The sequence below is a fragment of the Pezoporus flaviventris genome, unplaced genomic scaffold, assembly GCF_033815535.1.
Source record: "Pezoporus flaviventris isolate CSIRO_AGI_PZ_B2104156 unplaced genomic scaffold, CSIRO_AGI_Pfla_v1 ptg000015l, whole genome shotgun sequence".
NCBI lineage: Eukaryota > Metazoa > Chordata > Aves > Psittaciformes > Psittacidae > Pezoporus > Pezoporus flaviventris.
The window spans coordinates 15,843,215-16,419,930 of record NW_026892563.1 but is presented as its reverse complement, the minus strand read 5'-3'; the positions used below and the strand labels follow the sequence as shown (position 1 = coordinate 16,419,930).

The 576,716-nt window shown below is 39.2% G+C and overlaps 8 protein-coding genes and 2 long non-coding RNA genes across 24 annotated transcripts; 5 read left to right on the top strand and 5 right to left on the bottom strand.

Annotated features, from left to right (window-relative positions):
• Positions 1-19,771: 19,771 nt before the first annotated feature.
• On the bottom strand, positions 19,772-21,648 carry CLDN14 (claudin 14). Its single transcript, XM_061453118.1, has one exon. The coding sequence runs from the start codon at positions 21,556-21,558 to the stop codon at positions 20,848-20,850; it is 711 nt and encodes a 236-aa protein (XP_061309102.1). The 5' UTR covers positions 21,559-21,648; the 3' UTR covers positions 19,772-20,847.
• A 103,728-nt stretch (positions 21,649-125,376) lies between these two features.
• Positions 125,377-183,276, top strand: SIM2 (SIM bHLH transcription factor 2). 2 transcript variants are annotated; one of them, XM_061453583.1, is made up of 12 exons: positions 125,377-125,669; positions 126,014-126,196; positions 135,103-135,185; positions 137,981-138,070; positions 145,280-145,388; positions 160,122-160,207; positions 162,462-162,661; positions 166,393-166,499; positions 171,588-171,735; positions 173,616-173,784; positions 174,923-175,331; positions 182,205-183,276. In XM_061453583.1, the coding sequence occupies exons 2-12, from the start codon at positions 126,022-126,024 to the stop codon at positions 182,927-182,929; spliced, it is 2,301 nt and encodes a 766-aa protein (XP_061309567.1). In that variant the 5' UTR covers positions 125,377-125,669; positions 126,014-126,021; the 3' UTR covers positions 182,930-183,276. The 2 variants fall into 2 exon arrangements, with proteins under 2 accessions (XP_061309567.1, XP_061309566.1); XM_061453582.1 differs by lacking the exon at positions 125,377-125,669 and having other exon boundaries at positions 125,788-126,196.
• LOC133269385 (uncharacterized) lies at positions 125,442-125,992 on the bottom strand. Its single transcript, XR_009743438.1, has 2 exons — positions 125,938-125,992; positions 125,442-125,796 (listed from the first exon to the last, which is right to left on the bottom strand). It is a non-coding gene; the product is annotated as an uncharacterized LOC133269385 (long non-coding RNA).
• Positions 183,277-190,370: 7,094 nt separating the features above from the next.
• HLCS (holocarboxylase synthetase) lies at positions 190,371-309,544 on the bottom strand. 3 transcript variants are annotated; one of them, XM_061453572.1, is made up of 11 exons: positions 309,309-309,544; positions 305,468-305,620; positions 299,196-299,358; positions 296,252-297,198; positions 294,422-294,598; positions 267,943-268,214; positions 199,577-199,644; positions 198,432-198,592; positions 195,224-195,338; positions 191,457-191,670; positions 190,371-190,936 (listed from the first exon to the last, which is right to left on the bottom strand). In XM_061453572.1, the coding sequence occupies exons 1-11, from the start codon at positions 309,531-309,533 to the stop codon at positions 190,768-190,770; spliced, it is 2,664 nt and encodes an 887-aa protein (XP_061309556.1). In that variant the 5' UTR covers positions 309,534-309,544; the 3' UTR covers positions 190,371-190,767. The 3 variants fall into 3 exon arrangements, with proteins under 3 accessions (XP_061309556.1, XP_061309558.1, XP_061309557.1); XM_061453574.1 differs by lacking the exon at positions 309,309-309,544 and adding an exon at positions 308,914-309,177; XM_061453573.1 differs by lacking the exon at positions 309,309-309,544 and adding an exon at positions 305,911-305,931.
• A 9,727-nt stretch (positions 309,545-319,271) lies between these two features.
• On the top strand, positions 319,272-328,085 carry RIPPLY3 (ripply transcriptional repressor 3). Its single transcript, XM_061453581.1, has 4 exons — positions 319,272-319,592; positions 322,023-322,092; positions 326,089-326,156; positions 327,367-328,085. The coding sequence occupies exons 2-4, from the start codon at positions 322,072-322,074 to the stop codon at positions 327,509-327,511; spliced, it is 234 nt and encodes a 77-aa protein (XP_061309565.1). The 5' UTR covers positions 319,272-319,592; positions 322,023-322,071; the 3' UTR covers positions 327,512-328,085.
• PIGP (phosphatidylinositol glycan anchor biosynthesis class P) lies at positions 327,462-341,811 on the bottom strand. Of its 5 annotated transcripts, XM_061453577.1 has the most exons (6): positions 341,761-341,811; positions 341,467-341,561; positions 339,914-339,986; positions 338,725-338,843; positions 337,244-337,323; positions 333,648-333,868 (listed from the first exon to the last, which is right to left on the bottom strand). In XM_061453577.1, the coding sequence occupies exons 2-6, from the start codon at positions 341,546-341,548 to the stop codon at positions 333,722-333,724; spliced, it is 501 nt and encodes a 166-aa protein (XP_061309561.1). In that variant the 5' UTR covers positions 341,549-341,561; positions 341,761-341,811; the 3' UTR covers positions 333,648-333,721. The 5 variants fall into 5 exon arrangements, with proteins under 5 accessions (XP_061309562.1, XP_061309561.1, XP_061309560.1 ...); XM_061453578.1 differs by lacking the exons at positions 333,648-333,868; positions 341,761-341,811 and adding an exon at positions 327,462-327,560 and having other exon boundaries at positions 341,467-341,651; XM_061453576.1 differs by lacking the exon at positions 341,761-341,811 and having other exon boundaries at positions 333,651-333,868; positions 341,467-341,653.
• Positions 341,812-342,645: 834 nt separating this feature from the next.
• TTC3 (tetratricopeptide repeat domain 3) lies at positions 342,646-412,442 on the top strand. Its single transcript, XM_061453603.1, has 45 exons — positions 342,646-342,918; positions 344,485-344,530; positions 347,172-347,304; positions 348,429-348,513; positions 349,708-349,761; positions 351,621-351,744; positions 352,682-352,767; positions 353,533-353,627; positions 355,379-355,441; positions 358,307-358,361; positions 359,063-359,225; positions 359,339-359,387; positions 360,733-360,856; positions 363,916-363,970; positions 370,482-370,536; positions 372,900-372,966; positions 374,998-375,135; positions 376,207-376,287; positions 376,993-377,105; positions 379,858-379,984; positions 381,958-382,080; positions 382,271-382,372; positions 383,062-383,154; positions 383,861-383,925; positions 385,339-385,475; positions 387,698-388,012; positions 388,837-389,100; positions 389,542-389,588; positions 391,679-391,735; positions 393,091-393,167; positions 393,902-394,054; positions 394,668-395,580; positions 397,473-397,538; positions 398,207-398,356; positions 399,532-399,671; positions 403,249-403,317; positions 404,020-404,116; positions 405,020-405,120; positions 405,755-405,848; positions 406,405-406,503; positions 409,136-409,557; positions 410,016-410,136; positions 410,272-410,499; positions 410,714-410,803; positions 411,440-412,442. The coding sequence occupies exons 1-45, from the start codon at positions 342,844-342,846 to the stop codon at positions 411,548-411,550; spliced, it is 5,922 nt and encodes a 1,973-aa protein (XP_061309587.1). The 5' UTR covers positions 342,646-342,843; the 3' UTR covers positions 411,551-412,442.
• Positions 412,443-413,970: 1,528 nt separating this feature from the next.
• On the bottom strand, positions 413,971-436,968 carry VPS26C (VPS26 endosomal protein sorting factor C). 2 transcript variants are annotated; one of them, XM_061453600.1, is made up of 8 exons: positions 436,817-436,968; positions 427,427-427,570; positions 426,918-427,067; positions 423,448-423,528; positions 420,862-420,936; positions 416,952-417,102; positions 416,460-416,612; positions 413,971-414,545 (listed from the first exon to the last, which is right to left on the bottom strand). In XM_061453600.1, exons 1-8 carry the CDS (start codon positions 436,871-436,873, stop codon positions 414,463-414,465), a joined length of 894 nt encoding a protein of 297 aa, XP_061309584.1. In that variant the 5' UTR covers positions 436,874-436,968; the 3' UTR covers positions 413,971-414,462. The 2 variants fall into 2 exon arrangements, with proteins under 2 accessions (XP_061309584.1, XP_061309585.1); XM_061453601.1 differs by lacking the exon at positions 436,817-436,968 and adding an exon at positions 429,956-430,080.
• A 511-nt stretch (positions 436,969-437,479) lies between these two features.
• On the top strand, positions 437,480-456,743 carry LOC133269379 (uncharacterized). Of its 4 annotated transcripts, none has more exons than XR_009743437.1 (5): positions 437,480-438,577; positions 444,189-444,314; positions 444,406-444,466; positions 448,151-448,278; positions 449,769-449,925. It is a non-coding gene; the product is annotated as an uncharacterized LOC133269379 (long non-coding RNA). The 4 variants fall into 4 exon arrangements; XR_009743435.1 differs by lacking the exon at positions 437,480-438,577 and adding an exon at positions 442,339-442,507; XR_009743436.1 differs by lacking the exon at positions 437,480-438,577 and adding an exon at positions 442,339-442,516 and having other exon boundaries at positions 444,166-444,314.
• Positions 456,744-460,184: 3,441 nt separating this feature from the next.
• DYRK1A (dual specificity tyrosine phosphorylation regulated kinase 1A) lies at positions 460,185-548,831 on the top strand. Of its 4 annotated transcripts, XM_061453596.1 has the most exons (13): positions 460,185-460,322; positions 460,450-460,614; positions 490,905-490,984; positions 523,585-523,790; positions 533,508-533,600; positions 534,433-534,621; positions 535,351-535,498; positions 538,824-539,110; positions 541,527-541,673; positions 542,065-542,205; positions 542,499-542,805; positions 543,123-543,247; positions 544,268-548,831. In XM_061453596.1, the coding sequence occupies exons 3-13, from the start codon at positions 490,975-490,977 to the stop codon at positions 544,889-544,891; spliced, it is 2,277 nt and encodes a 758-aa protein (XP_061309580.1). In that variant the 5' UTR covers positions 460,185-460,322; positions 460,450-460,614; positions 490,905-490,974; the 3' UTR covers positions 544,892-548,831. The 4 variants fall into 4 exon arrangements, with proteins under 4 accessions (XP_061309580.1, XP_061309579.1, XP_061309578.1 ...); XM_061453595.1 differs by lacking the exon at positions 460,185-460,322 and having other exon boundaries at positions 460,386-460,614; XM_061453594.1 differs by lacking the exons at positions 460,185-460,322; positions 460,450-460,614 and adding an exon at positions 460,866-461,300.
• The last annotated feature ends 27,885 nt before the right edge of the window (positions 548,832-576,716 follow it).

Sequence of the window (576,716 nt, the reverse complement as noted above, 5' to 3'; positions counted from 1 at the left end):
GCTTTTTTCATGAGGCAAATGAAGGACTGAAAAATCCAGGCTGCAGGCACGCAAAGCACGGGACTTCTGTGTAAAAACAAAGTGCAGAGCAACCGCTGGATGTCACTCCTCTAACAGGATTCCTTCTTCTGGGGCTATGGGGGAGAAATGCTGGCAGTAAGGAGGAAAGAGAAAACTGGGTTTTCTTTTAAGAAAAACAATCTGTAGGTGAATCTATGCCACAAATATACGTTATCAGCAAATAAATTGTTTGTATTGTTCTTACAAGCTTCCTTCTAAGATGACAGGGCTTGCTTTCTGATGAATTGCATTTTATAATTGGCTAAGGATGGTTAAGTCCATGCGGTGATAGCGTTTCTCTCTCAGGAGCTGTAAAATGATAACCTGGAATGCCACATGCAGCCCCAGACTTTCCAAGAATGTCTGAAGCATCGTTTCTATTGAAAACCACTTTGAAGAGTGGGAGGGATCTGGAAGGCAGGTGGAGCATCTGGTTGGTGTACGCTCTGACCAACTTTCAGCTGTCTTGCCGTGAGTTGCCAAGTTGTGGTACACCCATTGCTACAGGTGCACCAAGTATTTCAACATCCAGGACCTGCTGCTGCCACCACCAATGCTAGTACCTACTGCTCTGGGTGGGAGCAAGAGAAAAATGTTTCCATGCCCCACCTATAAGTCAAAACCAGTTAATCACATGTGTACATATAACAATGCCATCTTATATGTCCTAACCTCTGTTAAAAGGCTGCACTGCCATGTTATTTGTTGTCCAGCCCCTTAAAAGTAAATGAAAAATAAGAGGGCAGAGTTACACAAAGCTGCTGGAGCCTAAGAGAGGGTGGCCATGGAGGGTGACAACTGTAAGAGCAATATGCAAGCAATCCTCAGGCATGGAATGTGTTCTGTGAGCAAGAGCAAGAAGACATGCAACTTCTTACTTATGTATCATTTGTGTTGCTGCCTATAATAATGCTGATAACACACCAATGTTTTAGCTGTTGCTCAGTAGCACTTAGCCTGGTCAAGACTTTTCAGTTTCTTATGTTCTGCCAGTGAGGAGGGAGGAAGCAGAACACCTGACCCAAACTAGCCAAAGGGGTGTTCCATACCACAGGATGTCATACTCAGCATATAAACTGGGGGGAGTTCCTGGGATGGGACTGATCGCTGCTCAGGTTGGGCTGGGTATCGGTCAGCGGGTGGTGAGGAATTGTATTGTGCAGCACTTGGGTTTTTCGGTTGGATTTTTTTAACTTTCCTCTTCTAGTTTTATATTCTCTCCCCTTGTTATTTCCATTATTATTATTATCAGTAGTAGTATACTGTACTTTATCTATTAAACTGTTCTTATCTCAACCCATGGTTGCTCCAAAGCATTTTCAATTCTCCTCCCCATCCCACTGGGGGAGGGAGGGAAAGTGGGTTTAGCAAACAACTGCATGCTACTTAGCTACTGTCTGGGTGTAAACCACAACATGCCCCTACTCAGTGGTACCTCCTGTTTTTCTGTTTGCCACATGAGATGAGAAAGGAATGTAGTCATAGAAAAGGAGAAGAGTAGTGTAGGTAGAAATGGAGATGGTTGGGAGAGGAAAAGTCACAGCGTGGATTAACTTTTTTGAGCTAGGATGTAGAGAGAAATTTGAAGGTTGGTAGCTGAAAGAAACTGGCATCTGGGAGGAAGAAGTGGATGGGAACCCAAAAGGGGAGACAGACTGAGAGTGGTAGGTTGCAGGGAGGGAGTTCGGTGTCATTAGAGTTCCTGTGCAAGACTTTCAGCTCAGGGATGATCCTTCTTACCCAAGAGCACCTAAGTTTCCAGGTTGAGTTATAGTCGTACTATTTGGTTTGGCTTTTTTTCCCCTCTGGAGCAGAAAGGTTTTCTTGCCACAGAACTCCCAGTTTTGCAGTTTCCTGCCAGTAGGTGACAGCATTCCCCAAAAATAAGCAAACTAAGCAGAAACATGTCTTCCAGATTTCTGTCTACTTAAAGACATTTCTCGTCATCTTTATATCTATTAGTGTTGGGGTTTTGGTTGATTGTTTGTTTGTTTAAAAAATAAAGTTATTATTTTTGGTTCCTTTCCACCTGGTGAAGAATAAAGCTTTAGAATAGGCTTCTGCAGGAAAGGGTTTTCAGGAGGAAAGTACAGCAGTCTGATCAAGAGGTCTCCTCCATGCTGCAAGCTCTGTGGCAGAGCAGAGTCTCTCCTTCTCTCCTACTTCACTCAGCAGCAGTGTGTCAGGCCAGTCTGTAGAGTATCCAAGCAGCTGACCTCTGCTTAGCCAACATCCTGGGTTGTAGTGATACATACCTCAGGTTGCAGGAGCGTGAGAGACTTATGCATATATCCAGCAGAACTTCTGGCTGTGGAGCAACCAGCCAGAGATCCTGGGAGCCTTAACAGAAAGACTGGCATGGATTTTCATAGTGAGAAAAGTCTACCACCAAAAAGCATTCAAGGTGCAAGACAGAACCTACATTCACCAGGTATTTCTGTCCACTCTGCACCTTCTTCCAGACAGTCCAGCTCAGGAGATCTCTTAGCCCTTCTTGGCAGCACTTATACTGCCAATAAGCTCTGAATCAAAATCCCCACACATGGTACCAATTACCATTCTCCCTGCCTGGCCCAGAGCCCCACACAGCAGGTCTGTTCTTCCTCACATGCAGGGTTTTGGGGCACTGCCATTTTCCCAGTGCTGCTCTTTGGGGAGTTTGCAGGGCTGCTTCCAGAGAGATGTCTGCTACGGTTGCCCTGACCTGGCTGCTCAGGCCTTTACTGAGTGCCTTTTCCCTGCCACTGCTCTTCCTGCCCTCCTTCCTTCCCCTTCCATGCATGAGCAGCCTAATAGCTTTTCTGTGACCCCTTGAGCATCCTGCCAGCATAGCCTGCCGCTGCCTGCCCTGCTGCCCAAGTGCTCTGGTGCCCAGGCTGCAGGTGCTCAAACATCAGCAGAAGAGCTGGAATGTGCAAACAGGGAACAGTTGAGTTTTTCCCCTGCTGGTTCCCTTTCGTGTCTGCCAAAGCAGCGTATGCTGCTGTTTCTCTTGAGCTTGACAGCCACTTTCAGCCAAGTGATATTGCTGAGAATCCGGCTGCTTATTCCCTCAGCTGAAAGCCCCAGAAAGCCATGGCCCTGAGGCCTCTTGGCCTGCAACCCGAGAGGGTTAGCCTCTTAGAGCATGAATAATTAAAAAGGTTCACAGATTTCTTTTTGTCTGGAAACTGGTCATAAATTGGGGCTTGTCCAGAGACTGTGAAAACCTGATCCTGGTGCTCTTGAAAGGAGAAGAACCTGTTTTTGTCTTTTAACAGGGGAGCTGTTGGTATCTTTTCTGTATGGGCTTATTGGTGTTTGCTTTTGGTATCTTTTCTGTATGGGCTTATTGGTGTTTGCTTTAATGCCCCAAATTCTTCATGTTAGAAGTTTCTTTGTGCTCCATTTACTTAAAACTGGCTGTCTGGGGCGATGTTAGGTTCATTTTGTGCATCGAGTAGAAGTAATCATGCACACATACTCTTGCTTATGTGGATGTCCTTCTTTAATATTTTCCATTTACAGTGTTTTTTTTGCTATGAGTTACATTCACCAGGAAAGCTTAATTTTAAAGGGTCTTATTTCTCTGACATTCCTCCACAGACTCTTCCCCTGCAGGATGTGATTCTTAGGGGCAACAATGATGATGATAAATAATGTCAGATTTTGTCTCAGTATAAACTTATCCTGTATATTTAGCCAGCAAAAGTAAATAAATAAGCTGGACAGGCATTTTTGTTTTGATTTCAGCAAAGCTGAAATAAGGAATTCTTAAACGTTGTTTGCTAAAGGAAATGGAAATAGGCCAGATTGAAATGGGAATGGCTATGGCTATCTGCGTGATCTTAGCCTGTTTAACTGAACTAGTTTAAAGGGGTGGTTTGAGCGAAATCACTGAGTGCTGCCTTCTGCATACTGGGAGTTGTAGGAGCTTTGTGGATGTTTTTATTTTCCCTTTTCCTGGCACCAGTGGTATTGCACCAGCTGGATATACTTACAAATAAATAGCGGGACAGGAAAGAAGGTATGGATTTACTCTGCAAGTAGAAGAGAGATAATATGTTGGCTATGTGCTCTAGTATTCTAAATTTGAGCTTTGACCCCATGAAAATGCTGCATCTCTGGTGTATGATTGACTATTACGAGAGGCAATGTCTGGAGCCAGCAACTGGCTAAATCTGTGTTTCATGCTTGCATATGTAGTAATAACACAAAACAGTCTTTTGCTGGAATATTTTGTCTAAATACAATGTGCGTAATTTAGAGCAGACAGTACAGTAACAGAGAGGAGTTATTGGTTATGGCAACATGTGCCTTGGAACGGTGAATCCTCTGTAGTGGGGAAAGTGTATAAAACAGCTGCACTTTGTGCCTAGATAGTATTTTCAACCAAGACGATGGGGGGTACCCAAATGCCTGGTATGCATTAGTTGCTGGAGTAGGCACAGGTAGTAAATACACTGTTGTTTCGATTTCACTTGTTGGCTTCCCAGAAAGAGAGAAGCACTTTTCAAGATGGCCTTGCAAGTTTGCAACAACCGTGGAGTATTGTCAAGTGTGAACAGGCTTTTCTATTTCTAAAAAATTGGCAAATCTAAGTCATGTTGTTCCTGCCAGGAGCTATCTTATCACATGACAGCATTTGACCTCATTTTTGGTAAATACGATATAAAGAATCCTATTTTTCTAACTAGCTAACAAAGCAAAATCCAACTCTTCTGATGTAGGCTGTGTAAGTTCCTTTCCTCCCAAGTTTTTCAGTCAGTGCAGAAGAGCTTTTTGTGATACTGCAGAGAAGGGACTGGGAGGGGGTGAGAGTGAAAATATCATAAAATTAATGAAAATAACAAATTATTATAGCAGTAATAAGATAAAGTAATCCAGGGGTTTGAATGTTAAAATTTTACTTACAAGCCGTTTCAAATATGAAGGGCATCTAAGCTAACTGCTTGTCCTTTATTCTTCCTTCTTGTTTTCTGCAGTAGGAGGTAATTTTCACTTAGGTAGGTTCTGGTTGGATAATTCAAGATTAATTTTTGAGTGAATTTTTAAATGCAGCCTATAAATTCCAGGAGGATAAGGGTCACAGTGGAAGGGGTAACATAACCTTATCTATTGCACACGCATTCCTCCTATATAAATCATTACTGTAAAAAGGGGATAATTATATTCTGTAACAGAAACAAAGAACTTTAAATATTGCCTCTCAGTTTTAACAGCAGAATTCAGGTGCAATCTCCTTTCTGTGCTTAATATATTCAGGATCATGCTCGAGCATTTACTTAAACTAGCCACATGATGGCAATATTGCTAATCTTTAACTTTATTAATTTAACCAACTTGCTAGCTCTGGTTTTGATTCAGAATAAGGTCTGTAATTCTACTAGAATACTGAAGTTCTCTCGTTTTGGGAGGAAATCTTTCATGACTTGACTTTACATATATGAAACCCTGCTGTATATAAAGCCCATGTTTACATCCCTGACTTCAGGGTTAAAAAGTGAATGGTGATATCTTGATCTGTGACAACACATTGTCATGAATGTACTGTACCGTGTGTGTGTGTGTGTGTGTGTGATGCTGAGGCTTTGGAAACATGCATTTGCCATACAATAGGAAAATAACAGAAGAAAGGAAGTATGAAACAAAGATGGTTTTGCTAACTGAGAACTAAGAAATTTTTACAGTCCATCATTTCTGATAAGCCCTGTGGAGCAATCGCTGTATGAAATTGGGTGGCAAAGGTATTTTGTTCTCTGTGTGAAAGAACATGCAAAGCTTGGTACGTACCTCTACAACCCCACACAGCCCCCTGCAGGGTTCAGGGCCTACTTCAGGCTGTCCATGAAATGACTGCCAAAATCAAGTGCCTTCAGAGTCCCCAGTGCAGAAGAGAGCAATGTAGAAAGGCTTATGGCAGATGCTTCAGAGGAGGATTGGGGAAAAAAGCAGAAGAAACCTATGTCCTGGGAAAGAGAGGTACTTTTATGAATGGAGACATGCCCAAGAGAGCATACCAGCACAAAGGGCTGGTTCCTGAAGCAAGGGGAATAGGAAAAGACACACTGAGCCAATAATGGTAACAGTGGGCAGCAGCAGGAATGCATGGAGGTAAGTTTGGTTTTGCCCAGAAAACCACGACACTGAAACCAAACCACTTTATGAGGCACTCTGTGAGTCTCAGCTTGACCCAGGCAGGTTTTTAACAGGCAGGAGGAGAAAATGCTACATTCCCCTTTTTTTGCAATTTTTTTCTTCTTTTTTTTTTTCTTCCCTTTTTTCCCTTTTATGAGCTGCAGTGGAACCTGTAAAAGGATTGTCCCTAGTGAGAACCAAGCAATTTCTGAAACAGTACAGCTATAAAACAGGAGAACAGGATCTGGCACCAGTGAAGGAGCTCAACCGTGTTTAAGCAAGATCTTCATTAATGTCCTTAGATTCTTGATGTGATAAATATGGGTGAGTTTTGGTGGAAACTGGAGGAAAAATGTGTTCTGTAGCCAAAGTAACTATCATCTTGACAAACATTTTGCTGGATTATTTGAATGAATATTTAATGTAAAACATGCAACCTGCTCTAATAAGAGCACATTCATAATTTCTAGCATGCTAGTCCTGTCCAAAACTCACTTGGCTTTGCTCTGGGTAAGGGATACTTTAAGAAGGAAATGTTGGACTGTAGCTACACTTGGCTGAAGCACGCAGTACAGCATGAACAGCTGTGGAAGCCAGATTTACTGCAGTAAGTGAGGCTGCTAAAATCCTGACAGTACTTTGATTTTTTATTTTTTTTTTTTACGAAAAAGTCCAATATAGAGTTTATGACTTTTCATACAGTTATTTATTTTAGGAATGAGAGATCTGCCAAACACAGCAGGTAGTTAATACCCAATTCAGACTGCATTTGAATAGGAAAGGAGCTATTGGCTGCATCCTTTGGGATTCCGTGATTAACCTAGAGGGAGCTGTAGGTGGCTTTTTCCACATGCATTCAGGTAAAACAGGAGTTGGAGTTGACCCCTACTGAATAACTTGGAAGTTTGAATCAGGCATGGCTGGTAGCTCAGCTCATCCTCTGCTGAAACATTCCTTTCATTTGGGCATGGAAGATAGGCCCGCTGTGGATGGCATCAATATGGGTTGCGGATTAAATCCCTGCCACTGTCCCAGGCACAGGATGTCTTCACGTGCTCGGAAATAAGTGTTGTAGTGCTCCGCCACGTCTGGTGTCTTAGCTGCATATGGGTACTTCGTGGGAAGTAGAGCTTTCGAGCAGAATCCTCCTTGAGTATCCTATGCCTGGTGGCAGTTGTCTGTGATCAACTCCAGAGGCCCTGTACTCGGCCTCTGTTGTTGATAGTCAGCTCTGATGTCTCAGGCTGATTCAGGGGGTGGTAGGGTTCTGTCACAGATCTGCTTCATCCTGTACACAAGGGTCTGGGGCTGGGTGTCATTGCTTAGTGCTGCCCAGGCCAGTCACTTTTTAAAACCTCTCTAATGAACTTGCCAGCACCCCTCTAACTCTCCTCTTTGCTTGGTATTCATCATTAAAAAGTGGGAATAACGACCCTTGCATCGCTCCTGAAGGTGCTCTGAGGCCAAATCCATCAGTGCTTGTGAGACAGCCAGTGATGCAGGCCACATGTAGATACCACAGGGCAGGATAATACCTTCCATATTCTAAGTATCTCATAGGATTTGCTGGGGTTAATGAGTTAAATGCTGACATTGCAAATGTTGGGTACAAATGTAGCAGACATTAGGTATTTATTAATATAATGCGATTTATATCTGGGGTTAGATGCTAAGCCTCTTGGGTAGGTCACCAGAGCTATTTGCTACTACTGTGACAATCCATTCAACAGGGCTTCTTAGAAGCTTTTCTAATTTAAGATCACTATTCAGTTCTTATCACGGGAGCTCATTTGTTTCTACTCTATCACACCCAATCAGCAAGACTACTTTATTCATTGTCTTTCCTTTATAATAGCAGTTATAACTATCAGAGAGATGGGCTCATCATGTTTGGCAGTTTTAGGTCCCTTGATGCACAGAAGTGTTTCAAAGCCCACAGACAAATCCAGATGTAAGGGTGTGGTGACAGTAAATTTAAGACATATTATCAAGAAGTTTAAGCTATGTTCTGTATTTTGCAGATCATTATTTATAAAGAGAGAGTGAAAGCTGGTCTAAAAAATGTTGTGATTATTAGCTTGGTCACCTTTGATGCCTTGAACCATCAGAAGAGGGGATATTTGTAAGAGCACATAAGAATCTTTTATCCAGGCTTCCCTCAAAAAACCCCAATCTGCTTATGCCCAGTTTTGCTCTTAAAGAAAACTTAAAATCTATCTGTTTCACTCTTCAGCAACTGAATCAAATCTCAGCTGGTCACTGCTAGTTTTCAGAAGACATTCATTTTTACATCTGCTGAATCCTGCAGGTGAAATAAATAGTTCAGAATGTCAGCTACATCCTTTTCCATTAGCCACCCATTGGCAATGCCAAGCCCTCTGTCAAGGACAGCGCTTGGTAGATGTGTGTAACGTACTAATAATTCAGTGACAATTGTGATTTTATTTCTGCTCTCTCAACAGTCAACTGGAGAGTTTACTAATGTAAAAGTTAAAAGCGTCAGTGAAAAGAAGGAAAGCCTGGTGGAAAAGACAAGTAAACACCTGTTAAAATGAAGCCTTGATTAATCCATAATTTTTTGAGTAATGTTTTCTGACCAAAAGCACCCACAGTATCTGACTTGAAATGTTGCTTCTTTCAAGTTTTTAACCTGACCAACAGTGCAGAATGCTTGCCTGCTATTGATGACAGGAAAAGGAAAGTCACAGTGTTTGTAAATAGGATGTGGACGTAGAATAAGAGTTTCATTTGCAAAGGATAAAATTTCAACTCACAAAAGCCAATAAATCCAGATTGTTTTGTCTTTAAATAGATTATTAATCAGTTATTGATGCAGTAGCAGTAATGGCCCATTGCATGGGAAGAGGCATACAAATTATCTAGGATGTGGGAAAATAAAGATAGAGAATGAAGGTGGAACTGCAGAGTATATTTTTCTTAGAATTGTCTGCTATTCAGTAATGTTTTAAAATGCAGTAGCACCTTCCTGCAAGCATGGAGTCAGCCACATGCCTTTCTATAGGTCATACATTTTCAATTCATAATTTGGTATCCAAGTGTCAACTATAAATAAAGGAACAAACACTAATGTTAACCCTGGTCATGTCTGATTGCTGAAGACAGATCAAAAATAATAAGAATTACTATATGAGTTTGCAGCCAGTATGTTAAAAAGCTGTGCAAACAGCGGAGATCTTTTTTAAATTAGGGGTTGTATTCAGCAGGCCACACCAGTGAAAGAATGTGCAGAGGAGCTAGAGAAGTCAGGAAAGAACCAATTGCAAAGCTGACTTTTGAAGTCTATTTTCTTCTGTTTGTCTTTGGTGACCCATGTTTGGCATTTCTCTTGCATTATGATTCTAAGTTTGGATGGTAAACTTAACAGGGGTTTTTTTTGGTGCTCTGTTTAGTAGCTAGTGATACCATCAGTTAGTGTCTGAAAGATGCAGAAACATAGGCTCCATTCTTCATCTCTGAACAGTGAATGATGATCCTATAATATCCCAGAGACTCCAAAGGTTCAAAATTTGTTTTCAGCATTTAGGCATAGTGAGTGCTTTACCTCAGATACAGTCTAGACATAAAAGTTTGGGAAATCTGACCCTACAATATTTAGGCTGATATTCAGTTTTCATTATATATTCATTACTATGTGTATATCTATATCATGAACCTCAGCCAACTCGTGTTCATCTTGCTTGCAAAGAAGCCAACAGACCAGGGGTCATTAGAGGATGGTTTACTATAACAACTGAACTTCGCCAGGCAGCTTGCTGAGCTGTTGCCTGGGATGGAAAGGGCCAGTTTTTCCCTTCCTCTCAGGAGGTGATGGAACTCACCAAAGAGAAAATGAACTTTGTATACATGGTGTAACCCAAATCTGATATAACTTTATCTGATCTTCAAGAATAATTGATTCTGTACACAAAATATTGAAATAAGGATATTTTCTGTGCTCTGTTTAAAAACACATATTAAAGGTAGGAAGCCAATGGTGTTAAATCTACCTCCTCTTTCAAACAACATGAATAAATTCAAGCAATTTCAATGTTTTTGATTAATGGCCAGTATAAGTCAGTGCTCTTTCTTTTTGTCTTGCAGAGTGCTTCAGTGTTGGTAATACTACCTTTGAGTGATGCATATACAAAAGAATGGGAGTTTACTCAGTTAATAGGTTTACATGAATCTTTCGTTCCATACATGCTTGTAACAACAGTATTCTTTAAACTTCTCAGAGAAAGCCAACTGTTCAGATTAACTGTATACAAAGAAGATTATAAAGTTGTCCTTTTTGTGAAATAGCTTTGACTGCAGCAAAGCAAAGAATCGTGATGCTTCTTTCACAAACACGGGTTTGGTGTAGGTACTTGGATTTTACATCACACAAGCCTGAAGAAAGGAAAGGCACTTGAGGTTATGTTCCAGCAACTACTACTTTTGGTCTCTTCTTTCTTTCTGTACTCTGATTTCTCTGTAGCTGACTTCAGCCATGCTGGCTAAGTAAGTGGAAGTTTCCATAACCTGTCTGAGTATTTCTTTAAACTTTTGTTCTTGTGTGGTCCCATTTTTCTGTTATTAATTACATCAGGCCAAATCCTTAAAAAACCTGTGGCAATATCTTTGACCAATAACCTGCCAAATATCTTTCAAACCCCTTCTGTGCAATTTACTTGAATTTCTTACTGTGCAAATGTAAGCTGTGTTTGTGTCCGTTCCTATCCATGCTTAGTAAGCATTTAAACTTACTTAGAGTAGTTAGGTGTAAATGTCATGTCAACTAGTCAGTGGTGGTTATAAGAAAATTCCTGAGCTGCTCCACTCAAATTAGAACTACATGACTGGATAGTTTGTATGTTATCATGATGCTACATCTGTGTAAAGGACATACAGAATGATGTCTCTGACCAGTTCTTTCTTTTTTTCCCCTCATTTTATTTTTCCAGTTTTGAGCAGCTGACAAAGATCTTTCTGCATTCTATTTCACTAACTTGTCAGCGGTATCTTAGAAACCAGGTGACTTTTTTTTGCCCTGTAATGGGTTGACTGTGGCTGGATGCCAGGTACCCACCAAAACTACTCTGTCACTCCCCTCCTCAACTGGACAGGGGAGAGAAAATATAACAGAAAGCTTGTGGGTCAAGGTAAGGCCAAGGAGAGATCACTCACCAGTTATTGTCATGGGTAAAACAGGCTTGACTCGGGGAAATTAATTTAATTTATTACCAATCAAGTCAGAGTAGGATAATAAGACATAAAACCAAACCTTAAAACACCTTCCGCCATCTCTCCCTTCTTCCTGGGCTCAACTTCACTCCTGATTTTCTCTACCTCCTATCCCACAGCAGTGCAGGAGGACAGGGAATGGGGGTTGTGGAAACAAGTCTAGCCAGTACTTCCTAAAACTATTCATCTATGCTCAGCCCACCTTTGGTTTTTGGCAGACAAATTTCCATCTAGAGGCCCTTATACCTGTTGCTCATTTAGTGTAGCCATTGATTCCTCTCACTAATGGTGCCCTTCTCTCAAATCACTGCTGACACTACCCATTCCCTAAGAAAAATGAAGACCTTTTTTTCCCCATTTGAATAAATTGTTTTCATATTCCATCAAATTTTGTACTTTAATCGCCAGATAAGAAAATAAGAAGGATCCTTCTGGTTTCTTGAGTCTATCTCCCTTTGTCCAAGGGAGCAATGTCCCATTACGCCTTTCATTAAATAACCATACACCATTTTAATATCCATTTGATTACTTGCCTTTTCTAGTTTTATCAGAAGACTAGTCCAGATATTCATTATCTGATAGGAGCAGCCTTTTTAGTTTTAAGTAAGATTTCTTTCTGGCTGTTTTTTTGTTCTGAAACATAATCTCTCTACATTCTTATAAGGGAAGCTTCACTTTCTTTCTTAATCTTCCTGCTGTCCTGGGTTCAGCAGTAGCAGTCATTTTTCCCCTTCTTGGTAGCTGGTGCAGTGCAGTGTTTTGACTTTCGGCCTGGGAACAGAGCTGATAGTAATGTTTTGGTTTGGCCAAGGACTTTGTGAGCCTCATGCTCTGCCAGGGAGGAGGGGAAGCCAGGAGGAAGCAGAGACAGGACACCTGACCCAAACTGACCAAAGAGGTATTCCATACCACAGCACGTCATGCCCAGGATGGAACTGGGAGTGAGCCGGAAGGGCTGGTAGACTGCAGGGCTGGAGGAGGTATGGGTCGGTGCTTGGTTGGGCTGAGGGGGGCAAGTTATCGGTCGGCTGGCACTGAGGTGTTGTATTCCCTTGTTATTTCCTTTATCATTGTTATTACTGGTGGTAGCAGCAGTGATTTGTGTTATACCTTAGTTACTAAACTGTTCTTATCTCAACTCGTGGGAGTTGCATTCTTTTTGATTCTCCTCTCCGTCCCTCTGGTAGTAGGGGGAGGGAAAGAAGGGGGGGGGGGGAGTGAGTGAACAAGTTACCTGACTGGGTTTAAACCACGACAAAAAAAAACCCAACCAACCACCTTTCGAATAACTGAGAATAATACAAACACTAAAAAGTTTAGGAAAAAACTTAAATCTGTGATATTCCAACAGAAACCAAATAAACTACAATAACTGCTTTTATGTCAAATCTGTTTTACACTGGTTGCGATACTGAGGGACAAACTTTCTAAAGAAGATCCTGAATATTTTGCAGCCATGGTACCAAATGACCTACTACATCCCCTTTCACACATGAAGGATTTGTGAGAAAATACAGCAAAATAAGATAATACCCAACTTTCAGATGCCTGGAAAGCCTTCTGTTATAAATGTATATTAAAAACCAGTCACTCAAATCAACAGAAATGCATGTTACAGAACCTAGTGCACCACAAGACTGACAGTTACTATAAGGAAAATACAAAGCACCATAGATACATTGCCAGAAATATACTGAGCTTTTTTTTTTCATTTAGAATGATTCCTGTTAAGACTGCAACAAGCTTAAACAACAGGCTCATTGTCTTTGGCTTTCACTACCAAGGCAAGGACTGAAGAGATGACTCTGTCTTGTGTGAAAGCAGTCCTGTTGTAGCAAGAGGCTGGTACCTTTCAGTTGTGCTGCCTAGGCCTCCACGAACATCCTGTAGTTTGCAGACATAATGGTGAAGATGGCGTTCATTTAGATGAAGGTTTTTCTAATATGCTTAGGTCTGGCCTAATTCTCAACACTTTGCAATATCTGGCTTTCACAGAGGGTAGAAGTTGGTCAATATGCAGAACATCTCACCCAGACAGTTCATGATGTTTCTACAAGAAGATATGAGGACCCCTCTTTCAGTTATACGTTGGAATCCTTACCACACCACTCCTATGTTGAAGCCCTGTGCAAGCAGAGGGCGACCAGCTTCAGCAGGCAGTTGTTGCCAGTCAGTACCCACCTGCAGCTGGAGAAGGTACAGAGGGAGTGCTCTCCCCAGCCAGGGGCATTGCAGGCAGGACTGGGTGTCTTCTGACTCTGAATGGGAGCAGATTTCCCTCTCTGCCAAATGATGGTTGCTGTTCAAATGTTCACTAACGTGGTCATGCATAATGAATTGTGCGGTGCTTCTCCCTGCTGTTCTTACTGTAAATACAGTGGTTTTACAAACAGGTGGCATTTACAGTGCCACTCCTAATTTCAGGAGGATTTCACCAGGTACATTTGTGTATATTTATTATGCTAATAACCTATTGTAGTTCAGTTTAAATTGTGCATTACTGGCTTTAGGGTTTCTGGCATGGGGCCCATAGACATCAGTGATCATGTTACTGGAGTTATGAATTTTCTCTTTGCTTTGTTATATTGAAATAGCTGTGTAATGTAACTTTTTAAACTTAAACATACTCCAAAAAAGTGTGGGTGAAGAAAGTCTAGGGGGAGGAGAATGCAGCACCTGGGTTTGCATTTTCTATATCTAAATGTCTAAAAAGACCTGTATTTAGTAACCTGTAACACAAAGATAATTTGTAGTCCATACCCCTAGCATATACATCTCATAAACAGGTGTGTAAGAGTACACAGTGATCAATTTAAGGTAATTGTATAAAGCATCCCTAGGCATAATAAGACTTCATTAATTTCAAATGTGAAAACGAAAGCTGGTGAAATATATACATGCAAATATATTGATACATAAATATGTATATAAAATAACTTTAAACAAAACCATAAAACAACTTTGAAGAATTATTTTAATGTTTGTAGGCATCCTCTTTTTTAAGTTTATTGTTAAAAGAATACTGAAAAACACTGGGTTATTGGCAGTTAAAACAAGAATAAAAACCAGATTGGATGTTAGACAATTGAAAACTGGAAAAACTGACTTAAAAAGCAAAAATCAATAGGTTTGGTGTTTCTGTCATGTGCACTGCCCTCAGCAAGCTTTAAACTAGAATAGAAGTAAACTCATAAGCTAAGCAACCTGGAGAGTCTGGAGCAGAGGAAATCAGGAACAAGAAAAAGGCCTGTCATAGCTAGGAAATGAAAAGAAAATAAGAAATCAATGAAAACCAGAAAAACAGAGGCAAGACATCACATCATCCTTCCTATCAGAGTTTCTTTTTGTACTGTGTTTTTAATGTTTTCCTACTATAGTTCTGTCAGACATGGTGCAAGGCACAGCTCCAGCTCTGCAGGTAAACACAGTGAGACCTTAGTCTGCCTCTTATGGGATGCAGGTCTGATTCCCAAGGCATACATCAGGTTTTGGAGCTGACAGTCCAGGACTCATGGCAGTGAGTCCTCTCCACCTTCTAAGCATTATTCTGATATCTTTATTCCTTCAGCAAACCTAACCTCTAGTCAGGTGATGGGAAGGTGGCCAAGCCCATATAGGCCAACTATAAAGGGAGCACCCTGGCCTAGGGAGTCCCCCTGGAGGTCTTTTACCTGCATTTTTCTTCCTCCAGTATTTAGTTTCAGATCTAGATGCAAAGGCCCAAGAGCTTCTGTATGCAGCCAGGCGCTTTGGTACTCACAGGTTATTTCTTTGTTTCAGTTCACATCTGCTCTGCTGTGGGAAATGTGAGCTGCACATGTGCTTCTTTCATAGATTGGAGATCTTAGGTGATTAATGGCTATTTCCCCTTTGCTGGCTTGCTGCCATCCCTCTCTTCCCTGTCCCCTAATTTATTAACATTTGTTAATGTTAATGTTAAATATTATGGAAGAAACTATAACCTCAGCTCATTACCAGCTACCTTTAGAGGTTGCTTCTGCCATGTTATCATCATAAGCCAAACAATGAATAAAAAGGCTGTTTTCCCTAGTGTTAGAAGACATTTGCTTCCACTGAATTTTTACCAAGTTTTCCATAAGAGAAATGCTACTCATTAGCACCCTAGCTATAAAATCCAGCCTATTTTCAAAGTACTGAAAACATCAGCAATTCTTTGCACAAGCAATTGAGTTCTAACTCTGTTTTCCAAGGCTTATTAATACTTCTTGACTTTTGCTCTCCTGTGTTTTCCGTATAACAAGTGCTTAGCCCTTTAAAATGTGAACAAATACAACAAATAGGCAGCTCACTGCAAAGTGGAAGTGTGGGATTACTCTGTCAGCTTGCCCTTTTCTCACACTGCGGGCCTGAGAGTAATTAAATGAAGCTGACATGCATTAGCAAGGCAGCCTAATTGAGCCTGAATTGCTAGGGAAGTGGCAATAGCCCAAGCCACTATGGATTCGTGTGCACCCACGTTAGGGAGTGTTGATCAATACCGGTGATTATGACATTTTAAAAATAAAATTGGTTGTCCTTGACTTGAGTGGAAGGGAGGGCTCTTGTACATGCCACTGGTTGCAACTACTCTGCTCAATATCAAACACTTTGTGAAAGGGCCATTTCCAGTCTTCCCTTTCTGTTTTTCTTACAGGGGCAAAACTCCCATGACTTTGATTCTCTTTGCTCTGGAGGCCTTTTAGTTAAAAGCTCTGTAATAGATCTGGAAGTATTGACAATAATAATGAGCTTATGGGTGAAATTCTGACCTTAGTAAAGTCGATCGAGCTAGATTTCACCATTTTATATATCCACACATATATAAGAAGTATATTCATATGCTCTTAACAGATCAAATTTGTGTATTGATTCTCTCTTCTTATTTACTCTGCTTTCTAACAGTTTGCTTACCAAAGATCTTTTAGGTGAGAGCTAATGAAATGAATGTATTTTCCTCATGCTTAAAGCAGAAAATAAAATTAACAACCTTTTCCCTCAGGAAATCTTTGAAAGAGAAAAGAGGGAGGTCAGTATATCTTGTCTTTCTTCTCTTAAGAGTATTTTAAGCCCATTTAGATGCTTGAGGTTTTGGAAAGCTCTCTTACAAACTGGCAGGTTTCTCAGTGAAGGGGGATACCTCATCTAGATCTACTGTGAAAAAACGGGTAACATGACTTGGGTTGAGTCATGTTTGGTCAGGATCAATCCTGGTTCAAGGATCATCACTAGCTTCAAACATGTCATAGGTAGAAGAATAGGAAAGGACACAAATTAAAATGGAAATCAACATGACCAGGTGCCCATTTAGTGGTAAGAATAGGAAATGTGGATAATCAGAACACATGGACTAAGCTATATGTATAATTTCTGAAGAAAACAAGTGAAAAAGAGCATATTTCTTATATTGCACAGCACAGCAAAGCGTGCAAGGAAGGAATGATATCTTTTAGTAGATCAGCTGAGGAGAAAAGAAAAAGGTCTTCTTTAAGCTGCCCCTGAGCCTCATGACACACCTTAATATTGCCTATAATTTGTACATACACAAACTATCCTGGGGGATAGACAGCAAAGTAAACTAGCAGTAGATGTTTACAGGTGGACACAATTTTCATTAATCTTAATACACTGATGTGAGAAACCTTAATTGCCTGCTAATTGCAGGGAAGAACTTCTGTTTTAGATTGGCTGAACTTTTAATGACTGAATTTAGTTAATTTCCTCATCTTGTTAGTTAGCTCAGACACACTTTTTGAAGAAATGAGTTAAGTTTTGCTATGGATTATTAGTTATCTCACTCCAGTACTTGCACTGGGTATTGTGGAGAAAACAGACCAAAAATGCCAACCAGTTCATGACCCAGTGAGCTTCTGTCTGCCAGTGACGTTGTCTGGCTTTGTGACAGTGAACATCACAGTGCATCTCAGGTGCTAGTTTTCAAGACAGCTGTGCCTGTCTGTTGGCCAGTTGACTCCATGCTACCGAAGGGGAAATCCTTGCTCACTTACGCCACTGCTTACTCCTCTTCCTTTCCCACACCCCCTGCCCTTCCAGGCATCCCTTTTGTGGCTCTACTCACACTTTTCCGATAGTTAGGTTAGCTAATCTCAGTGTCAGAAATTGATTCCATTCTTTGATGCAGTTGTCTTCTGCCTTTTAAAGAAGGCAAACTGGTCCACAAAGAGAACCAGAGTGCAAAGTGGTGGCTGGGAGCTGGGACAGCAAGGGCAGGAGAAATGGAATCTCACCACTTCAGTAGCAAAGTTCCCTCTCTGAGCCCAGTCTCCATCCCTACCTCAGATGCCTCCATCTCTACCCAGTCCTGCAGCAGAATCCCCACTCTGCCCTGGTGTTGCAGAGCTAACCACAATATCCTCCTGCTGCCAAATCCTGTCCTCCACCTACGCCTCCCTGCCAAGTCTCCCACCCCGCTCCTCTAGGAACGTGACTGAAGTTGATTAAAACACAGTGTAACCACAATCACACTCACAGACAATGCCTGCACTGCTAAATGGAATTTCTGCTTGCCCTGGATCCCATCCTTGCCTCCCTGCAGTGCCTCCACGGGGAGGGCAGGCTGGCACTTCAGCTCTCGTGAGCTGGAGGCGAAAAGCAGATATCTGAAAAAATAAGTAACAAAAGAATCTGCCTCTGCAGGATTCTCCAAAAACCCAGTGGATGCATGCAGGCAGAATGGAATGTGGCATGTGGCAGCCCTCATCCATTGCCCTGTCCAGTTCCCCTGCTGCTGAATTATAGCTGCCAAAAAGCACATTCCCACAAACAGCACCTCGATGGGTAAGGAAACTCATCCCCTTTCCTTGGCACTCATCACATATCAATGCCACCAATGACCAAGTGGTTACTCAGAAAAGGAGGTGCAGTGGAGACTCATTCCTTGGCTAGGTCTCTGAGCAGTACCTTGTTGCACTGCCTGCACGGGACTGCCAAGGCAGGCTCCACACAAGCAGGGAGCAAGGTCTGGACACCAGCCTGCATGGTAGCAGGGGAGCAGGGGAGGAGCTTGAGTTATCAACACATACGTCAGTCCGGGGTAGGTGCAGCCAGACTTCTAAGGCTGCTAGAATGACCATGTTTTTTGTTTCCAGTGGCAGCTTAAAAAAAAACAAAGAAGAATAAATTTATGTCAGCCTTAGCATGGAATGAGATCCACTGGTTCACAGCCCCCTGGCAAAGAAACTGTTTCCCTCTCTTCATTGACATTCGGGCAATTCCAGGTATTTTTGAGAAGACTTTATAAGCTGTTCTTACTACTGTCACATACTGTGCGTGGCTGGGAATTTGTGTGGTAAGAATAGCACTACATGTAAGTATTCCCACTGCACAAATTATCTTAACAAGTAAATTAATTTATCAGTATATAACAAACACACTCCCTAAGGAGACGCAAGCCCATTTCCCACACTTGGACTTGTGCTCCAGTATTCATGGCTGTCCAAAGCCCTTATTTGAAGTTGATATTGCAATCACTTGGCTAGACCTATTGTAATGCAAATACAGAAAAAAAACATACATAACTGACCACCTTCATTAAGCTACCTTTTGTCTTAAAAAGGCATCCCAGAAAAACTCTAACGGGCTATGAACAGTTTGACTCCATCTTCTCTAAGAAGTCCTTGACAAAGCAGTTTCTGTTTGTTCCTTGTGCCTCATAGTCTGTTATTAAGATGGTTTTCTTTCACATCATGTGTAATAGCTACAGTTAATAAAACAGGAGTTCATAATCCATTATTAATGATCAATCACCAAAGCCTGGTCCCAGATCCTTTTTATTACTGTGGGTCTCAGCAAATTGCTCAGAAATGCCGTTTTGTTTTTTAAAATTAGTGATGATGATAACTTACACCCATGCTGAAAAACTGTCACAATTCAAATCAACAGGAAAAGAAATGGCAATGTGATCAGGCATGAAAAGGAAGGGACAGAATGAAACCAGGGGAAATGTTGAAAGGATCCCAACTCTGGAGGTGCTACAAGGTGACAACGTAATTGGAAAGAAGCTTTTTGCCAAATGAAGCATACCAACTGTAGTTGCCTCACAGGTCTTGAAAGTACTTTTTTAACCCTGTTAAATGTCAGTGTGTTGGTCCATACATTGCTCTGGAGAGACCTATCGCTTTCTGGGGTTAACGGAAAGTTAACAGCTTTTTTATATTTGTGATAGTTTTATACCACAGTATGTGCTGCACTGGACTGTGCTGTAACATGAAATGGAGAGGGCTGGGGTTCTTTGTTCATTTTTTGGTTTTTAATTGTTTGAACACACTGGGGAATGATCCCATTTTGCAAGCATTTTAGACGTAAATGTCTTGATTTTATATTCCTCCTGACCAGCAGTGGTTACAGACCTGAGCGTAACCTCTGCTGGCACAGAGGCTGCCTTGTTTGCCTAAGCCTATGTGAATGGAAGCTCCCCAAATGCTGCTGGAGCAGATGGAAATATTCTTACTAACTCTAATGCACCTTTGGTCAGGACCCCAGGCAAAAAAGATCCGGGACAAAGCCTAAGAAATTAGTACATTTCATCACATGGTCTTTGGGGACAGGATTCTAGAAATTGTTTTACTGCTCTGTATAATGCATACAGAAAGCTAAATCTGATGAAGACCTGAATGCCCATTCTTTGACAAATTCTGATACTTGCTTTTTTCTTATTATTTTTTTAATAAAAGTTTAACATCAAATGTCCAGTTTTGTTCAATTGCCAACATTTCTAAAGACCCAATTCTGATCCACAGAGATGGTTTGTTTCCATTATGATGTACTGTCTTGTTTAAAAAATGTGCTAAAATTTTATTTTGATAAGGTCAAAACATTATAGTATAATTTAAAATATTGGCTATAACATACTGTCAAATACATCTGTCACAATGCTATTGAAATCCATATTTCAAGGGACTATAAAAAAAACAAACAAAAAGTTAAGTCAAAGCAAAAGTAATACCTTGTCATAACGAATCATTCATGCATTATGGAAAAGAGAAACTTAGCAGGCAGTCACTGCTGGAAAATCACTGTGTCTCGCCACACAATTCTCTGTTTTAGGCAAAACGGCATCTTTTGTTGGAATACTGTTCAAACAAGTTGAGGCCAGTCCCACTTTAGTGGTTGTCGCAGGACAGAAACTACAAACAAAATCATTACTTCTAGCAAAACGGCTCTTGAGCTGCCTGCAAAACTCTAATTGAAAATAGGCAGGTATGTGCTGTCCCTGGAATATCCCAGCCTCCTTTGTATTTGTTTTCCAGGTTTTGCAGCAAGCAGTTTTGTGTTCACATTCTTTCTTTCTCCAGAAAGAAAGGAAAGGAAGAAACAAACAATGGTAAACTTTGTATTGTAACCCTTATAAGTTAGAAGTTCTTAGCTTTGTTTTATGCCATGCACAGAAATTATAAAGCAGCTGTGTCTCACAGGCAAATGTTAGGGAACTCACACATAGTCATTTAATCTGTAGCCACTATGGGAAGCAGATGTCAGGGAAGAAGCATGGTTTCCCTTGTAGACAGTTGGTGGTCTATAGGAGGGAGCAGTCCTTCTTATGCTGCTGGGCTGCGTCTGGTAAGGTGTCTCGTTCCCGCGACACTGGCTTGATGTGCAGAGCAGAGCACCACCAAGGATCGTCAAAGATGCAGAGACAAAGCCAAGGTAAAGAGCTTGACCTATCTCATACTTCATCCCGCTGGGAAGCACGGGGTTGTAGAAATCTGTAACAATGTCGTTAGTGGTCCAAGAAACCGGTACCAGGCAGACAAGACCAGCCAGGATGAAAACGATCCCCCCAGAGACTGCGATGGAGGCTTTGGCAGAAGTCCCCTTGGCACACTGCGTGCACTTCATACCGATGACAGCAATCACACATGCCAGCGCGGAAAGGACGCAGGAAATTACCATCATGGCACGGGCAACTTGGAGGTCACGGGGCAGCGCCAGCTGGGAGTGGTGGACTTGGCACTGGTAGATGCCGGTGCTGTGCCAAACACACTCCATCCAAAGCCCTTTCATATAGGCCACAGCTGTTATAATATTGGTGCCTACATGTGCCGTTCGCCACCAGTGTGGCAGAATAGTAGCAATTAATGTCCCAATTAGGCCGAGCAGGCTTAGGGAAAAGCCAAGTAACTGAACAGCCGAGCTTGCCATGTTAATGTTTGTCCTGCCTAGTTCTCTTAATAAAGCACCTCCGCTTGAATTCCTTCGGAAAACATGAGCTTTTCTTGGAAGATATGCAGCTGTTTTACTTTGACACCTCCTGCTCTCCTAATAAAAGGTAATTGAGGAAAAAAGGAATTAATTATTACCCAAATGCATTACCTCTCCAGCCAGTAAGGTGCCTTCCAAGTGCAGCTAGTTCAATAATTAGCATAGTTATCGCTGTTAATCGTACTTTTGTGGAAGTAATGGGAAAGCAAGTTTCCCTCTTTGCTTATATAAACAGTCCTCTGTTGCCTGCTGGGAAGAAAACTCAAGACAATTTATGAAATGGAAAAAAAATGTTTTAAATGCAAATATTCCTCTTCCCAGCAGACTCTTCAAAAAAACAAACATAATTTTCTTTCTAAAGCAGAGAATTAGTTAGTGTTAACACTTGGAATGAATGAGATTTATGAAGTAGAGAACTGCAGGTTACTTTACATGATGAAAACATTCCCAGAAGGTCATAGCAGGACTAGGAAAACAATAAGGATATATTTGCTCAAAGTAAGGAGCAAAGAGAGTGATTTAAAATCTGTGGAAGAGGATAACAAGTATTGGATTAAAGTCGCTTTCCTGACTTGCCAGTATTTCTTGAGGCTGCATTTTAATAAAGCAACTCAAAGGGGAATAATTTTCATTAGCCTCTGTGGAGTTTCAGCTTATGATTTTAGGTTGTGGGTGAAATGACAGAATGTGAAACCAGATGTACATCATGGAGCTTCTGAGGAGCAACACCTTCACAGTTCGGTCATGTATAAACTCTAGATGAAAAACAAGGAATAGTAAATAACTCTTCCTTCTGTATAAATAGCAAATTAAGTGGTCTTTTCCAATGGCTGCCTTGCAAGGTCTGTTATACATCATGCATTATGTGTGTGGGCAGAAACCTGATATTTTAATATATAAAATAACTGTTGCGTCAAAATCCAACTTGGAATTCAGAAACAGAAACAAATTTAGGCTCTAATTCTACAAAGACCGACGCATGTGCTGAACGCATGTGTGTAGAAGAAAGCTTAAGTGTTTGCAGGACTGGGCCTGAGCAGGCGAAGGGAGTAAAACCATCTGGCCAAACTAATGAAGACCATTAGAATGACAAAATAACGCAGAGGGAGAAAAGTGAAAGCTGGTTTACATTCCCTTTATCTCACTAATGAGGCAGGAGTGCTTGAGGTGAGTATCAGTGTTGATGTTTGTCTCCAGACCACTGTCACAGTATGCACCAATCTCTCCATAACAAGGTTGGGCATCTCTTCCTGAAGCAATCCAGAATCTGCCTTGAACAAAAGAAAAAGGAAAGGAAAAAAGAAAAAGGAAAAAAACTGGAAGACACATGGATTATATGGGCTAGGCAGGACAGTCTTGTACTTACACATGTTCCTTTTCATTTGTTTGGAGCATGTCTGCTGTGCACAGACATAGGATAGAGAGGAATTCTTTGCAGAGAAGTTCCCAGCCCTCTGACTGGAAGGGAAGATAAAAACCAAAGACCAGCTTTCCTTTAGTGTGGCTAGCATTAGGAAGGCATTTTCCTACTGTTAGGCCTTTCTAGCCTTTCAGATGCCCTTTACATAATGCTTAAATAAAAGTAACTAAATTTATTTGGTTGTTAATTTGCCCAATTTTCAGATAGTGAGACAAATACTGAGGGGTTTATGTCAGAAATAACTGTTCCAGGTAAGTGTCATGGGATGTGTCTACATCCTCTGAGGTAAGTCAAGCTGCAGATTTCTCTCTTTGTACCAGCTATCACAGACTATTGTGATATGACAGGACACAGGTTAGGGCCAAGCACAGCACAGAGGAGCGCAGCAAAAGCAAGCAGATGGTTATCTCCAGCAGTACTGGAGATAATCTTATTTCTTTTCTCACCACATGCTTGGATAATAGCTCTAGAAAAAGTCCTCAACATATGTTTGCCTTCCAGACTGTTTGTGTTTGGCTCATATATTAAACGCAAGGAAAATTAAGCAGTATTTTCCCTTTTGATATTATTGTTTGTTTCCTGTGAGGCATATTGTTGTTGTATCTAAGCATGCCAGACACCTTAGAGAAATTATCCTGGTAGTACTCCTCCAGGACCATGAGGGGCTGTGCTTTGAGGCACAGAGGGAAGATGAGAGACCTACCCAAGTTGCACAGGATATCTGCAACCAAACTGGAAATGGAGCTCATGTCTCCCAGGCCCTAAGCTCAGCACCAGCTTTCACATCCCTGGTGTCTGCCTGGTCTGATGGTCCCCCACTCCCTCAGTACTTTTCCCTGTGCATTTCTGCAGAAGGGTGCAACCTGAGATTATACTCTATCCAATTACTCAGCCCACACATTGTATTGGTATATTGCACACCATTCAGAAGAGTGCTTGAGGTTACTCTTACATGTTTTCAAATAGGCTTTCAAGGTCAGGCAGCAGGTTTTGCAGCTAATCCCAGGGAGAACAGAATATAAAAGGTAAATGTGATTTACACCACCAGTCATGGGAAATGGACTCCCATTTTAATGGAGGTCAGAATACTAGGGGGCTTGGCAGCACCTATTTTTAGATGTCATTAAGGTGTTATTTTTAAACATTAGCCATTAAAAGCCTTCTAATTTAAGAAACTGGTGTTAATTAGCCCCACTTGCTTGGCGTCATGTTTTCCATGTGCCTTTCTCAGTAGATGCCAGCTGCCTCTGGTGCTCTGTAATGCTTCAACTGCTGTGGACCAGCCTCCCCTAGTCCGCTGGCAAGTGGCAAAACCAGCAGTAACTTAATGCACTTATCTCCAAGAACATCAATGGGCTCATTAAAATGTCTCACCTTACAGCTTTGCTCTTAACAGGTTAGGAAAGGAAGATGATTACCGCAGTGGGATCAGGTGAGCAGCTGGTGGGATGTTTCTCGTGGGCTGACCTAGTTAAACATAAGGACAAAACCAAGTCATTTTTAATGAAAAAAAAAAAAAGTACATTTCTGCATAGACAGTGGTTTTTAATATTTTTTTAGTGAGCAAACCAGAGCCAGCCTTTGTGGGACAGTGAAGATGATGGCTCTCTGGGTTACCCCAGAAACAATGAAAATTGGCAAAATGGCTGCTTACTTCTTGGGGGGAGTAGTAGCTTTAATGCCCAATGCACAGCTGCCAGAGAAGGCAGGGATGGCTTTCTCAAACCAAGTGTTCTCCTGAAATGACTTGTCTCTACCTTTGTCTTGCTCAGCCAGAATTCTCAGCTGCTGTGGAGTACATAGGACACAAGCTGCTTCTTCCAGGGGAAATCCCTTCTAGCCACAGTGGTGTCTGGTGTTTTCACCCCCTCTAGCAGCTACACCAGCAACCTCCTGGGCTCTTGTCCAAGGCCATCATCTCAGATAAAGCATCCTCTTCCTCCTCTTGGCACAGTTTGGCTTGTGCCAGCAATAAGACCTGGCTTGATGAGCGCGCTGTCACTTTGCTTCAGTACACAGTGTGATGGATACCAGTGTCAAGGCCTCATAAGTGAATCAAGAGCCAGCATGCATGTTTAGCCTTCATAACCTTCAAAGACCATCTAAGCACCAAATGATTGTGAAATTATGTGAAAATTTGTGAAGAGAAACTGTGAAATTTTTGAATTTCCTTACTTTGCCAGCTCATGCCAGCTTTATTTTTATGAACACAAGGGCTGGAAAGACAACTTTTGCATACAAACTTTAGTTTTGCCTAATGCCTCTGTTGTACAAAACCGGCCATATCTTGGATAAATCCTTGGCTGTGCTTTTCATTGTGCACTCCACAGCTGCATTAGCCTTGAAAGACATGGCTCCAAAGTAAGCTCCAAATAAACAGCAGAAACTAATGTCGCTAATCTGGGTATTTACCCAGGATTAAACGACAGATGCATGTTTTATTGCTGTCTCTTTCATTGTTTCTCGTTTTACTATTTCCCTACCCATATCAGTCTTATCCTTTTGTTTCTGTGCTTTCCAGACCCTTTCTCCAGACCTATGACTTGTTTCTTCTCTTGCAGTCTATGGCTGCAGAAAGCCTCTTGTGCCCTGGGCTGCCGACAGTTCTGCCAGCAGATTTTAGTTCAGCAATTCTGTTTTTACTCTGTGCATCCTTATCAACCAATACTTTCACTTCAGCTCCTCAAATTTTGCACCAATTCTCTCAAAACCCCCAGAAATCTGACCATTTCAGCCTCTGCTCTGGGAGCACAAAGTGGCACAGTGTGGTGATGTTCTTTGCAGATATCCTTGCCAGCTGCAGACCAGTGGAGGGTCAGACCTGAAGTACTCGCTGTTGCGGACCTCGGATGAGCCAGGCCCTTAAGTATACACTCATTTTACATGCTTGCTTAATCTCACACAGCCTGAATTATTAAGGCTGGATCCGTGTTTAAGTGCCAGCTGGATCAGAGCTGTAAGGCATGCTCAAGTAGTATTTTTACCATACAGGCAAATGAGGTTACCCTCTCTAACACCGTAAATTCATCTGTTTCATCCCTTTCATTGCTAACTTCTGCTGAACTGGTTTTGGGGGAAAAGAATGGCTGGCACTTTGAGCTTGGTAAGAGCAGATCCTTCTATGTATGTGAGCAATGGCTGGATAGATCTGAGGGGAAATACGGCCTGCGGGCTCACAGTAAAACTTTTTCTTCCCCCTCTCTCTATTTTTTCAAAGAAGAGATTAGGAAACCAACAGAAGTCTAAAGGCACATTGTAACCAACCCTGATCCTACACCTACTCCCACCCCCTCTCTGTGAAACAAGTCCTTGCGGCAAATGCTGACATTGATCACTGCAGAGCAGCTGCTGCTCCGCCAGATGTACAGGAGGAGCCTTAACCCCTCCTCAGATCTATGGAGTCTCCAGCACTTTACCCGTAAGGCACCATTGGGTTGTAACTGGCCTTGTGCCACCCCATTGTTTTCTTCTCACGAGTGTCAGGGTGATCTGCCTGCACAGCTTTTCAGGTGTTTGTCTTGGCTGTGGGTGCCGTCAGCCGCCAGCAGTACTGCCATTCATTTCATGTCTTGTTCCTGCCCGAGACCCATCACATATCATCTCTCCACCAATCACTGCTGGCTTTAATATTATCCCGCTTTGGAATGATCTTGAGTGGACTCCAAATTTTTGCTATCACAGAAGTATTTTGCTTTTGGATTTTTTCTATTTGGGGTTTTTATAGAGGTTCAAACCAAAAGATTCATCTAACTGAAAGTCAATAGACTTGGAAAAACTAGAAAGCCTCCAAAGAAAAAAGATCAAGTCCACATTTTGATCCCATTATGGTTTTAATAAGTTTAATAAATTATTTATGTAATAAATATTAAAGAAATTTTAAAATATAATTTTACTACCCAAATTTGGGGGTCTTGTCATTTCAGTCCTTCAGATAACCAGTGGCTGAGGAAGGTACTTTCAGAGAAAGGTTTAGAATTCACTGGAATGTATTGCTGTCAATTGCCTGTTTTTTGGGGTTGATAGGGGCAGCTGGGGCAAGCCAAGGTGCTTCAGGCAGTGCCTGATCCCAGGTCTTAGGGATGAGGACTGCAACATGAAGCGTTTGCATGGCATGAATAGGCTACAGGGGCAAAGCGACACTAACCAGAAATTGTATATATGTATATGCATATGTGTATATATATCTTCCCAAACTTGTACACGTAGATATTTCTGAAACGCTTCATCTGGACCAGGCCTTTCAAAAGAGTTGTGTGATTTTGAGCAGCTTGGGTTTTGAATGCTTAGTTTGAGAAACCTTTAAATGCTCAGCTCTATGGCACTCAGATTCAAGCTCCAAGAACAGGGAAACTTAAAATCATTTGTCACACCTACAACTGGCTCTCAAAGTCCACCCATAAAACCTGTGGCATGGAAAAAAGAATGAAAGGACAAAATTATCTGTGAGCTAAACTGATTATATTAAAATGACTGATGTGTTCAGACAGAGGGATATATGCATATAACTTTGGCACGTGAACAAAAGCTCTTGTGCTTGGACCGCTTGCAGCTCACATGATCTCGTTTTTTACTGAATATAGACAAGGTTATTAGTTTTGAATGATAATAAACATCCACGATGTGGTAGGGGCTCCTCTGTTTAGTATAACATAGAGGAGGATATGATGAATGGTACATTTATAGTGTACTCTACATGCAATATGGCTACTTAATTCTGCCCTTTATTTATAGTATCAACATCTTAAAAGAGCATTGTAGTAAATGTACTCTATAAACCTTAATTTCTTTTCAGAAAGTCAATCCTTTCACTGAAATTGGTTTACTGAATCTAGGAGGTGTTTGTTTGCCTATGGGACACTTCCAGATGAGTCAGCGTAACATACTAGAAATAATGGGCTCTTTTCTTACATGTTGACTGTGGCTTTGGAAGAAACTCTGCTGGAGTTAGTAGTAGCTGTCCAAGTAATCTTAATTTGGATCTGTCTGCAAACACACAAACTTTATTAAGTACTGTATATGTACCTGATAAAACAGCCTTTTTTCCTTTAGAGCCCATCCCTTATTAGGTTTAGGGTAAGAGGTTGTATCCAGGGAAATGAGACAAACAAGGCTGCTGTCAGGTGCGTTTTATCCACACTATTCCCAAAGCTTCTGGGGAGTGTTGGGCAAATCACAGGTGCCAGATTTCATTTTTAGGGGGTACAAACCATGACAAGCATAACAATTAAGAAAGTCAGTGGGAGATAGAAAAAGGTAAATGTGCTATGAAATACTCAGTATTATGAAAATCAGGCACGTGGCTCCACACTAAACATTGGGCGACATTTCAGATAATTTTGGCTTTTCTTCTCTTGTGTAAAATGGAAATAATTTTAACAGAGTAAATTCATCAGCAATTGAAACACTGGTGTTTTACAGTGAGACCACAAAGCTACTGCTCTAAACTGAATACAACATTTTATTGTAAGCTGAGATACAGGGAAAAGGCAAGATAAGAGTTTATGTGTGCAAAAGTCATGGAAACTGTAACTCTAATTGTTTGTGTACCAGTATCTTTGTGGACACTTTTAATTCCAGAATAAAAGTAGCCAAATCAACATCAGAAAGTCTCCCCGTAGCCTCCTGTTGGAAACAACCATATCCATTTTTGGAACACGATCTGCTGGAACCAGGGGAAGCGTGTGCGTAGGCTGGCCTTTTATCAGGACCTCAGATTATAAAGGAGGGGCGTCAGAAACATCTGCAGGAAGGGTTGCAGCCAGAATGACGCAGAACTTACGGGGGGCTCTGTGCCCTGGAGGATTCCTGTCTGCAAGTGTGAGCTGGTAAATTAACCGCTGCCCAGTCAGATTACAGAAGCCTAACAGCTAAATCAGTATTTGTTACCCAGGAATACCACAAGATGATGGAGTTATTTTAGCCTGAAGGTCCGAAGCCCTTGAGCCAGGCTCTCAGCTAGCATAAATCCATGCACTGTCACTCAGTGATGGGAATGGAGCTGCACCAATTTACACCGACACTGTATTTGGCTTCTGAGAGCTTGGGAGGCAGCAGTTTTGAGCTCTGTCTCCCTGTTCACATGTGCATAGCTTGCTGGCTACCTATTGTATCCGAGTTATTGTAATTTATTACCGGAGACAGTTGTGCTTGCACAGCCTGCCAGTGCTATGAGCATTTCCCTCCTGGTTATTCTTGGGTGAATTTGCACAGACAGTTTTGAAATGGCTCAAGCCTTGGAGATTCTAACATTTCCTGTGGCAGACTGCTCTACAGTTCGCTATGCTTCACAGTTTGGAAATACACCCTGAAAGCCAAACCAAATCCTCATATTCTTTCTCCCAGCCATATTTCCTTGAATCAGCCTAAACAAATTACCTTGCTGATGTGTATGCCCTGCAAATACCTATGGAGGATTATTATACCTTTTTTTTATCATGCGTGTCTCACCTGGGTTCACTCCTCCTTCCCCTTCTGCTTCCTGCTCTCATGTTATTTACATTACTTAACAGTGCTTAAAATAGTTTTCATCCCAATTTAGTATCACCTTCGTTACAAGGTGTTTTATGCAACCTTCATCTTCGTTGCAAGGTGTTTTATGCTGTGTTTTCCTCCTCAGCCATTACATAAACTGACCCCAGAAAGGAATCCTGCTACTGGCACCGATCTGCTCATTGCAAAACCTTTGTGTTTACTGCTCTTGGTCAGTGTTATCCTACGATGCAGGTGGTTTCAGAAACGCCTTCTGCATGTTTGCACCATTATTTTGTTAAAGACTGAAAGGAAGTTTATCAGTTTGGTAGCATAAACAGCTAGGGGTCTGCATCTTCAGTTAGCCTGTTGTTTCCAGGATTGCTGGTGGGTTTCAAGAAATGATGGCTGGCAGCACAGCCAGCCCTCCCATTCTGATCCCCATTTCCAAGCTCAGTCCCACCAAGACCCCTTTAGTGGTCCTGCATGGAAAGGCTGGTGTTCTCTTGTTGAAAGATCTAAGGGAGAAAATGTGCACCATCGCAAAACCTGAAATAAGATCTGGGCTGCCATGCTTCACTCAGCAGCCGCAAAGCAGAGGGAGGAGGGGGAAGGCCATTTGCTGGATCTAAGTTAAGCTGCCTGGAGTCTGTGGGGCATCTCTCCATGATTTCTATGCACACTGGCTTAGGGCAGCCTTTGACTCTCCCTTTTTCTCCCTCCTTGTCCTAATAAACTTTCATCCCAACCGCCCGCAGCAGCACAGGCATTCACAGTCCGCTCACAGGTTTTATTTAATTTGTTTGCCTTTTTTGATTCCTGTGTGTCTATAGGAAGACTCCCAGACAGAAATATAGGCAATCTCTGAGCAGCACATCCTATCTGCCTGTGTGTGTTACACTCCCTGCATCTAGCCTGGACAGTCCAGGGGTCCACACGCACATGGTGACACTTGCTCAGATTTGGCAGAGCCCACAGGGTCTGCTGGCAGTGCTGCTGCAAGTACATTTCTGGATCGACATTTGGTAGCTCCATATCAACCAAGCCCCCCCATTCTTGCTTATACAATATTTAGGTGCACTGGAGACATACCTGAAAATGCGTTTAAACTCACTTGTGCTGGTGTAAGCAGAGAGCAGTTCCCACAGAGTCCATCTGGTTAAAGGGATGATAAACACAATACAAAGATCTTCCTTTCCCTTAGGTGTTTGACTCAACATTGGACTTTTGACACCCTCACAAGTGGAGATCTCATGGAGATTTTACTTAAAACTTTAGGTCCTCACACTTACGTACCTTAATGGGACATGTGTTTATTCCCAGGCTGGCTTAGTTCCATTAACAAGCTGACAGCTGATTAACTGACTTACTGCATAAGACCTGGGACACTAAACGTAACATAAAAACTGGTGGAAGCACTGAGTTCCCAGTGTCATCTTTCCTTTGAGATGAACATGTGTGGGACTCCTCACTGATGCACTTTGACCTGTAATTGTTTTGATAGCTACGTCTTTGGTTGCGAGTGAAATTCTCCCCACATCTTTGACACTTCCATTTGTCTTTCAGGATGACATCAGAATAAATAGGACTGTCGGCTACAAACTCATTCATCTTCCCTGTAACTCTCAGAGAGTGCTGTAATTATTTAAGTTCTTAAAACTTTCACACTCTTACAACTCCCATAAAGTAGTTCTTTAACTCTTGGTATTTTCTGCCCAGCTGTGATGATTAAGCTAGCCTGGGTTTTGAAAGACTCAGCCAGGAAAATCCCAGAGAGCAATACAGCTCATTTATAAGGATCAGCGTTTCTGCAATACCAAGCCTGAGCTGCACTCTACATCTGTCTTATCTAAACACTACCATCACACTGTATTTAGGTTTTCACGGTAAGTTAAACCACGACACGTAGATTTGAAAAAGTCTTACATCTGGCCTGGAAAGATCGTTCTGTATTTTAAACATTTTAAGGAACAGCTCCATATTATTAATTCAGGTAGAGCACATTTTGTTTGGGAGGTTTAGTTCTCTTGCCAGCAAGGGGGAAGCTTTGCGGTCTCTTTGCCACAGAAGTTCTTACTTCTCAGAAAACCCCAAAAGATTAAGTCAGTGCCCTAACTGTATAAATTATAGACTTTCATAAACATCACGAAATCATTCTGACGTGAGAATTGTGTTACAACACAGGTGAAATTCCCTTTCTTTCCCAGTGAAGACTTTCACCCATGAGTGAGGAAGGAGTCAAAATAGCTCAGCATCACATCAGTGGTATTTTATATTTCAAAACCAAGCCCTCTGAATTCCAAGGCCAGGAAATTCTTATGATTAAGATGCTTCTTACAGACATTAAATATCCAATATAGTTTATGTTGCTTATTAATGGTCAAGGAGAATACTTTAAAGTTTATATTTAACACAGAAATTGCAAGTATAAACTTCTCCCACTATATATATTTGCTATTGCTGAGCTAACATTGAAAGACACGTACTAACTTTTTAAATTTCCTGACTTTTATGATTGCTCAATTTTGCAACCTTAACATTATTTTGAAACTAGGATTGTGTAAAATTTTCCCCAAGAGACCAAGAGAACTATGTGCTTTTGAAACGTTGCCTTTCTGTAGCTAATTTTCCTGGGTTTGCTGGGGCTTTTCCTTCCAACTGAAAATCTCACAGACAGGAGCAAAATCACAGGACCTCAAAAATAATCAAGTGTGTTTCTAGTACCCTGGTGCCTTAACTTTTCTGCATTTGCTGGGTGTTTGTTCTATGGTGCAGGTGTGCGTCTGCTATGCATCACAGCCCTGTGCAGGAAAACACTTGACATCACTAGAACTACTCACATGCCCAAGGTGAAGCATTTGCTTAAGCGCTGTCTTGGATTGGGGAATATCTTCAGAGATGTTTAAACTTGAAAGGAAAGTGAATTTAATTTTCCTATTGATGCATGTGGGATTTAAACAGGTGATGAATTACATCTAATGGCTGCTAGTGGGCATATTCCCTGGACATGACTGGGAAATTAATCCTTTCTGTCTATATGGAATAGTAAAGTAGTGCAATAAGTAAGAGAAAGTGGGTTCATTTAAAACAAAGCACAGGTCGTTCTCAGTTTGTATCCAGATTGTTTTGCATCTCAAGGTAAGAATTTGTTTCTGTGCCAACTGTGGTTGGTTTTCTAGGGGCTGAGCAGATGGTGGGAGCTCTGTTATTAGCTGGTCTTTTTAGGTGAAAATTCTCCCTCTGTGAGGGGGCTTAGCAGACCCATGCAACATTTAAACCCCCTTAAACAGGATTAAGCGGTGTCTGAAGGGTAATGCAGCCTCTCCAAAATTAGATGGCTTTTCACCCCTCATCAGTTGAAAGCAAAGAAAGGGCAGTGTTCCTCAGTCCCACTCAGAGGAACCACAGCATGATGCAGTGTCAGTAGGCACCTGCTTCTCGCACAGTATGTCGTTCTCTTCCCTTTCCAGCAAGAAGGGAACAGACACTCTATGTCTGTCTGTAATGAACTGTTCCATTACTAACCCTAAATGACACATGGATCTACACTTAGAGCTAATGTGTTAACCACAGGAAGTCGCCTATGCTAAATGTGACTAAGAGCTGCAATGGAAAACCAATATCTTTTTAAACAATGGCAAATCATTTTTGCTACAAAGAGTACAAAACCTTGTGGAAGCAAAGGTCTTCCAAAGGGCTCAGCATCATACAGGAGAAAATGATTCACACTGCTGGTAGCCTGGTTTTCAAAAATATGTACAATGATGGGTATTTAATTTGGAAAGTATTGGCTGAGGCAAGTTTATTTCCTTTGAATACCTTTTTCCCTAAACCATGTGCCAGCAATGAAAGTATCTAGTTTAGGTGCTGAAAGGGGTAGGAGATACTTTTACTGTGTTCCAAAGAAAGTGAAATACCCTCTTGTAGATTTATTTTTCACTCATTTAGGTGTCGTCTAGTTGAATGATGCAGATGCCTCTGTAAATATCTGCAAAGGAGGGACCTTTCGGGAACTCAAGGCTGCTGATATACTGTGCCCAGCAGCCAGAGCCAATAGAAATAGACCCGATGTACTCTATCTATTTCCTCCTTGTTCCAGTTTACCTTCAGGTTTTTTCCCTGCTCAGAGGTGAGCAGTGCCAGCAGCTATCTGAGTGAGCCACAGTCCACTGCGAGCCCTGCCTCAAGCGGGCTGGAAGGTCTACAAGGGTAGCACGGAGTGGCCAGGGCAGATCAACCTGTCCCTGGGAGCCACAGAGTTCTCCCTGCTCTGCCGTGCACCCGGCTGTGCTTCAGGAGGCAGCGGGGGTGATTCTCTGCCTGCTCCCAGGGAAGGAAGAGAACCCTCCTGCTCTCCAGGTGCCATCAGGCTGGCTAGGGAGAAGCCTGGGGTGCTGGCAGCTCCCCAAGCCAAGGGCAGTAAAAGCACTGAATTGCCCTGGAATGACATGTGAGAGTCAGATGGAGTAAGGAATAGTTTCAGGTTTTTTTAATTTTGTCAAAGTAAAAGATATGAAGACCTTCTTCCTTTATTTTTTAAGAGGGAGAAGAGGGGGGGAGCGAAAAGGCAGCAATAACTCTTTCTCTAGTCTCTCCCTGTTCCACAAAATGAAGGCATTTTTTCCAAGCAGTGTACCCCAAAGTGGAACAAGTTTCTCTCTGGCAGAGATTATTTGCAGTGTTAGCTATTATAATGACTCCAAGGATTTGAGCATTACAACATCACTATCTTATTAGTGTCATTATTATTACTAGTCTCTTAATACTATTTCCAAGGTGTCAATACACTTTTCTGAGGCAGCCACATCTTCCAAGGACTTCATCAGTGCCCATTACAACGATGGAAAAAGCCACATTATTCTGACTGCGACTAACACAGCAATTAACCCGCCAGTGCTTCCTTGATGCAGCGATTCATAATGATGAAAGCTCCAGACCTGCTGGCTCCAAGGAGTTACTTTTACTGTATCAACTTTTCACATATAATAAAAAGTACAGCCACATGAGAAACTGAACTTATCTGTGGACCCCCAGGTTTCAGAGAGCAAAAGACTTCTAAACCAAGTGATGTGATTAGGAGAAATAAGGAAATGAAATCATTTAATGGGAATGTGTAATGCATAGAAGGTATCAGTAAATAGTTCCCATGAGTTATCAAGGGCCATTCAATACTTTTTGGACCAAAACTATCTAATCCCTACTCTTTCTGTTTTATTTGTCCTCCATTCTACTATGTATCACTGGAATATCATGCATCCTGTGAAGATCAGATCAGCTGCCCTGTCCCAGGATACAAGGTACTGTAAAAGGGTCAAGTTTTCTTGATGTTACATATCAGATTCTCAGTGAGAACTCTCTGACTTTTAAAAACTGCTTTAAAGCCTTATTAAGGATACCGGTATAAGCCTGTTTCCACACACAGTTACCTTCCTTTTCCTGTTTCTTAATACATGCTACGGAATAATCATACCTCATGATTGCCCATTAGCAGTATTTTATCTGGATGCTGATAGATAAAGCAGTGCAGTGTCATGGGCTGTATGGATGGTGAATCGTTTAAAAGCAGTTATTTCAAAAGAAAAAGGAGGCAATAAAAGCCTGCAGGCTCTTTTTGTGACATCTGTGTGACCTTGCTCTGACTAACAGCTGAATCTGTTGCTAGATATTTTCTGACTTACCTACCTGGGTTTCTTTCACTACATAAATAGGACAAAGAAACAAAGGTAGAAAACTGTTAGACCTGCATTCAGCAACCACTGATGTTACCATTCATTTAAATGAATCATTGGCCAAGAATTTAATTTTGGGTGGTGTTAAATTTTTATTCTCAGTAAACCACAGTAAACTTTCAGAGGACATGCTGGTTAGTGTGAATGCCAACTGACCTCAGCTGCTGAAAAACTCAGAGACATTAATTAAATTAAATTCATTAAATTAAAGACATAATTTGGAGTAGCAGATTATTTTAATACAAGGTAGTGTTAAGCAACATCAGTCTTCAGCTCTTTTTGTTCGGTGATGTCTACCTGAGCTGAAGAAGGTATGCCAGCAACCCATAGTTCACATTAACTTATGATTCTGAAGCTCTGTCACACAGTCAGACTCTTTTATCACAAAATCTTAGTTTTGACCCTTAATAGCACACTATATTCAAACAGGAGCATGGTCTATCTACTGATATTTACCATTGCTGGAAAAACTGTAAATGCTTCTATGTGAGTAAAAGTCCTTGTGTTGGTGGAAGTTGAGGCAGGCTAGGGAAAGCTGAATAGGGCTTCAGGCTTTGCACCATTCTCCTGAAGATCAAAAGAGATTATCTGTGGAATGGACAACGTTTTACCAGATACTGCAAACATCTAATTTTAATCAGCCTGAATTCTGAAATCACAATATCCCTTCATCTAGTAATTCTGCATGTCATCAATGTGTCTGATGACATAATCACACCAAATCCTATGTCTGAAGACATTTAATTTGGGAGATTCGGGTTATGGTTTAATTCCAGTTTATAGCTTAAGTATGTATCTCAATATACAGCAGTCTGTGCAAGTTTTTCTCAAACTTGCTCAAAAAAAAAGTGTTTTACATAGGAATATAAAAAATTGTATTGAGTTGCAACAAAGATCCATCCGCTCCTGTCATCTGTCCCAACAAGTGCCAGTAGCTGAGGCTTAGGAAAGAGAGTAAAAATAGGAAAAGCACATAGTGTTGCTTTTCCAGAATATTGTCCCTGCAAGCTGATGATCACAGATTTCTTGTGCCCAAAATGCTGTCTTAGTGTTTCACCTTAATGACTATTTCTTTCATTATTTTGTCCAATTACTTTTTGAACCCATGCAAGAGTTTTAAAGTACAATCAAGTGTCCTGTGGAAGAGGGTAAAGCATTTTTTTTTCTTAATGTTTTGAACCTGCTATATCCTAGTTTCATTGTGTGTCCCTCTCTTCCTATATTAGCTAGTCATTCCCTCTTTTATGTCTCTGTGCCGCTCATGACCTTTTAATATACACGCAATGTGTGGACAATCCAAAACCACAGAGTTCAAATCTACATGATATCAGGAGATATAAAATGGTTTGGCTTTTCATAGTGAAGCTGCATTTCCACCTATTTCCATTTTCCACCATTTTGCACCTATGCAACCTGCAGTTCTCAGCATAATAAAACGTAATAAGCAAGAGTTCTTGGCAAATGGAGGTAAGTTATTTAATGCCTGTTGAGAATCTGTCCCCATATGTTTAATAAATGCTTTCATTCAATAAGTGTATACTCAGCTTTAAGAAACATGGAAAACTAGAGGGTTTTTGCATCAAGTGCCAAGATAATAATCATCTGGCAAGTTCACTCAGAGCAGTAAAAGGCCACTGAAGCCAAGACTCACTCTTACCACTATAGCAGTAATTATTTGCTGGTGACCACCAGTCTTCAGTGAAAATTTCAGGTGCCTCTGGTATTTTTCAATTTTTGCAAAGTTCCAGGTGACTCAGGTCCAGCCCTGCTGCTCTTGCTAACACTGAGTTTTATCTGATTGCAAATTAGCCTCAAAAGACTTGAGTCGAAGCAAAAAATGACTCATGCTGAGGAACAGCAGCAGAATCTGATCCTGTGTTGCTGGTCTCTAAATGATTTTTGAGTAGCTGGCACTAAGGCTTTACATATATCTTTAAAATACTGGAGGTCTGGGTTTATTACCAAGCATAGTTTTAAAAAAGATGTATGCTATTTCTATTAGATTCTGTTTGTTAAAATGATGTATTCTTAGGCTGAATAGTGCAACTCCTGAAACCAAAAGTAAATGACAGATTCAGACTTCTGGAATTTTGTGACTTCCCCTGAGAAAATAACCCTGAAACCTCAACAGCCACATCTGTATATGTCACCATTCAATTATTACTGTTTTACTAGACTGCAAGTTATTTTGCCTTACACTCAATGGTCCAGGGGAAAAAGAAAAGTCCTTATTGACAATCAGTGATATGGAGAAAAAGTTAATTCAATAAAATGAAAAATTATCTGACAATAATTACAGTTGCAAGTCTTGCTTCTGGTCACACTATGAAAGCAATCTGAACTTCAGACCTCTGTTATTATACCGCTCTATTCCACTGTAGAGCAGCCCACTTTGGTCCTGGGAGTTCCAGATGCTGAAATCACTTTTTGGGGGAAAAAATGTACTAAAAGCATGCTAAAAGCAAAAACCCAAGAAGGATGTTACTTGATTTTCATTACTATGGAGCTCATTTGCAGAGAGGAACTGCAGGGAGAGGCACACCTATAAGAGATCAAAAGAAACTTCTTTTCCCTGTCTGCCTTCAGGTCACAAACCCAAAGACGCTCATATACAGAAAGTGTTATACTTGCTGCTGGTATAAATTAGAAAGATCAACAGAATGACACCATTTATAACTAAACAAAACGAACATGCACTTCAGGGTGAAGAGATCAAAATTTAAAAAAGGCTTGCATCACAGCAAGCAATGTCACTTGTAAATTGTTGAATGCCAGCTGAAATTGATGGCAGTCAGAGGCATCAGACACTTTGGGGGTCCTAAAGGAGGCACCACTACAGTAGGGCCTTTCTTTCTTTCCCTCCCTCTCTTAGCAGATAAGTCACCACTGACTCTCCAGGAGCAAACAGCTTGGCAAAGCCCAGGGACAGCCAAGACTTGTTTTTGCCTCCTAGCTTCCTGGCTCCAGGGAGAAGGTTGTAAATCACCCCATCACTGTCAGCAGCATGGGATAGCTCTCACCCACAGGAGGAGACACACAGAGTCTATAGTTGTTCATGGAGTGAAGCGCAATCTGTAGCTCACTTCCATGTCCTGAGGCAAGTGGCAGTAGGTCAGTAAAAGCTTTCGCCATTGTTTGTTTGGGAATATAAAACCTTCACTCTTAATCATTTTAAGAATTACATTGTCAGGTGAGCAGAAATAATAAGTTTCAATAGCCACTGTGTGGGAAACAACATACCAAATGGATGCTAGCTAACGTATCCATGGTGGTTCCATGCCCTGTGGTGAAGAGGAAAGGCTGTGTATGTCAGGCTGGGCATGCACGGTGTGTAAGCACAGGGGTACGTACCTGCTCCCCAGACCAAACAGAACTGAGGCACATTTACTGTGAGGGAGGCTTTCTGTGTTCACCCCAGCGAATGCAATAATATTTCTTTGCTACCTGCCTACAGTTAGATCTTGAAGACATTTATAGAAGATAGACATTATGACCCATGTCATATAAAAGAAGAAATGGGGGTACAGGGATATTTGGTCACAAAGCAGACTAGGAGGAGTGCTTGTAAAAGGTTCTCACATTTCCAGTTTTCTGCAGAGAGAGCTGAGATCCCTTCTAAGGGCATGAATTTAAGCCCAGATCTTCTTCACACCCTAGCAGCAAGTCTTCAGGACAGGGTTCATGATGGGGCCTCAAATATCATCAAACTGAGCAAACATGAGAAAGGCAAGGCTTTGTACTGTGACAGTGGCTGCCATTACATTCTGAGACTGTGCGGCTGCATCTTCAGCTATTTGGGAAGCCTACCAAAAAAGAATTACAGCAATTGAAAAATGCGGCCAAGAGAGCAAGCACCACTCTTGCCGGACAATCACAAAGTAAATAAGGGTGCATACAGCATTTGCAAATTTTACAGCCATTAAAAGGAAAAAAAAAAAGGGGAAAATAAAACCACTCTTATGACCTGTTCATGTTCAATATGCATCTTTCCAGCAAGAGCTCAGAAAATAACCAAGTTAATAATACCAGAACTAACAGTTTCAAATCACATTCTTCTCTAATTCATACAGCACAGGTATACACTAATTGCCTATTCATTTGCATTTACCCTACATTACTTGATTTTTTAACATGGAAGGTCTTCTGAACCCAGAAAGGGATATCATTTGAATCTCCAGCACAAGAGCTCAGCTGCAGGATATCAGCGTGTTGATGATAAGATATTCCATATTTAATATGGTCTGAGTGAAAGGCCTTACAAAGTACCCTGAAAAGGCAAGAAATAGGCCAGGTTTCAAATCCATCAGTACTGCCTTGCAGTGACTCTCAGCTGTCTGAGTGATGACTGTGTCCGTAAGTGTCAAAACCATGTAAGGCTCATTTCAGAGAAAAACTGCCAACGACAATCTGCAGTCAGCAAGTTAAAAAGCTGCTGAAATGTGCTATATTATCATGGATGCATGACAGACAACTATAGGACCTGTCAGGACCTCCGTAGCAAGCAAGAGATATATGCTGGCACTAGAAGGAAACCAGCTGGCAGGAGTGACTCAGCCCAGAGAAACAGGTAACTTTTCCAGAAGAGGGCAATCTGACGCCAACAGCTGACCATATAAGCCATCTCAGAGGTCTCACAACAAATAGGCTCAGGTAAAGTAGTTCCTGTATTTTCAATCAGACCTTTAGCTGTGAAATTCTTCAGAGTGTCATCACCCTCCTCCTATTTATTGGCTGTGTTAACGCACAAGCCAGGAGAACAAGACCCCGTGAGTTTTGGGCCACCAATATCCCAGCAGCCTTAGTTCCCCCTCTTTCCCATGCCCTGGCAACACTTGTCTCAACTGTCTACAGTCTGAAGAAAGCTGAAAAACAGATACAAGGAACTCCCTTGTGGAGAATAACTGGGAGAAAGCAACTGGATATAGCAAAAAGGGAGAAACCAATAGGTCTGCAGGAGTTGTGGTTTCATCTCTGTCAGAAGGACTGGCCCTCCTGCAGCTAAGACGGATGTGGACCTAAGCTTCCCATTGCCCTTTCTGTTTCAGGAAACCAAAATAACAACAGGAACACCTAATTTCATCTGAAACTTGCCAGGAAATTGTGCCCCTCACATTTGGATGTGGAATTTGGCTGAGCAAACTATGTTTTCATCACCTCTAAGTTAGTCTATTGCAAGCAATACGTTCTCAAGCTGGAGTTAACCACAAAAAGGCACTCAGAACCTATAAGTGGTTCATGAGACTTGTCTCCTGAGTTGGACATGCCAAAGAAAGCACTTCACACCAGTGCTCTGCACTCCCCCTGGACTGCTGGTCCAGTTACACAACTGGCTTCAACGATCTTGTCTTTCAGCTGTAAAATCTTGAAATGGCCCAGGCATGGCTCACAGACCATCTTTCTTCCTTCTTCCTCTCACCATGATCAGTGGGGACAGCAGTTAGCATTTTCCAAAGCACCAAAAGAGATTTAGGAGCCTCTTTCTCTTCACATTGCACTGGCTTGAGCTCCAGCATCTCTTGGAGGTTTTTGAAAAAAATGTACATGAAAGGAGTCTAGGAGCCTGAAAAACACTGATCTAATGTGCAGGGCAGAAACATTCCCAATTGCTGAGCCCCACTTCAAAAAGGAATGCGGTTTAGTTAAAAGCACAAACATAGAATCCCATCTCTCTATGATGTACTTGGCATCAGAAACCAGGTGACAGGTATTTTCCCTGAGAAGAGATAAAGTAATTGAAACCTCCCCCATCCTCCTAAAGCTCAGGCAAGATGACAGGTTGTTGATTAGATTCTCCCTGGAGCTGACTCATAGCCCCACTCTGGAGGGGGGTGCTATAGTTCAGTAGTTTACTTGGCTTCTCTGCTTCATGCTGAGAAAAAAAAAACCAAGAAGTCTTTTGTGTGTAGAAGTATCCCAGAAGACAGAGAGTAACTTTTTCCAAAACAGTTAAGTACTGTAGGAGCTACATCCTTTCCATAATAGTCTATGTACTGCAGGATTAGCAGAAATATTCATAGTGTGCCTCACTGTATATTTAATCAGCAAATACTCCATAAAAACTCCACTACACAAAGCAAATTCTATTATTCTTTTCCTTAAGCTGAAGTTTGGTTGGTTTGTTTTTTTTCCCTTTTCAGTTACCTGGAGATTCAACTGAAGGAGTGAACACACAGAGGCATGCAACTTTGAATCGAGAAGTGATGAAAAGGAAATAAAGCTCCTTGAAGGTGAGGATGTCGAACTTGTATATAAAACAAACAGTGCTGGGATAAGGAATAATGAAAGCTACTATATGGGAGTGATAAGAGAATGTGATAGGATATACAGAGCCCTTGCCACAAGGGAAGAGGAAGAAGCTCCTGAAGCAGAGAGGTGGTAAAGGGAGATGTGCAGCTATACAGGGGATGAAGGCCAAGAGCTCAAGATGTGTGAAACATACTTGGCCTGTAAAGATGTTCTCCCTCCGTTCCTTTTGGTAGTTGTTCCCCATGCCTCACACATCTCTTTTTTGCCTCTCTCAGGGTCTTTTCCTCATATAATATACTGAATTTGAAACATCTTAAAGAACAACAGAGCCAAAAGTGTCACCATTGCCATGGCTCAAACTGAGTAGAGAGAAACGTAAAGGATGGACTTCAAAACAAACAGGATACATTTCCAGGGTCCCTATCAGAAAGGTGTTTCGATTAAACCACTTATATGAACCTGAAACAGGGGTTTACCCCTATTGCAAAATGGCAAGAAAAATTAGTAAATGCTAATCTCTCTCAGATAAGGCTGGTGCAGTAGAAAAGATCAAACCCAGTGTACTTCTGCTGTATAATTGTTGTCTTCTGATTTTACACTGTACCTTTCTTACAACTTGCTCAAAAAAACCTTTCAAGTTTTTTTTAAGAAGTGGTTTGGATAAAAACAATTAATTTGTTTTAAGAGTCAAGTCTTCTCCTCTTACTCATGTGAATAGCCAAAGGGACCTATCCTGCAGCCTGGGAAAGCAGAATTTTTCTCTTTAATGTAAGCCCTGTGACTGGTTGAACTGACCTGCATTTCATACATTTCATGTTGTTGTAGAATCAGAGTGGTTAGAGTTGGAAGGTACCTTAAAGGTCATCTAGTTTCAACCGCCTGCCATGAGCAGAGACACCTTCCACTAGACTCAAGTTTCTCAAACCCCTGTCAGATCTGTCATGTTCCACATTTGTCCTAAACCCATCTTTTGCATCCATTCAGAAAAATAATTTTACTTCAACGAGGAGCAGACAAAATTACAATATTTATTGTTACTGACCAATACTTTACTACACAGATAGCCAACTGAAACTAGTATGGTAATGTAGCAAAAGCTGGGACCTTCCGGGTTGGTTTCCCATCAGTGAGTGAACACTGATGTTACACAGGTGAGTAGAGCTGCCTTACAAGCACTTGTTGACCCACCTTCAGTTCCCAGCTGGTGGAAACCCATGGCATCTTTTTTTGCAGTTACTCTGTGACAGTTTAGCTTTTGGGATGGGGGATGAGATGATGGTGCAAGGGGAACAAGGACGGCAGCTAGTGGGGCAGAATCTGAATATTTTCTTTCTACAGTTTGTTTCTTACAAGCTGTATACTTAATTTTGTGACTAGAAATGGCTACAAATAGATTACAGGCAATTCTGTTGTAGGAAATCCAGCCCAAATACTAAGTTAGGTACGTGCAGATCTACCCAATATTTAACTCAAGAGACTGAGGCAGAAGACATGGTCCCTTGCTTTTTGAAAGCACTCCCCTTTAGGACAAGCACTGTCCTTTAGGGCAACTACATCACAAAACTAAGAATTGCAGAGTTTTTCTTTAAAGACAGCGCAGAGCTGGTACCCTGAGACAAGGAACTGAAGTGCAACAGCAGCATGTGCTGAATTCTGCCATAAATTTATGTTCCCTGTGAGGATGGGCAGAATCTCACCTGATGAAAATAGATGCAAATCCTCTTGCTTCATAATGAACATCCCTTTCAATGCAATGACTAGAAAAGTTTATTACATTTATATGAAATGCCTCACTTCCAGTAAAACAAAAACGCCAAGCTTAAGGATGCAGTAGGCACAGCATACTATTGTGCATATCTGAAGACCATAGCATAAATGAGTCTGCTGGACACATATCAGTAGTGGGTAGTAGAAGTGGTCTGTGTCAAGTGAGCTTCCAGCAGCAGCTTCTTTATATAGTCCACTTTTGCTAAAGCCAATGGAAAAGGTACTGTTGCCTTCAGCATCTAATTTTCTTGTTCAGAACAATTTTGGAAAGCTCCAGGAAAGAGCCTTGGACAATTTGTTATGAGGCCTGCCTCTCTATTTGGCTTAATGCATAGGGAAAGATAAAGTTCCAGCTGAAGAATATTTAATGTTGTTCTGGGTTTTGTGTGACTAATAGCAATACTTTGTTGGATGTAGAGTATTGCAAATGGAGGTTTTGAGCCAGTTCTTTACTAACAGCTTATTCTAGCAACATGGTGCTGATAAGTAGTGCTAATAATGGAATCTCTATAAGAATGCAAAACTCACAGCCTGGGATTGAATTCATGTCCTCAAACACTGTAAGTGGATCCTCCTATATAATCAAATCACCTTCTTCCTCTTGAGAGAAGGAGAAATATGAGAAACCCCTTAACTACCACCACTACTAAGCACACACTTCAGTTTGCTTTCCAACAGGAAAGGATTTAAGGATCTGCCTTTTCTTTCACACAAATTAATTATCGTCTCTTTTATCTTTAAGCAAACTTAGAATAGATCCAAGGAGAAGTACAAAAATATTATACTGCAAAGGCAATATTGACACAATTTTTAAAGCTGTAAAAGTCAAGTAATTTGGGATGAAGGTTGAAAAGCTGTCTTTGCCTCATCAATCAGACACAGGGATTTATGGCAGCACCTACTGCCTGCAAAAGGAGGGGAAGGAAATAACAGCTTTCTCTCAAGCTCATGATGAGTTATATTTTGGGGGATGAACAGAAATAGTGGGTTTGGTTTTATTTTCTCTTACTTCTGAGACTAATAGTGAAAGGAATTAAAGTCTTCTGTGCAGGATGTAACTGGTTCAGGTCTTTTTCCTCTTGTATCCTTTATCCAGGTATGTAGTGATAGCCAGTTAAATTCATACATTAGTATTATCTTTGTGAATAATGTTAACCACATGCATTTCATATTGCATACATTGATTTTATGTATGTGCATGAGTAAGTATACTGAAGAACAAATCATAGAACCGTTAGGGTTGGAAAGGACCTGAAGACCGTCTAGTTACACCCCCCCTGCCACGGGCAGGAACACCACACACGAAACCATATCACCCAAGACTCTGTCCAACCTGCCCTTGAACACTGCCAGGGACGGACCATTCACAACATATTTAGGCAACCTGTTCCAGTGTCTCACCACCCTAACAGTAAGGAACGTCTTCCTTGTATCTAACCTAAACTTCCACTTTTTAAGTTTAAATCCATTACCTCTTGTCCTGTCACTATAGTCCTTAATGAAGAGTCACTCTCCAGCATCCCTGTAGGCCCCCTTCAGATACTGGAAGGGTGCTATGAGGTCTCCACTCAGCCTTCTCTTCTCCAGGCTGAACAGCCCCAACTTTCTCAGCCTATCTTCATATGGGAGGTGCTCCAGTCCCCTGATCGTCCTCACAAGTGTGAACACTGCACACAGTCTTTCCTGCTTTGAAAGACTGTTACAAGAGATGGAGCCTGGAATCATGGACCAGATGGACTCAGCAGCTTTATAGGGACTGGTCCAAGCACTAAGATAAGAGTGCACTAAGATAAGAGTGATGGTGTATTGAAAATGTGGGATCTGAACATGACGTGAATGGTATGGAATAAGGGGTGGATAATGTCCTGGGTTCAGCAGTAGCAGTCATTTTTCTCCTTCTTGGTAGCTGGTGCAGTGCTGTGTTTTGACTTTCGGCCTGGGAACAGAGCTGATAACACTGATGTTTTGGTTTGGCCAAGGACTTTGTGAGCCTCATGCTCTGCCAGGGAGGAGGGGAAGCCGGGAGGAAGCAGAGACAGGACACCTGACCCAAACTGACCAAAGAGGTATTCCATACCACAGCACGTCATGCCCAGGAGGTAACTGGGAGTTACCCGGAAGGGCTAGGACTGCAGAGTTGGAGGAGGTATCGGTCAGAGCTTGGTCAGGCTGGGGGGGCAAGTTATCAGTCGGCGGATGGTGACGTGATGTATTCTCTTCCCTTGTTATTTCCTTTATCATTGTTATTACTGGTGGTAGCAGTAGTGGTTTGTGTTATACCTTAGTTACTAAACTGTTCTCATCTCAGCCCGTGGGAGTTGCATTCTTTTTGATTCTCCTCTCTGTCCCACCGGGAGTAGGGGGAGGGAAAGAAGGGGGGGGAGGCGGGGGGGTGAGTGAACGAGCTGTATGGATGGGTTTAAACCACAACACCTTCTTATGTTGAGGACACCAGAACTGCACACAATACTCCAAGTGAGGTCTCAAGAGAGCAGAGCAGAGGGGCAGGATCACCTCCTTGGACCTGCTGGTCACGCTCCTTTTGATGCAGGCCAGGATACAGTTGGCTTTCTGGGCTGTGAGCACAAACTGAAGCTGGCTCATATTCAGTTTCTCATCAACCAATACCCCCAAGTCCTTCTCTGCAGGGCTGTTCTGAATCTCTTCTCTGCCCAACCTGTAGCTGTGCCTGGGATTACTCCGACCCAGGTGTAGGACCTTGCACTTGGCTTGGCTGAACTTCATGAGGCTGACACTGGCCTAGCTCACAAGTATGTCCAGGTCCCTCTGGATTGCATTCCTTCCCTCCAGCGTATCAACCAAAACACATAACAATGTTGTTGGCAAACTTGCTGAGGGCACACTCAATCCTGCTGTCCATGTCGCTGACACAGATGCTGAACAGGATCGGTCTCAACACTGACCCCTGAAGGACACCACTCGTTACTGGTCTCCAGCTGGACATTGAGTCATTGACCACAACTCTTTGCGTGTGGCCACCCATCCAGTTCTTTATCCATCAAGTGGTCCATCCGTCAAATTGATGTCTCTCCAGTTTAGAGACAAGGATGTAATGTGGGACAGTGCCAAACACTTTGCACAAGTCCAGGTAGATGATGTCAGCTGCTCTACCCCTGTCCATCAGTTCCATACCCCATCATAGAAGGCCACCAAATTGGTCAGGCAGGATTTCCCCTTAGTGAAGCCATGCTAGCTGTCACCAAGCACCTTGTTGATTTTCATGTGCCTTAGCATGCCTTCCAGGAGAAACTGCTCCAAGATTTTGCCAGGCACAGAGGTGAGACTGACTGGGCTGTAATTCCCCAGGTCATCCATTTTCCCCTTCTTAAAATGGGGGTTATATTTCCCTTTTTCCAATCATCAGGAACTTCACCTGACTGCCATGACTTTTCAAATATGATGGCCAGGGGATTAGCAACTTCATTCGCCAGCTCCTTCAGGACCCACAGATGAATTTCATCAGGTCCCATGGACTTGTGCATGTTCAGGTTCTTAAGATGGTCTCAAACCAGATCCTCTCCTACAGTGGGCCCGAGGTCTTCATTCTCACAGTCCCTGCATCTGCTACTTGAGCGTCGTGGTCAGAACATTTGCAGGTGAAGACTGAGGCAAAGAAGTCATTGAGAACCTCAGCCTTCTTCAAATCCTGTGTAGCCAGTTCTCCCGATAGCTTCTGGAGAGGGCCCACGTTATCCCTAGTCTATCATTTCTTTGCTACATACTTATAGAAGCCCTTCTTGCTATCTTTCACGTTCCTTGCCAGATTTAATTCTAACTGGGCCTTAGCTTTCCTAACCTGGTCCCTAGTTTCCTGGACAACATCCCTGTATTTTTCCCAGGCTGCCTGTCCTTGCTTCCACCTTTTATAAACCTCTTTTTTCCTTATAATTTTCCTCAGCAGCTCCTTATCCATCCAAGGAGGTCTCCTGGCCCTCCTGCTGCACTTCCTTCTAGTTGGGATGCAACACTCCTGAGCTTGTAGCAGGTGATCCTCCAATATCAACCAACAGTCTTGAGCCCCCCTGCTCTCTAAAGCTTTATCCCGTTGGACCTTACTATGCAGGTTCCTGAAGAGACCAAAGTCTGCTCTCTTGAAGTCCAGGGCAGTGAGCTTGCTGTGTGCCCTTCTCACTGTCCTGAGGATCTCAAACTGAACCATCACAGGACCACTACAGCCAAGGCTGCACTGGAGCAGCCCAGCATTCCCAAACAGCCCCTCCCTGTTGGTGAGCACGAGGTCAAGCACGGCACCTCTCCTTCTTGGCTCCTCTATTACTTGCAGGAGGAATTTGTCTTCCGCACAATTGAGGAACCTCCTGGATTTCTTGTGCCAGGCCATACCGTCCCTCCAACAGACATCAGGGTGGTTGAAGTCCCCCATGAGGACAAGGGCCTATGAGCATGAGGCTACTCCTATCTGTCTATAGAGTGCTTCATCCACAGAGTCCTCCTGATCAGGTGGCCTTTAACAGATACCCACAGTAATGTCTCCCGTTGCTGTTCTCCCTTTGATTCTGACCCACAAGATTTATGTTGACTGATCACCTGTCCCTAGACAGAGTTCCATTCTCTCCAGCCTATCACTGACATAAACAGCTACTCCCTGTCTCCATCTGCCTGGTCTTTCTTTCCTAAAAAGCCTATAACTTTCCATTCCAACACTCCAGTCATAGGAGCCATCCCACCCTGTTTTGGTGTTGCCAATGATATCATATCCCTGCAGACGTACACACATCTCTAATTCCTTGTTTGTTCCCTGTACTATGGGCATGTGTATAGAGGCATCTCTATACAAAAGCCGAGCTCTAACTGAAGCCAGCTCATTGGCTGGAGCATCTGGGATATCTCTGCATTGCTCCAAGCATTTATTACAGGTGCTGGCAACTGACTGGGAGTGTTAGGACGGATCAATGCCCCATTCCCCCAACACATCTAGTTTAAAGCTGCCTTGACCAGCCTGGCAAGTCTCCTACCAAAGCAGCTCTTCCCCTTCTTTGTCAGACCAGCTCCACCAGCCTTCAGCAGCCCTGGCCTCCTAAATCGCATCCCGTGTTCTAAATACCCAAACACCTGACTATGGCACCACTCTTCTAACTATTTATTAACCTGCCAGATCCACCTGGTCTTTTCAAGGTCCTACCCTTTGACCTGGAGGATTGATGAAAAAACTATCTGAGCTTCACAACCCCTAACACCTTTTGCAGGGCTCTGTAGTCCTTCGTAATGTTCTCCAGGCTACTGCTGTCTATGTCACTAGCACCCTGATGAACCACAAGAAATGGGTAGTAGTCAGCAGGACTTACTAGGCCAGGCAGCCTCTCAGCAACATCTGTGATCCGAGCCCCTGCTAGGCAACACACTTCCCTCAAAACTGGGTCAGGCCAACAGATGGGTACCTCTGTGCCCTTCAAAGCAGGGTCACCTACTACTATGACCTGCCACTTTTTCCTGGAAGCACCAGTAGTGATCCTTTTTACTGGTGCATCAGCTGGTTGTTCATTTGGTGTTGTGTGTGTTTCCTTGTTAGCCCTCTGCAGAACTTTGTTATAGACCTTATACTCTTCAAAGGTTTAAGGTCAAGGCTACAAGCAGGGAAACAGAGGTGCCCCACCTGTTTAGGTTGCTGGGCAGTAGAGTTCCCAGATCTGCCTCACTGGGAATTTAAATGCAGAAGAGAGTGGTGAGAACCAGGTTGAGACAGTCTTTCTGTGTTTGGCGGAGGGAGAGTTAGCAGAGGCAGAGCGTAACATGTGTAAAAAATTATACCATTTATTTACTTCTCCTTGTAAGGGCTCTGATGAAAGCAGGAGTTCTGAAGTTCCCCAGTCTTCCAGCTGTGGCTGTTTCAACTAAGCATAGCCAAGCTGGACTGAAAGCTCATGTGAGTATGGTTTTGGTTCTCAGATCCTTTTTTGCTGGATGTTTGATTTTTGCTCTTCCCAGAAGAACCTGAAACAGAAAATATTTTGCTCTGCTCTGCCAAAAAGCTCATCTCTTTTGGGGAATTTAAACAAGCTAAGTCCAAGGAAATTTTAGAGCGGGAGGTTGTAAGTAATAACCTGTGATACTTTTGGTTTTTAGGAAGCTGAAGGGATTTTGAGTAACTGGCGTATGAGTTGGCACCTATGTTCAGCACCTGTTTCCCTTTGAATGTTCTGTACAGCTCTAGGTAGGCTCCTGTATAGTTGGATTTCTGCACCTCTTATGACCCCTTGTCTGCCAGAACTGTCCCAGCCCTCGCATTACAGAGGACACCTGGCCTGTAACAATGATCCAAAAGTACTTGTATTTTAGTAAGAAATGGGCTGAAAAAATTTGTTTCCTGTGGAGGAGTGAGCACCCCTGTGGTGTCCCTATGCTGTTTAGCAAATGCAGCTCTGCTGTTGCTCTTCTTACATTGGAAGCATTTATAGGGACAGTTTTCTCTGCCTAGCTCCTTATTTTCATAAAATACTTAGGAGCTTAATTCTCAGAAGCTTCTGCTCACTCAAGTCTGGTTGAAGTTGGCTGGTAAATTCAAACTTATTGTGGTCAAAGTGGTCTATAACGAAATCATGGCATAAGGCACAACCCTCAGGGGAACAAACCCTCAGTGTATATTTCAAACTTGGTCACAATTGCTCTGCATTAATGTATGGGAGAAGCAACATCCAGGTCATAGGTTTATATTGAACAATAATCTAACAGACAATGATTGTAATAGACAAATGCAGCCTTACTGATGACATTTGCTATTTCAATCATATAAGTAAGTATGAGACTCAGGAACCGAGATGCTGTTGTGTACTGTTTGAATTATTGAGGACTTGTGAAGGAAGTTCAGTTATTACTTTAAGAAGAAATATAGCCTGAGTAGAAGGGAGAGGCATCGTAATCTCTCAGAGGCTTACTTTTGTATTGTATTTACCTCGAATATAAAATTGTTAACATATTCTTTCCCTCCCAGGGAATCATAATAGCAATATTAAAGCAGGTTTTACAGTTTTCATCCTGTATCTAAATCCTCCCTCGTCTTCCTTGCTTTTTATATGAGGCTTTTTGCCTGACCTTTTATGCGGTACACATTACTACTCTCTAGACCTCTCTCACAAACAAACATCCCACACCTGTGAGTGGAATTTCATCTGGGCAGGAAAAATTGGAACTTCTAATGGAGAAGGGTTTGTGCATGTCTCACCATGCCACCACAACCCTGAGGTGCATTGCTGCATGAATGCAAGCAGTGAGCTGAGTGATATGCACCACCAAGATGTTATATTGAATAGGCTGCACTGGCAAAGAGCTAGGAAAATAATGGGATATGGTTCAGGTTACTGCATCAGCATTTCCTTCAAGCAAAAATGTAGGCCACTGTCCTTATTCTCCTTTTACCAAGAAGGAGAAAAATTGACTGCTACTGCTAAACCCAGGACAGCTGGCTTCTGTAATAGCTGTAGAAAGGTAGGCAGTTTTTAGGGCTTGAGAGTGTGAATTTAATGTCCTCAGTTCTTGAGTTCCCTTGCTAATTACAGCTAATTTCATTGCTGTATATTGGAAAGGTAAGTTTTACCCTAACATTTAAAGGAGAGTAGGAAAAACTCTTACAAGAGAAGTACAAACCAAAACTGCAGAAGTAACAGACTCATAGCACCTGCCTCTGCTCTCTGTGAATTAATAAGTTCTTGGGTTTAATTACAGGCTGGCTCTGTTTAGGTTAGTCCCTGGCAAAGATGAGTTCAATACATATTCAGGAGTGTGTGAACCAGTTTTCTGGCTCCTTTCAAGCAGTTTCTGCTAGTCAGAACTGTCTGTACACGTCCAAAGGCTAGGAAGGCTCTATGGACTTTTGGCAACATACGATGTGAACAAGTAAATGTTCTCAAAACGTGAAGTTTGTACAGAAATAATATAAATACTATGTGACAATTACTGCAAAATGAAAATTTGCAAATCTGTGCATATTTGGCCTGTTTTTTATTTTGATATACAGGATGCTGTTCTCTGCTTGTTATTTTCTTCTTGGAAATATCTGAGTTTTTCACAGCTGGACCTAAAATTGTGTGTAAGCTTCTAATGCTGACTTCGGCAGTTATGGAAGGGAAGCCGTTTAGAAGCAATAAATCAATAAGGTATCAAAAAATTTAATCTGCTACTCTTATTTAGTTACAATTGACAAGAGTGCCAAACGTTAAAACAGCCGTCTGTGGTCACAGCAGGCTAGAATAGACCTGTTTTTTTCCTTAGGTGAAAATATAACACCCTAAGATCACTCTTGCTGTCTCCCTCTCTCCTTCTCTCTCTGAATTTGTTCCCACTTCTTAATAATTGGGGGGAGAGGGGGAAAATCCTCATTTGGAACAACACTAAATAAGGCCAGTACTCCTATGAAGTCAGCTGGTGCAGGAGCTGGAATTCTTTTAAACCCTTGCTGGTTAAAAAAAGTCCTGAACAAATACACAGGTTAAGCTTACATATTTCATTCTACAAATAATCAGCTTTATATGCCTTGCTTAGAAAAACACGACAAGCAGGCTTTGTTACTCATTCTCTCTCACCCACACAGTTAATAGGAAAGACAAGAAGTGCCTGTTTTCCACCGCGGTGACTTACGCGCTCTGTACAGCTCTCTGACATCCCGGCAACTTGCCTCTACATGCTTCAGAAACATCAGCACAGAAGCTGGTGGTGATAATCCCTGGTGGGCTACAAGTACTAAAGGGTAATACCATCACACACTTGATTAGAGCTGAGACATACTGCGTTGCGAGGGGAAACAGTATACCCGCTGCTGGGAAGCCACAGGCAGTGAGTGACATGCTCACCCAGTAGGGCTCTCCTGTTGTATGCTAAGTGAAGAGCTGATCTTCTGTCTGCATCAGCTGATTGCCAGCAGCTCTCTCTCATATCGTCTGACGTGGATCACTAGAAGATGCTGCGGAAGACAAACCCAGTAACTAGAGGGCAGTGCTGAAGGAGACCTTAGAAGTAGGAATTGCAAACACATTTTCCCGCATATAAATGCTGCAGGCAAATCCTTTGCTCAGGAGGAGTCTTGTGTCAGTAACCAGCTGGTAGTACATGACCCAAGCTGTCTGAATTTGTCATGGGAGTAGAGGTGTCAGAAAACAGTGTGCTTAACTGTTTGGTGCAGGATGCAATGTAGGAATGGGAGCATCAAGTTCAGCTGACTATTTACAGTTTCCTAGAGACCAGGAGCCTCTGAACTTTGGAGTGGTGGTCACTGAGATGGAGACAACAGTGCAGCTGGGCATGACAATTAATATGGGTTCCCTTCAGTCTAACATACATCAACTCCCTTTTTTACATAAAGCAGTATGTTTTACAGCATGAAAGTTCAGCCTTCATTGTCAGACCAGGATGAATAATTGGTTTTCCCACCCCCATTCCCTATCAAGCCCACCATCAGATCACCTGTTTTTTTTGAAACATGAACTTGGAGGGACACAGCTGAACTAAGGAAGAAAGACATATCAGGAGCATGTAGCTGAAAGTATTTTACCTCTATTTTTCCTTATCCCTTTCTCTTGCTACATTCCTCTACAGGAAGCAGCTTCCCTTTGCAGGAAGGCATGTTGGGTTGGCTATAGCCTTTGGAGTTGTCTTTTTCCTGTCAGAATTCCCAGAATCATAGAAGGGACTTTTTGACTGCTCCTGGAAAATGGGTGTGAACTACGACCAAAGTAGAGGTGGGACAAGCAAGAATATAATCTTTCTCCTAATCCCAAAACTGTTTCAGAAACAGTACACCTTGGGCAAGTATAAATATTCTTCTCCAGACCTTCCACTTATTTTGATGTTCTGAGAGCTGAACATGATGGGGATATAGCAGAAGGAGGAGAAAGGCTGCAAAATAGTTTGGTGATATAGGGCAATCTTCCTTTTTTTTTTTCTCCCTCTGTGAGCTGCTTCTGCAGAAGACTATGATGCAGATCAATCCCATATCTGCACTTGTACACTATGGGTATAGTGAGGAATGTCCTTGAGGAATAAAGGTTTTCTTTTCTGCTAACTCCTAATTCTTAAATACGTACATTCAATGAGAGAAGGTAATATCACCAGTGTTGCAGGACTGGACTTTGGTGAACATAACAGCTCCCAATACAAAAAGCGAAGGCTCCCAGGAGCTATGGTTCTTTGTATACACAGTTAACATTTCCCACCACTTTATCTCCTCAACAAAATGAGGATTATGCTTTTCCTTCCCTTATGGAATACCTTGCAAATTCTGCTTGTCAGGCCTTGAAAGGCAAACTGGTAAGGAGGAATATGAAATGAGAATTTTGCCTGTCCTCAAAACCATGTGAAGTTGGGGATGGATGCTCTCTTGTCAGGCAGCAGTGCATTGCTGAGTGGGAGCAGTGAAGCCAAGTGTCTCAGAGCAGACTTCAAGAGTCCTTTTCAGTCATCTGCTTCCTACAAAATGCTTCTTTGTACTTTTTTTTTTTTTCGGGGAGGGGGTGTAGGGTGGGGAGGATGGGAGGGTGGGGGAGACAATCAAGTACTTTCCTAAATACCCACTAGATGTCAGTGTGCTCTGCCTGTTCAAGTGCCCCCGGCTCCTACCGCAGAGCCTGCTGCTCTCCTTTGTGCCTGCCAGCATCCACCAGCGCCCCTGGGTGCCGATCGCGGGGCCGGGACCGAGGGCCGGGCGCCTAGAAGATGCCCCAGAGCTGAGCTCTCCTGTCACTAAGCTCGTTCGCTTTTCAAGGAAGGAAATTTGGGCAGTTGTGTTGGCGCCGTCGAGAGTCAGCAGCCGGGTCTGTCAGATAGATGGATGCTTAAAGACTTGGTGGGGCCTTGGGATGGCTTTCATAGATGCACATCCCTTCCTAAAGAAATGGGGTTGAAATGCTAAATTGCGTTGGGGATGCTGCAGACATTGGTATCTGAATTGGAAACTTGTTTGTTTACCGCAAGGCCACATAATCATGAAGCATTTATTAAATGACATATCCAATATTCTTCTTGAATAGAAGGCTATAAATTTTCACTCTGTTTTATGAATGCCGCCACCAGTAAAGACTCTTTAGGAAGTGCCAAGTCTGCAAAAGGCAGATCCTTGCATTAGCCATTAAGCTCCTTATCCTTGCCTCCCTCGAAAGGTCATGGATGTTTCAGCTTGATGCGTTTGGTGCAAATCATTTCAAAGAGAAGCCCAACATTGAATCCAGATGTAGGTTCAGAGTCACCCAGCCTCACTGTCCGTGCTCACAGCTGTTAGAGCTTTCCTGATCCCATGTTCTGGGCCTATCTCAATTGCAGACGTTTCACTTTTGATTTATTTAAAAAAAAAATAAATCCCACTGCCACTATATCATCAAGTCTTGGCAGATCTATAAAAATCTTACATGGTTTCAAGGGGCTGACTCTTGCAAAGAATAGTAATATTCCTGAAGTTTAGTATTTAACAAAAAAACCCACTGGAACACACTGTTATAGGTGATGAGGCAAGAGAGTATGCCTCCTTCAGATGTTTGATATACATCTGAACTGGAAGTTTGGCAGACTCTTCACAAAGTCTGAACAAGTAGGTCAAGTATTTTAGCATTTATCTATTTTATTTATTCTGTGATGGGTGTACAGGGCTAGCATGAGATTTCTTTTAAGGGAAACACAGATCTGTTCAATGTAAAGCAGATTAGTTGATGAAAATTAAAACTGAAATGCAGCAGGGAACCCAATAACAGCTCTTACTAGGGTAAGCCAGATATCCACCCTATTGATCTCATCATTATTCAAAACAATATTAGGAACAATTTCTTAGCTGACTAGTCTTACTGAACTGTGCAAGAGTCTCCGCAAGGTGATGCACTAGGTCCCACTGCCTGACTCACTGAGTACTGCAGCAGAGAAACCACCAGCAAACTTGGGGAGCAGTTCTGGGTTGGCAGAGATGGACCAGATGATCTAACAGTCTTTTTCTGGGTTTTTTATATGTCTCTAAATTGGGATTGAAAAGCTTTATGTTTCAGCAAACAGTGGAAGGTTATGACAAACTCTTTCTAGTAATATTCAATTTACTGTACTCTGAATCATATAGAATGTTAAGAAAAAATAGTTCCTTAAGACATATTATTAAAATTTGTTCCTTCCATGAGGCATAGAAGTCTTCTGCTCATCATAAGACTTACATGTTCCTCTTTTTGAACTCTGAAACGCTTTGTATGTGTGTGTTACCAGCCAGAGTAATGCACATGCACAGTTAAAATAATACAATGGTTTTTGTCCCTAATGTTGCTGTGGCATGAGTTTCCTTTAGGGGGATTTTCCTACAGGCGAATCCTATTAACTATGCAGGCTACAGATGTTGACTTACAATGTCCATGAAACAGCAGATACTGGAATAGGTATGAATAATCATAACAATAAATCACAATTGTTTGTAAGGTCAGGAATGGATGAAGTCAAGCAGGAGAAAGCATAGTAGTAGTTTTCACTGCGAGGAAGGACTAATGCTTTTGTGACCCAAGGCAAATCTTCTGCTCAGACTCATTAACATTGAGACCCAAGCTCAGATGACTTCCCATTAATTGCCCTTGGTTTGTTGCCAAAATGGAATTTTCTGCTTCTGAAAACAAATTCCAGCTATTGCCAAGAATGGAGGTTAAAATGGAGAATGGAGGAATTTCACAGCCTTATGGAGTGCCAAGTCAGCCAGCAACAGGGGTGCTTAGGAAAGCTACTGGAGGGCAGAGGCTCTTCTAATGGCTGAAGCACAAATATGCGAATTCTGGGGGTTTGAAGAAACTTTATTTGAAATTCTTTGGCCTGCATATTTGACTAGAGGACTTGCTAGGGAAAGGGTTCTCCTGGAGACATTGCACAACAACAGTGTTCTTCCATTGTACATTCAGTTGATTTGCTTTGAATCTTAATGATGGTCCAGGAAAGTTGAAATCAGCTGAAACCAAGCGGTTTGGAGGGAGCTATGTTGCCTGACAGTAATGACTGGGAGGCAGGATTCCTTCTCACCTGGTAGGCTTGTACCTTAACCAAGGAACACTAGTTGAGTACTATCTGCGCTGCCGTGCCATCTGTGCCTATGGAATTTAGGAAGGGGAAGGGCACATGCACATAGGAACAGCTGCTCTTAAAAATCTCTGAAGTAACTCTTTATGGAAGAGACATACAACATGTTGAATGCCATCAGAGGGGAAGAAGAGAGAAATGGAGCAGATCTCATACATAAGCTCTCTACTCGTATTCTCAGATGTCCATCCAGGATCTAACATCGTTTAAGGACCTAAGAGGTTTTTATTCCCACCAGGCTTTTTCACCCTCTAATTTGGATTCATTTACTTTAAAATGGACAGCTGATGCATCATGGCTCATTTCCCCCTATGCTCCCCCTGAAATACTTCTCAGAACTACCATATCGCTCTGTCTTAGAAAGGACACGTTTGACAAACCTTGTGCAGCACCCTGTTTTAATCTGCTCTTGTCAACCACTACTTCAGTTAGTTAAAAAGATCTGAAAAACCTCTGTTTCCATGAATCCCAGGTGAAGGACCCTGATCTCCATGCATGCGTACACAAAAACGGGAGGGTTGTGTGTGTCTGGGGTGATTTTAATGCTGTATCCAGTTTAAAGCAGGCAAGCTCGGTAAGGTTTGTAGCACGTTAGTTTGAATCTTCAGTTAACAGCAATGGAAATAGATGCATTCACCCTGAGACTTCTCTCTTGCTTTAAAACAGCCAAATAATCTTCATAGATGTTTGCTGTTTGACTTCTTTCAAATCCTTTTGGTTTTTCTACTAGCTCCAAGCATGACTTGTGAGTAAGTTCTTAATGTCACCTCTGACCTTCATTTGGTGAAGTTATTAATGCACTGCTACTTTTAGTTAGGTGAAAGAAAAGGGTCTTGTGACAGGAAAAACAAAAGGAAAAAGTGCCATTCTGCTATATGGGGGAATGAAACCATTTTCTATGATACCAGCTAATGTGTGATCCTTCAATGTCCTTTCACATCCCTGGTTTGTTGCTGACTCATTCATCTTCCTCACCAAATAGCACTTAATCTTTCATGAACTCCTTTGGGGCATTGGTTAAGCCCTTATATTCCACATATATGTAATAAGCTCTGAAAATTTTGTTACCAGATATATTTTTTTTTTTTGCAAAATGGATTTTTATAACATGCCATTAGTAGTCTGTGACCACAGCTGTCCTTGGTCATGTTGAATTGTCATAGTCATATGGGTGACAGCTGTCAAGTACTTGAGCTACTCTGATGCTTTGAATAAACTTTTAAAACTAAAAAGGTTGGGCTCTTTTAGGTTTCAAAGTAAGAAGAAGAAAACCCCGCCTATGTTTCCCTATGGCATTCACTTATTGGTAAGAGAGATGGAGAGAGAGAACACCAAATACTGTGCAAGCAAAACTCTTCAGTTAACATTTTCAAGAAGGGAGTAAGTGGTAGAGGTCTTTTACCACCTGCAAAGTGCCAAAGTTGCTCTGATTTTACGGTCTCTTCTTCTGCCATTACCCTTGCAGCATTAGGAGCACTGCCTTTGCAGTACAATCTTCTCCTTGCTTGCGGTTTGTGTAAAGTGGTTCCTTGTGGTTTGGGGGCTGGAAACAACATCAGAAGGGAGTGGGGCAAGGCAGCTGCTAGGCTTCAGCAACACTAAGTCCTGTAGAGGCTCCTGCAAGGCAGCTGATGGGGAACATGGATGGTAGCTGTATCACATCTGGGAGACCATGTGCTTGTCAGGAAGATGATCACAAACAAGTAGAGTGGCACAAAGAGGTGCCTTTTCTTTCATTAGACTACTGGCTTGGAGCATTTCACTGACTTAATTTGCCAAGTGTGAGCCCTTGTGCCCAATCATGTGCACTTCAAGCATTTACTGCTCTGGAAGGTAAATATTGGTTTATATTTCTTCTGGTTTTATATTCCTTCACTTATTCTCCATAGCCTTCTTTTCCTCTGGGAAAGGTTAGACCTTTACATGGACATTTCCCCACCCAGTTTTTACATTCCTATTAGGTGCAACTCCTAAAACGTTGGGTTGGGTTTTTTTCATTGTGTTTAGGCTGTGTGCCATCATGGAGTGACTAGCACCCTACTTTATTCAGAGACATGTCTGTACTGCACTGCAGCTATCCTTTGGCTTACTGTCCTGGGTTCAGCAGTAGCAGTCATTTTTCTCCTTCTTGGTAGCCAGGTTTTCTTTTCCTAGAAGTGGGGTGCAGGGCAGGCTGACATTATATCTTGGTCTCACCCAATTCTTGGTGATGTAAAAGCCTAGCCAGTTGCTCCCTGGACTCTGTTAGGAGCAATCCCAAGTTCTGCAACTGAGAAACAACTTACATGGCTCAGTTCAAAATCTGTTCTCAGCTGTGTGGCCCATTTCCCTGTGCTTGTACACTGCACCAGCAATTTTCTCTAAAAGACCTGGTGTGAAAGAAGTCCAATTTTTTTGGTCATAGCAGCAGCCCAAAATGAAAGACTTTCTTAAAAATATTTCATTTTAAAGAAAAATCCATTTTCTTTTCCAAATAAGAGCAGAGCATCAATCTTAAAAGTTGGCTTGGTTGAGAATGTATGCTGGTTTTGCTATAAAACATAATTTTATAAAAAAGAATATGGAGGAATATCATTTGCAGCTAAACTGAACAATATACAGTGTACAGTAATAATGACAATTATGAGTTCTTGGATGCAACAGAGGTTTACAGACTGTGGTGCATATTTCGGCATGTGGTAACTAAGCCACTGATTTCCTCCCTCCACAAGAAGTGACAGACTGACTGTTAGCTAAGTATTGCCGAAACAGTTTTTATATCAATAGGAGTTGTCTCAGGATATCAAAGCTATGAAGAAATCTGTAGGTGAAGATCCCATATATATTTTTTTAATAATTGTCTCCTTGGGGGTTATTTGCAATGTAAAGCCAAGGGTTTTTGATTTACTTTCTGAATAGTACCCAGTCAATAAGGTATGTTATGTTACCAGACCTGAAAGTCTTAATTGCCAACCTTAACAGCCAACCTTATGCCTGTTAAGGTTGGCAGTGCCCGTTAAATACACAGTCAAGCTGTATCACTCAGAAACATGAAAGCAAAGTTGGCATTGGTCTCAATTTCAGTTCTAAGAATTGCAGCACTATGATCTTCTATATTATCTTAGTAGATGCAGTTTGTGATCAAGATTATGCAGAAGTCTCCTCTGTGAGTAATTTCTGAGGCAAAAGTTTAGCTTTTTTTTAGTTTTATTCTTGAGGGTATATTGAATGACTTTGAAATGTAGTGCCTGTTTTATCATCAGAGCAACCTTCCACAAAAGTATATAGGCATATATGAAGGTGTAGTTAATGCTGTAATCATTGTATCTCTCTGTCTGAAATTAACAGTTACTTGTCTATTTTCTGTGGCTCTTGTACAGAAACTTGCCAGTTATATTGGTTTGTTATTCAGGACAAGCCTGCATGGCATTGCTAAAGATTTCTGAGGCTGGTGGAAGCAGGGAAGAAAAAGTAGTTGCAGAATCAGTCTTGCTGACTAGCAGGGTCAATTCCTGCTTTTCAACAATCCATAAGACAGTGGAGGAGGAGTACAAAAAGAAAACACATCTCTGAGGTATAGCCAATAATCCTCACATTACATGCTGAAATCAAGCCTGTTTTATTGTGATCCTAATCTCAGTTCGCCACTTCCACATTGAAACATTGCATGCACTTCTGTATAGAGGACACCTTCCTGCACTGACCAAGGGCCAGTACTGCAGCAGATAAGGAGCGTGAGCGTGCTTGAGCTGTATTAATCTATTATCTTCACTTTCTGTGTCTTTTTTTTTTAAAAAAAAAAAAAAGCATTTGAGTCTCAACCTAAGCAGCTATTCAGACTTTTGGTGCAGTTTGAAGGTTCCTCAGACAGTTCCTCCTACAAAGACCATATTACAAACATTAAATTTGTAATTAGATACAAAAATAGATGCTGGGCACAAAGCCTATCTCTAAATCAAACTGGCGTGAGGCAGGGTGGTGTTACTGGAACAGTCTCAAGATCAGGTTACAAACCATGACTTGGCTCAAATTCTCTCCTTAGTTCTCAGTCTTTAGGTTTGATATATACAAGAATTTTGCAAGGACACACTGAAATTTCCAATTTATTTCTGATTAAATTGACCATACAATGGAACAGGAAAATTCTGGCAATTCAGAGACAAGTCCTGTTACCACCGAGATTTCTTTATGACCATAACTATAACTATTCCGATTAAATTTGCTAGTCATTTTGTTAGGAAACATAAATTTGAACCTTCTGGTAAATCAGACTGACAATTAGCTAGGATGCAGCTACATTAGTGATGCTCTGATCATTGCCACTTACCACACTTCGGGTCACAGCACAGAGCAATCTCCAAGTACATAAACTGGTTCCTTTTAGATTAAATGAAACCAGACATGTTCCACTGTTGCTCTTCATGCTCTCCAATTATTTCTACATATTCAATTCACAGGCCCAGATTGAAGCTATAAAATTAGCCTGAAGTAAATTCCCTTGAAGCATGTGTCATCTGCACATCAGACACTCACCACCATTTTTTCACCCTATAAATCCACTATTATCAGGCCACATGCTTGCTTTGCAGTTTGACTCGGAGAAAATTTCTGAGATGTCTTCAGATTCAGCAGTAACGGCAATGGAACCATATTCCTTTCTGAGCATTTTGTGATTTAAAAGCTGCCATTAAAATACTTAGACTTGTGCTGTGCCATTCATTGTTAGAATTTGCTGAAGATTGAAGGAACCAGATCTGAAGTTTGAGCGTGTGAATTTGCAAGTTGTCTTTTTTGATGACTGATAACGTATTACCACCTAATGATTTCTGCTTTGCTACTGGTGCCTGAGAAGCACAACAGGATTTGAGTATGTAAACAAATCTTAAAGGCTTGGATAGAGAGGATAAATGTTCAAAAATAGAAGCTCTGTTGTGCAAGTGGCTACATCTGAATATACTGCAATTTGATTTCTAAAACTTCGGGTGTCCTTGTACCATCAAATTTTTAAAAGAAAAATTGTTTGTAAAAACATAAAAATTCTTTGTATTTTAATGGATAAGACAACTGGGGAGAGAAGCAGGGGGAGAAAGTGGATGAAAATGAGGAAAGTAAGCACTTTATCTTATAGTAAGCTTTCTAATGTAATAAGAAATGGGGCAAAATAAGAAGACCAGAGGCAAAAAGCAGAAAGAACTTAGCTGCTTTTTTGAGTGTGTGTGCATCTGAATGCAACAGAAGTAACACCCCTTGTCTTGTCCCCAGTTTTTGTTGGCAATTATCTGAGGTATTTAAGAGTCAAATCTAAGCATGGCACTTGGTACAGAAACTTGGACAAATCAGTCAGTCAAGTTTTCTGCCCATATGACAACATGTCAACTTGAGCTCTTATATATGTGACATTCTCTGGTTTATGAACTAAGCAAACTGGTTAAAGCAGTGGGTAGTTTAGACCTACAGTCTTTCATATCACCAGAACTTTTGCGGCTTCCCCATCCCATATGTAGCTATAACCAAACCGTTTGCCAAGAGCAAAAGGGTGTTTCCTAAACACATTATTACTATACCCTGGTTAATATGTGTTCTATGGAGATACCATTTGTTCACTGGGAGCTGGCTTGTCTTGTGGGATGGCCTGCCTGTATATGATGTTATACATGCTCAAAGTCCGCATTTAAAGCCTCCTTTCTGCAGTTCCTTGCTCTGCTGTACACGAGTCCCTAAACAGCAAACTCTATTGCAGCACAAGCCTGGATGAATCTTTATCCTAAACTGAACTATCCAAAACAGAAGTTATTCCCAAACCATATGTGTATGCAGCTGGTATTAGCTCTGAGTTTAAAAAAAATAACAAAAACAAGGTGACAAATTGCATGTCTACCAGAAGACCCATATGCTTGAAAACCATTGCTTTGCTAAACCAGGCTTTTAGGTTCTGTTCTTTTGCCTTGCCTGCTCTCTTCCAAATCTTCCTCGTATATTCCTCAACCAATCATCACCACATGGTGCATGCATTTAAAGAACTTTCAGGATTTGCTCACTCATACCTTAACTTATGGCAGCAGTTAAGAGTGGCTTAAGGGGTAAGATGAGTATCCAACATGACTCTCCAAAACCTTTACTAGTCCTGGTTTTAGAATCATAGAATCATAAAATAGTTAGGGTTGGAAAGGACCTTAAGATCATCTAGTTCCAACCCCCCTGCCATGGGCAGGGACACCTCATGCTAAATCATATCACCCAAGGCCTCATCCAGCCTGGCCTTGAACACTGCCAGGGATGGAGCATTCACAACCTCCCTGGGCAACCTATTCCAGTGCCTCAGCAGGCTAACAGGAAAGAATTTCCTTATATCCAATCTAAACTTCCCCTGTTTAAGTTTTAACCCGTTACCCCTTCTCCTATCTCTACAGGTTCTAATGAAGAGACTATCTGCTTCAGTAGGCATTTACGTGACATTGTCAGAACCTTGAACTACATGCTCAGCAGATGGGGATGTAAAGCCATGGACAACTTTGTATTTATGTACTACCACCACCATCAGGTGACCAATCAATGTGCACCACTTACAAGCAGAATAACCTTAAATTTACTACCTGATTTGCCATTCACTGGAGTATTTTTAACCTTTACATGCCAACTTGTTCTGAAATAAATAGAGGCTTAATTTACACTTCTATTCATTAAATGAGTCTTTTGTGAAAGCCTGTGGCTATACACCATAAGCAACTGGAAAACCAAATCTTTTCTGGGTATTAGTAACAAGATGCCTTTAATTTGGCCAATATTGATTTTAATAACTTGTCTGCTAAGTAAATTCAGTTCAGATTTAAAAAAAAAAAAAAAGAAGTCTTTGATTTTCCACAAGTTCTGTGATAACTTGTTAGAGTAACAATTACTACTACAATTGTGTAAAGCTTGCTTTTTCATCGCAGATGCGATAATGTCACAAACCTGGACCACCCCGTCAGCTTGTCAGCTTTAAAATATTACTCCTGGAATAATGAAAAATTGCAGCTTCTCAGTATGGCTTTTTGATTTATGGGCAGTTCCTCAGAGATTGATTGGTTGTTTTGTTTTGTTACCTGGAATGAATGATGAATATTTTAAAAAATACTTAATGTTGGATCCAGTGCAAATGAGATAATTTTACAGTGACTTGTTTAGTTGTTTCCAGAATAATTGGACATTATTACCTTCCCACCATGCGTGAACTATATGTCTCTGGGGGGGCTAAATAGCTTCAGTTGATGTTTCCTTAATATTTCAATGTAGTTCATCTGCACTGTTCATACAAGGGTTTTTACCAGATGGTTAACCAGCCCTGTAATGACATTTCACATTTCCCGTCTATTACTCACTAATGGAAAACCATACAATTTGATTCGTTGTTCGGTGTAACTTATGACTGACTCACTTGTGTACCTGTACTAAAGAATCATAGCCAAGTGTCCCAGTGAGGTTAAATTGAAAGAGGGTTTGCTCTTACCTTGAGTAGGAGCAGTACAGACGTCTACGACATTGACGCAAATAATTTCTTCTCTTTTTTATGATGTAAGAACAAACTGGGTTTTTTAAGGCTTTTGCTGAGATAGTTTGGAAAATAAGACAGTCAGTTATCTACTCTGACAGGATTTATTTTTTTTTTAATTAGTGAAGAATCCATTATGATTTGAACTGCTTTAAAAATTCTGGCTCTGCAAGTGGACGTGAGAGAAGTAATAATAGGTAACTGTGAGGCCATGAATAGTTGATTTTCATTTCTGAAAAATGTACTGTTTGTTCAATTCCTAAATGTCAAGACAACACTCTCCCCTCTCTTTTGGCTTCCCTGACTCATCTGTGTTATTTCAGCCCCTGCAAGGCATCCTCCTAGAAACAAGAGCCACCTCTGGGCATTGCCTGCAGCAGGGAGCTACCACTGTTCTGTCTCATCAGCAGCAGGCACAGCTAGGAACAGAGGTTGTCTTGCCTTTGGTGCTTTTGGGGCAGGTGGGAGGTGTGGGCAATATGTAAATCAAACTTATCTATGTCTCCACCAGGCAGCATTTAGGTTTTTTAATAGGTTTGGGTTTTTTTCTTTCTATAGAGTTTCATTATTCTGCTTTTACAAATAGACCTTTTAGATACGCCATGTCCTTGTGTCTGATAGCCTATCAGTATTGTATTTGTTATCAAAGATCTTCAGCATGGATTAGGTAGCAGGAAAAGGCTGCTTTTGAGAAGGCATTCAGAAAACTGTTGCTTCAAGACCTAATCTTGCCTGTGTGCTGTCAGAAGTCGCACACCAGGAACTGGATCTGTAGGCAAAGACTGTTTTCTGTTCCTGCTGCCCTTGTTACTCTTCTTTAAATCCACACTCCTCTGTTTTTTCGTATTTGGTCTCTATACGATTTCCAGTTTGACCTTATTTTTTCATCTCTCCTCTTCACATTGGTTTATTGGTTTATATTTTCTATTTGACCATCCCTTGGCAAAGTGAAGAAAGATGCTATTGCAGCAATCAGTTGCCTTTGATCTGTTGGTAACAGGTCTAGGACTAGCTAGTGGAAAGGAATCAGGATTGGATCCCTGGGATCCCAGAACCCAATCTCCCACAGTTACAAACAAATGTGAATTGGACATTTCAGGGAGCCAAAAAAGACATTACTGCAAGGCCAAAAATGCTCCTCGGGTATAATTAGAAGAGACATGTAGAAACTTCAGGTATTACAGCATGTCTCTAGAAGAGAATGAGGACATCACCAATGTCTTAAGACACTGCTTTAAGTCAGAAAGCTTCCATAATCTGAAGAAGTGGACCATGTATTGAGCTGACAAGAGAGGGAAACCTTCAGGAGGAAGCCTTCCTCACTTTCTGGATCTTGCCCAAATTGCTGGGTTTTATCAAGAGCTCTTCACTTTTTAGTAACATGATCTTAGAAAAATCTTTTGCTCCAACATTTCTTCCCTGGCTAATGTCTGTTTTGCAATGTGGCTACTTGACATGTGAATTGCACTTCTATCCAGTTTTCTTTCTTTGCTCATTAAATATCTGGCTTCTTAGAGTTTTCTTGACTTGAATCTCTGGGATCTTGCTGAGCACAGCTATCTGTAGGAGTCTTATATGATAAATGCATATACTGGGAAATCATTCTGTTATGATAACAAGGAAATGGGTGTGGGATGACTGCTGCTTAGTATTTGAATTGCGTTACTTTCTTTTTTTGTCTGTGTTATCTCCACTCCTGTCTTCTCCTTAAAGGCTCTTTGGGCCATGACTACCTACTTATTGCATACATTTTATCAAATGCCTCATTGGAGTCTCTAAGTGTTGCTGAAGTCTGTTATGAAAATTTGACATGGTAGAAAGCAAAGAGAGGAGAAGATCATATTCAGAGTTGCACCATATTATTTTGATGTCAGAAAGTCGAACTGAAAGACCCTTTTTCCACTTTTCTGTAAAATAAAAAAAAAAAGCAAGCACATTTTTATTCATAAAATAGGCTGCTTCTTTAGCTGGAAAGAATTTTCCCCCGCTCACTAGGAATATAAATAATTCCAGCAGAAGAGAACAGAGAAGCCACATTAATCATGTATGTATGGATATATTTTATTTCAAAATTATTTTCTTAAATCTAAAAAACATTCATGGCTGTCTTATTCAAGTACAGTAGTTTTCATAATATAGTGGACATATATAAGTATTTATTTCTTTCCTTAGAGACTTGGGTTTTAAAACATTTTTCTTTTTAATATCCAGAATTCATGTAAGGTTTAGGATTGACTTAGGTTGAAGTCATAATTCTTAAAACGCTTGTGCATATGCTTGACTTCAGGAATGTAAGTCTCTTTCAGTTCAATAGAACAACTTTGTCTAAGTTATATGCTTAAAGAAGATCAAAGGCTGAACCTAACTTCCAAGTAGAAGTTACAAACATTAGTTATAATGATCTAAGCCATAAAAATATAATAAAATACCCTTTTTAAAAGTGACTGTACTTTCAACCAAGACAGGATAAACTATAGGTGAGAAGTGGAGCCCAGGTCTGTGCTGGTCCTGTGACTTATCCCCGCATGAAAACCAGTTTTGCAGAAGTGGGATGAAAAGAGAGGCAACGGAAACCAAAAGGGATGGCAGAGAATGGAAAAATGCTGAATTTGGTGAGGCTCAGAATGTTTCCAACCCTTTCAAGTGAGTTTTAGGCTCTAAAAAGAGGTAGAGCACAGCTGTACACATAACATTCCTGACTGATAGCTCCTTTACAAGCTCAGGTTTGCCATACTTATAAAAGCTTCAGCAAAGATCCCATTGCACCCACTGAGAAGTGTCAGTAAAATTTTGTTTTGACTTGAGAAAATTTCAAGAGCTTGAAAGCCATTGTTCGGAGATGCACAGTGTCTTGGCTGTCTTTACCCACACTGTACCTCCAAGCAAAGCAGGATGGCTATACAGCCTCTGTTTAGCTCTACAGTGAGGATGAGGGATGTTTCCAGAGGCACAGAAGGGATTAAGCAGACAATTACTGCTGGATGCCTCTGGTAGAGAGGCATCCTTTTGTCTTTGTGTCAATCAGAATTTTTTCCATCTGCCTTTTCCACAGTGATGGCGCAGTGAGGTTATCAGAGAGTTCATGTGGCTGCTGAAGAAGTTTAGGGCTGATTTAAAGAGAGGGGTGCCGGAAACTTTGAAAACAGTTTAATTTCCTGTGGAAATATGTTTTATGTCTTGGTGAAATACCAGAACCTGAACATGCTTCTGGTTTTAATAAAAATGTTTAGAGCTTGGTTTTTGGTTTTTGTCAGTTGAAGAAAATTCAGCCATCTCCACAACTGTCCTGGGTTCAGCAGTAGCAGTCATTTTTCTCCTTCTTAGTAGCTGGTGCAGTGCTGTGTTTTTTACTCTCAGCCTGGGAACAACGCTGATAACACCGATGTTTTTAGCTGTTGCTCAGTAATGTTTACTCTGACCAAGGACTTTCTGAGTCTCATGCTCTGCCAGGGAGGAGGGGAAGTCAGGAGGAAGCAGAGACAGGACACCTGACCCAAACTAACCAAAGGGGTATTCCATAGCACAGCACATTGTGTCCAGTGTATAAACTGGGGGCAGTTACCTGGAGGGGCAAGATCACTGCTCGAGTCGGGCTGGGTGTCAGTCAGCAGGTGGTGAGAGGTTGTATTCTCTTCCCTTGTTATTTCCCTTATCATTACTATTACTGGTGGTAACAGTAGTGGTTTGTGTTATACCTTAGTTACTGGACTGTTCTTACCTTAACCCGTGGGAGTTGCATTCTTTCGATTTTCCTCCCCATCCCTCCGGGAGCCCAGGGGAGGAAGAAGGGGAGTGAGCAAGCGAGGATGCCTAAACCATGACAACAGCAAAGCATCTTCCCCATGTGACAGAGCAGACGGAAAGTTTGGTTTCCCAGATGGCATCCAGTGATTTTGCAGTAATGGATGGTAATTTCAACTGTTCTCCCATGGAGAACTGAGCCGTACATGAAGGAGGGAAGGAAAGGCTCCAGACGCAGCTACTGAGCACCATGCTTGGTGGTGGAAATGGGGAGGCTCCAGAGATGCAGCTAGAAGGAAGATGCATTGGATGTAACTGAGAGAGAGGCCAAGGCTAGAGGAAGAGGAAAAGCGACTGTCTCTAAAATCATGCTGCAGCAGAAGAGTATCTGAAGGAACACCGATGAGACCACATCGGCCAACAGGTACTCTCTGGGATGTCAGTGACAGCCTGGAGTAGTGGCAATTACCGCAAAGTGTTCTCTGATTTGTTTCATTACTGTAGCCTTTATCACTAACTCTGTCCAAGTGTATTTCAGTCTGTGAGGAAAGAGACAAGTATTATATCCTCAAAGCACAGAGGTAAATATTTTCTCTACTGCTTTTATAATGCACACAGAGCCTTAGTATAGAGTAGGATGATGTGTAAATTTGCCATTTTCTTGCAGGGGACTCTCTGAGATGGGCTTTTTGTCAGCTCTTCCCCTACTGCTGCTGCCCCTAAGTTGCATTTATTTAGGCATTCAAACTACTGAAACCTTTTTTTTCTTCCTAAACATCTGCAATGCTGTGTGGGTGGTAAAAGATTTTTAATGCTACAGGACATACAGCGCTGTACTCCACAGGAGTACTGATTTCTTAGTTCTTTGTTAGAAATAACCAAATAAAACTTGATGAAAAATGTATTCAGTCTATTAGCTTTCCCAGTTCCTAAATGCCTATTATTTTGCAACTACTTAACGCTTGCTCTAATTTACTCAACAAATATTTTAGTGTTTCTTGTAGTCATGGCTTTCTTGAAGAGTTTGCTACAGACTTTCAGTACCTCCTATTCAAAAATTGAAGTCTACAGAACAGTTGAGACTTAGCACTTATTTAATGTACATTATTTAACATATAATCTTTGCTACATCATTAAGCAAGCACAGTTTTTCAATTCAAGGTGGGAAATGAAGAACAGAAACCTCTGAGGGTTTTCTTCTCCTGTATAAAGAAATGTTTTTCTTTCTTTCTTTGAGGGTAAGTAGCAAAAAAAAACCAAAACCCAACAAAATCCCCTAAAAAAAAACAACTGAGATAGGCATGTACTAATGTATATTTAAAAATTGAAAGCACAAGCCTTTTTCTCCTACATCTTTCAGAGATTTAGTTACAAAAGTCACTGTAAGGTTTGTTGGCTAAAAGCATGGAGTTTCAGCACATTTACAGGCAAAGAGAGTGTGATAAGAGTAATGACATTGTTTCTGGCTTGTTCCTACCCTGCTTGAGATGCCTAACTTTGAAAACTCTGTCTTGGCTATGCAAGTTATGGAACATCATCTACCGGGTGGAAGCTCAAATGTGCAAAGCAGATTTTCAGCTGGTGTGAATTGTCATGGTGCCAGGGAAATACAGTTTTGACAATCCATATTAGCTGAGTTGAGCTCCTATTTTGAGGTATAAAATTTAGGAATGCCAAAGAGTAGAAGTGAGGAAGATGATGGAATCTCCTTCCAGCAACTTGTTGCAAAATTTGTCCAGGCTCAGAAATAGATGCTTTCTATTTTTAAATAGTGGTTGCACCTGAAAACCCTAACAGACCAAGGTTCCTGTTTCTAGCCTGTATCTGTAGGTTCTCAGAGACAGCCTTTGCCTCAGAGTCTGTGGTGTAAATATAAGACAAAATATGGTAAAGATAGATACAAAGACATAGTCTAGCACAGTGATTTCCCCCTTTCTTTGCAACAGGTTATCATCAGCACCAGAAGTGGAACCTGGTCTTCAGACTGGTGGTGCACTCATGTGTCATGTTGTGGACCAAGACTCTGTACTACCAAAGGCATTTCCAAAGCCCATTGGAACAGAAATGAAAAAAAATATGCTTAGGTAATTGCATTTTTGCTCTCTCATGTTGTTAAAAAGACATTATCTGGGGACATGAGGGAACAGAGAATCAAAATTATCTGTGTGAAGGATGGTTTTCTTTTGATTTTTTTATTGCAGTCTTTAATAATTCTGAAAATACAGGTTAATTCATTATGAACGTGTTCAGATCCTGAAGAGGTAGAATTGTATTTTAAATGCTGCAAAATGAGAAAAATGCATTTGGTGTTGAAATATGAATGGAGGAGAAAAATCTCTGACTTCCTGTCCTCAAAGCAAGATGAGATAACTAACTAACTGGAGGGTAGGTCCCAGGTAAATATTTCCTGCAGATATTCTGCCAGGGGTTTCTTTCCCCAGTGTGGAAGCAGTCTCACAACACACTCAGCAGAGTCATTGATGCAACAACACGTATTTGTTCCTCAAAGCCATTTGGTTTTGGTTTTCACTCCTCATTGGCAAGCTGAGAAAGATAATCTTGAAAACACACAAACACACACACAGAAACCCCTAAATAAATTGTAACCGTTTGAATAATTTCTCGTGGAATTCCTGTGTCAGAGCAGACCAGGTTCTCCTTTTCCATACTCATTCTGAGAGTGGTCAGGGGTCAACAGCATGAGGAAGTTGCAGAATGCCTTAGCTCAAGCTGTTGATGTAGTCACAGTTCCTTAGACCTTGGCTTATGTCCTGTTATACTAGACTTTATATGCCTTCCAAAATATGCAAGTCCTCATCAGTGCACCTCTGACTGTTTTTATTATTCATGTAAATCACAGGTGACATGCTGAATGGGAAAAAGAATTAAATAAAAAGAGTGAATCTAAATTATAAACAAGTTTGGAAGCGGAAAGAGGGAGAATAAATGAAAAGCCTTTTGGCCCAGGACAGCATAGGGACTGTTCTGCAAGTTGCTGATTTTTTTCCTGAAATGATGAAGTGTATCATTATGGGGGGAAGAAGCTGAAACACCAATACAGGAAAGAAAGTGTTTTCTATAAGGTATGAAGAATGGCAGGTAGCTGTATTTTGACAGTGTATTTTATTATAGTAGAAATTATTCTCTTACATTACTTCTTATGAAAGCTCATCACTGTAACACCACTACTATACTCAATAATCAAAACGGCAGACCAATCAATGTGTTTAACAGCTGTTTTGATAATTTTCAAGAGTTTTTGAGTTTTTTCATTCTATAAAAGGGAAAGTGCTGCTGTCCTGAAAATATCTAAGATTTGCTAATGGTAAAAAATGGGATAAATGGTAAAGTTACTGCATCCATCAGTCAACCACCCCAAAACATTTGCAACTGATTATGTATTTCAGAACCTGGCTGGGAGTCATGAGGTTCCTTGTAAGCAACTTGCTGTATTGTGCCAAATATAGGAAAACTAGAAGGTACTTCTGAAACACAGGAAAAATACTTCATTGTTGTTGTAGTAATAATAATAATAACAATAATAATAATACAGAGGTATGGGAATAGCCTTTGACTAGTAAGTCATCCAAGGAAGATTGTAAAGTTGAAAAAACCAAGACCATAATAAAAATATCTCATGTATGCACCATTTCCTATTTTATTGTCTACAAGTTGCTGTTAAACTGTATTTGGTTTGTGTCTCTTCCTGCTCTTTCTGGAATATTTATCATGAGAATGAAGTGCCAGAACCTGACGGCTTGTCCTAGGAGAGAGAATAGTCAGTCGGGGTTTACTGCAAGTCTCCACAAATGGTGGTCTTCGAGTTAAACACATTTTTCTTCCTCCTCTTTCCCTTTAGTGACTCACGTCTGGTATGTCTTGGCTTCTTAAAAGGGTTTACTACCCCACACATTGGACATCACGCATCCTTTTCCCCTCTCTCTTACACCTTCTCTCTCCTTCCTCCCCCTAACTGCTCTTTCAAGAATGTTGGACTCCCATTGGACTTTGTACCTTAAATATTTTTTTCTTCCTGATGGTCGGTTGTGCCCTGCTGCATTGCCGCCAGCAATGGAAGGAGAAAGCTGACCTTCTTGGATGACAGCCCTCTGTATATCTCTCTGAAGCATTTCTTGGTCACTGGGATCTGAGACATGAATGTTTTCTGTCTGTTCTGCTTCAGTGGAAGAAAGTTTTAAATTACCGGTACTTTTTATGTTACACCCTTCCTATCCAGTGCTGTTAGCAAATTATGCTGCCATTTCTAGTCCAAGAGGGTGGAAGCGAGCATGGGACATACTTCCCAGTTACATTTGTAAAGAATATTTCAATATGTTCAAGATCATCTGTGTATTGGAAATATGTGGGATTTACACATGCTGTTGTCTCTGGGTAATTATGACTCAACTTTTGTTACCCGTGATGCAGACTTTTTCCATGTAATTATCTACGTCAGATTCATTTTTTAAAACGCAAGGCAAGACTTGGCTATTGCTGTCTTCTTTAAACTGATGTCATTAGATTGGTATTCTGACCCTGTGGTAATATATTACCACTCTTTATTTGTTTTGTTCTCCTCTGCTCAGGTACTTCTGCTACATTAAAATGCTCTCCAAACCCCTACTTGTTATCTATTACTTCTGGTTCCAATCAAATCTCCATTACAGCTGATACAAGTATTTTCAGTAATATCAGAGTGCTTGGAATTGAGCCCTAATTGAAAGAGAAGCAGACATTAGTGAGCTAAAAAAGTATGCCAAATATTGGCTCATGGAAGTCACAATCTTACTGCAAGAACAACCCAGAAAAGAACAGGTTTGTAGCTTTCAGCTCCTTAGCTTTTTGTGCTGCAGTAATAATGCCATCTGCTTTGGTTTGGGTTTTCTTAAATATCTGGTTTACATCCCCTCCATATTGGGCAGATGGTTTTACTTGAAACTTCACCAAATTGTGGTTATACCTTCATACCACTCTCATCTTGTTTGGAGGATCTAGCGTTAACAGCAAGCTGGAAATTGTGTGTGTAGTCCTTTTACACTGTACAGTTTCTCCCACTATGCAGCTACAACCTGACCCCTATTTTTAGGCTAAGTCAATGGCCTGGCCTCAATGGAGAGAAGCTGCAGAAAAAATAAATGGTTAACACTGCAGCCATACCCAGGAAGCTCAAGTCCAGGCAGAGCCAGCTTGCTTATAACACAGGAACTGAACGTGTGCGCTGTCCTTTGCATGGGCCATGCAGACTTGTCTCACTGAATTCATAAGCCATCAATAAGCAAAAAACTTACAGGTTCAAATGCAGCACAAAAAGTACAGACAAAAATAGTCTGAAGGATAGTGAAGAGGAAGTTCTCTGAGGAAACCTTTACTCCTGCTTGGGCTATGCTGATATATCAAAGATGTCTACAGGTCCCTTCACGATGACTTCTTCAGTGCTCATTGAAACTAGTTTAAATTAGTAGTTAAAATGATGGGGACATCATAAGTTACATTTAACATTAGGAGAACGTATTAGCCAATGTTACTTTTGTTTAAAAATATTACTAAGAGAAAACATGTCAAATTTCTAAAACCCACCCAGACTGAACTTAATTCCTGGATTGTGGCAACTTGTAACTAATAACAAGCATCTTATACCCTGTCTCTAAGAGAGCCATGCTATTGTGTATGTTGAATAGTTTCCTGGCCTTGGTTGTTATGTCTTTAAGGCAGTTCAGCAGCTAAAATGCAGATAATTGCAATTTAATCAACCTACCTATTGGCTAGAAGAAAGAGTAACAGAAACAGATGCTTCCAGATTCTTTGTGTGTATACTGTGGGCTTTTTTCTTGCACTGCATCTTACAGATACTGAACTTGAGGAGCAGCATATGGAACATAAGGCTATCATTCTCACTAACATGATTACAAAAATCTTATTGTATTACCAGCATTCCAGTTTTACTTACACAGTGCTTAACTGAATTAGTAAGTTTTATTTTCATGTGAGATACTATCATTATTTAACTCCATAATTTACTATGAAATCATTATTGCTTTGTCACAGGAGTTTTACGATTGTTTTTCTTAATGACAGGAGTTACCTTTGCACCAAGGGAGTCTTGTTTTTTTTTTTTATTTAATCATGGTCTTAAGAGATTTGAAACTTCAGGGATTAATAAAATATCCCCAAAATCATAAAGCAAATCACAGCATACCAAATCATTTCTCCTTTGAGACTGGTGCCAAACATTTTCTGTGGTGTTCCAGTGAAACTAGACACTTCCAGCCCAATGGCTAGTAAAGTCAGCAAAGAAAAGAAAAGAGAGTGTCTATGTGACCAAACTTTTATTTTCAGAGCATAGCTGGAATTTCAGCCTCTCTGCACAAGTCCTTGCCATTACAATTTATTAGATGTTTTATGTAGCAGATTTTATTGAATGATTTAGGTAGTCTTGACTTGATCCTTTCCAAATGTGTTCAACAGTATTCTGCTACATGTGAAAGCATTTTTATATTCTCACTTTCATGTAACTAAATCTCTGAAATCTAGATAAAGTTACCGGTCCTCTGCATATACTGTTTTACTTTCAGAATTAGTTTGGAAAGCCCTGTATCGCCTGGCCTCTGCAGCCCTTTCCAGAAGATTTAGGATTATAAATTAGGTTGTCCAACATACATCAGCATTTGGAGCAGGAAGGCATGCGTCTGCCAGCAGGAAGAAGAGCGGCACTGGAACCACCTAGCTGACTAAGAGCTATTAAGCTCCTGGGAGTGTGAAGTTGAGGATAAAAGGAAATGGAGAATATTGAAGATGCAGGAACTACATTTTCCAGACCATATCTTGATTCCATGGTGTATTGATTTGAAGTCCTGGATTTCATCAAATGTAATACCTCAACTTCAACGCGCTCATGCAAAAGGACAGGGGAGCAAGGGGAGACAGCCTGAAGCAGTTGTTCTCTCCTAAACCCAAGGAGTAACTCTTCTTCTGTAGCAAGTGTGTATTACAGATCTTTTGATTTGCATTCAGACACAGTCATATTGTAACAGAATTTATCATCTCCCTTCGGAAGGAAAGGGAGAAGCTTTCTCCTCCGTAATCTTTTAACAGTAACTCCCCTAGAAGAACGGGTTCGATGAAATATAGAATCTCTTACAACACCCTGTACCACTTTTGAGAACAATCAGTGCCAGATCAATGGATGTTTAGAAAAAAATGCTACTTCAAAACACAGGAATGGCAAATAATTTCTTTTCAGGTGTTATGAATCTCTTATCTAATGGTAACTCAAAAATCATAATGAAGTTAGAGACAAATTTTAATCTGTTGTTAGTTGTTTTGCTTTGAATTATTTTTCTGTCATTCACACATGTTAATTTGTTAACTTTATACATGCATAGTGCATGCACGCACATCTGCACATATCCTGTTTTCTCAGGTAATTCTAAGAGATCTGCAAGGGCAGGACTTCTCACTATAAAAGCCATATTGATTTTTTCCTAAGAAATAAGTTATCCATTTGACCAGGTGTGCATGTATCAAGTCATTTTTTTGTTTTGTTTAATGTTTTGATGCAAAGTTAATAGCACTTCCCATTGCTGACCAAGCTCTGAAGGACAATTTATCATCTTCTGTTTCTCTCTGGAACTCCTACTGTCTGTAAACTGAAGAAGAAATGTGAACTCCATTCCACATAGGGTCTTTCTAACATACCTCTAATATAGATTTACATGACTGGTTGAAATCACTGGTCTTCCTTCTCTGTTGATGCTACATTGACACATACATGTGAGGAACTGTTAAAACTGGAGTAATGGATGTATTTTCTACTGAGTTTATCTAGACTAACAATCAAAATGCGCTGCTGAACCAGCCTTAAGAAAATTAATTAGAATGTTATTTGTATTTTCTTCCATGAAATTTCCTTCCCAGTTTAACATCTATGCAGTAATGTGTCCAATATCCATACTTTCAATTCAGTTGTTTTATTGGGTTTTGTTGCAGCATTGGATTCCTCCAGTCAGAAATTGCCAAGTTCACTGTACTGAAAGAGTACTTGGTAGGTAGCAGAGAAAGAAATGAAAGCAGAGAATCATTTCCCACAGGCAAAATTTGGGGGTTCGATTGATCAGTACAGTGTGATGACTATGTCTGCTCTCCTTTACCTACAGCAATGTTGGTAGCAATACATTAAACTTCAAAGATGGAAATCTCATAATTTGGTGAAACACTGGAACGGGTTCTCCAGAGAGGCTGTACATGTCCCATCCCAGAAAACATTCAAGGCCTGGTTGGGTGAGGCTCTGAAACACCTGATCAAGTTGAAGATGTCCCTGCTTTTTGCAGGGGGTGGGACTAGATGACCTTTAATGCTCCCCTTCAATCCAGACTGTTCTAGTCCATCAATGAGCAGGGACATCTTCAATTAGATCAGGTTGCCCAGAATCACATCCAGACTGGTCTTAAATGTCACCAGGTATGATGCATCTACTCGCTCTCTGGGCAACCTGTGCCAGTATTTTATCACCTTCATTGTAAAAAAATTTAATGGATTTTGTCTTTGTCAGACATGCTTGTTTTGAGTTGAGTGCTCCTTGCCTCTTCTAATACATATCTTATTGCTAATTAATCAGATTTTGTGTAGGTCTATTTATCACAGTGGATGGAGAATGGTGATCTAGCAAAACTGTTCCCAACTGCTACTACATGCCTCTGGATTAACATTAACATATATGTAGATCTCTCGTGAGATGCACATTGCAGGTAGTCAACAGCAGAGTTCTGGGCAGAGGAGAGGAACAGTAAGGGGGTCACATCAGGAGTATCAAAGATCAATACAATGAAGCTCTTTCAAGTCAAGTCGAAGAATCATAACTGGATTCAGTCAAAAGAGTGCAGGGAAAGAGACTTTAAGCTGTAATGTCATGTAACTAGCATAAACTCAAGAAAACAGTGATTTATAAATGTCAGGATCATGGAACAAATCCAAGGGATTATATTGCAGACCCTAAACTTGCTTCCTTTGAAATCATAGTAAAACTTCTATTGAACAAAAGCTCTATACTAATGAGCTTTCATAATTACACTCTCTGTAGTGATAGACTCTACTGATTGATTCCAATTGCTACTTCAAAATGCACATATAATTTGCATGACTGCACTTTTTAAATAGAGGTCTTGCATTTTGAAACTGTAGATAGTCATCATTATGATACTAAAGGTGACTTGAAGCACAAGCATAGAAGGAAGTATATAGTCTACAATTCAAAAGCCCTTCCTGGCATTTTGAAGTTGGCAAAAATTCTTAAAGCGTTCTCAATGATCTGACTTATTTTTTAATCTTGAACAAATATTTACAAAAACAGATTTTTTTTTTTCAGTACTTTAAAGTTTTGGCCCTATAAATACACCTGAGTTAGAAGGAAGGATGTCTCAACTAGAGTTAGGAGATCACACTTTGAAAACAAGCTAGAGAATGTCCAGGACCCATTCTGGTATGCTGTGGTATTTGTTTCAAGTAACCAAGGTAAGACTCTCAGTTTGTGGTGGTGGATGCTAAAGTAGTGAGCAAACCTTTGGCAGGATAAAAATGGCCACGGTCTCCACAGACTTCTGTCAGTGGTATGTCATTTGTAAATATTTTAGCCACCTACGCCTATGCTGTTCTCTTCTTGTTCAAATCCTCCTTTGTTTCACTAGCAATATTTCTTATGAGCATATGTTCAATGCACTTTTTAATTATTTGTGGTTGCTAGTACCTTCCATTTTCATTAATTTCAAGTTACCTGGCTTCTGGAAGAAAATCTGTTTGTGGCTATTTTGGAGTGGTGCCTTAAGGGATGCAATGTGAAAAGGGTAAATGTCAGGTTTATCAGAAACACCTCCCTTTTCAGTTGAATTGAAAAGCATGACAAATGTTTTTGGTAGTTCTTGTCTTACAATAAATCTACGCATCATTCACTTTTACAATTTTGTTCTATTTCAGTAAACCACGTCCTTCTTGTGTGTTTTTGAACCTTTCCAGATCAGGCACGGGAAGCTGAGGCCTTAATGTGTATATAGCAGGGGGACATTTCTGGAAAAATCCGTAGCACTGTTTTCTTCAGGGTTGTTGCTCAATCACATATATTGTGTATTTTCTGTGGAACTTGTATGGCAGGTCAGCTTGTTTATCTTCCTAGTTGTCTATTTTATTTTGTGGTGGAAGGGCTGAAAGAAAGAGAGAGATAGAGAGTAGTTTAGAGGCTTCATTGTTCTTGTTCTAAGTATTTAAATGCAGGGCTGACCCTTTTAAGATACCATTTTCAGTGAAATAAATACAAATGATGATTGTGCTAAGTATAGCCATTGCAAAGAGCACTCTCAAATTATTATTTAAAATAAATGTGTAGTCTTTTAATCACTCTGAAGTTTGTACATAAGAGTAATTGCTCAGGCACGAGTATAAATTTTCACTATCAAGGCATGCTATTAATGCACTAGTTAGCATAGCTGGAACAATGTTATGAGTTGGTAGGGCTCTGTAGTCTAAGCCTAAAAGAAATTTAGGCAGCTGCCATGAAAGCCCTTCTCAGTCTAGAATAAGATACTGCAATCAGGTTTAACAGAGCAAAAGTTAGATTTTTCAGAAGCAAAAGCAGTAATCTGAATGCTTCCCTTTAAACTAGTGGTAGATGTAATGTAACTTAACAGAAGCAGAGAAGGACCGATTCTGAGACACCTTGATGGCCCTTCCTGAACTCCACTGCCAAATTTACACATAGGTCTGCTTTTTTGTTGCAATTAGTAATTTCTCTGACATGTGGAAAGTACTAAAGAAAGACTGTCTCAGACGCTCTAAAAACGGCACTAACTCCTAGAGGATTCCACACCAGACTGTATCTCTGAAGTTTTTGTGGTGGAAAGCAAAACTTCCTCTGTATGATGAAAAAATAGAGGTCACTTAGGTCAGAGATCTTACTTCTTTTCTGGAATATGGAATAGGAGGTGACCTTCTATAAATCCCAACCATGCCTGTATCAAACCATTTATGTTTATTTCTGGTTTTTTATTTCCTGATTTCACCAGGTTCCTCCTCAGTGTATTGAGATGGTCCCAGTTCTAATCTGATCCAGAAGGATCCTACATCTGCTAAACCACTTGAATCACTAAGCCGTGTCCTATCTTCTAAAATGTTACAGAATTGCAATCACAGATTCATTGGAGGTGGGTGCCTACCTGAGCACTGAGTCGCCTTTAATTAACTGCAGCAGCTCCTACTCATATGATACGAGGAACCTGCTCAGCTTTGTTGTTCAGACTGGGGAGTGTTTGCTCTAGTAGTTGCATCCTGCCTTTCCAAAGCATACACTTGGGAAGAAAAAAAATAGTGAAGAATCCTTTTTTCCTCTAAAATGGTCTCATCCTAGTTCACCATTGGAATGACAGGGATGGACAACTGTATGACTGTTAACAGCTCTTAAATCTGAAGTACCAATCTAGTCTATGTCACACAAGTGGCACGTGCAGTCCTTGAGTATTTGCAGTGGTAGAACCTGAGCTTGTTGAATATCCCTCAGGTCCTGCTGTGGAAGTTGGGAATATTTTTCCTTACATCTCAGTTGTGCTGTGAAACTAAATATGTCAAATATTTCCCAGCAACTTGCCTGTTTCTTAGGTTTTAGAAAATGCTTCAGACATCCAACGTACCATTAGTGCAATTTTGTAATAAAACTCTTTTATTTGACTAATATTAAAATGTTTTCTCTCTCTGTTGCTCAGCAACAGTAACTTCTCTTTATCTGTTAGTATCCAATAAAAAGAGCCTTTAGGTTTTAACTCTCCCAAAATACAGGATGCTTTGCTAACTACTAATCCAGTTTCATTGTGCCACTTCTTTTTGAATATTCTGCCCTTTCTATGTATTGGCAATGCATGCTAACATTTTGGTGAAGTTCATACCTCCTTTGAGATAATTATTTACATGAATATTAGATCCATCTTTGAAGAACGATCCTTGTAGTTTCCCTCTGGCTTGATACTTGTTTTCATTACAATCTGGTTTTGCCTCTTTGGCAGGCAATTCTTTACTTCTTTTCAATAGTTGAGTTCATCCACATCTTTTTTACTTTCTAAAGATTAGCCAAGTGTCAGCATGTTCAATATCTTACAAAGCCCAGACAGGGTAGATATCATAGATTTCCTTCTTCTAGAAGACCAGTTATCAAAGAGTTTAGAATGTCTGACATGATCACAAACCTTTGTCACACATTTTTATATCCTGATGTACTCTCATTTTAAATATTTTTTTTTCCCCAGCATTTATTCTTTTATGCGTTCTTGAGATTAGACCAATGGACTCAAGCCCTGGTCTAACACCTCTTCTAAAATACGTATTCCACTATTACAAGACCCTGTTTTTTGATCCCACTTCTTCATTTTTTCAGATTGATAAAATAACTTCTACTGGAATCATAATTTCATTTTCATTGCCATGGTCATTTCCACTTCTATAGTCATCTTCCCATATGGCTTCTCATTATCAACAGCAGCGTATTTCTCAGAAGATAAGGTATTTGAATTCAACTGAATCTCGAATGATATTTAGTGCCTGACTTATTCTCACTGGATGTGGGGGTTTTTAATAGAACTTCTGGATGAATCTTTCGCTTTTTTTTTTCAAAAAGAAAATATTATTTTAGCTTTACTCTCGGAAATTCTCACTTTTTACTTACATTTTCCTACTGAGATCACAGTTCTCAGCTTTTTCTCCTGTTCTCTTTTCACCATCCTTGCAGCCATTTGCATCTCCTCTCATTTGGTAAAAAAAAAATCTTATTTACTCATTTTGTCTGAAGATTTTTCTTACAAACATTCTCCTTTTCACTAGGATAGACTTGGGCCACTTTTTTTGTACCTTTGATTTAAAGAAATTTAAAACCTCCTCCATACTGAAGTTCCAGAGGCCTTCAGCTGAAGTGACTCACTGAATAGTCTCAGGCTAGTCACTTTGAATCATTGATCTTTTAAGTAGGCATGATCTCCATTATTTTCTTGAGGGTTTCTATCTTCATTTTCAGCTTTGCCTCCTTTAACATTGCTCCCCCATTTCAGCGTCTTACTGTGCACTACCAAAGCTGGGTGTGCTTATCTTCCTCCAGGGTGTGAAACCTTTTTCTGAAAGTCAGCTACAGGCAACTTGACCTTGTTCACACCTAGTCACTGAAACACTTATTCTGCAGGAGTCACAGGAATTTAATTTTTCCAGTTAATTTTCTTAGAGTGCTCATCTCACCTCAGTCTGCACAGTGTTAGATTAGTGGAGAGCACTTTTCAGTCTTCTGCTTTTAGCTTTGTATATAACAGAATTAAGGTTTGTAAGCACTGGTATAAAAGGCCAAAAAGATGCAAACATTGGTGTAATGCAAATAATGATGCTTTACAGCTCACAGGATTCACTTCCTTAGTGCTGATAGGAAACGTGCAAATAAACAAATCTATGTGTTGTACAATGCACGATTTTGTAGCCATCTTATGAGCTGTCTTATGGGGAAAAGGGAAGTTTTGAATTGCATTTCATGTATTTACACATAGATAGATAGATTTACACATGCACACACATATAAGGAACAAGTGCTCACATGCATATCGTGTCTAATCATGATGCAGAGTACCCAAAGAGGCAGTTTTAGAGTGTCATCAGCATGCGTTTTCATACAAAAGGGAAAATCTGCAATTTAGAAACAAACCCCTGTCATAACAAAATGGTTTAATTTTAGTTACAGGCCAAGCTTAAAATGCACCCAATCTAGGGCAAAGCCCATCTCTGAAGTGCACAGCCTGAGGTAAATTGATACATTCATTCCCAATGCAGACTTCTTCCACACTGATTATTGGTCCCTACTAACAGTGTTTGCAAAACGGCTTATCTGTTCTCCTCTTCTATAAGAGACATGTTCAAAGAGCTTGAAACACAGCTGCCTCTTTACAGGCTTTACCTAGTTTTCAAAAGGCAGGGAATCACGTGGCTGAGGGGTAGATGCCTTTGCAATAGAAAATCTAAATTAATCTTCATAGAGAGCAGGGTGCCTTGTTTGGATCTATCAGAAAAGGAAAGCACTTGTAGATGAAATCTTCTTAAGACCAAAGTGAAAACTTGGAGGGAACCCTGTGAAACACTGCACTGCAAAGCTTCCTGGGCATTTCAAACAAAAGAAATTAGCTGTCTGGATAAAAGTTTCCTAGTTTAAATGTGAAAGTTTTCACCATGAAGAGGCAGTGCAATGCCAGATGTCTGAGCTGGTTGAGAGTTTAATATCAAGCCTTTCCTCTTGGCTGTGGCACAGACTCTTTTCTTCCTCGCCTTTTCCTTCAGAGCAGGATCCACGATAGCAAATGCACATTTGCTTCATCCTATCAGGAAATCAAGCAGTGGACTTAAGTGTATCCTAACCTCTGTAAGAAATATTTAAGTAACATCCTGCTTTCGAGTTATTATTTTGGCCAGCTGGTGAAACACAAAGCTGGAAAAGACGTCAGAAGGACACCTCTTTTAGTGTTTCCCAGTCCTATTTCTTTCCAGTGTGGGAAGGCTGTGCTGTGGCAGGAGAGAGGGTCTATCAGTGTTTGACACATTAGGATGTCTTACAGACCACCACTGGTCCAGGAAGCACAGAGCTCATCCATCGTACCCTGGCTAGTGCTGCCCTATACCCCAAGACTGGAAGTAGAGAGAGGCTGAAGTTATAGCCAACAGGTATGGTGAGAAACATCCAGATAAAAAGGAGAAGGTGGGGTGGGAAAAAGGGTATTGCAAAAGAAGGGCAATTTGTTCATATAAGCACATAACCCAAAGATTTAGTTTAGTGGAGATCAACAGCTTTGGACTTTCATTTTAATGAACTTTCATGGGAGGAAAAATTACTTCTTTGTGCAAGACTTGTGAGAGCACAGAACTGTTCCCACATACATCACTGCTGGTTTGCAGTCTGACCTTCTCAGTTACCCAAATGTGCAATCATCTGAGAGGAGAAATTTCTCTTCTTTTTAGAGTTCTGCTGACCATGGATTTTTGGTATCTATCTGAAGTGCTTGAAAGGTATAAAAACTACTGAACCAAAGTCACCACAGATTTTTGGTGCCAAATACACCAGAGACTTTCTGATAATGTAAACCGGATCCTTTTGATTGCCATCACTATGTTGGTTTCCTTTTTCTCAGCCTATTGGAGAAAGAAACTTACAGTATGCTGAATAAGAGCTGACTTCTGGCCCAGGCAGTACTGGACATAAAATCTATCTTTTATTCCAAAATGACTGATGCTTGTCCTTTCAGTTCTGGTGAACTTAGGCTTAAGAAGGGTAACATCACACCAGACCAGCTCACATAGCCGTATCTTGATTTAAAATGTTAACTCACATGTGGAGATCTGTAGTGTAAGTGGGCAAAAGGGAGGTGATGTACCCATAAGCCTGCGATCAATTACAGCAGGGCTGTGGGTTATCCTGTGACCTGCTATTTTGAAAGTGACTGGTTTTTATATCTATAATTAAGTGTACTATAGACATAACTGTCTACATTTCTAATAAATGAATTCGATATTACATATTCTTTCTCTTCTGCCAGAGCAGCCTGCGTGCTTATAGAAGAGCTGACCCCAAAACACAGTCTTTCCATATGCAAAGCTCTACACCTGAGATAATAACAAATGCTTTCCAGAATGATGCTTTTCATTTCAGAAACAGGTCTCTAGTGAGAAGGAAAACAGCAGCACTTATGAGTGGGGACCATAGATTAGTGTGCAGGTTCCCCCTGGGATTTCCATGTTCTATTTCTGACTTCAGTAGCCCTTAGGCAGCAGAAATTGCATGCCTACATTAGCTAGAATCCATTTCTTCTTAAATTATGTGCAAGAAATGCAACCTAACCCTCCTGTAAAAGACTTGCAACATGCAAGCTCACATAGCCTCCCGTGCAAAGGAATTTGCTTTTGTGGAGACTGACCAAATGTGTGAAATTATGAAGTTAACCCCCTGGCATTAGCGGTGGGCCTTTGCCTTCACAGTTCAAGACTGAAAAGTCCCAAGTGCTAGTTCCAAACACTCCTAAAGCCCATGGATATGGCTGCAAGCAAAGCAAGTTCCCACCTCCAGATATATTACATTTCCCCAAGCTTAATACAGTAAAATGCATCAGACAGAGATCTCGCTGTGTCTTTGGAAGCAAGACCACCCAGGGGCACCTCTGTGAAATTATGCTGAATGAATGTGATTTGAGTAGTTTAATACAAGGTCAATGATTTTGGTTTGTTGGGGTTTTTTTTGTCCTTTTTTCTTACATCTCTTCTTCTTTCCTCCCATTTCACAATTGTGAAAAAGTCCAGTTTGATTTAAACCCCCAATCCCACCGAGTATCCTTCTTTGCACATGGCAAAAGAGGAAAATGTTTTAAGAGTTCTGCAGTTAGATTACCCTAGATAGTGAATGAAAATGCTTACAAGTAGCAGTTTTACGCACAGCTGTAGCCTTTGATTTGTTCTAAGTACCTGTTATGTTAAAATTATTCCATTAAAAAAAAAGTGCTTTTATTTCTTTTACTTGCAAAGACTGCTGGGAGGATCTGTGAGTCATTGGAGATAGAAACAACAGGGGAAGTGGACTGTTAACACTAGGATCTCACCTCCTGTCAGATCAGGCTTAGCGCAGAATAGGATGGGCGATTTCCATGGGGTCTGTGAAGTTTGATCCTACGCCGAGGTAGAGCTAAGCTCAATTGCTTAAAAGCATGTTCCTGCAGACAGAGCCAGTATGACTGTTGCCACTAACTTCCACAGGAACACCGTCAGAAATTTCTCTCCATCCTTCCTTCCCTCACTAGTTTACTCTCCATCTATTTCCTTATGTCCCATCTTCTTCACTTTCTTTCTGGCCTTTGCAGAGGATGCAGTAATTTGGCCAGGGCCTCCGTCAGTAGATTAGGGGCCCAATGCCTTTTCTTACTGGACTCAATACAAATCTTATGACTGTAAAGGCAACTTGACTGAACATAAATTATCAGGCATGGGGGATTAGCTGTTGCATTAAACTTAAGTAATGATCACAGGTAAGAAGTAAAAGAAATATTTTTGTAAGAAAGTTCTCTTCTGGAAAGATTTTTTAACACACCAATTAAGATAAATGAATGATTATGTCAAGTACTTTTTCAGAAGACGGAAGAGATTCTTACTTTCTCATTCACATAAATTCATTGAATGGGAAATTATCAAATGCAACATTCACTGCATGGAGCCCAGACAAATCACTGAATTCAGGGGCGCCCTTCCTGACTCTCATTTCCTACACAAGAGGAGAACCAGCCTCTGGAACTGGAGAAAGAAAAGATTAATAAATGCTAGAATGAAAGAAGAAAGGGTATAATTGTACTGTTTTAACTGTAACACATCCCTCAACTACTTGCTCTCACTGCTGTTTCTAACAAGAAAATTGCTAAGTAACTTTTGCCCTGTTCACTGCTCAGTTTCTCAGTTAACAGCTCCCTCTATATGGACTAGAAGTGGGCTGTGCAGGGCTTGGATCTGCCCCTCCAGCCACATGGAGCATAAGAATTCATGAGGAAATCCATCATAAACCACTCAACCTTCAAACTGATCCCTTAGAGGGTGTGCTCTGTAAGGCTGCTCCCTTGGCCCTCCGCCATAACCCTACTTTCCTCCTTGCTGCAAACTTCCTTTAAAAATCACAATACCCTTAGCTCCCCCAAAGGTAGTGAAAGTAACAAACCTGTGCTGACCCTATTGGTATTTTGTGCTGGAAAAATCCTGTGGTGTGCTGCTCCTCAGACACCATGCCATGTGAAGAGGCCAGTTTCTTCTTTGGCCTCATTCGGCCCCAAGACATATCCTGTCCAGAAAGATAATGGAGAGGTACCTGCATCCTCAAGGAAGGAGGAAGATGTTTCTACTTGAGATTTGCTGTCCTCTCACAAGCAGTTTGATTTTTGCCCTCACAAAGCTTCTGCTCTCCCACAAAGAGACAGAAGAGTAAAGGGCAAATTCCCAGGATTTGCTAAAGTCCACATGGATTTTAATTTCTTTTTTTCCAGGAGTCTGTCTTTATATTAAAAAGTTTGAGTGTTATTTAAAAAACAGCTTAAAGCTTAAAAGTAGCTTTAAATGTTATTTTCTTTCATAAGTACATATTGGCTTCTTGGCTTTATAAGTAATTATAAGGCTTCTTGTATTGCAATTACAGTATTTTGCTCAATTTTTTTCAGAGTTCAGATGCATTTTGTTTCAACCAAATAGCCCTAGTGAGTACTTGGCAGCTTTTAAGTACAAAGATATCCTGCTACTTTTATATTTCCATCCATCATCTTCCTCCTTTCCCTCTCCCATCCACATGTTTCTCTCCATCACCTATCCCAACACTTTTGGGCCAGGAGCCCTTTGTCACAGACTGTCTGTCAGCCCATGTTGTTTGCACAGGGCTGACGGCTGCGATACGCAGACCTGGGCGAGGCCTCTCGCACAATATAAATTGCGATCCACAGAGGAGACATCTGTTTTTACAGCGAGCTAATCCTCACACAACCTCCTGTGGCGTAGGTATGCTTCTCGCCTTTGAGGAGGAAGGATCCTCTGAGCTCAAAGGCACTGGCCCTAAAACTGGGGTACCTCCCGCTGGTGGGGTCCCTGGTGCAATTGCTCCCCAGAGACAGTGTCCATCATGTTTGGTACTGGCATGTGCAATTCTCGCTCCCCCCACGTTTTCCAAGTGTAGGAAAATCTTGTGCTTAAATGTATCCTCAGTGATTTGGCTGGCTTTTGTGGTTGATGACAGCTCCTTCACCAAGCTTTGAAAAGGGCAGTGTGAGGATTTTGTGAAGCAGCAAGCAGTAACCTACACCAAAACACCTCGAACCATAAACTCTGAGTTTTCTCCAGATGTTAAACTTTAAAGTGTGTTTATGGGTCTAGGTTCAGCCCTGCAGTGACTCTGCTGGAAAAGTATTAAACAGAACTCATACGTGAGTTCTGTCATCCTGGATGCGGTGCTGCTGCAAGGCTCTGCTTGAACCTAATGCCAGCAGCAGCAAACCCCAGTGGCTGATGATGATCCTGGAAGACATCAGACAGTTGCAATAACAAAACCTGTTAAGAGCCGGTACCTTCTCCCGGCTGTATCATTGAAGGTGTGTGTTGGAGAGAAGGGTTAAATACTTTTTGTAAGTAGCACCTTATGGGATATGTCAGCTGGTGCTAAGTTCTTGCACTTTCAGATGCTGCTTATCCATGGGTATGGTGGTGTTTGCACATGAGAAGACTTCATCCTGTAAACATCCCCAGCATACAGATGGGAACTCTTTGCTCCGAGTCTTCTTTTAGACATACAGACCCTTTCAGACATGCTGAACCTCCTCGCACCTCTCTTATAGACTGGCAGTCAAATTATACTTCCCATCTACTTCAGCATTTGCAGCTCAGAGCAGTAAAGAAGCTGGTTACCTGGAAGAATGCAATACAGTTTTGAGAAATATGTAGGTTTTGATTTCCAATTGTTGTGACAGTTTGCTTTGTTGGGCTCCAATTCAAGCAGGAGAGCAGCAGCCAGGAAAGGTGGGAGCAGGCAGGGTGGGAGAGACAGGGGCTGCAGGATGTTAAAACACAGTCAGCATTTCAAGCTCTGCACCTCACAGAACTCAACTGAGTTTCTTCCCAGATGCTCACTGTGTTGCATCTGTTTTGAAGCTCTATTTTCCAAGGACAGTTTATATTAAAAAAAAAAACCTTTGCTGAATCTGTTCAGAAATCTCAGTGTGAAGCACTGAAATAATTTTTTTTCCCAGGAATTGTCTTCTCAGCAATTGTTGATGGAAACCCATGGATATGTTTTTGTAATATTTTTTTATACATGCATGCTAGTTTTCCTTGCCTCTGTCATATTTCCCTACAGTTTCCACATGAAACTGCCCACCTTTACCCCCTCCTTCTCTTCTCTGTACCTGAAATTTTGTACTTCATCAAATTCACACTGGAAAAATGTTGCACATCATCTGTAGACGAAAAATTATGGCTTCAGGTTTTAATTAAGAAACAATTTCTGGTAAATATTTTTCCAGAGAAGTCAAGTTTCACCAAGTTATTTGCATGAGTATTTAATAAATTTCATAAAAACAAAAATAAAATTAAAATATGGTGTCTTAGGCCCCAGTTCAGCAATGTGCTTAGACATGTGCTTAAACTCATCCATTAACACATGTTTGAGTACTGAATAAATCCCCTGTGGTATTTAAGCTTGGAGTGTGTTTAAGTATTTTTGTGATGTCAGATACTCGTCTTCCTCAGCAGGAGGAAAAGTATTATATACATTAGATAAGAACATTTCTATTTTCTTTAAAATATGTATGTATTTATTAGAGGATTGATGCTTACAGTGTAAGCCAGTTTTGGGGGCAGGCCAGACAGAAACACGCAGCAATCTGTGCTCCTTCAGGACAAACCAGCAGTGTAGTGATTAATGCCTGTCAGTGAGTGGTGGGAAGACTTTCTGCACAGGCAGGCATGTGGACTCAGAGGGAGAGGTCAGCCACTCTCCCCTTCTGCTCCTCAATGGAGGGTAAGCAGTCCTCTGCAAGCACCTCTGTGTGAGGACCAAAATGTGGGGCAAAGCTCACAAAAGCTAACAGAAGTCACCGGAGGGGGTTCCTGCTGCTGATGTCAGCCCTGCCAAGCTGCTGCGCAGCAGATGCTGCACAGACCCACTCACCTCCACCTTGCACTCAGCCATTTGATTCCAACTCAAGATGGATGTACTCATGTACTAATAGGGCGATAGACACCAGCTGGGCTGGTGTCTTTCAAAGTCACACTCAGCTTAATCTGAATTATTTTCCCAGTGATGACAAAGACAAGAGAGGATGAATTCAGCTGAACAGGTCACGCCAGCAAGGAAATTGCTTCGCTGTTATTAAGTAGGACTTAAGTCACACCCTGCTGCAGAAGCAGTCAGGTGTTTTGGGCATCCTATAGCTTCCAAGTTCTCCTAGATTATTCTCCAGGTCTGATGATACAAATGGGGCATATATGTATGATTCCAAATGGTAATTGAAAACGAAACAAATTCACTGGCTTTAATGCAAACTGCAGACAACACTGGATTCTTGGTAGCACCTCTTTGAAGAGGTGCTCAGCTTTCATACAAATATACAATGAAAGTTCGATGAGAGATGTAAAGACAAATTTCAGTGCTTCCTGAGAAGGATGGAGAATTGTTTTTCTTAGACAAAAGCCACATAGAACACAATGAGAATACAGCATGACTCTGTTTCGCTTTCAGTCTCTACCTGAGCCCTGAGAAAACTTGGGTATAAATCGGATAAGCCACTAAATATGACTCAACTCATACAGGCAAGCTGGAAAAAAAAAAATCTTTATTTATGTAAAGAAAATTAACCAACAATAGCCCTACCTGCTTCAGCAGGCACCCCTGACTGTTAGGTAATGCCAGGCTGTAAAAAGTGTTATTTTAAATGTAAGATTTCCTCTTTTGGTGATGTTTGAACAGATGGTTTTGTGGCAACACCTCTATGCTACTTTTTGTTGTTATTATTATTATTATTATTATTATTATTTTAATTTAATACTCAACTCATTTGGACTCTATGAGGCAGCCATTAAAAGCAGCAGGCTTGAAAGTATCATCTCATTATTACACTCAAAAAGTCTAATAAATGCTTGAGGAGCGATCATTAGCCATCCCAGTATTCTCTCTGCCAGTGCCCAGTACTGCGAATGCCAGGAACAGATGAAAAACTTCAGGATATTTAACCAGGGAAAAATTACACAACTGTGTACACAGGTGGAGATGGAGTCCCTTGTATTAAGGGGAGGAGGTGGAGGGGGAAGGAAAGGGTAGGTAAAGAGGAAGTTGTTCAGATCTCTTGGTGATGAGTAGACTAAATATACAAGGGGATAAAGTGAAGAGGGTTATTTTACACATACATATGCATGTGTGGTTGTCAGAGTACCCCAAATATCAAACTGAAGATTCAACAACCTTTACTATAGGGCTGTAGCAGCCCTAGTAGCAGCCAGTGTCCCCTTACTCAAGGGTGGGTTTAGTGGGTCCCCTAGCTCACCCATAGTAAGTGGTATTGGTAACAGCAACGCAGTTGAGGAGGTTCATGTTTTGAACATTACCAGTAAGATCCAGCTGCACTCTTCCTCCTCCCCACCCACCTTGATCTTGTTGCTTTAGCTGAGCTCTGCAGGTAGGCTGCTCCAAGCCTGGGCTCTGCAGCATGGCCCCATCCCTGCAACTCCCAGGCTTGGTAACTCCTTCTCCAAGTGGGTGCCACCTGGCTCAGATCCAGGCATTATCCATGCATTATCTGAGACATGTTTTCATTGTGCAGCCACCATGAAAAACTGGATCAGCAAGGAAGCAGTCTCAGGGACTAGAATACGTTTTGGAGACACTGAGGTTTACGTTCTTGATTATTTAGTCACCCATTGCAGTTCTTGGAAAGTCACCAAGCTGTTCAGAGCCTTATTGCTCCATGTGAAAGTTGGAAGGAGGGTGGGAAATAAGCCCTGATCTATGAAATATTTATTCTGTGGTAGAAAAAGTTGCATATGTGCTTTAAAAGAGAAAAGGAGGTGGGCTAACTGGCCCAGATGCAGTACAGGTATGACTGAAATAAGTCTAGTAGGTTGGAGGGAAGATATTGAAGTAGGAACAGATACAGTATGTAAAAACCTGCTTCAGTTCATAGCCAAATTACCATTGGTTTTAGCAGTTCTGGGGTTTCGATTATGTTTTCTCCTGCTACTGTCTGCATTTCAATCATTGTGAATTTTGAAAAAACTCACGCTTAAATCCTCCAAACACTTGTTTTACATCATATTTTAGACTTTTAGACTTTTTCATATTCTGTTGAGCCTGAATGGGGCTCTACTAAATCTGAAAAACTGTATTTCTGCTCATGTTGATTAACAAGATGAACCAGAACTTTAAGACTGTGTTTTTAGGGCTAGCAATTGGGCAAACAGTGGTGGATATAACATAGAAAACAGAAATGAATTCCCAAAAGCACCTCTTTTTTACAACGTCATTGTGGGCTTTGTTGACTTTAGACTGCCTTTCTTTCTGTGGATGCCATGGAATTTGAGATGACTTGAAGCACTCAAATGACCACATTTAAATGTGTGTATTTGTGGGTAAGGGAGGGGGATTTGAACTTAAATCCTAAGTGCTGGAATTAGCTTCAACAAAGCCTTGAGTGTGTTGACTTTCAAATGCATTCAGCTGATGGAGCAGAAATTTGTTGGCTAGATCCAAGAACTACCCATTTTTTAGGGTTTTTTTCCCTCCTGGAAAACATCTATCCCAGCTATCTCAGTATAAAAGAATAAGTGCAATAGGTTTAAACAGAGATGTGGGCTACAGAGTAGTGGGGCAGTGAGCTTCAGGATCCTTTTGCTGGTGTACTTTGGTGAGTTCTGGACTGTCTGTGCCATTGGTGCTCTGCAAATGCAGAGCTCTTCATCTGCCCTCAGTCCTAAATCCTGCATACAAGGGGGCTCTGACAGAGAGACTTTGGCAAACCCTGCCACAGAAAATGAAGATATTAGCCAGGGCCCCTTGGATGTTAGTGTTGACAAGACTCAGGTGGGAGGCTTTTGCTGAAGCAGAGGTGGCAGAAGAGAGTAGAGTGCCCGTGCATTGTATCAGATCAGTATGCCTGGCAGGCAGCAGTGTAAGCACAGCAGCAAACCTGTTTCCTCTTCCACTTTTAGAGACGATGATAACCTGGAATGGAAAGAGGATTGATAGCTGGGGATGTCAACTGCAGAGAAAATCTGAAAGTTCATTTTTTGGAACCAAAACTAAACTGTATGTTACAGGGGGAAAACTCCTGTCTTGTTAGAAGCCTCTTTAGACTAGCTCCATTAGTCAGATTAATTGTATAAATTGCTGCATATTGAATCTGAAACAAACTTGGCAAATTGCCTGTTCTTTGAATGGTGCAAGGAAATAAAACTTTTTAACCACATGTCAAACCTTCTCATCATCTGCTACAACTATTTTTACAGATCACATCAAGCCTGGCTCTTTCTTATAGAGCAGTATTAGAGCTGGATGCTGTGGCAGGGGAGCTGTGCTTGTGGAAGAGTACAGTTAGTGCTGCAAGTCAGTGGGCAGGACAGCGCTGCCTTGAGGGGCTCAGATCAGGGGTTCTCAGGAGGCTGCTCCATCATGCTGACAGTTTTGTCTTCAGCATAGGAAAGAAAGACGATTCTGCAGAGATCAATATGCCTAGCATCATGCCTGGCAGATTTCCTACAGCCTCTGACACTTGCTTGGGGAAAAAAAAATAAATCTCAGCTGCACTTGCCCCTTCCTTCATATGAATAAAACCTACAACCTATGTCAAGTTTTTGCTTTGCATATGCAGCATGTACTCTTATCTATTTATCTATCTACATATGATGAAGATAACTGTACCTTAATTTAACCCATTGTCTATCTCACCACAAAATCTTCACTGAAACATGATTCATACTAGTTTGATACACGGTGTAAATGACTGTTTGGAATGGGTCACAGGAGTTTGGTGCAGAATTCTTTTTCTATAACAGAAAAGGAACATATAATGCAAACATTGTGTGCCTGACATATTTCTATAACAGAGTACTAAGAAAATACTTGCTACCTGAAATATTTCTGTAAGTCACTGAAGCAAGCAATCCAACATGTGGGTTACATTACATTCAGAGCTGATCTTAGTTTTGTAACACACACTAAACAGCAGTATGTAGGAGGCTCAGGTTTAATAAAACTAAAACTTTCGGTGGTGCATACAGCCAATAAAGATTTAAGCATGCTGGGCATGATCAGCATACTAATTGCTGCATTAATAAATCCTGAGGCCTGGGTTGTTTTGAAAGGCAAATAAAATTATTGTAGAAACCTTGAAAAGCATTTACTTAGAAAAGTTTTCATGAGATGAAACATTACACTGAGATGTACATGAATGTAAAATATCAGTGATAACACTGATCAGATGGTTTTTTGTGCTTATTTCTACCTCTCTGTTCTATGCAATCAGGACTTCATAACATCTGATGTTGTTTTGCCCTAGTGCTTAGTGACAAAACATCACCAAAACCAATCATGTTTCTGTAACTACTAGTGATAGTGCAGTTTATCTTTCATTTTCACTACTGCACTGCATAAGTCATGCTGCACAGATGAAGGAGTCCCAAAGAATAAGGCTGAACAGAGATACCTATTCCACTACAACACTTCATATTGCAGCCAGAGGCAAAAGGGAACATGAAGGCAATTCCCCCAGCATAAAAAATTGTCCCAGGTATTTGTTTGTGCAGTATTTCCCTAGAAGCCAGAGAAATAGGAGGCCCTTGAGGTGTCTTCTCATGTGCAAATGCAACACAACTGGCTCTGAACTGATGTGAAGTGGTGATTTGAATACTGTGGACCAGCATGCAGCTTCTTGTCCAGAGCAAGAAGCTCTCTCCTCTTGTTTCTGCTCCCCAGCTCCTCACTGGAGAGAAACATTGCCTGTCCCATGCAGAAATGGGCTGAGTATCAGTGGCAAGAGGTTTTCTGCTTAGAGAGGGCAAGCTTGCAAAGCTGAAAAGAAAGATTTAAAAACTTAGCCCTGATAGTTTACAGGGGTGGAAAGTACCCTGTGCATTTCCAAACCTACTGATGGAAGAAAGATGTCTTCACATGCAAAAAATTGCAAAGAAGCGTTTTATTTTCACAGGGAGCTCACTTGCCCTGCAAAGAGTGCACTCCACTCATCTTTACTTCTTAAATAAAAAGTGTTTATTAAAAGGTTTAATTTTTTTTTAATGAACGGTAAGATTAATGAGCCATGCTCAAGCAGCAATGATTCCTGCCAGCTTGTGCATTAGTCAGCTATTAACATACTTCTTGGGTAATTTCAAGGCATTTTTTCTTAGTGCACTGGAAATCACAAAAGACTCGTTGAACTCAACAGGATCCTTACTCACAGTTAACTTGCCTTACAGTCTGATGACTGTGGCTGTTCTCATACATCTTGGCATTTTTCTCAGTGGCATCAGTACTTTTTGTAGAGAAAATCAACAAATGCTCTGCAGTGGAAAGGGCTTCCTTCTAAAGACACCTCATATTTAGCGCAACAGTCATCTGAAGTATCTCTCTTTCTCCTGCTACTATTACAGGGACTGTAAGAACAGGGAAGTTAGATCTGGAGGCAGAGAAGATGAAAAAACAGATTGCACCTCTTTCCTCGTAAGCTCTTGTCTATCTTGTCTGACACAGATAAAAAGCACACATTAGAGCTGCGAGTTCTGAATCTCGAGCAGAGTGTTTCTAGCATGCAGAAGATACAAACACGGTACACGATACTCCCACTGGGAGAAAGTGATGAGCGAAATGTGTTTTGTTATTTCAAAAGGAATCCCCAGACTGGGAAAGCTGTGGTTTCTAGTGAAAATCAGGGGGGAAATATGAGTGAATAAAAACAATAGTGAGGCAGCTATTTTGGCAACGGTACTTCTGACTTCCACCAAGCAATTTTAATGAAGCAAGAAGCAAGGAAGTGAGATTATATTAGAGGACTTGGACCCGGACCTTAGATACCAGACATGGCTCTCAAGTCTGCAGCAGATTCTGTAGGTGATACAGATCAAACTAACCTTTCTCGGCCCAGGTTTCCAGTTTTAAAGTGGGGGTAACAAGAAAATTGTCATTTGTTTTTTTTCTAGCATCTTTTGTCTTCTTTGCTGGTTTTCCTCAAAAGAATAGCTATCTTCTAGTAACCGTTTCTACTGTGGCCAACAGTGTTGCAACCAGCAGCACTTGGTCTCAGCTAGATCCAGTGGGTGTTAATCTCATAGACTAGGCAATCTTTGATTTTGATTTGCACACATATCAAGCTGTATGTTTGCAGTGTCTTGGGTCTTAAGTTGATGGCAGTAATTCTTAGGGTGTTATTCTTTGTCAGTTTGAGTACCAAAGTCCCTTTTCCATGTCGATTACCACATGGTCTTTTCTCCTTCTGAAGCAGCTGCTGTAACAGCCAGAGATTTATTGGCCTCCAACTCAGATGTCAAAGACAAATCTTTCAGGCTCCCAACCATATATCGCATGGGAAATCTGCAGCTCCCCAAGGCACCACTTCCTCATTTCTTCTGCCTGATAGTCAAATACAGAGCTCCTCAGGACACCACAGCAAACGTTAAATAGGATACACCCAATGGACCAGAGAACTAGCAGACCTGTTTCTCATGGCAGAAAGCAATTCAGGCTTCTGAGGATGGTGATATCACTCCCAAACCCTGCCTGAGTATATTTTCCATGGTCAGTAGCCAGACTTTGCTGCACTATGGAGGAATGCCCCTTTCTCTGTTGAAATGCTCCAAGATGTAGTGCAAGAAACACTATAAGGATGGGAATAAGTTGTGCGTTACTATACTGCCTGCACAACAGCTGCTGTGGATCCTTTAATGCACAAAATCTTCAGCCAGTTTCCAGTACAGACATACCCTTATTGTCATAGGTCAATCTGCCTTTTTTTGATGCTTTCACATGGTATATTAAATGAATCCCACTCCTTTTAAAATCTGGCTACCAGAGACAGAGGAAAGTGTTGCACATGTGCAGCTATGTTCCCAAAACTTGCTCTTGCTGTCTTAGAAAACATTTCAGGCCTCTGGCGTTCCCCAAGCGGAATTCAGTCCTCATCCTGGTCTAGCTTTGTGCCATTTGTGGTAAAAGAAGCTTAGCAGTACTTTTAAAATTCTTTGAATAGAGATTGTTTAGTTTATAGTGCTTAATACCATGGCACTGCATCCTGGCTTTGATTGCCACCATGATGCTGCAGCTGAGCCTCACATTTGAGCTAGGTTTGGCAAGCTTTTGGTAAGCATAGGTTAATGTTCAAGCAAGCATGAGCTAAATCATTATGTGGGGTGGAAACTGGAACAAAACAAGATAACAGCTAAGCTTCCAGTTTTCAAGTTTTATTTTCTTTAGAATCACAAACTCAAAACTGAAGATTATCAGATCATACAGAGGCCATGCCTGCTTTTGCAACACAGATACTGGGTCAGTCAGCCAGAGTAATGAGTGAATCCTAATAAATTAATTGTGTTTATTTAGAGCTCTAGACATTAGAGGTATGCTGGAAATCTATTTGCCTAGTGGGATTTACTCTCTGGCCATTCTGGATATATCACAAGAACAGTCTGTTTTATTGTATCTATTTTATCACTTTCAATCTTATTCAAACTCAGAAATCCAAAATTGCTGGGCTGCAATGACAGATAAAATTTTTAAAGCCTTCTAGTCTCAAGTTTTTATTGTTTGGTATTAGAGTCTAAGTGCAGTCTTATTTTATTTGAGCTGGTTACAAAGAATGGCGGGGAGAACAGAAATTGCTCATGGCATACCTATTAGTGCACAGCCCAAAAGTGCCATCATGGCTTGCATGGCTTGGGGAAAGGTTCCAAAGCATAAACCCACCTGGTCATACAGTGACTCTGATGATAGAAGATGAAGCATGTTTACTAGGGGTTTTTAACTGCTTCACAGCTTCATTAAGTATTGTAAGCTGCAAGAAAAATCAGTGCTGATCAGTTAAAAAAAAAATACTGATTTAAAATGAAAAGAAGTCTGGTCCACTCAACCTATACCCTGCAAAAATAACATACTACCAGTAACTGCTTTGAAATAAACTCTTCAGAAATATTAATGGTAAAGGTATGTACCACATATAAGACAGAATGGAAACGCTTCATTTTTGCATTTGTGCTACTCTAGATGAGGTATCTAAAGTAAACTTTCACCTCAAAAATGTACTTACTGGCTTGTAATAAACAACTTCTGTTGCGATATTTGATGCTGCAGCTCTTCCTATATTTATTTGGGTGCTCTGCATCCAACAAGAATACATTCTCAAGGTGTGAAAAGTAGAAACTAAAAGAAGTAATAATAAAATTGGAGTGATCATAGAAAAATTGAGGACATGTCTTGTACAGGACTGTTTATAACTCATCCATAATGCCTAAATGATAAGTGATGATGAGTCTTGAAACAAAATATACATTTAAAATATCTCAAAACAGTACATTTATACAACTGCAGGGGTTCATTTTTTGCTTATTTGTATTTAGACATCAGTTGGTCTGTATCAATGCCAGATGCAAAAGGTAAGAAATTTCAAATAACTAACAGGGAGACAGCTTTAATAAACTGTTATGTTGGATTCAACATATAGCTACATTCAATTTGTGCACCATGTAGTCCTCCAGATGTAAATAGGGAGTCTCTGTAGCTGATGTGCTCCTTTCTCCGTGAGAAAGATGAATGACGTGGCTCAGCCCCTTTGGCAAGAAAATATACAGCCCCCACATGTCAGTAGAAGTATCCTCATCACCATTCATGTAAAATCTAATCCCTGCCTGACATGACAGTCTCCAAAGCATGGAGTATTCTCTGAACCACAGCCAATTTTTTGGTCATTCACTGCATCAGGAGCAGCAGTCACCGTTCTGTTTGTGTGCATTATGCCTGAATGTATAAATACACATACTTTTAATGCAGTTACTTTAAAACTGAGAGGGGGTGGAAATCAGTGGAAATCCCTAGTGATTTATTTTGAGGGTTGATACTTGAAACTTTGAGTTTCATTCACAACAATATGGAAAGTCTAGCAGTCTTGACGTGCTTCTCTTTGGGGATTTTTTCACAGATGAACATTTTCCCTAGTCTTATTTCATAACGTGTGAGTGAAATACAGTACACAATAGATTGATAGGGCTGTTTAAAGAAGTCTTTGTCAAAAATTCCTGCATGCTTGACCTGTTTCTTCAGTAGTAAGTCCTACTAGAAATGCAATCTGAATATACAGTGAGTAGGACAAATGTGGCTTGGCATAAGCAGCCACAGGTCTGCAGACGTGTGCCCTGATGGGAGGTGAGTGCTAGCTGAATTGCTGCTCAACTCAAAAGGCACCTGTTGAAATAAAATACCATTAAAGAGCAAAAGAGACTGTATTGCAGTGGCAATCCTTAGTAGCAATGTGGAGGTAAGACCACATACATGTCTGAGCATGGACATATGCTTAGTACATGAAAACAGGAATCGTTTCCTTTCCACGTAAGCTAAGGGGGCAGTAGGGTCCCCACCAACAGCCCAGGGATGGGGGGAAGATGATCCAAGACATTGACAGAATCTGAATCCATATGCTACTGAATAAACAGTTGGGCTAGCGTACACTAAAAGTAGTGTTTCAATACATTGATCAAATTTCAAATAATTTGAACAGGCAAGCAAACTTTTTCATGAGCTTTTTGGTACCTCATGAAAAGCTCAGCGTGGTCATTTTGGCATCTCCTCTTTCACCCATAGCTAGAAAACTTACAGAACCTGTGAAAGACCTGTGTACATGTAGTACACTTACACAGTAGAGGGACATATGATTTCATACTTCTTAGCCTAATAAACACAGGGTAGGTTTCTGAGTGTGATTCAGCACTGATTAAAAGGAAGTCTCCCATCAATGGCTTGCAAGGGTTTCATGGCCCTGTAATCACTGTGGATTCTGGCTTCGTACCAGAACCACTTTTTCTTTCTCCTCTACTGGCTGTGCATTAACACTGGATATTTCAAGCTCACTGAAAAGGTTTACAAAAACCGATTAGCTGGAATTAAGCAGGTATACTTAGTAAAAGGGTGAAGCAGAATAAAAAAGGAGTGCCAAGCTGTGAATGTAAGTTTTTCACTTCTTAGCATTACTCTTACTCTTGACTAAAGACTGAGGCTGAAAAACCACCACAGCCCATGAACCTTGCTTATCAGGGCAAGCAGCAAAGGTGACAGATATCCACTGGGCACTAAAGTGTGATCTGTGGGCAACATTTTTTTTGCAGAGGGTCAGAAACTTAAGGTTACTTTACCATTCAATTCCTCTTTAATAATCGTTATTAAAACCAGAGAACCACCTAGAAAAGCAGAATCTTGACATCAGTTTATTTAGCCTGGACTTCCACAATTTCTTCATGGAAAAAGCTTTTAAGAGCTGATTGTCAAGGACACCCTTTATCACTCAAAACAATTTACTGTCATGCTTGTTTATAGCCATATACTTAGATCCATATTTACAATACACACGTTTACAATATATTTAGAGAAATTTATTCCATAAATTAAACATTGTTTCACTTAGACAAATAAAACATTGTTAGAGTCACAGTGATATTACAAATACAGAAATTGTTGGTGTCAAATAGGCTAAACCCAAAAAAACAATATGCCAAAACCTCTTTCTTGCCTGTCTAGACCCACTCCTGGCTAACAATTTAATACACCACAAGGCTTTAGCACCCTGTGGCTAAGGTGGGAAGGGAAGGGAAGGGAAGGGAAGGGAAGGGAAGGGAAGGGAAGGGAAGGGAAGGGAAGGGAAGGGAAGGGAAGGGAAACCTTCTAATGTAGGGCAGAAAATTTCTAATCTTTTTTCTGTCATACACACTAACAACATGCTCGTCAGGATGATCTATGGCTCAAGTCCTTCTTACTTGCATAAATGCAAGTACCAGCCACATTCACATGACAGTCTGGATGTTTGAGTGAAGGAAGACAGGGAAAAGTGCAGACGTGTACACATGTGATTTCTCTTCCCTCTTTTATGAAATGTATTATTTGATGCTTGCAATAAAAGCTGCAGAGGTTGTCATTTTGGGGACCTTAGGTGGCAGATTTTCAAATATTGCTATTTTTTTCCCCCCTGTTGATCCAACTAGCAGAATTGCGTGCAAAACGCCTACTGGGAAGTCCATCTTTTCACAAAGGCAAAGGAGATGTGGGAAAAGGATTTGCACTGGCATTAATTTGACTTCTGCTCAAAATTTCTTGATCCTAACTGCTTGTTTTCCCAAACTGATGAATGTGAAAGCCCACACATGGTTTTGTGAACTTGAACTTCACCTACACCAGAGGGGAAAATTTTCTGAATACTGCTGTATTGTTCTTTAAGGAAAAGCAGAAGACAGCCTCAAAACTGTACTGTAACTGCTTAAGTAGACGAGTCAGATCTTGCGAATAGGAAATAATTACTTGCATGAGTAATTATTATTTTAGTTTGAATGTCTGTTAGCTAATGTTTACTTTTCAACCAGGAGAGTATTATGTGTGCAAGAGAACAAGAGACATTTTTCTGTGGCTTCTTTATTTCTAAATCTACTGCGTTTTTATAACTTCTTAATATAGGCATGAAAGATAATATATTTTGTGCATTAATATTGGGCTTGTACTTCAGCATATCTTACAATGTATTTTTTTCTAAATGAAAAATACAGCATTAAAGAAATTTCCAGTCAATTGGTAAAGGGGACTAAAAGATTTGGGTTTTTTAAGTCAGGTTCATACCGTTTCAGTAAGCAGTTTTACTTCTATTACCTTCCAATTTTTAATCCTAGATAAAAATTGAAAATGTCTTCATTTGCCTGGTACAGTCAATATGAATACTTGGTAAACATGCATTATCTAATAACTACACAATGTCACAACCTGCTGATCCACAAATTGATCGCATATTTTTCCTTTCTTCTTCCTTCACTATAGAGAACTCGTAAATGTGGTTTTGGTCTCCTGGAGGGAGTTCTCATTTTGCTCTGAATGCAGCATTCATTTACATTAAAATTCTGTAAAGGAACCACAGACCCAACCTAAAGCTGTGAGATATGTAGAACTAGCGCACCATTCCTAGGTAAAAGTGCTTTCCTTGGCAGTCCACACAACCCTGGCAGTGACCCTTGTGAGTCTGCCTGGACAATCTCCAGGCAGCTACAAACCTTTTGCTCAGGAGCCTTCTAAGGAACTTGGGAGAGGCAAATGAGATGTTAAAGCTTGAAAGGAGTTTTGAGGAGATTTATCAATTGGCTTTGAAGCTCTGTATTAGACAGAAAAGCTGCAGTTTCACAGACTGATTTTGAATGACAAAGAAATATATTTATCCTTAAAAAAAAAAAAATCTGCAGTAAGGGAGGTTTATAGGTGAGTGAAACAATGCAGTGGATCAGGCTTTTGCAAGACCAGGCAACTTGTAAGATGAATAGAAAAGTTTTTTCAAGTACAAAGAGATGACACAGTGTCTGATTCATACAGGTAAAGACAAAAGAGACAAACAAGTTTCTGTGAAGACTACAAATATATAACATGAACTGCCAGGGGTCTAGTGGCACTTATTAGTAAGAAGGAGCAGTTCCAAAGCAGGACACAAATCAGCAATGGTTACGGAGTACTAATGCACGTACTGTCATGAATCATACTTTTTCCAGTAGTAAAAAAGGAAAACATATAAGCACTATTCATGTTTTATATACATTCAGCTCTTGATTTTTTTTATTATTTCTTAAAATACCATAAAATAAACATGGTCTTTAATCCATCATAGAAAACCCTTGCATCTAATCTTAGTGTAGCTGTTGCCAAATGCGCTATGCAAACATTAAAAAAAGAAAACAGTAATTCTATGATAAGCAAAACAGGAAATTGGAAATTGCTGATGATGAAACTGATATCCAACTGGTAATCTGAGCAATGAAGTCACTAAATCTGTCCTGCTCTATAAATTTGATTTCCTGGGGCATATTAAATGTTTTTGTTAGATTTCTTGGATAGTATGCACCCAATACTTTTAGCTAAGAATAGTCACCATCATTTTGTTCAATTCCCTCAAAATAAATAGCATGTTAAAAGCATAATGTGGGAGCAGAAAGCTAAAGTTTGCTTATATTGTAATGTCTGCATTTGCTTACAACTGGGCCTGTTGTGTGGATAACATCTAAGTGATAAAAGGGGGAGGGGGTTTAAGCAGTGCATGCTCTTTACAGAGGCTGCTTAGTAACCAACATCGCATTGCCTCACTGGAAGCTTTATGTTTGTTCAGGCTATTTCATTGAAAAAGAGCAAAGAGCCATTCTGGAGGGTGGTGAGGATGGAGACTCAGAGAGCAGTGGCCAGGGTAGGTGGAATGCAATTACAGCCCACTGAAGCCTTTCCTCAAAATGGAGACAGCAAAGGTTTAAGTATTTTGTGAGCTGCTGCTAATCCTTGAAACTGTGATAGCCATTCTCTGATGCCCAAGCATAGGCCATCTATTTTACTATGTACTAAAATGCAGCGGTTTCTGAGAGACAGATCATGTCAGTCAATGCAACTGTGAAGTGTTATTGGCTTTAGTGAACTTACTTACACACAGTATCTGGACCACATATTCATAAATAATATACTGTCACCTCTGCAGACATCGTTTTAATGATCACATATTGCTTGGATGGCTTACAAACCTTTTTAAGGGATGGTTCACAATGGCTTCAATCTAAGTAGAGAACTGTATTCTGGAAGTCTTGCTCTCCTGCACCTCTGAGAGAGAGAGACAAGACCCAAACTGTGGGTTGGGATTGTCCAAATTCACTGCAGTGAAATGAGGCTGGGAATGATACCTAGCATAGAGCTTGCCTGCTGGGGAAATATCTCTGGAGGTAAACAAGAGAGCAGCAGGAGAAGCAGCCGCTGAAATTTAGTAACGATTGCAAGAGCAATAACAATCAGCAGCAAAATGTAGGAGGTTATATCCTAAAGGCAGTGAGTGATGTCTGCGGTGTCACCAGCAATAGACAAAGTTTCCTTAACAGAATTTATGTGTGTATTATATGAGTGTGTGTGTATAATTAACCTGAATTAGCCAACCTCAAACTGAGATTGAACTAGAGGCAAGTGTCCCCCGGATGTGGAGGCTATTCTCTTATTCCAATAGGAAATGAACCTGCTAGAGGACAGGGCAGTGAAAAAGCGAAAGTCATGTCATAAAGACCATGGGACTCATCACATCACTACCACTCTCAGAAAGAAAGACTAGGTGACGGCAATTGCCCTGAGGAAAGATACAACAAAGGTAGACACTGGCAGACCAAGCTTCACATTCAAGGAGGTATGCAAATTACAAAGAGCTTAAATCTGAAACAAACAAAAGTTGTGAAGTCATCAGGCAACACTGCAGCATCTCTGCCTTCCATTTTTCTGACCAGCAACGACATTGACAGGAGTCACCCTGAGTGCACAGAATAATCCCAAAGCCACAGGAATAAGGGATTAGGGGTTCAGGTGCTGATCTCAGTATGTCCCTCCAGCTCCCCTGCCAGGAGCTAGTGTTTGTGTGTGGCTGCACAGATGACATTTCCAGGGGCCATCCCATCCCATGTGATGATGTTAAGTAGGGATGGAGCTAACATCATGAGAAAGGAGAAGAGTATCTTTGTACACAAATCTGTTACTTGAATGAAGAAAGGTCTAAACTGGGACAAAAGAAAGAAAAGCAACATGTAAAGAAGTATGAATTACTCTGACCAACAGAGCAGAGGGTGAGAGAAGTAATTATAAAATCAGAAAAGGAATGGGCTTAGTAATGGATCTACAGATTCAACCCGGGCTGCGAAATCAGGAAGGTGAAGTGGATGAGTGTTTTGTTGGGCAGCTGAAAAAATCATTCAGGGCACAAAGATCAGTGACCTGTGCATATTTTAATTGCCAAAAATTCTTCAGGAAGAGAAAACATGGGGGGCAGAGTGTTTTCCACTTTATTTTTAACCTGTATATTCTAAAAGAAAAGAATTGTATTAGAGAGGAAGTGTTTTCCTGATGCAATTCTAGCTTCTGGGGAGGAACTGGCTCACGCAGAAGGTAACTTGAGTAAAGATGACTGAAATGACACAGCTCACAATCAAGGAGAAGGAAGAGCAATAAAACATAAACCATGAATCCATTTATGAAAGTGATATTCAGCAAAATCAGAGACTTTGTAGGACCGCTTTCCCAAGAAATTGGATAAAAGGAATGGAAAGCAAATGGTCTTACAAACACACCACCAAATGAAAAGAATGGAAAAATGGTGTAGACGAGACCAAGATGGTCTTTTTGAGTTCTTTTCACAAGCCTGAAACACAAGGAGAGAGTGTACCAAAATTAGAAACTAAATCAGGTACTTCCAGATGAGCACAGAAACACAGCATAACCATGTAGTGACAAAGTCAGAGAGGCTGAGGCATGAAATTAATGCAGTTCACATGGGGCACCAAGAATACCTGATGCAGAAAAACACAGTGAAGGATCACTTGGCACCCTGTCTTACAACAGATGTTCAGTCTGAAATAGTACATGAAGCATTGATTCAATTTACTAATCTTAAATCATTAAACTTTACCCAAAGCACTGTAAAAAATCTAGGTCCTCTGGCCAAAAACTCAGTCATTTCTGTGCTGCAGGAAGAGGGCAGAAGAGGATCAAGCATACTGCCTCTGCCCCAGGACTCTGCAGTAACACAGAGTATCTTGTAACTCCCAGAACATCGTATAAAAACACTTCATGCTCTTGAGAGGAGGGGAGAGATAGTCTTGGATGGTCTGATCTCTGGAAGGGAAATACCCTTCCAACCCAAACCTGGCACCAAGGGTGCAAGTAGGGAGTGGTAGGCAGCAGGGGTGATACTTGCTACACAAGTAACGAAAGGAAGACCACAGAACAGAATGGGAAAGCTATTGACGGAGAATGTTGGGGAAACCATTCCCCCATTCCAGAATGTACTGGAAAACTGGAAAAGGAGAAAACATAGTAGGTTTATGAGGTGCATGCAAAGACGTTTGGAGTGGTGTCCCTGGCAGTAGCTGTCAGTGGTCAATAGTGGCATGTGAAGCTGTGCTGAGCACAGTTTTGCAGAAGTCTGTCCTGGGATCTGGTACGTCAATATTTTCATTACTGACTTGAATAAGCAATGTGCTAATCACATTTGCAGAAGACTCAGGTTTGGGAAGACACTGAAATAGTGAAATAGTAAAATTGAATTATACATACGGCTATGAACCTGAGAAATAGCATTTCAAAGTATTTAACTTGGTAAGAATGAGGGTAAAGTGCTACATAGGGGATAGCATAGACACAGCACAGGGAACAGACTGATCGATGGTAGCTCTGTAAGAACAGACCTCATTGACCTATAGTAGATCATCAGATGAGCCATGGTCCCCTCTGCTAAGGGCGAATGCCCTTCAGGGATTGGATGGGAGCGGAGCCTGCAGGGTAGGGGAGATGATCCAGCCTCTCCACCACAGAAGGAATCAATAGATGAAATTCAGGAAAAAGAAGAGTCAATAATCAGAGATATAGAAAAAGTTAAATGAAAGGAGGAAAACTTAGAGAGAAAAACTAGAAAAAAAGAACAGACATAAACATAATTTTTAATTATTTCAGAATTTTCAATTCCTTTATTCAAGGCCTGTTAACATTAATAGGAAATGGGTTTTTCATTTCCAGTTACTTTTTATTATTTTTTGGTTTTAACAGATAAATTGAACCTTTCTGATGGAAAGAGCTTCAAGCATTTTAGAGGAAGATTTTGATTCACCTCCTTTGAAAGTTCCTCAGAAGTGAATGAGATGTTTTCTAAAAACATGGCTTTCACAGGAACCTATAAAGCTGTGAAGGGAAATGAGATCTTACTCACATCTGTGCAGCTACAGTGAAGTCACCAGAACCCATTTGCATTAAAACTGAATCTAACCCACATGTTTCAAGTGACAACTGAATTGGGCCTTTAGATTAGGCCCATAGAGGGATGTAGATGCCCTTGTCTCCTCTGCCTCACGGCTCAGGACCAGCCCTGATTACACGCTGGCTCCCCTGTGTGCTGTCTGGGACTCAGTCCAGCATGCTGAGCAAGGAGCCACAAAACTCAGCTAGTGAAAAATGCTTTAAAGAACAGCATCTCATGCATTTTGCTTCTTTTGGAGGTTAGGCTCTTAACCCAGGCTGTTGTTCCTTTCAGCAGTGTAGCAAGAGGTCACTCTCCCCTTTTATCATACAGGCTAAAAAAGAGCAAGAGGTTGCAGTCATCACAATAACCTTTTGTCCTCTAATTCAGCCGCTGAAGCACTTCTCAGGACACAGGTTGTTCAAGGCTTTCGCAAGATGGTACCCTGGTGACGGAGCTGCTGCTAAGGTTGGACACTTCTCTGTTTGCTGGGTCACACACACAAAAAGCCTTCAAGAGTCATTGTATTTAGAAGGACAGTGATGTTCTAATCAAGTGCATGGGCTCCTCACGTGAGAAGACAGAGACAGGGACTTAGCTTAGCGCTTACGCTTGCTTATACATTATGCATGACATCTGCACTGGATAAAATTATTCAGTAGCCCCTAGGAAGGGCCTGAACCCCACCTGCACAGTTCTGTAGGGATTGCAGACATTCTAGACATTTGCAGAAGAAGGGATTTAGGGATCTCAAAGACTTTATGCATCTAAAAAATTATATGGTGAGGAACTTTCTATTATCTAGTCTCTACATGAATGTGAACTGGGTCTTCACCTTTGGATGACGTGGATGATCCCATTCAGTGCAGGAACTTTGATAGAAAAAAAAAGAGTAATCAATCTTCACAACAACTTGTGCTTCACCAAGCAAATCTTCAGTGTTGTCCATACATAGACTGGAAGACAAGCCTTTCAGTCAAAATAGTATTTAAAAAAATACAGCTATGTATGAAGTTATTCCTGACTGCTGATACTTATGAGCAATTAATACCTGACCAAAATTTCAAAACAAAAGGAAAACCAGAGCATACCTATAAGTTTGGATGGCATCCATCCCTTTGCTGGGGGATTTTGCCAATATACTGAAGTGGCATTGATGGCTGCCCTAGGGGTTTCATTTTCAAGACTTAGTCCTGTAAATGCTGGTTTATGTCATGAGCCACTGAGGCCTTCAGAGAGGTAAACAAATGTCATGTCTATTAGTCAGTGCTAACAGCAACTTGATTGCAATAAAGCCTCAGTTGTTGAATGATTTTTCAATTTACCCAACAGTCTCATGATCCTCTTGCTTATGAAGTCCAAGTGCTCCTCATTTCTGAGCAGAGCACCTGTCAGAAGTTATCAAGGAATGGGTGAATGAATAGAGCATTTTCATATAGCAGCATTTTAAGCCCATAAATATGAGCACCTATAAAAGAGGGAATTTTGTGTAGAATAGTTAACATGTTCAAATTTTGTGTTTCTTTTTTCATTTTGCTTCCTTTTCCTTGCTCTCCTTTACAGGAAGCTTTCTCATTACAAAACATCAAAGTGCTCCACACTGCCTGAGACAGTTCTGAGTCTTTGTCTAAATTTGCTTTTTAAGAACTGTAAGTCATCAGACTCCAGAGCTTCAATTCCATGTTTTCAGCATCCTCTGCTGGTGCAGAAAGTATGTCTTGGATATTTTTGCAGTTCTTGGTAACAAATGTATATGTCTTACATTGCAAACTGGAAAATCAGGTGTTAGAACATCATAAGATATCTTCAAGGTGTTTATCATCAGTAACAAAATATTTGATAACATTTTGCTGCCCTTTCTGTGTTTACAGCCCTTTTTCATTTGTTTTTTGACAAAAGCTTGATCACATATTCAGGGCAATACCTCCTACTGAAATCAATGAATGCTTTCATTGTGATAAAAGCAGGCCCACGGAGGAGCTTATCTAATATCACGAGTTTCTTTTTGGCTGGTTTCATGATTCATGTGTCCATATGTTCATACTTACAGGGAAGACTTGCTAATGTGATTTTATGTGACTTACCCAGCTTTCTTCTTTGTCTTTTTCTCTACAGCTGTTTGTTGTGTCCAGCTTTATTGCAGTACTCTGGATTTTCTTGGACTGCCTCCACTAGAAAAGTCACATCTGACTTTGTGCTCAAAGACTCATATTTGTTTATTAAAATGTTGCACTCAGGTCAATATTCTGTAAGCATGGCAAGCCAGCCAGGATTTCCTTGTAAGTTATTGGCATTATGTTCAATAGCATGATCCTGACAACAGATTTATTGCAACATTTGACACTATGTCAGGTGCCATCTCTCTTTAGGCCAAATCCTGATCTATTTTAGTACAATTAAATCATGAAATCTAAAGGGCAAAATTCACCCTTAGATAAGTATATTTTCCTGTTGGCCCCTTGTGCCTTTTTCTTGATGCTCAGCAGAGTGTGCAGAGACACTTATTTTCCCATTCGCCTGGTTTACTCCCTGTATTTGCTGTTCCATTCAACCGTGTACAGATGTGTCCAACTGCTCCCAACATCATGGGGTTTCTATATATTGTAGGAAGACTTCAATTGTATGACAACAAACACACAAGCCCGTGACTAATATTTGACTCTGTTTGGTTAAGATGAATGACATCTTAAAAAGTTCTGTCATGTACAGTAATCATAATCATGTGGACAGCCCCTTCCTTAGCTTCTTTAGTCATGACTTTTGCCCTTTTTTCTTGATTGATAAGTGACAGCTTTGCATTCTGGACCTTGAAATATATATTTACAGTAGTCTAAGAAATTTGTCCTTAATCAAAGGAGGCTTGACTTGCCAACACATCTTTAGAATATTATTGAGTAACTCATTAAAATGTTAATAGCTTCTGTCAGGATTTATTGATCCTGATGTCAGCTTTTCTCAGAATAAGAAATAAAGCTGATTTTTATCTCATCTTTTGACTATGCTGAATGATCAGTGCTTAAATAGAATAATGAGAAGTGCTTGAGTAGAATAATCAGCATCTAGCACATGTACAAGTTCTGAATACAGACAGAGACCTCCAGATATATGACTGTATTTTATGTGGTGTGTGAAATACTATGTATTATAAGGCAAATTAAGAAGACACTTTATCTGGATGATTTTGACAAATACTTTTTTTCTGCTGAAGCAAATAGAGGAATCACATCAAATATTTTCTCTTGGATGAAAACAGATTTTTTTTTAAAGCAGCTTAGTAAAATAAAAGTATGAGTGCCCTTCTTGTTCATTGCATCCCAAGTTATGTAAGTTTAAAAAATTACAAATTCTATTCCACTGAATTCCTGTAAGACAAGTAATTGATACAGAATATTTTCTGCTATTGTAACATTGTTTTTATTATATGTGGAACTGAACAAAAGACTGACTGACCTACTGAAGGAGAAGGAGGGAAGGGTATTTGTTTTTCAAAGGCGGCTGCTAATCTCAGAATTTTTCCCACCATGAGCAGTGTTGTCCAACAAGAGTAAAACAGCAAATCCCATGGTGACCCTAGCACAGGCAGGATTGTCAAGTGTCAAGATGAATGAAAGAAATGAGAAAAGAATCTGTCTTTTATATCTTGCTTTAACATGATTAGGTCTACCTTCATCAGGACACTTCTTTGAGTAAGTCAACAGGTATTTTACAGCATGTTCAGGACTTTTAAAAGATGGGCACGATGCTGTGATACTTTCCTAATTTACTAGCAAAAGGATGGGGGAATTGCAAAGGGCCTAAAAGGTTACCTAGCTGCATTTAAGGTGCAGTGTGGTGCAGTGTGGTCAGACTGCGAAAAGGCTACATAATATAAGTGTCTACAACGAAAGGCTCAGCTTTCTGATACAAATTCTTGTGTTCTCGTCAAGAAAAAAAAAAAACAACAAACCAAACCAAACAAACAAAACAAAAACCCCCCAAAACCAAGCAAACAAAAAATAACAAAAAAAAGAAAAAAAAAGACAAGGGCAAGAGCAACTGCCAAGAGGGTGATGAATACTGCAAAATTTAAAAAAGATGATCATTTCAGGATACCCTAGGAAAAGCTTTCTAAATCAGGATGCCTTGTCTGGATATTACATAGAGATTGCAGTCTAGAAGAATTTATAGAAGTTACAGTTATAAATGATATTGTTGCAGACTTGGTCAACTTACCTTTTCATCAGTCAACACAATAGGACTATGAAATCTGGCAAAACAGCCAGATGTCATCACATGCTTAGTGAATTTTAATCTGGCATTTACAGTATTTGAGAATATAATGTGAAAACCCCTAAGTGATGCCTAGTTTATGTGACTTGCGGTTCTGATTTTCATTAACACTTTCCTTGTGACAGTTGCCAATAAATCCTGGAATTACTTGCATTCCTTTAAAAATACAAATGCAACAGCTGTAAGATTGCAGACAAGAAACATTATTTGGTATATGATAAACAGCACACATTTCTGCAAGCTGGTTGAATAGGAAGTATTGTTTATGCATAAAGTGCAATCTCAATAACATTTTTTCCAGAGTGACACTTATACATTAAATTCTTCAATATGCAAACACTAACGCTTATCAGTAATTTCACATTTATGTGTAATCCTGTCTGATATACAATATAAAGTTGCTCACGTATGTAAGTGACTTTAGGACCAAGGTCAGGGTTTATAGAGTGATTTGAGATTCCTCAGGATAAAAATGCCATCTAAATGTAAAGATACTGTTTGTTAGGCATTAGCGTTTTACAGACAGTAAATTTAATGGGCCTGATTTTCATTTACCTTTACAGTCAGATGAGGGATCTATTTTGGAAAAGTCACCACTGTGGGAGAAGAAAAACAATAGCCAGGAAATTGCTAATGTTAATGTGATGTAAAGTCAAGCAACCATTTAGAATCTCATTTGAACTTTGATTCAGGAAAGGACTGAAACATGTGCTTAATTTTAATCATGTCAGCAGTCCCAAAAGTCAGTGAGACCACTTAAAATTAGGCATATTCTGCCTGCACAGAGGCCTCAGTCAACAGAGTACAAAATACATTAACGTTTCTCGTCCAAATTGCATGTACTCAGTTCTTAATGGATGGATGGTCTTCTCCCAAAACACAATGACAGAATAGATATTTAATAGAGCAGGAAAAGTTCTCTGCTGAAGTGAGTGAAATGAGATGATGAGATTTCACAAAGGGAAAAGTCTTGTACTTTAAGAGGCATATATCTTAGACGGACTGAGACAGAATCTCACGCGAAATCACTTATGTAGGTGCTCTGAGGAACCAAACTTAGCACCTTTGATGGCTCATACTGGGCTCCCACACTCCTAATTTAACTGTCCAAGCAAAGCACCTAAAGTAAAAAGGCAAGAAAATTTTCTGAAGATGTTTATTTGTCTTCTGCTCCCCCACAAGGCAACGTGTTGTGTCATATCATGATCTGTGCCAACAGGAAATAATTGCATCAAAGAGTTCACCACAGCCATGCAAAGCCAAAGGCTGTCTCTGAATTGACTTCCTTTCAATGGCACTATTCAAATTACCCATATTATTCTTTACTTTGAGAATTAGTCTTTCAAGGGAACTATTTTAAATGTCTGCTTAAAACAATATCCACTTGTGTGTTGAATTTAAAAATAAAGTGTATATTCTGGCTTTTTATAGCACATGTTTATAAATAAGAAATGGTCACAGTCCGTATTTTGCACTTTCATTCTGAAATGCTGTGTGATCTAGAGTTTGATGGGGTTTTGGTCTGTTTGGGTTTTTTTTCACAAACACAGAGATCAGAAAGAGCCATTTATGTGCTTTCTAAAGTAATGATGTGCAACTTAATATTCCCCATAACCTTTCATATATGTATTTATATGCGTGTGTATGTGTAGAGATATTTTTATAGACTGTGAAAATGTGTTTATCCTTCTGTCTTTCAAAAGGTTGCTCACAACAGAAAGGATGTATACAGTTCTTTAGGCATCTGCATTCTTTTGAAGAACCCATGAAAATATATTTGTTTCTGACACTCAGGGTCTTAAAGAACTGTTAGCCTGTTTTAGGGTCTTTCTTTGTCTTTGGTTTGTTGGTTGGTTGGTTAAAACTGACAAAATGTGTTCATTTATCTTATATATATTTCCCCAGTAGGCAACTAGGTATTGTGTGTGATTACATATAAAAGAGGGGACTGGGAAACAAGAGTGCTTTTTTAAATTTGTAAGAATTCCTCTGCATGATTCAGGACAAATTTGTAGATTTTAAGACTGGAAGGGATCATTACAGCTTTCTTCTGTCTTTCTCAGAGATCTCCCTGAATCTCCAGCAGGATCCAGCCTACAGAATGCTATCCTTGTGACTTTTGTGTGTTTAGCCTCATCGGATTGTATAAATTTGAAGAGCTAGAAATAAGACTTGGGGGTTTTGAATTAGCACGCTGTGTATCTGCACACCCAAGTTAATTTTAAAGGCCTCAAGTTACAGGAAATTTATCATATTCCTTAGTAAAAATTGTCTTGTTCTTAGGTTGAACTCTGCATCACACTGCCAGATACCACACAGCTTTGTCATGATAGACAAGGAGCATCCCTGGGATGATACTTTCTCAAAACCCATTTCCAGCAGAGAAATGGAGAAACTAAGGAATCACTGGAATTCAGTTATTATCTTAACCTTGGGTCTGCTGCATGTTTGTGATTCCAGTCTGATGCCTTTTCTTTTTTTTTTTTTTTGGGGGGGGGGAATTCTTTTTCACAGTAAGAACTTTCAAAATCAGGGGCAAAATCTCCTGTAGTTGTAGGAAACATAGTCAAAATTTAATGTGGCACAAAACATATCATCCATGAATGCAGACCACATTATTTTCCACTGTTCCCAGGCTTTCATATAAAAGGTTCACTCTCTTAATTCACAGTTTACAATAGCTTTTGAAAGACCTAGTTAAAAGCAGTTAGAATACTTCTTCAGGATGTTATTGATGTAAGAAGCTGATCCAGTGTCCTTACCAGCACCATAGAAGTTTCTATTCCTGCCAGCTTCCAAGGTCAGGAAGGTCTATGGAAATAGACTAAAAAGCTACGCAGTTTAAATGCTAAAATAAATACCTACCTTTATCTAGTAATTTACTTATCTTGATCTTTAAGAAGCTCTCTATATAAATACTACTTATGTAAGGTTTATGCAACAACTTTTGGCTTAAGCAGTGACACAAAAAATGCTGCTGATAAATATTCAGCTGACCATGTGGCTTGGTAATCATTCACTCCTTAAGCAGAACTTCATATTAAACAAATAATTTTAAAATAGATCTTAAAAATAGTTTACCAGTAAAAACTGATCATTGAAATGTCATGGAACATAATTAGATATATGAAAATATTATACAATAGTAATATTCAAAGGTATGAAAATATTATGCAATAGTAATATTGCAAGGATATTTTTATTCTATATCCTTTAGCTCAAATTTGCTTTCAAAAATTCAGCCTTCTATTTAACCCAAAAAGTTGGATTTTAGGAGATTTCCCAACAACAACTTACCTAAAGGGACAGCAGACCTTCCTGGGGAGAACAAACACCTTGATAAAAAAAAAAGGCATTTCTCTTTAAAGGGGGAGATTTCCAAGGGTGTCTCTGGTGTGAACATTTACACTGTAAAACTTCAGGAAAAACCTATGAATCACATCCAGATTTGCTCTAGCAAAGATGCTACAGCTGACTCAGATAGAGAGCAGGGTGTCAACTGTTTTCTGTCCCTGAAAACACCTGAGAGGTTTTGCCCATGACATTGAGCGTCTCAGACCAAATCACTGAGGTGAACCATTACTGATTCATTCATAACAGGATGCCACAACCCTGGAAACATTCAAGGTCAGGTTCGATGGGGATCTGAGCAACCTGATCTAGTTGAAGATGTCCCTGCCCATGGCAGGGGGGTTGGATTAAATGAGCTTTAAAGGCCCCTTCCAACCCTAACCATTCTATGATGCATCACTAATAACAGTACTACATGATCCATTCAAGCCACTCATTCATACACATGTACTCTAACAATTTCTAACACCGAGCACTAATTTCTAAATTCATTGCATAGATGAGGAAGGGGATGAAGGGATGCTTCATTGGATGCTTACAGCAACCAAGCAGACAAAACTGGCGCTATGAAAAGCTCATTGGTTTATTTTACTCGCTATCCCATAAAAGTGGTAATTGACATTTTAATGCATGACATGTTGCATTCCTTCATAATGCTACAGTAATTGAATACACATGAAACTGTAGTGCACTGGGTGACCCTGGAGTGTGCCACACACCTGGAAGCAGTGAAGTTCAATTAATGTGTCATTGCTACTAATAACAGCTACTAGTGAGAAGCTCCAGCCAGTTGCTACACCAGAGGAAACAGTAATCCTTGTATTTAGACAGATAGTATACAGTAAACACCAAGGATCCATTGTTTACAGGCAGAGCTGTTTTGGATCAACAGTTAAAATCTTATTCTCTCAATAACTTGCTTTTTCACTAAATTGCATGATTTAATTTACCCCTGCATGGCATTTGTCTGGTTTTGTGTGCAAAAATTTGCAGATAGTAAAATAAAATCAGCTGAGACCCATTAGTAGACTAAATCCAATAGTACTGAGACAAAGGTTCATGTAATAAAAAGAGGACATAAATCACATACTTGAGCAGAAAAATACTATGGTAAAATGCCCTTACGGATTTGATTTAATCTGTCAAACCCTGGGAAATGTAGAGTTAAGAGTTGAAATTCCTTACTTAATTTACCTTTTTGTTAAAATCAAGTTATCAAAGGTCCTACATAAGCATATGCTTATGTAGATGTGAATACCCAAACAGTCTGCAAATTCTTTTCATTTGGTTTACAAAAACAGAGGACATCAAAACCAGAAGTGAATATCTGTGGGGAACCAGAACACAGGCAGGCAGGACTGAAGTCCTTCTTTTTAATATTTCAGCATCAGGTCTGATTTCACTAGATAATAAACATCAGTCTCTTGAGACAAGTTATGTGTCATAGGTGCTGAACCTACGAAATTATGAAGCCATTTAACCAAAAGCTCATAGGGAAGCTAAGATTGTTCCACTATTGCCTGGTTCCACAACATCTCTGTCCTCACTAGGATTACGGAGTAGGATATCAAGTTAAAAACATTACATCACTAGAAAAAGCCTCCACTGACTGAAAGCCATGTTAATACTGAAGACCATGATATTGATTCATGAGGAGTTTAGCCTCTTCACAGGAACTCTGTTTGCAGTATCAGACCTGTGCATTTTTACTGGTGTTGAGACAAATCTCAGCAGAGTTGTAGTTTCTGGTTGAGTAATCCCCAGAGATAAAACATTTTATTGAAAATGGGTTTGAACTTCTGCAGAGCTTCACTGCTCTTCTAGAGGCTATCATCACCACATCTATTTTATTTCTCCAATCATGCTGTTCTCTCATCTTGGATTTGGTTAAGATTCATCTGTCAGCTTTATCTCCCTCTAAATTCAGTTCAGCTCTCTAGATGATTCTCTCAGGCATTCATGATAAATAATATTCTCTGTGTTCTTGCTCCTATTTCCTCTCACTTTGTTTTTGTATGCCTCAGTTTAAAGTCTGTTCTACTGACCTGCCTGAAATCCTATATGTTTATGGAATTAGACTGCAAACTTCCTTAATGATAGGTCTCTAACAGTCAGTAAAGCAGTGAATAGGCAGTTGAGAGAATATTTATCTCACATTAATTGCACAAATACTCAGCTCAGTCTAACATCCCCTCTGGTTTTTCTGGTCCATGCTGCATGTGTTCAGAGGGTCAGAGACATCAGTGTAATCAATCCCACTGCGAGTATTTGCACTGTGCGATACTTGCAATCTATTCAGGGTAAACAGTTGTCTGCCAATCCCAGCGCACAAGAAGATGTCCCATGATACGCTCATAGCATGTCTCTGGTGCTGGAGAAACCCTGAAGTAGAGAAAACTTGGAAGAAAATAAATACAGAAAGGGCTCTGAGTTCAAAAGGGAGGAGAGAGGAGGAAGCACATTCAGAATTTGTCTTTTATATCAGGTAGCAGGAGGTGAAGAAATAAAAGCCTTTCTGAAACCATTCAAGTGATAAAAGGAGTGTTTGTAGACTACAGTATGTATCAGTTTCTGTTGATGGGGGGAATCTGGTGATTTCTTATCTCAGAAAATAAGTACATTTCATGTCTGGAAATGCAAGAAAATTCTACACTGTTTTGGAAGGAAGGAGGGGTGGAGGGGAGGTGTCTTTCTTGCCATGGCAGCACGGTGTCCACCATTTTGGAGACTTAAGTCCAAGAATCTTATTTGGCTGAGGTTTGTTGTATGGAGATGGTTATATGAGAACAAGTTAAGAGCACCAGAAAATAGTGGAATAATTTAATGTGTTGCTCCATTGTAATGTAAAACAGATTTTTCTTGGTTTTGGTTTAGTTTGGTTGGCTTGCTTGTTTAGTTGGTTGTTTAAGGTAGGAAAATACAAAAAAAAAAAAATATTATTTTGAAGACGTAAAGCTTCAAGTGTTTCAGCTCCTTGTAAATAATCCAAATCCCAGCATCCATCATTTCCAAACTCAAGGTTAGCTACCTAATCTGCTATGGGATTGGATTCTACTGAAAAGAATGCATAAAAAAGCTGAGCACTGTAACACCCAAGCGAGTGTTTCACAGGGAGATGCTGAGGGAGTGGAATGGTTCTTACAGCCTTTTTCATGCATCAGACTTAAACATCTTCCTCATCATGAGCTTCCCTGACTGGGATTTCTTTCAACATTTTAATTTGGTTTTGGTTGTTTGTTTGTTTGGAGGTGGGGGGAGTAAGGGAAGAAAAAAAAAGGCAAATGCTTTTTAAGCTCTGAGACTGGAAGCAGAGCACCAGTTTTCCTCATCTTCCTGCCAGACCACAGAGTGATCCTGAATTCATGAAATAAGGGGCAAGTTCAATTGCCTTCGAGGAAGTTCAAACTTTTATCTCCGTCTTTCCAACAGCAGGGTATAAATGGAGCTGAGACTCCCAGTCCTTTCTGCTCACTCCAGGCTGCTCTGCCTAGAAAATCTAAAGGAAAGGAACCAAAAAATAGTGTGATCCTATCCTGCTTGGCAGGGCAGTTGGCTAGGAGGGGGAAGTCCTGCACCTCATTCTACTCCAAGGAATTTTAATGCATTTGTGTTCAGTGTATGACCTCAAATAATAAACATTAAAAACAAACAGACAAATAAAGACCCCTTTGAAAAGATATAAAAAATTTCCCCAGTAAATCCTGATTCTTCTGTGCACAATGAAATTAATTCAGTAGGAAAGTACCCACCTCACACACTCAAGTGAACAATGGTCTGATATCTCTAACATACTCTTACTGCACAAGTGTATTGGGTTTGCATGGCAAAGTTTTGGTAGTAGGAGGGCTACAGAGGTGGCTTCTCTGAGAGGGTACTAAAAGCTGCTTCTCTGCCCACAGAGCCAGTGACAGCCAACTTCAAGACAGACCCACCAGTGGTCACAAGCAAGCCCATCAGCAATGCTGGTAGTGACTCTGGGATAACAGATGTAAGGGGGGATGGGGCACATAAAAAAAGGAAAACAAAAAAACAAAACATGAGGGGAAAAAAAAACCCACAACGCAACAACTGTGCTGTTGCCACCGGAGAGCTGCAATATTCTTCTGAATACATGGGAGAAACAGCTCTGCAGATTCCAAGGTCAGTGCAGAAGTAGGGGAGGAGGTGCTCCAGGCAACAGAGCAGGGATGCCCCTGCAACCCGTGGTGCAGCCCATGGAGGTCCACGGTGGAGAAGATATCCACCTGCAACCCAAGGAGGATCCCATGCTGGTGCAGGGGGATGCCCAAAGAAGGTGTGACCCTGTGGGAAGCCCTCAATGGAGCAGGCTCCTGGCAGGATCTGTGGCCCCATGGAGAGAGAAGCCCATGCTGGAGCAGGTTTGCTGGCAGGACTTGTGACCCCATGGGGGACCCACTCTGGAGCAGCCTGTTCATGAGGGACTGCTCCCTGTGGAAAGGACCCATGCTGGAGCAGTTTGTGAAGAACTGCATCCTGTGGGAAGGACTCACGTTGGAGAGGTTAATGAAGAACTGATGCCAGAGGACTGGTTCCCATGGGAGGGACACCTGGAATTTGAGCCTCAAGACCCTCCTTGTTTTATGCGTGAGGACATCTTCTCCTATTGATCTTGGAGAGGAAGAAGCTTTCAGCACATTTTTACAGTGTATTTATTGACTGTATTGGGCACAGATCAAAGGAGAGAAGCAGAGAAATACTTGCTTCCTTGGCCTGCATCAGGTACCATGCTAGCTCTGCCCTGCTGATGCTGAGATGCAACTGGGGGTGTGTTTGGAGAGCTGTGATGATGAAAATTGGGCTTTAGATATATCCATAATTAGGCAGCAACTGAGTGGAAGTGCTCAGCATTCCCATTTTAGACTTCAGCATCTGCATTCTTCCTGAGTCCCTTTCTGCATCTGGCTTTGTGCTCTGAAACTGAGAGCACATTTAAATGGCATCCAGTGACTGAAGTGTCTAATTCTTTGGTATTGGTGGGTCTTGGGGATCAAATTTCAGCATCAGTGTCTAAAGGTCAAACAGATCATTTTAGAGGGCAGTATCTTCTGAGTATCTTTCCGTTGTTAACAGAGACTGAACTTAGGTCATCTTTGTTCAGTTATGATCGAACACATCCCAAGTTCCCATAATAAAGCGTGGAAACCTTGATAATATGAACCCTGACAAAAGGAAGAAGGCATGTGAGTTATAGCCAAAGCTGGAAACAGTAATGAGAAATAGCAGCAAGTTCCTATACTGAGAGTAGCTCGCCTTTCAAATACATCTGATGACTGACTAGCAGTTCAGCTGCAAAACCTGCTGGTGTGAGTTCGTTGAGGGGTGAGTTACCAATACAAGCAAATTCTTTGTGTGTCCATGCAGGATGGTTTTGAAATGCTTCAATGGCAAATGCAGTTGCATTGTGGCAATTACTATCCAAATGGCATAACTTTTCAATCTCACTGCTACTGGGGAAGCTCAGGGTGACCAGAAGCAAACTGTCTGTTTTTATAATGAAAAGACATGAACAGAGGCAGGGAACATCTCTTGCATTCTGCCTTTGGTGAGGTCAGCTCAAATGGCTCCTTACACACACAAAAAGCCTTGACTCTGCAAGGATGAAGGTTGGGAGACTTGCAACCCATTTCAAACAAGACACTGTGGTATAAGGTTGCCCTCTGCTCTGCCTTTTGAACCAAAAGGCATTGCATCCATTGAACCACCAGTTCCCTAAGAGCTGAGCTTGTGAATCTTTGCTTTTCCCATGCCCATGATAGACCTGTCTAATCATCTTAACCACACTTTCAAGTAGACAGACCCCCCTTCCCACTCTTCTCAGTGCCTTGTCATGCCTTGCTGGGGCTGCACTGCTGTGATTATTCCATGCTGTTTTAAGCTAGGACAGTTGGCTGATAGATTTTCATTTGCAGGGCTAAGGTCTTAAGTTCACAAAAGCAACCTTCTCTAGAACCTCAGCTTCCCTTCTTCATCCCTTCTCCCTTGCAATAATGTCCCAGTCCCATGTGAATAGATTATTCTTTTCTTAAATTTCTCCGCACATACATGGCAAAATAACTATTTAGAAATAAGCTATTACATGTGTTACAAAGCGTTCAATGGGCAAATGAAAAAATATTGAATCAGGATGTAACAACAAATCAAAGGTACAGTAGTTAATGAAAGCATATACATTTGCTTGTGAATGTTCTTAGAATATGGTAAAACATCACATAATTATGTATAGTGTTTTCCATTCATCATTTCTAAATCATGACTAAAGTATTTATAAACTTCACCATAAAGTATTACTGAAGTTCTTATGACAGCCATTATATAATATATTGAATGCCAAAAAGCATAAAATACCACCAGAAAACAGAGAGATGTTTTTGCATCAGAATTCCTCTATTCCTCACAGATCCATTACTCATCTCCACTAGATTAGTCACACTATTCATATGAGCAGAGGGCCATTGAGAAAACAAGTTCAAGTCACTGAACATAACTTTAAAATAGTAAATAAAAATACTTACTTTGACTTTCATAATGTTCAAAGGGTTCCAGACAGATAGAGTAGAAATGCTCCACTGTGTGCTTTTCCTACTAGGTTTTTCCTATTTCTTGATCCTAGAAGCTTCCTCTCTGTGATTAATACATTCCCTCTCCTGTTCCTAAGGACAGGTTTCACCCTTTAAACTCTCTACTGCAGCTAAAATTTGAAATATGGTTTTCAGTTTACATGAGCAGAAACAAAAGTTTGGTCATAAAAGTTTGGTCATGAAAATTAATATCAATTATCTGAATTTTATGAAACTACTTTCAGAAAATTCATCAAATTCCAGATCCAGTTGGAAAAAGGAATGAAGTTTGCCTTAACAAATAACCTTATTCTCCTTAAAAAACTGAAATTAAAACCCCGACCCAAAAACATGAGCATTCAGTGTTTTTAACTTCCACATATTTTTTGCAAATGTCATCCATTTGGATCAGTCCATCAACTCTGACAGCTCCCGCAGTGTTTCATCCCTGTATTATCGCTGTATGTTATGTAAAGGCACTGTACATTGTGTACACCTTGTACGCCCCCACCTCATGAACAGAAAAAAATAAACAAATTTATTAGTTCTAAGGAAAAAAAACAAAACAGCCTTATTTCATATTTAAACAGCAGATATTTTTCTGAATAGCTAGCTCAAGCTGCTTTTGACAAACTAAAAATGCTATCTGAGTAACGAGAGAGCCACTGAGCTTTCCTTCCCTTCACTCTGATTAGAAATGGGATCCACACCCCAGCTGGATATTTCCAGTTCATGCCCAGTAGAAATAATTTTCTGTCTTACTGCCAAACTTTGTCCCATGTGGCCAGCAAAGGTTGGACAATAGTAGTAACACAGCTTCAAGTAAAGAGCTGAAAATGATCCCCTGCAACCGGAGGCCTCAATTCTGCATAGTTTAATAATTCTAGCACCATGATTTAACTTCCTTTTTTCCTTTCAAGTCTGGAGTGCAAATTAATCGTATTGTCAATGCTTACGTTTCCTACCTCACTTATTTGCAGGGACATGTTCAAGTGGCATACTAGAAGGTTGATCCTACGGTCTATACTTAACTAGTAATCCTCATGCACACTAGTAACCCCATTGAATATCAATATAAGATTGCGGTGCCAGGGAAAGTTAAACAAATCCTGAGGAATCTGTTTTATTAGCGTTTATAGGATTTGTGTGTGTGAGCGTGTGTGTGTATACATCCACACTTGGGAACAGTAGTTACAGGAAAAAAAAATACAAGGGATTCCTCTGGGGACGATAAGAGCTGCTAGTTCTTGAGCTCATACCAATGCTGATGTTGCAGCCTGTAAATGTTAAAATATCTGATGATATTTTCTTTCCTGAGGAACTTGGTGGTATTTCTCACAGTTAATACATTAGCTAAGCACATCAGACAAAAGTTATGACCTGCACTGTGCTTCGCCCCACAGCCCTTCTCTCCCTAGCCTGGACCCATCTACCACTGTGTGTATTATATGAACACATGAGACAGAAACACAGGAAACCACACAAATGTGGAAGACCTGCAAAGGTGCTTATCCAAAGAGTTGACCAGCTGGTACCGGGACCACTTCCACAGACACGAGTGGATGCCCAGCCCTGACCTGCCTCCTGCCTGGGGCCTTCTTCCCTACCAGCATCCCTACCAAAACACACCGAGATCTGCAAATGGTGACTGAAGCTCCCCTGGAACCAGCACACATACCCTCGCCGCGCAGTTGCTGGCTGGAGCAGCCGCCGCCGGGCGGGGGACGGGGGAAGAAGAGTGGGGGTATTAGCGGGATGCGCACCCCATAGTGCACCGGAGGGGTCCTGCATGTGCCGGGACCAGCTCCCTCAGAGGGAAGCTACTTGCCTCCAAGATTACCCCTTCCCCCCTCAAAAAATAAAGGCGTTAACCCCCCTCCTTTTGAGCTTCTTCTTCAGCGCCTGCCCCGGCATCTCGCCTCCTAATGCTGGACACGCGTGTGCTGCGCGCCCCCCGGACCCACGTAACACCTCACACGCATTGACATACACAGATACTCACACAGACACACAGAGACATGCACACACGCGAGCCGTGGGGCGCGCAAGAGCTCGGCCGCGCTGCGCAAGCCCCGGTGCCTCCCGGCGCACTGCGAGACCAGCAGAGAAGAAGCTGCTGGTAGAGTTTGTTTGTGGGGTGCTGAAGGCTGGTTTCATCCACAATTTTCGTCTTTATTTTCCATTTTTAGTTTAAACCCCTGGGGGAGGAGCGAGGCAAAAGAAAAAAAAAAAAAGACAAAAGGTGAAATATTCTTCTGCAACACAGCTCACCTGGGAAAGAAATGCTCGCTTTCGAGTTCCCACCCGGGGCAGCTTCCCCGTTTCGAATCAGGGGAAAATGCTGTTAAGTAACAGTGCTTTTGTGTGTGTGTGATTCAATAGCGCATCAGCGAAAATATGATATGTATATTTAAGTAATTAATTGTTTTATTTTTTCTCCTTCTTTCTTTTCCTCCCTGAAGGGAAGTTTCTAACTAAAACGGACGGAGGGAAGCCCGTCCCCGAAGGTCCCTGCAGCCACCTCGGACTCTCCGAGTTGAATATTGCGAATGCGCCTCGACAGGTTTGAGCCACCCTTGTAACAACCGGGACTTTTCTTTTTCTGTCGGACTTAGGTTGCAAACATTCGCAAACCTGCCCTTTCTCCAAATCACTGTCGTTTGTTAGGAACATAACGTGCTCCCCTCTCTCTTGCCTTGGAGACAATTTTTTGTCCCTATATGCTGTTTACAGGACACAGAAACGTCCCGTACAGTTTCTTTCTCTAGTTAACTATTGCGGAGCTTCCTGTATCGGACCCATTAGGACCTTCTTGAAATACAGATACTTTTCAACATATACATATATATATAATATTTTCCCCCATATATTTGTTGTTACCTGTGCTAATGAGTCCAGTTTCGGCCACGGGCGGACTTTTGAGAATTTCCCTGAAAGGCTGCAGTTCCTTTTCGACTGGTGGGGGTTTTTTCCTAGATTAATTTTGGTTTGTTTTGCTTGGCAAAAAGTCCCAGCCGGAGCATAATTCAGAAAAAAAAAAAAGGAAAAAAAAAAAAGAAATAGAAATAGAAATAGAAAAGTAGAAAAGGAAAAGGAAAAATTAAAAAATCAAGGAAAAAAATGCGGCGGGTTTAATTGCCGCCTACATCTGCCGTCCCCAAAGCCAAAAGTGTCCCCATGCTACGGGTGACCTTGCGGGAGCGCTGCGAGGCTGCTCCTGTTTTGCGTGCGAAAAGGGCAGTACAGGAAGGTAAAAACCGGGTCACATCGCCTGGGCTCCCTTGTGCAGCCGTTTCTCTTAAGCTTTTCTTGACCTGGAAGCCAGCTTTAGCATAAACCCACCCGGGACGGCAGGACAGAGATCCTTTTCCCGGTCCCCTCGGACACGCCAGCAGAGGACGTGCGCGGTGCCGGGTACCTGCACTGGGGGAGCGGGGGATTTGGGAAGAGACAGGACATGAACCCGGGCGGAGAGGCCCGGGAGCCCCTTGAGGCTCCTGTCCCCCCTCTTGGCCCCACGTTTCAAGCGGCAAATGCTTGGAGGGGTGCCCCAGCCTCCCGCTCGCCACCCCGAAGAAGCAGTGCGGCAACTGGCCTCCCGTGGCAGCACGTCCCAGAGAGACAGCCCGGGAGGGGAGAACCGGGGTAGCGATGAGGGCGCGGGGGGCCAAGTAAGTCCCGCTCGCGGAGACGGGGCCTCCGCCGGCGGCGGGGAGGTTAAAGAGCGTGGCCTTTCCCTCGACAACGGCGGGCCGGGCCCTTTCTGGTGTAATAGGATAATTACAGAGGGGCGGGCGACCTTAAGCAAACACACTCGCCCGCCAGCCGGGCCTCTCGCGGGGATTAATATTAAGGACCGGTGCATTGTGTTTTGCAAACGGGCGACCCCATCCTCCTCTCCGCGCCCTCCCTGTGCCCGCGGTTGTGGAGCCGAGTCCCGCTGGACTCTGCCCGCAGCTCTGCCTGGTCCCTCCTTTTCTTCACACCGAGGGTTTCCTCCACGCTGCTTCTTCAGTCGCCGCCTGCAGCCCAGCTTCCCCCAAGGGGCACTGGGTAAGGCCGGCTCCCCATGGAAGTGGGTTTATGTACGTGAGTGTCCCTACCGTCGTGCCCTCCGCAGCATCACGACGGTACCCTCGGAGAGCGAAGGGCTCCCATCGGGTAGGAGCCGAGTCAAAGCGTGGTCGGGCACGGCGTCGGCCGGGCGGGGGTTAGTCCTGTCTCTGGCGGGGAGGGGTGATTCGGGCACCGCTCATGTTGTAGCGGCCGCTGTGAAAACCCATGCAAAGTTGCACACACACACACACACCCCGCGGTTACAGCAAGGCCAGGGCGCTCGGGGGAATTTCTTTACCTTCCCCCGAAGAGCCACTCTGGCATTAAGCCCTGGTCAACAGCGGCCCCCCGGGCAGCGAAGTCACATCAGGGGCTGGTGAGCGGCGGCCGTCGGTACGGCATCGGCGAGGGGGTCTGCGGTGATCCGGAGCTCGGCCCCGCTCTTTCCTTTCACCGCACTTAGAAGTGCGAGGAGGCACCCGTAAATATATATGGATGTGTGCGTTTGTAAATGTACTTACTTGCGTACATGCATATATACATGCATACTCACGTGTGTAATATACATGGAGTATATATATATGATGTTCATATATAGTATAAATGTGTGCTATACATGAATATGCATGTGTATACATGATACACACACACATAGGTGTGTTCAGGTGCATTTTGCCCCTTCTACCCAGAGCGAGAGCAGCAAGGGGAGAGTGCTCGGATGACCTAATGGCGTTACAAGGGGTCTGGTGATGGAGGCCCCACGCGGGTCACGGCCCCACGCATGCCCGGCCCCAGACGGCAGCTGGGTGCCTGGTGGGGGGATACCAGGGCCCCCCAGGCGCCGCGAGGTCACGGCCGGTGCAGCAAGATCCTACGTGAGCGACGGCAGGTTACGGGGGAAGGGACCGCGGGTCTCCGCCGGCTCTTCACGGCTGCAGAGGGAGGTCGGGGGGAGCGAGATGGGGCTGCAGCAGGCAGACGGCCTCCGCCCCCCGCTCCCCACGCCCCGGCCTTCCGTCCCATGGCAAGTGCTAATTGCAGCTCTGTTCTGGCTCCTCTGTATTTGGGTCCCTCGGAGGGCGCTGCGCGGGAGGACACGTCACGGATACATTATCCCCTCCCCTCTTGAGGCTCTCCTGGCTTTCTGCAGCCTTTGCTAAAGAATTAACAGAGGGGTCCACTTCAGAGCTCCTTCTGCCCCTGGAAAAAAAAAACAAAAAAAAAACAAAAAAAAACCCACAAAACCAAAAACCAAAACCCGGAGATACCGGTGTTTTCAGGCAAGGAGCGCAGCGGCTTGGATTTCCAAGAGGAGGGGAAATTTACTTTCGATCCTTGCCGTATGGTGAGGATCACTGCTCCTTGCGGGAGGTGAATGTAGCAAACCCTCCCTCTGCCTTTGAAAGGCACGCCTGTGCAAAGAGCCACAGCTTTACAATTTAAATGCGTGACAAATAAGAAGAATAAAAAGAAACAGTTCCTGATCTTGCAAATTCTTTTTCTTTAAAAGGAGGGGAAATTTAAAAAAAAAAAAAGAAATAAAAAAAAAACCAAACAAACAATAAATAAATCCAACAGAATCTATCCCGCGCCTTTGCCAGCGCTCGGACTTGTTTGGAAAGAGACAACGCTGAAGTGGCACTGGTCCCAAGGAAAACGGATCCTTTAATTTGACTCCGCATGAGAACCACACTTGGAGCTGGGCGCAGCGGCCGGAGCGGCAGGAGCAGCCCCGCGGCCAGCAGACCCCCGCGCCCGCAGCCCAGCCATCTACCCAGCCCGGCCACAGCCGCCGCATCGCGGGTCTCGGAGCCCCCCGCGCCGCTCCGCTGAAGCAGCCTCTCGAGGACGGGGAAAGCGTCGTTCTACCGCAAGACGCCGAGAGCTGGCCGAGAGGGAAGCGTCGGAAGAAAATGCGAGCCTGTGATTTCGGAGAGCTCCAGCCGCCAGCTCCCTCCGCACCGGCTTTGACTTTCGATTAGCAGGGGGCTGCCCCGCCAGCTCCTTGCTCGTCTCCTCACATCGCGCGCTCAGGGACCACATCGTTTGGCACGTCGTTACACGAGCACCTCGGTCTTTCATTATTTTCCTTTCCTTTTTTTTTTTTTTCAAGAGACAAAATGTCCAAAAATGGTCCAGCCTGCTTAACCCAATGACTTCTTGCGTGGACGCTCTATTTTTAATATTTTTTTTTATTATTTTTAGACGAGGCCGGATTGAGTAGAAATCCTTTATTGAAGGGGACCCGGTGATTTGTTCCCCGTTGCGGAGAAGATTCCGATCCCAGCTGCAGGCAGAGGACCGGGGTTCCTGTAGGTCTTTTAGCCTCTGTTTCCAAGAGGCAGATATCGCAGGGTCAGAACAGAACTGACTTCTTTTGAGGGCCTTGCCTGTCGTGGTTGTGGGTCAGAGATTGCCTCCCCCCTCTTCGCACCATTTCTGTTGCTGGTGTTTTTGTTTTGTTGGATTGACTTTTTTTCCCTCCCCGTTTTTTCCTCCCTTTATGCTTTTATTTTTTATTATTATAATTTGATTTGATTTGGGTGAATTCCCTCCTCTTACTTAAACGAAAATACTAACTCTGAAGCCGAAATCCATGCCCCCTGCAATTCAGAAGAATCGGGTCTAATATGCCAGTGTCATCTTCGCCTTGCAGTAGTCGCGATGAAGGAAAAATCCAAGAACGCGGCAAAGACTAGACGGGAAAAAGAAAATGGAGAATTCTACGAACTGGCCAAACTCCTGCCTCTGCCCTCGGCCATTACCTCCCAGCTGGACAAGGCATCCATTATCCGCCTCACCACCAGCTACCTGAAAATGCGAGCAGTCTTCCCCGAAGGTAACCACCCCGGCTCCACGGGAAGGGGCCGTCCGCCTCCCGCCCGGCCCGTACTGGAGGCATGGGGCAGACCAGCGGCCCCAAAGGGGGTTGAGGGAGGGGGAACACATAATCCGAGACAAGCCAGCATCTGAAGCAGGGTGCTTGCAGGGGTGCTAGCGAGGTAAAACCCGCCGTGAGTGGAAGGGAGACGGCTTGTCGGGGCAGAGGCGGCAGCGCTGCGCTCGCTGCCCGAAAGCCAAGGCGTGACAGAGGGCTGGAGGGTGGGCTGCAAGGAGCAGCCCTGGTCCTGTGAGGCCTAAGGCAGAGAACAGCCCGTTGCAGCCGCACGTGGGAAAACGAGCCTCTCCCCCCTCCCAGCCCCCGGGAACAGCGGCCGGTGGTGCTGGCTATGCGTGGACCCCAGCTGGCAGTTGTGCCGGGGTGGCAGCGGAGGGAGGGGGGGGGGGGGGATATCAGAGCCGTCCGGTTAATCCCTCTCTTGTCCCTGCTCCTCCTTTGCGGCAGGTTCAGCTCCATCTTCTCGGGGGACCTTCCCGAGGAAGCGGGCTCCTCTCGCTTCTGCTGTGCCCAGTGTCTGCTGCCCCGGGAGGCAGCCGGGCCGGCCCCTGGGGTAGGCCCCTCGGCACGGCGCTCCTGTCGGTGCCTAGGCACGGCCTCGGGGAGAAATACTGTGGGTAGTGGTGTTATTTTGTTTTGATTGGAGTTTTCTGGGGGTTGGGAAGCAGGCTGGGGGAAAAAAAGGCGCGGTGGCTTAGCAAGGAAGCCATCCGCCTTCTCCCGGGACCGGGGAGAGCGGGGGGAGACCTGTTCGATCCCAACCAGCCCGAGCGGGGCCGGAACCCCGCTGCTCCCCACCTGGGACCATGAGGAGTCGGGATCGTGCGGTGCGGTGAGCGCCGGGGGTTTCTGTCGCTCTTCTTGGAGACACGGGGAGAGGAGGCCTGACACCCGGCTCTGCTTCCTTCCTTTCTTCCCCGGTGTTTGGTAGAAAACCGCCCCGGCTAGCCTCGCACCCTACAGTCCAAAAGGACGCAAGGTCTGGCCGTTTCGGACGAGGGGAAGAGGCCGGCAGGCACCCCATGGGAACCGTCGGCCCCCCGTTCTTTCCGTGCCGCCTCTGAGCCGTGAAATGAAACGCCGGTTAGCGTCTGCGGGTGGCTAAATAAAGCCCAGCTCCCCGCTTTGTCATTTGTTTGTGCCTCTCCGGACGGGGAGGGGGGGGATGTTGAAGGAATTAGCAAATTCCAGAGTGCAAAGTCTGCCTCTCCGTCGCGGTTTCTAAGGAGCTTTATTAAGAGGCTGCAGATAAAATTAAATCTATATATATGAAAATAAGCGTAGCGGAGGCGAAAAACCCCCCACTCCCAAACCGAGAGAAGCTTACCGTTGTGGCCATCTAATTCAGTAATTTCGAGAGCATGTACTAACCGTGCTACGGAAAGCCAGGGCTCCTTTGGCTTGTGCTCCCGCAGTAAGCTCGGTTAGAGGAGCAAGGGGGAACGACGCGCTGCTCCGCTGCGACTTCCAGCCATTATCCCCCATCGGGGAATTTCCCGATGAGAAATAGAGCGTCGTAATTTCGGGGGCCGCTCGCCGGCCCTGGCTGGGGAGCATGCCCTCCAATGGCTTTGATTTAGCCAGAAAACTGGCGCATTTCGAGATGCTGCCGGATGTGTCCCTGCTTTTGCAGCCTTACTGATCCTCAAGAGCAACAAGACGACCCCGAGAGCAGGTTTATACCCACAGCTCGGGTGTGTTTTATGTGTCTGTCTTCCTTAAACAGGCCGGGCGTGAGCTTCCGCACACTCTGCTTATTAAGAGCAATGTTTAAATGCATAGAGCGAATTCCTGATCTTTCATCGTCTTAAGTACGGGTGGAAATACGTTTAAAACCAAAGCTTTGCATCCAGGGATGACAGGCCGGGGAATAACTGCCTCCTGTCTCCGAACCTTGCGTTTAGTGGCTGGGAGGGTGAAGGGTAGAGAATGAAGCCGGACAGGTGGCTGCAGTAGGGTGCTTGATGCCGGGCGCGGTGATGCCCGACGGCACACAGTCCTGCAGTACCCCAGTTTCCGTTTCCCTCGAGATTTGTCTGCGGAATGAGGGGAAGAATGTTCTTGCTCCCCATACCCAGCTGGTGGTTTTCAGTTGTCTTAACGGGGGGGGGGGGGACAGGACGGGACGACACGGAGGCGGGGACCTGAGAGGGCTGCCCGGCTCCGCATCTTAAATTCTGGGGCAGAAACCCCTGGGGAAAAAGCCCCTTAGAGCACGCTGGAGCAGATGGGCTGGGGGGGGGGGGGGGGAACGGGACGGGACACCAGATGGGAATCCATGTCCGAGGTCCTGGGACTTGAAATAAAGGTGGGCAAGTAACAGCTCCCTTGCCACCCGCCGGCCTCTGCTGCCCAAGCAGTGAGAGCCACGCCGCCCCGCTCCCCCGGGGAGTCATCACATAGAGGCTTCCGCCGCCTGTGCAGCGCTCCGGGTCTCCCCAGCCAGCTCCTGAGCATCACCACTTTAAGGCTGAAGGGAGTTTATTTCTTCCAGCCCGCGGTGGCAGGGTAGGGGAGAGGCCTGAGACGCCTCCAGCATGTGCTAGGCCCGTAGTGACTGCAGCCAGCATGATCAGGAACGTTGTCCAGCTATAGAACTGGCTTCCAGCTCTGTCTAGACTGGAGGGGAAGAGAGAGAGGGAAAGGTCTGTGTTTTTAAAAACTCCAGTGGATGGCTTCCCCTCCCGCTTTATTTCCAGAGCAAGCTGACACATAGTTTAGGCAAAGTTTGGAACCCTCACCGCGGCGTCTGGTCGTAGCGCTTCGACGGGGCTTGTGAGGGTGTTTAGACAGGTCTTCCCCTGCTCGTTCCCTCCAGGGTTTTCCCAGATATGCACATTTTGGACTGAACTCACAGGTTTTCCCCGCGGAGGAGCCCGATTAGGCTGCAAGAAAGGAGATTTCTGTTCTCGTTTCTACTCTTTTCCCCCGCTCAAGGCGCGGAGAAGGCACAGTTTTTGGCTCCGAGATCACAAATACGCGGTGTCTGTCTGACCTTCAGATTCATGAAATAAAGACCAGGAGACGGCAACCTACAGCCTCCCCCGCGCTCCCGCTCTGTAAGATCGTCTTCTCTAGTGTTTTGACTTTTTGCCAAGGCATTTATTGCTGTAGAACAAAAATACACCACGGGACTTCTGTCTTGACAGTCAGTATTTTATGTTTTTGTTTGCTTTGGCTTTGGGTTTGTTGTTTTGTTTGGTCTTTTTCTTTCTGAAAAAGAGCTAATGAGAGGAAGAGAAGAGAGAATAAATCGCTTTCAAAACCCGCGATTCTCTGCCCAGAGGCAGATTGGTTTAAATTGTGACCCTGCCCCCATCCTCGAAGCAGTTGCCAAAACTGACTGTAAAACTGCACATTTATGGATCTTTAAAGCGGATGGGAACAAGCTGATTAATAAGTGTCACAAAAGATAATGTGCGCTATACAAAATGACCTGAATTAAAATGACAGAGCGATAGATCTTAGATGTCTTCCTTACGCCTAGACGCAGACAACAGGAATTACTAGAAGCATCCAGAGTTTTCGGTCCCTATTTAAACCTGGCTGTGAATGTATATTTTAAGAAAATCACTGAGAATTGCAGTTATTTCATCTCATTTTCATACTCGGAACAGGCTCATTAATGAATTAAATAAATAAATAAAGCCCCAGACGACGTTGTGAGTATTCCCTCCTCGAAACCCTGCCTCTATTGTACTAACCTCTAATAGTGGCATTAAAGGTCTTGCTAAAACAGAAGTGCCATTAGGGCTTCCATGGAGCTGCGCGGCCGTTCCCAGGCGGAGGGAGCCGCAGCCGGCCGCAGCATTGCGGAAACGGGCGGCAGCGGCGGCGGCGGCGGCGGTGGTGGTGTCGCCGCTTCGGCCTCTCCTGCCCTGATGCGAGGGAGGGAAGGAAAGGGTCACTGGAGCGCTAGCTGTCCTGAACCTGTTTGTCTTGCGCCCGCTTTCAGGCCTGTTAATACGATCTGGTATTTCTGGCTCGCCGGGAAGAGAGGGGTTTGGGCCGGGAAGAGCCGGATTTGGGTTTGTACAGGTGTCCTGGAGGGCGGCTGGAAGGCGGTTTTCTTGTGGAATTTCTTTATTTTATTTTATTTTATTTTATTTTATTTTATTTTATTTTATTTTATTTTATTTTTGCGTGTGGCTTGTTTTAGTGTTTGTTTTGGTTCTGATTTTTTTTTTTGTTATCTCTGGGACTTGGTTTGATTTTTGGTTTCTTTTCTTTTCTTTTCTTTTCTTTTCTTTTCTTTTCTTTTCTTTTCTTTTTTTTTTTTCTTTCCTTTAGTACTTTTTTTTTCCCCTTTAAATTACTCTCTTTACACCCACCGCTCCCGTCGCCCAGCTCTCGGCCTCCTTTCCAGCCTGTGATGCTGAATTTCGCAGAGAAGGCAGGTGGCCCGGCAGATCCCTGCCGAAGTTAATCTACCGCAGCCTTTCACCTTCCCAAAGCGACCCTGGCAGGGAAGCCTCCCTTGCCTAACAGAGGTTATCCCCGCCGCGGCCGGCGGCTCCCCTTCGGCTCCTGACCCGGCCCGGCCTCTCGGCCCCGCTTATCAAGCAGCGCGACCCCCTGCGCCGTCGGGGATGAGATCCTTCGCCCCCTGCTGCAGTGGGGGCTTGGGGCAAGGTGTCAGCTCTGCTGGTTGCCCACGCCACGAGCTGCCATACCGCATCCTTCTCCTCATGCAGCCGAATGCCTGGCCTAAACGACGGAGACAAAGTCAGACCGAGGGCAGTGGCCGCCACTTCCCCGTCCCCGGCAAACGCCGGGACTGGCAGCTCGCCGCCCTCCCCCCCCCCTGGTAATTTCCCTGTTGCTCTCCTTGCCGAGGAAGGCACAACCTCGCGGGGGAGAAATCCCCCCAGGAGAGGCCGCCCTGAAAATCCCGGCGACTGTAGCTGACCCAAGGTTCCATGTGAAGGATGGCGATTGAACAGCGCTGGGGGACCGCACGCTCCGGGGGAGTACAGCAGACACAGAGGAAATACTCCACGTTACAGGGCAACCCGATACTTAACATAATACATCGCTAAGTAATTCTTCTAGCAGAATCCCGAGCAGAAAAGCTACCGGGCTTTCAAACGTGTGTGTCTACGAATTTATGTATTTGGAGAGCAAAGGTGGGAGTTGTTCCCAAGTATTTCTAGATCTTATTACAGTTTAACTCACCCTCCGCCCTGGAAACTGGGAAACAGTACAAAGTGAATGTTGAGGTACTTTGAAAAACAGCCAGAGATGTTAAAAGGCTGGGGCTGGGGGGGGGGGGGGGGGGGGGGGGGGGGGGAAGTCGTGCCCGGGTTTGACGAAGGGAAGGGGACGCGTTTGTATGAGAACCACCACGTCTTCCAAAGGCAGAAGCAGCAGTAACTTCGGGGGGGCTGTGCAAACCCACCTCTCTGTCCCTGGGAAGCCGCTGTCGGAGCCAAATCAGCCGCCCGGGGCAGGGAGGGGGGAGGTGTAGGGCTGGCGGGGAGAGTTGCGATTAGGGCTGGTTATTTCCCCCTTGGTGATGCCTGCCAGGCAAAGCGCCGTGCCCGTCCTTGTCCTCCCCGGTGGGAACGGAACCCGCGGCCGTTACAGACCTCAGTAAATGGAGGGAAACGAGGAGAGGGGCTCTTATCTATGTTTGCTGACGGCGGAATGTCAGGAGGGAGGAGGTTGTGTCTGAGACCGACGAGTCACCCTCTCCGCAGGCAGCGCTTCGCCGTGCCAGCTCCTGCCCACTGAGCCCGGCGCTGGCTCCCCGGGCTTCACGCTACCGGCAGTGTCTGGAGCCGGCCCGAACCGCTGGCAGTAGGCGATCCAATACTCCCAGGCACGGCAAAGTGGCTGTGGTCGGGAACCAGCCCATCCTACGAGTCTCTTAGCACTTGCGGGAAAGATGCTCGCCGCAGGGAAGCGGCTTTCTGGGCCAGAGTCGCAGGTAATTCGTACTACAACGGTGCAGTTTTAAACATTTCCTTCGAAATGACCTGTCCGGCACGGGCTCACATCTGTGTCGGATACCGATATTCCTCCCCACCGGAGAGCCCTTCCTAGCCGGGGCTGCCCCAACAAATCCCTTTAGTTTGAACGATGTAGGAAGCGCTCGGTTTGACTCGGGAGCTCTTTTGGCTTCTCTCCAGGCCAGTGAGTGAAAATGTGCCTTATCCCTGCGCTGGGCAGGAGAGGCTCGGCGGAGCCTGTTGCATCTGCATATTTGCAGGATGTTTGCAAATCTCTCGGAAGACAAGTTAATGGGCGTCAGCCCTTTATCTAAACGGAAGGTTTTGTTCTTTTCGTTTCCACCTTTAATGCGATCTGCTGGCGGATTAAACGATAAAATCATCGGCTTTAATATAAGCTTCGACGAATGCCAAGCTGATCCAACAAATACATTTACGTTTGATGCGAGTTCACAATTGCAACTCCAATTTAAACACTCAAAGGGAACAAAGCTGACGAAGTGACTTTGGTTGGGTTGTTTTGTTGTTGGTTTGTTTTTTTTTTGGGGGGGGGGGGCGGGTTAGGAAAGAATCCCCCAAGTAGTGAAGAGTTGGGGGATACTGTGAAACCGTACCTGGACAGAGCAGGTTGCCACCCAGAAACACGGGAAACACGGATCGGTAGTGAAAAGCTTCGTCGTGAGTGCCTCAAAGAGTAAATCTGCTTCGTCTTTCGGAAAGTTAGGTCTCTTTTCAGGACAGTTTTTATACAGCTATGTGTAAGCCCCTTTGTAGGGTTACAATCCCGTGTTTCGGGATTTGCAGTTAGTAAATAGAAAGAAGGGCAAGCCACTCAGCACTAGGACAGGCTCTCTTGTTAGAGCTTGTTACCATCTTGGGACAGAGGCTGCAGGATGTTCCTGCCATCCTCAAACTTTCCGACTGGGGGCAATCATCGTTTCAGCTGAAATAACATTTTGACGGCACCCTGGAAGTTAGGAGTCTTCTCCAAACTGTGAATTGGGCAACAGCGCTAGAAAAGTACTACTTTTCGTTTGGCTCTTCAAAGCGTTTTTCTTAGTGCGTGGCCAAGCACTTTTCCGGGTGAAGGGAAGGAGTAATTCCCCGACCCACAGGGAAGAGAAGCCGCACACTGGGCATTTCCGCGGCGCGGTATGGGGAGACACGCTGGGTATCCAAGGGACGCCCTGAAAGCGGGAAGAAAAGCTCCCGCCGTTTCTACTCCGGGGCTACCTGAGGACACCCTGCCAAAGGATCCCTTGATCCGTGTGGGATTCAGGCGGGATGTTAGAAAACACGCTCCGTGACCGGAGCTTAGGGCAGAGCTTCCCGCCTGGGTGCCAACTTCTGCCTCCCGAAACGGAGCCGAGAGGTGCTCCCGCTGCAGCGCCTTTTCCCTTGAAAGCTTGCAGTGGGAGGTTCATTTGGAGGCACCTGATCGGTGAGAGAGGACCGGAGGAAAAGCTGGCGCTCAGCTTCCTGGCGGCACAGCAGTTTGCAGGGATGCCGGGGGCTGCCCGGGCTAAAGGGTGCAGGGCTGAGCACCCATTGCATGCTGTAGACGGGATTCCCGTGCAACCCGGGAGCCAGCACAGCCAGGCTGGCAGCACCGAGCACCCCCGCCTCCCACCTGACATCGCCCCTCGCAGCGCCTCTCTGCTGCAGGGAAGCACGGGCAGGAACACCCTTAGGGCCCCGTGGCCTCTCAGTAGCGGTGCTGTGGCCCCGAGGGCTGTCCTTTCTCTGTGAAAATGAGGCATTAAACGGATGCGGTCCCGTCCCTCCCTTTCTCCTCCTTTCTCTCCCCATCTGTGCGCTGTTGCGGGCAACGGCACCCTTCAGGGCCTGCCATCAAGTTCCGGCATGAGTCTTCAGCTCTTCGGCTGGCACGAGTAGTGGGGAGCTGGTGCAAGCCTCCTTTTCATGGAAGAAATGCAAAACAAAACACCCCCAGATCTGTCTTCCCGTCCCAAGCCCTTTCCTGGCACAGCTCTATCAATAGCCTCTCGCTGTCACCAGGGCAGTGACGGGCTCTCGTCGTCCGCAGCCAGCCGGGCAACGCTACAGAGGTGCCAGGTCGGGGCGGTTGGGTCAGCGGGCAGGGGCTCGGCGAGGTCCGGGCTGTCCACGGGCAGGGGCAGTCGGGGCGAAGCTGTGCAGTCGCTCCGTCCTGTCAGTGCGCAGGTGAAGAGGTCTCGGGGTAGTTTCTCGCCAATTGAGCCCCGGCCCTCTTTAACCATCTCAGCCCCCTCCCCAGGAGTGATCTGCCTTGGCCAGCATGGGAGTCGTCGGCACCGGCACTTTTGCAGGAGCGGAGGGCAGTGAGTCCGGGTGCCGGGGCCCGTCCTGCCGCACTTCCCACGGGGAGCACGCGTGGCCGGGGCAGCAGTTGAAGAAGGGAGAGTGTCTCTCAGTTCCTTGTGCCCTTCGTGTAGGAACCCTTCTCTGGTTTGTGCTTGGGGAGGCTGCGAGAGAGACGGGTGCTTCGCGACTGCCTTCAGGGCGGCTCGTCCCTCAGGTTCTCAGTGTGTGGCCTGCCTTCCTCTTCACTCACCCTAGACGCTGGGGAAGCAGGGACAGACACAGTGCTGCTGACCGGAAGGTACCGGCATGGCAGGCGAGGGGAAGCAGTAGGGGAGCGCTGGAGGGCGGCGGTTCTCCGGGGAAGGAGAAAGTTCATCCGTGGGGAAGCCGTCCCCCCTCGGAAATAAAGTCCCTTCCCACGCGTGTGTGTAGAAGGGAGTCAGCCTTTTCCACCTTCTGAACCCTATGCCGGGGCCTGGCCCGCTCCCTGCGGAACAAGGGGTGCGGGCGGGTGTGAGCAGCTCGTGTCCTTCTGGAGAGGCAGGGTGCCCGGCACCACTTCCAGCTCTAACCAGCTCCTTGCTCTTGCAGGTCTGGGTGACGCCTGGGGACAGCCAAGCAGGATAGGGCCCTTGGATAACGTAGCCATGGAGCTCGGATCCCACTTGCTTCAGGTAGTGGACCCCTTTCTACTCTCGTGTTGGAAACCTGGTGTTGTGGGTGCCACCAGTCTCCTGCCTCTTCTCTTCCTCCTCTTCTTCCTCTCCTCAGCACCACGACAGGAGGCTGGGTGAAGCCTTCCTCTTACTCCCCAGCTTCACACCGGCTTGGAGGGGAGAAAAAACGAGACGCCAACAACTTCAGTTGTTATACCACTCCCGCCCCTACGCCTTTGATATTAGTAAGAGGTTGCAGCTTACCGTGGCACTGATCTGTTCTCTGTGCACAGAAAGTGTCCCCAAGCAGCAAAAGCGATAGTCAGACTCCTCCGAGCTGCTGGGGATGTCCCGCCGGCAGCCTCCGACCGGTAGCAACGGGGAGCGCGGTTTAGGCTGGAAGGCCGCTGGACACCCGGGAACGGGATCACCTTTTTCCGCCAGTGGCTCTGGAGAGGAAACCCGTGGAGAGGGCAGGGCTCCCAGGCAGGGGGCGAACGTCGGGGTAAGATTCCCCGTGGGAGTCAGCCCCTGAACGTACCGTTCTTCGCATCCCCGCTGGTCTGCTCTGGTATTCCTCTGAGTTTCCTCACACACACTCCCTTGAATTCCCCTCCCCACACTCCGCATAGGAGAGTTTAGGAAGTGGTAGCCGGGGAAAAAAGGTAAAATACGTTTAGCTCCATTTTTTTTTATACGTGAACTTCATACAGCAAGGGTCCATCTCCCCCGATTTTAAAGACCTAGTAAACTGTAATCGTTTAACGGCCGCTTTTATTGTAGGAGGTTAATTCCTGGTCACAAAGCTGGAGCTGTTGTAGCTGCACACTCTGCTGGGGATAGAAACCTCAGCGTAAGTCCCGTTCGGTTTCTGTGACAGTTCCCCCCTTCCCAAGTTCGAGCAAGCCGCCAACACCGGCGGAGGTGAAAAGGCAGCGCCGTGGGCTAGTAGCCGGGACCTCGCTGTGCGAAGTCCTCCGGCATTTGAAACTAGTTGTTACCGAAGCCCTGCAAAATATCACCCCTTCTCCTGCGCTTTCGGCAGCGTGATGTGAAACATGTGGTACTGACCACATATAGTCCATGGAAATCGATAAAGTTGAAAGTTACCTCATGTGAAGGTATTCAGAGCTTTGAAAACGTTGTGTGGCTGGTGTCCTGCCAGACATTTCAAAATCACTAGTGTGCCTAGAAAATACGAAACTAGTTATACCATAACTGTTGTCACGTTTGCTCCTCCTCCATGTCAGCTATTTCACATTTTGCCTGGCATTAAATGAACTTCAGTAACATTATATGCTAATCACCTGTAATACTCATTTTACAGTTCAGTTATTTCTGAATTATGAATGCTTCACATTTTAATAAACACATATTTGCCACAAACGTCTTTTAAAGGTTTTTAGAATGAAACCTTACATGCAAAGTTTCAGCTTCAATATACTTTTCTGCATAGGCAAGTTAGAGACCTACTGCACCATATGATGCAGTAGTGGAAGCATTGACATGGTTTTAGTTATGATACTGGGTAGCACAGTTGCAAAATGACTGTTTAAAAGTGAAGTTATTGCTAAGGGTGCAATAATTTATTTCCCATTATAATACTTCTACAAAATTTAATTTATGTTCAAAAAAAAAAAAAAGAGGGAAAAAAAGAAAGTAAAGGCAAGGAGTAATCTGGTTTCAATTAACGTGCTGTACAATCATTAGTAGGCCAGAGAATAATTTGGAATACTTTCTTATTGGGGCAGCACTGTAAGAGCATGAATCATACAGGATTTTATTAATTCTCTCCTGGTTCAGTAACTTGAGATATTAAGATGTATTAAAATAAGCATTTGTTTTATCTGTGTGCTGTAAAAATGATTTTTCTCTTCCAAATAAATTTTCCAGTGATATTCATATATACGTCAATCAGAGCTTCCTAAACTGGTTAGTGGTAATGGATACTTTTTGACTGAGGATGTAAGGTATTTAAAAAAAAATGCCTCAAATTAGGCACTGAAAAATCAAGGTACCCCCAAACTGATAGTTTATAGGTCCAAATCATGGTCAGTTTTGCCTAACCTGTACTCTTTGCATCCTATTATTTTTCTTGTATGGATCATAAAAGACTAAATTAAATTTCAATTTTTACTCACATAAGTAATAATCACTTTCCAGACAGTATCCCATCAATATCAATTAGTAGGATTAGATCTCGTCTGCATTGTGTGTTGCCTAATTTTTGGTCCAGATTCACAGAGTATATGGCTATAGCTTAATGAGCATAAGTATCTCTCTTCAAATGTGATAAAGTTTTGAATGCTGATTTATTTTACTTTCTTTTTCTAAGTTCATGTAGTTACATAGCAGATAGCCCTCTGTTCAGAAAGACATTATTGAAAATACAGTCAAAGAAATTTAAAGCATTGCTCACAGTATCCTTAAATATTGCAAATAGTGGTAAGCTGTGCCTGCCAATTATACCATAAAAAATGGCTTGTGTAGTAGTAGACTTTCCCTAAGTACCACATAGCTCAGGATTTGTGCTAAGTACTAAAATAACTAGAATTAACAGGAGAATGTTAGCATAAAGTGAAGCCGTAAAGCTAGCATCTGCAGGGGAATGAACTAGGTTTTGCAATGTGTGCATGTGTCACAGCGTTTGTAGGAACAGCATCAGATAAAGGTTTCTGTTCCTTAAATTTTGCTGTTATTTGCTGCTGTTGAAGTTGGATGGCAATTTCTCTCCAAAAGACTTCAAAAACTTTTTTGGCTGTAAATAGTTTAAACAGAGTGCTTGTTTTTTAACATATTTATCTTTCTTTCAGACTTTAGATGGCTTTGTTTTCGTGGTAGCATCAGATGGCAAAATAATGTACATCTCAGAAACAGCATCTGTACATCTTGGCTTATCTCAGGTAGGAGTGATTTATTCTGTCCATCTATTAAACACAGATATTAGATTTGGAACCTAATACTGGTATGTTGCCATGTATATAATGACATTGTTTTCTAGGTGTATTTGAAGGTTCAACTTTATTCTCTGACAAATGGCATTACTTAAATATTCAAGTTTCCTTTACTTACAACCACATCATGACTGTCTTTATATCTTTTCTTGTTCATTGTATTTTACTCCTCATTACCTTTAAGAAGGGTAATAAATAATATGATATTGCAAATTGCAGATATATACAGAGCTTGAAACCCAAACCTATTGCCTGCATGGTAATGCTATACGTCTGAAATAAAGTTTAGAATTCAAGTCTATATGTTTTAAATTGTGTAAGATATTGAGACTTGCTATGAAATAGAGAGGAAATCTGATGTGGAACTTGAGTTTTATGGTAAATGTGCTTTAGGAGAAAAAGAAAAGCGGGGCAGATTTATGAGTGTTCACATGGAATTCAGGGTAGTTTTTCCTGAGTTTTTCCAGCTCAGCGGTCTTTTCAGTAAAGCGTTTTATATGGTTGTGATAGAACTCATAAAACTCAGTTTACTACCGTTCTGCACAAGAAGTATAAGGAGGTTTTATTGTGGGTTTTTTTTTCTTTTTTTCTTAGAAGGACATTTCTAAATTTTTACCTTTCTGGGATAGGTACGAGGGCAAAGAGCTTGAATTTATTGCAGAGTGCAAGTTTCCCTACCTTTGTGTGTAAACGTATTGCACAAACTCATTGGTAACACCTGACAGAAAGCTTGCCAAAGTCCAATGGAAAAATCCCTAATTAATTTCACTGGGCCCTGGATGTGACTTGCAAGAAACAAAAGTGTTTATTCAGAATCCATTGTATCTCAAACACTTCCCAAAAATAAAGGGAAGACTTAAAAGCAGAGGGAAGAAGGAGATGAGAGAGCAGGATGTTCTGAAAATGTCGGGGGAATATGCCGTGTGGCTCTTCAATAAACAGAGAAGGGTCTGAGTTGTGGAGATTATATGTGTACTTCAACTTTGGTAGTAACTAACTTTTTTTAGTTTAGAAAAACTGTGAAGTCCTTTGGGTGTGTGTTTGTAATAGTGATATTAGAATTAGTACCTGTGAGAAAAAATAGAACTCTAAATAGCTAGAAAATGCAAATATGTAATGTCAGAAACGCAACTTCTAATGGCAAATAAAGTCCCTGTTTTTGTAATCTCTTACAGAAAAAGTAATTTTGAGAACCGGTATTCTATGTAGCTACTTTTTTTTTCTGCCAACTTTAAAAAATGTGTCCAGGGAACATTCTTAGTCCAAGCAGTTTGCTCAGTTGAGTCTGTTACAGTATAGTATTAGTTGCTTCATAACATTTAATGCATGTTCAAATTACTTTGAATATTGCTGTTTTGGATCACACTGTCCTAGAGAACGGCTTTATTTTCTGCTCTGAATTGATAGCCTTATTAACAGTTCTTCTCACCCTAACTTTTTTGAAAGTTCCACCACACTGCTGACTGCTAGAATAGATTAGTCAGTACAATTGTTCCAAAGCACTGAGTGCTCCCACCTGTCCTTGCTGAAGTAGAGTCTCATTGTCCCATGCTGCTTGCTGTTTGAAGAAGTGCTAACTGATCTTCCAGGTTTTGTCCAGAAATTGTTTCTTTCTCTTCTTTCCTTTTGAGGAACGTCAAATCATCAGATCTTGTAAGTTTCAGTATTATTCAGTGATTTGGTAAAAGTAAAGAACTATGGGATCAGTAGGGCGCTAAACAGACTTTGCTACATTCAAGGAGAGGGAACTGAAAGCATCACACAGGCTTTAGTCATACTTAGCCCTCATGCCCTTATGGCTATTTGCACAGACTGAATTCCACGTGCATTGCATATGTAAATACCTATAAACCCTCAGTGGAAGAGGTGCTGAAAATTAGAGGATTTGGTCATATTGCTTATTGAAGTAAGTTTCATAAGCAAAATCACAAATAATTTACTTTAGCAAAGACTTGTAAATGAATGGGCTGTATCCTTGAACTCCCCAGAGAGCTATAGATCAGAGAGGACAGGGGGATGTCAAATCTGAGGGCACGTTTTAGACTCTCAAAACACTAAGTTCTCCAGCAGTTTCACAGCACATAGTTTATTTACAAATACAAAATCCCACCTGAACAAGGCAGTGGGTTCAACCCCCACCCCCACCCCCCCACCCCACATACTGTTTTAGCATCTTAACTCTTTTTGCTATGTCTCAATGTTCTATTTTTGAAGGGACAATTTTGCTTTAAATAGTACTAGCATTAATACTAGGCTACTCCTATGTACTAGGATATTAATACATTAACGCTAGGATGTTCCTGTAAGCTTCCCAGGGCTCTAAATGAGTTCTTGTTCCTACTTCTCTGGAAATCACTGGGAGTTTTGCCACTGCCATCAGCAAGAATGAGATTGGTCTGTAGAAGCAAATTCTACAAGCCTCTCTCACCAAGTCATAATCCCACACTATATTCTCAACAAGTGCTCTCATACAGCTCCAGCCAATACAAGCTGAGACCAGAGTGATGATGATTGTAGAAAATCTTTTAGGGTGTGCATAGAAAGGCCCTTTTATTAAATAACTTGACAATTAAATGGTCCACACACCGATTTCCAGTTAAAGTGCAATTTGTTTAAAAATATATATTTAAACTAAATTAAAAAAAAATCCATTTAAAAATATTTTGCAGGATTTTCTTGGAGACCTACTACAGTAGCTTTTATCTTCTAGTTGATCTTGAATTTAACTTCAGCAGAAAGAAATTAGAGCTTCTGAATAACCCTTCACTGGCTGGTGTAGTTAAGCTAGTTTAAAATTCAAAACCAACATTAAGGATTGTTTTTCAGCACTGCTTTACTCATTTCTGTCTCAGCATCAGATAATCAGAAACAATACTGCTGACTAGGCTGCATCTTTACTTGTGGACCTATCACTTAATTTGTGGCTTTGGATTTTGATCTGCCTTTGCTCTCAGTTGTAATGATAAATATTGTAAATACTGATACTTAGGACCCCCTCCTCCATCAAATTTTGATTGGCCTCAGACTAGCGTTGAACTGACTTATACTACCTGAGAGAGCCAATTCCTTCTCTCTTTTTTTCATGGATAACAAATAGGTTCAAATTCCCCAAATACTTTTTTTCCCTTAGGGTCCAAAGACACAGAATGGAGAGGAAAATCCTCTTAGGAAACAATGGTGAAAGATACATACATATACACCTACGTATATATTTGATTTTGAAAGTCTGAAGCTTATTCCAGCTGTTTTCTAGGCCCATGAGTGAGCCAAGCTTATCTTTGACTTTTGATAAGTATTGAAATATTTAACCACAAACATCTGAACTTTTCAAAAGTTTATTTTTCTTTCATCAAGTAAGTATATGAAAGGCAAAATATGTAATTATTTGCTCTAGAATCCATCTACTTGGTCCTCTGTGTTTATTATGAATCATTTCTTGGCAGGAAAAAATGTGCAGCTGAGTTACACATAAAAAACCTCTTAGTAGGAAACAGCAATATTTGGTAGTAAGCAGGTATTTACAGATATTAAAAAGCTGCATCAAGGAAGCTGGTTTAATAAGCCTGAGGTTTATGAATTCAACCATATAATTTATTTTTGTAAGTTTTCAGTGTTTCATTGTAGGCTTTAAAAGGGCTTGCATGCATTATGTGTAGCAGGAGACTGTGGTCAGCTTCAAAATTATGTATACATATTTTGGTTATTTGACTCTTATGTAGCCCCCATCTCTTCACTGGCAGCTTTATGTTTCCACTCACATTTTTACGGTCAATTTTGGTTTCAGTGTTGTATGTTCACCTCCTGCTGATTTTGCTGGGGTTGCAAATGCATGCATCAGAGTAGAAAATATTCCTATGTGTGTAATGAGAAAAACTAGTCATTAGTTTAACAAAGCACTTTAGTTCTGAAATTTAGGTATAAGCCCTGGAAGCGAATTACAGTTTGGATAAAACTATGACCTTGGGTTCAGTCCTGTGAATTCTGTGAACAGATATGTATTTCTGGAAGTAGCCCTTTTGAAATTGGTAGTGACTTTTGGAAAAGCAAGAGAGACCCATGAATTATACTTTGTAAGAGAGCAGATGCACGTTGATGTGCTTATGAATATGCTCGGTAACATCAGAGATGCAACAAGATTGTCTGGATTGCTACAGTTGATGCTGCTAGTCAGGTTGGCTGATACTGCTTTTGTAAGAAACTCCTTGTATTGAAGGAACAGGATTTTTGTGTATAGCCACCCATAAATGTTTGTATTTTTTTGGAAGCTGTATTCTCTGATACAATTGTTTTAATTTCAAAGGCAAAACATGCTCTTCAACAAAATCACTATTAGTCAAAGACAAAATAATAAGAACAGGGTCACAAATGATACTCCTTTCGGTCTGAAATTTGACCACAGTGTTACTTTTCTTCTATGATATTTTTTTTTTCACAGAATCATAGAATAGTTAGGGTTGGAAATGACCTGAAGATCATCTAGTTACAACCCCCCTGCCATGGGCAGGGACACCTCACACTAAACCATATCACCCAAGGCTCTGTCCAGCCTAGCCTTGAACAGTGCCAGCGATGGAGCATTCACAACTTCCCTGGGAGCCCATTCCAGTGCCTCACCATCCTCACAGTAAAGAACTTCCTCCTTATATCCAATATAAACTTCCCCTGCTTAGGTTTTAACCCATTATCCCTTGTCTGACCACTACAGTCCTTAATTAAGAGTCCCTCCCCAGCATCCCTGTAGCCCCCCTTCAGATACTGGAAGGCTGCTATGAGGTCTCCACGCAGCCTTCTCTTCTCCAGGCGGAACAGCCCCAAATATCTCAGCCTATCTTCATATGGGAGGTGCTCCAGTCCCCTGATCATCCTCGTGGCCCTTCTCTGGACTTGTTCCAACAGTTCCATGTCCTTTTTATGTTGAGGACACCAGAACTGCACACAATACTCCAGGTGAGGTCTCACAAGAGCAGAGTAGAGGGGCAGGATCACCTCCTTCAACCTGCTGGTCATGCTCCTTTTGATGCAGCCCAGGATACAGTTGGCTTTCTGGGCTGTGAGTGCACACTGAAGCCGGCTCATGTTCATTTTCTCATCAACCAACACCCCCAAGTCCTTCTCCACAGGGCTGCTCTGAATCTCTTCTCTGCCCAACCTGTAGCTGTGCCTGGGATTGCTCTGACCCAGGTGTAGGACCTTGCACTTGGCATGGTTGAACTTCATACGGCTGGCACTGCCCCACCTCACAAGTGTGTCAAGGTCCCTCTGGATGGCATTCCTTTCTTTCAGCATATCGGCCAAACCACACACGTTCTGGTTTACCAAGCATCCAGGCCAATGAAATGCATGTCACTGTAAGAATTGTTAGACATTTTTTTTTTAACCTGGTTTATGTGTCTGTAGGTGATTATGATATTTATGGGGAAAACTATGAACATTCACAGTATGTTTTTCCCATGCTGTTAAAAACAAAAGCATTGAGAAGCATGACTCACAGTGAGATTGTATATTCTCCTTCCTCCCCCTCCAGTAAAGTTTGAATATAAAGTGTTACTATAAAAGGTCCCCACCTGTTACAATCCTGAAAAGGAACAGCCAGTGTTTTTAAGGAGAACTTCTAAAGAAAACCATATAAACGAATCAGAGTAAATAATCCTTCCCTTCCCTTCCCTTCCCTTCCCTTCCCTTCCCTTCCCTTCCCTTCCCTTCCCTTCCCTTCCCTTCCCTTCCCTTCCCTTCCCTTCCCTTCCCTTCCCTTCCTCTTCTCTCTCTCTCCCCATTTCTTTTCTTTCCATCTCTCTTCATGTTTCTTCACATCTTTGTCTTCTTTATTTTTCTCTCCATTTCTCCATTGCTTTTCTTTTTCCTCACTCTCTCTATGCCCCCCCCCCCCCCCTTCTGTCCCCCTTATTTAGTGAAATTTTATTCTGGTTAGAATATCAAATTAGTGTTGTTTTTTTTGTTTGTTTTTGGAGGGAGGGGGTGTTGGAGAGAAGCAGTGGGGAATAGATGGCTAGAAAAAGAAAGTTAGTTTGCATAGTCTTGGGAAGAGACATTCCATGAATAATGCAGAAAATGGAACGATGAGAAACATTTTCGGAAAAGACTGCTTTGTGGGGTAGACAACTTCATTTATTCCAAAGAAAGGGCAACTCACACATCTTAGCAAATCAGTAGGACTGGCTGAGAATAATAGGTTAAATTACTTCACCTCTCAGCTGTCTCTGATCTTGGGGGCCCAAGGCACATCAGGCCACACCGAACAATTGGGCAGCCTGACACTAATTTAAAACACAGGCTCAAAGTATTGGTTCACTCCTTAAATCAATTACTGCATCTATCTGGAGACTTTTGTTGGTGAGCTTCATACGTGGCAAATAGAGTTAGCAAAAAAGACATACGGTGCACACTATTCATTTTTTTTGGGTAGCAGTTATTATGGGTATGACAGTGGGAAAGACAAAAATACATTCTTGCGTGAGCAAAGTTCAAGTGGGAAGAGGGAATACACAGATATTTAAGATAGATCTAATCTTTACTGTGCATGTTTGCTTAAAGCAGCAAAGGCTCAATCCAGTGCCCATGAAAATCTATGGAAGTCTGTCTGCCTTTTGAATTCACTGGCTACTGTTCTGAACTCTTCGCACTACTGCGGGTTGAGTGTGGTGGATCATCTTTGAAAACACACAGAGGAATTGTGTGAGTCTAGTGGTTTGGCTCTGAAATCTCAGCTGCCAGCTGAATGCAGGTGATAGTCCCTGGGAACCTGTAGAAACTTATTTTTTTAAAATGTCTGTCTTCTCAAGAAACATTAATACCATTCACAGAGATTTTATCCAATTTTGCAGCAATTTAACATTTCTGCAGCTGCTCTAGTTTATCACTTCATTTGCCAGCTCTCTCTAATAGCATCTTTTCTGTATCGGGATCATCACCAGAAATTCCCACAGAAGCCCCTTTAATATTAGTTACTGATGAAGAAGGAATTAATTTAGTTTAATGGGTATAATTAGGAGCACGGTTTTGGTACATTGAACTTATGTTTTTAAAATGGTGTGTAGTTACCCAGATGTGGTGTAGGCAGGTTACTTAAGAACACTTTTGGGATAGGAAAAAGAAAATTAGCCAGCTGCACTGCTTCATGTGTTACATGTCTCTTCACAGGTGGAGCTTACTGGTAACAGCATTTATGAGTACATACATCCTTCTGATCATGATGAGATGACAGCTGTTCTTACTGCTCACCAGCCTCTTCACCCTCACCTCTTACAAGGTACTTGTGTGATCTGTGATCAAACTACCACTGAAAAACTAAAAGAAGTTATAACCCAAGGCTGAAATGTGACAAGTTCATATTTATTCAGTATGAAGCTATGTACATGAATGGAGGAGGAGCATGAACTTGAAACTGTGACCCAGGGTTTTATTTTGTTGTACTAAAGGGAATAAGGTATCCTAGATTAAATAATGCTTTTCATGTCATGGACTCCATGCAGTTTTAAACAGGTTTTCAGATTTTGCTCAGTGATCATCTAATCTCTATTATTTTGTCATCACTGCTGAGGTTGCAGGAATGTTGCAATAGTCTAGCTGTGCACAGCTGCAGCTATGTGGTCTTAGAGGAAAAAAATCACATCTGGGAAACTGGGAAATAGGAGGACACTTTTAATGTTTTAAAAACAACTGTTTAATTTGAAACTTGGACAAAAAGCCAGACCTAATACCCTCCACTGGGTAGGAAGAGCAAAAATGGGTTTTGTAAATGACCTAGATTTAGAAACTCCTATAAAAAGTGATCTCTCCAGGAAAATAATGTCCTCTTGTCTTCATACTGGATCACTGATTCACCAAGCCTCTTCACACATCCTGTTCAGGTGCTGCAGATGATTCATCCACGTGTATCCATACAGTATGATGCTAATCTGGATGGAGGGTCAGGAAAGACAGCAGAACTCTAATTGATTATGTGAACGCCTGGATCAGACTGTCCACCCTGGCTGTGCTTAGCCGCCACACATAAATATTACCATAACCCTTTGTGTATTACGTTGTTACTTCAGTGTCGGAACTACTATATAACTAACAAAAATGCGCTCATCTTTGCACTAACTAGTAGCTTTTGTTTCCTTGGGGCAATATTTTGAACTTTAAAATATCAAAAATAATCTGGCTCTCATCATGTAAAATGTGCTTCCACATGCATTTCATAATTGCTTCATCAGTTGGGGCTCACATTCTGCTAGTTTTTACTGGCCTTCTTAAGGCACATCTCCTAAAGACATGAGGAGCTTTGGGTTTGCACTATGGTTCTGTAACAGTTCTATACAAGAATCAGTTCTGGTGCCTGTACATTTTCTGTACCTTGTGATCTCACCACAGTTCTGACTGCTGTGGTTTCATCAGTGCAGAGCATTGTACCCTCTTCATAGTTTGCTCATTCCTCAGGCAGGGAGTTTGTTGTGTTTCTTAAATGTTGACTTTAAAGAAACCCAAACAAACCCAACATTTTTTTCTTTTTTCATGCCTTATTGGTAAACAAAGGTAATACTTCTGGTATATACCCGTAACATTTCATGCAGTTCTTCTGATATATACCCACTGTCTGGTTTGCTAGAAGCAGTGAGATAAGCACACTAGCACAGCAGTTCCAGAAGGTTTGGGGGTTTTTGTCCAGAGCTAGGAACTGCCTGTTTCTTGCTTATATTTGCAAGTCTCTGGATGCTTATCTTGCCTGTTAGCATTAGTTTTCTGAAACAATCAGGTCTCTCTCATTTTAGCTACTTACGGTCAAATTTATTTCTTAACAAATTCTCATTATCGTGAAGTGTAATTCTGGTCTGGTTGTGTTTGAAAAGACTTTTCAAACTGTTAAATTAAGTACTTGCAAATGTTTCAATCTGAAGTTCTGCTGATGGTATAATTAGCCCGAGATATATGCCTCCTTCTCTGTAGCTTTCTTTACCTCATTCTACATAGATGCTGTTTGTTATTAACATCAAACTCTGTTTTTTCAATAGTACAAAGGTAAAGGAAAATTCGCTTTGAAATGAGATCCATTTGCATATGTTTTGTTTTGTCTAAATTTTTGAGTAACAGAGGAAATTGATAAAAACCTCAGAAGAACAGGATCTCATTTGGATTTCTAGACTTGGAGAAGATGAAAAAGGAGTTAAGCTGAGTTCTGGTTTGTATAGGGATTATTTTATGTGAATCTGCTGTGTGTTTCTTTCTCACATGATGCATGGGTGTGCATGTTAGTATGTGTGTGTTAAAATTTCCAGAATCCATAGATAAATCTTTTAAAATGAACAATGACCAAATATCTATTTATATTTGTCTGCCCTGTGCCAGTAGTTCCTTTTTTTTTTTTTTTTTCCCCAGCATATCCATTTTATGTATATATCTGGAGGTATATCCTGAAACTACCTGGCCTGTGGAAATCAAAGCTGGTTTCCCATTTTTCTTCAGTTAAGCCCTGAAACCTCTTTAACAGGAATGCAGCAACGTCTGTCTGTATCTTAATAGGTATTTTGAATATTTAAATAAAACACGGAGTTCTACAAATAACTTAGGACAGAGGGAAGTTGAATGAAAGGGGCTTTTTTTTTCTAATAAAAAGGAAAACAGACTTCTTAAAGAGGTTTTTTTGTCATTTTTATCTCTCTTAATATTTTAAACCGCATATAAATCATCAAGTCACGGAGTCTAATAAAAATTTTCCTTTTATAACTTTATTGTGTTATAGATCTCTGCAATCTGTGCTATTACTCAGGAGTTAAATGAATACTGCCCTGCAGACACAGACATTTATAACACAAATTTACAGCTTGGCTCATGCAACTTTACTTGCTCAATTTGTGTTCTCGGCTAATTCTCGGATATGTATGCATATTTTTAGTTCAGTTGCTATTTCAGCAGTTGTTGCTGGATAAGATCTGTCATGATAGAAATAAAATCACAAACATGAACATACATATCTATACTTTGTGATATTCCTTTACTGGTACTGAATAACTCAGAGTACAGGTTATTTTTATCCTCCAGTTTTACAGTCTTCATAAAGTTTAATGTTGTCCCTTTATTGATTTGTTCATTTGTTTTTAATCTTCTTCATTGTCCTTCATTATTCTCTTCAAACCTTCCCTTGTAGTTCAGTGCTTCATTAGCTCCAGAGAAGCTTTCCTGAAAGACCAAACCTGAAAGCCATGAGAAAGGTAGAAGCCTTGCAGCTGTTGAGCTCTAGAAATCTTATTTGTATAAGTTTTATTTCTCAGGGAAATGCAAATTATTGCTCACTGCATAAAATCAGACGTAGTGTGGGTTTCTCTGTTTTCATTCAGATAACTGAGCCTCAGAAATGATGCATTAGTTTAAAAGGCTAAAGCCTTCTTAAACTATAGCTTTTATTAATTCTTTTTTTATATTTGCCTTGGATATCCTAATGTTTCTGGTGCAAAAAGGCACATCTTCAAGCACAGAGAGCAGATACTTTCTTTTTTTTTTTTTAAGGACAGTAAAAGTTCCCAAATAATCATATGCTGTCAGACTTCATAGCAATATTAAATGCAATAAAAATTGGGAAAATGAATGTTGGTGAACTGTCTGTCAAGTCATCACTCTTTAGATAAGTCCAGCATGGCGTTGTGGCAAGTTATGCTGAGGAAAGATTTTGGGGCAAGAAATTAGAGGGCAGCAATGCTGAGAAGCATTTAAAAGTCATAAAGCACAAACAACTTGGTGTGAGCTCCGGTTGTGAAGCTGTGGCAGAAGGGGGAACAGGAAATCCTTGGGCATAAAACCAGAAAACTAGTGAGGAGGAATAGCAAGGATGAATAATTGTAATTTTGAATGGAATGAATAATAGTATTAGTGAAATGGACACTGGATTTTTCTGTATGATTCTGTTGTCCATTTTAAAAAAAGAAAAGGCAAGTTAGAGAAAGTACAGAAGAGAGCCACAAAAATGACTGAAGGACTGGAAAGGCTTATAATGAGAGATGAAAGAACACCATCTGTTTGGCTTATCAAAAAGAAGAACGGGAGGTGACTTGATTACTGTTTATGCGTACTTCCAAGGGAAGAAAATACTGGGAACTAAAGGACTGTTTTAGAAGAAAAAACATATCAAGGGCCAATGTCTGTGAACTGAAACCACAAAAGCTCAAATTAGAATAATATACACATTTATAACTAGGAGTTTGATTAACCACAGGAACAAAATACTGAAGGAAGCAATGGTTTCTTCCTCTTTTGATGTCTTCAGATCAAGGCTATATGTCTTTATAGAAGATACGCTTAAGGCAAACAGAAGTTACTGAGCTCAGTACGGGGGTAACAGACTGAAGTTTAATGAACTTCATTGTACAGGTTTACACCTATGATCTAATGCTTTTTTTCTGTCCTTTAAAGTGTGCAAGCTATGACTCAATGAAAGCCATAAGCCCCATGATCTGTGGAGGCTTTGGAGACTTTCAGCTGTAACTTACAAAGTCTTTAAACTGCCTTTTTACTTGCATGACCAGCATTGAAAATGTAAAGCAATATGTACTGATCCCTTGCTATGAAAGAAACCAACAGCTGGACTTTCTTTCTGAGGGGATCTGGAGTTGGGAAAAGAATAATCTCTCTCACACAGACATTAAAGGTAGGGTATGCCTTAGCGAATCACCTCACATGAGACTTTAGGCCAACTTTGCACCAGTTGTAACAAAATTAATCCATTATATTCAACTGGGATAGATTAGTAGAAAAAAAAAAAGTATATAATTTGATCTTTTCCAAATGACGTGAACGACGTGTACTGGCTGTGCTCAGATCTCAGATGACTTCACTGCCCCTTCATCCCTTCATACCATTCCAAACATTGCTTAATGTATTACTGGTCTGCAGCATTTTAATGTGTTCAGCCAGAACACATTTTGTACCTGTGAAGCCTTACACCTCAGTTTTCCACTCCCTATACCATCTGTATGTGTTGCATAGGCTGATAAAAGGATTCTTGGGCCCCTATCCTAAGATATGCAACACTTAACTAACAGAAATTTGGGAATTGTTCCATGATGTAGGGCTGAGAAACTGATTTCTTAGGATGTAGAAAAGTTGTGCTGATGTATGCTGTCTCTCCTTGTGCACTTACAACTCTGAAAGACCTTCTTTTTTTGTTTCTTCAAGAAATAACAACCTGGGTCCACTGGATGCGATTCTCCTGCTGGATCAGAAGATAGTCATCCAGCAGGGTGGTTGGGCTCCAAAATGTGGGGATGTTAGGTAACAGTAGTTTCTGAATCTTGGAAGACTTTAAGGTTACATTTATGACTGACTGGAGACCCAGTGATGCTGCATAACTCCTCTGCTTAGTGCAGGAGACCTAGTAGGTCGTGGTGCCATGCAAGATTCCGCCTAGCCAATAGCTCCAGAACTTCATGGAGGCATGTGAGGAGTTTGCCCTCCACTTCGCCTCACTTCACCTCACATCATCTGTAGCATAAGACTAAATGTCTGTCAGGCTAGTAAGTCTAAGGTGGTACAGCTCAGCAGCAAAGCATTGTGGTACTAGCATGGTGGGGGATAAAATGTTGAGAGAGGTTTGTGAAGCAACTGTTACAGAGTGCTTTGTCCAGAGCTGATAAGCATTTTGAATGTGTCTGAATTAGTGGCTGGCTTTCAGGGACTGAATATTGAGGACTGCACTGGGATTACTGACTACACCCACCTCCCCCTAGCACACTCTTTAGAGGAAACAACATGCTGACACAAGCTGGGATGCACATACTACAAGAAGTCATGACCTTAAGAACTCAAATGATGTTGCTGTCAAAAGTGTGTCTGTTCCAATCAGTTTTGCAGAATTCTTTCTTTAACAGCAGCACAGAGTGGTAGGCTTGTGGCAGCAACATTTACCAAACCTTCTGGAGGTTTTTGGGAAATGCTGTACCTCCTGCAGCCAATCTGTAAGAATAAATAAGGAAATTTTAGCATAAAATATCAGGGTAGTGCAAGCTGGGTACAACTCATCAGTCCATCTGTCATCGCTGCAGCTGAATGCAAGCAAGCAAGTAAAATTAGAGTTATTTGTACCTCAGGTTAACTGAGACAAGCAATGAAGCAATGCTGAAAAGGATTCAGCACTGTGTGCTGCTCTTCCATGTGTGTATTTGGAGTCAGACTTTGTGTGTCTCTTTTATTAGTTTCATATGCTTTTTCTGATATTTCCACCCTTTAAAATGTCAATAGCTTTCCAATTTTTGCTGACTTGCACACCAACGCACGGTATACTAAAAGCAATATGTATTAACATTCCCCAGAGCACACAAAGGGAAAGAGGAATACCGTAGTTTTTGTAGACATTCCAACTGTCTGCAAATGACTTGATAATTCTTATATGACTGGTTATAACCCTAATGTAAGTTACACAAGAAATGTGGCATACATTGTGCCAGGTTTCCCACTTCAGTTGATGCTTTAAGGGCTCTATTTCAGTCAGCTAAGAAGTAAATGCCAGTGTATACTTTTCCTCTCCTGGAAGAACCTCTTTCATACATACTTCTTTCTTATTGAAAGAAATGGTTTAACATGATGATCTTGTTACCACTGCTCATTACTACTTTGAATGTACAAAAGTGGGAAAGAAAGCAGGCTGATGGCACCCCAGTATTTTCTTTTTCTCCATTGGTAATTGACAGTAAAATATACCAAAGACAGCAGAGTGTCTCAGACTACAAAAACTGTTCTTTTCCTTTCTGCCTACCGTCCTGTTAAGTTTCCTCACTAAGAAAAGTTTGGAAGCAACACTTACAGGAGCAAAGGGTAATTCGGGCAAATACTAGCAAACGGCTGAGTTTGAATGACAGGAACGACAAAAGAGACAATTTACCTTGTGCAGCTCTGACAGGATTCTGAGTACAGTCACAACACAGAACAAGCTGTGCAAATGGGGACGGAAGTTGGGCAGTTCATGCAAGCTTGGAACTCTAGGACACAGGCTAACAACGGAACTGATTGCTTTCCTACCACAGCAGGAGCATTACCAGTTCAAACCAACCCAGCCCACAAGCCTCAGTTTTCAATTTAGCGTGTGCATAGGAACTTGATCTATCTCTGCACATAATTTGCAATTTTGCCATGTAAGGCATTTATATTTTATAATTCAGCTGGTGCCACTCATTTGCCAAAAAAGATGAATATTCTGAAATACTCACGCCTGCAACCTGCGTGTTGCAGGTAACGATGCTGCAGTGTAACAGGGAGAAGGGAAAATATGTCTAACCATTTTGTCTCTTCTGTCTTACTTGGAATCAGTTTAGACCACACATACCAAGGAAGGATAGGGGAATGTTGTTTTCATATATAACTTTGTATGCAATATTTAACATTGAGGCATTGTCTCAGTTACAACCTCAGTTTTGCCCTGTTCTTTCTGGCATAGCGATCATAAAGACAGTCAGTATGCACTAGGCTTACATGTCTAACTCCTCATTTTCTACTAACTCATCTCCAGGCCTGCTTCTGATCTTGTCATAAGGAAAGTCTGCCAAAGGCATTTGCAAGCCCCTTCTCATGCTGGCCCTGTTGGTCAATCCTGGATTCCCAGCTTTAAGGACTACCTTAAAACTGTGTATGCTATCACACAAGCATTTCTTTTATATGTGCCGTACAGTGCTTTTTCCTCTTGTTTGTTCTAGAAGTTGGTGCCACCCTCATTCAGAATTAAGGGGTAGAAGCTGTGGCAGTAGCTTTCCTGTGTCTCACAAAAGCCTTGTTATGCTTATAGGAGACTAGCCAAGTTACTCACATGTTCTTCTAGTCAGTAATATGCTGTGTGGGACACAGATGCTTTGCAGATTAAACAAGAATAAGAGTAGAACACGTGGGACTTCATACTATAGAGGGGGTAAGATGAAAATCACCAACTGAAAAGGCAAAAACATGCAGAGTGTTTGGGGGATGGGCCATAAAGTGTTATCCAGACATGAACCTGTGGTATCTGTGTTTCCACCTTGTAAAACAGTCCAGCAGGGACATAGAGTACAGTTTATCACACCTGTGCCTTCTCTCCAGAGGAATGTACTAGCTTTAGCAGGCACGTGTCTCCACACAAGCTGGACTGGAGGGAAGGTAGAAGCAGGTGACCAAATGCACAGTGCTTTGGTCTAAATGTGCCTTTTGAGAATAGGTTTCCTCTCCCACACTATAGCTGAAATTTGACATTACACCCAAGCTGCCATGTAAGGTACACATGAATCATTAACTGTGTCAAGAGATCCCAATTTTAATGTGGCTTTGTATCTTTTGTAGTGACAGATGAGACATGCATTCTTAAAGCAGCGCATGGTGCTGCAGCATACTATTTGCATGCTGATATATATTAACTTGAAAAGTGGCTCTGCAACAAAACAATCTCATATTTTGCTTCTGTCAAAAGTTGGGAGCTTTGGGAAAGAAACATAAAATAGTAGTTTTTACCTTAGGGAAAATAACGGCATGAGAATTGAAGCTGTAAAAAACCCTACAATGATCTTTTTTCTCAGTCCACTGTGAAAGCAGTATACCAACCACAGAATATTTTGACTGTTTTCTTTCAAAAGACATGAAAGATGTACTGGAAAGCAAAGATGGATTTCATAGTTGTACCCCTAGGGATGGACAACTCTGGCTTCCATAAAGCTTACCATAATTTCACAGAAATGCTTGGAGAATCCTGTTTGGCAGTCATGTGCAATATGAGTGAAGAAATGCACAAATTCTTTATCCAAAATAGCAAGAATAACTTTATTTATCATGATATTTATTCTGGTATGAGAGTAAGAAAATACAAATCTGTAAAATATAAACAGACTTGACTAGTGCTTGCAGTCAAACTGTATTGCATGATATGCTAAGCTAAGACAAGGGATTAGTGGAGAAGGTATGCTTTGTAGAAATGGTACTCAGTGATGTGAGAAAGACATCCAACTTACATATAGCCATAGACAGCAATGTTTTTCTATGTTCTCATTCACAGGTTGCTGTGTTTCAGCTTTGTGAGGATATTAACGTGGATAAGTTTGAGCTAGGATTTGAATTAAGCCATTTACTCTCTGCCTCATTTATAGCTTTTACAGAATCTTCTCAATTATGTTGTAGCAGTGCTTCAAGGAGGGATCCTCTGTATGGTGATCAGAAGATACAGTAATAAACTGGTAGAACAGAAAAACTTCTCTGCATCTGATGAGGGAAACATAGAGTTTGGTTAAAAAATAAACAGTGATTTATTTGAAATGGGCATCTTGAACACGGATATGGACTCTGTTTTGCAGTACCTCCCCCTATAAAACTCATTACAAGTGACATGTCAATTTAATTAAAATATCTGCTAGTAGACATACTGAAAAAGTCAGAATCTCAGTAACCTCAGTTACACTTTTCCAAAGAAGAGCAGCAGAAAAGATAGAGAAATCTGCTTAAAGAATACAATCAAGTTGATCAAAACTAGTCTTTTACTTGCATCAGTTTTCATTTCCAACTATTACCCAATCACACAGTTGGGTAAAAATGGAAAACTAGAATTCCAGAATGAAAACTGAGAGTCTCACCATTCATTCTTGAAAAGATTTCAATGAAAGTTTGTGGAGCAGTGGAAAGAGGACAATCACTTTCAAATTTTAAACACTGACACAGGGAGGAAAAAAAAAAAAATTAGAAATCCGCTATCATCAGTAAGTCCAAGTTCTAACAAATATTGGAACTGTTTGGAATTGAAAAATAGACCTTCGATCATGTTCCACATAACTGGATAAAGAAAAGCACTATGCCAAAAATGAGAGGGTAAACATTTAGAAGGCACCCTAAAGCTCTGCTTTTCATCTCTAATTCCTGCAGTAGACAAACACAACATCAATAAGTTCTGGTAAATGTTAAGAGCTTTACTAAGATGGTTGGTATGCTTTTCATGAAGCTATCATCAGAGAATTTCAAGATAGTAATTTAGAAGTGGGGCCGGAGGTTTCTTTTTAACTATAGCAGCTATTGAGGCATTTTCTTGACTCATCTTCTGAAAAAAGAAAACAACAAAAACTTGAATAAAAAAATGTACAAACTTTGAAATTTATACAACTCACTTCTGAAAAGAAGGATCAATTTCCCAATTATCTTGAAATTGTTTGGGAGAGCAAAACAAGTCACATTTAGGTAAAGAGGGAAAATGGTTGCTGGCGTAGAAAGTAATGGGGAAGATGGGAAAAGCAGATCCATTCTACAATACTTACCCCCATAAAGGAGAACTTCAGTAAAACCTTTCATAGCAATACACAGCTGTTTGTCAGAATTACAGATGGCTGTAGCAAATGCTAGAGAAGGTGCAATTAAATGGGCAGATTTTGTCATATGTAGTGGAATTGCTGGAAGAGTAGATATTTCAGAGAAATAGTGCTGAATAAGAGGTACAACAACAGTGAAATTTAGCATGATTTGCTGTAAAATTGGCCATCTCCATGTGGTGACTGCTCACTTTTTTTAAACCTCAAGTGGCTGGGAGAGGAGTGGCTGGAAAGCAGCCCTGCAGAAAGGGATCTGGGCGTGCTGGTTGATGCTGAGCTGGGTATGGCTTTGGCAGTCAAGAGGATAAACCGCATTCCGGGGCGCATCAAACGCAGTATAACCAGCCAGCTAAAATAGGCAATTATCCCCCTGTATTCAGCATTGGTGTGGCCTCACCTTGAGTGCTGTGTGCAGTGTTGGGTTCTGCAATTTAAGAAGGATGCTGTCCTGGGTTCAGCCCATGACAGGTGTGAAGGTTCTTGAATGCATCCAGAGGAGGGGAACAAAGCTGATGGAAGGGCTGGAAGGAATGTTCTGTGAGGGGCAGCTAAGGACTTCAGGTTTGTCTAGTTTGGAGAGAAGGAGGCTGAGGGGTGACCCCATTGCTCTGTACAGCTTTCTGAAGAGAGGACATGAAGAGGGAGGTGCTGAGCTTTTCTCCCTGGTATCTGGTGATAACGTGTGGGAATGGTTTGAAGCTGCATCAGGGGAGGTTTAAACTGGACGTTAGGAAGTATTTCTTTACTGAAAGGGTGGTTGAACACTGGAACAGAGAGGTGGTTGATGTCCCAAGCCTATCAGTGTTCAACATACAGTCTTTAATTACTTAAGAACTGTCAGAACTTAATCGGTTTCCTCTCTGTTTCAAACCACTTCTAGTTTCTTGATAGTCTAAGATTCTTTCTGTCATTTACATGTGCTGTGCTTACATGTTTGCTTGAAAGAACCTTAGCGGTATCAATAATTACATTACTATGTCTAGATGCTCTATGTTGTTATATTTTTGAATTTTTTCAAAACTTAATTCTGATTGATAAAATCACTTAACCATTAAGAATAATTGGTTACATTCACCTTTTACTTAACCCTGGACTGAATATTTTACATTTACTGGGTTTCTATCTTCTTTAATTTCAGAGTTTTCTACATCCTTGGACATCTCCGGTCATTCTGCTTTTAGAGCAGGTGCTGGCTATTTAAAGCTACAGGCTTTTTGTCCAGCTTTATAACTGAGCTTTCATGCCTAATATCTCCCTACAGTTTTGGGATTAACCTCTTCAGCAGGACAGCATTCATTAGTAATCACTTTTCTCACAACTCATCTGATTTCTCTTATTTGAATATTCAACATCTCTCTCTTGGCTTGCTAAACCTTTAAGTACCTCATTTTCTTTCTACATTCTCTTCATCAGAGTAGACCATCTTAACTGCATCAGATACAGCCTGGATGTGATATTTTAAGTTTTGCATTATATTGATGGATGTATTAACATCCAGCAGGATGCCGGCGCCTCTTTATTTCCTAATCAGCTTTACTGTTACAAATTTACTTTAGTTCTTTTTTTTGCTTTGATACCCCCTTCTGCTACTTTTCAGGTTACTGGGGAGTCACACTGGCAAAAGTATCAGTTAATACGAATACTAATTCACACTGTTCACAGTCTTGCACATCTCGGCTTTTTATGTGACAGTTTTGGTCTTACTGCTTCTTCGTATTTTGCAATCGCTTGGTAAGGTCTGGAGATGGTTTTATTCCCAGTAGGTGTACACAAAGATACATGTTCACAGAGCCTATGGATGACAGGTCAACACAGACAGAAGAACAGGCACCACATGCGCACTAATGGCACTCACGCAAGCATGAACAACATAAATGGTCTGGTCCTGCTCTTCCTTGCCAGTGAGTGAGTCTCAGAGCTTGCTAGTGGATTTTATGCACTCACACACACACCTACAAGGATCTCTCTCTGGTAGCTTTTGTGTTCCTCAAGTCTAATCCTGCAAACAAAATGCCAGATGCCATCTGACACCTGCACGTTATTCTTTGGGCACCTTGATACAACCGTGAGCCTTACCCAGCCATTGTAACAATCCCAGCTGTAACACTCTGCATCCACCTGTGCTGTAGACACTTTGCATTACTAAATAACTGCTTTAACAGTTCTTATGGTCTCAGACCATCTGGGAATAGTCAGTCTCTCTTTTTCTCCTTTAGACAATTCCTGTTGCCCTCCTCCCCAGTGTAGGGATGCAACTCTTGCATCATCAGTGGGGTCCCACACAAACAAAATCAATCACCCTTAATAGACATAGGAGGAACACTTACCATCATGTATACATTACTTTGTCCTGTTCAGGTAAAGCAGCACGTCAGTCAGAGCCCAGATTCTTTTTTGGCCACGTGGACCATCTCTCCATTTGCTTACTTAAGGTGTTTTCATATCAGCTAGATAAAGCCTCAAAAATGGAAGCTCCCAGATGAGTCTCAAGTTACATCATGGATAAATTTTCCCTCTTTAGATTGCAGGTGTATGATAAACTGATTTAAGAGACTAGTCTTGGTTCAGCAACACACTACTAAACCCTATTAATTCAACGATCAATAATTAATAAACACATCATTATTAAATTGCAGGTACAGATTTTTGCACCTGGTTGCATATAACAACAAAGCTACTGATTATTACTCTTCTGTCTATTGAATCACAATTCTATCAACCTTCCCTCTCCACACCACTTAGAAGAAGTAGGAGTCAACTCTAGTTTCATTTACTCTGGCCTCCTACACCACACAACCTGTTTGTCCTGGAATTGTTTTAAACACTCTACCGGTTTCCTAGAGAACCTGTAGCTTCTGGCTACAGCAAGGACTGGCATTCAGGGGACCTCTTGCTTACAATCTACCATAATGAAATCAGAGACACAAGATCTCTTCTAAAATAATGCAATGATGACCAATTTCAACAATAAAAGCAAAATATTATCCTACAGTCTAGGTACTACTCTAGTTTTATAGATGCCTAAAAACCACACAGTGTTTCAGAACCTATGCCTTGTGGAAGAATGAAGTTAGAACTGGGTGTTTCTGGTAGCAGTACACCAGTCTGCAGTAACATTTAAAAATGAAGCAGGCAACAAATAGAAGGCTAATGAATAGGGTGTCTGGAAGGAGTTCATCACTGAAAGAGAACCTTTTAGGTCTTGTGGCAGGACATATGAGAAGTTTCTGCTTCTGCTTCCACTAATCATTTTTTTTATAGAAGAATGAAAGTCATATAAATGCTAGCAACTGAGTCCACGTGAGAGGATGGTCTTTATATGCTCATTACTGTTCATTATTTTTCTCCCTTGCCCCCTTGAAGGGAGAAAGTTACCTTTATTTTGTGTGCATGGGACTGTGGCAAAAGGAGAGCAAGAACTAGTGTGAAGTCACACAGAAAATCTGTATTGAAGCCATGAATTGCATGTTCCCAACTATCAAATCCATTCTTTACTTGTGAGATCATGCTTCAGCAATAGTAATCTGTACTGTAGGGCTTCCTCCCACCAAACTGTATACATTTGTATTTAAAACTCCAGTAGATACGCCAGTTCATTTAAGTGCCTGCTTTTCCGCATATGGATCTGATTTGCATTAGGAAGATAAATGGAAAATTCACATACTCAAGAAGGCTGTTTCTAGTTGGGATGCACTTCTCTCTTCACTAAATCCTTTTTCTGTGGTTGTATCTTCAGACCTTTAAACTTGGAACTTTATATAGAGTTTATCGGTTCCAGGTAGTGTTCTGAGGCTCAAGCCAATGCAGGTGTGTGGCTAAGAGGTGTTAATTGGGTGATGGATGCACAAAAATCAGGGACACAACAATGAAATCAAATTGAAGCAAGACTCGAGCTGTTTACAGTGGACTTCCGATCAAACTCTGTGGGGAATTAAGAGGTAATACACATTACAACAAATCTGGGTACCTCTCTACTTTCCTGATTTTTCTGTTCACAAGCGTACAAAACGAGTTGTCTTTTCCTAATGCAGTTGTGTTCTGCAAAACCACAACTTTCAGGAAAAAACCTGAACTAATTAATGATGTCTGAACTGTTATTGAGAATAATTAATGTTAAAAATAATAGTAACTTATCCTTAGCAGAAAATAAGTGGGTACCAGGGCAATATTTAACTTTAAACACTTCTGGAGGCTACCCATGAAGAAATTTGTTTAAAAGCCATCTATCAAGATGGTTTTGGAAGTCAGTGAAACAGGTAATAATATTGCAGATGGAGGTCAGAAGTTCTCCAGTCTAGGCACGACTATCAACATATACTCAAATTACTACAAAACCAATGAATTTTCTTGTTTCCCATTCTACTATTATTTTGGAGAGTGCTTTCATTTACCTGCACTCCAAAGGATACATTTCCTTACCTTACCAATTTGGGCTGGTACCCAGATGTTTAGAAACAAGGTGATTGCCTTATGAATGGTGGTAAAACCAGAAATTTGGAGACCTAGTCATGCTTGTACAGCTTTCACAGGGAATCCTAACGTGAAGGTGAAACAAATTCTGAGGGCAGAGATTGAGCAGGAAAGTAGAATGGCTGACTTCTGCAGCTGTCAAAGGCTGAGACATAAACACATCTGTTAAATAATGAAAGGCAATATTATGGACAGTTTTGAAATCTTCAGTAATAAATGATCAGTGTGGTTTGTGCTTTCAGAATATGAAATTGAGAGGTCATTTTTCCTGAGAATGAAGTGTGTCCTAGCCAAGAGGAATGCAGGATTGACATGCAGTGGCTACAAGGTAATGTATATAAGCTTTGCAGCCTCCCTCTTAGCCCCCACCCAAAGTATTCAAGAAATGACAAGTTGATTTATGTAGTGGTTTTTACCTATGTGTAGCTGAAAACAAAATCTGTGATGGAAACAATCAGAACAGGTCAAAAAATTGCCACTGCTCATTGCAGATTCCCTTAGTAATGCAAGCCTAGACTCTCACAGTGTGTTAGAGTTTGCTTTTGTGGCACATTCCCACATACTGATTCCTGATCTTCAAGGCTGGGGAACTGGCTGGAAGACAGCCCTGGACATGCAAGGAGAGCACATAGCTGGGTATTACTCCCCTATGGAACTGGAGGCAGGTGAGGCAGGAACTTGGAATTCTTCCTGCATCCCTCTGCCTTGGTGTTACTGTGCTCTGGCTGAGCAGCCACTCTGTCATACTAGTCACTTCACTGGCCTGACCAGAATTACCTTAACATTAATGAGACTGTAATGTTACCACAAACAATCATTACTATCAACTTGGGGTTGAATTGTATCAAACCACCAAGTCTGTTAATAAATCTTACCATTTGTGTTAGTTTCTTATTTATTACATTAAATGAGAAGCCATAGCAAATGCTGAGATTCTATAATAACACCTGCCATTCACGTAGTTATTTTCAGCTCCACAGCGTGCATTTGCTGCTCTTTGAGCTGCACAGTATAATTCTATTCCTTAAGCATCAGGAGAGAAGGGTACTTCATATGCAGTCTGGTGAGGATTCATTTTGTTCAAGTCATTCAAAAACAAAACGGAAAGCACACAAGAGAAGCAGAGCTCTTTAAAAGAATGTGTTCAAAGTCCAGGCATATATCTGTCTATTTACACTGCTATCTACCTGGTTAGACTGATAATTCTTCATTACATGGACTCATGTTTGCTCAGCTGCTTCCCAATAAGAATGATTCTGTCCCAAAGCTGAATTGGAAATCAGGCAAAAGAGTCTGTAATGGTGGTATCTCTGTATATTTGTAAGTGGGTTTTTTTTCCTTCTTTTTTTAATTTTTATTTATTTCTTTTCTCCCCATTTATAACATAGGGATCACCTTCTTTTTTTTTCTTTTGCTCACTATTAAAAGTTTGCACAGTGAAATATTTGAGGAATATTAGAAAGAAGTTGGCCTAAATTTATTCTCTGACAGTACTTAGAGTCAGGACTTAATAATTTTGAAAATATCACCTGATTAGCTGAAGCACAAGAAAACCTCATAAACCAAAGAGTATGGCAATGAGTAGGATATGAAGAGGGATCTTAAATAAGTTTCTCTTGCTACTGTACTTCTGCTAAAGATACTAATTACTTTGGTGATTAGAGAGGAGGAATGAAGGTTATATATACAGGAGAAACCCATTTATAGGTGACTATTTAGTTGGTTGTTCAGGGGTACTAAATACCCCTGAACCTAAATTCTCCTGAAAGTAGAAATTAATTCATTTCCATTGGACACAATTAAAAGTAAAGCTAATACAGAATTAAGCTGAATGATGTGTAGTATGTCTGCTGTTTGGACTAGAAAATTGGAAGGAGCACAAATGATTTCCAAACACCAGCACTACATTAAAGAAATCTTATGTTCTGGATAATCCCCAGGTTACAATTTTACCCTCTCTTTAGCTGACATAGTGAATTTTTACACTTTAACACTGAAGTCTGCTCTCAAGACCCTGGGCTTGGACATATGTCAAAAGAACGTCATCTGAACTTTAATGGAAATCTTAAGCTCATTTCTAGTGCATTTACACATATAGCAGTTAATTTTTATAAATGTGATGCATTAATCTTCACTGGATTTTTAAAGTGTCTGGTTTTCATCAGAATAATAACTCATTAAAATATAAATGCTTATATATACCTCTGTGTATGTGAGAGAGAGCCATTTGAAAAAGCAGCTTCCGTATTTTTTGATTAATAACAGGAATTCTGACTGTATCAATGAGAAATCTATATTAAAGAGGGTTTAAAGTATTAACTAGAAAAAGTCTAGGTAGTCCCCAAAGAGCATGTATTTTAATACTGGATTAATCATGTTGGCAGTAAACACAAGACCTGCATTTACTGTGTTTGAATCTCCATTTATAAATTAACTGCACTTCTGAAGCCTTAATAGACTATGCAGTATGTAAGTGTTATAAGGGTGTATTGCTTTGTAACCTCATTGAAACTGGGTGGTCAGCTGGCTTGCAGCCTCTTCCGTTGCCATCAGATACTGAGTGTGTTTTCTTCTCATGCCAGGTGATCCACTGCAGCGGCTATCTGAAGATACGGCAGTATATGCTGGATATGTCTTTGTATGATTCCTGTTACCAAATCGTTGGACTGGTGGCTGTAGGTCAATCTTTACCTCCCAGTGCAATCACTGAGATCAAACTTCACAGTAACATGTTTATGTTCAGAGCAAGTTTGGACTTAAAATTAATATTCCTAGATTCCAGGTAAGCAGCTATTTCATTTCCAGCATAAAATGTTTTCAAAATCAAGTGTTATCATAAGCTACAATGGTTTCCAAACAGATCAAAACATCCATGAAAAAATAAAGCAATCCAAAATAGATCCATGGCACAAAAAACATATGGGTCTTCAAAGCCCTCCAGGTATCTGGATAGACCATACTTTGTCAGGTGCCAGCATATAAGAGCATGTACAGTTTAACTTACAGTTACTTACAGTTTCAGAAAGCCAACTGAAGCCTTCCTGCTGTGAGTAATTGATAAATGAGTAGCAATATATTTTTACCTTAAAGAACATACTAAGCTAGCAAAAGGAATAAGGGTGTACCATCATCCCAAAACAAAGCAAAACAAAACAAACAAGCAAACGACCAAACCAAACACAACTGAAGTGCTTTCTGAGGTCATCCAGAAAGCTTTTGACAGAGTAGTAAGAAAAGTCTTCTGCACTTCAGTGTAATGCCTTAACAATGAAACCAACCCTACTAATGGGGTTAGAATAAAAATGAATTGGCTACTACATGAAAACACTGCCGTTTTACACAAAACTTGTAAAAATGGCTGTTGCTGAGGAAAGAGAACCCTGTCTTCACTCTCAGTTTATGTAGCTCACACACCAGCTGAGAAGAGCACAAAACGGAAACGGAAGGAGTTGTGAAATGATTCATTTCCCTCTTTTTGAAACATTGTATCTTTTAGCATACAATGATACTTTGTACCGTGCAGCTCCAGATAACTGGAGGGAAAAAGCCCAATTCCCACACAATATAACAGATTTGGCTATTGACAAGATAATCTTTCTTCAAACTATCCCTGCATGTGGAGCAGTATGTCACATACTCTGTCATTTCTCTGGCATGCGGGATTTGCAAGAGTCAGAAATGATGTTCATGTGTAATAGCGAAAAAGAGTCTGTATCCAGTGAGGAAATTTTGCATGGCGGGTCAACCACGAAAGAGCATGCTCTGGTCATGCTGAGTCAATGAGATAGTGGGCCATCAGATGCTAAAATACAAAGAACTAGCTGTTTCTGGAATTCTTCCTTTTTTTGGCATGCTTTACTTAATGTAACAGCTACAAAGAAGCACACGGGGGTTAGCAACATGTCCTTGCATGCAGAAAAAAATGAAATTATGTGCCTAAGAGGAACTGCCTGGAGACACAGTGTCTTCAAAGGAAACTGTATAACCAGAGGTGTTGACAGGAGCACAGAAAGAACCAGCGCTGTTGCATATAGCTGGGTTTACCAAAGAGCAGATGAGTGTTGTCTGCACACAGGACGATCAGGGGTATTAAGCACTAGCGAAGCCTGTTGCTCTTCCAGCTGAGCAAACCAAATTGTGTTTGCTCAGAGCAGGGACATATTAGGAATAAGACAAAACTGTTTTCAGGCTTGCTTCTGGTATCCATACAGGGAAAACTGTTGCTAGATCTTTAGAGGTAACAGTCACAGCAGACAGGCCAGTATGAAAGCCATTGGAAGGAGCAGTTAAATAAGCCTTTTTACACACCTGAAATATGAAAGAGTTCATTTATCAAGGTCACTGGAAAAAGGAGACACTTCCCTCCAACGTGATCTGCTGCTTCTGAGTTTCATGGTGCGGCCTATGCAGTCACTGCTATATGGTTTATAAAGGCTTTAAAGGACAGAACTGATCATTGAGGCAAACTCTGTTTCCTTTTGTGTGCCCTGTCACATGCAAAGAACAATCTTTAGAGCCCAGGATCCCTAGCGTGGCTTATTGAGGGGCTAGGTTTGTGTTAAGGAGGTCGAGCAGCTGAGTTTGTTTCTAGATTCAGTTTTCAAAAGTCTGGGTGTCCTCAAACCAGTTAATGATGGGGGTTTTTTGGCCCATGAGAAAACCAGCTTCAAAGTGAGGCTGTGCCTCCAGAAAAATTAACACTTGGCTTAGGTTTGTGGCATTTTGTTTGGTTTTGGGTTAGCTGTTTCTGTACACACCACCTGAGTGGGATGAAACTGCTACTTTTGTTTTAATTGCACTGAAGTCAGAAGGAGCACTGAAACTTGAACAGGATCTTTCACCAGTATTTCACCATGCTGGTAGGCTTAACTGAGAACTTGGGCCTCTAGAACTGTAAGCCACACTTACAAGGGACAGTACACACCGTAGAGGAGAAACACAAGCGTATATTCATATATCCTGCTGCAGAAAGAGACCACATGTGCTCACCCCACAGTGGCAGTCCCTGACTAAAGCAAAGGCATGCAAGAGTTTCCCAGATGAAGGCACAGCTAGGGGAGGTATGGATGTAAATATACTGTATTTATAATACATCAGACCATGAAGACATTATTGTTTTTCCTGGTTGTTTTTCAATTTCCTTCAGAAGAATCCTCCCCCTCAATGCTCTCTCTCAAGTAGAATGTAAAGTCCCCAGTCTTTGTGGGGCCCACATGATTGCTGAACATTAGGTTACGAGTAAACAGGATACATAATAGTCACTAAAACTTAATCTAAAAAAGTAATCAAATTGCCTGCTGCCCCCCAATGACACATGTTGCTTGAGACCCATCTATTTATTTCTGTAGACACTACTGTGTTATTCTCTGATACAGTGTATCTCATTAGTGTTTCAGACTTGGGAATGTCCTGACCATCCCCACTCACTGCACTAGTTATAAAGAGGCCTTGGGCGTGTGAACTGTATTCCTTCTGAATCAATCATCTAAACTGGAGTACAGCCTCCAAGAGCATGTCTAAGGCACTCCAAGCCCAGAAGTCTAGACTGGAGCTAGTCCCTAGTAAAAGTCCCACAATTAAACTATGCAGATGTACCTGCTGCTGCAACAGTAGAACCCCAGCAGTAGCAATTTTACTCTACAGATAGCCTGCTAATGGACTGTGACGCTTATTATTGTAGACATGCCTTTGCATGTTCTGCTCTGTTCTGCCTTTTTTTAGGTGCAGAAAGCCCAGGACAGGGTAAAACATCCCCAGCAACACTAGGTAACCAAGCCACGTTATGGCTGAGTTGTACTTTGTACTTTAAGGATTTTTTCTCTAGCAACTATGCTAAATAAACAAAAGTCCATTTTGAACCATGAAGTCTGACTCTTCAGGTCTGACTCAGTGTAGTCTGGGTCTTTAACATCTGCAGAGGTGCTGCTGTTTCAAATTTGTTCCATTATCCCATTTCCCATCATAGGACATTTTTCTGAAGTCTACCTTCAGCCTTCCTTTTCTTAGTTTGTGATCCTCACAACCCCTTGTCTTTCCACATTCTCAGCTGGAATAAGCTCCTGCTTCCTTCTTCTGTTAGGTGTTAACCTGAATTTATTTACAGACCACGATCACAGCTTCTGTGGACTAACACATATGCTACATTTTTATATTTACAAAAGCAAATTAAAATGTGTCAGCAGTCCACAAGAGTAGTTCTATTGTTTCATGAATGGCTCCTCAACCGGATCTTTATGCAAAGGATCATGCATGTCAGTGGCAAAAGCCCAAAGTGGAAATAAGTAAAAGAACTTTTTCCTGCCTGTGTGTAAGGCTGGCCAGAGAATTAGCTGCACCTTGTTTTGGCTGGGTTGAGAGGGTTTATTTTCTTATAAAGATGAGGATTCTCTTTCCAAAACTAACATTTTGTCCGGCAATTTTTAGGCACCTGATTTGCTGTCACAAGCAAATGTTAGGTTAATGAAATTGAATATTCCTAGAGATTTTGCTTATTATGGAACCTTCCATTTCTAGGGTGACTGAATTAACTGGATATGAGCCCCAAGACCTGATAGAAAAAACCCTCTACCACCACGTTCATGGCTGTGATGTGTTCCATTTGCGATACGCTCATCATTTGTGTAAGTAAAAAGAATGCTAGACTGAAATATATGAAGTAGAGTGAGAAGTTTTGCAGAGAGCAAGTGCTATGCTGGAAAGCAGAGAAAGCTTTCCAAATCTTGACTGCAGATAGATTTTCTGAAGTGCTTGGCTGTCACTTAAGGAAACCATTAGTTTTGCAAATAAGCGAGATACTCAACATGCTGGGCTTGGGTAGGGGGATAAAAAGAAAAAATATCTGGCCACTTTTATCTGTCAACTTAAAAGACCTGGGCTCTTTTGAAAATTTGGGCTTGGTTCTGGGTGGTGAACTTCTGAAGGGAAAAAACCAAGAGCAAGTGAGTGAGTGAGAGGGGGAAATCTGAGCTATCCTGGCCTCTGTTGTTGAAGCAAAAATTATGCAACAGCTCCCCGTGCCTCTGAAATATGTTATTAATAATCATCCTATGTTTGAAGTGAATTGCAAAACCAAAACTTCCTTAGATTAATATTCATTAATAGCATGTGGGTGAGGTTTGGAGAATGGAGTGTCAGGAAAAAATATTACACATTTAATAATTTCCCATCTTCCAACAGAGACACTAATAATATCTTCAAACATCTGGATCTGGGAAGTAGTTCATTCAGTAGCACATTAATTTGAGAAGCAAATTGAGGGAATAGCTGAACTCTGGATTTGGCTCAGTCTATCGCAGCCCATATGATGCAAAGACGACATCCAAAAACCAATGTCAGTGATTTTTTTTTCCAGATTGCTCCTTTAGGCTGAAAGCAGCCAGAGTCAAATCCTTCTTTTAGGCTCCCTGAAGGAGAAAGTAGTCAGTTCTTCACCTTAATATGGGCTATTCATGAGGATCTGGAATAGAAAGGAGGTTGTAGCTGTATTTGGCAAGTCAGTGCTGAAACTCCAAATGCCAAATTCTGCTGATGGCATTGTGTATTACATCTGGGAAAGCAGAAGCTGGTCTTCACAGCAAGTTCATATTTGCCAGAACACCACTGAATGCTCTGGGCTATTGCAAACTAAAAACTAGAATGACCAGGGTATATAGTAATGTCCTGTTGGGGGCATTCTCTTTGTAGTGTTAATGGCTTCACCTGGACGTGACTGTTGACCTGCATAAAATACCGCTATCTTCACAAGACTATTTAGAATACCTATGTTAACCAGTATAGAAATGATGCGGTTATAACCGCAATCATCTCTGGGGAAGAGTTTTCCATTTTAGAACAGAATGATGACTAATTCTCTGTGTGTGGTAGAAAACTTGTAATTTGGCTGCCAGTTTGATCCATGTACAACTGGAGTTTTAAATAAAGAGACAAACCATGTTTACTGAATTACACCTTCCCCCCAAGAAAATAAACCCTCAACCAAGCAGAATAACTAAAAGCCATTCTCTAGGTACTCTGTCTGAATTACAAAGATAAGTGATTGTAAGTTTAAAAACAAACAGAAAAAAAAATGTGAGCCATATGCATAGAAATTCATGAAAGTTTCAAAGCAAATAAATGCCAAGAAGCACAAAATAAAGGCTATTGCTTGGGCAACAGTGTACAATCATGGTTAGAATACCAAGTAATAGGAATTATTAAAACAGATGTAAAATGTACAAATTTTCTCTGGGGAGCACTGTTCTAACTCCCCCACAATCCATCAGTAAATGTTTGAGGAATGTGAACAGTAAAAGGTTGGCAAGTTTGACATCCCATTCTCTAAAGCAATCTGATGATTAAGTGTCATCTGATGAAGAAATCTGGAGAGAAACATCTTACACCTAATAACGGTATTAAGGGAAGAAAAGAAAAAAAAAAAAGGAAATATAAAAAAGGAAATCCTAAACTAGGGTAAGCAATTGCTTTTTCAAAGAGGAAAAAAATCCTAAACTGAAGACCTGAAACAACTGAACTTTAAGTTGGGCAGTGCAGAGAATAAAACAAAGGAAACAGCAAGGAGAACTAATTAGAAAGGATATAACAAGAACATCAGACCATGAAGAAACTGTAGATGTGAATATTTGCCTAAGGGGTGCTAGTAGCATACAGTGCTTCCTGTTTTAAACATCTGATTAGCTTCCAGATTTATGAAAAAGCTTCTGGTGTTTGAACTAGTGCTATTTATTTCTATAGCACCATCAATATACACAGTGTTTGCTCTGCAACTGGGGAAATGTGTCTACACAAATAATGAGTCCCTGCCTAAGGGTATTGCATCCTAAAAGACAGGATAGAAAATCTGTTCCAGTACGGACAAAATACCCCTCTGTTCCAGTATAGACAAAATATTATTCTGGCCTGGGAGAAGTCACTTCATTTGTACCATTATCTTTCTGCGCGGATGATTTTGTGAATCCCACGTGTTATAACATCATTGCTTTTCCCACAAAAACTTTCACAAGAGTCACATCTCAGTGCCTTGGCAAGGCAAGCCCAAGCCCAGTCCCTAGTCCCAGCTTCAGCCACAGCCCCAGCTGATGTCATCATCACACAGTTTTGCTGCTTCCTGGAAGTCAACCTATGTATTTCTAGAACCTATCTTATAGCAGAACACAGTTTACACTCTGGCTGTGGCATTAAGTTTACTTTTACTTCCCCAGCAATCAGCCTTTCTGACAGAGCTCCACAGGTTTTTAAGAGGGCAGAACTGTAGAAGATTCTGCCTTAGAAGATTCTACGGCACCATCCACTGACCATGTTGCTTGAGGTCTGTGCCGATGACATGCCAGACTGTGTGTGCCAGGGAAGCTAAACTAGTAACTGCTGCGAGGTTGGAACCAAGAAGTCCATTTCTCTTAGTTGCATCCTTAAATGCAGAACTCCCAGCCACATGTCTGTAAGCCTGATGGAACATTTTAAAATAGCCATCTATGACAAATCAGACGGACCAGCCCAACCAGCCCAGCGTCTTTTTCAGTTTGCCTGCTAAACCAGGAGGGAACCACAGCAGCGGAACACCCAGTTACAAATGGCACATCTAAAAGCCAAGGCTAAAGCCACTGAATCCTCCTCATTTGATTGCAGTGGAGGCCACCAAGAAGTCTTAGCCTGCACAGATCGTCTTGGTAGTGAATTTACCTCACTCCCACTTCTGAGGTTTCCCAATCAGCATCAAACATGGTAATTTAACACAGAGCCAAAGGGAAATTGACCTCATTTACTGTATCAGAAGCACAGCTACTGTCCTCTAGCCAAGGTCAGACTTTCCTCAGATTGCTAAAAATGCAGGAGACATGGAGTCCTCCCCTGTCCCACGAGAAATATTGGTTTATCCATATAATTAGGAAGGAAAGCTGAACACTGTAGTTCTCTGTGGTTTTCACATCTTTTAAAATACTGTCTTAACTGGAGAGCTGAAACAGGGATTTAAAAAAAATCAGTGTGAGAAAGTCAAAACTAATCCCAAAGCACATGGAAGAACTTTGTTATAGCTAGAGATCCATTACAACGTTAATTTACATTTTGGAAGACTGAGTAGCAAGGCATTTTGAATTCAAGGGAAACCTGACCATTAAACTAGCATGAAGACAGTTCTGAAAATCCTAGACCGCATTAAAAAAAAAGTATCTGTTAGATGATCTAGGCCAAAATGTAAGCATTGGTCTATTCACATTATTCACATTACTGCTGTCTATATTTTACTGTTACTGCACTCTCTGATTATTTTTGAAATTACAACTCCCTACTCTCCAAAGTAAGAGCTGAACACAAAAAAAGTCAACCCCAGTGATGACCAATAGCCACATAGTTAATTACCAAACAGTAGACAAATACCAAAAATTATGCACCTTTTAATTCTCAATTTAATATTCAATGTCCTCTTTGTCAGAAAACTCTCCTATGAGTACTATTTATAAAGGCTATATTGTTTCATTTCAAGTGGTCATTTGCTCTACTAGAGTTGGCTTAAAGCAAAAGCTGTTGCTCATTTTCCTTAGTTTGTATCTGCTTCTGCACCAAGCATTTGGATGAAGCCTTGGGTGACATGGTTTAGTGTGAGGTGTCCCTGCCCATGGCAGGGGGGTTGGAACTTGATGATCTTAAAGTCCTTTCCAACCCTAACTATTCTATGATTCTATGATTCTATAATTCTATGTACTATTAGAGAACAAAATTACAGAGACCTTTGCTAGTAAGTTCAGTCTAATAAAAGCCCTACATTTGCAAGCCCTACATTTGCAAATTAATTACTTCTATATCTTAATTGTTTTGTATAAAGAAATTGCTGCTGTTGATCACCGGTTTTGAATATAGTTTATGTAGCAAGATCAGTCCCTTATTTCCTAATTTAAAATAAATAACTGATTGTATGGAAGAGTAAGAGGAATGTTCCAGGGGCACACAAGAGAAGAACCACCTTTGAAGGCTGGGCATTAGCTGTTAGTGAATCATCAGATAAATGCCTGGCACTGAACCAGAAATATCTGTGGCTAGATTAAATATTTAGACATGCTACACAACCCTTATTATACCATAGCCTTATGCCAAAACATCTTTGTTCAGAGTGAACCCAAATCTGAGTATAGAGGATTATATATTTAGTGAAATCTATCAGATAAGTACTCGCCCCTCTGTCCTTATCTTTATTTGTGTGCTGAAGAACCAAACACCATTATAAATTTACCATTTAAAATCAAACTTCGAAATGTAGAGCTTACGGAGGAAAAAGCATCATATCATAAAATACATTGCAAAATACACAGTCCATCAACCTATGAATGACAAAAGCACTTCCAAACACAGTGGAAAAATTCAAGATTGGTGTATCTCCTTCAAAATACTTTTGCTGCCTTAAACTTTTCTTTTTCAGTTAGAAAACTAGAAACAGTAAGTGTTTTTGCAGTCTAAGCGTAAAGGAGCAGGGTGGCCGTGAAAAGAAGGAAGACAAACCTTTATAGTTTAAGGCATACTATTAGTGAAAAATAACGTTACCTTGTGAAAGGGGCAGGACTGGTGTCTTTGCAAGGGTGTTATTTAAAGTTTGGTGGGAGAACAAGGAGATTTAAGGGAGGGAAATGAGAGACAAAAGTCCCTTCCTTGCAGATAAATCTCTCCAGGAAGTGGTCACAAAGCAAAGCAATAAGAAATGCTTTTTTGTGTTGTACTCACAGTGTTGGTGAAAGGCCAAGTCACAACCAAGTACTATCGACTACTGTCCAAGCATGGAGGCTGGGTTTGGGTACAGAGCTATGCTACTATCGTGCATAACAGCCGTTCATCACGGCCTCACTGCATAGTGAGTGTCAATTATGTCCTTACGTAAGTCAAAATACTTTGTACCATTACATGCTATCAGTAATAGATTAATTTTGTGTGTTATCAGTAATTGATTCATTTTGTGTGTTACCTGTAATTGATTCATTACTAATTAAATCCTTTAAGTTTGCTTTACTTGTGTATCATTCTGTGCTTGCATATTAGAGCCACTTTCTTCTTCTCATATCTTCCCTCTTTTAGTTACATTGAGCTAAAAAGAGCTAGTATTCCTGATGATTATCTCATACACCATATGCTTGAATGTAATCCTACTTGTAGCTGTTTGCATTAGATCTGGGCCCCAGTTCTGTAATTGGTGTCAGAGCTGCTCTGAGGCTGTCCAGACACAGTGACAGCTACTGCTACGCAGCAGAGATTACAACGTCAAGTCTGGGAGACAGAGATAGGTTAGGAAGGGACATTTGAATCACTGAGGATTCCCTCACTTGCCTTGGGTTTCACAGATACTGAGTGTAAAACTACACACAGTGGCGAGTAGCTCCCACTGAGCTTGTGAAAGTACAGCTCTTTGGACCTGCAGTTTATGAATTCTAGCTCAAGTCATGAAGGTGTTACAAAATTCCTATCCTGATATAAACCTGTGAGAGACAGAATTCTATACGGAATGAGAGAGATGAGTAATAGTGAAACAGGCTGTGACTGAAAAGACTACTTTGGGAGGGGGAAGAAAAACAGGGCTAGTGGGCACCCCTTGTGTTGAATAGTGTAAAAAAGCAGAGAGCTGTACACTCTTCTTTTTACTAGACTGGTTAATTTCTTATCTGGACTGAAAGTAAGATACGTTTGCATGATATATGTGGTAGGGTCATGTGTGTTTGCATACTGCAATGTTGTCTCTGATAACCTGACTTTGGGGAGTCAATGTGTATAAGTTGAGAACCCATAGGGTGTTTCCTTAAACTCAGCCCTAGACACACTGGCAAATGCTGCCCTCATATCTGTACAGATGTGAGAGCCAGCAACATGAGGGAAAGACAGAGCCCTGCAACGGGCTTGAGTCCCAAGAGCTGAGGCAAGTGATTTGACTAAAAAGGAGGACACAGTACAAGGGATAGAACGGCGTATTCTTGAGTTGAATTTACTTCCAAGTTATTCCCCCATTAAAAATTGATGGAAATGAGTTCTAGATAGAAATTAAGAGAGAAGTAGGGAGTTTTACTAGTTATCCTTTCAAAAATACGCTCCACTGTTGCTATTGACAAAACCAGGGAAGACCATTTAAACAGCAGAACTGTATCAAATAAAATTTCCAAAATACTATCCACAGTCTGTTCTTGATTTTTTAGCCCCTTTTGTACAAAAAATCTGCCCTGTCTGTGGGGCAGAAAAAAAATGAACAGAACAGAGCAGAAATGAAGGTCTAGAAACTATCAGAAAAATGACATTGTACCTCATGTGATCTAGTTACAAGCACATTGTGCTGACAGGAGAGGAGCATGGCTCCTTTTCATTTTCTCGGGGATAATTGTAAGAGCCAGAGCAGAGACCAATTCCTGATTATGTAGTAGACAGATGAATTGATCTGTGTCTCTCCATTAGCTGACATGGCTGTGATTTCAAACTGCAGGGTGCCACCAATAGCTGAGAAGTTGGCATAGCTTAGATTCAGAGAGTGGAGACATTTAGTACAAAGATGTTAATGTGGCTCCCAGTGGAACGTTTCTGATAGACTTGTGTGGAGATGGCCTCAGACCATAAGATCCACTGCCTGCTGGCATCCCCAAGCTCGCACTGCAGACTCAGTGAAAATCTTTGAAGAATCAAAATGAAAATGCTGTGAAATCTAACATGTATTTTCAAAGGAGTTATTTTGGAATTGTGCTATGTTTGAGTACGTAATTTATTCGACTGTTCTTTTACAGAGATATTGAGTTTAAGGAACTTCAGTTGTCACTGGACCAGGCTACCATTTCTAAATCACAGTTTTCATGCAGAAACTCAGTATCTACCTCGCAGGAAACAAGGAAAATAGTGAAACCCAAAAGTAATAAAATGAAAGCAAAACTCAGAACAACGCCTTACCCACAACAGGTAACTTTTCAGCAATATTTCTTACCAATTCTTGTTGTAGAGTGCTTGAGGGAGGATAGACATCATCCAGAACTGAACTTACTGTATGAACTGACTATAGTATGCTCTGCCGCAAGAACTCCCTTGTAGGCTGTAATGCAATTAGACTCTTTTGTTCTTGGGGTGGACAGCACATGTAGTACAAACCAATGCTGGCAAGTGATACAAACAAAAACTTTTGGATATAGAGTATGTAAAGTACTTCAAAACCAATGTGCTTTCTTGGTAAAAAGAAGAAAAACATATACTAAGAATAGCTGTGTTGTGAAACTGCTGCTGTAGAATGCATCTCATTCACTGTTGATATGCAAAGTTCTTAGTGTCACATAGGTACTGGCAGTTTCCTTATGCTGGAGAACGTGTTAAGAATGAATCCTAGCAAACAGAGCATTGAGTGGGATTTGGGATATCTCTCTGTCTATGGATGAGCTAGAACCAGACATGAAAGGAAACGGTGGAGATTGTCCATAAAATGAGACTGACACCCACCATGAGGTATTCTGAGACTTTGCAATGAACGTTGACAGAAGGGGCTACTATTACCTTAAACTAGCAGTGAGTGCAGCTAGTACATATACTGCATTCAAAACAGCGAGAGCCCAAAAAGCATTTGAAGCCTGGAGAGGAGGGTGGAAGAGAGTGGGAAAACTACTGTGATAGAAGCTGATCTGAAGGACAGGGTTTGTGTTCCTATCATTCTAAATCTTGTCATGCCAACATATGCAAAATCATATTCGTGGTCTGCTACTCCATAAATCAGAGATTTCCTGTGTTTTGTGACAAACTTCTACCCACTAACATTTACAAATGCCTGCACTTCATAGCTAAATGCAACTGACAAAACTATCAAATAAACCCTTAAAATTAGGATGAAAAAATAGTTTGGTTTTTTTTTTTTTTTTTTTGTTCTTATGTTAAGTGCAAGTAGTTATCATGATGACAAAGATCTTCAAATGCACTGGTAAGCCAGTCCCTTTAGCCAGTGAGATGGGAGCTCAAGGAGGCCCAGCTCTGGCTGCCTGTATGATATGTTATGCAGTTTCATATTAAAGCTAGTCATTTAACTCTCTTCCCCTCCTTTTTGTATTTCTTCCCCCAGCAATACAGCTCATTCCAAACAGACAAACTGGAATGCAGCCAGGTGGGAAACTGGCGATCCAGCCCTGCAGTGAATGCTGCCACCATTCAAGAACAAAACTTCCATTCAGAAAACAGTGAACTTTTATATGCCCCGTCATATAGCTTGCCTTTCTCTTACCATTATGGACACTTCCCTGTAGATTCTCATGTCTTCAGTAGCAAAAAGCAAATGCTGCCTTCAAAGTTTGGGCAGTCTCAAGGAGCACCTTGTGAAGTGGCTCGATTTTTCTTGAGTACGCTGCAGACAAATGGAGAATGCCAGTGGCATTATGCCAACTCCTTGGTACCCAACAGCCAGTCACCATCCAAAAATCTTCCTGATCAGCCAGTGAACATCATCCGACATAACCTTGCACAGAGTTATGAAGGTGGGTGTCACTTTAAAAAAAGAAAATAAAAAAAGAAAAGCTGTGGGTGTCTGGGGAAGATCTGTAATTGTAGTTTGGAAACAAGAATTACAAAGTGTTTAGGAAATATGGAAAATCAGAAACAGCAAAGTGTTACAACCACTATGTTTATAGTATTTATATCCCTCTTCCAATTGCCATCAGCACTTGATTAGGAATATTATCAAGGCATCAGTTGCAAAAATGTAATCACCAGAATCACTTTTAGAATAGGGCAGAAATAACACCTCCTTTAATATCAGCACAGTTTATCTTTGTGTTTGCACTATCAGTCAGTTATTCAGTGCAATTGCTCCAGTAAGCCATCTGAAGTCAGAAAGAAACAAATATACTTCAGATCCTATACAGACTTTAAAATAAATGTGATTACTATAAAAACTGAAGGCTGTCCTTTCTGAGTATGAAGCCATTTTGTCTGTCTTTACCTTATAGTTACTCCAGTGAATAAGTAAAATGCACTGTCTTCTGCTTTATTCAAAAATGTCTTCAGTGTTCCTCCCCATCCAACTGCATTTTCACTCATGCAGATGGTCAGCTCAAATACTTTGAAGGAAGCACTAAAGACACTGGCTTCTCTGAGATGACAACCTGTAAGAAATAACCTTGCAAAGCCAACTTAACATAAGCAAGCTTAAGATACACTCTAATCTTTAGATCTCATATACCTTAAATCTATCTGCATACACCATTTTGATTAGTTAAAAAATCATCGATGAGGACTAAGTGGTTGACATATTGTTGCAAAGTTTGATGGAAACACTCCTAGCCTCATTGAGGATGGGATGGAAGTAGTAGTGGAAATTTAAAATAAAAATGATAGAAAAGACAGGCTCAAGATTCCTGAGCACCAGAAACACACCAGAAACAAGCATTTATTCACTTAGAGACATGACATCCTGGACCTGAAGGTGATATCTGCCCATGTTAAAAGCTGAGCTTGCTACATCAGACAGAAAATGGTATCAGACATTGAATGTGTCTCCCACAGAGGAGCAAATAACTTCTGCCCAGGGCTTTGTCCTTCACAGGACCATTCAGCCTCACCTGGCTGATTGACCTCACCTCACTGGCTGTAGCGTTCTATTTTACTGTTCTGTGTTTAGGTTTAAAATGAGCAAGACTGAAGCTCTTCTTACAGCCTAGGGCAGGTTAAGTGCTTTCCTTGAGCTTATGGTCCTCTGATGTGCTGGCTTTCTTCTGTCGCTGTTGTGGACTGGGTGTGAAAAGGAGTAGCTTTAGTCCAAAAATAAGAAATGGTTTTGTCCGTTCTAAAGATGCTGTATCTTTGTGGAAAAGAAGAAAAGGCTGTATCTTTTGAGAAAATGTATAAAGACTGCAGTAAATCCTGCAGCTCCCCAGAAAGCCTGCAGGAGCAAAGCTATCCTAGGTGTACAGAAATCAGCCCAGCTTTTCTTCTCTGCTTCTAGACTAACATATGCCATGAGACTGACCAAGAAAGTAGATCCACCCCTAGCTGGTCAGAGGGTGCCATCAGATACACTGAGAATGGATGTGGAAAGAACAGCCTGTTCAGAGAACAGTCTGTGAAATTGATTGTGGCCATAATACTTGCCAGAAAACCCCAGTGAGCTTAGCAGCAGACATGCAGTTTACTGTTGGTTGGTTGGTATGGGCAGATAACTCCTAGTAAACATAAAGCCAGAAGGATTCCACAGGAACACTGTTAAATATGTTAGGGTAAAAAAAAAATCCTAACAAAAACCTGCAAGCAACTAATATTTTTCAATTTCCTCATGAACAGGAAAATAGAGCTGTGATGCCAGTAGTTCTTACCTCTGGTTCTACTTCTACATAGATTTCGTTGCTTAGGTTGTAATATGTGGGTTCTCTTTACAGTACAAATGTAATGGATCCTTTTATGATTTTATAATGATCATGAGATCATTAAAATGAAATGTTTTAATAGGTCTTTACCTATTGGACATTTGATGAAAAATGACTTGGTACAATTAATTCTCTATAAACGCACTTAAAATGTACTGTTTTGGAAGGAAAAATGAATATGGTCAAACACAAGCCTGGTCAGAGGTCGTTGCTTGAGTTCACACAATGTTACAAGAAGGGAAATTAAAATGGAACTTCCACTGCAAAGAGGATTTATACCTAATTGTTCCAGAGTTTGTTTCCTTCTGAGGTAGAACTAACCCTGTTGAACTTCTGCTGAGGCTGGTGTCAGGGAGAAATCCAAACCTTTGGAAGTGACTTTTTGCTTTGAATTGAAAGGGGCATCTGATCTTCCTAACATTGTCAACTGCTGCTTTTTCCAGTGGTTCACTGAAAAACTGACAGCCAGTAAGCTTCAAAGCAGAGTGGATCTGCTTAGCGTCATTATCTTCAATCCAAAGGCAATGCCAAGTATGACATCTGGCAACCGGGTTGGATGTAAGGGCTATTCCACATCACATGCATAGAAGCATCTGCCAAAAATGCCGTAGGCCAGAGACATTTTTCTCTATGGAAAATAGCTTCTTTTGGAGAGATCAGAGATTTTAAGATGATCATGCCAAGCCGTCAAAGCTCTGGAAAAGCACGTAGCAGATAAAATTGCCTGCAAATCAGATGCTGCTGCCTCGGAATCTGGTTTTGAAGCTTCTTCCACTTCTTTCCAGCTGGCCTAGTCATCAGAAAAGAAACACACTTCAGAGAAGGCAACCATATTCTTAGCCGGGGAAGTTTCCTTTGTACAATTGATGGATACATTACTACAGTACCCACTTCTCATCAAGTTATGCTGTGGGCCAGTCTGTACTATCTGTGTGAAGCTTGGTGCTGCTAATCACGCCAAAGCTCAGGAAATTATGAAGAATACTAAGAAAATCTGTGAAAAAGCCCTGGTCTATTTTCCTCCCCCAGACCAAGTCCACAGGTTCAGCTAGTGACTACCAGAAGAAATACATGACATCTTCTTTGAAAAGAACACTCTGCTAGAGACAAAGAGGTCTTGAAGATCATGTTGCCTTACCATTGTTTTTGGAGGGACAATAATGGGGAACGTAATAATTGCAACACCAGCTCACGCCTCACCTGATTTTAAATTAGAATTCAGACCAGCACAAAGCACAGATATTGAGCTAATCTAAAGAAAGTGTTATTCATGGGCATGGACAGTATTGAGACCTGTTGTATCTTTACCTTGTTTGACACAGAGGAATATCTACATGCCTTTGTGACACAGGAGTGCATGACCTGAGCAGTACAGCTGTTCCGCTCGTTGGTCTTCAGCAAAACTCAGAGCGACTGGGTAATTGCTCCCTCTTCGCTAGTCACTCTTGTACAAAGAATTAAGAAATATAGGCTACATGTCAGCATTCAAGTGTTGGCATATTGTCTTTTCAAAACATACAGTAATTGTCAGATTAACTCTTCTGCAATAAGCGTAGATGATAAAGCCCAAGAAAAAAATATGCAAGACAAAACATGCATGAAGAGGGCTTCAGCTGTATCCTAAAAACAGACAATGGTTTTCACAGCCAGGATGCAAAACTCTGCTGATAAGGACTGCACACATTTCACATAACAATCAGTGCTGAGGACCAGTCTTCCTTTGCTTTAACTTGGTTCCAAGATGCTTTTCTTTCATTTGTACTGAAATTACATCCAATAAGAGAACAAGGAGCAGCTCTGCCTATTAGTGTCTTGGTGCAGAGAGGCATGTCTGTGAATGAAATACTTTTTCTGCAAACATCTCTTCCCATTGAGCATCATCTGATCTTTGACTGCACTGTTTAAAAGTGAGGAGGGAATGCTCCTCACTGCACACTATGTTTGGCAGAGGAAAGCTCACCCTAGTATACTGTAACTATGAATAGACATGTTTTAGACAAAGACCAATACCTGCTAGAGTAGCTTTCCTGTTCCCACTTGGTTGGATGCTGAAATCTAAGCAGGCTGACAGGTGATGGGGCTCTTATCTCCAGGTTTTCCCTCAACTTGCCCAAGCTGTACTTTGCATGCCAAGCAGGAAAGCAAAGCTACTTGGCAAGAATTAATGAAGTCATGATGCCTGAAGGACTCAATTTGTGGTTGCTGTTGCAGTTGCAGGCTGCTCTGAATGAAGTGTAAATTAGTATAAAAGGCCTTCTAGAAATGTGCAGTGTATCTACCTTACTTGGTGTGGCTGAGCTGCTCTGGAAGAAGAGTGGTCCAGAAAGCAACCCAAATTAATGCATTGACTTCAAGGATCGTAAAGCATTTCCAGTACTGGAGAAGTGCAGAATGCATGGGATCCCCATGCACCTGCTGAGGCAGGTACTCTGGCAACTGCCCATGTACCAGACGGATGGAAGCAATCCTGGAGTGCTGCCTTTCTACAGCAATACAAAGAGCTGGTCAGCTTTCTAGCAATTTCTGTATGAAAAGCTCAGCAGCAGGAGTCTGTTACAGGGCATCCTTGGGTTTTTGTCTGCAAAGAAAGACACAGGCAGATTTAAGTCTAGCTCCAGCAACTGTTCTGAATGTGAGTGGACAGAAATGACTATGCTCTGTTGCACTGCAGACACAACTTGGTTATCTGTCTGGTCTAACTCCACAAATGTGCTGACAACCTTAATGGAAGCCTGCAAACAATTAACCAGATGCTTACCTTCTTCCTCAACAGAAGAGATGAAAACCAGTTTTGAGAAACAGGATAGAACGAAATAGATAGTATCCTGTAAATCTCCCAAGTGTGCAAATTACTTCTTGGTACCAAGAAGGCAGACAGCAGCCCAGCAGAATTTGAGAATGTAAAAATGAAGATAACAGGACAGGGGCCAACTGGTTGCTGTGATACTGCAGCTTCTTACAAGTCTGGGCTCTAAAAATGGAAAAGCAGAATCTTTTGTTCAGAGATTGGAGAAGGGCCATAAAGCAACAACACTCCGTGCTGCAGTAAGAGAACAAACCCATCACTCCTGTGGATGTCTCAACAGGGAAAAACACTAAGATCAGTATACCAGATTAGTTAAGCCATAATAGTTATATGGCAGTAGCTCTCAGCATGCATACTTATTTCACAGTAAAAATGCCAAATACAGAGTTAAAATTATAGCAATGTAATTACACTGGTAAAATTTCCAAGCTACACTCAAGTATGCGGCTGAACCCCTGTTTTGATTTGTGATCTATGGAGGCCATTTTTCAACAGCTGATGAGAATTCAGTTTACTTAGGACTGCATGTACTTATTGGTACAAAACGCATACATGGAAATTAAAAAGAATAACTTGAAGGGTTGTTGTTTCTAGGAGGGTGGTGGGTTGATCAAGAAGAAATTGGATCCAGATTCCTGTTTAAATTCTGGTGTTAATTATGTGGTGTGACTCCCTCTGAAATTGATGAAGCTTTGCATATAAAAATGGTACAATTGAGCTATTTCTGCTTCCTCTGTTATACACGAAGGCTTCGCCAGTCTCGTATAGCACAGGGAATATTTAATTATTAGCAGCTACAGTTATATCAGCAACCACTACAGGGCACCTACAAAACTTTTCAGATGTTGAATAAATTTTTTAGAAAAACAGAAAATGCCTTTTACAAAAGGCACTTTGGTGTCCAGGGATTTCAGCGAGCATAGCACAGAACAGAGTTTAGGTTTAATGTGAGAAATTTGCTAAGTAAGTGCCTCATTTAACCTTTAACATAAAACTTTCAAATATGCCTTGCAGGAGCAGTATAACTGCCAAACTGTTCATACAAGACAGTGCACAAAAAATACTGCTCACCTAACTTTAGCCATATTGTACAGGAGTAAACCAGTGGCTTTCTCCCTTGCCATTTGCAGATAGGAGTGTACAAAATGGAAAAGCTGGGTAAACCAAGCTGAAAATGATAAAAATAATTCAAATTGTTTCAAGAGTTCAGCTACCATGCAGAAGCATAAGAGAAAACTAAGATTACTCAATAGATTTTAGAGAACAAGCCTGAATAGAAATCCTAGATTCACACTCACTTGAAAATTTAAGAATCTAGCTTCTGATTTTCCATGCATACCCAGCTCAGCACTCCACATTCACACAGACATTCTCAGTGTATGTTGTAAATTAGAATTATATTATACATATAGCTTTATTGCATGATAGTTCCTTAAAAGGAGAGATACAGCATTACTCAAGAAGTATTTGTGTTGCTTTTCAATAGGTGATTTTCTTGTCTGATGATAGTTTTTCAAAGAGAAAAAGGAAAGGCTTTTTAACATGACACACTCTAGATATTGGATACATCACATATACACGTCACGAATTAGATACTGACACAGCAGCACTTAACACTGCGCACTCTCTTCTTTCCTTACAAGGAAAGAATCCGATACACTTCCAAAGTGACAGGAAGAATAAATTCAGTTTTACACTAACCACCATTGACATGTAATTAATGCTACCCATCTTTTGGTAAATCATTTGATAAATCTCTGAAAAAAGCTTACTTAAGGTCAAGATTTTTGATAGCAGGTGACATTTCCAAACCCTTCTTTGGTTTAATTTCCCTTATTTAACTATGTTAATAATGATAGTTATTTATAATTATTTAGTCAAATAAACAAATGGGCATGTCACATGGAAAACCTTTTTGGAATTGATAAGCACTATTGGCATTTCTGAATGGGTTGGTTTTGGGGGTTTGGTGCTGGGTTTGTTTTCTTTTCAACTTTTCAGCACTGTCTTAAGGAGACTTACTCAAAGCCACTGAAGCAAGTGGGAAGTCTCTGGCATCTTCCTTGGGGCTTGGATCCAGCCCAAACCAAATGGGTATTACCATTCAGTTATAAAAAGTGTTAGAGTCTAACTATTATATGAGCTCACTGTCAGTAATTAACATGTTTTCTCTTTCCTGCAAGTGCCCATATCAAACAGAAGATACAGCCAAGAAGCTCTATCTGACAACTTTACAAGCTGTGCAGCACCCATGCCAGGCAGCAGATACAAAGAAGAGATTTACGATTCTGGCATCATGAAACCCAGCAAAATAGACACCAGGATGCAGCCACCTCACCACCTCATTAAAGAAGAAAACAAATTAGCTTTTAACAGAGACCTGCAAGAAAAAATGAGCATTAACGAAAGTTCTTTTTCAAACGCAATAGCCAACTCCTTGCTGCCAAAATCAGAATGTTTCCAGTCTAAAGCTATAGGACAGTTAAGTCAGCTCCTGCCAATGCCCTCAGTATATGAGCAAACAAGAAGGATTTGTATGAAAGAACCCAAGTATGGGCACATTAGTCACCATTCTACAAATCTAGATGAACTGGACAATGATGAGAGAATGACTGCAAAGCTTGATCATGACTCTGAAAGTGAACGCGTGATGGATGTGAGACCCTCTGGACAAGTTCCATTCGTGCTTCTAAATTATCACCATGTTTTAGCAAAACATGGTACATTTCAAACTTCATCATGTACAGCAACAGGACACGGAGAAAATTATGGATACAATTCCGAGGAAGTAAATACATTTATTTACAAAAACCAAAGCCCCTCATCAGCTTCTTCTCCAGAAACCCACAAGGAAACTGCACTACCCCATTATATTGGAACTTCGGTAATAATAGCCAATGGAAGGTGACAGTAATAGAGGAATACTTACATTTTACTGAGAAGCCAAACTGCAATGATTTGCAAAAAGCATGAGAAAACATTTGGTTACAAAATGGTTACATTTACTGAGCATAGCTGAAGGTCAACGAGGGACAGACTCGTGTTTTCCTGGCAAGCCACAGTGTAACAGTACCTTCAAGGTCAGGAAAAAACCCTACGTCTAGCTTCCATGCTTCATTGTCACAGATAAACTCGAGTGCCAGTGAGAAGACAGACATGTTACAGATCTTATTTTTGTTATTTTATAGTGTGCAACAAAATTAAATGATAGGTGTTACACGCAGAGATTTATATAAAGAACACTTCTTCCTTAACCCCTCCTTCTCAAAATACATTCAGGATTTTTTTATCATTGTCATAAACATTACATTCTAGTTTAGGTACTTTCAACAAATGGTGTGAAACTTGACATCAACTCTCCACCTATGTGTTAAACACCCTGACGAATTAACTTTGTTTAAAGAGTAGTGATTTTCAGTATCTGTACTACAATTGTACTAAGTACAGAACAGAACTCAGTTTCGAGCAAGTTTATTTATTAATTATCCAAAAGTTTTTAAACTAATAAAATCTGAATTTATTTAACATGGATTTCACCAATCTCAGATTGTTACCACCACCATTTACCTTGACAAGGAATGCTATGACAAATTAATACATACAAAGATACCTATTAAAGGGTTACAGGTCTTGTCATGACAAATTGGGACAAATCATGTAGCAAGAACTAAACGCTATTCCCCATAAAATGTTGTAATAAGAAACTTTCAAAATGTGTGTTTCACTGAGTGTTCTGGGAGAATGCTGTGCAGATTTTCAGACCAGGTAGTCAAAAAGTCCTGATAATAGCACCAGAAATGTTTTGTTTATAGTCAAGGGAATAATGAGCATTTATGCTTTATTTTAAACTTACCAGTAGAGTAGACTTCTGAAGTTTGCAAGGTTCGGCTTCTAACACACTGAGCTTCCTTAGGCGTAAATTTCGTTGTCAGCACAAAGGTGAGATTAATATTTGACTGATTCATGCACTTCACAAATAATGCCAGCGGACAGTCTGAATTTGGAAGGCCGAAAGTTACTACACAGCCACAAAACCCAAAGCTGCAGTTGAAGCAAAGCAGGGCCAGAGCACACTGGGACTTGGGACTGAGCACTCTGCAAGTCTCTGTTTGTGTTCATAAACCACAGTGGGAGAGAATCGTACAGCACACATTGACATTTCATCCAGCCTGCTAGGAATAGATTCCCCCCTTTTTACTTCTTTGTAAAGTTTACAAGTACATATGGGACATATGGATCCATCAGTTCACAAGTGACAACAGTCAGCAGGTTCTGTTTTTCAGTCGCTTCATCAAACATTGTGTGCTCCTGATAACGCAATGAATGGCTCCCTAAATCAGGCTGTAAATACCAACAATAAAGGTTGCTGTAGATGCAGGTCAGTTTTACTTAGCTGGTTCTTGGCCCAGTTCAAGGTTAATTTACACTTTTAAATCTTTCTCTCTTTTGTCAGACTCTCTCTAAAGAGACCTCCACTGAGGAAAAAGCTTACCTGTCTAGTGCAATACAGAAAAACATTTGCTCAAGGATTGCATGTTGTCAGAATGTATGTATGCATGTAATCAAATACACACCTCTAAAAATCATGTTCTCCCTCTTTTATATGCAGCAATAATACCGCGATATCTCCAATTATATATGAATATTAATTGCTATGAGTACACAAAAATACTTTTAAGACATATGTTTGAAATTACCATTTTCAGTATTTGTATTGCTTCCTATTAAAATGTTAACAGAGAAGGCTTTATTATCAAGTTCAACTGATGTTCACTTGGAAGTTCAGTTGTGTGAATTTTTCATGTGCTGAAGAAAATGCCTTGCATGAAAAATATAACAAAAAAACCCTCATCAGCCACTACCAGAATAAAACCAAAGCAGCATATTCACTCGCTCAGTGTAACTGAGCACTCCTTGGTTCATCTAACACTAAAGAAGTGAGCAAGCCTACAGAAATGTTATAGGTGAATGACAGAAATACTATGAGTGAATACTATTGTCAGTGTGACTTCATACATTGAAGCAATGAGCCATATGTTGGTTTTTACTTTTGGCTCATAGCCTTCCCACCCAGGGCCACTAATAAATGGAGCCACCTCCTTAAAAGATACAATTATGCTAAGACCTGTATGTTAATTCTGTTAAATGAAAACCATGCCCTATAAAGGAGTAACCGACATTGTTTGCATCATTAAAAAGAAACCTGATGCACAGCTCTCATGCTACACTTTTCTCTGTACCTCATTAGTGGCATTGCTGCACGCAGGGTTAATCTAGTGGTTTTTTCTGTTCTTGCAAGTACTTCTACTGTAAAAACATGTTTTCAGGAAGGCACAAATTAGGCTTCGGTTAAAAAAAATGCCATTGGTATTTTTCAGTAAAATACCACAAAATATTTTTCCAGAGTCTACCTTGTTATTCACACTTCCAGGCTCTATTCAATAAGCCTGAGCGGAGGAGGTGTTCCATCATTCTCCCACAGATGTTTTATGGCATGTGATATTCAGGTACATGAACTTCCCCTGTTGGGCAATAACGAAGCAATTACACATTCACATATGATAATGCAGGGTAGGGTTTAGAAAAGACCTGCAATTAAAAAAGCAAACGGAATGTGTGAAACATTTTTCCTGCCCCTCCAGAACAGAAACAGCAATTGCATGTTCACATCTGGAATGTGAGTAAATTATATTAAGAGAAAAAAGATTACTTTAGTCAGTTAATTTACAGATGTTCATAGCAGACTTGTAAGGCAGAATGTGGCACAGCCATGAGAGTGGTGATGGTTTTAATAATTGGAAAAAATTATGTCATGGAAGTGGAGTGTGAATTGGAATATATTATGAAAGATAACCTCATTTCTCTCTACTGCACTCATCTGAGCCACTACAGACACCTCTGTCCTGTGACTTGATAGGATTTGAACTCTTGGGGGAGTTCAGATTGAGCAAATAACCGATAGGGAGAAAGAGAGAAAGAGAGTGAGAGAGGGAATATTTTACCAAAATGCAAAGTTGGAAACATTAATCCCATGCTGAGGTCCCATAGTTTTTATCTTATTAGTAGACACACCACAGTGTAAATAATGTGATAAGGAAACAGACTTCCCTCCTGGTCATGGCAGCTCTGTAATCTGAAAAAGGATATTAAAGGAATCTAATGAAATGAAGCACAGCAAGACAGCAGATGTAGAATAGGAGAAGTTATCACTGAGAGAAAGTGCCAATGAATGGGAAACCTGCCAGAATATCAGAATTTCTCTAAACAGGACACCAAGTATTTTTTTTACCCTTTCAGTCATAATTACAACACAGAGAATATGTTAAAATGTTATTATTCCATCTTTTTTTCCTAAACGTTAGATCTTGCTTTTTTTATATGATGCAGATAAAAGCTATTTGGCAAATGTAGGTGAAAAAGCACGCAAACCAAACAACCTATTACTGCTCAGAATTATATATGTATTCCCAAAAATTTAAAGCATTTTTGCTTATTTATTATGTAAAACAAAACCATTAAAATGTTAATAAAATCCTGTAGCCAAAGGAAAAGTGAGTTGCGATTTTTTACTACAAAACACAAGGTTGCACATAATGTTCCATATTTGAAAATTTGTTTCAATTGCAGTGCGTATTGTAGTTAACACTTAATGTACTATAAAATAGAAGGATTTTTTTTTTTTTACTTCGTGTGGTTTAGCCACATTGCATTTTAAAGGCAGAATCTTGGAGAATTGAAAACACCGCAGAATCACTAATGAGATGTGCTAATGCAAGAGGCTCAAACACATCAGTTCATGATTCTTCCCTGCAGTTCTTTTCTCGCAGTTGCGTGTTACAAGCCCACAGGCCACCACCATTTCTTGACCTCTCTTCTTTCCTCAGTCCAGATTTAATTTCTTTAGTGTCTGCACAGTGCGGTGCGTCATGACAGTACCTTGCGCATGCAAATGCTTTTATCAAACAAGTTACCCCCAGGTATCAGCTCTTTGTGGCATAGATCTTTTTCGTGACAGATATTAAAAATCATTTCAATTTTTTATATATATAGCTACTGCATATATATATATGCTGCAAAGTAGTTGCAAAGAGCAATTTTTTAGATTGCTGATGTCTTGCAGCTATAAGTTTGCAGAAAAAACCCTGCTGTACAATGAAGCAGCAGCACAAAGAATTAAATGATGTAATATTATTTTGAGGTAATAACCCTTGATTTGTTGGATATATTTTAAAAAACACTCTGAAGTCTTATAAAGGCTTTTACTAGGAGTGAGATGTACGGCTTGAACTCTCAAATGTGAAGTACGTTATTACTTTTTCAAATCTTTGGAAACAGCATTGGCACTGACTGGACACAACCTGCTTACTCTTCTTGCTGAGCACAGACATGTGCCAACACATTCAGCCTGCTCTGCAGAAGTTTTCCTATCAGTAAGCAACCCCTACAAATATTTTCACAATGTGTAATGAGAAATGTTAAAGCAGAGTCCAGGAGGAAAAAAATGAAGTCACAGAAACACAGACATCGTAATAAATGATTTTTGAAAGCACTTCATCAAGAAAATAGTTTAAGATACGACATCACCTCACAACAAAAGAAGTGTTTTACCAATCTAGACAGTTGAATGAAATTAAATATTTTCAGTGCATCACTTCTGGATCTGGAGTTGTATTCTCTCCGTATTGATGTCCAGAGGTGCTCTACACCACATTTGTCTGCCATATATAAAGAACAACAATATCAACAATTTTCATACAAAAATGTTGTGGCTTTCTGGGTGTGCCAAATTTGGCTTAACAAGAGTAAGACAGTAGGCTGTGCTCCCTATCTACCTTACAGTGAGTGTGGTTCAGGGAGGTTCACTGGCTGTCTCCAGGAACAGCTGAAACTCAGAAGGACCCTTGACAGAGGCTCACTACACGATGGGAATTTTCTTTGTGAAATTCTTTGGTTCCTCTGGAGGAAAAGTCAGGTGTGTACCAAACGCTTTTGCAGTTTCCTCGGGACAACAGGTAGTTTTATACACACAGAATAGGCCCCTAAAAGGTAGAGGCAAAGAGGCAACGTTCCCACAGCAGCCAACTGTGCTTCAGCGCATCCACGCTTGTTTAGTTCTCATTTGCAGAAAGAATTTTCTGGAATAATATTACAACTCACAGTGAGAATAGAATAAGCTTTTCATTAAGAAGGCTATGAAGAAATAAAAAAGGAACAATAGCAGCCAGGAAATACTGAAAGGTTTTACTATTAAGAATCCATCTGCCTGATGCTCAGACACTGCGGTGGTGCAACTGAGCAAAGGTTTGCAGGTCCACCCCATACTTCACACACAAACATGTTATACCATCCTTCCCCATCATTCCCTTACAGTACTTGTTCCTCACAAAGGGAAAGTGTGTTTTAAGGAAAAAATTAAAGGTCACACATCATTATAACTAGGTCATACATCGAAACCTGATGTATGACCTGGTCATTTAAAGATATCTCTACAGGCACCCATCAGTCTATCTGGAACATGAGCAAACTTAAAGGTGTTTCCTTCAGGCACACCATACAGTACTGAAGCAGAGATTGTTTTAGCTACACGTATCGGATGGAGGTACAGATCTAAAATTTTGTAGAGCTCTGTGGTTGGCAAAACAGTACCAGGGCTATGCTTTCCATAGCAACCTGCAGCAGCACATTGCTTATATACTGCTTGAAAGAAAAGCAGAAAAGAAGTGAAGATGCACAAGGTGTAAGTGTACACCCCCCACCCCCGCCCTTTTTATATAGGTACATAGAAATGATTTCTCCATTTTATTTAAACTTTATTAACCAAACTCAACTTTCATTTTATTATAATAGGTATTAGGATTTAATTCTGCCAAAAATTAACAGCCCAAAGCAAAATCCAGAAATCATCTGGTGGGAAAAACTAAAAACTGGTGTTCACGTGTATCATTTCAACTCTGTCCATTAACAGCTGTCTGCACTCCACTGTCCAGTTCTATGAAATATCGGTATGCTGTCTCATATGATAAGGATCATGGAGGGAAACAAAACAGCAGGGTACGGACAACCCAGCATACAGACAAATCTCCTGTGATATGGAGCATAAAATTCTAAATGTAATAGGGACAACTTAATTTCCAGCACTTGCTGCCAAGCCACCTAAGCCCTAATATGTGAGGATTTCTCTAAATTACCGTTACAGACTAGTTTCCTTGTTTTACAACTTTTCTTGACTTTGTAACTGAAACAATCTACTAGCATGTTCAGATTGTTTATGAGGTGAACTTTAACCTAAAAACCCCATTTCTGGCTAGCAGACAGAAGTCCTTTGTGGAAACCAATTTGGCTGATCCACCTTCAGTAGGGACAAGGTAACATAATAAGCAATGCTGCCTACTTGAGGAAATGAGGCTGGCCACATCACGCTTACGACAAACTTTTCATTTGCAGAGTGCTGTTTGAAGTGCTGTGGTGGCCAAGCCTCCTGGGGCAAATTCGCCTTGCCTGGGAGAAAAAACCGACAAGCTGCCATCATGCAGAAGCTCCCACATGCCTGCTTCACGATGACTTCCAGTCATGACTAAGCTGTTACACCTAACCTGCAACTGTGCAGCCAGCCCCCAAAGGGAGCTGCTTTCAGATCAGCAGGTGTTAAAACTCTTGGTTTTAATGATTAGCAGCAAAACCAGATGCTCTGCCTTGGGAAAGAGGTTGACAAAAGAAACAATGAAAGATAATTGGGCACAGATTAACTGCAGGTTTTCTCTTTACTGTAGTACTTGTTTATGGCAGGCATGTTAAGAGCTGAGTATTTTTTTTTATTTATTAGCTTAACTTCATTGCTATTAGAACAGAATCATTATTAAATTCTAAACTACTGAGTAGAACTTCCCTCTCCTGACATGGGATTCTACAATAACCTGGATAAGAAGGTTGCAACTAGGTGATACAATACTCCAGTGGGCTATTCTTAAGGGGGCTAAGGCCTCTTGGAAGACTCTGATTCAAAGGACTCTGATTCAAATCTCATATGAGATTATCTATTTAAATAAAATTCACTAAGAAAAGCAAAATACAAATAATTTGGATAAGCACACACAGTTCTTAAGTGCTGATGGAAAACTCTCCAAAAACTCAAGGCAGCCATGAGAGAGTTGCAGACCTGAGACGAAAGCACAGGATGGTAAAACGCTGTGCAGGCCCACATGGAGAAGAATCAAATCAGCAAGACTTTACACTTAGACCTGAAGTTGAACACAGTGGTAATCCCGGTAATTCAGAAATATATGATGAGCTCTCCTAGCTGTTTCCAAGGCAGGCAATGCATAAACCAGAACTTAGTTTAAAAAACATAGTAAAAATGTAAAGGTTGTATTGTATTGTGCTAAAGTACAATAAAACCACAGAGACACAAAAAAGGAATATTTACCCACTTCAGTTTTGCAAATGCAGAGTGCAAATGAAAGGAAAGGTCTGTTCATTGCAAAGTATTCCTTTGCAATGAGGCTCCTTTTAAAGAATAGATGCTTACAAAGAATGGCAACATAGATGTTTTTCAAAAGAATAAAGGCCTTCAGCAGTGAGATAATTAGCTCTTCTTAACTGTTGAAGTTTCCATGTCAAAAAACAAAGATATCAGAAAATCAGAAGGAAAAAAACCCAAGCTATTGGCTACCCTTCCCACCTTTAAGTTTAGCTGCTTGGTGCCAAATACAAAAAAGCCTCCCTTTGCAGTGGGAGCTCAGAGGGCTATTAACGGTTTGGGACTATGAGGTTTCTCAGCATGTCGAAAGAGTTGCCATCGGGGTGCACAGACTCCACATCCTTGCCTTCTTCATGAACTTGAAGGAATCCATAATCATCTATCCCAACTATCCATGCAATCGGGCCCTCCTCATTGTGGAGACGGACTTTCTTACCACTGCAAACAAGAGAACCAGACAGTTAGAGATTAATGGGTGGACACTGCACAAACAATTAAAAATAGCTTAGAGGACTAATGTCTAGCAGAATGTTTTTATTTCCCACTCCACTGGCTCTTTACAAAGAATGATTTTCCGCAGCATTTTGCTCCTTGATTTCTTTCCATGGAATTAACAGAGTTGGAGTAAATCTAAGAGCAATTTTTTTTTTTAATAAAAGACATGAATACAGCAGTTCACCACTAGCTTAAAAATCATTCCCAATTCGCTTTGTTTTGAGATGATATGAGTAAAATACCTAGAATAATTTTTTAACTTGAGTTAGCCAATTGATTTTACAATGTGCTATTTTTATTCTCCCTTAAAAAAGGGGAAATACTACTTGGAGAAATCTAGGAGAAATCCTACTTGGGAGTATATTTTAACTACCAATCATTAGTATTGAAGGCAATCTAGTGACAAAAGAAGAAAAAGACAAGATATCCTTAGCGGAACGTTCAAAAAGAACATTATACATACCTGTGTACCCAGTACTTGTAATAACAGGGAAGAACTCCATTGGGCCCTTTCTCCTGAAAAATATCTATAAGCCTCTCTAGCACAGTTACAGTTCTTGCAATAAGACAGTCTGCAGTTAAAGGCTTCAGATTTTTCCCTTCTTCCTTATTAAATTTTGTGATGAGATCATTGACGCATATTGTGGGGTTGCTGTTATTCACATTAAATCCAAAGCCTGAAGAAGACAAACCGAAAAGACAGGATCTGTAAATACTAGTACTTTGTTACCGCCAGAAAGTCAATACTTTATTCAACTACTTGATACAACTGTCTCTAAGGATGCTCCCAGTAGCTCTTTTTCTTCAGTCTTTTATACCTTTAAATCTTACTGCTGGGAAATCCAGATTTTACTTGTTCTTTGCCCTTAAAATGCCTCCTCAGAATTGTAGAAGCAAATCCAGTGCAGTCTTTCAACAACCATCCTACCAATGAGGGTTAGGAAGACGGTAAGTGGTAATTTGCACGCAGGTGACAATAACATCAAAGTGAGAAATGTTTTTACTCCCTGGAACCTGACAGGTCATTAGCTAATTGAGAGTAAATCATTGATCATACTCTAAGACAGACTTTTATCTTTCATTCTAAAATTTAATTAAGAGACCTTTCTGCTTACTACAGTCAGCTGATTGCATTTTCTGAAAATTAAGCCTTTTTACTCTGCTGATAAGCCTCGTTTGGCTTGTTCTGAAAAGCTCAGAAGATCTAACTTTGCCGTGTAAGACTCCAGTTTGCTTAATCTATCATCACAGCATATCCTTTAGAAGCCTTAAGTCTCTCACTGAATTTCTCCAGCTAGAATAATGTTGGCAGAATGCCTTTTTTATTTAAATATGGCTCTCGGGGCCTTTTTTGCAGCCGGCTGAAACACGCTTTGAGGGATGTAAAGAAATATATTGTATTACCTGTTTATTTTTTTCTCCTAATAATTTGGATTTTTCTTTCCTCACACATTTGGGATAAAACTCCTCTCTGTCAATCAGGTTTAGACATGATACACTTACATCTGCAAGAAGGTCCAGAGGCACAGTTCTGTAAATCTGCTATTTATGAGACTAATCTAGAAGGATCTCTTCAGTGAAAAGGGTTTTTTGACTTTTAACTAGTTGAAGAATGAATGCAAAGAAAGTCACAGTGATACCAGCACCATCGATCCTATGGAAATGAGGTGAAATGTATTATTGTAAAGACACAAAGAAAGAAAAATGAACTGGAAGATAAAATGTGTCATGCCAGCAAAGAAACAACTCAGCTGTTTACACTCAGATACAGTACAAGTGAAGAGAGAGTGGCGGTGGCCATCAAGATGTCACAGTGCGTAACGGGGCCTTGGAGTCCAAATGCAGGCTCAGGGCACTCAGTCTTGTATATATGAAGATCACTAGTTAGCAATCCAAAAATTGAAGCAGACATGAGAGACATATTGAGACGATGAGCTCAGCTGAGGCAGAAGTATCTGGGGATAAACACCATTGCAAAAATTTAGCCAGTTAATTTGAAAAATATCAGTTGCTTAGGACTCTTAGGGCATCTCTGCCCATGTGAGACTGAAAAAGAGAAGACTGTGAGAAGACTGAAAAAGAAACATTTAGCACTGATCTTGCAGTGTGCTGATGTGGCTAACACATCTTCCAGTTCTAGAGCTAGTCCTGCCTTCAGCAGCTGTGCACTGTTTGGATATGCCTTAGCTGCATACAGGCAGACAGAGCTTTTGCAGGTCAAGCGCATTGGCTGTCCCTTGCATTCCACTTGTGTTTGGCTACTGATGTCTGTTCCAAGTCTGGCCCTTACATTAACACGGTATATTCTTCTGCAGAACTCTTCTTCCAAAAGGCCTGCAACAACTAAGTTCTTAAAAAAACAAAATCAACCCACCAAACAAAAAACCACAAAACCCAAAACAAAACAAAGGCTCTATTTAAAAAAAAATCACCATGTTTAAAAGTATGAACATGAACTCTGTCATCTATGAAGCCTTGAACACATGGCACAGGTGAAAAGGCAGGTTTGTCTTTCACCTTATTTTCCTGAGGTACTTCTCAGAGCAGTGAAGCCATGTAGATGATCTTTGCTTTTCATTACACTCATATACGGGATACTCTTCATGAGTGTCATGTCAACAGTGATGTCTAGGTAAGGAATCTGCATGGCTGTAGAAAGGGGATGATGCATCTGGCTTACCTTTCCTGCTGTGAAAGTTTGATCTCATTGCTACTACTAATACAGGAAGTTATGAGTCAGTCCTACTACTCTCAGTGACATAGATCACTGAAATGATGCAAAGATCCTTGACTTGAAGTGGCAAATAAGTTTCAATGTTAGACGCTTCAGGTGAAAGAATGTTGATAAAAATGTACATCTTTGTATATACTCAGACCTATCACCACCAAGACGACTCCTATGGACATCATAGGTAATGCATACAGAAAGTTTCCTGAATTTGAATGTTTTGGTGTTTCGGGTAAGAAACACAAGGTAAAACAAATATGTATTGTGCAAAGAGATATTTGAAAAGGTGAACTATTTTTGAAGCCTTTTTTGCTTTTCTTGTGTTAACCAGAACAGGCTCTGGAAAAACTTACTGAAGCAGTAAATGGTTGACAGGGCACAGAGAGACTTTTTAAGTGTCACAGTGAGACTTCCATTCTGTACATGTAGATTATTTACAGACTGAGGATATAAAAATTGAACTGAAAATTTAATGGCTGGGCATGTTTCACAGAAGGAGGTATCATGGCCACACTCTCTTTGCAAGATATTTTACCTATCTCCTGTGCTACATTCAAATATAAACCAAATATTATCATCTTCTTTAACCTTTATGACTTGCTAGGTAACTGTCATATAATTTTTTAAACACAGCAGAGAGAACTGTTTTTGGAACCAGAACTTAGAGCTCTGCTGGCAGGTTTCTAAGCCTGTCTGACAGATTAGTGCTGCTGCTGGTTAGGGATAAAAATTCCTTAACAAATAGCAGGATGATTATCAGACTTGAAATGATAAAAACATCTCAATACTTATTTGTGTACCTAAATGTTTTCCCCCGTTATAGCACTGAGACGTGCTGGAAAATACAGGTACAGTCTTTCTGAAATTGTGCTACCTTTTTGGAACCAGCTTTCCAGGTAGACTGGTCGTCGCTCTTTGCTTTCTGACCCAGGCTTCCCAAATACTTTTAGAGAGAACTAAAGAAAGTGGTTAATTAATGGAATCATTACTTCACTGCTGCTTCACTAGCAATATTCCAGTTTCTTGAAAGATATCAACAGGAATAAGTCATGAATTGCTTTTTAAAGGAGAAATGAAAGGATTATATATAAGTAGCTCTTTTTCTCCTGATTTAAATGGCATGTTCTCTATTTGTCATGTTGCAAAAGAAAAAAGAAGAAAGAAAATTGATAAAAATGGATACATTTTTTCAGCATTCAATATTCTAGTTTTGCAATAGATCAAGGAGGACATTTTCTCTCTTGAAATGCTCTTTCTCTGAACTCCACTACATCAGCCCAGATGTCTGCATTCATGTTTTTCTTGTAATGCATACAGAATTAAGAAGAATGAAAAACATTTACTTTTTGTGCTTCCTTCTGATTTAATACTGTCCTTTACTTCCTTATGGCTGCTGTCATTGTATGTTCTTGTCCTTATTGTTTGAACTCATAAAGACATTAACAACAAATTTCTTCAAAAAAAACAAAACAAACCAGCAAAGATTGAAAATAGGCATTTACCAATAAGTATATGAAATGTTGTTTCAATAAGTGTAGAGTTTACCAGAACTCCACCAAGCTTAATAAGATCGCTGTAGTAGATGTCATTCGGCCATTTTACTCGCAGATCAATATCCTAAAGAAACAAAAAAACATACATTTAGGGACACTTTGCCCTCTGATACTTATTATAAGAACACAGGTCATTCATCACTCCAGATTCTATAATTTCTGCAATTCTCTCTCACACAAAATGTGATACTGCCAACTGCCCTTCCTAATTAAGTGCTTCACAGATGCTACTGAAAAAAACACAGTAACATGGTTACGTGGTTTACTAAGGAGGTTTTCAACTGTCAGATAAAAGTATCTGTTTCTTAAATAAATAAATAAATAAATAAATAAAATAAAAAGGCTTAGAGCAAGCAAAAGGGGCTCTAAGAATACCAGAGATTTTAAGTCTCAAAATTGTGAGGTTCTATAGAGTTCATTTCCTTCAATATCTGTTCAAGAAGGATGCAAACTGGCAGCCACTGTGGCTCACTGCTGACAAACAACCAGGGTAAGCCTACAATAACATCAACATGGTATTTGAGAATCCTTGCAGAAACCAGACAAGGAGACAGTGACATCCTGAATTTCAGAAAGGAGAAATTCCAGTTCACAACTATGTAAATACTTCAGTAACGTCCTAAACATATTCACGCTTTCAGCAGCTATGCTCAAGCAACACCCTGGAGCTGGAAACACAAACTGTGTTGTGTGACACCGTTCCAGTGCAATAGAGAAGTTTTTGTTGAAACCACAGAACTGAACTGAACTTTGCACCGGCTACTTAAATACAAAAAGAAAGCAAATGTGCTTCCTGCAGTTTGAAAAACTGCATATGACTGTATCCCCGGAGGCAAATTATGGGAGGTGCTCCAGGACTACAAGAGCTGCATTCCCTCCTATCGTAGATTATGAAATCCCTTTACAGGATGTGTGAAAACTGCACCTGGGCCCATGTCTACTTTCCTGACAGATTTAAAAGGCCAGAGGGGAGTCCATTACACATACATTGACAGGAAATACTACCTGATTTTGCTATCAAAGCATTCTAAGAGAGAGTATCACCAATTCATATTCATTATGGAAAATGACTTCTCACTGGGAAAAGATTTATAGAAGACTCTTGAGAAACGCAAAGTATGACATAGTTAAACAGTATTATCAGTGTTAAGAGATCTTCCGAAGGGCTATTCAGTAGGTCTTACTTAAGGAAAACTTACACCTGTAAGAAAACCAGATGCTAGCTCTGCAAGTGAAGTGACAGCAAGCAAGTCAACTGGCTATTCTCACAGTGTAAACCATAAAGCAGAAACTTTGCCACAAAATAGAGTTGCAAGGTACTGCATAACTATCTGTGTGTCAAAGAAACAATGGGTGTCACAAAATATGCTGGAAATGGATCACATTATTATCTTTACTTACTAGAGAGAGGTCCTTTCCAACCCTAACTATTCTATGATTCTATGATTCTATGATTCTATGATTCTATGATTCTCAGAATGGGAAAGCAAAGCATTCTATTGATATAAAACCCATTTGCATTTTTAGCACTAACATCTGACAGTAAAACTTCCAACTGAGTGGTCAGATTTTTAACATGAGGAACCAGAACAAAGGCCTCAGTTGCTGCCTGTTTAGTACAGTCAACATTTGTGGCAAGCCTAAAAAAGATGACTGAGACACAGGTGTTTCAGTATTTTTAACAGAAATCCTGAAATGGACTTTGAGCATAGCGAACAACTTTAGTGTGCTAAAATATTATTAAGATTCTGACATGCACCCACAAAGGCATGGAAATTTGGAGAGAGAATGCAATCTCACCTATAGATTAGCTCATTGTTTGCAGCTACTGTAGTCTGCATGGTATGGGTGGTCATGCGACATAAAGAAAAGCCCTGCATTACCTAAGTCAAAAGGGAAAATTTAAGCATTGAATTCCCAATAAATCTTTGCATTTCCTTGCTTTAACATGTTTGAGTCCAGACCCTTAACACTGGTTTCACTCACTGTCTAGGGTAGATGTACTATCAAAGATATTTACTAGCTTGGTCTTGGTCAAAGTGAGCTATGTATTGTACATGTGCTATGTACAGTATATGTTTTATTGGTACACACTATTTTTATATTAATATATAGTACTTCAGTCTAAACCTCTAACCCTTTTTCTCTTGAATGGAATAAAACAAAAAATGCCACAGTATACCAGGGTAGGTGTACAGAAGCAAAATCACCTCCATTCATAAATTAACTCCTTCCTCAGTCAGACTTATATTTTATAAAACTAAATCTTGCCTTTCTATTTTTAAATGGTTAAATTATTCACTGTAGCCAAATATTTTATATTGCAAATTTTTGCCTGAAGCATTTTGTTTTTATAGTCAAGTTATGAAGCACTCAAGTTAGAAGGTTTTAATAGAAAGGCTGACAGACTCTAAACTACAGCAAAGCTACTGGGTGCCACTATAATAAAGTTCATGTGTAAATGTGTATAAGTCATTGATTTTCTGTAATATAGGAAACATATGCTTTAGTTAACTACTTCTGTAAAATACCAAAGTTTTATAGTTAGCAAATATTAGGAAATGGTAACATTAAAAAGGAGATATATGAGGTGATGAAGAAGACTGCTTCTTCATTTTAATACTGATGACAGGACACTTGATTCCCTCCTGAGAGCAATACTCCTAAGTTCTTGCTTTAGAAATCAGTTTTCAACCTTAAACAAGGGTTGGAAAAATCCTTTAAAAGGGATAAAGTGACCACTGAAACAGCACCAACAAAAAAAAAAAAAAAAAAGAAAAGGATTTGTCAGTTTTATCCATTTTCCCCTTCTCCTTCTTCCCAAACTCCTTCAAAATCAAAACAAATTAACTCAATTGTTCAACAAACAACACTGACATTTTCTTTACTGCGGAAGACTGAGTCTTAAGTTTCATAAGACTGAGTGAAATGAGTGCAGTATACTTAATCAGCTCAGTAAAAGACAGTATTCATCATATATATACTAGATTTCCTAAAACACATAAATAATCAAGCATGTATGAAGGCTAAGTTTACCACTATATTAGTGCTGAAAAACGATATTATGCATTCAGTCATTCTACACATAAGACATGTTTAAAATATGATTTTAATGAAAATGGAAATAGGAATTTTGAGATAAATTAGAATGACATACCTCGTATCCTGGTATTGATCTAACTGACTCTACTACTGCCAAGGACACCAGGTGTTGAATAAAAGAAATTCTCTGGCCCAGGTTGGAATGTAGAGGAATGGTGATATGCAAAGTGGATAGTGCACAGCCCACAGGACTGAGCCAAACATTTCCACCACGACCTGGGAAGGGAGAGGAAAAAAATCAACTTCAACTCAAAAAAAAAATATTTATAAAAAAGGTCACTGTGTTAATCGCTGTGTAGACAACCAGAAAAGTGACAGACTTAATAGTATCCATCCAAGAACCTAGCAAAAGTCCTGTAATGGGGTTTCAAAACTAATGTTTAAAGAAAAATGGTTAACATGCAAACCTTCCTCCTCAAAAAAACAGCAGGTTGTTTAATGTGTATGCTGCTACTCAAATTCCTAGAATGTCCCAAATGACTGGCTTCCTGGATTTTCCTGGTATCTTGCAACATACACATTTCAAAAAATCTTGCTTTGTTATCTGCAGAAGTGTTTGTGAAGATGCTCTATGTGTAGCTAGAAATCTGTCTATAGTGTGAATCAACTTGACCCAAGCTAGTACCAAAAGCCAGGTAAACACCTTCATGTAGCTCTATGCTCCAAAGAGCTTGTTAGGCTGGATGCTGGTTCATCTAATAAAATAAGTATTGCTTCTAAATCAGTGTGAGAACCCTCCTGGGAAAGGGACAGAACTTGTGAAAGACTGTAAAAGCCCACATGACAGTTCAGGCAAATCCTGCAGACTCCAGGAGCCTCTACCTCAGAGCAAGTCAAGACCCAGTCTTGCTCCAGTTAAGCCAAAAAGGAGTTCTGATTTGGAAGCCTGACTTGTATTACACTAAATGTAGTGACAGCAGTTTCCATGACTGGGGAGACTTTTTTGGCAGAAACTTGAAGACCATTAAATCATTTCTGCAAAAGCCACCAAACATCCTGAAAATGTTTACTTTGGTCTCTACTAACTTACATTTTGAGTCTGAACCCACAGTTCAAGTGGGAAGAGAAGAGGACAACATTATCCTGTAGTTTATATTGTCAAAAATACTCACAATGTATCTTTAAGACTTGGTGACATTAAAATGTCATATCTTATATATTTAATACACATTTATTAGCACTAGAAGGAAACTTACTTACCTTTCCCTTGTGTTTGGCGAACAGCAATAGCTATTAAACCCATCTCTTCAGGCAACTCGAACATTAACCTGCCAATTAGGAAAGAAAAAAGCCCCATGCTTATCAGCTGAAACACTAAGCTACATTCATGAAAATCTAGGCTTAAATATCAGGTAATATTTTATGTTAACACTGCACTACCATTTATCCATTTTCAGTTAGCATTTATTCTTGACCAAAAAGCATTAGAATATTAAAAAAAGATTAACTGAACAATGATAATGTAAAACACTACTATATCTATTACGTTGGAAAAAGTTATAGCCATAGGTTATTTAAGGTGCTTTCTGATAACATACGTTTTGTATTTCTTTACATTTTCTTGAAGTGCTTATTTTTTGCGCGTCACCATCTTCAGTAAGTGACAACTAGCAATTCTAGACATTTGTTTCTACTTACAGCAAATTTTTGTTCATACTACAGAATATAAGAGCAGCAGTTTCTGATTATTTAGAAAACCAATATGGTGGCAATAAAGCAGTTTAAAAGATACACTATCCCCTGAGAACTAATTATGATTTAACTACAGTAAATAAATCTACACCTTCTGAGAACTCTAGAGAACACTGGCTTATTTTAGGCTTGTGTTCTGCTTTTAAAATAGTTTCACTTGAAAGAATACTAACTTTCCTCTGGGGATAAGTAGAAAGTGCACTTTAACACCACCAAATGAGTCAATGCTAGACTTGAAAAAAAAGAAGAAAAAAAATCTACTGTGAGAACTTCATTCAAGCCACTTTAAAACAGATTTGAACCATACTGAGATCCTCTTCCACTTTCAGGAAGAGTTATTTAAGAGATAAAACATATTCAAGATGTTGCTAGCAACATAAACCCAGAAAGTGATGCATAGCCTAAAAGTCTGCTTCTAACATGGCACAAATACGACATTGTTCATTCATATAAAAGCAATCTTGTCTTGCAGATAAGTGCAGTCCAAGTCTGCAAAGAGTTCAAAATTATTTCCTCTGAATTTCAGATACGTATGAAAGGTGTTTCAAGTTCTACAATCAAGCAAGTAACCCTAGGCAGCAAGGACCAGCTGCAAGCGGAAGTGTCCCCCTGCTGCCCACAGGCACACATCTATATGCAAGCTACAGACTAAGTAACTATCCACCTCTAAGCTTCCTGGGTCAAAAACCAGGGCGTCTTGGGACTGTATTAGTAGCAAAATGTAAGAAGGATCCTTAAGGTTTCATAATATCTTTTAAAAGGCTGACTTGTTTTCATGAGGATCAGAACGGGAGGTTATTGGAGGAGCCAAGCAAATTCTGGACCACAAATGCCTTTGCTAATTAGAAATAATTGAACCTAAACTGGCAGAAGCTGTCACAGACTCCACAACGTTTTCCCACACTACTACTCCTCAATCAGCGAGATGTTGTCAAAGAGCAACAGTCAGATCTCTTTGCCAGTCCCCTTCCAGTTAACGTGAAATACAGCTCAATAAGTCTTTCCTTTGGACCCTACAGATTACACACTGATACCAGGCTCACCTATCTACCTCCAACCTTTAACATTAAAAATATACCTCCTCCTATGCTGCCACCTGACGAAAATCCTCCGCAGCTCATGAGGCTTCAGCCCTGTCTTCTGGGAACAGTGTGATTTCAGTTACAACACCAAGTTCTTGGTTTTGTAACAAGAAAATCTAATTTAAATTTGGAAGTACAGTTAGAAAGAGATTACACTGGTTTCTGTTACTTCTCCATTTACAGATATGTTTTTTAATAGGTTAAAAAAAAAAAAAGTCATGTGCTGCCATGATGGGATGAAAGCAATCACAGCAGGAAAAAGAAGTTAATTATGAATCCAAAACTCAGGCTTGTAGAACAAAGAGATATGATTAACAGAACATATGAATGTAACTATTAGAGGCTTGGCAGCAGGTAACAACATATTAAATGCAGAGACTTTTAAGGGCCAGGAAGAAATTCTTTAATGGACACAACATGGGGAAGTAAATATCCAGACTGATACAGTAAGAGACACATAGATTTATTTTTACTGCTTCCTGAGATTGTGCTGGAATTACCATGAAGACTATGATGATAAAAACCCTCACACAACTGCCCCCCCTCCAACCTCCCAACTTCAGAGCTTTGTAAATTGTGTGTGCTTGTTAGTTTTTTTTTCTGGGAGAAACAACTCGGATTTCCCTTACCAGAAAGAGTAACTGTACGTGCACTTTTTTATATATCGACTTCCCTTCTTTGCTTTCAACTTAATCAGCTGCAGATTTAACAATTTAATTTTTCTGCAGAGTGACTTAATCATAGTGCTCACCACATTTCCCCCACAAAATTTTTTCCTTCAAGAAATTCTCTGTTCTTTTTTGGGCTCTTTAACTAACTTGCTGTACGTATAAGTCAAAAGACCACACTAGATACGAGAGTAAGGGAACATGAAACGTCCCAAGACAAATTTACACATCAGGAAGAATATCAGATGGCATCTACATGACTGTAGAAGATGACAACAGAATTTCATGCAGTTTTATAAAAAAAAAAATAAATTTCTGCTTTGAACATTTCTGTGGTATTTTCCAAAACGTGAGCAAGGCATTTGTGGTATTCATGAATATTAAAGCAGCCAAAATACTGAGAGAGATTCTTGCACAGTTTTTCATACAAATGTCCTTCCTCTGCCCTGTAGTGCATACTATGAATGCTGTCAAGAGTAATAAACAATACTTAATTGTTTTATAGAAATTTCAAGTCTAAGGAGGACTCTGTCTTCATGGCTAGTCACCACAATGACTTTTCTTCCTACATGAACGTAAAATAGGAATTGAAACCACAAAAACTATGCTTGAATAATATTAAAGGCCTGACAACTATAAATTTCACTGATTTTGTGGGTTTAAGACTGAAACTCTCATTAATGCATCCTGCTGTGTTACAGTATTGCAGAGGTATTACAACAGGCAGCATTGCATTCCAGATGTTAAAATACCTGGGCACAAGAGAGTAAGTTATTAACAGATTCATCCCTTTACTTCAAGTTCCTCATCTGAAAATCTCACTCTGAAATAGCTTGTTTATAGAGTATTATAAAAGCAACATAAAAAAGCCCTTAGAATTTTTAGTCAAATGGTAAGAAATACGCCTTTTGACCAGTTTCTTGTATTATTTTGAACAAAAAGGTGCCCTGAACACTTGCTTTACCACTTTATATCTACTGTTTCTGTCCATTATGTCCAATTTCAAAACAAGCAGTTTGCCTACTATTTCTCCTAAACTCTCTTCCATTCTCCTTCATCTCCTTTTCATACCCCTCAACTACATGATGCTATGTCTTGATTCCAAGCTCTGTGTGCTGAATGACCTCCCAGAGGGCGTGCTGGCCAAGCAGAATAGGTAGCTAAGAACTCCTTGCTAGCAGCACTGATCTGTGTCTCTCTCTCCTACTTGGTAGCCTGTATTCATAAGAACACAAATACCTAAAGGAGCTCAAAGATACTGAAGTCTTCTGTAAAACGGGCAGTAGACTCACTGAGAGCTGGGGGCTATGATCAGAGGAGAAGCCACCAAGAATGACATCACGGTGGGAGTCTGTAACATTCCACTTAATCAGAAGTGGAAGTAGTCGTTTTGGACAACTGCAGAGGACATCTGCAGATCACAGATGCTGATTCCTAAGGAGAGACTCCCATGTCCCAATATCTGCTAAAGGGCAAAAGAAGTGGGATGCAAACAATCCAGCTGACTTGTGGAGGATGCTAAGGACAAGCTCTTAACACAAATATCAGATAATCAGTTTGAGTGATCAACTTGATCTGCTACAAATAAGGGAGAGCTGACTGGGGAGGCAATATTCTGTGACAGCTTTGGCCGTACCAACTGTGAACAAATTCCGTTCCGGATCTTGAGAAGAATGAAAAAGGCAAGTAACACAGTGCAAACCCTGGATTTTGCAAGAGCAGAATTCAGTTTATTCAGGGACCTGATAGATGGCATCTTATGTGAGGCAGCTCTGAAGGACAAGCGAGCTGAACAGACCTCATCTTTAAGGACAGTCTCCCACAGACAAGATAGCAGTCCATCACAATACCGAGGAAAATAAGCAGATGAACAAGGACTTTGGTTTGGCTAAAAAGGGAATTCATGACTGTAGAACAAATGTTCAAAAGAGATGGAAGCAAGGAGAAATGCTACCAAAAAAGCAACAAAAAAAGCAACACAAACATTGTCCAGGCAAGCAAGGCTGATGGCACACCAATGCTGTCTTCTATCATTGTGGTCATGGAGATCAGAGTTAAGTCCCAGATGAATGGAGAAGGGCAAATGTTTCAACCATGTTCTAGACAATCTTTCACAACACCCTTGTATCCAAGTTTGGCCACTGTGGTCTAGATGAATGCAGTACCAAATCAGTAAAAATGTGACTGGATTCTGTGCTTGAAAATTAATGGTTTGTAATCTACCCGTAGGCTGGATACAACTGCAGTTCCTCTGGAATTTATCCTGAGACCTATCTATTACTATCTTAATTTCTCTGCCAATGACCTGTAGGAGGAGATGGAATGCATGTTAATTGATTTCATGAGTAACAGTGAACTATGAGGATAACTATGCATTGGAATAGGGTACCTGGAGAGGCTGTAAGGCATTTCTGTCCCTGTAATTTTTCAAGATTTGAGTTGAAAAAGCCCTGAGCAAGCTGGTCTGAATACATTGCTAATCCTGCTTGAAAGGAGAAGCTTGGACTACAGACGTTGGGGTATACCTTCCAATCTGAGTGATTCTTTGACTCCAGGAAATTTAAGAAACTTGGAATTTTTGGTGTTCCTAGCTGTCCTGTAAGTTCGGTTGAGATCAGTCAGAAACTAGCCATGAGCTACTAACTACTAAATTAGCAATTTAGCTCAAAGGTTGCTCACTGGAATCCCATTCTCTATCCCAAGTAAGATCCTAGGCTAAAGTAATTTTCATACTCTTGTATGGACTAAATATTTAATTTTATCCATCTTCTACTTTCCATTCATTCAATTTTATACACGACCAGTTGCAACATGCAAGTTTGACTCCCACAGCTGAGACATGTAGAACAACACCTAAACTGTTAATCCTACTGAGGCTTATTTAAATTGTAGGAATCTTACTGCTCTGCACTGTTATAACTTTGCCTATATCCAGCAGGCAAAATATGTGCCAGAATACGCTATTACATGAATGTGCTCTTCTGTTCTATTACAAAAATTCATAGCTTCTTTCACTTTATAGTGGGTTTCCTTATAGCAATGTTAGTACAGAAAGGACCATTTAGTGTCAAATTCTGTCAGAATTCCTTAGATATATTAGAGTCCTATATCAGGGAGAAGAAGGATGAAGGATGTTCTGGTTTCACCTGTAATTTTTTTTCATTCCTAGTAGCTGGTGCAGCGCTGTGTTTTGGCTTCAGTCTGAAAACACTGTTGATAACACACCGATGTTTTAGTTGTTGCTGTGTAGCACTTATCCTGATCAAGAACTTTTCAGTCTCTCATGCTCTGCTAGTGAGGAGGGGCACAAGAAGTTGTGATCGAGAAGAGACAGGACACCTGACCCAAACTAGCCAAAGGGGTATTCCATACCACAGCACATCATCCCCAGTATATAAACTGGGTGGAGTTAGCCAGAAGGGCAGACTGTTACTCAGGTCGGGCTGGGTATTTGTCAGTGTGTGGTGAGTAATTGCATTGTGCATCATTTGGGTTTATTGGTTTTTCCTTTCCCCTTTTAGTTTTATGTTCTCTCCCCTTGCTATTTCCCTTATCATTATTATTATTATATTGTAATTCAGTTATTAAACTGTTATCTCAACCCATGCAGTTTACATTTTTTTGATTCTCCTCCCTATCCCAACCAGAGGTGGGGGGGAAAGGGAGAAGTGAGCAAGCGGCTGTGTGGTGCCGAGTTACCAGCTGGGCTTAAATCATGACAAAGTGCTACAGTGTCCCAGACCTGTGGAAAACTAACAAAGTTCTGGAACTCTGGATTTCTAGTTTCTTGTACCTTGCTTCAATAAATACTACAAAAAGATTGTCCTATACCAGTCATGACATTTTCAGCGAGGAATAATCTACTGATAATAGGAATAACATAGGTAGCAACTTACATATACTTCCATTAGTTGGTTAGTCTTTGAGAGCAGTGCACTAAGAACAGTATTGCTTCAACTGAACTGCAATACATAGGAAGACTGTAAGCACAGCAAAGCCATAGCAGTTACTTTTCAGCTTGATCAATGCTGTAATCTGGCTCAACATAAATGAACATTGCTGTTGGCAAAAGGGAAGCAACAGTAAAAGAGGCCAGAGGATAGAAGGGAAGACTAAACCACCTCTTTCTTACCACCCACGTACTTGATTTAAATTGCTGTATTATGGCCTCAGAATAGTGCATGCTTTGCTTGTCAATTGCTTTGAGAATCTGGCATGTTGAACAGACAGGGTAAAACTCTACCATTAAATGCTCATTTTTAATGCTCACTGCATTTTTCAGCTGGTAATTTTCTTGTCTTTCTATTTTTATACCAGGTATTTTATAATTAGTCCTTTGTATATGTTTATAGGCTTTTCCTCTTAAGAAAAAAAAAAAGAAAAAGAGAATTTTAAAACACAGTACCATACAGCCAAAGGTGTCAGGAAACATACCCAAATAAGAAAGGACTCCAAAAAATTGGTTTGCCAACAAAATGCCAGTAAAATTTGAAACCTGGGTTCAGACACACTGGTAATGTTCCAAAACTGAAAACTTAAAGAACTTCTTTATTCAGTAAATCGCCTTCTCTGTGAATATCATCAAGACCACAAACTTATAGTAAAAGAGGGAGTTTCCAAGGGAGATGTGAGGAGAGTTTAGAAGTTTAAGTTGTTTCAATTTTTTTAATTTGAAAAGCAAAAACCTCTACTGTTTTGAACAATTTATTTATTTTTTTTCCTATAGTAAGCAATCTTTTAAATTCATTGCCTTTATTTGAAAAGGCTACCTGAAGCATACTGAAAAGTTAACATAGGACAAATGGAAATAAAAAAGATTTCATTAAAAAGTAAACTCCAATGCCAAGATTTAAGAAGCAGAATGGTTACTGGAATGCAGTGAAACATATTTATCAAAACATGTTAGAATAGAATCTTTGGAGTGGAATAAAAAGATAAAGCATATTGATCAAAACCAGATCTAACCACTTTTGTCCAAAGCAAGGCACAATACAGATGTTATAAAAATTTTAAAACAGAGATCAATGCAGCCTGTAGTGATGTCGCTTTTAACAGCAATTTCATCACACTTCATTAGATACACAAACTTGGGAAGTGGGCCTGTGTGAAACTCATGAGGTTCAAGAAAGCCAAGTGTAAGGTTCTGCACCTAGGCTGGGGCAAACCCCAGTATTGATACAGGCTGGTAGATGACAGGATTGAGAGCAGTCCTGTGAATAAGGACTTGGGGGTACTAGTGGATGAAAAGCTGGATGTGAGCTGGCAGTGTGCTCTCACAGCCCAGAAAGCCAACTGTATCATGGGCTACATCAAAAGAAATGTGACCAGCAGGCCAAGTAAGGTGATTTTACTCCTCTACTCCACCCTTGTGAGACTCGGAGTACTGCCTTCAGCTCTGGGGCGCCCAACATAAGAAGGATGTGGATCTGTTGGAGCAGGTCCGCAGAAGAGCCACAAAAATGACATGAAGGACGTAACACCTCTCCTGTGGGGACAGGCTGAGAGAGTTGGGATTGTTCAGCTTGGAGAAGAGAAGGCTCAGGTGAGACCTTATAGCAGCCTTCCAGTACTTAAAGGAGGTTATAAGAAAGATGGGAACAAACTTTTTAGAGGGGTCTGTTGCAATAGGACAAGAAGTAAGGTTTTGAACTAAAAGAGAGTAGATTTAGACTAGTTATAAGGAAGACATGTTTTGCAACAAGGATGGTAAAGCATTGGATCAGGTTGCTCAGACATCTGTTGCTCAGAACATCCCTGGAAATGTTCAAGGCCAGGATGGATGGGGCTCTTGAGCAACCGGATCTAGTTGAAGATGTCCCTCCTTGTTGCAGGAGAGGGTGGACTAGATGATCTTCAGAGCTCCCCCCAAACTCAAACCATAAAACTAAAAAGGGAAAGGAAAACCCAATAAACATAAGTGATGCACAATGCAATTGCTTACCACCTGCTCACCAGTACCCAGCCCAACTCAAGAAGCAGTCTGCCATTCCAGGTGACTCCCCCCAGTTTATATACTGGCCATGATGTGCAGTGGTATGGAATATCCCTTTGGCTAGTTTGGGTCAGGTGTCCTGTCTCTGCTCCCTCCCAGCTTCTTGTGTCCCTCCTCACTGGTAGAGCATGAGACTGAAAAGTACTACTGAAAGTTTCATCAAAACCAGTCATACTTAAAATCACAAATAATTTATAGGTAAGAGAATACTGTAAAATCCTTTGAATTTTCTTCTCTGATTTGCTTTTCTTTCATTTTATCCCTGCAACATATATTGTGCTCAAAATTTAGGATGCAGTACAGTTTTAGCTTTCCTAATCCACTGCTAACTGAAAAATATTTTTTCTCCTCTTTTTAATGGTACACTCCATAGTTTTCCTACACTAAAAAAAAGAGGTAGCATATTTTTCCATTGTTTGATTTCTTGTGGTCTATAGATTAGATTTTACCTTTGAGGGACCTCTTGGTTTGTTAAACATTCTTTCTGTAAAATATTTTTAATGTGAGAAAGAATTAGCTAAAATTTCATGCAAATTTCTTCATTACCACTGGTGGCCAAAATCATCTAAGTCTCAATTTAAAAATGTTCATTTGCCTTTCCACTGTGTAGTTTAAACACACACACACAGAGGACTTCTTGTAAGTTCTGAACACTTGTTCGTTTTCTTATTTTTATGACATGGGTTCACTGTACCATATATGTTATGAGCGTCATCATGAAGATGGCAATTTGACACGTTACTCGTCATTAATTACAACTGCATAATTTTGCCCAGGTGTTACAACTATTATAAATCAATGCTGGGTTCACAGACTGGCAGGTAAAGTACAATTCTTTTACTTGCATGCCTTTTTTTCCAGTAAGCACTGCGAAATACAAAATCTTTGAAGAAAATATTACTAACATGTTTTTGCTGTGCAAAAGCAACCAAAAGCACTGTATTCTTTCTATATCAGTATGCCCAGAATTTAATTGCAAAACTCCCACAGACAAAATGTCAGTATTTTTCTCCTTTACCATTAAAAAAACTAGATGTGTTGCACCTAGAAATTTCTTAAGTATGATGTAAGAGATTAATACAAAATGATAAATTCAATGCAAGCCGGGGAAAAAAAGGTATTTTTTTTCTTAAAGAAAAAATGTTCCAGTGAGAGACATTTTGAAAAGAAGTTCTTGCAAAGTGGAAGTTTAGCTCTACTGTTTTAGTTATTGTTTGAAATACACTGTTTAGCAAATGAAGTTTAGAATATTATGTTTAAAAAAGCATTATAAGACCCAATCAGATGTTTTTCTTATACACATTTTTTTTTCATAGAAAATATAGATTCAGAAAAGCCACTATTCTCTAAGAGAAGGAGGAATTAATTTGCCTGATAAAAAGGCATTTTTCCTTTAAAATACTTAACGCTTTATGGGGGCATTTTCAGCCTAGTCAAAAGTACAAGTTGCTTCAACTGTATGGAAATACTAAAGTTGTGAATGATTTAAGCCTTGAAACACGTCTACCCATGGCAACATTACCAGGCTTCCATATGCCTCAGTTTCCCCCTGAAGTGTCAGGTTTTACTAAGTAGCTACATTTACCATCCTATTTGGTGTTCCTCTTTGTTAAGCTATGCAATGCTCCACAGGGAAGGCACTTTTGGATGAGGAGTCTGGCTACCAGCCAGAGCAGCAACATGGGCTATCCTAACTAGAACCTTCATAAGGGATAAAAGATATATGCACTTCAAATTCATTGTTGAGCTGACTTGAAATGAAGCATTGAGCTGGGTTATAAATCCTGAACATTACACTTCAACATCCCTAAATAGAATATCCCAGCAATTGCTTGTTCTCTGTGTGAAGAAAGAACTCACGACATTGTTTTTTTCTCTGATTCCAAGTTGCAGATCATGTTAAAGATAGTAATTCAGAAAAATTATTGCCTTTTTTTTTATGGTGAATGAAAAAAGGCAATAAACACAATAGTTGAACTCAGTTGGCTCTATATTCATGTGTCTAATGATTAACACACAAAAATGCTCTCATCAAGTACCAGAGTCTTATACTAGCTCTTCCCTCACAGTGCCAACAGAAACCACAAGATTTCTAAATTCAGTATTAAAGCATACAGCACTTTTCTCATGCAAGAGCCAACATCCAAAACCATATAAATAAAGAACAGAAAAGTTCTGTTGTTAAATATTTTTAAAACCCCTACTATTACACTGTGCCAACTTGAAGGCAGACTCCAATAGTCAATTTCATGGGTGATTAAGAATGAATTTCAAAATAAGGAAGTTACTTTATGCTGGCCACAGTATCCTCTGTAGACTTCAGAAACAGTCATCATAACGTAGATTTTAACCACAGACTCAAAACAAATGTAGCTGATATTCATGTCCTGAAACAGTGGATTCTCTTTGTCAGGGTGGGCAGGAAAAAACCCGAGGATCGCCATGTAGCCTTTTTACTTTATATTCTTCAAATGCAAGAAAAGCAGTAACTTCCTGCTTCTGTAAAGTTCACAGGAACTTTAAGACAATAGAATATGTATAAATACCTTACCATGAGAAGTGGATGGATGGGTAAAGCACTGAGCTGAAAAGAGACAACATTCAAGTGGGGAGGACAGCACAACCATCCTGAATCATGTATCTGGATCATGCCTACTTGCTTAAGCAGTAGTTTGTAGAAGCCATATAGGTCCCCAGGTAAATCTATACTTGGATCTTGGTATCTTGCCACTTTCCTGAGCAATGGCATTTACACATATTGGACAATGAAGTCTGAATATACCAAATATTGCCAAAGAAAAAATGCCTTTCGTTCTGGCATTACCTTAGTAACCTCAGGGATCACTTGCCAACAAATGTGACATGTCCAATTCTAACTGTATATCACTATAAACGGCATTTCAACTTTCTTGTATGAAAAACAAAGAAAACTGACAGCTCATCCCCTGTCATTTCTTGCTCTCCCCCATCTCTGTTTCAGCGTTACTCTGTTACAGTATCTCAACAGCCAGAATCTGGTCACAAGTCCTGCTGTCCATTACTAGCTCTCAGGGGATGTGCTTGACGACATGCCATTCTTGCATTTGCTCGCCAGATAGGTAATCAGTACTCATAAAGTAATAGTTGAAATATGTCATAAATAATTTCTGAACCTCCTGACAGACCTCTGGGTCCTCCTTCAGCTGTGTGTGTGTGGGTTCTTTAGCTGTAAAGTGAAAGCAAAATACAGGCGTAGAAAAGAAACTTTCTCATTCAGCTTTACTGATGCATTTCTACAAAACAGGTGTTCAGTAGACCCTGCAACTTGAATTGAGTTGTACTAAAGCTTAGTCAGATGTGAGGCTTCAGTAGAGGTGTTCTGGCTAGTAGGTGAATGAGCAAAACCACTCTATTGCATGCAACAGAAGCAAGCATCAAAGAAAAGGAGGAAGACTTGGAGGATTAGTTATACGCTACTATGACTCTTAGCAGTACTTAACACTACTCAAGCTGAAATTGTGTGCAGACACGGTGGTATTTTATTTTAAACAAAACTGTGAGGTCTTATGCAAGGTTAGGGTGCTCTGCAGTAAATTCCTTTGGCTCTGGACATGGAGAAAAATCAGCTGGGAAGAATGTCTTAAATGGAAAACATCAGCACACATACATATATGGTACTATGCAAAACCACTCAGAAATAGTCAGAAATTAATAAAATAAATAAACATGTAGAATGAAAAAGATCAGTAGTTTACACATTTATGCAAAGTAAAAATCCAGCCCATCAGCAGAAAGCTAGCTCCTTGTACCCAGATTTATAATCATATCAAAATGAGCCACAGCTGCACAGAAGTAAACTGAAACCCTACTCTAACAACAGGCCAACGCTGACAGCTACAGTGTAAATCTAAGATACAATTTTACACCACAGTCACAGAGGATTGGAAGTAACCTCAAGTGCTATCTAAGTCTTTATTCCTTCCTTTTCCATGTTTGGTAGAACTCTCTCCACACTATTCAAAAAAACTCACAATGATGGAGAAGCAACAGCTTGTTCAAACAAACTACCTTTCTTCAGCAATTTTAAAGAAAAAAAATACTACATCTGCATTTTTGCATTAAAATGTTGCCCCACATCCACTGAAAAGGGAGAAATGCTTATTTATTTTCTCCATGTAAGGAACTAATGACTTGATTAAAGGATTCTTTATATCAGTCTTGTATTCCTCTGATGAAAGAAACATAGCTCTTTTATATCCCACTCTCCCCATCTAAGGAGTCATATTTCCTAAATTCTGAACCAATTTCTCTGCTTTGTACTCCGCTCAGCAAATCCACACCTTTTGAAGAACGATGCTGAAAACGACCAATAACTCCAGCTAAGCACTCCCAGCATTGAGTAGAACTGGAAGGATTACTCTGTACATTTTACATGTAGCACATTTTTAAGCACTTTTATATGAACGTCAGTCTCAGTCCTCATCTCCTTTGTTACAACAGCAAATTTGTTTTTTAACCTACATTCAATTGCTGACTCAAACTTCCAGAACCTCCCTTGAAAACTGATACCCAACCACCCTATCTTCATTTAATGATTTGCATTTGGTTATTACTCTATGCCACACTTACCCATAAATAGCTGTATCCTAAAACAAGATCCAGTGGGTCATAACCTGCTTTAGAGTTGGAAACTCATTGGTAATGTACACTCAACATGGGTCTTAGTTTTAAGAAGTGTGTTTAAACACTTCAGCTGTGATACTAAGGATTTAAGCATCTAAAAGGAGAAAGATCACTGAAGAAAACATTATCACCTTTCACTTTCTCCACTGATAGAATTTTAACAAGAAACTCTTCACAGAATTAATAAAGTTTCAGTTGTAAATGTTATGTGTTTGCAGTTGTCTGTCTCCACCTTTCACAATGTATTTACTGTTGAATATAACTGAGAAAGAATAAGGTGAGGAAATATTTTTCCTTTCAGCTGGTTTTCTTTTATTTTTAAAAAAAAAAAAAAAAAAAGACTTTTTCAACAAGTACTCCACAAATAATTTTGACTTTTCAACCATGGACATAAGACTAACATAACAGAATACTGTATTCCTATCCATCCAGGATAAACCTGCAAAATTCATCTTTGTATCGGCCTTGTATTCTTCTGTAGGACAATTTCTCTATTGCAGCAAATATGAGCTTCTTGCTTTTGAGACCCTTTTCACTATAATTATATCTAACATCCCATAGTCATCCTGTCCCTGTAGGTCTTTTTCTCATTCACAATTTGCAAGCTCTGGGTCAGGAACCATCATTTTATGTTTGCGTAACTTTTAGCCTCTGAGCCTTCACTTGGGTGGCTCGAATGATTCAACAAACAAAATTCAAATGGAGCCAGAATTTACATACTGTAGGTTGACAAGGTCAAGTACAGATAAAACACAAGACTTACTTAGACAGCAGTGGCACATCTTTTATCTTACCAGACCATCCATGACAGGGAACTGATTCTTTCTCACATACAACATTCACACTAGTATTAGCAGAACAAAGAACTGACTTTTGAAACAGAAAATGAATTGACTATCACCCAATATATGGGTTATTATCATGAGCATATTTGGATCATAAACACACAGATTGTCTGGAATTGTAGGGATATTTCTCTTGTAGAGAGAGTAAACTGTTTCAGGTATTGAGTTGCAGAAGTGTTACACTAATTCCACGGCTATACATCAGAATGCAAGCAGAGCCTGAAGTTTACTAACAGGCAAGATATATGCTAAATGCTCAGCATGGGCAGAGCACTTTTACACATCAGATACTGCTATGCAGTAAGAAATGGAACATTCATTCCAAAATCAGATGCAGACATGATCAAAAAGACCTCTGTCAATGTGCAGGGCAGAACCTAATTCTCTGATGGAGTTTTTTGTTGTACAGATCCTGAAAGCTGAGACATGCAGCAATGCAAGCCAAAGACGACAAAAGGGGTGTAACTCTCAATTTGAAATCAGGAGGCACATATTTACAGTGTGACACTACCTGGAAATTCTCAGTGGTTTAGCAACAACAGAAGATGAAAAGACTATTTTTAATGTACCAAAACCTTCGCATCTAATGCAGCAACTGAAGGTTGGGCTATCCATTTTAAAAAGCTACTATAAAAACTGTTAATAGTAAAAAAATTCTTCTCTCAAGTTACATATTTCAAGCAATAAAACTTTTATTAGCTATTCTAATATCAGATAAAGTGGCTTCCAAAAATCACTAAACACAGCATCAAGTTCTCAATTTTAAATGCTTTTTTAAAATCTGTCAAGAAAATTTCCTGGAAGTTAAGATAAAATACATCTTTGATTATTTATCACACTCTATCCCTCCTCTGACATAAACATTTATTTATGTTATTGAAGAGTTTCTATAACTTAATTTCCTTGTATTCATTAGCTTTTAGGATACTTCACAAAGAAAAGATGACTGAATTTGAGAAAGAAGACCATAAAATATAGAACATGACAGCAGAAGAATGCTCTATTTTTCTGTCCATTAAGCAAAACTCACTATAATTTAAGCAGCTCTTCTCAGGTGGAACAGACAAGTCCAAACAATGCCTGTAAGATCCTATTAGGTGCACCTAAACATGAAAAATTAACTCATTCTAGCAACTGAAAGAGTTTGCAGTCAAAATTAAGTTACCCCCTCAGTTCCCCTTCTGCTGGCAGTGCACATGCTCATCAGTAAAATCCCATGGGCCTTTTCTAGAGAAATTTTTTTTTACAATCCAGTAAATTGAAAGAATTAATACATAATTACAGATGTGCCTTCCCAAACAATGCAAAGTTATTTGCATGGCTGACTGATATCTCTGAACTGTATGTTGATGGTTTTGGTTGTCTTGCAACTCAGTGAAAACATTATCTGCAAGGCAGTTTGCCATGAGGCCTCATGAAATGCAGCTGTTTGCATGGCTGCCTTTTTCCCAGACGAACTGGGATTAAGTTTCTATTGCCACAAAAGCTCTGCAGTCCTGATGAGCATTTTTCTACCCTAGTGTTAGGGGCGTGTATTGGGCTATCATATGAGGATGGCATGGGCATCACAGAGTTCACTTTAGACATCACTTAATCAGAGAAAATTATACGTACATATTTATGTATATACATACATAATCACAGAAAAGAAACAAGAAGCTGAGTAGGATAAACTCATCAGTATCAGTCTGCACTTGATAAGAAAAACTTTGTCAATCAAAGTGGAGGGGAAATAACACTGACATTTTGATCAAAGTCCCCCTCTTCTAGCAGTTTTGAATATACAAGATTGCATGCAAGGAATGGATTAAACGTTGGTTTCAACCTACTATTATTAGACAAAATCAATTTGATTTGTCTAGACGTCACTACTTGCTATTCAATCCTACCTTGACAGTATGGGATCTTCCCATAAACAATTTTTCATGTATGCCTTTGGAGGATCCAAAGTAAAATCATAATTTTTGTGGTTCTGTTTCCCCATGTTAGTGTGCACTTAATCACTATTTATCTACAGTGTTTCTAAGAGATCTTGGAAAGCTAAATGATAACTATTGGTGAAACATTGCAAAACCCACAGAGGGATGATGGTATAAAAGCACAAAAAGCATAGCAGCAGCGTTTCTGAAAAATGATACAGTTGGTGACTTAGATACATAGGCCACTACTGGTCTACTACTCTGTTACTATTCTGCATGAGTAATGTTATGAAGAGTTTTGTGTGTTTACCAAAGTACCTCATATGAAGCAATTTGAAGGACATGCCTTGTTCAGGTTCTGAATTTCTAACTTTGCAGACAGTGAAGGCTTGTGTGCACTGTTTCCAATCCCATGGGTGACACAGATCAATAACATGTACTTCTAAAAATCAGAGACAACAGCACAACAGTCTAAGATTGAGCTGTAACTATGGTGTTTATCACATACCCCATGGCTGGGGATTAAAGCCCTTAACAAATCAAACAGTGGATGTGCAAATGACTGCAAAATTATTATAGGAAAAGGTTTTATGTAAAACATTTTATTCTCCCATAACCACATGCATCATGTGCCAGAAATATGACATTATTGCATGCATTCAAATATGCTGTGCCTTTGCTTTAGAATACAATGAGTACAGTACTCCTGGAGATGGGGTCTACACAATATCCAGATCTCATATCCATGCAGTAGAGATCCAAGATTGAATACAGTAAAACAACTTAAGCTACACTACACATTAAACGATATACAAGCACAAAAGAAACTATCGACTTTGTCAGGCCTTCCCACCTTTACAAGCATCTTCTCTTTGGTAGCTAATCAAATGTTCAATCATTTTCTTCAAGCTGAAAAAACAGTGAACTTTCATGACACTTCTTCTTTTCTAAAATACACATTTGACACTCATCAAATCAAGTCTGAAAGAATTATTTTGACTTCTTCTGCTTGTAATGACGCAAATGAGATCAAATACATCTGTAACCACCGAAGATATTTCAAATGCATTCCAAGACACACAACCCAGTCCCAATACACTGATGCAAAAAACATGTACAGCCACTGCAAAAAATGCTTAAATCTCACTCCAGCCTGTGAAATTACAGACGAAATTGAACAGAGGTTCATCTCTGTGCAGAGCTGTAAGATGCTTTAGGTCTTGAAGTTTTAATTATTTGTGAATCATGGGCATATTATAGTGCCAGTATTCTTTGAAGTAATCATTGTTAACTTCATTGCAATACACAGAATATTCTGTTTTCATTCTATGAAATACTTTATGCATGGTATTACAGTACAGAAATACAAGATCCCCGGCTAACTGCCAGCTGTGCAATTACTTTCTGCCTATCTAAAATTCCAGTGCAATTGCATTTAGTGATGGCAATGGGCATGATCCATCCTAAATGGTTGCCTGCCTCCACTTCTGCTTAAGGAATATCCTCCTTAATTTTAAAAATATAGGTATCTCACTTTATTTGAGAGAAAAAAATTGAGAAATCTGCACATTCAACACCTTTTTAAAGGTACAAAAACTAAGAAACAAAGCTCAATGGGAAACATCATACTTCTACTCATTGTATGAAATCACCTCAGCAGCAACACACGTCAGCTGTTTGTCAGCAAAGCACAATGTAACCTTCCTTTTCCCAGCAAGGAATTTGGAAAATATTTTTCATCTGAAAACTGCAAGAGAAGTTCAGACTGAAAGTAATTACCCCTCTAAATGATGAAGGAGACTTCATTTTGTCACTTATTATACAGTAAAACTGGTCTCTGTTTCAAAGACACTACAGTTTAAAAACAAGATGAGAAGACAAAACAAAAATAAGATGATGGGCAAAAAAACGGGCAAAGATTAACTTTTTTCTGTAAGACTTTAAGGATAGAAGAGAGTTCTCAAGACCTTGAAAGGAAAAACTGGTCAAAACCTCAACATCAAGTTCAATATGAATAGTCAAAAAATTACTTGCACATTTAGGCTCATGAAATGAACTTTAAAAATATATGTTTTTTCTTTTTCTGATATACTGATTAACCCATACAACATTTACCATAATAAAGAAAACTATACTGCCTCAGGCATTGATATGCTCTTTTTCTTGCTGCCTTCCACTGAATCTAGGCTTCAGTTTGTGGGCTGGACATCTGAAATCCAGTCTTTCAGATGTCCTAATCTAACTTCAATTATAAAACGAGAACAAACAAAGAGCATGTAATTATTATGTAGTTGCATTAGGTTAAAAGTAGGACTTTAAATTTCAAGGTTTACAGATTTTCTTAGTTCAGCAGTAAAACTGCTTATTTTCAGTTCCACCTACATATTCCCATCCTTATCTTTCAGAATTTGAACTTAAAAACCATACAATTAGATAAAATGGCAACTGGTAGGGAAAAACAAATTCCAGAAGATAATAACTGGCACCCTACAAAATAACAAGCTGGCTTAACAAAGAGCACTCATGCTTTTCAGGAAAACAGCAGACATTCCTATCTCAATTCTTACTCAGCACATACACTGTATTCTTCTGAGCTCTACAAAGCTGTCAGAACAATGTACACAATGTATCTTGATCAACATCCATGTACAAAACCATTAACGCAATATCTTCACTGTAAGACTTCCAACATGCTTTTCCTCTATGAAAATTGATGGAGCCTTTTTTTATCATCATACAGAATTATGCGAATGCAAGAGTTCTAACAGCAAGCCACCATTTGTAATAAGACACTTCCTTCAATAGTGATGGCAGACACACAGTTATTTGTTTCTATTTTAAGAGCACAGGCCAGGCACCTGCAAACTGTGCTGAAAAACATACTGAATAACCTGTCCTGGCATGATTCTGATCTACTTAATGTCACAAATCATTACAAGGTAAAAAGAAAAAGCCTTACTCTCCAGGGTCAATCCTACGTACAAAATTAAAAATGAAAGGCTGCATTTATTAACATTTACATAATATTATTTTATAGAAATCATCCTTGCTTTTAGTGACATTGAAGGTCCTGTTTTCAAATGATATATATTAGATTAAAAAGACTACAAAATGCTACATACACTTAAATTCTACTTCATTTATACATCTTCAGTACGAGAAGCCTCTTTGGGCCAGCTTTTTCCCCCCAAAGCAAAGATCTCATAAAAGGGACTTATGACAACAACCTGTCCCTTTTCTTCCTCAAAAGACTCTTTTGTTCATATTATAATTTTATTTCATTCTGAATGTAACCAACTTTTAAAAAAGTTATTTCTGATACACTTAAGACTATTACACATACAGTTATCAGCACTGGTTCTTTTAATCTAAACTACTTATAAAGAAGTTGGATGATCACTGTCCTAAAACTCCAAGGCTCTACGAACACTAAAAAAAAACAAAACAAACCCACCAAAAAAGTGATTCTACAAGTGTAACAAACAGTCCTTTTTATTTCACCTGTGCATAACACTGCTAAATTGTAACACATATTATAGAGTACAGTATATGCATCAATCTCAGGAGTTAATCTAGGAGAGCAATCAAGCAATGCAAGCACAGAAACCTTTTCTTACACAGGTAGAAAACAGCTGTCAGCCAGCTATAGTTTTGTAAGGTAACTATTTTAGCAACAGTGAATATTTATGTGTTCTGAGACTTGATAACATCAAAACAGCAACACCAGAGAAATTACTTAGCTCATCTCAGCCCAGGTACTCATTTTGGCCCTAAATGTTACTGTAAACAGTAACTATTTATACCTTCAAATCAAAGAGTCTTCTCAGCACAAGAGACTTCCCAATCCCCCCCCCCCCCAATTTTTTCTCATTGTGTGTGTGTATGCATATACCCTTATATATGCATATATAGTTATTTCCAAATATAAAAATATAAAGGATGCATGAATTTTGAACTATGTATTAAATAAGAATTCCATATTTTCAGCTCATTCTTCCCATAGAGTAATACATGTCCTTGGTATTAATTGTCTTAAATTCCCATCGTTGTTAAGGCACAAAATATAAAGTTAATTTACTGACATTTCATTTATTAGTTCCTTCACATCCTACTGAGGTTAAATTTTCACTAAAATCGTTCCTATCTTTAAATAAATTGTGCTATCATGTCTTGCAAATATTTTTCTTGTTTTAATAAGTTACTTCAACAATTATCTCAATAACTTAAAATAGAGAATTTTAAGAAATAAAGAAATATTGCTATTCTTTGGGGAAAAAAAAAATAAAATCTCTACACTATTAAGCCTGTTCCTTATAAAACTAAGCTTCAAGTAGTTAGTTTCTTTTAGCTCTGTGGTTCACAGCATCTTCCTGTGATACAACAAATGAAAAGTTTCTGGGATCTATTCTTTACCTATTTAGAATTCCTTGTATATTTCAAACAAAAAGAAAGGTTGAAATGAGTGTAGAACTGAAATGTCTTACACAAAGTTACTGACAACTTTCTGCACACCTATTGAAACAGTAGTTACAGTTTCAGTTTCCTCCATCCCCTGATTTTCCTGTTAATCGCCTACATCTGCAACTTTAATCCCTGCTGAACATTCCCTTAACTATCCAACTCTTGCAACTGACTGAAATTGTACTATTACAGTAGTAAGATACTTTTCAATGTAAGCAGGATAATGAGATCTTTTAATGAAAAAAACCTGACACTCTTTCACTTTAAGATGGGGCCCCAGCTTTTTATTTCCCTTTTTAATTGGTAATGAGCATATAAGCATCTTTATATGTCAATTTTCAGGTTTTGAACACTAAGATGGAAAAGAAGTGAAAGCGTAAAAATGCTGCCTTTTCCTCCTGCAGTATTAACCAAAATCCTGCCACTGGGAGAGGATCATCAACTGAAATAATCAATATAAACCAAAAGATGTGGATCCTTAGGTTCTAGCTCAGGTGTAACTTCATTTGTTTGTTTGCTTGGCTTATTTGTTTGCTTGCCTGTTTTATTTGTTTTTATTTAAACTACTGATCACCATTGAAAAGGGCAAACAAGCAGTTTCATTGCTTCAAGTGGCAAGTTTTCTTGAAACTTTACCATTACTGATATTCTGGCATCTGCTGCATTTTGCTTTCAAAAATTTTGTCTGCTTAGTGGACCTCTTTACTTGGAGTTGCTCATACAGCAATAAACTATTTACTTTTAGCTCCTTGTTCATGTGCTATTTATACTCATTCTACAAAATACTTCCCTACATCTGTAGACATCTAGCACTCATAATTTATGTACAATAATTAGTAACTCAAGAATTTGACTTTTAGAGGAATTCATCAGCAAGCACGTTACATCCTGTGCTCTACATTACAGCTGAAGGCCTCCAAGGCAGCCACCCCACTCTCAAAAACTTCCCTCCAATAACTCTGACATGCGTTCTACATCATTAGTTGTTAAGCAAACGTCACAAGATCTGCTGATGAGAACAAAGAATGCATTGCAAAGCATCACTGGCCTCCACTTTTACTTTTAAAGACTAGCAAATCTTCCATGAAATACCCAGAGTCCAAGGCAATCCCTCCCAGATCAGAATCAAGCCACAGAAAGTCTATGAACTTTCATATTTGTCAGTACTAGGATGAAAAATATTTTTCCCTCAAAAATCACAGAGCATTCTACACAGAAGAAGAAATCGCTGCATCTCTCAAAAAATAAAACTTCCTTGTAATGCTGACAGCTTTCCAGAACAGATCACGCCTTGCCTTCTTTGCCTCTAGGAACCAAGTACATGTTTAAAAAATCCCAATGTTTGGGATCAGTTCTTGGGTGCTTTTCAGGCTGGCAGTGCATCAGGAAGGAACATGACCTCCTCCGCTCTGTGGCAGGTTAAGCAGTCTGATTGAACATTGCTGCTAATTAAGAGCTCTTGTTGTTTGGCAGGACCACCAGAGTACCTTCTGCACTTGTTCATGACAACAGCACCTCTTTCAGAAATTAACTCTTGATGAGTGCAGACAGGGGGCCCAGCTGGTTCTCCCAAATCCTCCAACCATATAAATGAAGCGTAATAAGAACACTGGTGACTAGCAAGGGAAGAAAGGCTATTCGTGACCTCTTTTTAAAAAACAGAGTATACTTTTACATTGACTTAATTTTCTACACTGGGGGTAGATAATGCAGCTGGGAACTGTGTGAACATAACTAAAAATCACAGGAGGTGATAGTGAATAATTTTGTAAGAAATATTTTATTAGGCAAGCTAAAATACAATTTTGTTCACAGAGCTTTCAAAACAATAAATAATATTCAGTAATCAGGCTACAGAAAGAAAGTTTCACAACAAAAGCTAAAGACGAAAAAGAATGAGGTTTTGTGAAAAAAATATCCATGTTATTAAAAACCAATTTGGTATTTAATTTCTAAATCTTTTGGATGCATTCAGAAGTGCAGCTTTGTAATATTCAAAAGGGATGCTCCACATGCATAAATAGTACAGGTTATCCTAAAAATTACATACAGGGCTACGTTATCCATAAAATACAACCCACTACAATTCAATGTTAATATTGCAGCATAAAGAGTCAACTGTCAAATTACTGGCATCTCTGCTGACGTTTCTGTAGGTTAGCATGATTTTGCCCATCTGAAGAGATGCTCCCTGAAGATTTGGCATGAAACACACTAGAAGAGCAATAGCAGGAAGCTTGCCACTGTTTTTGCTATACTTACCCTGCATGGGATTTCAGACTTCAGGACAACGTGCCTAATACTACATGCAAACAAAATTTGCTAGGTGAAGTCTACAGATTGACTTCCAGAAAAAACAAGAATGCATACCAAATTGATAATTAAGCAGCAGAAGTACTGTCTATTGATGTACTAAGATCCCATGGTCACAAAACAGTGATTTTTTTGTTCCTTTGGATTTTTTCAGAATCTGATCTTTGTGCAAAGAACCTATGCATCTGTCAGCCTTAATTTAGTCGTTAAGAGCTGAAGCTTATGGAGATGTAAGAATAATTATTACTATTTTAAAATATTTAGATCACTATGGCCTATTATATTAAATAGTAATTAGAATTACATACAGAAATAATTACATACTGAAATATTTACATATGCAAAGTGCTTGACTGCACCCTTCTGTGCTAGACACTAGCAATCAAATATGACAAAAGAACGTGGAAATCTATGATGATTAGAAACAATCATTTCCCTCACCTAAAAAAGTGGATTTTAAAACAAATCAGTCCTTGTATTTCTCTTCTCTCAGCCCACCCCTTCGGTTCCATCTTGTATGAAGCCTTAATTTCAAGGTAGCTGATGTCAGAAAATCTGAGGAGGCGCTATATATTTGTTCACTTAAAAAAAACAGAATTGGGAATGTAATAAGAACAGTAATCAAATGTTTTCATAAAGTGCCTAAAGAAAGACATCTTTACATGTGTTTCTCTGGTGTGAAAAATACCACCAGAGACAGGTAGGAGGACACAAATACACAAGATGTAAACTGCATGTTTTCTGTGACTGTAAAGTTTTTAATATACTTGCTTTATTATTATTTGGGGTTTTATTCTTCTGAGATGATTTCAAGTTAAAAAAAATTACCAAACATTCAACCTAAACTAAGATTAAGGATGCTTCCCTCAGTGGTCAGCATATTCGGGGAGAATTCAGATTAATCACAATATTTTAGTAGCTGTAGAATGCTACTGTAAACCTCAAACTGTGGTGGTATGTGTGTATTTTTTAAGGCGCCTCAGCCTCTGAAACCCTGCAAATACATACTTCAGTTTAAAAATCAAAACACCAGCAATGACACATCTATAGGTTAGTTGAAAAACACGACCCAGAAGTCCAATAAGTACCCCCATAGCTATTTTTAATTAATCTGAGTGTCAGTGAGTGTACAGAGTTAGTACCAACATAATTTCTTTTCCTTATATGTTGGTAAAAACCAGGAGGGAACTGAACCTCTTTTCCCTATTGCATAGTTTTAACAGTCTCCTTACAGCTGTCTCAACATTTTTCTTCTATGTGAAACTGAGCATCGTCGAGCCACAGGAGGAGGTCTGGAGGGCAAAGGGCAAGTACCTATGAATCAGTTGGATCAGAAAACAGAAACATGAGCCATTGTTACTAGCTGCATCTATGGCAGAGGTGTACAGAAGCACAGTAGGTTTTCACTGACCATTTTCACCTGTGAAATACAGAACTAAGAATGGAAGCAGCCTATGATGCCCATCTTTTGGTTCAAGCTTTTTCACAGGATTAGGTAATTGCTCTCTCTCACAATTTCTATCCCAAACTCAAGTCTAATGGGCAATGTTTGATGGCAGCAATAGAAGATATCATGGAAGATTTTTACTTAAGTTTCTCAATAAACCTCTTTAGCTTAGAGGAGGGATTGTAATTAATATTAAAGGCCTGAGTAACTGTAGAGGATTGCACACAGAATCACCTTTTAACAAGTAACTTCCATTCATACCCTTTACACTTTTTTACCACAGCTTTAGGAAATGTTTCCTATTCATTATGACTCCTGTTTCGTCAAACGATCTCTCCACCTTTTCTGGATAAGGGCAAAGGGGGAAAGGAAAGCTGGATACTGAATCTCAGACCTTCAGTAAGAAGCATAATTATGTGTTGTAGCAGGCATCAGATTTCCTTAAACAAGCCCTTTTTCCAAAATCACCAATTGGTAAGTGCTCAAAAGCAACACAGCCTCAATTAAAGGTATCTTTAAGCCATCTGTTAGTTTTGGGAAGAAGGCAATTCAAGTCTCCCCACACAACCAGTAATTCTTTATGCGATGGGAAACAGCTGTATTCAGGCTAAAAGAAGGTATATTCCACAAGCTGGAACTGTTAAAAAAAAGAACAGACTTAAAACAAGATTTTTGAACAAATACAAGAGGCAGGTAATTGTGAGAGGAAAATTTCAGAACCTTGCTGGAGTGGCAGACATTGAAAGTACAGCCCAGGGCTGGAGGAGGGGATTGAGAAATGCCTTTTATTCCAAAAAGCATAAAAGATATTGAAAAAGATAAAACTATGGCACTCCATATGATGTTTTAACATATGTTAGAACATTGTACTGTACATGACACATGCACTACTTTAGACAGTCAAAATGCTATGCAAAGGAATAATTACAGCCTCAGTTAGTTCATCAGTGGATTTCTACCAGAATTCACAGCACACGAAACAAATGTAAAACCAAATAGCTCTTCATAGCAAGTAGGCAAATTTAATGTGTATAACTGCGTATATACTTTCAAAGTTATTTTTCTAAAATCAATGCGTTTGGGGTTTTTTTAATGGATAATCTATTGGAGAAAAAAAATAAGAAACTCTGGGGCAAAATTTTCATACTAAATCTTGTTGCACAGTGGCAACACCATAATTAAAGGATCAGGTTCTGCTCTGACTGCTCACATTCATTTCTTCTTAAACTTTAATTTCTTCCCACATCAGAAAGTCCTCCTTCAGGCAGCATTTTATCTTCAACTTTCATGTAAACATCCATCACGAGCTATGCAAAACTATGTTACACACTGCAGAATGATTCTCTCAAATCTAGCCATAATACCTGGCGAGTCCATAGTGTAAGAAAGACAATGTTATGTTAGAGCAAAGATTCAGTTAGGCTAGCATCCAACCACAATAATGATCCAAAGCATGGCCAGGGTAGAATAACTGATGGGAGCAAGCACAAAGCCATATCTTTCCAGGACAGTCTTCCTGCTTTTAACAACTTGCACCTCAGAGGCTTCCTGAGCCAAAGGCGATATCTTTACATGTAAATGGGTTTCTCTTCTATGAATGTGTCTGTGCAGTGATTTTATTTGCATTTAAGCAATGACTTTTACATCTTTCTTCATCAGAAAAGGTATACTTTGTACACACACACTGCTCATTGCTCATTACATATCTTCAATCTCTCATTTGAAGCTGGTTTCTTTCACACACTGAGAGTCCACTTCTCTTAAGTCACACTCCTACATTCTCTCAAAATGGACAGAGGAAGTGTCTGAACCTTGGAAAAGATACTTATCAACAGTTCATAGAATCATAGAACGGTTAAGGCTGGAAAGGACCTTCAGATCATCTAGTTCCAACCACCCTGGCATGGACAGGGATGCCCAAGGCTCTGTCCAACCTGTCCTTGAACACTGTCAGCCCTTGTTGGTGATCACAGTACAGAATAATCTCAGAAGACCTGTGATGGTGTACAAAATCCTATTTTATGAAGAAGCATTATTTCTTATGATAGATGGCCATTACTATAAATAGCGAATTGTTTTATTCAATTATGTTTACCTAAGGAGACTTTAAGCTGCAAAAGAAAAAAGAGAGGTAAAGATGGACTGAATTAAGAGTTGAGAGAAAGCTGCTCAACAGTCAACACAAAAGCTGCTTAGTACTCTTAATTTGCAGAGTGCTAGTAGCCGTCACTCAAGCATAGGAGGGATACAGGCTCAAGGGCAACAACACTAAGTCACTTCTTTTCGTAGTATATGTAGATTCCTGAAGATGTCATCATGGTCAACATGTAGCAAATCATTCTGTGCAATCTTCCTGCAGTTTGAACCAACCCAATCTAGTTACTGAATTGTGTTCTGAAGATTCCTGAGTTGGTTTTCATCTCTTTCCAATCATGAGTATTCAAGACTGCACATAACACTCAGGAACATTTTCACTAGACTGGCACAGACAAGGAAATATGACAAATCAGCAAAGATTGAATTACTTGTATTTCACAGTTTACTCCTCCAAAAAATAAGAGATCTGTATCTCCAAAATGTCCTGTCAAGATCTACTCACAGCAATGATAATGCATTTCTTCTTCTCACCACCTTCACAGTAAAGAACTTCTTCCTTATATCCAATCTAAACTTCCCCTGTTTAAGTTTTAACCCATTACTCCTTGTCCTGTCACTACAGTCCCTAATGAATAGTCCGTCCCCAGAATCCCAATAGCCCTCCTTCAGATACTGGAAGGCTGCTATGAGGTCTCCACGCAGCCTTCTCTTCTCCAGCCCCTGCTTTCTCAGCCTATCTTCATACAGGAGGTGCTCCAGTCCCTTGATCATCCTCATGGCCCTCCTCTGGACTTGTTCCAACAGTTCCATGTTTCTCTTTGCTTTTTTAAAGTTTGCTTTTGGCTTACACAAAGAGATGAAGATTCAATATTAGTAGATTCCAAAACCAAAAAAGGGAGTCCCCAAAACTTTTAAAAAATGAGAAGAAGAAGAAAGTTACTATGTAACTTTATAATTGATTCTATATATTACCATGCACCAGCAGTCTTGTTATCAGAAATGATCTAACCATCCAGCCATCCCTGCTCTGTATTTATGCAGGTGTATATAAACATCAGTTACAGGAAGATGTGTTCAATGAATTTAGAACACTAAGTAGCATCCCAGGGATGGCCAAGAACTACTTTGCGTGTATTTACAAGTTGTATTCAAGTGTAAACCTTTTATATTGAGTTTCACAGACAAAATCCTACAGCTTCTACTGAGGTAAGGTACAGCTCAAAACAATTTCTTAAAAAAATAAATTTTTCCTTTCTCCAAAAAAAGAGTACAATATCAATGCATGAGTATGTCAGAAATTGAATTTATCTTCCTGCTTGCAGTTGAGGATTTATTTTTGCACTCAAATGGAATACTCCAGATAAAAAAAAGGTATTTGAAAGTTTTCTAATCTGTACTGCTAGCTTTCTGGTAGACCCTGCTACTGAAATACACTGACAGCAAAAATATATTTTGTCATATTAATATTTATTTTGTTGTATTTTCTAAAGTTTGGAGTTGTAAAGACAAAAGTGTTTATTCCCCACTATAAATACCTCACCTGAGGTTTGGCCTTACCTACCTTGATGCAAAAATCACAAGAAATTATGATCTGAAATGATTTTAAATCTGAACTTATTTTTTCTCTTTATATTAAGCTATTACTGGATTAAACATCTGACACTTTAAGACCAAATATGATCAGGTAAATATGGAGACTATATTCACTCCTAACAGCCCCAAAACGTACATTCAAATTATATTATACATAGTTGGAATCATAAAGTTCTGCATAGAGCGAGTTTTCTGAAAGGGAACCATCAAATAACAGACCTTTCTTGGATAAAGGAAGCACTGGTACAGCCCACAGATCATGAAAGAAAAATAAAGTGTCAGCTTATGCTGAAGCTAGAAAAGGCCCACAGATTCAGTGCCAAATTTAACCCATGCTGTGTGTATCATTGTACAATAATATTCACAATGGCTAAACTGATTTGGCATAGCTGGTGGGGAGGGTTACAAGGACCTTTAATCATCTCTGACCTTACGAAAAAGAGGTCCATGGATGAAGCTCAATTCATTGCAACAGAAAAAAAATAAGAGTGAAAGAAAAAAAAAAAAGAAGACAAAAATGGAGCACATGTGAACTCCATAAAAGACTTCACTACTTTTTCAGGAAGAAATGCAGTCAGATTTGGATATTTATAGGCTTCTGGGGACAAATTTTACCTAAAAGAGTTTGAATTCTTGCAAAGCAAATGTGAATCAAAATTTTTTTTCTTGTAAAATAGTTATATGTACATTGTACTCATGAAAATTAAAGTAGAAAAGGTGAAAATACAAACGGTAAAAATGTTTAATTTCCTGGTATTTTTAATTTTGGTGGTTTAATGAATATGCACATAAAAAGTGAATTATAACTAATAACTTTCTCTTGCATTTTAATATAAAATAGACAGTAGTTACTTTTAAGCCAATTGACACAGTAAAGAACAATCTGCTTTTGTGCTTCACTTGGAATTCATACAAGTGTCTATGTTGTTAAATACCAAAAGCAATTACCACCCCATCAGAGTCACTTAATTTCAAATGAAAGGAATCATTTCAGCAAGTTGCAGCTGTAACTCAGTTATACTTTCTCAATATTTGTAGTACTTTCTTTTATTAGGTATCCTTATCCTGCTCTTGCTACAATACTTTACCCTTCAAGCCCCCTGCACTTTTGTGTAGCTCCAAATAAAACATTCTATTTATCCATAATGGTCCAAAATCAGCATAGCCACCAATGAAGGGTTTTTCCATACGTATTTAACTCCACCTTTAGCAGCTCTGAAAATTCTACAAATATGCAGTCAAACAAGAGGAAAATGAAAACCAAGATATCAAATTATCTTATACTCTGTGTGTGTGATTGCTCTCACTGTGCAGTTACGTTGATGGTTAAAAGAAGACAGGAATTTTTTTGTTATATTGCAGGTTTTCAAAGTATAGTTGTGCCATTTGGAAGCTGCAATTGGTTAATGAAGCTACATTTAATTAGCTCAACTTCCTTGTAGATCTCATCAAACGCCACTATTTGATGTATTCTGTAAGATGACCAGGTCTCCTACAGCTGGCGAAGTGTTAACAATGAAAAGGCATCTATACTTATTTCTGGGAACTGAAATGAGCTGTTTTAAGTGGAGCTTTTCTTCCATTTTCTGTGGCTGCACTGCTCTGACCTTCCCAAAATCAATCCTTTGCGGATTAACATGTAAAGCAGTGTCGAATTAATTTCAGAAAGCGAATATGAGATCAGCCTGGGATCATACAAAACATCTAACTCCTAAATACACTAATGCTTCTAGCCGCTCAATGAGAAGCTGTCAATAAAAAGAGGGAGGGGGTAGTTAGAAGGATTTGAAGCGTGGAGCAATCTATCAGGCTAGTTAGAGCTTTGCCTACTTCTGTGGCATGGCTAATGCATTCCTCTAGAAGTTAATCCTATTTCTAAAGACCCTCCCGTGAGGAGCACATAGGCCGTGCCGAATGAGAACTAAAATGCATTAAAATTCTCAACAACGTCACCAAAAGGCACACTAGTAGATTCTGAGAGTTGACAATAAGATGGTTCATTAAAAGTGCAAGGTCTTAAAGAACCAACTTTTGTTACAATATGTCAGATGGAAAACATTCAACGCCCCTCTTCTGATGCACCTGCAAACAGCATCATCTCCTAAAAACTGATAAAAAAATTCAGATTAATAAAAATAAACATATATTAATGCTACCATTGTAAATAGAAATTTTCATAGTTTCCATGACATGGCAAATCCACTGCAAAAGAGGATAGTGAAGCCTCCCTTAAGCAACTATTTACATACAAAACTTATTTAGTATACAGCATATACAAATACAGCATATGAAAATATGTTTAGGTTTGTTTGTTTCCTTCAAAAAGAAATAAAATTGAATTATCAAGCTACTACCTGAGAAAGTCGCACTTCTTACACACCAATGCTGAGTTTTATAAATGCCAATAGCATTGTCAAATACACATTCAGTCTGTACGCAACAATACAGTTAGACGATTTTCAGATTTTTAAACTGAATATTGTATCTTAGCAACTTAAGCACCTACAAGCAATAAAACAAGGAAACCTCTGAACAGCTCAATATCATCTTCTGCTCTGTGGGCAGCAACATCAAAAATCTGAAAGTTCTAAGCCAGAATCCTTATTCATCAGTAAAGACAGAGAATAAAAAATGGGAACCAAGAGAAAATACACTTAGCTCATATTTTGTGGCAAATTTTCTTAGTAATTATGAGAGAGTAGTGGAATTATATTATCTGAATTTAGATTATGTTAATCTTTATGAAACAAAATTATCCATTACCTGATGAAAAAGATACCAAAAGGCAATACAAACTTGTTTACCACAGCTGTCTTGAGGTTGAAGCATGATTGGGAGAATCAAAAAGCAAACTTTTTGCCTCATGTATACATAGAATCTTTTGGTGTTTCCAGCACCAAAAATATAAAATAGAAAATCTAATAGAAGTAAAATATAATAGAAGTAGGTTAAGAAGTGTGCAGCAATGTCACCAAAACTGGATTAAGCAGGTATCTTGACAAAAAGCACACACTTTAGGAAAAAAAAAAGCAAAATATTTTAGAAACTGCATTGAAAACATGCATTTTGTATTATCTTTCACTTCTCAAGGTTTAGAAAGTAAAACACATGGCTCGTCACTCCTAATTTAAGACTATGTAGCTCATAAAATTTATCACTAATAGTGAACTATACTTCACAGAATATTTCTTGATTGTTAAAGTCCAAAATAAATCTTATGGTAAGAAAAGGCCCATTTCATTTTTAGCCTGATAAAATCTGATACACGATAAATGTAGAAAAAACAACAGAGCTGAGTGTCCTTTCCACAAGCTCATTTGTGATCGTCTCATCATAAATATATGCTGTCTAGAATGGTGATTAAAATGTGCTATGATTTTGCTAGCACAACCGATCAAGAGTTCAACTGCCTTCAATTCAGAAAAGGAATGGAATTTAGTTTTTTTAGGCCAAAAGACTCTGGCAAAAAGAATTTATGACTGTTTGAGACCATACTTCATCTAGCTGGTTTTTAGTCAACACTATTCGTTAAAATGCCTTGCCGACATCTACATATAAACAAACTTAGGATGTAACATGCAAGACAAGCGAGCAATTCAGCAGTGGGCAATTCTCACTCTAAGCAGGGGGAAGGGATTTGTACCACCACATTTTGCTAAGCTGTCACACAACTAACATTCGGTTGAGTCTGCTTTTGTGATATAATCCTGCAATCAGCACACAAGCACCATCTTGAAGATACTTTAAGAGAAGATTGAAAATCCAAACTAATATTTTCCGCTATTTCTGACTACCACAAACTGACCTACTTAAAGATGAAAAAAAAGATAAAATAGTTTCAAGGCATTTTTTTCCCCTCAACCAAAACGATGTCCATTTAGTCTTTCAAAAAGGGAACTGAAGGGCCAGTGGAAGATTGCAAGGTTGACATTAAAATGTTTCACACTCTAAAATCACAGGAAATGAACCAAACACATAGTTTCCACCGTACAGTGGACTGGCCTAAGTTCGCCTAAGCTTAATGGGATAAAGCCTTTCCTCACAAAAATAACTGTATCATGAGAAACAGGTACAAAAAAGGCCACTAGGAGTAATTAAGTAAAAAATAAAAACTAAATTAAAAGTTAATGTAGTACTCTGTGTTGCAATTAAAAAGTGAGGACTGGCTTTTCACTGAAAATCCTATAGCTGAATAGCTCTTAACACACACTTCTATCCAGAAAATAAGGTAATGTTTTTTTTCATATTATTCAGAGCAACGGAACTTTAAAAAGTTATAAAAGTGACACAATGCTGGTAATTTTTAACAATTCTATTACAGAACCATAAAGATAATTTCATGAAGGCAACCTAAACAACATAATGTTAATTCCACTTTAGCTCATCACTTTCTCCTGTTCCATAGCTATTTTTGTGGTAGTATTTATTTTCATGTAGGTTTATAAATATTTATATAGAAACTTAATGTGTCTCAGCCTTCCAGAATTTCCAGATTCCATCCTTAATATTTTGTCAGAAGAATTCCAAAAGGGTATTATTGATCAAAAGTAGACAGAAGCAATAAATATAACTAATTTGTACAGCATGGCACACATGCATTGGTTTTACTTCAAATACTACTGAAAAAGGAAGTTGGTAAAAATTTAGCTCTGCAAAACCTTTTCTATCATTTTCTTTGCGTAAAAGATACAAAGCTGGAAACTAACACTTTATGAGATGTGAATACATTTGTGAAAGAATATTGTGAGAAAACCTGTACAAATCTTCATGAAGAAAAGATGTAATAGTTTTCTTCAGGACAACACTGAAACCACACAGTATAACTCCTAGTACAAAATAAAGCTTAAGTGAGAAGATCATAACTGAAGATTAGAAGCCTTTTATTCTCCAGTTTGAAATAAAGAGAAAGAAAAAGGAACAGAAAATATACCTTCTAATAAAATACTGCTTATTCTGAACTTGATTTTTTTAAGGGAGAGGCAAAGAAGTAGAACGGGGAACAGAACTGTGAATCATACACACTAGTAAGATAGGAGTTACATCAAAAACTTATCTCAAGTCTGATGTTACACCAAAACTATGCCATGTTCTTGGAAAGTCAGCTCATAGAAATGCCTTATTTTCTCATAAACTAAAAGACACAAACAACATGTAAAAATGTTCCTTTAGTTACAGAATACGGTTGTGCTGCTGAGAAGTCAGTGATTTTGTACAACTAGACTGAAAATCAGATTTTGAAGGGAGTTACTGCTGCTGACAACCTGACAGTGCTGCTTCCAGTTGCTAAACTGCCAATATGTTTTTATGTCTTAACTGTTAAATTAGGGAGTAAAATTAAATTCCATTAGGAATGAAGAGGTTATTCTATCGTCATGTAAGTAAAAAGTATACTGACCAACAATATATAGTGGATCTAGAAGGTGCTGCCCACTATAGTCCAACATGGAAGAAGTAATGTATATACAAGTCTGATCTTTTATAGCAAACATTTTTGAGGTAATGTTACTGTCAAACAAACAGATATAGACATAGATAGAGAAATTCAACATAATTTCTTTTTTTCCACATTTCTAATATTTCAGGAAAATTTAAGTCTGTATTTTAAAAGTATGTAGACAATGGTGATATAATTTTCAAGACTTCTTTTTGCATTGCTTGCCATTTTTCACTTACTTTCCCATACTAGAATATCAATTATTATCAGGTTATGAACATAAGCCTATTACAGGAAATAAACTACTGCTATCACTGAAAAGAAGAGGGTCATCAGTACCAGAAAGGGTAAGTTATTGAACTGCATTTGGCAAAAGCACACTTACAATTACAGAAGATATCAGATGGGACTGTATCCAGGCCCTTTTTTTCTGCCATACTTAGCAGAAATGTTACTGATTTCTGTTGCATTTTGATAGCTGCATATCATTTTCACATGTAAACCTGAAAGCTCTCCAAAGGGCAGAATAACCAGTCCAAACTCTCAATACCTTCCTGTAGGGCTCTTCCATAACCAGCCCTGTAAATCTCCCCAAACCAGAAGAAACCAGGAATCTTAGTGTTTATTCCTTAGATGGCCCTAAGCAATGGACTGCTTCTTCCCAAAGATACCCTTACTGCTACAGGACTCTGATATTTAACAGAAAGGCAGATTCTATGCAAAACATTCAGCATTACACAGCTGCCAACACATGAAGCCATTTTTACATTCCCACTGTGTCAGAAGAAATTATGCTACTGCCTTTACTGCTCAAACTGCCCAGTTATGAGCCAGTATGACCCTAACACAGCATAGATGTGTAAAATATACATAGGTATATTCATACATCTAAGTGTATGACATTTACAAGATACCAAGCATCTAAGCCTAAAAAAAATGCCTAAAAAAATATACATGCTTAAGTATTTCAGTGTACAGGAACAACTACAAATATGTTTTTTTATAATATAACCAAGTGAATTTCATAATGCTTTCTATTTAGCATTCTTCAACTCAAATCTAATATCGAAATACTAACGTCTAAATGCTCATTTTCAGGTCTACAGCAAACACAGCGTGGGAGGACCTGCTCAGACTTTCATTCCAAGGAATTTCAAGACAGACAGATGTTCAACAAGATCCAGAAAATGCTGCTTGATGGATTGAAAAGCATTTCTCTAAGTGGATTAAAAGACTGCAAGAGTCAAGATGTTTCTATTTGTGCTCCACACAGTTATGCTCTTTAAAGAGACTGTGTTAAAACTGTTACCATGGTGTCTATATTCTAAGGTTACATGTTGACAAGTATGTCATTAAAAAAAACAGCAGACACTTCAGTAAGAATCTGCTCCTGATCACCAAAGCCAAGCTTGTTCCAGAGAGGTTACTCCATCCACGTGTTTAGCACATTCAATTATTATCTACTTAAAAGAACAATCATAAAAGGGTTTTTTCCACGTGATAGCATAAACCATATTAAAATCAGATTTTTACTGCTTGGCCACGCTGCTTTTAGTAATTGAGTACCAACAAGCAGTTTTATCTAGCGATATATAGCAAATCCATCAACAGCCTGACACTTTCACTGACTTAAATCCATCCTTCAACTCCAGCTCTTACAACAGAGCAAAATTCTGTTTGCTTTAGCACCCAATACTGTAAAACAGGAATTCTTCCAAGTGGTTGACAGTGAGTCTATATCTGCAAAGGCTTCACCAGCTCAAGCCTACTCTGCATGCACCTCACAGTTCTTCTGTCAAAGCTGCACGTGCAGACCCGTTGCTCGTTTGTTTTATGCTGAAGATTACAACAGATCAAAGGACAAGTCAGAGCTGGGAAAAGTCTCTGCCCATATAGCACTGCACATGCCAAGAGATAAGTTCGTAAGTGAACTAGAGCCCAGTGACGGATTCCCCTTGACTACAAAAGCCCAGCATGTGTACATTTCAAGTTAGCATGGTGACAAAGAAAGCTGTTTGCTTCTTTGACTCAACAGGCGTTCAATTCACCTGCTAAACTACGGGAAAATGTAAGAGAGGTATCTTGGTTTTACTAAAATGCTTGCTCTCCGTTAGCTAACTTAATTTATGGTTGAGTTTTTAGCAATAACAATACCAATGATGACGGTGGACTTCATGCTTCATCTGCTAGAGAGATTTTCTGTTTAACACATTAAAAGTGGGTAAAGAAACAATTTATATTATTCTATTTAATTCTGAAAAAGTACTGTGTTTCACTTAAGGGAATTAATGCCTTAAGCAATAAACAGAAGTATGCAATAAATGGCATATGTGGGATCTATTAAGCTAAGTGCCTCACTGTACCATCTAAATAATCCCCTTTTAGAGTTTCAGATTTAAAAGTTTATATATAAATGATTTCTAAGAAACTTTATTTAAAAAAAGAGAGATATTAAAATAGACTGTGGATTAAATAGCGTGTACTGCTACTGAGGATTTAGTCATGATGCTGGTCTGACTTTTGATCCCGTGAAAGTTCATTTTCCCACCCTCAGAAAAATTACTGGTAGTATGAGATAGTGTCACTAGATTAATTGCCCAATAAAGCAGGAACCTGCTTGAAGTTTCTGCACAATCTATTTCTAGCTTATGTGGGCAAGTAAGCTTAAAGGCCTTTCTAGCTTACCCCCTCTCTCTCCTTTTCTGTGTTGCTACCATATCTTTTGCTGTGCTGAGGATTTGCTGCCTGCCTGCATGATCCAGCAGGTAGGTTGATCTAAGCTGCACAGATGGTTCCATCTTTCTCCCACCTCCTTGCAGCATCATTCTGGAATAGAAAAACTGCCCAAAGAAGATCAGCCAACCATGGAGTCTGGGCTTGGCAGACCTTTAGTCTGGGGGAGAGACAGGTGAGGAACTGGGAAAACAGCACACTAAGGTCTTTCCTCACTGTTATTTGCAACCCACTCTCCAAACAGACCAAGAAACTGGTGCCTCCCGCCGGCTGTATGAAACCAGTAACCTTGTGCTGGACCCTGACTGTAAGAGGTCCTACAAGTCACCATTAAGCCTGCTGTTTTTCCTGTATGTCAGCATTTTTTCTTATCCACTGTTCTAGTTAAGTAAGTGCAAGACAGTGCACAAGCAGAGATAAAAAATCTACAGTAATTTTGTCCTATTTTACATTTAGTACTATCCAGACATAGGTAGCAATTCACATTAGAATATTACAGAATTGTAGCAATGATTTACAGTATTCAGAATAATACTGATCTCCTTGATTAAAATCAGAACAAATTCCCAGTCCTAAGCATTAAATATTGTATTACTTTTCCTATATATCTGTATAAAATGTAATACATTGCATCCATACAACTATTATGTCAAAGAGAAACTCTTTAGCTAAGAGCAACATTTTCCAACTATATGCAGAAAATCAATTGTTTGGGTTTTGTCCTTTTCTTCCCATAAATGCCTTAATGGATAAAAAAGTATTTTCCTGCACCCCCAAAAAATTTAAATGAGCAGGGATTATACCAAGAAACATCAATATTAATTCAAAAATGGATTAACAATTAAATATTTGAAGTACATTAGCATTGATCTTCAGCATGAAATAATTGTGATCAATAAGCTAATCTGTAAATTTGATTAATTGAGTAAATCTTGTTTACTAAAGTATTCCATAAGCATAATTTACAAATACAAGATGAAAATCTTGCTTTTATTAAAAAAAAATTAAAACTATCCTTTCTGTGTTTAGGCAGGAATGAAAAGACAGGATTTTCTCACTCAAGAATATATTCTTACAGAAACGCAGAAACTTCACTGGCACACAGTTGGCAATATACAAATCAAGAAATGTGCTCTTGACACTAAGGAAATGGGACTGACACACAGTGAGCTTGGCCAGTGAAATGAGAAATATGTAACAAGGTAATAACCTCTACATTTGTTTTGTTGGTTTTGTTTGTTTTGTTTTGTTTCTCCCAAGAGCTTGCTCATATACAAAGTTGTACTGCTTTACAGTTACACTGCTAGACAGGAAAGGGAAATAAGAAAAATTGGTGGAAATATATCCTCATGCCTATATAATTATATTTATTCTAGGAATTATATAAATACAACTACATTGCTTAAAAAAATAAATCATCCCTCTGACTGACAGGTTTAAATAGTACAAAACTGTTTAGATCAAACCTTAGTATTGAATGTGAGACCTTAAACCCAGTAGGTAGACGCTGCTAACTGACAATAATTGAAGCATGAAAATAACAGGTAGTGAGATATGGTATTTAATTCAGGCCCAAACCCACGAGATTTTATTAAGAATAAGTGACCTTTTTTTCTAGTTGTAGGTATCAACATTTTAGTGAGTAGCTAAAAGGCATAAAAACTTTAATTTTTAAGTGCAATTCTAAGTTTTGTGGTGGGTCAAGTTGAAATGGTTGCACTTCAAAACTTGTGAAATAATAGCCTTACTGAAGACAGATAAATGAGGGGCACTAATGTAAGGAAATTAAGGACAACTCCATGTATTTCACCCAGAAACACAAAATTCTGTTAAATTCTTTTGTTTTCCTCTTAACCCTACCTCGGAGAAAATATCACGTGATATTTTTTTTTTTTTTTTATGCTGTCATTGCTACAAACCCTTAAATAATGGAACTGATAGGCCCTGAAACACAACAGATTGTACAGCATCAAAATCCATAATAAAAACCTTGTCATGACACTTGAGATCCTCATACATAGTGAAAAACATGAATACATGGAAAAAAAGATCCTTTATCATTCATTTCATTAAAAGAAACCAATTATAATATCAAATCTTAACACAAACTTCCATAAGTAAATTCAGTATTCAGACCGCTAAATATTTATTTGTCCATCTTTAACTCAATTTACAGGCCCTCTAACATACAGATAAAATCTCTGTAGTCAACCACATCTGTAAGAGACCCGTAGGTTTTTGTAGCCCAGCCTCAGAAGAATGAACCTCTGAAGTGTATAATCAGTTTGATTAAACTGCATTTCTCTCAAAACTACTTGGTATCTCTATCATTGCATGTAACACTGGTTATGTGTAAACAGCAAGTAGTGCAACGCAGTATGAGCAGACCTGCAGAGCAGAACAGCTGGTGACGAGGATGCAACGTCCACGCTCTAAAAAGGTTGGGGGATAGATTTTGTAGTAACTCTAGCCTGCTTCCAGGACTGAATGCCAATGACTGGTTGAAACGTGCTAGCTGCACTTCTAGAGCACATCTTCTGGGTATGTTTAACCTGAGAGGCATCCAGTTCATACAGTGAGAACACTGGAATGTGAACCAAAGAGCAGTGAGTGAGTGTAATCACATTCCTTTCAGGAGCTCACTTCTGATCTAAATAGGCAACACAGATGCACTCACTGCCTTTCCAGGGCACAGCTCTTTCAGATCAAGACTCCACTTGCTCACAAAATGAGCAAGTGGAGGGAAAACAGATTTTATATGGAATTCTTTTAAGCAGTTTTTCAGCTGCATGCACCACAGCTTACAGTATCTCCCCAAATAACATGTCAACTACAAGAGGTTAAATGTTAAGTTCAGGTATCATTAAAAATGTAGAAACAACTGTATCTCCCTTAGAGAATATAGCTTTAACATTATGATTTTTAGAACTGCTGTATTATTGTAACAAATAAGCATAAAAACAGCAGTGTGTTTACTGAATTTTCTTACTTGCAATTTTTTAAACGCTTAACCAAATTTTGGATTAATTTTTAAAGAGGTACAAAAAAGCCTCATGGCTGGCACATTCAATTTTAAATGGAATTCAAGAAACTTGAATTTTAGAGTTTTCCCAATGATTTATAATAGAAACCAGAACTGTAGCTTACCTTAACTAATGGATCTGCTATAACTCTCTGAAATAATCTCCCTAAAGCTCTGACAGAATATAAAATATTTTAAAGTCCCATTTTTCCTCCCAGCAAAACTAGACCATATGAGAATAACTAAGAATTAGTAAGATCAACAGAGGTCAAAACTAAAGAAAGGAATGGTAATTTTTACACATTGAAAGAGCTGTTTTCTCACAGAAGTGTAATTTTAGAGAAATTTGCAAGTCAACTGCAATCATGAACATTATGTCAAACTATATAATGAATGCTACTGTTTTCCATACAGCCCACATGAAACCATGAAATTCTATACATTCAGTCAGACTTTCTACCATGTATACTGAAAATTGCTGCTTATTCCCCCTACAGCATTTCGGGGGTCTTTTTATATATAACAGTGTATAAATTTGTAAGAAAAGAAAAAAGTTATCTCCTAGAAAAGTAAAAGCTGTCTTTAACCATAACACATAATACACTGCTTATCGATGCACTTCACCATTTCCCAGCTTCTCAAAATAACACCTTATAGGTTTGACTTCAGAGGAAAAGAAAGTTCAGGTTCTTAGTTCATGCCACTTGATTTGATGCATTTGTAAACCTATAAAGGAAAGTTGATCGCAATGGGACTTGAGCCCACCTTCATCTCAAGACACTTCATAACAAAAAAATGTCTGTGAAGAATAAATACACATTTTCTCCAAGTAATTTATCTGGTTTGCCTTATACAACCTATTTGGCTATAAGAACATACAAGTGCATTGGTACAGTGATGTCTTCATCAGGTTCTGCTACAGTGTAACACCTCTGATCTTCTAAGAAGCCTTGCAATATTTTTTAAACTTCAGTATCTCAAAATAAACCAAGTATCCAGGGCTCAACATTTTGCCTATAGACAAGAATAGGAATAGATTTGAAGCTGTCAAGCTGACCCACAACTATCAGGCTTCCCCAGGAACTGCAGTAACATCATGTTACCTAAGCAAGTACTGAAATGACAGAGAAGAGGAAAGGCAGAAAATACATTACAGGAGAAAGGCAAAACTAACATTATCCCAAATTGAAGTTGTTCAATCATATTTACGTCACTAAAATAGCTCATGTCAGAAAATGCCAAACAACTAGCACAGTACAATGCATATACAAAGCTACAGTCAGAATGGATTTATTACTTGTTAATTGTAGGCTGACTACAGCTTTTATTTAAGATAGGACAATTGATTCAATTACAAATCTGTAAAACATGATTGGGCTGCACAATACCTGTATGTGAATAAATGTCTCTATCATTCATTAAACAAAAATTTGATAGATAAGGGAATGCCAGCATGGGTGTAATGCCCAGCTCCCCAGTGGTGTCCACTCTTCTACCTCATACCCACTCCCACAGGGAGCTCAGTATTGAGACTTGCTACTGAAAATATATATCAACAATAACACTGCTACTGTAAAGGAAACTTGTATGCAGGCTTGTCTAGAAAAAAAATAAATCTATCAGACTGCTCTACATTATTTCAAATTTGGTTGGACTTTTTTTTTTTTTCTGTTTTTCTGTGATTTTTCTTGCAAAAAACCTATTTTGAACATTAAACCAGTTCTACACTTTTCACACACTAAATAAATTTAGAACTCTCAAGCCAGCATCCATTTTGTTTCTTAAAATAAGAAATGCTTTAAATGCATCTTCAGTGTCCACAGAAACTAGAAGTGCAGAAAAAGAAATATGATACAATGGCCCTGGTGGAATCTTTGGTGACTTATACATAGTTCACAGATGTCCTCAGTGTTTCTCCAGGCTGTACAACGTGCTGTCTGAGACCATAAAATAATTTCAGATGACTTATCTGTAACCTAAAAAATAAAGTTTAAATATATATATATATATATATATATATAAAATCTGTTTCTCATTCAGATTTAATGGAGGAAAAGTTGAATGGATGAATATTGATCTAAAGTCTATCTGCAGTATTTAATGTATTTGTTTACATCAAGAAAAAATGTGCAATTCTTTGATTACAATCTGGTGCATATATGGAGGGTGATTACTTATTGATGGTGTCTATCAAATGAGTTTAATATTCACAGATAATATATTACTTAAAAAAAAAAAAAAAGAGGAATTTACTCTAGTAATGTATTCCTTTGATATCAGCACAAGCTTCCACTTATTGATGGTATTTGTGCAAACTAAAGACAGAAACATTTGATAACTACAAGTGGAATTCTAAATAATATTCCTGTGTATTGTTCATTGTCTTAAAATCTGATGACTTTTACAGAAGACTGACATTTAGAATGAGTTCCATTACAAAGTCACAGGTGCCAAGGACACTCCAATGAATGCAAAATATCAACTGCAAAACAGTTTCCCAACAATTCCTATGAGAAAGTCTGAATTTACTGAGGATTTAGCCTCCTACACATCATGGGCACATCCATACATTCTCACCCCTTAAAGGCTACATCTAAAATCTAAAAAGCACTATATAACCACTAGACTGAATTCAAACTTGGCAAAAAATCTTTGGGGTTTTCACAATAGAAACCCTTCTGGTCTTATTTTAACGGTAAGAATGTTTTTCCTTGACAATTTTGATTAAATTTAGATTAGCCTACTTCAGAACAGAAGGCTGACAAAACCAAGCAAGTAAAAAGTGAAGCTTTTTCTGGTGAAACAACAAAAAAGCTTTTAAAAGCGGAACTGCATATATCATTTACCTATAGAGTACTAACTCTACTGCTTATTTTGAAAACATATTTTAATTATAAAGGAGAGATATTGGAAATGACTTACAGTAGTAAATATGCAGTTCCTCCATTTCATAAATCAAAGTATCAATGAAAGGATCTTCACCACATAAAAAAGAAGTGGTTTGCAGAAGTGCCTCTGTGTATCAGCTGGTTTTCATAACCACGTTCTCTATTTTTTACATTTGTCTACATAAACAATGAAAAAACGTCTCCCTTGCGACAAGTCAAATAGGGTTTTTTTGGCATCTTGAGAAAAAACCTGTTTCATTACTATCCACATGATTTCAGGTCCATATAAAGAATAGGAAATAAGATGGTTTACATTTTGTCCTTGGAAGGAAAATGGGACTTGAGAGACTATTCTAGTCCTTTCAAACAGTAACAGTACATCTGTACAGTCATTACATAAAGTCAACTTAAAAAATTCTCTTGTGGAAAATAAGCTTTTGTGAAAAACAACACATTGGAATATTCTTGAGAACAATGATGTTAGCAGAATATAAGTAACACATTCTTGTACTCTCATCTTAATTTGTCACTACAGAGAAGGGAAGATGTAAAAAGTTCCTTTTATTTATTCTTTTTCTCAACCTAGAAACTCATAACACAAGCCGAAAAGTAAGGGACTACCTTTAATGACAGCCCTTGATATTTCCTTGGATAGAAAAGACAACAGACCCCAAACTCTTTCTACATCTGGTAGAAATCACCATGTATTGTGGAACTGAGAGCCCCAAATCTTTTTCTAACTGTATCTTTCTAAAAAGTCTCCCTCTACTAATCTTGCTGCTAACCACAGAAAATCATGATTACAATTATACTTCTTGGTAATATAGCTTCCATACAATTAAGACTAGTGTCATGGTAAGTTTAATAATGTTGATCTAAGCATTAATTCAGCATACATGTAAGCTAGCAGGACACTTGGTCACAATTCTGTAATAACATAGTTCTGCATCTCAAGTTATATTCCACAACTCAATCGTAGCACCATCAGGGGATGTGGCACTTCATAAGAATTCCCTTTCCTAAACTTGCTCCCTCCCTTACTCTCAGGAAGGGAGAGTTTATGATGCTGTACGGCCGGTACTTATGGTATTGTCAAAATGATATAGCTAAAATCCATTCTATTTAGACAAACTCTGACTGATGCATAATGCAGTCTTTGTTTCACAGGTTTGAAAAGACACAGGGGATGTTGTAGTAAGCTCCTATACTTTGTAAAGGCTAGCAACTGCTTTGGGAGCTAGCAGAATATTTCCAAAAAGATTCTTCTCTTTGGAAAAGACTTATCTGTCTTTCCTCTGTCAGTGACTTATCTCCAATAAAGTCCACATGGAAACAACTGGAGTGGAAACTTCATTGGCAGCTTTGCACAGCTCTCCCCCAGTTGCATTTTCCATATTACATTTTATAAAGTAGGAGTTAAAGAAAACTTTTAAATTGTAGTTTATTTAAAAAAATGAAGCCGCGAGAGCTATGAAGGCTGGCAACCAACACAAGGTTAAAGCTGAACCTTTACCCTTGCAGACTGTCATAACAATTTCTTTGAAAAGAGTGCTATATAAACTGAACAAGCAGACAGGTTTTTGTGTTTCTCACATAAATGGAAACTGTGTCATATAAAAGAATTTTAATGGCCAAATGACACTGGCTTTTTTTGCAGCAGAGTTTAAGATTTTCTTCCTTTCAATTTTCCTTTTTTCCACTTGAAACACACATTCTATCATGCACATGAGCAGCAAAAATGGACAAATGCTATCAAAAGTTTCAGTTGCACACAGTATTTCACATTCTGTTTTTTCACCATCCACTGCATTTTGTCTAGTGTTAGTGGATGTATCGGTACTGTAATGCATTTTTTAAGACTTCACAGGGAAAAAATATTACATTACTCTGCATTTGGTGGAAAAAGTTTATTCTTTACAAAAGATATGTTGTAGAATTTATTGAAATAAAAGTGTCAATAAGATTTTACTTGAATACCTGAAGGAGAAATATGATCATCTACACCAATAAGAAAAAGATGCATGCGCTAGGTGCTCTACTAATTGCAACTGCTTTGGTGGGCAATATCATTGGTGAAACAGATGTTAGGGACCTATTAACAAAAGCTTTTCAAACATCTGCTTACAATTTTAAGGCAATTGTAAATACAGCACAGAAGGTCAATTGGGCTCATTAAGGTCTATGTGCAAATCTACCGCTGCAGGTTTCTTTTTAGCTAATACTGACTTTTTTTAACACAGGAAATAGAGTTTAATAGCAACTTGTGTCAATTTTGATTGTGATTTCATACAACAACAAACAACAATCACATGCCCTGTGCTTCACCAAATAACCCATTTTCCTTCCTTTTTCCTCTTTACCTACAGCACACTGCCGTAGTTCTATGAGGTGAAGCATAAGGTAAAAGAAAGGTTATAAATTGGGCAATTATGGAGAAATGATTGATTTTACTTTTAAACACTAATTATGAATCTTGTTAGGAAATTTTCATTTGTTGGACCAAAGACAAATGAGTTTTGATTACAAAGCATGGTTACAATATGCAAATTATTCTTAACAACTGGAGTCAGTAGCCCTTTAAGTGTCAGAACAGGAACACAGATGTTCAGTAAGTCTAAAACATGTTACTGACTGGAAATACTCTTCATCAGTCTTCCTCAAAATGGAACAACCCAGTAACACGGTTTTCTGAAGAACTGCTCAAGACATAATTCCCTGACAATAGTCCCAGCAACAGTGATAAGGAGCTAAAATCTTTCCATTGCAGCTGTTCATTAGTACTCCAGAATTCAGGAACACTAATTTGCACAGAAATTTCCAAGACTGGCTCTTTGAGAAGGCACCCAGTAAACTTTCTATCTTCAGCTATAGTGTGAGTTAATCAGGTGACTTTGTGCTAAACACAAGAAGGGGAAAATGGATGACCCGGGGAATTACAGCCCAGTCAGTCTCACCTCTGTGCCTGGCAAAATCTTGAAGCAGATTCTCCTGGAAGGCATGCTAAGGCACATGAAAATCAACAAGGTGCTTGGTGACAGCCAGCATGGCTTCACTAAGGGGAAATCCTGCCTGACCAATTTGGTGGCCTTCTATGATGGGGCTACAGAACTGATGGACAGGGGTAGTGCAGTTGATGTCATCTACCTGGACTTGTGCAAAGCGTTCGACACTGTCCCACATGACATCCTTGTCTCTAAATTGGAGAGACATCAATTTGATAGGTGGACCACTCGGTGGATAAAGAAGTGGCTGGATGGCCGTACACAAAGAGTTGGGGTCAATGGCTCAATGTCTGGCTGGAGACCAGTAACGAGTGGCGTCCCTCAGGGATCGGTGTTGGGACCGGTCTTGTTCAACATCTTTGTCGCTGACATGGACAGTGGGATTGAGTGCGCCCTCAGCATGTTTGCCGATGACACCAAGCTGTGTGGTTCGGTTGATACCCTGGAGGGAAGGAATGCCATCCAGAGGGACCTTGACACACTTGAGAGATGGGCCAATGCCAAACTCATGAGGTTCAACCATGCCAAGTGCAAGGTCCTACACCTGGGTTGGAGCAATCCCAGGCACAGCTACAGGTTGGACAGAGAAGAGATTCAGAGCAGCCCTGCGGAGAAGGACTTGTGGGTGCTGGTTGATGAGAAAATGAACATAAGCCAGCTTCAGTGTGCGCTCACAGCCCAGAAAGCCAACTGTATCCTGGGCTGCATGAAAAGGAGCATGATCCTGACGCTCTACTCTGCTCTTGTGAGACCTCACCTGGAGTATTGTGTACAGTTCTGGTGTCCTCAGCATAAAAAGGACATGGAACTGTTGGAACAAGTCCAGAGAAGGGCCATGAGGATGATGAGGGGACTGGAGCACCTCCCATATGAAGATAGGCTGAGAAAGTTGGGGCTGTTCAGCCTGGAGAAGAAAAGGCTGCTTGGAGACCTCATAGCAGCCTTCTAGTAACTGAAGGAGGCCTATAGGGATTCTGGGGATGGACTATTCATTAGGGACTGTAGTGATAGGACAAGGGGTAATGGGTTAAAACTTAAACAGGGGAAGTTTAGATTGGATATAAGGAAGAAATTCTCTCCTGTAAGGGTGGTGAGGCACTGGAATGGGTTGCCCAGGGAAGCTGTGAATGCTCCATCCTTGGCGGTGTTCAAGGCCAGGTTGGACAAAGCCTTGGGTGATATGGTTTAGTGTGAAGTGTTCCTTCCCGTGGCAGGGGGGTTTGAACTAGATGACCTTAAGGTCCTTTCCAACCCTAACTATTCTATGATTCTATGACTGTAAACCAGATCTGTAATAGAAGTTCTGAGAAAAGGGCCCAATTGTGAGTAGCAACCTGCAGCTGAAAGACTTCCTGAACAAATTCAGTTACATTCCCAAGAACCTGTTTTCCACCTGGAACTATATTGATTAAACATGGGAAAAACTCTTTGTAATACACAAACCTGAAATATTTCAACATAGGGAAGACATTTATGAAAAGGAGGAGGAAAAATGCTGTGATGTAAAAGTCTGTCACTAAAATCAAAGTCTGAATTCTTATAATAAAGTTCATAAATTCATGGCAAGTGCTGATCTATTAAAAAGAAAATTAATTATTAAAAAAAAAAATTATAAGCCATTTAAAAAGACTTCTATTACTACCTGTTCTACTTCACCACAGGAAAATTAATGATTCTGTAGTAAAATTTCATTTGAAAGCTTAAAATTTTGTGGCTTGTACCAAACGTGAAGAAGATCCCACTTCACGTACTTTGCTGAACATTTTACAGCAAACCCACTTTAGGAAATAAACACTAAACAGCACCTCCTACTATCAGTAGTAGTACACAGTTGGAAAAATTAAAAATAAGCAAACATAGATGAAAGTTTAAAATTTGTAAAAGTTCTTTATATCTGCAACCTTGAAGTTGTGCTTATACAGATCTGAAAAAGTTATATGAGCCCTTCTTGTCCAAACAACAGCTAAATCTGAAAGCAAACATCAGAGCTTTCAGAAAACATTCCCATCAATAACGACTTGTCTTTACACAGCTTGGCCCAATATTGCCTGCTTTAAAAACTTATCACCCTATCCATCTTCTCTGCGACTTACTAGAAAGGATATTTTCAATGTCTTATGATTTTTTTTCCAAGCCATTTTTCCTTCATTTAGCATTTAGAAGACTAAACGGACTGTGGATTTCTTTATTTCTTGTAAAGGAAGTGGGTAGCTTTATTTTGTAGGGCTGAGAAGTCTGGAGATTACCACTGATAATCTGTAAACTAAGTTTTTCGATTCATGTGATTTTTATCTTCAAGTTAAACTTAGCTGAGCAGAATATCATTAATTATATACTTGAGACTGGGCAGGTAATAGAATTAACATTATTCTTTGTTTGTAAAAATGTACGACCCTATTGTGGCAATTCCAGAGACTTCAGGTACATTTCCTACCATAAAAAGGAAAGTTTAGTGACATAAACTACCCCATCTCCAGCCTTCCCCTCAGAATTCAAACTATTTTTAAAATGGTTCGATTCACAGTGCAAAGCTACTTTTAGTGGCTTAACCTGCTTTTATGGAACTGATTGGAATATTTTTCTTCCCTGGGGAAGTGAGGAAGGAGAGAGAAGAAAAAGGAGTAACATTTCCTAATAAAAACAGAACTAGCAGCACATGCACATAAAGACTTGGAAGAGAAGAAAAGCTATCATTACCACTTCCACCAACTTTTTAAATTTCCCATTTCAATACTGATCCAACTTTGCCTATACAACTTAAAATGGGATGCCAAAGAAGGTAAAATCCTTACATTTTACTAGGAGTTAAATGAAAAAATGTATCCCTTCATTATACCACTTAATATTCGTTGGATATTATTCAGTACCACTTAATTAAAAAACCCCACAGGCTTCCAAATCAAATCCCAGAAATCCCAAAGAAACTGGGTGTGGGAAATGCACGATCTAACTAGCAAAAAAAGCCCAGCACAAAGGTAACACTGCTGATGAAAGGATTTGCTTTAACCAAGGAGGACATAAAAGATGAAGTTCTACAAAAACCATTAAGTATTCACCAGCTCACTGCAAATTACACTAAACACTTGGTAAAGAAACATTTGGCAGATGTCAGCAATATTTAAGCCAAACATGTTCCTTACATTGAAGGATAATGTAACTATACAGAGGGTTTGTTTTGGAATGATTTCTGTAGCACAAAAATAATCTGGCCTCGTCTCCTGGCGAGGCTGGATTTACCAAGGAAGAAACAAGAGAGAACTATGACTACTTACGTGACAAATCCACATTTCTGCCATTTACATACTTAATATCACTTCTGAAATAAGATATTATGCACAAATATGGATAATAAAACATTTAGCTTTAAAAAAGACTGCGATAGATCTTTAAAAACTCAAATATTTATGCAACCTCTTGTTTTAACAAGCGCAGTATATACACCAGTGGATACACACAACTGCTTTCAAAAGTTAAGATCTTCCATAGTTTGGATTCTGCTATTCCACTATCATCTTTTGCAGGTTTGAAACTACATTCCTAAGTGTGATTTAAAAAGTTAAAACAGAACTTAAACCCAGTGAAATCTGTGGGATTTTCTTTTCCTCTCAGTGTCCAAGTAGAAGTTTTTGCAGAGGTGCACAGGTTCACCCCCCATTATTAAAAACACCAACTTGAACATTTAATGTTAATATTAATGTATTGTTAGGTTTCATTTTAGGAAAACTATGCTTAAAGACAAGACAGAAGGGAAGGCATGTTTATAATTAAGAAAGATATCCTTGGCATAACTGACCAGGCTGTCAATAAGCATCACTGCTAGGTAGAGCTTTTAGATTTCTTTGCAGCGTCAGTAATCCAAGACTTTATGTGTGCAGCAAGCTAAAAGCAGCAATTGAGATTCATGTGAGATTCCCAAACTTGCTTTCACTAGTGAGCTCAAGTATCTGCAAATAGTAAGAAAGGCAGCAAAACACAATTCTCAGGCTAACTCAGGTAAGGAATCCAATCTAATGCAGGTAAGGAATCCAGGCTCAACCAGGTACAATAGTGTTGCATATGCTGGTTTGAAATTAGTTCAGAGAACCCATAAAAGCTTGGTATCCAGACTGATTTGACTATACACCTACTTCATGGCAGATAAGTCGTTCCCTCAGGTTGGTATTTTGACTAGGAAAGTCATCAAGAGTTGCTCTATTTCCTCTTCTCTGGTTGTTAAATCTCTAATTCTTCTCCCTCTTCCCCCTCCTTCTCTCCTTTAACATCAGCAGGGCATCATTTGCATCATCACACATTTAATATGAACTAAATCAACAGATTTTAAAGTAGAGGATCCACCATAAAGAATTAATACAGATTTGCTCTGCTTCAAATTTTTGAAATAAAGTGACTGATTTCAAAATTGCTAATTGTCTGCTACTGTCACCTACACAGCTACCAAGCTTCACATAGCTTGCTGACACTTAACAAAAATGCTATTGACTTTTATCATTGTAATACTGTTATCTTTTTAAAACTCCACAGCTCTAACCCCAGTAAAAGAAATCATCTTGACAGCTCTGGTCCTCTGTTTATTGCATGGTTGCAAAAGTGGCAGCTTCTTGAATAAAACTTTGCAGCTATGAGTTATCTATCTGGAACTAACGTAAGTAAGGCAAATTTCTATTACCACATTCGATCCTTTGCACCAACTCACAAACACGAGAGATGTAAACAGCAGTTAAAACAATGGTGTTTGAACATTCACATGTATTTGTGAATGCTGGAGAAAAAAGAAAAATAATCAGGCTTTTTCCCCAATATACACAACCCATACAGTCCCTCCTTTTCGTATGCCCCATAGAGCAGAGTCCTTCACTCTCACCTCAATTAGATGTTTACCAATATTACATTGCTGGAGCTGACCAAAATCAAGCAAGTGAAAGTCTCTATAGCTTATCAGCTGGACTCAGACACTTTCAGAAGCTCACGCAGGCTGGCTGTTCAAACACTGAATTGAAATTACAGCCCACTAATCTCCACCCGGAAAGAATCAGCAAGTGGACACAACATCTTCCAAACAGAAGACAACCTTCTCCTGAGAAACACATTTAAGAGCATGAAAACAGAGTTTTACCTATTTACAGCAGTCTGAATTAGGAGTGTAGCTAGCTGCTCATTATGCCTCTTGAAATGGCTGATGTTCTACTGTCTTAGGGCAGCTGAATTTCTCAGAGTTAGCTCTTTCTAAACATAACTTCATCGATGTCAGTTCTATGTATGTGCCCACAAAAAAGGCATGCTGGATGTATCTGACAGTTCAAAGACTTCTATGTTAGCTTCATTCTCCCAGAGAACTAGACAGGTGCAATCTTCAATTTTTCACTGGGCAGTACTTCAAAATGGTGGCACCCATCTGTAACATTCATTCTTAAAAAGGACAACTAGTGTTTGCATCTAAAATAAATGAGTAAAAGCTATCACACATCAACCTTTAAATTATCTATCAGTAGCAGCAGTGCCTGAAAAGGAAATATTGCATCCCTAGCAAAACAAACCAATGAGCCACCCACATGAACCAGCACTTACCCAACACAGTGCAAATGAAATAGTGGTCTATAGACATCCAGTCACCTAACCACAGTAAGGAAATATTGTTTCCTCTGAGGAATTCTTTCTCAAGGTCTCTGTTTAAGCACTTCATACGTCCATAATTCTGTCATAAGTACTTGGCAGAAGGTGTAATACAAACATAAAAAATGGCAACCCTTACCAGATTACAAACTATAGTCTCTGAAACTTGAGCCTCCAGAGACATCTATTTTATATAGCAGTTTCATATGTGTGGAGATGTATCCAACTGGAGCTGGAAGCTACAACTGCCAGAAGAACAGTAGCCACTGACTATATTCCTAATTTTTGGCATCACTGCTATTTCAGCATATTTCAGGAGATATACAGTGACAAGGCATAAAAAATTCAGGCAGCATTTCACAATGTTCAGAGAGTTTCCTGGAAGACCTGTTACCCTTTCCCTCAGCAGCATGTCCAAGGTGTTGTCTTGACTGATTTGATGCATGAGGGATTTGGAGGATAATTTCTGACCAGAATTTTAAAGCTGATGAAACTGGACCTACTGCTGTTCTACATTTAAAAAGATACTTGGAATGACCAAAGACACATATAGGATAGTTTGAGAAAGCTTCATTTATTGCTTGCAGAACCATGCATAAGGACTGCAGAAACAGTTCCAGCAGTGGCGGTTTTCTGTGACATCACTGCAGAATTAAATTAGGACCTGTTACCAGAAAACCCACTTCAATTAGGTGGGAAGTGGGTCAAAGGGTGCAATTTGCATTCCTAGTTGAGCTTCCAAGGCTTTCTTCTTGCTCATGCTTCTGTTGTGCACGACACAAGTATTAAATTTATATCAACAGTGCTACTACCCTTTTGTAATTACTGAAGTGCAACTAATCAGAAATCTCCTACATTACAAGTCAAAAATAACTTGGTTTACATCCCCTCTGTGCTGTTTTGTAGAATCCGCAGTACTGTAAGTATAAAAAGTACATATCATACTGTGCCCGATTGAAAAAAATTCAGCGTAACACATTTTTCACCATACTCTGCAAAGCTCTTTACATCCACATAAACTTTTGGTTTCCATAGAGACAGCATCTATTCAACACCTGCAGCCTAACAACATAAATATAATTTAGAAAGATGCTTGCTGACCATTACGTTCAAACGTAAAGGATATACCTTTGGCTTTCTACTTTTTTATCTCTGTGATAAGATACTATGCAAGAAATTGGTTTTTTTCCACAAACATATATGCTGGAGTTATTTTGCAACTTTTTTCAACATCCTTTTTTACACCTATTTTACAGCTATAAAATCTTCCATAGAAAAAGCAAGTTGTCTGATGTCATTTGGAATTTGAGACATAAATTTCATTTTAGTCAGGGTTTTTCAGCTGATTTTGAAAGTGAAACCTAACAATCCAAACTCTCTTAACTGTTGAAATAAAGTGTTATTTTAGTATTCTCTGAATTATGTTCTGTCAACACAACAAAGAGCTCCCACAAAATTTTTTTTAATATTAGCTTATCATAAACCTCGTGAATCAAAGATGCATGGAGCAGTAGAACTAAAGGATGGGGACCAAATTATATTTTATTTTTCTTAAATATGTTACAATCCAATTTCTTTCATAATTTGTCCCTGAAAACACACAGCGTAATAGTTGCACGTTAAAAAGGGCTGGAGAAGACCCTTGAAAACTATTCTAGCTAATTTCCAGAACAGGACCAAACCTAATCATACCCCAAGCATAAAAAAAATCAGAGTAACATTTTGTTATCAACTTATTCACAAAACCACTTTGTAAGATTAAATTTTGTCATGTAAAAGATAAGAAGTAAATACTTGCTTCCTTGAAGAAGTCTTCACATGCTTACGCTATTAAAGCTCTCAACTGCAAATACATTTGACATACTAGTGTACCTGAATGCATTAGAAACAAAACCTCTTCTACCAGGTGTGTTTTTTTAAAAATATCTAAAAACTGAAAAATATATAGAGAGGGCTAGTGCCTTTTGTTCTGGAAGCAAAATTATGAACCACATGGAGAAGAAAGAAGAAATTACTCAAGAAATCCCAAGCAGGACTGTTAAATTCCCACATTAGGGAAGGTCAAATTATATTTTCAGTTAGAGCACGTAGCCTTGAGTCATATACTTAGATCCTGCTGAAAACAGCTGTAGGTTTAAAAAAAGAGAAAAAGAAAGTTGGAAAGTGGCACAAATATGACAGGTAAATTTAAACACAACTGCTGTACCCAGTTCTACTTTGTAAGTATCCTTAAAACCACACACAGCCTCAACAAAAAGCTATGTGATTCTACATGCAAGTAAAAACATGAGAAAGTCAGTCTTGAAGCAGCAGCAGGATTACTGCAGAGAAAATATTACACTGAGTACTTTATGGCCAGTACTATTTCTGGCATTAATTTATGAGTCCACTTCCTTGCAGAACTGTTGTTGTACCACCTTAAATACAAGGCTTTGAATTATGAGACAGAGTTCAGTGGAAAGAAAAAAAAAGGCAAGGCAAGGGGATTCTAATTCCAGAAACAAAAAGAAAATTGCAAAGCCAAGTAGATTGATTGCAGTCACCAAAAAAAGAAGCTGCTCTCCAAGAAGGACAGGATAAAGGCATTTGTTGTTAGACAATAGGATCACTTGTGCCATTTACTTATACAAGCTGCATATGACTGACTAACAGTAGCCCAGACTCCTGAATGACCAAAAGAACTATGGACGTAGATATAGTGAAGAACAAAGCAAAGCATAAACATAAACATGTCATAATTTCTTGCACGTAATGAAAAAATTTTGAGTTGATAGAGATGAACCAGCAGAAGAGGATTTTTTTTCCCCTGTAGATGCTACTCACCAATTATGGTCTGGCAAAAGAGAAGCAATACAGAGAAGAGGAGAAATTTAAGGAGGGAAACAGCTTCTAGTCAGTAGATTTTGACAAAAGACTGAAATGGTTATACACTCATGATTATGGACTGGCTGAGTCTGAAGGAGAAAAATCTGCAGTAGAAGCAAATAAGGTATCCTGAGAATTTGTCGATTCTGCTTGAAACACAAAACCTTAATGTGAGCATCTGCCATACAGCTGGTGCTTTAAAACAGACGTAGGTAAAATCAGAGTGGACATAAAACTAGCTCACATATTCTGAAACCAAATCCAACTCAGATTACTAGCAAATAATGCAGACACCACACATATCCTAGTAACAAGAACATCAGTGTTTCAAAACCACCCTCCAGAATGTGTTCACACAGAAAAAAAAATTACATGTAAATGTAACTAATGCTAGGAAGACCTAATATGCTATGTAATATGGTCCAGTGCAGAAATCTGTGCACAAATGGCATACACACCAATAATCACCTACTTAGGAAAAACCACATCTAGGGATCATATTCCTACCCTCCTTGTAATGAGGTGGGTATGAGCCACTGCATAAGATGGAGAGATGTTTAATGTATTTTGAAACCTGAAAACCAGAACGAAGCACCTCAGATTTACTAGAACACATAAAACTGAAAACACAGACTAGGCAAATACTTCTGCCTTACGGCTCATTCCCTTGATGATATTAATATCACACAATAAAAAGAGACTTTTAGAAATAGTGAAGTACATGACAGATTCAAAACAAAACGTTCAAAGTTTGTGATTTTTTAAAAATTAGAAGGTAGTTCATAATACACAACTGCCACAATCTAGCTTTTTTAATAGATACACGGTTGAAGCTTGTAAAGACATTCACAACAAGTCTTTCTGCAATTCTGTGTTTAATTAGGAAAAAAACATCCTAATTTACTGAACAGCAGTTCACTTGTGTCACCTAGCACTGTACTGGATGTGACTGCCAGCTGGCTCCACAGCAAGCTAGATCTGGGAGAGTAGAGTCCCAGCAGGCTGGCCTGCAAAGCTGCTTGGCATCTCTTCTGTGAAGCCCACAGTAGGGTGCTGTTGGAAAAAACTGCCAACTTTCTCTTCAGCCAAGTTAATATGTGAAGTTTCCCGTGCCAGCGTCCATTAGATATAGAGTACAAGATAAACACACGCATAAAATATTAATCTGAATTATGTCACAGTAAGAGGAAAAGTGAACAAGAAATTATAGCATACTTTGACTAGTTCTATTTTTATATTTTATTAATTTCTGATCTAGTAATCTGTAATCTGAATTTAGTTTAGGCTTTACTTCTATAGTTATCATCACTGTAAAAAGATCTTCCTTATTTCCAAGAACGTGTGCTAGGTGCTAGATAAATGCAGCTGCACAACTAGCCAATTAATTGAGAGAACTTGGTTCTGGATCTGGAAAACGCAACCTCCTTTTCTACATTTCTTATGCTAACATCATCTGAAGATATTTCTTTATAGAACTGAATAAAGTGTGTGTGTAAAGTACGGGAAGAATTCTGCTGAGGATTTTAATTTAAAAGCTACAGACCTCCATCACTAGGAAGCCTCCCTGACATGAGTTAGAGAACAGTTAAATAAAAGGAAAATTTACATCCATAATCTTGAAAAATCTAGGGTTACTGCACTTTATGAGCCATGCCTAATTTGTATGTGGCACATGTGGTATAATAGATATGATATACAAGCAGGCAAATATTTGAAGTAATAAGTATTTCCCAGTGTTAAAATAAACACATCAGCACTTCAGATTTTTGCTCAGCAATTTTTCCTCAGTTGAAGAGGAAGCAGGGAAGGAAGGGTACTTATCTACTTTACCACTTCTGAATTGTCAGTCACTCACCGAGATTTTTCTTTTCAAATCCAAGCAGAAAGCATTCCATTTCACTTGGTTCATGTTCACAATATTTCACTGTTTAACTTGGCAAAATATCAAAATACAACATTTTCACCCTTCTTAACCTCTCCTGTTGGCACACCAGTTTGTTAAGCTAATGCCTCATAGCAAACTACCATTTTTCCTCTAAACCAGTATAATTCTGTTTTCATGAACACCCTGTATTACAGCTTCAGCAAAGTGGAGAATATTTGCTCCTTATTCACAGGTAAAGGGTTACAGGTTTTGTTCAGCTGTACCCAGTTAGTAGTGAAACATATTTTGGCAATGACTAAATGTTATCTGTTCTGATGACCACCGAATGATGAAACCTCCAAACAGTACATTAGATAGAAAACAGGTTATCAGATAGAATCCTAATGTTCAAATTATCTGCATTCCTAAAAATACCTATTATACTTTCTATGCTCAGGCCATGTTGAAATAAAAGAAGAGTCTGGAATGGTAACATAACTTCAGCAATGAGCTAATGATCAGAAGACATTCTCCTAGACTGAACTGTTATGTCCAACGCATAACAGGACCTGCTTACTAGTCAACCTGGACTTCATAATAAAGAAATCTTCATTTTTACTCAGACTTTACTTTTTCTCCCATTTTCCTTTCACCCTACTCCCAAAAAATCTGATTTTCTTGTATCTAAAATCTTCAGAGTGAATGGTTTCCCTGTTCCCTTTACTAGTTGGTTTCCACAGAATCCTGTGTTGTCTCCTGATGAGTCTCGCAGAATAGTATCAATTGGTATTAAATATACAATGGTTTAAATCTATTCTTGTGGATGTCCCCAAAAGACATTTGTTTGTAACTTCTTGTCTACTCCTATTTCTGCATAAAACAGTAGGAAAAAAAATTGTTATTTATGCAACACATAGCTGAAAACAGTTCAACTTCAGGTTCATTCTTTCCTTTTGGTTTTATATTTTTTTAAGTATTTCTGCTGTTAGTTAAAAAGAAGGTGGAACTGTGCTGAATTTCATACTTGATACTAATGTTTAGTTATACTGTGAAAACAGTCAGAAGTTTGAATCCATTCTCTAGCATAATAAATGTTTTAACTGGTTTTTGAAGAACAAGCAATAAAAAATAACAGGGAAAGTAAAGAAGGCAGCATGCAAATTCCTGACGATACACATCAGAAGTATGTATAATTTATACATTTCAAGTCAGCTGTCCTCTTTTTAAAGTGTTTAATCATTACATCTTACCTGTTCCAAACCATGTGCAGAACTGCAGGATTTAAAGCAGACTAGCGAAGAGTTTTAAGAGAAAATAAAGTATAGGAAAAGCTCAATTCAATACAGTTTACCAAACCAATTTTTTTTTTTCCCAGCATATACCAGCTCAAGATCTGAGTTCCTAACTGAAATAAGACTGATTCCTGCTCTCTCTCTCTTTTTTTTTTTTTAACCTTATGAGTCAGCAACCACCAGAATTATTTTAACATGAAATTACATTTAAAAAAAGACACAAGTTGTGCAATTTCCAGTTTTAGTGATTCATGCTAATTAATTAAATTGTAGAAACTTATATCTTACCTATCTCAAATATGCAATCAAATAAAAAACTAAAAAATAAGGAAATAAAAATTACTGATAAAAGCAAAATACTGGAAACATGTGAGGAAAATACTAGGAATAGAAATAAGCATAATATAAAATCTTCTTTTCACTGTCCACAAAAGATAAGCATAAATTTGCAATCCTTATCTATAACAGAGATTAAGAAATAGAATAAAAGTGCCTCAAAATTTTAATGTCTTTTGTATACCTAAAGTTATAATTTATAAATTACTAGACCAAATTAACACCATTTATGGTGCATGTGAAGGTCATGTTTGGCTATTGAGCAAAATAATTCTCCATCTTGCTCCAACAAAAGGGTTAAAAAAACCCTGAGGAACATAGCATGCAGTGAAATACCTATGACAATATATTCTGTAATCAATTTCCAGCTCTGTGGCCACAGCACATGGCTCTGTGGAAATCCTGAGTTAATCAAACAAACTTCAGTTCCTAGGGACAAGATTAGCATAGTCAGTTCCACTGCAAAGGTGATATTCTGTGCCTGAATGTAGTTTCCTAGGCTGACTGTTTCCATACAGCAGGCATTTCAACCAGCTACACTAAAAGTCTTAAATTGCCATTACTTCTTAGAAGTAAGAAGTCTCTTGGGATAAGGATTCTTTCCTCGTTGAGGCTTTACAGCATGCTGGTGCTGTGGCATGCAGAGGCAACTTCCATCCATTTTTTTCTGTCTGTACATTGTCAGTATTCTGATGGAGAAAACAAGCCCCAGAAGAAATATGCACTTAGTTCCGAAGAAAACCACATAAATCTAACCACTGAATGGCAGCAGAATGCTTAGATGGAAACAAAACAACAGGACAATAAGCTGGAGTCACAGTGTTCTATTGACTTTCCAGCACTTTCCCATTAAAAATTCTGTCCACAAGACATATATAAGCCACTCACAGGTGCTTTTCAAAAACCTTGGCAAAAGGTGATTATTTCACTTTTTTTCAAACAGACAGATACATTGTGATGGAAAGTATCAATCCTTGCTAACCTGACATCACAGTATCACAGTATGCTAGAGATTGGAAGGGACCTCGAAAGATCATCTAGTCCAATCCCCCTGCCAGAGCAGGAACACCTAGACATGGTGTACTAACTTAAAATTATTCTCTAACCCATGAATTCTACATGACATCAACTACTACACAAGATTTTAAATGTACATTAAAGCAGGTAGCCCCCAGCAATTTCTTTTCTATCTCACATCTGGTACCATACTCCGTGTAAAATATACACATTATCGTTTGCTAATAAATCAAGACTTGAGTGAGAACTCTTTATCTAATTTCTGGTCTTGAAATTTAAAAGCTCTAAAATAATATTCTTTCTTTTTTTCTGCATCTATGGACAACATTTTAAACTATATAAGCCTGACAGATGGCTTATTGAGATAATATAAGCATTCTTCTGTATTACTACACAAATGTATGATCTTGACAAAATTGCTGTTTCAGAAGCCAGCAGCACAAACAGCTTATTGAAGGAAACTGGTTTTAAAAACCCTAAGAAAATAAATAGTAACATTTTTCTTTCTCCTAGGGCTTGTTCTGGTTCCTCAGAAGTCCCTCTGGAGAGGGTCCAGCATAGGGCCACAATGATGATTAGGGGTCTGGAGCATCTCTCTTATGTGGAGAGATTGTGGGAGCTGGGCCTGTTTAGTCTAGAGAAGAAAAGACTGACAGAGGATCTCATTAATGCATATAAATATCTCAAAGGTGGGTGGCAGGAGAAGGGTGCCAGACTTTTCAGTGGTGCCTGGCAACAGGAAGAGGACCAATGGCCATAACTAAAACACAAGAAGTTTCACCTCAACATGAGGAAAAACTTCTTTACCTTGAGAGTGACAGCACACTGGAACAGGCTGCCCAGGGGGTTTGTGGTGTCTCCCTCTGTGGAGACGTTCAAAATCTGCATGGACACATTCCTGTGTAACCTGTGCTAGGTGACCCTGCCTTGGCAGGACTAGATGATCTCCAGAGGTCCCTTCCAACCCTAATGATTCTGCAATTCAACAAGGAAAGAAAATATTTTTGATGCAAGATCAGTACGTCATCAAAGATCTATATCCAATGCCAGTAATACACAGCTTGAAAACAACTTGTAAGCCTATTTGATACCCCTGACACCTGCGTTTACATCAGTACATTACATAACTGTTCTGAGGGCATCAAGTCCTGGTTTATTCTAATGAAGACTGAAATGTTTAGACCCTAAAGCATTATCTGCAAGTTATTCCTTCAGTATTTGTAAATCTCAGTTTCACTGCAATGGTCATATCGTGCAATACGCACCCTTAAAAGGAAGCTGGCTCTGTACCAACTAGTCTGCAAGACCAAATTAGTTTCTCCTTTAGACATAAGAGAAAATCAAGTCTTATATTTAAACAAAGCAACTGATTATATGGGAGAAATATTTTAGCTGAAAGATGATGCGGCAGTATAAAAATACATTGTTCTCTTTCACTAAGCCCACAGCCCATTGAAGTCTATCAATAAATTTTAGGGGCTTAGAAAAGGGTGAATGAAACTCCATTTTGAAATTTTAACTGCCTATGTAGGGATTTGAATAAAGATAGTAAGTTAATGGATAGAAACCATCACAGTCAAGTGGAATGAGTTCTGAAGCTCTTCTACTGTCATGTAAAATGCAGTTTAATGAATGACATGGTACCCATAAAGTACAACGAGATATGTTGTAAACTACATTTTTGGAAGCATGAAATATAAGCAATTTGCAGGATGTTGGTTAGGTGTTATCATGATGGTAGGACAGATTAGAAGGATGACTAAAAATAAACAAAGCAGGACGTCATCATTTGCAGAATCAATTATGACTGTAAGCAAAACTGTCATTTAGCCTCAGAAAAAATAAAGTGCTTCCCTTTCCTCATACTCCCCAGTTTTCAAGGGAAAAAAAAAAGAAAAAGAAATGGAACCACCACATGCTTAAGTGGACTTATTATCAGCCTTTATGACTTTAGAAGAAACCAAACCCAATGTAAATTATCTTTTAGTAGACAGTTTGTCATTTGCACAAGGAAGTACTGGGCTTGATCAGTACTTGGTTTGCTAAGCACTCTGACAACATGTAGATTTTTCCCTAATTAATATTGCAATCATCCTACATCCACATTATTTTAGCTTAAGTTTAGCATATTTGCTAAAGAAACACCCAGCAAAAAAGAATTGTTTCCCTTGAATGCCTTATTTCTATTTCCTTTTTTCTGGGTCTCAGCCTCCATCTCCCTACTTTTTTTTTCTGCTCTTGTTTTTTCTTCCGAATGCCTCTTCATCTTCCTCTGTGAACGGACAGACTGATGATACATTCAAACACACATCAAATGAAAAATGGGGCAGTTTATAGTTGTATTCTGTAACTACTTAATGTAATATGGCATAAAACTTTGTGTTAGGGAAGAAGCCTTTAAAACACTTTTGTGGTATTTTTTTAATGTTAGATAGTATCTTCAGTAAAATAGTGCCATTTCAAGTTTACAAAAAAAATTTGGAAGTTCATCCATTTTTAACATTTAGGCAACAAGAACAATGCCAGTAAATCCTTTTGAAAGCAACATGAGGTACAGCATTTTATAGCAATCCTGGGGATCACAAAACTGCAGTGCGGGAACCTCGCTTTTTTTACACACCATTCTAGAGGCCATGACATTTTAGGCTAAATGATATGAGGTGTGATAAATGCAAGCCTTCGTTTGAATACAAACAGATTCTTAAAATATTTTAACTAGGAGTATAAGTGAAAATAAATTAGGCCAGTGGGATTTAGGTAAAGAATTCAGATTCTGTGGGATTTTCTTAGTTTACTGCTTAAGTTAGAAATTACACAAGCTTTGAAAGTTTCTGGCTCTGGAAACAATCAGGGAATTATTCTGAAATTAAATCACTATCTTCTGACTGGCAGCATAAAACCAAACAAAAATCAGCGTATTTATTCTTAACAACACTGGAACAGGTGCTGTCTAAACTTCCCTAAACAGCCATGCCATAAGTTTCTTAGTCCTTACCTTGGCTTCATACTGTTGTAAATCCAACCTCTTTTTCTTCTTTCTTTCTTTTTTTTTTTTTTTTTTTCCTATTAAGGGCACAGAGGTGAAGAGATGGAGATGTGCAAATGGAAACTGAAAGCCATGATCTAACTTTGAGTTTCTAAGAAATCTGATTATGCTTTTTTCCCTGTGTAGTAAGAATGCGATTCTGGCATCTCGAGAGAGTAATTCAAACTTTGCGCAACTGCACTTTGCTACAGTTCAGCATTCAGATCTTTATTGTTGTTTCAAATAAAAGTAGTTAAAGTCAAAACTTAGCACACAGCATGTTTGTCTCCATGGCTAACAATAGTAATTCTTCCCATCAGCTTCCTAAAACAATCAGACAAATATTACTCCGTAGGTATAATTCCAAGGCTGAGGTAGGTAGACGCTATGCATCACCCAAAGCAAGTGTAATGACCAGAGGAGTTGCCAAATCAACACGTACTGGGCTCCACCTCTTCTCCAGAATTCCCATTTTCTGAAAAAGTAGGGAGTCTGTTTGGAACCTGCATGTGCTGAGTATCTCCAGCCCACCTCCTTCATAAGTCAACTGTAAAGAACATGTACAGTGTCCAGCCAACTAGATTCTTTGTTAGTTCCTAATCTGGGTTTTTCTCAGCCACACATAATTTGGGCAGTTTGTTAATCAAACACATTATCAAGTCACTTAGAAACCTAAATGCTATTCTGTTTTATCTCAATGCAACATCTTTAATTTATTCTTTTACTAGCCAGATGATTATAACAATTACAATAAAAAGGTATGGGGGAGAAATGCAGATCCACTTGTCCAAACCCCAAGCTGCTCAATGAGGTTAATTAGGGAGGCGGGGCGGTTGTTTCATCTCACCACATTATCAACATATCTAGTTTTGCTATGCCTTACCCTCCCCTTTTTAAGTCAATAGGTCATGTTCAACACTGACTTATGCCTGTCTTTGAGTTTTATAGCTTATTACTATAAGCACATGACTTTGTTAGAGGCTATAGTCCGAGCTTGGATGGGTGGCAATAAGGTGGCAGGTCTCTTGGCACAAAGAAAGCTATTTGATGAACGCAAGTATAGCCGTACCTGATAAGCATTCTCACTGACACTACAGAACTGACCATTATACTTAACAATATGCTGCAAAGCAATGACTGAAAAATCATGAATATCTCTCATTAAAGTGCAGATATTAATCTGTAAGTGCTTTTGAGTCGTTTAAGTTTAAGCAACATTTCTTTTTACTAATAGAAGTTAAAATTCAAAGGCAAAATTGTGATGGATTTAGCAAACAAGTAGTGATAATATGTATGTAATATGCTATAATTATAAATATAGAAACCAATATATTATATATTGTATCCTCTTACATATATACTGCTTCAAGTTAATCCTCTTAAAAAAAAAAAGTTATGATTTGTAACTTTAGTGTTCAAATTTTTTATCTTAATGTGAAAAATGTGTTTTAAATGTGTTCATGAAAATAGCACCATGTAAAACAAAACAGTAAAACGTAATTGAAACATTTCCATTCTTTAACTCTCGTTTTAACTGTGCACTCTTACAGGGTTTCCTCTCATATTTAACGAATGATGAGTGCTCCAAGGCTACATGTGTATTCATACAACAATGCGAATTGTTCAGGAACTTCCAGCAGCAGGGTAATACAATATACTATAAGAGTTCAACATGGGTTAATTGCTCTGCAAAACGGGTATCTTTTTTTATGACTCACTCCCCTTTGGGAATGCCAAACTTCCCCCTGCCCTGACAGAAACTGTGCAGGCGGGGGGCCCACTTTGTTAACAGGAAGAATATCTACTGATTTTACATAACAAAAAAATAAAGAGAAACATATTTTGCCTTCAATTCCATGAAAAATCAGACACACAAGGTGCGTGACATGAAAATAGGGACCTAATTGTTTAGCGCCCTAAAGAACTGTTCACAACAGGTGGAAAGAAAGGCACGGAAAATTGATGCAAAAGAGATGACAAATCCTAATACAGAAATCTTTCAGCAAGCATGTAATGAAAAATGGTATTGCAGAGAAGAGTCTGGGAATGGCACAGAACCAAATCATTGCCAAAAACTTCCGAATTCCTCCCTTTCTACAGCCAAGGAAAGAAACACACTGCTGGCTTTATTACAAAAATTTGTGCATGATCTTTTGTTATCAGCCTGAAGGACAGCTTTGTCTAACACTGAATGATGCAAAACACTACCAAGAAGTGAATGGAAAAATAAACTATGAAATATTATACATTTAAACTTAAATTAGCAAAAATTACTGTTGAAATTAATTTACGAGAAACAAACATATTCTGTTATTTGAGCTAATCTTTATTAGCCAAAGGAAGGCACAAAATACTGAATATGAAAAAAAACAAACAAAGAAAACAAGCATAGTAGTTATTCCAGTGCACTAACTTCTTTCTTCTAAGATTAAAAAGCCCTTCAACCCTACAAATAAAAAAAAAAATAGAAATTCTGAAGTTAGTAATCCAAATGACATGAAAAACAAAGGAAGATTATATTATATCACGGCTAACTTGAATAAGAGGAACGTAGATTAAAAGCATAAAATTCCTTGAAGTGCAGGTCTATCACCGCTAGTATCTAACTTTATGGTTTAAGCTAGACATTTACCAAGCAAAGCATTCCTCTTCCAATTTGTGAGAGCTTTCTGCACAAAGAAGTATTCATTATCCAAACCAATATCCTATTTTTGGTTATGTTATCTGTAGAAAAGATTATATAAATTGTATTTATGTAACTTATAATACAAACACCATTTAAACACAACTGACTGATTTATCAGCACACATTTTTAAAATATCCATCAGCAATGGTTGTTTCCTGAGAGAAAGGCATTGTTCTTGCCCACCATGGTATTTTCCAGCTCTCCTACGCACATTCTTGAGGAACCAGGGCATAGGGGTTTAATTTTTACAAACTGTTAATGTTGGTGATAATATTTATTTCTATCAGACTATTAATGTACTAGGACAGTCTTGCCATGCTAGAAGAAAAATATTATTCTTTGAAGACTTTGTACTTCAACAACCTATGCATCTTCAAGAGACACGAGGCCAGTGACACAACTTACAGTTGGTTTTGACTATTACAGCAAAACGGCTTCTTCCACCCACCTCAGCCTAGATTATGAGACATGGCTAGCTAAAATAATATTAAAAGTAGTAAAAAATTTTCATAGCTTTTAAGAATATGGTTGATCAAGTTGAGCCAACAACTGTAAGAAGAATAATTGTAGCTTGGAGTTACAGTCCTTGTGGAATTCTGAGGTCAGAATCTGAGAGGGGAGGCTTTGAACAGGTATGCCTGATGATGGAATGAAAACAAGTAGTGTGACACTATGGCACATTTTGCGAAGGCTATGTTAATGCCAAGTTTCTATCTTCAAATGACATTTTAACCCACTCCCCATGACTTACCTGATTTTAATTTGATTTTTTTAATGTCTTGTTTAAATAGAAAATAAGGGAGATCACCGAGGCGCGTGGAATGACTAAACATGAGGCCCTTGTGTTTACACAGAGTAAAACATCACAAGGATTTGGAAAAAGTAAAAATCACTAATAAAAAATACAGTTTGTCAATCTCAACTTGATCGCTTGTGCCTCTGAAGTGCCATTCCTTCAACTATACACTACTCTTACTTTTCACTACTTCATACCTGTATTAGTAGCACACACATTTGAGTACAACTAAACTAAATACAACTAAAAGAGTTTTTAAAACAAAATGAGTTGTAATGCTCACTTTCCAAAATTAGAGCTGTAGTACAATTTTTAAAAATTCAACAATATGAATCTAGAAAAGCATAAAAAACCCTAAAAGGGCACCAGTGATGTAAAGGATTTTATTTTTCAAAGTTTTTAACTGTTTGGATATTGTTTATTCTAAGCTGACATTTTACTTAAATATCCTATTCAGCAAATACGAAAGCAACTTCATCCCACATTTCATTTCAACTAAAATTCACTGGTTCTGTGTCAAACTCTTCCTAACAACAGCACTTCGCGCTTCCTAAATACTGGGGAAAACAGATCCACAATGGGATTTCATATAAAACGTATTACATGCTGGCTTAATCATGTATAAATCAAATCTGCAACTAAAATGTTAAAACAGGTTATATGATTTTATGATTCTATAAAACACTGGTAAGAATAAAACAGAAATGTACCTAATAATTTATTTCTTCATTAAATACTTGTGAAATCATTTCAGCCACTTGGAGTGTGGTACAAATGCTACTTTATCAATTTTAAATCTTGTGAATCTAATAAGAATGCCTCTACAGTGTAACACTGTATTACTATACCAGATGCACCCTCAAAAGTAATAGTTTTATCTTAAATCATGCAATCCCAGGCATACTTTGAGGAGAGGAGAAAGAGTAAGAGAAAGTGGAACTCTTTCTGGCAAGCCTAACCTGTTCAGGTGGCATTAGGAAAAATATCTTTGGAGGCAATGTTTCTGAAATGAAACTTACAGAAAGAATTTCCTTTTAGAGGAAAAAATCTTTCGTAAGGATTTTAGATTTTAGTTTAAGAAACAAAATTAGAAATGCTTTCAAAAATAACCTCTAAAGATTCAAATAAAGCTTTTAACATAAACCATCCAAGAAATATTAATAATTTAAAACTATATGACATTGAAATAAATCTTTATTTTGCAATTTGACTAGTGCCACTTAATTTTAGATACCTACAGGTGAATTCACACTGTGTCTGTTACCTTACAACACATAAATGTACACCAGTGATAACACAGTGTGTATGTTAATACGCAAACCACCAAGACCTGCCATCTGGAGAGCTAATGAACAATCAAGGGATCCTAAATTAAACTACAGAATTTTCCCTTAGAATCTTTAGGACAACACTGTCAAGTTCAATCTATTCACTTAGCCTCCAGAATCAATTTTTCAAACTTTATGACAGGTCTAATAGTTTCCACCTGTTTCTTTTGCTTGACTTTTGACTGGCACGTTACCAGCCAGGGTGGAAATGCAGACAAAGACCCCTATTAGGCTCCGGCTGTTTCTCTACTGTGAGGTTGCTCAGCCATTAAATTAGTTCCAGCCCACTTTCTGCTTCCACGTCTTAATTTTGGGGGGTATGAAGTTTGGGGAAGTGGAAAGGAAGAGTGACAAAAGTTTGACATCCAGTTGGTTGGAAAGGTATAAGAAAATCTGCAGTAATGAAAGTTAAATGCTAGGTTTATTTATAATATACTAAACAGTTTACTAACTAAATTTACTACTTATCACACTAATTAAATTCTTGAGGTGTCTGTATAATATTTTCAATCATCACGGCCTTGGTAAAATTTGAGAGACCCTAAGAGAGTCTATCACGTAACAAGTGCTTACTGTAACACATGATTGCATAAACATGGTATTGCATCTTTTTCTGGGAATCAATATTAATCAATAGGTACCTATTTTTCGTCCAAGCAAAGAAAATCATTTTTCCCGGAGATATAGTCTCCTTTCACTCAGAGTTGTCTATTAGGAAAAAGTCTCATATACATAACCTAACAAATTCATATTGGTTTATTTGGAAGTATCTTAAAAACCTGAGAACTTCTTTCTTGAATAAAAATTGCCTAACAGTATATACAATAATTTGTAGTGATTTATGAAATGTTATCATATGTGAAGTCTCTCTTTGCTGAATTGAAAGTCACATGGACTACATGATTCTATTGCCCATGACAACAATGTATTTACAATAAGGTCAAACATAATACCCATGACAAATATTTTAACTTATTAAAACAGAAGTCATTCTGTAAAACAGATTTAATTGTTCAAATTATAATCTGACTAGGACCATCTTCCCACTATAAACTACTTAGAGCCATTTTACCTGAAAACTGACTACTCAAACTGCATCATGATGGGAAAAATCTCGAGGACCTACATCTGTAAACACTTCATTACATTTGGACTACCTCAATGTAAAAAAGCAACCTGAGTGCGGACCACTCTGCTGGTACAACACTTTAAACATAAGAGAGTAAAGGTTCCACAGTCATTGAAAAACCAAGACCACTTCTCCTAGCTCCCTTGCCTTTCTTGATAATATGATCCCATATAAATTGGCTAGACATGATTCTATTTAGCCTGTGAAATCTAAATAAATTCACAAAACCCTGAATTATATACTTCATCCTACTGTGAATAATGTTACTGAGAACCACCACCAAAAACAACCATCCGAGAAGAAAGGTCTTGACCTATTATCACTTCACTGCTTTCTTCACAGTACTTCTACTTTCAATCCAGTTGGCTGAACACGTTGCCAATATTAAAAATTAAAAAGAAATTGCTACAAATGCTTCTATAAAATAACTCATTTCTTTGTGGCATCTTATTCAACAAGCATGTTTCTCTGTGTCCAAAAGCTATTGCAAAATCAACTGAAGGATGAGTATGTAGATTTGGGGGAGGGGAAGTGGCAAAATTGGACAGCAACATTTTAATAATGCGTGTGTACATAAGTACATATGCACTCACAGAGAATAGTTTCCAATTACAATTTTTTTTTCAATTCCAACTCTCCCTAAAAATTGCAATGTTTTAGCATAAATCAAAATTGATTAATTCTTTCATAGTGCCAACTGTAAGACTATGAACTCATTATATACTGTTATAACTCATCCTCATTTACAGATTTTGTGTGCATGTATTATAAACTAAATCACCTTTATTACTTGCAAAAAGGCATATTCTGTGACTTTTATCAGTCTAACAATTTAGGCTCTTTAGCTAAGAAGTAAATCTGTTTTTGCTGGTTAACTAATCAGTCACAATAACATTCAAGATGATTTATCTGATGATGTTGTTTAAAAAAAAAAATCCAAAACAAAATTCCCAAGGTTATTTTCAACAGTAAAATTAATCTTCAATTTCTGCAGATAAATTAACACTGATATTCAAAAGTAGCTGGCAATAAAAGTTATAGCTGCAGGTTGAAACACACATAGAATAACCTGTCCTGAAGAGCAACAACTTCCATAAGACTATTTCATGAAACGTAACAGTATAGTCTTTTACATAGACTCCAACCTAAGATTTAGTAACTGTGATTTTCACATCACTTAATCCCACTCAAAACTCTAATGAATTACCTTCTCAAAGGTATCCCACAGATCATTCACACAAGAGTCATCTATGTGATGATGAAAGAATGCCTAGCATAACCCTAATCAATGTTTAAAAAAATCCAAACAAACCACTAAAGAGCATTTCAGTGAAATACTCAATAAAAGGAATAAGAAAAAACAGCAACATTAAAATTAAGGCCACAATCTACTTTATATTACTTTTGCCAAATAACTAGCTTAGAAAATAACTTGTACTAGAAAATGCATAGAAACTCCTAAATATGTATATTTAATACCTTGACCTTTCCTACAGTGATGTTCATGCTTTGCCAGAGAAATAGCGATTAAACTACAGTACCAAGAAAAAGTTGTCACACACAGATTTTCCCACCCTTTATGGCTTAATATTATCAATCAATACTCTGTGAACACAAAGATAAGCAAAGATATTTTGTGTCCTACCTAGAAGATAATAATCTTTGGTTGGTTGGGCTTTTTTTTTTTGTTCTGAACATCGCATGTGACTATAATTGTGAATTCCAGAACAGAAAGCTTATTTGGTATGCTGTAGATCACTTTCTTACCCATCTAGAAGATTCTGTGTTGTTGTAGTAATTTCACTAAAAAGAAGAATCTTTCCAAGCTTCTTTGTTTGAAGATTCTGTTGATATTTCTTCAGGCTGAAATGCTCAGATGAGAAGCTTCCCGTCTCAGTGATGACTGGCATGACAGATGGTGTTATCTCCATTTTTGATTCACCGGATGAAACAAATTTAAGAGACACCTTGCTGGATGCTCTTAATCCTTCAGCATCTACATTTTCCTTAAGCCATTTCAGAAAAGCGAGATGCATTTCCTGTAGGCAAGGGGGGGGGGGAAATAAGGCATAGAAACAAAGACCACCACATGTGAAGACACAAACATTCTTCCAAGAACATTTTTATTCAAGCCATAATCTTCTACTTCAAAATAAGAAAATTAATTCAATTTCCTCCTCTTTTTCTGCTTGCTCTAGTCCAGCCTACCCTGACTACTTGATACTGTCATCCTAGACTTGAGAGTATGCTCCTTTGCTGGAAATCCTTTAGTCCATCGCTAAGACTCAATTTGAAGGATAAAGCAGCCGCTAAGAAAAACTTATTTCTTAGAACAATACTTGCTAAAAGGGCTCATATCTTCAGGTAATGGAGTGTCACTACTATTACCTTAAATATAGACAAAAAATAGGTGTTAATTAGCTAGCTAAAAGAATAATGTAACTCAAGAATGCATACAACTACGAAAATTCTACCACTTATGAAATGCAGTTATGTATGCTCTGTTGTCCTGTCAATGGCACAGCTAGCACACAGTTCTGTGCGAAAGATTTTAAATGTGAAATATAAATGTACATACATATATAATTTTATATATCTATGTACTAAAACTTTGATTTTTCTGTCCTTCACTTTAGGTTGTTTCAAAATACACTTTTGTGAATGTGAAATGAAGAGATTCATTACTGGGATTGTTACCTGTCTGGTGACACCCTGAAACAACTGCTCCACATTCAAAGAACTCTTTCTGGAGATATCTAATTCTATTTTGAGAGTTTTAATGTGAGATGCTTGCCATATCTTTAGAAACCGTATGTTAACAGTTCACAAACACAGATGTTGGCCCTTCTTACTGCTAAGCATGTAGCTTAAATTTCTAAGAGCTCTCCTAGAGTCAAAGTGGTCTTTTATATGATATATGAAACCATAAAAATTGTGGTTTCTATTCTGCTGAAAAAAAAATGTACTAGTGATTCTTGCTCTCAAATTTTTAAGAGGAAGACATTTGACTTTTAAATAAAAAACTTCAAACATATGCTCCTCCTTCCCATTACTGCCATAGCTGGGAACAGGAATATGAGTGTTCCCTGAGTGCTGAAGACAGGACTAAGCTCTCTTGCCCTTGCCTTGAACAAGATGTCTCTGAGCTCCAGGCCAACTTTTTAAAACCCACAAACCACAATTAAAAGCAAACTTCCTATAAATTGTTATCTATCCAAGGAATTACTCCAATTTTCCAAATCCCATTGTTACACCTTAGGAAGGAGTGAGAAAAGTGGTCCTGTTGCTAACGCCACTCTATAGATTTTCCATCCTCAGAAACTACACATTCTCAAGTTTCACACGGACACTGTTTCTTGTGTAATGTTCTTTGTATGCTGAATGTCAGCACACTTACTGGTTTGTAGCCCTGTAGTATGGGTAGCAAAGCATAATACGAAGAAAGCAATAGCCTCTTTCCAAACGCGGTCAGGCACTAGCTTTTAAGTCCCAGGGCAATCTAAGAGTGACTCAGTAGCTAAATTTTAGTTACAGAGAAATTATTTTTCATTTCCTTTTTTTTTTTTTTTTTTTTAAAGCTCCATCTGAACTCTTTCCATCTGACTTCTGGTATAAAATAAACAAAATATACGTTAAATATTTTCTTCATTTTTCTTGGTTTTTGTGTTTTGTTGGTTTTTTTTTTTGCATGTGCATTGTAAATAATGATGTGGCATTAAAGGTTTTATGAGCATTTTGTTGACTTGGTCTGCATGAAGCACTTGTATCTTCAGTTAGTGTAATATCACATTTTGACAGACTGCTGCTAAATTCATTACCCACTACCCTTCTTATTTTACACACACAACAGCAATTCATTAGCTGTAACTGATATTTTAAAAAATTATAGCTTTCATTCTTGTCAGGTAGCATATGGAAAAACTGCGCTTAATTAAAAAGTGCATTTTCTTATTGCTTCCCAAACACAGAAATTCGCTTAGCATAATTGAGAATGCAAGTCCTAGACACAAAACCATAATTTTAACTCGCATAAGGACAGATTTACAGAACTAAAGAGACAGACATCAAGTTAAAAAATAAAGGTGCTTAAAGTATTATTACATTCTAAACAAATACGAAAGCAATTGATACTATGTGTAAGAAAGTCTGGTGTACTTTTGCCACAGTATACCTTTTGAAAAGCCTGAAATAGCATATATTTATATGTTACATTATTACAAACATGCCACACAATTCCTACCATTTATCCTCTCGCGTATGTTCTTTTAGGTGGGTTTTTTTCCCCACAGTTTTTAGGTTTACTTCTTCATTTAATTTTCTTGTTTCTAACACATACTGAACCATTTAAGAATTGCTACATGTATATAATTATGAAGCTATTTTTTTCCATAATGTACACATTTATTGAGCTGATCAAAATATAAACATGATTAATACATAATCAAGAACAGCATCTGATTTTTAAAAATTCTTTTAAAAATATGTGTTTACGTTTTTAACAAAGCAAAGTTATAAGTGCTGTCTAAATAAGTACTAGAAAAAAATAATTTTCACTGTAAGACCCTCCTTCACACAAGGTTAAAGAAACATTGATGCTGAACCAATGCATCTTGGTACCCACAATTATACTGGCACACAAAGAAGTACATTTTGGCATCATGAAAAAAATTATATAAGAAGTCAGGGTTAATCTCTGCTTCAACTCCATTTAAAAGGAATATGATCACATCAGAACCTGAACTGTGATTTGCTGTGAAGTTCAGGACTCAGCTTTGAACACAAAACCTATCCCCAGTTGCGTCTGCCGTTCTGCAGCAACCTCTGGTGGCCATTTAAATGAAAAGCGTTGGCTCGGGAACCGTCTGGCCTTCCACACCTCTGGGACCAGACCAGGTGTGGCAAGCAAGGCACCTAATACAAGATAAGGGAATACCCAAACTCCTGGCCACCGTTTACCCTGACCATTATTAAAATCCTAAAACATGTAGGTAAGAAGCTTTAAATGAGTATGCAACCAAAATAGCTATAGCAGTTACATATTCAAACACCGACAACCGTATCTGCAGCTACTTACACATATAATCATACTAAAATCTGTATTACACATATTATCAGTAACATACTTTCTAAATATTCTCCACTGATCAGCACAAAGGTTTATTAGGGGTTACTGTATCAGAGGTTGGAGGTCTGACACTGCAAATTGCTGAACTAAAACTTAAACAGCAATAGTAACATAAAAGAAGGATGAGCAAAAGCTGTAATTTTTTTATGATTTAACATCTGCTTTCTATGATTTTAAGAGTTTTGTCAGGTGTGTGGGAAGTGCTATGTAACGGAAGTTTTCTTTTACTGTTTAAAATTCTTTTTATTTTCATAATCATTAGTTTCACTTTTTCCTAATGCTTACTTAGCGGTTGAGATTGAACAAAAAGAGGAATAGAGGAAGACATAAGAGACAAAAACCAGCTGCATATGGACGCTTCTCTGTTGTAGTATAAAATAACAGAAAATTACAGCTCCTGATGGAGAAGATTTTATTTGCACCTGGGCTCTATCAACCTATGAGACTTACACACAAAGCACATGAACTTTCAGTTATAATGGTTCAAAATAAGCCCAAATCCCAGACTTTATTCTTACATTCTACTTATATAGAAAGAATTTGAATATCTATTTTTTTATTTTTATATGTATGCTTATACACACATGGAGATATATGCAAGTATCTCTCTCATTCGGCATATTTGGGAGCTAATCTTTTCTACCAAATTCTGTGACGATAGGTCTTCAGCTCTGTATTAACAGAATTCTTTGCAAGAGAAGGATCAGTCACAGCCTAAATTCATTTGGTTTCTATTAAAAATGTGGAGGCAGAACTAAATGAAAGCAAAAAATACAATGCTCTAAGTCAAACAAATATTATTCATCAGTCACCTCTCCTATCTTGGAAGGAAAAATGAGAATTTTAACTACTGATGCTCTACCTGATGACTCAATATAGTGACTATAACATAATACCCTGTTTTAGTTCTTGCTTGTTATGTGAGGCTAAGTATTCACTTTCTGGATACATAGCTGGAACATAATTTAACATTTTTTTTCATTCCTTTGCCTAAAATGTAATCATTTCCAACCAAATACCTCTGCTTTTGCTTTGCTGTACTTTAAAAGAGTATGCAGTCGATGCACTGATTAACATATTAGCAGTTGATGTACTGATGTACTGCTATATGTTTATAAACTGCAAAAAAGGGAAGATTACACAGGCATACTGTATCAGTCTTTTAAAGAAGCACATGAACAACTCGTCTGGAGCATAACCAAAGCCATTTATAGACATCACACCTTCAATATGGGTAATCTGCCTCTTTTTTTTTATTATTAAATTGGCTGTTTTCAAATGAGTATTATTCAGTTTAAGAATTATCTCAAAAGTATCTATACCCTATGCACTCTAGGATACTACCGATAAAAAATAACATTTTAATAAAGAGTGTATAACATTTGGAATCTGATTTCAACTTTAGAATACAAAAATACATTCATGTATATACATATACACAAAAAATTACATCCTCCTTGTATTATACAGCTTTGCTCAACAGCCCTCAAGTTTAAAGGTGTGAAATTAGCCACTGGAGAGCTTCCATAGCATCTCTTGAATCCAACAGAAACAAACTGAAGTCCAACGTGGTAGTAAGCAGTAGGCTGGTGCCAGCAAAAAACACATCCACAGTGGCAACTCCCGCCCCAAGTGCCAGTGACTCAGGAGGCCAGCAACAGGAAAAGTCAGCTATCAGCACAAGAGGGAAGGTTTTGGCTGACATTTCTGACTAATGAGGCACACAAAATGCTTTTCTGATGCTGCCTGTGTTTTTACTTCCTGTAATAATGCAATACTTCAAGATCTGAAGCAGATGACATATTCATAACACAACCATAGCCCCATTTTAAAATCATGTTCATACTTAAGTCAATATAGAAGCATGCTAAAAATTAAATAAATACTAAAGTACACCAAAAAAACTTACTGTAAATATACAGAAGATGCAGAAAAAATGTGAGGTTAGATACTATCCTTGCTGCTTTCAAACCCCCACATACATATATTAATTTTTCCTGAAACTTAGTATTTATAAAATGTTTTATAAAACAAAGTTCAGTACCACAGTCATTCATTTAAAAGCTATTATTTTCTTTTACAAGGGGTAAGGGGATGGACAATGACACCCAGTACAATGCCCTTCTCTTTAGGAAAAGACTGAAGAACTCAAAACCTGGATAGATTAGGTGAGGAAAGAAGACAATCTCATAGGCCTGCTGTAAGCTTCTCCATAGAAACACAAAGATGAGAGAAAGGTCACTCTTCCCTCCAAGGAAAAACAATACTGGCAATTAAGTTGTAGTGGCCATATTCTACTAGCTCAGCAGGACTTATGAAGGCTGTAGACGGCAGATACATTATTTGTGCTTGTGTGTCAAAGACAGTATCTCTAACCAGACTACCTGGTTAAGAGATTTCATTAGTCATAATCGTTGTTTCAATATTGTTCAGATGTCACTAATATGTAATAACATTACCAAACTACTCATCAATTCCTGCAGTGCTGAATAGTTGCCCTTTTAGACTAAAATAAGCGTAAGCCTGAAAATGGGTTTTGTAACAAAATAAGCAGAACTGTTAAACACAGAGGCTATTTACAACACATTTAAAATCTGACTGGAAATATATGGAGTATTCAAATTTATTTTCAGAAAGCATATCAAAGACACTTAATATTAACTACATATAATTAATTTCAAAGTTCAGACCTTGTTCAAAAACTTGAGCAAGCTAGACAGTTTCCCTCCACAGCCCCACTGGCTGATTGCAATCTATCGTCAGATTACTTACAATATCTTCATTTTTTACTTGTTTTGCATATTTTACTACTAGGAAGACATATTTTAGCTGAGGCTACTCCTCTAGGCTAAGTCAGAGCAGAATCTATTCATCTATCTTACTTTATTCTGCAACACAGAGGGCCATTATTTCCATGCTTAGTGTTCCAGTTCATAATATAAAAATCTTAGGAAGGAGAGAAATCCCCAGTTCTCCACTCCCTCCTTTCCCCATCCCCCAAAGAACTTCATAAAGATTTTATTGTAGCACAACCGAGGTGCACTCTCATTTCATGTTCTCGTGAACTTCTGTAGTTACTTGGCTGACACTTGCTACGCAGTCTCAAAATACTATATAAACAGGAAATGTTTCAGTTTAGTAATAACCATTTTGTACTTCCTAAACACAGATATGGTGCAAAACATGAGTTGATTGTGTAAAATATGGAAGGGCATTTAGAAAGATGGCAAGGTTTGGTGACTTTTTTAATTCACAACCAACTGCATTTTTAGGAGTCCCTAGTGGTTTGGGTAGTTAATTTAGTCTGCAGTATACTTGTGCAAAGAGGGGCAGAAAAAGCTAATCATTTCTGAAAGATCGTTCCAAAGACCAAGTTCCTTATTTTTGTCTTCACACTTCAGTGTGTTTTTAAAAATGAGCATTATATCACATAAGCAATTACACAGTGCATCATCTCAGCATTATGGGGAGTTGACACAGTCACACATAGAAGTGGGTCCATTTTACCAACTGATATGTGGAATATCTAGTCCAAAAAAGGGAAAGATTTTTAACCAAGCGTTGCAAGGTATTCTTATCCTTTCCATTGCAGTTACATTTGTTTGGACATAAAGCATCTTAGACTTCAACCCATTCCCAGTCTACATACCCAGCAACTGCTCATACATCTCTGCCTGAATTTGAATCTAAAAATAAATATATCTTTAAAAAGCACTTATGTAGATGTAGGCAGAAAATTAATTTATCCAACGTTTAGTCGCCCATTCTAAAGACAGGCTGAAGGGCCCAAGTCAGAATTCACCCACTGATGAAAAATATATCATATGTTACCTTCTGGAGATTAAAAAAAAAAAAATGCTGTCAGTAAGCATAAAAATAAGACAAAAAGAAATTAACTAGCAATGAGAAGGAAAAATGGTCTTAAAGTTTTTTATATCAGTATCTCGCTGCTGGTTTTAGTACGGTGTTAAGCTCAGGTATTAGGTGGCTAGAAGGCACATGCTGTCATTCAGTCATTCAAAACAAATACAGGAAAAGAGGCACTCACATTTTTCTTTATCGTTTTATATATATATATATATATATATATATATATATATATATAAAAAATAAAGGGTGGAACAATAAAAACCAGAACAAAACAAAAAAAGTGAATGCATAGTGTCCAAAGCAAGACACATTTGGTTTTGTTTCCCAATTTAGACAAAGTACTACCATTTACAGTCCCTGACTATGCAATTGCCTTTGTGGCTGCAGGACAAGGCCAGCTTCAGGAAGGCTCCAACACAAAGTCTTCAACAAGCCAGAGCTAAGTGGAGGAACAAGAAGGACAGCAGAGCAATGTTGTAAGGTGCATCCTGGCTTTTGCTTTTCTTACTGAGCTGCAACAGAACAGTCTGGAAGCAATCTTCCCAGCAGCTGCTCTCATCAACAAACTGTTTATTGTAAGAAAGTGGCTGGGTCAAAGGCTAAACGTCATCCAGAACTGAAAGCATATCTTTAAAAAAGCCATCCATGCATATGAAAAAAGCATATTGCATATGAAAGAGAACCATATTCCGTTCTTAAAGGCCAAAAGTCTTCTTAAACAAAAACTCCTTAATTCTATGAATCAGTATTTTATAGTGCTGCACTAATTTACTGTGGCTTGTGCTGATTTTGAGACCTTTGCAAGGTTTCTAACAAAAACAGAAGTTATTTAAAATTCAATCTGTGTTTTATGGAAAAAAAATAGTTGTATTAAAAAAATCTAAAATATTTTATTAACATTTCTTAATACTGAATATGTTAGCTCCATATTGACATACAACAACAGCAAAATAATTACTTTTTTAATACATTACAAATGCACCATTAACATGTTACACAAGTTGAAAAAACAGGTTTAGGCTCAATATCAGTTTTACAACAACAACAACAAAATAAAACAAATTGCAGGTTTTATGATGCAGGTAGCAGAGCAAGATGACGTATTAAACGTGTATTAAATTCTTTGCAAGCACTTGCCAAGTCAATTTCAAACTTCATTTGAAAACTTTCAAATGAATTAATCCCTATTCAAATGTCAAAACCTCTCCCAGAATTCTCAGCTCTGTCAAGAACCACTGGAGGACTGAATTTAACCAAGTTTTAAGTCAAGCATAATTTAAAAAATTGTAATTGCATGTAACCATGCAACTACATTTTAAGCACATGAGCACACACAAAAAAAGGGACAAAGAATGTATGTATCAAATCCCTCCCATACATGGCATAATTTAGTAACATCCATAATGTTTAAGTTTAAACTCAAAATTACAGGATGAAATCCCATTTAGGACTTTGCAGCTCTTAATCTAAGAAATTAAACGGTACATGACCACCTATGCAAGGCAAACTGGTATCATAACATAGTACAGTAGTTGGGGTCCATTTGCTGCACCAGACTATAAAGCTGACTTTGAGGGTAAAGGATCAGTAAGAATAAGGTCTACCTTTGACATAACATCACTGCGTAACACTTCACAAAAATGAGCGTTGCAATGAAAGGGCTGATAAATCAGAGGACCAGAAGGTGTTGATTTATCCTACCAGAAAAAGATGTGGTAAATTATGGTTTGAGCATTTAATTCTTTGTGACACCTACTTTGTAACAAAACCGTTGTTATTTTTTTGAAGAAAAGGGTATAGTAAATTGAGCACATGTGCAACTGTGCTAAAAGTAATTCTAGAGAAACCAGGCAGAAGGGAAAAGACATTCCACTTTTGCACTAAAATTTGAACATTATGCATATTAAAGTGGTTTAAAAAAAAAAATTCAAAGTCATGTTTAGAAGAATTAATCAAGATATAAATCTCCTAAATGCTGTACACATTTATTTTAAATTACTCTCAAAAGTATTCTGTATTGACTAGAAAAAAAACAACCACAGAAGAATTTTGTTCTCAGCTAATAGGGCAATAAATTAGATGCAATATATTCAGCTGGTAAAACCGCCTCTATTAAACAGCTATCACATAGTAGTATTTTTATTTGGTACCAAAACTTTTTTTTTTAACAGAGAATGAAATTGTTTGTTGAAAATCTTGGAATTAGTAGTAGAATAAATTAAGTAAATAAAACTTAAGAAAAGATTTTCTTCTTAGTATCAATAATACACAATTCGTAGTTTAAGGTTTTCCAGCGAGTTTTTTTTTTGCCTTTCAACAGGTTTCTCTACATAAAATGTCAGTGAATTTGGTGTTCATGAATACGAAATAGCAAAACAGGAGCCAGAGATTCTCCACTTAGCACTGCAAACACGCTTCAAAATCAAGCAAGTTTTCAGCTTTTTTTCTTCATTTTTGCATCTTCTGAGCAAGAACTCCCAATTCTGTCACACTGTGGGGGTTTTTGAGTTAAAGAAATGTCTGGGAAATATAAGGGCGAAACCACAACACATTTTCACATGCACCACAATTCAGAGACTACAATACCATTATGTCCCTAAAGTTGCCCAGCTAATGTTCCACATGTATCATATATTTTGTAATCCTTTCTAAAGCATATTCAGGTTGACATAACACTTTATGAATAAAATAATAATAATAATAATAAAGATACTAAAAGAAACAGAAAGGAAGAACTTCTTGGAAATTGTATGCTATATTGTCAAGAACATGCATGTTATGTTACTTACAGTATACCTACTCTGAAGATAAAAAACAGTATTAAGATAACAAGTACTTTTACTGTAGCTAAGATCTCCTTGCTAATCAAGGATCCTAAAAAACTATTAGCATGATAGTTTGAAAGTATTTTGAAAAAAAGTAAACCAATGCTTTTTATTTAGCAGAATCTATCAAAAAAGTTAATCTTTATGCTTTGTAAATACGTCACACATAAACCAATGTAAAATTTAGACAGCAAATCAAGAACTCTAAAGGAAGCATCAATAATATTCAGTTTATCAAAAATTAATTATTTTTTTCTCATAAAATATGGGGTAAAATACAGCATTCATGGCCATGTACTATAATGCCAGGTTGTAAGAGTGAATGATTCAAACTACTTATCCTAGCTGCATGTTTTCTATTGCATTGTAATTTTTCTCTCTCTCTTTCAGCCCTTTCAGGTTCAATATTTCCTTCTACTCGAATTGAAACCTTTTTCAGAACAAGAGATAGAAAAATTTCTCTTCAGAGGAAAAGCAAGGAGACAGTAAGCCAATCACACACCTTCCATAACTGTAAGGGTCCTGATATACATGCAGCTTCGAGGATTAACCTCCATAGACAACAACTATCTGAAAGCATTTCTGCAGTTGTTAAAGACAAATGGAGGTGGGGGGGAGGGAAGGAAAGTAAAAAAACCCACCCAAAAAAATTTTCATTTGTCCTTTAAAGGTGGAGATACAACACACTAAACCCTCCCAGGAATAAGGCCAAACATTTAGACAAACCCCTTAGCTATTCTAGGGCTGAGTTCACTTTAGCAAAGTCATATACACCACAAGCTTCTAATCCAAAAGACCATGCGTGGCATACAGAACTTACAGTATTGCAGATAATGAAGCAAAAATCAAAGCTCATAACTGAAATTCAGGGTTCTAGGAGTAACTTTGGGAAACAAGGCACTCAAAGAAGCAAACAAGAACAGACTTGAGATTGGGGTAGTATATGAGGAATGATCAACAGAAGCAAATACAGGCAGTCAGAATTTGTTTTGACAATGGCATATTCTTTATTCTGAAGGACTTCAGATTCCCTTGACTTGTGTTTGAGAATAACCACCTGTTTCTGTGCTTAGGGATATATATGCTCTATTACTGACAAAAGAGTTGAAGGAAGACCCAATCTGTCAATCAAAATTTTTCAATTTTACTTATTTATATTTAAAAAGTGTTAATGCAAATAATAACACTTCAAGTAGAGTGTAGCCCAAAGAGAACTTATTTAGTGAAACCTAACCACAATGCTTGGAAACATGCTCTTGCATTGGTTTAAGACTCAAATGAATAGTATGCCTGAAAAACAAGATGGCTTCATTTTTTAGACTTTTCCCATTGAAATTTAGGTAAGGAAATGTCCTGGGGGGCAGTGGTCTGAAGGAGACAACAAAATACACCCTTATGGAAATACCTGTTGAAAGCTATGTAAATAGTAAATGCTTGCTGCATATGGGCACTAATGTATTCTACTGCAAAGGTTAGCAACTGCAGGGCAAACCTCAAACTTCTCACAAGTTATAAAAGCTTTCAAGTGGAGTAACAGTAGAGCTTAACATAATTTTTCATTCTATCCCAAGCAGCCAGTGAGTGAAAGGGGATTCTGGCTCCCAGAACATAGCTGTACTACTGTGCACTTCCTAGCTCCTGACTGACCGTGGAAAGTGGTAGAAATGAAACTTGAACCATGTTCTAACAGTAAAAGGAAAAATAGCCAAATTCTGGACAAGAAAGTCTTCCGGAAATAAGGATTAAAACTACAACAGCCTACCCAGACTACGCTTCTGAAGTCAAGAATCTGGCCAGAATGAAGCAAAACCTTTAAGACTGAAAAACAGCTCTGCACATATTGATTCTGAAGATGAACTTCTAACTGATTAATATGAAGCACCTATGCTGAAGGCCCTTAATTAATAGTCCCAAACCAGAAAGCTAACTTCTAAAAACAAACTGTCTTGAAGGGAAATGTTTCAGGGCTTACCTCAATCAGTACTTAGAAAAAAAGAAAAAAACTAGATTAAAATGCACTTTCAGAACAGCTCCACACAAGGTAATGAACTCAAGCTACAGACAAAAATCTGTATACTCAGTCTGTGACACTTAGTGATTAATTTATCCTTGGTTAAATAGGGACAATTTGAGTCTCTGTTTCTTGAACATAATAGCTGGGAAAACGAGAGACTGAGCATAGCAATTATCACTTGATGCATACTTTCAGTTCGTCAAGCTACTGTTGTTACATAAAATCAGGAATGTGACAGTCACTGCAAAAGTACCATTCTACCAACAAATTATCATATGCTTGTAAGAGAAAGACATCCTTGAGCAGATGAAGAAATTATTTTGTATGGAGCAATAAGGATAGCAATACTTGTAGTACGGCTTATTGAAGTTCAAAAATGTCTAATTTGCTATTCCTGGATGGCTAATTGGAGACCATCATTAGACAGAATGAATCACATAGGATAGAAACGAGTTTGAAAATTTTTAGAGAAGACTGAAGTCCACTCCCACCTCCAAGAGGAAATGTCAGCTGCAGAGATAACAAAAGCACATTCTTATCATGGCTAGCCACTCATACATACCATTTGGCTAAAATACCACATTAAACACTGTTGCTTCCCAGATGTTGCCTATGGCTTAAACAGGTAGAAGGAAAAGCTTCCCATAACTGCAAGAGCTGATGAACTTCTCTTTCAAATGACAAACTAACTTGTAGCAGAAAAAGGCAGCTCTTTGTGAAAGCTGCTGCTGATCAAACAATATGAAGCAGCAGCCATTATCAATATGCCCCTTTAAAACTGTCCCTTTCTTCCAGCAGTGGCCAGTAGCAGATGTATGAAAGAACACAGCAAGCATAAAGTAACTATCTCTTCCTCTAGCAAGCTACATCATAACAAAGGTGAGTCAAAGAGCATATGCCTCACAGCTCCGATGAAGTATTCTCTCATGAAAGAGTCTTCGGAAATCAGTTCAAAATATTAACTGAGCATGTTTGATATCAGGAAAAAAAATAACGTAAGTATTCTAGGGACAAAAGTACAACTGCATTTTTTTTTTTTTTTTTTTTAGTATTCCTAATAAAACCTCAGGAATTCAAATAAGCATCCCAAATACTTATGGTAATATTCATCTCACAATGCTTATGGTACCTTTGGGAAAGTGCCCTTCTCTCTCGATAGAAAGCAAAAATTAAGAATAAGGATTTGCTTTCAGCTACTGTCTTTTCTTCTTCATCAGCTAATACATTGTACTAATATACAAGGAAAGCAGTCAAAAAAATGGAAAACTGATTAGATAACTTTTATCTCTGCAGCTGCTGTTCCTGTCAGGTAGCTGTGGTACATGAACTAATTGTAATACCTACAATTCCAGATTAAAAAGTAAATCTTCAAGACCAGAAAAAAATGCATGGATAATTGCTTATTCTATGTAATGAGATCCAAAGTCAAACCATACCGTATGTAATTTTTTATTTAAATCTTGACAATTATGCATCAAAACACAATTTTTTTTTCTCCCCATATCTTGCAAAAGAATTTCAGAAATACCTCCCAGATTTAGTTTTTGTTGATTTTGATTACATGCAAATGCTGAGACATGCTCCTACAAAACAGTTCTCTCTGTCTTAAAATTCAGAGGATCTCAATATGTTTTTCAATTCCTCAAAAGTTGTCTTTACACAATAGGTAGAGAGCAACCAGGCACATTTCTTTAAAGCAGAGAAGGTAGTGATAACACTTTCTTCAATTAAATATTGGTCTTTCTTTAAAATAATTTTTATAATGAGAACAATGTAACTGTTTCAACTGAAGTTATGACATAGTTCATCAGTTGAAAGTTACAAAGTAATGATAACCAATTACTCTGTTGCAAGTGTAGCATCAAAAAAGATGACAAAAAAGGTAACATGCACACTATTCAGTAATATACATTACATCCATAATATCCCTTCACATTTGTATCATAGAAAATAAAAATCATCTTTATTTAATTTCTCTCAAGTTGAGAAAACATGTTAATCATTTTAAAGTAAACCTCTACTGAAGGGCAAGAAGCTGAGCAACAGTCTAGACATGGGTTGTTTGTCCAAAGAATGTTTTGAGACTTGGCAGCCTGTGTACACACTTCTAAAGACTTAAGTTATTAAATTATATATTGTTCTGGCTTTAAATCTTTGTTCTCACCATGTGCAAAACCTAAATTTATTATGGTCACTACTACTACTCTTAAAGTGCAGTATTGATTCTTACCCACATTAAACAAGTAGGGACAGACTGCACTAGCCTCCTCAATACTGTTCTTGCTAAGGCTTGGCTTTAACAATTATTTTAATCATACATTTACTCAGGTTTTACAAATTCAGAAGGTTATTTTCAAATGTTTTCAAGTAGTACTTGGAATATTTCTTAAAGCTCAAGAGTACATTTTAGTACACTTCAGAAACAATACACTAGATAAGGAAAGTGATTCGCAAAAAAAACAAGCTGTAAAAATCAAATGTTGTCTTGTGTCTTACATGCTACTGAAATGATCAGTCCAAAGTAGCAAAATTTTATAGCTAAAATTATTAGATATGCATTATAATAGATAGCAGCTGCAGGGAATGCTAAAAAATGCAGTAATATGAGTTGTTTTCTATATGGTGAAATCTTGCTTCTTACCTCTGCCTCTTCAGCTGTCGCCCCATTCCCCTCACTCCTCCTCCCACACAGTGTCTGTCTTCTCTTTCATCTGGTATCAAACTAGTTCCTCTAGCTCTTCCTCCTGAGGTTTTTCTCTCTCAAAAAAGTTCTTACCCTCATCAGTAAAGGAGCATGCTCCAATTTACACACTAGACGTTTAACTCCCATCTCAACTTTTCTCAGGGCTGGAGCTCTCCAGGACCAGCCATCTTCTCTGGGCCTGTGCAACTTTCATAATTTCTATTATGCATTTATTAAGTAAGGGGTAAAGAAACACAATTGCTGAAACTTGAGGTTGCCAATATAACTAATAAGATTATATACAAACTTTTTTAAAATACACATATTAATACACATATACAGATACACACAGACTTATACAAGTCTGTATATATAATTACACATAGATGTAGTGCCATACTTAAGTACAGAACCTCAGCACTGTTGTAGATCCTCTAGTGTTTGCACAAGGAAATGCTGGCACCAATAAAACGGGGACCAGCTGAAATTCTTAAAATTAAATCATGTAAACTTGTGAAGCACTCTGTATAATTTCACTGTAAGAATATAGATTACCCTGATGGACCCAGCTACACAGCACTTTTACAGAGGTACTTTACTGGCAGAAGAGGAACACACGTACCATGAAAACAGACAGAAGATTTATTCTGGTTTGGGTTGTTGAGGTTTTTTTTCTTCTGAGAAAACCTTGCTTCAATATTCATGTAAATCCTTTGTAATTAATGTCACCACTACAATTGCCAAGTAACCAAGTACAGTGATTTACTGAACTGAAACACATTCCACTTGCGAAGACCAACTACAACCCGAAATAAAACAAAACCAAAAAACCTTTCCTATAAGAGTTGTAGTAAAAACTACAGCAACTTTCTGATTTAAGCTAACAGCTGTTCTTTAATCAGCTTTTCATTACAAGAACTGCATAAAGTTGGCCAGATAGTCACATGCCAAATGCCGTTCCCACTGCACCTGGAATTTCAGGATTTCCTCAACATATCAGAAACCCCAGATCATTTCTTATAATGAACGGTCAAATGATAAATACAACAGAATTCTCTCAGTCCCTTCCCTATAAACTGCTGATACAAGTCATACCTGATAATTTTTTTGCAGTCTTTTTTTTTCCTCTGATGACATTATTGCGCAAATGAATTGTTGAAGAATGTTAAGAATCAAAGAAATATATCCACAAGACGTCAATGTGGTAAATGCACTGTTTCAAAATCAGCTGAAGTTTGCAGTTCTATCTTTTTTGAAGAGAAATATAAAAAGACAGTTCTATTTCCTCTTGGTTATATATTTTTATTTGATTTCTCCCTCTGATTATAATATATAATCTTATATCATCTAGCCATAATTTGCTTAAAAGATGCAAAAGAAGCACTAATTAAATTGTTAGATAACCACTGTAACCATCTCTCATTGTGGAAATGTATCGTCATTTCTGAGCAATGGTAACATGATAGCATCTCACAGGACTCCAGCTGATGCCAAGCCTGTTCTCATTTCCCCAGTCTCACTTACATAAATTAGCTACAGGCCCCACCAACAGTCAGAAAATCTCAAGTTTTTTATGTTTGGAAATACTCCACTTTTGTCAGATCTTTACCAGTGAGGTCACACTAAATGAATTAATGCCAAATTGCCACGGATCTCCAGAGCGTTTGTCACAAGTTATGGATTCTTGCTATCTAAAATCACCCATCTGCTCAAAGGCAGTACCCTGAACCCTGACTCTAAAAAGGTTTATCGTTTACAACTTTTGAGTGCTGAAACAAAATCCAAGACCAGTCACTTTAATTACAGCCTTTAGATTAAGATAGAATGTGTGCCTGTGTTAGACACAGAGCCAACATGAATTTGGATTAGTCTGTCACTGTGGATTTTACTTTTCTTGTTTACATTCCTATTACAAACTCCCAAGACAAACTGAAACTAAGAAAACTCAGCCTCACACACTGGAAATGCTTTCTGCTGAGTGACCTACGCTCAAGAAAGTGTACTCAACTCTAAGGCTATTCTCTATCATTACAGGAGTGAGAACTTAGCATAAGATATGAATCAAGCTCACAAATGTTTTAAATATATATTACATGAGCCATTCTGAAAGGATAATAAAATTTTCTGTTCTCTAAAGTACAGAAAGAACGTGCCCATTGAAGAAAGTGATTATGAAGTGTCATGAAAACTGACCTGAAGCAAGCCTTGAAACATGATAGAATACACTTCAATGAGTGGCACTTTGGTCAGATGCCAGCACATAATAATTTCGTATCAGAGTTAAATGCACAATAATATAAAAAGCACTAACTTCTAGTTCTCACAGCAGCATAAAGACCCTTTTTACTGAGACTGCTATAAACAAGATATATTCTTTCATTCCTCAAAGCTTCTTGCATTTTCCAAATGATTGTCAAAAACATTTATCAAATCAATACCTAGCCAAAATGTTGTTTATAAATCTTAATACAAGTATGCTATTCATTATTACATGCCTACAGATGTGATTCATGGTTTAACAGGTTGTTTAGCAGCATGCTTGCTGCTATCATGCAAGAAGGAAAACACATTTTTAACTAGAGAAATATAAAAGAAAGGGAATGTTTGCCAGATTTCTCTTTCCCCCTCCCACAGATATTTGGTAAATATCCCCTGAAGATAAACAACAGAAAAGCAAAAGGCATTTGGAGTTGCCGTCATCTCCCATCAAGATTTCTTAACTGAAAATATTTTAATATCTTTTGATACTACATACCATTGATTCCTCTGCAATTTAAACTGTCGTTTTAAAATTGAGAAAATACTATACAGGACAGTCACTGCAAACATGCAAAGATATTTTAATGCAAATCTATCTATATACAACATAGCATGCATAAATTTTTTTCCACCCTTTCCTTTTCTTTTGCTTTAACTGTGTGTTCTCTACACCCAGCTCATAAGTGACCCCTAGTGCTGAGACACCTTCCTCTCACTAAACGAGCTGTAAAAAAAGCAGCAACAGCATACAGCTTCTGAGTGCAACAGAGATCTGTGGTGATTTTAATATAATGCCAATGCTAATACAGGTCAGCTGTGGAGGGACCCTGATCAATACTGGAGTCTCATCTTACTGGTCAGTGCAGTGAAACCTGCAGCATGCCAGCCTTTTTCAATAAACAGCTCCAGGGAGAAGTCTGAAGAAACTTTTATGAGTGAACAAATGAAGAGATAATTTGGCCTTCTAATTCATGCAGAAGCCAGCATGAACAAAACTCAACTGTCAGACAGATCCTGAGCCTGGACCACAGAGTTAGCACCCAGGAAAAACAATCTCTAGTGAACAATTTAATTTTGTTCTAAAGTTAGTAACAAACCTTTTATACTGTCTTAGTAATTTTGCACTGTAAGATTGGTTTCCTATAGTTAACTATAAGTCTGGTTTCCTTTAACTGTGCCTCATAGTTTATCTTCAATAGTCCTCATTGTCTTTTCCTCCATGCCTTCTACGTACAGTCAATATTACTGTTTCTGATATCTCTCACACCTCCTCTTCTCTCTCTCTCCCTGAGCCTTTCTCAACAGGACCAGCTAAACACTTCTCAGCAGCATAGGAAAAATGTTTTTTTAAAAACAAAACAATTTTTCAAGGCAAGATGTCAATGTAATGGTTCTCCTTGATCCAAGCAAGCTGTTTGTACCTGAAGAAAAAAAAAAAAAACAAAAAAACCACCACTTTTCAACCTCTGGAGAGGGTGGGCTGCTCCTTTCTGTAGGCAGTGAGACCAGTAAGGCTTCAGTCAATAGCAGAAACCCAAAAATTCAGATATAGTTGCCCTCCTCTGTGTTACTCCCTTATATAGGGATGATGAGGTGTTACGAGAAGGCCCTAAAAAGTTCCTGCCTCTTCACCACCTACCAGTTGGAGGGGAGCAGAAGAAGGTGGGTGTTTCTGTCAGTGCGGTGTTTAGGCAGACTGGCAGTTCCACTCTAGTAAAAACTATGACAACAAAGCCTGTCAGTCTTCATTGCCAGGCAAGACTGACAGGCTGCCTTGGCATATAACTAGCTTCGAAAAGCATCCTGCCCTGGACCGTACACTATACAATTTGCTAGAAACTCAACTTTTAAGCTTTTACCTCCATCAAGTAGCTTGAACACAAAAGTTTAAAAATTTTACTGTAGAAATGATAGATCTATTAGGAAACTGCACTAATAAAGGTAGCAGAATAAGAGAAGACTGTGGGGAAAGAAGAAAGAGGCAGTAAAATATATCATGTCTTATTCCACCTCCATCTACTACATGACTGTATGATGACAGTTATAAAACTGTTCACTAAAGTACAAGAGGAAATATCACTAAGATACAAGAACCAGTATCTTGGTTCCCATCTGCAGATTTCCTTCTCTTTCCATTTCTATCCATCCTCACACTGCACATACCTTCAAGTAGTTCATCCTCCCTCTGTATGCTAGAGAGGGTAAGGACAGAAAACAGAGAAGTATCCTTCCCCTCAGTTTTAGTTTGCTCTACTAAAATAGCACAGATCAAGAAATTACTCTGTGCTTAGTAAGCCAGAGTAACCGACCATAATAATTTATTTAGCCATTCACAAGTGAGAGGTAAAAATACATCATCTCTACAATTTATTCCGCCATGCCATTGAGTTCTCTTTTTATGCTCAGCACTATGACAGAGCTGGTGTCCAAGAAGTCCCTGGGCAGCTTAAGCACTTCAAAGATTGGCCTTTTTCCATGCTGAAACTGCAGAGAATTTTGTTGGCAAACTTCTTACCTCCGGAAGTGGGCACAAACTAGGAACCTGTAGGCACTCACACTTCAGTCAGCCATTCTTCTGAGAGCTAATGCCACCCTTTCTGCTTTCCTCTGACCAAGAGAGCTCTGAACTGCTAAAGCAGGAGAAGGCCTCTGCATTATCTTGAGTGCTGATGGAGCGGAAAACAAAATAAAGGAAAAAAAAACCCAAACCAAAAAAACAAACCATCCTGTCTCAAAGAGCCATTCCTTTCAGAACCACACACTTCAACACCAGCAAGCAGTAGGGGCTATTATTAGAATCCAGACACTGATTGATACAAAGAGCTTTTCAATTAATAACAAAAACACTGAAATAGCTTTGGTTTACAATCTGCGGGGTTTGCAAGTTTTGTTACAAAGAAACAAAAGTTAATTTGAGGAGGGGAGGTGGAACAATACAAACCAAACAAAAGCACACTTGCCCTCACTGCACACACATGCAACCCAAAGCTTTGCAAGCCAACAAATAACTTTGAATTTATGATGAAAAAACCCTAAACATATGGATTTAAATTATAAATATTTTTAATTAATAGTACTTTGTTATCAGTCCTTGGGTTATGTTTTAGATATAAATTCTTCAGGAAGCCACTTAAGAGAAAAAGCATGCTACCTGGCAGAAGGTAAATGTTTTGCCAAATGCACTTCATTGCCTAACCAGTCTAGCAGAAACACAGCTTTGAACAGCAAAAAGAATTCCACACACAGCGTACCTTAAAGCTGTTTCCCAAAAAGAATAAGCTGTTCCAGCGAATACACATTTTTACTGGTACAGATGCATTTACATTGCTGTATCTACCTTTTTTATTTTCCTGAAGCAACTTGCCATAAAAGGCATTTTTATTCCTAGCCAAGAGACAAACTTTCAAAGTTTTCAAGCACAGACAAAGATTTCTGGGAACAATGCACTGTTCATTGGAAATAATACATACAACGTTAAAAAAAGTTAAAAATTCAGACAGCAGTTATCAGTGATCACAGAATCCTTTCAGACTGTGCTATTCATTCAACTTTTTTTCTCAGCTCTTGGGTTACTTTTTTTCTCAGCAGTAACTTAGGCTACTGCTTTTGCTAGAGCAAAGAGCAATTTTCCTTTCTAGGATAAACACTTCCAAAGGACTCCTGCTTTTTGTCCTACTGGCTCAAAAGGCAGGGACGATGCTTAAATCCTTATGCTTTGAGGATGACAGGAGAAAATAAGCAAGCCTCCTTTTTTTTGTAAATATGGTTTTCTGGTTCATTTTTAAGCATGAAAACTTGTCTAGCAATAAAAATAGGGCTTTGGGGGTTCAATATAACTACAGATGATTCTAGCACTGGAAATTTAAAGACAACTCTGAAGTTTCACAGTTGAATCTCAAGTTCTACAATACACATTAATATGCATGGAAATACTTCAGCAACAATTGTCTCTAAATGTACCCTGAAATCTAGGTTCATTATAGTGTTATCTGAGAGTTCAAATTTCCCATCCTCAAAGAAAGATTCAGTCAGTATGAAGTAACTTCATACCCGCTTTGCTGACGTAATAGACTTGGAATTTAAAACAGCCGATGCCATCATAGAGTCAAAACTGTAGCTCAAGAAATGTAAGTTTGGTCCAACTGAGATCTGATTGTGCTGTACGGTACTGAGTTATTCAAATACACAAACCTGACATCACACTGCACCATTCTTGTGAGCACAGTATTCTGTATCCCAAAGTGTCCTTTAAAGGAAAGTTTGAAATTCAAAAGGTACATTCAGCTGCACTTTTTAATTATTCTTTCTGCCCCCAACAAACAAGAGTCAAAACCCCCAACTTCAAACTTCAGCTAATATGCTCATATTAACCATTTATTATTCTGGAAGAATGTACTGTTTAAAAGATGTTTACTAGCTGAGCCAAAGTAATAAAGTCTGACTACATTTCATCATTTGGCCACCATCCATTTGGAAGGTGCTGATAAAAGTGACTCCGCCTAATACAGCTTGAGGAGTTAGTACTCAAGTTTAAGAGACTTCAGATCAGTAAACACGTGGGCATAATACACTTCCTAATGGAAATACTCACCATTCTGACAAATATCTCTCACTCTTCAAGGAGCAAATTCTTGTTTTGAAGTCTAGAAGATACGCTGAAACTTACAGCAATAAAATACAATCCCAGCATTTATGTCTGAAAAATTATCCTTTAAGATGGCAATGTAAAAGAGTAAATATTTGAGCATTTAAAGGCAAAGCTGCAGAAAAAATCAGATCTCTATGCTTGAAGCTGCACTGAACATATGGGTGCCAGACAACAGGCTTACAGTGATCACCATTTGTTTCAACACTTTGAATTCACCCTGTACCACATTGACACAGAGTTTTCCTTTTACAGCAGTGTAAAAGCCTACAATTTGCTTAACTGCTTTACATCAGATCAAGGGAAAAGAAAAATAAAAGGTGCTGTGTTTTAATACCAATACTTCTCTAAAATTACATTTGAAACCAACAAGTTGTGCAGCTCTAACTATTAACAAGTAAGATGCCTTTCATGCTATATTGCTCTTAGTTCAAACACTGACTTCATTGTTGTTGCAGCACTGTATCGATATAATATGTATTCTTCCCAGTTAACCGAACTTGAAAATGTCCCTATGTGTGTATCTGGAGCAAAACATTCTTGCAAGTCTTAGCGCAAAAACTCTTGTGGTGAAAGAATTGCCACAAGTGCTGTTACTTTCCAGACTCCCTACCTTATGCTTTATTTATAAGAAATATGATTACGAATAAAATGTGCACACTGTGATAGAGATCATTCAACACCAACAGCAGCGAGTATTAGCTGAGGTCTGACTAGTACAGTTCTACATGGTAAGATCTGGACCTCTTAACAGATGGTCATTATCATCCATTATTCAGATACTAGAGCTTTTATTTGAATTTGAAGCCATAATAATGGCAGTTCTGCTCATATTTTATGGTCTTCTTTTTAATCCATGTAGTAAGATTGTGATTTTAAGATACACGATAGCCATATAAACTGGAAACTAAACCTTCAAAGTGTGAATCCTAAGGAGGGGAAAAAAAAATTAAAAAAAAAATCAAATCCACCCCTTAGAAGCAGCTCAAAATTGCATTGCAAAAGGCACTATCCGAGACCCAGAGAGCAGATAGGAAGATCTGAAAGTCTTAATAATCAAATTTACACTGATCAGTGTAATAGATTCTATGTGATTATTAAAAGCATCACAACAATGATGCAAAAAAGACACATTGTTCAGAAATTGTCAGCAGAGGAAAGGACAAGAGAAGCTACTTATTCACATAATAAAGTTGAAGTTTTATTTCATGTCCACAATATAGTAGAAAATAGGTCTGATAAAAGTTCTGAAGTGACAAAGCAGGAAAGAGGGTGGCAAAGAGAAACCAAAGAAATCGCACAGAACAGGGCACAGCTCTATTGTAAATCGAAGTTTACAGAAAGAAAAGAAAAACCAATAAATTAACTCTTTAAAGAATTTTAAAATGAGGGAAAAAAAAAATCTGTATTTTTTCTAAATGAAGTAGAAAATGCAGAGCAAAATAAATTATTATTTCTTCCACATAAGCAAAAGGAGCTTGTAGTTTCTAAATTAACTAGAAAAATCTGACCAGGTGAGGTCTACCAGCATTTTGGTTTTAAATGTAACAGTACAGATGCAACCTCCAGTTTGGGCATGAGGAATCATTACTGAACTGCCAACTTCAAGAAACAAGAACATGTGCCATTCTTCCATTTTTGAAACTGCAAACAACACATCAAGCTTGCTCAATCATTAATTACTTATAACAGGAAAGCATAAGAAAATAATCCAAAAGTTAAAAAAAAAAAGTAATTTTTGCTCAAGTCAATGAGCATTGCTTGGATAATCTGAGAGAAGGAATATACTATTCAATACGCCCCCAGTGACTTGCACAGGGCAAGCTTTCCATGTAGTTATAAATAAGGAGGTCCAAAAGTACTACAGTTTGCAAAACAGCTTCCTCCATTTCCAGCACTACTTGACTCACTCTGACATTAAAAGTATTTCCTTCAAATTATTCACCTGTCAGGTACATTTCTGTACATTGTTGCTCTCTAGGAAAGCAAGATGACCTATGTAGAACATGACATAAGAAGAAAAATAAGTGACTTTTTAGATAGCTAAATTATTACATCATTTTTTATTTTTTTATGCTACCTTCTTATTATTAATGGAAGGGTTTACACACACATTGCATCTTCCTTTCACACAATATTCTTCTGGAAGCATGTTGTGGCTAAAGTGAAAGGCATTGAAAAAAAAATGAACTACACATACCAACACAGAAAAATTACCACTAAAAAAAAAAAAACTGGAAAAAACAGGTATAAACCTTAACTATACAGTATACATTGGAGAAATATCTTTACCAGATGGCCTGCAACCCTGTGATATGCCACTAGATGGCGCGTTTTGACAGAAATTAGCTAACTTAGTTCATGCAAATTGCAAGTGCATAGGAAAGAAACAATCAGGGTAAAAGAGTGAAGGTGGAGAACAAAAGAGGAAGAGCTAAATAAACTACAAGTCTTCTGTATAGAGCACATTTACTATTAGGCAAAAAGGGTTTTGTTTTCACATCTGTCACACAAATAGATAACCAATTCTTACAAACATACTGCTCACAGACAGGGAAGAACTTGTTTCATATTTGGTCACAGACAGCAGCATTAGCTGTAGCAACTACAAGAATAAAAAATCTGGAGGAAAGCTGAAAGTGAATCAGCAATTAGGTCTTGGGAAAGCAGACTTCAGCTTATGCAAAGAACTGCTAATTAGGACCCACAAAGGGGTTAGAAGTACACAATGTATCTGTAAAAGGAGGATAAGAAAGCTGGGTTCATTCAGTTGGGCAAAGAGGAGGCTAAGCAGTGATTTACTAACAATCTGTAACTACTTAAGAGAGTTAAAAGAATGACAGAGCTAAATACTACTTTATAGTGGCAGACAATATAATAAAATAACAGCCATAGACTGCAGCTTGAGAGGTTCAGGCTGGACATCAGAGAAAAAGTATAAAAAAAAAAATCAATAGAATGGAACAGCAGCACTGGAACAGGTTGCACAGACAGGTTGCACCATGCACGCTTGGAAGTTTTCAAGTTTCAACCAAAGGGCATGGCTGAACTGATGTAGTGTTAGCAACAGCCCTGCTTCAAGCAGAAGGCTGGATAGGAGCATTTCCAATAGTATTTTCACCATTGTAAAGTGGAGATGGATCTGGCAGAGTCTGGCAAACAAGAAAGGGCAACCATTCAAGCAGAATAACAAAAAACAAACAAAACAAAAACAAGCAAAAAAAAGCTCTCTGCATTTTGCCTAATTATTATTGTTACATCCAACCTGAGTTGTTAGACAAAGGCATTAATGTACCAGCAAAAAGTATTAGCAGTATCTTCAGAGACATAGAAAACAAATACAGATTTAAATTTACAGATACATCTATTAATAGTATTTTAGTCAGTTTGGATCTGCAACTGACTTGCCTGCTATACAGTGAAGTCACATATCACAGAGTCAGAGTATGGGTTGAGTTGGAAGGGACCTCAGAGATCTTCCAGTTCCAAACCCCTGCAATGGGCAGGGACACCTTCCACTAGAGCAGGCTGCTGAAGGCCCCATCCACCCCAGCCTTGACAACTTCTGGGGATGGGGCAGCCACAGCTTCTTTGGGCAACTTTTTCCAGACATCCTCCTCCTCTCCACAGTGAAGAAATCTTTGCATTGTTTCTGTCCTTGCACATCCATAAAGGACCCCAAAACAACATTCACCGATTAATCACTCAAAACATAATTTGTCTCTTGCAAACTTAAAGAAATATCACATATTCCCAATCTATAAATCGTGCAATGCTTATCATACCACCTTTCAGATTAACGAACAGGGTTTTGAAAAGTATGATCTAAATCTGAAAGATCATAATTTATTTAGAAAGCATTTCAGCTGTAATATGTCACTTGGTTCACTGATTGATCCTGTAGCCAAAAAAGGATGTGATATTTGATACTGCTGGAAACAGGCACCCAAGGAGGAGCTTCTATAGCTGAATTCCCCTAAAGACAGACATTAGCATTTCTGTGCTAATGTAAGAGTGGTACAGAAAAGGAGCAGAAATCAGGCAAGTGCAGTAACTGCAACTATTGACAGGGCTAAATGGGCTGGAAACAACATCAAGGAGCCTGAGTAACCCGTATAGGTTTTTAATAACCTACTTCTTTCACCCCTTCAGATCAATATAATATAGTCCTCATGTATTTGAAGTCATGTTAAAAACAAACAAGTTAAAATTACTGCTTTATATGTTCACAATTCTTCATTAGAATGCCTCAAATTGAGATGTTCAGAATAGACAGCTGACTATTTGAACTACAAGAACCTATTCTATTTCCAGGAAACATTACAACAGCCACAGGAATAAAGCTGTTCATTTTGTAATCACACACACTCTTCCCTACTCATTCAGCTCTTTCACCTTTGGTCTGCCACACCATTCTCCATAATTTCAGCTTGACCTTTTGCTACCAGCCTATACAGAACTTTCTACCTCATTTTAAAAGAAAACCAAATCTTGTCTTTTAAATAAGTTCTTTCTGTAGCTTACAACATCCTTGTGCTTTGATATTGGAGAAGCATGCAAATAAGCATAAAAGCTCTTAACAGAAATACATCAAATATACCTGATAAATTAACTGCCCAATATTCCCACGTTTAAATTCAAAACTACTGCTGGCAGATAACAAAATACTGACAGAGTAGAAATTGAACTTTATGCTTACCTGTAGTACATAAGTAAACATCTCCAAACAAAAATACTACATAAGAAACTAGGTGTTTTTAAATGAACACTGAATTTGTCTTGTAGCATAAATCTCAAATAACTGAAATGTAAGCAGAAGCCTTACCTCATCAGAAGAGAGAAGGTAAATAGGTGTTAACATAGGAATTTTACTTAATTCACAATTCAGGCCAAGTGATGTCAGGATCTCTTTGAGAACTTCATATCTCTTGGTATTGCTTATCTTAAGCAAATTAAAGTCAGTTTGGACATCCATAGAATTGATATCCAGTTCCAAGTGTGCCTGGCAGGACATGTGCAGAGGGAATAAAGAAAAAAAAAATGCTGTTAGTATTTGGTATTACACATTTTAGTTTAGAGCTAAGTATAACATTTTCAAAAGCAGCTTTGTTCTGACTGTGGTTGCTGAACTATCCAGTTACTAGTAGAAAGGCTGATAGAGTTGGGCCTGTTCAGCTTAGAGAAGGCGAAGGGTGAATTTGATCAATGTGTATAAACAACTGAAAGGAAGGTGTCAAGAGGATGGGGCTCTTAGTAGTGCCAAGCACTAGGACAAGAGGCAGTGGGCATAAACTAAAATGCAGGACGTTCTACCTGAACATGAGGAAGAACTTCTTTGCTATGAGGGTGACTGAGCACTGGAATAGGTTACGCAAAGAGGTTGTGGAGTCTCCTTCCCTGGAGATATTCAAGAGCCATGTGGACACAATCCTGAGTAATGTGCTCTGGGTGACACTGCTTGAGCAGGGAGATTGGACTAGATGATCTGCAGTGGTCCCTTCCAGCCCCAACCGTTCTGTGATATTTAGAAGCCTTTGTACCCTACTATATGCATATTAATTTAGTGAAAATTGAAAGCTATTATCTGCTAATTTCTCAAATTTTGCACATTTTAATCATGTTCTTCATATTTGATCTATTTTATTGAAATTCAGGAAATATACCAAAATGGGGGGCAGGGAAGAACAGAAAAAAAAAAAAAAAAGGGAAACAACAAGACTGTGGCAGAATATTTAATGGCTGATGTCACTGTCCCCTGAAGAGAAAACAATAAGGCGTTTCAAATCCAGACTGGAAGTTATTTAAAATTATAAAATGACACACTAATCCTGTTAATCTGATTTTTGAAGCTATACTGTAATGCCCTTTTTCTGCGGAAAACCTCTGCAGTATTGAGTTTTACTGCAGCAGAAGGGTCAATTTAAACGGTAGAGCAAAGCAGGTTTCACCACGGAACTTGCAGAAACGGATAGCAACAGTAGCTAATCAATTTTCTAGTACAAGCGCACAGCACATGGGTGGCACAACTTCCTACATAAAGCTATAAACATGCTACTATGTATAACAGAGTTTCCAAAAAGCTAGCAGATTTAATCTGATAAACAGACAAAAACACTTCTAAGAAACCCGATGAGTATTTCTATGTTACATAATTGCTGGAAGAGTGCATGCTACCCGATACATGAGCAGTTAAATTTGAGCGCTATGGGCTCCTGAGAAAATTCTCCTGTAACTAAAATATTGGTAAAAAAGGGTCCTAGAATCTTCCATAAAGTTTGTTCAAGTGTGTCTCCGTTGTATTCCTCATCTACTGCAAAATGAAAGCTGTATCACTGCACAGCCTCTAGCAGGCAGCAAAAGGTAGCTCTGCTCTTGAAGATGCTTGCTTACTGTGCAAATCTGTTCTCTGCCACCGGCTGTGGTCTTGCATGATCTACATGTGCATAGCTACATGGTGAAAAGGAGGAAGTGAAACAGCAGTGACATTTCTCTAACATTCTTTAAGCTTCCTCAGGATCAAGTGAAAGACATTCTGCAGAGTCCTTATTCATTCATTAAGATATCCACCTACACCTCCCTTTGACAGGCATCCCCAAGAGCATGCAATGGGAAAAAGTGAACTTTTTCAGCAAATTAATGTTTCTGTATACAGTACCTGAGAAAGAACAGCTTCTCCTCCACTGTCTCCGTAAGATAGATGAACAATAACTGTGTCTTTATCAGCATTATTTAATCGACTCAGTATCTTCACTTTGCTTGTATCTTCCTCCATTACTTCCTCAAAAATACAACCACTGACCAAGAGATTTAACTTCATTTCAGTGCTGTCCATTTTAGAGAATACTAATTCATGAACAACCTTCTTCAAGTTGTTTCTTCTCTTTATTTGTATGCCACCAAATGTAAAAGATGAAGAAAATCCTAGAATCTTTCCACCTTTAGATAAAAACTTCATAAATTGTTTGTGGTTCTCCTCAGAAATAGGCTCATCTGTGGCAATGACCAACAGCAGTGAATTATCAACCCAGGGAGCTTTCAGAACTTGTTCCTCATGCAGCTGGTAGATGGTGTAGCTGTCTGCATCAATGCATTCTTGAAGGATTGATTTTACCTGCTCAAATTCCACTTTTGCAGTTTCAGAGCCAAGATAAATCAATATATTAGGGGGCTTTCCAGCAAGGTTTACTCTCTTAATTCCTTTTGCCAGAAAACCATCATTCCCTTCGAGTGTGCTATTGCAATCATCAGAAAGTTTTGGAATGTCTTCTGCAGAGGCATATCTGACTGATTCAATAGTAGTGTTTTCAAGTTGCATGCATTCATGACAGGTGGAAAGATGCAAGCGATGATGTTCTCCAGTACCTGTCTCTTTGTCAGATAAACTGTTGGATTCATCTTCAGGCTCACTTTCCTTCTTCAGCTTGGATTTCTCCTCTTCACATTGTCCTGCAGTCTCTGCTACTCCCAATCCTGATTTCAGAGTAGTCCCAAAAGTAGCAGCAGGAGTTACTTCATCCATTTGTGTACTGCTTACACTTTGCTCTTTTACAGACGGTTCCACCTCCACCAACTCCTTCAGAGTAGTCTCCTGTAGATGGACAGCTGAAAGAGTTAAATAGTAAGAAAAATGGGTTATCAAGGTGATATTTAAAGAGCTATGACGACTATCAAAACCATGGCAGGATTTAGATTTAATTTCACTACAAAACATCTATAACAGCAAGAATTTTTTTGACACACCAAATCCTAATCCTCTCCTCCAAGAACATAATAAATTTGCACTCATGACACAAGTCATTTACTCTAATGACTTTTTGTTTCAGGAAAGTCTGACTGAGAGCACAATAGTCGGATATTTACATGGCACATTTAAACAAAGTAACATTTATTGTGAATGCAAACATATTTGCACAAAAGTAAAACGTGACAAGTACTGAACACAATGAAGATGTATTCTTAACAGAATGATAATCAGTGTGTGGGAGGGTGAGGAAGTTCCCAGAAATGCATAAATTTACCAGCTTGTTATTTTGCCTGTCCCTCTGTCCCCAACAAATGACACAATGAAGCAAGGAAAGAACCTTTGGAAAAAAATACTGGCTGCTTAAGGAGGGCAGGGTGCAAAAATTGCTTGCTGTTATTTTGAAATTAACTATTTTGAAATAAGCTAATAAAATGATGATATTGGGTAAGATGAAGACATTGAACTGTGACTTTTGCACTGCTGAAGGCTGCAGATAAAAGCCTTGAACAAGTTAAGGGGAATGAACAAAACCTGAACAGCTTTCAGTCTGCAGAAAAGGAGACATACCCACCACAGCAAGACTTGGAAGCTGAGAATACGAGGGAAAACTATCAAATAAGAAAAACTGTTAAACCTTTCTCTTTCTCCCCCGAGAAAAGGATGGAAATGCAAAGACAAAAAACTTCTGGCAAATACAAGTGAGAAAAGAAGGGCAAATATGATTATTATCAGTGTGAAACTTGCAGAGCAAACTAAATAACAGGAGAGGAAAAAAAATATACTTTTCATAGGGTAATTTTTTTCAGCTGCTGAGCCATGAAAATATTTCAAGTCAAAGTCTGAAAAATTTCACTGAATCTCTCTCCATTCCCATAAGGCCGAAGAAATTTCCTATGGCTTTGCTTCCGATTTCTCAAAAAAAATTCAGTGAGAAATTTTATTAACAAAAGTCAACTGGCACACAACACCAGATCCAAGTATAATCATCTTCTTCACTTAACAACACTTTTATTCCCTTGTATACTCCCTTTGCCTAGTTTGGAGCAGAAATGTGAACCAAGAATTTTTTCACAGCCCAGGAAAATTTCATAGCAATCGGCCTATATCCTATATCCTACTGAAGCAGTTCTAGCATGCACACAGTACTTGAGGCAAAATGAGCCAGAAAGCATTCTGAAAAGTAAATGACTGGGACACTCAGCTTCTACCTGCTCCTACATGAATGTTTTTGCAGAAAAGCACCAAGAGACAAAATTTCACATCATATACCTTTATGAGCATATTCCTACCCTCTTGCACACTGTCTAGCTGCTCTTGATTTTGGTATTCCCTGACTTCTGCCAAAGCACTACGATCTACATTATTGATATGCCTTATTTAGGGGGAGGTTAGGGACAGGGAGCGGTTTCCTTTTGTAGCCAAAATCATTAGTTTATTATTCTACATGACCCAAGTTTTATCAAGACAACTGAGAAGACACAATTAGGCAGGAAAAACGAGACTGCTGATAAATGAAACAGAGATCTCATCATACTGAAGTAAACTACTGGCAGTAGCTTATTTATTCAAAAAATGTTTTGATCCATTTTTCTGTTATTTCTGTTGTTGCATTTTTAAAGATGTAGAGATCTGTAAAGAGACCAACTCTCAAAAAGTGGTCTAACTTTTCAAGAATCTCTATATTTGACAGTATAAAACACTGTAGTGCTACAGAGTAATCAACAGCCCAGAATGTCAACAGGAAGCAAACATTGTGCCAAAATAAATGCATGGTACAAAGATTATATGTACAGTCCTAAAACAGCTATGAAACAAACAAGTTCTACCTTTAAAAACAATTCATGAAGATACTTACAAACAATCTTGTGTGGCACCATTCCATCATCCATTTGAAGCCTGTCTTCCATGAATGCTATTCCAAGGTTACTGAAATTATCTAAGCTTGCTTCAGCAATTAACTTGTAAGGCTCACCAGGTATACAGGCCAATGGTGAGCAATAGTCTGACCACTTCACAATCTAGAATAAAGCATATGCATGTTTTTCAGTTTGAAAAGGTTACAGAAAAATATCAAAATACCAACTGCATTATGAGTCTGTAAGATGAACTCCAAATAAAAACTGCCCTTCCTTCCCAAAGGATTCTGCTATTGAAAAGCAGCACAACAGTAGGCAGAACCAAGAGAGGGACATAATCAAGACAAAGCAGTACAACTAGCAAACCCAATGACTGGAAGTAATTGTAAAGAAAGTACTTTAAAAAAAACTGTAGCTACTAGGATTATAGAATCCTAAATTTGTAGAATCACTTTCAGGACTTGTTTTTGTGATGCCTTATGTGTTTAAAACAACTACTGCATTTAACAGCATCATAAGACAACACATCTCAAGTAGAAAAGGCTTTCAGTTGACAGTTCCCTTCATGAAAAAGTGCACCCTTCATGACTACAAAGGTCAATGTAAGAGATTGAATTCGACCAAAAGAACCTGCTGAGGAAGGATCATGTAGAAAGCAATGCCTGCTACAAGATTCAGTCCTGACAGAAGTAAACAAAGCAACATTCACACCAAGTTGATAGCAAATTGGGAGTACAAATACATCTTTCCTAAAGATCAAGGCTATAAAAGCTTCAAGTAACACAGAAAAAGGCAGGGGAACATTACCCCATTCTGTAAGTAAAATTCTGTTTGTATTTATTTTCAAGACATGGCTTTCAGCACAAATTCTAAAAAAAAAAAAAGCTGATAAAAAGAGCAAAAGTAAACTATAGGATTTAATAAAAGTACACATTATCAGAAGCATAACTGGACATGTAAGATTCAAAAAATTCTATTCTCCAGGAAAGAAGCATTGTGAAGATGTCAGACTTGAGATTATTTTCTTCAAGGTTTGTTAAACCCAAACTACACAGCTGTGCTATCTTCGAGAATGAGTTCAGCTACAAAAGACACAGAGGAAAAGTGAAAAGAGTTTTGGTTTCCTTCTGAAAGGCAGACACATTAATAAAGACTACAAATCTGTCTGCTGACTCCTAACTGAAAGTGACCCCTTCTAAACTTTATGTTTATAAAACAACAGTACCAAACAAAACAATTCAGATAATTTACAAACACAGTGGCTTGAGTAAATCCTGAAAACAAAAACTGAGTAAGGCCCCAATTTCATTAAAAACTGTGAATGATATCTCAGTATTTATCCTTTATAGGATACACAGACCAACTGGTCTCCTTTGAAGGCATTTTCAGAGACAATTATGCACCACCTGTTCTCATGACCTTAAAGAAAAATTAGCTTTTGCCATGTAATATGTTCCAGTACTAGAAGATAAAGCTCAATTCCCACATGGCAACTCCAGCACCTTGATACTGTCATCACCAAACCACTTTCATGAAGTTCACCCTTTTATCACTACACACAAGATGGAATACTGATTAAACACAGTAAGAAAAAATGCTTCTTTTGAATACACAAAATGAGAAAGAACTCTTGGGTATTTTAGTTTTTCAGAATTAGACTATCAGCTAAGTTTACCTTTTCATCTACTGCTGTTAAGTGGTTTACACAATATCCAAAAGAATCTATTTCCAACTTCTGACTTTACAGTATTTCCCAAGGGAACAAGAAGAAAGAAGAAACTGAGATTTCATATAACCTTAATGGTCATGTCTGATTTCTAAGCCATTCTCGAAGACACCTTCTGATTAGCACAGTCCAAATGAGACCATCCAGGCCATACTCATATAGGTGACCTTTGGATACCTCACAAGGAATCTGGCTGGGTATCTTCTGATACATTACCTATACTAACCCTTAGTGAACAAACAGTCTCAAAAAGAGAAAATTATAACAGTACATGGGCAGTGTGTTTGTGTTTACCACAAGGTCAGCTGCATGCTTTAACTTATGGGTTACACTACAACTGTAACACAAGAATGAGTAACAGCTTCAAATCAGACACTCCAGAAAACATAGTTGGTGAGAGACAGCCCTCAAATTCATGACAGATGTATCACTCAAGTCCCGAACGTCTGGACTCCCTCACTAGTAAAAACCACTCACTTGTAAAAGTAAAAGTAAAAAGGTGTATGTACCACAAAGAAATACCACCTCTGAAGTTACAGGACATATTTCTGGGCACACTAGTATTATCCAGTTCTGAAGCAGAACAAATTCTCCTTCTGGAAGATACTTATATCAGACCCCGGTAGATATGAATCACTGTAGTTGCAACATCAGTCAAGACTTCACCCCACTGTCACTGTGGATGTTTGACGAAGTCAGCCAGAATTGCCCCAGCCAATTGTCTTGAGCATGGCCTTGGACAACACCGTCACTTTCCAGATGGAAGGCATTCCCAACTGTGTTCAGTCTATTGGTACAACACCCACAGCTTGGAATGGAACTCTTCAGTTGTGGTCATAAGGCGCAAAACTCTAAGGGCCTGCTGCTAAGAGTCAGCAATTCATGATCACCAGTGACAAACATGACACACATTTATGACATAGGATACCAGCTTCCTTCTCCATTTTACTTGGCACATAACTCTGAGCCACTCTCTGTGGTAGAGGGCAAGGTATTTTTTCATAGCACCAAGTAAAACATGAGACACGCTAAGAAGTAAAAAGCAGTGCCCTGGTTTCAGCTGGCATGTAGTTAATGTTCTTCCTAGTGACTGGCACAGTGTCATGGGTTTTGCATTTAGGATGAGAATAACGTTTCTAGAAACAACTAAACCATAAATGTATTAAGCAGTGCTTACTCTAAGTCAGGGACTTTTCAGTTTTCCATGCTCTGCCAGTGAAGAAAGGCACAAGAAACCAAGAAGGAACATGGCCAGGACAGCTGACCCAAGCTAGCCAAAGGGATATTCCATACCATAGAACATCATGCTTGGTATATAAACTGGGAGGAGTTGGCTGGGAGGGACCAATCTCTGCCTGGGTTGGGCTGTGTATCGATCAGCAGATGAGCAAGTGTACTGTGCATCACTTGTCCTTCAGTTTTATTCCTCTCTCTTTGCTGTCTTTTTTCATTACAATTCTTGTTAAATCTTATTTTAATTATTAAACTGTTCTTATCTCAACCCATGAGTTTTATCTTTTTGCTCAATTCTCCTCCCATCCTGCTAGGGGGAGCATGGAGGAGTGGCAGCCAGTGAGCGACTGCAAAGTACTTAGCTGCCGACTGGGATTAAGCTACAAGAAGTAGTTTTTGCTGTCTAGTGCAAGCGAAGTGAATACACAAAAGAACCTCACAAAGTAAGACTTTTGCCAAGACATATGACCTGTAATCCTGCTCATGCAATGATCCATTTGCTTCACAACAGAACAAAAATCCTCAGAATATTTTGAAACAGGCCAAGCTTTCCTGCTATGACTAGATCAAAATTTTCTCAGAATACAGAATGAAAGGCCAGCTCCTAGCAAGAGATGAGAAATTATTTATACTCCAGTTTTCTGGATCCACCACAGTTGAATCCAGTCACAGATCACTGATAAGCCATTCTTTGTAGGGCTTTCTGTTTCAAAATCCTCATAGGTCACAGAAGCAACCTACCCTTACAGCCCCTGTCTATGTTGACAGCCAGACACAGCAGAATTCAGAGCGCCTCACTAGAAGTGAGGTGTGCACAGAGGAACAACAAACAAAATAAAATGATAGTTTTGGTCTCTTGCCTGGACTATCACTTTTGAATTTGATATAGCAAATTAATTATTAATATCTACATAAGAATATAAACATTTTATATGCTAAAGAAAATGCAAACAAAACCGACAAGCTTTAACAAGTCCACCAAACAAAAAACTTCAAAAGAACAAACTAGAGCTTCAAAACAGATGTTTTTGTGGACATCTCTGCTACAAAAAAAAAAATAACCCCTCTCCAAAAAAAAAAAAAAAAAAACAACCCTTCCAATTAAAAAAAACAACAAAAAAGTAAAAGAACCAAACACACACACAAAAAAAAAACCAACAAAATAACTACAAACAAACAAATTCCCCCTGAAAAAAAAAACAAACAACTCTCCCTTATGAGTTGGTCCAGCACATCCCAGGTGCATTATAAAACAATATACAGAGCATAGCAGATATCCTGTCTAATTTGTCTCCCAGCAGCAGGGCCCACCTGGATGGATTCCACAGTCTTATATCAAAGGCAATAAGAACATTTACAAACCAGTGTGGCTACTTCCTGCGTGCTCCAAAGAAAAATGAGGCCAGTGGAAGCAGAGTCAGAAGACTTCAGCATAAAAGGTGCCAGAGTTCTCAACAAGCTTTCAGTGCCTCCAATCCTCACACTCTGAACTGCATAGAGATAATGAATTTGCCTGATGTACCCCTTCACCTGGACACCATTCCTCTAGAGGTCAAAGTCTAACATGCTCCAAAAATATGCTCTATTCTAGAACTGAGAGGCATCCATGGTGGGTGAAGGTACTAAAAATTTAATTGCAGGCACTGTGCCCATTCCCAATCTGTCTTTCTGTTCCTGCACTCAAGTTAGGTAAGTCTATTTACCAACCACTCTGCTCTTGATGTTCACTCCAGCAGAGGACTCCTGGATTATCTCCCAGCACAAGTGAGCTAGGAAGTATATATTCCTTGTCCAGGGAAACAGACAGGCAGCAAGCACCTATGTATGTGACAGATTTCCTTTAACTCTAAGAAGCTTGAAACCTGATGCCAGAAAGCAAGGATGCCAGGGGATGGCAGGGGCCATTTAGGAAGACACCTTATGGACTGCCCCCAGGTGGTGATCCCAGTTTGTGGCATAGCCTGTTTAATGTGTGGGCTCTGTCGATTTTATGGTACCCTAGAGATCAGGCCAAATGTTTTATTACTGACTACCCAGAAATACCCTAGTATACATGTCTTTCCATTTCTCCTCTTTCTAGTAGGCAATGGGGTCCATTCTGCCCTCTTCATTAAGGAGGACATAGAGCTCACACAACTGTCTGCCTTAGGAAGGATTTAGGCCAACCTGTACTGCTTGGAAGACTTTTCCACCCTGGAAGGTAATTTTATCTTTTGCTTTGGGTTACAACCCTTCTCCTCCTTGAGACCTGCATCCAAGCTGAGATGCCTAGGCAGCAAGCATTCCTCATGTGAGAAAAAAAGCAGTAAAATAACAGTAAAATGTAGGGCAGAGAGAGACATTATCTCAAGTTCATAGCACATTTTGATAGGGCTTGGATACTATTCTTATGCATAATTGGGTTAGGGATATTATATATTCAGTAATTCAAGTTTTAGAACATCATCTTCTAAATCCACGTCTTCAGACTTTCAATAGTAGTGGAGAAGGCACTTTTTAGATTTTTTGAGTATCCAGGACATGAAAGTTTTATAAGTATACTTCCACAAGGATTTCAATACCAGTTTAATTTAAATTTGGACACCTCAAAACCATTTTATAAGTATTATCCATTAAAAAGCAAACACCATTCGTAAATTCCAACCAAGAAGTATTGCCACTCCCCCACTGCATTTTACAGAAAAGCTAAAAGACTGAAAGCTTGATTTTGGCCTTACTCCTGCAGGCTGACAAAATAATCCAAATGTGTAATACTTTAACTTGTATTTATAAATCACAGTGAAAGAAAGGTTCCAAGACAGACTTCTATTTCTCTCACAACTTTTCACCATCACTTGGTGAAGACTTGAAGGGCTCTTCAGGAATCCTAACGTACGCTTGCTTCTTACTGAGGCGTTTCAGCTAGTGACAGAGACAGGATACTCAGATAAATGGACTTCTGATCTGCCTTAATATGACAGCTTTCAAGCATTTTTCTTCATATTCAGTGTATCTAACCCTACATGCCTTATGCAAAGTCACAATGGAATTCTACAGTTCCCATCCACAGCCAGAGAAGCATGCTACTAAAACAATTGCAGTAGAATGTCTATTGGTTTGTTTGAAGCATAAAATGTAACTAGAGTATTAAAAGTGATTCATTTTAATGGGAATATTACCTTTTTATTTTCAACAACATTATAAACATACAAAAAAAATTTATCTGCCATTGATTTTTATTTTTTTTTTTTACCTTCAATTGTTTTACGTTTATTCCAACCAAATGGCCCATCTGTACTACTTTCTATGCAAGAAACAAAGAGAACTACTTACCTCTTTTGAAGATCCAGGTACTTTCTGCAAGTTATCTGTCTGAGCTGAAATGCTTTCTGTCACAAAAGCTATATGTCCAGCTTTAAGTAACTTGTCAGAACAAATAAAAGGAGAAATGAGAAGTAGACTCCACCTGTTTGAGTCATCAAGGAACTGGAAAAAAAAAATGAAAAAAGGAAGAAAAATAAGTTTGTATAGCAAGCATCTGATTTAACAATTAATTTTTAACTTATCCCCAGCCTAAATTCAAATCTGACCCTTCAGTGTTACATGAACCATTTCACATTCCCCATGAGGAAAAATAGGGATAAAAGTCTGACCATTAAGCAGGAACATATCAGAAGTAAAACTGAAAGTGACAACCTCAGCTTTTAAGCTAATTGAGACTCCAGCTATCAGTTTTAAAAAAGCGCAAAAGTGAGTGGGCCACAGGACCACTGTACTATTGGCGCTGTGACTTTTGTAGGCCATTTGTCACCAGCAGCATCCCTCATTCAACCCAATCCTCCTATCTCATTCACACAGCAGTTCACCCTGCTTCTTGCTTCCTTCCTTCTCTCTTCATCCCCCAAATACACAAAGCCAAGGCCCTGTTGCCTCACTTCTGCCTCACTTCTGGTGGCTGAAGGGCACTGTCTGCTGCCTGGCAGTGAGAAAGCAGTCACAAAGCACAACCTGACTGATCAGATACTATAGCCCCCCTAACTGGACAATAGTTCAGGTGGCATTCATTCCAGTTGTGTAACAATCCTCCAGGAAACATACAGTCCCACTGTTAAGCCATATACATCTTTTCCATAGCCATCTGACAAAAGACTAAACAATCTGTGAGCCAAAAGTGACCCAAGAACTATATACTACATAGGTCTGATTTTTAGACCTAATTTACAAAGGACTTCCTTTGTAAAGCCAGTTATAGAAAGATATTTCTATTTTGTGGACATGTACAACCTCAGGACAAATTCTTTAAAAAGTGACTTGAAAAATCCTAAGAAAATTATTTGAAATAAAAAGAGAGGGTACTTTTTTTTTTTTTTTAATATATTAAGTCCCCATGCATTTGCACCAAAATTACAAATTCAGTATGTAACTAAGCTTAACGAAATAACTTATTCAAAATAAGTTCATCCATAAGGTAGTCTATCCACTTATCAGACCACTGGACAAACGTCTCCTTCATTGAATTATAAAAATGTTTCCTATCCCGTCCTCACAAAGGAGCAAATAAAGCTCAAAAGCTGGAATCAGTAGACCAAAGAACAGGTTTAATAACCTCAAAACTTCTCAATATGTAATCTGTCCCCATATATCAACTTTTATGAGATGTAGCTATTCCATTGAATTTTTCTGCTATATTTTAAAAATGGCAAACATCAGAAACAGGTATTTTGCTACTACTATACTAGAAACACATGCTTTGCATGCCTTCAGTAATTTTATGTGGAAACAGGAGAATTTCCCTATAACACACTAAACATGTACATCACTCCACATCTAAAATGAAACTGCACAGTATTAAGTCTATGGGGATAGTTTGCCAATCCAACCAGCTTTACTGAGCACAGAAGCTGTGAGAGTAAACATTGCTATTTTCCACAGGAAAGTGGACTGAACTACTGAAGCTTCGTGCTATCTTAGGTACAAAATTTTATTAAAGATCAAACAAACAAACAAACAAAAAAAACCCAAAAAACTTTACAGATTAAGATAAGACACCAGCAAGTCATAAATTGTAAAGAAGACACTGATAACAGTGCAGAGGCAGTTATACCTATTCAGAAAGCAAAGTAATTTAGCTAGCTACCTAGAAGCCAAAAAAAGCATGCTAGTTAACCTTTTTCGCTTCACAGTGATCACAGATGATGTAGAAAGCTTCACCATGATGTTGCCTCTATCTTTTATAGAGCCAACCTTTCTGTACCACACTACCAAGGTGCAGTGTGGCAGGCATCTTCTGCAGAGATTCTCAGAGTCAAACGCAACTGGTTTAATTAAAAGGTAACTACATTTCAATAACAACATTAGCTTTATGACAAACTTCAAGCCAAGCTGCAGTTCCCTAGAGGGCTTCCCAGCTCTCATTGAACATAAACTGACAAGCTTATGAAGTCAGTCTGCATGAATAACACTGCAGACATAAAAAAAAATGTGCTTACTATGCAAGGACCAAGGAGAAGCTGTTTCAGAAATGAGCAGAAATGGAGCAAAGAACAGCATAAATTAGTGGAAACATGATTTATAAAGCAATAATCCAGGTAATTGAATCAGAACTCCTCTAAACACATGGACTGGTGCTATTGGTTTTATGAGTATTATCTGGTTTATGAGTATTATCTAGTAACAGTTTTCTGAGTATCCTGGTTTCAGCTGGGATAGAGTTAATTTTCTTCCTAGTAGCTGGTACAGTGCTGCGCTCTGGATTTAATGTGAGAATAATGATAACACAGTGATGTTTTGGTACACAGTACTAAAAGAACTGCCAGGAAGAAAATTAACTCTATCCCAGCGGAAAACAAGACAATGAGCTTCCTCAAAATGTGAATTAAGTATTTAAGTTTGCTGTGAGAGATTCTGAAGTATGAAATAATCTGCTCATTAGAGAGCAAAAACACTATTTTTGAACCAGCTCCATTAGCATTTGTGATCTTGTTTTCACCGCACTGAAAACATCCTCTTTACCAACTGAGTTTATGAAAAGCTTCTCTGCTTCTTAAGAGTAGTACTCAGTCAACAACATGCTTCATAAATACATTTCAGTAACACACATTTAAGTAAGATGTCTAACCACTGAAATAACTTCCACAAACACACATATAAAGAATAGCAAAAAGGAAAGATCAAGAAGACCAGAACTGTCCACACGAGTTCTGTTATTTTGTAACAAAACTAGACAAAGCCAACATCAACTTAAATAACTCAGATGACTGGGGGGAAGTGCTGCAGGAGCTCTGCTTCCAAACCTGAAAGTCAGAAGCAAGCTTACTTTCAGTTTTACTTCATATGATGGTAAGCGAAGCGTGGTTCATGCACAGTATTTTTCCACTGTCGTGGGCTACCACAACCTCACCCCACCCTCCTCTCACCAGCCATTTGGGGAAAAAAAATAGGTGATTTTTCATGGATGGTGGTTTTCCTGTCATTTGCCTCACTTGAAACAACGTTCTGTATCGGGAGCAGCAGTTCTCTGTAACCAGAAGCTCAATCGGCTCCGTTTTAAATGTCCGGCGCAAATCTCGAGTGCACTAGCACAGCATTTATTTTTAGACTAAAGCCTTGTATGTGCTAAAAGAATGTTACAAATATGGAAATACTAGCTTTGTGCTACTATTTCCACTGCTACGGAAGTAGTAGCCTAGCCAAGTGCTCCTATTGCCATAGCTGTGCTTACAAAGCTGCGCCTTACATAGGAAAAAGCACTCCTCTGCCCACAAGCTGAATGTAGTTACCTCTCAATAGTGCAGGGAGGCAACTACAGACGTATTAATGTTTCCTACCAAGGGCTTCCCCTGACAACCAGGGCTGTGACAGGCCTGGGAAGCTATACGAGTTACTGGTTTTGCCGATCACAAGCCCCAGCTCGCCACTGTCAAGCTCTGTCACATGTTCAGAGGGAAAACGCAGCCCCAAACCCCACAGCTGCAGCTCCCCTTTTCCCCCGGGCTCCGCCACTTCAGCCCTCGGGGAAGGCACAGCTCCCTCCTCGCCGCGGGGCAAGGCGGCTCCCCGTTGCCACGGTAACGCGGGAGGTCTCTTCCCGCACGGCACCTTCCCCGCCGAGCGGCCCTGGGCAGCGCCAGGTGAGGCACTTCCCGAGCCTCAGCCGCACGGCGCGGGGCGGTACCTGCGTCTCGTCCGTGAAAAAGACTTTGTTCCCTATCCTGAGGCAGACTCGCTCCTCTGGCGGCGCCTGCGTGCGCGGCTGCAGAAGCTGCGGAGTGCCGGCGCAGCAGCAGAAGGTGAAGGAACAGCGGGAGCGGTGTAGGCGGCGCACGGTGCGGCGGACGAGCCCTGCCGAGCAAGGCCCCCAGCGCGCCCATAGGTAGAGGTAGCACAGCGTGATCAGCATGGCGAACACCCACTGCCTTAACCGCGCCCTCAGCTCCGCCTGCTCTAACGAGAAAGGGACGAGACGGTTGGGTGAGCCGGCCGGCTGCTCTGATTGGCTGGCGGCCTCGCGCCCTCGGCGCCCCGCCCCCTTTAAGCGTTGGCAGGGGCAGCTGTGGAGCTGAGGGGATTGCTCGATGTGTGATTGTGACGCTGAGGCGAAGGGGCTCCTGGTGCTGCTTAAAAAACAACGTTCTGCTTTGAAACAACGTGTACAGGGACAAAAAAATAGTTAAAATTATTAAAAGGAGCCTATAAGAAAGCTGGGAAGAGACTTTTCACAAGGACCTGTTGCGATAGGACAATGGGTGGTGGTTTTAAACTAAAAAAAAAACGGAGATTCATGCTGGATATGATGAAGAAACTCTTTACACTGAGGGTGGTAAAACGCTGGCACAGGTTGCCCAGAATGGTGGTGGATGCACTATCCCTGGAGACATTCAAGGCCAGGCTGAATGTGGTTCTGGGCAATCTGACCTAGTTAAAGGTGTCCCTGCTCATTGCAGGGGGGTTGGACTAGATGTCCTCTGAATGTCTCTTCCAACCCAAACTATTCTATCGTTGAAAAGGGCTGGTCAGAGGACTTGTCTCTGCATCATTCAGGCTCCAGTGTGAAGGGCAGTGAGGAGGAGCTGTCTATGTCCAACTGCCCCAGACACCACAGCCTGGCTCCTCAGGGAATCCTGCAGCTTTTGCTCTCCAAAGCCAACACTGTCCTGATGGGCAACATTTTTGTATGAATGCAACAGTTCAGTGCCACAGGGTCAAGGCTCATGGGACCTGCCCTTCAGCTCTGTAAGTCACACAAGGAGTCATCTATGGCATGGATGCAGTACAGGGAGCTGGACGCACATCTGCACTACACAGACTTGGTTGCTATCCCATCAGCTGCATTTGACCTTGCAGCTAAGAGTCACAGTAAAGCAATAGGCAAAACAGTAAGAACCAGAGTATTTGTTGCTTCTTTCCAGGCAACAACAGAGAAGGGCATCATCTTCCTTAGAAATGGTCCCAAACTGCCACCTAACCTCTATTTCCTAGAGGAGCTGCATCCCTTCCAACACAGACCCAGATGAAGATACCAGACTCCAGCTCCCACATGTGTTCCAGCATAACCACCAGAGGGCAAAGCAGGTGCAAAAGGATGCCTCTGGTTTCAGGTGATTAATTGGATTCACGGAACAAGAAAGAGTCAGGGCTCAGCCAGGATGGTCACTGAAGCTGGAGTCAGGGAATAAAACTGTAGGATTTATATGTGCCATGTGTGCTGCAAACACATCTTGCCACTATAGAAAATGAAACGGAGATACCCTTTAGTCCTCTGGTATATTAATGCATGCAAGTTTTTAAATAATTTCTATATCCTATATGGAAGGTACTCTCAACATTGAACTTTGTGAAAATAACACATATACCAGTCTGATCCTAGCAGATTTTAGTGGGTGAGTGAAAGGAGAGGAAAAAAAAAAAAAGCAAGAGGAAAAATGCAAGAAGGCTAGAAGAAAGAAGCCAACACATACATTAAAGTTGCAGCTGGCTGATCCATGGCAATTGTTTCCTGAACAGGGCACGTTGTTTTTTGGTATTCCAAACTCAAGGCCTTGTATGCACTTGGAAATTACTCTAATAGGTATTCTAAACGAAGAATTTCCTAAATGAATCTCCAACAACAACACGTTGTCATTGTAGATAAACAAGGAAAATATCGACCCTGTGTGTTTTGGAGCAGGCATCAATACGAAAAACACCACCAGCCATTTTTACTTCTTTAAGTCTGCAGAAGCTTATCCAAAATGGTAGGAATCACTGACATAAATTTGATTTCCACAATGCATGCAGAAACAGGTGACAGTTTCAGTTGGAGGGTCAAATCATTTAAATAATTCTCCATCTCAAGCATAAGAAATACCAGCCTTGTGCTGCTGTTATATCCTGTACATATTCCACAGAGAGGAACAAAGCCTCCAGTGGTCCTAACTTGGTATTATACACTGTTCCTTTGTGTGACCTTATCTTCTACAGGAAGTCAAAATACTTACCCAGACACATCAAAAGAAAGAAAACAAGCAAAGTATACAACCTCAAAAGAAAGCTCTCAACTTTGGAATTCACTTTCTCTGTAAGAGTTCAACAGCACAAGGATTGCTGACCTTTAGAACACACTGCAGAACAAAACTGTTTATATAACCTTTGCACGATGAGGAACATGCTTTGCTTAAACCTGTAGTGGCACCAAACACAGTTAACTGTATTATGATCCCTTTTGATTTTAAGGTTCCCTCACCTGGAAAAGTTTATGTGTAAATGAGAAAACTGAATCAAAACTTCACAATGCAAAGGAATCTAAAGCAGAACAATATACAGGAAAAACAGTCACCATTTTAAGACAAGTTTCTATGTATGTTGGCATGTTCTCAATTAGAATATTTTGAAGCCATTAAGTTGCTGTAGGTTTTCTAGTTTCTATTACAGTGTAGCTGATACGTAATCATGACAAGCTGTGATTAAAAGGTTAAGAATTTTAGATTCAGAAACGTTCTTCTTATTATTGTGAAGGAAAAGCCTTGTCTGCACCAGGAAATTTACTAAAATAGGTATTCTAAAATAATTATGTCAACCAGTTCCTTTCTATAGAAGGGTGGAAGGAAGCCTTGGAAAGAAACAGGGAGTAATGTTAACCTTCAGACTTCCCAGAATACTTAGGGTTTTGTCATAGAGAAAATATTACAGAAAGATGTTGCAAAATGCTACACATACAAAAAAAATTAAAGAGAATTTGAAAAACCTTGAGGAAGAAAGTGAATAAGCCACATTTTGCATTTCTGCCCACAAACTTGGAGAATTACGCCCACCCAGTGAAAGGCTAGCTTCGGTCGAAGGGCAGGAAATCTCCCTTAACTCTTCAAACAGTCCACATGGGAAGGCTCCCAAAGGGAGCCACTCAGAACAGTGAGACAACTCTACCATGTAACCCCAGCATAGATGAGTGTCTCTTTTTTACATTAAAGGAGTATTATGAGACTGGCTTTGCTGTGCTTCATGGATGGCTCAATTTCCTCCTCCCTCTATTCCATAAAAGCTTTTCCAACAATTTCTCTTTGAGGACCTTTGCATGCTATTAGTGGCTAAAAATTCCTATGTCACGTTGTTAAATATCAGGTACTATTCAAAATTATAAATGCTGTAGAGCTATCCCGTTCCTTGACTATGCCAATTTATATTGAATTCTCATTACTCTTGCAAATGCACAAGTGCTTTCACATGAAAAATTAGTAAAACAGGTTTCCCACAGAGATAATAAACTTCTTCCAATTAACACAAAATAATTATCCTATAGCTTATGTCTCTGTAGAAAACCAAATTTGTCAAAGTTTATCTCAGGTTGTATCAGAAGTCTAAAAAATACTCCTGACTTCTGGGAAAAAATGGATGAGTGACTGTAACAGAGTCAGTGTTTTCTGATTGTGAAGTGTTCTTCATCAAACACAGCACCTTCTATTAAAACTGAATATTGCAAAAAATTTAAGAACTATAGTAGGATAGTTGTTAAAATGAGACAGCTATGACTGGCTTAACTGCTACCCTTTTTTTTTCTTTTTTAGAAACTATAGACAATACATTATTACAGCTGCTTATGTTTTACTGAAATCCACAGATCTGCAACCTGATTTTAGCTAATGCTTTCCATAAAAATGACAGTTAAAGTTGTGTACTTCAATTAATTAGTACAATAAAGTAATACTGTCCCAGTTTTGGCTTACATTTTTTCTATAGAGTCAGATGTAATTCTATTACATGACATTATAGCTTCATTAACAAAATAATATTTTCAATAATTCCATAATAAATTTGGTCTTGCAGGGCTTTAAAAACAGACTTAATTGAGGATAAATTTGTATCTTCTGGAGAGCTCTATGTTAGTAGTTTAGACTTTAGTACTGCACTAATATCCATGTTGGCAGATTCTATCCAGAGGTATAAATCAATTATCCTCACCTATGGATCTGATTGCAAGATCAGGACTATAGACATCAGTTGTGTAATGCACACTTCCCTTTCAACTATCAAGTTAAATTGGGTCTAAATAAAACTGAGCTGATGAAATTATACATGTGTATTTCAGACTGAAGTTCAGGAAGGTATTTACTTACAGTTTATATTACTTAAGAAGTCTGCATGTTTTTCTCAGGACCCATTCTGCTATTTAATATAATTTTGTTATTTGACTATAATTTACCATATTATTCATTCTAATAATTATACTGATTTTGATATATAGATGTTTAACATTATTGAGACTATGCATATATTTTCTTCTTTTAGATGTGGTATTTTTTACTTAGTTACAACTTTACAAACACCCCACAGCATTTGAACATTGAAGGAAGTAGATTTAGACTTTAAATCTTCTATTACAGTTAGTCAGTGCTTCCCAGAACAGCATTTAATGGCTTTGGCCTTTGAGTTTAAAACACGTCTATTTATCACAGCAAGAACAGATGTTTTAAAGAACAGGAAAAATTTATAGAATCATAGAATAGTTAGGGTTGGAAAGGATCTTAAGGTCATCTAGTTCCAACTCCCCTGCCATGGGCAGGGACACCACACACTAAACCAGGTCACCCAAGATTCCATCCAACCTGGCCTTGAACACCGCCAGGGATGGAGCATTCACAACATCCCTGGGCAACCCATTCCAGTACCTTACCACCTGTACAGTAAAAAACTTCTTCCTTATATCTAACCTAAACTTTCCCTGTGTAAGCATAAACCCATTCTCCTACAGTCCCTAATGAAGAGTTCTTCCCCAGCATCCTTACAGGCCCCCTTCAGATACTGGAAGGCTGCTATGAGGTCTCCACGCAGCCTTCTCTTCTCCAGGCTGAACAGCCCCAACTTTCTCAGCCTGTCTTCATACGGGAGGTGCTCCAGTCCCCTGATCATCCTTGTGGACCTTCTCTGGACTTGTTCCAACAGTTCCATGTCCTTTTTATGTTGAGGACACGAGAACTGCACACAATACTCAGGTGAGGTCTCACAAGAGCAGAGTAAAGGGGCAGGATCACCTCCTTCAACCTACTGGACTTGCTCCTTTTCAGTGCAGCCCAGGATACAGTTGGCTTTCTGGGCTGCGGGCGCACATGGAAGCCAGCTCACGTTCAGTTTCTCATTGACCAACACCCCCAGGTCCTTCTCTGCAGGGCTGCTCTGAATCTCTTCTCTGCCCAACCTGTAGCTGTGCCTGGGATTGCCCCGACCCAGGTGTAGGACCTTGCACTTGGCTTGGTCAAACTTCATAAGGCTGGCACTGGCCCACCTCACAAGCACGTCCAGGTCCCTCTGGATGGCATTCCTTCCCTCCAGCATATCAACGGAACCACACAGCTTGGTGTCATCGGCAAACTTGCTGAGGGCGCACTCAATCCCACTGTCTGTGTCAGCGACAAAGATGTTGAACAAGACCAGTCCCAACACCAATCCCTGAGGGACACCACTTGTTACTGGTCTCCAGCTGGACATTGAGCCACTGACCACAGTTCTTTGCATGTGGCCATCCAGCCACTTCTTTATCCACTGAGTGGTCCACCCGTCAAATTGATGTACCTCCAATTTAGAGGCAAGGATGTCATGCGGGACACTGTCAAACGCTTTGCACAAGTCCAGGTAGATGACACCAACTTCTTTGCCCCATCCATCAGTTCTGTAGCTCCATCATAGAAGGCCACCAAATGGGTCAGGCAGGATTTCCCCTTAGTGAACCCATGTTGGCTGTCATCAACCACCTTGTTGTTTTTCATGTGCCTTAGCATGCCTTCCAGAAGTATGTGCTCCAAGATTTTGCCAGACACAGAGTTGAGACTGACTGGTCTGTAGTTCCCTGGGTCATGCATTTTCCCCTTCTTGAAAATGGGGGTTATATTTCCCTTCTTCCAGTTGTTGGGAGCTTCACCTGACTGTCATGTCTTTTCAAATATAATGGACACTCGCCAGCTCCTTCAGGACCTGCAGATGGATTTCATCAGGTCCCACAGACTTGTGCACATGCTGATTCTTAAGATGATCTGGAAACTAATGGTCTCCTACACTGGGCCTAAGGTCTTCATTCTCACAGTCCCTGCGTCTGCCTTCCAAGACTTGAGTGGTGTGGTCAGAGCATTTGCGAGTGAAGACTGAGGCAAAGGAGTCATTGAGAACCTCAGTCTTCTCCAAACCGAAGGCAGCCTGTTCTCCCAATAGCTTCCAGAGATGGCCCACATTGTCCCTAGTCTGTCTTTTGTTTGCTGCATACCTATAGAAGCCCTTCCTGTTATCTTTCACATCCCTTGCCAGCTTTAATTCTAACTGGGCCTTAGAAACTTTTAGGCTACTGACAGTGTCCCACAGCTCAGCCCCTGCTGCAGGAGGACCTCCACCAGGGCACACCGATTGAAGCCCTGCCCGTTGTGCACCCTTGCCTCAAGACACAAGTGGAGGCACTTCCTACACTCCAAGGTCCGTGCTGCAGCCTCCCCTCTCATTGGTTCTGTCTGGGTGTCTGGTGTGTTTCCAAGAGGTGATTAAGCTCACTTTCTACCAGAACTGGGCAAGGCAGTAGCATTTTCTACTACTGTATGTGAAAAATATGGGTGTATTGCCTAAAAGAACAGTTTGATCAGACAAACACAGAAGTTTCCTCACTTCAGATAGGATCCCAGCTGGGGCTGTCTTCTGCAGCCTACACCAACATCTCCAATAAACTTGGTGACTTTCCCTTTCCCCCCCAACAGACCACTCAAGAAATAAGCCTGTGGGAGAGAGACGGCGGTCATTCTGCATTTCAGGGATTTGAACAAATGTGCTGGGGGGATTTGTTGCCAATCTCTAAATCTCTGCCCTCTATACAGTACTCTTACATGATACTTAGCTGAGGGTTTTAAAACTGTTCTACATAACTGGGGCAGTTACTTGTTTTTCCTGAGTGTTGCAGTGAAAAGCTGCTCAAGTGGTTTAAACCAAATTGGGATCAAAACACTTTATTGAACTACCAAAACATGGAATTAGGCAGCAGTCAGTGAAGTGTTGCATTCATGTAGTAATAGAAGAGGCAAACCTCCAAACTAGACACACGAATGTTAACAAACACAAGCAAATATCTAAACACCCTGTGTAACAAACGCAGAAGAGATTTCCTAAATTCTCCTTTCCAAGAAGAAGGCCTCACCATAAGCAGTGCAGTAGCAAGTGCCACCTGGTGTATTGATAAGGAATGGTGAGGAAATCCTGTATGCTACTTTTCTGCCAAGTTCATGCAGAGGGACCCAAAACCCCTTTCTTTCACATTTGGGATCGCCACTGTCAAATGACTGTACATGGTATAAAAGCCCTTATTGACACATCTGAACACAGAGATTAATTTACAGGGACACCAAGCAGTGGTGCCCAGTGTGTGGCCACCATGGGCGGGACATCTCCTTGGGCCTCCTGGGCACAGGCACTGCCTCAAGGCCAGCACCCCAAAGGCCTTTCTCCAAGGGATGCTGGGCAATAGGGCAGCAGCAGCAGGGCTGCCTGCAGTGGGCAGGGCTGTGGGGACCCTGTCACCCCTGTGTCATAGTGCCAGCACCCAGCAACGCAGCATCACAGTGCTCTGTGGCAGTATATGGCAGCATCCTCCCATGTTCCACTGCCAGAGTGTCTGGCTTTGCCACCAGGACAGAGCTGGCAGCCTGAAGGCACCCAAGAGGAAGTCCTTGAGGCACTGGTGGAATTACTTGGAGGGGCAGAGGGGGGAAGACTGCCCGAAGTTGCAGGAGGTTCTCTGCTGCAGTTCCAGCTCCTGGAGGGGCCATTCTCAGAGCTCATCTGATGGATGGAAATCCCGCTTCAGACTTTGAGGAGCTCGCTGCCCTCATCGTCTGGGGAGGTAGTGGCAGTAGCCATGAGAAATAGGATCCACAGATGGCCCAGTGCCCTCCCCCAGTGCTTTGGAGCTCCAACTGTCAGGCACAGGAAGGATTCTTGCCCCCAGGGCTGATCACCCAGCAGCATTTTGCTGTTCTTGGGAGCCCCTCAGATGGCTCCAGGTGGAGGCAGAAAAGGCAGAGCCAGTGTCCCCTTAGAGGCATAACCAGCCCGTGGACCAGGAGCCGGCCTTGCTCACATGCTCAGGGAGTAGCCGGTCGCCAATCAGGAAGGAATTTTCCCCCGGGGCAGATTGGCACCGGTCCCCGGGGGTTTTTTGCCTTCCTCTGAGCACTGAGCATGACTACTTGTCAGGGCTCCTCTGGTCCTGGTGCTCTGGGTTATCGCATGGTGCTCATGCACCACGAAGGTGGCCCCTCGTGTCCTGCAGCTGGGGGCGGGGGGAAGGCTTTTTTTGCCCCCAGGGTGGACTAGCAAGGGTCCCCGGGGTTTTTGCCTCCTCCGCAGCCGAGCACAGCCCCGTCATGGGGCTCCTTTGGGCTGTTGTGGCCCAAAGGCAGCTGCTCGTGCTCCACACACGTGGCCCTCGTGCCCCGCATCCGGGGGGAGGCAGCGTTCAGCACTCCCAGGGTGGCCCCAGCATGGCCCCGAGACTTGCTGCTGTCCTCTGTAGCACTGAGCACCACCCCTGCTCAGGTCTTCCCTGGCCCTTTCTGGCCAGGTTCTTGCACTCCTCTCACACCACCACGGCACCGCTCCTGCCCTGGCTTTCCTTTGTCAGGCTGCAAGGGATGCATCAGCCTGCTGCTGGTTATGCCATGTGCATCGTGTTAATGCTTGTGAGCATCAGCTCTCAGGGATTTAGAAAAAGAAAATATAATCTAAACTAAACTAGACTAAAATTAACTAAAGTAAGATAAAATAACTTTATTTATAAATAAATAAAATACTCTTTCCATCTGTAACCTTTCTGATTTGTGTCTTTGAACGGCGTTTTGGTGCTGAAAATCCCTTGACTTCCTAATGTCTGCTCTAAACCTCCCTGGGCACAGCTCTGAACCATACCCACATGTCCTATCAACGGATACCAGGGAGAAGAGATCAGCACCTCCCTGTCCATTTCCCCTGCTTGGGAAGAGCTTGGAGAGCAGCCCACAGGTAGAGAGCTCTCCACAGGACACGCCTTCCAGCCCTGTCACCAGCTTTGTTGCCCTCCTGTATGCATTCAAGGACCTTCATGTTCTTATATGGTGGGGCCTAGAACTGCACCCAGTACTCAAGGTGAGCCGGCACCAGCACTGATTACAGCAGACGATCACCTCTTCCTCCTTTTTTTTTTTTTGTTTTGTAACTAGCTCCCAGGTCCCTTGATTACCGCCCTTTTCCTTTTCTGTATGTGCTATGATTGATGCCTGTGGACCCTGGACAGTTCGGGCCTGGAGCAAGCAGCCCAGCTCTCTCAGCTTCCCTGACACCTTTCAGCTACCGCCAGCGTCCCGCAGCTCAGCCCCTGCTGCAGGAGGGCCTCCACCAGGGCACCGAGTGCAGCCCTGCCCATGGCGCACCCTCTGCTCACGACTCCGGTGCAGGCGCTCTCTGCACCCCGAGCTCCGCGCTGCAGCCCCCCCTCTCATCGGCTCTGTCTGGTGCCGGTGCCGACGCCGCCACCGCGGGGGCAGCCAGAGCAGAGCTCCCAGAGCGGGCCCTGGCCCTGAGGCGAGCGCTCCCCATCCCTCCCGCTGCCCGCTCGCGCTGCCGACGCCAACCGCCGCGCCACGCGCCGCTCCCGCGCCCCCTGTGAGTCCCTGCTCGCCTCAGCGGAGCTGCGGCTCCCGGGCAAGGCCTGGCGAGGGCTCGAGGCTCCCTCGGTGGCTCTCGCCGCCAGGAACTGAGGCTCCGGGACGCGGGGTTTCCCCTGGCTCCGGTGCTGAAGGCTCCTCTCTGGAGCTGCTCACCTCGGGAAATGACCCAAGATGTTAAGAATTAGACCTTAACAAATTGAATCCCAGACTCTGCTCCTGAAGACCACTTCAAAAACATCAGAACCCGTCTCACACTGTTGCTTTCAGCAGTCTTAGGAGTGCCAGGCACCCAACACAGCCGTGTAATTTGAACCAACGTAAGACAATGACTTTCAAATCTGACCTAAGCTGCTCCTCGTCGTAAGAAAGATATTTAGATTTAAGCAAGATCAGTAGAATGCACAAAAACCCCGCGCAAATTTGTATATACAATGTTTTCTAATGCAAAACAATTTCAGGGGAAAATAATGCTTCCAGGAGAATGTATCCAGTGGTTTTCACCTGTGAGTCTGGCCCCTCCTTTCCTTCTTGCTGACTGGACATGTGCTCCTTCCAGCTGGATCTCAAGAGAGAGCCGCAGGGCTTACCGCAGAGGGATTTGACTCCCACCGAGAATTTTCAGTGTCCTCTCAAACTGACTGACTTGATGGTTTCTTCAGCTGTTATCAGCTAGAAGGGACCTAATTCATACTAAAAATCAACAAACATTCCATGTTCAGCAAACAAAATTATTTTTTGCTTTCTGGGAAGAAAGTTCACAGCAGAAACTAATTATATGTGGGAGCTGACTCTGTTCCCTTTGATGTCAATGCGTATTAGCACCAGTGGAAAGAGAATTCAGCTTTAGGTTCTTATAATCCTCTCACGTTATCTGCAGTAGTTGGGAAACAAAGGAAACAAAGTGAACTGCAGCAATGAACCATCACAATAAAAACCAGATGATGCCAGCCACCAGGTAATATTTGTTCTTGCACAGTGTAACAGGCTACAAATTATGCATGTTATGAATGAAAACAGTGGGAAGAAAGTTTGGAAGTCTATTTCTATTCAGTATTTGTAGGCTTAAAACATATATTGTATACTTCAAAAGATTCCTCAAATTGATGGCATTCATAACCGTGATTCTTTTATAGACAAAGTAATCTTTCTTGACATAAGCTTTCTTCTCCATTCATCAGATAGCAATAAATTAAAGGAACATCCCTGTAGTCCTGATGAAGTCACTAGGCATGCCTTTAAAACCTCTCACCTTCACTAATTTTGGTATCTTTTTTTAAGTAACGGCGTGGAAAATACTTCAGTACTTTAAAAATTATTGTACATTTTAAATTCTCTTCGAGTCTCTGTTAAACTTTTTTTAGGACAGGGTATGGATGAGTTTTCTCAGAACATGCAGAAAGTGTATTTACATCGTCTATTTCATATAGAGCAAATACAGATTTTGTAAAACAGACAGAAAGGTAAAGGCCTGGATTATTTTCTATGGGATTTGCTAACAAAACAAAAAGCCTACGTTTCCCTAGCAGTGCTGTCCCCAGGACAGCCTGCCAACCTGAGAGCCCCATCTTTGAACTCTTTCAGTGAGTCAAAAGAAATCTCATTAAGGACAGTTTCTCCCCTTTTACCTGAGGCCGTGTTTGTTTTAGGTAAATTAAGTTAAAGGAGGGGCTGAAAGGCCCAGGCAAGAGCCCAGCCACCAGGCTTCAGACCATCAAATGCCATGGAGGGTGCAGCTGCAAGTCTCCTGCTCCAGGCCGCAGTGCAATGTGTCTGTCATCGCTCCCAGGGCACCCAACAGCAGCAGCAGCAGCGCCCACCACCCCGGGCAAGGGAGCACCCAGCGAGGTAAGGCAGGCACAGGGAGACCTTTTTTCTGCAGCTTCCTTTTAAAAACCGACTGTAATTTTAGCGTTGAATAAACAGAAAATAATTTCCAATTTCAGACGGGCAAAATGTTCCTGAAAATGTTTCACTTGCAACAGGTATTTTATTTGTTTTGCTGATATTTAATCCCTTTCAGTCAAATATTTCAGAACTTATAAATGTTTGAAGTAACTGAAAATTAATGTACGAAGTAAATGAAAATTAAGATTGTGACAAAAAATTATTGTTGTTACTGTTAACAAAATATTGTTGTTATTATTATGTTTATTGATCCTTCATATCTTTCCCCAACTGTATGGATCTGTTACACAGCAGCAGAGGTGGAAAGTAGTTTTAAAAAGAGCATCCTTAATTGTAAGTACCTGCTGCCAAACAAGAGGCATATGTAGCATCTACCACTGCACATGCTCTCTTAAACTAATTAGATCAGATTGCCCATGTCAGCTGAATGCTGGAGTTGCTTGCTCAATAACTAACCAGCCAGTCAATGCCAACATGGAATCTGTATTTAGACAGTCTGTCAGAGAGGGAGGGATACTTTTTATTTTGTAGCAGTGCTGCATAAATAAAAAGATTTCAGTATCAATTACATCATCATTTGGAGTTCAATGCAGCTGCTTTGAGTTGTGAAATAACACCTTAGTTAAAAATGTGCAAGCAATTGTCTAGTTTGTTTAATCACTGTGGACAGAAGAGAGACTAATATTGCCATAGAAATCAGATTTACCAAATCAAAATGTGTTAAAAAGAAAAAATTACATTATTCCAAAAGATGCCAGCAGAATCTAACAAAAGAAGCTGTACTGTATGGATATTTTCAGAAGAATTAACTGTAGGAGCACTACTCTACCTTAATTTTTCAGCAGCCCTGCCTTATGGAGGCCCTGGACGATCACAGCCAGAGACAGTGAGATGACAGAGAATCAACAAATGGTGAGACTAAATTCTGAAAAAAAAAAAACAATCCCTTATAGAAAACAGGTGCAGAAATTGAAACTATTTGAACACAGGAAGTGAAGTGAACCTTTCTTCAGTGTTAGGAAATATGGTTCAAATTAAAGTGTTCTGAACATGATAATGGCTAAGAGTATCTCTAGTTTTGTATCACATATAGAATCATTATCAGTTCTTAAAGAGCTGTAGAAAGCACTGCTTACTCAACTCTTATTTTAACAGCAGTTTTTATTTACTTAATTATAAGAAAAATAACAGTATCTTCAGTTTGAAATTTACAGGCCTATTCTGTAGTGGTATTTTGTGTATAGGGGGAGTTGGAATGATAATTACTTTAAGATGAATTTAAAAAAAAAATGGACTTTCATGTGCACAATTTTATTGATTGGTTTTTCTTGGAGGGATATTGCTATAGCTAAACCAGTTAGGAAATGAACACAAAACTGGATTTTAAGGTAGCTCTTAATTGCCAAGAGTGTTTGAAAGGCACTGTGATTGTTAAATTTATTTAATCATGTAGGAAGATTTGTTAGGCTCAAAGAACAAAAACAGAGATTGAAGCACATTCAGTCTTGGTCCCAAACTTTAAATACCTGTTGAAATGCCCTGCTTAGTTCTAAGCACCTGAATAAGTTTTTGCAGCATTTGATATGCAGTCACATCTTCAACTTTTTACCAAAGGCTCAGCATAATAAAACAAGTCTTCTTAATGCAAGTCTTTAAAAATTCCTGATTTCTATTATTACATTTTAACACCTGCATCACCTCTTTACCTTGCACTTTTTATCTGCTGATGATGGAGACTGTAACTGTACACATCTGAAGGAGTGACTTACTCTTCCCTGCAGGCGCCTTATGAAAGCCTAAGGAAGAATGCCCTTCCCAGCAGTGTTCCAAGTTTTGCCAGAGACATCTGTAAACTGCTGTGGATAAAAGGAGTCTGACTCTTGAGAGCACATGCTTACAGGGAAGATTTCAAGAAACTAAGGTTTCTGAAATCAGGAAGTTATGATTTATTACTGATGTTATGGTTTTGGAGAAAATTTTATTCAACCAGCTCAAAAGTTTTAATTTACACTTGGGATTCCACCCACTTGAGTGAGAAAAACAAACCATATAGGAAGTTTGCCACATTCCTGCTCACAGCGTGGCATTGTTTCAATCTAAGCTTAACTGTAACAATTGGTTTCAATTTTTTTACTTTTCTCCTTCCTGCCAGAAGCTTCTCAGATCCTTCTCAACTACACTTTACCTCACATCCATACTGCTCCAGTATCCTAGATGTCTCTGTAGCTTGGGACCTAATGAGGACTAAAGGAGGGCTTTAGGAAGCCCTTGTATTTTTTAACTGGGTCACAGAGAAGGAAAGATGCTTAGATACTTTGTGTGGTGCCTAGGTGGGAAGAGTTGCTAATGCAAACCTACAGCCCACAGGTGTGGAAGGCAAGTATCTTCAGCACAGTTACTGAGGTGTCTAGCAGGTGGCCTTCAAAGATAGATTAAACACAATGGCTTTGCTAGTTAGTTGCATGCTGCCTACTGTTATTTTCTGCAGTGCATACATACAAATGCCAATGCTTTACAGATCAGTTGACACTCCAAATACTGGAGTGAAGCAAATAGAAGTTTCAATATCCTCTGTGTAGTAACAAAAAATAATGTTTAAGAATATACATATAAGAATCTAACCTGAGAAACTGATTCAAGAAAAAAGTGATGAAATATGAAACTACTGCTAAAAAATAAACTAATATTACCTCTATTGCCCAGAACATGTGTTACAATATTCCCTATGGTTACCTACACATAATATCCTTTTCCTTGTATAAAAGTAACATTTTTCCTACTACTTAAATTCAGTTACATTATTTATGACCAAATAAAAATGACAGAGTAATTTAAATTTACTATTGTATATCTATAACATAACATAATGAACATTTTCTGCTGTAGAGAAATGGAGTTAGATGTTGCAATTGGCTTTTATTAGAATCGCTTTTCAGAAATGGTCTATTTTAGCATGAGAAGGAAAAGCATATAATGTGTGTTTAATCAATATTATTATTACATATAGAATTATTAGAAAATAATATATACTCCAAACAGAAGAGAGTAAAAAATATAGGTCAATAAAAAAGGCTGGTTTAATTTTAATGTAAATATGAAAGGAGAAAAATGGTATTTAACACAGACATTATGATCACATCTACAGTGTTCAGCCAGATCAGGAGTCCATTTTACTTAGTACTGTGGAAACAAAGCAAATAAGTCTCCTGATTAAACATAAAAAAACCCTTAAGCAAAAAACTAATAGCCTGAAGACAAATCATTTTGGCTACAAGACAAACAGGTGGGTATGAGAGCAATAGGCCAACATAAAAGGTAGAGGTAATTCTGTAAGATCTCTTGCTCAGTCCACAGCCTGGGGCTTTTTGGGGCCCACCAAAATATCCAGGCTGAAGCCTACTTCCACTGAAAGACAGATTAATTACTCTGACATTGGCAAAAGTCGTCTTTGTTTGTAGTACAGTGGATGGTTTCTAGATTCTGTTCAACAGGAGTTCTACTACAGCAAAGCTAAGTATCTGTATTTTATGTAACATCAGGTTGATAGGAGGAAAAAAGTCTTTTTGGTTTAAGATATGGAAGAAAATACATGCCTAGAAGAGGACCCTAGAAAGGGCCCTGTGATTTTGGGAGATGCTTTCAGGTTTAATCCTAACAGGATTTAGTAACATTGACAATTACAAATTATCGAGTTTCATTCTGACCTTAATTTGAATGAATTTATTTTGTGCTAAATTAAAATTTGATACTTAAAATATATGTTTCTACCTTCCCTATTGTATCAAAATGCTTGCTTTTTATTGCTTGTTGCATAGAAATATGAGATGCCAGCTGGCTCTTAACTGTTTGGACTCTTTAATGTGCTCGTGTGATCTTTGGTTAAGCTTGAACATTCCAAGTCCAAACGATGGGTCAGTGTACTTAAGAGGTATTTGATAGAACTCCCTTGTGGTTTAACTCCAGTTGGCAGCTAAGTACCACGCAGCTGCTTGCTCACTGCAGCTCTCCCACACCATCTCCAGTGGGATGAGGAGGAGAACAAGAAAAAAGCTAAAACCCATGGGTTGAGATAAGAACAGTTTAGTAATTGAAATAAGATATAATAATGATTATAATAACAATAATAATTGTCATGAAAAGGGGGACAATAAAAAAAGAAAGACAGAAATAAAACCCAAGAAAGACAACTGGATGCACAGTACAATTGCTCACCATCCACTGACTGATACCCAGCCTGACCTGAGCAACGACTGGCTCCTCCTGGCATATTCTTCCCCAGTTTATATACCAGGAATGATGTTCTATGGTATGGAATATCCCTTTGGTTAGTTCAGGTCAGCTGTCCTGGCCATGCTCCCTACCAGCTTCTTGCACTCCTCCTTACTGAACACGAGAAAATAAAAAGTCCTTTACTTATAGTAAGCACTACTTAGCAACAACTAAAATATCAGCGTGTTATCAGCATTATTCTCACACTAAAGCCAAAATATATCACTGCACCAGCTATTAGGAAGAAAATTAACTCTATCCCAGCTGAAATTACAAACCCTAACTTCCCATTCCTTTAAACTGACTGAAAATAGATTTTTCCTTTTCCAATCACTGAACTTGCATTTGGTGGTGTTATTAGCTTATCAGTCACTACAGTATTCCATGAGAACTTCAGCAAAATGTACAGCTTCATGGCTCATAAGATGTACAAGTTCAAATCCCTTGATAAATGTGCAACTATTAGCAGACTGGACGCATTTATTCTCTGAAGTACATTTAGCCAGAGTAAAACAACAAGCAGCACAGATGAAAAAAATTAAAGCAACATTGCTGTAGAATTTTATGGTTAGCTGTAGAAATAAAAAGTGAAATCTTCATTTTTAGCCTGTTCTAATTAATAAAAATGTCTCTTTACAGTCAGAACTGGATGGTCAACTAGTAAATTTTAGATCAAAAGGAGCCCTGGGATTTCAACATCCAGTCAGGTGAGTTAAATCCTATCACCAGATACAGGAAAAGTGACACCTTCCAAGAAAAGATATATTTCTTCTCAGGAGAAGTATTAGGTTGTCCCTGGAGTATCTCTTTTTAATAATGGAGTTTATCTACTCACCAGACTCCATGGATTTTTTTTTTTTATCCCTCCATGAGGACTGATACCCAGGCTGAAGAGAACCTGAAACAACATGGTAAAAATAATAATAAGAAAAAAGTAATCTGGAAAGAAATAATGCTCTTCTGCCTCATCTAATATGATAAGAAGCCCACAAAGCCTAAATATTAATTAATGTGAACAGCTGCTAATGGAATGTGACTTGTTATAGATCTGTGTCTTAAGGTTGCTTAAATTTGCTCTTGAATAAAAGCTGAATTGCAGGTGAAACTTTTCCTGTGCTTGGGGGATTTATAAAGGTTTCCACTATCATCTGGATTCTTTAAGGCTTAATTATGTAGAAACTCCTGATTTGGACTTTAATTTAGAGGAGGAAAATTAACAGAGTATCCCTCTTCTCTACATGCACTTGTAAACAAGTTGTAGAACCCTAAAATCTGTGTGACCTTTATCACTGTCAAATTTAACTGAAATAGGGACAAAGTGAATACCTATGCACAAAAAATGCATATGTGTACAGACCACATAAGTTTTTGCTTTAGTGAGAAAGCTGGAGAAAACCTGAAATGTAAATTAAGACATTTATGATTTCAGTACAAAACAGTATGAATTTTGAAAGAAATCTCTCTCAGCGTATGCTGCCTCCTCCCTCCATCTGGAGACACAAGATTCACTCAGATCAGCTGCTGTGCAACAGGCAGCTCACCCCAATCTTAACCTGGTATCTTATTCCAGAATCCCAAAACACTCCTCAAACTTTACCCATTGCATGGGACACTTCCATTGTGAACTGCGCTAGAACCAAACCAAACAATCTCAAGCATGCATCACTGCCCTGGCAACACTGTACCAGGGTGGGACCTTAGATAAATTCAATACGCAATATGCCCAAAGCAACTAAGATAACTTAAAATCAACATTACCTTTTATTAAGCAACTTTATTTTAAGAGACAAGGAACCCTACGATTTTTCTCTCTCCAAAGAAAGATAAAAATAGACTTTAACACTCAGGCTAGTTTAGCTTAGCTGCGAAAGCATCACAGAGTTTTACTTTTTTTCTTAAAATGTGTTTTCTTACTAGACTTTATTTGCCCAAGTCCAAATCCCAAAAGTTTCTTAATAACATCGGAGAGAAGATTCTGGCAAGTTTTCCAGTACAAGCCACAATTCACTTCTACAATGATGACGCTGACTCTGAGGAAGATGAAGAAATCAGTTCAGCCTAAGAATGAGCAGTGGGTCAGCCTTGACAAACACAAAATAAAAATGAAAAAACTTGAAAGATAAAAAAAGAACTGTCAGAAACATACGGATAAACATCTGACCAAACAAAGAAATACATCAAAGCTCAAACTATTTATAACTATCCTACCAGAAAGAATGAGTGAATGCAACTGGAAACTAAGAGGAAATCGTTTTGTGTTTTCAGAGACTTTTAAATAAAACCCTGAAGCTGAACAGAAGATTATAAGGTTTGAATCAAGTTGGTTTAAGTAACATGGATTAAGAACATTAAGAACACTGAACTTAATTACTATTTTTTACTTTGCAGTCCTGATAAAATGAAAATAGAATTGATTATGGGGCAAAATAATATAATGTACAGAGCCAAAATAACCCAAAAGCTTTGAAACATAATGTTTGAATCTAAGGAAGAAACTATTTAAAATGCAAGGACTATTGCTTATTAGCTCTGGGGGAATGTTTATTCTGACATCAGGTTCTTCCCTGTCATTGGAGAAGTGCCTTAGTGTCAGTCAGAAAAAAGTCATTATTAAAAACTATGAACGATATGTTAAACCACTATGTGCTACCTTTTTGTCTTCACCAAAATACATAAATCTTATCTCTATAGCTTAGTGCGCTTGAATCTATGATTTTAATATAACTGACCTACTGCTTATTCTCATCTGGTGAGGCTTAAATATGTATCCTACTACCTTGATATTTCTTTTAAATTAATGTTCAGGAAGACTTAAGTTACTGATCTTCATAATTATCTACAGTAAATGTAGACACATTTATTCCAACACTGTTATTTCACTAGCAAAACCTGCTTTTTCAGCACAGTTTGTTTCATTCAGAGAATTGGTATAACCTGGTCCACTTAACCTTTTGTTTGCATAAATTGTGTATGCTCAGAGATTTTGCCAGTACTTGTCTTGCTGTGCCAGCATTTTTTATTTAGCTCAAGGATTAGACACTTAGCCCTGCTATGTTTCAATAATTATTATGCTTCGGGTACCTTATCTCTAACAAAACTCTCCCCGTAGTTTCTCCAGAGACAAGGCAAAGGCAGAATCCAAGATTCTCGATCTTTTCTACACTACTGTTGGTAGGTCAGATGGCTGTCAGAGCCACTTACCCTGTGTGTCAGGTCTTCCTCTTAGCACAATGAACTATTATTAAACAACGTGATAGTGTTTTAAATTCTTAGGATAGCAAATTCAGATTCCAACTGAATTAATATATTAGAGGATTTTTTTACAATTTTAATTTACATACTAAAAAGTAGATATTAATTAAATTTACACAAGAAGACAGCATCCTGTAACATACGAAATTACACAAACCAGTTGAAGTTATAAACCCTGGTGTGACACACAAAAATTCAACTTTCACATTTCACCCACTCACCATCTCCACATCTTCACGTCCCAACACATGGAACTAAAATACAGACATTTTAAAGGTCTTTCACTTCTCTCATATGGTATACTAAAATTACTTATGCCCCAGCTTCATCATTATTCAGTCTGTAGCACAAACAAACAGAAAAGCATCAAAGATCACTTAACAGGCTGGTGATGACATATTCTATACAGCAGTCAAATTATTGTACATAAAGTCCCAACTTCTTCCTTGCAAGAACCTCTCATCTCCATCAGTGTTCAGATGAGTTCACTCCCAACATTTGGTGTTTCATGCTCACCTTAGAGTTCTGAACAGGGCTTTTTCTCGCCTCTTAAGATAATTGTGCAGCTGCTCTGCCATATTAATCTGTGCTATGCCCCAAACCAACCTGGTTACTGCTGAATTTCTCAGGCCTTCATTGAGGATTACTGGAACCTGGATGGGTATGTTGAAGGAACCAACTCCATCCCCTGTGGAAATGGCAATTACCACATGATCCCCACATAGCACAGTGCTTCCCAACACACAACAGTGAAGAGCCATTTGCCTTACACAGACATTGTCACCATTTAGGGATGCATTATGTAAAAGGCACACTCTGTAGGTTCTTCCTTGCTAATCCTTACCTTTCTGTTGAGACCATGCTGCCTCTTACTTTCTCCTTTATAGCTCCAGTGCCTGCCCTGCAAATGCCAAGCAGTGGGCTGTGGTCCCATTTTTAGAAAACACCAGTTTTCTAACCATTTCTGACCACTGCATGCTTGCGGACATAGATGCATGGCAAGAGCGGGTGTTACTACTGTTGCAGGATAGCAATGATGAACTAACAGCTGCAGGAACACATGAGATAAATGGAGGCCAGCTTCAGCTGCAACTGAGACTTATCTTCCTGTATTTAGGAGAGATTTTTTGAGCTGGAGGGATAAGTACCACCAAGGTGGAACTATGTGATGATGTTGAGGACTGGTTATTAACTCCAGACAGCTGGTGGTCAACCAGTCTGAACTGGCAAATGTCTAACTGAGATGCACAAAAAAGCCTCCTGGACTTGCTGGCAGCAGCATGGCAGAACACTGCCAGGTCCTAAGTCAGTTTTTGGTTGATGAAGTCTTCTGAATATTTTGAGAAATAGACAGCACTGCCTTCAGTGTAATAACTATTTTCCAAGACTGTTGGTCAGTCAGAGCAGCTTCCAGTAGGGTAACTAGTAAAACAGACAATGCAAGAACACAAGATACAGTGTAGACAGTGGCCATACATACTAACAGAACCACATCAATACTGGATGGGGCACCTTATTCCAAGTTTTGTGGTAACACGAATCTTAGAATCTGAACATTTTTAACTTGTTCAGAATTTCCAGATACAGCAAATCCCAGACAAGAGGCCACTGAGAAAGTGCAGATCAGCTACCCAGAATGAGAGTGATAGGTCTACTGTATCTTGGAAAATTATATTCATATCTGACATGAATGGAATAAAGAGGGGGGGGGCGGGGAAGGATGATCAAGTACATAGATTACACAAACAATGAAACCAATCAGAACTTTTCAGCCTGAAGATGTGACTAAGTATATCAAGGCCAGGTTGGTGCCACAGGGCTTTGAGCAACCTGGTCTAGTGGAAAGTGTCCCTGCACATGGCAAGGGGTTGGACCCTTCCAGCCCATGGAAACCACAAACCATTCCATGATTGTGATTCTATGATAAAGATTGTCTATACTACCTTGAGTGGCTTGGAGAGAATGACTGAATATGAAATTTAAGTAGCAAGAAGCAAGTTCAAAACAAAAGGAAGTAATACTTAACCCAACTTGTGATTATGCTGTGATGTTCTTGAAATTAAGAGTTTACCTACTTATAAAAAGTAAATTAAAGATTTTCATGAAAAAATATAAACATATAACATCTGGTTCAGAAGCTTCATATTGTTGCAGGCTGGGGAAGCATTCTGGGGAAACATTACTAGCTTCTTTCTCTAATCTTTGCTCTTACTATTATAGCAGGCATCATTAGCCAGTGTTGGAGGCAGGATATTAGCCATATTTATCTTTGGTCTCCCATGAAACAGCCATTTTAATATTCGCAAACAGGCTACATCCCCAATGCATCAGATGTAGATTTCATGACATAAGTAAGTGCTGTTAAAAATCCACACCTCTGGAACAGAAAAAAAATATCTTAATAAAAGTGTGTTCTTTAAAGCAGTAGAACAGACGCTGTTATTAGACAAATGCTGTTGGATAGTGAATGTCAATATTGCCAAAGGCTGTTAGAAATATTCAAACAAATCATCTTGCACATCTGCTAAAGTCTGACAACATTGCATTGGTCTGAACTGATTCCATTTCTCAGTCTCAGCTACACATTCCGTTTGATTTCTCCTGTATTGTCAAATTCCATTTCAAATTAAGGTAACATTACCATACTATTTACCTGACTAGCAATATTTAACTGCAATCATTAGACAAAGCCAAACCTGTATTATCCTTTTCCTGTCAAGCCAGCCATTTTGATTTTTTTTTTCTTTTTGTCAAATAACTGTCTTTTCATGTTACAACATTAAAGTACCCTTATTTGCACACTAAATAAAATATGCATTGTGATCCCTTACAGGTTGTTAATAATTAAGAGAAGACTAAAAGTGAACTAATAGAAATATAGCATCTCTATTATTTGGCTGGAGTTAACTTTCAGCTGTCAGCTCTGGTTTGTTTCTTCACCTGCAGTTTGACCTTGCTAAGATTTCAGTAACCTCAAAATGATCCATCATTTACAGGAAAAAGATAACAAAGCATCCCCATATAGTAAGTCCATCATGAGCTTACTACTTCAAAGACAAGACTAGAAACACAGCATTTTACAAATTGATTTGTTGGCTCAAGATCTCTGTTCCACATAACTTCCCTTAGTAGTTCACTTCCAGCAAATGCTACCTTTTGATTATCTTTGTCTAAAATTACAAGAGCAAAAGACAAGTTCATATTCCACTTGTACATGAATGCTGGGGAGTTATTCAGACAATGCCTACACTTTTATATTTCTATTGCATGTATTCATGTGAAAAATCAAAATTAAAGTATGCTCATAAAACAGTCTTGAATTCTACTTCTAAGATCTTCCAAGACAAGATCTTGGAGGATACATAGATCCAAGGGAATAATATCCTTGCATGACATTAAAGTTCTTTGAGTGTTCTTTATAAAATAATGCCAAATTATTACTAGTAATGCAGTAATAATTTGTATTAAGGAAAAAACCAACTATCACAATCACATTTTTTTCCTAAGCTACATTTATACTGAGAGAATGACAACAGCAGTAGGACTGAGTTGCCACAACTGAGAAAAAGCAATTTTCCAAATAGCAGCTTTATAAGCTCAGGAAGCAAAATTCACCCCCTTCTCTGAAACATATACTACTTAAAATTACATTCAATATAATCGTGATTTTCAGACTGGTTTAAACTATCAGCTGATTTAAGCAAAAGGTTGAGATTTAAGTTGATACAGAAACTGCACAGCATGCCAACAAAATTTACTTTGCCAATTTCTGTGTAAGGGAACTGGCAGAACAAGACTAAATGCTTCCAAAACTTTCTCCTCAGAATACAGTTCCATTCATGAATAGAGGGAGGCATATAAAAAAAACATTCATCTCAGTTGTTTTAGAGCTGACTGGAGATCTAATAGTACAGCAGCAAGCAGGACTTTGAGTTAAACATTTTAGCCACTCAGACTCAAGTGCCGATGGAAAAGATGCATTATGGAACAAAATTTATTTACACAAAATCATTTATTAACTGTTCTGTTTGTAAGTCAGAAATGCTTTATCATTTACACCCCAAAATGAAACTGCCTGGTAAAGAAAGCAAGTACTCAAAAAGCTGTTTTTTCAAAAGAGCTTTAGTGGTAAGTTTCCGTTGGTGGGAGCTTCGGCATGAATGTGAATTAGGTATTAGAGAAACACTGTATTAAGGCAAAGAACTCGTAACTTCTTATTACTCTAATCAAAGTTATCAAACTGAATTGCTAGAGATTCAGCTAAGATATCAATGTTACACTCTCATGGCACAGAATGCTGGAGCAGGGGAGAAGAGGAAGAAGAGTCAAACACTATTTAGACTACCTCACATTACCTCCATTCTCATATTGAACGAGAGTTGGGAAGTTCACTGTTTCTAAAGTTATCGCTTCTCCTCCTTAAGGTATATTTTTAGCCTAACTTTTCCTGATTTAACTCACAGCATCTCAAGTCCCACTAAAAAGAATGTAAAAACCTGTTACTATTACTTTACCATCATTTCTTGTATACACTTTACTTGCTGTTGGAGGTAGAGTTGCATTTTTAATGTTTATAGTCCACCTTGCATGGAGGTGTACCAATGAACCACCAGAGAGATCTGCACTGTGGAACTAAAACATACATTTTCCACACTCCTGCTCTTAGAAAAGCTCCAGGCACACTACCTGCTTCATAGGCAGTATAAGCCCGCCCGACCCAGGACAATTTTTAACTTTACAGAAATGCTGCTTGCAACAACAATATAACCATCTAATATTACAGCTTTCTGATTCATATGAGACGGTCTTTGATGGCACTTACTGGTATATGAGCTTTGCCATAAAATATCTAGAGTAATTTGTTACTTACGTTTTTGCTTATATCCCCAATCACAAACAATGATTATTTTAAAGATCATCAAATCAAGATGACAGCATTTCATAGTAAGCTAAAATATTTTTAAGACAGCCTGTACACTTCAGAATGCATTAGGTAACAGCAAAAGTGTACCTGCGTATCTCAAGGAGAAAGACAACTCCATTTCACTGCTGCTGAAACAAGTTCTTTCTTTTCCTGCAAGGGCATCACTTTTATGTCTAGAAACTGAAATAACATTTGAGATGCTGTGTTGCTTTTTCTTTCCTTTTCTTCTTCCAGCCATCCAATCTGCAGGAACAGTAAACACAAACATCGTGCTAACCTCTTACTCATGTGTGCCTGCATATTTTACTTCATGGGCTTTATACATTTGAACTTCACAAAAGATCATTTACCTCTTTTGCTGTAGCTCACTGTTAACGTCAAAGTGGCAGATTCTTCTACCAATGCTTAGAATGAAATTATGCGGCTACACAAAGAATTTAGCTCTTCTACTACTTCACATGCATACACCATACATTTGCACTGAAGCATCCATGCTTATGGCATTCAATACAGTACAATGAAAAAGACCAAAATCAGTTTCAAGATAGCTTCCCTTTTTAAATCAGTTGCATGACTCTCTTTCAGTACTTCTCAACTTCAACATCATAAACACAGTCTGTGTTGCTACTACTCTTCTCCTTACAGCTAAGGTGGAAAACAGAGAGACATACTCTACCATGTATACACAAATTCAGCAACCAAAGCTCTATTATTACCTTTGGCATATCACCTTTTCATTCTAAACAGAACAGCTTTTTTTTTTTGTGACATGTCTACATAGACATTCATTCAAACACCATTTGGGGGAACCTGCTTTACAAGATCACATTTATAGCAAAATGTGTAAAATACCATCAGTCTCCAATATATAAAAACTGCAGAAGAATCCTAGAAGGTGCATTAAAATGCAAGGCTGCGGTTTCATCATTTATTTCAGCAAGGACAATGCAGTTGGTGTAACTCTGTTACTAGAGGTTGTGCTATAACAGTATATCATGAGGAAGTCAAAAGGGTGAAAATGGGGGCAAATTTAGGGTTTTGCCTTTATTTATTTAGTTTTTCTTCAGTCTCTGAGAAGAACGGATACCCGATATCCCATCTGTAAACAGGTATGTTTTGTAAAGAAAGGCACTAGTAGCAACACAGTTCAATCATTTCAGGTTTGGTTTTTTTTTTTTCTGAATAATATTTAAGGCAAAGTCTATATAAAACCCACTAAATAACTACAGCTGTAAGTGTGCTGTACATTTACAAAAGGGTGACTCTCTCTTCTTTTTGCCAGCAGAGTTGCATATCTTTTCCTTAATCACAGTCACAGGCAAGACAGTGAAATGACGGATCCCAAATACCTGCAATTCCCTACAATGCATTTGTTAGCCCAATGACAACAACAGATTTTTTTAGACAACTGGCTTTATTTTGATCACAGAGGCAATTTCTGAAGTGTCAAACATTACTCTTAAGTTGAAGAAAAGGTCACTACAGTGCCTTTGAAGCACCACTACACAGTAGTGATAGAAAAGCAAAGATTGAGTTTCATGCCTGCAAGTTTTACTTAAACAAATGGCCCCACTTTGCCTACTCACTTAAGTACCTCTGTTAGTTTTCCCATAATTGTGAAGTCTGCAGTTAAATGAAATGGCAGATTCATCACTGATACAATCTTTGTCGAAGGCTTACAGTCCTTTAATTTGTGTGCTTTCAGGGCTTGAGGGCATTTTCCAGTAGCTTTTCTTTATCCTGAAGGGATTTGGGTATCCTTAACAGGGGACTAAATTAATCCCTACATCAAATGATACCAGAAACGTGGCCTTCACTTGCTGTCAATTTAGAATTAAAACCGAAATTGCCTTCTCAGAAAGCAAAAGGAATGCAGAACACAAGTAGAAATTACACAAAAAAAAAAATTACAGCCAATAGTTCAGTGTCTACAACATTACAGAATTCACAAGAGTAAATACACCTTCATGTCTGTTGATCACAAAATCTTGAATCCACCCCATATATGTTTGAGCACATAAATTAAAATTAACAGAAGGGCAAAAGCATGGCAGGAGGGGGAAACAATAGCAACTGGGGGCAAACTGAAAAACAAAAGTTCACAACCATGCCTATAACTATCAAACAAACATTGTACCAATCTGCAGTCATCAGGCTTATGTACAAACACTCACTCTTGTGAAATGTCCCCAAACAACAATATACCTAAAATTTACCATTTCAGAGTGAAATGTTGAAATGTATTTTTGCCTTTCTTAAGAAGGTATTTTTCTCCTACCCGCAACACCTAGCAGGTTTGGGTTTTTTCTTCAAACACAGGTGGAAAAAAATAGCAAACTACTAAAGAGGATGAAAAAACAACAGATTTTCTATTTATATTAGATTGACTGTTACCAGGTCTTAAGACTTCCCACAGCAACTGATGGTTGTTTTGACCATTTTCTAAAGGAACTGGCTAAGATTCTTCACAGAAATTTTCAAAACTTTATTACCTTTTAATGAAATAGTGATGTTTTTAACTAAATTCTCTGCTGGTCAGAAGTTGGCTTACAGACCTAACAAACAATAATGAAGCTCTATCCCCTGGCTTTCATAACCAAGCTGAATAACCTTGACTGCTGAAGATAACCAGGTGTGTGACTCTTGGACGAAAGGCAATAAAAACTTTCTCTGCACAGTAATGCACACCTGAAAGAAAATCCACTGTTTCAGAAACATCTGAACCACTGCCATAACAAGTTACTGCACCTTCTGCTATAACCTACGCTATAATATGGACCTGCCTGTTCCTGTGTTTCCAGAATCTAGTTTTCAGTATTCTTAAGAGTGGTTTAAAAAAAGTCATTTCGAGATTTGTTTCAGAAAAATCTTCACAATCCACCTTCCTTATTTCTGGCAATCTTTGCATTTCAAGAAACCCACTGGTCTGGGCCAAGAGGGAGGAAATCAACATATTTTGCTGAGTAAATAATTGTGTAAAGAAAAGTGGACCACTATACACCTTTGCCCAGAACAAATATCATAGAATCACAGGAAAACCACTAACTTTAACAAGCAAAAGTTGGCTACATTTTATTAATATTTACAGATAAGAACTGTATATTTACAATGTAAAAACTTCAAATTAACATAACTTCCATTTGACCAGTGGAACACATTTTCCCTCGCTGAATTCAAAGAGAAACAGAATTACGCTATGTTTGAAAGCTATTTCTTTCATTCGTGGAGGAAAATTACAAGCAGAAATATGCACACAATAGAACATTTTAAACTCACAAGAATGGTTAGAGAAATTAATGTGGCATAATTCTCATACCACGGCATGTTATTAAGGTGCATGTATAATAAAATCAAGCCATCTCAGGGAAATATGTAACCATAAATTTAGTTAGATTCAGGGGAAAAAAAAAAAAACAACACAAAACCCAAACAAAAAACAAAAAACCCACAAAACCCCCAACTTTCTTCTGCAAGTAGAAAGACACTGGGTTACTTTTAGCTTGGAGAGGTTTTGATTTTCCTTATGTAACACTTGTACTACTCCTTTATTCAAACAGATCTTAATGACTACCTACTACTGCGGATCCCTTTTTCAGAAAGGAAAAACATTCTGTTTACTTCACTGATGGAAATATCCCTCAGTGCTGGAATTGCTTCTTCTTGGAATTTCTTCTGCTGCTGCTTTTTTGCATAGTTATCTACAGGAAAGAATAAGAACATTTCATTTATTATAGATTTTTTTTTTTCCTTTCAAGCAACATTATGTAATGAAACACTGCATAAATTCATCTGCTATAAGTAATGCTGAAAAGCCCATCTTGCTGAGGTATAATAAGATGGCCATCAGAAACACTTTACATCAAGATGTCTTAGTAGAGCCCCTGAAGAAATCAACCCCACCCTCCTGCTGAAATCACTCTCTGGGACTTGGTTTAAGATGCTGTATGACATCAAATCTTAACTATCCAAGGATAAAAAGAACAAACAAAAAAGCCCAGACTGAATAGCTCAGCCTGTAGTTTGAACACTGTACTAGAATTTTTGCTGAGAGATGCAGTCCACCCTCCCTTTATCTTGGCTGCTTGTTCCCATCATGACACAGCATCCATTCCTTTTTTACAGATGCGTTTTGAACACAATTACAGAACTTCTCCCTCTGAAAAAGGAAACTTTCAAATACAGTTGTTTTTCAAACATAGTAGGTACCCTGTCCCACCCGCCATACAGTCACACAAACTCTTGGGTTGACATCAAAAGGGAAGGTGACATGGGAGTGTCAATGAGAGCCCAGGAACACAAAGGTGACTAAATGGCAGTTCTTGACAGCAGCATTGGAGTAATGCATTTGAACTACAGCCTCAACGGATTGCTTTTCCTTAGTAGTGCACTGTAATGTACTACTACTATGTACATAGTTTGGTGAAAGAATGCAACTTCAGCAGTTGCTTTAGCAATAGGTAAATTTTGTGCCAAATTTTGTTGTCTGTGTTTTTTCTGACACCTGCAAATAGGAAGTGGAAGTGCATGTGGAAGAAGGTGCAGCTGCCTGGAGAATGTTGTGAATGCCTAGAACATGTCTCCTTGGCAGGAGTAAAGGCTACACAAAAGCTGAGAGAAAAACTGAAGAACAGCTTTTTTACACAGGCAATCACTGACATATTTAATCATGCCTCAATACCACAACATCCTCCTCTGCACCACATTGACTCTTCCTTGCCTTCCCACTTCTGCCACTGCCACGCAGGTAGTCACACCCTTCTTCCCATGACACTCTTCACTAGTTCATAATGCAAGGTGCTAACCTTTCAGATCTTTACATGCCTAACCCCTGTTCCTCCAAAGTGGTCTGTTTTACCAACAAAGTACTCTTTGCTAGTTGGAAACCACTACAATATGATGGCATAGAGGGAAGAGTCCGGCTCATGGCTATCTTTTCATTCTAGTCCTTCAGTACTTCCAAGAACTCCTTTTCTAAATCAAAGTATTTAAAGGCTTAAAATTTGGTTTATATTATATAGAGCTACATATATACATTTACAGAAATTACCAGTTGAGTATCAAAATTAAAAAAGCCAAAACAGAAAAACCACTAAAATTACCTGTAATAGTATGTGTGGAGTTAAGTGGAGCTGTACTCATCATGTTAATACCAAAAAGTAATATATAACCAATTCCTACAGCAACCAGTAGATACACCGGCAAAGCAACTGCCCAGTATCTGAGGAAGAAGGTTTTAAAATTCACATATCATAATAACAAACACCTAATGATACAACAGTTTTAATATAGCAGTTGTTACTGTATCTCGCACAAACTCAGCCAAGAGGAGAAGAAAACACCACCTCTGAATAGAGGCTGTGGCCTCTCCCATTATTACTGACTGCAGAGTCACCAAAGCTAGTCTGGTATAGATCCTCAAATAGATTTCTTACCTATGTGTTGGGGGTTTTTTAAATTATGTTTTGAAGATACACTTTGTGGTTAAAAAGAATACTATCATTGTACCACAGACAGGCCTAAGGAAAAGGGATGAGAGGAATCATCCCAGGAATAACATTCCTCCAGAAAGTCTCTTAGGGAGGATGTTGAAAAACTGGAAAGATATGTCTTATACATATGGAAAAGACAGGAAAAGATGATACAGTACTGTTGTTTTATATGGAGAAAGAAAAGTATTCAGCCACTGGCCGCTTTTTGGCCAAAGTATGGGGCTCAGGAAATACTTAAATCTTTAAATAAACATCAAGGGGTAACATTCAAAGTTAAACAGGGGAAGTTTAGGTTAGATAAAAGAATGAAGTTTTTTACTGTGAAGGTGGTGGGGCATTGGACCAGGTTATCCAAAGAAGTGGTAAATGCTCCATTCCTGGCAGTGCTCAAGGCCAGGTTGGATGGAGTCTTGGGTGACACAGTTTAGTGTGTGTAGTTCCTGCCCATGACAGTGGGGATGGAATTAGATGATCTTAAGGTCCTTTCCAAACCTAACTACTACTATTATGATTCGATGAAGTTTACTGTATTTCCACTGGCAAAGTTCCTGAGAACAAATTTATCACAAAACATCCAAATACTATCGCTTTTCTCACCATAGACACTTATCTACATAAAAAAATGCTTCAGAAAGATTAGAGTCCTTTATCATCAAAACCTGGATTAAATACAGGGCCACTATATAAAAAAAACCACAACCAAACAACAAAAAACCCCAACTTTTGTTATTTGAGGATATTTAAGGGTGTCCGACACTTACACATATTCAGGCGAAAAAGTTCAACTGGCTGAACTTACTTTTGAGGCCAGTATGTTAGTCCCAGTGAGAACAGCCAAGTCTCGGGAACATAAGCCCAGATGAGGTACAACACTGCATGAAAGAATTAAAGAGATCACAACAGTACAATTGATAGCGGTTTACACTTCCTTCCCTAGTTTTAGAGCAATATTTTGCTTTTACACTATTTAAACCAAAGTAGCTCAACCAAAACATTGTAGAATATGCGTCTCAGGCACAACACCTGCCCAACACAGGGACAATGTTTTGTAGGTGGTTATATGGTGTCATTTTTATATTTGCTTTAACATTTACTTTCTGATGTCCTGTACAGACAGACAATTTCTTGCAAGTTGAATGGCAAAACAGAGAAAGCCCTCAGTAAAAGGATGTCAAACGCCTCTCAATGTGGAAAACAGCAGAAAATAATCACACGGTGAATTATGTGGTTGAGAAAAGTTGGTAGAATTACAGTGCTTGGATAGAACTGGTCAGATGCTGTTACTGGAAATACTGCTGGCAAGATAATCATTTTCATGTTAACAAAAACAATAACAAGAAATTTTGTTTCCTAACAAATACAGACAAAAGTTTAACAAAACTTGAGGGGAACAGATTAGTAGCCAAACAGTGACACAAGCTGTAGAACTGCAGTGGCTTCCTGTAACAGTAACAGAAATCAAATACTTTCATTTCTTCTTACTTTTTAAGGGTGAGAAAGACTTACGGTAGGATCCTGGTTTATTGTTTGAGTACAGTATAGTTGCAGCACCTTGTGCTGAAAAGGTGCCCTCACTCTCTCAAGCCTTGGTCCTATGGAAGCATGCAGGGTATTTGCCCCACTGTTTAAAGGATGGCTACAAAGAGGATGGAGACTCCCTTTTTACAAGGAGTCACATGGAAAAGATGAGGGGTAATGCGCACACGTTATTCCTGGGAAGATTCCAACTGGACACAGGAAAATTTTTCACAATGAGAACAACCAGCCACTGGAAGAATCTCCCCAGGGAAGTTGTGGGTTCTCCAACACTGAATACTTTTAAGATCCAGCTGGCCAGGGTGCTGGGACATCTAGTCTAGGTCATGCTTTGCCAAGAATGGTTGTGGTACTCTATGATATGACAAAGCATCTGTCACATCAATAAAGAAATACTGGTGTAACCCTAATCATTCTCCATTGCTGTTGGCCATAATGACTTTTTTAATTTCAGTATTTGGGTGGGGAAGGTTACACCACGAGCATCAACAGTAGTTACTGAGTAACAACCATGTATGCAATTCAAGTAAAATAAGCTAACAAAAGAATGCAGAGAATTTTGTAATTTGTCTCTGTAATACTACTAAAGGTCCCGTAATAAGGTTCAAAACAGACAAAACACGAAGAAATTACAAAAAGCAATGACAAATCTCTGTAACAGCAGACAGGTTTGTTCATCATAGTTCACCACACACCCTTGCAACAGACGGTGTCATACAAGTTTGATCCTTTCCAGGCGGTCTTATCGGGAACTACATTTGCCTCGTAAACAAAGCAACGCTTTCTGGTGAAGTACTCAGCACACGGTATACTTACTGAAGCCAAACCACGATCCTAAAAAAAGAGCAAATCCATATATTGCCCTTTCCGGCAGTGGGGCTGGAGAGTTTTCAACCATGTCCGTCTCTTCCCTCAAACTACGGGGGGAATGGGGGCGGGAATGGAGAGTGCGGAGAGGAGGGGAGGACGGCACACAGAGGACACGGTCAGACGCTGTCACAGGTTTCCCGGTCGTGGGGGCACGACCCCCTTCTTTTCAGCCCCGCCCGCGGTTTCGCTCGCCCCACACACAGGAACCGCTGTGCTACCGGCCTACAACCTCCTCCCCACCCGGCCCGCACCCCCGTCCCGTCCCCCTGCCTCCTCCCTTTCGGGGTCACGGCCTAGCCAGGGAGGAAAGAGCAGGAAGCAAGCGCGCCTCCGCCCGCACATGCGCACCCACAACCCACAGCGTTGGGCCCTCTCGCGGCAACCGGCGCGGAGCCTGTGAGTTCCCTGACGTCAGGCGGCAGCCAGCCACTCGGCAGAGCGCCGCTGGGTGCGGGTGGGAGCTGCTGCGGGCCTACGGAGTCCAGGGGTAGCGGCTGAGGCGGCGGCGGCTGGTGAGTGGGGCGGCAGCGGCGGCGGCGGGTGCTTCCCACCGCCCCGTGTCTCGCTGGGCTCCTGAGCCCCCTTCGTCCATGTGGGGCTGTGTCCGGGAGGGTGATGCCCATCTCTGCGGAGCTGCCGGCGGAGTGACTCCGGGCCCAGTTCGGTCAGCCTGAGGCGGGCACTGGTGCTGTCGGCGCTGAGAGCAGCGGCGGAGCTCCTCCAGCTCGCTGAAGCTCTTTATTGCTAGGAGGAGCGAGCATGGGCAGGGCTGTCCCGACGGGAAACGCTGGGCTGCGACACGTCAGTGGCGAGCCTCGGGGTGTCACGGCGGCGGGGAGCCCGGCCGGCTCTAGCCTCGCCTTTGGCGGGACTGCGGAAGGGACGGGCGCTGCCAGGCGAGCCGCCGAGGGATGCGCGGCCTGGGCCGGGGCTGCCGCGCTGAGTCTATCAGGCGGGGCTGCCCGGGGCTTTAACTCTGCTCACCTGGGACGTGGCAATAGCTCTGGGATGCCGCACCCTCCCCGGCTGGTAAGAACTGCCACTCCCTCTGCTGCCGATCTGGTGTGAGGGTGCGCGCTGGAGTACTGTCTGGCATCGGGGACTTGGGAGAATGTCAGTCGATTTAACTAGCTTTTGACTGATTCGTTAAGATATTGTTTCGCGCATTAACCTATGTTGTGTGAAAACAAGAACACATCTTTCGTGAAACTCTTGCAAAGAATAATTTAATGTTGTGATCATTTCAAGTCTTGCAAAGCATGTGTTAGTTGCTTCTTCCCTTCATGCCTTTCTCATCATTCTTTTCTCTCAGGATCATGTACCATGGGTGAACCTGTATTCAAGTCTGAGTCTGCAGGCCTGGCTTTTTATGCTGGTCGTAAATCTTGCTGTGAATTGGTAAGTAGGATTGGAACTAGATGAAAAACTTGCAAGATGTTCCAGTGGAGTTTATACCTATATCTGATCTGCAGAGTAATTGCTAGTGTTGATTAATTCAAACTGATGCAAAAGTACCTTACACCACTGTTATTCACTTTCAGAAGTACTAAATTGGTGTACAGCATAGATACTGTGTATCCTCTTATTGAGTAAGTTTTATTTAGTGCATATACAGCTATGTGAAACGAGATGGTGATGTACAGGTCCTGTTAGGAGAACTTGACCAACTGTTTGGCTGTGTATCTAGGCCATATTGGGGATGCTATATCTCCAAGTGACAGATTCACTTCCTGTAACTGCAGAGCAATCACAGCTTAGTTCATGTAAGTTCAAGTCTGCAAATTAACAGCAGTGTTCACCCATTCTGTGTTCTTGTCATGTCTTACAATTTTTCTCTAGCCTTTTGTGCCCAATAAAGCTTCTACGTATTTAGTTGTTTCTTTCATTGAATAAACTGTAGCACTCTTCTGTTTTAATACTTGCAAGATTGCTTTCCTTTACTGTTATTTTCCCTGGCTTGCTATGCTTAAGGAGCCTTAGAAAACACTATAGTAGTTAATCTTCTTGCTGCTTGGAGAGTTCAGTTATGAGTTATTTATTCAGGTGTTGCTGCTGCAAAATGCAGGCTAGCTGGCCTAGTGTTATTCTTCCGAAGCAGAAATTAAAAGTAGAGGTAAATTGAATTTACCATTCCAGTACGGAGTCTCATTAGAAATTGGTTAGATCACTAAAGATATTTTTTTTCCCTGTGTGTTCTGTGGACAAAATGAAGTACTTTAAGAGCTGTGTTAGCATAAGATACTAGACATTTTATCTCTTAAGGTGATGTGTGTGCTGTGCTATGGAAAGAAAGCGCTTGGTTCTGTGCAGGTGCTAAATCTTGGTTTTCAACTTTGCTTTGATGGGAATACCACCTTGAGCTTGACATACAGAAGGGTGTGTGTTGGGGGTGTGTGTGTGTTTTGTTTTGACTTTAAATACTGTGCTAAAATCTGCTCTGTGGAGTGGAGATGTTCAGTCATCTTTCAAGACTAACTGATTTTGAAATAATTTTTTTTTTCCCTCTTTCTCATTGGGTGTCATGGTCTGTTAAGTATGTCAATGTTACAGCAACTTATTTCTGAGAGTAAGCTTTGACTTGCATGTAGCACTCTGATAGTTCAAAAATGCTGCTTTGGGTGAAATCACATGATTGCTTGTCATCACCTTAGGTCAAGTTAGTAACTCATCTTTGCACATAGTAAGTCAGCTTTGCACATAGCATGCTAGTATTTCCAGAAAGTATGCCACTGAAAAAATAAAGGTCTGCCAAAGCGCATCTTTTATACTGGTCTAAGTATGTTCAATAATTACCTTTTCTTGAGAAAAAAAGTCAGTGACAGAATGTAAAAATCGCTCTCATCCCTCCCTTCCCCTGATGTAAACAATTTGTATTGGTTTAATATTTAAAAACAGTTCATCAATCATAGCTAGTGTAACACATTTGTGAGATGAACAATGTTAAAAATATATGTTTATCTTTAGGGTCATGCAGTGTTTGTACAGCGATCACCACAGAAGCCTAAACCAGGTATATAAACTAAAACAATATTACATACTTTCTAATACACTTTTTATGCTGTGTTTAGACCTTTTGATTGCTATTTCACTTTTTTCCTTATTTTGTCTGAATAAGTAGAAATTTATTATTTCTGTGCAGAAGCATTAGTATGTTCTTTTACACTGGAAGAATTCTCATCTTTTTATCTTAACGTAATGTGCAAAAGACTACTATATATTTGTGAGAACAGGTAAATCCTTAGTAATACGTGCATATATGCAGACAATTAATGTTCCAGGATGGTGACTTAGGCTTGTGTTCATTACCTGTGTGTTAATTGTAGATATATCATAGCTGTATGGATCTAAAGATACATTCAAGTTGATCTTTGTAGGTAAAATTCTGCAGTTACAACATTTAAAAATAATTTTTAGTTGCAGAAAATCAAGTGCTTCAAAAGTATGTCAAGTTCTTCAAAACTGTAACATGTTGGACACTCATATGAACACAGCCAACTATGTAGAATGTATTTTTGCATATATTCAGGATCTCAGATAATACTGCTTCTGCTCTGAGAATGATTGATGCCATCTCAATAGTGTAAAAAGGATCTTTACCTTTTAAAGACAATCTCTGAAGGAAATGGATTATGTTTTTGAAAGAGCCATGTATCATGCAGATAATGGCCTCTGGAGAAAAAAAAGGAATAATATTGCTGATTTTATTGTACCATGTTGCTATGAACCACACTACTCTGGACTTACTGTAGAAAATAATTGACGGGGTACAGTTAAAAGAGGCTCATGTTTTACCTTGAACATTAACAGCCATTAAACAGCTCACAGCCCTTGTTAGGCTCCTCATTTAGCAGCAGATGTGTCTATTAATTAGACCTTAAGATCATCTAGTTCCAACCCCCCTGCCATGGGCAGGGACACCTCATAATAAAAAATTTCACCCAAGGCTCTGTCCAGTCTGGCCTTGAACACCACCACCACCACATTCATAGCTTCCTTGGGCAACCCATTCCAGTGCCTCACCACCCTAACAGTAAAGAATTTCTTCCTTATATCTAACCTAAACTTCCCCTGTTTAAGTTTTAACCCATTACCCCTTGTCCTATCACTACAGTCCCTAATGAAGAGTCCCTCCCCAGCATCCTTACAGATGTCCTACAGATACTGGAAGGCTGCTGTGAGGTCTCCACGCAGCCTTCTCTTCTCCAGACTGAACAGCCCCAACTTTCTTAGCCTGTCTTTGTACGGGAGGTGCTCCAGTCCCCTGATCATCCTCGTGGCCCTCCTCTGCACTTGTTCCAACAGTTCCATGTCCTTTTTATGTTGAGTACACCAGAACTGCACACAGTACTCCAACTGAGGCCTCACGAGAGTAGAGGGTCAGGATCACCTCCTTTGACCTGCTGGTCACACTCCTTTTGATGCAGCCCAGGATACAGTTGGCTTTCTGGGCTGTGGGCGCACACTGAGGCCGGCTCATGTTCAGTTTCTCATTGACCAACACCCCCAGGTCCTTCTCCTCATGCTGCTCTGAATCTCTTCTCTGCCCAACCTGTAGCTGTGCCTGGGATTGCTCCCACCCAGGTGTAGGACCTTGCACGTGGCATGTTTAAACTTCATGAGGTTGGCATCAGCCCACCTCACAAGCGTGTCAAGGTCCCTCTGGATGTCATTCCTTCCCTCCAGCATATCAGCCGAACCACACAGCTTGGTGTCATCGGCAAACTTGCTGAGGGCACACTCAATCCCACTGTGCTTGTCAGCGATAAAGATGTTGAACAATACCGGTCCCAACACCAATCCCTGAGGGACACCACTAATTACGTGTCTCCAGCTGGACATTGAGGCATTGACCACAACTCTTTGCATGTGGTCATCCAGCCACTTCTTTATCCACTGAGTGGTCCATCCGTCAAATTGATGTCTCCCCAATTTAGAGACAAGGATGTCACATGGGACAGTGTCGAATGCTTTGCACAAGTCCAGGTAGATGACATCAGCGGCTCTGCCCCTGTCCATCAGTTCTGTAGCCCCATCAATAGAAGGCCATCAAATGGGTCAGGCAGGATTTCCCCTTTGTGAAGCCTTGTTGGCTGTCACGAACCACCTTGTTGTTTTTCATGTGCCTTAGCATGCCTTCCAGGAGTATCTGCTCCAAGATTTTGCCAGGCACAGAGGTGAGACTGACTGGTCTGTAATCCCCTGGGTCATCCATTTTCCCCTTCTTGAAAATGAGGGTTATATTTCCCTTTTTCCAGTCATTGGGAGCTTCACCTTGCTGACATGATTTTTCAAATATGATAGACAGTGGCTTAACAAGTTCATTTGCCAACTCCTTCAGTTCCAAATTGATAACATATCAGTGCAGTTCAGAACACAGGTAATTCCTTGAGCAAGGAATGTAAAGCCTACCAGCAGACCTGTGTTCTCCCATGCATACTGCTTCTATGCCTCCATATAAATTCCCTCTCCTTCAATTTATAAAGCACTTGAAGCTGCCAGATGTATTTAGAGTGTTCAGATTTTCTTGTTTTTCCTTATGTAGTACTTAAGAATACAGCATGGAAATAACTGATGGTTTGAATGTTTATTTTGACTTCAATTACTTGTAATGCCTGAATTGAGTAGTCTGATTCCTAACTGTTTTCTTGAAGATGTTGATCCCTGTGAAGTGTGGTGCAGTCAGCCAGTTGACGTATTAATAGAATGCTGCAACATTATTAAAATACTCATCTTTTGGCCTTTTCTCTTCAAAAGTGAAAGCAATTCTTTGGCAGCAGATTTGAAGTAAGTAATCATATTTCAAAGTGATTTAATCAGCCTTTGTTTTGGGTTGGTTTTTTTTTCTGTTTGTTTGGGGTTGTCAGTGAAAGTTCGTTGTATACTTTCAGTAGCGGTTACACTGTCTACAGGAATGTTTTTACCAGTGGCCTAAGTTAGTTATGGTTAGAAGGCGTTTTCCTTTTCCAGGCTGAACAGCCCCAACTGTCTCAGCCTTCTTTGTATGGAAGGTGCTCCAGCCCCTTTATCATCCTCATGGCCTTTCTTTGAACTTGCTCCAACAGCGTGGTGTCCTCCTTATGTTGAGGCCGCCAGAACTGCACACAATACTCCAAGTGAGGTCTCATGAGAGCAGAGTAGAGGGGCAGGATCACCGCCTTCGACCTGCTGGTCTCGCTTCTTTTGATGCAGCCCAGGATATGGTTGGCTTTCTGGGCTGCAAGTGCACACTGAAGCCGACTCATGTTCAGTTTCTCATCAACCAAAACCCCCAAATCTTTATTTGCAGGGCTGCTCTGACTGCTCTGCCTAACCTGTAGCTGTGCCTGGGATTGCCTCAACTAAGGTGCAGGACCTTGCACTTGCCATGGTTAAACTTCATGAGGTGCATGTCAGGGTCCCTGTGGATGACATCTCTTCCCTCCAGTGTATCAACTGCAGCACATAACAGTGTTGTTGGCAGACTTGCTGAGGGTGCGCTCAATTCCGCTGTCCATGTCACCGACAAAGATGTTGAACAGGGTTGGTCCCAACACCGACCCCTGAGGGACACCACTTGTTACCAATCACCAGTTGGACATTGAGCCATTGACCACAGCTCTCTGTGTGCAGCTGTCCAGACAGTTTTTTATCCACTGGGTGATCCATCCATCAAATCCACATCTTTCCAGTTCAGAAACAAGGTTGTTATGTAGGACAGTGTTGAATGCTTTGCACAAGTCCCAAGTAGATGATGTCATCTCTCTGCCTCTCTCCAGAGCAGCTGATGTTGTCTTCCTGGATAACATTTGTAACTATTGAATTTGTAACCATGGTCCTGCTTAGATCTAATTACCGTAAATAGTAGTAATGATGACCAAATAATGCAGTGTTATTTTCCTAAATAGAAACTTGTTCTGTTTTTTGAGCAGCTCACAGATTTTAGACTGGAATTGGAAGAGACTCTGTGATTTAGAGGTTTTGGAAGACCTTTCCGATTTAATGAAAAAAGTTGTTGTAAGTATTATATTTTAACTTTGTGTAAGTTTTCAAGTATAATAGGTTAATTAGATCTGTACCTTGTGCATCTTGGGATGTTAAATTAGACATTTCCTTTTGCTGGAGTGAAAAACTTGTCTGATAGTTGAATTGCAGCTTTCTAGAAAGAGTGTCGTAGGCTTTATTACAGTTTGGATAACTTACTAAGTATTTGCAGAGTCGAGAATATAGTTGACTGGGGCCCTTGTAAATTTCTAAAAGAGTCATATCTGTGAGGAAAATGGCACCATTCCTGGATGTGCAAGTTAAATACTATTTTTTCCCTCATTCAGCAAATGATACTTAAAATTTGATATTGTTGTTGACTTAAAACAGAAACAGAACAGAGCAGAGGAGAGAATGATATAACAAATGTTCTCATCAGCTGAAGGGATTTTTTTAACTTTTATTTTTAATTTAGGTATGATAAGTTTGAAAAAAAAACCATCAAAATTCTGTGCTCAACCCCAAGCAACTTTCTTTGATGCGATATTCATGTACTGTGTTACCTTGTGGATTCATACTTCATTATGCTGGTTTTGCTGCTTCCTCCTTTAGGCTATCTGAGTGCTCTGTTTTCACCTTCTTGTACTTTAGAGTGTCCCTACAGTTTTTCCATTTTATCTTGTGTGATGTGTTCTTTGTGCTGTTTCCTTCTCTGGTAGTCTCCCATTCAATCTTTATGTGTGAGAGTCCATGTATATTCCTCTCTCCCTGTTTACTTCTGTTTCCCTCTTCTTACTTCCTCAGCCTGTATCTCCTCTACGTAAAAAGATTGTATGTCCAGTAGTAAATTTTATTTGGAGGAGCATAAGGTCTCAGGAGAAGAAGTACTGTTGTTTTGAGTGGTTTTCATTGGATATATCAGCTGGTTCTTTGGTATGTAGGTAACTGCAGAAGTGGTTAAAGTGGCTGACTTTCCTAACCAGATGTAACAACATCCATGCTTTCCTATTTCCATGTCAACATTTATTTGTTTTTCAACAAAAATGGTAGGGGATTTGCTACCAAATACAAATCTATTTCTTGAAACTTTGAAATGGACCAGAGCAACTGTCCAGATGGTACTGCATTCAACCAGAACAGAAAATGTTATTGAGCCTCAGCATATAGAAACTAAAGCTATCAGATCTAAATAACTTGGTTTTTATTTGTTTTCTATCCCTCTTCCAGAACATTCCAACTTTTATTCATGGTGTACTGAATATTGGCAGCAGAGTAGAACATGTAAGTTTCTCAAATTGTTTTTAATAAGAATGCTTCTTTATGTGTGAATAAAACCAAAATATTTATACAAATATCCCAAACTTGAAAATGCTTGCATAAACTGAGTCTGAAGTTTTTAAAGTATATAGATACAGGACTGGAGTTGCCAGCTGTTGCAACTCTGAGTCACAAACCAAAACCTGTATGTGACAGGAATTGCAAAACAAGTATCTTAAGAAGACCAAAAGGAGTGTCCTCTCTTTCTGTGCTGGTATTGGTGTGTAATGCTGAACGGCTAGGTGTGGGCAAATAAATACACTTTATGTGTAAAGATAAGAAGTTGTTCCTAGTATAGTAGATGTCTTCCAGAATGAACTATTGCAGAAGAAGAAGAAAGAAAATGAAGAAATAAATACTACTGAACTACTAAACAGAAAAACTCTCCAATGATAATAATAGTACAATTAAAATTGTAATACACACACTTCCTAGTATTGGACTGTTTTCCCAGTGTTATGCTTATCCTTGCACTGTTTCTTGGGATCCTGAAGTGAATGCTTCTGTGTTTTCTTGTGTGGAGTGGCAGGTATAGCCATTGCTAGCTGGAGTTCTCCGATGCCAGGACTGCTGTTGACGTTTTCTTTGTCTTCATCCTAGGGTCTCCTTAGGTTCATTTTAAAAACAGATTAGTCATAACCACCTGGTCAGAAGGAAAATTTCTGTTACAGTTAAAGCCAAGTTAAAACAGAGATCTAAGCAGGTCAGAACAAGCTTGGGATAAACATGACAAGTCACAGCCCTGTGGCCTTGCAAACTCTGCATAAAGCAATGACAGTGCTGTATGATGGGGCTACAGTGCTACAAGTGGGGGACCACTGAAATGATACAGAAGTTCTCTTCTTTGGAGATGGGTTGGAAATCTTTTATGAGATTATCAAATAGTGATACCGATTCAATCTGAAGGACCGTGAATGGCAAGAGCGAGAGTGTGATTCGAAAACCTGTTAATCCATTGCCAAATTTGGTGTATAGTAGACCTTTACTCGTTACATTTTTCAGCTTGTAAACTTTGGACAGTGAATGTTCTTAGTTCCCCTGTGTTTGTCATTTTCTTCCCACTTTCCAGTTTCTGCTGTCTGCTGTAGGTTAATTGCAAAAGCTAAATTAAAAACGGTGAAATTAGAAGGCAGTATCATAGCTGAGAATTGCAATGGGAGAATAGGTACGACTGTATGTTACTGCTGGGTCACCCAGTTCCTATATGTTTAGTGATAATTTGTCTTAGTCATGTGAGTTTTTACATTATTTTTCAAAATCTGTTGGCTCAGGTAATGTGGGAATATCCCAGGCAATGGACATTCTTCACTCAATCACTCTCCTTCAGTTAAAGCTCTGGAGCACCAGCAATTAAATACAGTTTTAGTAGAAAGGAAGTAATGATTTACAGAGTTGAGTCTTAGCTCTGCCTGTGTCTCTAACAGCCTGGAGAACGTTGCTTTTTCTGATCAGGCTTGTCACTTCGCACTGAAGCAATTTTGTGTGCAGTCACTGAAAAGAAGTTTCTAAATCAAAATCTGTAAATTGAGTGGCTCCTCTGTCTCCTGTTGAAAGAATGACTGTTTTCATTTTGTGAATATGCTCTATTATGCTATGCTTGTGTTATCTAGATAGTTGTGTTTACGAGCTGTTGTCTGTTTCAAAGGCTAAAAAATCATTAACAAGTGCATAGTGTGTTACAGTAGTATTGTTTGTTATATTTACATGGAATGCTTCCACTATATTGTCAGTGAGCTGCTGGTTTGTGTGGTGGTGTTTTTAAGACTTTGCTTTGTATAGAATTATTTTTTTTTCTTTATTTTCCTTTTCTTCAATTGAAATAGGGTGTCTTTGATTTTGGGCATGGACTTGATTGGGTCAGATACACAGGTGATGTCAGTATTCTGCAGAGGCTAGAGAAACTCGGTGGTTTTGGTTCAGTGTGTCTTGGAGTTTTCTTTGGTCAATGTAAGTATGAACACTTTTGGGGAAACTGTGGTGAGGAAAGTCACTTGTGTTGTAATTATGAAATAGTGAATGTTTGCATGTATTTCATTACTCTGGGAGCAACTCAAAAAGTGACTGGGAAAATAGTGGTGGTGTGGGGGTTTTTTCCTTGTTTTTTGTCAATTCTTCCTTGAATTTCTATATGTGGGTCGTATTTACAGTGCACATGTTCTTTCTGAACAGAACATTTTTGCACATTGGTGTCGCTTATGGCCTGTATGTGTGCCCTGTATAGTTTTAACTTAAGGTTAAGTTGTAAGTTGCCTGAAATACTGTTTGGGTCTTTCTGTTAAATGTTTGGCAGAGGTTTTTGTCAAAATACTAATTAATAGGTTAGTCATATTTCAAAAATAAGCATATGTAGCTCACTGAAGTTACCCTGAGATATTAGCACTGGCAGTAGAACTTCTGCTGAAATTGCAAAAAGCTCCAGGCTGCTGTATTTGACACGTTTAGTGGCTTCTATTCCTGTACTTTTGCATATGTGCATTCTAACTCAGTTGTTGCAGTAACAGTGTAGTAGAAATTTAACGTACATGTGAGAAGAAGAATCTTTTTATAGTTAAGAACCAAAGTACAAATTCTTTACAATACAGATCTTTGCAGATCTTTAAAATGCAAATTCTTTAAAATACAAGTTTCACTTGGTTGCTTGAAACTAGACAAGTACATAAACACTTTACAGTCTGCAGCCAGTTATTTTTGGCTTGCCCAATAATAAATAAATCCTTTTCTTTTGAATGTTTCTTTTGCTTAATTTGTTTCTGTTATTTAGTTGATATGTCAAATTTTGCTTCCAGTCAGAAAACAGTGTGATTCTTAGCAGCAGCAGATAAACACTACTTCTTGTCATTGGTAACTTCTTCATCCACTATATTTCTCTGAATTTTGTCTCCAGGCAAAGGTTATATTACTAAAGTTGCTTTGGAAGATTGTAATTTAATTGAAGAATTTAAAGCTATGACCTGTGAAAACTGTAGGAAGGTGAGAGAAAATATCAGAATGTGTTTGTGCTTTTCACTTTCTGTTGTTATCTTTTGAGGGTTTTTAATGATTATGAAAATGACCTGGTGATTAAAGATGATGGTAAGTAGTTGTCCTGACATAAATAGTTACCTTGAGACATCCTATCCTAATAAACAACAAATTAGTTGTTTATGTTGCCAGTGTACATTGGAAAGTGTTCCTTTCCTTAACCCCCCAAAAGCTCAAGGTAATGCAGTTAATGTTGGTAGAAGATTTTCAACTTGATCATTTTATTACAGAAATAAGATGCTCTCAAATTCTTTGCCATGTGTTCCTTTAGTGTAGATGTGTAGGGTTTCTTTCTGTGGAAGTCTTCTTAATTCCTTTGTCTTCCGTGCTTCAATTATGTAGTTCAGGAACTGCACTGAAAGGCACCGAGTAAGGAACTGTATGCACTGTGCTTTACTCTGCCTACTTTCCTATTTGACATATTCTCACTTTTGATAATGACTACACTATGGAACTCAGGAGAGCTTTTGAGTTAGTCCTGCTTTTTAATTATTGTTCGTTGTATTCTTGTCTGCAAAAATTTTCATTCATGCACTTCTAAGCTTATTAACTGCAGTGAATTGAAAGTATTAAATTACAGCTAATAGCGCATATGTAACATTCTGTTTCTATAAGCATAAAAACTGAAGTGCCTCTTGTCAGTTTTCTTTACTTCTCATTGCAGATGAGTTTAGTTACAGTGGTTACTGAGGTTTTTTTGTCTTGATTTCACAGAACAGTGAATCTATGAAACAGAAGGGAAATGAGGAGTTTTCCCAAGGAAACTTTGATCATGCTATAATGTCATATACTAAAGCCATAGAGTTTTGGTAAGAACTAACTAACTGGTTAACTAGATTGTGTTATATAATATGTGTTCAGCTTATTCAGATTTATGCTGGTTTTTGTATAGTTTTGCATGAGCAACTTGGAGGCCAAATGATAGCTTTTTCTAAAAAAAAAAAATTAGGTATCTAACACATTTTTTGTTCTATTTCATTTCTTGTTACTAATGGTTGTTTGAACTTGTACTGCCCCAAAAGTCCTCTTAAGGCTTAAAACTGATTTAAAAGGACTAACAGTAAGTATAGTAAACCCAGGAAAGGAAATAAGTTATCTGGTATGAACAGCTGCTGTTAGCATCATCCTTCCTGAATACTCTTCCAGCAGAACAGTATGACCAACTCTTGCAAATGTTTATCGTCTCAGCTATGACACAGAACAAGTAAACAAGAACAAATATTTATTTTTAAGTGTAGTCTTGGCACCTGTGTATGCAAAAGACTTAATTTCCTTTTGTAAGTCTTCTTTAATTTCTTCTCAGAAGTCATTTGCTGAACAGCTTTGGAGTCTTCCCTGGGCTCTGTAAATGGGCAGGGAGACTTCCTTTAAGAAGATTAAATGAGAATTTGCCTCATTCATATAGAGCATTTGCCCATTTCCTATAGTCCACGTGGAATGTCAAGTAGTTACAGAATGCAGGCTTGGAGCATATCGCTGCTTGTGTTGTAGTTGTGCAAATGCTGCTTTTACAAGTCCTTGTGTCTGTGAAATATGGTGAAATTCATAAAGTCCCACCTTTCATAAAAAGTGATTGTGGAGACTTATTTTTTTCATTTTGAAGTCTGTAGCTTTATAATTGTGCAGTTGAAAGGGTTAGCATTTTGCTGATCCTTGCTTCAGATTTTATGTCACATAGTAGGATACATTTCAATCCCAAATTGAAGCTGATTTCAGCCTCCTTGAAAAGTTGGGTTGGCTGACTTCAGTCAAGTGACTGTGTCCAGGATCTTGGAGGAGCAGGCTAAGGTCAGCTTTGCACAGGGTAGCAAAGGGGAAGGGATGAACAGAATTCAGTGGAAGAGCAAAGGAAATCCCATGGTTTGGAAAGAGCAAAGGAAGTTTCATGGTTTTCAAGGGCTGTAGAGCTCAACTGTTACAGCTGTTTGTTAAAAATTGTCCTTAAGACCCTCCTGGAAGGTGAATTAATGTCTAGCAGCTAGGAGATCCTTCTTCTTCTGCTCTGTGCACTGTCTTCCCTTTCTCATTCTCCCAGTGTGAACCGACTGTCTTCTGCTTCATCATCGCATTCCGTCCCTAACTATGTGCATGTTCGCCTGGTCTTCTTTCAAGTGGTTGCTGGATTACATTTATTGGTTCCCCACTTTCATTCTCCATTAGGTACATTGGGGATGATTCTTTAACTCTTTGGAGCAACTGCTTAGTCTGCACGGCCAGGCAGTCAAGCTGGCTTTTCCATGTTCTGTGCTTCATGCTCTTTTTATTGCTCTTTTCCTCCTCACCTTTTTTTTTTTATATTTTTTTTCTTTTTCCTTTAAGGTAGTCTAAAAGTGACTTTAATTGGTTGGAAGTCACATTAGTGGGACCAAATCTTACGAATTGTTACACAATTGAAACTAATATTCTCATTGACTTGTAAATCAGTGGGGGTATTCAAGGAAACTTGTAAATAATTGATGCTAGACTGCTTGCAGACAGTTATTGTGAAAGCCTACTTTATTTTCTCCTTAAGATTTTCAATAGTAACATACGCTACTAACTCTTAATAATTTTCTTTAAGTCCTGCAAACCACCTTCTGTATGGAAACCGAGCTCTTTGTTTAATTCTCACACGGCAGTACAAGTAAGTAATCCCTTGTTTATAATCTGAAATGTTGTGATCCTGCAGTTAGAAACTGTCAATATACTTAGGAAAATAATATTCTTAAAACTTAAGTATATAATAATTGTGATATTATTACCTCAGACAGCTGACATTAAGAAAAATGAGTAATATTAGATGTATCTTCTGGCAGTATGTACTACCACTTAAAATTTGTGTGTGTGTGCCTTATACAACAAGAAAAACAAATCTCAGTACCTGTGAGTATTGTGATTTTTATTAAACCTCTTGAAGAAGAGATCATTGTGAGTATGTGGGTTATTTTTGTTAAGACAGTTGTTAATCTAAAAATCAAGCAAGGTGGATGTATACCTTTTATGTAAAGCCAAACCAAGAATTTATTGCTAGTATAATTGAAGTCTTAAGGGCCTAATTTTTATTAGCCCTGATCTAATTGTTGAAATAAAAAGAAAAAATATCAATGTAATTAAAATTGATATGCACATGATTTTTTGTTTTTGCCCATTTTCCTGGTGTTATCCTCCCCTCTTCCACTGCTCCTCTGGATGGGTACCAAAGTTGGCAGTTCCATTGCTGTAGCAGTGGGGTTAGAAAGCTGTAGGTGAACAGAGCCCTTCTCCATGAGAAATGTGATGTTCATGCTGATGGTTTCTTCTTCCTCACTCTAGAATTCACTTGGGTTTGCTTCTGTGTTTACTAATGTGCTATTACACCTTTGCTCTGTTGGTCTGTGGCACCCTGTTAGGTCTGAGTTTACTACACATAGTACTTTTTATGGATATTACTTTTTGTTACCCTTAAAGTCATATTTTTCCAGATTTGACATGTCTTTAACTGACCATTGGTGAATTGTTTATAGCCATGGGGTCTCCATTGACAAGATTGTGCCCCATTTCTTATTATCTCCTGCCTATACTTTGTTGCATTCTGTGTCTCCACTTCTCAAGGCCTCTGCTGTCATACCAGCGTTGTATTTCTTTACAGGACATCATTGTTCTGGAATCATAAATACCTCATTCTGTATAGATAGCAGTTACAAGCACTTACTCCAGCTAAATCTATGGTTGTACCACACAAATATGAACAAGTAGCTCAAATTAACCATACACACCTGCTCAATTAGAGAAGTTGATGTCACACTTAAGTGAAAGAAAGCAGCAGGCAGGTGAAACTGGAGTTGAGGCTGAGCAAGACCAAGAACCTCAGTCTTGAGGTTTTTGCAAACTCAGTATCTTAGATCCTGTTGTCAGTGGTGGCAGTCCTGTACTATGGGACCAGGCCGTTAACAGTGTTCTCCAGATCATCTGCTGGAGCATTGGAAGCTTTTACCAAGGTGTGTGTATTCCTCCCATTTTCAGAGCCTCATGAGAGGCAGTGATCATGTTCCCTCCCAGGCTTTGCTACGGGACAGGACCTTTTCCTGCAGCTTGGCCTGATGTCGTGATGTTTTGACTGTGCTCCACTGGAGCAGCTGTCCTAGCACTGCGCCAGACTGTCGAAAGGTGGCACTGGAGGAAAGACTGGGTGGGTAAAAACAAAGCACAACAGCATACATTAGAGAACAAGTCAAACGCTTCAGGTTTTTTTAAATCTTTTCAACTGCTTTTATTACTATCTTGAGGTTCTGTACCCCACTGACTCTTACTCATGCACTTTTTTCCTTTTGTTTGCGTCCCTTGCAATATGAGTATGGTGCAATTTCTCCCACTTTAATCCCTAGTTCTATTGTGGTCTTTTATTTCTTACTAAGTTTTTAAAATGTATTGCTACATCTCTAAATTCTGCTGTTACTGCCTTGTCTTAGAATTATTGTCTCTTTCAGGCCTTTCCTTAGTATCCAGCTTTCATTGCATCTCATTGTCCTCCTTCAGATCCCTGTGTACAAGCTTTCCTGCTATAACAGTTACGAAAACCAGAGGTAGTGACTAGGCAGTTTATGGAGACTTCTGTGTGAAACACGTGTGGGTTGTTTAGGGTTTTTTCCAGTCTTCCTCCCCTTTGTGGGGGTAAAATAGTTAAAGCCTCAAGCTTTTGCAGTTAGGTCTCACTGCAGACATTTTGTAAATGCTCCACTGAGTCAGCATGACCCAGCAATCAAAGGGGAGTGTGAGATTATTTGTAAACTTCCTTGTCTGAAATAATTCGTATGTGACCACTCTTTGTTGTAATTTACTACATCCTGCTTATCTAACACATAGCTGTAGTTCAGTGAAGAGCGAGTGGTGCATCCCAAAGTTACATAAATTCTTCAGCTGTCTACTGTGGACAGCACTGAAAGCAGCAGAGGCCATCACTGGTGCTCTGTGTTCTCTCGTAGAGCCATAGGGATAGTCTGCTTCTCTTCTGATCAAAATTGTAATTCTAGTTATTCCATGACACCTTGTATATAAGAAGTCAGAGTCAAGCATGTTTTTCAGACTTTAGTTGTCAGGAGTCTTGGAGGTTACTGTTTTTCAGTGCTCAGCAGTTATTTGCACTCTGGCTGTGATTATATAACTACTCTCCAATATGATTTTTGTCAAAATATTTAGGTTTGGTGTTAAGGATTTTTAATAAGGCTTTGGTTTTTAAAGGAACATTTTGTTATACACCAGCTAAGGTGGAGGGGATACATATGCAGAAATGCTGGAAAACCTAGTAGGCAGGAGGAGGGAATAAATAATTGATGGGTGAAATTGTTTAGACTGTAACATTTTAATCCAGGTAAGTTTCAGCTAAGAAGTGTTGTCTGGCCATGCCTTCACGCAGGTGAATGAACTCTTCTTTTATTCACTTGTGTTTTTATAGTGTCTTTTACATCTGATCTGTAGGTTTTTCTAAAGTTTAAGTAATAAATACCTCTTCTTTTTCCGTCTCTTCTCTAAGGAGAGCCCTTGCTGATGGAAAAAGAGCCATAGTTTTGAAGCCTAATTGGCCAAAGGTTAGTTTCATATACATTTCAAAGTTGTCTTTTGTTGGTACTGTAAACTACTACAAGAACCTGGAATCTTAGTTACAGATTTGACCCAGATAGATGTGGCATGTTCTCATCTGCATTCAACACAGTAAATTTAAAGGACAGTAGAACGAGCGCAGTACATTTTGGACTAAGAATTCTGCTTCAGTCAGCCAAGTACATAGTTTGCTTGTATTTTTAAATTAAAGATATTGTTTTGACATGCTTGTAAGTGTTGTTACATGGTGTTCTGCATCTGTAAAGAAAAATACACTGTTGTGAGTAGCTATGTTATCACAATGCTTTACAAAGCATATATGTAGTCCTTACAATAAAAAAATCCTGATTAATGAACGGCGTGTATTTACCAATATTCTTGGCCTGAAAAAAGAGTAAATAAAGGGATAGTTACAGAATTGCAAAGTAGTAGTTGAGATTAGGGGAAAACTCAGAATTGCTCTTTTCCAAAGCCGGAGGCTAGACGCTACTTCCAGTCAATTCTCTTTCTGAAAGTTTCAGAGTTCTGAGTAGTTGAAAACTTTGATTATTCATCATATGACCTGAAATAGATGGAGTAGGTAACTTCTGAGTATACAAAATTTTACTTTGTTGCAGCTGGTTTGGATAGAAACTTTTTTCTTACTTGTGTGAAAGAATGCTTAAAATTTAAACTTATGTCTGTGTAGGGTCACTACCACTTCTGTAAGGCACTGTCATTGCTGGGCGAACATGAACTGGCTTTGAAAGCCAATGAGAGGGCTCAGGATCTGTGCAGGAATGTTCTTGGTGGACTTAAGGATCTTATGCAGCAAAATGAGAAATTAAAGAAGACATTAGAGGAAATTAATGGTAACCTTTACTGATTTCAAGATCTACCTTAAACATAGCACAATTCCTTCGTTGGTAACTTTCCTTTGAAACTAGCTAATATTTTTTTTCCCTTCCTGTATAATTTTCTGTAGCTATTAAACAGCATAAATGGAAACCAAAGAAGTCACTTGTTGAGAAAAAGTAAGTAATTGCCAAGTTTCCTTTCCTTTTTCAAACTTAGCAATTCTTAGTATAAGTAATATATAGCATATATATTGCTTAAATTTTGTCATCTATGAGTGAATAAAAATGGAAGAAATAAACTTACCAGAAATGCAGCCATAGTGTAGCCTAGGAGTAAGGAGGACTTCTGGAAACCAAATAAGCTGTCTTGAGATGTGTTCCACTTCCAAGCAGTTTCCTTCAGTATTAAGTTTTACAAATGGGGGAAGTCATAGAATCATAGAAAGGTTTGGGTTGGAGGAGACCTTAAAGATCATCTGGTTCCAACCCCCTGCCGTGGGCAGGGACACCTTCAACTTAGACTGGCCCTGAACACTTCCGGGGATGGGGCATCCACAACTTCTCGGGGCAGCCTGTTCCAGTGCCTCACTACCCTCATAGTGAAGATTTTTTCCTAATATGTAATCTAAACCTCCCCTCTTTCAATTTAAAGCGACTTCCCCTTGTCTTATCACTACATGTCCGTGTAAAAACTCCTTCTCCAGTTACGTTTTTGTGGAGATCCTTGTCCTGCCAACTTGAAGTACTTTGCTGTTGGGAAAATTGGGTGCATGAAAATGTCAGGGCAGTCATAGCCACTTTTTTGTGTTATCTTTGCTATGTGAAGTTCGCTAGGATAAGCTGACTTGAACTGAATGCTAGCGAATGCATTTTGGCAATGGTACAAATGGATGTGTATCCTAGTTTGTAGGAACTTGGTTTTGCCACATCTGTGCTTTTGCCTTGCCCGGAGAGAAGAGAGTAAGAGGGATTCCATATTCACAGGTTCAGCTAAGTTACCATATATGCTGTAACTTTTGTATTAAACATTTGTCTGAAAGATCTTCATTTTTATTGGTCTACTTGTAGTGATGAGCTATCTGTCATTCAAAAACAGTACACTAAGCAAACTACTAAACAGCTTTTTGAAAACCTGAAAATTCTGCAGGTTAATTTTATTTCCTTTCTATATTGCACAAATAAAATGTGGCTTTGGTAAAGATTTTTCATTAGTTACCCAAATTATTTATTTATTTTTTAAAAAAGTGCAGTAATTCAGTGCCTGTCCCTTTTCTAGAAAATAATGTGCTTTTTTTTTTTTGATGTTATATTTTGGATAGCTTTGGACTGTGCAATTTGAAGGTATAAAAAAATGATTGTTTGATCAAATCCTTTAAATATGTTTATGCCATCACATTTGTGTGATGGTTAGGCTTGTATAGATATTTGTTTTTTTTCATTATACGTGTGTGGTATGTGTCCTGATTATGGGGAAAAGACATCAGCATTGAAAGACCTTGGGTTCTCTCTTTTTGCATATCAGAGACTACAGTTCTTCAGAATTCCATTTAATAAACTCTCAAGAACAAAAGGAAACAGAAAAATACAGAAAGAGAACAGAGTCTGATCCTAAAGATCATTATTGTCATCAAAGCCATGATATTAAGGTAAGTTATGCTACAGCTGGCATTGCAAGACCGTATGTTGATTTTCATCATCCTGGAATGCGTTGCTTAATGGTGTGGCTGAAATTTTGCAGCCACTGTGTTTTAATAATTGTCTACTTTCTCAGCCAAGTGCACTTTTCCTGTAATATTTAAATACCAAATCTGTGTTCAGAACTTTGGATTTGAAAGGAGGTGGGAGGTGATTGCTTGAATGAGAAGGTGGAGGCTGTATGTTAAAAGGAGGAAAGAGGTCTCTTTGGGCTTATTGAAAGTAAGACTTGAAGTCATGTCTGATTTAATAGACTGTCCAGTCCTACCTATCAATGTCATTCAGATGTGGGTTTCCCATTGGCTTTAGGGGAGGATTTAGCTAATGTGTACTGACTTTATGGGGTTCAGTGCAAGCTGCTTTAACCAAAGTTAGCAAAAGCCCTGTCTATGGATTATACTGGAGCATTGTTTTGCACTGATAATGTGATGTTAATGTATTTGCATAGTTATAGGCCATTATTTTTGTGTTCTGTAAACAGATTTTTTTTTTTTTTTTTTTTGCATGGGAAAAATGCTGGTTAACTAGTATGCTTAACTGGATTGTATTTAAAACTAGGATTTGTGGTTCTTGAATATGTTTGGCTTATATGTTTAAAATGAGTGGTATAGTTCTGAAGTGCAAGATGGGCTTGTGTTATTTTAGTAGCCCTTTGCAATTCTTTAGATACATTCTTTCATTTTAAAAGACTGTTTACAAGTGGGAAATAATCTGTTAGATTAATTTATATGGTGAGGAAGGCTTAAAGCAGAAGGAGAAGCTGCCACAGGGGAGATTTAGACTGCTTAAAGAACCACTGCCAAAAGTAGCAACAACAGTGGTTTTACTGAAGCAAGATGTTGTAAAAGTGAGGCTTAACGAAGTCTGATGGCAAGGTTCAATCTATTAGCTACTGCACAGAGGATATAATAATAATTCAAAGCTACCAATACAGGAACTTAATGCCCTGTGATATGGGGTCATGTGCAATATTAATCATTTACCAAAGACCTGCAGCTGGTAAGGGATCTTTCAAGCACAAGCAGTAACCTTGAGAGGCATCACTGCTGTGCTGCCAGCTACTTAAGAGGAAGAATGCAAAAATCTCACTCATGTATATGGAATAAAGTTGTTGGCTTGTGGTCAAATTATGTGTGATGGAGAAAAGACTCCTTGTACCCACAGCTTCCTTTGTTCCTTGACCAAATGAGTTCTGGAAGAACCATTCTCTATTTATGCGTTAATCCTGTTTCCAAGTTCATACACATTACTATGTCACCCTGTCCCTTTGGCTTTTCAACAACAGGATGGAGCTAGAGAATTTCATGGCCTGGTCACAGCCTAGTCCTTTTCTTCATTTGGAGCCTGAACCAAACTATCAGGAGTCTAGTGCATCACAGAAGCTTAACAGAGCAAACTTTATTCTCTGTTCATGGATTACTTTTGTTTCTGAAAAATAATTACACTAAAGATCCATGTTAGTTAAGGACAATCAAAGAAATCCATCAAAAAAAAAAAGGCCTCTAATTCTGACTATTAGGATGTTTTACTGGTGAAAGGGCAATGGCATACAATGTTGTTGTGGTTTAACCCTGGTAGGCACCTCATCACAACACAGCTGCTTGTTCACTCTGCTTAGCAGGATGGGGGGGGAAATCCTAAGTGTAAGAGTAAGAAAACTGGTCTTTATCAGTTGAGGTAAATACGGTTGAATAAACAAAACAAAAGCTGCATACACAAGCAAAGTGAGATAAGGACTTCATTCCCCCAGCTTTCGTTGCTGTGCAAGAGCTCATACAGTCTGGGATATCCCTTTGGTCAGGTGGAGTCAGCTATCCTGTGTCCCCTCCCAGCTTCTCACGTACCCCCAGCTTACTTGCTGGTGGAGGCGCAGCATTTGAAACAGAAAAGATACAGTGCAGGCACTGCTCAGCATTAGCTAAAACATCCCAGTGTTATCAACATTTTTAATCACAGATCCAAAACACAGTACCATACAAGCCACTATGAGAAAATTAACTTTATCCCAGCCTAAATCAGTACATTTTTTTTTTATTCCTTAAAAAACGCACACCCTAAAAAAGTGGGAAGTTAGGGGATTTTGTTGATGCTTACCTTGTTTTAGGTGGGTTTCACTATTGGATGTCATTGGAATTCCCCAGCTGTTGCCTGTCTTAGGTCGGTATCATGGGAAGCCCATAAGCCATTCCTGTGCTTAAGTTTTCCTTTGCTAGATGCATGCAGACTGTGACAGTCCTGCTGTAACAGCATGGAATTAAAATTTGAATAATCAGCCTCCAGTTTGCATATAGACAGTTCTCTTTCACACTAATTCTTAATAAGAAACATTTGTGCCTCTTTCTGGTTGTCCATAGCATTACTATTGTAAGATAATTAATAAATTGTTATAATTTGGCCTATAAAATATGTTATAAGTAAGCTATTTAATATAGAAAACAGGATGATAAATAAAATTAATGTGCTAGTGAGGTCAACACAATTTAGCAAAGGAGAAAAAAAAGCATTCAAGTTTCACAGGAGGGTGGGGCAGCAAAAAGCCCAGATGACTCGTTAGTGGGGAAAATGAAACCAATGTCTACAGGAAAAGGAACGGAAATGAAAGTTACAACTTCTTAAAAAAGAAAACTATTTACAGAATTCACAAGAAGTGCTTGAAGTTTTCTGGCTGTCTTGTGAAAGCTTTCATCTGCTTTCTGCTATGAAAATCTTCATAATGTAAGTCTGTAAGTTTATCTTCACTGAGGATGAATATTACTGCAGAAAAGGCTAGCATTCTCACACTAATAGATAGCAAACATATTAATCTGGGAAAAAAAGTGTAAGTGTACAAATGCACTTTGATTAATGAAATTATTTTTCTTTATCTCTTGATTTGGGACATAATATACTGAATTGTCATTGCAATTTCTTTGGTTAAACATTAGCATCTTAGTGCTTTGTTTAAATTTAGAGTGATATCTGTTTGCTTTTTGTTATCTGTGTAAAACCAGGCTATTGTATTTGTCATTAGGTGACTGACATCCAAAGGACAGAAAGCAAAGGTTGGTCTCTGGAGTTTCCACCAAGTGAGTTTGGTTTTGGTATTTATCAAGTCTGAATCGGTTCTGTCTTTGTTGTTGCCATTATTAATAAGCAAAAGTGTATTGTTATGTTCACAACGGTAAGCTGTTATGTTTCACTTCTTTTCCTGTTAGCATACTATTACTTTAATACTATTTTCTCTCCTGTATTTGTGTTATTTCTTTCATGCATTTGTAGTTTGAATCTACTTTACATGGACGAATTCAGAATTGAAACTGGAAGTAAAAAGTAGAATGCTGAGTCACAGGCTAGAAATGCTTTCTCTCCTTCTGAGGCAGATACACGGTATCTAAAAGGATCTAAATTGAAGAGAAGTAGGTAGTTTCAATATTCATAATTCATTTGTGATTACTAAAAGCTCCATATAGGTGCTTAACAAAATAATCCTGCAGTTAGAGAGGAAGGAGGCCACAAAATATTTGTCAGAGAGAATTTTGAGCTACCAACTTTAAGAGGTAGAAGTTGGTGTGATTTATTGCTCATGCTTGGGTTTTTTTAATGAATTAAAAGAAAAAACAAGACAAAGAAACAACCAAACACAGAAACTCACCACACAAATCTGTTAGAGAGAATTTACCCCCTGCCAAAACTCCTGCAGTGCCAGAGTTACTTTTCTGTGGTGAAAGTGAAGTGCAAGCAGTTCTAATCTTCAAAGTGAAGTATTTTCCTGAATTTTGCCTGGGGCTTTTTATTCCTTGGTAAACCTGCTGTAACCAAGAAAGTGTAAGATATTTCCCATCATCCCAAAATTTATTTATGATGTTTGTATGGAATACTCCTGCCAAATCTGGACCAGCTGCACACTTAACGCTGTATTCTAAAGTTGTGACCTCCAAGGCAGTGAGGTCCTTTTAGTCCTGACCATCCAACAGTCTGAAGTTCTGAGTGCCCAGCCATACTGTTCTTTGGACTTTGCATACTTAAATACTTCGTTGAATAGATGCCAAAGTGCAGTGCACTTCAAAATCTGATTTTAGGAAACTAGTGAAGATATATTACAAGATCTTCCTTTAAAATGGGCAGTAGGAGAAGTGATCTTGCTCTTGTGGACTTTGAGCATATGCAAACATCTTGAAGAATTAAAAGGATTTATTGAGAGATGGAAAATGTGGGATAGGTTGCAAAAAAAAGTCAAAACGAACATGTTGAAAGGATGTTACGTGGTAGGATAACGAAAGAAACTGTGAAGTGCTGAAGGAGCTTAATGCAGAAAGCATAAATCAGGGAAGGGGTTTAGATAAAGGAAGTCAAGCTCTGGAAGACAAATCAGTTTAGAGGAATATATGAAGGTGATGTGAAGGAGCAGAATGTGAGATGCCTGGAAGCCATAGGAAATTTTGAATGAGTTTGAAGCAAGTGACAACGAAGGGAATCCAGATGTTTTCCTGAGCTAGAAGATGTGGTTTGAGTAGTAGTGGAGTTTGATGACACATTATAAAACAAATCTTTACTGAGGCAGTGGTAAAGGTCAGCAGCAACACACCCATATGGCGACCTGTGCAATCTCCAATTGCAAACACAGGATTATAAGCAATGTCTCAACTCCAGTGGACTGCTAGAGGCACTTGGTGTATAGCACACCTGACGGCAAGATCAAATCATGCAAATGCTTTTTGAATGCAGGTAAGAGTTGTGCTGTCCTTTTGGTTCCATTAGCAGTAGTGGGATTTGAGAGAATCACACTTTACATGACTAATGTGGGCAGCGTGCTCGCTGCTGTTGTTGGTGGGGGAGCAGGGTGCTGGCAGTCTGTTTGCACTGCTGATATTGGTGAAGGGGCAGGATGTCAGAAGGATAGCTTATTTTTGAAGTAAGGAATAATGAAAGGCTGGATGTTGAGAGAGAACTGAAAATTCTTCTAGGCTAAAGAGATCAGAGGACTTTGAAATGTTGTATTGAACATAGTAATTTCAAAAAACTGTTCATTCCAGTTTTCTTTTTTCTGTTCTTCCTTTCTCCTCCTCCTCTGCCCCTCACTCTTACTATTGCAGACAGAGTGGGAGATAGATGTATTTCAGACAAAGTTGTCAGGGAGGTTCTTCTGTTCAGTCACAAGGCTCGGCAAGGACCCCCTTGTTTTCTAAACTCCTTCTCAGGGCTGAGCTTCGGTGTGGCTGGATCCAGTCTTGGTCTCAGACTTGGACAGTGGTTTTATAGATGCATATAGTGGGATTATAGATGCATAATCAATCATTTATACCACTTTGTTCTGCAGGATTAAGGATGGCAAACTTGATATATCCATAGGTAAAATAAATGCTTTAATAGGTAATGATAATTCATAATTATATGGTTAGGCCAGAGAACTTTATCTACTTGTTTTGTGAACAGGCAGGGTACTCTACAAAATGATCACACATTAGTTGTAAAATATGAACAGTTTATTAAACAAGCACGCTAAAGCAAATTGGGTGTATACATACATGTAGTGTACAAGCACAATAAAGCGAATCAGAGAGATATAATATATGAATACTACAGAGGAAAATTAGCAATGCATCAGATCATTACTGCATAGAGAGAACAGTGATTGAAAAGAAATACATCACCAATTACTACCTAATCCTCATCATCCAAGCCCACACTTCAGCCTGGAAGCCCCATTCCAGTTGATGCTGGGAATCTTGGGTAACTAGGAAAATTCCTACACAGTGCATCCACCTGTAGGTGAGGCTTCAGATTGGGCTACAAGAGGGTCCTGCTTTTATACCCTTAGAAACACAGCTGACTTTATGCCAGATCTGTAATTGTTTACTCATGTAGCTGTGCAGTTTCTCATGATCTTGCTGTTGGCCGTGCTGAGAGCATTGGCCAGGCACCCTGGCGTGGCCAAATGTGGAGGTCGTGGAACAGCTGCACACTTATGTTTTCCTGCCTCTTTCCAGCAAATGGCCATAACAAATACATACTTTAACAAATACACTTAATCAAAAACATACTTTGTTATGTTTCTCACAGTCATGAGCAGGGATCAGCTCTCAGGTTCTCATCCATTACACTACTACACAGTATGAATTTTTAGAATTACTATTCACTATAATTCACTATAACTACCATGTACTAGACTCACTGTTCCTTAAACCAATAGTTTCAAAGCTAGCTTAAGCATTAAGTAGAGATTGATTTTACCCATACCAGTGCTCCGCCTGGAGGAGTACCCTTGAGGGGTGTCCCCACTCAGGGGAGGAATTTTGACACTTTACTAGGAGGGGTGTGCTAGAATCCCTGTTGCTGAAAGGTGGGACTAAGCTGTTGTAGTAGAAAGTGATTTTCTACGAGGGTAGATTTTCCAGCTCAGTGAAACAGAATTTATCTTTAGATGAGTTTTTGTGATCATTCATTGGTTCCTCTGTTGGGAAATGCCTGGATTCACATCCTTGTTGGTTCCTCTGTCAGGAAACATCTGGTTTCATATCATTGTGATACTTAATTTTATGGGACTCTTCAGTTCGGCTGGTCTTGGATTCTTCAACACCAAAACCAGTGTGACCTTCCTCCATCACTGATAATCTTCACAAGTAGGGTGAAATTTGAGCTGTTTCACCTCCATGCAGGCAGAGTGTCCTGCTACAATTACATCAGTAGAAGAAAGTATTTGATTTGCTTTGATTTGAAAGGAGGAGTTAGGCTCTGAATGCCTCGCTGATACAAGTTTACTGTGGGTGGGGAAGAATAACTTTCTTTTTCTTCGCCTTTGTTTGTTTAAGGGCTCAAGACTTGCAGGAGACCTAATGTAGAGGAACTGTATGCTACTATATCTTATCTTAAAGTTACTGTCTTTTTTAATTTCAGTTTTTGTCTGCATGTACTATTTTTTTGAGCATGTGTACATTTCTGTTAAATATTATTGTTTGCTGCTAGTCGGAATGTCTAGCAAAAGCAATGCTACTTCTACTACTATTTTAAAATGCTTGTGGGGTAAGTGAGTCATGTTTGCAGTTGAATTAATATATCTCCTGGAGTATTTTAGCTATAATTCAGCAGGATTTGCTTGTTACTTTTATTTTAAAGTATTTTTTAAAAAACTGAAAGTAGTATCGTTTTCAGTTGGGTAGTATATGGGAGGAGTAGTTTCTGTAGGAATTTTTTCTGAAATCATATTTGTTGAATGGCTTTTAGACTCAGATCATTCAATGAAAATATAATGCTGATTAAATTCTTTCTTTTGATGGTGAAAGGGAAGGTTTATATTCCTTTATCTTAATTAGGGTTTTGTTTAGAGTGATAGATTGGTTCATTAAGGGAAAGAAACCTATATAATGAAGAAAAGGTAATATATCTCTCTCTCCAAATGGTTAAAGGATGATATGCTTGAAGTGTTTCAGGCTTTCAAAAGGATTATTGTTTTCCAACCATTAGTTGCCTATTATGAGGAGTTTCTGATGATTATTTTTGTAGCTTTGGAACTGTTTCAACAGACACCATTCAGACTCGTGTGTGACAGTTTCAAGAAGTGTTCATGAAACAGTTCTGAACACATTCAGTCTTTGTGATGCTTGTTTTTTTGTTCTGATTAATTTAAATTCTATGTCATTAAGTTCTTTTTAATTAAATATTACTTCTGATATTTACGCATTTGAGGAGGGCCACGAGGGTGACTGGAGCACCTCTCGTATGAAGACAGGCTGAAAAAGTTGGGGCTGTTCAGCCTGGAGAAGAGAAGGGTGCATGGAGACCTCATAGCAGCCTTCCAGTATCTGAAGGGAGCCTATAGGGATGCTGGGGAGGGACTCTTCATTAGGGACTGTAGTGACAGGACAAGGGGTAATGCAGTAAAACTTAAAGAGGGGAAGTTTAGATTGGATATAAGGAAGAAATTCTTTCCTGTAAGGGAAGTGAGGCAGTGGAATGGGTTGCCCAGGGAGGTTGTGAATGCTCCATCCCTGGCAGTGTTCAAGGCCAGCTTGGATGAAGCCTTAGGTGGCATGGTTTAGTGTGAGGTGTCCCTGCCCATGGCAGGGGGGTTGGAACTTGTTGATCTTAAGGTCCTTTCCAACCCTAACTATTCTATGATTCTATGATTTAACTTGAAAAATGTGTACATGAGACATCTTGAGTGAGATTACTCAAATAGGTAGATTTGTGTTTTTCAGAAATCAGTGTCTTTCAGTATTTCATGTCCATTTATGTAAGATACTTAGGTATCATGAAATAATCATTTTAAAGCATAGATAGTTATAAAACTTTATATATAAAGTGAATAAGTCCTTTTTCCAAATTTAATTTTATGGTAATTCAGCATACGTCTTGTAAAATCCATTAGGTTTAACTAGCAAAAAAAATCTGCTGCTCTGCATCCCTTCCGCTTACCCTGTGTACTAAGGAGCACCAGCCACATGTGATGCTCTGCGACTGTGTTTCTCAGGTGCCTGTTGATTTCCTAACAGTCCAGAAACGTAATTTTTTGCCTTGCTTGTGTAATTGTCAGGTTACTGGAAGGCAGCTCTTCCTTAAGTGTATTTTGTTAATGCCTTGTAAAGTTCTAGCATAAAAATCTTGAAAATGAAAACCTTCTTGACTTCATCATGAGTATGCATGTGCATGTTCAGATGCCTAATGTTATGTTTTAATCCCACAGAAAACAGTTGAGAGGTTATTTTGCAGTTAATGGCATGGCTTCCTGGTTTTGACCACTTACAATAATGTTTTCTTCCTTGTTACTAATGAAATGTTTACTCAGGTTGTAGAGCCCTGTAACTGATCAAGGACAATGTTAGATGGCTGAAGTTGTAAAGTGTATTAGTAAAGTTTCGTGTTAAGTCTTTGATGTTAAGTTTCAGAGTTAGAAATGAGTCAGTATCGGGATAGATTCTTTCTTGTTTTCATCCAGAATTTCCACATAGTAAAACATTTTGTTCTGCAATCAGGCACAGAGTTAGAAATGAATCAGTGCTACATGATAGATTCTTTCTTGTCTTTGTCCACTGTTTCCGCATACTAAACATTTTTGTTTTGTAATCAGGGACTTTTATCTTGATCTGACTCATGTTTTTAAGATTAATGTGGGTTGAACTTAACTCCTTTAGTGATGTATTATTGAAGCCTCTGAAAGTTTTCTTAGTAAAACTTCAACATCTATAGTGATCTGTTATCCCCTTTTAAAATTCTAGTTATCAACTAACAATGAATAATACCATCTGTGGTTTTACATAAGATATGATTTCTTTAGATTGCAGTCAACTTTAAAGGTTGTTACAGTATTGTAGAGTCAGATCATATCTTACAGAATTTTAAGAGTCTTCTCTTTATTTAAAGTGTCCTTTCCCCTTTGTAGGATTAATAAAATCCTATACTATTTAATAAAAATAATATGAAATTTTATAATTTAAAAGATTGAGGTGGCTTTTTGAAAAACCTTTTGCTTGTGCTAGCTTATGATATTGTGACTGTTTAAGATCTGTTATATATAAAGCAAAATGGTGAGTTCTGAGTGCATTTTTTCCCCTTTGTTTTAAGTGATGTTAATTTAGTTTGAAATACTTTCTCTTACTACAGGCCAAAGTCATCAGAACAAAGGCAGACCAAAACCTGATGACTCTGAAAAGATAAGGCAAGAAATCTGGCTTATTTTTTAATTATTATTTTGAGTTATTTTATGTAGTACTTACAAAGGTGTTAATGCAACTTTGACTTGCTGCTTGACTTTGCTAATTGCCTTGTTTATGTTGTTTATATACTCTTCAGGGTATAGTTCGTGTTAAGATAGCTGATTAAAGTGGACGAAATTCCAGTTTTCACAAAAAGCCTGTGTTATTACTTAATTTTAGTAAATGAAGGCATAATTTTAATAACTGCCGTTTAAAAAATGTTGTCTCAAAGCAAGTCACACAGCATAGCTGTAACAAAAAAGTGTGCTTCCTTTACAGGCAAGAAAATAGGAATCTTGGTCCAGTTGTCACATTCAAACTTAGACCACAGTGTAACTCAAGCTCTATCTTATTTTCAAGGCCGCTTTGTACTAATTCTACTCTGTGTACCAAATAATTTTTAAAGCGCTTCATATGCTTACTATGAAGAAGAGGTTTGACTGTGAGGAAGGCATTGTAAGTCAGTCTCAGAATTCAATACTGGAAAAAAACTTCTCCTTAAAGAGCCTTTAAATTGTTTGTAGAGCTGAATTTTTGCTTAAACCATGTAAATGTCTAATTTAAGTACATGGATACTCTCTGTAGAACATGTTGAATGTGAATTGATATGTTTGACCTTTTGGGGCCAAAATTAAATTATTCAAGATAAAAAACATTATCGACATTATGGACAAAATTTATGCTGCCATCCATTATAACACTTAAAACAAAGTTTAACAAAAGAAATCATTTTTTCCAGTGATACTGGGACCGAAATACTGCAAACAAATTTAGGGAAATCACTGCATTTGTAGGTGATTTTTATATGCCAACATATTCCCTCATCTAATAGATAGTTAAGGAGTAAAGAATTGTTACTGTTGACTTATTTTTAAGGTGATTGAGGCAAATGATGGCTGGCTACTCAAGGACATGCAGAGGTGGAAGCTTTCAGTATTTCAGCCTGAGCTGTGAAATTAGATAAATTAAGCTTTGAGTGTAACTTCTTGCTCGTATGCTTCTTCAGCTAGTGTTTTTAGTTGTGTTTAGGGTGATTAAGAGCAGATGGGTACAGCAAAATAAGCTGCTTGTATTAAAATAGGGAAGTTTTCATTAAGTGATATTTTTTTAAGACAGGCTTCTCATATAGAAGAGGCCAACTTTCAGGAAACCTGGGAGCTGAACCTGATTATTCCCAGTCCTAATCTAAGTGTGACCACAAAACCAACCATCTCTTAATCTATATTTATTACAGTACAACACTTTTAGATTTTTCCATACCTTTTTAAATACCACTGTAGCTAAGACAATTGAAATGTTGTCACAGGAGAGGTCATTTACATTCTTTGAGTGGGTAGCGGCTGCTTTCCTTTTCCTTTCACTTTAAGAGGGAGGTAAAAAATGTTCGAATTCACCATGGGAGCACATCCTCTTTAAAGTAACTGAACCATCGACAAAATTGCTTATCTCACAGGAATTTTATTAGGTATATACAAAACATGCTATTTCTCAACAAGTGAGGTGCATGGTGGGTTACAGTCTTAATCTTATCTCCATTTCTGTAACTAACAGGTTGCTTGGCTTCCAAAAATTTATGAAATCCACTGACACTATAAAAAATTTATCTCGGGTGATGAGTGTTTGTTTGATGGCTTCAAGTGTGAGACGGAACTGAATGTATATAGCAAAAGGCGCTATAGTAGCATTAAGTATTGACTAACAATTTTAGGGATGAAGATTTAGAGTATTAAGCAATACTTTGCCTCTTTGTTATACTTTTCCTGTTCCCTAGTTGTGCATGTGTTTCTGCTGCAGTAGTGAAAAGGAAGAGCTGGGAAGAACAGCTCTATTCCTCTCTTCTCTGCTCTCCCTGCCCCCGCTGTGCATAGCTGCTACATGTATTTTAAGTGGTCATTGGGCTGGAATAAAGGATCTTGTACTTAGGAAAAGTAGAGAAGGGGAAAGAGGCCTAAGTACCTTCTTATGCTGCTACCTTTAGTATAGGGGAGTTCTCTAGTCACCTCTCCCATCCCTTCATAAGATCAACTCAACTGAGAATAAGATGGAGAAGACAAAAGAAAACAAATAAAATTATGGAGAAGACTGCTACTTACCTGAAACCCTAGTGATTCCTGAGCCAGAAGTACATGAACTATATGAATAGTATCATAATCTTTGATAGTGTTATAATACTTACGGCGATTGTGAAAGTGTGCCATAATCACCTTTAGCACGTAGGCAAATATGATGTGGTTGATAAAAGCACAGAAATTACTGTTTCTTGAAAATAAAATTACATAGACAGTACAAGTACAAACTCTTGATGCCATTGTCCTATTATTTGTAGAGATCACCTTGATTTGAAGATAGAATCTAAAGCCGTTCAAGATAAACTCTTCTGTACTATGCAACAGGTAACTGGGAATTCATTACCATACGACCTTAAATGTAAATGATTTGTCACCTTTTAGTAACACTGTCCAGAGTCCCAGTTCATTCAAAAATTTAACACTTCATGCTTGGCATGACTTTTATCAGGAGACAAAGATTATGTGATTGCACTGATTCATTCTGTCTTGTTGCTTGCAGTCTTTTTGCTTCTCCTCTGTCCCCTCTGTAGGACCTCACACTGGAAATTAATGTAACAAAAATTAGTATAGTTATAGAATAATTTAGCTAAACCCATGAGTTAGTAATATAGCTCTCTTGTAGCTTAATTTGTAATAGAAACTACAAAAATCACTGAAATCATTCAGGGATTTATAATACCCCTCTCAAAGTTCTGACCAAATATGTTTTCATGTGTTTGATACATACATTTGGAAATATCCATGGGACATTTTGTTGAATGGCAGTTTAAAACTCTATAAAATTCATAAATTGAGAATTTTCCTTCTCACATCTCATCAGCAATGAATGATGAGTATCCCAAAGGTCTTAAATGAAATCATGGGGACATATGTAATTAATCATTTCCTCTCTGTTAATATGGGGAAGTACATATCAGAAATCTCTATTCTGATTTAATTGCATCTTAAGACAAAACTGGATTCAGGAGAAGGTGCATGTTCTGCCTGCATTAAGACCCCTTATTTCCTTTAAAATACCTATTTTTGTAAGGCTAATGCATTATTATTATTGAAAATAAGGTTTGTACTTTATTTAACCATCTTCATATGTCATGCAGTTTAACATTAATAATTTAACTTTGAATTACTATATTTTATTTTGTTCTGTAACTGTATGGTCTGACAGCATTAACTTGTATCAGTAGTCCTAGGACACTAAAATAAGTCTTAGTAATTTTTTCATTTCCACATTTCTACATTTTGGTCTTTACCTATTTGTAGTTTCCACTGTCCCTGCCAACATATAAACTTTTGTTTATATATGTCATTAGATGATGGGTATTTTCTTATGTTTGTTCTTTTTGATCAATTGATAGGATGAAGACCAAATAATATCAAAATTCATAGGTGCTTAGGAAAATACATTGCGGACACACATTAAATTTAGTTTGTCAAAAGCCTAATTCAGTTCACAGGAATACATTAATGTTGTTATGTTCCATTCTTCCCAACCTTCCCATTCTTTCACTTTTTCCCTGCCCATGATGGTTTCTTCAGAATCCAAGGCTCAAATGTTAATATATGGAGAGAGGGAAGGGGCAGTTAGCAAAGAGCTTGTAAAGTGGAATTACTTCATACTGAAGATTAATTCATACTAAAATGAGGTATTGGCATAAACTACACAGATGGACTTCCTTATTACTCTTTGTATTTTGTTTATGATTGCAGGAGTAGGTGTCGAAAGAGCTTCTTAAATAGTCAAATTACTTCTACCCTGGCACAGTGATCTGCTTCCCAAAGCTAATTTTATTTTAGTTTTTCAACAGATCAGAGGAATAGACGTACCTAATCTACAGCTGCTTGTCTTGATTTAAAGTCTCACTGCTGGGAATTCCCACAGACTTCAGGAAGTGTCTGTAGTGAAAGGCTAGTAACATAATGCATTCTGAAACCTTCTAGCGTTAACTATTAACCTAGATGGAGAGGAAGTGTAGTCAGAAGGAAATAGTTCTCAGGTTTTACAAAAATGTTTGTACACAAAATGGAGTGTACAAGTGATGAAAAGCGTAAGTCTGAGGGGGTTTTTCTTAGCTATAAGAATGGTTAAAATGATGCTTGAAACTAAACTTGAAACTTTCTGGAGAGAAAAAGGATCTAAACTTAGAACAAAACCTAGACTTTAAAGAGATTAACAGCAGTAGGTCCATGCTTTTTAAAAATGTACCTGGTTTTCTGCTTTAAAGTGGCACTGTGATAGAACTGTAGGAAGTACAGAATTTTAACAGTTGTCTGTGGGATTTTAGTATATAGTTTGTTTGCTTAAAAAAAGGGAAAAAATGTTTTCTTTTGGACTTACTATTTTCCTAAATGTTCTAGGTCGATTTAACTATGTTCCCAGAGGAAGTTAAATCCCTTGTTCATGACGGTTATACAGCCTTGATGGACCAGCGGTGTCACAGCGCTGAACAAGCATTTTCACGATTGTTGAGCATTCTGAATCCTTCAGAATTAAAGGTAAACCAAGAGGAATAACTTAGTTTATTGGAGTACTTGAGATTTATGCTTTCAATACCATGTTCGTTCTTTCCTTCTTCTGAAACAGTCATTATTTTTGACTTGTTGCCAGTGATGTTTACTACAGTGCCAAGTGTTTCACTGATAAGTATGCCGAGGAGCTTACAAGTGAGAACAGGATTAAATAAAAAAAACATAGTGGGGAAGTATTTTTGTAACATTCAGCATGCATTGCATTTCTAGATGCAGTCTGAAAAATACTTACTAAAATAATGAGTAATATAAGCTAGTCTTATCAAATACCTTTTTTGATAAGAAACTACTGTACGTTTTCAGCTTAATCCCTATTCATAATAATGTAGGGTAAAAAGAATTAATATTCTTCAGGTCAGATAACTCTTCGATGGCAAATACTTTGAAATTTTGGGTATATGTATCTAGCCAATTAGCCATTGACCCATTTGTCTCCCAGATTTCTTTAAATTCTTGTACTATAGTATTAAGTTTTGTGTGACGGTGCATGTGCACACGCATTGCTGTTTCAGGCTCCCATTTTAATAAGAGTTGTTGCAGCGCTAATAAATCTGCCCAAGCAAGTAATGCACCAATCCATCTGGAATTTCAATCCAGTTTATTAGAGAAGGTGTTTTTTTGGGGGGGGGGTGTGTGTTTGTTTTTTTTTATAATTAAAAAAGCTCAGCCAAACCCAAAACTAGAAAAACCTGCTCAGTTATTAACATGAGCTATAGCAAAGCCAAACTGCACTCTATGAGGTCAACACAGTAAGTCTAGAATGCTGTTAAGTAGTTACACCATTTCTAAAAGCAGAGGTTTTAGGATGTATCACTTTGAAATGCATAGGGGCACCAAAAGTCCTGTAGTAAAGGTGTAGTGGTGTAGTTAACCTTCACTTTTTATGCTAATTATAACAAATCTGGATAGAGGCTATGATAAAGAAGGATTTTTCCTAGCTTTGTTGTAGCAAAGATATTAAATTCACAGTAGGCAATGTCTAGTTACCAGCAAAGTGTTTCTGTGTGTGCTACTACTATAATTTCTCTCTCTTTGCAGCGGCTGAATCTTTGTGTTATTAATTACGTTGTTATCATTTATGGACATGCCACTGCTCTTCTTGGAATAGGACAACCTGAGGTATGACATTAAGGCACTATATGTAGCTTTTATTCAAAACTAGTTCAGCTTGTTGGCCATCCATTTTTGTCTCTTCTTAACAGACAACATGAGTGGGGAAGGAAAGTTCTTGTCACATTTTAGAATCATATGGTTTAATATGTGGGACTAGACCTTTAATGGTTTTGGATAAAGTAAGCCACCAAATTTCTTCATAAAATTTCTTCTTAAGCTTTCAGATGAGATGCTTAAGAATTAATGAGGTATAGTCAGTCATTTTTCTTCCACTTTGTTGTAATGGGGTTGTGCACTAGTGTTTCTAAGACAAACATTTTGCTTCTAAACAAGAGGACAATGCTTTTGGTTCTGGAAAACACCGAAACAGATGTGTGGGTTTTTTGGGGGGTTGGTTTGTTGTTTTTTTCTCCTGCAGTGTTTAAAAATATTCTGTGTCTTACAGTGAATTTAACAGTGGCTGGGCATTTGTAGCTCAGTGAGCTCAGTCATTTAATTTCATTACTTCTGAGGGAGCCTATGATTACAGAATAAGTTTCTTTTTTAAAAAAAGAGAAAGCCTTTTTATGTGATCGTGAGGTTGCTTAATTCCCTTTATTGTTCATCAAGCTAATGAAAGAATAGGGCCTTCTGACCTTCTAATGGAGAAAAAAAAAAGGAGGAAAATACTGGCAAAGCACCACATATTTTTGTCTTAAATTTATTTTGAAGGCATTGGCAAAGGCTGAAGACCAGTTTAAGAAAATAATCGAACAGTACCAGGAAGAAAGATTTGGTTGTTTGGCATATTATGGAATTGGAAAAGTGTACCTCAGGCAAAACAGGTTGGTATAATATAAAGCTTCAGTATTCGATTTAAAAAATATTTTAATGCCACAGAAAAATTATGGACTCAGTCAGAGATCAATGTGATCAGTCAAAAGCCATTTATTATAGAGCATCAGTCCTTTTTATACTGTTTCTCTGCCTTGGCTTGCAATAGCTTGCTGTATTATAATCTGATACATTTATTATAATCGGATACATTTTCTTGTAACACACAGCAACTATGGTTACATTTATAATAGCTCACTATTATATTTGGATACATCTACAATAGCTCGCTGTAGTATAATTAGATACATATTCAATAGCTTGTTGTATTATGATTGGATACATATACAGTAGCTTAGTATACTATACTTTGATACATATTCTTGCAGCACACAGCAACTAGTAGCAATTAATCACATAAGCGTATGAGAATTTAACCTTTAAAATTTGCTATCAGTCCACTATTTTGTATCTTAGCACAGTCCAGTTTCTTCTTATCTTGCTTGCACTGTTACTTTTGCTTCTTTACCCATGTCCTCCTTCATCCTCAGTTCATGTTGAGCTCCATATAGGCACTTGCTGACTTGGGAAAGTGGCCATTCTTTGCTAAAAGTCCATCCACATTTTAAATTGAGAAAATGTGTGGGTTTTTTTAAATTATTCTTTGTTAATCATGAAATTCATATATGAGACCTATTTATTACAACTTTGTTACTGCTAAGGACCTAATGGAAGCTGCTGAATCAAGAGGAGTTTAGGGCACAGGGGTATGACCATCCAGCACCCGCTGCAGTGGAGGGGAGCTCAAAAGAGAAGGTCAAAAAATGATGATCTCAGGGAAAAAGTATTGTAAAGAAAGCTTAACTTATCTCAGTGCTAGGGAGATGGGAGGGTAACCTTGGTTTTAGATAAGGCAGCTGAGCCAGTGAGTCATCGAGTTCCCTGAAACAGATAATGTCTTCTGAGCTAAGCAGACCAGTATGGGAAGAGGTGGGGAGTGGCTCAGCCAAACATAAAGGGCAGAAAGTGGACACCTAATAAACTTGAGAGCAGAGGGCTTGGGCTGGCTTTAACCCAGGTGTTCCTGGCAGTATTTCTTCCCAGCGTTGTGACGGTAAGCATATGGGGACAGGTAATGGGAATCAAGTTTGTAGTAATTCAAATGTGTTTTGCAATTGCTATGTTACGCTTGTGTTGTGATTTCAGTATATCACTGTATTGCTCTACTTAATCAAAATCCTCCATATGCCTGTGGTTGGCTGTGCCTTGGCTGGCTGCCAGACCCTCACCCCACTGTGCTCCCACTCCTCAATGGGAGAAGGGAGAAAAGGTCCAGGGGCTGAGATAAAGACAGCGAGATCACTAGGGCAAACCAGACTCAACTTGAGGAAAAATAATTTAATGTCTGTTAAAATAGAGTTGGATACTGAGAAACAAAGTAAAAAACCTAAAATCACCTTCCTCCTCCTCCCACCTTTATCCCAGGCTTGACTCCCTCATTCCTGACTCCTCTACCTCCTCCTCCCCTGAGCTGCCCAGAGAGATGGGGAATGAGGGTTGTGATAAGTCCCTAATGCTGGGTCTCTGTGTCTCCTTTCTCCAAACACTTCTTCCCCGTTGCAGCATGTGGCCTTTTCACGAGCCACAGTTGCTTTGGGGCAAATCCACCGGCTCTGGCAGGGGTCATCCATGGCTGCAGCGTGGATATCTGTCTGCTCCAGCAGGGTCCTCTCCAGGGGCTGCAGAAGAATCTCCGCTCCATGACAGGAACATCTCCTCATCTTCTCCTTTTTGCCTTCATGCTTGAAGGGCTGTTTCTCAGACTTTTTGTCCTTATTCCTCATAGCCATGCAGTCCTTTATATTGTCCTTTCTTATCCATGCTTTTACTGAGGTGCCATTATCCTCCCTGAGGGACTCAGCTGTGCCTTGTGGTGGAGTTCACTGGAGCCAACTGGAACTGAGGCAGCTCTGGCCGCTCCTTGCAGGGGCTGCCCTTCCGGCACTGGTCCCCACCCCTCTGCTTAACCTTGCCATGTAAACCCAATACAATGCCAAATAAATTAAGTTTGATATTAAACTTTAAAGTCTGTTCACATGGAATATCTAAAAGCACATGGTCAGAGAGTGATCTCCTTTGCACTGCCATAGCATAGCCAGATGTGCTGAGACTCAGGAGGTATCTGCATCCTAGTCCCACAGATGTGGCTTTGTTTCCTTTGGCAGTTAGGACCTGTAGGGAGACTGTGCGTGTGTTCCAAAGAAGTTGTTACACACACACACATGACAAGACAGTTGGCCACCCAGCCTACCCCAGGCAGAGCTGCTCCCATGTATAACACTACCTGAACCCATGTAAAATATACGTATAGGTAACGGAGTCCTGTGCCTCCTCTCTGACTGATCAGGGTTGAAGGTCCCTTGCGATAATACACATGCCCTCACTCTCTGTATTGACAAGCGCACCCATGTTCATGGGTCCCTTGAATATCAGTTTAGGATCTTGGTCTGCCCCATATCCATGCCTGGATTCTGACCTCTTACCCAGGCTGGCATACTGGCTCACTCCTTGATTTTTTTTATACCGAAGAGTCTTTAAACAGATAACTTAATGAACCAGCTGCTCTTTGATTCCACATACTCTTACAGTTACCTTTTTTTTTTTTTTTTTTGCCTTGGATCATGAAATTAATTGTGAAAGTGTTACAGGCTGTGTAGAAGTTACTAATGAACAGTCTGAACATGCACCTGTTTCAAACTGCAGGTTTTCAGATGCGCTTGATCAGTTCATGAAATCGCGAACAATGGTTAATCACAAGATTGTCCCTGGAGTATTAACTTGGCCCACAACATCTCAGGTCATTGAAGAGACACGAACAGAGAATTTACAGGTTTGTTTAATAAAAGAATAAAAAGTCATAAAACCTATTTTGTCAAATGGCCTTTCAAAAAAAAATGAATACAGTTGTCATCCTCCTTTCTGCCGCCCCATTGCAAAGGCCAAAGAAAGATGAGAGGGGTGCAGTGAAGTATGAGACGAAGACAGAATGCGTGTGCAAACTGAATCACCTTTACTGAGTTTCTAGCCATATTTATACAAAATCATACAAACTATTTTTAGGCAAGCTATTTTTAGATTCTAACTATTCAGCTGTTACCCTTGTTTTTCTACTAGCTAAGCTTTGATCAGTTCCAACACTGTAATTTACATTATCTTTGTTTATTAGCTTGTGTCCACCTGTACAGGATATGCTGCATACCAGCATTTGTTATTCACATCTGTGATGTTTTATGGCTGTTTTGGTCACATCTCTTACTTCTTTGAGTGCCTGAGGTTATTAGCAGGTCACCTGTATTCCCACAGTGGGGGTGAAAGGAGGAGGTTTCAGTCTGCAGCAGCCAGTGCAAATGCTGCTGCTCATTGTCTTGAGTTTGTCAACCCTGATGCCTGGTGTTTATAAAGCAGAACTCTTCTTGTGACAGCATACTTGAACATCCTGTTTGATGTTTTTTGAAAATCCCATATTTGAGCATCCCATTTACAGCACAAGGCCAGGGGCTCTGTGTCAGGCTCTATGCTTGGGTATTTTTATGCAATTAATATGGTTCTAATCTGCTCCAAGTATTTCATAATGTGTTAACTACTTAGTTGCATGATACCAAACTTTAAGTAGATGTGAATACCATACACAATGTAACGCTAGAGAGAATTGGTTAAAAATTTGAATTGGCAAAAACGTGAAGTTGAAAATTGCAACTATGGTGCTATATTTAAAACCAAGTAAGAGAGCTTGATCATGTAATTCTTGGCTGATGCAGTGGAAGTTGTGTGGTAAAATTCCCTATTTAAGTTTTAAAATCTAATTTGTGCTTCTGAATTGCTTTCTCAGGCTGAAAAGCTTCCAAAAAGAATATTATTATAATAGTTATTGTTATTGGTTTTTAAATGGTAATTGAGTCACTGTTACTTGTGAAGGGTTTCTGAATAAACCATGTCGTGAGAGGCAAGACGTGTGAGCTCCTCTGCATGGATGCAGTTTGACACAGTAGAGCTTACTGGGTTATCCAGTGTATGAGCTTGGCTATACTATACTGACCTGTTTGGTTTCTGGTAGAAACAGCAATGGTGTTGTTTCCTAAACAAGAACTGACCTAAGATTTCTTGTAGACCCCCTAGCTGATGCCGCGGTAGTCTGGCCATGGTAATATACCAGTGGTCTGGGACTTACGGAAAACATAATTCAAATATCTGAAAGGCTGTAACTAGTGCTCTGTTTGTAATAATATTTTATTAATCTGGGCTTAGTGCCAACCCTGTGGGACTTTCACTGACTTTACATAAAGCCACTGTAATGTCTTTGACTCAGCTGCTATTCTAGATCTCAGTACCTCCAGTGCAGGGCCAGCTTTGAGTTGTCCCTGGGAATATAATTGATTGGGTAGCCAAGATCCCAGGTGAGGCGCTCCTGAAATGCTGGGAAATAGTGTAAATGAACAGACAGTCCCTTTTTGGCACATTATCTGAGTAATCTGGATCATCATTTTGGTAATGGAAAACTTACTGTATTCTCATGCATTTGGAATTGGTCAGCATGTAAAACATTGGTCCAAGATAAACCTGCATGCAGGGAAGCTATGCGTACTTAGCTGATAGGAGTTCAAATGAGCTTTTGAATATTTTGCCATAAAAGGATAATCTTCCATAGCTTTCACTAGAAAAAAAATTATTCTTTTGGTATTAGTCGATTGCTGTTCAAAAACAGATGTGTGTTTCACTGCAGAGTTTCCTAGAAGTTTGTAAGTAGATATTGAATCTTTTCCTGGTTTCTGTGCAATTTGTCTTATGTCATTTTGTTTTTCTCAGCTGACTTTAAAGAATTGTATTGAGGAATGCAAGTTCCCTCCAAAACCAGGTGCAGTTTGTCGATATCAGCAATGCCATGGCTACTCCAAAATCCAGATATTTTTTACAGACCCAGACTTCAAGGTAAATTTTTAGTTTAAAAGTGTTTGGACACAAAACTTAATTTTTACATATTTTCTGTTCCCCTTAATATAAAAGAGCTGTCTGAAACATACCACTTTATCCTGTCTACTGTGAAGTTGTGCACTATTTTCTGTTGATTTTTGGTTACTCTTTTAAAACACATTAAATTCATACTGTTTCTCAATATTAGGGTTTTATACGTATTACTTGCTGTCAGCAATGTAGAGTGGAGTTTCATATCAGTTGTTGGAAAAAGTTGAAAACAACAAACTACAGTGATAAAAATGATAAGGTAAGAGTTGTGTTAAACTCTAAGCATTTTTTTTTTTTCCTTTTTTAGTTAGGATTATAGCATTGCTTTGATTTGGGATAAGTGCAGTGCTACAGCCTGATGTTTCAGCCATATGACAATGGCAGGAGGGGAGACTGGAAAGAGGAATCTCTTGCTAAATTGTCTGACATGCAAGTGTAGGTAAAGCTTGCTGTTGTCTACAGAAGAAAAAAACTGTCTGTGTGAAGGCTTAGTATGCTTAGCCTGTTTCACTTGTATCATTCATGTCTTCCCCATATGGAAGTTTTGATCTTTCTACAGTCTTGCTGTTGAAGCAACAGTTTGACATTGAGTATGTCTAAAGGATTTTTACCAAGTACAGTATCAGCAGCTGGTATAAAATGAAGGAAAATGCAGGCAGTATATGAACTCATAAAAGAATATTCTTAAAGTTGACTCTTGAATGTAAAGCTGAAGGAGGAGGGGCTTTGCTCTAGGTTCGGGAATAAGAGGTGTGTGCCACAGATCTAGGATCCTTTTCATTTGCAGTCCTTGTCAAGTCAGTTGTCACTTGCTTTCCTCATCCAGTAAGAGTTTAGGACTGTGCTAGCTTTAAATACCTTGGACATCTCAAATTAAGAAATTGTAATCTGTATAAAAACATAGATTTTGTATGAATTTAAATGTATTTGTACCATTTTCTCCTACAGGATTTTCTTCAAGAGTTGTGTTTCACTCCTGATTGTACAGGGCTTATATCAAAAATAGTTATTTTCAGTTCTTCTGGTCTGGTAAAATGTGAAGTAAGTTAATGTTCATATAAAATATGAAAATAATCCTTAAAATATTTACTCTGGTAAAGTAGATAAAATGAAGACGAGAATGTAACTGTAAACTCATCAGTAATATACCATCTTAACTACAGAATTTGAGCATTAGCTGGGAATATTAATTACCCATTATCTTCTTAGCTGTTCTTCTGGTGGAGCAGGCATTATTTTATAACGGGTTAGAATTGTCATGGATGGGAACTGGAGTTTCATTTTTTATTTAGTTTGTGTGACATGAAAGAAACTGTTAGTTTAACTCAGACCTAATCTTGTTAAAAGAAATAATGGTGTTATTGGAAGAGTGCTCTTACCCTCTGTAGCAGGAAGATGGATACTTCTTCCCAGAGCAGTATCAACATATGAGAAGCAAAAAACAATAATTGTAAAGTTTGCTTCCTGCCTGCTGGTGAAGCAAAACAGCCTCCAGTTCTTCCTGATCTTGTGTTATCTTTCAGCCTGTCTTTCCTGCAGATAAAGATGTATTGCTATATACCAAGTTGTTGCAATACAAGATAATTTTAGGTAGGCCTTCATGAGGCTTATCTAGGCTGCATTATCTCTTTCATAGTATTACTTTTACTGCTTTCCAAAGCATCAAATGTTCATTCCTGGGTTTTTGAAACAGCAATGTTGCATTGTAACCCAAATTTAATTAATATGATGTCACTTATTTTGGTAGTTTGAACAAAAAATCACAAAAACCAAGGAACCACCAAGAGCCATTATTAAACAGAAATGTTCAAGGTAAGCTCTCTGCTGTTTAAAGCTAAGTTGAATCAATTTGAGAACAAAATAGTTTAGGATTGGTTTTCATGCCTTTTTAAGAATTGCTAAAATACCACAAATACTTTGGAAAGCTGTTCTTACCCTTTGCCTCTGATAAGCTAAAAGGTCTGGTAAAATATGTTATGATCCAAATTAGAAAAAACAATTTACAGAATTACAAATTACAAAAGCATTTAAGTTAACTTGTAAGCAAAGATACAGAACTGCTGATTTATAACCTGAGCACAGAAGGGCATGAAGTGGTATTGCTGAATAAATTCATGGTGGCTTTGTAGTAGTCATACAGTTCTTTAAAACCAGCATTTTCAGTTTGGTCACACAAAACTGTTTTCACATATACAGGATATGAGTTGATGCAAATCTGATTTACCACACTTCTGTATTAATGGATAAACTGTCTATTGCACCATAAGCTTCCCAGCAATTTTGAACCAGTAGTTTTTTAATACAAGTTGTTTGAGTCATCTTTAAGTCTTTATACTTCAAACCTAATTTCATTGTGAAATCTGTGAACAGGGAAGTAACATGTTGTTTGGGGAAAGTGTGATTTGAAGGCGCTGTGCAGAGCTTGAGAACTGTTTCTTTACTTTTGCTCTCCATACATGTCTTTCATTTGTGCCAAGATACTTAACAATTGAAATACTAAAGGGGGGGGGGGGCTGTCATTCTTCTAAATGGGTTGAGTGCCTTACAGTTGACTTTCACTGCATGTGTATCTAGATTAGAATATCACCTCTATTTTCAGTCTGAGATTGCAAGCATAATTCTATTTGTTCCTCATGCTAGAGGGAAGAAAGCAAGAGTTTTAGCTGTATGGGGGAGGTATTGCTGTATGGCATAAGTTCAGCACCTTTGTTCCCACAGAATTTGCTAAATAACCGTGTGTGAATTTTAGAAAATGTAAATAAATACTGTGTAGTGATGCTACTTCAGTTGTTGAAGCATGTACCTTTGACATAACTAAGTCTACACTTTCCAGTCAAATAAGGTTGTAAATAATGAGGAGTCCTGATGAGATGATAAACAAAATTGATTTCTGAAAGTTAAGGAAATACAGCATTAATACTTGGCTCAAAATGCTGAGTTATGAATTAAAAACCTGATAGTATTAATTCTAATCCAGACATCTTAAATGGAAGTAAAAGTTATTGCATTTTGTGGATATTCTCATACTTTATGAAACTAACAAAATTTTGTGGTCTCAACTTCTAAGTGAAAACTAGCTTTCTCATATTTGTACTTTTCAGCATAGTATTTTACAATAGCTGTGTGCTCCATTCTGCTTTAAGACATGAAAAATAACTGAGATGTGCCAAACTCCTTTGGCAACTTAACTAACATTAGGGTCACTGCTTAATTGCTTTTTTTCAGTCTTAGGAAGTTAAAAATGAAAGAAGAAAAAAAGTTACGAAGAAAACGTGCACGAGAAGAGGCACAGAATTCTGCTAAAAGGAAAATGGAAGAAAACCAGATGGGAAAAGAACCATCTCAATACAGTATTCAGAGTGGTATGTAGAAATACAGATTACTGTTCTAAGTTGCCACGAGTAGCATAATTAGCATTCTGAGTGTCCAAAGTCAAATTATAGCAGAATGCTACTATTGAACATAATCCCCCTATGCATTTTTACTTAAGATGCTTTTATTTCAGTTCTGGTTTTGGTTTCTAGATAACTGTAGGATGTTAATATATGGTTAAATTCCATGTAGAAAGCCTTTATTCTTGCTTCACTGGTTCATGAAAAAGCAGTCTGAAGAGGTCAGAGGCTCAAAGTGCAAGTACATCTATTTAAAAGTAGTTTCAGGAAAAGCTTTATAACCAATAAGTTAGGACACTGCTACAAATAAAAAAACCCAGACAGCTGCATTTCAGATAAAGAATGAATGATAGCCTAACTGCAGAAACCGCAGTGACTTAAAGTGTTCAAAAACTGTGTAGATGAGGCCCTCGGTAATACGGTTTATTGGTGGTCTTGGCAGTGTCCTGGGGAAATGGTTGCACTTGATGATCTTAAAGGTCTTTTCGACCATAGTTGATTCTATGATTCTGTGACTTGAAAAGCATATTTTAGAGGACTTGGGAAAATAAAATACTCCAACCTGTAAGTATGTTGTCAGTTAATGCTTCAGCTTTTGTGTTCCAGTTATGTTGGTCTGCAGCGTTTTGTATTTCAGAGGTGTTAAGGCAAGCTATAGTGCAAAGAAATATAGTTTTGTGTTGCTGGGTTTTTTTACTTACGTATTTTTGTCTGTATTATTACTTTTAAAATAGTTCTCATGTTAATTTCTTTGTAGAATTTTGTATTAAGTAGTTCGAGGAAAGTTTTCAGCCTATACATGGCATACTTGGAGTTCTCTAAAACCCTGTTGCTTGCTCAGTGGCATATCCTGGCACTTCTTCCTCTTTAAGTGGCACTTCCCCTATCTGCTTTCCTATGGCTTAGCTTTTGTTCTGGTCCTTGGATCCACTGCAGGTCACTCAGGTATATGTATGTGACTTGGCTGTCCTAAATGCCATTAAAACTTCTAAGAATACTCACTCTGAAGTACTGTGGGTTAAAGTTGGGTCACTGATGCAGGAGTATGTCAGCATGAAGCAATTTAATGCAGTTCTGCAAAAATCTGTGTGTTGGCATTGGCCAACCTTTCTAATTTGTCCCCAGTGAATCCTGTAAGAAAACTGAATTCTTTGGAGGCAATGTATCTATTGCCCTGGGTTTTGGGTTTGGTTTTCTTTTTTGTTTGTTTGGGGGGGGTGTTTTTTTTTTTTGTTTGTTTTGGGGGGGGGGGGTGTGTTTCTTTTTTTGGTTGGGGAAATTTTGTGAGAAAATCTTTCAAAAAAACCTGTCTAATTTAATCTCTCAAGCTGTCCTAGAGGTTGAGGCACCAATTTCAGGGGAGAGCTAGATCTAAAAGGTTTTTTTGTTTAGTTTTATTAGCAGCCACAGCTACCTTTAAATAAGAGCAAATCTGCTCGTACACTGGAGAAGTGCAAGTGAGAGGAGCACTTCTCTGTATCTTACAAATGTACGTACAAACGCTTTTAATGCAGACTCAGGCATGGCTTATACCTGTCAAGTTCATAGTACACAGAACTGTTTGTCTTACAATGCTTAGTTATTCTAGGTATAATATTTAGTGCTTTGTTCTTTAAAAAAATATTTTCGGATCTAAATTTTTTGTTACTGTTACTGTCATTTGAGCTCTGAAAGTGGTATTCTGTGAATGTATGATCTCGAAGAATGATGAAAGCTGAAGGCTGATATGAACCAGTAATCTTTTTCACTCCTGTTCTACAAAGAACCAGTGGCAGGGTCAGGGCAAAGGTGCTTCAGAAGTGTGCTTTTGCTCTGAGAACTGATGCTTGGGGGAATTCTGTCTCTGCATGAGGGCTGGCACGCAGCCCACACAGACAATTCTCTATAGACAATTGCTTGAAGCTATGGTTGCTGGCAGGTAATTTTTTTTTTCCTCTGTGAAATCTACGTAAGGTGCTAAGGATTGTTTCTTTGTGTAAACCAAATTTAAAATAATGTTGTGTCAAATTCATAATGCTATGAATTCCCATAGTTTGTATGGGAAGTTTTATATTCTGTAATTTCCAGTGTTGTGATAAAGCAAATAATTAAAAACCCCACTTAGTCCAGCTTCTCTGTACTTTAAAGTTGGTGTTTCAAATTATGACATGAAATCTTGTTTCCTTTGTTTGTTTCTTTATATCCCATTATAGGTTATGTTCAGGATTTATATGCTGGTGATAGAGTTCTGCAGCGTATCAGTCGAAATGCTGGGCAGATAAAAGCAGCTGTTTATGATACTTCCAAACTATTAAAGGAATTACTTTCATGGTTTGTAATCACTAAGGAAGACTACACGTCATACTCTGAAACTAGTAGCATGACACATGAAGTGATGGAGCAGCTCATCAGTTACTTAATTCAGGAGAAAAACAGAGTAAAAACAAGGGGGTTTATCCATGTGCTGAGTGAGCTGGAAGAAGTGGATCCCAAATTACACAAGTGGCTGAAAGATCTTAACAACTCAGGTAGGCTATATGTTTGTGTAATAGCAGATCTTACTCTGTTATACTTGTTTTGCTTATAGATGAAAAGATAACCTCCCTGTTTTCTAGTCTTGCTTTCTTAACTTTAAATGGTAACGTAAAGCTTTCCTCTTTTTCATTTACTTTATCCTTAGCCAGAATTTCTAGAGAAGAAAGTGCGACCATTGGTAGCACAGAAAAAACTGCTCCTGTCTCTGCAAGTAAAGCATTCTAATGTGGGCAGGGCTTTGTCTGTGTAGGAAAGGGAAAATTTAACCTTTTTTTTTTAATGTCTTTAAATTCCAGATTAGGCTTAAATGATAATATTTGTATGAATATTTTGTTTCAGAAAAGTAAATTGTGGTGGGTTTTTTGTCATAAAAGTTTAGCTGACTGTATAATTTGGAAGTAATTTAATATGGTGCTCTTTGACAGTGCTGCCTTACTCAGTAGTTTCCTATTGAATTTATAATTGGATGAAGATAGAAGTTTGCTTTTTGCAGGCAAAAAGAATGTAAGGTGCCAAAAAAAACCATGGATGAGATTTGGGTTCTTAATTTTGAACTGTAATGTCCATATTCTTTAAGGCATTTATATAAGTTTATTATGCAAATAATAATTTGGTGTTGACTAAGAGTAAAATTTATCTAAACTCCACTTATCATTTTTGTTTGCATTTTTAAGATACAAGAGGTTTTACAAAATTGTTTCTTCTACCATACAATTTTTAGAACAAACTGTTCCTCTTTGAAGAGGAATATTGCATTGTAAGCACTAAAACTCTGAAACTGGAATGAAATGTTTTGGGGTTTTTTAATCTGTTTTAGGCCTGACAGCTACAAAGAACTTTCTTCTTCAATATGGACAGTTTTTACAAGAGCTTGACATTTCTGTTTTAACCACACTCTGGAATGAGAAGTATGGTAGTAAATTTGACTATGTGACAACTGGTTCTGAAGACAAAGAAATTCGAGATTATTTCTTAAAACCACCCCTAGAGAAAACCCGTTGTTTTATATGGCTATTAGAAGACAACAGAGAACATTTTCCATTTCTGCATCAAGCTTTAGATGAATTTTTTGATAAAATGGGTAAGTATGCAAAGGTCATCATTCTTACAAGCACTGTATTTGGTCTGTTTCCACACCACATTTAATGGGCCGAAACCTCAGCAAACTACTATCCACCTTATTATATGGCATCATTGGTGTTCAGTGCAATATGGCCACAAAAGGCAAGCCACCCTTTCTTAGCTTACATTCTGCTGGTTTCTTTCATGTGCCACAACCAGCACATGAGTTTTTCTTTATGTATATATAATGTCCAGCCAAAATAAGTATTTCTCTTTCAGTATTTAAATAAGTATTTATATTATTATCAAGCATAAAGGTTCTGCAGCTACACTCGTTGAGATGCTTTCATGGTATTTGATAAAGAATTATAATAGGTATTACTCTCATTTCATAGCTTACAAGTTACATAAAGTATTACTCTTTCCATTTATGAATGTGATATTGTTATCCTTTTAATAGATGACCCTACTATTGTATTAAAGAAGCAAGAAAATGGAAATATATCGGTAAGTGAAATTAATATTTATTTGATACAAGTTCAGAATAAAGCATGTTTAATATTCAAAAATGTGCAAAAGAGAAGAGAAGTGTATCTCTGTTTATTTTATGTCGTCATTCTTCAGACTGGATAAGAGGTCTACTTACTTTTTTATTTTCCCCTCCTTCCTGTCCCTCCTTTTCTTGAAGCATACAATTTTTCCTAACCTTCTGTCAGTAAAATACTTGTTGGGGTTTCTCTTTAGTTAAAGCACACACCAACAAGATACTTTTTAGATTATGAGCATTTCAAGAAGGCAGATGAGGAGCTTGTAGGGAAAGCGGATGTTCACCCCCACCTTTGGATAGGGAAAATAAGGCACGTGGGATTAGCATTTATGTATTACTTGATACTAGCTGTTTGGTGGTAACTTAGAAAATGTCTCTCTGAAAGTATTATTGGGGAATTAAAAAAAAAAAAGAGACTTTTACTAGCTGTTGTACCGTAGAATAGTTTGGGTTGGAAGGGACCATAAGATCATCTAGTTCCAACCCCATTACCATGGGCAGTTTCACCTCCTACTAGACCAGGTTGCTCAAGGCACTGTCCAACCTGGCCTGAAACATTGCCAGGGATGGAGGATTCACAGCTTCCTTGGGCAGTCTGTTCCAGTGCCTCACCACTCTTCTTTATATCTAACCTAAATCTCCCCTGTTTAAGTTTGAACCCACTGCCCTGTGTCCTATCATGTACTGTCCCTGATAAAAAGTCCCTCTCTGGCATCCTTGGAAGTCCCCTTCAGATACTGGAAGGCTGCTGTGAGGTCTCTACGCAGCCTTCTCTTCTCCAGGCTGAACAACCCCAATTTTCTTAGCCTGTCTTCATGTGGGAGGTGCTGTTGGCCCTGTACCAGCTGTGCTTGGGATTGCCCAGTTGTAGGACCTTGCACTTCTTTGCTGAGCTTCATGAGGTTTGTGTTGGCCCCTTTCTCAAGCATGTCAAGGTCCATCTGGATGGCATCCCTTGTATCTGCATATTTACCATGACAACTGAACTGAAATGTACACTAAAGGAAGAATCACATAACTTGAATCTGTATCATTTTGGACATTAACTGTACTGTATATCTTACAGTCCAAAGCAACAAGGTGGTGTAACCCATCTTTACCTTCAGATGTCACTAAATTGTAAGGCTAGGAATTTGACGTTTATTTCACTAATAAGTAAATTCGAAGTGAGTTAGGCATATTTTACATGTATTCATTATAATTTATAGATGCCTTTCAGATTCAACCCATAAATCTTAAAGTATACATCATTCTGAATCACTTTTTGATTAGTATCTTAATTAAAACCCACCCTAATTGGCAGAAGTATGTTATGTATCTTGGTTAATTATGTGTTTGAGGCACTGTCATTTAAGATTATTCCAGCCTGCAGATAAATATATCTGTACAAATCCAAGATTTACTTTTTATATAGAATAAATCTTTAGAGTTGATTAGTTAATATACGTCCTAATAAAATGCAAAATTCTTTGCTTTTCAATTTCATGAGTTGGAAATCTAAGAATGGATTACAGTAAAATTATTTCTATTTCAATGTTAACTTATATCTTAAAATAGACTGTAAGTTACTCTTAGTAGAGTTATCTTAATCTGTAATCACAATCCTGTTAAAAAGTGAAGATGCATTTTAATTCCTTCATCTTTGCATACCTTAGAAAACTGAAGTGACCAGAATATTTGACAGTTCTGTTTGCTGCTTGTTGCCCACATGTAACTGCTGTGTGGGATGTTGTAGTTCTTTATGCTATAAGCAATGAGTAATCAGCTGAAATACTGAAATGAGAGTATATTCTGGTTTTTAAAATCCATGTTCTCTGTGTTTTAATAAGGAAAATGGTGAAAAAGGACAAAATAGATAAAGTCTTGCAAAGCTCTGTTTCTTTTTGTGTTTTCCAACTGGGGGTGGAGTGGAGAGGGAGAAGATTTCATACTTTGTAAATCTTGCTGGTCAAACCAGAATAAGAGTTTTAATATGAAATTTTGGAGTTTGGGAATGCATCAGGATTTTATTCTAATGAAAAAAATGACAATTTTAATTTTTCTGTTTCAGAGTAATGGTATCAAAGTTAAAAATAAAAACAGGAAGAAGAACTCAAAAGACTCAAGGGTCGGTAACTGCAGCTGCTTACTACAAATATGGTTTAGAATTGCTGGCATACAGATGTATAGAGGCTGTTTTCCTAAATACTTTGTGGTATTTATGTAAATACTGTTCTTTCCTGAAGTAGAGTAATGCTGTTAAGACTCAATTAATGCAGTTTGCATTTGTTACATTACGGATTTTTCAATATAAAATATATTTCTAAACTTAAAAAAGTTATTTATGAATAACTTCGGCTATGACTGGATACTCATACCTTCAGTCTGTCTACTGTCTGAATTCTTAATTACTGTTCTGGTCTTATTTTGGTGAAATGTGAATGCAGTACACTGAATGCTGTAGGGAATAAATACTTTATGCTCCGCTTTTTTTTTCACTGATAAATAGCAAATTGGAGAAGGACACTTTACCCATTATTTTGTGAAAGACAATTGTGTCCCTATACCTCATGACCGTAAATCTGAAATTATGTATTTAACTGTCTTTTCTGATAATTTTTATGGGCTAAAGATGTGAGTGTTCCATTTATTGCTCAGAAAAATGTTGTTAGTTGTGAAGTATTTTACAGGTTTTTCTAGGTATAATAGTTGTACCTGGAGCTTATACTCTCTTTTATCCTGCTTTTCTAGGATTTTGCTTTAATGAAGGCTCCTGATAGTCTTCTTCATTTCCTCCATGCCCTCACCTTTTTATAATTCTACTAGAATTTCAGGAGTAAACTTAAGGTTTTTCTGTTTTCATCGCGAGGTTTTTCTTTTTCTTAGTCAGGTGAATTTATACAAGTCTGTGTATTTCTAAAGATATTAGATAATAAAAATTAAAAAGCAACTAAAACATTTGTAATGGTGAACATAAGAATAACAGGTGTCTTATCCCTAGTTCCACATGTTTTTAATAACTCAGACTTATTTGGAGTAAAATTATTAAAGCTTGAAGGGTCTCAGATGTAAAGGGTGAGTTTCCTAGGAAGTCAGTTGATGTGCAGCTGACTGAAAAGGAGTTATACCGAAGTCCTAACAAAGTGAAGCTGTACTGTTGTTTGGTTTTTAAGCCAAACTCCAAGGAAAATGAGGCACATGTAGGATTTTGGTGAAATTGGAAAAAAAAAAAGGAGGGAGCTTGGGTTGAATATCCCAATTTCTTTTTCCAAAATAAAAAGAAATTAATAATTTTAAATTAAGAACTTTCTTGCTATGGCTTAGTACTGATTATTGTACTTAAGTTTTGCAGTTCATAATATGGCTTCTGAACATGATAAAGTTACAGAACGAGAGTCAGTATAAATAAGTTACTCATAGTCTTTAGAACATTTTGTGTATTCTTTTGTGAGATGAAAAAAATAATAATCTGTTTTTAATTAGTCTGTTCTAGTATTATCCAGTGGAGTTAGTACAGCACCACGGGAAGAAGATAAGATATTTATAGAAGAAAATACTTTGTAAGTACCATTGTGTATCTTTGCTTATTGCCCAAACTCTAAAGTGCTTTGCATGTACCAGGGAAGACAGTGTCTTAGAAAAACCAAGTCTGTGTTAGCATATAAGTGGTTTTGACACAAGCTTGTGTGAAGCCGTTACTTCTCTGCTTCTAGGGCAGGTGTAAGGGGCATTAAAATTGTAAAGATCTTAACAGTGTCAGAAGTAACCAAATGGTTGTCAGGCTGCAGCCCAATACATCTTCTAGGCCATAAGATATCCCTTCAAGTAACATCTTGCCTGCTTTGTGTTCCATTTTTATGTAGCAAGAAATTACTTGATGTATTTGTACATACTCCATAATCACAGCTGAACTTAGCCATCAAACAGGTTATGATGTTGAATTGAGGTCATCTATAGTGTGTTGCTCAGAATTTGTGTGTTAATCAGGAGTCAAGTTCTTGTATTCTGAGCCTGGTTTTGCTCTTGCTTATGGATGTGAAAGCTGCTAGGAAGATCTAGACCCTATTATTGTAGCAAGTTAGTTAATAACTTCAACAGTTAAGTATTCTGGGGACTGTTTATTCTGCTTGTTAGAAAAAAAGCTTGCTATTGGGGTATATTTCTAGCACTATGTAGTTACCATACAGTATATTCTGGTTTCAGTATATGTGAGAAATACAGTTCTTTTCAGAAACAGGTATTATTGTTCATATGCACTACTTATTTTTTTTTTTTTTTTTTTCTAATGGTACAGAGATTTTACAAATTCTTATGAACCATTTGTAATCCCAGAATATATTCAGGGGCAACTAGAGGAATTTGAAGTGCTTCGGGGCATTTCAAATAGTAACCGCTATCAAAGACATTTGGATAATAACCCAGATCCAACCTCTGAGAGCTTGTATGAGTATGTATACATTTCTGTACTTAGCAGTTTAAAGGCTTTAATATTACTTTATAATTTTTATAACATCTTGAACTAAGTCCATGATTTGAGTCCTGGGGGCCTGGTGTATAGTTAAAACAGGGGATTTTAGATTGGATATAAGAAGGAAGTTCTTTACTGTAAGGGTGATGAGGCACTGGAATGGGTTGCCCAGGGAAGCTGTGAATGCTCCATCCCTGGCGGTGTTCAAGGCCAGGTTGGACAGAGCCTTGGGTGACATGGTTTAGTGGGAGGTGTCCCTGCCCATGGCAGGGGGGTTGGAACTAGATGATCTTAAGGTCCTTTCCAACCCTAACTATTCCATGATTCTATGATTCTATAAGTACATAAAAGTATGTACTAATGCTTTGAAATAGCTGCATGTTTCAGCAAGATTTGTATAAGCAAGAGTATTGCAGAAAATGATTATGTTTGGCTAGAGCACCATCTTTCAGATGGTTGTTCTTCATTTGTTCTAGAAGCGCTTTGCTTTTAAGTATTATTGTGAAAATACAACATGTGAAAAAAGGTTCTAGAATTACATGGGGAAAAAAACTTTGATAATGTCGACTTCTTATTTTTTTTCTTTTTTAAGATATTTCTCTCTAATCTTGGAGCAACATGGCCCGATGGAAATTAATGATAAATTACTAGTTGGGGAATATGAACATTTCCCTGAAGAAGTTCGAAAGGTTGTAGAAGATGAAGGTGGTCTGAAAGCTTTTCTTCTGAAATCTCTTCGCTTCATTATGGTGGATAATCTGATTGCTTTAAGAAAGCATGAAGTTCTTATTCAAGAAAATACAAACCGAAATGAGACTGGAGATAATGAAGAAGAAAGCTATATAGTCTGTGATGTGCCAGAAGCTTACTCTTTCCAGAACAAACTACAGTTAAATCCAGCTGCTAAGGAGTTTAAACCTCTATCTTATCATAAGCAACCCCATATATCAACATCTTCGGACTTAACAGTAGCAAATTACAAGACTCCACAATATTTGCCCTGTTCTTTTCCTATTTCATGTACACCGGTGCATTCTTTGCATAGTCAGAATGTTGATATCATAGGAAAAGGTTCCTCATTTCCAGACATTTTACTGAAGTGCTTTGATTCTAAAAATCCTGATTTATTTTTGCCTCTGACTGCCTGGGATTGTCAATATGAAAGAATATTGCTAATGCCTTCTCAAATGCCTCTCACATCAAATATTGTCCAACAACCTAGTTATATTTATACTGATCATGTAGCTCATCAGGATAGTGATGAATCAGCAGTTTCAGACAGAAAATATGTCTGTAGGAGCTTTATACCAACTGAAATAAAAACAGATGAAGACCCTCAGTGCCAAATGGAGAACTCAGATGATACATTTTATGAAGACAATTTTGCTGTTGAAAATAGTACAAACAAAGCTGAATGTGGTATAGAGGTTATTAAGTTAGAAAAAGAAAGTAGAGATGTACCTCTACTGAAAAGCAATCCTCATACAAGGATGATAGCTGTTCAGGTAAGAAATTAAAATGAACAGTTATTTGGGTGCTTTAAAGTGATAAATGGCAGTGTTGAGCAGTGGAAAGTACAACTCCTGTTTGAATGATTTCTTTACAACTTTCCAAAGGGTCGAATATTGTACAGAGTTTCAAGATCAAATATTCAAGTAATAACTCCAGCCACCTAAATGTAAAGGATCTTAAAAGTAATACTTAGCATCCTCTAGTATTTATCTCCCCCCAAAAAAGGCCATGAGTTGGAAGATAACTGAGGTGTTTATCAGACTCGTCACTTCCTTAGAACTTGCAGTTTAAGTTGCTGACACTTTCTACACCTACTCTTGGTTTTCATTTGTAATTCTTTAAAGAGTTGGTCACTGAATTTTGTTCTGCCTGAAATTTTCACAGATCTTTTGAACTAGTGCATGTACATGAGTTTAAACTTCACTTTAGAGGTTAAGGAAAGTCTTTCTGTGTCATCATTTTTCATTTTTAATCAGTTCAAGGATTTAACTTTCACAATATTTGAGGATTTAGATAGTTTGTACATTCTAACCATTGCTGGTTGGTGCTTCTCTCATGGTCTTGCAGTGGTGGCCCAGATGTATGGTGAATTCCGGGGGCAAGTTCCATCACATTTCTTTTTCTCTCTTGAAGTAAAAACTGAAAAGTTTTTTACTGCCTACAGTAAAAGAGAAGGTATTGCTGAACACTGGGAAAGGGGCAGGGCATGCAGCTGAACAGAATAGTGTCTGGAACATTCACTCTTTAATGGTACCCCAGAGTTAGAACAGCATACACCACTCATGAAAACATAGTTCCAGTAACAGGGAGACAAAAAGTCACATCCACATTTGTTCCAGAAAATATTTTGGACTAAGATGCTGGGTTTTCAGAGTTACGGATATGACAGTTTTACACATCTGTTTATGAGAGATTATTCAACATGCTAGAGGGACTGTTGTAAGTTGTCCTTTTATTCTTGCTTTCTATATTAGGAAAATGTTAACTTTCTTTTTTTTTTTTTTTCTCTTGCAAACTTATTTTGTATCCAAAACTTTTCTTCACTCTAGATCTTTCCTGATCACTTGCTGAAAGCTAGCTTGCCATCAGTCTTGGCAGATGAATTTCGTTGCTTGGCTGACTGGGCTTTTGAAATGGGATTTCTGTTTGGTTCTTGAACACACACAACAAAGAGATATCAGAAAAGGCAACAGTTTTTAATTTAGAGAATTCTGGTTAGAAGAGATCAAAATGTCACTAAGCAACAGATACGTTTCCGTTTGCCTTACTCTACCACAGTTCTTCATTCAACATTACCCAAATCTGATTTTATTACTCTGACAAAATAGACTGATAGCCTGTTAGAACAGTAATATCATAAACTGGCTCTTTAATGTGACACATGATTAGATTTTGAACTCTGTTCTTTCAGTAAGCTCTTGATGGATGGTATTATAGGAAAACAAGCAGGGACTTGGAAGATCCTTGAGTGTAATCCCTTCTAAGTAGAGGCATTTGGGTAGTCCATCTTGAGTTTAGGAGGAGCCACAAAACAGAGCTCTGCAGTGAGCTGTCAGACACTGATTTTGCAAATCGTAAGTTTTCAGACATTTAGAGCACAGCTGTGTTTGAAGACTCAGAGAACTGTTCTCGATATAAGTGCTTCATGGTCAATTAAACTAGAGAAAGATCATGACCAAAAAAAGTGCTTTCATTATAGACAGAAGTCCATTTCAGAAACACTTGTGTGATTTCTTCTTTACTTTGTAGATAGATCTACTTTGGAATGGAGTTGGATTTGTAAAATTGTAGGTTAGGTACCAAAGCTCCAAAACAGAGCTGACCTACTAGTTGCATATATAAACTGGAAAGCTTTTTAATCAACTAATGATTCTTTGTATTCTAGGTAAATCGTGAAGTAGCTGATAGGGAAACTAATACTTTGCCTTTTCATCCATTTGAAATGCAACAAGTAAGTTACCTAGTATTTGTTCATATTACTCAATGAAGAATGTTAAAGAATGCCCAGAAATTTAATAGTAAAAAAAAAAAAAAAAAAATGTTCTCTGAAAATGATGTGTTTTAGCAAATATTTTTTTATTTTAATTTCTTTGGTGTTGTGTGGTGTTGGGTTCTGCCCCCTGATTCGTGTTGGGCTGCATTCTGTGATGTCCTTGAAAACTTCACATAGGCTCACAACGAGGTTTTGGAGCTTTGTTTTGTATCTATTCAGCTGTTGGAGTACATTTTAGGGAAATTTAGTATTTCCTCTCCAAAAATCTGGAGGTTTGATTTAAATATTCCATTTGGGCATATAGACAGCTCAGACTGATGTTACTGGCAGTCTTATGTCTGTACCAGGAGACAGAAGTGAGAAAATGTGGCCTTTGAACTAGTTACATTCCACTTGTGGTCAGGCATGAATGTTCACTTCCTGAGCTGGACTGAAACTTACAAAACTTTCTGTTAAACACAACCCCCTCTTACTTCCTGCAACAAACCCCTCCAAAAAACCCACCCCAACCAGACTCAAGACTTTGAATCTCACCTGACAGCAGGCTGCTCCTTTTAGACATCACAAATGTTTGCTGCCCTGTGGAAACAAATGCTAGATTGTTTTTGTAACTGATTTGTTTTCAGGGAGATATCCTACGTATGGAAAAGGAGCATCAAGTATTAAAAGAACAACTTAAAGAAGCACAGGAAAAATATGAACAATTACAAAACCGAAGCTCAGAAGAAACCAGTGCTTTAAAAGAGCTCATAAAGAGAAATGTTCAAGAGACTGAGGTAATGTTTTTATCCATGCAGCAATAGCACAAACTGCACTGGTTCACAAAATTGGTTGTAATTGATCAGCAGTGTTTTTGAAACTTGCAGTGAGGCAGTCCTCACTGCTGTGAAGTCTAACTTGGGAAACCTCCCAGTCTTTGTGTGTCATTGTCCTTTGAACACACTCAAACATGTAGGATATTGTTTGCTTCCATCTAGTGGATTGGCATTAGTTTTTTTGGTTCAGCCTGAGAACAAAAGAGCCCTACATCGCTGACCCTTACTTTTGTCTTGATATGTTGGGTTTGCTGACAGACTTTGTTTCCTTGGAAATGGCTAGGAGCAAGAGGATTCATCCCCAAATAACACTGTCAGCTTGTTAATCACTTTGACAGGTTAATTTTATAGTTAAAGCTCTAGATTCTACAGGCTGCCCATTGGTCTACATGAAAAGGAATTTTTCCATTTATGAAACAAAAATCAGGTGACGCTAAAGCCATGTCTCCCCATGCCATCTCTTTTATTTTTAGTAAGATGGAGCCTGTCACTCAGTCTCAGTTTTATGTATATTTTTCCTTCCAGTGGCATGTTGAAGTAAACTCCTGTACTGCGGCTTGGGAGCTCCTGAGCCCTAGCTTTGCCATTGCCTAAAAGTAGGCTGGCAAACCTTCATATAAGGGCTTATGGAAACTCACATCTGTTTCTTTACCAACATTTGGTAAACCATGAGCTCAGAAGGGTTTGAGCTGAAACCATTCCAGTTGTGGGGTGGGTGAGCTCGTCCATTGGCATTGAAGGCACTTTTGTAAACAGTATTTTTTTATATTACTTAATGACTCATGGATGCTACATTGCTTGTTTGGAGTTTCTTGAGCAGTTATGGCAGCCATAAAATCCACTGCTGCTTTGCTCTGTTATGAATAATAACTTCCTGGTTGTTAGTGCTGATAGAACAGTATCAGTTCTGATTTTGAGCTGCATTTTGATCTGGACTTCAGTATGTATTTGTATGTGACACTGTGGAACGGGGTTTCTTCTATTAGCTGGCTGCAAAATTAACCATTAGTAAAAGTCATGTTACTGTACTTTTCACTGGCTTAGCTGTTGATCATAAGTGCCAGCAATCTGCTCTAACTTGCTTTTGAATAAAATAGTGTTTTCAGAAATAATGTTTTCTTATTTTCTGCTTTTAGTTATCAAAGACTGAACTGGATTGGTTTCATCGAGACTTAGAAATGCAAGTGAAAAAATGGCAACAGGAGAAAAAAGAAACTCAAGAGAACTTTAAAGCACTAAGGAACACAGCTAAAAAGCATACAGATACCAGTGAGAGGTACTAATTTTAAATACTGATTTACATCACTCTCCCTTTGATTTTTCTTTTTTTTTTAAGCAGCCGTAAGTACAGTGATTTCTGATAGACTGTGGTTTTAGTATCTCCTGATACCGTGATGTATGCATAGTGAAAACTCAGACTTGTTGCCCTGATTATGTCATTCTGAAATTAGTTAAATGCAATTCTTGATTAGAGCTGCTGTTAATAGGATCTATGTACAGCATTATTTAACCTAATTAACAAATGGCACTTTCTTCACTGTTCAAGATCTCAACATTTTCCAGAATCCTGTAGCACTGCTTTTTCACTTTTCTCCTTTATGACTTACTGTTGCTTTCTCAGCGTGCTCCTCTACTGCATTATGATTAGCTTGAAATTTTCATTTCCATTTTCATTCTTTCTCTTTCTGTTGTACAGTCAAACCAACCAAACTCTGGTCAGCCTTTTTGTCCGTTTCTGCCACAGTAGCCTGAGGGTCATCCAAGGATGCACATTTCCTCCTTTTCTAGTCCTATAACTTGTTTCCTAGATTCAAGTAAGACTGCCAGAACCACATAACTGAGTGTATCTATTGAGTTATCTCAACAGAAGTCTGCAGAGTTTTCCATAGAACTTAAATCATTAATATCAATGTGTGAAGCCCATCATAACCCTGTCTGTGTGCAGCAGACCTAGCTCTTCCCCTGGCAGTGGGCTCTTCTGGCTGTGGAGGAGCAAGAAGCAACTTCTACCGTGGCCAACAAGTATCCATGAGATCATGTCACTGACGTACTGAAAAATAAATCATGCATCATTTGATGCAGTATCATCAGTAGCTTTTTCCGCAGCATTCCAAAGACTTCAGAAATCTTTAGGTAACCTGATGATTGGCTGTGTAACCAGATAGGTGTTTATCACAGTAGTAGACTGAAATGGATGCAGTGATCACGAGATGATTGAATTCGAGATCCTCAGGATAGTGAGAAGAGCGTGCAGCAAGCTCATTGCCCTGGACTTCAAGAGAGCAGACTTGGGCTTCTTCAGGAACCTGCTTAGTACAGTTCCATGTGATATAGCCCTAGAGGGCAGGGGGGCTCAAGACTGTTGGTTGATATTCAAGGATCACCTACTGCAAGCTCAGGAGTGTTGCATCCCAACTAGAAGGAAGTGCAGCAGGAGGGCCAGGAGACCTCCTTGGATGGATAAGGAGCTGCTGAGGAAAATTCAAATGAAAAAAGAGGCTTAAAAAAAGGTAGAAGCAAGGACAGGTGGCCTGGGAAGAGTACAGGGATGCTGTCCGGGAAGCTAGGGACCAGGTTAGGAAAGCTAAGGCACAGTCAGAATTAAACTTGGCTAGGGATGTTAAGGATAACAGGAAGGGATTCTATAGGTATGTAGAGAATAAAAGACAGACTAGGGACAACGTAGGCCCCCTACAGAAGCTATCGGGAGAACTGGCTGCCCTGGATTTGGAGAAGGCTGAGGTTCTTAAGGACTTCTTTGCCTTCGTCTTCACTGGCAAAGGCTCTGACTGCACCACCCAAGTCTTGGAAGGCAGATGCAGGGACTGTGAGAATGAAGACCTTGCACCCACTGTAGGAGAGGATCTGGTTTGAGACCATCTTAAGAACCTAAACGTGCACAAGTCCATGGGACCTGATGAGATCCATCCGTGGGTCCTGAAGGAGCTGGCAAATGAAGTTGCTAAGCCACTGGCCATCATATTTGAGAAATCATGGCAGTCAGGTGAAGTTCCTGACGACTGGAAAAAGGTAAATATAACCCCCATTTTCAAGAAGGGGAAAATGGATGACCCAGGGGATTACAGCCCAGTCAGTCTCACCTCTGTGCCTGGCAAAATCTTGGAGCAGATTCTCCTGGAAGGCATGCTAAGGCACATGAAAATCAACAAGGTGCTTGGTGACAGCCAGCATGGCTTCACTAAGGGGAAATCCTGCCTGACCAATTTGGTGGCCTTCTATGATGGGGCTACAGAACTGATGGACAGGGGCAGAGCCACTGATGTCATCTACCTGGACTTGCGCAAAGCATTCAACACTGTCCCACATTACATCCTTGTCTCTAAATTGGAGAGACATCAATTTGATGGGTGGACCACTCAGTGGATAAAGAACTGGCTGGATGGCCACACACAAAGAGTTGTCAATGGCTCAATGTCCAGCTGGAGGCCAGTAACGAGTGGTGTCCCTCAGGGATCGGTGTTGGGACCGGTCTTGTTGAACATCTTTATTGCTGACATGCACAGTGGGATTGAGTGCGCCCTCAGCAAGTTTGCCAACAACACCAAGCTGTGTGGTTCAGTTGATAAGCTGGAGGGCAGGAATGCCATCCAGAGGGACCTCGACACGCTTGTGAGGTGGGCTGATGCCAACCTCATGAAGTTTAACCATGAAAAGTGCAAGGGTCAGAGCAATCCCAGGCACAGCTACAGGTTGGGCAGAGAAGAGATTCAGAGCAGCCCTGCAAAGAAGGACTTGAGGGTACTGGTTGATGAGAAAATGAACATGAGCCGGCTTCAGTGTGTGCTTGCAGCCCAGAAAGCCAGCCGTATCCTGGGCTGCATCAAAAGGAGCATGACCAGCAGGTCAAAGGAGGTGATCCTGCCCCTCTGCTCTGCTCTTGTGAGACCTCACCTGGAGTATTGTATGCAGTTCTGGTGTCCTCAACATAAAAAGGACATGGAACTGTTGGAACAAGTCCAGAGAAGGGCCACAAGGATGATCAGGGGACTGGAGCACCTCCCATATGAAGATAGGCTGAGAAAGTTGGGGCTGTTCAGCCTGGAGAAGGAAAGGCTGCTTGGAGATCTCATAGCAGCCTTCCAGTATCTGAAGAGGGCCTATAGGGATGCTGGGGAGGGACTCTTCATTAGGGACTGTAGTGATAGGACAAGGGGTAATGGGTTAAAACTTAAACAGGGGAAGTTTAGATTGATATAAGGAAATCCTTTACTGTTAGGGTGGTGAGGCACTGGAATGGGTTGCCCAAGGAAGCTGTGAATGCTCCATCCCTGGTGGTGTTCAAGGCCAGGTTGGACAGAGCCTTGCGTGACATGGTTTAGTGTGAGGTGTCCCTGCCCATGGCAGGGGGGTTGGAACTAGATGATCTTAAGGTCCTTTCCAACCTTAACTATTCTATGATTCTGTGATTCTATGATTCTATGAAATCTGTACATGTCTGCTTTCGCTATTTTGATTTTTTAAGTTACAGGTAAATACTTAAAATAGCTTCTAGATAACTGATGAAACTGACTTAGGATAAATTCTCTAGTCAGATTTGTCAATTCTTACTGTATTTTTAAGTTCTCTCCAGGTTCACAGACCTGAGAAGACTTCTGGCCCTGAATGCTGCTGCGTTATCATTAGTCTAAATAGTTTGGGGTAAATTTGTCTTAAAAAATCATCAGCCTGCTTTTACATTAGTTACTGCTTAATTAGGAGTACATTTAAATGTACTTACAGTATTAAACAGCATTGTTACTGCTGTGCAGTTCTCACTGTTTTATAGGAACATGCTATGTATTTGCTAATGAACATTTTTCAGTACAAGCTTAATAAATGTTTGATTACTCTAGGTATTTGAAGACCATTGATGAGAAGGAAAAGCAGTATAAAGAATATTTAAATACATATCTCGAGACCAGGTAAAACTCTTGTACCTTTCATCAATATTTACATTTTTCTGCTGACTCATCATTATTGAGTTCTCTCTTTGGGTAAAGGATTAGAAAAAACAAGCACTTTAACCTCTGTCTCTTATTTGAAGTTAGTTTATGTTCACTTATTGTGAGTAAATATTATTTTCTTTTAGATATTTAGGATAATAAAAGTCTGGCTTTTCAACATTATTTTCAACATTGATTATATGATGTTGTGTTTTCAAACATGTGTTAGAAGTTGGCTGTGGTACAGACATGCTGAATTGCTATGTGTAGCTTTGCACGTCCACACACGTGTAGTCCTAAACATACTTAGTGTTACCTAACATTTCCTAGAAGTAACTCATTTGCACATAGTACAAAGACAAGTTTTCATTTACAGGTACATTCTTCATCTATGTGGCCAGGCACACTCGCATGACTGCAGTAGGCAAACTCCTGTAAACTTTTAGGTTGCACAGTGAGAAGTGGTGAAGAAATAGGGAGGCTGTGCCTGTGGAGCCAGCAGTAGGGCTGCATGAGCATGGTGCTGTACTTGAAAGCACAAGCTGAACAATGTAAATGGAGATGTGCCATTCTGAAGAAGAGTTTACTTGTAGAAAACCTCCAAAATGCCATAAATTTTAAATACTCGTCTGTCAAACATTAGTCAAATATTTAACTTCTTTTTTTTTTTCTATTTCACAGTAATAAACTTGCTAGTGAAAAAGTAAAATTGGAAGAGCTTATAAAAAAGAGTCAAGATGACTACCAAGAGTGTGTGAAAAGAGCTGTTAAAGCAGAGGTACAAACAAAATATCTTAACTTTAGCAAAAGCTTGGATCATTTGCACTAATAGTAGGTGGGGAAGACAACTGATGAAGCCTTACTTACTTTTTAAATAGCATCTAAAACTTTTCATAAGCATATATCAAAAGTGCTGCCCATGATGTTATCCTACAGAAAACTTCACAGATCATCAAAGCACATTGTTATTACTGACCAGTGTTAAAAAGAATCTGGGGGATGTAGTATTGCCCCAAACAAAATTCAACTAGTGATTGAGTTTCATACTTACCCTTGTTATGAATACATTCCATTAGCAAGAATTAACCATAGGAGCTTGGAAAATTTCTTGTTTAAAGTAAGTCACAATGTATAGCTGCTGCTTTATGAGCTAGAATCAGAATGTAACAACCAGCGTGTGTGTTTCACTGAAAGGAGAGTACTGAGAAATACCAAGATTTTTTCTAAACCAGTATGTTTTATACTGGCCATGCTTTGAATATCACAGACAATTCTCCCTTCTTAAGAGGGCTTGAAGGCTGTCTTGGGATTTTTATAAAAAGATTAGATTGTTGGTCGACATTATTTTTCAACTATGCTTTATTTAAAAGGTTGCCTTAATTACTTAAAGTGTGTATTTATACATATATAAATATATATATATAGGGTAAATTGCAAATGGAACATTTATGGAAGCTTTCTACTATCAGCTGAAATAAATGCAGCCTTTTTATCCTCCTGAAGGCCTGCCAGGGCTGTTAATTGCATGTGAAATTGCTCATTGTAGGAACTCTATGTGTGTTGTAGTCTGTATCATCAAACTATTGTTTCACATGCTTATTAAAATCTATTTGAGGTTTTATCCCTTCTGCTACAGCACTGCTTTTACTGCATGTTTTTTTTTTACACTGTTTTGTTACAGATATCAGTACTCAAAAACTGGAAGGAAACTCAAGTATGCAAGCTAAATGGCATAGCTGCCAAAGCAGAAGCAAATGTCAAGATGCTGAAGTCATTGAGCAGGTATGGAGAGTTTACACCAGAAATTTCAGTACTATTAGTAGCTACATACAAATAACTTTTCATCTCAACAAGTCAGTTTTGCTCAGAAAGGGATGTCAGCTTGAAAGGTGCATAGAAACATAATAGTTAAATACATCTTTCCTGAAGCTGAATTTCTTTGTAATATGAAATTACCAACATATGTGATATTTAAGCAGGAGCAAGCTTCTTGTCTTATTATTTCTTAGCCAGGGAAGATCAGGCTACTGGGAACATTCTAGTTATTCCTGCACAGTATTGCTGTGAAGGGCTGCAATGAAAATAAGGAAGAGTGCAAACAAAGCTGCTGGGCATGCAACAACATTGTTTTCTTCCTTACGAGAACCTAATTAAGCCCTTGGTGTTACCTTTTTAAAAACCTATGACAGGTTCCATTTCCTTATATTGCCAGAAAATACCAACTTACATTTGAGGAAGCCACTTCTGAGATTGGAGAGGATCCAAGTACTGGTCATTTAACTGGTTTTAATATTGCTCGAATCTTTAGCTGTGATTTAGCTGGTAGGGAAAAGAACTAACTGTGGTACTAAAACCGATGATCTTGAACAAAAATAATGGGAATGTTGGAGTTTAACTGACATCTTGAATGCTTCAGCAGCTCAGCTTCGGCAGCACCTAAGTTGAAGTCACAAACTGAATCCTGGGAAGTATTTATTTCAAACATAAAGAAACAACTGGAAAAAGTAGAGGTAAGCCTTAACTTCTCCTAAAGAGCCTTAAGTTGAATGTTGGAAATTAAAACAGAATACCTTAAGTAATTTTGCATTCCTTTTTTAAAACACCAGTAGCTTGTCCTGCAAATGCTGAACTGCAATTTTTAAATTACAAAAGAAAGGCACAGATTTAAGTCCAGATTATTTAAGTATAGTTAAATTACGATGGCTAACTTCAATTTCATAAAGGCAAAAATCTGTCCTTTATACATTTGCTTCAAAATTGCATCTCACTCTTACTCTTGGTACTTTTGTACTTTTTGAATTTCAGATAATCCATGCAACTTCTCTAAAAACAACAGAAAAGTTAAGATGTAAAGACTGAGTTTTAGGAACTAGAAAGGGTTTCCCAAACCGTTTCAAGTATTAGTGCAAGTACCTCATTTATAGCAAATGGTAGCCTCACGCCTCTGTTTGAAAGGCCTGGTATATCATTGGTGTCTTGCAAAAAAGTAGTTGTGTTCATGCCATTTTAAACAGAGTGAGCTTTAGTTAATGCTGATGTGGAGGATAATTTGTGTTTCTTCTGCAGACCGAGTATGAAGAAAAAATTCAGATGGTGAAAAATGGTGCACGGAACTGCCTCACTAAAATGGAAACTGAGGATCTTCCTTCTCCTCCCAGTGTCTTAGTATGTATCTTACATTTGATAGCTGTTTGTTAAGAAGTTCTTTAAGTTTGAATTAACATGGCTACCTGTTACAGGATATGTACATAAAGAACTTGAACACAAAGTAAGCTGTCTCTCCATAAGTCCAGGTAATTGTCAAAAGGAAAAGGTGACTGTGGATTAGCATGATGAAGGCCAGTAAGAAGGTTATCAAGTCCTTTGAGAATCTCAAGCTGTTTTAACTTTAAAATTCTTCATATTCTATCTAAATTGGGACTAATATTTTTGTGTGTCATGACTTTCCTGTAGCACCAAAATCCATAGGGACAAGGCCCCATTACACTGACATGTGTAACTGATTACAAATACCAAAATCAACTTCCAATTCTATCTCTTGTGAACTAGATGGAGCATAGCCATTTATGGAAATGCATCTTCAATGACTACATCCCAGATAAATACTACTTAAACACATTTTGTTATGGGCCAACAGTTCCACAAATGCTTTGCTTAAGTCATGTTAGCTAATTCCATACCCTGTGATTGTTCCTGGAACAAGGACAAAGTCATAGAATCACAGAATAGTTAGGGTTGAAAAGCACCTTAAGATCATCTAGTTCCAACCCCCCTGCCCATGGGCAGGGACACCTCACACTAAACTATGTCACCCAAGGCTCTGTCCAGCCTGGCCTTGAACACTGCCAGGGATGGAGCATTCACCCCTTGTCCTAAAGAAGAATCCCTCCCCAGCATCTTTACAGGCCCCCTTCAGATACCGGAAGGCTGCTGTGAGGTCTCCAAGCAGGCTTCTCTTCTCCAGGCTGAACAGCCCCAACTTTCTCAGCCTCTCTTCATACGGGAGGTGCTCCAGTCCCCTGATCATCCTCGTGGCCCTCCTCTGGACTTGTTCCAACAGTTCCATGTCCTTTTTATATTGAGGACACCAGAACTGCACACAATACTCCAGGGGAGGTCTCACAAGAGCAGAATAGAGGGGCAGGATCACCTCCTTGGACCTGCTGGTCATGCTCCTTTTGATGCAGCCCAGGATGCGGTTGGCTTTCTGGGCTGCGAGTGCACACTGAAGCCGACTCATGTTAAGGTTCTCATCAGCCAACACCCCCGAGTCCTTCTCTGCAGGGCTGCTCTGAATCAAGTATCAAGTCAGTACTTCTTGAACTGTCCATGAGCACAGCTGTGGGGAGTCACCTGACTAATAAAATATAGCCAAGCTAGCTGCAGCAGTGGTGCAGATGTTCACTGATGGCAGTATTGAAAGCAGGGCAGGGAGGTGATGCCCAGCCCTGAAGACGAGTAGCATTCAGCAACCACAGTACCTGGGATGGTGTGGATTAAGGGGAAGACGATTCAGACATCCCTAAAAATAGGGGAGATAATGGACTCAGTAAGTGAAATGTTTTCATAATGCACACACATAGGAAATCTGTGAATTTGCTGAAGAGGCAAGACAACTTTTTATATATATTCTCTGCAGAAAGTCTTGTGACTTTTTTTGGTTGGTTGGTTTTTGGTATAATTTAGATACAAGGCTCTGTTCTAATACTGTGTTAATGATCATTACTACAGTTTTTCTAGTCTTACACAAGTCATAGTTACACTTACACTTCCTGTATGCCTGTTCTTCCCCACTTATTTCTAGGTCTCTCCTTTCTATTTATTGGTACAGATCTCTTAAGAGTATGTAGGTAACTTAAGTTACCATCCTTTGGTTACCACCAATTTACAGGTTGAGGGGGAGTAACTGTTGAGGCTCTCGTTCTGCATTTGGTATCTATTTTTACTGCAGTAATACAGGAGTAACCTTTTAGAAGGGGTATCTGTAATTCTTTTGGCTTTGAGAGGACTTTATTAAGCCCAAATGAAGGAGATTTGAATGAAAACTTTTTTTCCCTATTTAATTCCATTAATTAGCTAAACACCTTCAGAAGGATGGTAAAATATCACTTTGAAAAGGTGCTAAACTAAAGAACATAGGACAAGAACCAGCAGGTTCAACTTCCAACTATGAAGAAGTGCAGAATTTCAGTTCTGTGTGTTAGGAAGCCACCTTCCTAGAGCAGTCATGCTCTGAAAGAAGTAGCAGTCATGGGGTCAGACAACTAAACTGACTTTTAACGAGTTCTTCCCATTTATGGAAGAGAGTTGTTAGTGCAAAAAGAAGTCTTCCTGACTCGTGTGAGCTCCAGGTTTTCAGGATGATGACTACAGCTGACACATGTTTCTGGTTTTAAAAAAAAATTACACTGAATTATATAGAGATCATGTAACTCATTAAAAGCAGTGAAATCTGTATTTCCAAACTGATGGCACTTATTTAAAGCAGTTGTTTCTACTACCAATTTCAGGCTATACCTGTGTATTAACTTGACAGCTGTCCAACAGTTAAAGGAACAACCTGTGTATGTGCTGTCCTATTGAATCCCATTTCAGACAGGTGCTCTACGTGTAGTACCTGTTACGGAGCATCTCTGTGCAGTGCTTTTACCCAGATGAAGCAAGTTTAGATAAATTAATGTGACCTTCCAGTTCCTTGGCATGACCAAACATGTCACAGTTCATGCTGCAAATGCTCGAGAGATCTGCTCAATTTATTTTAATCACTGTTTTTCCTGTGAAATTGTTTTATTTCTAGATAAAACAAAGCAGGCCTCCAGACGGTGATCCAGCCATCGTCATGTGTTCCTCTGCACCTGCACAACCAAATTTACTTCCTGCATGTTCAAGTTCTGAAGATCAAAGTCTAACACATGCTTCACTTAATACACAGGCTGGAGCTAAGCCAGCATATGCAAATTCTAAGGCTTGTTCCGCAAGTGGTGGATCAGTGAAAACACCCTCAAAGCCCCTGGAAGGATCGTATTCCAATAAAGTTCCAACAACTCGCCCGTCAGGGATTTCTGGAAGTAATGCTCAGAATGTCCAGCTGAACCAGAAGCACCAAGATGACTCAGCTACACAACTGAGGCCTCCCAGACTTCCAACCAACAGAACGCTTCCAAAGCCACTGGAAAATATTATTGCACAACTACAGAGCATATTCCCAAATTACAGCAGGTATTTGTTTTCATGAATGTAATGCTACGCTGAGTAACAGAAGTTCTGAACATCCAGTACAAGAAGAACTGATTTCTTAGAAGGCTTCTGTTTCATGAGCAGAGTAATCTTAGTTGTTCCATTCACTCCTACTCAGTGAGACATTCCTTAAGGGAACAGACCTGTGGTGTTGGCTTATGGGTTTTTTCTCCAGTTAAGAGCCACTACCAAATAGAAGTAGCATTATTTTATTGTTTGGGGGGGGTGCTGGTGAGGGGTGGAAGTGTGTGTTATCATTAAGGTAGATTCTAGTCGCTGTAAGGTATTGGAAGCAGGAACTTGGTGCAGTTCATTTGAGTATCTTTTCACTGCCATGAATCAAGCATGGAGGCTAATGTGTACTCTCATGCTGTAACTATGCTGGTAACAGCCATCATGTTGCCAGTCAGACATAATCAATGTTGTCTTTCCCCCTCCAGTTCAGACTTCACTAGCTACATAAAAGCCATACAAAGAAGAAATGGGAATACACTGTCAGGTTTGAGCTTCGATGAAATTCTCAACAGAGTGACAGATCTCATTCTGGAGCAGCAGAGTAAGGTACTGTGGTGTGCGTAGCTGCATCCCTGACAGAGGAGCTGGTGCAGCACAGCCCAGAAAATCATGCAACCTTGCCTTTGCTGCCAGGCTCTGAAATGCAAACTTGTTCCAAATTCTTTTCCAATACCTGCCTAGGCACCAACTTCAACTGGGAGACCTGTGAAGTCACCATCCTCTGTGTCCGCGGCACAGGCTGGAACTCAGGGTCAGGAAGTCCGTGCAGGAGAACACGTTGCCAGCCCACCCAAGGCAAAACCTGCACTTAAAAATGCTTCGAGTAAGAATCCACCTCAGCCAAGTCTCCAGCCCTGGGGAAATGTTGGAGCAACACCTAAATCAAAATGGAAGAAACGAGACTTTACAGTAAGTTCTCCACTGTTTCCATGACGGGAAGTGATTGCTGGGTGGTTCTTGTAAGACATAAAATTATCCAAGTACTGATAGCAAAAATAATTGACTCATTCATTTGGTGTGCAAAGGCTTAAATAGACTTTGTTAAAATTAGTAACACCATTAACTTATTAGAATTTGTTGATTAATGGTTGCCAGCTTTCAAATAACTGTGTTTTATGTCTAGGCCTCCAGTGATGATCCTTGCACAATATGTCATGATGAGCTAAGCAGAGACTCGTGTGAACTAGAATGCGGGCATCGTTTTCACAGAGAAGTAAGGACTTTGTTCTTATTGCTTAGATACAAATGCTTACGGACATTGTCTAGTTTCGCCCTTGTTCCATTTCCTGAAAGCAGCCTTCCCCTCTTAACCTGTGTGCACCTAAGAGCAGTTCAGAACCCCCTTTCCTTTTCCATACTTTACACTCCAAGACTTGCAACCCACGTGGCCTTACTGTGCCAGAAAATTTTCAGGTTTAGATTTTTAAGTGAAATGATAATTCATTAGAGTGAATTTAAGCTTATTTTTCAGAGGATGAATCTGGTAGTCAAGTCACAGAGTTGTTTGCAGTGTACTTACAGAACGGGCTATTGCTGTAAGCCCTGCATTTGCCACCTGCTAGCAGCTGCACAGGTAGCTTCCTGTAGTAAGAAGTCAGGATTATGTGAGAATAACTGGATGCTTCTGCCTGTGACTTTTTCCTTGTTTGTTCACTGCAGATTTGTTATTGCAAAGTAGGTGCAAATGTAAACTGATGAGCACAGCGTCACAGCTGGAGAATGGTTCTCTACTGCAAACTGTAATAACATAGAATATCGTGTGCTTGCCTGTTAGTGACAATTACTAACTTGGTTAAACTGAACTCCTGATACTGGGCTTTGTGTACTCAATATCTTCCTGTTCTTGCAGTGCATTAGAACCTGGCTCAAGCAACACTCGAGTACCTGCCCCATCTGTCGTGTTCATGCTCTATTACCTGAAGACTTTCCTGAGCTTCCTGCACGGAACAAATACACCTAAACCTTGTTATATTGGAACACATTGTAGTAAGATGCAAAGCAGCTGCAGAATAACGACCATGATAAGGAACAGAAACATAATACCTAGAAAGAGACGGAACCCCAGCTATATTGAAATGGTAGCAGAGCTTGGACTGCTGCAGTGTTTACCACTGAGCTTTAAGCCATAAGATACTGGTATTGCCATGGTACCTGCAGAATTAAGCTGGTGTCCTCCAAGATCCAGCACTCTTCCTGTGTGAAGCCAGTGTAGTTTAGAGGCTGGCAGCACACAAAACTGGTTGTGTTTTTTGGCTAAGGGATATTGAAACTACTCTATCCACTTTTCTCCAGCGATGGTGCATCACTCTTTGCAGGAGTGATGCACCATCCTCCAGAGCTTACACCACCCTGAAAATAAATTCTAGTATTAAACAAGTAGGTGACCCCAATGCCAGACCATCAGAATTTGGAACAGCCAAGACATTACCTTCCTTTGGCACAAACAGTTAGAATTTAACCGCAGGATTCAAATCAGGCTTGTTGTATTCATTATGAATGCAGTTCACATAATTGCAGCTCCTTACTCTGCATAAATTCATAGCTTATAATTCAAATTGTTTAAATTATTACTTTTAGTAATACTTTAAAGCAAGGATTTTTTAAATATTCATGTGATTCCTTCTTTTTGTTTATCATTAAGTCGTGATACTGTGGCTCAGTTCTTTAATCTCACAATATGATTTGAATTTGCCTCATTGCTGAAGAGCTGATTTATTTAAATCAGAATTACAAGATTTTTGGTTTTGATGAGGGAAACCTGCATCTGTATTCTGAGCGTGGATGTTCATCCTCAGAGTGAGGTACAGAATGCAGGCAGCTGAAAGACTGGCTCTCCTACTGCTTTAGAGTCTGAGCTTTCCTGTGTATCTTTGCCACTGTAAGACTTTTGTACACTTATAAGAGTGTACAGCCTGACCACCCTGAAACTGAACTGTGACTGTTGTTTGGATACAGGCACTATTATGTTTATTATATGAGGTTGTTAGCTAATTCTAGGAATCAGATGTTCCCCCAAATGACTATATATGCTCCAGATGAAGTTTTAAACTATTCTGTGATTAATCACTATATTACTAGGCACTTGGATCAAAAATAAAACTTGTAGCAGCTGCAGTAGTAATTTTTTGTGTGATATTTTTACTAAGTGTGAGTTACTGGTGAGTGGTCTACCATAGGCTGGTGAGCCTTGCTGCCTGAACATCTAGGTACTGCACTACTCACCGTAACAGCACATGCGCCCTTTTCAGCTTCCATTATGTTCTTGGGGTGGGGGATACATCATCTTTCTAGCTTGTTAGCCCACATCCTTGACCCTCAGGACCAAGGGTTGGAGCAATCAATCCCAAGTTGGGTTAGGGCAATCTGAACTACAACTGGAGGCTGGGCAGGGACTGGACTGAGAGCAGCTTTGAGGAAAAGGACCAATGGTTGGGGCTGATTGACAAGAAGCTCAACATGCACCAGCAGTGTGCACTTACAGCCCAGAAAGCCAAGCATGGCCTGGGCTGATCAAAAGGAATTCAACCAGCAGATTAAGGGAGGTGAGGGTGGTTAGCAGTTGTATTGTGCCTCAGTTGTGTTTATTGTTTATTTTCCTTTCCCCTTTTAGTTTTATATTCACTCCCCTTGTTATTTTCTTTAAAATTATTATTATTAGTAGTAGTATTTAGTTACTGGACTGTTCTTATCTCAACATGTGGAATTTGCATTCTTTTGATTCTCCTCTCCATCCTGCCCGGGGGGAAGGAAGGGAAGGGTGAGCGAGCAGCTGCGTGGTACTGAGTTACCGGCTGGGCTTTAATCACATCTACTCTGGACGCTGGGGCCAGGGGCAGGATGGACAAAGTCCGTCCTTCAAAACGTTGATGGTAGGATGTGATAGTGGCACTTGAGCAGCAGGCGGCACTCTTGCACCACCATCCAGACTAGAGAGAGCACCTTTCCTTAATCCCGTACGGGTTCCTGATCTTAATGTGTTTTACATCCTAGTAAATATCTACCTCCTCCTGGCCCAAGAGTGTTGCAAGACAAAAGTAAGAATTCCAGATGGTATTCCTAAAGGTGATACAGAACTAGGGCTAACCCTAGAACTGAAGCTTCCTGCTTCTTCACAGTGCTGCTGGCTACAGCTAAAGGAAACCATTTCAAGCACTTAATTCTGTCGTTTCAAATTGTCATCTTTACACTTATACTCTATATAATACACAAGAACCTCAGTTCTAAGCATTTCTCTGGTGCGGACTTGTTGTCGGGTTTAAACCACGACACTTGTGTTCCCCATTTGACCAAAACACACTTGGTGTTATTTCACATCATTATTTGTTACACATCACTTACTTCATGTTCATCCTTCAATATTTATCCCACATCACCACCCTGTGTTGCTGTAGCACCATTTATTATGCCTTCAAAGACATGATTCAGTATTATACTACAAGTCCCATACCCTCCCCCCAGTATATATACACCATATATAACAGAACTTACTATGTTTAAGAGGTCTTCAAAGGCCTTTGGAACAAATATTACAAAATTAAATGAGGAGAGAAACTTACTACATATTTCTACAACTTGTAGAAATATACAGAATCATTCCTTCAGGATCTGTCAGAGGAAAATCGGAGAAAACATGGTTGTTGGAGTCAGAAAGACACCTGACATGGCTGTCTGGATAGATATCTCCACACAGGCTATTGTGAGGCAGGCAAAGGGGTAGCACGATTTACAGGGAACTGAAGATACAAGAACCTCCAGGAGAGAGAAGGAAGTGATGTGTTTCCAGTTCAAGTAAGAAACTGATAAAATTTCACTTTGCCTCTGAAGAATTCTGTGCCTTTTCATTAAATCCTCAAGTGATTCTTGTGATGCTGTTTACATCCTGCAGAGCTTCAGTGGAAAGTTCTCTGTGATGAGATGATCATCGTGCAGAAGGACAACGATGTTAACTTCAAACTCTAGAAGAGGGGGGAATAACAAAATTAGAGTCATGGAATCACAGAATGGTTTGGGTTTGAAAGGACCTTAAGATCACCTAGTTCCAACCCCCCTGCCCCAGGCAGGGACAACTCACACTAAACCATGCCACCCAAGGCTCTGTCCAGCCTGGCCTTGGACACTGCCAGGGATGGAGCATTCACAACTTCCCTGGTCAACCCATTCCAGTGCCTCACCACCCTCACAGTAAAGAACTCCCTCCTTATATCTAACCTGAACTTCCCCTGTTTAAGTTTAAACCCATTATCCCTTGTCCTATTGCTACAGTCCCTGATGAAGGGTCCTTTGTGGATCTGAACTGTAGCAGTAAGAGGAGAGGCAGGCAGTTCCTGCTCTCATGCACAGCACTTCTCAGAGCTCTTCCAAGCCTCTCCAGTACCCTGCATTTTCCTGTGGCATGAACATGGTACTCCAGGCAGAACCCCACCCCAGGCATCCCACCCAATCTTCAGACCATTCCTAGAGAACCTTGGTTTGTTCTCATCTTTGGGACTCCTCTGGATTCATTTCTGTATCATTGACAAACTACGACATCTGGTTTTCCAGACAACAGGCAGAGTTCAAGCCTCCAAGATTAAGATGCTTTGAGAAAGATGGCTCACACCAATATGCATTGCTCAGGCATGGCAATGGAAGAGCTGGGGAGGAGACAACTCCTCTGCTGTCAGCACATAACAGAACCTTAGAATCGTTCATCACACGTGGCCTTATGAAATTAAACACCAACATCTAACAAAACCTGCAAGCTGTGATAAAATTTCAAACTCTGCTCTTTGGATAGTACATTGTGTTGTTCAAAACCAAAATCAGATCGATAATGAATCCTAAGTAGAGATAGGATACAAAGTCAGGTAGAGTTAATAAATGAAGGGAACCAGAGATCAAATTAAACTGAAAATAACTGTCCTTTTTTGGAATCTTCGTAACTTCTTAGAAGTAGATACTACACTAACAGGAGCCATTTGTCACTGTAAATCGCTGTTCAACAGCTACAAATGGCAAAAAGTAAAGAGTAGAAGTATTCTGGGGAAACATCACTGTACACATCAGGTGTGAGAGAGCTCTTGAGGGAACAGGTAAACAGATAGGCAGAGCTGGAAAACTAGTTGTGCACATTTATCTGAGGTGTACAGCAGAGAAGTTCCAGGGACTTCAGCTGGGAAGGACCCTAAAGGCAGGGACTTGTAGCTTCAATCTGATACAATAAAACCAAAAAAGAAAACCAGTAGATTCCAGCAGGATGAAGGGAAGAAAATGAGGCTAGCAATGAGAATTTTTGCAGTAATTACTTGAACAAGTGAGGTATTTGTGAAGGAAAGTGTTCAAAGGAAAAAAAAAAGCAGGAAGAAGTATCTGGTATGGATAAAGAAAAGCAAAGTCACATGCAAAAAGAAAAGCCACATGCAGCCTAACTTCTGAGTCTGTGCACCAGGAAAATGGGAAAAAAGGAGAGGAAATGGAAAGAGAAGTTCTCAGTGATGGTGAAAGAAGGAAGGGATCATCTTGGCATTTTATTCTTGGACTATTACTCAAGTGTTTAACACATGTAATTTTTTGGTAGAAAAAAACCCTAACCCTGCCATTACACTGCTGCTCCTGTCCCTTTACCATATAATTCTAGTAGTGAGAAGTAGCTTAACAGCTGCACAACTAGTTTTAGTTGTAAGTATTTGGGCTGTATTTTCTCAATCTACATGAAATACAGCAGACTACATTCCTATTCAGGGACTGCAGGGAAACAGAGTGATATCCTTGGTGCTTCTTGCAGCACTGGCAGCGACTTACCCTGTTACCTGCCAGAAGCTGAAGTGAAACTCAGAAACTTCCCTCAGGTGAAAGACACCAACACAGCATAAAGCCCTACACACACTTACCAACTTTGAAGTTTGTTGTTTCCAGGGTAGGGCAGGTGAACAACCTGGGAAACACCATGTATATAGGAATTGGCAGGCCCCTGCAGACATCCCCATCAGCAATCTGAATATTCTGTATCTCTGTGGCATCTCTGGCGTACCCTTCCGCACACCCTGGTGAAAGTGGGAGATTCAGAGGGAAGGGAAAAAGAGAACACAGTGGCCAAAATTTAAAACTCAAGACAAAGATGCACTGGGGCTAGGGGGTGAGATACGTGTGGGCAAAATGTTTTTCCCTTTGACCTGCACGTTTTCACAGGAGCAGTCTGAGTTAAGGATAGCAGAGGTTATCTAAATTAATGTTTGGACTGTTCCACCTAAGGCACAAAACAATTGTTTGCAAGTCTTTTTAATTATATGGCTTTTGACAATCTTTCATATTTAAGCTGAAAAAGCACAGGGAGTAGCTACTGCAGTCTGTTCTGTACACATTCCATTGACAGAGAAACTTACCACAGGTTTCCACACGTACTAACTGCAGCTCGATGCTTTTGACTGCAGCCTCTGCATTCTCCACTATCAGCTGCCCTGTCAGTGGCTGTGTAATGATACACTTTGTAGAACTGAGATGACCTCTGATGAGAAATTCTGGAAGTGAGGCTCTCTAAAAAGATTATGGGGAGGGGGAAGAGAAAAAGTCAAAACTGTAAAAGCAGACTAAGAAAAAAACACCTTACAGAAAGGTGCCAAAATATGTAGGAGATCCCCCAAAGCTGCAAAGTTAAGAATTTAAAAGTTCAGAAATGCTTCAAGAAACTCAGTCTCTTTACATACGCATCCTTATGCAGATGCATTAAGATATCTCTTAGTACTCCTGTTCCCCTGAACATGCATCACCCCCCTACTCATCCCATCCACAGGAGCTTTTTCTGACAAAACCTGCACTGACAAAACCTGGCCACTGCAATGAATCCAGAAGTGAGAACTGCATGGTGAAGGAGGCAGGCTGGCAGGAACTCATAGGATGGGCAAGTAGGCTAGGAGTGCTCTAAGAACCCCATAGTGGTCCCATTTTGTTACAGGTTACAATACAGTCTCTCATTTCAGTGACTTTCCTACCCTTTAACATTTCTCTCTCCTAGTCACTAGCATTGGGAGGGAAGACAGACATTTCAAAACCTTTCTTTGATGCAAGATGTAGCATACTGTGTATGTACTGAGACACCAATTAAGGACAATTAACATACAAGATCACACTTTCAACATTTTCTTAACAGCAAGCATGTTTCCTACTTCTTAAGGAAGGAGCAGTAAGAACAGCTGACTGAGGATGACAATCTGTAAATCAGTTTCCATGAAAGACCAAAGCAGGGGATTGCTCCCCCTGCCCTCCCCTTTTTAGGCCAGCAGGCACCACAGATATTCTCTGCCAGCAAAAAAAAAACTTGTGTGCACAAGATCCAGTTAAAAGTTCTAGCAGGAGGCATACTGAAACAGTCAAGCTTTCTACCCACATCTTCAGCTTGTATCTTCACCATCCAGCTTTCTTCAAGCTGTTTGAGCACCCTGCTCTAACTTTCCCCTTTTGCAAGCCTTATTCTCTCCCTCCTTAATTTTTTGTTATTGACATCTCTGATGTTAGACCCTACCTTCCAACCATCTGTTCACACTGGCTTGTGGCATTGTGTTTCCTTGCCCATGTTACTGATTTTCTCTTCTTCCAAACCACCTCTCTTGTCGAAAACTTTTTTCCTCCCAATCTGTTTGGCTTGCTTCTGAGTCCTGGCTGCCAGTAGCAATGGCAGTAGCTATTGTTTAGACTGTTTCACTCAGATACCCAACACCTCTGCAGAATTTAGCTGTTCCACTCAAAACAAATCTTGGGGGGAAATAAAAAGTGAGGAATCTTCATGCCTTTAGTAAATGAGTATTTTCTCCTAACTTAAGTAACAGAAGTTACATCCCTGACAAAACCATCCTATGAAATACTGAGTCCTAATGACGTATTGGTAAAATGCTTTCTTATTGTATGATCCCTCACACATTCTTCTCATCGCCACTATCAGTAAACAGAGAGCTGTTTCCCTGGGACATCATACAGCTATGCCCTGAAACTTAGTGGTCAGGAAGCTAAGAGACAGAGACAAAAGGAACTTGCAGAATGAGAACTCAAGGCCATTTTTCTCAATCTTAGTCTATGAGACCTGTTTTTTTAAAGGTACTGCTCTTATTGGCACTCCTAGGTAGGTCTTCTCTCATGGGGCCTACCATCTAGTTCATCATTCCCCTCAGAGAATCAAGAACACAGAAGCAAATCGATCCTGGTTTTTCATCCAATGTCTTTGTGTTTGCTCAGCTACTTCAAACCTCCTGATCAGTTTTCGAGTAGTCCACCAGAAACTATAGGTCTGTCATAATCTCCAGACAAGCAGAGAATTTAAATTTTAACGTTTTAAGTATACCAAAACAATGACTTTTTCTACCTATCCACTGGGTAGTCGCTTCAGACCATACATTTCATATGTTTTTCTGAGACCAGCTAGCACTGTTTGTGCTACCATACACATTCAACACTATTCCTTAGACGGCTCCATATTTAAACACCAAGATCTGCTGGATCAGAGATGTCAGAAGTTTTAGAACCTACTTCTGTAGTTATGTACTTGAAATAGCAAAAGGTGCAAGGTCTGTTAAGAAAGAGCTTTTAATGGACTTTCATGACTTGCTATGCCAGTGAGTAGACTTATCAAGATACAGAAGAGAAAGAAGAAATAGAAAATCATTTATATGGAAACATGGTTCATAGGAAGAGCAGACTGCTGAGAGCTTCCTATTTAGCAGTAGTATCAAAAGAAATTTTACTGCCAAGAGTAGTTATTATATCCTTACGTTTAGAAAGACTTGTTTTCAGCATGCAGCAGTCACCATGAGACATGAGAGGCTGCTGGAAACAACCTGCTCATCCTCTAACTCAGTGGGACTTAGCTGGTTTGTTTTCTAGAATCACCTCCTCTATGCTCAAGAATGGCCTATTCCAACATGCAGAATGTTAAGCAAAGGTAGGAAGAGACCTGCATGGATGAAAAAGATACTACTGTTAAAAATCATAACAAGGAAGTATACAAAAGATGGAAGTAGAGTCAGGTGACCCCAGAGGAACATAAAATGAGTATCCAAGCGTGCAGGGATGGCTTTGGGAAAGCCAAAAAACACGTGGAGTTAAATCAAGAGACAGGAAGGACAACACAGACCTAGTGACAAGAGACAGGAAAAGGACAGAGGCACTTAATGTCTTCTCTAACTCAGACTCTACTGATAAGATTTGCCTTCAGAAAACCCAGGCACCTGCAACCACAGGGGAAGTCTGGAGCAAGGAACAGTTATTCCTGGCAGAGAAGGAGCAAGTTGGAGAGCATTTAAACAGTCTGGATGTACGCAGGTCCATTGGACCTTACGGGACGCACCCACAAGTGCTGAGGAAACTGACCCATGTTCCCCTGAGGCCAATATTGATTATCTTTGCAAGGCTGTCATGAACAAAAAAGGTTCCTGAACATCACCCTTATCTTAATGATTTATTCTTAACTCTGTGAGGGTGGTCAAACACTGTAACGCTGCCGAGCGGTTGCAAGTCCCCGTTCTTTGAGATATTGAAAGCTTGACTACACATGGCCCTGAGCAACCTGCTCAAGATGACTCTGCTCTAGGCACAGGTGATGGACTAACCAATCCCCAGAGGTCCCTTCTAGCTGCAGTGATTTGGAGAACATGTAGAATAAGGTTAACAATAGCATGAAACAACTAGACAGCTGAATAAGAGGTCCGTTTTGAGAAACAAGTGGAAAAGTAGGTCTAAATTCAGAAGCCTGGGACCAAGAGCAATGGAAGACAAACTGGGGATGCAGAAGGGAAGCCTAAAGCAGGAAAACAGTCCTATTAACAAAAAGAGCACAAGAGGAAAATCTGGAAAAAAGAGAACATACGTTTCAGTGGACAAACAGAAACAAGTGTTCAGAAAGCTAAATGACCAAAATAACTACTAATGTTCATCCAGACTTCCCAAAGCCACATGGGGCTGTAGAAAGAGGCATAAACAAGGATCCAAATGTACATTTTTAAAGGATCTTGACTACACCAGGTTTAGAATGGGTTTTTTTGCTTCGCTGCCATCTTTCACTCAGAAAAGTTATAAAAACGTTTAACCATTGCTGGACAAAGGTCTACCTTACATCGGTCACCACCACCACAAGAGACCAGACAGAATCACTGTACTGCTTACACAAGTGGGGAAAAAAAAAGAGAAGGGGAGGGGGGGAAAGAGAGAACTGATTATCTATAGGACAGCATTGCATTTAACCATTCCTCTCTTGTTCTCACTAAGAATCACAGAGGCATTACGTTTAAATAATATGAAAAGCCTTACCTCTTTAACATTTTGCAAAGTTTCAGGAGTGATTGTGAAGTCTACTGGGCTTGGCATCAGTTTCCCTTTCTGTGACTACAAGTAATGAAAGAGTTAAACCGCAAACTACGATTTACGAAACACACACAAGAATATTAAAAAAGACAAAGTCAAGCAACCATAGGATGTGTTATTTTGCAGGATTCTCTTCATACTGAAAGTATGCATCTTTAATAAAAAAAAATATTTCTTGCCTTTGTTATTAAATAACATTACAGCATTGTCTATCACAAATCTGAACTACAGAAACAAAACCATGTCAATTTTTGGTTACTTTGTGTTTGCCAAATAACAACCTCTTTGCTCTCCATTTGTAAGTTTTGGCATACACTCTACCTACACTGGGGGAGAAAAAGGGAAAACAAAACCAAATCATGCAGTTGACTAACACCCCTGGAAATAAAGAAATACGCTACCTATCTGAAGCATAGGATACACCTTAGAAAACAGTTAAATTTCACATTTCTGTATTTACAAATAATTGCATTTTATATATTACTTGCAATGTTTCCTTTTGTTATTAATACTTAGTGAATTTGGGCATGCCAGAGAGGGGGAAGATTATAAATGAACTCGCTTCATTGTTTCAAACATGTTTGAGCACAAACATCTCTGAGCATTCTGAACTCATCTGCTGCCCTTTCAATAACAACTCAGGTCTCATAAGCCATCCTCACGTTACTAGGAGATCATCAAATCATCATTCCATCCTCAGATGATGGAATCAAGCATAGCATTGATTTAATGGGCTTAGCATTCCAGCTTTTTTAACTTTAAAATTAAAAATACTTGGTCCAGGTTAGCTTTCCAGGCTAGAGAAAAAAATTTGGGGCACATTACTAGAGTTCTTCAGTATCTATTCACACCATTTATCACAAAACCAAGAGGTCTTTCTGTAAGTGGCTGAATGAGCCCTGAGCTCTGTTGAGATGGAAACCTGTACTCTGAATAAGGAAGGCAAGCTTTGCTTACCATTCACTGACCTCTCTCTCCATCCTTATCTCAGTGAGATGCACAGTCTTTCCCCTACGTATTTAGAATAAGTAGCCAGCACAGCATCAATTCCGAGTCCCAGCTGCATATAACTTGGAGTTGGCAGAGCACACCACCGCCAATGGGCTTAACTTGAATTCTTAGTTAGGATCTACCCTCACTACTTAAGAATTCAAAATAGCTTCTGCTGCCCAGCTGCAAGATGGAAGATATTAGCAGACTTGACTGTATTTTCCCATAAATGAGTAACTCTGGCAAAGAATAAGGTTAAGGGAAATGGTACATTGAGCACTGACAACGAGAATTATATGTTCAGTAAAACCTCATTAATTCACCCTGACTGAGAGACTCATGATTTACTGACTTGTGATCTAAGAAGTGCTGCAGTGGGAACAAGAAATAAACCCAGGAAACTGCACGGTATGTAATTTGTTCACTATTTTGACAAGTGTGGCTTACTTATAATGTAATAATGGACCAATAAAGTGTAGCATAATATTTCAAAAAAAAAAGAAATCTTACTGACAGGAAACTTCTTCACAGCACCTAGGTACATCTTTAAAAAAGCAACTAAATTTTTTAAAAGGTACTATAGAACTAAACCCATTTGCACCATTATTCATAAGTAAAACAAGAATCTAATACTTTACTGCCCCGTTAACAGTTCAGAGGAATGATACAAACAGTATGTTCTAACAAGTTGTGGGTGGAAAAAGATACTTAATTAGGCCTGCACAGGCTGTACTGACATCAGATGCTCTGGACATGCATAAAGTCAACATAAACTAAAAACCAATCTGATAAAGGAACTTCAAATAACAAAGCAGCACAGCGTTCCTTGGGAGATAAGCCAATCTCATCCCACAACGGTATCTCCATTGGAGGAGGAGGAATGCTGTCTCCATGCTGCTAACTGCAAGATGTGGATATTTGTTAACCTAGTTATCTTAGCATATTGCCAACCATAGGCTTACTTAATAGCAAAGGTGATTAAGCTGACAAGCTTCTTATTTCCAACTTGATGCGATCCCAGCTTTGATACTTTGAGTAAGGGCTCTCAATTGTAGTTAGCCATCTGAATAACAGATATCAGACATTTTCTCTTCACCAACAAACTCCTGGTTTTGGAACAGGCATTGTGCCTAGAACCTTTGGCTAACAAATGCTTGGATAATCTGAAACAGTGTTTAGACCACCATCATAATGTTTAACCACACCTGTGTTTCAGAACTGAAAGGATGAATAAGAGAACAAACTCAGTACAGTATAAAATCATCTTATAAACCAAATTCTCTTTATACTGTTTTCTTTAAATGAAGAGAGATGTGTTATTCTAATCAGAAGCAACTGACACCCTATCTCTTCTGGATGGTCTTGTTTTGAGGCCTCTTCCTTACTCGTACATATCCCTATATATATATATATGTACACACATTTAATTGTTACAAATTACATGGTTTTACTCAGGTTTCAAGCCTTACTGCCAAACTTTACATAAAGTGGAAAAAAAATATAAAAATCTCACTTTGTATGGTTAATACAAATCACACTTACCAGTGAGTGGACAATGAATTCACAAGTCTTAGTTAGGTCTTTTGCCAGCAGAGAACGTTTCATATCACACCGTAGGGTATACTAGCAAGAACAGGATGGCAGAGAACAAAAAGAGAGACTTAATTAAGATTTCCTCTCTCTTTCTCTTGACTTTTCATCTTTTTATTAAATATGTGCAGAATGTTACTCTTATTAATATTTAAGGCATCATTTAAAACAGATTAGTAGGCAATGTACACCCTCATGACGGGGAAAGGGGAAAGAGGTATAGTGATTTTAGATACTCCCAAATGAAAGCTGCTTTTTCTTTGAGTTTACAGTCCCCATGTCATTTGAAAAAGCTTTCCATATCTTCTGCATTATATAACAACCTGTAAGATTGAGGGACTAATTCACTGACAGAGTGGTATTCTTTTATGGCTTCAGCACCCAAATTACATTCAGTTAAGTGATTATGGTACTGCTTTTCACCACACTTTGGATACGTGATTATCAGTAAGATATATTCATAGCCCCTCTAATTTTAAATCTACTGTAAAATTGAATTTAAATATGCATATAACTGTTACCACTGTTAATGGGGAACTGTCTTCAGCCATACATCTGAACTTAAAAGCAGCAGCGGACAGTAAAATCAGGCAACAAGGTTAATTTTGCTGTTCACTGTTCAAAGCCTTGCTGACAATTTCCTCCCATTTCTCCCCTAACAAAAAGGAGCCATAAACCAATGACTGAAAAATAGTAGGACCTTCATTATCACAGTAATCATATACTTCAGCATCTATAACACAGCTGTTCAACATCCTTACAAGATAGGGAATTTGTTGGGGTGGTTTGGGTTCTTTTTGTTTTGTTTAGTTTTTCATTCCTTCTTTACAGATGAGGAATTGGCAAAAATAGGTGCAATCAAACTAGGGGTTGATTCAGTTAATAACTGAATGTCTCTCTGATGTCTCCCTGCACATAACCTGAATATACGTGCAAGAAAGACACTGGGGAGCACTACCTTTACCCACCCCATACATACTACGGTTTCCACTGAAGCTGATCACTGTTGAACAGACCTTCTATTACTGCACTATACTTCACTCGGACCAGGGAACACAGTAAAATGAGGCAGCAGGACCATAAAGGCCTTGGAATTTGGCTCACAGCCTCCCCATCAGTGGATAATTAGAAGGTCTCTGCAAGAGGACAGAGTCTTGAATCTTGAAACTGAACCCCCAGCTAACATACTAATACCTAGATAAGAAAGAGAGGCTTGCTTTTAAATTGCACAGGACTTCGACAAAGGTCTAGGAACTGTTTCTTAAACAGCACCTCAACACTACATTTTCCTCTTCAGGAGAGTACAGCTCTCACAGGTGGGCCGAAATTTAATGATTAACCTTTTAATTACATTTTATTGCCAGCTTGTAAAGAGAAGCTATGTAAATGAAGGAACAACAAGCAAAACAGATATTCACCGTTAAAGTATACTTTAAAACAACTGATATTGATCATAGGCAAGTTATCTGGATACAGAAAGCAACTCGACCAGTTTTGCACCATTTTTGACATACCTTCTACAAACAACAGATGTTACATTAGGAAGAAAGCCAAGGCTGAAAAAAACATGAGAACTACTTAAACATCTGGATGTAGACAAAAAAAACAGGGAATTTTTCTTATAGTTACTTCCAATAGGCTAGTAGGTAGGGGGTTTTCCTGTGGCTTTTTGGTTTGTTAGGGTTTGTTTTTAAATTCCAGACTGTAATATGCTCAACTAAATAGCCAAAAGTTTTATACTTTGCCATCAAATCCAATATTGAGTGAGCTACAAGTGGAAAAAAAATAAACCAAACACAAAACCAACCAACCAAAGCCCAACAAACAAAAGACCCCCCCCACACACACAAAGAATAAACCAGCAGCTTTATAACCCACTGATTCTCCATCAGCAGTAATTTTGAAATTTTTTGCATTTAATGGCTCCTTCAATTTTTTCCTTGAAGAAAAAAAACCCACCCAACCTAAAATGCACTCCTCAGTCAGAAAAAGCATTGTCTAACACAGAATTTATATTCAAGAGATGGCTGAAGACTTTTCCCTCACAAAAAGAAAACAAAACCCTGACAAACACACACACAAAAAATCCCAACCCAAACCCCAAACAAATGAACCCACCTATGGTAAGACAATTTTTAACCAAAAAAGGTCAAATTTCAAAACTGTGTTTCCACGAGATTCTGTTACAAGCATGTGGTCCCTACAGATTTGGGCAGGAAATGTTACTATTCATCTCCACAGGAAAGCAAACAATTCATGATTTTGAAAACGCTACAAGCTCTCAACACTTTGGTTTGAGTCTTCATTTTGATATCACACATTTGTTTGGACCAAAAGGACACTGCGGTGCAGTCTTTCTTCATGAAGAAAATGTAGTTGTCTACAACATAAGGAGGGACCACAGTAGCTCTGTGAAGGTATTTCAGGCAACACTTCTTGTTACTCTTCTGTTTATACCACCATTCTTAAAAGATTTACTCCATTATGGAAGGCATGAAACATTAAGTGATGGAAAGATTTCCTCTATTTAGAGGATACTTCTCATAAATGTATGCAGGAAAACAGATTCTGAACACTAAACGGCTTTATTACTGTAGGATTTATCCCCATGTCTTAAAACCGATCTGCTAAGTCAATAAACTTATTTTTTAACATTTTAGTATTAGCAATAATTTTTGTCTACTGCGCTAACAAAGTCTCACTGGTACTAGGCAACCAGTACACACACTTGTATCTGCGTATGTACTATTATGCAGATTATCTACAAAATGGTAAATGCAACTTCTTTCACAATAAAATCAGAACTCTGTAAGAGAGCTGTGCAAGATCTAACTATTGTAGCAAATTACTAGATCTTTCTTAACCCAAAGCTCCTCTTTCCAGTATGCTTTTAATTCTTATACTTCCCATGTTACATTTAATTAGTTTCATTACTATCAACTATTTACAATGAAAAGCTTAAACTTGCTGAAAAAGAGAAGAGACTTCACTTTTTTTTTTTTTAGCAACATTATATTGATGGGATTCTGAGATCTCAGGATGGTTCCTTTGCCACACTTAAGAGTGTTACCACCTGTGGAAAGTGTGACGCCAAGAAACTCTAAGTGAAAACCTAGGAACTACCTACAAACCAGTACTTTGAAGGTTAACATGTATCATTATTTTTAATCTTAATTTATATTTAGAAAACACAGTACATACCAGAAGAATGCTGTATTAATAAAGGAAAGCTTAGAAGCTACTTACTTCAAAGGATCTCTGATTTCTGCTCATTCTTCTAATTAGAGAAAAGATACTGCACCATGAAAACTTTATTGCAAAACTTTACCCTCTGCTTCCACGGAATAAAAGATGCTTTAGAGTAAATACATGCTGCAAACTAACAAAAGTTCAGATTTTCTGTACAGACATGACTGCCTTACCTGAATATTAACAAAGACACCATGATACGTCTCATACAGAACTTTGTTGCCCTTTGTTTGCAATGGAAACTCAAACGGAATTTCTGTCTTGCCACTGGGAAGCTTCCCTGGTTTTACCATTTCAATAGTGCTGTTAATAATTTGAATAGGCTGCAAAGATAAACATTAAGATGTTTAGATTGGAGTGACAGCCCCACCATTTCAAGGACCAGCAACACTCACTGAACAGACTTCCTGAATTTCGAGAAACTCAGGTGTTTATTCACAGCACAGACCATCATTCAGTAACCTATTATTTATGTTACTGTATTTCAGCCCCAAAGAAAACTCTCAAAACAGTGCATGCTCCTTCCCAAAATGTCATCATATATCACTAGATAATACTCAGCATTTTTCTGCTATCATTTACATAGGATGAAGTGCTATAACTACTTGAAAGTCATTAAGGAAAGATTTGAGAAAAAAGACAAACGTTTTGTGCTAAAAATACTAATCTGCACAGGTCTTACCTTGACAGAATTATAGAAGGCTTCGAACACACCCACACTTTTGGCACTAAGCTGCAGATTTACTGATCCTTCCATTGTCAACGAGATACCTTGGTGCTGGACTGCGTCCTTACTTGTTATGACCACAACTCCAGAAAGAACTTCCTAATAGGAGAAAAGACAACAGGAAAATAATTGTTTAAATAAATGTCTTCTATAGCCGTTACTCAGACTGTGTGCTAGCTGATTTCCAAACTCAAAAGCACTGTTCCTAGAGAACAGTCTAATCTTGTCAGAGAAGACAAATATTGATACCGAAAGCAGTGTGAGGAAGAGAACTCTGTACTTCTAGTTTCTTTCTTTAAAAATATTGTCCTCTTCCTTGCAGAAGTACTGATCCAAGCTTCAATTTCTTTCCAAAGTTTCACAATCTTCCTCTTCAGAAAGATGAAAAATATCCTCATGAACAAGTATCAGGTCAGCTGGTAACAAACAAGTTCAATTTCACATGATAGAATGAAATCCCAGGAGGAATTTTTATATGAAGAGCGGGACAGCCAGACATGGGAGATGAAAGAGAAGGCATAACTATGAAAGTGATGGCCAAGCTGAGGATAAGTCTCTCTTCAAGAGTGGAGTGGAATAGGTTTAAAATAAATAAATAAATAGTTGCTCTGCTACACCAGGAAATTCCATGCTACAATGGGAATCGAAGGCACAAGTTGTATGAGTCAAGCAATGCATCACTTATCCCATTAAGAATGTTTTGTCTACTAAACGGTATTTGGACAAGAACACTGCATCTTGAAAGTATCAACTTAGAAGTTCTAACACTGGAAAAAAAAACTGCAGGAGAACAACATGCAGTTCATTTTACATACCCCAGAGTTTATCCTTCACCTCTCCTACAACAAAGAATCCACTCCAAGTCAGTGTTCAATGTCAATCATTCATACACATCTGGAAATACGAGCAAGTGATTTGAGAACCTGCAAAAGTTTCTTGGGGCTAGCCTTCTCTTCTGCTATACGGTAATGCTCCCTCCACCTTCATCAGGCTTGTAAGCTAGACACCAAACTACAGACCACTCCAAACCAAGAATAATTCAGAGACTGCCCACTCTACACTCAACCAGTTAAAACCAGTCTAGTTACGTACATCTCTGACTGACGCTACTTGAATTTTGCCAGCCTTTCGTCTTTACTAGAGGTACATACAGGATGACAATATAGAAAATGGGTCAGGGGGTTTAAAGCAGAACAGGACAGCAGAAGAACTTCAAGCATCACAACAAAGGCTGACACACTGAAAGTCTGAAGAGGACCTGCAGCAATTGGGAAATGCCAGGAACAGGAGGCACAAGCACAAAAGGACAGTGAAGAAAAGCTGACCTAAATACTGTACTGCTTTGCTAACAGGCTTTAATTAGTACAAGCAATTAGGTTACTGCTTTGAAAAATGAGTACAGCTGAACTACAAGAAGCATGGACAATCCTGAACATACAAACTGCTTTAATAAATGAGAAGTCTCCCACCACAAGGCAAAAACCTATTCCAGAGCTACTGCCTACATGCTTTCACACGATAAGGATGTATGCATTTAGGGCAGAACAAAGAGTGACTTGAAGTTATATATTATTTTTTCTTATAACACTCAATGTCTCTTAAGAAATAAAAAAAAAAAAACAACACCTCAAGACTACTTTCTAACAAAACTTTTAAAGGTTACTAATGTGGGGGAGAGGGAAGAACCATGAAAAAGATGCAACAGTATTTATTTATATAATATTCATATTTCTGTTTGATGTGTCGGGAGGTGGTCAGCTATGTATTTTCTGGGGAAGAGTCATTTTGTGTAAGGCCAGAGACCCCTCTAAATACAAAGCTGTCAGTAAACTTGTCCTTCTAAAAAGTAAAAAACAAGGAACATAAGCCTGCCAAGATGTTAAAATACTTACAGTTAGCACACAATTTATGAGAAAACTCATTTTGCAAAACATTTGCAAATATATACCATTTGCAAAAGCTATGCAGCATCATGTCATACTAAAATAGTATTGTTCATATTAAAAGGGGTTTGTTCAGCTTTAACATCACAAAACTAAAGGCACAGAGAATGTCACCACTGGAATCAATCCCCTTGTACTACCATATCAAAAGGGGTTTGTTTAGCTCTAACACCACAAAAATAAAGGCACAGAGAATGTCGCCATTGGAATCAATCCCCTTGTACTACAGTGTAGTAAATTACAATCATCTGTTCTTGTTCACTTCTTCCCTTCTCACTTACTAGAAACTCCTCATGGTTTCAGCACAGGACGACAAAACTTTGAAAGATGGAACTAAGCTAATACAGCTCTATACAGAATTATTCATCTCAAAAAAGTAACACTCCATAGGAAGGCCAGCGTATTATGTGAAACAGAGAAGTGAGATACATGTTCTAAGCTGCAAACAAAACACTTTTGTAAGAAGACTGTCTCAGGTTAATAATCCTGAACAAGCTCTTTCAGCTTTCTGTTCTCAGTTCCCTACCACTCAGATATGTACATGACACTTTGAAAGCTTTGGTCACTTCCAAGGTCATAACTAAGATGAACAACTGCTTCATGTGATCCAGCAGCACAACCCCTTGTTTCTCCAGTTGTGGAGCAGAGTTACCGAGGTCTGGCTGAGGACAATTTGGAATTACCTTCAATCAATAACATGAAATGGTTCATAACACAGCACAGAATCTCATCTTAAGTCCTAAGCCATATCAAAAGACTTCTGACTGAACTAGGCAGCTATTCAGTATCCATAAGCTTTCTGTAAAGACTGGAAGGATCAAAGCATGCACTATGGCATCCCATAAATTGTTGGGCCAACTACTTTCAGGGTGCAAATTTTTACTAATTCCAGTCTGTTTACACTGTCAGATCTGTTTGCTAGATTCATGAGCTAGAAAAAATAATTTTAGCTAGATATTACGTATTTTCAGATTGTATCTAATCACTTGAGAGCATCCCTAATAAAATCAGAGTAATTCTTTTTTTGTTCTTTTCTCAAATGCAAGGTAGCTTTGAATAAACAACAAACCACAAGGCAGATTTAAAGAACACTTGAAATCTGCCATCACTCATTTTAAGGTGTTGGCAATAGGAGAGGATGTCATATCTAATGCCATCCAGAAATGCCTAACATTTCTCTCGTTCCATGTGATAGCCACTATACATCTATAGATTAAGCTTATCCTTATTTTGGTAGAATGCAAGTCCACAGTCAGCTGGTTACCAACAAGATGCCTTAGGTTCCTCTTAGATTCCACTTTCCACATCACAGGCATTCACTTTTAGGACAAACAGATGACAATTTAAAAATTCACATTAAGTGCAGGTACATCACATTTACTAAATATTCCTGATCATTTTCTTCCACATCTATTCCTCTAGGCAAGCCACCCGCAAATCTTAACTATGTATTCTTCTGGTTATTTAGACAGAAACTGACCACATTCAATAGAAAAAGCCCACTAAACTCAACTAACTAGTCATTAGATGCTTTAAAACCTCAATGCTCAGATATACTAATTACTTTGCCTTTTTTAGGGAAAAGGAAAATTTGAAGCAAATTTTGTGGCGACACAGCACCTCAGAGAGAACTGAGTTGGACAATGGGACTCATTTCTGGAATAACCTTATAGACACTGGGGCCAAAGAGCATGGCATTGAGTGGGTATATCACATCCCCTAACATGCACCAGCCTCTAGGAAAACTGAACGGTACAATGGGCTGTTATAACTACACTGAGAGCAACGGGTGGTGGGACTTTCAAACACTGGGATACACACTTACCAAAAGCCACCTGGCTGGTCAACACCAGAGGATTTGCCAACAGGGCTGGCCCAGCCCAGTCAGAACTTTTACATCTGTAGAGGGAGGATAACGTTCCCGTGGTGCATATGAAGAATTTGCTGGGGAAGACAGTCTGGGTTATTCCTGCTTCAGGTAAAGGCAAACCCACTCTTGGGATTGCTTTTGCTATGGGACCTGGATATACTTGGTGGGTAATGAGAGAAGATGGGGAAGTCTGATGTGTACCTCAAGGGGATTTGATTTTAAGAGAAAACAGCCAATGAACTCAATTGTATGCTGTTGCCTTCTATGTAGCACCTTTTTATAGCCCACCAACCAGATGCCTTCAGGTCACCAGCAACCGGCCCTGACTTCCCTCCAAGCATCATCCCAACAAAGAATGAACTTTGACGAAACCAGACGAGTTCCACGGTGTCATCAGCAGGCAACAGTCCAACACTGCACACAGTCACTCCTGCTCTGAAAGTCTGTTACAAGAGATGGAGCCCAACATCATGGACCAGACGAACTCAGCAGCTTTATACGGCTTGGTCCATGCACTAGGTAACGGTATCTCTCTCCCTTTGTGTGTGTGTGTGTGTCTCATATATATGAGACAAGAGTGATGGGGTATTGAAAAATGTGGGATCTCAGCATGATGTGAATGGTATGGAATAAGGGGTGGATACTGTCCTGGGTTCAGCAGTAGCAGTCATTTTTCTCCTTCTTAGTAGCTGGTGCAGTGCTGTGGTTTTGACTTTCAGCCTGGGAACAACACTGGTAACACCGATGTTTTTAGTTACTGCCCAAACGTTTAGTCTGACCAAGGACTTTCTGAGTCTCATGGTCTACCAGGAGGAAGCAGAGACAGGACACCATGTTTGGTGAGGAAAGACTGAGGGAGCTGGGTCTCTATAGTTTGGAGAAGAGGAGACTGAGGGGTGACCTTATTAGTGTCTATAAATATAAAAAGGGGGAGTGTCACGAGGATGGAGCCAGGCTCTACTCAGTGGCAAACAATGACAGGACAAGGGGTAATGGGTACAAACTGGAACACAAGAGGTTCCACTTAAACTTGAGAAGAAACTTCTTCTCAGTGAGGGTGACGGAACACTGGAACAGGCTGCCCAGGGAGGTTGTGGAGTCTCCTTCCCTGGAGACATTCAAAACCCGCCTGGACGCATTCCTGTGTAACATTATCTAGGTGTTCCTGCTCCGGCAGGGGGATTGGACTAGATGATCTTTCGAGGTCCCTTCCAATCTCTAGTATACTGTGATACCTGACCCAAACTAACCAAAGGGGCATTCCATACCCCAGCACATCATGCCCAGTATATAACCTGGGGGAAGTTACCCGGAAGGGCTACATCACTGCTCGGGTCGGGCTGGGTATTGGTTGGCAGGTGGTGAGCGGTTGTATTCTCTTCCCTTGTTATTTCTCTTATCATTATTATTATTATTATTATTGGTGGTAGCAGTAGTGGGTTTGTATTATACCTTAGTTACTGGACTGTCCTTATCTCAACCCGTGGGAGTTACAGTCTTTTGATTCTCCTCCTCATCCCTCTGGGGGTGGGGGCGAGCAAGCAGCTGTATGGTTCTGAGTTACTGGCTGGGCTTAAACCACAACAGCTTCCTTATGGGCAAATTTTGATTTAAGAATATTTTGGACTCACTTGTCACTAAAAGTTTTCACTGATGTTAACTATAGTACCTTTCTTTGTACAATGCATTTTTCAGGCCTTTCAGCCTACAATTCTTCTAATTATCAATCTCAGAATTCCTCCCGTCACCCTGTTTGGGTTTTCCAAATAAAACACATCATTAGTTGTGCCTGTCTCCTCATTCTTCTAGCATTCCAGAATTTATTAAATGAGCCTCAATGGCTCAAGAATTCTCTATCCAATTAAATAAAAAGTCTCCTGAACAGATCTTTTGTTCTTAGGAACTTAAACACTGTTTTACTGCTATAAGACATATTTTGCTATTTATTAGGATACATTTTATTGTCTTTTTGTTCTTAAATACCCTTTTTGTATTTTTTTTTCTTTAAAAATGCTGTTACTTTTTTGGTCCAAGTGGGAAGCTTCTTTTTTACTCACAATTTAAAGCAACCTTTTTAAGCTAGCTTTTCTCAAACTGAAGTCTGGACAAAATAAAGGTCTTTGTTTGCTCAGTTCCTCCAGTTTCTGGTGATTATAAATAATGAATACAGAAATCGGTTACTGTTTATCACAGCATGTTATTTTAACCAACTTCCTTTTTAAAACCAGGAACACAATCTCGGGCTTGCATGATGCATGACTATTTTACAAATTTTGTGTTCAATTTCTCACAATTAGAAAGGAGCAGTCAACACAGAAGTAAGGAACTAAAAAGAACAGAACAGTTGCCTACTCAACTACCTAGAACTAAAGAAAGTCTTAAGAAGTGAACTGACTTCCATCTGGCATAGGAGATTGCTTTGCAACAATGAGAAATGCTTGAATTCAGCTGGATTTAGTATAACCCAGGCAACTGTGGCAGGAGGTAGTTTGACCCAACCCAAGACAACAGGGAAGGTTTTGAAGGTTCTATTGTATGATATTTCAGGACCAAAGAGAAATTTATACATCTTGACCTGGTCGGAAAAGCCTGTAATGAAATGCGTGCATCACTCTGACCGTGTAAAGAACAAAACCCAAGTTATTCAGCCTTTATTTTCTTGGTTGGCTATTTGCTTTAGGCACCCCTTTATCTTCTCCACACACCAGCCTTCTCATACATACTTTCAACAAAATTTTTCCCTAACAAGACTCAAATTCAGTTCTGCAATAAAGTAAGATATAAGTTAATTAACTTTCAGAGTTCTCTCCTAGAAGTTTTTAATGTAAACTCCTGCACCTTCAGGGTCTTATTTAGCATGGAATTTACCATTAAGAGATTGTCAGAACAGTTACTTGTTAAATACGGGTCTCTCCTCTGTTTCCCTTTACTCTTTCACTACTTGAGGGAATAAAGGTTTATAGCAAATACACTCAATAGTTGTAAAGATGCTGGCTGATGTACACAAAACAGATTGAGAGATGCCGATTGCTAAAAACCCTACTTCATCCAGACTACATGCTCTCAAGATGTACAAAATCAGTGCTGTAATGGTAATGCCATGCTGATCCCTCCTTTGAAGAGTGGCTGAAATCAGCCATGGCCATTACCTGGTCTTTGGTCTATTATCACCTAACACCAGAGGCTGAGATCCTTTAGACTGCTCTTCATCCACCCCACTTTGTCCAATTTCCTGCTCGACTATATCTCTTCTTTTGGCCATACACAAGACTGTTCTGATACCAACTGTTCCAATACCCTGTATTTTACTTGGAAGACATTCATAAGAAAAACTAAAAAGGATGCCCATGATAATTTTTTTTATTACCGTTATTACTTTTTTGAAGTAATTACTTTCTTGAACCGAATACTACCCATTCCCTTGGTCCAGCTTACTGCATAGCCAATACTGTCACACAAGAAAAGTGGCAGAAATTAAATGCTAGGTGGGTGGCATGATCTTGGGCAAATTATGACTTAGAATGTTTCAGCAATTTTTTATGCTGTTATGATGCAACAGGCATAACAAAAAGAGTATTATGCCAGTGCATAATTTAGGCATCACCTTCTTCCAAATCCAAATGTGGGTTTAAATACATTCGGGGTGGGTGGTGTGTGTGTATGTGGAAATCAAATCTAGCTACAGTACCCCTAGCGCCTTCAAACAAATAACTAGACATACACACTGGGATTAACTACTCTCTTTACTAAAGGAGTCCGTTTTCAAGTAGCATTGATGCAAGCGTATTTTGGGATGAAAGCTGCCATAGACTAAAGCTATTATTAGCACAACTACTGTCACTGAAGTATTCCTAAAAATAAAAAACAACAAACCAAACCTCAAAATCAAACCCGTGTACATTCTACACGTAATTGAAGAGAGATCTGTAATTCCTTCATATCCCTATGAAATTTCTATTAAAAATGCATGTGTTTCTAGTGTACATTTCTTTCATCATGTTTTCACATCACTCAAGACCTGCAAATTTCAGGCCTAGTTAACGAACTAAAATTATAAACCTTTTCACATGGAGCTAAAGTAGAAGCAAACACAAAAGACTGACAGATTTACTACCTATAAATATCTTCTTTAATTTCAGCTTAAAGACATAAGAAATATCCCTTTCCTGCAAAATAATCTAGTTTAAAATGATATAAGGCAAGCCATGTGAAGAAACTGAAAATGGGCATAGCCATACAGTACTGAAATAAGTAAGGTCCTTCTAATACAGTGCATTAGCAAAACAATGTGAAAGTGAGACACAGAAAGTAGCCTTAATCACTATGACACCATACTTAAAGGATGTGCTGTTCACAAACTGATAATTTAGCTTTCTGAAAGTCATCCTTTAGGTGATTTAACATCTGCAGAACAGATGCTGCATACCCTTTCATCCAAATCTGTTTAAAGCAGTATTCCAACATTAAAAACCTTTAATACATCAAAACAAGTTTTATACACTGTAACAACCAAAACTACTAATTTACAGGAAAGCAGTATGTGAAAAGATTTTTTAGAATACCACTGTGTGGCTGGATAACAAAAAAAAAAAAAAGGAAAGGAGGACCTGAACATTTCAGCTGAAACAATATTTCTAGAAAAATAGTGATTGAAAAAAATACTGAAAACATAAGCCAAGTGTTTGGGTTTTTTTTATTTTATTTTTAAACTGTGCTTGAAGTCTTCAATAATGAAAAAAAGGCACAACGTTTTTCCAAGTAGCTGCAGAAGTTGAACGATCACTTTATTACTATCAATAACTACATCAGTGAAAAAAGTCAAGAAATCAGCCTTCTGTAAAGCGGCAGTAAAGAAAAACAAAAGTTCGATCTGTTCTTGCTTAAGTACTTCATCCAAGAGGATATTTCCTATCAGGTGCAAACATCTTGAGACACTTTCACGTTTCTTGCAGAGCACAGAAACGAAACAAGACTCTAACCTATATACTGTACTGAAGCACCAGTCGTGCTGCAATGCACAAGTATTAATGACTGAACGACACTGCCCCATACGTGAACTCCACAGTCACTCCTCGGGGAGTCTTACTCCTTCGTTCCTTCCCTTCCTCCCGAAGCCCTGCCGCCCCCCGCAGAGATTTGCTGGAGGTCCTCACTCAGCACCGTCGCGCTAGCTGGGGACAATGGGAGAACAAAAAGCAGGCTTTAATCCCAAAGCCGTGCCGGAGCCCAGGGCCGCTTTGCTACAGGAGGCAGGAGAAATCCGTGGCGTTCTCGGCAGAGGAGCTAAGGGAGAGCCACGGAGTGAGCAGGGGTGATGGAGAGGAAAGCTCGGAGCAGGGTGGAAGTAAACCTTCCCCCAGCTCGCTGGCAACAGGCTGCAAGCCCCCTACAGCCCCACCTCCACGGTAAAGAACGACGCAAAGCAGGAAGCGCCCTCCTGCCTCAGAGCTGCCAGGAAGTTCCCGGGCTGCCGGCAAGTCCCAGAGCAAAGCTGGGAGCCCAGGCAGGGAGCCCCGTGTTGGCCGCACTCACCCCGCAGCGGTAGACCTTGTTGGCCCGCTTGATCTTGATGTCCAGCGCCGTGCCCATTGCCGCCGCGGCCGCGCGGTGTCACGTGGAGGCAGACTGGTCACATGACCCAGCCGCAGGAAGAGAGCCGTTCCCCAACCGCCCGCTTCCGCCCGCGAAGGGGGGTGCGTGTGTCTGCCCCGCGAACATCCGGGTCTCCGGTGGCGTCACTTCTCAGCCGGCGACTGCACTTCCCGGTTGGCTCCGCCCACTTCCTGGCAGCCATAGCAACGGGGAGGGGTGTTCTTCCCGCCTGGCGGAGGCCGTGGGGCCGAGAAGGGGTGCGGCGGCACGCCCTGGGGACTGACGGCCGCTCCGGGATGGGACCGCCGCGGGCGCCACCGGGCTTGGCCCGGCCCGGCCCTGCCCGGCTGGCCTGCTGCGACATGTCGGCGGCGGTGCCAGCGCGAAGGCAGAGCATGCGCAGGGCGGCTCTGCTGTAACGGTCGAGGCCGGAGGGCGGGACGGGAAGGTGTTCTGCGCGTGCGCAGCCGTTACCTCAGGGTGGCGCGCGTCCTGCCCGTTGGTGGGAGTGGAGAGGTGGGGCTGATGCTCAGAGCCCTGTGGGTAGAGCTGGTGCCCCTGGGCCGTGGCCGGGAATGAGCGAACGAGGGAGTGAGCGGGCAGTTGGCGAGGTTGCCTGGTCAGGCGATCTTGTATCGCGGCTGGTGTTCGTGGTGGGCTCCCTCGGCCTCTCCGCTGCCGTGCTGTGGTAGCGCGTGGGGGCTGTATTCTAACCAGCGCGGTAACAATGGGAGATAAGGGAAGAGTCCGCAGTCTTTATACTTTTGCCTACACTGACGGGGTTAGTCTTATGTGTGCCTTACAGTCACACGAGCCTGTGCATACGAGGACTGAATTTGTCGCTGTTATAATTACACATATGATTCAGTATATTGAGTTTCAAAATACATTTCAGCTCTCTCAAAGTTGTTGGCAAGTTGTTGGATACATTTCAGAAGGCAATGCCTTATAATAAAATACACGGTGTGAAAATTTGTCTTAAAAGCCAGAAGCAAAGAAATAGATGGTCTGGAAAATGTTGCAGGTGAACAGTTGATGTACGTGGTCAAGTTTTAGTACTGAGAGAAATGCTTCAGTCTCTTTACAGATGTGTGCCATGGATATGTAGTTCCTGTGATTTCAGTGGGACCAGAAATTACACATCAACGGTATCTCAAGTCCCAAAGGAAATCTATAAAGCATGAACCTAGCTATGAATTTTAATGCTTTTCTAAAGTCATTATTCTTACTGTGTTGAAAATGCAGCCATTTAATTGAGATATTAGAAGCACAAGTAAATGTCAGTCTACAGCACCATCCTTGCCTAATTTTAAAAGGCAAGAGTTTGCTAATTCGTTCTTAAACTATAGTTTGGTGGAGGAGCAGAGGATTGTGATATATTTTTGGGGTTTGAGTACTAGCAATCAAAATAATGGAACCACTGAAAGCCAGAATAAAGAGAAAGTGGAAGTGGACAGTACAGTTACTGTAAACTGGCTCTACTCTAACAAATGTGTATGAAATGTACAGCTGAAGGGTCAAAACAGATTTCTGGAATGCTGTCTTCCAAGAATTCCAAAGAGGTGGCCTAAGATAGGCACTCATGGAACTCTTCATTGGTGGCATTACGGATTTTTGAAGCCTGATTGCTGGAGCTGGGTCTCTTGACTGGAGTTTGAGGACGTCCCCTGGCATGTTTATCACTGTTCTCCATGAATGCAGGTAATGCAAATGCACCTAGAAGAAACTGGAGAATGAAGAAGCTGTTCTCTGTTCTTTATAAATAACTGTGCTTTTTCAAGATTGGTATTTAGAAGTAGCAATCTAAAGATACATTTTCTTAAGCTTCATATGGTAAAAAAAAACAATCCTCAGCCCCTGTCAGTAGTGGGAGTACCACACTAGCAACAGCATGCAGAGACCATTCCTGAGCATGGAGGAGCTCCTGAAGCAACAGGAGGGAAGAGCTCACAGCTTACATGAAGCAGTCTGGTGTCTGCGTTCTGTCCTCTCAGCTACATGAAGCCAAGAAGATGGTTCTGTCCTATTGCTCTTCACCCCTATGCACACTTCAGTACTGAAGACCACCTCATCACTATGCCTTCTTCCTGTTTGAGTGCTTATGGAAAGCTTGACAAAAAAAAACAGTGCATACTCTCATAATTAGGAGCATCTTTTGTTTTGGGGAAAGAAGTGAGAGATGTGAGTCATTCCTGAGTGTTAGTTTCAGAGAAGAGAGAATGAAAGTGGTCAGTGTAAAGAGAAAGGAGCACTTAACTTTGCTTACTGAATGTCAGTAATCAAAGCATGCCTCATATAGCTAGGTACTGGTTACTGTGAGGCAGGTAAAGAGGGATTTTTTTTTATTATTTTTATTTTTTACCCTGACAAAGGAGAACTAGAAATAGAAAAATACCAGCCTAAGCAGTATAGTTGCCTTCAGAAAACTATTTTTCACAATCAAGTGTTTATCATTCTTTTTAAAGGTACTTCAGTTACTCATTTCTAGGAACTGAAGTCTCATGTCCAGAAAAAGCTCCTATTGGTACAAGCTGTAGCTGCCCATCTGCCTAGCAACATAGATCATCACAAACAAACTACTCCGGAGCTCCCTGGCTCCCAAGGACTGCGGCATCCAAATACATTCTCTCTATTGACAGTTAAATACTCATAGTGCATTTCTTTGCCAGCATTGGTTATTTCCCTCATGACTATGACCGCCAATGCAAGGTATGTTCTGGTGGACTATTAAGGCTGTTGGCCAAAACAATGAGATTTGCAGATGTGGCCAGCAATGTTTCTAAATGCGTGGACCAAGCTGATACTAGTTACAGTGACTAAGAGATGCCCAAGCCGCATACCAACCTCATCAATTCAGCTTGACAAAATCTGACACCAATTTTTATTGTTCCTTTATCATCATCATCCCTTCCCCTTTTGACCATTTTTATCACAAGAAAAAAAAAAAAGTTTACTAGAGTAAAATCTAACTCTTTGAGGGGAAGATCATGAGTCATCTAGTGACCATATCTTGTATTATTTTTTTCTGTCCTATTACTAGTTTCAGGCCTAACTAGAAGTGATTTCTTTAGGAACTGATTTATTCAGATTGATCCAAGTTACAAATCTTCTTTACTGAGTATCCACCTCATGCTGAATTATTTTGAAAGATTTCAGCAAAATAAGTTAAACAGTTCAAGCTTCAGAGCAAAGTCTTGAATTTTGGCACCGAGTTCTCTCATTGTCACGAGCGTGCTGCTTCTGTCCACTTGAAAAATCCACTCCAAATATGGACAAATGGAGAGACTGAAAATTTTTAGGCTTCATTTGACCAGTGTTTGGGAGGGCCTTCAGGAAGATGCAACTGTGTTTTGTTTGCCCCAGCCATGCTCCAGGCTGGAAATGCAGAAGGAATGAAAAGGGAAAAGGGATTAAGGGGCATCTCAGGGGAATATTGGTGCCTGTGGGCTGGAGGTGGGAAGGCAGCTCATCTGGTTGGATTGCTACAGGGCAATTCAAGCAGCAGTGGTTTGTGATGAAGATTATATTCCCAACAGATTATGTGCATGTGGATCACTGCTGTGCCATGTAGCAGAGTTTTGAAGGTATTTTTATTGGTTTCTTCAGCTTTTAGGAATTTGGAGGTGCTAGTTAGATTCCCAAGTTGAGGAATCACAGGTTAGGTAATTATGGTAGGGTTATTCTGCAGTCCTCAGGTGTTCTCACTGTATATGCATTTTTAATGACAAGATCATACTGAATATTTCCCTCCCTTGAAGTAGTTCTTTTATTTCCCCCTTTTTTCTTTTTTTTTTTTAATAATTTTTAATTTTTTCATTATTTTGGGGGTGTTGGTTTTCTTTAACATAGTTTTACTTGGGAGGTCTGAATTAATTTAGAAATGCACTAGCTACTTTGATATGACAGCCCTTTATTACTTCATTTCTATAACTGCTGTTGTTAATTCATGCAGTGCTGTATTCAGCTGTGAGAATAAGATTAAATAAATATATTCTGTTTTTTCCTGAATTTATCACAAAGAACTAGACTACATACTTTGCTTGAATTCATCTTGGATGTGATACTGCTGGTGAAGTTAACCAAACCCAAACTTTGAACTTCAGTGGGTTTTGAGTTTTGCTGAGCCTGAACCAGAACTGAACTAGGAAACTCAGGTAACATAAACCTGAACTGAAACTAAATGGAAAAATCATATTAACTTCAGTGGAGAGATACATACATTTGTTTTATGCATGAAACTGATCTCCTTTGGGACATAATTTTAATAAATACTTTTAAATTGTTCAGAATAATCAGGCTTCTATATTTGCCTCAACCCAGATATGAATGTACACACTAAGTGGTGTAGAATGATAGCATTCATAACTTGAAACAAGCAAAATTTAGTCTGTGCAATTTGGGTAAATGTCCATAGGGAAGCTGAAACATAGGGGTTTCTGCTTTTTTTTAATAGTTTTGAAATCTTTGCTTAGACAACAATGGTATACTTCAGGAATCCAATGGGAGAAGTTGTACAGGTAATAGAGAGTCACAATAGAAATGTACTTGAAAGTTCACTATTTGCCATCAGACAAGTATGTATATATATATGGAGTATATACTACTGAAAGAGATCAGAGATTATTAAGTCTAATAAAGTCTAATAAAACAGTAATTCCGAATACTGTTCGTTATTGGACAAGTTCAGAGAGCACTACATGGTTTTTATAATGTTATATATGTTTGATAAACTGAAGATTGTTTTTAGCGCACATGAATGGAAAAGCTATTCTTTATTCCTAACTAAAAAAGGAGTTAGCTGAAGAAATAACTGTAATTGATACACTAAACAACAGGAAGCATATTGAAATTCATTATCTTTGGTGGAGAAATCATACCAAATCCCAGCACTGTGACACATAAGTGGTAGTGTTTCTGAATGCATCAGAAATAAGGAAGATAATGAAATTAAAATCTGTGTACCACATACAGGGACTATGTACATGTTAAATCTTATTAATGTTTTCTAAAACATTTCCCATTGCACGGAAAATTCTTTTTCATTAAAACTTACCCTTTAAAGTATATCAGACTTAAAAGAACTATGCATATCATATATAGAAACAAGAAAAGGCTACAGAAGGCAACAAAATACACCTATTTGTTCAAATGTGAATGTGGAAAGAGCTAGTCAAGATGAAACTAAGCTGAGGAAAAGTCCATATAAAAGGTCTAAAAAAAAGCCAAACAGTACAGCATGTTAAAATTGAGAGGTAGAGGTAGAATGAAAGTAAATGCTTAAAGGCTTGGAAACAAGAGACCTAAGTAGAGTAGAAGAATGCTGATGTGCATTCTTTGTCCATGTTAATTAAGGACCATATTCAGCCACTAGAAAGTGAAAAGAACAAGGACTAGATTCCGAGATACTGAAACCTATAGAGTTTTTTGTGTTAACTTCAGTGGCACCATGATGAGGACTCTTCTGAAGAGAGTAAAACCACTGCAAACTGATGTGTTACAGGAAATGTCAAGATAGATACCTAATTTTATTGTGCCAGGCAACAAAGCAGTGCTGGAAGCTGAGGTGTTGAAAAAAGCAGGAAATGGTGATAGGAAGGCAAGAAACTAAATGCATATAATTCCATAAATGAGGTAATACTAGTCAAGGAATTTCAAAGGTATTGAAGAATGAACTAACTCATTTGCCATGCACATTTTTTAAAGGAATTACCTTAGAATAAATGTCATTAGATAGTTTAAAAAGGGCTTGAAATTACTGAAAATTACACTGAGCTTTACTCCCCTCTCAAAAGAATTAGCAAATACGAAAAAATAATATGACATATGCAGGGGCTGACAACCAACAGTAGATGAAACAAAACATGTGATACAGACATTTAAAAAATTACTGAAATAGTCTGTCAGGAAAATAAAATAGTGTCAGGTGAGGCCTTATCCTGAAAAAGAAATACTTAAGGATTGGAAAACAACCCATGGAAATAAATGGTGACTTTTTGTAGTGCAAAAAGTTGATACTGGGTGTTGTGGGATTGATTGTGTTTGATAATGTGCAAGTTGATATCTTTAAAAATGTGGAAAAAGAAATTCTTAACAAAATAGTAAAATTTGCAGACTTCTGTGTGCAAAGGAACTGTTTGTTAAGTTGCCAGATAGACTATAGCATGGTAGAAATATGTAAACGCAGTAGAAAGTTGCACTCTCCTACTGAAACTTCTGCCAGCAGCAATAAATTGAAGTAGTCAGTGTTAAAAAAAAAAAAAAAAAAGTTAAAATAATATTTAAGTCACACATGATAAATGTGTAAAATTAACTTTCTGAATGCTGATAGGACTTGAAAAATAATTTGATATTTATATAGATACTGAATGTATCCAAGATTATATTCAACAGAAAATCTTCCCCAAAATTTATCTGGGAGCAGGATATTCCATATGACAAGTCTTATGTAGATAACAAAATCTTGGGTCAATCAACCCACTAGTTTGATCTCGGTAACTTTTTTATTCCTTTGGTCATCAAGCCCAGTACTTGGGTCAGAGCAACCACTTAAAGGAACAGAAATTGCTGTATTTTCTCAGGAAATGAGCATATGTGCTTGCTAATAATGCAATATAAATTGCACATTTTACATCAGCTTTTATAATCAATCAGCTTTGCATAGCTGTTTTGTAGTGGCCTCAAAGGAGACTTTAATGTAACAGAACTCTTTATTTTTTATTAAATATTGATTTTGGACTGGAAAAAAACATCAGAACCTGATATCAGTATTCTCAGGTGTTTACATTGTAATGTGATATAAATAGCTGTTAAACCTCCATATCTAAAATTACAATTTATGGATTAGTTTTTATCCACTGTTGTTTCTTTCTGCTAGTTGTAAGGAGTATGTAAGTGGGCATGCAATTTAAGGTTTGTTAATGACTGGATATTTACAACCTCACTATCCTGACTGTTGGACTGGGGAGCTAGCTGAGATAGTACACAGATCGGTTTCAGTTTTCTTGTCACATAAAAGCAAAACCAGGTAGCTTGTTCCTCAAAATAGCTTTTTTCTTGGCGTATTTTATATACGGTGGCTAAAAGATACCATCGGAAAATGCTGAGTGACACTATGCATTTTTAATGTTTGTATGGCAGTATTTTAAAATAGGGTAAGGAACAGTATGGACATTTTTAACTTTCATATAGACACACGCACATGTACACAGTAAAGTTAGCCAATAATTTTCACAGGCAATAAAGCAAGTATATGGATAAGATTCTTCTTTAAAAACCACTCTATTTTCCAGTTTTAGATCTCTCAACATTGCAGAGAAATCCTCAGCTGCTGGTTGAGAGGCCTTGGCATTGACTAGGAATGTCAGAGGAGAAAGAGTCCTATAATTATGGAGAAGAAAATTTCTGTTGGCAGAAAGATGGAGAGTAACTCTTCTGCAAGGTGAATTCTGGCCTTTAGGCCTATTCTCTGGTATTTAAGAGAAACCTAGTTTACATCCTCTTGCTAATAAGCGGCTACTCCAGCTTCTCAGAACATTATAAAGAAAGGCACAGAAGAAGAGGAAGCCAGTATGCTTAAACAAGGTAAAGAAAGTTAGTAGACGGGAGAAGATGTCTTCCGGAAACTTTTGGAAATGCAGAAAACCTGTGAGTTCATAAATTCTGTTGCCTTAACATGATAGGCAGATCACAACTGAGCTTGAGGACTGACTTGCCAAGGCATGAGAAAAAGCCCAACCAAAATCAAACCAAAACCCAAGCAGTATCAGGAACAGAAGCCTTGCCAAAGAGTGGGTAGGCCCTGTAGATCGTCAAGGTGTAAAAGGAACACTCAGAGAAAGCAAGACCATAAGAGAAGACTACATTCAAGTTCTTGCATCTGTGTTCACAGTGCAACAGCTGGAACTTGGCATTATGGGGCATTTAGCATATCTGTCTCAAACATAACTGCAAGGCAGATAAAATAAGCAAGACATCATAGAGACCAGGTGGACTACATCTAGGAGTTCTAAGAAAACTCAAGTATCAAAGAGCTGACTTACTAACTGCAGTGTGTCGCCTTTCCCTGCTAACCAGGTGGCAAAGGCAAACACAAAGACCCAGGCAACTACACACAAGTGAGCCTGTTGCGTTGTCTATGCTGAGTAAGTAATATCTGTCCTACAGAGCAGAATCACTGTACGCATAATAAATATGACAATATAGCTTTTGTTGCATTATATCAAGGATTACAGATCTATGTGGACAAGGGAGATGTCAGATCTAATAGTTACCAGGATTTGTAGGGACAATGAGGTTCCCAGACAAAGCATCATTAAAAAAATAAATAAATAAAAAATGCATCTTTATGCAACAAGAAGCAGCAAGAGGAATGGATCAAAAAATGGCTAAATGACAGGAAACAGAAGTAAAACAGAAATAAAAGGTCAGTTTTCATAGAGGGAGATCACAAGAAGAGTCTGCAGGGACCTGTGCTGTGACTTGTGCTGCTTAATGTACTCATAAATGATCTAGAAAAAGAGGGTGAGCAGTGAAATATCACAGATTGCTAATGATATTAAGCTATTCAGGTAAAGGAAAGGTAGAGGACAAATTGTGATGCAGTTGAAAGGGTGATTGTGAAGAACTAAAGACACCTTACAAGGCTGAGTGACTGGATAATAAAATAGCAGATAAAATTTGATACAGTTGTGTAAAGTAGTGCACAAGGGAAATAAATTATATATACAAGGATGGGCTGTAAGCTGATTTTCCACTCAGAAATGAGATCCTTGGGTTTTAATGAATATTTCTATGAAAATATCAGCACAATATTCCCTTTTACTGAGAAAAGCAAATCAAATACTGGAAATTATTAAAAGTGGAACAGAACAAACTAGAACATTGTAGCACATCCACCCCAGTATCAATCCATAGTTCTCTGCATATTAAATAGTATGTACAGTTCTTTCCTTCACATCTCAAAAAAAAGCATAATAGAACTAGGAGTGATTCAGAAAAGATTTAACAAGGATAATCAGAGAAAACAGAATGGTTCTGTATGAGGTATACCTATGGGCTGTTAACACTGAAAAAAACAGATGACTATGGGGAGATACAACAGAGGTCTACAAAATCACCAGTGGCAGAGAACAGATGAAGATGGAGACACTTAGTGTTGTTTTGCAACATGAGTACTAAGAATATTAATGGAGCTGGTAGGAGGCATGTTCGAAACAAAAAAGTTGTGTTCTCTACATGATTGTAAGCAGAGGCAATCTTTGCTGCAAGATACTGTATGTTGCTGCAAGATGCAAAGGGTTTAGGAGATAAACCCAACTGGCAAATTAACAGAAGAAAAGTCCATTAAATATAAGGACTGTTAAATAAGAAAACATCCCGCACTATCCACATTGTAGAAACCTCCAAACCACGGATTACTGGACACTGGTAATGCTTGAAGATAACATGCTTACTTTGTTTGTAAGCTCTTCCTTGGGCATCCTTTATTGGCTGCTGCTGGAAACCAGATACCAAATTAGATGAGTTTGAAGTTCCAAATATTGCAGTTTGTCAGGCAAATACTATAGAAAAGAGAAGATTAAGAAACCATGAAGTTTAACATTATCACAGAACCGTAGAATATCTCAAGTTGTAAGGGACCCATATGGATCATGGAGTCCAACTACCTGCTCCTTGCAGGACTACCGAAAACTAAACCATGTGACTAGAAGTATCATCCAGGTGCTCCTTGAACTCTGACACGATTGGTGCTATAATTGCTTTTGCGGGCAGCCTGTTCCAGTGACTGACCATCCTCTCAGTGAAGAACCTTTTCCTCATGTCCAGTCTGAACTTCCCCTGACACAGCTTCATTCCATTTCCTTGTGTTCTATCGCTGGTCACCGTGGAGAGGCGATCAGCACCTCCTCCCCTTCCACTGCCCCCCCTAGAGGAAGTTGTGGACTGTTGAGTGCACCTCTGAGCTTTCTCAAAGATGAACAAGCCAAGTGACCTCAGCTGCTCATTGTAAGTCTTGCCCTCAAGACCTTTCAACATCTTCATCGCCCTCCTTTGGACACACTCCGTGGTGGATTTTATTTTACTATAATCAGAGTCATAAAAGGTTGGGAGAAACACTGATGTCTTCAGGAATTAAAAATCTTAATCCATATAGCTGGAAAGTAGTGTCAAAACCAGTTACACATTGAAGTAGGTCACCCATGTGTAAACACCTCACAGCAGCCCTCTGCAGGGAAGGCATGCTGGTGTCTGAGTGTTCTGCTGGTGACGACTGGGACAGCTGCTAGCTACAAAGGTGTATCACTGAGCAGAGGGAGAAAATTAACTTAGAAAGCAAGAAAAGAAAGAGCGAGCACATGGTGGAAAAAAGGATACCTCCTTGTGTAAAAAGAGGCACCTCAAGATCCTTCTCCAAAAATAAAAGGAAAATCTTCATGAATTGTCAAAAATACTTTTTTGTTTTGTTTTGTTTTGGTTTTAAGGTGGCCACTGCCATTTTGAGAAACAGAAAAGACAAGAGTGCAAATGTGGGAGGTAAGAATGCAAGAGGGAGCATGACTGTATCATGAGAAGAAGCCAGTGTAATTTCCCCCTTTGTGGTTGTATGCTCACAACTTCTCTCCTTACGCGTGTATGGTAGGACATATTACCTCAATGCAGCTTGAATTGAAACCTTTTTTATTCATTTGCATAAAGGTAACCTGAAAACAGACTGTATCAAAGATGCTCATCTTTGCTCATCAGCTGTTGCACATTCACCAGATTATAATGCTTGCTGCATTGAACTGTATTAGCTAAGGTTGATTATCCTTTCTACTTTCTCTTCTTCTTCATTAAAAATCCTTTTGCACTGGAGCTTTGTATGCTTTGTTTCAACTAGAGAGTTACTGGGAAACTTAAGCAAAATCAGTTATTTTTTACTTATATAGCATAAGGAAAATACATTTTCTGTTAGTCACCATTTGAAATGTCACACAATCATGATGGAAAAGATGAAATTTGGCTTGTGGCACCATTAAGGAAAACAATCTAAGTCTGAAGAAAATAAATCTTTATTTTGATGCTGGAGATATTTAAAACTGAAATATCTGTATTGATGCAGCAAGAAACACTACTCATTCTAGGTTATATATAGCTAAAATCGTTTACAGTCCTATATGAATATCAAGCTGCTGTAGTGCTGATTATGCTCCTCACAAAGTTACCTTACACCCTTAGTAATGGCCTTAAATTTGCTTCTAACTATTCATTCTGCCACTGACATTTCTGTTGCAGATGCTGTGCCATTTTGGAGGTGGCAGGTCCAGGCCCTGTGTCTTCCCTACACTAGCAGGGCACTGGAAAGATGACCACATTTAGAAGATCAGACATCTAGGAAGGGATAGTGACTCCATCAGTGGTATGTAAACTCCAGAACTTAATTGCAGTCTCTATCACAGGTGTGTAAAATCAGTGTCACACACAAACCTTGTCACTTGACTAGGAATATGGTTAATTCTTGAATAGGTGAATTTTATTTAAATATTATATTTACAATAGATAATACCATATACTGTTAATAGGATATCATTAATGTATAGGATACATAGTATAAACAATATATAAATATATATATTATAAATAAGTGTTCTAAATAATATAAATAATTAGATAATATTCTTCTTCTAACCCTAAAATGAAACATGTAAAAGAAGGTGTACTGTGGGAGTCATGTTCAATCTCTCAGTTGCTTCTGTTGGCTTGGAAGAAGCAGTGACTTAACACCTTTTCTCTCAGAACTTAACAGTGGCAAAGTCAATGTCATAATTTTGAGATGCAACTGGAAGTTGTTGCAGAAAGCCCTGTTTCGTAGTTTATGATACTGTTGGGAAAAGGAACAACAAATGCTTGGAAAACTTCCCTAGTTCTGAATTTTTTCTTCTGTGGAGCCCATACAGTGACACGTGTCTGTTGCCTGTAAAAAAAAATGTATATTGTTGTCTCTTTGGCTAAGAGGTAGATGATGCTTAGTGCTATCTGGGGTTTGTGTAAAAATTATGACGCAGAGTTTTGTATATGTGCCATAATTTATTACACACTGATTTTTACTACCCTGGAAAGCAACATGAAAAAAGACAGTTTTTTCTTGTGAAAATCTAAACTAGAAATATTTTTGCTGCTTATGTTTCCAGCCTTTTAAACTTGCTCTTGTTTTTCCAGTTGCTTATAAATTTCCAACACCAAAATACTACTCTTTCTAAAATGCCCCAAATTCTTCCTGTTCCTTCCCCTTTAAAAAAATAAAGGGGGGAGGAGGTGTCAGCCTGATGCAACACACAGGACAGTTAAAGCTTGGCAAGCCTATAAACAATGGAAAACAAACAAATAAAAATTATTTGGATGTTTGCCTGAGCCTGAACTCAGCCTGAATGTTCTGGACACAAAAAACCCCAATGCACACCAACACCCCCTCCCACCCCCCCCCAAAAAAAAAAGCCACAAAAAACAAGTCCAGGAAGGTTTCAGCTGTTTCTCAGGATGAAATTAGGAAGAAATGTGTTCTTTTAGATCTGTGTACAACCCTTAAACTTTTAACTGAAAACTCAGTCCTCTGGAACCAGATTTTAATCAATATAGGTGCTGCCCTGGTGTCAGAGTAGTTCTGTTCCTTTCAGGTTTACTCCAGATTTCATATTATGAGTGCCCGAGGCTCTGACCACTGTGCACACATGTACAGCATGTCCAAGACACCCGATGCATTCCACATATGTAGAATATGGTTCTGCATCCTACATACAAGAGAATCTGGTCTCGGTGACTACATACCATGTGTATTAGTTGATTATATTCTGTGCCTGGCTTATTGAACACTGACTTTGAGACCTATTAGAAACAAACTTGATTCTCTCCACAGGGCAGAAGAGGACAATCCTTCATATTATCATCTCCAAGCAAAATTACAGATGTCTAAAGAATGACAGTTGCCCAGGCACAGTAGAAACTTTGATGATTTCTCCAAAGTTCCTGCTTCTCCAACTAATACAGAAGCGGACTAATTCAAGTTGCTTGCTCCAGCACCCACACCTCCAGTGGAGAGAATGTCTCTTCTGTCTCTTCAGCATTGTTGCTGCTGAGGTTCTGAGGAGACAGATAACTCACTGAATATGAGAGGACAAGGAGCAGGGTTACTGCAGGCAAGGAGATATGTACAAATGGGGAGGGGGGTGGGGAGACGAGATCTCTGAGATTAAGGAGATGATAGAGTCAGATGGTACAGATAGGAATTCAGCCTCAGTAAAAGTGTCTGTAAGACTAGTCTCGGGCATCAGGCTTCTTTTGATAAATACTGCTTTTGCTTTGCTTTTTGGATTAGGATTGGCAGGTCTTGCTTTACATCTTAGATACATCCTATGATGTTCTGTAATATTAGGACTTTGTCTAGTTTAATAAAAAGTAAATAACTTCCCATAGCACAACTCAAATACATCTTATTTCAGCTAGTTGACCATTTGATCAGGGGAGCTGGCTTTTCAATGTATTGGGGAACTGCCCTGTTCAGTGACCACTGGCATTAACCTAGCAATGAGAGTATTGTTTAGAGTAGCTAAGTACCAGGAAGGGAGAGTTAGCAGTTATAAAGCAGATGAGCTACGTAACACAGTGTTTGGTACTCTGTTTCATGTAGGAAATGTCCATTCCAGGTATAAAGTACCTGTGACAATTTGAGCACTGTTTTTCATTACATTTTCATTTTCAGGGCTGTTCAGCCTGGAGAAGAGAAGGCTGTGTGGAGACCTCATAGCAGCCTTCCAGTATCTGAAGGGGTGCTGTAGGGGTGATGGAGAGGGACTCTTCATTAGGGACTGTAGTGATAGGACAAGGGGTAACGGGTTAAAACTTAAACAGGGGAAGTTTAGATTGGATATAAGGAAGAAATTCTTTACTCTAAGGGTGGTGAGGTACTGGAATGGGTTGCCCAGTGAAGTTGTGAATGCTCCATCCATGGTGGTGTTCAAGGACAGGTTGGACAGAGCCTTGGGTGAGATGGTTTAGTGTGAGGTGTCCCTGCCCATGGAAGGGGGATTGGAACTAGATGATCTTAAGGTCCTTTCCAACCCTAACTATTCTATAATTCTATCATTAGTTTCCCATGTAGACAATTGGCACTGTGTAATTACTACTTTATTAAATGGATGTAGTCTGGTTCTTCAGAAAATGTATTAATTCAGACTTCTAAGTGTGAAATATGGGATTTACATTCAATACTGATACACATAAACTTTACAAGTCAGAGTAGATATGTTACCGTCATTTTTTATATACTTACGCTACTAGAGACACATCTTGGCTATAGCAAAGATAAGGTTGTGTTAAAAAAATTAAAAATTAACATGTTTGGGATTTTCTCTGAAGTTAGTAGGATTCTGCTGTGAGTATTCACAAGTTAGTTTTTAGGCACTTTGAATTTTCTATATTCTTTAGCTTTGTTGTAATTTTTAACTGGAAGTCTTAAAAATTATGTTCTGCCTGAAACTTGGCTACAGTAGTCCCAATTTCACATACCTGGGGAAAAAAATCCTCAGTCAATACATACAAAATTCAGTTGAGCCTCATTGTGAAAAGACCTGCTATGACATACAGGTTGGAAGGTGAAGGAAAAAAATGTGAATCAAGTAATTTTTCAGGTTTTGTTTTTCATAACTGAGTTTATACACCAAGAGATAAACTTTATGTGCTGTGAGCATAACTGTTATGTGCAATGCTTATAAACTCGATGATGTGTGCACTCATAAGCATGATAGTCTGTGCATTCATAAACTCGATGGGCACTACACATAAAAATATTGGCTATCTGGAGTTATGCTAATTTTATTCTCCAGAAGGGAAAGAATTTATGGGCAATGCACTTAACAGAGAACAAAGAAGTGGGTTTGTGCAGCCACTGGCATAGTGAGTTTCATGAGCAGCTGCTGCTGAATGAAATCTTTCACATTTCCACAGACTTGCCACCTTTACCCAGTCCATTCTACAATGTAAAAAGTGGCAGATTTCTTGTGAATGACAGATTTTTTGTGAAAGTTTAAAATACTGTTTATGAAAAAACACCAGTGCAGATGCATAAAACCCAGCAACAAAAGAAAAGCAGAAGTCCTTTTTCTCTTCCACTCACGATCAAGTTTCACAGCACTTAAGCAAACACCACACCTCATCTTCACTTATGCAACCAATGCTTATTGATAGTCCATCATCCCCAATATAAAACACTTTTTTCCATACATCATATAATTGTATAAGGCTTCCACAATTAATACCGGTGCAGAAAAAAGGTAAGCGGAAGGAGGTCTACAGTATTTGCATACAAATAACAGAAGCTGATGTGACTGACAGAAGTGGTGGATAAAGTCAAACATAGCTCAACATGCTTAGCATCTTAAACCACTGTTTAAGAGCCAAAATGCAAATTTTAGACATTTATATTTAAACTAGATCTAAGACTTTATTTAAAAATCTCCAAATACATTGACACTGACAACACTTGACCACAAGTTTATTCAGTCTGTAGTTACGACTTTGTCATTGTGTAAACGTATCCTAAACAAATCAGTGTGACTGCAGGAGTTTCAGACAGCTGTAGCACACTTGTGTACTAGCTGTGTGTCTTGTGTTGCCACAGATTTACTCAATATATAAAACCTGGAACTGACCTTAGTGCAACAACACATGCCAATACACACTCCCATAAAGGGAAAACCACTAATAAAGAGCAACTATTCAACTATTTATTCTGTAACGCTTATAGGCCAGTTCTTGCCCAGCAAGTGTTGCCAAAACACAAGCATCTGGCCCAGCTCAGGATTTCCTGAACTGGTTTGAGGATGGTTCAAGCCATTTTTGGTCAGGTCTTTTCACAAACATATCTCTGCTGAATAAATGAACACTCTTCTGGGGAGGGTCTGGACCCCTCACAAAGTTTTCCGATTTCCTGAGAACTGAGAACTGACACTTCTCCAAACCTTTTTTTTTTTTTTTTTTTTTTTTTAACTTAGCAGGTGAGTTCAGCAGGCAAGTAGTTTAATAATAGAGTCCCTTTGGGGTAGAAGTCACTAACATTGATGCTAGGACATAGATAGCCCCGTAGCCTCTTTAAAAGAATGGGAATGGAAAACTGGAAGGTCCAACAGAGTCAAGTCAGCCTAACTCACCACAAACCATCTAGTGACCTTCTGGACTCATCCCCCCTGTTACACCTCTAGAGGGGACTGGGACCTGACTTAACCACAGGAAGAGTGAGCTGGCTGACATGCTAGCACCGAATTGTTTATATGACATTATTCTTCCCACCCCGGTTTCAGATTTGTGTCCACACCTGCTTCCCCCACAGGTGCTTGTGGCATTCTGCCCTTCCCAGACTGTTACAGCCAGCCTGGGGAGCCTATAGCAGGAATACTTGAGGGATATCCTCGCACTAGCAGAAAAACACTGCCTGGCAGCTGACATGCTATTTTAGTAGTTCCATTCTGGCTGGACTACCCCTGTGGGATTTGATACCACAGGCCTGGTTGGCTGTGCCGCTGGCATGCAGGAGTGATCATGATAAGGCAGGGGTATTCTCAGCATAAGGTCAGCACCAACCTTGCCTGCTTTGCCAGTTCCTTGGAATAGCTCACAGAGGTGAAGCTGCAGGCCCCTAGAAAGTGTGCCCTACAAAAAAGGAGCACTAGCCCACATAGCAATTAGCCTACATTAGCAGTGCCACAGAATACACTCAAGGGCCACAACACTCTGGATAGCCAGGGATCCAAGTTTGAAATAAAGGTAATGTACACACAGCTGGTTTGGTTTATATCATAGAATCATAGAATGGTTTGGGTTGGAAGGGACCTTAAGATCATCTAGTTCCAACCCCCTGCCACAGACAAGGACACCTTCCACAAGATGAGGATGCTCAAAGCCTCATCCAGCCTGGCCTTGAACACTGCCAGGGATGGGACAGCCTCAGCTTCTCTGGGCAACCTGTTCTGGTGTCTCACCACCCTCACAGTAAAGGCACACTGGAAAGAAACTCTTCATTCTGATTTCATTGGACTGAGTGGACTGCCTTTTGATTAGACCCATCTCTCATAATTTTTTTTTTTTTAATAATAATGATCAGCCACCTTGTGATTTGACAGACCCTTCTTGGGCGGAGGTCTTGAATAAAAGAGGTTCAAAGAAGTTCTGTGAAAACTGATGCAGGGTTGAGAATTGATCCTGGTTAATTAGTTAACCATTTCTCACTTTGGGAAAAGCTGAACTCTTCAAGTTGAACTGCTAATGCTTCTGTTTGGTTGGCTAAGTGGCCAAGCTCTATACGTGTAACCCCAAATAAATCACAGTTTACAGTTCTAATTGCTCAACAGATAGTGCAGGGTCACATACTGGAGCTTTGGGGTAGTTCAGTGTCTGAGGTACTAAGGGAATCTGAAAACCTGAAATAATGTATTGGACTGGGAGGAGATAGAGGATCTGGGAGGAAAAAGGGATAGACAACCAAGCATTCTTGCTTGTGCTGCTCAAAGAATGATTTCTAGGTATGATGAAATGCCCTAAGTGGCAAGCTTAGAGAAATGTAATGTAGAACTTGTCACAATTTCTTAATCTTAGCTAGCAGGAGGTTTCTTGCTTATGTAGGCACCTAGTAGAACGTACTTCTAAGAACTTTCTTGAACAGATTTGTGAAGTCTGGATACTGCAGATACCACGTGTTGGAGCTTCACAGGAAATATCCCTCTAGAGGGAGCACATAAAGGTTTCTGCTGACGTCAGGAACAAAGTTTCCATTTTAGCCAGCAAAGAGGTAGGTTCTGCTGCACAACTGGAGTAAGGAAATTTCATTTTGTATCACTGGGTGAGCTTCAAAAGAAGCTGCCAAAGAAGGACCTGATTATAACAGGGTTGAGGACAGTTTTTGACTTCCAGGAATTCCTACAGAGAAGCAAAAGCTTTACGTTGAACAGGTGTACGTAAATTCAACTTAGCTGTGTTACAATCAGCAGAACCAAATACAAATTTTTAGAGACATGACTTGTGTTGTACTAGTCCTTCTGGATGTGAGTGAAATTTTATTATTAAATTAACATAATGTCTTTTTCATCTTTTTCAAACACAGGGAAACCAGATCCCTCTAGGAGTTGGAAACTGAGGATGTAAAGAAGCTCACAGATGGGAAACATTTGACATTGTAGCACTTGTTTTGCAAAAGTTTTAAAGAACTGCAATTTTTCAGGATGCCTGATTTTAACAGGAAACTGCTTTCCTACAAATGTATTTATCATGGAAAGTGGTTTCAGAAGGACTTCTGTGATACTATTTCAAAGTATACATTTCCCCTAAAATAAGTAACACAGTTTCCCCTAAAATAAGTAACACAGCCTCTTTCCCAGAGGCTTCCTCCCCCAAAAAAACTCCATTGTTTTGGGGAAGGACTTTTAAACTGAGGAACTTGTCATACGTAGGAGTGTGATCTTCAACCTACCTCTTTGTAGAGTGAGAACACCAAGGAATACATGACTGCCATTGAGGAGAATATCGGAGAAAATGCAGGGAGCTGTACATGTTTTTTTCGTAGCAAGCCTCATCCGGCAGCAACAGCAGCAATTCCAGGACCTTCTGGTCCAGAGGCGTGCCAACCTACACAATATGCAGTACTGGCTGTCAATCCAAACCTTGTACTATCAAAGCCAGGCTCTGATGATGACTCAAAAGCATATCTATCTACATTTGAATAGGTTACCATGGCAACCTCTCTGGCCTAAAAAGAGATGGACCACATTAGTTACTTAGCAGAACCTTTTTGACAGGCGAAACACAAGCTGCTCACTCCAGATGATGGTTTGATTTAGAATTAAGTCTGTCTGAGTGCTGCCATGGTGTTCTCTGAAGTGTTAATGATGTAACCCAGAGAGAAGAACTTCTTTTGGGACTTCAGTTTGTGGCCTAGTACCACAGGGACTGAGCTATGTGGTGGCTTTCCCTGAGAAACACAAGTTAACAGAACAGTTGACATCATCACCTTTTTTCTATATTCTGAAGATCTTCCAAGCTGGGTCTGCTGGCCTAAGAAGGCCACTTTCAAAGAGGATATGCAGGATACCAAGAATTATTTGAATTGCTACTGGCACAATACATCATCTAGCCAGAAACATCTATTCAAAGCACAAATACTAAGTACTGGAAAGGTCAGAGTGCCCATGACTGGTGTGAAGGAAGCCTGGAGTTGTGACAGAAATGCACACACTCCAAGACAAAACTGCATGGCTACACGGGCTTTTTAGGGTTTGGATCACAGAATGAAGACTTCCAGAACATACAGTAAAGAGGCAAATAGACCCCTCTACTCAGTGTAGGAACATTGGAAAGGGAAAAACTGGATATGTTACCCATAACTGCACTCCACTATCAGTTAACTGTGTGGGTGAAACAACAAAATCAGTATATATAGTTTGAAGCAGGGATAGATGGATCCAAGCTGGTAAGATACTGAGCAGCTTCCATAGACTTGGGAAGTATTTAGCCCTTTAATTAAGAAAACATCTTCATCCCCCAAATGGTAGAGACTGTCTTACTGATACAGTGTGTACTCAGAAGGCTGCAAAAATTACTATTGACATAACTATACTGCTTTAATTCTATGATTGGCAGAACACTGGCTTGAATAACTGAAAAGATATTTTTAAATACTAGTTATGTGAGTAGACATTCCTAGCTCAGGAGTTACGAAGTCCCAGTAATCTTCCACAGGAAGTGAGGACGGTTCCAAAAGTACCTATTGCTTCTAACATTTTGGAACCCAGGTAGATAAATTTGGCATCATATACAGGCTTGTAGACTATGCCCACAATCATCAGCAAACAAAACAACAAATAAATGAGCAGACCTGGCCACTGTGGATGCAAGAAGTGCCATGTTTAGCACACCAGTAGTCCATCCTTTCACTACCAGAAGAAAAGTTTAAAAAACAGTTAAAACCCAAACAGACTTAACAAGTGATTCCTTTCTAATCTTTACTGGGTAGAAGCCTCAAAGGATGAAACTAATACTATGTAATTTTCAGCTTTCCCCTCTAATGTATTGATATGTCTACTTCTTTGATAAAAGAGAAGTAGGAACACAAGTATTTCTTTCTGACTTTACATTTATCTGTATCATTCTTCCCTTAGATGACAAAGTGTGTGCTTTTTCCCCCCTAATACCAATAATAATAATAGCCATCAGTCTGAGAAACCTGTAATTTCTACAGTATACTTTCTGAGCAGTCCTGCACCTTGAGGAGCTCTTGAATTATTTAAGTTCCAATTACAACCACTTCTGCACTGGTCCTAAGTCTACTTTTTAAGAGCACAGATGAAAAAAAAAAAAAAGAGGAAAACAGTAGGAATATGTTTCTCAGCACAGTCACAATGAAAGGAGAGGCAGAAGAGTCAACTGAGGTTGTCTGTAAGGGAAATTTATGTTCAATTAAGATACTGTAATTTAATGTTTTGAATGTTGTGTATCAGGTCACTTTGTACCTACTGAACTAGGAAAACTTTTATACTGATTTTTGTTTCTTTTACATCTGTTCTATTTCTCTAGACTGTTGTGTGTTTTTTTTTTTTTCTCTTAGATCTTATTACTCCATACTGTATCCTTTCCTCCTCATTTTTATGGCCTTTTTGTTTGGGTTTTGGGAGGTTTTTTCCCTCTCAAGTTTTCTGCTTATTGTTGTTCCTTTTGGCCCAACATATTCGGCTTTCTGAGGGGTTAATCTCTCAGGAGAAGAAAAACAAGTATTTCTTAGGATCCTGCCTACTAAGTCATAAAGAATGCATGCAAACTCCTATTTTCAAGTGTGATTCTGAAATACTGTCGACCTACTCTAGGTGGTTTCTTAATAGAGTTTAAAAAAAGAAAAAAAGGACTCTCAGGCTTTCCTGGTTTGACAGTTCCTTCCTTAAGGAAAAAAAAAAAAAAAGATACAATAACATTGTTATGTTGAACAAAGTAGGAGAAATTAACAAATATTTGAATCCCCTTCTTCCAGATCACAAGTTGTTTCTCCTTGCTCCATCTTTAGTCTATTATCTCAGTTACTTCTCTCCAAAGCTAACCTCTTAGAAAGTAATGTCTCTTGCTGCCATATTTATTTTTGGCCTGTTGTATGGAGTTCACTAGCAAAACCAGTTAAAATGTACCTTCATGTTCTGCCCCTTACTCCCACCCACATCTATGCAATACCAACTTCTCGGTTACTCCAGTACAGCCATTTATGGGATGCGTTACACAACAGATCTGACCTGGTTTTAAAATCAAAACAAAACTTCCCTAGATGGAACAAGATTCTGGCTGAGTCCCAGCTTGGAAGACCTTCACTTCCCAAATGCTAGGCCTAAATTTACCTGTATCTGCTGCACAGAAAAAGACTCCTAGCTCCCAGGGCCAGGATCAAGCTCTGTCCTGTTCCCACCCCATGTGCCAGGTTTCCAGGTGAGGCACGATTCTGGTAGAGTTCCAGCCTGGAAGACACTCAGATCCCTAACTCCAGCCCTAAACATAATGGCACCAGAGGACACAAGTCCACTTCTGCAAGTCCATGCTGACTCCAGTTCCAGGTTCTGTGGCTGGAGCAGGACTGGCAGAACCGCAGTTCACAATGGCCTTGTTCCTTCCTTGTTCCTACCAGCTTCGACACTTCAACTGTGGAGGACCTAAACAGATAATGCTGTAGACCGTCTGTAGTGTGTATACATGCTTTTAATGAAATGGACATTTCAGAGGGTACTGTTGTACAAGCAAACTGTACAGGTTATTCATTATCAAGACAATATTAATAAGACAAAGATATATGTGAGGTGTCCCTGCCCATGGCAGGGGGGTTGGAACTAGATGATTCTGAGGTCCTTTCCAACCCTAACTATTCTATGATTCTATGATTCTTATCAAGGTTTACAAAGTCCTCCTGGGGATCCCCAAGAGCAGAGCTGCCCTTCCTCCCTTACTGATGAACTGGGCTGAGCACATGCAGCCAATGCCCTTCCATATGCTTTGGATTTCCTGTACAGTACACCGTGTGTGCAGGTACTCCAGGCCAGAATATGATGATACTAGCTTGGGAGCCCCTGTGTAGAACCCGGGATCCTCTGGGCCTTGGCTATGCTGCAGAACATGCACGTTGGCTTTCTTCATCCCAGGGCAAGAACCACATTCCTGTCTGAGTTGCAGGCAAAGAGAGAAGTGTCAAAAGCAGCTCAAAGTGACCTCTCAGTTTTTCTGGGGCTGAGGCAAATAAGCAATGTCTGCTAAAATCATGGTGTTCCTAGACACCCACCAGCTTTCAGGTGCAATTTCGCGGATGATTTAATCTAACACCGTGTATTGCTCAGTGGGGGGTGGGGGGCATCCCACAGTTCTCCTGCCACATGTTCCTGCCGTCTCCTGTGCACCAGTATTTCTCCCAGCCATGCAGAGAACTTTTTATTTCAGATGAGCGTTTTGGTTAGTTTGACTGTGCTGGCATTCCTGCTGATGTCGAAAAATGGGAGCAAGGGACTGCGTGGCTGATGGTGGAGGGACTCTGGGCTGCGCTTTTCAGCAGCAACTGTGTGTGACACTGCACTTGTAAAGCAACACTTCGATTATTTGGGGGACTTACGACTTTGGCTGTTGCTGCACCTGTCTCCCTATACTTGGCTGCTTATGTCCACATTTTAAACTGAGGTAAAAAATACTGAGATAGGAAGAAAGTGGAAAGGAGCCTTCACTCAGCAACTTGAGGCTCCCTTGGCCGAGCACACCTACACCGCGCCTGCCAGGCGACGCAACTCTAGGTGGATTTCTCTCCTCTTTTTTATAGGGACTATAGAGGGGGGACGAGAAGGACCTTTCCGTGCCCAAGAATCCCGAAGACACAGCACCACCGCTCCTCCCGCGTCCCAGGGCGGTCTTCAAGAAACCCGAAGCCCTCCTGGGGCCTCCCCATACGGCGGGCAGCGCGGGGAGCCTGCCCCGCTCCGCTCGGCCTGGCCTTGCCTGGAGGAGCCGTAGATCCCCGCTTCCCCCGGGCCGCCGCGCTGCCGGCGCCCCCTGCGGGCAGGGGAAGGGCGGTGAAGGCGCCCACCGTGCAACACGGACAAGGGCAGCTGCTCCCCTCCCCCTATTTCCCCCAGCGCCGCTACCGGCTTCCGCCCCGCCCTGGCGCTTCCCCTCCCCCATGGCCCGGCGCGCCGGGGCCATCCCGGCCTGCAGCGGTGCGGCCGCACGGATACCGTCACACAGCGGAGGGCGGAGGGGGGTGAACAGCGGTTGCCTAGGCGACCAGAGCCCGCCCTTCACCCGTCGCTCTCTTCCCCGCCTTCCCCACGTCAGCACCGACTCCCGCCCGGCCGGGGTGGGGCCCCGGGCCCCGTGATTGACAGTTGCCATGGAAACAGGCTCGCCCCGCCGCCATTTTGTCAGTTACCCTTTTTTTTAAAATTATTTTTAAAAAAAACCTCTTCCCGCCCGAACCCTGGGTTTATTTCTTTTTTTTTTTTTTTTTTCCCCTCCTTCCCTTCTCCTCCCCACCACCACCCCGACAGACGTTATCGCACGAGAAAACAAACAAAACACCCCAAGAAACAACCGTCCCCTGAGGGTCCGGCGGGGACGCGCGAGAAGTTCGTCCCGCGCGGGCGGGCGCGGACCGGCTAGAAGCAGCGGCGGCGGTTCCTTAACGGCAGCGGCGCGACGGCCTGGCAAAGCCGGTTCGTGAGGGAAGGAGGGAGGGGGAGAGGGAGGAGGAGCGGGAGGGGAGGGAGGAGGTAGAGGCTGGCAGGCGGGGGAGGGAGGGAAGGAGGGAGGGAGGGAGCGAGGAGTTCCCGGGGGCTCGGTACGGCGCTGCGCTTTCCCCCCACCCCTCCTCCTCCTCCTCCCCCCGCTCGCTCGCCCGCCGCTGTCCCCGCGCTGCCTGGCCGGGCTCAGGCCGCCGCCGCCACCGCCGCCACCACCACCACCACCACCGCCGCCGACCCGAGGTGAGGCCGGGCCCTGCCGTTGCCGCCGCCGGGCGCTGCGCAGGTTTGGAACGCGCGCCATTTTGTGAGCGATAGAAAATCCAGCCCGGCCAGGAAGCGCCGCGGATCCGCCCGCCGGGCCGGGCCCCCCCTCCTCTTCGCCGCCCAGAGAGGGACGCGCGCAGTGGACAGACCCCACGGCCGGTGCCCCCCGCGCCTCGAGCGGCACCGGCACCGCCGCCAGCCGTGCGGGCCCGAGCGCGGCGGGGCGGCCGGACTGCGGAGCGCACAAGAGGGAGGCGCTGCCGCGCCGGGGCCCCTGGCCGAGGCTGGGAGAAGCGCTCTCTCCTCGCCCTACCCGCACCCGCCGCCCGAGGGAAGAGGCCTCGACTGGGAGAAGCCGGGCCGGAGCGCTGGGCCCGCAGCCCCCAGCACGGGTAAGTGAGAAGCCTTAGCCGGTGGCGGGGAGCTGCGCAGCGGGACGAGCTGGTGCCACCTCCCGGCCCGGCGCGGTCGAAGGGGGCGCAGCGCAGGGGGCAGCTGCGCTGCCATCTTAGAGAGAGGAGATGGGGAGAACGCCGGGGCCCGCCGAACGCCGGGCTGGCGCTGGCAGGGCCGGGACCCGCACCGGGCTTCGGGACTAGCCTTCTCCCCGCCCTCCCTCCCGCCGCCTCCTTCTAGGGCAGGCCGGACATGGCCGGGAAGCAGCGGCGGCGGAGGGCAGCGGTGGTGGCCGTCGGGGCCTCTGCGGCCCTTTTCCCCTCGGCGTCCGGGAGAGGCTGTCGCTGCCGGGTTGGAAAGCGGAGCGGCGAGGTGGGCCGCGGAACCGGCAATGGAGGAAGAGATCTCGCCTGGATCCTCTTGCTCTTATGCGCAACGCCCTGCGGTGGGCGGGTGCGAGGTCTCGCCCCGGTCTGGGAGCGGGAGGCGAGGAGGGCGTCAGGAGTTGAACCATCAGCTGAGCAGGCACCTGTTGTGGTGGAGGCTTTGGGTGCCCCTTTTTGCACCCATGTGAGGGACTGAGTGATAGGTGGAGAAGTTGCAGGCCGATGTAGAAGGAGTACCTGTGTGAGATGACTGTCATTCTGGCTGGGGGTGGGGCAGAGGAGGGAGAAGCAGTTGGGAAATAGGTGCAGGGACACAGAGACACTTCTGTATTTTAATAGCGCGCTGCAGTCTTTTAGGAATTCAGCATTGTGTTGCTGAAGAAATTGGAGACCTCATCCAATACAGAGGGTGCTGCTTCTCTGGAGTGGCATTCCCCCCCCCCCCCCATCAGAAAACGCAGTTAAATGTACTGTAATTTGAAATTTCGAAATCTGTGCAATTCTGAATCTCAGTCAGCTTTGAAGTTTTTCAGTTTAGTCTGTCCAAAGCCATGTAGGGGTTCTTTGATCATGTATCTAGATTGCTGCTGTTACTTAGTTCTCCTATTACTCCGCAGTCATCTGAGGAAATAAACATTCATTGTTCTTTAAGATTAACAAAGAATATCTGACTACAGAATAAATCAACAGGCGTGTTTTTGACAGCCTACTGTTTTAATCTGAATGAGAGTGTGCTGTAAACTTTTGCCAGTAGGTATATATAGTCACACTTGCATGGATATAGTGTTATAGTGGGATCTGGATAAGTACAACTTAACAACTTGTTTTATTATCATATTGGTATTTCATTCTTCATTCTAAGAAAAGGTGTGTGAAGCTGAAGAATACGTCGATGATACCTGGTGATAAAAAAGCAAACATTTTGTTCGTCATAGTATTCAATTACCTGCCTGTAACCAAGCAGAATTTAACTTACCTCTTTGGAATAGTCTGTAGCCCTAAAAAGTTGTGGTAAACTTGTTTGTCTTTTTGTCCACATCACCCTTCCCCCAACCTCAGTAGGTTGGATAATTTTGGAAAATTAATTATACTTTGTAGAATTAGAATACTAACACTGCAAATAACTCCCGAGTATGAGCTAGTATTTGCTAGCTATTATCTATATATATTTGGTGAACTTGGTGTGTGTGTGTGTGTGTGTGTGTGTATGTATATAGACTACTTTCATAAGGTACACTTCATGGTTTTGCCTTATATTAATTATTTAGAACTAGAGTGTTCTTATTTGCAGTCCTAAGTAGAATATGTTTGAAGTGTTAAATTTTCATTTTCTCCTGTGAATTAAAAATTCTGTCAAAGTTTATGAAGCTCATTGAGTTTAATTCATGGTTTTTTAATATTCTTTGAGTAAAGCAAGTATATCTTGTTCAAAGTTGAATAGAGAGTATGGTCCTCTTAAGAAGAGAGAGCAGTTCCTTCTATAAAATTTTTGTGTAATCGTTTACATATGGCAATAGTTTAATATTGTTACCAGGTAGATAGGTAAGAAAGACAATTTGTTACATGAGCAGCAGTGTTACAGTTCCTGAATCAATACTTGGATGGATTTAGAACTTGTCATTGCAATCCCCTCCCCCATGTTGGACAGTGATGGAGAAGCTGCAACAAGGATAATTTTACCTAATAGCAGCCAAGAGTTCTCTATTTCAGTGTCAGTTTATGATAGTATTTTCTTACTTGTGTAAAATAATGAGCTAGTCATTGGGAATTTATCAATTTTTAAAGTATGTGGGTTTTGCATAGACTGGGAATTAACATGTGATGTCTATAAATGACTTCTAACAAGCTGGTTGATAGTTTAAACAAAGCAGCAAAATGTGACTGGTACTTAGTAAAAACAGTATGCCTTGTCTAAGCTTTTAAAGTTACATTTAATTAGGACATGTGTGAACACATATACCATATTTAAAAATCTTAATTCTGATAGGGCCTTGCAAGGAAACGTGTGTGGGTTAACTGTGTTATTAGTCTTTGCCTTAATGGGCTTACTGTGATACTTTTGTCATTTCAGTTCAAATCAGTTGGTAAACATCTTAACATAGAGTGAAAAAGTCCCTTTTAGTTTATGCTAACATTTTTGAAACCCTACCACAGGGTCATATGGTGGTATGCAAGAAGTGTAGTTAAACATGTGAAAAAATGTACCTTTATTTACTATGATAGCATTTTACAGGTTAATCTGAACTTAAATGGCTGGTAAAGACTAGTACATACTCTTACCAAAGAAGCAGTTTTGTTGATATAATTAGATTATATTTTCAGCATTCTTCCAGAAAACTGTATTTTAGGTGTTTTTTGACTATGGGGCTGTAGGTTGAAAGTTGCTTTTACATCTTTTACATATTTTGAGGAAGAATTAAAGACTTGGTATATGTTTAATTTTTCTATGGTAATTTTTAACTTTTTTTTGGAGAACTGTTCTCCAAAGTTAAGTAAAAAACTTTCTGGTACCTTTGTTTTATGGGAGCATGGGAGACTTGTATAACTTCTGAAATCCTTTTGTAAATAGATCTGTTGTTTTAGAATAGGATTATTTACAGAGAACTGCTGCTTTTGTCTTTATAACTGAGTACAATAGATTATTTGTTAAGTTTACAGTTTCACCTTTTTTTTTTTTTTGTAAGAGTTTGGTAAGAAACTTTTTTTTTTTTTTTAAATTTATGTAATAACTTTCTTACTCATCAGACTTTAAGAAGCCTAAAAGCCTTCATATGTTTATGCAGTGAGTCTTCTTTTTTCTCTAAGACTATTTGAAATAATACAGAAAAACCTTTCTGGGCAAACATGGCTTTCTTGTAAGCTTATGAGTGGAGAAAAAAAATTAAAATATTCTGAGAAGGGGAATACTCTCCATTTCCTTCCTATTTTCTTTTTTCTTCCTTACCTCCATCGGTCCTTCAAGAGGAGAGTTATGGGAAGTGTAGTCTATTGATGGTTTAGAAGCACTGGAGAAACTTTCAATAATTAGAAACAATTGTTGTTCCCAGGAAGACAAATTCTGTATGTACAGTTACCTAATACTTTGTCTTCGATATGACACAATATACCAATAGAATTGCAGTGGCGTAAACATTAGGCCTGTGACAATTAATGTAACAGTTTGTAATAAATATTCTTTGGTTATGGTTTTTTCCTTATGGGGAAGGAAAGTAAAATTCTGCATTTGATTCTCTTTTATCCAAACATAACTGAAAAAATAACTGCTTTTACTAGTACAAGTGTATTTTATTATTTTAGAATAGGTCTCTAGTTCATACTTATCACAGCTTTATTTGGAGTTTAGCTCTGCTTCCCCTAATACTCATTTTATGTGAATCTTGTCCAGTACCTGTGGGTGCTTGATTATGGCTTACTTGTCTAGGAGCACAGATCTGAAAAGGAGCTCTTCTCTAACCAGAAAGCAGAGAGTGATGAGACAGGCTAAGTCCCATTGTCTTCATAAGGTTTCCTTTCACCTCCCTTGCTCCTCCCCCCTTTCCCTCCACAGTCTCTAAAGGATAGGTGAGTTTTTCTGCAGTTGAAAAGGTTGGAGATGGAGTGGCTCAGTATGAAAGGTACTGATGTAATCATATGCTGATTCATTCCGAAATGTCCTATCCATATGATTTACAAGGAGAATACCCGTTGAAGAGCTAGGGAAACGTAGAAGATTGTTCCCAGTCAGCTCTGCTTATGTCCATACAGTGCAAATACTGTGGAGCCTCTGAAGTCTAGATAGTAGCTATTTCAGTTACCCTGTATGAAGACATAATCAGTTTAATTTCAGCTCTGAATATGTAATTTCTTAAAAGCAGTGAAAATGTTTCTGTAATTAAAATAACATAAGCTAGCACTTATTTGTAAACATGCTCCTTGCAAAGTTTCCAGGGTCTGGGTAGCACTAAAAAACAGAAAGTGAAACTGAGTAAATGAAAGTGAAATTAAGTCCATTAAGTGTCAGTTTTGTTCTAGCTGTGAGAAACCCAGCTCTCAATTTCTGTATTATATAACATTCTAAAACCTTAATTTTTTTTCTTTTGCACCAGAGGCAAATAAAAATAGACTCTGTTTTGAGTCAGTTAAAGGAATAGTTAATAATATGTTCATACATGTGTTGAAAGGTTTCCTCTTTTTAATATCTATTTGGATGATGAAATTGGAGAGGAGTGGAAATGTACAAATTTCCATTAATTTCTAATGGCAGAGTTACTCTTTTCAAAATGTAATAGAAAAAATTTTGACTGAATTTTGAGTTCCTGAAAATAATCAGACCAGTAAAATAGCTAGCATCACAATTGTAGTTAAAGGCGTTTTAATGATTAAGTCAAACTTGTTAGTGAAAATTTAAATCCTTGTTTCCCAAAACCTTCTGTTCGCTGGATTTTGGCTTCCTGGCTTCAAACGCTGGTAGTTGCATTTTTGTTCACTGAAAATCCTGTTTGCCTGTATGTTCAAGTCTTAATTTGTGTTCTTGTGAACTATGAAAATTACTAATGACTTCTCATTTACTTTGCCAGTGGACCTGTCACTGAGGAGCAAATTGGAGCATAGCTTTCCACTTCCTCTGTAGGGGAAGTAGTTCTGTGTCCATGCTATCAGTTTACTGTTCTACTGAAGAAAGGGGTTAAAAGAGGAATAAAAATATTGTCTGGTAGGGAAGCTAATGTGTACTTACTTAGTTCTACATTTTCCTGAAAAATTAATTTCCTTACACTCATCTCTGTTTGATCTGTCCAGTTGTAAGTACCTACAGCTTTTTTCTTACTTACACAGCATATGTTCTTGGGTTTTAAATACAGTTTTAACAGGACTTAAACCATGAAATACATATGGGGTATGTGTGTAGTAACAGACAAGTCAGTTTCTAATACAGTCTTGCAAAAGCTTATTGATACTGGAAGCTCAGTAACTTTCCTGGATCGTGTCTAATTCTGGCTTCTTTGTTGTTACTCTTTCTAACTTAGGGATAAATAGGTACTGATTTAATGGGTTGACAAGAACTGTAAGTTAGTGTTTGAAATACCTTGATGTCTTTGTTAATAAGAAGTGGTTGTTGTGTGAAGATCCTGGCAGTTTCCCTTTGCTTCCCAGTAGAATTTAGCTCATAAATACTACAAATACTCAGTCATAGTTGTGGAATAATGCAAGTTAATGTACATTTTCACCATGATCAGATGTTCACAAGCTTAGAGTTCTGTGTTCTTGTATTTAAGGTGGCTTTCCTTTCAATGTCATAGTGTGCTTGCAGAAGTGTAGAATTTTACGGCAGGCCCTTGTACAGGAAAATGAGCGTTACTGCAAATGCTGAACATGTATGTGATTGTACATACCTGTCTGTGTCTTCCCACTGAGAGCAGATGTTTCCTGAAGTTCTGTATATGTTAAGGCTACAAACTGACATTATGCTTTTCCCTGAAATCAGAAGTACTAGCAGGAACAGTTCTGGGGAAAGGTCAGTTAACTACAGCTTCATTTTGAATGACCCTTCTATCTTCTCAAACTTTTTTGGACAGTTTTATTGTTTTTTAATACAGATTACAAGCTTAGTTCCTAAGTGAATTAATGTTTTCCATGAGCTATGTCTACTACAGACAGCATCATAAATGATTAATTTATGTTGAAAGCTTAGAGGAAAGAGTATATATGATATTGAGTTATAAACTATAGTTGAAGTTTTTGTTATAAGGGTATACCTAAAAATTGCTTGGTTTTGCATTGTTGTGCTACTTAGAGGAGTACATCCTTACCCAGGATCTGATATCCATTTTGATTTGTACTGTGCAACATGAAGGAAGTATTATTTCTTTCTCCATTTAATCAGTATTTCATGACTTTGAGGTGCATACCCATTCAGTCTCAGTGTTCTCTTATGTAGCATTTTTGTTCCAGCATTGTGTAAATGCGTATGTGTTTGTGGTTTGTTTTTCCTTTTGGTAAATAAAAAGGGTTGTGAGTCTGTGTAAGTCTGTTGTACAAAATCTTAATGATAGAAGGTCTAAGAACTAATAATACCCAGGCATGAATGGAAGTCATTAATGACATCTGATGTGATCCTTAGAAGAGGGTTATCTTCTGTCTTTGTAGGATTTGTGTGGGGATGTTTTCACCTATTTTACAAAGTGTGCGATCATGATTTGCACTTCACAGTGTCCATATGAGTCTACTTTCAGGCTTTTTACCCATCGAAACATTCATTTACGTATCTCTATGGAGTTAAATTAACTTAGAGTCATGTTCACAGCATGGACGTTTTAAAACTTTATGAGCTTAGTTTTGAAACCTTGAGAAATCCAGCTGCACATGTGGCAACAGATTGTTGGAGTACAAGTACTTGGCTGCCTTACCTTAGTGGTTAATGATAACACTGACAACTTTTGTTGTCATTCTTAAATCAAGATTGGCTTTGCTTCAGGTGATGTGGACTAGAAACCTATGTAATAGTTTTCTCATGTAAGAAACCATTAGAATTTGAGACAATTTTTAAATGCGTATTTGAAGGAATACCTAGTGTCCCTTTACTTAATTTGCATACTGCTAGGCAATTGCAGTAAACCAAAATACAAGTTTTTGCTAAAATATTTCTGTTTAACTTGTTACAAAAGTTAATAAAGCAAGAAAAACATGTTGGCCAAGTTATGAGTCTTATCTTAGGGTTCTCTGTTTTAAATTACAGATTAACTCCCCATTTTTTTTCTCATAATATGAAGAAATAATTGTAGGCATACATACAGTAGGTATATCATTCTGGTTTTCTGCTATAGATGTTCTTAACCAGCATCCAGTTATTTCAGGAAAGGAGAAAACAGGTTCTACTTAGAGTGCACAAAGTTCAAGTGTCATGTTTTGAAATCATTCTCTCTTCTGCACAATTTATAAAAATGTTCCTCAAAGTGAACAAAGATGTTTTAAAATATGTTTGTTTCCTTTTAGCTACTGTTTGTAATGGAAGTGGAATATAAAAGTAAAATGCATGTATTGATACACAGGGACATTCAGCTCAGTGTTTTGTATGTGAAGGAATCTACCTATGTGACAAACTTGACATTTTGAAGAGATCTTCTGAAGCTCTGCCAGTATATGCATGTGGTGCTTTGCATTTGGAAATGTTAGAGATCATCAGTGACCTAGGATGTCTGTATCCATGATCTGTGTGTGTATAGACTATCAGTGTTTGTGGGGTGTGGGGCTTTTATTTAATAACCCCTCTCAAAAAAAATCTCAGTAAGCTTTCTAAAAGCTTATTAAAAGAAAACCTCAGGACGAAGGAAACAACAAATTGGAGTAGTTCATGTCATTAAATATTTTCCTCGTACTGGGAAGTTCATGAGTTTATGGTAGGTTTACATTCTGAAACAGAAGTTTTTTTTTTTCTTTTTTTAATCCCATTCTGTCCAGTGTAATAATTTATAGAGCTTAAAAACTGTTGTGGGATTTTTATTTTTTGTTTGCATCAGGGACATGTCCTGAGTGAGATCAGTAAATAATTCTTTTGTGTGTGAAAAAGATTTCCTTGGCCTTAGTTTATGTTTGATGCCCTTTAGTGTGTATTTCCAAGGTCTGTAATGAGAGAGAAGGGGCTTCATTGACCTTCCCAATGTCATTCATCATTTTCTGTATCTTTTTCACAATTTTTTTTTTTTTTTTTTTTTTTACGTCGAAGTATCATCTTAGGTCTACATAGTGCTTACATAGATAAACAAGTATTTTACCATACTGTTGGCCTCAGTTTTTTTTTTTAAGATTTAAGTCTTATAGTTCCTACCTATGTTTATTGAAACATGAGAATATGTAATTAGTTCTATCCCAAGTTTTCAATATGAAATAAAGAATTTAATTTTTAGACTTTCATATTTGAAAATTTTTCCCTTGGTATTTTCTGATACAGGATTCTTTATATGCTTTCATTCTCTTGACTACTGGTACTTTGTTTACAAAAAAAAAATCTTAATTTGAATCTTTGTATGTAAAGCAAAGTTTTGTTTGCATCAAACAAAATAACTTGAGATCTGTGGTTTGAGGGGAGGCTGCAGCTCAGGGTATGTTTTTAGGAAGCGTACAGTGGTCCCAAAATACAATTTCTAGGTTATGTGTTAGTCATTATGTATATTCTGAAACCAGTGAGCTTGAAATTTGACAGTGCCATCTTATTTACATATCTGAGGAAACAGGTATGCTTTATATTCCATGTATTTAAGTATGGTCGTTCCTCTTACATTTTAATCTTGAGAACCTCTGTAGGGTTGCATTTGACTTTATTAGTTATTTCCAAAAAAATTCACTTAGTTAAGCACTCAAACACTGACAAAACCAGGAAAACTCTCTTGCTTTTGGTGGTCTGATGTACCTAAAAAAAATTGATTATATTTACAAGTTGTTAATAATTGCACACTGTCCAGACCTTGCACTTAGTCTCAGGTTTGTAACTTTCTCACAGGCTTGTGTGCAAAGGTTTAACGTTTTAGTATCTGAATATAGCAACTGCTAAGAGATTCTTTGATTCTTTTAGCATTGTGTGAAAATATTTTTCAATTATTAAGATCTAATGTACAGAAAAAACCTCCACCAAATCTATTGGCAGCCTAAGCTAAGGCACTGAATTGCTGGGTTTTGGGGTGAGGAGTTCTGGTGATTTTAGACATTTTGTATAGCGCTTAATGTCATGTTGCTTTCCATACATGCAGCAGTTTTTGCTTTGCTAACAGGAGACAAATAGATGTTACTAAACTGCTTTTTAAAGGGGAATGAAAGTAAAAAATGCAAAGTGACTTGCCCAAAGTTAGGCAATGACGCAATGGACAGAGCTGAGGTTAAGGGTTTAGGGTGTCTTGCGTCTTAATAGAGGATGCTGTGTATTTCTAGTTGCATTTGAGTTTATATTCTGAGTGCTTTGTAACACAGAGAAGCAAGAAGCAGTCTCTTCAGGTTGGAGAGTGACTCAGCATATCCAGATAGAGCTCTGTTCAAGGAACTTAAGATTTTTTTTGAAATTTGGGGCATTTAGAGTTCAAACTCATTTTTCCAAAAGGGGATTTGCTTGTCTAAAAAAAACATAAAGAACTATTTTTTTATTTTCTTTTCTTGCAATCTCTTTTCCCTTTTGATACACATACTTCAATTTTGGAAAGAACTAATGGAGTATTTCAGTAATTAGTATCATTTATGGTATAGCTGGTATTAACTGTATAGCTTTGTTTTCCATGTCCTGTCCTGATATACATGATAAACATCTGTTCAGTGAATAAAATAACATTTGACTGTGCAAGTAAAGATTATGTTGCAAAACACAAACATTTATCAGGCCTGCCATAACATTTCTTACCACGGTCTCTGATTCTGTGACATCTATAAAACTTTTTCACAGAGGAGAAAGAGGCATATATGGTATTTGCCTGGCTTGTATGATTGGAACATCTCCATCTTACTAGTATAGAAGGTCCCATCTCTTCTACCTGATCTTTTAGGACTGAGTTCTCAGTCTTACGGCTCACTTGAGAGTGAATAGTTTCAGGAGCAGTGGGTCAACTGTGTAAGTATACACCAAGTGTGTAAACCACACTTTTGCATGCTTGGGTATGGTTGGCTTTCATGAAGGAAAATTTGCTAAATGTCTGAAATACTGTCTTCCACAATAATAATTTCTGTTCTAGTTTCAGCTGACCAAATTTGTTACTGAGTCTTGAGACATTGCTTGGTAGTAGTGGTAGTGAAGGGATACAAACTAACAAAAGCTGATGAGTAAAGATTGAAATTATTGGTCTTCTGCTACTACTATACCTTCTTGGGGAAAATTTGAGAAGACTTCATTATCTCTATGATAAGTCTTCATTATCATCATCTTCTTTGAGACGACTTCATTATCTCTTTTTCACTAGAAGATAATTCCATCTTCTAATTTATGATAAGACCATAGGCTTATACAGAATTTCAGTGCTGAGAATGGTGAAGGGCAACACAGCAAAGAACAGTATACAGGCAGAAAAACATAAGCAACATAGATTTTCTACCCCCTTTTCCTTCTACTCTAAACCATTTTCTCCTTCTACCCAGCGAAGACTATGTATGTTTCTCTGAGTGTAGTGAAAATTACCTTGCTCTCCCCAAAACTGTACCTATGCCAAATTTGAAATAATTGATTGAAAAAAGAAGCAAAAAGATGAAAAGCAACAACTCTTTTTTACCTCATCTGTGAGGGGTGTGTGATATGCACAAGATTTAATCTGATGATGTTGTACGTGTTTGGTTTACAGTTTAAGTATTAGTAAACTGACATGAAGTTAATACTGCAAGATGTAGAGCCACTGAAGCACTTAGAGGGAAATTGTTGAGAGAGTCATTCTAAGGCGAAGTGTGCAACAATGAATTCCTTGAAGGCAGTCACCACTTAAGCAGCTCTCCTCTCCAGATTCTGGCTACTTGTTCCCACCTGCATTGTGTTGGCACAGCTGTTTGTAAGACCAACCAATGAATCAGACTTGGAAACTGAGTTGGCTGAAATATATAATTTTATATATATAACATTTGGATGTGTGTGGGGGTGGAGAATCAGGTTACTTTTCAGTCAGATTGGTTCCCAGACCTGGTACACTGTGCTGCTGCTCAGACATTTGACAAGATAATGGAATGAGTTGTGTGGGTGGACAGGAACTAGGGTTCCTCCTAGAAGAGGCAGGGGTTGGTTAACTGGCTCTGATAGCACTGTTACTTAATGGAGAACATCATTTTGAGGAATTTTTGCCAGCCCTCCTGTAGTAAATCACTCACCAATCTGTCTGTCTGTCCCTGCCCCCCTCCTTGTCTGCTTCTCTGACTTTTGCTTGCTATTTCAAACTTCCGTGCACATTCCTTCTCTAATATTCCCACTCTGATGCTGTCCTGCTTACATGCACTCTTTAACATGTGCTACCAGTCTTACTTGATAAGTTCTCTCTTCCAACTCTCCTGCTCGCTTTGTAGCTGTCCTGCTTTATAATTTTCCGCCTTACTCCTGATGCATGTGTTTTCTTGCATTCTTTTCACTTGTGCTCTTCTTCTAGTTCTTCCTCGCTTTCACTTGGCTCTTTTTTACAATTTTTGAACTTTTGTTCATGCCCTTTTCTCTCTCATCCTTTCTAGTGCTTGGTCTCTCAAGCACCTCTCTTTTTGTTACTTGCGCAGTCTCTGTCTCTTGTTTGCTTAGTGTTTTCTCCTGCTTGTTCTTTCTCACTTGTTCTTACTTTCTTTCCCTCCCCTGTAAGAACAGTGCTTTTGAGGGAGAAAACCCCCAAAATTTTAAAGATTAAAACCTCTTAAGAAACACTAAAGTTTTAATTTTCTGTTTGTTCCTTGCCGCAAACATTACCACAAGACAATACAAAATACAGATACCTCCTCAATTTCACACACTTCTGATTTTTTTACTTGAATTTTGTATTGTCTGAAGATATATATGTGCACACAAAATATGTATTGTCCCTGTTTGGACAAAGTGAAAGTTGAATTGAAGTTTCTAAAGTTAGTGCTCTAATAAAAGGTATTTTTCAGCTGTCTTTATAAGATGTGAACATACCTTATTGATACCAGAAGCAAAATTGCAGAGTGAAGATGCTTTAGTTTTCTTGTTCCTGCTATACGAAGGAGACATATGAAAAAGCATTTCTCTTGATAGCCTGGTTTTAACATAACTACCAGCTGGACCGGTTATGTTAAAAACCAAAGAAACAAGCAGCTCTTCTGGAAATTCCATGCTTGCTTGTCCTCTTAAATAAGTGACCAGTGCTGCTGGGATTATTCTGTTGTTTCACTTTCATGTATCTAATGTTTTTATTAAAGTTACTTAAATTTTATTGATAACTATTTACCTGTTAGGTGGAAAAGTAGACAGGAATGTTGATTCCTTAATATCTGAATCCATCCATATATTAATGTCCATATTTTAATAATCTGAAATTACTTCAAAAAAAACATGGATGATTGGACAGTACATTTACTCTATAAAGTGTGTGTATGGGGAAAGTAAGGGAATTTTTCTGTCTACCTCCTTTGCTTCTCTTGGGTGAACTGAAGGCAGGAGCACCGTAAGTGCCTCTCAGGGCATCGTTTCTCCATGCATTCTTATTCGCATTCTTACTTTTGCATTCTTATATGGGAGTGCTCGTAAATGTGTCACTCTCTGAGTTTGAAGATTTTTGTTTCATTAGGCCCCCTGCTCTAGGTGAGGTTATCAGGCAGCCTGCTATCAGGATGTACACGCTAATAGGGCAAACACTTACAATACTTGTCTTTGAAAATGTTCTGTTGGTTCCTTCTTGGTTAGTAAATAAGAGTAAATAAGAGTATTAGTCATAAATGCTGTATCTCTTCAGTGGCTTATGGCTTCTCTTGTTATGTTTTGTTTTAATTGGTTTTGTTTTTAAAGTCCCATCCATCTTCCCTTCTGCTTTGAGTGCCACTCCAGTCTACTCTGCAGTTAACTTTGTTCATAATGCTTGGTTTTTTTCATGGCTAAAGACCTTTGTCTTGTGACAAACAACACAGCATTACTCAGTATCTAGGAGTAGTAGAGGTTCCTTAGTCGAATAGTGGTGCAACTACTTTGATGTTTAGTGCCGGTTTTTCCCCCCTTCCCATACCCTTCTTCAGCAACCCATTGTATTTTTCATAAAGTCTTGTTTCTCTTTTTCCCTAACTTGCTTTGAGTTGACTATTTGGCATTTCAGAACTTCCCACTTTGTCTGTCTTTGTTGCCCTTCAGGATGCCATCCATCTCCTTGACCCCTTCATGAAAGAGAGGAAGACTGCTCAGTGTTTTCAAGCACTGTCTGTGGCAGATATCTGTATAGGTTAGCATGTCTCTTGCTCTTTGCTAAACACAAAATCATACAATGAAGTATGCCTTTAATTCCTGTAAATCCAGTATGAAGCTAACTTGAAATATTTTGAATAAAAATCTCTCCGAGCAAAAAAGATCAGGCCTTGGCTGCAAATCTGTGTGAGGATCCATGTTTCCTCAGATAGATTCAGTGTAGCACTACTGAACTCCATAGAGATCTCTTTCTCTTAGCTCTGAAGCTATTAAGTCTCCTTTCTGTTCAGTTCAAGTGAAGTCTCAAATTAGCAGTGTGGAGTTCTGGCTTATTTCCAAAGGTGGTGGTTTATTTTTTTATCAATAGGGGGAAGAGGGCAGTTCCAGTTTTGAAGGCATTAAATGTGGCTTTAACTTAAGTTGGAAAAGAATATTTCAGGATAGTATATGGTGTTAATGATTTGAGGGAGTTCTCTGTTGTGACTGTCTTGATGACTACATTGTCATGATCAGAGTTTTCTTTTTGCTGTGCACTGGACACGGGTCACATGAAGGACTATAGAGATGAGTCTTGTTAGGCTGCAGTTGGTCCATTTGTTGCACCTGGCATGAGCTTTGAATCTTCCTTTTCTTATCCCTTTTGCTATGCCCCTGTGATTTCATATGTTGCTATAATATTTCAGATGCATCTGAAAAAACTGCATTTTTCCTAAGGATACCTGTGCTGGCTTCATCCTCAAGAGTCTGTCAGATCATGCTGATGACCTTCTTGTTGACCTCTTTCACAAATTAGGAAACAGCAGGTCTGTATAGAAAGCTATGTTTTTTTCTAGCAAGCTTTGTTAAAAAGCACAGCACATCATTACATGAAATGCACCAGTTCAGTAACATTAGTAGAAAATTAAAGAAGAAGATCTGCTGGAAAAGTGGCTTTGTTTTGGAATCTTTCCATCTAGTGAGCTATTCTCGGTAGTTTGCAAGGACTTCAGTGGGACAAGAAAGATTTTTTTGCTTTATTATTTCCTGGATACCTCAGATGTGATCTTGAGTACTGTTTGGAGCTCTGTAAGGTCAGGATTTAAAAGCCTTTTTATTTATTTATTTTTTATTTGTTTTTAATTTGTCCTCATTTCCTTCCTGCTACCTCTTCTTAAAATTATTTTAGGAATATTTATTAGGAAAAAAAAATGCTACAGGAAACCAGACTCTCTTGGTCAGAACCCTAACAACTTCTGATGCTGGCAGAGGTACTGTTAAATAATCAGAAAGTTGCATAATCTTGTCATGTCCTAGAATTACTGAAATAGATAATTTTGTCAAAGTTTTAGAGCAGTGTCTGCTTCCTGAACAAAAGACAGATAACTTGGAGAGCATTAGATGGATCAGTTTATACCCAGTATTTCATTGCTGGAATTGATGAAGTTTATATACATTGTCCCAAAGCGTCTTTTTTTTTCTGTTTGGCATCCTAAAAGTCTAGGTAGTCAAAATTAATCTGAAGGGCTCGCTGTGAGAGAGAATTTTCCAGGGCTTTTATCTTGATGAGAGATTTCTTTTAGACTTTCTTCTTATGACTGCCGTCAGAGAATGTTCAGAAATGAATTCCATACATCTCCATAGTGATTGTACTCAAAAAGGTATTCAAATCAACATTATCCCAAGTTGACAGACTAAGCCTGAACTACACATTCAGTGCCATAATATAATACAGTTTAAAAAAAAAAAAAGACCCAAGTTCTTTGCAACATTTAAACCTTTAGAACGTACAAAAAAAAAACAAAACCAAAAGCCTATTTGCCTATTTATTCAGATAATTTATCATCATCTGTGTGTATGAGAAAACCAGTAAGCAAACCTGAAAAAAGTTGGTTTTCTTTGGGATCAATTAGCTAGAGCAGTGAAGACTGCGAAGAGGATGAATGTGGGCAGAACAGAACCTTCTCCAATACCTCTCCTTTTTTTTCCACTCCTTTGGTAGCAGCAAATTATTAGATTGGCTTAGCAATCATGTGCTACTTCATCCTTAGCCTTAACTTTCTATTTATTTTGTGTGAGGGAAAGCAAAGTCACATTTGTAGTGGGCTAAAGAGGTGTGTATGTGTAGGTGGGTTATGTATGTGGTCAGTTCCTGAGGATAAGCTGACAAAAGGTAACTTGTTATAAACGTGAGTGTGAATTGAACTCTTAGCTATCAAACTCAGATTGAGTTACCATGTGGCAGGGTATCTGCAACCTCTTATTAGATTCATAAAATTTTTTCCGCACCAGAAAGTCGTCGTCTTCTATATTGATAAGCCAAGAGGTAATACAGGGTTCATGGTAATGGACAATCTATTCCACTTCATGAAAGTGTGTCATGGTTTCTTCATCTGTGAATGCTTTTGTGGGATATTCCATACATTGATGAAGGCTTGATGAGGAATTACTGGATGAAATTCCAAAAAAGTTTTGTAGAAGCTCATATTAGAATATAACAAGTACATTCTGGGTTTAGTGGTGTGGGTTTTTTGTTTCCTTTTAGAACAAGTATTAGAGAGTCTCAAATGAGCTACCTGTAGCAGTAGTTTGTAAGGGTACAGAGCTGCCATGAATGATGAAAACTCTATTCAGTGTGGTAATGAATGTACCCCAGTAAAGCTTTCATTGGTTGATGTATACCCACTGTCTGTACTGGCTCGTCTACCTGTGTGTGCATGCATCCACACGTGTACCTGACTTAAGCAGGGTTTTGAATTCTTCTTAATGGATTATAATACCATTTAAAACTCAGCAAAATTTTGCAGCCTACTACCTCTGTGGTAGTATCTTGGTATATACCAGGATTTGCTTTAATATTATGCTTAACAGTAGGGATGGAGGCAAACAAAATAGGAAAACAAAACCTCAGATTTTTAAATCTGTAAAAGAAGGTATTTTGACTTCATCACTAGATTATATGAATATTTACTTAAGTTTGTTAATTTATCTCATTCTTCAGAGTTTTCTAGGTCAGTGTTTCCTTAACTGGGGATAAGGCCGTGGTAAACGAACTACAGGTGGAACTTAAGCCCATGTTGAATTATGTTAAATTAAAAAATACTATGTTGGGATGATTTATATTTTGTTAAATGTTTTTGGAGCTGACAGTAATCTACATTCTGAGAACTGTTAGGGCTGTAGTTCCGGAGTGAATGATGTGAGGAAAACGTGGAATCTCTCTTTATTCATGTATTTACTGTATTGAAGAAGAGGAAAACCCATTTGTGCATTTTTTGTTGTTGTTGATCTACTTTGAAGACTTTACCATAGTTTTAGAGTGCCTTGTGATGTTACATGCATTCGAGACTACCTCATGAGCATGATACAAAAATTACAGTAGTTTCCGGCTTCAGAGGTTTGCAAGACCAAGAGGGATTAAGGCGGGGCTGCAGATGGACTTGTAGCCTTCATCATTGCAACCCCTGCCTACTCTGGTGCCTGGACAGTGCAGGGGAATATGACATGGCTGTTTGACAGCAGCCTGCATTGGATCACAAGAGGCTGTGTCTGTCTACATTCTCCCTTGATAAAGCATACTTGCAAATTCTCTTTGTTGGCATTTTTGCTTTACTTTTCCATGTTGGGCCATCTTAAGAAGCTAAGCAAAACCAACTAACTATGTAAGTAAAGGTAAAAAAAAACTTTGCTGCTAATTTAGCTACCTAAACTGTTTCATCATGAGATGGAAAAGCGCCAGGAAGATGAGCTTTGTCTGTGACTTGCTCTTTTCTTATTAGTAGTAACCTGGAGTGTGATCAGCTTGTGAAGGAGTATACTTGGTTGGAAGTTATGTTGTGTGGCATAAACTGAGCCAGCATCTTTTTGCACAAAAAGGCCTGTTAAACTTTTTGATCCAGCTTTAAGTTTTTCTTCCATTTGCCGAGCCAGGTCAGTTCCCTAAACTGGCAGGAGATGAACCTGACGAAGATGTGAATAGTTTTTAATTAGGTCATGGAGTTTGCTGTATATTCAGTGGGAACACTAAAGTTTCCAAGGAAGGGGGCACAGCTGTGGACCTGAGAGTTGGGAAGGACGGAAGGGGACTGCTGCCTTTCTTGACAGTTTAGTGTGCTCCTTAGATGGCAAGAATCTGAAACCACATGTTCAGTTCCAATGAGAATAACTAGATCCCTGGCTTCTCAGGTGTTTTGGCAATTGTCCTCGAGTCCCATGTAATGTGTGTACTATCATACAAAAAAGAACCAAAGAACCATGGGACAGGGGGAGAAAAGGAAGCATGACTCTCCAATTCAGTGATGAGTGTGCTTACCTTCAGGGAAGAGGAAGAAGAAACTTGCTGGGATTTAATCAATGCTTATACATTTTCCAGGCTCCTGGATAATGGTTTATTTTCTCAGTGGAAGAATATGATATGAATTACGGCAATACAGCACAACCACCAAGGTAGGAATGATATGTGGAAAAAGTGTAAAGGAGTAGAGATGGAACAGAGAACAAATTGTATCAGTGGGACTATATTCTACTCATTCTCCAGTTATTTAAGGGGCTTTAACCAATTTTTTAATAATGAAATTAAATTAATTTTCTGAAGGACTTAATCTGAGAAATTGTGTCTTCATGTTTGTTAATTCGTATGTTGAAGTACAAATACTTTGCAACACTTACTGAAATGTATTTGAGTGTATGTAGTAGTCAACCTGAGCTTCAATTAGGACTTAAAGCGTATTGTGAAAGTCTCTCTATGTATAACTGGGCTGGAACATTGAGAACTGAATTGTAAGGATGCTGGATTTTACTGTGGTGGAGTCTTTTTTTTGTTCATTTTGCTTCCTAACATCAGAGAAGTTTGTATTTGGCGGGCCTGATTAAATTTATTTCTTCAAATTTATTTATGTAGACTGTTATGACAGACACTATATATAGAAAAGCCTGTAAACATTTCACTTGTGTTCTTGAAGTAGAGGTAGGGTCTATTACTGTTGATATTAAACCAGATGTTAGCTGTGGTCTTCAAGGTGCTCTGTGTCAGTTTAGCAAGAACTGTCAGAAATACTTTGGCTATCTTGCTCTTTACTTCTCTTATACTGTATTCTTAGCCTGTACAGCAAGCCTTATTATAGATAGCTGAAGTTTGTGAGCTGTCTGGTTTTGTCTTTCTGTGGACAAACACAGTCTGTTTAGATAGTGGGCTTTTTAGGCAAGGATCACTATTTTGTTGTGTCCCATAGTGCTTAATACAATGATTTTCTCCGTCTATGAGCAGAATGCTCTGTTTATTGCCCCAGCACAGTCTGAGAGCATGGCTACCTTACTTCCAGTTATCAGTAAGTATTTGGACTTCTGGCCCTAACCTAGGAACTGTGAGTTTCAAAGGTCCGGAATATCAAAGACTACACAAAAATGCAAATACAGTTTTTCTGTGATCAAGTAGTGTTATGCAGAATATAAATGTGTCAGCTGTATGCAAGTGCTAAAAAAAACAATTAGGTTCTTATTTACTGTGTAGGTTTTGAAGCTGAAAGTTGGACTTGGGCTCTGGAGGTGTGCAGAGTCAGCAGAAAACTGATCAAAAAAGGTGAATATTTTACATTATGCTAAATTGCAGAACTGACTCAGCAGGACTGAGGCAGATGCCAGATGTGGTGCAAGAGATTGGTCTGCATTCAGTGGTTGAAGGTAAAGAGGGCTGTAGGTGAGAAAAGAGCAGCCAAATCTAAGTCAGCTATGGCTTTTGGGGAGTTGCAGCCTGAGTATTCTTATTTTAATGAAATAACTCAGTTTAATGAAATAAATCAGTTCACGGTCTATTTTGAATGCATCTGGTTGTCATGGAGCCTGAACTTGACCACTGTCAATTTTCAGAGCTGTTGAACTTCATATGAACTGCTGTTTGAAAGCATGTTGAACAAGATTTTTAAACAGTGTTTCTGTACTGACATGTCTGACAAAAGCTGGACCTTCGTTTTTGGTTTCCAAGTTAAAAAGAGCTGGAAGAGCAGCTGTGGTATGTGTAGTTTTGGAAATAAGGGACTCCTCCTCTTTAAACAACTTCTAACTCCTCTTGCCCAGCTTAGGGTCCCAGTTATTTTGTCAATATCCTGAAATCCTAGCCGTAATTCTTAAATTCCCTTTTAGTGTGTTTTAACATTGATAGATAAAAGACAAATCTGAGTTCTGGAAACAAGCTTAAATTGTGGGTTTTGTCCCCATTTACTACACTTGTGTGGCTATTCCATGTATATTTCATTTTAGTACTATGCTTGGGATATGCAGAAAAAGAAATAACACACTGGGACTTTTGAGTTGTGCAAATAGAGAAAGAGCATCTCTTTCCACTTCGAAGAGTGTGTTTAGAGTTACTTTTAGGAATAGTTGTTTGAGCCAAAACTGTCTTAGGTGCTGCTGTCAGCATGCTAAATTAGTCCCTTCCCCTTGCCTTTCTTGAGAGGCAATGTGTACCCTGTTTCTGAAGTACTGAGTTTGACTATTTTAGTATGAATGTGAAGCCTGTGAACTTGTCCTGCATAAAAAAAATCAGCACTTGATGATAAGAAAACAGTGTTTTGCCTATTTCCCTGACAGAATAAAAAAAAAGGAGAAAGATTTGAGCTGAGGCTGTCCTTCATGGCATGTTTCTTAAATGATTGCACTCAAGGTATAATAATTTTAGTACTTTTTCCTGGTGGCTGGTGAGTTTAACATCAGAATGATGTTGTGGCTGACTTACGATTCAGCCAGCTAAGGGCTAGAGATTGTTATTATTTTTTTAGAGAAGGTTTACGTTGAGTTCTGCAGGATTTCTAGGATGATGAAGGTACGTATTTTCAACTGAAGAAATTTATTTCTTTTATGTTACCTTTTAAGTGCAGTTGCTCAAAATCATCTCTGAACAAGTGTCCTCAGAAAACCCTATCTAAGTGGGTGAAGTCTGACAGATGCATTAAGGAGAATTCTGATGTTTGAGAGCTAAACACGTTCATTTAGTTTCTTTGGACACAAGGTGAAGTAGACAAGTTCCAGTTTTTCAGCCTAAGCTGAAGCTTGGGCAGTTAAATCTGATTTATTGCGTTAAAGTGGAAAGGATATCAGCAGTGCTTCTGCAGTATCACTTTTTGTATCAGAGTTATACCTGCTTTAGCAGAAGGTATGGAGATTTATGGGGTGAAGGCTGGTTTAAGACCTAGGCATATGGTTAACATATGACTGGAGAGTACCTGGCTGTGTGTATGCCTATCCAGACTAAATATCCTGAATAATGAAAGACAAAGGTTTAGATCAGATATAAGGAAGATATTCTTTACTGTGAGGGCGGTGAGACACTCGCACAGGTTGCTTCAGGAACTTGTGAATGCTCTGTCCCTAGCAATGTTCAAGGCCAGGCTGGACGGGGCATTGAGCAAACTGGTATAGTGGAAGGTGTCCCTGCCCATGGTAGGGGGATTGGAACTATGTGAGCTTTAAGGTTCCTTCCAGCTCAAACCATTCTGTGATTGCATTTGTGAATGGGAGCTGTCATATGGGAATCAGCTGAACAGTTAGTCCATGTTGTGCTTGAAAATATTAAAAAGTATTTAAAAAGGTATGCAAAGCAGTGTATAGCTGAAAGAAGCCACTTAGGTGGAGTCTTATAAGTAAGCATCATCTATTTACAGAGCTATCCAGCAGTTTACAGTTGTGTATGGTTGGTTGTTTTGTTTTTTTTTTTTGAAAGGCTATAGATGTGCATATCTCCATGTATTAAAATATTTTGGAAGCCTTCAAGATTAAAGATACTACTGTGCCAGGGCAGTTGAAAGGGAAACGTAGTCTTATTTCATGTAGACATCTGATAGCAGCTCTACAGATTATTTCCGAGGGATCTATATAAGTATATAAAGTATTTTTGTCATGGAGTTGTGTTCTGAGTAAGATTTTACATTCTCTCTGGTTTTGGTCAGTTCTGTTACAGTAGTATTTACTGAAACATGATGATAGCCTGTTAATTTATTAATTCCTGGTTACTGTTACCTGTACATTGCAGCATGATATGGAATTTTGTGTGCATCAGGGCAGAATTAAAAGGGGAAAAGAAAAAGCAAGCACTTAAGGAAACAGTCATGATGTCAAAATGCAGTAACATCTGGATTTCTTAAGGATGGGTCACTTAGAAAGCTGAAGTCTCTTGAATGTTATAATATTTTGTTTGAAACCGTGGTAGCTGTGAAAATACCACTTTTTTTTTTTTTCAATATATGTATATACCTTTTAGCAAGCTTTTGGACAGAAACTGTTGCCTTCATCAGTGTAAAGTCATTGCAGTTAAAATAGTCTGCATTTGCAAAGAACTGCCTTTACCTCCCATACGTATGTAGTGTGCATGTGTGTGTGTATCTATCTATATGTATCTATATGTTTGAGCTCTTGCAGTTTTTGAGAGGTAAAAGCATTTCAGTAGGCATTGCATGTTCACAGAGCACTACAAGTGCTGTCTGAACTCTAGGATTAGAAAGTGGAAGTAGTAGTGAGTACCTTCTCTTGCCAGGTCTCTGACAAGTAGTCTGTTCTGTAAATAAAGGGTACAGCAAATACTGGAAGTAGTAGTTAATGACCACTAAATTGGAAGGAATAGTAAGCTGTAGTAGTATCAAGATTGTAGTAAATATCTTTAAATTGAGTGATGTTCGTGCAGGTTTTGTGGAAATTCTAGGCTTTCATTTAATTCTGTGTTTGGTTGCTTGCTTCATGTCTGAAAAATAGGGAGAAGTAGGAAAGTTATATGGTCTTGAGACTTTTTTAGGTCTAAAGTTGTAAACAGATGAATGCAAACATATAGTGGCATATGTTTTGCTTTGCATATCTGAAGTCTTTTCCCAACCACAACTAACAGAAACAGTTTTTGTAAATGAAATGATCGATCTTTTTGAGGACCTCTATAGAAAAATCTCAGCTCTGAAAAGCATTTCACAACTGTGAGAGCAGATTGCCCTGGATAAACTAGTTTACAGCCCTTATGGATATTCTGCTTTGAAATATGACTTTACTCATATGCTACTGTTTTGTTCATGTTTAATATATCAAGTAAAATGGCTGTGTCAAATAAAAACCAAAAAAAAAATGAAACCCAAACCACCAAAACTAATCCCCCTGAATATCAGATGCCACCTTTGTAAGAAATTGTAGGTAGGATATGTGTTAACTTGAAAAAGAATTAGTTTGTTACACACATCTGTTTTTGTAAGCTGACGTAGAAAGAATGAAAAAAAAAAAGTGTCTGCGTTTCATAAATACCCTTCCTTTTCCTGGAATTCTGTTGTCTTCATGCTTATGGGAATTTGGGATAAAATTATTTTCTAGAATATGTAAATGGGACCCTCCGGTAATTGCATTTTTACTCAGTGAAGCCACTAAACAGTACAGAAGCAAGTACTTGGTTCTAAGAGTTCAGTGCCATCCAACAGGTACGAGTATTTTAGCTGATATTGCAGGGGATGGGCAACTCCTGCTTATAGCATCTCACTGCATCTTTTGGTTGAGGGAGGGGAATATAAACACAGTGGCATGAGTTTGCTTTTCCAAACTGGTTAAAACGTAACTGTGTCTGGTTTGCTTGACACTATTAAGTGAGTGATAAAAATAACCACTCCCCCCTTTAATTTGTGATTCCTTATATGGTTGGTATACTAAAACATATTTTAAGTTTGTGCTTCTAAAATTAATATTTTTAGTCAATGAGTAAGAAAAGAAGCATATGCAAATTATCTAAAATATCTCAAGTATTTGAACTTTTATATTATTTCTTCTCTCTACCTCTCTTCCCCTAGTTGTGTCGGTTTGATTCTTCCTAAAATCCAGAGCCTTTATTCTGGAGTTTACTTGAACAAATAAATATTTAAAAAACAAATCCCAAGTTGTCTAGTTGTATGGGTCAGGTGTGAGTTTTACACTGTTTGGTTCCTTTATATACAAGGAAAGTAGTACATTTTTTAGAGGTTACACGTTGCTTTTCATAAAAAGGTTAGGTTTAATAAAAATGGTATGTTATAAATCACAAATTTCAGAGGTTCAGATTGCCCTCTGAAGTCTTATTGAATTAATATTGGTATGACACTATTGTTAGGTCCTTCTGTGACAGAATTAAGTGCACTTCAGTGTTCAGCATTTTTACACCAATACTGGCCTAAGAAGCCCCTATTTGTCCCAGCTGTTTGTTCCTTCTGCCTGGCTACTGTGCATTTACAGTGAACCGGATTGGATGAGTGATACAGAATGAAAAATAGTGGTGTCTCCTCCATTTTTTCCACCAGGTCATTTCCCCAGTGCTGTTTGCTGAGTGACCCTGTAATAGTAGCACTGTCTCAGCCAAGCAGGTAGTGATGGAAAGGATACAGGCTGCTTAAGCAGTACTGCTGTTGAAAAGAAATTCTTGCTCTACTGCACCTGTAGTTCTGCCTTTGTCAGGTTTGAATTGGGTGAGAAACTTTGTGATTTTGGTAAAGCTGCTCGTACATGCTTTCACACTTAAAAAGATGGGTTCTTTCATCATGTGTTGTAAATAAGAGTGAAACTAGTAATTTGCAGTATATTTTTAGAGGAACTAGTGTTTTTTGGGACACCAAAAATAATTTTACGGTACACAAGAAAAATTACGGTAGTGTGTTTTGTTTTAGATGCAGTTTTTTCATAAGTATCTCACAAATTTTGATCTAGTAAGTAGCATAATCTTCTAGTTTAGCAGCATACATTTGAAACTGGGATTAAAAAGTACAATACAAACTCTTAGAATGAGTGCTGTATTGGTGAAGTCTAGTATAAACTCAGTTTTGATCGTTGCTGTCTTTTCACCTAAAGTAGGAAACCAGTTAGGTAGAAAAATGCCCTTCATTAACATTCACTTTCTTACGCATAGGGTAAACTGACATATGAAGGTGACTGTGCTTGTAGTTCTGTTGAATGCACAAACTAAACTGAAGAGGGGTGTCATTATTTTTTCTTCTGAATTATGAATTTTAAAACCTAAAGATGGGGATCTGTGACTACTTTGGGAGCATGCTAAATGTGATGCTGATCATGAACGACTTGAATGTTGCTTTAGTTATCAGTATGGTGGCTGTCAGGTGGAGTAACATGCAGATGACTATGAAAGGGGAGGGATGTTTTGGGTGTCCATGGTGAAACCATGACTGCTTTTGATTTTATGTATGTATGTGATTTTGTGTGTGAACCAGACAGTGTGTACAGAGTTATGCTTTGTATGTTGGATTTGCGAAGTAGTTGTGATGTCATATATAAGAAATAATTCAAGAGAATGAGGGGGGGGGAGGGAGGGGGGAATAATCAGACTACTTTGGATAGCCAATGTCTTGGTCCATAATAGAACAGAAGCAGTAAATATGCGCATGTGTGTTTGGTTTTCAGATGTATGTTAATTTGTCCATCTGAACACAACCTAGCAACAAAAGATGTTGTATGTTTTAGGTGCAGCGAAACCAGTGATTTTGAAATTTCCTCAGTTGGGTCTCTCTGGGAAGTAGTCTTGGAAGTTGACAGTCGCTAGAACCCTGGGAGATTTATGTGTTTATTTTAAATTCCAGTAACACTAGTTATGCTTCACAGTTTATTACGCAGTATTTTAAATAACACACCAAATCTGGTGTATTTGGTGAATCTTTTACCATGTATGTCTTATGTCAAACAACATAACTGATTGTGCTTAGTTTCAAGAGTAGGCTGTTGAAATGCAGAATGACAAGAGCTTTGAAATTGATATTGTATAGATGCATATACATCTAGATCCATTATATTCCAGTATGTATGTTAATAATCTCAATTTGATTTTGTATGCTATAGAATCATTTTTGTAGTAAATAAAAAAATATTTTTGCTTCTAAGTAAGTATTTATATTTCATGTTGCTAGCAACAGGCCTGCCTGCATTTACCCAAGGTCAGTGACCTGAATTGTGTTCATCTCTGAGAACAGTGTGTGTAATCATGAGATATGAAGAGATTTCTGTGGTACTTACTGAGTGTGACTTCAGAAATTACAAAATAACCTTTTCACAGAGGAAAAACTTCAAGAACTTTGTTGTGGTTTGTTTGCAAAAGGTTCCATATTGAATCTTGCAATACAAAGATACTGAATAAGGGAAATAAACGTGTATACAAAGCATTTTAATTAGAAAAATGTAGAAAGCAAAACCCTCCCCAGCAGACTTTTCTTTTAATTCAAGTTCTGGGGTGTGCTATTACTGATATTCTGAGACTTCTTACTTAAATTTGTCATGGAAAGAATTCTTCATGTATTCTTAAAATGAACAGAAAATTGTAGTGAAAATGTGGCCTTTCTATAAAGGTGTTCATGCTGGTTACCTTTAACACTTTGCAAACCTGGATTGGATAGAATTGGATTGAATCTTTTAACTCTAGGTGCTTTAAATTATCATCTGTTATACAAACAAAATACGCAGCATACTATACGACTTGGGTACATTCTTAAGTTTATGAACTAATACAGTTTTTTTAAAAACTTCTACTATTTTGCTGCGTTTGGAACTGGCTTTGTACTATGCTCATAATGTAATAAAATCATCTGCATTTGCAAAAACTCATTATCTGATTGATATCCAAGCAAACCCCCCGAAAAAGAGAAACGATAGAGGGAAGTGAAACTTCTTCAGAGAGATGTTAGTAATGGTTTTTACACTTTAAGGTTTTTGCACTTTTAGGTTTTTACAAGTATGATTGCTCTGAAACCAGCTTTGATTTATAGTGAACCTGTTGACATAAATTGTGTATTGAGTGTTCTGAAGGAAGGAGTGGATGCTCTAAAGAAATACAATGGAATAAAATTTAGTCCTCAGAGGCTAACATGCAACCTAAGCTTATGGTGTAAGGAAGAGTCAGGCATACATAAAAGCTTTGTTTTTCACCATGTTTATAATATGGTGGAGTATAACCTGGAATAAAATATGCTCAGCATCTTTGGCTTAGCTAACTAAACATTTTATCGTAAAGCTGAACTCTACACTTGAAATTATTCATGAATATGGAGTTGCTTTGGATAGGTAATCCCATTATCTGTGTTTTGAGGAGATCAGGGGAGCATTGTGTGAGTAGTAAAGATGAAGAGTAGAAAGCAGCGGTAATTAAAATGGGAAATAAAAGTATGAAGTAAAGTTTTAGCACAGCTTCTTACACAGGTGATTTCTAAGAACTGCTCTCTTTGTTTAAATGAAAGACTTCAGCTTTTATTCTTTCGTTTGCTGTACCACTTTCAATAGTTTGTTTTTCAATGCCTTCTCCTCCAATCTTCCCTCTGCTCTTTTGTTCCCAATTCTCTTCTGTTTTATACCAGTAAGTAGATCAAACTGGTTTCTTGAAGCCCACTGAATGTTGTTACTAAGGGATTCTTGTAGTAATGCTCTTACAGACTGTGTGATGAGTGGGATTTGTTCTTGCCTCTTCTTATCACCAATTTAGTATCTAAACCAGGAAGCCCTTGTACAGGTTATGTAAAAGGCCTTTTGGTTTTAAGAACTTGGCAGTGCAGAGGCACAACAGAAGATGCTCAATTACTGAGTTTAATGTGTTGCCTTTGCAGCTATTACATGTGATTTGGTTGCACCTATTCAAAAAAAAAGACCCAAAACCAACAAAACCCCAGAGTTTAAAATGTTACTCTTTTATATTGTGTCTGTGATACTGTTACCATCACAGTAACTCATTGTGTTTGTTCTCTGATGATGTTTTAAAGTTATGTTTTAAGTTGTGGATATTTTCTTGGAATACAGTGGACGCCTGCATTTCCACTTCAGTCTTAATACCACACTAGTTGTCCAGTTCTTCAAAGTGTGATGATAGAGAGTCGTAAGGAGACTGAAGAAACGCACTGGTTTGTGATGGATATGTTTTGCTGGTTAGCTCTGAAGTGGGCAGATGTATTGATTCCCCATGTCTTTACAGTTACATCAGCAACTCTTCCTTATTGTCAGTAGCTCTAATGTCATCTTCTGATTCTAAAATAGTTCAAGTCTTTGTGTGTTACCTTTCCAGTTTGGTTTCTCTGTTCTTACAACTTTGTGAATTTTCTGAAAGAGACTTACTTGTTCAGAGCTAGTCTTCTAAGTGGTCTTAAAATATTTTAGATTAATTTCCAATCAGCAAAAAGCCTAACTTCCCCATGTATGAAGTTGCTTTCCTGCTTTGACAAAATCATCTGTATGATTTCAGGTTCTGTAGCTATAGCTTGGTAGTGTCTGTGTTTATTGGATATCATGTTCTTACCAACTGATTTCCTCTTCTTATGGAAAGAGGAATAGAGTTGGCAGTCTGTTGCCCGCAACAGAGCTGTATGTTGCTAGCATTGCAGTCAGTTTCATACAACATTCTGTTGTAAAGCGCTGGAGATGTGCTAATGTGCTGCTTTTTGGAGCTTACCATTCCCATTGTAGAACTGGCAGAAGATGATGTATGAATGCTCTACAATCTATTTTGGCTGAAAGTCAGATTGCTTTGCTCAAAGCACGTTTTTTGATAGTTCTAACTAAGCTGGTTTAGGATTGAAGCTGGCTTTGTACTGATGCAGGTGAGAGAGGTGATCCTTACTGTGTTTGAGCTACAGGGTGGTAAAGACAAAAGAGCAATGCCTTCAGTCATTGCACGTACTACTGGAAAAAGCTTTCTATAGATAGTCCATAGTCCATAGATAATGTAATAGGTAATGCCATAAATATCTTGGCCATAGAGAGCTTTCAGTAGCCCTAAGACACCCATATATGCTGGACATAATCTGGGTTTAAACCCAGGAACTATTTAGTGTAAAGAAGAACAAGAGTTTGCTCTTCCTTTTGTCTTGTTGGACTTAAGTGCCTGCCTCCGCTAGGTTTAGTGGGACTAAGCTCAGTACGAGACACTGTCTTGTGATGTATGTACTTAGCATACATACCAGAATGAATGTTTTATCCGAATTGAAGCGATTTAGGCATGAGAATGCCTAGTTTGTAGGATCTTATGTAGCCTTAGGCAATGCTCATCAGCCTTGCCAAGTTCATGGCTGCTGTGGATGTGGCAGTGACATTCTATGTCTCTGTGGAACTTCAGCAGTAAAAAAACAAGGCTGTTGATTCATGATGTGTGATGGCCAGTTTTTGTTTGCCCCCTCTGTCTTTTGGAGCCATGACAGCAGTAATTCCCCTGCTCGTAAAAAAAACAATACAACTGCTACAATGGTGCTGTATGTATAAAAAAAGTAATTCTTCCTTGTGTTCTTGTCACACCTCTGCTGTGTGTGTGTCTCTGTGTGTGCATGTCACACTTCCATGGCACAAGGAAGAAGCCAGTGTGGTGGCAGAAAAGCTGGGTGGGTTTAGAATGTAAGTGCTTGAACGGTCACTGTTGATGGAGAAATGAACTGCAATGTTTTCCACTGAAATTGCAGTATCTAAGTGCATTTTAGTCTAGACACAGTTTCTTGGAGTTACATACATCAGGAGGTGTTTAAATAGTAATAATCTAGGTTCTACAATTTGAGCTGTTGGGTAATTTTCAGAAGTTCTCTAAAATTCTCAGTAATTTGTAAGTGCTTTTCGTAGGTTGAAGAGTACCAGTGATAATTTTGTTGGGAGAACAAGTGAAAAGCAAATACTTGAAAAATACTTTGACCAGGGGTTGGTTGATGGGTGTTGTGGAGTTTGGTTTGGTTTTGTTTTTTAATCAGCATAATCCTACTGTTCTCTTTTTAACTCCAGTTGGAGATTTCCTCCTAGAAACTCATGTCTTTAGATATCTTTGTCTTGTAGAAAGTTATAGTTTTTTTTCTGAACATATTTTAATTTGGTTTAAGGTGAACCTAATTCAGTTTCAGGTGAGATATGAGATAAAAATGGACTTGCACATTTATGGATTTATGTGCTCTTACAGTTTTGTAGTTTGTTGATTTGGTAAAATCCCACAGAAGTTCAGTTGTGTTTTATATGTGTTTTATAAATATTGTCCTGAGTTTCTATAAAAATCCCCATATTGAAGGGCTTTGTAAAGATGAGTAACTATCAATAATTTTACTTTGGTAGGTTTGAGAAGAGGTTTTTTTGGATTATCTTAATTTTCAGAAGAGCTCAGTAAGCAGCTGAAATTTAAATTAATCCCTGAAATTTGAACATTTACATAGGTGTTTTGTTAGGGTTTTTTCCCCCCCCCCAACATTAGATGTTAGGGGAAGGTAGTCTTTGTAATATTTGTCTCTGTTTCTACTGTTGGAAAACTTAATTTTTCTTCTTTTTTTTTTGTAACTACCTTGGTTTAGCTCTGTGGTTATATCTGAGAGCTAGGGTTGAATTAAGCACTATGTAGATTTAGTAGAATGAAGGTTTACGTGTTTGTTTTTTTTTTTTAGTTATATTAATATTTTGTATTTACATTTACTTTTTTCTTCATTTTGCAGTGTTGTTTGCTGCTGGACTCCCCCTGTCCCCCACACCCCTACAGGATGATATGAGACTTGAAAGAAGACGATGCATACAGGTGATCTTATTTTCAAGGGCTTTTAGAAGGGAAAAATCTTTAATGATCTTAATCTGGTTTTTGTTTCTATTCCATGCTCTGCATCCCCACAATTATGTCGATCCAGCCTAGGTAGAATGTTGAAGAACCTGCAGAGTTTTGAAATCTTTGCCTTTTGAAACTTTTCTGCAACTGTCTATGAGGAAAATGTTTTCCCTGAATGGAAATATTGTTTCCAAAGTTTTATGGAAAAAAAAAGGGGGAAAAAAAAAAAAGGGTTTGTTTCTAGAGAGGCTAACTTACTGCCTTTAGTCTTGTCTTGTTTGTTATTATTCCCTTTTAATGCCCCCACTTGCCAGCAGATGATCATTCATTAATTTTATTTTAAAAGTTATGGATCTGTCTGAAAAAAATATAACAAATTAATATCTACCAGTTCATTATGCCATATTGAAGACTTGTACCTAGTTACTGTAAGGTTTCTCAAGAACTGAGAATAGGAACTTTGAACATCTTTGAGAGTCACTTGTCATTCTTAAAATTGATCTTTTAGGAAGTTCTTACATTTTTCGCCAGTCAGAATACTGAAAGCGCCAAGTGTATTCGCAGATTAAATAGCTTACTTTTACTGATGTTGTTTTGCTGAAAATATAGTTAATATTTTGACAGGAAAAATCAGGCTCAGCAGAAATAGAATAAAATTTAGGTTGTACAGGAAGATTGGTGTAGTTCATTTTGAGTCCTGTAGCAGCAAAGTACACATAAGACAGATCTTTCTGAGTGCTTGTTCAGCTCTAAAACCCATCAATCCTTGGGGCTGGAAAAAAAGCTAGATAGATTTACGTATGCATGCAGATCATCTCCTGATTGACAGTTTTCAGTTGCATCAGCTGTTCATGCATAAACAGCTTTAGACAGTATATTTACATGGAGCATGTTGGATTAAGACCAAGATGCTGTAAGTGGATATTTCATTCTGTGAAAACTAAACATTCCTTCATTTCAGTTGAATGTTTGTAAGTTGTATGTTGATAGTTCAAGTAAAAGAGGGTCTAAAGAATTCTAAAATTAGGTGGGGCAAACAAGAGGAGAAAGAAAAAAATACTCTGATATTTCATTTGCTTTAAATGTCTAAATCTAGAGGAATAGCATTTAAAGTCTCAAATTCAAATCATTTGATATCCCATCAAACTTGTGGAACTCTTGTCTGGTAGGCAGTCATTGATAACACTGTCGGTCATGTGCTTCTTGGGGTGTAGATTTAAATATAGCCCCACTTAAATATTCAGAAAATGGGTTGAAAGCTTTAAAAGTACCCATCCCACAACTGAAAGGAGAGATAATAATATTAAATAGTACCTTATGTATCTTATACTGTTTGAGAGAAGTAAGTTTCATATAGTAATACATTAATCTGATTTAAAACTTGAGCACTTTCAGTTTTTGTCAGGATTGTTGATGATGGTGAGCTTGTAAAATTACAAGCTTAAAGAGTAGAAATGCCTAAAAGATTCTGAATTGCAAGTAGTAATTCTGTCTTCTAAGGCCATAATTCTGTACTTGGAAGTTCCATGATAAATACAGAGTGAAAAACAGTCATACCTTGGCAAAGACTTTGAGGCTTCTGATGTGTCATACAAGTTGGAAGTTAGACAAATAAGATTTATTTTCAGCTTTCTGTTTATTAGGAGAGCCAATATTAGTATGCTGAGGTTCTGAGAATAAACATGATTTGCATGCCTTAAAATGAAGAAATGTACTGTAATTATTGTGTAATGCAGAAACAAGAAGAGTCATATGGTGACTCTGCTGATACCTTTCTCAAGTTCAAAGTAGCTCGTGAGAGCTCAGGCCAGGAATTGAAAGGTTCTGTGGTTACTGAGGATGATTCTTTTGCGTTTTCAACAAGGTTACTGATCTGAGTGAGTGATGAGAGATTCCTGGTAGTGTCAAAGCTACCTTTGGCTAAAGGATGAAGGTTTCCATAGGGTAAATAAATTACTTCTTATAATGGGCATCACTTCATTTTGCTGGAAACTGACCTACTGTAAAACTCTAAAATTAACCACAGTATAACTAAGGGAAATAATCCTCTGGAGGAAGAGATTTTTTTCACTTTTTCTGTCTTGGAATACTTGAATTTTAGATCACCATTTAAGCTGAAAACACAGAAATGTCTTAAAGTCCATTGTTCTTAAAAAAAAAAATAAAATTGAAAAAATGAGTAAATAGTGATATTGAATCATGTTTCCCAAGTTGACTTACCAGGAAATTTACAGCTTGTCTGATTTCTTTTTTTGCTGTGTTCTTAGCACCTGTAATATGTAGAACACATACAGAGAAGGACACTTTAAGGTAGTGTTTGGAGAACTGAAGGGTTTTCAATAATTGCTTTTTGTCAATCTTGATAACTTCTATTGTAGGATTTTATAGGGTCTATACAGCTTTTCTGTGAAAAAAATGCAAAAAGCAAACTGGGGGTTCAGCTCATTGGAAGAAAAGCTAAATTTATATTTCAGTCATGCTTGTGCACTACAAATGCATGTCGTGATAATGAAGTTAGTACCTTAGAATGTGGTTTGTAATTAAAAAATATTTTCAGAATGTGAATTTTTCTCTTTGTACTTTAAAGTCAATCTCCCCAGGACATTTTGTGAAAGGAAGGGACCCTAAGTGTCAATGCTATTACTACCATTATGGTTGTAGTTACTGTGCTGAAAAATCATACTAACAAGTGTTTACTTTTTATGGCGTAGTATCAAATTTGGGATTGTGCTGTTCACTTATGAGCAGGAATTCATCTTATGCTTAAAAGTTTGTTTTCAAAGTGATTGCTGCATCTGTCCTGCGCCTGTTAAGCAGAATATGACTGTGGTTGGTTATTACATTTTTCCCTCCTCTTTGAGGAGGCTACCTTATAAAAATGGATTTGCTTTATAGCAAATAACTTTATGGTTTTGGCTTTGGTTTTTCTAGTTAGCTGCAGCCTCGGTATAAGTAACTAAAAATAATTGGTTGTCTGATCTTTAAGCTTTCAAAGAGCTTACAGCTTCTTGTCTTCCTTAACCTTTGTAAGAAAAGGACTCGTATTTGAGTTCAGAGTATAAGGGGCTGGTATAGATCTACTAAACCAAAAGTACAAGTTCCGGAGGGATCCATTCCTTAACACCACGTATCCTCTCAGAGGAGATAAACTGGTAACAGTTATTGTTGGAGTATTGTTCTTGAAAGCAGAAGGGAAGGAAAAAGAGTCTGCATGTTCTGAACTGGTTTTTGATGATGATGCACTTTATATGAAATACAGCAGATACCTATTCTGGGTTTAGATCTTTAGATCTCCCACAAGAACATTGACCAGCATAGTGTGGGACATTTCTCTGCATAGTAAGTACAGCATGGAAACAGGGTGTCTGTTAAAAGTTGTGTCTTAAATAGACATAGTTTATAAATAATTACAGTATTTTTGTCCAATTATTATGCCTGCATAAACTAATTCAGGAGTTTGAGCATGTAAACTCATTAACAAGAAGAGTAGCTGGTTCTACATTTAATTGGGCAGTAGGATTTATCATGTACTAACCTTTTAACACATTTGCATTTTCATAGGTAGATTTGAATGTAGAGAATAGATAAAAAATGCTAGTTGTATCAAATTCTTCTCTTTGTCATGAAAATACATTGAATGCGCCAGAGATGTTGGGAACCAAGCAAATGATATAAAATGTGAAAATTCATGTGAAATTACGCTCAATGTTGGTAAAACATTGGAAGCGATCATATTGCTCTTTGAAAAAAAAAACAACATTGTTCATGTTTTCAAAAGGAAAAAAAAAAGGCAAAAAAAGTGCCATTCCAGTACTACTCAGCAAAAATAGTACAAGAACAATGAAATTGTACATACTTGTATAGATATTTGCCTGTCCACACATGCACACACACCCCCACATACGCCCCCAGTTGCACTGCTTATTAAAATGTAACAAGTGTAAAGACTTCTGTGAAGTTCTTGGATTGGGTTGAGTTTATAGTCTTGCAAGTGTTCAGGTGTTAGTTTTATGTAAGAGGAGAAGAAAAATTTAGAATTGGGCCACGTCTCTCATGTCTCATACTCCTAATAGTTTAGCTACTGATTTCATTGAGCCTGTAGCTCTTTTGAAGAATGTTTTTGTATGTCAGTAGTAGAAAAACCAAACCAAAGCAAAAAATCCCCACTGTTACTCTACAGTCAGAAAAAACCTGTGTCCAATATTGCTGCTATTTTGAAGTTCATCTGTATTACCTTATACCAGTACTTCTGATAATGCCTTTGAACTAGTCTGTTGAGAGCCACTTTAATTACCAGGGAACTTCAGAAACTTACTGGGGCATCACCTTTTTATCACTTACCTGCATCTTCTTGTGGAAACGGTGACTGTACTATTTATGATTCCACTTAAGTAACTGCATACCTGGAGTGTCTTTTCTGAGATGGATGTTGTTGGCATAAAACCAGAACTGGGTTATAATGGAACGGACATTTTGCCCATGTGCTTTTTCCAGATAGAAGCACAGTACAGGCTGATTGCAGTTCTGTTTCTGATTGGTGACTGTCATTCCAATTGGACGGATTCTGTCCATCAGTAACTTGTTCACATATTTGGCTGTATCATTATGGGCAGTTTTTGTTAGTTATTCAGGTCTTTGCTGGGCAGATAAACAGAAGTTTAACATAAACAGAAGATACCAAGAAAATAACATAAGAGATGGGGTTGCTCATTACTCATGGAAGTTTCAAATATAGATAGTTAATGAGCACTTTGTATGGAGAAGAATGCTTTTACGGTTAACCACTATTTTTACATAGATAACTCCCTTTGCAGGAGTTGTTTGTGCTGTCTTTCTGCCTGTTTTTTGTCAGCAGTTGTGAGAAAGCAGTTGGGGAGGAGCTGAACACAGTTGCGTCCTGAAGGGCAACAGTTACCATGTTGAAATTGGAAGTTCTGCTTTTCAGAGATGGAGTCATTGACCTCAATGAATGATAACCTTGAAGTCAAGAGACTAGATTAATGCTCTACTTTCTGTATCTGAGATCAGAAATGTGGAAACCTGGACAGCTAAAGTTAGATTCATGCATCCATATTTAAAAAGAAGTTGCCTATTTAACAGAAAAGGATTTTTTTTCCCCTCCTCCAAAATTGCTTAATACCTGTGATACTGAAGATTTTAGGTTTTCAGCCTCAGTCCTCATCGAAGAGGAAACAAATGACAAAAATCCTGTTTCAAGGATTTGGCATGGAATTATAGCCTGGTGAAGAATGCTGCTTTTCTTATTCCAAACGGACTGAAGCATCTAAACCAGAAAACCTTTAGAGGCCTCTGTATTTATTTAATTTGCTTCCGCTTAAGAGAGCACAACTCTCTTCCTCTTAAAAGGGATAGGTGTGAATTGCTGTAGAAAGCCCTGTTAACAGTTGTCTCGGTTTTTTTTTTCTTTTCACATCTGGAAGTTTTTTTATGTTTTGCAGCTAAAGTAATTGAAATATTCTTTCTTCCGCTGTTCATAAGAATGCTCGGCGGGGGTCACAGGGGTGTGTTGGGTAGCAGTAGTCAACAGCAGCTTGTTTCTTCAGGAGGGCAGGGAGAAGTGGGGGACACAGAGCTCCAACTACCACTGCAGCAAGTCTCCCTCTCTTGTGTTGGTGTAATTGAGATGTCAGCACAGATGTTGTCAGTTGAGATGTTGAGATGTCAGCACAGGGGACCATTGAGATAGGAGATTGAAAGGAGTGTTGCACTTTCAAAAACATTGTATTGCTGCCTAATGCTTGAAATAAAAGTATCTTAAAGATACACATCTGTAGTTTTAGTATTTCAAAAAAGTAATTTTTATTAATTTTGTATCATCATTTATGTGGTCCTCTTTTAAAAACTTTTTTTTCCTTGAGGTAACTTTCAACCAAGTTTTGGGTGATGAGGACATTTCTCTTTAATGAACAGTAGTGCTGCAGCAGATACATTGTGAGGCTGAGATTTATTTCTAGTACTTATTTCTAAGAGCAAAGACTCACTTAGACCTGACAAAATTTTGATTTAGAACAAAAAAATCAAGTTCAGATTAAAAATTGCCATCTTAACTATTACAAAAAATATGAGACATTTTCAGAATTACTGGTCAGTCTACTGAGAATGCCTGAGGTCTACAGTGAACATAACAAGTATAGTCTTTCTTATAGCCCTTAAAGTCATCACATGAGCAGCTGTAATGGAAAAGCCCCTGTGGTGTCAGAGTATTCAGTCTGTGAATGAAAGTAAAGGTTCTCTTGGGTAACACAGTAATAGGATGGCTAGACTGCATTTAGAGCTGCTAATACAGTCCTGCTATTACGCTGTATCATGTTGACTTACTGGCTAAGGTGTTTGCTAGTGTGAGTGTTCCTGTTTCATGCATTATGTTGTATAGCAGACAGCCTTTTTTGGCCTGCTTTGTGTGCGTTTGGTAGTAAACTGAGTTCATGGAGTGATACTGTTTGCTGGGGTAAGGAATTTGTCAAGTGAAGTTAGGAGGGGGGATGGGCTTTGAAGCGAAACTTAGCCCAGTGCTTCTTGGGGTAAGGCTATTGGTTTATATCTAGAGGAAGCTCTTCCCTTGAACTCTGCAATGGGCAACACTAGTTCAGGAACTTGCCCTTTACTGCTTTTAAAAATCACGTCTGAAGTCTTGCATTCCTAAAATACATCCTACTGTGCAAATCTTCGATTGAACACAGCAATAACTTTATTTGAATTTGCTGTATGTGGAGACAGAATAGCCTAAATTTGCCAGTTTTGACCAGTCCTGGCTCTATACAAGTGTAACAGTGGCTTAAACATGCACCACTTTAGTTCCTTAGCATATGCTATCTAGAGTCCATGCAGGGGAATAAGTATTTTTAGGAGGTATCCTATTTTATAAATCATGCAGTCAGATATAAATGACCTCTCCTTCCATCCCTGAACAGTTATATTCTTTGGGCGTTAGGTTTTAAGATACAATGAGAGAGGGTGTAACAGTCAGTTCTGACTACTTGATAGTTCTTGGTAGGTATTCTGTTGATAATAGTTTACCAGGTAGGTGGGTACAAGAACTATTCAAATACTGTTCATAAATCTTGCTGAAAATTGACATTATGACTTCTTAAAACCTGTTATTTCTCTGTTAAACCTGTTAAGTTAAATTCATCCCTTACTACATGTTTTTTGTTATGTTTATATGAAATGCTATTCTGGACAGTAGTGACCACGTGTTTCTTTAGCTTGATGCCTAGCTGGTATACCAAGCTGGGATAGTACCAGCTTGTCAGAGCAACTTATGTTAAGACTTGATGAAGGAGCTTTTTGCCTAGTTATACAAAGGGAAGTAAGTATTCTTCTCACCAGCTTTTATGATAGTTTCCATGTCTTAATATGCAGTCAACTATCCATGCTTACTAGCTCGGATATTTCCATAAAACAACTTAAGCACATGCTTGTCAGCTGTTTTATGTCAGTAGATGCTGTTCAGACATAATCTAAGTGGGTCTAGTTAAAACCGTCTGTACTGAGGAACATGATTAATATTGAAAGATGTCGTAAAACTGAGAATGTTTCACTTTTCAGGTTTTCATCTTGACACCCTATTCCCACAAATACATATTTGTTGATAAGCTGTTATGGACAATGATTAGATTAGAGGGTAAGAAACAATCATCTGTTTTTATGAGTGGTGGTGAGACATCAAATTTGCAGTTTTGACCTTTCAGTTATCCTGGCAACAGTGGATAATATGCAACACAACATATATTGATCAACCAAAGTGATATTCTGCAGCCCTGTTTCTGGAGCCCAGCATTTCATTGATACTTACATCTAATGCCTATTGACATTTTGCTGAGTTAAGTACCTAAATATCTTTGAAGATCTAGATTTTAGTATATTGCAGAGAGACAGCTGTTGAATGTATTTGCTGTAAACGTGAAACAGGTGGCAGCTTTCCTCCTCCCTTGTGGAAGTGTATTGGTGCCTGCGTTTTCCTAACAAATTCATTATTAAAAGTCCCTCAAAAAAATGAGGATACAAACATAGTATTAAGTTCTGCTTTACTGGTTAAAAAGTAGAACCAGTACTTTTAGTAGTACTGGTTAGGGTTAGTTCTGGTTCTTCTAACTAGTTTCTTTTTTGCATACTCTTGACTTGCATTTCATTGTCTCACTGAATCCACTTTATGTGTGAACAGAGATTCTAACCTAAAGTTGGTATAACTCCAATACTGTTATCTGGACTCACAGTAACTGTACTAACGTCACAGAGAGTTCCATACTTGTGCATCTTGCCTATTGAGGTCATGGTCTTGGCGTGAACTTGCCACTTGTTTGCACTGCCTACGAAATACAATGTAGAAGGATCGATAGATGTGCTTTCCCAGGAAATGAAGCAGAAGGGTAGTATTTGCAAAGATGGATGAAGTTGATTTCATTCTTACCTGGTTTGTGGACGTGAGCAATGTTTTACCTGGTTATCTAGGCAGTAAGGCATTTGAATAGAGAAGCAGCACTGTAATGCTGTCATTACAGTCCACAGTTCCTCAGGGCTGTCTCACCATTCCAGAGGAATAAATAACAGTTTCTGGCAATACATGAAGATCCCTGTACAGACAGCAGTGATTATAGAAGCCCAAGAAGTGGAATGAATATGGCCATATTTTGATAGATTCTTTTTTAAATGCTGGTTTATATATAGTTGGACTTTGATCTATCTTCTTGTTCCTCCAAGGTCACTAAATGTGCCTAGATAGCTTGAACTGAGACAGCCAAGTTTTTATAAATTAGTAAAAATATGTATGATTTTACCTGTCATGGTAATATGAGTTCCAGCTTGCGAGTAATGTCTCCCAGATCCTTCTCTGTGATTTGGATTGAATATAAAACTGGTAAGAGATATCTTCATGGTATGGAATGGAGATATGGAATATTTGCTTACATGTACTGAATCATCTGAATAAAATATAATAAAAGAAACAAATATGTTTATCAAGTTTTATACCTTTCAGTAATACAGACACTTTGTGCCCAGGAATGAAAGGGTGAGTTTGCTCTTTAGAAAGTGAAATACTTCAAGTTTTATCAAAATACCTGTGAAAAGCAACGGATGTCTATCATACTTTCATTTACATCTTTGTTTTAGGTAGTGTTCCATATTTTTATGTAAGGTGATGCTTTAAGTAGGCTCTGTGTTAACTTCTTAAAGATTGTTAAAAAACCACAAAACCAAACCAAAAGCTAGTGGGCTTTTTAAGCTAAATGTTCACATATCTGGAGCTTTCTCTTAAATTCAGTTTTTCAAAATTGGCATATTGAGATGTTGAAGGAAAACTTTGATTTTAGCATTAGGATGATTCTGATAATAACTGAAAAAAATATAGCATGATCTTGTGTACTTCAGTTTAGACCAATTTGTGAAGATCTCTGCAAGTATATGTTTTGTACTTGGCGGTCCTTAGTATCAACTGATTGTTCCTGTCCTTTGATCTTGCTGTACAGTTGTCTGATTAGAGCACTGGCTTCTTTTAAACCAAGCACCTTGCAGAGAAACAGATGCACAGGCCAAAATCTTCAAGCAAGTAGATCAGTTTTTAGATTATAGCTTTTGACGTATCTCTTGATTTGCACCACCCCAGTATTTTACAAAACATAGATTCACAACTGAATGTTTTCTGTTTTGCCATTTTCTGAAGATAGGTAGAAGACATTATTTGTATAGTATGCCAAAAGAGATCCCAGAAGAGATCTAAAAAATAAAATCTCACAGCCAAAAAGGCCTGCCTCTCTGTTTGTAAATTGAGTGTTCCCAGCCACTGAAGCCGATCGCATGGAACAGCACACATCTGTGCTAGTTAACTGTCCTACCCTGTAAAACTGGGTGGCTGCCTGAATGCTGCCTGTTGGGAAGGATTCCTGGAACATGCTGACTGCCACACATTCCCAGGAGTTACTGGGGAAGAGTGCTGGTTGGAATGGATGCTATGAATGCTCTAACATTTTACAAACACAGTGGATCATAGTTCTGTGTTTAGGAACCTTCCTCAGCCCAGCTGAATCTGTTAGTACAGATGCTAATTCCATGTTTACTGAACTAGTAAGTCCACTGTTACCTACTAGTCCTTAAAGAAGGACTGGTAGAATCCTTTTTCTTTTCCTGTTGGACTTACTGTTGTCTCAGGAGAAGATTGCTTTTTTTTTTTTTCTTCTGGGTCAAAACAAAGAGAACTTTGTTTTACCTTTTTTTATGTATACGTAATATCTGTAAGTGTGTGTATATATATGTATATAACTCATTTTTCCTGACCTGGAGTTGCAGAGATACTCCTGTGCTTCTTTCTCACTTACAAAGCCAGAGAGAATTTTATGTTGTTTTTCTGTAGAATTTCTTCAAAAGTTTTCTTCCATCTTCTGACAAACTGTCTCTGTAAAGTTGTTCTTGTCCTCTGGTTTAGGCTGACTTTATGGGTCTTCATGGTGTCTCTTCTGAAGAAGAGAGATTTTCCTGAGAAAAAGAGGCTGTTTCACACCCAAATCAATTGGTCACTTTTCAAGTGAGGATTCTTCAACTTCAGTTTAGAATGCTGTGTTCAGCTTTGTATTCCTACAAAGTTATTGGTAACAAAAAGCCCCAGGCAACAACTGTTTGAATCTTGAGAAAGGCAAAAAGTAGTTGTTGTGTTTTTTGTTTGTTTGGTGTTTTCTTCAATGTCTGGAGGCATGTGGAGCTCCAGGGAAAGGCAAGAAGAGAAACTTCATTTTTTCTTGGGAGAAATCCAGACTTTATAGGCTGCCATCCAAATGCAAAAATTCTGACACTCTCTGTTGAGAGAAAGTGCCACCAAAATGTAGCTAGCTGAATACTCCACTTTTTCAATAGAAGGCAGTTTCCTTAAATAGAATTTGGGAGCTAACTTCGTCTAGAGCAGTGATTTGGGTTAAAAGCACTGCCAGATCTACAGTGACGTCTTTGTACTTGAAGTCTTTCAGTCTGGCTACAGGTATTCAACTCAGATGCATGTAAACACTCAAGGTATGTTAAGACAGCTAAGGAATAATTTGTGTCCTGTAACTCTGTGATCTACAGTCTATGTAATATAAATGAAAATTCTACTTCACCTTTTTTTCTCGGAGGCAGGGGAGGGGATTGGCAGAGAAGAGAATGGAATTCTTGCTTTGCACAAATGGACCTGCTCATGGTGCATTGGTTGGCAAATGCACTTGTTATAGTTTAAGAGAATTTGAATACAGTATTTTATTGTTACACTTTGTATCACACTTTTTTCCCCAAAGATCTGAGTTTATTAGCAGTATCTTTTTGCCATCAAAAATCCACATTATCCTCGATAACAGATTAGCAGTAGCTTTGTCTTTCAAAGAAGCTTCAGTAAACCATTAGGAAGATGGTTAATCTCTCTCTCCAATAAGCCTTTTGATCAATTTAGAGAAAAGTGAATTGGTATCTTATGAGCAAGTCTATGTAGCAGGCTACTTAAAGTGATTTGTTCTCCTTTCAAGATTAGCTTCACTGTTATTTATCTAATGAATTGGCTGAATTTCATCAAAGACCTGGTAATTAGACAGGTATTGCACCTTTTGGATTAATGGACTTCTGACAGAGGTCTGTCTTTCCTTTCTCAAAGATACAAAGTATCTGCAGAGTTGATCTTGGAATTTTTGGAAATAAGAAATGCCTTGTAAAGTTACTAGAAGTCTCTGTGCAAGATGCTCCTTGAGAAGCATCAGTATGCTGATATCTGAAGAGTCAGGGAGTCTCTTTCCTCCAGCTTGTTCTGGGGTCCTCAGTACAGTCGCAGGGGAAAAGACAAGTATGTTAACTTCTAAGTATGATTCTGTATGCCTAACATGCTTCTGGCCTTCAATAATTAAATCCTGTCTGTTTAGTTCCTCATCTGAGTAGACCGAATAACTAGTGTCTAATGTACTTGATTACAGTTTGGATGAACGGTTCTCAATGGATGAACTATATGCAGCTCCCCACCATTTTGGACAGACACAAACTGAAGAAGGATAGTTAGTCTTCCAGTGCTTCTCATAAAGTTTTTCCTTACTTGTTTGAACAGAATAGAGCGGAGGGCATATGAAGCAGCACCATTAAGAAATATTAGCATCTTTTTTATAAAGAATTTTCAAAAAGTAGATGAATTTTGCTGGGGAAAGACAAGCTAAGATATGAAATGAGAGAAGGTGGGAAGATGTCTATCTTTCCCCAGTTTTGGAACTGAGTTTAGCTTTTAGACTTCTTAGATTATATACGTAGATAAATTTTAGATACATAGATATACCTTATATACGTATCTATTAAAAATATTTTGTAGTAGGAATAGATTAACTCTTGGCACCATATTCAGTTACACCGAAGGCGAGTAGAAACAGATTGGGACATATATGCATAAATTTGTATTCTTATTTGAGAGCTTTTCAAAAGCTTTGTTTGCACAGCTGCATGTCTGTGATAACCGAATAGTAAAGCTCCATGTTAACATGTCAAGGTTAGATAGTTGAGTGTTTTTCCTTTGTCGTCACTAAGCCACTATAATGTTTTGATTCTAAATTTCTGTAAATAGAAGAATTGTAGCTTCCCACAAAAGCGTTCATTCCTATTCCCTCTTCAAATAGGGTGTTGGAAACTTGGAAGAGAAATTTGAAGACAAATGCCTCAATGTAAATTAAACGAGGCTGTAGGAGCCTATCAAATTATATTCTTGTGTGGAAGGGTTCTCCCCATGACAGGACGATACTCTGCCCTGTTTTTGGATGATGAGCACAGTCTATCTCTGTCTTCTATTTGTTGAAGCTTTTAACCCTAAGCAAGACAGGAACACTTGCAAGTTTCAAGATTCTCTCCACAGATAACTTTTCTCAGGCTCATAATCAAGCAGACAGATAAGTGTCTTGAATCCTGTGCCTTATGAGAAGGGAGATAGTTGGCTCCTATCATTAGTCTGCAGCGTGCCCAGGTGCAGACCTATGATTTGCTTTGTGGTGACAAGGCTCATCTCCCATTCTGCTGTCTCTTATCTCTCATGTGGTGACATCTGTGAAGTATCTCCCAAGTTTTTCAGGCCTACTGGGAATTCAAGAGATGTTCACCATAATGTCACAGCCATGAGTACAGTAGAGACAGACCATTTAGAAAAGTTGTGAGAAAAATAGCATACGCAACCAAAACTGCAGGCTCTGCAGTTAAACTCTGGGGCAACCTTATGACTGTTTTCATGTCTACAGAAAACAGTGCTGTGGACAAATGTGAATGTGCTTAGAGGCTTACTACTGAGGATTTTGCTTCTCTTGAAAATCTATGGAGGCTGAAGTGGAGCTGACTGGGGCCTCCACTAGTACTACAAACTTGTTTCTCATGCCCAAGAAGATGGTGTTTGGCTTGCTTTCTCTGATACAATGAGTATTTCACAGAAATCCCTCCGTGGCCTTCAGAACATGCTTATATAGGAGGACAGATCAGGCTATGTTATTATCCATCTTCTCTACAGTTGTGGAACTTGCTATGAAGTAATTATCAATGCATGAAGAAGGTTATCTGTGACTCGAGTCCCTTTAATACTGTTTGTTCATCAGCCTTTCCTTGTGATTCCCATTTTGTAGCATAAAGTTTAATCACTGCTGTCATTTTAAAATGCTGGGTAGTTGGCTAAAGATGGCTAGTACAGTGTCATTCTCATGAGTCTACTGCTTCCATCTCTCGGATAATGGCCATTCCTCCATTTCTTCAGTCCCTTTTGTTTCCAGAGATGAAAGGAAGTCTCCCCTTAGCCTTTTGTGGGGCAGAGAAAAAGAGGGGAAATCTCTGGTGCTTTCTGTTTGTATGTGATAGCTCTCTCTGAAGTTGCTAAGGATTGTGATATTTCTTCAAATTCCTATGGAAGTCTTGAAGAGCCTGTTTGAGATTGACTGACATTTTGAAAGTTTTGTGCTAGCTTGTTCAGCAGTGCCAGTTAACAACACCATGTTGCTTTCAACCCAGATGCTTTGGCAAATAGCAGCTTCATGTGTTGCCACTGCTTGGCAAAATGACTGATGCTACAAAGCAGTAGCAGGTGGTTTGGGTTTTCTTCTGCTCATTCTGCACCAATTCCCTGTTTTGTTTTGGTTTTTTTTGCAGTGATCAATGGTAAACAGTATTGCTTTTTTTTTTTTTCTGATAAGGATTTTGAACCCTTAGATGTACTTGGTAAAAGCTTCGGCTTAATTGCAGTCTGCTGGATGAGAATGCTGAGTTACCCAGCTCTCATTTTCTTTTGCAAATGTCTTATAGGTGACAGATTCTATGGTGGTTTTACACTTTCCCCAAAAAAATTCATCTCTGTAGTAACAGTAAAGTCCTATTAAAGACTGCTTTATGACAGCTCTAGTTTATGCCCTGCTGTTGGTAACATTCCTTCTGTACCCCTTTTCAGGCATCTTTTCCTACAGTAATTAACATGGTCCTCAGTCTAGTATGTCTGCTTATGGGGGGAGGGCACTTCAGACTTCTTCCCTCTTATCTTGGCATCCATCTACTTGGTAGAGAAGAGTCATGCTGTTAAAATGTGGATCTTAAGGTGTACGTTTGCCAGAGTCCTTACTGTGGTAGCTCAATGTCATACATGAAGCAGGGTATTTCATAAGCATTGGCTATATCATAGAATCACAGAATGGTTTGGGTTGGGACCTTAAAGCTCATCTGTTTCCAACACCCCTGCCATGGGCAGGGACACCTTCCACTAGACCAGCTTGCTCAAAGTCCCATCCAACCCATCCCATTCATTCTATAGAGCTGAAGAGATAAGGTGGTTTATCACAAAAAAAGCGCTTGTATTAGAAAGTTTCCTGTTCTGTGGCTTTTTTTTTCCTAAAAAAAAAAAAAAAAAAAAATTAGTTGTTTCTAAATCAGATAAAATATGTTTCATTCTCTTACTTCACTGGGAACACACTTCTAAAATTTACAATCAGGCTGAAGCTTTGAAATGCACTGGTACCTAACCTTTTGAGATAAACTGTTTGTGTGTTAATCGTTTAACTCTTCTTGACTTGCAGTGCCCAGACCCCTGGTGACATGACATTTGGGGAGATTGTGGTTCTTTTGAATTACAGTACAGTCGTGTCTGGTGTCTGTAAACGTAAGGTTCAGTATGTGCTTATGAACTGGAAGTACACTTTGACCAGACCACTGGCACAGTTGTGTTTGAAACTCTGTTAAGAATTAAAAGTGTGCAGGGGTTACAACTTCGTTAGCATCTATGCTATGAACTGAACTTGTGATCATCTTTTCACAGAACACAGTTGTTAACTGAACCTTGAAGTATTGCTTGTCTGTCTAATGTTTGGATCCCATTAATACTTTTACATAATCCCCCTTTCCATAAAAATATTCAAGTCTCTCTTCTTAGGTGGAATGATGTTCTCACTCTGTGGAAGCAGGAACCTAAACCAAACCCATGTCTAACCCATCTGGTCAGATTTTCCTTGGTGTAGTTCATATATCCTTCAGGATAATGAATTCTTCCCTCCCTGCCCCATTTCTGCACCTGATTTGAAGTAACCTGTCTTTTCTGCTGGCTGGAGTGTACCTTGCTGTCTCTGCATTGCTCCCCATATTGATGTCTGTCACATGCATCTCTCTCAGTAGCTTGCTGAGATTTGGCATGTTGTAGAAGCAGGGACTGATGGAAAGAGAAGCTTAAGTTTTGCAGTTTAAGCATGGCAATTGGAACACGTCTTTGATTTATGCATCTTCTGTCCCTAGAGGAGAGAGGTGGTGCTTTTTGGAAAGGAGTAGCCGTGTCTGTGAATTCCAGTCTCTGCCTGCAGAGATTTTGTAACCTGGGCATAGGATTCATATATGCATGTAGCTGAAGATGTAGACAAAATTTAAAGGTTTTAAATTTGCACAACTCTGGTACTTGAATGGTGTCACTCTCATTATTATTGGTGTTCAGAAAAAAAAAAGTTCATAGCTGTAAGTTTTTAATAAATACTGCTTAGTTTATACTAGAAACAATAAAGTATTTGAAGGAAATGTATGAGTTCCACTTCAAAAATAATTTTCTTAATTATAATATTATCCTGAAGAATTAGCAGTACAGTTTATTTTAGTTTTGTTGGTGATTTTTTTTGTTTGTTTTAATTTTTCTGGTTTTAGATTTGTGCTACTTGAGAGAAATAAATGTGATTTACAGTGAGTCCTGCTTTGGAGTCATGTTGGTGTTTGGATTCGTGAAACTTGGCATCACTGTCTCCTGGTGGTTTCTAGTTGCATGTATGTGTTCAATCATACATAAGTTTTTTTTCATTGAAAGCTAGTACTTCAAAGTGAAACAAATCATAAGAAGTAATGACTTAAGCTTAGAAGTGTGTATACAAAATACAGAAATTATTACAAAGGCAGGAAATTGGTCTTTCAAGTAAGTGCTTTGGAATTGTGAGTTTTCACTGTACTTGTGAAAGCTTGGTTTTGTTTCTGCTTTTAGTTGGAATTTTCTGTGATGAGCACTAGCTAGATGTGGAAAGATGACAGTTTTTTACTGGGGAATGATCTGTTTAATGGCTTAAGAAGTCTGAGTGCAGCTTGTCAGGAAGTAAGGACTGGCTTGAGACATCTGTTACAAAATGCTGGTGTTAGAATATCAGTTATCAAATCATTGAGAACACAGCAGGAAAATTAGTTACAATTTAGAGCTTGTGAATATTTTATAGAAAAAAAAGACAGTTATGGTGCTTCCATTCTGCTTTGGAGTGAGGAAAAAACCTTTTTGAATGTTATGTTTATGAACTATAATATGGATTAGTAAGGACACTATGGCTAGGAGTTTCTGAGTATTCATTTTTTTTAGAAACTGTACTGAACTTCTGTTATTAATATGGAGGATAAAAACAGTGTCCTGTTTCCAAATACAACATAACTGCTCTGTTAGTTGCCAAAGCTAAGCATGTACTGTAAATTTCAGTTTGAGTTGAATTAGCTATTTTAAGATGATATATGAAATCAGCCATTAAAGGCTTTCCTTGGAATCACCACCCTAGCAGATTCCCCATAATCAAGGTGTAATTTATAATGGTAGATTTCTTTTTTGTTGTTGTTCAGTTTGTCACTTAAAAAGCCTTCTGTATGTGTATCTAAGTCTACAAAAGTCTTCTGTTTGACTTGATTTAGGTTTGCAATAATATTAACTTATGTTCCAGCGCAGCAATCCCAAATCAAGTGTTTTATTGAGTTTGAAATTAGTAAAGGAAAAAGACTTGCAATATCAACAGGGCTACACATTATCCAGATCTTGCAGGTGGAAGGAGGGGACATAGCATAAATTCTGAAAACACACACTTGCCTATGTACAAGTAATTTCTTTTTTTTTAGAAATGGGTTTATTTTAGAATTTTCAGCACTTTATCAGGTTAAATCCACCTTTATGGTAAGCATCAGAATGCAAGTTGGACTGACATAGCACGGTGAAAAAGTTTGAAAATACATGTGGAATAGAGTTAGAAAGATTTGCGTCAGTTCACAATACTGTACTTATTCAAACTACAAAAGTACTTTCAGATCCTCCCCCTCTCTCCTGAAAGCTGTTTTCTTTGGTCAGGTATTGAATAATTTATATCATGTGAGACTATTGCACATGATGTATTCATCCCTTGTTTAGCTCTTACATTAATGGTTTGGCATGCTAGCTGTACATTGATATGGTAGATGCTTTCCATTTTTTCTCTACCAACTGTTTAAATATATCTTGTGCCTCAGTAACTGCAAATGGGAAATGACTTGAATTATTCTATTTCCCTTGATAGTTTTTGTGCGTAGGAAAAGATTCCTTTTATATATATATATATATATATGCATTTGTACAATGGATTAAAGGAGAGCATTAAAAATGATTCAGATATTCATGCTAACCTTAACTCTGTTCAGCTAGAAATGCATGTGGGATCTGAAAAGTGAAGTTTAGGCATTAGGCTAGCTGTTAGCCATAGGTACTGGTTAGGTACAAAATACTGGGTGTTTTTCACCTCTTATACCAGTTGTATGATTTGATGTGTTGCCATGTAGCAGCCAATTTGTAGTCAGTCTTTAATTAGTTTTGCACTATAAACTGAAAATTGTAAGTAATGTTTATTATATTCTCTTCGGAGGTGGGGGAAAGATAGGGCAATGCACCAGCACAAGAAACTCTTACTTAACTGCTGATAAAAGTATTACTTTGAGAGGATAGTTGAGCAGACTAGGCGAAGGATTAGTGCTGCAAAGTACTGGCCCAAGCTGGATTGCTTGGAAAATCTTGAAAGCTTGTGGTCAGATAACACTCTTCTGCTGCTTATTGCTGGTGCTGCCACACTGTTACAGAGTTTGCTGGATGAGCATAAATCAAAAAGCAGTAATTTAGTTTAGAAAGCTAACATGAGATAAAGAATAGACAGAATTGATTTTCTGTATGTGTCAGAGGTGTTAGTGTACATATGAAGAAAATTGCATGTAATTTAGGCCGTATAAGGAAATATTTTAGTAGTTTTACTATTGTTAAAATTTCCAATCTGAAGTTGTTAAATTTTCTAAACAAGGGAGCCAGTAAAACTTTGACTTCTGTTAGCATCAGGCTGTGGAACTGACATTCTGGGCGCTGTTAGAATGCAAATCCTGTGATTCAGATTGGAAAAGTTTTGAGTGGCATAGGGATTGACAAAAAATACAGATCCCGTCTCCTCTTTAGCAGTGACCGAGGTTAGTGGCTGACAGTCGTAGCTCTCCTTCAGCCGAGCAGTGGGCAGAATAGTGTCACAGTCCTTTGAGTGTCTGAGGCACAGAGGTGGCTGCTGCTGCTGCTGCTCGTATCCTGTACCTGGTGTGTACCTGGACGGGAGATGTCAGTTGCCAGTGTCAGGCCCCTTCCACAAGCCCTTGAGAACCAGAAACACGCCACCACCAGCCTCCCAGGTGAGTGAGGTGCAGTAGCACTTTCACATCCCCGTCGGGCTTTGGAACGTGAAGTAAAACATGCACAGGATCACTTGCGTCTGCTACGGTGTAGAGGGAAGCTGTGCGGCTGCGTTCTGCTTTTGAAGAGAGAGGCAATTGCTTCCAGAGTAAGTCTGTTTGTCTTTGCATTTAGAGACTTCATTTGACGGGGGTTGAACGATGCCGGTTTTCAAAACACACATCTGTGCGTGTGGGAAGGGAACCTCCTGAGGAGTGTTGGAAGTGGTGATGGTCAGTAGCTGGTGCACTCCCTTGTATATTCGCACTGTCACAGGCACAGACACTTAGTAACAAATATTCTTCTAGATGAGCTTAATTTTGTAAATTGGGGAGGGGGGGAAATGGCATATTTCTCGTATGATTACTTCAGTTTCTTACGTTCATTTCGGACAAATGAACTGAAATTAATTTACTTAAAATCTGTCAGTGGGGTGTATAATAAAGGACGTTTATTCTCTAGTGTTTTTCCTCTTCCTTAAAAGCAAACAAAGAGAAATTTGGTGCCTCTGAAAAGGGAATGTAGTATGATAAATAGCACGTACTGTCTGGTAGAGTATAAAAGCCCAGATAATTTCCCAAGGTGATCCAACTAAGGCAGTGACCGGGTACTTCCCTGCTTTTCAGCCTGTTGTGCAGAGCTCTCTGAAGCATTTTACCAGAGCGCTATTACAAATGGAAGCGTCCGCATAGGTTGTTCTCCGGCTATTTTCGCCTCTCGTCCGTGCGGACGGCGTTATCGAGGCCGTCCCGGAGCAGAGCTATTTTGCGGGAAGGGAAGTTTAAATCCTAATGCAGCGCTTAGCTGTAATCCCCGTGTATCATGACTGCATCGCCCTGCCCTTGCGGTGGGGGTGAAATGTAGAACAGGAGTCTAATCCTCGGTAGATGGAGCTAATTTTGCTTTAAACTTGAAAGTGTTAACAGCAACTTGAAAATGTGACAAAGCTCAATCGCGTTTCTTGTTTATTGCGCGTTTTCCGATTGGACGACGGGCAGCAGCTCTGCCCTGGCAACTGAGGGCTGCGATTTGCATAGCCCCCGCCGATTGGCCACTTGGCGGGCGAGCTCGCCCAATCAGGCGGCGGAGTTCTGGTGGTAGGCTATGCTAATTACCCGCTGTTGCTGGGGGTTCGGGGTGGTTTCCGCGCGCCGTGCCGCTGCTGCATTGTGTTGCCTGGTGAGCGGCGTTGATAAATGAGCAGTTAATGATCTGCAGCGGCGCCCGCGGGCGGGGGGGCGGTGTCACTACTGCGCACGCTCGCCGCTCGCAGGGTTGGCCCGGCCCGGCCCGGCCCGGCCCGCTCCCCTTCCCTGCGGGGGTGGGGGGGTGTTTGGGATGCCGATGGGCGTATGTGTGTGTGCAATGTGCGTATGCAGATGTACACCGCCTTCATTAGCAGGAAAATCTTCACTGGAATAGCTTGAGACCACGAAAGTGCTGCGTGCATGGAAGGGGACTGCGCTCGCTCCTTTCCCACCTCATTTCTCGCCCTCCCTAGCCCCCATTTTTTAAATTAAAATATTGAAGGAACCAGATATATGCAGAAAGCGTGGCTGTGGAACGTTAATAAAGTCAGCTTTAATATCGGTACTTTATAAAATGCAGTAACCTCTGTGTCTGAGATAAGCATCTGTAGCTGGTGTGGATATAGAAGAATCTCTTTCTAGAACACACGTTTGCCTTTTAAAAATGGTGTGTTCACGTCTTCCCCACCGTCCTCAGGAAAACCCCCTAACGACAAAAATCAGAACCTCACGGCAAAACCGCAAACCCCACCTCAGCTGTAACAGTTCAGTCTGGATATTTCATTTTTCTGCCCTATATAGCATTTGTGCCTAAGAATATTGGGAAATCTGATCTTAAAATATTTTTGTTGCTTAAATCTGCATCTGTTTCTTTTATTTTTTTTTTTTTCTCATTCTGTTTTCCAAACCTGCTTTTTCAGTCGTGGGCTAGTTCACCTTCTTCAGTCCTCTTCCCCAGTCCCTCCCTCTGTCTTCCTTAGCTGTCCAAATCATGGGCTTTCTTTGTCTTTGCATAACTACTCACATTCTTTCTGCCCGACTCAGTAAAACTGACTGTAAGGTTAATGAATTATTTAACTGAGTAAATCCATCTATATTGGTTCTGTGTTCTCTTTCTTTTCTTTTTTTTTTCCCCTGCATTCCCCTTAGCGTAGGTATGAATACGCCCAAGCTTTGATACCACCTGGCACTTACTGGTATTGGTGGAAATTACTTCCGCTGGAGTATTTTTGACCAGGTATAACTGTGGTGTCAGCAAATTCTGTATCCTTTTGAGTTCAGTTGGAACTGGAATTTTAGTAAAAGTGGTTCCATTTGGCAACTATTTTATGTGCAGTGTTTTTTGAAAAGCATTTGTGCACAAAATAGTTTTTAAATTTTCACTAATTTGGATTAATTGGTACTTTAATACCAAGAGAACAGACAATATTTTCATGATTTAATGCTTGTAGTAAGGACTAAACAAGTTCTGGTTTTTGAACTAAAAAGATTGGAGCACATTAGTTTAGATGAGTGATAGTCTGCAGCCATTTGCAAGTTACGCTCATCATGAAGACCAAGGCTGGCTGTTAAAAAGCAGCATATGAGTAAATCTGATTCTTAACTTGGTGGAATTTTAGTTTTCTTAACTATTTTGTAAACCCTTCAGAAAACTGAGAGAAGTAAATCTGATTGCTCCTGAATAAAGCAAACATTTCCTTTTAATGGGGAAACTGTGATTTATACTGCCTTTTGGAAGCTAAAAACTATGATAAAATACAATTTGTGTGTACTTGGAGTTTGCTGGAAGCCTTCTGAAATGCGTATGTCGAGATTCTTTTATAGCATGTTTAATGGAACATCTTTCATAAAGTCATGTCAGTTTGAACTTTGTGTCACTAAATTCCAGTTGTCTGTATTATGAGATTACCATGGTTTTATTTTTCTCCTTTACACTCTTTCTACTTACTGAATTTGACAGAACTTTCTGTAAAAAAAAGTGTTTTCTGTTTGTACTTGTGTTTTTCACAGGTTGCACTGGGAACTGCAGGACAGGTGTGGGCCTTTTACCTAGATTAAATATGCTTATGTAGCTAGAATTAAGTAGTTGTTTTAAAACCTTTGTTTGGAATAATATTCACCCATTGTTCTTTGTTTCTCTTTTAAAAGCTGTTAAGAACTTTCACCATGATCATAAAAAAATAAATCTCCGTCTTCCCCTGTATTTATAGTTCCCCTTTTTTTTTAAATGGCAGGCTTTTAATTAGATTAGAAAACTTAGAAACCACACAACCTTAGAATAATGGCATAAAATCATAAAAGAAAATTAAATTTGTTGGGGGAAGGTAAAAAGAGAAGTATCTGAACCCTAGCCTAGGCACATTTTCATCAGCATTGGTATCCTCTGAAAAATCCTAGTATTTTACTCTTTTGAGTATTTTAATAATATATATATTTAGTTTTAAAGCAAATGGTTTATTAAATATTTAATAATTAAGTATTGATTGCTCAGCTGTTTGGTTTCGCTTACTCATTTGGCATAATATAAATACTTATATCGGAAAAGATCTCCAAGATCATCAAGTCCAACTGTTACCCCAGGACTGCTAAGTCCCTTGCTAAACCATGTCACTAAGGGCCTATATATGTATATATACATATTAATCACAAAGACTCTACTTCATTTAATTCCTGGACAGGAAATTCTTTCCTGTTAGGGTGATGAGGCACTGGAATAGGTTGCCCAGGGAAGTTGTGAATGCTTCATCCCTGGCAGTGTTCAAGACCAGGTTGGACGAGGCCTTGGGTGGTATGATTTAGTGTAAGGTGTTCCTGCCCACGGCAAGGGGGTTGGAACTAGATGATCTTAAGGTCCTTTCCAACCCTAACAGTTCTATGATTCTATGACTGGAGACTAGTGAATATGTGGAGCACCTACTGCTGTATGTTAGCCCCGTTCTCTCCCAAGATGACTGCTGTTGGCTACTTTCAGAGACAGGACGCTGTTTTGCATGGATCTTTGGTTTGATATGAGTAATTCTTATGTCGGTACCCTGTTGCTTGAAATAACTGGTGCTTTTCACTACTTAGTCCAACATGAATCAAGTACCCCTTCTTCTTTGGTTTTATTTGCAAACAGAAATAAAAACCAGTTTGAGCCCTCCCTGGTTTGGTTTACTTTTCCCAAATCCTTGATACCTAACCTGTAAAGTTGCTCCTTGGTGGAGCTCTGCAGAACAGATACTTATCTACTAGTTATATGTTCCTTATCTTAGTAAAGTCTTTCAATTCTACATATACAGAATCAGAAGTTTAAAATCATGGGATGCTTTTTGTTTAACCTGTGTTTCCCTGTTTTGCGTTTGGCTGCTGAGGTTTTGGTAGCGGGAGGCAAAAGGGGTGCCTTTGTGAGAAACTGCTGTTTTTCTTCTGTAGAGCAGGATAAAATCCAGTCTTGTAAGAATATTGCAGAAGGAAATTGATGTTTGTGAATGACATGGATACAAAACCAGTGACTACTCTATAGAATGTATACGCAGAGATTAATAATTTTATTTGGATCACAGTCTAAGGAGTGTCAAGGGATATTATGTTAAATACAATGCAAATAAAAAGATCTAGTATATAGCAGCGTATTCAGTGAGTGCTACTTCCATTCCATCCCTTAAAATAAGTAGGGTATTCATGTAACTAAATATCATTATAAGTTATTTAGAGGCACTAAATTAAAACTGTGGAAATATTCTGGTGTTTCAGAACTTCTGTGCACAGTATGCTTCAATTTTAGTTCTCTTTCAGGACAGAGTATACCTAAGTGGAGTCTTCTGGTCTGTGTGAAGACCTATACATAAATTAAATTCTCATTGTTTACTTGTGGGGCTGTAGATCTTTTTCAGATGTTCCCTTAGGCAGCGTGCTTCTCAAGAACAGAAATGTAAAAGAGAGTTCTCTTAGAGTTTCAGATTTTGACTTTGAAAGTTAGAGTACTTATGTTTCCTATAGGTATTATCTGAGAATTTTGTCAATCTGGGGCTTCATTTATAAATGAAAGTATTTTCCCAAAATTTTCATAGTTCTAAGATTCTCCAGATAAAATCATAGGTTGCTTATGAGTTTTAGAAATGTCCTTCTCTTGTTGTGTGAGGATTATAGTGAGCATGGCATTTGGTGTTTGTGATACCAGATTTTGAAGTGGCTAGGGAGAGATTCACACCACTGTTTCTCATCACTTCAGGTCTTAGCCACTGTATTTCTACAGCAGAGGAAACTAGTGTCTCCCGAGTACAGGCCTTACTGCGCAAAAGCAATAAAGTATGTGCATGCAACTAAGTCCTGTCCAAAGTCCACCTCCTGCTGCAGCTCATCCAGGGAAGAGGATAGCCAAGACAGGTACAACAGTGTCAGAAGAGCTAATGAAACCTACTCTTGACCTGCCTTTTCTGCAGGTTTCTTGCTCTGTCTCTGCGATACAACCCAGACACATGATATGCAAGTCATGTGAAAAATCTGCAAACTGTTGGGGAAGACAACACCCAAAAGTAATTTAAAATCCCTTTCTAAGCACTTCGTCTTCTCCGTAGGTCTGTTAGGAAGGAGCACAAACAGGAGAATTCTGTGGGCTGGATGTATTGGTCGACTCAACAGGGTGGTTGTTTCTAAGTTTAGGGTTTAATTTTGCTCTGAGAGAAAGTAGGGTTTGGCATTTCTGTACAAGGAAGTTGACTGAATAGTTATTGTAGAATAGCTTCTGAAGTAGCCATTCTTTAATATAATTCCTCCACAATAGTATAGTTCCTCCTCCTCTGGAGGAACTAGTGTGTGATATTTATAACGGAGTTGTTTGTTCTACAGTAGCTGCTGCAGGTAATTTCCCTTTGTTCCCCGGGTTCTCTCAGTTTTCCTCATTCCAGAGCAAGCTGAGTGAGGTCCGTGTGCCCTTACATTCTCCTGTGGTCAGTTTAAATACAGCGCATAAAGACAATGGGCAAAGCAGTGTTTCAGTAGAACTGTAGTTCACTTAGAGTTCAGGTTGTCATTTGCTTATTGCTTTAAAGACGATTGCTGTAAACTCTAAAATCCGAAGTGCTTGACATTTACTGTGTTTAGGCAGAACTTTTGTAGGTCTATCTTGTCTTAAATGTGGGTTTATTTGAACAGAGAGTTCTCAGGATACAAGTATTTGTTGCTCACTGGTTTAGGATGTGGTGGTACAACACAGAGGTGGTCAGATATTAAAGAAATGCTGCAGGGATTGGTCTTCTCACTTTTCCAGACTCATTTCTTAGGGGTACACTCAGTGTAATAGCTGAGGTATCATATAATGCTTATTGGTACTGAGAACTTTTTCAAAGCATGGATTTTGAAAAATGAAGTTGACCAGAACTCTGCAAAACGATTAACTTTGCAAAAAAGGGTAGATGTGATGTAAAGGAAGAAGGCCGTAGGGCTCCTTAACTAATACAGGATTTTCTTCTAAAAGATATTTAGCTGTTTTCACATTCCGTAATTTGAATTTAAAAAAAAACCCACCAGCAACAAAATCCAGGAAGGTGTATGCCTTCATCTGCAGTGGCATAGCATGGATTGTAAATAAAATATTTGAAGTCTGAACCAGTCATATGCAGTAGTGAGAACTAACATAGTTGGTCTGTGGTGTAGGCCCACAAGCTCTTGAGCTCCAGGTGTGGAAATGAGAATGCTCATTGTGGTGAATAATACTGTTCACACTTTTATTCTCTAGTCATATTTTCTGGCAGGTTCTCGTTCAGCTGCGAACATATCACTGAAGATGGAGTACCTCTGCACATTGCTGAATGACCCAAATAGCAGACTGTAGAGGTAGAATAGAGAAAGGAAGGATGAAGTGGGAGGGAGAAGAGGTGGAAGAAAACTCAAAACATAGGGTCAAAACAATGGTCTTTATAGGGAAAACATTGAGGAACAGGAAGAAAAGTTCTGGCAATGCACAGAATGAAAGAAGGATAAGTTGTGCAGAGGAGAAAAGTTTCATACTTCAAAATGGGATGACCCTGCAGTCCAGGATAAACCCCTAAGGAATATTCCAATATTCCACTGATTCCAATTTAGTTCTGCATTATTTCTGCCGTTAAATGCTATTGTGCCATACTTTACGGGTCTTTAGTTTATGGATCCAGTAAGAAATTCTGCCTGTTCTAATGAGCTGAGTTGAACAAAGAGGTGGGGAAATGGGGACAGTGATGTTACTAGGAAACAGCCAGTGTTCTGTGGAAGTTGTAATCACTGTCTGGAAGTCAGATGCAGGGGACTTAGGTACAGAAGAGGCTATGAAGTTGTTGAAATTTTAAAAGAAATCAGTTACCCAGATAGCAGGTTAGTGGTAAGTTGCCAAACATGGGGAATGACTACATTTGAACTTTTAAAAGGATAAAATAGATGGGTGGTGTGACTTTCACTACTTTTACCTGCTTCATCTTGCTCACAGTCAATAGACACTAAAATATATTTAAGGCTGTTGCAAAGGTTTTGTTATTGAGTAGACAATTCTCTATATTCTGGTGTCATGAATTCAAGATCAGCTGCTGCACTGGAAGATGCTTTTGTCAGTTTTGAAGGCAAGCTTTTATAACTTACTGTATCAGTTGCGATTGTGAGGTGGCTAAGTATGAAGAAGTATTAAGGGAATGTAACTTCTTCTCCCAAGTACCAAGTGGTAAGACAAGAGGCAATGGCCTCAAGCTGTGCCAGGGGAGCTTTAGAGTGGGTATTAGGAAAAATGTCTTCACTGAAAGGGAGATCAGTATTGGAACAGGCTTCACGGAGGAGTTCTAGAATCACCATGCCTGCAAAAAACACGTCCTTAGTGACATGGTGTAGTGGTGGACTTGGCAGTCCTGAGGTAAAGGTTTGATATGATGATCTTAAAAGTCTTTTTCCAACCACATTGATTCTGTGATTTTTCTAATGTTCTAATGATTTTAATGTGAGTTTGTCTCCTTTTTTATCCTTCATTATGAGTACACCTAAATAGAATACTTTGGTAGAATTGTGACAGAGGGACAAAGAGTTACATACATACCTCAAGAAGCACATTATATATTTAATGAATTTGGTGACAGAAATGTGAAGAAACCAATTGCTATAGGGATTTTCAGATGTAGTGTCACATGACAGAAAGGCTGATTTAACAACTCTGATTCAAAGAGAGAAATACTATTACTTTGTGTTGATGTTTGTGGTACAGAATTGCAGAACCACTAAAGCTGGAGGAGATCTCTGGCAGTCACCTGGTCCGCCTGCCACTGCTCAAGCAAGGCCACGCAGAGCTGGTTGCCCACTCCTGTGACCAGCTGGGCTTCGAGTATCTCCCAGAATATGTTATCCACAGCTTCTCTGGGCAAGCTGTGCCATTGCTAAGTGACTGTGGGAAAGGCCATAGCATGGCTTCCAAATATATTAAGCATCAGTCTGTCTTGTGTAGAGAACACTTCACGCAGCCCAGCTGTAGGGAAAATTCAGTTGAAATTTTTGTTTCCTTAGATACTCGAATGACCACAGTTTTTTTTCAGAGAGAGTGATCCCCTCTTGAGGTGGCACATTGTCACCAGCAACTCTTTACTGTCAGTTGGTGAATATCTGTGCCTTGCTTTATGTTGAAAGGAGAAGGCCAGAAATGCATTGCATCAGTTGCTTGCCTTATGGTATTTTGGGAATAGGTGATGCCTAAATGAGTTATGAGATATTATAAGCCTAATATCAAAATGGGAAAAACAGAATCTAAAATGGATGAGGTAGGAAATTGATTTTTGAAACTGCATTGAGTTTTCAAAAATCTATGCAAAGTCTTACCAAAATTTTTGCTATATTAAACCCATCTGTAGTTCATTTGTAGACTGTTCAATAAGTACCATCTCAAGTATTTTTCTACTTCAAAATACAGATTTCTTTGGTAGTTGGAAAAGTCATTTAAACAAAGCTATTTTGAATGAGGGAAGTATTTTCCATCCTCACCTAATAAAGAAATATATTCTTGAACATGTGCTCTTCTACTGTGTTGATACGTTAAAGAAATAAACCCTACGTCCTTCCATATGTCAGGGCAGTCCATTTTTGCAGTGTCTGTATTTTTGGATGGCTCTGAGTTATGAACCCAACTGGAAGTTAGAATTTAAGTTTTCTCTATCATCACACCTGTGCTGTTGGTCCCCTTTTAAACATTTTCTTCTGGTTGTAGTTAACAGCAGTTTGCTCAAACAATAGTGTAGCATTGTGGTGATGATGACTTATTCCTCACTTGCTAACTTTCCTGAGACAGTAAATTTACAAAAGCCAAGAAGTTACTATTGCTGCCGTTTACATTTTGCTTGTATTACTGTGTATGCAATGTCCCTAATGAAATAGAAGGTTCTGAACAGCTTAATTTCAGAAGGGCTGTTATGTTCATGAACATAGGAGAAAAAGGAAATTTCAAGGCTGAAATAAGGGATGTATTCTGTAGCTGGACCTTCTTTATGACAAGTTTTGGTCTTATCATGGGCAAATAAATGTTATTTGTACTTCAAGTTGTTACAGTTTACAATAATATATAAAGGTGCATATTTTTATGCTATTTTCTGAACTAACACATTAGGAAAGGGCCATTTGAAAGATAATTTACCCATTCTAATCTGTAATCTCTTCCCTTAATGTGCATCATGCATAGAGATCTTGACATACTTTTTGACTTCTGTCACTTTGTTTCCTTCCCAGGGTGCTTCACAACATGTAATAATTTAAACTTACAGTGGTTAGAAAGAAAGATTGATGATTGAACAGACCTTGTTCCTTAGATAGTTTTTCCTGTAGAAGTTTTAGATGTGGCGGGGCATCGAGTTCCTGTGGATTGTGGAACTCCCATGGTGGTCAGTAGGTCACTTTTTTGATCTATTGGCCCTCCCAATTAACTTCAACCAGCAGTTTTGTGAATATCAATTAATGGACCTACACAAATGTTCCTATTTCTATAGCTGACTGACTCCTCAACCTAAAACAAAAGGAGGTCAAGATTGCTATTCTAGCCAATTCTTCTTTCTCCCCTTATTTCTTCCTAATGTGTCATTAGGAGTTTCTTGTCTCATAATAGTAAGTTATGAGTGTTCTCTTGGGACTAGCTGTCCTGGAGTAGGATTGCAGGTATCATGGAATAAAGTCTGAAATGTGGCAAGGGCAAGTATTTCATCAGGGATCATATCCTGAACTCTGCTTGTTTTTGTTGATAGCTAAGATTGCTTTTGGCAACAGAAGACTGTGAACTCCTGTGTCTCTGTTTCCGTGACAGTCAGAAGTCATAAATGTGAAAATTACTGTTCTTTCAGAGCCTTGTAGTTACAGTTTTAAACTTTTGACCCAGGTAGTTCTTGGTTACTGCTGACATGGCTGAGGGTTGGTACCCCCATCTTCAGAGAGACTATTAAAATGCCATTCTGTTTGGTATAAGAACATGCTATATGAAGTAGCCAATTTCCATCCACCTACTTGTAACAGACTTCACATCATGCGACTCTAGTCAGACTCTTGTGTTTAATAATGTCCCCCTTTCTGAATTCAGTACTGCTCTGTGAAACAAAAGCAGTAGTTTAGAATAAGTTCCTTGTTGAGTACAGTTGTGATTTATGTGTATTGGCATCATAGGTTGTGACTTCCCTCCAAGTAGATAGATAACTGCTTGTTAATCACAAACATTTAATCTAAAAAGAAATAAAACAAAAACCTGAAAAATAGAGTTGAATGAATAAAATAAGTTATTTATCAAACTGGGGTTCTTATAGAAGCTTTCATTGTGATTCTGCTTTGTTACAAATTACGAAGCTCTCTTTTCTGAGGCATGGATGTTGAATTAACTGACTTGATCCAGCTGATGATCATCAGTTCAGAAGACCAGGAAAGCTACAGCTTTATAGCCCTGCTAGTGGACTTGGGAGAAAAGAGTGCGCAAGAACAGAAAGTTGCAAGTTGAACTGCAACGTTGGTGTTACAACTGCTCTTTTGTGGAATAGTTATACTTCTAGTCCTGTGAAGTCAAATTGTAAGTGAGAACTCCCCACTACTGGGATTTCTGTGTTCATATATGGGAGCTTTCTGCTTTTTTAGGGACATGTGCAAGTGCAGAACTTTTAATTTTTTTTTTTAATTTTAATTGATACCTAAGTTGCTTGATATCTCATATGCTGCTGGGAACCTGTGGCCTGAGGTAAAAAAAAAAGTGCAAGAAATAAAACTTTTAAAGTAATTGGCTCAACAATTTAGAATTAATGGTGTTTTTTGACCAATTTAAATATTGTTTTGACTTTTCAATCACCAAGATGTTGATAAGTGAGATTATTTGTGTTTCAGGTTAAGCAGAAAATCAGCAGAAATTAAAAAGGCAAAAAGTAGACATGCCAGCAAATGTCTTGCATGTATTCACCCATTCTTGCAGGACTGTTCAGCATGTCTTGAAAAGTAAATGTACACTGTATTTACCAAGTAGTATAGATGGATGATTAATTCTCTAGTAAAAATAGAATTTAGATTTTAAGAAAATACAGTAGTGAGAAAAAAAGCATATCTACAGTTTTTACATGGTCTGACATGCATTAATATATAAAGGAACCACGGTATCTTTGAGAGAGATAGTTGATGCACTGGAAACTTCGCACATGTTTTCCCCTGTATTTAAATGTAGACTTGTGAATTTCATATTATATAATTTTAAATTTCAAAAAGAAGGCAACAGTCTGTTGCCCGATTCACAGGTGAACATAAGATGTTAGTTGGAAACACCAAAACAGAAAAAGATCCAAGTATTTTTAAAAGTTTACGCTCAGACATTTAACTGATATTTTCACTGTATCTTTAAATATTAGAGGACAGTTTCTGAGCTTAGTAGGATCTGTATTTGTGTTCAAAATCACAAAGCAGTTTTAAATGGATGTTTTACAGAAGAGTTAGAGTAATTTTCTGTGCAGTGTTGACTTAGTTTATAAGAGTTTTAGGTCAGGAGCTTTTTTTTTCCACCTATAAGGTCATCTTGATACTTCGTGTCACCAGAGTCACCAAAATGCACACAAAAAAAGTTTTCATCTGTCATAGTTATTTCATGAAGGTTTGAGTATGGGTTTTCTATCCATACCCCTCCCCCCCCTTTATTTTTTTCCCTCTTAAGTAAAATGTTTGAAGATCTAATGAAATATTGTGAAAATAACTGGGTGCTTGTGGGCAACCAGTTCATTTTCTGGAGTAGCTTGTTCTGCTGGTCATTCAGAAGTATTGAATTGTAACAGTGGAGTAAAATACCAGTGGTCTGTCAGTGGGTATTTATCACACATTTTTACTTCAGCCCTCTTAATATAATAGTGAAAAGTCAAAATTAAAAGTCGAATTGATGAGTGTTGTTTATATATTTTTCTGCTGATTATATTTTCTTGCAAGATTTAGATTGTAAGGGAAATTGGGATGTCCCTTGCTGGTTAGGTGCTTGATTTTTTTACATCTGGCTTCTAAATTCAGTCTTCAGCAGTAATTGTGCTTCCAGATTTCAGCTTCTGATTCCACATGTATTCCTTCAGTGGCAATGTTGGGTGCAGTGTGCCTTGTGGCTTGTCTTCTATGTTGTACCAACATGAAACCATGTAGAGAATGTCATCCTTCTGGAGCAGTCATCAGAAACCGAAAGGATGTGTGTTAAATGTAGAATGTTCTGAACTTTCATTAGTGAACAAAGAAAAACAAATTGTACTTTACTCTGTCCTCCACTGTTAGAGGAAAAATCAAGGTACAAGTAGACTGTGAACCAATAAAATGTAATCTGACAGATGTCTGAAACAAGAGCTGAGAGGTGCAGGATCTGTCCTAGTTAGTGTCAGATTCTTTGCCTGTGGAATTTGGCATTTTTCAGGATGTTATGGAATCTAGTATTTTAGCTATATGGTTTGCCATTCTTGTGCAACTTGATACCAAGTATTTTATTTGTCTCTTGCTTTGCAGTTACTTCTTGCAGTCTAATTTCACTTTCCCCAAAAGGAATTAAAGTTACAGTGCTTGCTACCTATAGCTTGGTAAACTTGGCAGTAGGAGTCAAGAAGCTGAGTACAGTGTGCATTGGAAGAAGGGTGGAAGTTAAAAATGTAGGCAGTGTAGGCTAGTGAGCTAAGTGGTTTGTTGGAAGACATAAACATCTGAGGCAGGGAAGATGAGCTGCTGAGGCTGGGCACTAGCTTTTTTTTTTCTTTTGGTACAGGCAGTCCAGAAAGTTGCTCTGAGCAACCTTAAAAGGCAGAACTTGCATGTTTTTTCTGGCTTTCATGGAATCCATACACAAAATTCATATCTTTGAAAATAACCCCTGACAAATTCTGAGTTATGACACAGATGTTAGGAAAGAGACAAATAGGAATTAATGATTAATAAATAATCACAATGAAATGGGAAGAAGCATTTCAGCTAGGTAATAATTCCATGAGGATGATTTCTGGATTTGTTGTGTATGTTGAAACAGTGAAACTATTAGTGTTTATAAGCTCTGTAAGCTAGGAGAGGGAGGCTAACTGAGGTAGGTATTTTCAAGTCATTAACTGCATTAAAAACTCACCTTGTCTTTGCAGGAGGAGAGACTTCAGCATGCAAACCTTCATCTGTTCGGCTTGCACCATCGTTTTCATTCCATGCTGCTGGCCTTCAGATGGCTGGACAGATGTCCCATTCGCATCAGCAGTACAGTGATCGTCGTCAGCAGAACATAAATGACCAACAGGTTTCTGCCTTATCGTATGCTGACCAGATTCAGCAACCTCTAACGTTAACAAACCAGGTAAGTGATAACAAGTAATTCTAGATGTAACATTTCTTTCTCTAAATACATTGTATACTCATAAGTTAAAGGATCAGGGCATATATTTTTGTGGTTTGCTTTGGTGCGTTTTTTTTTGTTTGGTTTTATTTTTTGTTTTTTAACTAACTAAGTCTTGACTCTTCAAGGATGGGTGGATGAATAAGTTTCTGGTACATATTTATTGTGATTATTCTACTTCTAACATTTATTAAACGAGAGGGGAGAAAGGTAGTCCAAATAGAAAGTTGGAAAGAGTTTTAATTATTTTTTTGTTAGGTTGCTTTTTCTTTCAGGATTGTTTGATGTTAGAATGTGATTGTTTATTACTTATTCTAATGGACAGTGTTTTAAAGCAGAGTCACTGTTCAGTGTATTTGGAATAGAGAGGTTTGCATGAAAGATGCTTTATTAAGGAAGATCCACTTTATTTGAAAGAAAAAGCAAAATCTAAAGCTATGTGATTATTGGGGTTTTGCTACTACTAATTTACTACTTAGTATTGCAAAGAGGTAAAATGACCACAGGGATTATGCTGATCATGGATGCTTTTGAGCTGTTGAAATTAGTATTTCTTCCATACTGCTTTTTTGTTGCTAGAACTGCTGAAGTAGTATTGTCCTGTGTAAGAGATTATTCTGTTGCTTCCTTAAAAATGGCACAGCCCAGTTGTGGAGATGTGAATTCATATATGTTTCAAAGCTTAAAATTCAGATATGTTTCAAAGCTTAAAATTCAGATATGTTTCAAAGCTTAAAATTCTGGATTCTCTAAGTCACAGCTTCAAAATTTGGTGCAGGATGATAAGGCATGTTCCACTTAAAGATGATGGAGTGTGTTGCCTTTTGCTGCTAGCAGATTCAGGTCTATTCCTTGTATTCAAGGTGGGTTCATAGATAAATCTACCACCAAGAGATATACTCTGGTATTGCTCTGTAGGAGAGCACTTATGCAGAAAGAGGGAAGGATTAGAGAGGATGAGAATGGTCAAGCTAAGTGCCAGGATATTTGATACTAGGATTTGGAGATCTGTAATGACTAGGGAGGGCTCTGTGAAGGCTGGCAAAGAATGCTTTTTACTTTCATGAGAGCCACTCAGTAGGAAGAGTAAATCTGCTCATATATAATGGTATTTAGCTTGAGAAATCTACAGAGGTATTTTGTGTGACTTTTTTTAGGTTAAAGGTTCCTCATAACCTCCACAATGTGGTTAGGGTATCAGTCAGCCAGTTAAGAAGAGTTACTGTGTTCCTTAAACCCTTCAGGATGCTTATCTGAGCACTATGATCTGGCATCGTATTTGTGAGTTTTAGTGTACATCAGTGCTTAGTTGTTCATGTTTTTAAACCAAACAGCAAAATCAAAGCACTTCAGGACATAACACCATCAGTTGCTGTTTGTTGTCACAATGGCTTTAAAATGGTACATGAAGAACAGAAAGCTGAAGAATAGTTTTTGGAGAATAGTCAAGAGTTGTTGACCAAAGAAGGCAGCCCACTGAAATGAGGATGTAAATGCAGGGAAAAAGCTGTAGTTGGATCTAGGAAGTTACCCCTATGAAGAAATGATCAGCTGGCCACCTTGATAATGCCATTCAAGCTGTCTTCGTGCCTAAGTCTTTTCCAGTTCTGTTTTGGTTTTTCTGCATTATTCTGTCATCATATTTTACTGTAATTGCATCGCAGTCTTAATAGTTCTCTGCTTAAGCAGCTCAGAATTGTTACTCCTTTATCCTTTGTGAGCTGCTTTCAAGGATCCCTGACTTTGACAGTGGTCAACTTTTTGAAGTCTTCTGACTACTTGCTTTTCGGGACTCTTTCCTCCTGTGAGTTATTGTGCTTTTCCCATCAGCAAGGCCCATAAAGAGTTCTCCAGGTTGGCATGGAGGTTTTATATGAGCCTCTGCTGAGGAGTCTCAGTGGCTTTTTGCCTTTGCACTAGTTAGTCTGATCTGCAACACCAAATACAGCTAACATCTCTATGGCAGAAAGATCATCTGCTCTAGTCCTTGTCTCTGCAAAAACTTATTCTTTCTCTTTCAATAGCCCTTTTGTCAGCTCTAGTTCATCTTGATTAAAACATAACTCTTAATTTTTTTTTTCTTATGAAAGACATGACCCTCTATTGTTGAAGGTTTTGTTCTGTGTTCTGTTTCTCCATTGCTGTGGACTACCATCTTACCTTCTGCTCCAGCTGTAATCTGCATACCGTCTAGGTTTTCATGTTTAAATGATATGTACATCTCACAGATTCTTTCTTTATGACATTTCTACAGGAATCCTTTTCATTCGGGGTATTGCCTTGAATGTGCTGCAGCTTGTCCTTGATAAAAGCAGTTCTCTTCTGTATATGTCAATTCCGAGAAATTCTCACAGAGATAATTTTCTGAACTGTCCTCATGCAGTTGGTTTATTCCTCTGTTGGAACCTCCTCACCAGTAACTCTTTCTGCTATGTGCTTGTCTGTTTTCTAAAGCTTCTAGTGTCAGACTAAACTTTTAGTAATGTCAGCCTCTCTTCAGTCACATAAAGTGACATAGTCCTGTGTTTTCAAATACGTATAGTTTAACATTGTATTTTTAACTGGGACAGCAAAAAAGAATAGTCTGAATATCTGGTGTTAGAAGCTTGATAGATTGATCTGATATAGCCATGAAAAATGGGAGTAAGAAAAAGGTGACTTTTGGTGGATACAAGAAGTATAATTCTTAAAGGGTAGGTCTTTTTAATGCAGTGCCTTGCATCCAAACAGACGTTAGGTCTCTGAGCTTCAGTTTCCCATATTTCCTAATGCAGTGGTGGTCATCAGCAACTTAGACCATAGGGTCATCTTTGGTGCCACCGGTTTCCACAGTGTAGAAGTAGCCCATTTAGGTGCAAGCGTCCAACAGTTGCTTAATAGCGAGTCGCCAGCCCCTTTGCTCCCGAGAGTGCTCCTTGTCCATTTAGTGGCCGGATGGTGGGTCAGTGAAACGGGCGGGGAGGCTCCCAGGCTCGGCGATGATTATGCTGGGAGCGCCAGTCAGAATTCTTTCCCGAGCTCCAGCCACCATCTGCCGGCCAGAGCGCCGCACTGCATTGCCTGCTTCTCTGCAAGGCGGTGCTCTGCCTCGGGAAACTGCCTTTGGCTGGGAAAGCCAGCTCTCTCCTCAGTATTCCCATCGTTCAATAAACTCCCCCCTGTTTAATAACTACGTATTTTAGAGTGTATCTTTCATCGAAGGAGCTGAGAATACAAATGCTATAAAGGTTACTTTCTCGTTCGTTACATTTGCTGAACTTTGAAACAAAGTATTTTGTCCAAATCCAGGCAAGATTTAATTGCTTGAAGATAAAAGCCGCGATGAAATGTCAGCTTTTGAGATGCTGAAGTTTTATAGAAAGGATAACAAGTAGTTCCTCGCTGAAAGTAAATTTCTTTAGGCTGCAGCAAGATGCTCAAGGATACTGCTTGTCAGTTGCTAAGAGTAGCTGTTAAGTTTTAGCATGTAGAAGAGCAGCATTTTCTGTAAACAATGTCATTTTGATAAATAGCAGAGATGATCTGACATAGTATGTTTGTTCAGGTTATTTTTGTGGCTTTCTTTTTACTGAGGCCTGACTCCCTTTTCCGAGAAGTATTGTCTTGTTCAAGTTCCTCTAATGATTTTCATTCATAACCAAATAATGGGGAAGCAAGGCCTTGAATATTAATTTATTGTTTTTATTCCTGTTCTGTCCTGCTTTTTTTTTTTTTTTAATTTGTAATGGCTTGCAGACCATATTCTGGTATTTTATGAATCATTCACAGTTGCCGATTAAAGATTGGGACACAGTAATGTCAATTTATATTAAAGTTGTATAAATTATGTGTATTTATATTACACGTTACCCTTAAAATACTATTTACATAATCTTTTCTTGCACCTATTGCTTTGTGGCTATGGTCAATAGAACCTCATCTCATCATTGGCTAGGAACAAATATTGGGAAGATGCTTCAAAGCTGGCCAGATTGCTTTGTTTTTCACTTATTTATGAGGTCTTAAATTACAGTTAAAAACTTCCAGCTCTGTCCTTTTTTATTATTTTTATTTTTTCTTCAGTAGTTAGGCTTAAGGCTTTTGTTTCCTGAAAACCGTTGGATTCTGTTTACTTTAAATCTGTGATTCACAAAGTGCCAGGCCTGCTGCTAGGATGGGGTCTTGCTCTTGGTTGTGTGGTCTTACCTCTCTGATGAGTGTCAAACAGTTTCAGGAAAGCAGTAAGAGCATCCAGCCTGGAATGAGTAGAAGAGACGAGATCTGTGGAACCTTTCTTCTTTAGCACTAACAAACAGTAATATTTCTTCATCCAGTTTCAACTGGTTGCATCTTGAGAGTTCAGCATGGCCTGATGCGAATATGAGATAAGAGCTTAAAAGTTTTCAGAACTTCAAGCAAGTATTTCTTTTGGGCTGTGCAAATGTTTATCTTCATCATGGAAACTCAGACTGCCTGAAACTTTAAGTACAAAAGACTAGAGGATTGATTTACTTGATGAAGAAGTTGAGGTGAGATTCCTGGCCAGATTTTGGTAACAAATTACAGCAATTTAGCTTTCACAAAGTACCTGGAATTTAAAAGTCAGGCTGACTGCTGAACAGCTGTCTCTATATGTATCTAAGATCATTTATCACCTGCAGAATTCTAGGTTTTGCCAACCAGATGCTGGCCAGAGATTTTATTGATTGTGAAGTCAGTGTGTTCTAGCAGGCAGTAGCAAATCCTTCAGTTCAGTTACTTCAGCTATCTAATCAGCAACATTATTATTAGTGATGGTCAGACTTCACCAGCATCTGCAGTGAATGTGAGCATGCAGTTGGTTTCAGTGAAAGTATTTCTTTCACTTTCCATCTGTTTCAGATATATTTTAGAAAAATATGTTTTTATCCTCTGGCAATAAGAGTTTCAGAGTGGGGTTTTTCATTACCTTTGTCTTACTCTCCACTACTCCTTTTTAAAATGATTAGGCTAAATCAGATAGGATGAAATCTTGGCAGATGACCCTTCTTTTCTTGTTATTTTTTTTTATTTATGTAATTTTAAGCATCCCTGTTTCTTACTTTTATTCAGCAACCTTATTTATTTGGGGAAGGAAGCTGGGATAGGAGGGAAATGCTCAGGCAGTGATGAAAAAGTAACTGAACTGAAATTCTGTCCCTGCCTCCATGCAGTTCTGGCTCTGAGAACAGTTAGTTTGAAGAATAGTGCTGGATTTATCTTGTTTTGTTCTCTGGCACATACACTTTTTTTCTCTTTGGCCATTTTTCTAAAAACCTGAAGTTTACTGTGTATTATGAGTGTGTTACTATGGCTTGTGGTTATAGAAACTAAACATCTGTTTTGTTGACCCTCTGGAGACATCATCTATTATGTGGCTGCTCACCACCATATGGGATTAGTGTTGACTTCCTGTCCTATATTATGGTGATGCAGGAAGGTTTTTGAATAGCAAGGGGCATAGGAGATGTGTTTGGTCCATTTAGTTCTTCAATATGGAAGTCTATTAAGTAGGCTATTACAACTGGATTCTTGCTAAAATCCTCATGATTTATTCTGTTTGTAAAATGGAACATGTACTATATGCAAGCAGAATTTCTCATTCTTTTTTTTTAAGTGAACGTAGATAGTGATAGATCCTTTCTTTTTAAAACTAAAACCTGAATTAAAGCATTCCATTAACAGAATATATATGTGCTTAGAATTTCCTGAAATCAAAGTAAAATGCATTTAGTAAGGAACAGTGTCATCTGAATATACAAAGTGTATATCCAAAGGGAGAGAAATATGTTGTTTGTTTCTTCAGTTTAAACTGAAGAAACCTCAAGGACAGTGCTACTTAAAATAATATACCTGAATTAAAGTCATAGTTCCCTTAAAACACATTTTGTCTCGAACGCATTGAGTGGGCTTTCGATTGCCCTTTTTTCTGTTTATTAGATTCTTCTTTGTTTAGACTAATTAAAGGTTACTTCTTAGCACTATGTCCTGTGTGTTTGGTGAATAGGTAAGGAAACCAAATTTCCGTTCTTCACTCATAATCTTCATCATGGTACCATCCCAGGTAACTGAGCTGTTTCCACTGAGGCCTAAGTGTGGACCGGTCAGAATGTGATGGGTATTTACTGACATAAATGATTGTAAGGAAAGTAGTTTCTTGTCTCACTCTTGAAATACAAGCATATCTTTAGGAAGATCTGAGGGTGCAGTGTTGCTCTCTGGCCACCAGATAGAGACTGAAGCTTGTGCAATAGGATTTTTCTTTTTCTTTCAATTTCCCCACCCTCCCCCCTTTTTTAATTCCTCCTTCTTTCTTTGAAGGTAAGAGGGAAATCAGTATTACCCCAGTGAGAAAGAATTTTAGAGTGTTAATGTATAAAATGTATAATGACCACTTTGTTCCATAGTCTTCCATCTGGAAGAAGGGAACAAGAGGCTTCTAAAGGATCTTGGAAAAACAAGAGAATGTTACAAATTTTGTGATATAACAGGGAGAGGAAGGAGAGGTCAGTTTTCTCTTTTCTCCCTCCCAAAAGTTTATGAACCCAGGAGAGCAAAATAGTACCTGTTAAAAAAGTTTGCACAGGTTATAAAGTATGTCCTCAGAAATGTGTGTTTGTCTAAATGCATAATTAAAATCACAGTTTTCAAATAAGGTGCTGGCTGCAAGCAACATAGGGGCAGCCTGCAGAACTTTGAGTATTTATGATTAGGGAACAGAAACAAATTAGATTGTTTTTCTTTCTCTTTTTTTTTTTTTTTTACTAGGCTGTTTATTTCAGAGTTTAAATAAGAATGTTGGTTGGGTTTTTTTTTTAAGCAGCCCGGCAAATTCCACTTATAAATTGGAAAATAAATATGAATGCTTGTCCTACAAATTCCATTTCCAAATCATAGCAGCCTGATGTCTGGATAGTTGATCTGAGCAATGCAGTTCTTCCACACTGAGTGTCTTTCCTGGAAACTTGTAGCCTGTGTAACAGACATGCTGTGCTGGTCATGTCAGCCTAGGATGGAGATTGGTCCTTCCTGGTACTGGTACACCACAGAATGGTTTCTTCTACCAGCAAAATCTGCCAGTGTCCCAATAATCTCTTTAAATCAGATGGAGAAATTTAAGGGAAATATGTGCATTTGAAAAACTTGTAACAGTGACAGTTGGGATTAGGACTAGATGCTGTTAAGTGCTTTGGGAGAGCACCAAAAGAGACCACATTTAGGTGTGAATTGTTTAATGGTTCATGTTTGTTTAATAGATGGCATGAAAGAAGAAACAAAAATATTTTGTAAATGTCAATTTGTTTAGGAAACTTTAAAACCGATTTCCCTGATGTTTACAAAATGGCCATGCTTGTAATAATAAAAGAAGTAAGAAATTAATTTGGTAAACGTGTTCGAGGGAAATTGATGGTAGTGGGCACATCCAAAGGTGAATTGACAGGAACAAACACCTAGGGCATGACTTGGGTTAGAATTCCCGGAGGGAAGTTTAACTGTATTACATTGTCTCTGAGAAGCATTTCCTAATCAAAAAGACCACAAGTCAGCAGCTTTGCAGGGGTATAAGAACGTTTTGTGGGTGTATTTGGAGAGGGGTGCACCAAAGCTTTGAATTGCTGTTTCTGGGGAGCAGTCAGCTTTGTACCTGTTGGGAGTCTCAGCTTCACACAGATGCAGTAAACTGACTGCTAGTGTCTTACCTTCCCCCTCTGTCTTTAGCTCTGTCACTTTTTCATCCTCGGTCTTGCTCGCTGCTTTAGGTTTTTACCCCCATGTTGGTCTGCGCTTCCACTGGAGGAGGATGTGAGCTTAGCTTTCTAGTATGGTTGCTTGGGTACCTGAGTCCAGGTCCAGTCTCAGAAGCAGAAACTCTTGTCGCTTCTATTTGTAAGAATTGAGTCACTTCAGTGTGATTTTGTTAATTGGTCATTAAGGGGAAAAAAAGAAAAAAAGGTGTTTGCACAGCCACTTCAGTACATAGTAACAAATACCATAAAAGGCAGAGGAGCAGTTACACTTTTCTGGTTGATTTATTAGTTAAGCAATAGTGATATAAAACTCAGTTTCATTATTTTTGTTGATGGTTCATGATCTTTCCTCAGCTTTGCAGGAGGTTGCATGTCAGTATTTATCTGTACCAGGAGGCAGCAGAAAGATGAAGCATTTAGAAGTGAAGAATTATGAGCCGTCAGGATATTTGATGGCATGAGATGAGAGTTGTAAGGCAGAATGTGGTGGTGCTCCGTCACCTAACCCTCTTAGTAGCGAATAAAGAAATATAAATTGTTTTACCATACATAACAATCATAGCATGGTTTGGGTTGGAAGGAACCTTAAAGATCATCTAGTTCTAAACTCCTGCCATGGGCAGGGACACCTTCCGCTAGACCAGGTTTTTCCAAGCCCTGTCCAACCTGGCCTTGAACACTGCCAAAGACAGGGCAGCAACAGCTTCTCTGGGCAACCTGTTCCAGTGTCTCACCACCCTCATAGTGAATGAAATAAGCTTTTCTCCAGTGGAATTGCTTAAACTTGCCCAGTGGTTTTCTGTTATTGGGAAGGGAAGGAATAGAGGTGTAGGCTTGGGGACCAGTAACACTAGCCTCACCTCTATCTCCTAGCTCCCCATTCCTGCCACCCCATCCCTGCCACTGGGTGAGATAGAGGAGTTGATAGAGCTTGTCTGGTGCTACAGCTGTGCTGCTAAGTAAAGCGTCCAGTGAGCAGATAGTTAGCTTTAGCCAAATTAAATGGTTCATGAGTTAGTTTTTTCTGCCTTCTCTTTTCTGGGTCTGTTGCTCGCCTTCAGCTTGCCCCTTGGAACTGTCTTTCCAGGAGCTTCATCTTCTGAGATTTCAAACAAATCTTAACAGAGGAATAGAAGTTGCTTGGTAGATGCAAGTTGCATGGTTGACATGGCATATGTGTGCAAAGAAAAAGAAGCACACTAGTGAATTTATCACACATGAATCTTGTTTCTTCATGAAACCAATTAATAGCATGCTATTGAAGATATTTTCTGCCAACATAGTCAATTGTAGGAAACACAGATGAGGAACATAACTACTTTTTCAGGGGTGTTGTTTTAAAACTTCAAAAGTAGGTATGGGGCTTATGTTCATTCCTTTGATTTCTTCACATTTTCTTTGGGTTTTGGATTTAGATTTAGGCCTGGATGTTATGGAGCATGTTAGATCTGAGGTGGCTTGGTTTTGAATTTTATACAGTTTAGATGTGGCAAAATGCCACAGTTCTGCAGTAGTTACTACTGTTAACTTCTGTCTGTGGTTTTAATGCAGCTATACATGAAATATGGTTACTATTCATGTATCAGTCGTGAGATAGAGGAGTAATATGAGCAAGATTCTCAACAAAAGAGTTGTATTTTAACCAAGAGAAAAACTATTGGGATTAAGCCTGTTAGGCATAACAGGAGGAGAGATAGAAGTCTTGGGATTTATTTCTTTTTTACTTTATTAATTAAATATAATATATAAAAAAAAAACAAACTTAATTTCTTTTGATTCCAGTATTAGTTTTTCTATTTTTTAATGTTCGCTTGAAGAAAAAATGTTGTAATGAAATAGGTCATTTCTGTGAGGAATATCACAATTTAGTGTAGTAATTATATCCTTAAATTCCTAACTTGTTTTCTAAGTTATGATAATGGTCATATTACAGAGGCGGATGCCCCAAACTTTCCGAGATCCAGCCACTGCTCCCTTGAGGAAGCTCTCCGTAGATTTGATCAAAACATACAAGCATATTAATGAGGTAATGGCTCCAGCTGTCTTTGTAATGCGTATTGATATGAAAGTTTTGCTTACAATACATTACTAAGTATATTTTCTGTTAATTATCTCACAAAGAGATAAGGGAAACCAAGCTTTCTCTATGTTGTTCACATGTCATTGGAGATCACTGATATTATGATCCTGCTTTCTGTCTAGCACATAGGAAATATTTCATCCTTGAATTTATTTTCCCTTGTTTTATAAACAAATGCTGAGCTTTTCTGTTGCATGATAAGGAAATACTTTTCTAGATCATGCTATAAGCCTTTATGAATGTGTCTAAAGACTTGTAAGAAAAATACGAAAGTTAAATATCCCAAATTATTTAATTAAATATTGCTGGCAAATGTAAAGTATAAAAATTACAGGGTTAATATCGTTTCTAACTCCTTGGAAATTGTAGGGAATGTGAAAGGATTTCTGCAGTGATTACTGATGTCCTTGGAATACTTCTTTGCCAGTCTTGTGGAAAAGCAACTGATAATTCTTTTTTCTAGGCCACTAACAGTTTTTCATTTTGCTGTGCGTCTATGTATCTTTTTTGCAGCTATGAACTGTATGGTTCAGTGTTTCTAGTACATTTATTTAGATCTCCTTTCTGAGTTTTAAAATTATTCATCAGGACTTTGCTTTGGTATTATGACTCGAGTTCAAATAGACAGGTAGCAAGAGAAGATTGATTATTTTTCCAGTAGTAAAAGTTGCATATTAAAATCACAGGATTAAGTGTGATAATTATAAAAGCTGATCCTATTCTTTATTGTACCAATGTTTTAAAAAGTGCTCTTAAGTAATATGCTTTTCACATTTAGGTTTACTATGCAAAAAAAAAACGGCGGCATCAACAGGGCCAAGGAGAAGATTCCAGTCACAAAAAGGAGAGAAAAGTTTACAATGATGGCTATGATGATGACAACTATGACTATATTGTAAAAAATGGGGAGAAGTGGATGGATCGTTACGAAATTGACTCTTTAATAGGCAAAGGATCCTTTGGACAGGTAATGTGTATCTGCTGAGCAACCTATAATTCATGTGAATCATAATATGCATTTCATTTGAAGTGGTATTCCTGTTCATTTTGAAATCAAACTCTTAATCCTATTACACCAAGTGCCTGCTCGAGACACATTTTGTGCTGGTTCTTGTTACTGCAGATAATGTTTGAATATACTTTGTTATGTACATCTGGTAACGCATTTTGCAGTGAGCAACTCCTCAGCCTTTTGCTATCAGTTCACATTTTTAGCTGTTTGGTTTGGAGGTTTAAATTAAAACAATAGCCTAGTGCTAGGGATTACCTACTATAAATGTTACTTACTAGCATTTATTTTGACTGTTGGTAGCTGTAGCTAATGCTTGAGAAAAAGGCTGGAAGCAGCATGAAACTTTTGTTGCTTTTGTTAGTTTTTCTCAGATTTTGCCAGTTGTTTTACAGTATTTGATGATTTGATAATTGCATTTAGATATAATGCTTGCCTCAGTGAAGCTCAGTGGAGCCTCAGTTCTGTTTTGTGACATCACTGCAGTAATCATCACATCATTTATTGTGGCTTTACTGTAGTATCAAGTAGGAGAAGTAAAATAATAAAAGTAATCTAGTTGGCAAGAACAAAAGTTCTAGAAATATTTTCTCTGAATTCAGAAATTGAAGAAAGTTTAGAGAGTGAGTTTTGCTGTATTTTAAAACTAGAGAGGTTTTACTGATATGTTTGACTTTTCTCTTTCAGGTTGTAAAGGCTTATGATCGAGTGGAACAGGAGTGGGTGGCTATCAAAATAATAAAAAACAAGAAGGCTTTCTTAAACCAAGCCCAGATTGAAGTGCGACTGCTTGAGCTTATGAACAAACATGACACAGAGATGAAGTACTATATAGGTATTTGAATAGTTCTGAATTTTTAATTTTATTCAATTATGCATATTTTAGTCTTGCTGTATAGTGTAGGAGGCTTCTGGTGCTAAAGAAACAAAACGAATAATATATAACTTTTAAAATCAGTAATATATATTTGGTGCAAATTTTCTAGTTTGCTTTACAACAGGACAAGATCCAGAAGAGCAATACATAAAATCATTTGCGGTAGCAGATTTGTTACTTTGTAGCGTTGAGATCTTCTGTAGTATTTTCTTTTTCCAGTTATTGATATGGACACCTGAAGAAGTTGCTGTGGACTGGCTTTTCCACAGAAGCTGTGATCTGTGGTAGTTGCAATCACTTTCACTACTTCGAATATATTTTATTATTATCTTAGAACTGTCATGGATAAAAAAATGCTATTTAACATAAATCAGCATCATACAGGAGTTTTATGGCTAGCTTAATTATTTTTTGAGTGTATGTATTAAAAATCTCAAAATTTTGTATAACAGAACTAAGATAAGACTTGTGTAAATATTAAGGTTTGGAATTCATAGCCCAGAAAATACTTTGAAGCTTATAATTTTGATAGTTCCTGTAAGTGGGAATGGTGTTCCCTTGACTTACTATTATATTGCTAGGTGAACTTTATAATAATGATGAAATTAAGTCAGTTCATGTAAAAGTTTACTAAATCCTTTCCATGCTCTGGAGTCGAGAATTTGGAAAAGACATGATGGAAGGACTGCAACAGCATGTTGTAAAAAGAGATGGAGAAATATGAAAAAGGTTATTAAGGAAATTGAAACTGGTTTTAATTATTCTTTAGTTTGTAGAAGCTGAAATACGAACAGCTCTGCTTTCTGATTTGTATATATATGTATTGGATTACTATTTTTTCTTTCTATAATGCAGAAAGAAACCTTTGAAGTAATGTTAACATGCATTCATACTAAGTTATCTGATGAGTATTCAGTTGAATTTTCACTGGTTTTATAAAATATGTTCACAGTACATTTATGTATTCAGTGTAGAAGTTTTTAAGGTATTTTTAACTTACATTTATTAATAACGTTTGCTTAAAATTTGAAGTTGACAGCATACTGTGTTGGAAAGGTGTTTTAGGAACATTAAAGTCATGACCAGTTTCATATTAATACACAGCAAGTAAAGACACTACAGCTTCATCAAATAAGCTCTTGGAATTTTAAATTGTTACAGATTCTGTTTGTAATATTAGGTAAAACGAAATGGACCAAAACATCATATAATCTCAGTCTGTCAGTTAAGGCAGGATGACTTTACATAGAGAGCAGCGCTGAAAAAGAAAAGGGGGAGGAGGGGGGAAAGTATAATTTTGAACAGTGGAGGAATAATAAATATTACCTTTGCTTAGGTAGGTGATTTAGACTTGTTTCAAGCTGATTTCCAAGTCTCTTAGGGTATATTTGAATAGCTTCCCTTTCAGTTAATACCGTATTAATGAACATGACAGCATCAGTAAAGATCAAAAATCCCAAATGGATAATGTTTTTAATAAATACCTTGTACTGCATGCTGTGCAAATACGGGTCATGGAAAACTGAGATCTCCAGGCACTTCGCTGGAAGATGTATCTAAGCATAGGAACAGTTGTTTATGAACATACTTTTGTAACGAGATGTAATTAAAGCATACGGCATATTGATGTAAAAAGTAAGTTACCAGTAGGACATACGGACATTTCACCCTCTCCTAGTCTTTCAGATACATGATGCTAGGAAAAGCTGAATAAAGGCTGAAAGCATTGCAAGTATTTCAATATACTGTGTAATGTAAAGTGTAGATTTTGGAGAGAACATGGTTAAATACATTGTAGCTTGATTTTTAGGAACATGAATTCAATTGCTTACACTTAATGTCAGATCTTCAGTACCTTCAAACCGGACTGGTCTCCTTCAGACTAAACCTAACACACGTGTAAGAGTACATTAAAGTCTTAAAGTTTTGTGAAAATTTATGGCAGAGAGATGGAGGAGGAATGTTCAAATTTCATGTCTTCACTGAAGGGAAGATATGGCAAGTTCAGCTCTTATCCAGGCTGTCTGAGCTGTGTGGCAGCTGCAGCTGGCCAGAAGGATGCTGGTAGTTACAAATCAGTTGGAGTAAGTAGTGATTCCAGCAAGCTTAGGTGGTGTAGGGAGGTATTGGAATCAAGTGTAGGAAGACCACAAGAAAAGATGCTGGTGCTTTCATGGTGCAGGATAGTGGAATTATGACAAAGATGAGAAAATATGAAAGGTCTAGACAATGAGGTATTGCAGGAACTGGCATGAGGCTGGAAGCAAATTGTACTGTTAGAAGTAAGTTGTAAGGGACTCATAAAGAACTGGCATAGGACATCAAGTAATAACCTTAACTGAAAGTCTGAATCCCCATTGTGCTAATACTGGTTGAGGATTTTATTATAACAAAAAGGAGCATGTGTTGCTTTTTATCTGAGAGCCAAAGTATTTTTCGTATTTCATTTGTAGTTTTTTTGTGGCAACCAGTGCGAATGCTTGACAGACTAGTAAATCCTGCTTGCCTTTAAACAGATTCATGTGGTGAATTTTTCACCTATGTCATGTAAAAAATGGAGTGGATTTGGACTAGATTGGTTGCTTTCATAAACTGAGATTTTGCTTGATTGAAATGAATATAAAGCCCATGGATATTGATCAGTTTTATTAATTGAAGTAATTGAAATCAGAGCATACAAATTGCAGTAATGTCAGTATATTTTAAATGAATATGACAGATATTTTCTCTATAAACGTAAGGGAAATTCCTAATAAATAATTCAGTCTGAAGTGCAATATCTGCTTTATTGTTGAGAATACCTCTGTATGTGCACTTCGTTCTAGTCAGCTTGGACTTGAATACAGTTTTAGCTTTAGGAGGATGGAAAAATGAGCTCTCCCTTGAAAAAGATCAAAAGTGTTGTGACAACGCTTGTGTTACACAGTTTGCGCTTCTTGTCTTTTTTGCTGGTACTTCTATTTACCCAAAGATGCATTGGCCTTTTCTAATAGGGGAGTGATAGCTTATGTTGAAAAAATAGTACATCTGTCTTTTAAGTAGTTCTTTGGTTAATGTAGCTTTCCTGAGGTACACTTGAGGACACTTCAGATGTGTAAAATGTCCCCCTGCACTTCAGGCACGGGAGCAATACTTTGTAAATAACCATAGATCCAGGAAAAAAAAAGTAACACTACATTATCTTACAGCTCAGCTTCTTACATATTGATTAATATATTTAAGCATTGTGTTGTAATTAGCAGACACAGGATATGTGTTAACTATTTTCTTCCCCTTTTTAAAGTACATTTGAAACGCCACTTCGTGTTCCGAAACCATCTCTGCTTGGTCTTTGAAATGCTGTCCTACAATCTGTATGATCTGTTGCGGAACACCAACTTCAGAGGCGTCTCACTGAACCTGACACGAAAATTTGCACAGCAGATGTGCACTGCACTGCTTTTTCTGGCGACTCCTGAACTTAGTATCATTCACTGTGACCTAAAACCTGAGAATATACTGCTCTGTAACCCCAAACGAAGCGCTATCAAGATTGTTGATTTTGGCAGTTCATGTCAGCTTGGACAGAGGGTGAGTTTTAGTAAAAATTCTGTTTATGCTACTGTTGGGTGCATATGTAAAAAATCATAATATATAGATGGGTAACTTAAACTTTATTAATAATTATTTAAGTGAAATACAGGTAATATTTACATAGGGTTTTAGACATCAACAATCCACAGGAGCCTTAAATATGAGGTTTAGTTCCATAGTAGTTAAACCTTCACCATAGTGATAAACTTCCCCTCTTTCTTTTCTTCTTGGTTATATTTGTATGCTATGTTAGTGCAAAATGCATCAGCACTTGATTGTAGAAGTCTGCAGTGCTATTAAATAAATATATTTTTTTCTTCATAGATGTTACTCCTCCCACTTTAGCATTTAGTGTGCCTTAGAGATAAGATATTTGAGGGTTGAGACAGTGCAGAAGCTGGCTTTTAAAGATAACTGGTTACTAAACCATTTTTACAAACACTTCAGCAACTGTGTAAAGACTGAATTGAGTTTAGTGGTGGTATTAGTATGAATAAAGATGCATATGGGAAAAGCATTTCCAGGACAAAGGGCCAAATAATTTTCTGTCAGCAGTTCTTCATGTTAGGATAGATCTGTATTACTAAATAGTTGACCAAAAATTTGTAATTGTGTCATGTTGTTCATGTACTTTGAAGATGAGTACATGCTTTTATTTGAGCTATTAGAATCTCCCCAGCATAGCCAATTTCCTTTCTATTTGCTTGAGGAAATGTTAAAATATATACAGTACTATCAAGATACTAAAATCATAAATAAGATCATAAATAATTCTGCTTGGATGCCAAAGCCTCTTTTCTTTAGGAAGAGCTTTGCATATGTAACTCAAGTGTTTGATTTGTACTGACAATTTGCTCGCTGCAGAGTTTACCAGGATGTCCTGTTCAGCTTTCACCTTACAGTAAATTCTTTCCTGGTTGAAAGAATTCTGTTCAGCTGAGCAAGTGACCATTTCTGTTCAGGGTACCTTTGCTTTAGTTGTTTGATAACAAGCTGTTAGCTGGAGAGGTAAGGAAGACTTCTGTCTATAAAAGTTAGACTCCAGTCTCTTTGGAAAAAAAAAGGGATTTTGAGCCTTCCCAGGTCCTGTTGTGTACCTTTGGCAGTTTTATCTGTAAAGTTGTGGATGGTATCTTTTTCCTTTGAGCAAGCTGCATGTTAAAGAAACCAAACAAACCAGACAAAAAAACTCCCTAAATTATGCAGCATTTTCAAAAGGTATGAAGTTTCAGAAGTAGGACTAGTAATACTGTAGATGGGATATGAGAAGAATTAAGAAGTTTCATGGACCAGCTTTAACAGAAGGCCCTCAATTCTCTCTTGAGGAGTCAGGACTGGCCAGTGGCATCCCGTCACTTTTGCCCTATAAGTTTGGGAAGAACAGCTTGGAATATTGATTAGTGTATTGAAAGCAGTGATGAAACACATATGTAGATTAACAGGGGGACTTTTTTGCTATAAACTAGAAGCTTCTTAGTCTGGGGTGAAGGGAGACACCAGGAGGTGAAATGAGATCTGGATTGTGTAGGTCAATGAGATAATTTTGAGATGTTAAAAAGCAGAAATACAAACCCCTATGGTAATTATTCATTTAAGTTAATTTACAAACCAGTAGGGAAATACCAGTAGCTTTGTGGAAAGTGCTGGATAAAATTGCATGTTACTTAGAATATGAAGAGCAGTTCTGTTGGGTGTTATTTGTTTGGTTCTTTTTTGTTAAGGGTTTTGGAGTTGGGTGGGATTGTTTCTTCCTCCCCCCCTCCCCCCTTGTTTTTGTGGTTGGATGGTTGGTTGGTTTGGGGGTTGTTGTTTTTTTTTGGTGTGGTTTTTTGGTATACCTACATTTAAGCCAGTCTCCAAGTTTAAAATCAAGGTAGAATTATGTGTCTTGTGAAATGAGCAGGACAACTAAGCAGTGGTGGAAGGGAGTTGCTTTTTCCGATGTGTTGTTTTCTAGTTCCTAGAATCACCTGATAATTTCGTCTGATTTCATCACATCAGAATCCTGGCTTTTGATCTTTTGCTGTCAGTTTTGTCTGAAGTGTTACATGATTCTGATTTGGCTTGTGGAATAGTTCTTCTTAGGGTGATAGCAGAGAAAAATTTTGTACGATTATCTATAACTGCGTGAGTTTACACTCATCAACCCTAAAATGTAAAATACTGACATCATGAGTGAATTTGCACTTTTTTTCCTTGGGAGGGTGAACACACTGTGAACTGTTAGAAAGAATTAACGAACTAGCATTTTTTGTATTTTTATTAATGTAATGCCTAGATGCTTTTTAGTATCACTGATACCTTGGCTTTCCCTACACCAAAAATGTATTTCACGGTAGCTCTATTTTGTAATACATAATCATAATAGTGCTCTTTGGATGCTGTTTATTACCTTTATATGCTTTTATTTCAGATATACCAATATATCCAGAGTCGTTTTTATCGATCACCAGAGGTGCTACTGGGAATGCCTTACGATCTTGCAATTGATATGTGGTCCCTTGGGTGTATTTTAGTTGAGATGCACACTGGAGAGCCTCTTTTTAGCGGGGCAAATGAGGTATGCAGATATATTACGGTACAAGTAATTAGATTTTGTTGTTGTTTTTCTTCATTCTCATCATGAGTTTCATCTGTTTAGTTCTAATGCATAAATTAGGGAAGTCTAGTAATTCTAAAATGAATAAGCATCAGTGACAACAGTGTCTTTTGTCAGAACTCTAAATTGCCTGTTAATAATTTTCTGTTTCTGGGTCCTCTCTCTTACTCCTTATACACTAATTTGCTCTGTACACAGTGGATTTAGATTTATTTTTTTTTTAAACTCACAGTTAATTTAGAACTTGTCTGTTGTTTTTTTTCCATTTGCTTCCTGTGTGATGAGAATCTCACTCTGTCACACTGTTCATCTCTGTCATATGTTCCTCACAAAATTTCTTTATTTGGAACAGGTGGATCAAATGAATAAGATAGTGGAAGTTCTGGGGATACCACCTACTCACATCCTTGACCAAGCACCAAAAGCAAGAAAGTTCTTTGAGAAGTTGCCAGATAGCACTTGGAACTTGAAGAAGACCAAAGATGGAAAAAGGGTAGGTTACATAATGAGGACGATAATATTGGCAGTTTCTGTAAATAAAATTAATAATAATAAGAAAAAAAAGTGAGATGTTACTTTGTTTTACATCTTGCCTTACTGAAAGTGCAGCTTTACTGTTTTTAATTAATTGTTCCACATTGTAAGACAGATTAATGAAATAACACATTCCGTAGTGTTAAATATTTTTTTACTTTTATTTGACTTGCTTTTCTGGCATGTTTTCACTGTGCACATCCAAGTCTTAATATATAAATTGACTTCAAGCAATTTCTAACCTCCCAACAGGAATACAAACCACCAGGAACTCGTAAACTTCACAATATACTAGGAGTTGAAACAGGAGGACCAGGTGGACGCCGTGCTGGGGAATCGGGTCATACCGTAGCTGACTACTTGAAGTTCAAAGACCTCATCTTAAGGATGCTTGATTATGACCCTAAGACACGAATTCAACCTTATTATGCCCTACAGCATAGTTTTTTTAAGAAAACAGCAGACGAAGGTACAAACACAAGTAACAGTGTGTCTACTAGTCCTGCCATGGAGCAGTCACAGTCTTCAGGAACCACCTCTAGTACATCCTCAAGCTCAGGTAAATTTTTCACATTAACGGATAACAGAATTATTTTTGTTAATCACATCTAAGGAGTCTTTTTCAGATAAATATTCTCTCTTTATTTTTGGTTAAAAATCAAATACATCAGTCATGCTCATCGATTACTTTAATCGCCTGGAACAGGTAACTGCTCCAACAAAAAGCAGAAAATAGATGAGCCAAAATGTGAATGGTTATTATAGGTCTTGTATTTTTACTTCAAAACAGTTTACATATTTTCATGCTGTCACTGTTCTACAGGTTACTTTTAAGTTTTGTGTCTCTTAGTTATTGTGCATATTATGATTTTATAGGTGGATCTTCTGGAACAAGCAACAGTGGAAGGGCACGGTCAGACCCCACACACCAGCATCGACATAGTGGTGGACACTTCACTGCTGCTGTTCAAGCTATGGACTGTGAAACACACAGCCCACAGGTATGGTTATGTAAAGCTTTGTCTGTTTGCTTTATATGACTTTTCTGAGAATATTAAAGTATTAAATCCCTATAAATCAAGTAACGCTTTCATCTCAAGATTGAACTCATGTAGACAGAACTAGCTCTTATGTAGTTGTTTGTATGTTAGGTCAGTCACTTTACTGCAGGTAGCTGTAAAAATTTTCAGAGATTCTGTAGTAGTAAAGGTTTTGTATTAATAGCAGTAAGTCAGATGGAGCTGTCAGTGCTTCACCTTGCACAGGTTGTAAGGGTACGCAGAACTATGCATCTTTCAACTCAGTGGAGAACAAGCTTGTACTTCAGTGGACTCCTGCTGGAGTTCTTAATTCTGTTTTATGGTGTTTGGGTACTTCACTAACATTGTTGTTGATCGACTAGGGTTTATTCAGTACTTGTTGGAAAGAAGCAGCAACTCATTAACTACAAATAATTCAGTAACATTTTTATTTTAGTACAGAATGGATACAAATATAAATTGTTCCTAAGTCGTCAGTTTATGCAACAAATTGATGTGTAGCTAGGAATCTTTAATCACCTGTGTTCTTCCAGAGGTGTGGTAGTACTCCTCGAATGCTGTTGACACTACTCAAGATACGAACTACAACATACTAATTTAGCTTGGTATGCTTACTGTATCCAGAGACCCGGGTCAGACATCAGGGCCTTATTGTTCTAAGGGTTGTACAAATATTATGTTGTTTATTACTACTATTATGTAGAGCTGCTTCTGTGACTTTCACAGTAAGGTCACATATTGCACTTACTTAAACTGTTCGAAAAAAACATCCAGAAAGTGAACTCATTTTTCTTAAGGTATATTTAGAAAAGTGTATTAGAGACTCTTTGTAACTGCATGCTTCCACTTCTAGAATAATTCTGCAGCTACAAGGTTTTTTAACTTTTTTAAAAGTTAGCATAATATCTTAATATCTCTGGTATATTGCAAATGGACAGATTCAAGTAAGCATTTTAATTTTTATTTTGCTTATTAACATAGGTTCGACAACAGTTTCCTCCTCCAATTGGTTGGACAGCCACTGAAGCTCCTACACAGGTCACTGTTGAAAACCATCCAGTTCAAGAAACCACCTTCCATGTAACCCCTCAACAACAGAATGCATTACATCATCATCACGGAAATAGCGCTCACCACCACCACCATCACCACCACCACCACCACCATCATGGACAGCAAGCCTTGGGTAGCCGGACCAGGCCAAGAGTCTACAATTCTCCAACAAACAGCTCCTCCACCCAGGATTCTATGGAGGTGGGCCACAGTCACCACTCCATGACATCCCTGTCTTCCTCAACTACTTCTTCCTCTACATCTTCCTCTTCTACTGGTAACCAAGGCAATCAGGCCTATCAGAACCGCCCAGTGGCTGCTAATACCTTGGACTTTGGACAGAATGGAGCTATGGACATGAATTTAACAGTCTACTCTAATCCGCGCCAAGAAACTGGCATAGCTGGACATCCAACATACCAGTTTTCTGCTAATACAGGTCCTGCTCATTACATGACTGAAGGACACCTTGCAATGAGGCAAGGAATTGATAGAGAAGAGTCTCCCATGACAGGAGTTTGTGTTCAGCAAAGTCCTGTGGCTAGCTCGTGACTAAACTGAAACTAAGTTTGTTTCTTGTGTGTTTTTATAGAAGTGGTGTTTTTCCAAAAACAAAGTGCAAAGCTGCTTGAATCAGAAGGAGATAAACTCACTGAACCGCTACAGGAGGGCAAAGCTGACTATTTTTTTAAACTTGAAAAGATTGCAAAGGGACAATGAAGTTTTTTTGTTGGGTTTTGTTTTTTTTTTTGGTTTTTGTTTTGTTTGGTTTTTTTTTGTTTGTTTTTTTGTTCTTTTTTTTTGGTTGTTTTTCTTTTATAAGAGCCATGTCTGGACCCATGTTAATGGGTAGCTTAGTGGTATTCACTTTTTGCTTCCCCCATTTTAACCTGCCACAACATAGTCATAGTTTGGTTTTTTTGGGGAGGGTTTTTTTGTTTGGTCTCATTCAACAGGGGTTATTGTTCAAATGTTAGTTGTAGTTCCAAACTAGTTTCTTTTTAAAGGCATTGCACATGATTTATAAAAAGGCCCTTTGAAGTTTTTGGGTGGGAGGGGAGTGAGTAATATATATATATTTTTTTTAGTTCCCCAGACAAACATGGGCACAGAAATGCAGTACTGTAAGAAAGAGGGACCTTCAGATTACACAAATATATATTCTTCAGCTGTAAAAAGGGACGGTTGTAACGGAGTTTGTAAGGCACATTGAGCATGCTAAGTGGCGGTGGTCAGAACTCTCCTTTTCTGAATCTACTGAGGATCAAAGCAGCAATTGTAATGGGATTCTGTGGGTCTCGTATTTTGGGAGACCACAGTCAGTTAGTATTGAAATATGACTGGTTTCATAACTGAGGTGCACTGAGAAGCAATCAACGGGTCGGTCCTGGCCAGTCCTGGGGAGGTCTAAGTGGTGGTCTTTGGGATAACCTTTGGCCTTATGGATTTGGACTCTTAAGTTAGAAGAGCCTACCATTTCAGATGCAATCACTTTTGGACATGCTTTTGCAGACAGTCCTTAATGCTGAAAACACAGAGAATGGGTAATTCAAGAGGCCTTTCTTTTAAAATAGACTTTTGTGACCCACTTATTGTAAGGTATTGCAAGGTCACTTTGCGTGTGTCATAAAGTTGACTTCCTTATTGGTTGAAGGTCACAGGAGTAGTGGTTTGCGTTTGATGGAAATAGCTACAACTGTGTCCCTTCCTGCTTTTTACTTTTTTCTTTTGCTTTTTCTCGGCACGTGGTTTCTCCACCATTACTTCTGCACAAAGACGTCTTCTGTTCATCCTGAACATTTTTAAAAATGCAGAATTTTATGTGACTGCTTTTTTGCCTCACAATTATGCTGTGAATTTTACAAAAATTTATTTTCTTTTTTGATAATTTATTGTACCAAAGCTGTTTTTATAGCACATAGATGTCTGTAACCAATAATGTAGCAGTTCTGCACTTTGACACAAGGTGTAACTAGACCATTTTTAAATGTCAGTTGAAAATTATGGCTGTACTATTGCTTAAACAAAACTGGAACTGTTGTTGAATTCATAGCCAATACATTTACAGCAATCTGTGTACTGAACATAATAGATTGACATCTACTTCAAGACTATAACATCTGTTACATTATAAATGTGTTCAGGCTTCTGAAGGTAAAAGGGACACTAGATCCAGAAGCTATGAAACCAGCAGTTGATTCTTGTATTCCTTATTAACATAATTGTAAACTTGAAGGCAAGACCTTGATTGCATGAACAGGTCCAAAATAATAGTCTGAGTAAAGCAAAACACTCACATGAGACCTGAGGTTAGCAGGCTGTATTTAACAGGTGCCTAATTTTTGGGTAATGCTGCCTTAATATAACACAGTCAGCTTGGCAGTTGCAAAATTTGTGGGCCCATTCAGAGATTTGTTTGGATGAAAAGTAAAAGCTCCGTGGAAAACATTTGAAAGAAGGGTAATTCATTGATTGCCCATCCCAGATTAACATTCTTTGCCCATTATATATTGCAGAAGCAGTGATCTACCTCTGCCAGTAAGCCCTTCTAAAAGTTAATTTAGCAGAAAATTCAGAGTTCAGACTGGTCGGTTCCATGCAGCGAAGTCATTCTTTCAGACTAAAAGGTGGAATTTTTTATACTTACAGTGGCAATGCAGCAGCTGACTACCATGCGAATGGGAATGGATACTTGGGATTAACCATTTTTTTCCTTGTAAATCATTATTTTTTTTTAAATCAAGCAATCTTTTTTTTTATTTTATTTTTTTTTAATTGTATTGACATGTCAACCCTGTGGATGAATTTTTTATTTGTTTGTTTTATTTTTGGTTTTATTTTTTAACTCGGTAATTCAGAGAAGTTTACAGGATTTGGAAGGCTGTCACCTTAGAAACAGGATGCTGAGTTTAGCAATATAAAAAGGAATCCAGTACTTACTGCTGTCTAGGAATATAAGGGTAATAGGAAATCTGGGTAATTTCTGTGTGCGGGGGTTGCCACACCTTAGCAAGCGCCAAAAAATAAAGCAGTTAAAAAGAAAATCTGCATAAAGAAGAAATCATAAAATCCAGTGCTTCTGCATACTGTGTTATGTTACAGTCCAGTTTTGTGTGCTTTACTACACAGTTTGGTTACAGGACTTCTGTGCATTGTAAACATAAACAGCATGGAAAAGGTTAAATACCTGTGTTCAGATTGTAAGATCTAGTCCGGACTTGCTGTGTATATTGTAACGTTAAATGAAAAGACAAGCCCTTTGTATTATAGTCATGCAGTCTTATGTATGATAAACAGTTGAATAATTTGTCCTCAGACTCTTTACTGTGCTTTTTAAAAAAAGAGTAATTTAAGAAAAAATGTAAACATAGTAAATCTTCCTATGCAATTAACCTACTCCAAGCCATGGTATGGTAGGTATAATTATACTATAATATGTAAATATCAGATACATTGAAACAGACTTAAAAATACGAAAGTAAAAGTTGGAGGCATAACAGATAATTTTGAGTTTTTAATTGAAACAGCAAGGTATACAAATCATTGATGTATGAACACAGCTCTGCTTGATTCTGATGGACTGTACTTGTAGTTTTGAGTTCTTTATATTATCATCTGTTAGTTTGAATGTTCTTATATGCACTGCAGCTTTCTACTTATTACAGACTAGCTGATGTTAAGGCCAGGAGTGACCATGGTCATGAAATAATCTGACTGGCACGCCATTACTCCTTGAATTCAATCTAAATGTTTCTGCATCATGAATTCCATGTCTTTTGGGTGCAGTAGAACATACTTTTGAATAAGATAGCTGATTTTCATATAGGTTCTTGAAGTGTGAGGGTTTTTCCATGTCTCTTGAGTGATTCAGCTAGATTTCCATACTCTTAGTTCTCCTTCAGTTTTAGGACTGTTTAGTTCCAGCTGCTGGCCATCAGATAGCTAGCTGCCTGTTAGAATAACAAATAACTACTCTAGTTTTAAACTATTTCACTTTATTCACATAAAAACTATGTTAAATAACCTATGTAGATGGAGTTCCTTAAATCTCTAACTGTAAAGCTTTTTCAGCTCTTCTGAAACTTCAGGTGTTTTAAAATCCATTCTAAAAGCATGGACGGAAGGTCTGCATACAGCGTCTGGTAGTGATTTGGGTATTGCTGTGTGCGTGTACTATGTGCAGGTACATTCTTGAACCTTTCAGTTTATATCTTCGCTTGTTTGTTTATACCTCCGAGGATTGCATTTTTAAATCTTTCAGTCTCAGTTATTTGCATTAAAAGATTGTAAATTTAGATGATTATCCATCATGATTCCTAAGTCCTTTTCAGAACTGCTGCTTTTCCAGGATGTGGTCTTCCATCCTGTAAGTATAATGATGTCTGAATGGGACTGGTTTACAGAAGGGTTGGATTCACCTGTAGATGTGGCTTGTCTTCATTGTTTATCACTCCACCATCGTTACTTTCATTAAACCATCAATGTGCTTATATTTTAGTCTTGATAACTGAAAACTCTGAAATACCTTGGAAGATAATTCCTGTTGAAACCCATCAGGGACATCCTTTTTTAATGAGGAAATAATCTAAAGCTCTAACCCTCTGACACAGCGTGGTGAATATGTTGTGTTGATTTATAGAACACAATACATATCAGTAAGATCATTATGTGGAACTTCTGAATAGTATTTAAGTATCTCTCTAGTCAAGATTACACAAGTAACTTAACAACAAAGTAGAGTTATTGCTGAGTGTTGATCTCATGAGGATAGTTTTTATATAGCATGACTTTGGCAAGTGATTAAAGGATTGGATATTAGAATTACACAGTATTTTACATTTGTCAGGGAGAGAAAGATACCATGCCAAATTGTAGTTTTGTGTTAAAGATCCCTGATTCTGTGGGGTTCTACAGAAGTAACCTGATGGTGAAAAATTTGCCGTTGGTGTTTATTTCTCCACCTCATAACAATAGTTGAACTATTTTTTACTTAATGATCAAGATGTGTTGTTTTTATTGCAACAGTTTTTCATACTAGCCCTATCAAATATATGTGGTCTGCCTAGACCCAAGAGGATTTGTAGTTTCTGTTGTTCATTATATTTTATGCTAGATGTTCCAGAGCATCACAGAGTTCAATCACATAGATGGTCGCAGTGACTATCTCTGAGGACTTGAATGGTACGAAAATGTGATACACTTCATAAACCAGACAAAGGTGGTAGTTAAAATTTTAAACTTGGGCTCCTCTGCTGAACAGGAGAGAGAATACATAATTCACTTTAATCAATGTTCAGGGATTCTAGTGGGAAAGTGAGGATAAACAATTCAGAAGAGAATAAAGGTTGGAATTGGAAGAGATGTTCTGTGTGGGAGGGACTCTAACCAGTGTGAATAATAGCATAGGGAGGTGAGAGAAGTACCCTTGGCTTGAGTGGCATTTTGCAGTCCTTAATTGAAAGAGTGACCAAGAAATTTCTTTCATGTAGCCCTAGGAAATTATGTGAGGGAAGCTAAATGAAAAGCTTTAATGGCCGTGTTGAATGAATCTTAACAGTTCTGCTTTGATTGGAAAATAAGTTTTTCACAGAAGGTTGGTTTCCAGTAATTAACGTGAGAGATGCCTAGAATGTAGCTGCATGTTCTGTTTCAAGGTAGATTTGAATCTGTTTATCAAGTGGCAAGGCCTGGGTCACATCTGGAAGTTTGCAAGAGAGCAGAAATGAAAGATGGGATTATTTTATTGCTATTCAGAAAGGCTAAATTTGAAGGAGGATCTGATTTCTGATGTCAGACCAAATGAGCATATGGAGGGATCAGTCTGGCAGAAGCAGCAGTAATGGATAGTGGATTGTCAGCATTTAGCAACTTGAAAGGGATTTTAATTTATTTACTAACTAGGGCTGAGATGTATAGGTTAAAATGGGCTGAAAGCAGGAGTCTAGTGAGACCTTAAAAGATGCAAACCACAGTAGGTGTTATAAATCAAGTTTTAGAACTGTAGGAATACAACCCTAAACCCAAGCAGAATATTTTATTGAGTGATTACCTATTAAAACTTCTACCTGTGTTTAGTAAGATGAGAATGGAAGTGAGACTGACCAAAGGCATCCTTAAAAATAATTCCTGCCATGGAGTAGTGGGATATTTTATTGTGGATCCACCTTAGGTCCTCATTTTCCTCTGTTTAACAAGCAATTTTTCCTCAGTGTGCAACAGTGAAAAGTACCCCAGCTAAAGAATGATACACAGTGTTACAGTGAAAAGCTGCTGAAACTAAAGCAGAAAACTAGCATCTAAGGGAAACAGCCAGAGTATTTTCAGTCTTAAAAGCACATCAGCTATTTTTTTTTTTTTTAAATTAAGGCAAGTAATCTATTCTCACTGGCAAGACAGTACTGGCATTATTGTAAAAATGTCATAAATCTTTTCAGGAAGAGCGTGTGGAACAAATTTCTAAGCCAAACAATAATAATCCTTAAGAGCAGATGCATCCTGGGCCGGGGCAAGTCTGAATTTCAGTGGAGCCTGTACTGAGAAACCTGCACATAGATCATGCTTTTTGCACAAGAGAATGTAATGTGGCTTTAGGTAGATGAGGCAATGCCATTAAATTTCCTTGTGTAGTACACTGGAATTTTCTTCTCTTTCCTGTACATCTTCAAGAGGCATTTCTCATCTCTGGTAAGTTGTCCAGTCCAGATCTTAGCCTCCAAGTACTCCATAGGAACAGCTTCAACAGCAATTTCTGTTTCCCACTGCTGCAAATTCCAGTGTCCTGGAATACCATTGTAATGATGTCTTGGCATATGTTTTGATTATAAGGGTATTATATTTCTAGAACACTGCATCTTACATGTCGAATTTAGTTTAACGATGCTCAGTTAACAAAACAAATACAAAAATGTGTTGGTGTTTTGCTTCCCACATCGGTTTCCATGCAGACGGACAAATCTCATGCAGTTGCTGTGTACTCTAAGGCAATATTGCAGCATCTCCTTGAAATATGTTGGTCTCCAGTATAAAGGCTTCTGTACATACAATGTTCTCTTGAATGCATTAGTCATTTGGAGTCTTCACTGTTGCAGCCTCCTGGTAGAGTCTGTTATGAAAACTTTCTGGGAAGATGATGTTTTGCCAGTGGAGCAACAGATGGGAAGTTTTACTCCTAGAAAAAAACAATTTCAGTCTAAAGATTGCTTAATTTTATTTATTTTTTTAATCATATATCATCACTGTTTACAAATTGTACACATACTAACATTTTAATTCAAAACCTTTATTTGTTAAAGGGTGTTGAAAGTTGGTATGATTGACAGTGGGACAGGCTTGTCTTAACATGCATGCACTGCATTTTCCCATTAATTTTTCTGCATAATGTCAGCTAGTTCTCTGCTTAACGTAATGAAGGGCAGTAGTTTATAATTTTGAAGATCTGGCTTGGTAGCTTTCCTTTGGGTTTTTTGAAAAGAACTCTGGATTTTCTATTGCTGTGCTCTCTTTCTGGAGTGTGTATATAAACAAATTTGACTTAGTTTTCAAGGCAATGCACACCTTGGACCCTAAAAGAATAACTATAAGATGAGGAAAGGGTTAAAAACATTGCTTCTCAAAGCCAGTTTTTTGTGATTGTTGTAGAGGTGAGTCCTGCTGAGCACTAGGTTATAAATCTCTTGCAAAATCCCATGTATTTTCAGAGTTGAAATTTCAAGTCTTAGGGGTTTTCCATATGGTCTTGGGTAATGAAGAGTAGCATAAGTAAGACAATAGAAATGAATAACTAAATCCATCTCCTGTAGGTCTCTCCATGAGAAGCGGGAGGAGAGGAGATTAATTTCACAGATGTTGACTGTCAAGACAATTGGTAGTGATTGAAAATGATATATGAAAAAATAAAAACTGAGTTTGTTCTGAAGAAACTAGTTGAAGATCTCAAGCAGGAAACTCCCCAACTCAAGAGTGCCTTCTTCAGGAGCTCCCCTACCGCTCACCAGCAGGTCTTTTCTATACAGCTTCTTGTGGTCCAATTCATCTGTTTTCCTTCAGGTTTTCCTGCCAACCTGTAGCTCATTCAGAATTCGCTTCATACTCCCTCCCAGTATCAAATGTTAACAGTTGGTAGGTTGAGTTTATCATTTAACTACAATGAGGAGGGAGGTTGTGACAAAGAAGACTTCTCAAAGCAGGAAGAACAGTGGGTCCTGAAGGGAGCACATTCTGAGCTATACTGCATTTTCAGTGAAAAAAACCCTTTCTGTAATTTGCACCCAAAGGGAACTCCATTTGGAGGCCTTGCAGTCAAGAATAAGAAGGAAATGTGGTTTTCAAAGAATAAGGAAATGTAGTTTTCAGAGCTTTAGTCTCACTTGTCTTCTTTCCTAATGTAGGGCTAGCACAGTTTGGTACCAGTGGGATTCCTCCTCTTTACTGCAGTGTGCCACAGCACTTGTGCATTTTTATTTTCATCTGAATTGTTTTCCTGCCCCTACAAAATGTTTGCCTTGTGTCTGAGGAATTTCATCAATGTTTTTGTACACTAGCTAAGTTAGTGTTTCTTCCAAGAAAAATGCTGTAAGTTTATACTGGAATAACCTGCTTTATTGTTGTACTCTATGTATGCTATCTCACATAACTCTGGCAACTTCAGTACACAGAGCTAAGGCTATTCTGTGTAAAGGCATTTGTTCTGTAAACAAAACATGCTACATGTAGAAACATTACAGTGGCAGTGCCTTGAAATCAGGTGTGTCCATCCATACAGGTCACTTTGATACAGTGACAGTGTAAAAGGCTCATGTCCAGACATAACCTCAGTGACGTGGGAAGACAAATGTAGGAATCTTGGGAGCCACAGAAAATCAGAAGTGTCATATTCAGTTCTTTCATGGAGACAATGAGAGATTTTTGTCTGAAGAAGAAGTCAAACATAGTAACTTAGGCTAAAATCATGTTAAAATACTCTTCTCCTTTTCAGTGGAAATTGTAGTTCATTTCCCTCCCCACTCCAAGTTCCCATTATTTTTTGCTGCTCTCACTCTCCTTCCCTACTTTCCACTCTGACCCTTATCCCCACTTCCCTACACTTTTCACCTCTTGCTTTTTTCTCCTTTTCCCATCTTTCAGACTTTTATTTCCCCCCCCCCCGCCTTTTGTTTCCGTTGTTTGTGTTTTCCCTGCTGTTCCCACTGCTCTTGCCTGCCTTCCTCTGTTGCTTTTCCAGTCTTTCTGCTTTTTCTTTTCACTGTATTTCTTTCCATTTCCTGCTTGTTCACTTCCTGTCTTTTCACAGCTTTTCCTGTCTTGTTCTGTGCTTGCCTTCCTTGCTTTGTTTTCCTACCTGTGCTTCCTGTAATGATTTCCCTGTTTGCCTTGCTGCAACCCCTTTCCCCCTCTTTTCAATAGTTTTCAGGTCTTTCACCCCCTTCTCCTATTTTTCCCTTCCTCTCCCTGCTTGTCATTCTAGCACCCTCCCGTCTTTCAGGTTCCCCCTTCTTTTTTCTGTGCTTTCTGTTCTTTTCCCTGATTTGACTTTTCCCGCTTGCTTTGACTTCTGTTCTTTTGCATTCTTTTTTTTTTTTTTTATCTTCAGATTGTGCCTCCCTCCCATCATTGCTCTTCACTATGTTGACTTCTTTTCACTTCCTGTCTTTCCTGCCTGTCTTTTTTACTTCCTTTTCCACCATTGCTTTGCATCGCATTCCCCTTGCTTTTCCTTCACTGACTTTCACTGCTTTCTTTCTAATGCTTTTCAGGTATTTCCCCCCTTCTTTCCAATGCTGTGTCTTTCCCCTTTGTAGCCATTCTTTGAAATGCTTCTCAGGTGTTTGGGTTGCTTCCTTTCCTTGCTTCAGTGTTTTTCAGGTTTCTTCTCACTTCCTTCTCCACTTTGTTTCAGAGGCTTTTCGGGTGTATTTATTCTTATTCTTCATTGCTTTGGCTTTTCCCAGCTTTTCCCTTCTTTGCGTTCCACTGGCTTGACTTATTTTTCCCTGCTTATTCCTGTTTGGACTTCTTTTCCTTGTTTTACTTTTTCCCCTGCTCCCAGCTTTATGCTTCTTTGTCTTACCTGCTTTTCAGGTTGTTTTCCTTCGTCCTTCTTTTCCTGCTGTTCAGTGCTTTGACTTGGTTTTGCTGCTTGTCAGTGCTTTGACACTTTTTCACTGCTTTTCAGTGCTTTGACTTTATGTGGCTGCTTTTCAGGTCTTTTCCTGCTTCCCACTGTGTCACCCCCTGCTTTTGCCTTCCTATTCCCTGCTGTTTACTGCTTTGACTTCTTTCCCTGGTAGTTGCTGCTTTATTTTCATTGCTTTTCAAGTGTCCCACTCCTACTCCCCCCCCCCCCCCTTTTCCCTGTGTATCGCTACTTCTTTTCATTGCTTTTCTATCTCCCCCCCCCCCCCCCTTGTTTGGTTTTCTTCCTCTCCTCGGTGTTGCCTCCTCTTCTTTGCCCTATTTTTCAGCCTCTTCTCTGCTTTGACTTTTCCCTGCTTGTCTGGTCCTACATGTTACTGCTCTGACAACGTTCCACTGCTTTTCAGGTGCCATGTGTTTGTGTTCCCCTTCTCCGTTTGCTTCATTTCTTTGCCCTTTTTTTGCTGCTTTTTCGATGTTCTCATTTTCCCCCTTTCCTTGCTTCCCTCCCGTGCTTGCCCCTTCTGTTTTTCACTGCTTCTCCCTGCTTTTGGCTGCCTTTGTCTGCTTTTTCCTGCTTTCACTTTATGCAGTCTTTTTTTACTACTTTTCTGGTGTGTTTTGTTTTCTTCCTCCCTTCTCTACTTTTTCCTTTTCTGGTTTTCACTTCTTTAACTTCTTTAGGCTGCTTTTCTCTTCTCTGGTTTCCCCTGATTGTCACTATGACTGCCTGTCCTTGCTTTTCATGTCTAGTGGTTTTTACCACAGCCTCCCGCCCCTTTATTTTTCCTTGCTTTGACTGCTTTTTCTTCTTAAATGCCTCACAGTGTTTTGAATGCTTTTTGCTGCTTTCTGCTTTACAGGTCTCGCCTCCTTCCTTTCTTTATCTTACCTTTCTTTTCCCTTCCCTTGCTCTCTTTCTTCCTGCTTTGGCTTCTTATCACTCCTTTTCAGGTCTTTTATCTCCTCCCCGCGTCCCTTCTTTTCCCTGTTTTTCTGCTTTACCTCTTCCTCTGTTCTCCTTCCTCTTCATCTTAGTTTCTCTTATCCATTACCCTCTTCTTTCTTCTTCTCTTCAGTTAAATCCATTCTAATCAATTGACTGTAGTAAGGAGTTGAACCTTTCAGGAGTCAATTCATACAGTAGTTTAGAGATACAATATAATAATAATAATGTTTATACTTACAGACTTGCAGACAGGCACACGGGGAGAAAAGGTCCAATATAATGACTGAACATTTCATGCTTGAATAAAGCATTTGGCTGAAATCTGAGGGGTATGAGATTCTAATCTTGCCTGTCCTTAGGGGTTCAAAGAGATATTCCCATACCACCATAGGGGTATCACTCTTTTACGTGTTTTCAGGATGGACGAGAAGCTGAGAGGAAAGAAGAGGCACTGTGCCCCCCATCTCTTAAAATTACCTTATTTGAGAACTAAATGTTCAAGATTGATTCAGACAGGCAGAGAATCCAAAAGGAGAAATATGTAGCTTTGTGGCTTTGAAGCATTTCCTAGAGAAGAAGAGGGATTAGGTTTAAAACCATTTGTACAAGAGTGACGAGAAATGGGTGTCAAGTATGTTCTATTACACTGAAAACAGAAGGGTAGCACAAAGATGGGGAAGGGTAAAGAGGTAAAATCTCAAATGGGGAATTAGTCCAGGAGTCTAGGTCATTGTGACGGCAGGGAAAATGTCCAGGTATTCTCCGTACTAGGACTTCATGCTTCCAGATATCTCAGTCACAGGCAAAATACTGCACATGGCTGGAGGTAGCTCTGCAGAACTGATGTGCATCCCTCAGATTCATCTCTGTGTGTGCTATGGACGCAAACCAGTTTTACATTGGTAGGGGTTCACTTCGTTAAGACTTACCAGAAGCCTTTTTCATAAATGCAGTAGGCATGCAAGTTACTAGTTAAAGAATAAAATAATACAGTGGTGATTAAAAAACACCCAACTTTCAGACATGCTGAAAAATTAACCTTGGCTATCATCATGATATCACCATGAACTATCTGGTCCCTACCTTTTTGTAGGGACCATGTTATGACAGTATTGAGCATCATACAATACACCTAATGTCCTGTTCTCAGATTTTAATTTCTGTGGGGGAAAGGAAGGAGAAAGACATTAACCCAAGGCTTCTTGGGTATATTCTATAACAAATTGCAAATTATATTAGCAATAAAACAGCCAGAAGATACATTTGCCTCTACATTTATTTTACATTTATTAGAAATTAAAGAATCAATTGTAAACATGATATAGGCTTCAAATGACAGCAGTTACAGTTTGAAAGAAAACACTTGACTATAAACCATATAGTTAAAGGAAGAAGAATGAGAGAGATGGAATAAAAAATACTAATGGTAGTAAAAAGAAGTAAAGAAGCAACATGAACTGAATAAAATTTATAGCAGAATTTATTTCTTAGAAATAGTAAACACAGCACCACAATGGAATGAAAATGTGAGACAGGATGCAGCAGAAAAGAAGACAAAGACTTTGAAACAGAGTAGTTATACATTAATGAATGTTAATGGTAAAGGACAAAGGAGCATGACTCTGAGAGAGCCTATTACCCCCTTTATTCCTGAGGCTCACTGATTCTTTTGTTTTTTTTTTTTACTTGTTTATTAATTTAGCTTTTAAAAAGGGGGGGTGGGCAAAGAATAAAGGGAAAAGAGCAGAAAAATTTTTGCTTTATTCAACCTACCATTTTTCTCATTGTCTTCTTTATCACATAAAGAAAGACAAAAGGACACAGAGAAGTTTGTCATTAAGGCTAATGTGTTTATAAAAGATTTTCAACTGAACTTCTTGGAAGTTGGTAAAGTTAACCATGGAAAGCAAGTCTGTTGTCGGTTGAAATTTGCCTTTTCTAGGGTGCAGAAAGTACCAGAAACTGGAGCACAGTATGACAGGCGATAGTATTAAAAAAAAGCTAAATTCAAGACCCAGTCACCATGATTTTTGGAATGTGAGATGGAAGCACAACATGAATTCGAGAATTTTGATTTTAATTCTGTCCTGGGTTCAGCAGTAGCAGTCGTTTTTCTCCTTAGTAGCTGGTGCAGTGCTGTGGTTTTTGACTTTCGGCCTGGGAACAACGCTGATAACACCAATGCTTTTAGTTGTTGCTCAGTAATGTTTACTCTGACCAAGGACTTTCTGAGTCTCATGCTCTGCCAGGGAGGAGGGAAAGCCGGGAGGAAGCAGAGACAGGACACCTGACCCAAACTAGCCAAAGAGGTGTTCCATACCACAGTGAGTCATGCCCAGGATGTAACTGGGAGCAGTTACCTGGAAGGTTTAGATCACTGCTTGGTTGGGCTGGGTATCGGTCAGCGAGTGGGGAGTGGTTGTATTCTCTCCCCTTGTTATTTCCCTTTTCATTATTATCACTGGTGGTGCAGCAGTGGTTTGCGTTACACCTTAGTTACTGGAATGTCCTTGTCTCAACCCATGGGAGTTACATTCTTTCGGTTCTCCCCCCCATCCCTCCGGGAGCAGGGGGAGAAATCAGGGGAGGGGGACTGAGAGAGAGACTGCGTGGCTGAGTTGCCGACTGGGCTTTGTCCTGGGTTCAGCAGTAGCAGTCATGTTTCTCCTCCTTGGTAGCTGGTGCAGTGCAGTGTTTTGACTTTCAGCTCGGGAACAGAGCTGATAGAGATGTTTTGGTTTGGCCAAGGACTTTGTGAGCCTCATGCTCTGCCAGGGAGGAGGGGAAGCTGGGAGGAAGCAGAGACAGGACACCTGACCCAAACTGACCAAAGAGGTATTCCATACCACAGCACGTCATGCCCAGGATGTAACTGGGAGTTAGCCGGAAGGGCTGGGAGACTGCAGGGTTGGAGGAGGTATCGGTCGGAGCTTGGTCGGGCTTGGGGGGCGAGTTATCGGTCAGTGGGTGGTGAGGTGTTGTATTCTGTTCCCTTGTTATTTCCTTTATCATTATTATCATTGGTGGTAGCAGCAGTGATTTGTGTTATACCTTAGTTACTAAACTGTTCTTATCTCAACCCGTGGGAGTTGCATTCTTTTGATTCTCCTCTCCGTCCCTCCAAGAGCAGGGGGAGGGCAAGAAAGGGGGGGAAGTGAGCGAACGAATTACCTGACTGGGTTTAAACCACGACAGCTTAAACCACGACAATTCTTAAGATAATCAGTTGGTTAAGTTTCATTATATTGGGTTTAACTGGAAGTGGGCGCTGCTAAGTAGTGGTTGTACCATTACACTTGCTTTCTGTCCTTGAAGTTCAGATTTATAATTTACTATACGTTTACTATAAATTTTTATGATTTTAATTTTATGAATTATCAGTAAATTATGCTGGAGGATCCTGTCAGATTTCCAGTAACATTTCTATATTACAACACTGTCCTGCCATTTTTATTTTTATTTTTTTCTTATAGGATAGCTACATAAAGCAAAAAGACCCTGAGAAAATCCATTCTTTATGCAGATTTGTAAGATTATTTTAAAGGTAGTTTCCACATATGTGTTATGATTTGACAATGCAAGACAGTATTTGTTCTAACTGTGGTTTAAGGTACACATCTGATTAATACTCTGCCTGCCAGCATCCTCCCTGGGTACTGGTCTTTCAATGATAAGTGCAGCTTCTAGTAAAACATACAGCGCATGTCAGGGAGATACAGTGATCATGTAGAAGTTTATGGCCCATAAGTACTGTAGGGAAGTCACCACAACTTACTTAACCTTGAAGACTTGAGGCAGCCCATGAATTAATGTGATCTAAAGCAGAGTCAGTCCTCCCCCTGCCCATGCCTTTCTTCTCTACCCATGTGATGCAGAACAGAATTTCAGTCTTTGTCCTTGCTTGAAGTGCTTGAAGACTCCCTGAGGAGGATAAGATATTATTCATGGTAAGATGAATATTTGCATACATTGTTCAGATAGTTGAGCATATAGCCATAAAACTTGCTTTTGAGGAGCACATTTGGAATGAAGTTTGATTGCTTGGACATACAAGAAGAAAAGACATAAACACTTCTGAAAAAAAATTCTGCTCTGATCTAACAAGTCATTGCTGAAAAGATTTTCTGGCATTTACATAGTTCTAATTATTCTGATAGTTTTTATGGGCTGTATCTCTCATTAAGGGTGTTTGGCATCTAAGTTAAATCCATTTTGTTTTATCTTTCTTTCATCTTTCTGTGCCCTCAGGTGAACATCGCTAGTCTTTGTTTTTCAAAAAGGAATCTGCCTGTTCACTATTTCTTCCTGTCGACAATTTCAATAATACAAAGTTTTAGTGGTTTTTTTCCTTGTAATGGTGAAAGGCTCTTTGTGCCAAGGCTTTTCCTCTAGCCACTTCATGCCATGTGGAAATGGGCTGTAAAACCTAAGTGCCCAGTAGTGAAATCATCCAGTTTTAGAGATAAACCTCTGGAAAGCAGACTACTCTCATCCAAGTACCAGTTGCATGGCCATGGCTGTATCAAGTTTACCATTGTCCCCTCTTTCCAGGCAGATTTTGCTTGTGATTTTGACCCGTAGAAGGTAAAGAAGCCTTCAGTTTTCTCACATCTCTGCCAGTTTGAGAAGATTTTCCTTTGGTAAGAGAACTGATGTCGAGATTTTTATGCCTTACTCTTCATTGCCTCTTTCACAAAGTACAGCATGGGGAATTTCATTTTAGTAAGGGCTTTTCCTGGTTCAAATGTCAAAATATTTCCTGTTCAAATATTCAAAAGATTTTTTGGCTTTAGAAGTTTGGCTGCTTGGGTGTTTTAAAAATGATGGAAAGCATACGCTTAAAAAAAATGCTTTTCTCATAGCAGAAAACACGGGGGTTTTAGTCATTCCAAGTGGAAATTATTTGAGTGGTTTAGTTGCTAAATGTAGTAGTTATTGATAATTTGAATAAATGACTGAAAGTAGAAACTCAGGATAGAGGTAATTTATGTAGTCCTACCTATAATTATCCATCTTGCCATAAAAGGAAATAATCTTTATGGCAGCTTGTTCTCTGTTTCATTTAGTCACTTTTTCTCTGATCAAATATTAAAATTAAGTTCAGAAAGGTACAAAAATGTTTCTGTAAACTGAGGTCACTGACTTAGGAGAACATGACTGAGAATGATGGGATTTTTAGCACACATTGATAACACAAATGCAACTTGTATTCACAATATACCTCTCAACATCGAAAAGATTTTTGTTTTAAGCAAGCTTGCTTTTCTGATAGCTGTTCTAACATTCTCATATGTGCCATCTAGAGGCTGCTTTGGTAGAACAGTCTTGAATACCTCGAAGAAGTAAGGGAACAATTTCCAGAGCAATGAAAAACATGTCAGAGAATTGTGAAAATACATGTATTTTTTGCTCTAACTATGTTTAATATAACTGTGATGCAAAACTAATGTAGCTGCTTATAATCACTGATGCTTCTCATGGATTAATAATGGTAACCAACAGAAGAAACACAGACAAAATATCTGTATCATGATTGCTCTCAGAAAAACTGTTCTCTTCTTGAATCATATTTCTGCATTCACATCTTCTTCCTCCTTACTATAACCTCAGAAGCCTTTCTGCACTGTCTGCCTACTGCTCTGTGGGCAAAGATCCACAAAGGATTCCTCTTCTTCAGATTTTCTAGTTCTGGCAGAAGACAAGAAATGGGGGGACACAATGAATCTCCTTACCAGTGTGCTGCACTTTTCTTTACAAAGGAGGAGCCATCACAGAGCCCAAGTTCTGAGGAGATAAAGAGAAAAGGAGGAGGCAAGGAAAGGAGGAAGAAACCAAGCAGTTATTAATTAATTACATTAAAGTTTGTTCCTCTACCTGCCTACTGTGGGACAGTGTTTGTGTCACACCATCTGTGTTCAAGATTATGAACTCCCTGTGGTAGAAATTGTGAGGAGACTGATTGATGCATGGGCAGACAATCACTACAAAAGGGGAAAAAGTAGGTCAGGTAGATAATATTAGCCCTTAAGGTAATTTAGGGAGCCCTCCAAACCAGCAAACACCTCTGGGAGTCTCTGCAGTCCCCTGGGCTGTAACTCTACCTAGTTTCTTGCCAATAGCTGCTCCTTGCCCCGTTCATCTTGTGCAATGTTTCCAGAAAACTTTTGCATGGCTTCTCTCTGTGTGGTCTACATTTGGTTTTGCCTGGAAATACAGCACTTGGCTGCTACGCACCACAATCTGGTGTGGAAGGGCCATCTCGAGGTAAGGCTCTTTGAGGCTACCTGTTGGATTTCTTACAGCACTAAGCACTCTTTGTCAGATCAGTAAACATGTTTCTTCAGCCTGTGAAAATAAATGTTACAAGGTGTGGATGAGCGGTATGTGAAAACCCTAGAGCTCTGATGAAGGTAAGTAGTGAGTCTTGCAGCAGTTGTTACACCATCTTTAGATACTTAAAGATTGTACCTCCGCAGGATATGCCAATAAACTGTTTCCTGGACTGGAACTGGACAAAGGGGAGATTTCTTCCAGTGCAAACCTTGGATATGTGCTCACACTGCTAATGCAGTCATGTTCAAATGGAGGTGTCAGGCAGTAAACCGTGACAGAGGCACAGGCACATATTCCCTTCTGCCATGCCTGCTTTGGCACTGTTGTGACAGGCAGCTGCAACAAAGGTGCTTAGTTGCTGGTGTGCGGTTCTCCAGAGATTATCCATCAAAGCTGATAGATCTATATGGGAGCAGAATTTCCAGAAGAGCTTTATAATATAGTTTGCATTTCTTTTTCTGCCGAATTTTTAGTGACTTATTTTGAAATATGTTAGAAATGACTGCAAATGGAGAAACAGCTTTTAAGCTAGTACTTCTGGCTTTACAGCTATGAAGTCCAAACCAGCTCACTGTGTAATGGTCACCATACTTGGATAGGAATCTCAAGGAGTAATACGATAGTTTCTCTCCTGTTGCAAAATACACATGACAGTTGGAGCCATTTGGTAGCTTTGTAGAGCCATTTATCTTAACGAGTAGAAGTCCTCTTTGTGTCTTAAAATATTTGTTACAAGCAAGAAATTAATTTAAGTTTCTTAAAAGTGGTCTTTCTCATGGATGATACCACCAACAACTCTGCTTTTTTGACAATATCATTGACAGCAGCTATGATAAGATAAGAAAAGTATACTGGAATAAATGTTGAATATTACAAATCGTACAAAATACATCCAACCAATCAGTTTTTAGAAAAAATGGATTATCAAGTAAAACAAATGCTTTCTTTTTAAACTTATTCATAATTTCCAAGCATAAGTGCAACAGCTGACTTTTAAAAAGGGGGAGAGAACACGATGAGAAATAGGAGAGCAAAAGGGACAAGTATATCAGTGTTAGAAGTTAGAAAAATAGAGAAGAATGTACTCCAAAATATTATATATTGCCACTTCAGTTGAGGTAACATTTTATTCTGCTAAGTAAAGAAAGATTCATGGTGGCAGTTGTCCTACAAGGTACATAATTTCCTTTTTTGTTACAATAGTCACACGCAGCTGTTATAATGGTCACAAGCCACAGGAGTCTGGCTGGGAAGTTTCCTTGCCTTCCTCAGTCTATGTTTTGGTGGTTGTTTCTTTTTTAGATGTTTCTTCTGATTTGTTTCTGAGAAAGACTCAAGCCTCCAGGCTGGAGTTTGGATGAAGCTGTGTATTAAAACTCTATGCATTGTGATTTGGTACAAAAAGTTACCCAAGTAGCCTGTAAAGAGTCAGTAAGACAGCTTACAATGTGTGTCTTCAGCCTGTTGCATGCACTGTGCACATCAGATTTGCTGCACTTACACAGCTCAATTTGCTTTCGTATGTTGTGCTGTTGTTTCTGCATGCACGGTAATGGTAGGGGCATCCAAAATGCTTCAAACCGGCACAGTGTGACTTAAGCAAAGAGTAACAATTTTGCACACACTCGGGTTATTGCAGTTGTGCGCTGTCTTCCCTGTACTCATTGTATGCCTGTGCCACTTTTGTAAGGCTTCTAGAATCATAGGATCAACTAGGTTGGAAAAGACGTTTAAGATCATCAAGTCTAACCATTAGCCCAGACTGCCAAGCCCACCATGTCACTAAATCATGTTACTAAATTCTCTAGATTCCTGTTAGAAGTGGTTATCTGTCACTCAAAGCTGTAGAGGTAAAATACGAGGAAAAGCACAAACGATTTCTGGAAGGTAATGTCTGGATTGATAATAATCAGCTCATTTCATCGCAGTCAGAAATAAAACTAATTGTAAATAGCTTACTAATTTTTTATAATGAAACGTTGAAGATTACTATACTAAAAATCTTGTTTTAAGGAAATTATTATGAGAAAAGATGTTTCTGACATCTATCCAAAACCCTGTTCCTAAATTCTCATTTCTTCTAAGGAAGAATGGATTATCTTTTGTGGGTATGTGAGTGCTTATGCTGCCCTGAGCTCACCTTTCTTCTTGGCCATGTCTGTCTGTTTTCTGCTCTGAATATAAAAATTTTCAAGAGCATGAACAAGCAGCTCATGACCCCTGTAGCAGGCTGTAATTTGAACAAGGACAACTAATACAGTGCGTGTTGGAAGACCAAAAGAAGCCAGTTTCCTTCCCCCGAGGGAGGAATGGTTAAACAATCAGGCAGCATCTTAAAGTGTAAGGCATTGGGCTTATATTACAACAAATCTTCCATGCCTTTGTTTTCCCTGTGAAGTGAAGGTAGTTGCACTTTCCCGTCTGACATGGTGTCATGTGAAAGCAGATCTGGAAAAGATGTCTTGCGTAGAGAAGAACCAGCTCCTACTGCTGGGTGTTTGGGAGTGGTGAGACTCTGGTCCTCCACGTAATTGTCAATTTTGCCTGTGCAGGCACATTTCGGGTCCATTTCTGAGTACTGTGTTTCATTAATGCTTTTTAGCTCTCTTTCAAATATTTGTTTTCCATTCAGATGCATCTTTATAGCATTTTGTGTTACAGGTGTGGAAAAGGCTGAGAAAACTTTGTTTCCAGAGAACTGATATGGAATTTTGCTAAGCAAAAGGCGAGGGCTGCCCAGGAAAAAAACCTGGGAGACACAATCCATTGTTGTCCAAAGCAGAGCTGTCTGTAATCACTTAACCTGAGAAGTGCTGAAGTCCAGATTTTTCTCATTTTATTATGACTCTTCTCAGCTGAAACATATTTATGCCTGAGAAAAAAAGAATATGGTATGTCCTCAGCACTGGTGACTGGTCTTGTAATTACTGACTCAGACCCAATATTATTTCCCTCTTATGCTGACCAGTTCTTGTCTGCAGTGTAAGTAGGTTTTGATCCTCTTGCTCAAATACATTCTCTGTTCCTGCCTTCAGGCAATAAGTGGTACCTTCTCTGTGACACGATGCAAATGGTTGTTGGAAGATTAAGCTAAGGCTGTTTAAATTTAGGCCAGGTCGGACGAAGCCTTGGGCAGCATGGTCTACTGTGAGTTGTCCCTGCTCATGGCAGGGGGGTTGGAACTAGATATCTTAAGGTCTTTCTCAACCCAAACCATTCTATGATTCTAAACTTATATGCAGCCCAATCAGTGTGTACCATGGAAAGGGAAGATTAATGCTGTAAATCATTTTACCAGATGTTTGCTTAACTGCTGCGGAGATTCAGACCAGAAACCATGAGCCCTTGTTAGTTTGACTCAGCTTGATTCAAGACCTTGACGTGTCCTGCCTTAGTAAAGGTGCAGTTGGTTGAGGAAAGATATCAGTGTGGTAAGAGTTCAAAAAAACCAACACCCAAAGTGTTAGTGGCAAACTAAATCGTAGTGCCTGGCAATAGAGCAAATAACAAAGTGCTCTGAGCTTCTTCACCTCATAGAAAGCTGAGCTGCAATTGCCAGGTTTTCTATTTAAATGAAAAGCAAGTAAACATTATTCTTAACAAAAAAGTATAGGTCTTTTACTCTGCTCCATGGTGTGGAAAGCAAAGGGAACAGGGTGATTCCTGCTCTATTTGCATAGCTTTGGCTCTGTACAAAAGGGTTGAAGCCACCTGCATAAATGATTTCTGCTCTTGAGCAGTTGCTTTTTGGGAGCCTAGGGGCAAGGAGGGACAGCAGCACTCTGGTTTAAAGGGTAGAAGTTACCACAATGCAAATGAAAGCAATAACAATATTTGAAATGACAAGCAAATGTCCTGGATTGGGACCTCTATCCTTACAAGACACTTGGAAAGAGGGTGAGGAGCACAATGGCAAATCCCGTAAATGACACTGGGTAGCAAACTTGGGCAAAGTTCATGAAAGCTGTGAGAAACTTGAGAGGCACCTCACCAAGCTGGGGAATTCACTGAACGGCACGCTGCCTGCAGCTGGGCATCTGCAGCTCAGTGAAAAGGTCCAGGGGGAAGGACTCAGAGAGTGAAGGGAATGGAAAAGCTGACATAGAGGGAGACTGAAAAGAGGCAGGCTGTTTATCTAATGAGAAGTAACAAAAAGCATGTAGAGGAACTTAAAGATATAGCCTGGTATAGTGTGGTGAAACCCACTCACCTTTTTATTTGTGAGGTGCAATATTGTGAAATCGGTTTGCTTGAAAAATTGAAATTGAAATGTTGAAGTCAAAACTTCTCTGTTTCTGTACATCAGCTTTGCAGAGCAAAACTGTAACTTACTCCCTTTACTCTCATTGGAACCAGGGACAGAAAAGAAAGCAGTAGAGAGCATATGGATAATTTTTAATCAAAATGATTGACAGATACAGAAGGGAACAAGTGCTCTCAATCTTAGGGTACTGTTTTCAGTCATAATCTAATTGTTGAAACCTGCAAGAAGGCTTCCTTGCTACTTTGTGGTACAAAATGATGCCCGTGCTGCTTTCTACTGTTAGCTACTCTCCTTGCAACTTGGGTGATTGCTGTGGTTGGGGGCATGATACTGAAGACCTTTTCTGTGACCATGTAAGGGCTGGATCAAAGCCTGCCCGCCCTGCAACCTTCTCCTTCATCACCGAATCCACACCCAGCTTCAGCTGTATTACATAAAAAGCTCCTTGTCCCTTTTTTTCAAATGGTGGCCAAACTGACACAGCTGTGAGTTCAAGAAGGCATGTGGCAAAATCCGAACAAGAGAGAGAAGGATTTAGGCAGGGTAATAGGAGAACCAGGAAAAAGTAGATCTAAGCATGCACATTTCTATTGACTTTTTTGTGAGGAAAACCTTGCTAGGGTAACTCTTCATCACTATCTGAAACACATTTCAGTCCAACTCGGTAGAAGGGCATAATTGAGAAAAACTTAAGAAATAAAATATTTGCATTAAAGTGGCTTCTTAACACATCTAGCATGATTTGTCCATGTCTAATTATAGCTACTGCTCTGCGTGTGTGTTTGATTTTTGCGGCATGGCCAGAGTAGCTGTTTCGCTTGGCAGCATGTGTGCTGGCCTGCCACCCCTCTCTTCATTCACCGCATTCTGACACTATGTTTAGAAGCACCATCCATCCAAATTATAATAGGCCTCATACTTTGCATTTAGACTGCAGGAGTTAAAGCCAATTAAAACAAGTGCCTCAGCACTTGACTTTTTCTTTTTTTTTTTATAACTTTAAGTTACTCTCTTAAGGGAAATTTTTAATGAAATCTATTTTGGAATGCTACACTGAAGATGTATTTATTAAAAAGGCCTATTTGTTTTAATCCGGTACACTTCTTATGCATTTTATGTGATTTACCCTCAAGTATTAATTTAGAAGAAGAAGAGAATATTTCTTACATGTGGGTTTGAAGAGGAGGGAAGGTAATGTCTTCATACATGTACCTTCTTCATTCTCCCGATAACAGTGTCTGGAGCAGTCCCTGCCTCCAGGCCTGAGAGGAGAAAGTAAATTCATAAGTGTGCTTCCCATCTGCACTGACATGATTTTGACCCGTGGTTATTCTTTGTGTGTGTGGGATGAGGGTTAATGGACTAAGTTGATTCTTGCGAACTAAGGTCTATACCACGCTCTGTGCCAGATTTTCAATGTAGCTTTCGACAAGCTACTTCACTTCTCTGAGTTACGTGTCCAGCAAAAATCTGTGAGAATTTGAGCGTTTTATAAAGGATTGTTTCAGTCTCGTGGGGGTTTTTTGATTGTGATTTCTTCATGAAGTTTGAATAATTTCTCTTTTGGGTACAGACTGACATCGTAAAGAAGGCAAAATAGTATACTTCTCCTGAATGGATATCTTTGTTCATTCACTCTGGAAACAAAGGAAAAGCACTGTGTAGTTTGTGACTAGTCTCAAGTGAAGAGGCAAAGCAAAATCTTACAGCACTTCGTTAAAGAGATTAGAAAACCTGTGGAAGTATGGTTGAGTCCCGCAGTTCTGGACTTTGCCTAGGTATGCCATGAGCAAAAAAACCCTCACAAGGCTGAACTCCTCAACTTGGGAAAAGTGAAAGAATATTTTGACATTTGATGAGGAATTAAAAAGGCCATTTGCTACAAAGCAGTGAAGGTGTAATTTGTGCTGTATTTCTGGGGCAGAAAGATGAAAGTGCTAACTCAGTCTAGGATGCTTCAGGAGAACATAATTCAAGGAAGGGTAGACATATGCAGTAGATTAGATAAAGTGCAGAGGCTGCAACTGTCAACACAGAAATAACTGAAAGTGAATTTGAGGTAAGAGGTATGAAGGATGAACAGCTATTAATAATAATGAGACACTGAAAAAATCCCACAGCCGTTGATGGAAGAAATCTGAGAATGTAATGCTATTGGAAGGATTTGTAAAAATAGTAAGATATGTTTGCAGGGGATGTTTCTCAGTCATATTGGTGGAGTAATGGAATATAAAATGCAGGTTTCTAGAGCTGGTGCATCGGAGGTCCATAAGCAAGTTAGATTTCTGGAGCTAACCAAATCCATGCCAGAGAAAAAAACTTTACAGAAATAGCTGGACTGCTGTATCAGATGACTGCAGTGAGACTACATTTGATATGGCATGGAAAGCAGAAACACTTGCACACATCAGTCAAGGGCGGAACGTGACAGGAAGAAAGCAGAGTGGATAAAGTTTGAAGAAAGTAAAGAACTTAAGCTAGCCAAAAAGAAAGATAGAAAGAAAGAAAACACTTATGAAATCCGTCTACTTTTCTCATGAAATTATAATTTTCAATGGGTGGGAACTATTTTTTTCCAGTCATTGAGTTTGGGCAAGAATATGGAGTTAAAAACAAACACTGCAGGCTCAGTGAAAAAGTAACATGCTGGCTGGGTTGAGTGACAACAGGGTTGGATTTTTCCATTAAGTATAGCTGAAGGAAGAGCTGTCTGGCCAATGGCTCTCTCTTTTCTTCACAGGATAAGTTAAAGAAGTCTGTGTGCATTTGATCATTGCTGACCTGATTTGCTGTTTATAGGGGAAACATTTAACAAAACAAAAAATTCTCCCACTCCCTTTCAGTATTGCATAAAGCACAGGAGGTCATTATGGTGAATTGCTAACCAGCAATAAAAGCACGACCATTTGGCATAGAGGACCAAATGGTAGAGGCCTTCCTGCCTTGGACCTTCAGCTTCCAAGTAACTTGAGTTGTAAGAAACTTAGAGGAAAGCATCATTTTGTACGGATCCTGACAAGACAAAGGCAAAATAAAAAATCCCCCTATGAAATGGATTATTTCCCATAAATACTCCTTGTACTTGCTTCTGTTAAGGGAGCCTTACCAAACCAGCAAGATTGGTTTTCTTGTTTTCAACTCCAAATGAAGAAAATTTACCTAAGAAGATTTCAGCCAGCTCTGCTGGTGGTTACTGGTCATTGCATAAGGGCATCCCTCACTTGGAGGGAGATGTGGCTTCCCTCCCTGATGTCTTGGACAGCAAACAGCTACATGCAGGCAGCACGTTGAGCGTGTCTGGAATTAGACTGGTAACTTGCACGCCCTGGTTATTATTGTTCACTGAGGAGTAAATATAACAGCTTTGCAGCCCACCATGTTAAATGGAATTCAGTGATGTGTCATTTACAAAACCAAATGGTTTTAAGATGATCCTGCAATGTGCTGAGTAGCTCTTATAATGTTCATAGACTCTAATTTGGGAGAGGTATTTGTGCACACCCATGACCTTGGGCACACAGCTCCGTTCCTGGGCTTAAAGACAGAATTTCCTAAATCGGTGTCACGATACCTTCAATTCTCGTATAAAATAAATAATAAAAAAAAAAGAAACAACAACAGAATTAAAATTAAATTTTGCTATCCTTTGTCAATTTCTGTGACTGAGTATCCTCTGATTTCAGGCCAACGTTGGTGCATATTCCTGTGGTACCATAAAAGCTATACCTGACATATGCCTATGTGTGTTGTGCCAGCTTTGTACTGGCTGGTTTAAGTGCCAGCCAAGTACCCACAGTAAGAGACTCTTGAAGACTTCTGGAGCCATGCAGCCTGCGTTTAAGCCATGCACGCTTCTAGCATTTGTGGGTCCTGGCTCACCCACACCTCTTGCAACATCCATCATGTCTCAAAATGTGGAGTCTTGTCTTATTGGTCTGTGGTATGGGGGAAAAGCCCAGCTCCAGTTATATTCACTCAGAGTTTAATTAATTAATTAATTAATTAATTTAATGAATCAAAGTCAAATGAAAAATTGTATACAAAATACATGTGTGCATTTTTCCCCTGAGTCCTGGAACCGTGCAAGAAATACTCTGGAAAACCAAAGATATAGAAAAGGGAGCCTGAACTAAGGACTGTGGACTAAGGAAAGGAGGTCTTCATTCTCAGCTCCTGCCTATAACCTCTCCTTCTGTTAAGAGCAAACTGGTGTTTCAGTGAATTAAATGTAAGCAAATTAAAAGAAGACAGTGTCTGGAGCTGTTTATTGCTCCTGAGAAAAGAATTTATTTATTAGTGCTCCTCTTTTAAAGTGGATAAGTGATTTTCCTAGAACAGCAGTTTTATATGTATTTTATGTAAAATTTAAGTAGTTCTCTAAATACATGATTTTCTTGTGCTTTCTTAATAAATATGCTACCATCATTACCCATTCACAGATGTACTGAAATTGTTTTTAGGGAAAGACAAAAGCATACAAAGGTAGGTTAATAGCAAAATGATTACTGTTGCAAACCTACCTCGTCCCTTATCTGACGGAATAATGACAGACACTGCTGTCACAGCAAGTAGGTAACTACGTCTTCCACCAAAGTTTTTTTTCCTGATTCCTGCTTATTTCCTAAGATGATTTGTGCATGTGGGTTTTAGTAACTTATTCATAAACTTCTATGTAAGTTTTTTAGGGCAGATACTATTTCCTAGCTTGCTAACCGAATCATGTCAGCATCCAACTTCTGAGATTTATGCAGAAATGTATTTGTTATCTGATTTGTTATCTGATTGCATTATTATTTCTTACTCCACTGGGAATGATATAGCAGACTTCAAGCTTTGAAAATTTTGGTATTTGTGACTAGTTATAAAGCAGTTTCTAAACTAAAGTCAAAATCTTCATTCATGTTTATTTGAAGTAGTTGTTTTAATTTCTGGTTGTCCATTTGCCGGAGTAAATTGAAGAAAAGATGGTAGTAATTGCCTCTCAGGCCTTTGGTGATATTAAAATGCAATATAACTTACAGGAAACTTTGGAATACTGACCCGGACCTTTAATATACTGTCATTCGGTGGTTCATTTAGCAGTTAAACTACTTCCCACTTTGATGTTAAAAATTAACTTTCATAGTTAATTTTTGTAAAATAACCACACTAAACAACAGAAAAGTGATTTTGGGTGTGGTTTTGCCTTATTTTTAATGTCAAGTGAACAGTGTTGATGCCTACCATGAAGATTTTTGGGCACATCATTTTGAAGATGTTTGCCTTTGTCCTTACTGCACCCACAGAAAATGACACATGGAAAATGCTGAGAGGAAGGCAGTGTTGAGGACTTGTTACCAGCTGGCTGCCTGCAGGACAGATGACTGAAGGGCCAGCAAGCTGAGAGGAAAACGTTCCCCATTTTGAAGGCTCTACCCAGGGCTTCCAAAAGAAGTGTTATTTGCTGCTACTTAGCGTTGTCTTGCTACTTGAATTGTCAAGAAAAAACCTTGATAACAAGTTCCAATTTATTATTGTTGAAGGTACTCTAAGGTCACAGTGTTCACCATCATAGAATCACAGAATGGTTTGGGTTGGAGGGACCTTAAAGCCCATCCGGTTCCAACCCCCTGCCACGGGCAGGGACACCTTCCACTAGACCAGGTTGCTCAAAGCCCCGTCCAACCTGGCAACAGATCACAACATATTGACGGCTAATTTGCGACCTGATGGGTAGAAACTGCTAGGGAAGGAAGGAGATCTGTCTTGAGCTTCCACAGCTCTGTGTTTAAGATCGTCTAAGGTTAAAAACTTTGTTCTGAGTCAGTTACAGCAGGAGGTTGAGCCTACACTTCCCAAGGCCCAGGTAGGTCCTGGACATTTTGATCCTAACACTTCACAAGTCCGTTCTTGTGAAAATGTACAGAATGCCATATTGGAGTCGTTTAATTTTAGCTGTGATCAGAGTCATGGCAGTGACTGACTCATAATGTAAGGGTGACCTTGGTGGCAGATTTCTTCACTTCACTGAAAAAAAGAAAAAGAAGAGAAACTTATTAATTTTTACAGTAGGTAACTGAAGTTAATTCAGTGCGGTGAATTTGTTTATTATTTGCAAAGATGAGCAAAAATGGATTTTTCAACCTGTTCCAAGAAAGTCTTCAGCTAAACAAAACATTTTGTACTAATATTGCAATGCCTCATTACTTTATTTTGGAAAATGTAAGGGGGAAAAACTGTGAATGGAATATTTCCCCCCGATTTGTAAAGTGGTGCCTTTTAATTTTTGTGGATCTTTTCTCTGAAGCAATTCATTATATTGATCTTGTTCTAATTATTCGTACTAATGAACAGAATACTCCATAATTAATATTAAAGACTCAAAGTAAATTATTTTTGTTCAAAACTAGAATTACCTTTGAAAGGTAGTATTTTTATGCAGAAGCTTAACTCCTTTTCTGAGTATTAGTTATCATATTATGTGATCTTGCTGTGTCTTCTCTTCAAGTCCATTTTGAATTTGGGCCTCTCAAGGGGTAAAAGCTTTTTTACGATCAGTACTGATGATTTAGTCAGTCAACCTTTTTAAGCAATAGTTTTGGTCATGATACCTTATATTTATCAATAGTGATTTTATGCATGTCAAAGAAATATTTGTGTACAAAAAGTTAAAAATGGCCAGTAGCATGGCTTAGCTTTGAACTCTTGATTCCAGTGGCCCTGCCCTTTGGCCAAGACTTTCATTGGGTTTCATCTGTGGACTTTGCACTTCTTTCCATTCCTTTCCCTTTCCAGGGAACTTTTGTATTTACAAAGAACCATTTTACCTTTAGATTAGAAAGTGTGTTATCTTGCTTTGCCATGTTTTAAGTATTGATCTTATTACAAATGAGGAATGCTGTTTTCTCTGTTAAGTGATGGCTTCCATGTTTTCCTACAGAAGCTACAGCACAAGTGGAAGCTGTGTAGCCTCCTCTTCTTGCCCCACTCCTGTACCATAACTCGATTATCAATAACATGCCTTTAAGAGAGTCAAGTCATAAAGATGGTAGCATCTTTAACACATTTGTCAGTGCCTTTAGTGATGCTTGGGGTGCCTAAATACGTGTGCCTAAAACCTCCTGTAGCATGTGTGGGTTCTTTAAGACTTTGGCATATATTTCATGCAGATGGCATTTCAGCAAGGTGGAGACCTCTCCTGACTCCGTCATCTCCCAGGGAGCCTAAAAGCAGGAGCAAAAGGCAGCACAGCACAAAGTTCTGACAGTCATCAGAGCAGATGGTCTCTCTTCACAGAAATACCTCCTAATTCCTACTGATCTTGGTAAAAGCTGGTAAATGCTCAGCATTTCTGAAAACCACAAGCAGAGATTTAGGAGGTTAGCTCTAGATCCCGCCCATCTAAACCCAAAATTTTGCTGTGAAAATGAAATAACTCCTATCACCATCTGAACAGGATTCATTATAGGGACTTCAAAGTGTTAGTTTGGGTTCCCCACCCCCAATCTGATATTTTCAGATTAGAGATTTCTCATTAAGATGTAATCTATTTTAGAAAAGGTCCTTTTTATTTGGATTTTAATTTGATTAGAGTTATATTCTTTGGAAGATTTCTCAGACATTTAGAGAGCTCTGCTAGCCGTGCAATGCTCCAGCTCTGTTTCCTCAGCTCAGCAGAAGGCTGTGTACAATGTGCTGTGCACCTGAGGTGGATTGAGTACTGTACGTTGCATTGCTATCCTTTCTGAAATGGAACAGTGCCATCTCAAGCACCACATCACACATCTTTTAGCATGGATATTTCAGTGAGGAATCTGGGTCCTCCTGGCCACAATGATGGGGAAGTGGCCAGGGAGGGTGGCTGTGAGGATTCATGCTGATGAACCAGGCACCCTCCTTTCCTGAGCTGGAAGAAGTCCAGAGGACTCCAGTCTAACAGGCTGTGAAAAACATGTGAGGAAACTGCGGTGGGGTAACAGTCCTCCACCAGTTCTCCCAGTTTAAACCTTCCAGTAAAGTTAGTGCAAGTGACTGCCTATAATAGTTTGAAGGAAAACAGCTCTATGGCTTGGAAGGGTGGCTGATACAGACTTCAAAGCAAGCTGGTAGCAGGTGCTTGTAGCTTCCAGGGGACTGCCCATGAGCAGCACTTTTGAGTTTGGACCTGCTGCCTTTGATTTAAAGAAAAACAACATGAAAAAAAAGGTGGAGAGGGTTCTCCCCAGTCCTGCCCCCTGAGGAAAAGAAAAAAATCAAAGCAGCTGGTATAATTTGAATCCCTTAAGTGTCTATTCTGTGTGGATCACACACGAGTTATGGAGCATGAGGAAAGAGCTGTGGTTTACACTTGTGAATTTCCTTAGAATAGAAAACAGATTTCACACTTCAGATGAAATAACAAGATATACGAGTCTCTTCAGAAAACTATCTTTGGATATGACGTCTGCGTGCTATGTGTGTTAGCACACAGATTAGTCTCTGTAAAACTGTGTTAGTGCATCACTACATAGGCAGCAAATGGGAGAATGGTAAGTGGTAAATTAAGTACGTGATTACACTGAAGTTGCCACTGGATTATAATTTCTGGAAATCCAGAGGACCTGAAAAAATGGAAGTTGGTAGAAGTAAGCTTGAACATAAATGCACAAAATGAAGCATGTCCTGGAATGTCTAACATCACCCCTCCCCTCCGGAAAGTCAGATCCTAGAAGTTTAAAAGTTATGCAGTTAGCATAAAAGAGCATCATTTAAGCTTTAAAGTGTTGTCTTTAAGAATTATTTACAGCACAAAGCCCGGATTTATGCCTGTTTTCCAAGCGTGTGTTTCCAGACAGCATCTTTATGAACTGAAGGAACAAGAGTTGAAGAGAAGCCAACTTTTGCTCTTGCTTTATTAGGTCTGATTTATAGCCTAAAAAGTGCCCAAGTGATGTAACGTGGCTGTTAAAGAGACTGATATTCCAAAAAGAAAGGTTTTTTGATGGACAGGGAGTACCATAATAGTTAAAAGTTTGTGTTTCACTATCAGAAGCTCTGGTGGTTGCTGCTAAGAAATGTCCTACCTGAGGTGCCCAAACATCCCATTGCCATATAGACAAACCACATGTTTGACATCGATCCTCTAATTCACATCCACATTAACAACTGGAGGAAGTGGTATAAATTTACCACTTGCTTAAATTCAAGTCTGCAAAAGACAGGAGTCACAGATACCCCTTCTTTCCGCCGGCCAGGGATTCTGGGCGCAACATCGTGCATCCTCTCAGGGCTGCATGCTGTTGTACCCATCTGACAGCGAAGCTGGAGTGAGATAAAACAATTTGGCTTCCCTCCGCCTCCACCTTGCAGTGAGGCTGGTCTGGTGGGTGATGTTCAGAGCACATCAAACCCAGGCCTTGTGGGATTTGCCCCCCTCGGAGATGTAGTAGCTGACCGCATTCAGAAACTCAGGCAAAGGCCATCGTGCTGCACCTCTGCAGACAGCAGCTGACTGCTGGCTGTACTGGCTCAGGAGGCGAGAAACCTGCCCACCATGCCTTCCCCAGGCTGAGGTCTGCCATATAGCCAGGGAAGACCCTGAAGGGTAAGACGGAGGCTGTTACGGACCCAAGGAATGAGGAATTTTCCATTCTTCTGTTACAAACACAAGGAGTTAAAGTTTCTTTGTGCCCTTGGCATAGGGGCTGGGGCTCTGCTGTTGCTGTTATGGCAGGGTTAATTACTTGGGAGAAGTGGGATGTGGCTTTGAACCTCCCTGGGCTGAAGAGAACAGGTCTTCCTTTTCCTGTGTGGCCTGATGTGTGCAGCTGAGTGAAATGGGAAATTCGGTCCTGTGGCTGAAAAGAGAAGAGTGAGTTCATTCCTGGTTTTGAAAGGCCTGAGTTTCCTCTTTAACTCCAGCAGAAGAACATAGACAACTCCAGACATGGGCAACTCTGCGCACCAGTTAAAGCCACAGCCTGCCTTGAACTTAACTTCAAGCCATCCAGCAAGTGTTTTCCTTTTGTATTTGCCAGCACTTTGTCTCACCTGGTTTGGCAGCTGCCTCCTGGGGACCCTTCTCTAGCACACCACCTCCTTCCTCTGCATGGCAAGAGGGATGCACAGAGCTCTGACTGTGCAGTCCTCGCTCCATATGCTCCCGGTGCCTGCACTCTTGCAGCAAGTTAAATTTGTTAGGGTGGCTCACATCAATGACAATGGCTGTGGTTTTGTAGGGTGCAGATGTAGATCATAACAGCTACACACATCTAGGAGAACGCTTGTGATTTTTTATGTTTATTTTGAAATAATTTCCGAAATTCATTTTAATCCTGGTAACATGGTATTTATTAATAAGCCTGAGCTTAAAGTATTTGTTGAAGGTCAGATTGTTGCCTGGTACAAATTTGTGTTGCACTGTTAAAAGCAGCACATCTATGTCTATTATCAACATCTGAAATACCCAGTTTGGAAACTTGGGCAGGAGAGTGACGGAGTGTTATTAAAAAAACATAAAAGAAACTTAAAAAGTGAGGAGGAGCCAGTGAGGGCTGTGCAGCAGCGCACGAAGTCTGTACAAAGCACCTCTGCAGCATTTCTGTTCATTGAAGGAGAAATTGAGAGCTGCAGTAGATTACTGAGTGCTCACATTTGCCTCTGGAAGTTCTTTTGCTCCTGCAAATCACAAGACGCTCTGTGAAAAAGACATCAAAATGTATCAGTGAAATATATGAAGATAT

Bases quoted from the DNA above. Each gene is read 5' to 3' on its own strand.
- CLDN14 (XM_061453118.1), bottom strand. From the start codon at position 21,558: ATGGCAAGCTCGGCTGTTCAGTTACTTGGCTTTTCCCTAAGCCTGCTC.
- SIM2 (XM_061453583.1), top strand. From the start codon at position 126,022: ATGAAGGAAAAATCCAAGAACGCGGCAAAGACTAGACGGGAAAAAGAA. The intron at 138,071-145,279 runs GTAGGAGTGATT...GTCTCTTCACAG, and splicing joins TACATCTTGGCTTATCTCAG to GTGGAGCTTACTGGTAACAG. The intron at 145,389-160,121 runs GTACTTGTGTGA...TTGTGCTTTCAG, and splicing joins TCACCCTCACCTCTTACAAG to AATATGAAATTGAGAGGTCA.
- HLCS (XM_061453572.1), bottom strand. From the start codon at position 309,533: ATGCTGATCACGCTGTGCTACCTCTACCTATGGGCGCGCTGGGGGCCT. The intron at 305,621-309,308 runs GTACCGCCCCGC...TTTTTTTTCCAG, and splicing joins TTTTCACGGACGAGACGCAG to TTCCTTGATGACTCAAACAG. The intron at 198,593-199,576 runs GTAAGTAAGTTT...CTCCCTTCCCAG, and splicing joins TCGCCAAACACAAGGGAAAG to GTCGTGGTGGAAATGTTTGG.
- RIPPLY3 (XM_061453581.1), top strand. From the start codon at position 322,072: ATGACAGAGAATCAACAAATG. The intron at 322,093-326,088 runs GTGAGACTAAAT...GTCTCTTTACAG, and splicing joins TGACAGAGAATCAACAAATG to TCAGAACTGGATGGTCAACT. The intron at 326,157-327,366 runs GTGAGTTAAATC...TTTTCTTACTAG, and splicing joins GGATTTCAACATCCAGTCAG to ACTTTATTTGCCCAAGTCCA.
- PIGP (XM_061453577.1), bottom strand. From the start codon at position 341,548: ATGGTTGAAAACTCTCCAGCCCCACTGCCGGAAAGGGCAATATATGGA. The intron at 338,844-339,913 runs GTAAGTTCAGCC...CTTCTTCCTCAG, and splicing joins CTAACATACTGGCCTCAAAA to ATACTGGGCAGTTGCTTTGC. The intron at 337,324-338,724 runs GTAATTTTAGTG...TCTTTCCTGTAG, and splicing joins CTCCACACATACTATTACAG to ATAACTATGCAAAAAAGCAG.
- TTC3 (XM_061453603.1), top strand. From the start codon at position 342,844: ATGGGTGAACCTGTATTCAAGTCTGAGTCTGCAGGCCTGGCTTTTTAT. The intron at 348,514-349,707 runs GTAAGTATTATA...TCCCTCTTCCAG, and splicing joins ATTTAATGAAAAAAGTTGTT to AACATTCCAACTTTTATTCA. The intron at 388,013-388,836 runs GTAGGCTATATG...AATCTGTTTTAG, and splicing joins GAAAGATCTTAACAACTCAG to GCCTGACAGCTACAAAGAAC.
- VPS26C (XM_061453600.1), bottom strand. From the start codon at position 436,873: ATGGGCACGGCGCTGGACATCAAGATCAAGCGGGCCAACAAGGTCTAC. The intron at 427,571-436,816 runs GTGAGTGCGGCC...TTCTCCTATTAG, and splicing joins ACAAGGTCTACCGCTGCGGG to GAAGTTCTTTCTGGAGTTGT. The intron at 423,529-426,917 runs GTAAGGCAGTCA...TGTTCTTGCTAG, and splicing joins GTGTCTTTGTTAATATTCAG to TATACCCTACGGTGTGATAT.
- DYRK1A (XM_061453596.1), top strand. The intron at 534,622-535,350 runs GTAATGTGTATC...TTTCTCTTTCAG, and splicing joins GCAAAGGATCCTTTGGACAG to GTTGTAAAGGCTTATGATCG. The intron at 543,248-544,267 runs GTATGGTTATGT...TTATTAACATAG, and splicing joins GTGAAACACACAGCCCACAG to GTTCGACAACAGTTTCCTCC.